The 576,716-nt window shown below is 36.9% G+C and overlaps 2 protein-coding genes, 2 non-coding genes and 1 pseudogene across 7 annotated transcripts; 1 reads left to right on the top strand and 4 right to left on the bottom strand.

The window, feature by feature from the left end:
- Positions 1-8,339: 8,339 nt before the first annotated feature.
- Positions 8,340-25,560, bottom strand: LOC124986398 (acyl carrier protein, mitochondrial-like). Its single transcript, XM_047554777.1, is given in 3 exon segments — positions 8,340-8,635; positions 8,637-8,804; positions 25,462-25,560. Coding segments are annotated over 3 exon segments (552 nt in total). The 3' UTR covers positions 8,340-8,350.
- Positions 25,561-103,195: 77,635 nt separating this feature from the next.
- Positions 103,196-547,977, top strand: Kcnn2 (potassium calcium-activated channel subfamily N member 2). Of its 4 annotated transcripts, none has more exons than XM_047556190.1 (12): positions 103,196-103,708; positions 267,532-267,617; positions 413,992-414,181; positions 415,059-416,338; positions 416,954-417,049; positions 452,683-453,101; positions 520,798-520,939; positions 530,900-531,010; positions 538,825-538,952; positions 542,356-542,364; positions 544,939-545,008; positions 547,372-547,977. In XM_047556190.1, exons 3-12 carry the CDS (start codon positions 414,160-414,162, stop codon positions 547,657-547,659), a joined length of 2,565 nt encoding a protein of 854 aa, XP_047412146.1. In that variant the 5' UTR covers positions 103,196-103,708; positions 267,532-267,617; positions 413,992-414,159; the 3' UTR covers positions 547,660-547,977. The 4 variants fall into 4 exon arrangements, with proteins under 4 accessions (XP_047412146.1, XP_047412149.1, XP_047412148.1 ...); XM_047556192.1 differs by lacking the exon at positions 103,196-103,708 and adding an exon at positions 109,396-109,483; XM_047556193.1 differs by lacking the exon at positions 542,356-542,364.
- Trnat-ugu (transfer RNA threonine (anticodon UGU)) lies at positions 134,601-134,674 on the bottom strand. Its single transcript has one exon. It is a non-coding gene; the product is annotated as a tRNA-Thr (tRNA).
- On the bottom strand, positions 237,971-238,070 carry LOC124987801 (uncharacterized; annotated as a pseudogene).
- Trnai-uau (transfer RNA isoleucine (anticodon UAU)) lies at positions 422,800-422,880 on the bottom strand. Its single transcript has one exon. It is a non-coding gene; the product is annotated as a tRNA-Ile (tRNA).
- Positions 547,978-576,716: the final 28,739 nt, after the last annotated feature.

Genomic DNA, 576,716 nt, shown 5'->3' with positions numbered 1-576,716 from the left:
GTTCCATGTTAGAAGTCAACAGCTTGGTGCTGAAGACCTGTAACAGATTCCAGTTGCAGAGCAAATACTGGGAAAACTAGAAGGTTGCCAGAAGAGCAGGATTAAAGATTATACGTGGTTCCTTATTAGTTGTGTGATATTAGACATATAATGTGGCTTCCCTGAGCACTGGATTCTCCTCATATATGAAGTGCAGATTAACTCAATTCACAGGAACATTTTGAGAGTAAGTGAAATACAAATAAGCAATGTATGTGATGGTGTTCTTTAAAATATCAACATCAATACCATAGAAGATGTCATTGATACAATAATAAGAAAAACCCTCCTTACAGGACATAGTTAACTTGTTCAGAGAATATATCAGACATTGTTTTTACCTTTCTGGGGGAACTATTGAACATGTTAAATTAATACCAGGATTGAATGTATTACATTAGATTTCAGGGCCAGTCATTACTAAATTTATATTTAAAATGGTCACTGTATTTTTTAGCATTTTAATTAAAAAATTTCTTAGTCTCTTTCATTGCAGGTTTCTCTTTGTAAAATCATCACATGGAACTAATGCTATTTTTTTCAAGTATTATTCTATCAGATTAAAAAAGTACATTTAAGTAACAGGAAATCTTATGGAGCCATCAAGAGTTGTAAGGGGCACTTTGAAAAATCCTTTTCATGCAAGTTAAGTAGGAAACACATTTTCTTCCTGCCAAGTAGTGAATAGCCTGCCCAGGAAACCACTCTATTCTTGTGAGTCAGTGGGCATAATGGTGTCAGGAGATATACAAAGGAATAGGAGGAGTGGGACTTAAACACTTGCAATAGTGGCTGTCTAATGTTAAACTAGGTCAAATCCTGCTGTATAACTATGACCAAGAGATTCAGAAAGAACATTCAGGCAAATTTTGGCAGGGAAGAAAGAAGTTCATTGATTCTGTGAATATGTATTTGAGGATAGTATGAATTGGGTGGGGATATAGGTGTTACAGGATGGAATGATTAGAAAAGGCACCTTGAAGGCAGTGAGACTTGAAAAGGCCAGGGATGTTTAGCAGCAAGGGGAGCAATGCACTCAACACAGATTGAGGGTGTTGAGAGATCAGGGTGCTGTTACAGGTTGCTTCCTTGTAGGTAGGGTCAGAGAGATGCATGCAGGTCATCTATGGGGAAGTATTCTTGGAAGCATCATCTGTAGGAACATAAAGACAGGAGGATTGGACAGAGAAGCTGGGCTATAGGGCAGCCTCAGCTGGTCCCTATAGGGGACTCTGGAGCTTGGGTGGCCAAGCAGAGTTCTGCTGCCACAGGAAGAGGACATGTCTTTGCCTCCACACACAAGCAGCTGTCTGGAGAGGGGCTCAGATGCCAACTGTCAGCCTTCTGTAGTCTCAATAGTGGTGGATGAATTCTTGATTCCCTAAGGGATTGATGAAGACCAGATGGGTTACTACTGTGTCCATTCTGCTGAGAAATTAAGGTAACTTCAGACAGCAAAGAACCTGAAAACCATCTGGGTACAGGTCGAAGATAGCAAGGCATTTGCCTCAGGCACAAATTTAAGGAAACACCTAAAAACCTCAGTAACAAAGATAAATAAAGTTTTAATGCAATACTTTAAGAAACCAGAATAAATGCAGAAACATCCATGAAGAGCCAAGATATCAAAAAATTTTAAAAATACAAGATCATAAGGATTCCATACTGACTTTTCCTCTTGTCTCAAATTCCAATAGAATATTGGTAGAATAGTGATTGATGATCATGCTATTTTTCTGTAGGAGATAAGAAACCATTGGAAGTTTTCCTCTTTCCATTTACCTAAATAGCAATATAAGTAAGCATAACATTAATGTTGTTTTTTCATTGTCTAAAAGTTCTTTGCTCAAAATCTGACAAATAGGATTCTTTTTCACGAGAGAAAAAAATAACTAAAATTAGTCTACTTGTTAACTATAGGTAATGCATTAAACTACTTGGAATTCAGGCACAGTTTGATCCAGTGACTTGAACTATATCTTCAGTCAGTTCCTCCCATCTCTGGGCTGCCTTATCTATGTATTGACTTCATTCTTCTACTGGCTTTCCTTATGAAAAAATATATGGCATGGCATTCCTGAGCCACTTGTTCTCAATCAACTAAGTCCAGATGAATAGGGTTTGCATCTCTTTCTCCAAAGCCCCAACAAAATAATTATTTGATTGGAATAGAAATTCAAGGGGTGGGGGGGAAGGGAAAAAATAACAAAATGAATCAAACAGCATTACTCTATGTAAATTTATGATTACACAAATGGTATGCCTTTACGCCATGTACAAACAGAGAAACAACATGTATCCCATTTGTTTACAATAAAATAATAAAAAAAAAAGAAATTCAAACACAGGTCTACCAATGTGAGCAGGTGGATGGGATATACTGATTGCTTATGCAGCAAGGCACACTCCTCTGAGGGAGAGGTCATCCTACTTAAACTACACCAGTTGATGGGCTGCTTCTACCAAAAGAGTCATGCCAAGAATCCTAAAGCACATGAATAAACATTTTTCTATTTCTGTCTGGTCTATGTCCATACAACATGTGTAATTACAATGTTGGAAACATTTATTCAATCCTACTGTATAAAACTTCTATGTTTAAAATACTCAAGTACTATATGAATACTATAAAAAGTAAGTACCTCATGGTATAAAGTATAAGTCCCCATTTCTCTTTTTCCAACTTCTCCTCTTCTTCAGAAGAAAATATTTCCCTCAGAGGTATCCACTGTTAGGAATTTCAAAATTTTTATATAATTTGCTGATTAAAAAGTACATATATGTACTTATTTGTGTTATTTTGTGTTCAAAAAGGGTGATATAATGTGTGTATCACATTCTTCAACTTTCACTAAAATTACATTTATTGGCATAATTAATTTTATAATTTTGTGAGCAAAATTTACATGTTTTCACTTAAAAATATTCTTGAATATCTGTCAATATGTTATCCACATCATTTAGAAAAGAACTGCTACAGTTTTCTCTACTATGGTGGTTTTCTTAAGCGGAATTGACTTGCACATACCCATTGGACAGACGTCCACAAAAGCACATCTTTGTATATATGATTCCAAACACAGGAGAATAATATGAGTCAAATTCAAATCTAGAGATTAAGAATTAATCTTGATTCAATTAATATTGAATCAATTAATATTGATTTATTTTAGTATTTAATTATTCAGGGAATAAGTAAATATCTCAATGTCAATTATCAAAGTACATTCTTTCCAAATGGTTTGTAATGGTCAATTGTGCATAAGTTAGATTTTCATATAAAATTGTGACTATTTCTAGATTGAAAAAATCATTGATCTATTTATTTAATCTGGCATTGCAACACAATGTATTACCCTTTCTGTCTTTAACATACTTTATATCTTGTATAAAACATAATTTGCTCTTGTGTTTTTCAGAAGTTGTTTTACAATTCTAGTTCATTTAACATTCTTACAGATTTCAGAATTAAAGTGTTAAATTCCATGTAAAATTCTTTTAAGATGGCATTGATTTTAAGATTAATTTGAAGAAAATTGTCATGTATTCAAGTCTTCTTTTAGATCTCTCAATATAACTACTATATTTTCTCTTTATACACTTTGCTTACTTATGATGTTTACTTGTAATTACATTATGGTTGTTTCTGTTTTGAGCAGGTTAGTTTTTTTTTCTTACTAAATTTTCTAATTGGTTTTGTCAATAAATATTGACAATAATGCACTGACTTTCTAACCAGCAACTTTGCTAAGCTCTCTTATGATATGATACATCATGGGGTTCCTCATTAGCTCTTCTTTAATATCTGTTATTTGTCAATCTTCCTGGATGTTTCTGGCCCTATGGAGATACAGTCCTTCTCTAAAATCATCTGTTGGAGTCATTTGCCCTAACTGATGGCAAACACTGTTGTTGTTGCCCAGTTCAACCATGGAGTGGTTTTCAGTATGAATGATCCTGCTTGCAGCATGCCGGCTGAACTTTTTGTCAATCACTCCTGGCTCCTGGTTTCTTTTGCATATCAACTCTGAAAATAGACTCTGCTTGGTACCTCTTTCAACTTTTTGTCTGGTAAGTGGAGTTCTCTCTCTCTCTCTCTCTCTCTCTCTCTCTCTCTCTCTCTCTCTCTCTCTCTCTCTCTCCCCCTCCCTCCCTCCCTCCCTCCCTCTCCTTCCTGATTGCCAGGTCCTGAGCTGCTTTCCTTCACCATTTCCTTCTGCAATCATGTTCTGCTTCATTTGGGTCCCAGGACTATGGAGTTGGCCCACTATGAACTGAACCTCTGAAACCATGAGCCAAGATAAACTTTTCCTTATTTAAGTTGTTCTTGACAGGTATTTTGGTCACAGTGATAAAAAACTGACTAAAAACGATGTCCCCCTTTTCTCCTTGCACATATGAAAGAAAACATGTAACACTTAGCTGAGACTGGCTTATTCCACTAAAAGCATAACTCTGATTCCTTCCATTTTTCTACAAATGACACAATTTCATTCTTTTTTACTGAATAAGACTGCATTGCATATATGTGTGTGTGTGTGTGTATATATAAAAATACCACATATATATATGGTATTTTCTTTATTCATTTGTTGATGGATACCTTGGCTGATTTAATAACTTAGCTATTGTGAATTGTGCTGCAATAAACATGGGTACATGTCTTTCACTGAAGTATGCAGACTTTAATTTTGGGTAGGCAAATACTAAAGAGTAATATAGCTGGATCACATGGTAGTTCTGGTTTTCGTTTTTTGAGGAACCTCCATATCAATTTCCATAGTGGCTTTACTAGTTCACATTCCCAGCACTTGTGAATAAGAGTTCCTTTATCTCCACATCCCTGTCAGCATTCACTGTTATTTGTGTTCTCAATGATTGCAACTCTGATTAGAGTAAGACGGAACCCCAGTGTAGTTTTGATTTGCATTTCCCTAAAGGCTTAACAAGTTGAATTTTTAAAAATTTAATTGTTGGCCGTTTGTGTTTTTTATTTTGAGAAGTATCTGTTCAGTTCATTGCCTATCTATTGACCATCCTATTTGTTCTTACTGTTGAGTTTTTTGAGTTCTTTATGTGTTCTGGATATTAAGCCTCTGTTTGACAGGTGCCTGGCAAAGATTTTCTCCTGTTATATAGACTGTCTGTTCATGATGTTAATAGTTCTTGTTTGTTTTGTTTTGTTTTTGTTTTCTGCTATGCAGAAACTTTTAAATTTTATGCATTCCATTTATGGATTCTCATTATTCTTTCCTGAGGTATAGGAGTTCTATTTGGGAAGTTGTTGCCTATGTCTGTATATTGAATTATTTCCCCTGTTATATTCTAGCTGTTATAGAATTTCTGGTCTTAAACCTAGGTATTTGATATATTTTGAGTTGAACTTTGTACAGAGTGAGAGATAGGGATTCATATGGATGTCCAGTTGTAACAGCACTCTTTTCTCCAGTATATGTTTTTGGCAACTTTGTCAAGAATAAGATGACTGTAGCTGTATGGGTTTGTCCCTGTGTATTCTGTTCTATTCCATTGGCCTACATGTCTGTTTTTATGTAGTAACATGATGTTTTTATTACTATGGTTTGGTGGTATAATTTGAAATTAGGTAGTGTGATGTCTTCAGTATTGCTATTTTGCTTAGAATCCCTTTGTCTATTCTGGATCTTTCGTTCTTTCATATGAACTTTAGGATAGTTTTTTTTCCTATTCTGTGAAAAATATCATTGGTGATTTTATAGGGATTGCATTTAATCAATAAATTACTTCTGGTAATATGGCTTTTTTAATAATAATAATTCTGCCTATCCATGAACTTGAAGTTGGGAATTTTTCCATCTTCTTGTGATTTCATTTTTTAATTTATTTTTAATTAATTTTTTTTAGCATTCTGCAGTTTTCCTTATGGAGGTCTTTTACTTCTTTGGTTAGATTTATTTGTAGAGTTCATTCTTTAAGCTGTTGTGACTGGGAATAGTTCCCTGATTTCTTAGAAGATTCAGTATTGGTGTATAGAAAAGCTGTTGATTTTTTTATATTGATTTTGTATCCTGCTACTCTGCTGATAATTTTATCAGCTCTAGAAATCTTCTGATGGAACCTTCAGAATCTTCTAAATATAAGGATCATGTCATCTGCAAATACGGATAATTTAACTTCTGCTTTTCCTATTTGTATTTCTTTTATTTCTTTATCTTGCCTAATACCCCTGGCTAAATTTCAAGTCCTATATTGAACAGGAGTGGTGAAAGTGGAAATCTTTTTCTTGTTCCTTATTTAAGAGGAAGTGCTTTCAGGTTTTCCCCATTCTATATGATGTTGGTTTTGGGGTTTGTCACACATAGATTTTATTAAGTTGAGATAAAATTCTTCTATTCCTAGTTTCTTCTGGATTTTTTAATGAAGTGGTATTGAATTTTATCAAAGGACTTTTTTTCTGCCTTCATTGAGATGATCATATGATTTTTGTCCTTTGTTCTATTTATGTGGTATATTATGTTTATTGATTTGCATATGGTGAGTCATTCTTACATGTCTGAAATGAAAGCAATTTGATCAAGTTGGATGATCTTTTTGATGTGTTATTGAATTCAGTCTGCAAGTATTTCATTAGGAATTTTTGCATTTATCTTCCTAAAAATTATTGATCTGTAATTTTCTGTCCTTACTGTGTCTTCATCAGGTTTTGTTATGAAGGTGATATTGGCTTCATAAAATGAGTTTGGAAGAATTCCCTAATTTTGTTTTATGGAAGAATTTGAGAAGAGGTGTAAGTTCTTTAAAGATTGGGTAAAATTTATCTGGGAATCTGCACTTAGATTTCTCTTTGTTGGAAGACTATTTTGTTATTGCTTCAGTCTTATTCCTTGTTATTGGTCTCTTAGGTTTTCTATTTCCTCTAGGTTCAATTTTGTAAGTCATTTGTATCCAAAAATTTATACATTTCTTCCAGATTTTCCAATATTTTGGAATATAAGTTTTAAAAATAGTCCATAATGATCCTCTGGAATTTAGTGGTGTCTATAGAAATATCCTTGCATTTTTTGAATGTTATTAATTTGGGTCTTTTCTCTCTTGGTTAGTTTGGCTATGGGTTTGTCAATCTTGTTTTTATTTTCAAAGAAGCAATTCTTTGTTTTATTGACACTGTGTATTATTTCTGTTCTCTTTCATTAATTTCAACTCTGATCTTTATAATTTCTTTCATTCTACTAGTTTTGGAATTGATTTGTTCTTATTTTCCTGAGTCCCCAAAATGTATTATTATGTTATTTATTTGAAATTTCTCTGATTTTCTTAATGTAAGCACTCATGGCTATTATTGTCAATTTTAGTACTGTATTTTCTGTATCCAATGATTTTACTATGTGTATTTCTATTTTCACTTTATTCTAAGAATTATTAAATTTCCCTCTTAATCTCTTCAATGACCCATTCATCACTCATAAGCATATTATCCAGTATTCCTGCATTTGCATAGTTTCCGTAATTTTTCTTGCTTTTAATTTCTAGTATTCCATTATGACCTGAAAAGATGTAAGAATTTTTTTTTTTTTTTTTTGTATTTGCCAAGACTTGCTTCATGTCCTAATATCGATCAATTTTGGAGAAAACTCTATAAGTATCCGAAAAAGAAAGTTTATTCAGCTGCTACTGGATTAATATTCTATACATGTCTGTTAAGTCCGTTTGATCTATATTAAATCTGTTTTGTGTTTTTTTATTTTCTGTATGGATGATCTATTATTTTTGGTGAGAGTGACATATTGAACTCCCCCACGATTATTATTGTGTTGGGCCTATATGTTCCTTTATGTGAATGATATTTGTTTTATGAAATTTGGTGCATTAATATTTGGGGATAAATATTAATAATTGTTGCACCTTCTTGTTGAATTGTTCTATTTACCACAGTGTAGTGACCTTCTTTGTGTCTTCTAATTTTGGTTTGAAGTCTATTATTAGGTGTGAAAGTACTACTCCTGTTTGCTTTGGGATTATATTTGCATGGAATATCATTTTCTACCCTTTCACCTTTGGTATGAATGTCTTTGACTTGTGATATGTGCTTTTTGGAGGTAACATACATTTGGATCTTATTTTTAAATCCAATCTGCTAGTCTATGTCTTTTTTTTTGTTTTGTTTTTGTTTTATAAATTTATTTTCAAAGGGCAGTACACTTAGGGAATTTAAATACAAGTCCAGGAGAACTGCTCTGTCAAAGTCAGTGATGACGCCAGAATGGGTTCTCACTTCCACACACTCACCAAGATCATCCGAGTCCTTTCTTAGGGGGAAAAGGGGTCTGATACTTTATTCATATACATCCTTCTTATCTGCAATGCAATCAACAGTTTCTTGTGGACACATTAACCTTTCTACATCTATATCAGGAATTTCAAACCCAAATTTGTCTTCCATGGCCATGATAATCTCCACTTGGTCCAAACTATCTAAGCCCAGGTCTTTCATAAAATGGGAATTTACTGAAAGCTTTTCTGGATCAAACTTGTCATAGAGTTTCAGGACATGCAAAACACGGTCCTTGACTCCCTTTAACATCAAAGGGGGTGCGTCACTATACTGGCAGCACAACTGTGTATGTAACTCTCTCTGGAACCTACGAGAGCACTAAGGCCAGCTGCCTAGTCCTGGGTCTCATCTGGTTCCCTGCGGGACACAAAACGGTGCTGAGCGGCTGGGCCAGGACAGGTGCGGGGACCCAGGGCAGCAGCGTGAAGGCTGCCGGACACAGGCGGAAAGGACACTAGCCGCATGGCTATGCCGACCCAGGATGCACTGCCCAGTCTGTCTTTTAATTGAAGAATTAAGACCATTTACCTTCAGTACTATTATAGAGAAGTATATATTCTTCTCATTTTACTTTATTTCTAACGTTTAAATTGTTGCTAATTTTCATTTCTCACACGATTTATTCTTTTCCATATTCTCTTTTTTTTTTTAATCTTCCTCTTCTCTGTAGAATTCCTTTAAACATTCCTCTGCGCTGCGGGCTTTGTGGTTATGAATTTCTTCAGTTTATGCTTATCTTAGAAAGGTTTTTATTTCTCCTTTTAGTTCTGAAGGAAAGTACATGGCTAGATATAGTCATCTACGTTGGCAGTCACTGTTTTTCAATTTCAATTGCATTTCTAAAACATCATTGCAAGACCTCTTGGCCTTTAGAATTTCTGCTGTGAAATCTGTTTCTTTGATGGATTTACCTTTATTAAATAACCTGGAGCTTCTCTACTGCATATTTTTAAAATTCTTTCTTTGTTCTGAAAGTTTGGCATTTTAACTATAATATACCATGGACAGGTTCTTTTCTGGTTCTATTTGGAGTTCTAAATACTTCCAATACCTGCATATCTATCTCTTTTTCAAGATTAGGGAAATTTTCTGCAGTTGTTTCTGAGAATAAGATTTTATGCCATTGGTCTATATCTTTTCCCATTTCTCAAGATCTATGAATTTCGAGTTTAACTTTTTAATGTTGTCCAAGAGCTCTGGCATGTTATCTTCACAGTTTCTTAGGTCTTTTGCTTTATTATTGACTGTTCGAGTTTTTACCCCATCTCCAAATTCTGACATTTTCTATTCTGCTTGATCTAATCTGTTGATAAGACCTTCAATAAAATTTTTATTTGGTTTATTGAATTTTTTACTTTGAAGATTTTTGTTTGGCTCTTTTTCATAATCTGTCTCTATGGGAATTTTTTGCATATTGTGTATTTTCTCCTTTAGCGAATGTTTTTGTTCTTCTTTGAATTCATTGGCTATATTAATCAACTTTTTAAATTGTTTTGCCAGCTTTTCTTTAATATCTCTGGATTGAGCTATGAGAGGTTTTTAAACTTTTGGAGCTATCTTATCACCTTGCTTTCTCATGTTTCCTGGGTTTCTATGTTGAGATTTTTTTTTTCATCTGCTGGATGGATATCTCTTTCATTGTTATGTGGGGGACATTATGGTAAGCTGTTCTTGTAGTGCCCCAGACTGGGAGTGTATCTCAGTGTTGAAGCACATACTCAACATGTTCAAAGTGCTGTGTTCAATTCCCAGCACCATTTTGAAAGGAGATAATAATTACCAGTAAATGCAACCACTTGAGAACAAACTATACACTAACAAGGCCTAGGATCTTATTGAAAATCTTATCTATAACACTACTAATGCAAATTAGAAAAGAGGAGCAATACTCTAGAATAAACTGAAAAATTTTGTATTAAAAAAGTAAAATTAATATTAAACTATATAGGTTATGAAAAGAATAGGGAAAGAAGAAGTAATAAAAAGGGGAGAGAAAGATACAGAAGAATAAGTGAGAAGAGAAAGAGAAAAAAGAGAAGGGAGTGTAAAAATGACAAAGAAAAATCAAATATCAAGAATACATCCAATGAACACATTAGAATACTTAAAATTGGATTAAGGTATGCAATATCAAATAATGGGAAATTTTTACCAATCAAGACAGAAGACAATATCAGTGAAATAAAAAAACTAGCACATATCTTCTATGGTTTACACCTATGTACTCTATTATATCTGATGCAATGTGAAAGAGATTCTTTTAAAAATTGCATTTTAATATTGTTAATTGCTTTTATATAGAAATGCCATTATTTTGTATTCTCTTTTCTTTCTGTGATTCAGTTTGGACCTTTTTATTAACCATTTTCTATTTCACTAATCTTTCTCCTGATATATTCACTCTTCTGTTAAATCCATCTATTGAATCCCAAATTTTAATACTTTATACTTCAGTTCTGAATGTCCATTTAATTTGGCTAACCCCCGCATCTGGGTCATTGATGAGTTCTCTTGGTATTTTTTCTCTTGGTACTTTTCATACAGGCCCTGTGTCTTAGCATTCTAGTATTTAGTTATTGAATGTAGGGCCTCACTTTTTTTTAAATGGTAGAGGCATAAGATGATGCCATTTTTTGCCGGAGAGATTCACCCTTCCCTCTTCCAGGAAAATAGAGTATAGTGATGATTCCCTGATTCAACCAGGGACTAATGTGGGTCACACTTTAACTGTAGTTGAGGTAAGACTTAGTTTAAATGGTTATCTATTGTTCCAAGGCTGTGGTTTTTATTATCTTTGATTTAAGAAGGTGGAAGTCATTTGTCTCATGACTGAAATATTGGTAGAATCTATTCTGCTTTTTAAAGGTTTTAGATTTAGCTCTTTTCTTTTTTCTCCTATCTCATGAATTTACAGAATTTGGCAAACATTCTAATAAGGAGACCAGCAGTGTGTATGAGTTCTCTGAAATCTCAAATTTTGTCATTCCAGTCCCACATAACTCTGCCAAAGGCTGAACCTGATTTCTAAGCCTCTATGTTAGCCCAGATTAGTATGTTTACCCTATCAGTTAACTCCCTCTAGAGCTTTTAACCCTATTGGATTCTTCCTGGTGAGTATTTTTCTCTTAAACACCAACAAATGCAGGTAATTCCAGTTTGTACTGCAGATGTTGCCTTAACTCTTTAGTCTCCTGACCAAATAAGCTATGGAATTCAACAAATATTGACAGGGAATCATCCAGGTGTTTGAAACCTCACAAGTTTACAATTTTGTCTCCACTTCTCTGCATGACCACCAAAAACTTGTTTGATTGAAGCCCAGATTCTCAACCTCGAGCCACATTCAGAATCAGTCCCTATCCCAATTTTATTCTTCAATTCATCTCTGAAAGTTTCTCTTCTGCCTACGATTTTGGTTCCTATAGTTCCTATTGTTTTCTAAAATCTGAATTTCCTCATTGATTTTGCCAAATGTTAAACTTCTTACTGTATCTTACCCAGTCAGGGCTCTTACTGGTTTAAGTTGATATTGATTTTGGCAGAGACACTGTGCCATCAGCATCCTTCCTCATGACGAGTTTCTCTAAGATCAGAAATCTTAGGTTTGATACAGAAACCAGACCTATGGGGGTAAACTTGGGTTGTGAAGTTGGCCAGTGTGTCCCTGAGTATATTTTGGTGGTTGGGCCTTAGTCCATGATAATTTACTTTTAGCAATTAAGCAAATGATCTTTTAATGTAATCATTCTCCAATCTGTGAACTCTCAGTGCTGATTCACTTATTGGCTGTCTGATATATGTCTTCAAGGGCTAAGGGCATTTGGGTGGAAATATTCTGACACATGCAAATTTGAAATTTTTCTGTTGATTTTATAATCACATGGTTTTGTATCAAAGTCCTGAATAATAAACTCTTGGTCTCTACTCAGGACTTTACAAATAGTTCTTTAATATTTTCAGCAGTTTACTACTTAGAGTCATTGTTTGTTTCTTCCTTAGTATGAAACCTGTCTTTTCTTCTTATACTTTGATATTTGTGGACATTTATATACACTCTAGCTATTCATATCTTTCATGTTCATAAAATTTTCTTCAACATTGTCTGTTTAACTTCAGAGTAATTGATGATGATGATGATATAATTTTCAATGGGGGAAAGTGCATTTTTTAAATTTGCATATGTTAATTATAGAGATTATGGAATTCAATATATGCATACATGTGCTGATCAAGTCCAGCCTACCATTATCCACCACTCTTACTCCCTTCTTATCCTTGAGTAATCCCTATTCTACATTCAGGTCAACATTTTTATTTTAACTTCCACATGAGAGAGAACATGTAGTACTTGTCTTTGTGTTTGATTTCCTTTAATATAATGTCATCCAATTCCATCCATTTTGTGAATGACAGGATTTTGTCCTTCTTTATGACCAAATAATATTCCATTGTGTAAATAGACTATAATTTCTTTATTCGTTCATCCATTCATGGGCACCTAGATTAATTCCATATCTTAACCAATGTGCTGTGCTGACACATATTTGCTACAAAAGTTTTCTAGCACAAATTAAATGATATATAAATCATAAAAGTGACTTCAAATCCCTCCACCCTGAAGTACCAATAACTGCTGATCACCATTCTAAACAGACTGAACATATCTATGCAATATACAGAAGGACATATAAATAAGCAGGTACAAATAATTTTATAAGGACATAATAAATGTGCTACTTTAATACAATTATATTCGATTCTATTTTACTTGAATTTAACAGAAGACAACTAAAGCAGTCAAATGAGCTATTGGATTTCAGATTAATGTTCACTTCAAGAGATATTCATTTCTAAAACATTCTATTAATGCTAAAAGAAAAAACATGATACACCTGTTTCTATTTTAGAAAGTATTTATTGACTCCCAGCTACAAACCGTGAATTGATTAGCACTCTTGCATTACTGCCTCCTCTCCTCCTGCCACTCTGAATTTTCTGTTGTGTAATTATATTGCTTTAGCATTTATAATACTTATAGATTTTTTGGAGACCATAATCCTCCTAGTCTTGGTGTCATGTATAAATGGATTCAATGCATTCTACCAGGCCATTTATCACAACTACTCTCTTGCTATATATTTTATTTCTATTTTTTTCTTGTTTGGCTAGATTTCATTATGGAATTTTTTTTTTCCCAAAAAAGTGTTCTAGTCCTTGGATATTTTCACATATGCGCATTTCCTCTTGTTGTTTTACACTTCACCTGTGACTTGTCTGAGTCAGACATTGTTGACTCCTGTGCATTACCCTCAGTCATTGAAACGTCTCCTGAGCTCCCGGGTGTTAATTATTGCTGTGGGAGAAGCTGAAGCTGGCATGGTTTCTCACCCTTTTGGATAATTTGGTCTCTGTATCTAGATAACTCAAGGACTCTTTTTATCTTAAGTTTATTTCCCAGAAATTTTGATATATATTCATTTTAATTCAAAAGATAGGGGCTGGGGAGATAGCTCAGTCAGTAGAGTGCTTGCCTTGTAAGCACAAGTCCCTGGGTTTGATCCCCAGCACCTAAAAAAAAAAAAAAGAAAAAAAAAATCCCAAAAGATATTACATCCTTTTTCTGCAGTTTCAGTTCTTCTGCCATTTCAGGGGAATCTCCCTAAGCATTGTAGAAAAGATTTGGCTTCCCTTTTGGGGTTCTTAATCTCGGAGAACTTGATTATCTTTACACTGTATATCTTTCATCTTCCTCATGTCTTTTCTAATCGTTTTAGTCTGTGTGTTTCCTTCTACATTTATTGTGACTTTCTTGATCCCATTGATTTGCTTCTCAGCTCTGTTCATTCTACTTTTTCCTAATTATTACATAGGTAATGGATGGCAATTGTTCATTATCTTATTTTTCTCCTTTTGTTGCCTTATTTCTGCAATGTTCTTTTAAATTTCATTCTATGACTTGATGATTTTGTCTATAAGCTCTTGTTTATTAAACACTTCCTCGATATATTGCAAAAATATACAAGGAATCTGCTTCTGTTACTTGGGTTATACTTTCTTCCCTGCTGGGTTCTCTCTCTCTCTCTCTCTCTCTCTCTCTCTCTCTCTCTCTCTCTCTCTCTCACATGCTGTTTCTCTTACTTCATTTTCTTTGCAATATAGTATGTTATGATTAAGGTCCTGGCAGGAGATAGTATACTTCAAGGAGAATTTAATACAGGAACTGTTTACAAAGATATAATAAGCAGGATTTAGGGATTCCTAAATCAATAAAAGCTAGTGCAGAATATGTTAGCCAGCAAAGCAGGGAGCCTTTAACCACCCATGCCTAAAGTGACGGAGGTCATGTTTACAGAACCCAGAGAAGGCTACCTAGTAAACTGTGGCCTTCTATAGAGAGGCAAGCTTATCTACTGGGCTGTGGCAGGAAGAGAGCTGGTGAATACATCCCCCAACCTTACTTTCCCCCTTCATCTAATCTTTTGCAGGTGTATTTCAATGGGAACCAAAGGTCAACCTTTTAGGAAATGGATAATTAGGGAAATGGGTAGAAAAGGGGTTAAAAAAGTAAATGAGAGACATCTAGAACAGAAATGCAGTGCTGCTGTTTTCTCTGGGGTATGTTGGGGTGAGACTGTGCAGATCTCCACATTGTAACTCAATGTGGTTTGGTTTTCCTTAGCACCCTCATACCTGATCCGAGTCCAGTCTCTTTTTTCCTCTAAATTATTCTTTGAAAATGAAGCGTTGCTTCCATTTTACTTTTCTGGTACCGGAAGCTATTGGAATAAAATATTGAAATATTAGGATCGGTAGAACTTAGATATTTAATCTGAATGTCTGCTACTTTTATTTTTTTTAAGTCAATGGAATTTCTTCCCACCTTCTGTGGTAGTTTCTGGTAACAACCTTAGTTTTCATCTTTTGGGGTTTTCCTCGTGGGAAGGTATGACTACACATTAGTGTAGCCAGAAAGATTCCATTTCAATTCAGAAGCCACACTTCCCAGCCCTTGAAAATAAAAACCATGTGAGAAATGTGAACATAAAATACATAATTCTCCTTTATTGGTCTGATAATATCTAAGGAACCATGTAGACAATTTTTCTTGATAAGATCATTGTCTTTTGTTCAAACAAGATTTCACAGGTGATATGTAATTTTATTTGAATTTGCTTCATAAGTGAGTACAGAGTCCTTTTTTAGCAAATCAAGTTTAATAATAAATTTTTGCTGGTTGACTGAATAGATCTATAAAGAAAGGTATGTGCGCCAACTGTGAAATTCCTTGCTTAGTTATTTTGTAAAAATGAGCTTTTAATAATGAACATCTGTTTCTATGACTGATAGAAGTGAATTCTATAACTAAATGCGGGGCTTCTGTGACCCTGAAGTGATGTCACTAAAATATACAAACTACATTGATACTAGAGATGTGGGAATGGTCTCTTATACTACACAAGCAAACAAGTTCATTCCTTTTATTGGATCCTCCTGCCAATAAACATATGGCTAAATTTCACGAATATTTTTTTCTTTGACAATCAATTTATCAGGCTAATTTCTCTTTTTTCCCCTTGATATTGAAAACGCAAGTTTTCTCTCTCTTCTTCAACTCTTAACCATGTCTCTGCCCATTCATTCCTCTTGTCCCATATATGCACATGGTAAATCCCTTCACTCCTTCAAGTCTTCCCTTCTCAATAAGCTCAACTTTAACAATATTTCTAAAAAATTTCAACCCAACCTCCCATTTACCTCCCTCAATCCCAGTTAAAATACTCTATTTTGTAGAAATAATCACTTTCTAATACATCTATATACTTATTTATTGTATGTTCTCCCTCAACCATGCAAAGACATGAACTTCATCAGGGCAAGTCTCTCCATCCATTTTCTTCATAGTTCAATCTCAAGTATCTAGAATATTGCCTAGCATATAAGAGCTGCTCAATAATATTTGTTGAACATATGAATGAATGAGTGAATGAATGATATATTCCTTCTGTTTTCTAAACTCTTTTCTCAGTTTATACTTCAGAACCTTGTCTGCACTGAAATCTTATCAGTTATTTCCCCCTTCTATAATTATAACCATTGTGAGTTTTCTTTCTTAGATCTTAAAAACATGATTGATTCTTTCTCCTTCCAGAAAAAAATAATGTGTAGAGAAACTGCTTCCATTTCTACTGTACTCTCCCTGCTTACTGATATTCCCAGTTTCTGAAAAGAACGCTGCTATGGTTTAAATGTTTGTTTCCTCCAAAATCCATGTTCATATTTAACTGCAATTGTGATGGTGTTGGGAGGTAGGATCTTTAAGGGTATTTAGGTCTTTGTAAATGGGTTATTACTATAACTATGGGGGTTAATTAGTAAAAAAAAAAAAAAAAAAAAGAGAGAGAAGTTCAGCCCCTGTTCTTCTCTCATACCTCCATGATCTTGCCTTGTGATGGTTTTTACCATGATAGGATGCAGAAAGAAGGCCCTCTTCAGGGGTGACTGCTTGTTCTTGGACTTTCCAACCCATAGCTTGTGAACCAAATAGACTTCTATTTTACCTTATCAGGTTCGCAGTATTCTATTACAGCAGTACAAATAGATAAAAAATTTAAAAACAAAAAATGAAGAAATGAATAGAGATGTATGAATCTGCCCATTTTAATGCTTTGTCATTGACTTCATTCTTGGCCAAAGAACCGAAGTGCACAATGCTAAGCTACAATGGTCTCCTCCTAATCTTCATCCTTTTCATCTCTTTGAGGGCTCTCTAGTGCTAACTCACTCTACCATCTTGAAAGTGGATTCCCCTTGGCTTCTGATATGGTTTGGGTTTTCTTCTTGCCTCTGAACATGTTTGTTGTCTCTCTGCTGTATCACCTTCTTCTCCTTCTTCCTTATCCAGAATGTGGGCCTGGACCACCTTTTCTCCTCATTTTATGCTTTCTCTAGCAAGTTTTATCCAACACCCAGGTTAGTTACCATTGATTTCACTAGTTATCAAATTCCCTTTCTCTCTTGTTTCACATCTATTTTATTAAATCACTATTATATTTTCAAATTGATGCTATAAAGCACTTTTTGTTTTGGTTCTGGGGATCAAACACAGAGCCTTGCACATAATAGACAAGTACTCTGCCACTGGACTACATCCCCAACTCAATCGTACTATTTTTTTTAATCCTTTCACTCTCCAAACATGATTCTTCTGCTTTTACTATCTCAAGGCAATTTCATTCACAGGTTTTTCCCAAGTTGGAAGTTTCAGTGTCATTTATGACTCTCTATGTACATCTAAATTACTCAATGATTCTTGTTACTTCTAAAAGAAGTTTATTTGCATAATTAGTTCCTTTATTTCCACATAAACCTTGTTATAGACTGGATTTCTAGCACCTCTCATCTGAATTATTGCAATATGCCTGTAAAATTAGCTTATTGGCTAATTCCAATTCAGAAGACATATCATGCAGTCCAAATAAAACCTTCACAAATAACTTCTCCTCGAGCAAACATTTAAGAAGAACCAATTGCTCAAATCATTTGTTTATTGTAACAATTAACATTGTAGACATCATAGCAAAAAAAATTTGGTTTAATGCTGTACACAATTTGCATTGGCCATTATTTGTCTACCCCAAACCAGTGAGGTACTGGGAACCTTAAGGGACACTAAGTCCACAGGGTAGAAACTCTCCTACCTCAGATTCATACTGTTAGATAAGTAGACACACAAACAATATGAAAAAGGAAGGGAAAAAATCACCTCAAACAAATCAGGATACTCCAATAACAGAATCCATTCACACCATAGTGGAAGAAATGTCGGAGGAGGAGTTTAGAATGTGCATAGTTAAACTGATCTGTGAGGTAAAGGAAGCTGTAAGAAGTGGAATCAGAGAGAAAATACAGAAAGAAAAAGATCACTTCAGTAAAGAGATAGAGATTTTGAAAATAAAATTGAAACAAAGGAAACAATAAACCAAAATGAAAATTCAACAGAAAGCATCACCAACAGACTAATCATATGGAAGACAGAGTTCCAGGCAATGAAGACAAAATATATAATTGTGAAAATGAAGTTAACCATGTAGAAAAGATGTTAAGAGACCATGAACAGAAATTCCTAGAAAATGGGATGAAATGAAAAGATCAAATTTAAGATTTATCAGGATAGATGAAGGCTCAGAGATACGAACCAAAGGAATGCACAATATTTTCAAGGACATATGAAAATTTCCAAGACCAAAAAATGAAATGGACAACCAGATAAGAGAGGCCTCCAGGAGCCCAAATGTAAAAAATTACAACAGACACATGCCAAGGCACATTTTTATGAAAATGCCTCATATAAAGAATAAAAGTAGGATTTTAAAGGCTGCCAGAGAGAAGACAGGTCACAGGTCACATTTAGAGGGAAACCAATCTGGACCTCATCTGATCTCTCAAATGTGACATATAAACCTCGGAGGTTTGGGAATAAAATGTCGTAAGCTCTGAAAGAAAATGGAGCCAGCTAAGAAAACCATATCCTACAAAATTAAGCTTCAGAATAAATGATGAAATAAAAACCATCCATGGTAAACAAAAGATAAAAGAATTCACAACTAGAAAGCCTGAACTACAAAATATACTGGATAACATATTTCATAAAGAAGAAATGAAAAATAAAGCTTAAAACCAGCAAATAGAGGGATTACAAATGCCAAAATATTATTATTTATGATTAATATTCCACTATGATATGGACCACATTTTCTTTATCCATATATCTGTTGAAGGTCACCTAGGTTGTTTTTATAACTTAGTTATCGCAATTTGAGCTGCTATGAACATTGATGTGGCTGCATCACTGTGGTATGCTGATTTTAAGTTCTTTGGGTATATGCCAAAATGTGGGATGACTGGGTCAAAAGGTGGTCCATTCCAAGTTTTGTGAGGAGTCTCCATAATGCTTTCCAGAGTGGTTGCACCAATTTGCAGTTTCACCAGTGATGTATGAGTGGACCTTTCCCCCCAAATCCTCACAAATATTGCTACTTGACTTCTTGATCCTCGCTGTTCTAACTGGAATGAGGTGAAATCACAGTATAGTTTCATTTTGCATTTCTGTAATTGTTAGAGATGTTGAACATTTTTTCATGTATTTGTTGACAAATTGTATTTCTTCATCTGTGAAATATCTGTTTAGTTTCTTAGCCCATTTATTAATTAGGTTATTTGTTTTTGTTTGTGTGTTTTGTTTGTTCATTTTTGGTATTAAGTTTTTTGAGTTCTTCATATATCCTGGAGGTTAATGCTTTATCTGAAGTGCAGGTGACACAGATTTTCTCCCATTCTGTAGGTTCTGTCTTCATGTTCTTGATTGTTTCCTTTGCTATGAAGAAGATTTTGGTTTGACACCATCCCATTTATTGATTCTTGATTTGACTTTTTGTATTTTAGGGGTCTCTTTGAGGACTTTAGTTCCTAAGTTGACATGATGGAAATATGGCCTATTTTTCACTAGTAGGTACAGTGTCTCTGTCCTAATGCCTAGGTCCTTGATGTACTTTGAATTGAGTTTTGTGTGGGATTAGAGATAGGGGTCTTATTTCATTTTGGTATATATGATTTTTCAGTTTTCCCAGTAACATTTGTTGAGAAGGCTCTTTTCTCCAAAGTATATTTATGGCATCTTTGTCCTGTATGAGATAACTGTACTTATGTGTGTGTATCTCTGTGTCTTTTCTTCTGTAGCATTGTTCTTCATGTCTGTTTGGTGCCAAAATCATGCCATTCTTGTTACTATTGATCCACAGTATAATTTAAGGTCTGGTATTGTGATGCCTCCTGTTTCACTTTTCTTGCTGAGCATTGCTTTGGTTATTCTGGGCCTCTTATTTTTCCAAATGAAATTCATGACTGCTTTGTTCATTTCTATGAAGAATATAATTGGAATTTTAATAGGAATTGCATTAAATCTGTTTAGTACTTTTTGTAGTATGTCCATTTGACAATATTAATTCTGCCTATTCAAGAACATGGGAGATCTTCCATTTTCTAAGTTCTTGTCTGATTTCTTTAATGTTAGGTATTTTTAATTTAGAGGTCTTTCACCTCTTTACATAGATGCTAAAATTTTTTTGGAGGATACTGTGACTGGGATAGTTTAATTAATTTCTCTTTAGGTTTATTCATCACTGACAAATAGGAACACCATTGATTTATGGATGTTATTTTTGTATTGTATTACTTTGCTAACACACTTATAAGTTCTAAAAGTTTCCTGGTAGAATTTTTTGGATCTTCTAAATATAGAATCATGTCATTGGCCAATAGGGATAGTTTGAGTTCTTCTGTTTCCTATTTGTAAACTTTTAATTTCTTTCTTCTGTATAATTGCTTTGGGTTGAGTTTCAAGAACTATGTTGAATAGAAGTGATGAAAGGGCATCCCTGTCTTGTTCTAGTTTCTAGAGGGAACACTTTAAATTTTTCTCCATTTAGAATGATGGTGCCCGTGGGTTCAAAATATACAGCTTTTAAAATATTGATGTATGTTTCTACTAGCTCTAGGTTTTCTACTGTTTTGAATATGAATGAATGCTGTATTTCATCAAATACTTTTTCTGCATCTATTGAGATAATCATGTGATTCTTGTCTTTAAGTCTATTGATAAATTACATTTTTTGACTTCTGTATATTGAACCAACCTTGCATCCCTGACATGAACCCCACTTGACCATGGTGCACTATCCCTGGGATGAACCCCACTTGACCATGGTGCACTATATTTTCAATGTTTTTCTATGTGATTTGCCAATATTTTCTTAAGGTTTTTGCATCTATGTTAATCAGATATATTGGTCTGAAGCTTTCTTTCCTTGTTTTGTCTTTGTCTGGTTGGGGTATCAGGGTGATACTAACTTCACAGAATGAGTTTGGAAGGGTTCCTTTCTTTTCTATTTCATGGAATAATTTGAGGAGGAGTGGTATTAGTTCTTCTTTGAAGGTCTGCTAGAACATGGCTGAGAATCTGTCTGGTCCTGGGGTTTTCTTGGTTGGTAGGCTTTTGATGGCATCTTCAATTTTATTGCCGTTTAAATTTTCTATGTTCTCCTGATTTGATTTGGGTAGGTCATACGTCTCTAAAAATTTTTCGGTCTTCAAGACTTTCTGTTAGAGTATAAATTTTCAAAATAGTTCCTGAATGTCATCTGTATTTCAGTAGTGTCTGTTGTGATACTTCCTTTTTAATCATAAATTTTAGTAATTTGAACTTTCTCTTTCTCTTCATTAGTGTGGCTACAGTTTTATCAATTTTATTGATTTTTTTTTTCCCAAAGAGCCAACTGTTTGTTTCATTGATTGTTTTTGGATTGTTTTATCAATTTCATTGATTTCAGCTCTAATTTTAATTAGTTCCTGTCTTCTACTGTTTTGGGTGCTGATTTGTTCTTCTTTTTCTAGGGCATTGAGATGTAATTTTAGGTTATTTATTTGGTGACTTTCTATTCTTTTAATTATTAAGCTCAATGCACTGCCTTCATGGTGTCCCAAACAGTTAAAGAGGTTATATTGCTATTCTCATTTACCTCTAGGTATTTTTTTAAAAAATTTCATCCCTGATTTCTTTGGCTATTTATTGGTCATTCAATAGCATATTATTTAGTGTCCAGGTGTTAGAATAGCTTCTATTTTTTTTATCATTGACTTCTAATTACTCTTCATTATGATCTATTAGAATGCAAGGTATTATCCCTTTTTTTTTTTTTTTTTGTATTTGCTAAGAGTTGCTTTGTGGCCTATGATGTGGTCTATTTTAGAGAAGGATTCATGTGCTACTGAGAAGAAAGTATATTGACACTTTGATGGATTAAATATTCCATATATGTCCGTTTCATCTAAATAATAAGTTGTATTTTTTTTTAGTTCTATAGCTTCTTTATTTTTTTGTTTTGAATATCTATCCACTGGTAAGAGAAGTATGTTAAAGTAACTTAGCATTAAAGTGTGTTGCTCTATTCTGGAAATTGAGAAGGGTTTGTTTGATATACACAGATACTCCATTGTTTGGGGCATAAATATTTATGATTGTTATGTCTTTTTGATGTATAATTTCCTTAAGCACTATGAAATGTCCTTCTTTTTCCCTTCTGATTAACTTTGGCTTGAAGTTTACATTATCTGATATGAGGATAGAAACCCCTGCTTTTTAATAATATCTATATGAAAGATATGTTTTTCCCCATCTTTTTATCTTCAATCTGTGGATGTCCTTGCCTATGAGATGATAGTCTTGGAGACAGCAGATTGTTGAGTCTTGCTTTTTATTCCAATATGCCAGTTTATGTCTTTTGAACAACGAGTTTGGGCCATTTATATTCAGTATTATTATTGAAAAATGATTTTTATTCCCTGTCATTTAGATTAATTTCTGGTTTTTAAATTGAGTTAGTTTCTCCTTTGATTAAGTATTCTTCCTGTATAGTCCCTCAGTTTGCTGGTTTTCAGTTTTATTTTTCATTTCTTCTTTATGAAATATGTTATCCAGTATGTTTTGTAGTTCAGGCTTTCTAGTTGTGAATTTTTTTATCTTTTGTTTACCATGGATGGTTTTTATTTCATCATTTATTCTGAAGCTTAACTTTGTAGGATATGGTTTTCTTAGCTGGCTCCATTTTCTTTCAGAGCTTACGACATTTTATTCCCAAACCTCCGAGGTTTATATGTCACATTTGAGAGATCAGATGAGGTCCAGATTGGTTTCCCTCTAAATGTGACCTGTGACCTGTCTTCTCTCTGGCAGCCTTTAAAATCCTACTTTTATTCTTTATGAGGCATTTTCATAAAAATGTGCCTTGGCATGTGTCTGTTGTAATTTTTTACATTTGGGCTCCTGGAGGCCTCTCTTATCTGGTTGTCCATTTCATTTTTTTGGTCTTGGAAATTTTCATATGTCCTTGAAAATATTGTGCATTCCTTTGGTTCGTATCTCTGAGCTTTCATCTATCCTGATAAATCTTAAATTTGATCTTTTCATTTCATCCCATTTTCTAGGAATTTCTGTTCATGGTCTCTTAACATCTTTTCTACATGGTTAACTTCATTTTCACAATTATATATTTTGTCTTCATTGCCTGGAACTCTGTCTTCCATATGATTAGTCTGTTGGTGATGCTTTCTGTTGAATTTTCAATTTGGTTTATTGATTCCTTCATTTCAATTTTTTCTTTCAAAATCTCTATCTCTTTACTGAAGTGATCTTTTTCTTTCTGTATTTTCTCTCTGATTCCACTTCTTACAGCTTCCTTTACCTCACAGATCAGTTTAACTATGCACATTCTAAACTCCTCCTCCGACATTTCTTCCACTGTGGTGTGAATGGATTCTGTTATTGGAGTATCTTGGTTTGTTTGAGTGATTTTTTTCCCTTCCTTTTTCATATTGTTTGTGTGTCTACTTATCTAACAGTATGAATCTGAGGTAGGAGAGTTTCTACCCTGTGGACTTAGTGTCCCTTAAGGTTCCCAGTACCTCACTGGTTTGGGGTAGACAAATAACGGTCAATGCAAATTGTGTACAGCATTAAACAAAATTTTTTCTGCCATGATATCTACAATGTTAATTGTTACAGTAAACTGAGATGATATAATTTTTTATTGCCTACAATAATTACAGTAAACTTGTAAGAGAGTTTAGAATTTTGAATGGTAGGCTGTGAGAGACCAGAAGTGCTGGAGGATATCATGATTATGAGAGAGGAGGAGAGAAGATAAAATTTTAAAAATTAAAGGAAGAGTGAAAGAGAGTACAATAGAGATTGGCTGCTAACAGAAGAAAAGAGGGAATGAGAATCAAGGGAAACATAAGTGAAATAAAAAAACATAAAATAAAAATTTTAAAAAGTAAATGAATACAAAACTGAATTATACTAATGAAACATCCTATTCATCAAAATGCTGACCCATTAAAAATAACTGACTTCAAAAATGCTAGAAATCAGAAGAAAATCAAATATGAATATGTACAAATGTCCATGAACCATTAAGGTCACAATTAAACACTATTTAAAAAGGAAGAATAAAAGGGGGGAAAAACAAACAAACTGTCTCAATGACAAGTTAAGAAGTTTATCCTGTTGGAATTCAAAAGATTCTCATCTTCTCTTCTCAGCAGGATTAAGTTGTATTGGCTGGAGCATGATGCCTGCTCCTCCACAGGGTGGTGTTGCCGGAGTGAGAGAGGCAATCTCATAGGCAGAACTCCTGGAAGTGAGGTTTAGGCTTAGGTAGGCTCCAGTTTCTTTACTGCATGCCAATCTGTCTAGAGATTTTAAATCGGCACCCTCCAGGACCCAGCAATTGCCAGTCCATGTTGGAAGACTGCATCCCTGGGATTTCCTCTGGGTTCCACTCATGCAGTGGAGGAGACAATTCTTAGTCCCCCCATCACTTGTGGATCAGACCCCACATTTCTGGTCTTGGGTTCTGTCTCCAAACTCTCTCTCTCTTACCCCCACCCTTTTGAATTCTCTACAATTGTCTCCTAACCAGTCTTGAGTGCGGCATGATTGGAGGGGGAAGCCAATGGGTTTCCACTACCAGTATTCCCCTGTGTAAACCCCTCTCCACATTTGATTTTCTCCTGGTCACTTAGGCACACTCTTTTTTGTGCAGTGTGTGTTTGTCAGCCCTATATTTTGTGTTAAACTCAGGTTTGCCAGGAGTGATCTCCCTCAACTGCCTACCCCCACACCACTGCTCCACAGTGGTTCCTTCCTCTGTCCTCCAAATGCATCTGGGAGAGATTTGGCTTCTTTCTCACACAAGGATATTGTGCAGCATACCTTCAGTTTAGTCGGACAGTATCTTTGATCTCCAAACTCTCAGCACCCAGACATGCCTCAGGCCTCTTAAAAATATGGGTTCCTCTAATTCCTTATCCCTCCACATTGCTCATGGATGGACTGCTCTTCCTGGTGTCTCCAGTCACACCAGTGACTATGGTACTAGGGATTTCTTCTTTATTTTATTATATCCAACCTCCTGAGTCTCCAATCTGCTCTGAATGTCCAGTGTTAAGTTCCAGTAAATTCCCCCTCCCCCCCCCCTTTTTTTTTGTTCACCCACCTTGCTGAGAAGCTGCCAGTCTGCTATTTTGGTTTCATGCCATGGAGCAGCCAGGAAAATGACCTCTGTTCCTCCATCTTGAAACCCACAATCAATCATCTTAACAAGTAGTTTCAGTGGAGTGTGAAGGGAGAAAGCAAAATTGGAGTAGGTTCAAGACAGTCTGAGATTAAAAGATTATAAACAACTTTTCTAAGTATTTTTGGTATAAAGAATATCCAAGACCTGGAGCAATTGTTGGAGGAATACAAAATTTAGCACAAAGAATGAGCAGGCAAGAAAGGGCCTAACCTGAGAAACCATGGGGCTGAGTTGGCTGCACATGTGGGGTTCAGTGCTCAAGAAGAGATGCTGGCTTTGTACAGGAGCCCAAAACCTTTGAAGCCCTGGAGAGTAAAAGGATATACAGTTATAAAGTCCAGCCTTGACAAGAAGGGTTTTTGAATATTTTTAAAGTTTTGAGTTTAAACAATCACTGTATATTTTCAGTGTGAGAAAATATGGTTGGAGAATGACATGATTTGAATTGTGGACAGTTTGGGTTTTGATTAGTTTGTTTTTGCATTTTGTGCAGAGTTACCTACAAAAAGATCAGGTACAGTATATGCTACCTGGAGTTAATGGAAGAAAAATTTGAGTCCTTCATTTTATTGGCAAAATATACCAGTTGCATGAATTATTCTGCTCAAGACACTGTTTCTAGATCATTTGGTATCCCCTGTGGCTTTCCACAAGATGCTAGTTATGGGTGGTCTTCCCAAATTGGAGTGCTTTAGAGTGTTTTCTCATAGTGGCATAACACTTTCCAATCTGGTGACTATCAGAAATTTAGCTGTTACCTTATGAGGGGGAATGTACATTGGAAGGAGAGATCTAGGTATTGACAAATTTTTTTCTGTAATTTGTCTAAGGTACATCTTAAATCTGATGCTTAATTATATCACTTTTAAGTTCTATAGCACTGGAGGAACGCTTTGCTAATTTGGCTAGGCCACTTTGTGCATATACATTATGGGATTGATGGTTCCCGAAAAAGTATAACATTGCTTAAATTCTGGAGTTTTTTTTTTGTTGTTTCTCTCCTTTTGACTAATAGGAATAAACCATATATAGACCTAAATGATCAAGACATCATTTACTCCAAAAAATCAACTTATATTTACTCAATTTATTGTATAAATGTTAAAATAACCAAGTCATATCAGAAAATAAAAGCTGAGTAATACCCAGTGACTGATTTACTCAAGTTCCTTTAATCCTTTTAAATGGGACCAGTCATTTTTGATAATAGCTACTCAAGTGATAGCTTGAAAATCATATTGGTCAGTGTAAAAGCTTTCAAGTCTTATACATGCTCAGCAGTTCTTGAATATAATGCATCAAGAATGTGTGGGTTCACCGAGGTCGGATGCCATCACTGAGCCTGCCTGCCTGCCCCCCTACTGCTGAGGGACACTGCACTTGCCTCTGTGCTGACTCAGTGCACCCTTGCTGGGGCTCCGCAGCTTCTTTGGAGGCTGGTGCAGGCATTTTTAATTAATCCTGAGGGTGTGGTCATCATCATTGGAAGGGCAGCTCCCTTCCTGAGACACCTACAGGAGACTGGAGGCCCTTTGACAGGACTCAGGATTCAAGAAGAGGAGGTATGGAGAGACTCAGGACCAACTCAGAGCCGCCAGGTGAGTCTCCCACTGAGCGAGGCTCCCCAGATGGGGCAGTAGTCCCGGAACACAGGGAACTTCGTGGAGTAGAGTTGCCCAGTGAGACTCTTCCACTAGAGCCGTGAACCCAGACAACCGGGAGCATTGTAGAGGAGGGCTGCCCAGCTAGAGGCTTCAGTGCAGGGCCAGGCTCCCTGGCCCAGGCGGTAGGTCTGGACTCTTGGGAACGTCACAGAGGAGGGCTGCCCAGCTAGAGACTCACTCACAGGCAAGGATCCCTGGCCCAGGAGATAGATCCAGACCCCTGGAAATGTTGCAGAGGAGGGTTTCCCAGTGAGTCTTCCCTGCCGGATGAGGCTTTCCCACCAGGGCAGTAAAACCAGAAACACAGGCCCAGACCAGCCATGTCCCAGCCCGTAGTCTAGTTCTGCTTTAGCTGACCATCAGTCAACAAGTGGAGGTGCCTCTGCCCACTAGCAGGGAATATACCCCACCTGAAGGCCACCACCTCTAGAGGGGCAGCTTCCTTGTGGATCACTGCATTATCAAGTTCCTCCAAGACTTCAGGCTACTGAAGGCTAGGAGGTGAGTTATTGGAAATCTACAGAGACACTATAAGTCAATAGAGGAAATCTGCAATATCTCAGAGTTTTACTACTAGAGGGGTAGATACCTGACCAATATGAGAAAACAAGGGAAGAAAATGTCCCAAATAAACCTAGATGCTACATCAATAAAATCAATGGCAGCATGGCAGAAGAAATGTCTGAAAGGGAGTTCAGAATGTACATAATTAAAATGATCAGAGAAGCAAACGAGATGAAAGACCAAATGCAGGCTTTGAATGATCGCACCACTCAACAGTTAAAAGAGCAAATGCAGGAAGCAAAAGATCATTTCAATAAAGAGTTAGAGATACTGAAAAAAAACAAAAAGCAAACAGAAACCCCTGAAGTGAAGGAAACAATAAGCCAAATTAAAAACTTCATAGAAAGCATAAACAATAGGATAGAACACCTGGAAGACAGAACCTCAGACACTGAGGACAAAATATTTAATCTTTAAAACAAAGTTGACCAAACAGAGATGGTAAGAAATCATGAACAGAATCTACAAGAATTATGGGATATCATGCAAAGGCCAAATTTAAGAATTATTGGGATTGAGGAAGGCACAGAGAAACAAACCAAAGGAATGAACAATCTATTCAATGAAATAATATCAGAAAAGTTCCCAAATCTGAAGAATGAAATGGAAAATCAAGTTCAAGAGTCTTATAGGACTCCAAATACACAAAATTACAACAGCCCCACACCAAGGTACATTATAATGAAAATACCTAACATACAAAATAAAAACAGAATTTTAAAGACTGCGAGAGAAAAAAGTCAAATTACATTCAGGGGGAAACCAATACGGATATCAGCAGATTTTTCAACCCAGACCCTAAAAGCTAGAAGGGCCTGGAACAACATTTTTCAAGCCCTGAAAGAAAATGGATGCCAACCAAGAGTCTTATACTCAGCAAAACTTACCTTCAGATTTGATGACGAAATAAAATCCTTCTATGATTAACAAAAGCTAAAAGAATCTACAAACAGAAAGCCAGCACTACAGAACATTCTCAGCAAAATATTCCATGAGGAAGAGATGAAAAACAATGATGTAAATCAGCAAAGGGAGGAACTAGCCTAAAGGAATAGCCAAATAAAGAAGAAACCAAGTTGTGTCAAAAAACAAAAATGAGCCAAATGACTGGGAAGACAAATCATATCTCAATAATAACCCTGAATGTTAATGGCCTGAATTCATCAATCAAAAGACCTAGGCTGGCAGATTGGATTAAAAAGAAAGATCCAACAAAATAGGTTCTAAAATAGACTCATGTATTTAGTAAGATATATTTTTGGAAAAATTTTATAGTTTTTATATTTCAACTAAAATTTTTCTTGCTTGATACTATTATAAAATATTCATACACATATTCCATTTACCTTAAATTGCTTTTTAAAGACTTAATAATATGATATTGGATATGAAACTCATTGTAAAATCTGCATGTGCTCTAGAAAACAAGGCTTCAAATTCCTTTTTATGGTATACAATTATTAAATATCAAGTGGTGCTTTTCTATAAAGGAAAAGAATACACAAATCTCAATTAAAATTAGTTTTCTCCTCACCTCTATTTTGATGGTAGTCATTTAGAATGAGAGATGGTTTATATATATTTATTATAAAATTAATGTCATTAGAAGACTAGTTTAATATTTGAAGAAATAAGTGGAAAATGAAAGGGGAAATATGATCTGTATTAAACTCTCAAATATTTATGATCACCTGAAATAGTTACTACTTAATACCATACAAATAATTACATCAAGGTTTTTAGCATTTTATATATCCTGATGAGTTTCAAGAGAGCAAAAGATGGGGAAGAGAGAGAAACACCCTTTGAACATACCTAAATATAACTTCTGAATAAAATATTACAATTATGATATCATGATCCAATTACTACCTTTTCTTGGTAAAATTTAACATTCTTTCATGAAAAAAAAGCTGCCAGAGTTTTATTACTTTTTATGTCACAAAAATAATATAAGTCTGAAACAGCAATTATACAACTAAACTTACCAAAACTGATAAAACAATGTCTCTAAAGTCATCATTAAAAGCTTAGTGAGAAAAATTTAAAATCTATAATCACTCATATAATAACATATTCATATGTAAAATCATGAAGAAAGATACAAATGTAAAATAATGTCAAATCAGATACAGATCATGTATTGATGTTGGCCAGTTAATAATCTATAAAAATGCTGAATACAATCAATGTAGATCAAAGGTCTGTAAATAAAATGATTGACTCTTAAAAAACATAAAGAACGTGTGGGTCTGGACAACAACAAAAGTCAAGAATGAGATGAATGAAAGATTGAATGACTATTAAATGAAAACTCGAGGGAAGATAAAAGTATAGGCTCCTTATTAAATAGGACATAATTGGGAAATGTTGGACCTTGAGAGCATTACCTGAATCTGTAAGGAAGTTTGGCTCTGTAACCAAAACACCAATGAGACCTCAGATCCACAGCTTAGGATAAAAAGAACAATCATTGACATGATCAGGTGAGCAAGTCATGATTCACAGCAGGAAACAGTGCAAAGTATGTCTTTCTGTGGTTATTAACTCATTTAGTAATTTATTTAAAAATGTGAACATGCCAAGCAGTGTAATACATAAGTGGGTCAGAAATGACCTAACACATTAGAAACTCGAGATTTAAAAGGAAGTGACAAAGATGTTACAAAAACAAGTGCCAACAGCTTTTGTACATAGCTCCAAGGCAGGATGGAGTGGGAGAGGCTACAGTGGGAGAAAAGAGAAGGGCTTAGTGAATCTGGAAGAATTGCCAGACTGCTGGACAGTTAGAGAGGGAGAGAATCAGGAAATTGCATTCAGTTGAAATGAGTAACTGTTTATCAGTCATAAGAGGCAAGGCAGGACATTTCAGGCAGAAGGAGCTACAAAGTGAAGCCATGATGGCCTGACATTGATGGGCTTCTTTGAGGACATGGCAGTAGTTTTGGATGGATAGAGTATTGAGGGCAAGAGATGAGACTGTAGGCAACAGTAAGGGTCATACCAGGTAGAGTTAAACGAGGGAGGAACAAAGGCTTTCAAAAATCACTCCAACAGTTGAGTGAAGAATGTTGAACAGGAGAAAAGGCCAGAAAGAATCAAATCTGCTATGTATCTTTTTTTTTTTTTTTTTTTTTTTTTTATAAACCAGGGTTGTAAGTTGGTCAGGACCCACAGAATAACATTCTTTTAGAAGTTAAAATTATGTCATTAATTATTTCCTGATGTGCTCTTGGGTCTATTTCCAAGATCTCCTAAAGAAATCATCTTATTTATCATTTATAAAGATACTAAGGAAAAGGGTGTGAGAGCATTCTTTGACTCTCCAGCAGACTATGTGAGGAGTAGGGGTGAGATGTTGTTTATTTTCTAGATCCAGCCCCTAGCAAGGCTGAAAAATGAGATTTATCAAACAAACCAAAAAATCAACCTTTTTGTGTGAGCCTGATATAATGGCAAAATAATACTACTAAGAAATTTTTATTCTGAATTAATCTGAGTGTTTTTAATGTAATACTGTTTTGACTTATTTCAGCTTTTAGGGTAGATGTAGACAATTACTTCTGATTCTATCTGTGATACACTTAAGATCAGAACCATGTATTCTATCTGAATAATTAATATCACTTCACCTTTTTGATCAAAGTTTTTGTTTTTTATCCTGTTGAACATGGTCTTTTATGTCATCTGTTTCTTCAGGGTCAGGACTAAGTCTTACTCTGATGAAGATATTAATAATTCTTGCATTCTCCCAACATTTCAAAAGTTTCACAAAGTACTTACATTTCAAACTGTTTAATCAGAGAAACCATGCTAAGTAGAAGTGTATAGTGTTTTTAAATTGCATACATGTGCTGTTTCTCCCTCTGGAGATGACTCACATTCTCCCTTGAATGTGCCTCTGCTTTCCTAAATAAACCTCTGTCTGTGCCTCTAGAAAAAAAAAAATTATGCATGAGGCAAGCAAGGAAACAACAGTTTGCTCAAGGTCTCCCTGTAAGTAACCATCTGGGTCATAACTTGAATCAGGTCTTTTAATTCTCAATATGTTTCTGGAGCTAAGATTTATTGAGCATTAGCTATGTGCCAGATGTTGTATAAAACTTTTATAGGAACAAATCTCTTCCGGGAGCTGCTGGTGCTATTAAAGATGAAGGATAGAAAGATTAAGCACCTAAGAACACTACTAATTTGGCATCCTTTCCATTATATCTGGATGCCACTTCTGCAAATATGCCACAGAATTTACAAAATGTCTTGTACATACGTACCCCTGAATAAATACTTCTGGTTGATAAATGAGTCTGGATAGCTAAACATTTCCATATCCTTCTTTAATAAGTACTCTGGAATCAGTCACAGAATCAGCTGGGGTTTTACTGAGCTAACCACACAATCCTGTGGTATCAGAAGGACACCATAGGACAGGCACTGTGATGGGGGACAGCAGGGACTTTGGAGTAACTTACTGGAGTCCTGGCTGTGCCACTTCCAGGTATCTTTGAACTTGGCCTCCTGCTTAGCTTTTCCAAGTGGCTGTCTCACAATTCATAAGAAGCAGAATGAAACCCCCTGAGTCCTCTTACTCACCTTGTCTGATCCATCCCTCATACATTGGGCTCTATTCACCCCAAACTTCTTTTTTTCCTTTCAAAGAGTAAAACTTATTTCTACTTCCAATCTTTGCTATTCTTGAAATGCTCTTTATCCAGTTTTTCACAGTACTGGCTCCTACTTGTCATTAAGCTTTCACTTAAATGTCCTCTCCCTGGAGGGGCCTCTGTCCTTTCTAAAGTAGTGTGTCCCTCTTTCAATCTCCCAGTCAATCTCTGGCTCATACCTCTGTTTCATATCCTTCTTGACCCTTATCATTAGAAATTATCCTGTCTTATTATTTACTTGTGTATTGTTTATTTCATGCCACCAGAATATTGTTTTCAAAATTCTATCTGTACCTACACATTTTCATTTTCCTGGATGTAGTTTTTATAACTTTCATTTGAAATCTAAGGTGGTCTGTATTCCAAATATGCAACAAAGATCACAGAATTGAATTCTAATAATTTACATTTTACCCAAATAAATTGCTAGAGACTCAAATGTTTAGATATTTTTTAAAAAGAGAATATAAAGATTTTAGAATGGAACCATTCAATATGGTAATCATTATCTACAAAGTTGCTATTTATATTTAAATTAATATTAAATAATATTACAAATTTAATTCCTCAGGTTTACTAGTTACATTTCAAATACTCAATAAATTATTTAGGCTAGTGGCTATTGTATTGGATGGTACAGATATAGAACATTTACATCCCTGCAGAAAGATCATTTGAACACCATTGGTCTATAAGATAGCCTGGGCAGATTTATTTATAATCCTTTGTTGATTTGTTTTGTGTTATTTTATTTTTACTTTTTTGTTTTTGCAGTGCTAGGGATTGAATCCAGGGCTTCCTACTTACAAGGCAAACTACCACTGAACTAAATTCCCAACTATTTGTCACCTTATAGGGAAAGTCTGTAAAAACAAATGGCAAAAGCAAGAAAGGGAAAACTAATAAATTCAATTACATAAAAATTAGAAACTTCTACATAGCTAGTAGTATCATAAACAAAGTGAAAAAACATCTGCAATATTTATGAGGTAAAAAAGCTATTTTTCTCAAGTTTACAAAATGTTCAATAAGAAAAATAACTTGGAGCTGGGGTTGTGGTTCAGGGGTAATGTGCCTGCCCAGCATGTGTGAGGCACTGGGTTTGATCCTCTGCACCACATAAAAATAAATAAATAAAATAAAGGCATAAAACAAGGAAAAATAACTGGATTGAAAATGTTTTAAAAAGTCAAATTTTCAAAAGAATATGAAGAAATATATAATCTCACTCATATCTAAAATATGTAGGTACAAACATTTTTAATCAGTTAAATCATCCAAAATGAGCAGATTTGGTACTAGTGAATATATGGGAAGTTGCCCTGTTCAGTAAATTATATATTTTTCTGAAAAAACTTGAACTCCTAACAGAATGAAAAGCAAAGAGTTAGAATATAACACTATTGTTTACTACCCACTTTAAAATGTTGTCCAATAGTTTTTATATTATATAAATACTTCTATGCCTTGTTTTTTGCTTCAGATTTTGGAAAAAAAAATCATATCAGCCCATAAATATCTAAGTATATTTCTAGTTCATTTTTTATGACTACATGGCAGTTCACTTTATGCATGCATATTATCTTACTTCTTAGTGATAGCATCTATCTTCTTTTTTTTTTTTTTTTTTTTTTAAGTACCAGGGTTTGAACCTAGGGGCACTTAACCACTGAGCCACATTTCCTGCCCTTTTTGTTTTTTATTTTGAGACAGGTATATTTGACACTGCCAATAAGACATGAGAGAAAGTTTGTAAATGGGCTCCTAGAAAAGTTTGCTCCTCTGATTATAAGAGATACCAATTTCATCTCATGCCAGTCACAATGTCAATTATCAAGAATACAAGCAACAATAAATGTTGGCAAGGATATGGGGGAAAGGGTACACTCACACTGCTGTTGGGAATGCAAATTTGTGCAACCACTGTGGAAAGCAGTATGAAGATTCCTCAAAAAACTAGGATTGGAACCACCATTTGATCCAGCTGTCCCATGCCTCAGTATATACCCAAGAATATAAAATTTATATACTATAGTGATATAGCCACATCAATGTTTATGGCAGCATAATTTGAAATAACTAAGCTATGGAATCAAACTAAGTGCCCATCGACAGAAGAATGGATAAAGAAAATGTTGTATATATGCATAATGGAATATTATTCAGCTATTAAAAAGAATGAGATTATGACATTTGCCTGTAAATGGATGCATCTGGAGACTGTCATGCTAAGTGAAATAAGCCAATCCCCCAAAACAAAGGTCCAATGTTTTCTCTGATGTGTGGAAGCTAACCCACAATGTGTGTGTGTGTGTGTTGGGGGGAGTTCAATGGAGTCGCCAAAGGGGAATGAAGGGAAGAGAGAGGGATAGAAAAAGGGAAGACAATGGAGTGAATCTGATATACCTTTCCTATATCCATATATGAATACACCACAGTGAATCTCACCATCATGTACCTCCACAAGAAATTAATTGTTAAAAATAACTATGGGTAAATGGCAGAAAGATCAATAGAGGGAATGGAACAGGGGGTGGGGGAACTGAAGGGGAAGGAGAAGTATTGGGGACTGAAGTAAAACGAGATATATTTTATGCTTTCATAATATTGTCAAAATGGATTCTACAGTGATGTCTAAATTTTTAAAAATCCAATAAGCGGAGGCTGGGGGAGACCAAGAGGAAATGTACTATCTACTACTGGGTATGAGAACACTAACTTTGATGGCCATCTGAGAGCCAAGATAAATAGTAGCTTGAGGATCAAGCTTATGTGCCAGTGATGAGAGTAGAAAAATGGACAAATCCTGTGTCCTCAGTGGTGTTGCTGAGCATTTAATTGATTAGTCCTGGAGCTATCCTTTCTTATTATGTGAGATAGAAAGTTATCTTTGTAATTTATGTTGAACATAATAAATGAATTGGAATATTTTGCCATCTTGCAGCCAAAAGAATATAAATTTTTACAGTTTATATATATATATATATATATATATATATATATATATGTAACTTTTTAAACTGTTTATTTTAAACTAGTGGTAAACTGCAAAAGTAGTGTGGAGTATCCTGTGCATCCTTCATCCAGCAATGGGTAATATTTTGTATAACTATAATGTAATATTGAAGCCACAAAATTGGCATGGATACAGTACTGTGAACTAGACTACCAGACCTCGTTGCTTTCACCATTTTTACATACATTTAGTCTCTAGTCTATGTGTAATTCTGCACAGTTCTGTCTCATGTATAGACTTAGGTATCTCCCACCACAATCAAGATAAGAAATTGTACTATCACATCAAAGGAACTTTTGCAACCTATCCTTATATACTGTACCCACCCACTATCCTGAACACCACAAACATGTTCTTAGCCTCTATAATTTTGTCATTTTAGGAATGTTGTGTAAATGGAATCATTTGTGTGTGTGTTTTTTTTAAGGCTAGTTTTGTTTCTTTGTTTGTTTGTTTAGTAAGTCTAATACCCTTAAGAACCTTGACACTGTTGCACATACAGTTTGTTTTTTTACTGCCAAATCACGCTCCATCATATGGATGCATTGGAATTTATTCACTCAAAGCCATCTGGGATGTTTCCAGTTTTTAATTTTATGAGTAAAGCTACTAAGAACTTTCACTTCCAAAAATTTTTGTGTATGTGTTAACATATGTTTTTCCTGTTCTGGGATAAATGCCCCAAGTGTGATTTCTGGGTCAAATAATAAGTTTATGTTTAATTCTATAGGAAAAGTCAAATAGTTTTCCAGATTGGTTGTATCAATTTACATTGCAACCGCAATGTATGAGAATTCTAGTTTCTCTGCACTGTCACCAGCATTACACTACATTTTAAAAGCTATTCTAGTTAATACATCGTGATATTTCACTGAAAGTATACACAAGAAATTATTAACAATGGTTACATGGCAGGAAACAGTTTGGAAACAAGATGTAAAAACAGACATTTTTATCTGGTACTTTTCTTTTTGTGTTTGGGTTTTCATATGTTAGCAGATAAGTAGCATTTAATATATGAATGGGAATTATGGGCCTTCTCTTTGGTTTTATCTTTATATTTTTGTTTTAAAACAAAATATTTATACTTTGTATCAGACATAAATTATGTAGAACATAATAAATGTTTAACAATTCTGGTATTTAGAATTGGAAGTAAATGTCTACATAGTTCTTTCTGTATTGACACTAGAATTAATGTCAAGAAAAAGCTGCAGGCGTCTAATAACATGGGCTGTGCTGGTTTTACATTTCACTGTCTTGACACTCATTTACCCAAACTGAATATAACCATTCCCTTGTGTCTACAAATTTGCCAGATTACATCCTGCTCTAGACATGACTCCATTTGTTGTCTTCTGAAGTCATGCAAAACAAAATATATTTTCCTGTTTAATGCTATGCTTAATAGCATTTTGGAATTTAATTGCTTGTCTTTTATACAACTGTAAGAGAATGCAGAAACACAACACCAAACATTGCCTTCCTTGAAGTCTGTTCATTTCCCCAACAATACTATTTTTACTCTAGATTTGATCTTTGAAGAGGAATGTTTGTACTTCATCATTTTTTTTTTCCAGTAAGGTCACACAAGAGTAAATGTGTAAACACTGGTTATCTGCTGTCTGAATAATGAATTTCAGAAAGGCCTGTAAACCCACTGCATTCATCAGAGACAGAAAAATAGCTTAAACAAGCAATATGAAAGGAGCAGAAATAAAATGAAGTAATACCAACCACCTGGCAAGAAAAGTGCATTAAGGCTGGGTGGATTCACTTTGGCCACCTTCAAAGTCATTGCCTTTTGTCTAAGCACAATAGATAGACGGATTGTATGGTAACCATGCTGATTGTTCACATGTGCCAATCAATGCCCTTCAGCAAAAGACCAGCAGGAACACACTTGTAGTCCAATGAGTTGGTTTTCATATTCACTTAATATGCAATGAAGGAGAACACACATCATGGGGAACTCTGGGGTGTCTTAGAAAAGGATGTCAAAAAAAATCTATTATTGAATTTGGATTTTGGTTGGGGAAGGTCTAGGCAAACTGGACTTTTTTTCTAAATTGGCTGTCAGAAAGCAGCAACAAGTTTATAATTGGGTCTCTGATTAAATCTTATCTATAAAGAGAGGAGACTAGAATAAAACTGGTGAAGAAACAGCAATTGCTCATTTTAGCCAAGAGGGCTTACTGTTGGGCATTTTGTGGGTGGCACAGTGACCTTGTGTTTATTTTTGCCTATGTAATATTATGTAGTGGCTGAGTTTTGTCTCATTTATCCGTGGTCTCAGAGTAACTCTGTCTAAGACTGGTATTCTGTGAAATTGTTAATGTTTAGTAATAACATGGTCTAACTGTGGTGCCAGATCAGCTTCTGAATATCAGTAAGCTATTCCTCTTTCTCTTTCTCCCAAGCCTAGAAAAAGTGGGAAACACCAGATCATCTTAGCTGCAATGGACCACAGCTTGGCATTTACTCATGAAACTTTTAAATGTATTTCATTTATATGCCATAGCTTTTTGATCTGATTTTCCAATATGTTGTCATTAGTCCAAGGTTAAATGCTAACATAAAGTGCACGACTTTCCCATCATCCTCGAAGTCAGTCTCCAGAGTCTGTCTGATCCAGTCTTCTGCCTCCAGGCTAAGCTGTCCATAATGATTGTGAAAAATTGATGTCTTTTCTACTTTTAATGATCTAACTGAAAGGAAGAAAATTCAGCTGTTGCCCTTAGAAGTTCATAGCCTTCACTCTGACCCTTTGAGGATGTTTTTCCACTCAGACCTCCATAGAAATGCTCTCTCTCCTACATAATTGAACTAATTTCTCAAAGTAGCCTTTAGGACCAGGGACTGAAAACCAACAGTCTTCATGCTGAATCTGCAGTTGAACTGTTTTATTTGTATGCATAGTGTGTTTTAAAAAGGGAAAATTTCATATAAAATTCACTTTTTCAACTTGCTTGAAGAATCAAATCATACCATACTGGGCAACAGTCTGTTTGGAGCTGAGTAATGACTGTCCCTTTAGATTATCCCAAGATTGCCACAGTTCCCTCTAGAGTCTACTGCTTTATTAACCTACTCCACTCATTTTGTTTCCAGTCAGGTCTTATATCTGAGTTTTCTGTACTGGCAGAGACCCCTTTTCTCTTTTGTTTATATACATTTCTCAAGTCAGCCTTAGGATTATAAGGGGATCTAAGGGATACATTTGATATCACTCAATAAACAGTAGTTTTTCCTAGAGTGTTAGTTGTTCTTGGAGGTTTAGAAAACACATTATTTTTATATTAAATACAATACAGGTAAATTATGGAGTGCAATGTAAAATGGATTTAAAGATAAATCTAGAAATAACACACAAAATTTTTTTGATTCAGGCTATGCCACCACCCAGCCCATGGTGTGGTGACTGAAGAGGAATAAGTGTTCTCATTTTTGTCATAAGAGTTGCTTTGATAAAAAAAATATAGAACCATGGTAATAATTATAATAACCTTGAGTTCATTTTTTTCCCATTTTTTCAGACTTTTATTGTGTCACAGAGCTTCTGAAGTGGAAGGAAACCTGTTCTTTTTATTTATGTTGAGGGTATTCAAGACAATGAATAAAACCTGTCTAGGCAGAGATAGAAAGATATCCAGATTTCTAGGCTTGTCCTATTAAATGTGTAAGTTGCTTAACATGATGGAAAAATGCTAGACATATAATTAAATCATGTTATTGTCCCTTTGGCTTGCTAGTTCTAGTTGCTAATTATCAAACGGTAGATAAAAGGAGTTTCTTCTCAGAAATTCAAGTCTTCTTTGATGTAGTATGATAAGTAGTGTCTATTGTAGTATAAGATAAATTGTTTCAAGTAGGACTCAAATGAAAGTTTCTGTTACACCAGTGACAATATATTGGATTTTTATACGTTGACACCTTTAGATAGTTTTAACCATGAAAATGCAAAATACAAATCATTAAAGTAACAGTTATAGACAGAGTGCAACTCTTAAAACTTGAAATGAATCTGATTCACCAAATGTGACTTGAATATTTCCCTTATCCTTACAATATAATGAAATATATATGTGTGTGTATGTATATAAAACTTTGTGGTTCTGAATTAATATGAGTCATAAATTTGTTTTTTCCATTAATAGTTTCTTAAAACCTATTCTTGTTCTATGGTAGGTGATTAGACATACTTTGAATCTTCATACTTACAGTTGATCAGTAATCAGCCAAATTTTGAGCAAAATGAAGTCACAACAAAAAGACTTTGATAGATTATCTGAGTTTACAGAAGTTGGGGTTTGACTTGTAGACCAGTTAACTGATCTCAGAGGAGTATCCATGAGTCATACTTGAAGAATTTATTTCTTGGCAAATCTCCAGTAGTGAATTGCTTCTTTTACAAATTCCTTTAGTTATTTATATCAACTACTATGATGGATCATAATTACTTTAATTTGTTTTGAAAGATGATGATTAATAACTATTGCCCCAAACACATGATGCATAGAGAAATTAATATCACATGTGGTCTTGAAACTTACATATTCTTTCTAATTGGTTCTATAGTATGCAGTCTGGCTATGGAAATATTATCCAGTGTTTGTTTTTGTAAAGGTGATACTATCATCCACGGGTAGACAGGAGCTCCAGATACTTATATGATTCCATCATACTGTCTTTTGGAGGGCCAAAAGAGGTGACAGAGGTGGTTGAAGATTAGCAATTTCATGTGACTTAACTTCGACTTTACAACTGCCATACTTGTCTTATGTTCATAGTACCTGAAAGAATCTCATGTTCAGTGTGCCCAAGAACAAACTCATGAGCTGGTATTCCCATCCCAGGAGATATTACCACTGTCCATTTAATTTGCAAAGCTGCAAACCTGTGCCCCACTTTTTATACTTGCCTTCGCTCACCAATCAATATGAAACCATCATTCTGATCTTTCAATTTAGATCCAATTAGACATTTTTTGATTACATGTACTTCTTCCCACCTTATTGCCTGAATGCTTTCACCAAGTATATTGAGGGAACTGATCTCCCACAACCAAGTATGTCCCCTTCTTAAGGTGTGGCTCCATATTGCAGTAAGAGTAATATTTTAAAATTGCAAGTCTGGTAATGTTTCATCGTGCTTCCTTAAGCCCTGCTTAGGACCCTTTGATAGGTCTCCAGTGCTTCTACAGTGAACCCAAATCCTTTACTTATATAGCTAAGGCCAAGGTTGCTAGCTTCTCTATTAATATCCTCCTTCCTTTTTGAGAGAATTCACCATTAGTGAGAGGTAGCAAAGTAACATCCTTATAGGTAGCAGTAAGGAATGAGATATAACTGGAGTAGGGCCATTAGGTAGTAGTTAGTAATGAACAGTGGAATGCAAACCAATAATAAGACAAAGTAATCAGTTTTCTTTAAAATGCTTTTAAGGCTAATGAGTAATTGAATAACAAAAATATCAGGTGTACTAACCCTAAGAATAAACAGGTGGAAACAAAGGGATTCAATTAAGGAAATATGTCAAGAAGGAAAGATCAATGAGACTAACTTCTCACTGGGTTAAATGGGATCATTGTACAGTTAGGATTTATGACCACAGGTTTCTCAATGTATGGGAAATTTCATTAATGGTGCAGGTGCACTAAGGTAAAGTTTGTTCAGTCATTGACTCCAGTACCCATAAGAACATAGAATTGACTTGTGAATGAAGCCCCTCTGAATAAGTGGGTTGCCATGACCTTTTTAGAGAGGGTCAAAAATTCCCCAGCCCTGACATGAAGGAGGAGATAAACATCTGAATGGTAAAGACTACAGAAGGTGAAATCCGGTTTTCCTGATAAATTCAAATAGCAATTAATTTGGAAGCAGCATTTTTTCCTTTGTTGTTCTTGGCTTGGAGACAACCCACTCTCCCTCTTGAGAGTGTTCTTTGCTTGATCCTTATTTTACTTTCACTCATAATAAATTCTCTTGCTTGGCTTTTCTTGTCTAACTTTAAATTTTCTTTCATTGGGACACACGACGGAGGTTCAGAGCTTCAGCGCCCCACTCTGCTGTGATAAGCTCCTCTCCATGAGATGTCATTAGAATTGCTGGGTGGGACTTGGAGAAAGCTCTTTTAAAGTGGCTTCTTGTCTGACGGGGCCGGTACTTTTGCCCTTGGGCTGTCCTCATTTCACTGTCTGGAATGGGGATACGATGTGGGAGTTGCAAGAGCATTACGGTGACTGTGAAGAGACTTTCATAATGAAAACTGTATGACAAGATGTTAGAGAGGAACAGTTTTTTAAAAAGGTCCACATTCCTTATGACAGTGAAATCCCATAGAGTGCCTCCCTCCAGATTCCACCTGGGCAGGGAGATGCTAATCTCTGCTAATCTCTGTGTCAGTAAGTCCCTTTATTGAGTTTTTTCTATGAAAGTGGACTTATTCATAGTTGTTAATATGACCCTCTGGAATTTGATCCCTGTCCCTCTAGCTTTGCGTTCTATGCCTGCCTCAGCAGCTTACTTCATTTCCCCTGGTAGGGCTGCCCCGTAGCTCCTGCTTACCATCATTCCTTTGTCGCTCTTGTCTGTAGTACTCCTCATACACCATCCCTCCTCCCCTGCTTTACCACATGAATGAGCACCGATGAGTCAGAGTCTACAGCTTTAATACCTTGGGAAAGCCTTTATATTTTCATAAACATATCAAATTCTTTTACTATTTCACCTGGAACCGTGTTCCTTTTCTTTCTAATATTTGCCTCAATTTTTTAAAAAATATTTGGAGTACACTTATAAAATATTCACTCTTGTGAATAACAACCTTTTGGATAGTTTGAGTTATATAAAATGGGTGACCTACCTGTGTAACCAAAATATATACTTTTTGTATCACCACGAAAACAAAGAAATGAACTGTCTTTTACAGTTCTTTTTAACCTTTCAGTCCCTGATAACAAATAACCATTGTTTCTTTTTCATTGTTTTTACATCTCTGTTTATTATAAAAATGAGATTTTTTAAAAAATTTGGTTTCTTGTTCTTTGTTCCTAGCCTTACTAATACATATTTGGCAAATATAATTGTATACATTTTTGGTGTACAACAGTATGGTTTTGATACATGTCTAAGTGGTGAAGTGATTAAATAAGTTAATTAACATATGCATCATCTCTCACACTTTTTTGTGTAAGAATATTTAAGATGGAATACCAGCCATTTTCAAGTTCATAAGACATTATTAACTGTAGTCACTGTGTTCTACAATAGCTCTCCAGAACTTATTCAGCATGTCTAACTGAAACTCTGTGCCCTTTAAATAGCCCCTACTTATTTACTCCCTTCCACCATCCCCTACCCTCAGTCCTGGCAACCGTCTTTCTGCTCTCTGCTCCTGTGAGTTCTGTTTTCTTTTAAGATTCCACATGTAAGTGAGATCACACAGTATGCCACTTCACCTGATGTCCTCTAGGTTAATCCTGTTATCATAAGTGATGGAATTGACTTATTTTTAAAGTCTGCATAGTATTCCAATGGGTATATATTCCATCTTTTCATTCTCATTTGTCCAGTGAGGAACACTTGGGTTGTTTCCAGATCTTGGCTACTGTGAATAATGATGCAATAACATGGTAGTACACCTATCCTTTTGTCATGCTGATTTCATTACTTTTTAAAATCTACTCAGAAGTGGGCTTGCTGGAACATATAGCAGTTTATTTGTAGTATTTTGAAGAAGGTCAATACTGTATTTTATAATGACTGACTTACATTCCTGCCAATGGCATACAATATTTTTACCAGTGTGTGTTTTTTTGTTCGTTTCCTTTTTGATAATAGCTGTTCTAACTGGTCTAAGGTGATATCTCATTGTAGTTTGAAATTGCATTTCTGTAATGATCTAGGATTCATTTTTCAAGAGTTTGTTGGCCATTTGTATGTCTTCTTTTGACAAATGTCTTTTCAAGTCCTCTGTCTTCTTTTGACAAATGTCTTTTCAAGTCCTCTGTCCATTTTGTCCATTTTTTATTAGTTTTTTCCCTCCCTTTCTTTTTTCTCCCTTTCCTTGTATTTTTAAAATTTTCTTTTTATTTTTTTGCTATTGAGTCATTGGAGCTACTAAAATATTTTGGATATTAATACCTATGAGAAGTATGGTCATTCTGTAAGTTGTCACTTCACTCTGTTGATTGTTCCCTGTGCTGTGCAGAGCTTTTTAGTTTGATGCTATATCATTTGTTACTTTTTGCTTTTGTTTCCTATGCTTTTGAGATTAATATCCAAAGCAGCCTAAGATTTGATCTTCTTATGCTTTCTTCTTGTGGTTTTACAATTTCAGATTTCACATTTAGGTTTTTAACCCATTTTTATTTGATTTTTTTGTGTGTGTGTGTATGGTGGGAGTTAAGGGTCAAATTTTATTCTGCATGTGGATATTCAGTTTTCTCAACATCACTTAAGATCCTTTCCCCATTGTGCCTTCTAAACATCTTTGTGGAAGATCAATTGACAATAAACATGTGAATTTATATCTGGAATTTCTATCCTGTGCCAGTAATCAATGAATCTGCTTTTATGACAGTTTTATACCTTGATGTTTTGATTCCTGTAGCTTCCTGGAGTTTTAAAGTCAGTAAGTACAAGGCATCCTGCTTCACTCTTTTTGCTCAAGATTGTTTTGGCTGCTAAAGGTCTTTAGTGGGTCCACATGAATTTTTTTTTCCTATTTCTATTAAAAATTGGTAACCACTATCAGTTGATTTTGTTTCTATTCCTATGACTTTGCTTTTTCTGGAATATCACACAAACTATCTAGTATATAGATTGTATTGTCCAGCTTCTTTCACTTAGCATAATGGTCTTGAGGCTGATTCATGTCTTTACATCTGTCAGTAGTTCATTCCTTTTCCCTGAGTACGATGCCATGAGATGAGTATACCAGTTTGTTTATTCATTCAACCCATTCGCATGTTGATAGACGTTTGGGTTGCTTCCAGTTTCTGGCTGTTAGAACAAAGCTGTGATAAACACTGACATACCAGTTTTTGTATGGACATATGTTTTCATTTCCCTTGGATAAATACCTAGAAGAGGAATTGACAAGTCATATGGTAAATGTATATTTAACTTCATATGAAGCTACTAAACCAGTTTGCAAATAGGCTATACTACTATACTATTTTGCATTTCCAACAAAAGTGTAGAAGACTTGTGTTTGCGTTATTCCCTCACCATTAATTTGCTTCATCAGTTTTTAAAACTTACTACTTTTACAGTGTAGTGGTAACTTATTGTTGTTTTAATTTGTATTTTGCAACTGAGTAATGATAGTATCTTTTCATATGCTTATTGGCACTTGATACCTTCTTTGATAAAGTATGTGTTCAGAATTTTTTTCCCTTTTTAAAGGGATTTTTTAAATTAATGACGTATGAGTTTCTTGTTTTCGATATATTATAGATATGAGTCTTTTTAAATCAGACATTTGGGATGATAAACTCTTTTACAAAGTTATATTATTTTACATCTCTGAGAGCTGTGTATGAGTGCTAATTCCTTCACATTCTCATGAACACTTGGTGTAGTCAGTTTTTCCAATTTAAATATTCTAATAATGGGGGGTGTTATTTTTTATAACAGTTTTTAATTTATAGAAAAATCGAGATGATAATATAAAGAGCGTATATGTGTATATGCCCTATACCTAGTTTCTGCAATTATTTAACATTTGGTGTTATTCTGGTACATTTGTTATAATTAATCAATATTGATAGATTATCATGAATTAAGATTTTATTTTTTTCCAATTGTCTTCTGTTCTAGGATCCCATCTAAAAAATAAATTTTCTTTAGTTGTCTTGAATCCTTAGGTTCCTCTTGATTGTGAGATTGTTTCATTGTGTTTTTCCCTAATGATAGTGATGTTGAACATCTTTTCATGTACCATGTGTCCATCTTCTTTGATAATGTGTCTTTCAGTCACTTATTGAGTTAGAAAAAGAGAGAGAGAGGGTGTGTGTGTTTTCCAGAAGTAAGTCTTTTATCATATGCATTCTTTGCAAAACTTTTGTCCCAGTCTAGGACTTCTCTTCTTGTTTTCTTAGCAGTTTCTTTTGAATACAAATCGATAATTTTGATGATATTCAATTTATCAATCTTTTCTTCATACAGTTCATGCATTTTGTGATTTTTCTAAGGAATCCTTTTCTAACTCTAGGTAAAAAGAATTTCCTCTTATAGTTCATCACTTAACTTTAATGTTGTTTTACTTTTTATATTTTGGTCTTTGGAACCAAAGTTCACTACCTACAATCTGCACAATTAATTTGAGTTTTATATTTAATTTTGTGCCAATGTATTTCAGACCAATTTTATACCCACACCAAATAAAATTTGTAAATTTTAAACTCCTAGTGCTTTAACGTTCTTTCTCTTATTCTCTGTGTTTGTATATAACTTATGATGCTGAAAGTTTTATCCATGCCAGCATTACCCTTACATTTCTTTTTGAATGATATAAATATGTGTGTAAATTTTCTTTCTTTTTTTTTTTTTTTTTTGTATGTGTGAGCAGTAGAAACTAACTCTGTTTCTTTAAGCAAAACATAACTTTTTGCAAGAGTATGAGGGAACTGAAGAAAGAGTATTCAAATAGAAGGAAAGAATAAGTTCCAAAGGTCTTGGAAGTGTGAACTGTTCCACTGTCTTGTCCAGTCACTTCCACTGTAGTAAGTGACCTGAAACCTGAACGATCGCACCAATCGACAGTTAACAGAGCAAATTCAGGAAGCAAAAGATCATTTCAATAAAGAGTTAGAGATATTGAAAAAAAACCAAACAGAAATCCTTGAAATGAAGGAAACAATAAACCAAATTAAGAACTCCATAGAAAGCATAACCAATAGGATAGAACAGCTGGAAGACAGAACTTCAGATATTGAAGACAAAATATTTAGCCTCGAAAACAAAGTTGAACAAACAGAGAAGATGGTGAGAAATCATGAACAGAACCTCCAAGAACTATGGGATATCATGAAAAGGCCAAATTTGAGAATTATTGGGATTGAGGAAGGCTTAGAGAAACAAACCAAAGGAATGAACAATCTATTTGAAGAAATAATATCAGAAAATTTCCCAAATCTGAAGAAAAAAATGGAAAATCAAGTCCAAGAGGCTTATAGGACTCCAAATACACAAAATTACAACAGACCCACACCAAGGCACATTATAATGAAAATACCTAACATACAAAATAAAGACAGAATTTTAAAGGCTGTGAGAGAAAAGAACCAAATTACATTCAGGGGGAAGCCAATAAGGATATCAGCAGATTTTTCAATCCAGACCCTAAAAGCTAGAAGGGCCTGGAACAACATTTTTCAAGCTCTGAAAGAAAATGGATGCCAACCAAGAATCTTATACCCAGCAAAACTTACCTTCAAATTCGACAATGAAATAAAATCATTCCATGATAAACAAAAGCTAAAAGAATTTACAAAAAGAAAGCCAGCATTACAGAACATTCTCAGCAAAATATTTCATGAGGAAGAGATAAAAAACAAAGAAGCAAATCAGCAAAGGGAGGAATTATCCTAAAGGAACTGTCAAATAAAGGAGGAACCAAGATGTGTCAAAAATTTTAAATATGAACCAAATGACCGGGAATACAAATCATATCTCAATAATAACCCTGAATGTTAATGACCTGAATTCATCAATCAAAAGACATAGACTGGCAGATTGGATTAAAAAGAAAGATCCAACAATATGTTGCCTGCAAGAGACTCACCTCATAGAAAGAGATACCCATAGACTAAAGGTGAAAGGATGGGGAAAAACATACCATGCACATGGACTCAGCAAAAAAGCTGGAGTATCCATCCTCATTTCAGATAATGTGGACTTCAAGCCAATGTTAGTCAGAAGGGATAAAGAAGGACATTTCATACTGCTTAAGGGAAGCATAAATCAGCAAGATATAACAATCATAAACATCTATGCCCCAAACAGTGGCTCATCCATGTATGTTAAACAAATCCTTCTCAATTTTAGAAACCAAATAGACCATAACACAATAATACTAGGTGATTTTAACACGCCTCTCTCACCACTGGACAGATCTTCCAAACAAAAATTGAACAAAGAAACCATAGATCTCAATAACACAATAATAATTTAGACTTAACAGACATTTATAGAATATACCATCCAACCAAGAGCGAATACACTTTCTTCTCAGCAGCACATGGATCCTTCTCTAAAAGAGACCATATATTATGCCACAAAGCTAATGTCAGCAAATACAAGAAGATAGAGACACTACCTTGTATTCTATCAGATCATAATGGATTGAAGTTAGAAATAAATGAAAGAGTAAAAAACAGAAACTACTCCAACACCTGGAGATTAAACAATATGCTACTATATGATGAATGGATAACAGAAGATATTAGGAAGGAAATTAAAAAATTCTTAGAGGTAAACAAGAACAAAGAAACATCATATCAAAATCTCTGGGACACTATGAAAGCAGTACTTAGAGGAAGATTTATTTCATGGAGCGCATTCAATAAAAGAAGTAAAACTCAAAAAATAAATGACCTAACACTACAGTTCAAAGCCCTAGAAAAAGAAGAACAGACCAACAGCAAAAGTAGTAGAAGACAGGAAATAGTTAAAATCAGAGCTGAAATCAACGAAATTGAAACAAAAGAAACAATACAAAAAATTGACAAAATAAATAGTTGGTTCTTCGAAAAAATAAACAAAATTGATAAACCTTTAGCCACACTAACAAAGAGAAGACGAGAGAAAACCCAAATCAGTAAAATTCGGAATGAACAAGGAAATATCACAACAGACACGAGTGAAATACAAAACATAATTAGAAGCTATTTTGAAAATCTATAATCCAACAAAATAGAAAATTTCGAAGACGTCAACAGGTTTCTAGAGACATATGAATTGCCTAAACTGAACGAGGAGGACATACACAATTTAAATAGACCAATTTCAAGTAATGAAATAGAAGAAGTCATCAAAAGCCTTCCAACAAAGAAAAGTCCAGGACCAGATGGGTTCTCAGCCGAGTTCTACAAAATTTTAAAGAAGAGCTCATTCCAATACTTCTCAAAGTATTCCAGAAAATAGAAGAGGAGGGAACCCTCCCAAACTCATTCTATGAAGTCAATATTACCCTGATTCCTAAACCAGACAGAGACACATCAAGGAAAGAAAATTTCAGACCAATATCCTTAATGAACATCGACGCAAAAATTCTAAACAAAATTTTAGCAAATCGCATACAAAAACATATTAAAAAGATAGTGCACCATGATCAAGTGGGTTTCATCCCAGGGATGCAAGGTTGGTTCAACATCAGGAAATCAATAAATATAATTCACCATATCGACAGACTTAAAGTCAAGAATCACATGATTATTTTGATAGATGCAGAAAAAGCATTTGATAAAATACAGCACCCCTTCATGCTCAAAACACTAGAAAAAATAGGGATAATGGGAACATTCCTTTACATTGTAAAGGCCATCTACATAAACCCATGGCTAATATCATTCGAAATGGTGAAAAACTGAAAGCATTCCCTCTAAAAACTGGAACAAGGCAGGGATGCCCTCTTTCACCACTTCTTTTCAATATCGTCCTTGATACTCTAGCCAGAGCAATTAGACAGACCAAAGAAATTAAAGGGATATGAATAGGAAAAGAAGAACTCAAACTATCCCTATTTGCTGATGATATGATGGTATACTTAGAGGAACCAGGAAATTCCACCAGAAAACTTTTAGATCTCATAAGTGAATTCAGTAAAGTAGCGGGATATAAGATCAATGCACATAAATCTAAGGCATTTTTATACATAAGCGATGAATCTTCAGAAAGAGAAATTAGGAAAACTACACCATTCACAATAGCTTCGAAAAAAATAAAGTATTTGGGAATCAATCTCACAGAAGAGGTGAAAGACCTCTACAATGAGAACTACAGAACACTAAAGAAAGAAATTCAAGAAAACCTTAGAAGATGGAAAGATCTCCCATGTTCTTGGATAGGAAGAATTAATATTGTCAAAATGGCCATACTACCAAAAGTGCTATACAGATTCAATGCAATTCCAATTAAAATCCCAATGATGTACCTTACAGAAATAGAGCAAGCAATTATGAAATTCATCTGGAAGAATAAAAAACCCAGAATAGCTAAAGCAATCCTTGGCAGAAAGAGTGAAGCAGGGGGTATCGCAATACCAGATCTTCAACTCTACTACAAAGCAATAGTAACAAAAACGGCATGGTATTGGTACCAAAATAGAAAGGTGGATCAATGGGACAGAATAGAGGACACGGACACAAACCCAAATAAATACAATTTTCTCATACTAGAAAAAGGGGCCAAAAATATGCAATGGAGAAAAGATAGCCTCTTCAACAAATGGTGCTGGGAGAATTGGAAATCCATATGCAACAGAATGAAACTAAACCCATATCTCTCACCATGCACGAAACTAACTCAAAATGGATTAAGGATCTCGGAATCAGACCAGAGACCTTGCATCTTATAGAAGAGAAAGTAGGTCCAGAGCTTCAACGTGTCGGCTTAGGACCAGACTTCCTCAACAGGACTCCCATAGCACAATAAATAAAAGCAAGAATTAATAACTGGGATAGATTCAAACTAAAAAGCTTTCTCTCAGCAAAGGAAACTATCAGCAATGCGAAGAAAGAGCCTACAGAGTGGGAGAAAATCTTTGCCAATCATACTTCAGATAGAGCGCTAATCTCCAGAATCTATAAAGAACTCAAAAAACTCTACACCAAGAATGTAAATAATCCAATTGACAAATGGGCTAAAGAAATGAATAGATACTTCACAGAAGAAGATCTACAAGCAATCAACAAACATATGGAAAAATGTTCAACATCTCTAGTAATAAGAGAAATGCAAATCAAAACCACCCTAAGATTCCATCTCACCCCAATTAGAATGGTGATTATCAAGAATACAAGCAACAACAGGTGTTGGCGAGGATGTGGGGAGAAAGGTACACTCTTACATTGCTGGTGGGGCTGCAAATTAGTGCAGCCACTCTGGAAAGCAGTGTGGAGATTCCTTAGAAAACTTGGAATGGAACCACCATTTGACCCAGCTATCCCACTCCTTGGCCTATACCCAAAGGACTTAAAATCAGCATATTACAGAGATACAGCCACATCAATGTTCATAGCTGCTCAGTTCACAATAGCCAGATTGTGGAACCAACCTAGATGTCCTTCAATTGATGAATGGATAAAGAAAATGTGGTATATATATATATACAATGGAATATTACTCAGCCATAAAGAATGATAAAATTATGGCATTTGCAGGCAAATGGATGAAACTGCAGAATATCATGCTAAGTGAGATAAGCCAATCTCAAAAAACCAAAGGAATAATGATATCGCTAATAAGTGGGTGATGACACATAATGGGGGGTGGGAAAGGTTAGTGTTGGGGTTGGAGTTGGGTTTAGGGAGGGGGGCAGGAATGGATGAAGGAAGGACTGTATAGATGGAGGGGGGGGGGAAGGGTGGGGGGAAGGGAAAAAATGGCAGAATGAATCAAACAACATTACCCTATGTAAATTTATGATTACACAAATGGTATGCCTTTATGCCATGTACAGACAGAGAAACAACATGTATCCCATTTGTTTACAATTAAAAAAAAAAAGATAAGGTGCAGGAGTGTTTGTTTGTTGCTTGCTTCACAATTCAAATTGGTAGGTAGAGGGGACTGGAAAGCGAAAACTATTATCTGGCGCCCATGCCTTGGCTAGGACAGGAGTTCATATTGACAACTTCATCAGAGTATTCAGTAGGAAAAAGGCAAGGCACTTAAGTTAGACGCTGGGCAACCCCACTACGAAGGCTTTCTGTATACTTAATGTTGGTTGACTTTTTCTTTGTCTCATATATGTGTATATTCTTTCGCATCACATGTGCAGAAACCAAAATGATTTGTAAACAGGTATATCTATTTAAATGAAGTGATCAGTTTGACCCAAATTAAATTAATTAAAAATTAACTGATACTTCATTTGTAAGGAAGAAAATAAACACTAGAAGACAGAAAGAACTGGGACAGGAAAAGCACATTCCAGTTCCATCTCTGGATCTGAATTGAAGTTTCCTGAACTGTAGAATAAAATTACTCAAATACATTATGTCAAAGTCTCTTTTTTTTAGAATTTTGTAATTACAAGAATGTCCTCAGTATGAATATTATCTGTTGTTTTGTTAAGGACAGTAGCCAGCATAAGAAAACTGAATACACAGAGACGTATGTACCTAGATTGCCAGACAAAATACAGGGCACCTAGCTAAATTTGAATTTCAGATAAAAAACAAACAAATTTTGGACCTGCTAAGAAAATTTGTTTATCTAAAATTCAAATTTAACTGATTGTTCTGTATTTTCTAGTTGCTAAATCTGGCTAACCTAAGAGAGTCAGGCATGCATACACACACACACACAGCACATAGGGAGAGGATCAACCAGTAGAAAGAAGTCCATGCAGGTTCTTGGATTAGCATTTTTTACTCATTTCCTTAATTGAACCTATAGCAGCTTTAATATAATTTTTTCAATTGAACTCAAGGGGTTTCTAGATGAAATAAAATCATATCCCTTAATTATAATACTGTTTTAATTTAGTCCCTTTTATGAAATAACAATTTTTAGTTCAAGCAAATATTTTTTATTGAACTCCATGAAAAAATTTTACTAATTGTGCTATCACATGCAAACTCACGTTAGGTCCTCACCTGGGGCATATAAGTATTTTTCTAAGCAGGTGAATGGGTTGCTGGCTGAATGAGTGCTTTGCTTTGCTGAGAGTTGAGGTTTACTCTATCAATAAAACCCATTGGCTTTTTTAATCTCTTTTGTTTTGTGCTCTTGTACCTATTAATCACACAGAAGCTGCTTATCCTTCATCATCTTGGCTTTGATGGATACTTTATATAATAAGTTCCGACCTTCGGCATTGAGTAATCACTTGGGGACTCCTGCTTGTGAAAGTTCAATAACTATACAGCAGCGATACTGTTGATATATGAGCTATTTTTCTTTCATGCTTTCTACACTACATGTACCAAAATGACAGAATATCTTTATTCTGTCTCTGCAATTTGCAATTGCTTATTTTAACTTTGACATGTAATGTATGGAAGTTAAATCTGAACAAGGATTTCTCATTTGTAAGTCATATTCTAGGTATTTGAGGGCATGCATGTTTTTAAAGACAATTAATTTATTGACGAGAATAAATTTTCTTTTGTTATGACTCAGATATGGTAGCTATGTATAGTAATCTCTCTTGTCAATCTGACTTTGCTGTTAGAAAATATAATAGTGCAAAGCTAAAGCATTAGGACAAAAAATCTAATCAATCAGCTGCTTCAAAATAAGTGAATATAGAAGACATCACTTGACTGTATTGAAACTCAACTTAAAAAGTAAATGAATTTGGGGATAGTGATGTGGTGGTGATTTAACTCATAAAGTAGAATTTCCTAGTGGTTTTGTAAGAAAATTGAAAATTTCACATTTCTTTTGCTAAATGTATTTTTGAAAACTGTGGATGAGAGAAAATGATGAATTACATATTCATAAATTTCCTAAATATATTTAGTAAAATAGATTTCTAATTTGTCTAAACTTCTTCCCAGTCTATGAAAAGTTTGTTGTTACATATTCTCCAGAGCTCTAATCTTTTTCTGTTCATGTATTTAATATAGTAATCTAATTCTACTTTTTAAACTTTAATATTCAGCATTAATAAGCACTCTGTTTTACTCTTGTATATTTAGTTTATATTTTATTTTATTGATTTACCTGGACATATAAAGGGAAACAAGAGCTTTGTTTCTAACCCTTATAAAGGTATATTGTTTGATCTCTGAAATGATCACCCACTGGGCTTCTCTCGTGAGATTTCCATGATCTAACAGAATTTTTTCTTGAAGATTCCTTTCTCTTGCCCCACTATCCACTTACCAAAACTTATCTACTACCATAAATTACATTTGATCAAATCTGCACTCAATTGCTGGTTAAAAGTTTATTGTCAGGTTTATCTTTTTATTTATTTATTTTTGTCTCCATAGACATCCCCCTGCCTCCACTTGGCCTCATCTTTTGCTTGGACCACTGAAGCAGACTTCCAGCCAACTCTGTTGCGACCAATCTTCCTTCCTACCCATTCTGCAGAAGGCAGCTCACATGGGCATTCCAAGGCCTACAGGGTCTTAAATGAGTAGTTCTTAGCTGCCTCTCCAACAGCAAAGGTATAATTTCCAAAAAGTTTAAAAAGTTCTTAGAATGAGCATGTGTCAAACTTTTATTCAGCTCTTACCAGTAGGAGAACAGAGTTGGTCCCAAGAATGATATGAGACACAAATATATTTAAGATCAAAAGAAGAGTAGATGCAAAGGTGATAATTAGAGTCATAGTCTGTGAGAATTAGATGAATCTTGGGCCACTGGTTAGACAATTCCTAGATGCTTATGAACACTATACAGACTTCTTTTTTTTTTTTTATTGTAAACAAATGGGATACATGTTGTTTCTCTGTCTGTACATGGCATAAAGGCATACCATTTGTGTAATCATAAATTTACATAGGGTAATGTTGTTTGATTCATTCTGCCATTTTTTTCCTTCCCCCACCCCCCCCCCCCCTCCCCTCCATCTATACAGTCCTTCCTTCATCCATTCCTGCCCCCTCCCTAAACCCAACTCCAACCCCAACACTAACCCTTCCCACCCCCCATTATGTGTCATCATCCACTTATTAGCGATATCATTATTCCTTTGGTTTTTTGAGATTGGCTTATCTCACTTAGCATGATATTCTCCAGTTTCATCCATTTGCCTGCAAATGCCATAATTTTATCATTCTTTATGGCTGAGTAATATTCCATTGTATATATATATATATACCACATTTTCTTTATCCATTCATCAATTGAAGGACATCTAGGTTGGTTCCACAATCTGGCTATTGTGAACTGAGCAGCTATGAACATTGATGTGGCTGTATCTCTGTAATATGCTGATTTTAAGTCCTTTGGGTATAGGCCAAGGAGTGGGATAGCTGGGTCAAATGGTGGTTCCATTCCAAGTTTTCTAAGGAATCTCCACACTGCTTTCCAGAGTGGCTGCACTAATTTGCAGCCCCACCAGCAATGTAAGAGTGTACCTTTCTCCCCACATCCTCGCCAACACCTGTTGTTGCTTGTATTCTTGATAATCACCATTCTAATTGGGGTGAGATGGAATCTTAGGGTGGTTTTGATTTGCATTTCTCTTATTACTAGAGATGTTGAACATTTTTCCATATGTTTGTTGATTGCTTGTAGATCTTCTTCTGTGAAGTGTCTATTCATTTCTTTAGCCCATTTGTCAATTGGATTATTTACATTCTTGGTGTAGAGTTTTTTGAGTTCTTTATAGATTCTGGAGATTAGCGCTCTATCTGAAGTATGATTGGCAAAGATTTTCTCCCACTCTGTAGGCTCTTTCTTCGCATTGCTGATAGTTTCCTTTGCTGAGAGAAAGCATTTTAGTTTGAATCTATCCCAGTTATTAATTCTTGCTTTTATTTCTTGTGCTATGGGAGTTCTGTTGAGGAAGTATGGTCCTAAGCCGACACGTTGAAGCTCTGGACCTACTTTCTCTTCTATAAGATGCAAGGTCTCTGGTCTGATTCCGAGATCCTTAATCCATTTTGAGTTAAGTTTCGTGCATGGTGAGAGATATGGGTTTAGTTTCATTCTGTTGCATATGGATTTCCAATTCTCCCAGCACCATTTGTTGAAGAGGCTATCTTTTCTCCATTGCATATTTTTGGCCCCTTTTTCTAGTATGAGAAAATTGTATTTATTTGGGTTTGTGTCCGTGTCCTCTATTCTGTCCCATTGATCCACCTTTCTATTTTGGTACCAATACCATGCCGTTTTTGTTACTATTGCTTTGTAGTAGAGTTGAAGATCTGGTATTGCGATACCCCCTGCTTCACTCTTTCTGCCAAGGATTGCTTTAGCTATTCTGGGTTTTTTATTCTTCCAGATGAATTTCATAATTGCTTGCTCTATTTCTGTAAGGTACATCATTGGGATTTTAATTGGAATTGCATTGAATCTGTATAGCACTTTTGGTAGTATGGCCATTTTGACAATATTAATTCTTCCTATCCAAGAACATGGGAGATCTTTCCATCTTCTAAGGTTTTCTTGAATTTCTTTCTTTAGTGTTCTGTAGTTCTCATTGTAGAGGTCTTTCACCTCTTCTGTGAGATTGATTCCCAAATACTTTATTTTTTTCGAAGCTATTGTGAATGGTGTAGTTTTCCTAATTTCTCTTTCTGAAGATTCATCGCTTATGTATAAAAATGCCTTAGATTTATGTGCATTGATCTTATATTCCGCTACTTTACTGAATTCACTTATGAGATCTAAAAGTTTTCTGGTGGAATTTCCTGGTTCCTCTAAGTATACCATCATATCATCAGCAAATAGGGATAGTTTGAGTTCTTCTTTTCCTATTCGTATCCCTTTAATTTCTTTGGTATACAGACTTCTTTATAGCTTCCATTCTTAATAATCAAAACATAACATTCTCCCCCTGACCGCCAAACTGACTTCATTTCCATTTCTTTGGGTTTTTATATTTACTCTTCCTTGTGCCTTAAATGTTTGACTGATTCTGAGATCAAACCTCTCAGATGGTGCTTCTTTCAATATTCTAGCTGAATCCCTCTCCTTCACCCACAGCTCATTCATGCAGTAGATCATCATCCTGATTCTTTATTCTTCAGCGGGTTGTAAAATCTGTAAGTATGTCTATATACTCAGGTATTTGTCTCCTCACTAAAATATGAGCCATATGAGGCCAGAGCATCATCTGTCTTGCTCATCACTGTATTTACCTTGCCAAGAACAGTAACTATTCATGGTAAGCACTTGACTATCATATGCTAAATGAATGAATGTCTTAACACTTGTCGATTTTGAGACAACAGCCAGGCCCCGGAGGACCCCTGGCCGGACTGACTGAGCCCCGTCTCCAGGATCCCTCAGCCTGATCGATCACTCCCTGCCTCTGGGGCCCTCACATCGACTGACTGCTCCCTGCTGCCAGGACCCCCAGACCAACTGACTTCGCCCTATCACCGGGACCCCAGACTGACTGATTGCACCCAGCCTCCAGGATCCCACAACCACACCAAACACACCAGACCTCCAGGACAACTCCATTTGCAATGTCTTAACACTTGTCATAAATATATTTTCTAAATATTTCAGGGTTTATTCAAATTTCATCTGAAAAAAGGCCACCAATGTATTCTTTTCAGAAAGGCTAATGAGCATGAAATATACTGGTTATAGAGGTGTTTCAGGACCTGACACACTATACCTTGAATGCTGTGGTTTCTCTTCACATCAGCATGGTCTGAGCCTAAAATCCATTCTGAAAATAGATTTCAAAAGTCCCAATCCTGCAATCAAAATACCCTGTCCTTGATCATATGTATGATATCATATCACACTTGTCAGTTATAATGGTTTGTAGTCCTTGTCAAAGAGCTGATTGAGTTCCTGCCCTCTACCACCCTGAGGAGAGACCCCTGTGCTTAGTGTGCCCAGGACCCAGTGATCTTAATTTTCAATAAAAATATAGGGATCCTGACACTGGCAATCTATGAAACACAGGCTGAGAAATACTGGGTTAGAAAATCCAAGTGCCTAATTGTCTACCAGGATATTTGCATTCCATTTCAAAGTTAGCAAAGCAGAGACCTGGGAAACCCTGCTTTGGAAGTCTGGCTCCCAAGCACAGGGTGCTGCAGTGATCTATCACATGTTATGGGAAGGATCAATCAAAGAACAAAGGAATCACTGAGAGTGGAATGAAAGCCTCACACAGTCTGTTCTCAATGAAGAGTCACACTAGCAGTCACTGCTGACTGACCAATGAAAGAATCTTAAAGTCTGAAACTTGCTTAAGGAACTTTGCTCACATTCTACTGATTTTTTGTTTCATGAATTTCAGTATCTAATTCGGAGATTTCAAGGTACTTCTATAATTTATTTATTCTTTTTAGCTATACATGACAGTTAGAAGAATTTTTAAAAAATATTTATCACTGTCAAAGAAAAGTTACTGAAAATAAATAAGTGAAAGTTTTTTTAAAAGATATAGATGACACTAGAGTATATTTTGACATATTATACATACATGGAATATATCCCATTCTTGTGGTTAAACATGATGTGGAGTTTCACTGGTGGTGTATTCATATATGAACACAGGAAAGCTCAATTCATTTTACTATTTTTCCTATTCTTATCCTGTAATTAATTTTTTGATTGATTGACTCCTTTATTTTATAAGTATTTATCAATTATCTACTATGTATTAAGTATTTATTCCACAAGTCCTAAGATTTTATTTTTAAATAGTGAACTAAGTAAAGAAAAATAGAAGGGTATTGTGTAATAAATTTTGACTTAAAAAAATGACAAAACTTTGAAGAGCATCTTGTAAAGTTTCCCCTGTTTACTGCTCACAATCTTGCCTTGCCCAATTTCAGATGGACAGATGATCCCAGAACCACTCACCAGCTTTGTCAGAAATCTTGATGGTCCCTTTAGCTTAAAGTAAATGAACTGAAACTAAAATTTCAGTTGGCGACTCTTGCATCAGAGACAGAATTTATGCATTGACATTAGCATGATTAACTCCTATCTAAACAATTACACAAAAATTTATAATCTTTAGAGGAATATAATAGAATTGAGAGTCTTTTGGTGAATCATTGATAATGTCTAAGACATAATTCCAAATGACTTGGCATGTGAAGAAACAAAATGTTCTACACAACACACAAGGATTTTATAAATATAAGGATGGTGATATCAAGGTAATATAATTTAGTAATGTTAAACAGATAGTGAATGATAGTGCCAAATGTAGAAATCTGGTTTGCTAACTCTGAATCCTACTTTCCTTCCATATCTATACCTCTATTACATCTCTAAAACTTTATGTGTGACATATTGCTTCCAATTTAAAAGGAATATCTTGCTCTAAGACCAGTCAAAATAGAATAGCAATCACTGTTACTGTAAAAGAATACTTCAAGATCCTCTTTTCAACTCTACTCCCTTCTGGAAATTGTTAGTTGCCTAGCTGTAGTTTTATCTTGTTAACAAAGTCTAGTTTTGTTCTATCTGGAGTACCATCTGAGTAAATACTGGTTTTCTTTGCCTCCTATACAGCTACCTACTGGGTCCAGTTCTGACTGTGAAGATAAAGTAGAAATCAGCAACTTCTGGAACTTCTACTGACATTGTTCCCACCTACTTCCTGCATTGAAAATAGACATTACATTTTGTCTGCAAGAAGAGCAATCTTTTAACCATGAGGTGAAATACTCAGATAAAGCCAGAATACAAAAGATCCTGAGCCTTTGAATCAATGCCAGAAGCTGCCTTCTTCTAGACTGCTTTTTATGTGAGATAAACAAAAACCTTATTTACTTCATTGACATAATAAAGAATTCTGTTTCTTGTAGCCAAATAGATCCAAGCTAACAACTGTATAAGAGAGTTAAGACACCAGCATCTCAGTCCCTGGAAGTCACATTCTTTGTAGTTGTAAGGTATCATCTGCTTTAAGATGAGCCATAGATTTTCATGGGAAAACCCAGAAACATTACATTAAATGTACACATGATTTATACAACCTAAATGTATTTCAGCAATTTTAAAGTGTGTAGAGAGGTAGAAATTAAAATACTGCTTAAGCAATGAATTACAGCTACACACATACTAGAATCCAGACAGGCAAACTGATAATGCCAATTACTGACAAGGATGAAGACTACAGGAACTCTCATTCATTTCTAGTGAAAGTGTAAAACATTACCAGCACTTTGCAATATGGTTTTATAATTTTATGTAAAACTGAACATTGTTTTAGCATGCAATATTGCAGTTGCACTCTTATTTACCCAACTGATTTGAAAATGTGTCTACCCCAAACCTGCATGTGAAGTTTTATAAAGCAACTTTATTCAAATTCACCGAAAAGTGGAACCAGCTAAGATAATCTTCAATGGGTAAGTAAACTTTGGTATTTCCACACATTGTGATGCTAATCAGTGTTTTAAAAAGAAATCTGCCATTAGGACACAAAAGCATAAGTGAATATTAAATGCATACTTCTAAGCAAAGGTAGTCTATCTGAAAAGTCTACATACTATGCGATTCCCTTTATTAAACTTTATATCACCAAGAGTGAATTTTAATTCCTATTAATTTTTTAAAAAATACGGAGATTGATGGATCCCAGGGGAGAATGCAGAATGTGGAAAAATAATGTAACTGTATCAGTAATGTATGAAATAACATGACTGAAGAAGATGGGGTGGAGGGTGGGGTAGGTGTTGACCTAAATAACTTTGGAAATGATTGGAGATGGTAAGATTAAAGGCAAAGGAACTGTTTACAAGGACTGTATTCTTTCTATTTATTAAAATGTTTCCCCATGGAGTATAGGATATCAATTCTGAAACCACACTTTTTTATTAGAATTAAACAAATTAGTAAATAGGTGCCAAATGGGGAGGCCAGGTTGCAGATAAACAAGGGGTGCACTATAATAACCTATGCAGTAAGACTCAAATTGGAGATGGGAAGTTATACTCCATTTTTCTATGATATGTTGGGTGCACTCTGCTGCCATGTATACCTAATTAGAATAAATTTTTAAAAGACTCAAATTGGAGACATCAGTATGCACTCCTGTTTATCTTAGTATAAATGTATGTGGATATATAGAGAAATGCTTGTAGATATGTGTGTGTGTGCACAAGGTAGGATGAACACATGCTCATCACATGTACTTGGTCAGTCAAGAAGGTATGGAAGCAGCAGCACCCTGGTGGTAATAAGAAAATCCAGAATCCAGATTTTTAATATTCCCATCCTATGAAGAGAAACAGGGCTTCATGAAGAAAGGGTTGACTCTAGGGCTGGGCATCGGTAGGGCCAAAAAGTAAGTTCTCAAATAAGTACATAAATGAATTGATGGTGAAGACATATCAAAGGGACATAAGAGTCGACTGAACGAGCTCCCAATAGCCAAAGCTGGAATAGTTGGAGAAACACAATAAATGGTTTAGCATTGACTGATGAGCCAAAATATATTAATGTTGTGAAGAAATGATTGAGTGGCTAAATGGAGAATAAACAAAACATACATACATGTTCCCTCTCAGGGAGAAAAAGCAAACTTCCCACCCTGTTAGTGTGGCTATACATAATGGCTTCCTTCTAAATAGTACAGTAAGGAAAGGGAGGAAGGAATAACCTTACAGTGGAGAAACCCCCTAAATCCTACCTGCGGGGGAGATCGCAGTTCAACATCAGTGATAAGTCATGTTGATGACATGAGCACTTAACTTCATTGTAATCATGAAAAAAAAAAAAACCAGACAACCCAAATTAAAGAACATTCTACATAATTCCTAGCCAGTACTCTCAAAATTGTCGAGATGATCAAGAGTCTGAGAAAAATGAAAATCCAAGAAACTGTCACAGTCTAGAGGAGACCAAGGAGGCTTGCCAAATAAATGCAATTTTGTATTCTGGATAGGATCCATAGACAGAGGAAAAAAGGATATTGGGTAAATGTAGAAACCTGAGTAGCCTAGACTTTAGTTAAAAATTGTATGTCAATATTGGTTCATTGGTTTTGACAAAGGTCTAACAGAAATGTAAGACATCGATAGGAGGAGAATTGGTGTGTGAGGTACAGAGGAACTCTCTGTGAAACCTTCAATCTCTTCTGTAAATCCGAAAATATTCTACAAATGTTTATGCAAAGTGCATGTGTTGGGGGAGGGAAGCACCTGTTGAAATCTAGATAACATGGTGTTGTGACTGTGTTCAGTTGTACTAGTTTGCCAAAGAGTTATTGGTTCTGAACTTATGAAATGATTGTCACTGAGCTCTCTAATAAGCTCTGCCTTCTCTGGAGACTGCTTTTGTATTTTCTTCTACTGTGTCAAGTCTGTAATCCCAAGAGCAGGATTAATTTGCTTTGTGCTCAGGTAGACAGAATTAGAATCGTGATCAATGTGGTGGTACTGGAAAAGTTTTCCTCACAATAACAGGCCTTTCTCTTGATTTGTGAGATCTTTCCCCAAGAAATGAAAGAGCTTTTATACTTCATAAAATCCAGAGAATGGAAATGAAAAGAGGAAATAAAACTTTAAAATCATGTTAATAAAAAAATTAAGCCATTGGAAACAGTTCAAAACATTAAAATGTTTGGAATTCAAATATTCTTTGTGGCAAAACTGATAAAAGCAAAAAGAAGATCTGGAAAGGATGTTAATAAGTGGGGGAACATAAATACCACCTCACCAATCAGAATCTGTTTATTAAGACAACGAGTGGTCAGCCAGCCTGTATTTCTTTTACATATTTCCTCTCCCTTACAATTTCTTTCCTTTTCACCTCATGGCTTCCATTTCAAAGTGATGGAATTTTAAGTCTCTAATGTCTTAGTATGTAGTAGCTATTTATAAAATACGAAGGGAAAGTAATAATGTTTGTATTTTTGAATGAGTGTTTCACTTCATATTCATGATTTTGGGTCTGAACACTACTATGAAACCAGAAAGATATTATGGAAATCCTCAATAACACCATATCTACCTGCTGTCAAAAAGTGGCTTGGGTGCCCAAGTACAAGTGCATTCACTCACACACACACACACACACACACACACACACACACACTTCTCATGCTGCAAGCTATACACACACAACACACTGCTCACACCTGTTAAAAGACTGGATGGCCGTACTCAGCGTGCTGAGGGCACAAGAAGGGAAGAACAGTGCCACGTATCCAGAGAGCCAGTTGAGGGAGAGAGGTTAAGAAAGCTTCTGGTGTATGTATGGTAAATTATGAGGTTTTGCTGATAATTGTTATCATTTTGAGACAGCGGAGTACAGAATAGCTGAGTTTAAATGCAAGCATGTGTGATTGTGAGCAGGTTTAGGGACCTGGAGCAGTGCTGGGTAGGCAGGATTCAGGTTATGAAGTTAGTCTGAGAATCCCTGAACAATCCATGGGGGAGCAGTACAGGCCTTTATGACAAACCTCTACAGGGAAAAGGGGAACAGTTAGGAGAATAAAATGCCACGAAGGCAAATATTCTGTTTCCCCATTTCATCCTGGAGAACCCTCCTTAGAGAAGCTTCTGGGTCATTTTGTAGACAGAATAACTGGTTTTGAGAAAAGCAGGATATTTCACTGTCCCTTGTCTCATGCACAGCGTAGAGAAAATGTCATTGAGTGACGAGTCAAGGACTTGCTTCTACTTTCAGCTCTGCCTCTAATTTAACGTGTAACCTTGGGGGGAGCATCTTAATGTTCTGACCTTAGTTTTTTTTTTTTTTTTTTCATTTTTTAAAATGAAAATATTTGATAGATGCTCTGCAAATCCCTTCCAAATCTACTTTTCTAAAAGGCTTAGGGGTTAATATTACTGTCTGATCAAATTTCTCGGAAAGCTTCCCCAGAAAACTGGCACATTAGGAAAATGCCTTTAGATAAAATACTCTGAATTCAAAATCTACAACTAAATAGATTTTGTGATTCTCATGCCCATGTTCCTGTATTTTCATGTTGTAAATACAAAGATTATTTTGTAGCCAAATTGCCTGTCTTTCCATCCACTGTTTGTGTTTTCCCCTTTCCTTCATATTTGCTCCTAGTACCAGAAGAGTTGAAGCAAGTTTGGATATTTGTGGCTTTGAGTCCAGGTCCCAGGGCTCTGTCCCGTGAGGACTTTCTGTTTCCTATTCATTAGGCATATGTTATCCTCAGAAGATTCTTAGAAAATCCACTATTCTCTGGACTAATTTGACCCCTTGAGAATATTTAATATCACACATTCTATCTCCTTAGAACTGTTTTCATGGCTAAATTGTGCTTTTGAGTCTATGGCTCTTTGAGTTTGGTAAGAATATTAAAGTGAATCAGTTCTGTGTGGGACATGTTTTCCATTTACACATTCTTGTGCAGATCCCTAAACATGGCACCAGTAGTATTTTCCCAGACTGCGTTAGGGCTTTCTCAGGAATCCAAACAGGATGGCGAGCTGTTGGTCTTTCTTGCCTATTGCCTGTCATCTGTGTCTCTGGAGCGTGAATAGGCAATGACAGCAATATTCTTTTTTCATAAGAAGAAGGGAGAGGATTTCTACGCATCAGCCATTTCATGGATTTTTAGGTGACACTTTGTGAGTAGGATGCTGGTGATATATAATGTTCATAACCATCAAGTTTTCAATTGACAAATTAACCAGGGGATTTTTTTTTCCAGTCATTAACTGCTTGACTGATTGTCTGAGAGTACAAACTGCTTTGGACTGATTCTTGGTGACAATCTTGTTAAGCTTTGACACATCAAGTCTCTAATGTCTTCATCCTTATTCAAAATGTTCTCACAAAGTCCATACAAAGTTCATAACTGCTTTATAAGGACTAGTAATATTTTAGCAGCTTAAAAAACCACCTTTGAATATTATACATGAAATTTTTTTAAAAATAAGAAAAAAGAAAACTGTTAATCAAACAAAATATAGCCTTCACTTCTCATAAGGGCAAACATGAAATTTTGAATTATCAAATCTTAAGAGACCAAAACTTGTTGAGTCATCTAATCATTAATACCTACAACTGAGGGGTACTTAAGTACAGTCAGTCCTCCATGTCTGTGGGTTAAGTGTTGGCAGATTTAACCAATTACAGCTGGAAAATATTCATAGCAACTATTTCTGTGGCATTTTTGTTGCATTAGATACTGTAAGTAACCTAGAGGTGACTTAATGCATATAAGAGGATGCACATAGGTTATATGCAAATTATTTGCCATGTTATATATGGAACTTGAGCATCTATGGATTTGGCAGTATCAGTGCCCTCCCCCTCCAGCTTACCAGTGGATGATTATTTTTATATGTATGTATGGTTTCTAATATGTTACTTAAAAAGGAACTCAATACCTCTTAGAGAAATATTTGGGGTACCTCCCCCATTTTGGAGGTTATGTTAGAGAAGTTGGTGTGTGTCAATGAAGCTGAGTCAGCTCATCATCTCCAAACAGTTTCCTGTTTTCACCATAACACATCTTGACTATAGTTTTTATCTCCTTTACTTTTTTATCTCCTGTTTCTCTAAGCTTTGACATTTCTTTTTTTATATTCATTCTTCTCCCCCCCCCTTTTTTTTTTTGTTGTTGTTACGTTCCTATAAAGCTGTATGAATATAAAAGCCCCTTCAGAGCTGGAGACTTTCATCATTCTTTTATATTCTTATTGCCTTAATTAGCTACAGACAACTTTTGGGTTCCTGCTCTATGGTTGTTACTACAATAGGACTTTGGCATTTATTTTCCCTTAACTTTTTCCAGATATCTTGAACTGTAGGTTTAATTATCTCAGTTTAAGTATTGAAACTGAGATCAGAAACATTGAGATTTCTTAAACAACCAGTAAATGATAGAGCTTAGATTAGAATGCAGATTATGTGATTCTAATGATCAATTGTTTGTCAGCTTAATGATTCTGCTTTAAAAGAAATAAAAACACAGTTTATTCTGAGCCAAATATGAGTGACCATGGCTCAGAAACAGAATCAAGTCACCTGAATAACATGTTTGGCTATAGGTGAGGTTATAAAAACTTTCATAGTCACAGAACAAAGAAAGTCATAAATCAATACATTTACCAAGAACATTGGTGGGGGCATTAGGTAGGCAGCTACAGCCAAATGGGGTAATCTTTTCTATAGGTTTCAGAAGCTATCTTATAGCATTCTTAACTTCAGGGCTACTGGAAGCTACAGGCTCCCTAGACTTAAGAATATATTACAAGAGTTTTGCATAATAGTCATGAGTATGTTAGATCAGATACAGAGGTTGGAAGTGAACGGCTATCAAAGGGATGAAGACAGCCCAAGGTAATTTTGGCTGCCAACCCATAGCATTCCATCTCTCCACAATCATGGTCTTCTAGACTGGCCAATGTCCAACATTCTGCAGGATCTTTAATGTGGATGTGGCTTCTTCAGAGAACTTCTGTTTATTCTTGTAGTTCACAGATTTATATATTAGTTTCTCTGTAGTCTAATAATATATTAATATTGTACATTATTAAGCATTTATGTGTATCAGTCATGGTGCTAAGTATTTCATGCATCCTATTCTATGTAGTTCTCCTAGGAACTGCCCACAGTGTATAAAAATACTTCCTTGGAGAGGTTAAGAGACATGGTCACGCAGGCAGGAAGTGATGCTGCCTCAGAGCCTTGCTATGAAGTCATATACCATAACATGCTAAGTCTTGGGCAAGTTTTCCAGGATGAATTTCAGGTAAAGAACAAGCCATACCAATGTATAGTCCTGACTGTTGTATCAGAAATAAAGGGCAGTTAACAACTGCAAATTCATAAATTACATGATTTTTGAGAAACTTTGTTCCTTCTGTTTTAGTTTACTTCAAAGAGTATGCTAGCTATATCTAAAATCTTAGTTTATTGGGTGACCCTGGCTAAATCTGGCTTGCTAGAGGATAAAGAAATAAGACTTTGTGATAACCAAGGACATTTTAATAACAAATGTGTTGTCCAGTTCAGTCATTTGCCAACTGGTCTTTCCCTAGCTAAGAATCTGGCTTGGAGTTTCCACCTACATTTAAATGATGCTCATTGTCCTAAGGGACCTGGCGTTTTCAGTAGATGTTGCTATCCCTATCCTATGATGGTAAGGAAGCATTTGCATATTTTTAAATAATCAATTTTTAGTTATTAAGTATAAGTTTGAACACTGTAGCAATTTTAATGCTTTGGGGGAACTTAAGCTCGTTGATTTACTTTACGTAAAGGACTAGAGGCTTAGAAAAATAGAACATTCTTCAACTTTCAGAAATCAAACTTGTATTGAACATGTTATCTGTGCATTTTTTGAAAAGTGATTTACTTTACCAATAGAATCAAAATATGAAATATCAGGTATACTTCAGGCAGAGAATGTGTGGCACTACTCTAGATTTTGCCAGAAACGTTATATTTTAAACCTAGAAGCTAAAGAGCTTAAAATCTTTTAGGTCAAATTGGACTGGTGTTAAATTATGGATGGACTCAAAACATGGTTCATTTATGCTATGCTTGCTCTGAGTGGAGAGGCAGAGCAGCGGGAAGCCTGCCAAAATGCTTCCCCAGCTTTTAGTCACCCATGCTAAAAGATGCTGGCTTTTCACAGTGTGGTAAAGTGGTAGAGTCTGACACAGAACTGCACAGGGCTCAGCTGCCCATGGTTGGCACCCACACAGCTGGTGCCAGCCTTTTTCATTGCTGCCTCATCCATTTATGGGCAAGCCATTCTCACCGTTCCTGGGAAATCAGCCCACATCATTGAGTTCCACTGCTGGAGAGTCTCCTGGAATCCATTTTGACACATCTGGGTGTGAATTCTGGCTCTTCTTGTTACCAGTTCTCTGAACTTGGGCAAGGCATTTAACCTCTCTAATTCTATGTCTTCCCCAGTTAAAGGGGGATAAAGAATACTTATATGATTATCATAAAAATTAAATATTTAGCACAGTGCTAGATAAGTAGCAAATGCTCAATGACTGGTAGATATCATTACTGTCCAGAGGCAGAATATCTATTTCACTTAAGCCAGGGAGTTGTAATATTATCCTATTATTAAATATTATTTCATAAGGAGATTCCACTCATTCTTAGGGAGCTCATCTCCATTTTTAACTTATACTTAAATTTGTTTTCTCTTGCAATATTAAAGACCTAAAACAAATTTTTATGCTATGAGGGAATCACAGAAACTAGTTCCTTGTTATACATAAAATTTTAAATCATGCTCTGTAAAAAGGTTTTGGGCAGTTTTTAAATGCCCACAAGATACTCAGTTTAGAGCCATCCCAATAAAGTTCTCAGATCTGGATGGTGTCCTTTGACTATGACACATACGACTGTGGAGGTATGTTAGAAATAGGTGAAACTGGGCACTGACCCTCTGCTGACCTGTGTACTCAATAATGTGCACACAGATATAAAGTAGGATAGTTCTTGACCACTGCTCAGCTGGCTGGGAGAAAGTAATCTCATATTATGCAGCTTATCATAAATTTATTGTCTTAATGAATACTGAGGCCTAATCTCTGCCCCGTCCGCTTTTTGAGTAGTTCCATTTCCACCCAGTGATTCACTCAGACCCCTTCTCCCAAGCTACCCAAAGCTTTGGAACAACTATGCACCTTCTCTTTTGGCCCATTGTGTTGTCCCATGTTCCACATTGCTGCTTACAGCCCAGAGAATTTGAAGGCAGGGGGACACACTTCCCTGAAAAGGATTGACAAATGCCTGGGGGTCTCAAACACTAGATTTAGTTTTGCATTAATTAGCTTTCTATTCTTGTGAAAAACTGGAGTGTAGCAACTTAAGCAGAAGGATTTATTTTGGCTCACGGTTTCAGAGATTTCAGTCTATGGTTCACTGACTCCATTGCTTAGAGGTCTGAGATGAGGCAGAAATATTATGGCAGAAGGGTGTAACAGAGGGAAGATGCTCACCTCATGGCATCCAGGAAGCAGAGGGAGAAAGAGAACAAGGAGGGGGTTGGGAACAAGACATACCCATCCTGGGACTATCCCCAGTGACTCACTTCCTGCAACTAGGTTTCACCTCCCACCATCTCCATCAGCTCCCAGTACTGCCATCAGATTTCAAACCCATCCACAAATCAATCCATGGAAGAGGTTAGAGCCCTTGTGATCCACCACTCCCCAAAACTCCCACCTATGAACACTGCTACATGGGGGACCAAGTCTTCAACACATGAACTCTTGGGGGACATTCCAGATGCAAATCATAACACCAGTGGTGAATTCAGACTCCTCGGGCACAAGGAAGCAGTCACTTAATACTCTGATACTAAGGAGAACCCATTCTCTTATCCAGACACCATAGTTCTGCCACCACAAAGATGAACTGTAGATTCTAAGGAAGGCCAAGATAAAGCTGAATAAAATGCACAAAGAATTGAGGACTCTTCTTGTTGAAAGTCAATTATTAGTTCTCTGAGACTATTAGGCTCTTAAAAACTAATCTTTCTAGTAAAATTTGATTATTATGATTATTTCTAACTACAGCAATTCATTTCTCCACAGAGAAGTAAAGACTAAAGAGAAAGACTTTAGAATTAGAATTAGAATGAATTCCAATGTCATTCAGGCATTGGAATTAGAATTTGAAGGACTGTGTATCTGTGCTTGGAGATCAGAATAGGCTTTTTAAAAAAATTATTATTCTTTTGTGTGTGTGAATTTGTAATTTGTTGTTGTTGTTGTTCTGTCTTTATGTGGCATACTTGAGTGGAGGTCTCGTTGATCTAATGGATTCAGATCTCTCTCTTCAAGCAATTGGAAATGTTCCAGTCGGTAGAGTTCTTTAGACAGTTCTATATTTTATACATCCACTTTAGAGATCATATGTTTTGTCAACAATGTTCTTAAAAGACACACCAACAATTGAATAATCTTATAAAGTCATAAAGCTGACAGGAAAAAGAAAAGGCAAGGTTCAAACTCTATGTCCACAAACCCACTAAAAGAATTCTCATTTTAGAAATGTGAATATTTTTTCATATATTTTTGTCTTGAGCTTAAATAAATTCTAAGTGTAATTTCCAGTGTTGCAAATACTGCATTTAAAAATAAAAAGCATTCTTTATATATCCAATAGAATAAAAATGTTACAGATATTTGACATTCAACATTCTTTAAAGTATATATGAACAAACTCTTTAAAAACTATATAGTTTGCAATATCTGTATATTTTCTTGAAATTGAATTTTCATTCCAACATAGAATTTTATCATATTACAGTATAACTTTACTTTTTATAATCTTCTTATACATTCTTCAAATATATACATATTTTATGTATATGCACACATATGTACACATATATTTAGTTTTTCAAAACTCTTGTTACTAACAGGTTATAAGATAAAATTTTGCTTGAGTGATTATAATTATAATTATTAATATATATATGCATTTAATCAAAACAACAAATAATAATTACTAATATGAAATACAATTTTATTAAAAATACTTCTCTTAATGAATGGAGTATCCTGAAGGAGTTGATTTATCCCTTGTTTTAGGGCTCTGGAGATTTGTATCTCTCAGATCCACTACTATATTAGACTCCTGACTAGTGAGAAACAATTAAAAAAAAAAAAAAAAAAAAAAACTCTTGAAAGATGGGAGAGAAGGCTCCTTTACAGCCAGAGGAGTTTTAGGAAAGAAAACATGTAAAATATCAGATATTTAAGATATTACTCTTCCTAAAACTTTCCCTTCCTGCCCATAACTTGGAAGGCTTTTGAGACCCCTGGCATATTCATATGCCAGACTGAAGACTACGGTGCAGGTTCACAAATACCTGCTCATTTTATAAAAGTGAAATCAAGGTCTAAAAAATGAAGTAATTTATTCTGATTTCACATAGTGAATGAGTGGCTTGTTTGGGTCTCAAGTTCCTGGTTATGTGTCTCAGCCCCCTTTATTTTATGCCACGAGAGTATCATGGTCACACTACCAGTTATATCCTCTGACCTCACCTGCAGGTGTAGAATTACATTTCACCATCACCCAATCAGTGTAACTTGGAAACAAGAGGACTTGAACCTTAGTTGTTTACTGTGATGCTCTATTGATCATATTATAGAATTTAATTTGTCTTCATATCTTAGACCCCTGATCCTTTAGGGTTCAAATATTTAGAAACTAAAGATTTCCTCACAGGAACTGGCATGTCCTACCATGCTTACTTTTACTTTTTTTTTTTTTTTTTTTAAGAGGAAGGAGAAACATGCTAAAAAACTTTACTAACCCAGAGTAAATAAAATTTTATCTGGCCTGAATAATCTATCCTTCTGAAAAATTGCTGTTTTAGTCCCTATTACCAAAACAAAGTCTAATAAAACTATAAAACAGGCAGGTTGTGATTTGCCTGTAATCTGCTTGTGACATGACTGAAACAGCCTACACTGTGAAATTCATCTCTTTTCATCAAGATACTGTATTTGATGCAGCCTGGAATACCAGTTTGGATGGCAGTCATTGCACACGTTAGGTTTGTAATCAGTTAAGAAAAATACTCTTTGATATGGGTTTAGTTTTCATGCTGCAACTATCTATTGAGAAACCATCATCTACTGAATTTAGTGTAATAAGAAGAAAGAATATTCATAGTTATCTGAAGAGGTAATTAAAATACTACTTCCTTTTCCAACTACATATTGGTGGAAGTCCAGGTTTTCTTTACTCCCTTCAATCAAAGTAGCACATTAAGACAGATTGAATACAGAAGTTCACATGAGCATCCAGATGTTTTCTATTAAGTCAGACATTATGTAGATTTGCAAAATTGTAAAATGATGTCATCTTTTCCCTAAATTTTTATTTTGGGAGAATATGGTTATCTTCAGAAAAACACATTTGTGTTAACATGTAATGAATTTATTGTTATTTGTTACTGAATTAATAACTGTTTAAAAAGTTGTTTAGTTTTAGTCTAATGTCTAAAGTACTGGATGCCAAGAAATAGATTCCAAGTAAACAAAAGCTCAAAAATGTTTAAGAGTATAAGGAGATCTAGACTCCAAAACAGTTGAGAAAACCATTCTAACACAGTGGTTCTCAGCCATGACTACACATTATAATCAGCTGGGACCTTTACACAAATCACTTGCTTGAGGCTCACTCCCAGAAGTTCTAATTAATTGGCCTGCTTTGGAGTCTGGATAAAAGGCTCTTAAAATCTGTTCTGGTGAATATACTATGCAGACAATGTTGAGAGCCATTGCAAGGGCCTGTCTGCCCAATAATCACCTTGGCATGAATGTCCACAGCTTATTAGAGCACCTTGCCCGCCATCTCCTAGTCCACATTCTATAATGGACTTACAACTTGCTACCATGTCTCAGGAATTCTCGTTTCCTATTGCTTCTGGAAAGGTATATTTTTTAAGTTTTTAAAAAATTTGTATTATTTTTAGTTATACATGACAGTATAGTCTATTTTGACATGTTATACAAACATGAAATATATCTTAGTTTAATTAGAATCTGTCCTCTCTTGTTTGGGGTAGTGTTTTTATAAACCATTCTGTTTTCTATCTGTTTGCATCTCTTCATTCATGTATTATGCATTTATTCAATAAATACTTTGAAATGGCCTCTTTCTTTGGCCTGGGCATTGTTTGATAAAATATAACTAAGAAGGTAGTAACATTGGCTGGAAATTAACCTGACTATGCTGAAATGTCTTAATAGGAGGTGTGCCTATTTGAACAAGGGTTTAGAAGCAGTTCAAGGTGTGTGAAAAACAGACCAGGTTCTGTTCAGTGGTTGGTAATAGCTTCATTTAGTCATTGTTCCTCACAAAATTCTTTGCTCAGACTCTTAATGGGCATTTGAATTAGCATTCTAATAACTATGCTTTATTTTTTCTGAAATACCCTTTGAACACACTAACTTCTGTTCACTTTAAAGCATTTGTTATGTGCTATCACATCTGATATTAAACTTCCAAGGAGAGCATGAGAAATACTTCTTCTGCAAATACAGGTCTCATTTCTCCATGAGCAGCATGGTTTTCTGATCCTCAAAGCTCTGGGGATTTCCTGTGGCTCAGTCCTTTGTGCTGCCTTGCACTGGCCACCAAGTGTCACTCTTGCTCTTTTTTGTTACTAAAAAAATTTAAAAAATGTTTTCATAGACTTGATCTCTATCCCAGGTCTGATTTATAGCTTCTAGTTCCAATATTGTTGCATCTTAACCAGATTTCTCATTTGACATCATTTTAGCAATTCGGAGTTTGTAGTTTGGATCCTGCTGTTTGGGTTAATGACATGAAGAGGAAAGAGCAATAGTACACAGATGTGATGGATGTGGGCCTTTGTGTCCCCATCACCTGGGCAAGCTGAGTTGCCCAGCTCATTTCTCAGCGTGGAGAAATCACTCTGACAACCCTCTATGCAGGTGACCATTCAGAGTCAGTCATTTGTAGATTCCTATTGATAGCAATGCAATGCTGGTTATTTATAGCAGTAGAACTATATAATTTCAAAGGGGTGAAAATGATTACAAACTCAATTTTCCTGTCTGTGTAAGGCCAAATTACAGAAGCAAAATATAGAGCATACTATTGAGAAATAAATGCATTGTGTGTTAAAGAAACATACTTTGTCAGAATCGCAATGGCAAGATCCTGCAGGGGATGGTATTTTATTCCATCTATTAACTTTAGCCTACAGAGTTTAGTTGGGGGCAGGGGAGAGAAGTTAATGAAATTGGATGTTAATAAAAGAGAGTTGATCTCAATACAAATACTAATTTGATATCTGGGGATATGCTTTTGATAAAAACTTACACCAACTAGAACATGCCTTTCTAGTTCCATGGTCAATAGGTAGAAAGTGATGTTTGGTGCCTCCAGCCATGAGTTAATCACATTGCAATTTCTCACATTTATACTCTGACCTTCTGAAATTCATAAAGCAGAGTTGGAAGCTCCAGTATTGGATCCAACCTGATTTAATATGATCCAGGGCTGAAATTGAGAGATTGGATTCTGTGCTTACAACTTTTGGTGCCTTAAAAGTTTCTCATTAGTAGGACAGACCGGGACGAATAAGTTGGAAACTAAGGGTCTGCATAGGAATGCTATTCACTGGCACCCCTCTACCCAACCCTACTCAATAGGCATTAATTACCAATGCTATATATACACATTGAACATTGTGTTGTGTCATGAGATGGACTTGGTGTTTTGATTCTAATGGTTCTGGGACTTCTTGTTTCAATAAATATTAACTATTTAACACGAACAAGTCACTTAACCACTCTAAATAGTAGTTTCTTCAGCTTTAAAATGCATAATAATAATTTTCCAGGGTTATAATTAAAAGCAATCACATGTACAGTGTCGGATACATAATAAGCACTCAATAAGAGTATAAGAAACTTGCTGATACAAGTGTTCCTTAGCTCCAAATTTGCCATATTCCCACCAAACAAAAACAGAACCATAAAATTTTAAACTTCCCTGCTAATAACTATCATATACCCAGTCAGTGAAATGAAGGAAGGTAGCTGTCTGGAAACAATAGTTGTTAGTTGATATATTAGTTATCCATTGCTGCTATAACAAATGACCACAAACATGAATTTATGGAAATTATAAGAGGATTTACATTAAATGGCTCTAAGAAACAGTTTCTCAAACCGGCATTCCAGAATGAGAGTTTGTCATACTTTCAAGAAGTATAGTATAATCATCACCTTGTGAGAGCAAGAGGCGGGAGAACATCATAACCTATGACTGCAAGGGGAATCATGGTCACTTGGGTTATCCCAGGTAGGATAGTATTAAGTGGGAAATGAAAATTAATCACTATAAAAGTGAAGTGATTATGGTCCTAGAAAACACATATAGGAGAAAGGAGAAACCAAAAGCCATGGGCAGCTAATAGAGAATACACAAGGAGAACCCAAAGGTCTCCACGTGAGTTTTGAAGGAATGCTCTGGGCAGATGTGACTTACGACCAGTCCCAGGGAGGATCTGCAGGTCAGAGTGTAACCTCACTAGGTATCTTACAACAATATTGTGGCACTGTTGGGGAAGAAGTAGGAGGTTGAGAAATGGAAGAGACATTTGGGCTGACCTGGTCAAGTCAAAAATGTCCTGAATGTCCCCTAAATTATTTTGCCTATGGAAGTTTCCATTTCCCTATCTGAGGAAACAGTCTTTGCCAAATACACCTTTCAATGACTATTTTTGGCACTAAACTCCCAAATTATACTTATCCCTACTACTTCTTATTGTCTTCAAGGCAGGTATAAGATTTAGGTTGTAGGATTCATTTAACATAGGAAGGTTAAATAGAAGCTCTACTTACAACGCACGGATAGCCTATAGAAATAAAGTTACCAGTGGAAGTCAGAGAAGCAGGTGGGGGTCAATTCTAAGGGTGTTTGAAAAGTGGGGCTAAAATAAAAAGCTCAGACCAAATTCATCGCTGTGGAGAACCACCAAGGAGTCAGGACTTAATAAGTTGGTTTAAGCATGTTCACATGATACGTATCATGTCTAGGGTTGGCAAACCTGAGTGTAAACTCATCAGTAGCCTGGATTTTTAAATATAAAAATGGAAACTTCTTCCAGAGAAGTAGCTGTGGGGGTCTGAAAACTTGGGAAAATGGGAATGTTGGAATGATCTATTGACTGCAACCTTCTATGCCTGGGACAATTCAGAGGACCTTCCTTTCACCAACAGATTAGGAAACGTGTTATTCTTGGACAGTAAAAGCAAATGTTTAGTCTTTTAAACATAATATTTTATAACTGTAAAATTTCCTCCTCAAGTCTTCTTGTAAAGTTTTCCAATAGCATTTGCTAGAGTACTGAAAAAATAAAGAACTGTAAAAATAATATAATGCATTGGAATTATTTAGAATACCAGACAAAAAAGATGTAGAATTGGTGGTCATAAGTTATAATACAAGTCACTTGCCTATATCAAAATAAAATGTTGTTATTATAATGCTCAAAATTAGGTAATCAGCAATGTCATTTGACAAACTGAACTTAACAATTCCTATTTATATTTGATTACTATAAATCCAACAAGTATAGTTAAAGCTTTATTCCTTTCTGTTTTTAAATTTAATATAATGTTTAGCAATTATATAACAGTTGTACTTTCCAAAAGAATGTTAACATAGTGTTCATATGGTATATTGAACATGTGTTGTGAAGTGCATAAACATGGATTATAGTTTAATGAATACTCAACAAAGGAAAACTTGAAGTAAGTATCACTCAGGTAGAGAAATGGTACTTTACTATCCCACGTTTCTCTGTTTGCATCTGATTTCTCTGTTTGCATCTGATTCCAATCATATCATACTCCCTAACACTAACCACTGTCCTAAATTTTCCTGCTTTTCATTCTTTGAGATTTTACCACTTGTATATATACAATTTTTTTCTTTTTTTCTTTTTCTTTTTTTTTTTGCGGCACTGGGGATTGAACCCAGGGCCTTGTGCTTGTGAGGCAAGTATTTTACTATATGTGCAATTTTGGACAGTCTAATTTCATTTTGCCTAACTTTTCACTTTCTTTAAAAATTATTTTTAAAATGCCAAGGCAAGAGAAAAGTTGCATGTGTAATAAGTTAAATGAAAGGAATATTTCTAGCACAATTAAATAAAGTCAAGTATGAATTAAGTATGAAATGACATGAAGTTTTAATTTTGTTAAGTGCAATGATAGTATTTTGGCTAAGTAGAAAAATATTTTTAATTTTTAGAGATGCAAACTAAGATGTTTAGCAGTATGATATCATAATGTCATTAATTAAATATTTCAGCATAAAAACGAGTAAAGTGAATTTTAAAAATACATACTATATAAACCATAGTTAGAGAATAAATGGCTTTAGGATAAGACTTTTCATCCTTTGTTAATGGCTATTCTCTATTTAAAAAACTGCTCTTGGCTGGCTACTGGACCCTGGTGGAGACTGAATGAATGACTATGGGTCACCTAGTAAGTATGTGACTTGAGCTGCCAATCATAGACTGGTGTTCTCTAATCTGTTGAACCATAAAATTGGACATGTACAACAACATTACATTCTAAGTGGAAGTTGAATATAGAGACCAGGTTTGAGCAGTGAAAAAGGCAGAAGCCAACTTCATGATCAGGTGGTCAGATATTCAGGGTACCCACTCCTGATGCTTCACTGACTCTGTTTCAACCTACACCCATGATATTATGACTGATTCTCTGACAAGTTAAAGGAATAGGGTAACATTTGGGCCTAATTACAGTTATATCTGCCTCATACACTAGGAAAACTAGCCACTATACTGCAATCTCACTAGGTGTGCTAGGGAGGGGCAGGGGTGAAGGGAAATTCTCCCAGTAGCCAGAACTCAGAAAGGTGCATCTAACTGCCCACTTGGTATTAAAGAGAGATGCCTAAAGTGCAACTCTACACTGACCACAGACAGGGGCTAACATATTTCTCTATTGCTCAGACTATGAAAGAACAAATTAGAAAAATTATTGAAGAATTCTGAGGGGAAAAGATGTGAATGTTTTCTCAGAATGAACAGTGTGAAAATATTTATGTCCCATATAAATTTGTACCAGAGGGCATTCCCTCTGGAGGAGACCCACAATCAAGTGGACAAAGGGAACTCATTCTCCAGATGTTAGCCTCTTCCCAACCACCCTACAACTTACTTAATGGATCCATGTACAAAGTGGTCTTGGCAGCTGGGATAGCAGCTACAATATAGTCTTTTCCTTATATAGGCTGATTTGCTATTGTGGTACTGAGTGCCCAACCTTCTAAAAGCAAAAGTTGATGCTGAGCACCTGTGTGGTACCACTTACCAAGAATCAAACTGGTTTCCTAGGGACAGATTATCCCACAATGCAGAATGTATCACTTTGTCCTTTACAGGGCAGACATATATTTCACCAAAAATGTGTGTGCTTCATGTGCAATACTCCTGATAGAACTATCTTTTGTGAACTCAAAGAACACCCTTTTTAGTTATTATCAAATTCTGTCTTTGTCTGTTTGTGCTACTATAACAAAATACCTGAGACTGCGTAATGTATATATAATAGAAAATTTATGACACATAGTTCCAGAGTCTGCAAAGTCCAAGATAAAGGCACCAGTAGGTTCAGTTGTTTGATGAGGGCTGCTCTCACATTTTAAGATGGTACCACGAATCCAGTACCCTTATGTGGTAGAAGAACAAACAGGGGAGAAGCTGGGACTGCTAAGTGAAGATTCTTTTATAAAATATTAATCCAATTCACAAAGGTGGAACTCTAATGACCTAATGACTTCCTGAAGGCCCCATTTTCTAAAAGTGTTGCATTGGGGATTAAGTTTCAATATGAATGTTAAAGGAAACACAAATATTCAAACCATAATGGTATCCCATGAAATATCACTTCAGGCCAGGGAGCATGTTGTATGCAAAGGAAGTGGGCTCTGGGCTCCTCCTTGTGAAACTCACCGTCTTGCCTCTATGAGTTGCACCTCAAGGATATAGAGACACTGGATCCAAAGTTTGGGACATGTCAGAGGAGATATCCTGAAAATGCTTTCTTGACTTTGAGAGTCCCCTTGTTTCCCTGAAGTGCATGCCTGCCTTTTCTGTTAGTTAACCAATCCTTTTGTACAATATTATATTTATGTCAGTTAAAGGCACTAATTCCACAAGAAAGCAGCTCTACAATAACTTCTTTTTCCGAGGAAGGTGTGACAAGCTAATGGGAGGTGACTTTGGAAATGGCACAATTGTCTTCGGTACTCACATCATATAAACATAAACATTCACCCGGTGTTAACAAGGGAATGAATAATTTAGATAATAAAGAGCAAGCTACTTTCATTATTGTTCTGAAGAGAGTCTCATGGTTGTTAGACAAGCTGCCAGGCTAACATATTGGCTTTTAAATTATTTCACCCATTCAGCCAGGAAAATGGTTTTATGTGGGTTTTTTTCATCCCTGAATACAATAAAGAATGAAAGATAGCCAACCTGGTTCATGAATACATAATGAACACTGCCTGGAAGACATGAGTCTGGTAGCACCTCAGAGTCGATCAACTGGAAACTGTCCCCACGTTGATTTTGTGCTCAGTGAGGTGCCACTGCTATAAATTTTGGACAACTATAAAGGCTCTCACTTTGGGGGAAGGCTTTGTGCCCAGGTGACCTACAGGGCAGGTGCAAGCAGTGTTCTCAGCGGGTGTCACTTACAGAGGACAGGCACCCCTGGTTGCAGAGTTTTGCTTGTTTTCTCAAATTATTTTTCTGTCTCCTTCTAAAAATGCTGGTCTTTTTCTTTCTTTCTTTCTTTCTTTCTTTCTTTTTCTTTTTTTTTTTTTAGCAATGCAGCTGAAGCTCATTTTATGTAAGAATGGTTTGAACAGATCTCTATTATTTCCTGCTCAGTTTTTTTCATGCTGTGCCACTGTTTTGATTATTAATCTATTATGACTGAGAATAAACCTATTGTGCTTGCTTTATTTGTAACTTTTAATTTTATACATTTGAATCCCCTTGATTAGAGCATTGTTCTGGTCCTTCCTTCACTGTGCATGTTATGGTGCTTTGCATTTTGGGTTTTTGTTTAATAGACATTTGGAAAGATGATGGATGAATAATGGATGGATGGATGAGTGAATCCATGGATGGTGATGTACCTGGTTTGGAATGGGTGAGTGAAGAGGACAAAATATTAATATATCAGGTTATATATTTTTGTTTTATTTTATTTAGTAGTGAATTAACTAATTTTTCTATGAACTAATATCTTGATCTCATTTAATAAGAGTTCACAAATACTGAGTATTTTAACAAAAAATGCAGCTATCTTATATTTCCAATAACTTGTATTTTTGGTGGTTCTAAATACCTTGATCTTTTCATTTTGTCATCAAAATTATCCATTCAGTCAAAACCTCATGGCATGGAAGAGCAATCCCTACCTCCCAACACATACAGTTGCTCCCGGGAGCCTTAAATTATTCCATATGCTTCAAAAAAATATAGAATCAGTGACAGCCATAGTATTTTCTAAAATATTATTTTATTATAAAACAAATTTATCTTTGGGAAATAAGTTTTAAACAATGTAAAAACTTTAAAGACAGTAGTCATGACTTAAAATTTGTCAGCACTAAAAGATGATTGCTGTAATGAACTCAAAAATACAGAGTACAGTAAAGGAAAGATGAAAGACAAATGTTGGATAAGATGTGTGGAAAAAGAAACCACTGGACAGAGTTAGTGGAATGTAAGTTAGTATAACCATTGTGGAAAACAGTATGGAGGTTCCTTGGAAAAATTAAAAATAGAATTACCATATGATCCAGCAATGCTATTTCTGGGTATATATCTAAAGGAAGTTAAATCAATGAGACGTCTCAGCTCCCATGATCACTGCAGTACTGTTCCTAATACCCACAATCTGATATCAACCTAAGCATCTTGGATGAATGAATGAATGAATGAATGAATGAAGAAAATGTACAAATACACATACACGTACATATTCACACACACCGAAATATTCTTTAGACTTTAAAATGAAGGAAATCTTGTCATTTGCAATAATGTGGATGAACCTTGAAAACATTATGCTAGGTAAAATATGCCTAGCACAGAAGGACGAGTACTATATGATCTCAATTCTAAGTGAAATCTAAAAAAGCAGAACTTATGGAAGCAGAATATCATGGTGAATGGAAGTAGAATAGCATGGTGATCACTAAAAGCAGTGGTAGGAGGTGGGGGGGTCCCTGGGGGTTGGAGAGAGATATTTGTCAAAGTATACACAGTTTCAGTTAGGATGAACAAGTTCTAGAGATCAATAGTACAGTATGGTGATCACAGTTAATAAAAATTTATTATATACTTGAAATTTACTAAATATTCTCACCACCAAAAAAAGATGGGTATGTGAGGTGATAGATAAGTTAATTAGCTTGATTGAACCATTTCAAAATATGTAGGTATACTGTAAACTCACAAAATTTTAATCTGTCAATTTTACCTTAATAGAGCTGTAGGGTGGGAAGACAAGCCATAAAGTGGAAGAAAATATTTACAAATCTAATGGAGGTCATCTTCAGGATATATAAAGTTCTCTTAAAATCTATAACAAGAATATAAGTAACATGGTAAAAGGGCAAAAAATTTGAACAGATACTTCACCAAAGAAGGTACATGGATGACAAAATAGAAGTGTTCAGCATCAGTAATCATAGAAAAATAAAAATAAAAACCACAATAAATATATAACCACAATGACATAACTACGTGAGTTTCACAGTCAACAGACTGAGCACACCAAATAACAGGGAGCATATGGGGCCCTTGCAACATTCACACACTTCTGGAGACAATGTAAAATGGCACCACTGCTTTGGAAAACAGTTTGGCAGTTTCTTGAATAGTTAAAAATAGATTAGCATGAGATCCAGCCATCACCCTCCTAAATATTTACCAAGAGGACTAAAGGTATATGTTCATACAAAAACATGAATGGTTTTAATTTGCATTTCTCTAATTTCTAGGGATGATGAGCACTTTTTCATGTATTTGTTGATCACCTGTATATCTTCGTCTGTGAAGTGTCTGCCCAGTTCCTTAATCCATTTATTGATTGGGTTCTTTGTATTTTTGGTGTAAAGTTTTTAAAGTTCTTTATAAACTTTGGAGATTAGTACTCTGTCTGAAGTGTGTAGAAAAGATTTTCTCCCACTCTGTAGATTCTCGTTTCACATTATTGATTGTTTCCTTTGCTGAGAAAAAGATTTTTAGTTTGAATCTATCCCATTTATTGATTTTTGCTTTTATTTCTTGCGCTCTGGGGGTCTTGTTAAGGAAGTCTGGTCCTAAGCCAACATGATGAAGATTCGGGCCGACATTTTCTTCTATTTGGTGAAGGGTCTCAGGTTTAATTCCTAGATCCTTCATCCATTTTGAGTTGAGTTTTTTACAGGGTGAGAGATAGGGATTTATTATCACTTTACTGCATATGAATTTCCAGTTTTGCCAGCACCATTTGTTGAAGAGGCTATCTTTTCTCCATTGTAAGTTTTTGGCACCTTTGTCTAGTATGAGCTAACTGTACTTATGTGGGTATGTCTCCTTGTCTTCTATCCTGTACCATTGGTCTACCTGTCTATTTTGGTGCCAATACCATGGGGTTTTTGTTACTATTGCTCTGGTCTGGTGTTATGATACCTCCTGAGTCAATTATATTTTGACAAATTTAATTAAATAAAATAAGAAAATGGGAAGAAAATAATTGCTGTTAAGTACATGGTTGCATATGTGAAAAAAATTGTGTGTATGTGTGTGTGTGTGTGTGTCTGTGCGTTTATGTGTCTCCTGACTGGAAGTGTAGTTCCTCTATAACCCTGAACCAGAATTAGGGACTGTCCCTAACCCTGGTGGAACTTGGTGGCAGGCTGCCTTTGAGGATAAAATTCTTCCCCCTTGCTGTGGTTTTAACAGAGCTACTGACTGTGAGACACTCAGAATGGAGCCCGTCTCCTAGCACCTCAACAGGAAGGTCAGAAGCTTCCTTTACATGTGTGGCCTTCACATGTGGGAAGTGATGTCTACACATTTGCCACAATGGAAGAGCTCAACAGCTTGATCTGCACAAATGTGGAAGGAAGACAGAAGCATGAGCAGGCATAGGAAGCTCACAACCACTCTAGGGAACTCTGTCACCTGTGAGAACAGGACCTAGTGGATAAGAACAGATGGCTCAAAATGAACTAGAACTAATGGAAAGGAATTTAAATAAAAACCTGTGAGAACTCTCAGGAGATAAAACTAGAGCATTAAAAATACTTTGGGAACAAAATACCACGATTTCAACATTTGAAATTCAATAGATGAATTTAAAAAGAGGATGATTTCTCCTGAGCACAGAATTGGTACTTTGAAAGAAAGATCTGACAAGAGAGAGCTGCGATACAGAGGTAGATATCATGAAGCAAAGCATAAGGTTTGGGGGATAGATCCAGGAGAATTATTGCCAGATATGCTGAATTCCAAGTGTGGAATTAAGCATCTCCAAGGAAACTATATTACAATAGAACTCTTCAAGCAAGTACCAGATGGACAACTTCTCAAAAAGAGATTAAACGACAGGCAAGCACTTGAAGCCTGTGAGATAAGGGCTACTTTGAGCCTCTAGAAGACAAGCTGTCACTTCTGACCTTTTGCATATGACTTAACATTCTCATGAAATTTAGGTAAATTTTCTGGGATGCATGTTTGACTTCAATAACTATTTATAGTTTGACAAAGAACAAACTACTAACTTGACCCATCTTCTCTCCAGGAATGCAACTAAGATACCATCTCAATCCAATGGTCAAATTTTCCTACCTAAGGTTAACCCACTTGTGTAACATCCCCACTGGTATACCTCACTGTACATATTAATTCCTGATTACCTTTGTCCTCTGCCTGTAAATGTTGTTACAATCTCTATTTCTTCAGAGTACTTTTTTTCAGGACAACTTGATTCTGTGTTTCTGGGCCATGGTCATTCATATTTGACTCAGAACCAACTGTTTTCTTATTTCCTTTAAAGCAGATACATTATTTTACATCAACATAATGATATAGAAAAAGTGTTAAAAGATCCCAGCAGGGGAGAAATGATGCTTATTTTCATATGAACAAATATCCAAATAGCTTAAGAATATGTTATTGGTCACAATGGAAACTAGAAGATATGGAACAAACTCATTGAGAGGGAAGAATTGTGATATAATAACTCAATTTCCAATTGATATACATCATTCATCCTTAAGGACAGTACGATAGGTAGAATTCTCAAGATGTACCCCCCCAACATTCTTATTTTCTGGTTATTTAATTAAATACTAATCTAGATGTTGTTGTGAAGGGATTTTTCTAGATATAATTAGAGGCCTGCATTGGTTTACCTTAAAATTTGTAGATTATCCATTGGTCCTTCCCTAGTCTGCTGAGCATTTAGAAGCAGAGAAGTTCTGGCTGATAGTAGAGGATGAGTCAGAGGTTTGTGCCATTACTGTTTCTAAAGATGGAGGGGATCATGCGCTATGAAATGTGAGCAGCTTTTGGGAGATGACAGTAGCCTCTGGCTGATAACCAGCAAGAAAATGAAGACCTCAGTTCCATAATACATGAAATTGAACTTGACCACCAACCTATGTGAGCTCAGAAGTGGATTAGTATCCAGAATCTCCAGATAATATCACATCTTGGCCAACACCTTAATTTTAGTCTTATAGAGACTTGAGCTAAGAATCTACCCAAGTTTGCCTAGATTTTTGATCTATACAGTTTTGATATAATAAATGAGTATTATTTTAATTATAAGGTTTATGTTAATTTGGTATGCAACAATACAAAACTAATGCAAAAATAATTTAAATATGTTTGTTTTCAGAAAGCATTCTACGTACTCATCCTACCCTAAGGGAATTCCAAAGGAGGTACTGTCATGAAGCACTCATTAAGTCAAGCAGAAATCTCAAAGTAGGGGAGAAGAAGAGAGGAAACAGGGTGAGCAGGGAGCCTTTCATGATAAGTGATTAAGTGTACATGAAAATGACTGAAATTTGTAAGGTGAGGGTTAATGTAGAGGTTAATGCATTAGCTTGGCACTTAGCTTCTAAATTATCTCAATAAAACTCAGCTTATGATAGATTGGGAGAGCAGAGAGAAACTTCAAGTGAGACTTTCATTTGAGCAGTGGAGCTGAAATGAAGGGGAAATTCATTAATCCAGTCAAAGTAAGGAAAGCAGAAGAGGAAAACAGTGAGCTTATTAAATAGTAGAAATAAAATAAGATGGAGTGAATAAAGTCATAAGCAGTGGTTGATGCCATAAATGGGAAGTGCTGAACTCCCCAGCTGAATTCTTCTATCAAAGATGGAAACTGTCAGATAGGGTTAAAAATTGGTGTATTTGTCAGAAATACATCTGAAACAAAATGATACAGAAATGTCAAAAATAAAAGAATGAGTAAAGGCCTATATGGCAAACTAAGAGAAAACAGTAATGTATCTGGTATGCTAAAAGGACCTTTAAAGACAAAGACAAAAACATTTAATGAGACAAAGGGGGATGTCACAGATGTTACTTGGGGATAAAAGTTACAATCCACCAAGAAGATAACACAAAAACAAACTTAAATCACTAAGAACCACTGAGCATGTAAAAGAAAAAGTCCTCAAAATACAAACAGATGAAGATGAAAGCAAAGTGATGTCCTTTAACATCCCCCAAATTTAATGACTCAAGGAGACAGAAAAGTAATCATGGATATAGAATTATATAATGCAACCATATAAGTCTGTATTTTATTGCTGTTATTATAAGATAAAAACATAGCACAAAACTTGGTGTGTTCCAAATGAATGTACTTTGTTTTATTATGCTCATGGAACTTTTTGTTTTTAAACCAGTAGACTTTGACGATTAAAGCTAAATAAATTCTAATATATATTTTCTAATCACAATTGATTAAGACTAATCATCAGAATTTTAATTATGTGAAAAACGAGAATATACTATTAAAACTTCTACATCAAAGAGGCCATCATACTTGAAATTGTAAATTATATACAAATCTTCAAAATGAGAACAAGCCTGGTGTGGTGGTGCATGCCTGTAATCCCGGCAGCTCAGGAGGCTGAGGCAGGAGGATTGCAAGTTCAAAGCCAGTCTCAGCAACTTGGTAAGGCCCTAAGCAACTTGGTGAAACCCTTTTTCAAAATTTAAAAAAAATTTTAAGAAGGGGGTTGGGAAACGGTTTGGTGGTTAAGCACCCCCTGGGTTCAATCCCTGGTACCAAAAAAAAAAAAAAAAAAAAAAAAGAGAGAGAACGAAACTTTCAGCTAAAATGAATAGAACATAGCTAAGCTGTACTCAGAGGAAAAAGAGAGATTAAAAATAAGAAAAATTGACAGTTAAATGTCTTTTTATTTCTGGGATAGCACAATTTCATTTTAATATATTTCTATATTGCTACTTTGGTTAACTAATATTTTGTTTGAAATATTTGTATAAATCTTTTCCTTTTTAATAATTTATTTATTCATGTCTTGTTAATTTGATCATCAAAGCAATTACCCATAAAATATATGGAAAAATATATCAATTCTACTTATTTTATTAGAATTAACACATACTTAATCATATATATACATAATGTTAATTATTTGTTCTGAATAAAGATTTTTTTTAAGTTAAGAAAATTCAAATTATTTATTCTCACAGACAATATTTCCTCAAGAAAGATTCAGTAGAGCACTAGTGATTACAAAAATGATTAAAACACTATTTGATGGGACTAGGGTTGTGGCTCAGTGGTAGAGATCTTACCTAGCATGTGTGAGGCACTGGGTTCGATTCTCAGCACCACATATAAATAAATGAATAAAATAAAGGTCTATCAACATCTAAAAAGTGTTTTAAAAAAAAAACACTATTTGAATGTGCTACTTATATTGTCCTTAGATAACTCCTTGCTAGAATACTAATCTACCTTCTTAGACTATTGAGCTAAAGTCAGTTTTTTAATTATGAACTGAAAACTGGTCAAATAAAGAAAATTAATTTATCCCATCTAAAATTTAAATAGGGATTACAAAGTGGTTGGTCCATTCTTTTTTTTTTAATTTATTTTTATTGTAAACAAATGCACTATATCTTGTTTCTCTGTATATGAAGTAGAGGCATACCATTTGTGTAATCATACATTTACATAGTGTAATAGCATTTGATTCATACTGTTATTTTTTCCTACCCCTCCACCCCTCCCACCCCTCTTTTCCCTCTCTACAGTTCCTCCTTCCTCCAGTCCTGCCTCCCTCCTACCCCCCATTATGTGTCATCATCCGCTTATCAGTGAGATCATCCATCCTTTGGTTTTTGAGATTGGCTTATTTCACTTAGCATGATATTCTCCAATTTCATCCATTTACCTGCAAATGCCATAATTTTATTATTCTTTATGGCTGAGTAATATTCCATTGTGTGTGTGTGTATGTATGTATCTCACAGTTTCTTTATCCATTCATCCATCAGTTGAAGGGCATCTAGGTTGGTTCCACAATCTGGCTATTGTGAATTGAGCAGCTATGAACATTGATGTGGCTGCATCTCTGTAGTATGCTGATTTTAAGTCCTTTGGGTATAGGCCAAGGAGTGGGATAGCTGGGTCAAATGGTGGTTTCATACCAAGTTTTCTAAGGAATCTTCATACTGCTTTCCAGAGTGGCTGCACTAATTTGCAACCCCACCAGCAATGTATGAGTGTACCTTTTTCCCCACATCCTCGCCAACACCTATTGTTGCTTGTATTCTTGATAATCGTCATTCTAATTGGGGTGAGATAGAATCTTAGGGTAGTTTTGATTTGCATTTCTCTTATTACTAGAGATGTTCAACATTTTTTCATATATCTGTTGATTGCTTGTATATCTTTTTCTGTGAAGTGTCTATTCATTTCCTTAGCCCATTTGTTGATTAGGTTATTTGTATTCTTCGTATAGAGGTTTTTGAGTTCTTTATATATTCTGGAAATTAGTGCTCTATCTGAAGTATGAGTGGTAAAGATTTTCCCCCATTCTGTAGGCTCTCTCTTCACATTGCTGATAGTTTCCTTTGCTGAGAGAAAGCTTTTTAGTTTGAATCTATCCTAGTTATTGATTCTTGCTTTTATTTCTTGTGCTATGGGAGTTCTGTTAAGGAAGTCTGATCCTAAGCCGACATGTTGAAGACTTGGACCTACTTTTTCTTCTATAAGATGTAGGGTCTCTGGTCTGATTCCGAGGTCCTTGATCCATTTTGAGTTGAGTTTTGTGCAGGGCGAGAGATAGGGGTTTAATTTCATTCTGCTGCATATGGATTTCCAGTTTTCCCAGCACCATTTGTTAAATAGGCGCGTGCACACACACACACACACACACATACACACATTCATATGCCATATGCACCAACAATTTTATGGTTCAACCATTATATGTGCAAATGTAGCATATCATCAGTCATAGAAAAATTTCTTATATTTGCATTGTTACTGGAAAAATTGCTAAGAGCACATTCACAAAGCTCTTTAAGTTGAATATTGGGGTGTATATCCTTAAGATATTTTCATTTCTCTTTATAACGGTAGAATATTTCACTTGTTTGCATTGGTTTTAGATTTGCTGTTGAGGTTGATACTACTTTAATATTTGAATTTTTAACTCAGTTTCTGAGTGCATATGTAAGTTTTTCTCAAAAACATTTATGTCTTTTTGCTTTTCTTTTCTTTTCCTTTTTTTTTTTTTTTTTTTTTGGTACCAGGAATTGAACTCAGTTGCATTTAACCACTGAGCCACATCCCCAGCCCTTTTTTATTTTTTATGTTTGAGACACAGTCTTGCCAAGTTGCTCAGAGCCTCACTACATTGATGAGGCTGGCTTCAAACTTGAGATCCTCCTGCCTGAGCCCTGCAGGAGTCACCAGGATTATAGGAGTGTACCACCATGTCTGGCTGCTTTCCATTTCTTCTAGTGGCAGTCTACAATGAATATTCAAAGTGGGAAAGTCAGCAGACATTATTGAGTAATTTAAAAACTATGTGATATTTGAATCTTCTAGCAAGATTTACTGCACTTCACAGAATTATGTGCCAATATTTCCTACTTTTCCACCAAACTATTTTTTTCACTTATTTTGCACCAAGCTAGTTATTTTTTAGAAAACCACTCAAAGGATTTGTATAGAATATATTTCACATATAAAAATATGAATCTTAATTTTATTTGTGACAATGACTCATTGTTGACTGCAGATGGGGCCACTTTTGTGTTTTCTGTTCTTTGCACCTTTCCCCTTTCTGCATCTATGGCCTTCCTTTTGGGATCTATTTGTCCTTGCCCTGGAGCACCCTTTATAGATTTCTTTAGGGAGTGTCTTTATTCACCCTCAATCTTCAAAGATAACTTTGATGAATATTCAATTTTGACTTCTAGTGTGATAACTATTCTCTTTCTTCATTTTAGGGCATTATCACTCTGTCTTTGGACTTCAATTGCAGTGTTTGGGAAATCAACTTCTGTCAAGCATTAAAACTTTTATCTGGGTATAATAACCTTCCCTGGCTTAGAACAGTTAAGGGCTGCAACACCACAGTAGCTGCTTAAAAGAACTACTATTGACTACTTCAAGTCCTGGGAACACGATAAAAACCTCGTGTATCTCTTTCTTTTATCTCATTATAAGCAGCTAATTGTATGGGGCTAAAATTTTGAACTTCAAATTATGCAGAGAATTAAAAAAACTCAGTTACTTAAGTTAGTTAATTATATCCATCTAATAAATGTTAGGTCCAGATGCTTATAAGATATTATTTGATTAGATTATAGCTTTTCTATAAGTATTCATTTATATATGCTAGAGATTTTCATTCATCTTCATTACAAACCTTTATAATGGTCTTTATTTCTTTAGTCAGCACTATATAAAATAAAAAACAAAAAGAATAGATTTTTGAAGTACCTTCAGAGAAAACAGCAATTGTTCTTAAATTTTCAGGTAAATTATAATATTTTATAAAATGTTCATTCAAAGTCAGCTTGGCTTACTATGATGCTGTGGCATAATAGATCTAGGAAGAGTTCCAACATTTAAATTCAATTATCAAAATACAAGTTGACCAACAAGCTAATAAAACTTAACCTTGTCAAATCAAATTTCCTAAGTATAAATTAAATATGTACCATCTTGCTATTTTAATCAATTTTTTGAGGAGTGCATTTTAGATGAAACAGTCATTAAGTTATAAATTAATAACATTTCATGTGTTAGGGTAGCATGTGTTAGTCTTATTGTAACCCTAATACCTTTCAGAATTAATCAAAGCTTTCTACAAAGTATAATTTTTATTTGGGTTAGCATTTGACTTTTTCTCTATGCTACACATTTCATAGGGAGAGTAGCTGTTTCTTTTGATAAAGGGTGAAAATTGTTTTATTTCACTATTTAGAAACATTGAGAAGTTTGCAGTATTGACACAATATCAAAAATGAAAAATAATGGCATCACAAATGTTTTCTTTTTTTAAGATATGAATGATTTTGATTCGCAAAAATAGTAATCATTCTTAATTATTACAGATTACTTGAAGAACAATAGTATGCTCAGTCCTGAACAGATTTATTTTTAAAGTTTATTGTGAGAGTTGAACTTATTTCAGGTACTGCACTGGGGCAGTATATAGAAGGACAGATGTTTCTACCCCTGAAGTTTGTATTCTACCAAGGAAAAAAGTCATGAACAAGTATTAGCTCTGTACTTGGTACAGGTCTAGGTTGGCATTTGAGTTTCTAAATAATCTCACATTTTGCAAAGTTAGTTACTGAGATACAGGTATATTAATTAGGATAAACAGTTATGATTAATAACAAGAACACAGTTCTCAGTAATTTGAAACAAGTAACTGAATTTCTCACACTCCACATTCACAGTTGTTGGGCAAAACTCCATCTGTTCATCATACTCTGATGGAAGCAATACCATGTTCTGGTGCTGTCATTTCAATTGGAGTTTGTTTAGGGTTCAACTCAGTAGAGGGAGATCTACACATTCTTGCACTGAAATTAAATGTCTGCCTCAAAGTGACATATGTCATTTCTACTTACATTTCTTAATTTCAGCTGGATGGAAAAATGTAATCCTCTATCATGAACAAATAAAAGAGGGCAAAATACTGATGAACACTGTTAATATCTATCTTGGAAAACAAATCTGATCATCAAATATTCAGTATATTCTTCTTCCCACTCATTTTATATGTTCAGCCCTCCACAAAAGAACTTCAAATAACCAGTCATGACATTAAGATCAAAATCCAGTATTTTTTCTATGAAGGCATAATAAATAGTGGTTATCAGATTCAGATGTTGTTTCTGTTGATCCAAAGGACACTGAAATAAAAAGCTAAGTTCTCTTTCTCCACCTCCACCCTACTCACATGGTGTATAATGGTAGGAAAAAGACAGGGTAACAGCAATAAACAACCCCATCTGTGATGGGGGAATGGAGGGCACACAGGATTCACAGATTTGTAGCATTTATGAAATCCCACTGGCAGATGTATTGAGGACCATAAACCCTAGGAGTGAGGGCTGTTCTTTGCTTGGGCCCTGAAGATATTCTCAGAGGATGACTCTTGTCTTCTGTTCTCCATGGCCTTTGACTCTGTCCACCCTGAGGTTCTTCCTTTTCTACTAGACTGCTGGTCAGATCTGAGATGGGCATTGCAACATATGCAGTTGTTGAGGACCACATAAATTATTCTGCACACTTCCTTTATGTGTGTAAGTATTTGAGTGAACAAGACTGATTTTTAAGTCTTAAGTAGTCAAGGGATCCTGGTTTCTTTCATTAGTACAGTTTTCTCAAAAACATAGTAGGATTCTTATCTATTTGGTCCCAGCAATCTCTCTCTGCCAGTAGTCACTCCCTTTCCTTTTTAAGGCAAAGTTCCCAAAGCTGCTACATAGAGGAAATGGATCAATAAATCAACTATACCTCTTTCTCCCTCTCCCTACCTTATGATTTCATGAAAGGCATTGTGAGCCCATTGGCTTTGGTGTTTGGTGGAACAGTTACATCTCATTCTCTTAATTTTGCATCATTTTTTTTTTCCAAGTTGAAAAGTTTCTACAGCAGAACTTCCACTTTAGGCCATGATGGAGATCAGATTTAACTTCCTGCTTTAAACAACTTGAAAACTGGGAGAACTATATGAAACAGCTAATTTCAACATTGGACACAAGGCAACACAGGACTCTGGTCACTGAGTAAAAGGACACACATGAGTTCAATGACAATTTTTTCCTTTCTACCTGGAAGTGACATGGAGAAGGATACCAAAGAGAACCACAGCTGCCTCAGGTAACTAGGAATTATAGGAAAGAGTTCCAGAGAGGAATCAGTGCTCCAGATATCTGAGAATGAGTTTCCTAGACATGTTAGCGAGTAATAATCTGCTCATGCACAGGAGAAAACTGTGAAGTTAAGTCAGAGAGGAGCTGTAAGATGAACAGCTCGCAGAACTCACCCAGAGACATGGCTAATCACCCAGTAGAGATCCCAAATGTAGTAAATCTAAACATCCATAAGAATAAAGGTTACCCTAGACCTGCCCTAACAATGTTTAAAAACAAGACTTACCAGGATCAAAATGAGCAGCAGGGAACTTAATTGCCTATCAGAACAAAACCCACACTCTTTCAAGGAAGTCAACAAAATCCAGATATTCAACAATCAATATAAACTACAAATACAGGATCCAGAAAAAAATAAATATACAAACAAAAACTACTAGGCATGGATTGTGACTAGAATGATCTGAGTTCCAGTCTTGGCTTTCCCACTTATGGATCATTGGTACTTAGGCAACTTCTCAGCTTCTTGGAGCTCAGATACTTATATCTGAAGTTATTATAATTATAATTATCTCACTGACCTGTTGAGAGGACTAAATATACAAAGACTGCTTAGAACAGTGGTTTAAATAAATGTAAACTACAGTTGTATTTATCTTCAGGTTTAGCTTGCACATAGATATAGGGATCACGGGGTGATCCAAGATGGCGGCCTAGAGGGAGACTGCACCCCCATTCGCTCCAGAACCCAGGAGTTAAGAAGGGGAGGCATTGAGAGACTCGGACTGAAGTGGAGCCACGGGTGAGTCTGCCCACTGGGTAAAGCTCGGCCCGGGTGGCAGGCCCAGATAGAGGTGGCTTATCGGAGCCGGGCAGGGCAGCTAGAGTCATCCACAGGCAGCCCTGCGCACTCCGGCGGTGGGCCCCGCCCACACAGCCAGCTTCTCCAGGTTCTGGGAACGGAACTGGCCCGCTAGTGAGAGCCTTTCTGACCAGAGCAGGCTCCGAGTCCCGGAGCCGCTGCAGCGCAGTGTACTCCTGCAAAGAACCAGCGGAGAGCCTCGATCTGCAAGCAGCCTCAGGGATCAGGGCAGGGCAGCCGGAGACCTCTTCAGGCGGCTCTGCCCACTCCGGCTGCGGGCTCTCTTCACGGGGAGATCCAAGATGGCGGCCTAGAGGGAGACTGCACCCCCGGTCGCTCCAGAACCCAGGAGCTAAGAGGGGGAGGCATAGAGAGACTCGGACTGAAATAGAGCCACGGGTGAGTCTGCCCACTGGGTAAAGCTCAGCCCGGGTGGCAGGCCCAGATAGAGGTGGCTTAGCGGAGCCGGGCAGGGCAGCTAGAGTCTTCCCAAGGTAGTCTTCCACACTCCGGCAGTGGGCTCTTCCCACACGGCCAGCTGCACGGTGCAGGCCCACAGTGAGAGCATTTCCGCACAGAGCCAGTTCCAAACCGTGGAACCAGTAGGGGGCTAGGGGCAGTTTTCTTCGAATGAGCTGCTTTATCAGATTCCTCCAAGACATCAGGCTACTGAAGGCTGGGAGGTGATACACTGGAAATCTACTGGGACACTATAAGCCAATAGTGGAAAACTGCAATATCTCAGGGTCCCACTGACAACTGACCATTATGAGAAAACAAGGGAAGAAAATGTCCCAAACAAACCTAGATACTACATCAATAAAACCCAATGACAGCACAGCAGAAGAAATGTCAGAAAGGGAGTTCAGAATGTACGTAATTAAAACAATCAGGGAAGCTAATGAGGAGATGAAAGAGCAAATGCAGGCATTGAAGGAGGAGATGAAAGAGCAAATGCAGGCATTAAATGATCGCACCAATCAACAGTTAAAAGACCAAATATGGGAAGCAAGAGATCATTTCCATAAAGAGTTAGAGATACTGAAAAAAAAACCAAACTGAAATCCTTGAAATGAAGGAAACAATAAACCAAGTTAAAAACTCCATAGAAAGCATAACCAATAGGATAGAACACCTGGAAGACAGAACCTCAGACATTGAAGACAAAATATTTAACCTTGAAAACAAAGTTGAACAAACAGAGAAGATGGTAAGAAATCATGAACAGAATCTCCAAGAACTATGGGATATCATGAAAAGGCCAAATTTGAGAATTATTGGGATTGAGGAAGGCTTAGAGAAACAAACCAAAGGAATGAACAATCTATTCAATGAAATAATAACAGAAAATTTCCCAAATCTGAAGAATGAAATGGAAAACCAAGTACAAGAGACTTAAAGAACTCCAAACATACAAAATTACAACAGACCCACACCAAGGCACATTATTATGAAAATACCTAACATACAAAATAAAGACAGAATTTTAAAGGCCGCGAGAGAAAAGAATCAAATTACATTCAGAGGGAAACCAATAAGAATATCAGCAGATTTTTCAATCCAGACCCTAAAAGCTAGAAGGGCCTGGAACAACATATACCAAGCCCTGAAAGAAAATGGATGCCAACCAAGAATCTTATACCCAGCAAAACTTACCTTCAAATTTGACGATGAAATAAGATCCTTCCATGATAAACAAAAGCTAAAGGAATTTACAAAAAGAAAGCCAGCATTACAGAACATTCTCAGCAAAATATTCCATGAGGAAGAGATGAAAAACAGCGATGCAAATCAGCAACAGGAGGCGCTAGCCTAAAGGAATAGCCAAATAAAGGAGAAACCAAATCATGTCAAAAACAAATATAAGTCAATTGACTGGGAATACAAATCATATCACAATAATAACCCTGAATGTTAATGGCCTGAATTCATCAATCAAAAGACACAGACTGGCAGATTGGATTAAAAAGAAAAATCCAACAATATGCTGCCTGCAAGAGACTCATCTCATAGAAAGAGACACCCATAGACTAAAGGTGAAAGGATGGGGAAAAACATACCATGCACACGGACACAGCAAAAAAGCTGGAGTATCCATCCTCATCTCAGATAATGTGGACTTCAAACCAAAACTAGTCAGAAGGGATAAAGAAGGACATTACATGCTGCTTAAGGGAAGCATAAATCAGCAAGACATAACAATCATAAATATCTATGCCCCGAACATTGGCTCATCCACGTACGTCAAACAAACCCTTCTCAATTCCAGAAATCAAATAGACCACAACACAATAATACTAGGCGATTTTAACACACCTCTCTCACCACTGGATAGATCGTCCAAACAAAAATTGAATAAAGAAACTATAGATCTCAACAACACAATCAACAATTTAGACTTAACGGACATATATAGAATATACCATCCAACAAAGAACGAATACACTTTCTTCTCAGCAGCACATGGATCCTTCTCTAAAATAGACCATATTTTATGCCACAAAGCTACTGTTAGTAAATACAAGAAGATAGAGATACTACCTTGTACTCTATCAGATCATAATGGATTGAAATTAGAAATAAATGACAGAATAAAAAACAGAAACTTCTCCAATACCTGGAGACTAAATAATACACTATTATATGATGAATGGATAACAGAAGACATCAGGAGGGAAATAAAAAAATTCTTAGGGGTAAACAAGAACAAAGACACATCATATCAAAATCTCTGGGACACTATGAAAGCAGTACTTAGAGGAAGATTTATTTCATGGGGTGCATTCAAAAAAAGAAGTAGAAATCAACAAATAAACGACTTAACACTACAGCTCAAAGCACTAGAAAAAGAAGAGCAGACCAATACCAAAAGTAGTAGAAGACAGGAAATAGTTAAAATCAGAGCCGAAATCAACGAAATCGAAACAAAAGAAACAATCGGAAAATTTAACAAAATAAATAGTTGGTTCTTTGAAAAAATAAACAAAATTGATAAACCCTTAGCCACACTAACAAAGAGAAAGAGGGAGAAAATTCAAATTACTAAAATTCGGAATGAACAAGGAAACATCACAACAGACACGAGTGAAATACAAAACATAATTAGAAGCTATTTCGAAAATCTATACTCCAACAAAACAGAAAACCTCGAAGACATCAACAAATTTCTAGAGACATATGAACTACCTAAACTGAACGAGGAGGACATACACAACTTAAATAAACCAATTTCAAGCAATGAAATAGAAGAGGTCATCAAAAGCCTACCAACAAAGAAAAGTCCAGGACCAGATGGGTTCTCAGCCGAGTTCTACAAAACCTTTAAAGAAGAGCTCATTCCAATACTCCTCAAACTATTCCATGAAATAGAAGAGGAGGGAACCCTACCAAACTCATTCTATGAAGCCAATATCACCCTGATACCTAAACCAGACAGAGACACATCGAGGAAAGAAAATTTCAGACCAATATCCTTAATGAACATTGATGCAAAAATTCTCAACAAAATTTTAGCAAATCGCATACAAATATATATTAAAAAGATAGTGCACCACGATCAAGTGGGTTTTATCCCAGGGATGCAAGGTTGGTTCAACATTCGGAAATCAATAAATGTCATTCACCATATCAACAGACTTAAAAGTTAAGAATCACATGATTATTTCAATAGATGCAGAAAAAGCATTTGATAAAATACAGCATCCCTTCATGCTCAAAACACTAGAAAAAATTGGAGTAGTGGGAACATTCCTAAACATTATAAAGGCCATCTACGCTAAGCCCATGGCTAATATCATTCTAAATGGTGAAAAACTGAAAGCGTTCCCCCTAAAAACTGGAACAAGGCAGGGATGCCCTCTTTCACCGCTTCTATTCAACATTGTCCTTGAGACTCTAGCTAGAGCAATCAGACAAACCAAAGAAATTAAAGGGATACGAATAGGAAAAGAAGAACTCAAACTATCCCTGTTCGCTGATGACATGATTATATATTTATAGGAACCTGGAAATTCCACCAGAAAACTTTTAGAACTCATAAGTGAATTCAGTAAAGTAGCAGGTTACAAGATCAATGCTCATAAATCCAATGCATTTTATACATAAGTGATGAATCTTCAGAAAGAGAAATTAGGAAAACTACCCCATTCACAATAGCATCGAAAAAAATAAAATACTTGGGAATCAATCTCACAAAAGAGGTGAAAGACCTCTACAATGAGAACTACAGAACACTAAAGAAAGAAATTCAAGAAAACCTTAGAAGATGGAAAGATCTCCCATGTTCCTGGATAGGCAGAATTAATATCGTCAAAATGACTATACTACCTAAAGTGCTATACAGATTCAATGCAATTCCAATTAAAATCCCAATGATGTACCTTGCAGAAATAGAGCAAGCAATTATGAAATTCATCTGGAAGAATAAAAAACCTAGAATAGCTAAAGCAATCCTCAGTAGCAAGAGCGAAGCAGGGGGTATTGCAATACCAGATCTTCAACTCTACTACAAAGCAATAGTAACAAAAACGGCATGGTATTGGTATCAAAATAGACAGGTAGATCAATGGTACAGAATAGAGGACATGGACACAAACCCAAATAAATACAATTTTCTCATACTAGACAAAGGTTCCAACAATATGCAATGGAGAAAAGATATCCTCTTCAACAAATGGTGCTGGGAAAACTGGAAAACTATATGCAATAGAATGAAATTAAACCCCTATCTCTCACCCTACACAAAACTCAACTCAAAATGGATCAAGGACCTCGGAATCAGACCAGAGACCCTGCATCTTATAGAAGAAAAAGTAGGTCCAAATCTTCAACTTGTTGGCTTAGGATCAGATTTCCTTAACAGGGCTCCCATAGCACAAGAAATAAAAGCAAGAATCAACAACTGGGATAGATTCAAACTAAAAAGCTTTCTCTCAGCAAAGGAAACTATCAGAAATGTGAAGAGAGAGCCTACAGAGTGGGAGAATATCTTTGCCAACCATACCTCAGATAGAGCGCTAATTTCCAGAATCTATAAAGAACTCAAAAAACTCTACACGAAGAATACAAATAATCCAATCAACAAATGGGCTAAGGAAATGAACAGACACTTCACAGAAGAAGATGTACAAGTAATCACCAGATATATGAAAAAATGTTCAACATCCCTAGTAATAAGGGAAATGCAACTCAAAACTACCCTAAGATTTCATCTCACCCCAATTAGAATGGCGATTATCAAGAATACAAGCAACAATAGGTGTTGGCGAGGATGTGGTGAAAAAGGAACACTCATACATTGCTGGTGGGGTTGCAAATTAGTGCAGCCACTCTGGAAAGCAGTGTGGAGATTCCTCAGAAAGCTTGGAATGGAAACACCATTTGACCCAGCTATCCCACTCCTTGGCCTATACCCAAAGGACTTAAAATCAGCATACTACAGAGATACAGCCACATCAATGTTCATTGCTGCTCAATTCACCATAGCCAGATTGTGGAACCAACCTAGATGCCCTTCAGTTGATGAATGGATAAAGAAACTGTGGCATATTTATACAATGGAATATTACTCCGCAATGAAGAATGATAAAATTATGGCATTTGTAGGCAAATGGTCGAAATTGGAGAATATCATGCTAAGTGAGATAAGCCAATCTCAAAAAACTAAAGGACGAATGATCTCGCTGATAAGCGGATGAGGACATAAAATGGGGGGTGGGACGGGCTAGCATTAGGTTTAGGGTTAGGTTTAGAGTTAGGCTAAGGAGAGCGGTAAGAATGAAAGAAAGAAGGACTGTGTAGAGGGAAAAGAGGGGTGGGAGGGGTGGGAGGGGTGGGGGGAGGGGAAAAATAAAATAAACATCATTACCCTATGTAAATGTAAAAAAAATATATATATATATATTTTTAAAAATAAATAAACAAAAAAAAAAAAAAAAAAGATATAGGGATCAACAAAACACTGGTGGACACACAATGGAGGATGGAGTCTGTGTGCGGCCTGCCCTCTATGAGCACAGGCAGGAAGTAATAAGAGGTGGTGGGTTCCCTAAACACACCCATCCTCCTAGGTGGTTACGTAGTCACCGTGAACTGGCACAGTGCCAGGCGCTGTGGTAGGTGTGATGATACATAGGATAACTCACTGGGTGAATCAGAATCTCCTCAGAGTGACATTTTCTTGAACATTTTATATATTTCCATTTGGACTGAAAAATAGCAGTTCATGAGTCTTTTTCTGAGTTGAAAGTAAAACAAATGTCTAATAAGACAGTTTACTAGGTTGGATGTTGACAAGACTTGAACCTCTCACCTGTGTTCTGGTTTTACAAAGGAAGTCCAAAGTCATCCTATATTCTAAACACGGGTGTAGTGCCTGCATTATTCAATCAGTCAAATCATATTTACTGAGGGCCCCACATTGTGCAGGGCACCCCCGCATTTTCTTGGGATACATCACAGGTCAAAATAGGAGAAAATGTCAATGCTCATACAACTTATATTATACATTATAAGAAAGACAGAGAGGCATGGATAATTCATGTAAAGCAACTTGCATAGATGTTTTGGAAATAAAATTTCCAACTTGACTGGTTAAAAAAAATTTCATTAGTTTGTCTCTCCTTGTGACATACTTTATTCTTTAGTCAATAATCGCCTCTTCTCTCTACATTCACAGTCAATATATGCCTCAGAACTATAAGTTTTCTGGAAATTATCTGGTCCAAACTTCTCATTCTATAGATGTGACAACTGAGACCTTCCAAATTAAGAGGACTTAGCTTAAGATTTCAGAGTGAATGGCTGTCCTTGGCAGACATGTGTTTACCTATAACAGATTTCTTGTGAATATTAGGTAAAAAGAAGTAAATAGTTTGGTGATTTTTTTTCCACTCTAATTCATGATGCTCTTATCTTTGAGTCCTCTAATTAATGTTTATTTATAACAATTCTATGTATATGACATGGTACCTCCATCAATCAGAAATGGGTTTGGTTCAAATGATAGCAAACACCAATGCGGCCGTGGCCTGCGGAAGACAGAGATTGATTTCTCTGTGATGTGAAGGAAACATGGAGCTGGGTGCTCTGGGATGGCACGGCAGCTCTATCATATTCAAGACGCAGCTCCTTGCAGCTCACTCTGCACCACCCTTGGTGTGGGCCCTTGTCCTCATGTCCAGGTTGGCTCCTGTAGCCATCATATCTTTGTTCTAGACAGCATGGTTGTGGAATGGGCAAAAAGGGGCAAAGTGTGCTGCTACTATATTGGTGTCTATGAGGGCTGCTCAGAGAGGCAGCTGCACTAGGAATGAATGAAAATAAGGCATTTATTTCAGGGATCTTCTACAACTATGGGCACTAGTTGAACTGCTGTTTTGGTTTTGAATATAATGCTAGGCCTACTGAGATAGCAGGGTAGGCAGTCAAGAAGGAAAGATGGACATTGTCAAAGTGAGTTTTATGAGTCAATGCAGGTAGGTTAGAGCCCCCAGGCATTGAATCTATACTAATCTGGGTTTGCTGTGAAGGTATTTTGTGGATATAATTCAAATCTATACTTCATTGACCTAAATAAGGAAAATTACCCCAGATGATGAGGGTGGGCCTGATGCCATCAGTTGAAAGAGCTTCAGAATAGAACAGAGGCTTCCCAGAAAGCAAAGAAACTTCACTTGTGGACAGCAGCTCCAGCTTCTGCCAAGAGTTCAGCCTGTCCTTCCTGACAGTCTTCCCTACAGATATCACACTTGCCTGGCCAGCTTACACAGCCACATATGCGCACACACACACACACACACACACACACACACACACATACATATATCCCTACCAATTCTGGTGCAACCCTGACTTGTAAGCTGTGATGTGATAGAGAAGAATACCCTGGAACCCACAAGGACAAAATGAACTCTGCTTCAGTCCCTAACTCTCTCCAGCCTCCAATTTCAATGGTGTTGGTGACCTGGAGGAGAAGGAGGGCACCCTCTGTCAAGTGCACCTTGTCCATGAGTTGCAGAAGTCAAGGAGGAAATCCAGCAGGAGATGCTCAAGACCTGGCTGTTGTCTTCTGCTGCCAACGTGAACCAGCAGGGCTGTGAAGAGTGTGTGGCTACAACAGCCAACTCTACACAGAACTTGCAAGTACAAATGTGGCTCTTACCTTCCAATATTGTGCACACTTCTCTTGTGGCCTGAAGTTCAGAACCATCCTGGGAAGATAATTCTGGGAAGCACTGTTCCAGTTTAGTTAGGGGGACACAGTAGAAAGTCTTCACAGCTAGGTATCTTTGGAGAGGTTTCATGGAATCTTCTACATGACATCATCTTTGATAGCTCCTAAGAACTAAATCACATAATCACACCTGGCTACAAGGCTAAACCTCAGAGGTTCTCTTCTACAGAGGGGAGAATGGAGATTGGCGTACATAAAGAGCCCTTTCTGCTTCCTTATAGGACCCAGTTCCTATCCTCTACAGTCTAATTTTTTGGAAGGGAAAAAGGACACTATATAAACCTGCATTGAGTTTTGAGTTTTCAGCTAAATAGAAATACTTTCCCTTCGTAGTCCCTTGGAAAACTTCTCTGAGTGTTTTTATGATTAAAGAACTTTCCATATATCAAAACATTATTCTCAGGACAGCTGTGAACCACTGTTAGTGGGAGATTCTTTACCCTGGGTGTCAGGAGTGTTTTATATGGATTAGCAGCAGGACTTTTTAAAGGCCTTTTGGGGAGCTGTTTTCTTTCCCTGGAAGAAGAGAATGCAGAGTAATAACCAGGGGCCTCCCTTATACAAGCAATGACTTGGTGAATCTGCTTTAGTACATTGAAAAGGAAACTAATTTATCGTGTGGATTTACATAGATAAAGTAGGTTTTATTTCAATGCCCCTTTGTACAAATTCATCTAAATCAACTCCAGCTCATATTTGTGTAGCAATAATATTTAATGCTTATTGAGCTTTACCATAGACCAGGCACTAGTCTAAGCAATTCATATTTACGTCCATATTTAATCTCACAAGAACTCCATGTGGTATCACTATTACTCACATTTGACAGATGAAGCATGGATGGTAAATTGACAAAATCACTTAAACAGACAGGATGAGGGTAGGAAAGAGCTCCAGAGCCCTTCTCTTGCATCTCCCAGATGCATATCTGCAGCTTGACATATTCCAGAAGCAATGTGTTGTGCACTCTCTTCTTACTAGGGCAGAAAAGTGAATATGAGGGAAAGGTGTTGCAACAAGGGACTGACACCAAAGGGGTCTCTACCTAGCCCATAGTTGACTGCAAAGTTAAATTAATTAGAAGCTGCACTGCAGGATCATTCTGATTAAATAGTCAAATAATTAATACCCTCTCAGGACATTTAAATCAGCCCTAAAAGATAAACCAGGAGATTGGTAGGAAGAGGATAAGGAAGGAGGGCAGACCTCCAGGAGCACCTGTCTGGTGGTCTCTGTTTCCACCCACACCTATTTGGACAGCAGGGACCTAACTGCGTTCCTTGAGCATCCAGGGGGGCCGCAGGGCTCAGCATATCACAGGGGCTCAATAATGTTTCAGGAAGGAGTAATTGAAGGAAGGGGTTTCCGAGCAAAGTGTCGGTTTAGAACCTTCTAGAGTGGTACAGTGTGCTCCATTTTATGCTGAACACAGGACTCCAGGAAGCAGATTTTGTTTTGTTTTGTGGTTTTTTTTTTTTTTTTTTTTTTGGACCCGGGATTGAACCCAGGAGCCCTCCAACACCGAATCACATCCCCAGCCCTATTCTGTATTTTATTTAGAGACAGGGTTTCACTGAGTTGCTTAGGACCTCCTAAATTGCTGAGGCTGGCTCTGTCCTCCTGCCTCAGCCTCCCCATTACAGGCATGTTTTGTCTGGATGTTATCGGGATCCACCGGGGCTTGGAACCCATATGTGGTACCATTTACTGGGCACTCTTTGCAGGCAGGTTTGGTGTGGAAGTTTCACAGAAACCACCCAACTGGGCTTATGCAAGCAGCTAGTGCTGAGACACCTAGTAAGCAGGCAATCAGGTGGCCGAGAATGTGATTTTTCATTGCTCTTAAATTCGCCTCATACCTCTTTGTGGCCACGTGACTGACAGGGCAAGCCTCAGACAGGTTGAGTGTTGCAGAAAATATGAAATGAGTCAGAAACCTGTAAGTCCATGGAGGGTTGTTTTTTTCCCTTTTTTCGGACATCTAATAACAAAGGGGTCCCCAGCATAACAAACTGCCTGCCTGCATTCACCTCTTGTCTCAAACTCCTCCTGGCTCCCCGATATTTTGTGCTTTCAGTTTGAAAATGGAATTTTGGAATGACAGACTGTACAGGGGCATTCAAAATCCAAAGGCTAGAGACATTTCTGCCATTCACAGAATTTATGAAAATCCCTTGTCTCCGGAAGGCTCTTGAGCTCAAAATGCTCAGCGCAACCGGCGCTTTCCCTGCAGCAGCTGGAAGTGGAGCTATAAATAGAGCGGGGAGGGAAGCGCCCTCCGGAGGGGGAGCGGGCGGGAGATTCCCGGCTCTCCCCTCCGCCGCCCCCGCTGCCGCGCGCTCTCGGCGGGGGAAGCCGGCGGGCGGGCGCGCGGCCTTAACCCTTGCGTCGCCCTGCAGCTCCCTGCGGCACCCGTCAGGGCGTGATGCATAAGACGCCCGGGAAAAGGGAATCTAGACACGTTTCTAACCTTGTGTTGCAACACCCAGCATCTGCGATTTCTCTCCTCAGATGCTCTGGTTAACACACCTGAAAAATCCTAACGCGCGCGCGCGTACACACACACACACACACACACACACACACACACGATGGAATTTATTCCATACCAGTATTTTTTTTTTTTTTAGAAGCTTAAAGCCGAGCCTTAAAACCAATATCATCCCCAAATTTGGTCTTGGGAATAATGTTGGCTTTCATATTTAAGCACAGGGATCCCCTCCTCCCCCATGTTCCATGCAGCTTAGGGACAGTTTTCTCCGAAGGGAACTATTAAGTGGAAACGATGTGTTGTGTGTGTGCGTGTGTGTGTGTGTGTGTGTGTGTGTGTGGTGCGCGCGCGCGTGTTTTATTTTTGGCGCATGCACACCCTCAGTAGCCTCAAGGTCGGCAATACCCTGAGCATTCGCGGGCCCCCAGCCGACCCCGTTCGCTCCTGCCAGCCAAGGACTCCGGAAGGAGGGAGTCCCCAGTCCCCGCGGGGCGTCCTGAGACTAGGTTCAGTTTTTAGCCCGGTCGGTACTGAAGCAAGGCAAGTAGGAGCTGGGTTCCCCGAAGATTTACTTGTATCAGCCGCGAGTGGGAAGCGGGGGCCTGGCTGGTTCCAGCCGCGCCCCCCGTCCGGCGCCCGCACCCGGGGGCATCCCCGCCAGCTCTCGGCGCCCCGGACCCGGGAGGAGTGGGTGCGGTGCTCCCTGGCTGCGAGCTGTCACGGAATTTGACACCCGAGTGGCAGCTGGTCCCGGCCAGGACTCCTGTCCTTCTCAAATGGAAACACTTTCTCCCAGTGAACCTACCGGAATTCTCGGAGGAATCGCACTTCGGCTTTGCCCCTTGGCGCATTTAACCAAGGCCGCATTTACCACTTTCAGGCGAGGAATTCTTCAGATGGAGCGGGGTTCCTGGTTGCAGAACAAGGTAAGCTCGCGACGAAGGTGACATTGTCTGGGGGCTACAGATTTAGTGGGAACCAGTCTCCCCCAGACAAGATGGTGAAGTTTGCCTTGGGCTTCCACTCCTCCCCCCCACCCCCCACCCAGGCCTCCAGTCCCCTGCAAAGTCTCTTCCTGCTCTGCCTTCCCCCCCCGCCCCGGCTCCTACCTTAAAAAGAGAGATTCGCGAGTGGGTGGGATTCCCTTATGCTCTTACTTTTATCATTGTAACGTTCTACACTGAAGGTCAAGGCCATAGCATGACCTGAAGTTTCCCAATCTCCCCATCCGTCTCTTGCCGTATTTCTCAGGTTCTCTTTCCTTATCTGATCTACTTTCTTTGCCATCCCCCTTTCTAACTTCCCTTTCCTTTGAAAATGTGCATCAAAAGGAGAGAGGGGAGAGTGCTGTGATTCTTGTGTAATGCCATGCTGAGGTTATAGGGCACAGCAATGGATGGTTATGAGCATTTACTTGTCACATAGTGTTAAGTACCTACTCTGTTGCTGCTCAGCTTCTTCAGGTTGGGGGTCAGGAGACCATTTATTGAAAATAATATGCCTCAGGAACTACCCCCCCCCAACATTCTTCTCTGTGTCTTTCTCTTGGTCATAGGAATGCGTATCTGCAACAACAGAAGGATGCAGAACCTGAGTGGGAGAGAGCTCTTTAGGTCAAGGCTGGTTTGGTTTATACTCTCAAGTCATTGAGCAGTGATAACAAAATTTCATCTTAATAATAATAACTGGCATTGATTGAGCACTTGCTATATATGTGCCATTATTCTACAAACTTGACAAATATTAACACAAATATTAAACCTCTTAAGCACCCCCGTGAAGTCAGGACTGTTATCTCATTTTTGTAGGGGAGACAACTTGGGAATAGATGATTGACGTAATTTGTTCAGGATCATAGTAAGTGGGGGAGCTGAGATTCAAACTCAGAGCATCTGAGTATAGAACATAACAATACATTGCATGTCTGTGTCACTCATGTATTCATCTCTCTACTCTGCTTGGTGCTGTTCTAAGCATTGGAGATGGGACAGTGAACAAGGCAGACAAGACCCTGGTAATCTAGTTGAAGGAGACAGATCATATATTAGTGAACCACGTTCAGGGAGTGGTAGATACCATAAAGGAATTAGAACAGAATAATATGCTAGGAAAGGTTACCTCCACATGGAGAGTGGTAAGAGAAGTTCTCTTTACAGTAGGACATTCAGACTGGACCTTGAAGAATTTAGGAGGAAAAAAAATGCAAATTAGTCAATGAACACAAGAACTGATGGTGATTACCTTTAATAATCATGGAATTGCAAACCAAATCCACATTGAGATATCCTCTATTTGCATTTGGTTGGTTCCAAATTAAAAGTTTGACAATATAATTTTGTTGAAGAGGATGTGGATCCAAAGGATCTTCAAACACTGCTTGTAGAAGTATGAATTAAAGCAGTGACTTTGGAAAACAGGAGGGCATTATAGCCTAATGTGAACATTGGTGTACTTGTTAGCCAACTGTTTAGCTAGCGTCTTCCACATTTTCAGCAGGAGACATGTATATGAATATGCATAACATTGTGGTTCCCAGTAATGAAAACCTGGAAGGAACACCAATACCTATGGCCAGAGAGTGGAAACAGTAGTGCAATACTGCACAAAGGGGAATATTATACAACCATAAAGTGAACAGATTAAGTGACATATAACAACATAATTAGTTCTTTGCAATGTAATATTAGGTGAAAAGTTAAGTCTAAAACATTGCATAAAGCATGGTAGTTTTATATTAAAAGCTACTAAAATAAAAAAGCCCAACTATTTAGGAATATGTATACATATATATATACATATATATGCTATAATGTTATATAAATAGGAAAGCAAGAGAATGATGATCATGAGATTTGTGATTATGGTTTGCTTAATGAGGAGAAGCCAAAGGACCATATGTTTGGTTAGAGGCAAGTCATTGGCAAAGCCTGAGCTGAGTTTTGGTTGGTAGGATCAGGTGTTCCTACTGCATTATTCAAAATAACTAGTAGTATGACAAGTCATGTGTGGATTAATGATGAGAGTATATGATGAACCAAATATTAAGATTAACTCAGTTCTGTACACTGTGGTCTGAAGTGGAGGGCAGCAAGGGACGAGCTGAAGGTAGACGCCTCAGTTGGGGGAAGGAAGCTGGGTGTTCTAAGGAGGAGAAAAGCAGCTGGAGTAAGGATGGGCCAGCAGAGGGGACCTGGGACCAGATTATGTGGGTCCATATAGGACAAGGTGAAGAATGGAAGGGTTTAAAGAGGAAGGTGGCATAGCCGTCTTTGCGATTTCAAACTGCTCTGGATGCTGTGTGAAGACTGAACAATGGGCGTGGCTCTCGGGAGGCCCCTGCAGTAGTAGAGGGGACGATGCTGGCGGAAGGCCACTGGGTTTCTGCAGGTTCTTTACTGAGCAGGGTGCCCAGCCTGGCGGGGTTAAGCCACTGAAACCCAGCCCATGTTCCCCATCAGTAAATGGCCTGGCGCCGGGCTGTGAAGGGCTCGAGGAAGGACACTTTTTTCAAATTGCACAGAGGGCTGTGTAGGCCCGCAGTAGCCTGAAGGTGGGTCGGGGTGGTGGGGATGGACTTGAAGAGAAGTGGATGGATCAGGACATGTTTTGGAGGTAGAATGGCCAAGACTTGGTGGTGAATTAGATAGAAGAGTTAGAGAAAGAGATAATCGAAGATCTTTAACTCCTGGATTTTTGTTTGTTTGTTTGACTGCAAGGATATTGATTCTGTATATACTAAAGAGGAAGAGAAGGGAGGATTCACATTCCCCGGGGGAAAAAAATTGCACTTTGGACATATTAATTTTAAAATGCAAGTACATATATCAGATAGGATGTTAGACATGAATCTGATGCTTGAGGGAGATTTAGGGTAAGACATAATTGTGGGAAGTGTAGTATATTTATGGTATAGTTCAAGATCCTGCACCTGGTTGTCATTGTCAGCTTGTGAAATGCATTAGACAGGGACACTTTTATCTTTTTTTATCCCTAGCAAAGTGTAAAGGAGAATAGCTTATCAATAAATATTTGTCAAATAGCTGACAGAAGGATACATACACAAAGAGAAGTGGAGGAAATGCCCCAGGTTTCTGACCCTGCTGTTGAATGAAGCCTCCAGCGTGTGGTTTTCAATCCCTGTGAGGCCGAAGTAAGTCTGATGGTGGGACCAGCCCATTAAGAGGATGTGACCCAGTGGTCTTGGGGCTAGTGTCACATGTGGGGTCACAGAGCTTTTAGAGCGGCTGGAAATGACAGGGTGGCCAGGAGAGCCCTGAGTGTTCAGTAAGGAAGAGTAGGGAGCACTGAGCCAGAAACAGGGACACACCCAAGAACACAGCAGCCCTTGTGGATGCAGGGAGGGTCCATCCAGCAGGAGGAGACGGAACCAAGGGCAAACAGATCCAGGAAAGTTGGTGCTAATGGAGCTTCAAGGCTTAGAGGTTGTTGTACTGCAGGTATTTTTCATAGACTCCAGGTAGCCAGCTGTGCACTGGATGCCATGGTCCCTGCCACTGCAGCCCAGCACTAACTCAGGCTGGGTGTCCTGTTTTGTGACATCTCATTTACAGAATCTTTGCTGAGGCCTTCCCACAGAAGATACGCGATCCCATCACCCCGCTAGGCTGGGTATGATGCATTTGGCTTGGTGTGGCTGTCCAGTGCCTTCACAGTAGCGTCCTGGTGCCAGGGCTGAGACCTGGCCCTGTCTTGCTACCCTTGGGTCTGACATGGCTCTCCCATGCACCACATCCTATCACCCCATAACATCTAGTTCTCAGCCTCTCACTGCCGTTCACTGCTGTTGACTTGTCTGGCTCTTTTCCTCAAATGGATGTCCTCAGTCCCTCATTCAGTGGTGTATCTCTAATGCCCAGTACAGTGCCTGGCATGCAGTAAACGGGCAGTAATGGTAAAAGGCAGAAAGGAAGGAGAAGAGTAAGAGAGAAGCAGGAGTTCTCCTTTCTGCTTGACTTTGAGTTGATCAGAATGAGACATCCCACTCTGACTCATGAAAAAGGTACAAGTTCCCTCTTTCTGCAGACAGAAAACCTGAGTGTGGAGCCGATTTAGAATATAGGCTCTGGAACACACTAGACCTACAGTTCCACTCTGACTCCACCACCCATAGCCTGGTTGGAGGTCACTTATCCCTCCAGGACTCATGTGTGAAGTACGGATAACAACAAATCCTACCGAATAGATAGTTGTGAGTTTTAAATGTGATCATGAGGTAAAGCCTGTGGTGCAGTTCAGCTCTTATTATATTCTAAGTCACTTAAATGTCAGTGACTCTTATTGAGCAACTTCAATGAATGCTTCCAATTATGAGATTTGGGCCTCTTTGTCTAGTGAAGCCAGGACTCTTGCAGTGTGGTAGTAGCCATTTTTGGCAGATGGGGAACTATTCCTGAGCACTTGAGCATTCGCTGTTCGATTTCTCACATTATGCCACATAGTCTTCCACTTCACGTAATTCACAGCTAGCTGGGAGCTTGAATAATAGTGAGAATTCAGAATTTATTCATTCAGCATTCCATGAACAGTGATTGAATATCTTCCTATGTAAATGGAGACACAGTGATGACTAAGAGGCAGTCCCTGCTTTCAAGGAAATCACAGTCCAGTGAGGGCACAGGCAAGTAAACGGAAATTATACTACAGACATTCAAGGAACCACCTCTGGTGCAGACCCCTACCTCATAAAACCCTCACCCCACACTGCTGGGGAGAGTACTGTGAATACTGATGGCTCCTTGTGTTTGCACATAGATTTGCAATTCACAAATCACATTCACTTTGAATTATTTCACTTGACTTTCACAATTGTATGAGTTAGGCAGACAGCAAAAGTGACTCATGCAGGACAGAGCTGTGATCTGTCCTTCAAGCCCCATGGCACAGTGTTCCCATTTGGGGATCTGTCTAGACTGCCATTCTTGTGGGATGGGCTTCGGTTCTGATTCTGATCTCAGCCCTGAGATTCAATGGCAGAGTATAGCTACCATCTCCATTGGGATCTTTGCTCTCTGTTACCTATGCTGACAACTCATCCTATTCAGGTGTCTTTGTGAAACCATTTCAATCTCTGGGGACTCTTGGTATTGACTGGATGGTGAAACCCAGGTGAGGATCAGGATGGTTCCTATGTTTGTCCAACTGGAAAGTGGAGGAACTGGCAGAAGGACATTTGGGTTGCTTAGTTTTAAAAGCTTGTGCAATTGACTGGGTGTTTCTCCTGACGAGGAAAGAAAGACAGGAGTCACTTATCCTCCTTAAAAATGGAATGACCGATTTGCACTTTATTAGAGATGTTTTAACAGTAGTTGGCCATTAATGGTCATTTGAAGTCTTCTAATACATAATTAATTAGTGATTAAAATCTGTTGATTGGTTATTTACATAAGGAATATGGGTTCTTTTCTCTTTTGAAATCTGACCAGGGAAAATGAAATTCACAGACTTACTTGTCATATGATTATAACATGGGAAAACGAATTTGTTGTCCAGAACAAATCTACTTCTGTGTTTTTATCTTTGTGAAAGATACTATATTTTGCTGTCCACAGCATGTCTGGGGGGTAGAGGCTGCTCCAGTACCTCCTGCCAGACCTGCAGTCTGTCAAGAGGATGCCCTGCCTGTGGCACTCTGGAAGTGTTGAAGGAGCACCTCCCTCCGTTCAGCCAGAACTTTGACCATGGTAACTTGGGTTGGATTATCTTATGTTGGGGGAAAAATTGGTTAGGTGTCTGTTTTCTTTGACTTTATAGATATGAGTTTGTGAAATACACAAAAAATAAGAGCTCTAATTTATCAAAGGTGAGTTTTGACAAGGGCTTTTTAATTTTCATTTGCTTCAGCATATTAGGGATCAAGTCACACGTGTTAACTGATGCAGAAACCCCACTAATTTATTTTCCAGTGTGCAGAGAGACCAATCTGAATTAGTAAAAAGTCTGAATTAGAGTGTGTATGCATGTGCTTTAAGAAATATTTTGTTTTGCTTTCAATTCATGCAGTTATATACCAAAAGAGCATTTTGCATTAGAGTTGTATAGGTAAGACCCACATGGAGTTATTAGCATCCACTTAATGTAAACAGATAAATAAACTGTTTTTCTTTCAAGGCAGTTAAAATTTTAGAGTAATAATTTATTTGCCAAACTTTCATTGTTCCAGCCTAAGCTACTTAAAAGAGTATTGAATTTCTAAATTACTGAAACTTAAATGATTTTTTATAATAAATTCACATTGAAAGCCAAGCATCCAAAGTTGAAACTTGATGATTTTGCTTAACTTTAAGGGAGAAATGTTTTTTCCTTCCAGCTTAGAGAAAAATTTGCTCTCTGCCTTGTCTTGACGGTTTTGATGTGTTCTGGAAGATACAGGCCTTACCCACTGCAGACATCTCTGTTCAGCGTATCCCTCATACTCCAGTCCCGTTGTGGATCTCAAAAATTTTCCTACAGTCTCTCAGATAAATGACTGACAAAACTAAACCGGAGATGATGATTATCATGGATGTGTCTGAAGTTGCTGACTGCTCTTTGTCAAGGCATCTCTGGCCAAAATTAGCATTGACTGACTCTTCCTGCTATGTTTGTTATACCTCTGTTGCAAAACAGAAATCTGGTTTTGCCTAATGTGGAATGGTGGAGACGAATAGATGAAGGCATGCATCAAATCATGCTTTCCATACCCAGGTCCCTAAATCTTGTCCCCAGAGATTCTGACTCAGTGACCAGGGCAAAACCCCCAAATATTCATTTCCAACAACTGTCACGTGATGCTTCTGCTGCAGGTCTGTGCAGCACTCACATAGATCACGTTTGAGGAGACTCAGGTGGTGATAATGGTGTTTCAGAAACAAAACTCACCAGAATGTGACCTGTCTAGCACACAGAGAAAAGGAGAGGCTGGGGTGACCAACTGCTGTGGTTTGACTTAGACTGGCCTGGTTTTAGCACTGAGAGTCTTGTATCCCAGGAAACCACTCAGTCCCAGACAAACTGGAAAGTTGGCCACCCCTCAAGGCATACTAAGCAGGCGAATCATGGCAGCTTTGTTGTGCTTTAAAGAGACGGGTGTTTAGCTTAAATTTTAAACCCACTGCGTATTTCAAGATGAGCCACTGAGCATGCTGTCAAATGACATGTAGTTGTATATAACAGAGGTGTTGCTAGAGTCTTCAACTTTTCTAAGTCTCTTTCCTTACAAGTTATGGTAGACCCAGGGTCCCCAAACTTGTCCACACATTGGAATCACCTGGGGAGCCTAAAAACTAAAAGAAATGCCCATGATCTACCCCAGAGGCTCTGAATTAATTGGTTTCAACTCTGACCGGTGTGCTTGTAGGTTCACAAAGATCCCAGATGATTCTACTTTGTAGACATATTTAGGAATCTCCCTAAATGGCAACCATTAATATCCTGCTTTGTGCTGATGGGCTTGGCGTTTATCCTACCAGGAGGAAAGGCCTGTTTCTGGTCCTTTTGAATTGCACTGCCTTTGTGACTTGATTTGAACAATAAAATTCAGTAAAGGTGACATTTGAACTTATGAGCCCAGGCTTTAAGAGGACTGGTAGCTTTTGCTTCCTTCTGGGAGTCAATCTCTGCTAGCATTCTGACTGTCAGGAGTCCACAATGTAAGGAAGCTCAAACTTGCTTTGGGGAGAGCTACCATGTGAAGTAAGAGCAAGACATTAGATATGTAACTGGTGCTTTCTAGGACCTTCTAACCCTGCCAGCTAATAGCTAAATTTGACTGAGTAACCCCGGGAGCAGAACCATTCTGGCAAGTACTCTTCCCCCATCAATCATTTTAGATTGGTTGTAGAAAAACATAGGTGAAGTGCAAATGCATCCCTTATACTTATTTGCAATAACAACATAAAGCACACATTTTGATAGGCCTTGTAATAATGAGGAATGTTTTATCATTTTCAACGGGCAAAACAAAACCAACCCAAATGTTCTGCACATTTGATGGGCCAAATTATTTTTATTAATATAATTATTAGTGATCATTTGCAAAAACGCAGTAGCTTCAACAGTGCCACCTCTTGCATCCTGTAGAAAGCAAAAGCCAAGGTAATGCTTAGGGTGCTCTCAATATTGTTTGGCTTGCATAACTCCAGAGAGAGAGAGTGTGTACAAGGCAAGAGAGAATATAATTGAGTATACTGTTAATCAGAAGCTAGGATGCAGCTCACTATGTCACTCTAAGCACACTCACTGGGCATTTTGGGCTTTTCCAAGAAGACTGAAGAAGAAACTCTATGTTGGAAAAGTTCATGTGAGAGAAGAAAGAAAGAGGAAGTTAGCTTCCATGATGATTGCTCTTATTTCTCTTTATCCATTATCCATTCATCTGTTGAAGGGCACCTAGTTTCGTTCCATAGCTTCTGTAAACATTGATAAGGCTGTGTTACTGTAATATGCTGATTTTAAGCCTTTGGGTATAAACTGAGGAGTGGGATAGCTGGGTCACAGGGTGGTTACATTCCAGGTTTGCTGAGGAATCTCCATACTGCTTTCCAGAGTGGTTGCACCAATTTGCAGTCCCACCAGTAATGTATGAGTGCATCTTTTTCCCCACATCCTTGCCAACATTTATTGTTACTTATGTTTTTGATAATTGCCATTCTGTCTGGAGTGAGATGAAATCTCAGTGTAATTTTAATTTGCATTTCTCTAATAGCTAGAGATGTTGAACACCTTTTTTATGTATTTGTGGACCATTCGTATTCTTCTTTTGAGAAGTATCTGTTCAGTTCCTTTGCCCATTTATTTATTGAGTTTTTTTTTTCTCCTTCTGGTTTTAAGTTTTTGAACCTCTTGTTTCCCCTTGATGAAGTCATACCCCAGGGTCTGCAAACTTCTTTCTCTGAGATTCAGACACCCTACCACACAATCCCTAGATTTACTCCAGTTCAAATGTGGTGGGACCCTGACCAAGACAGACAAGTAGGAAGAGGTTGAGGGAATCTGAGAAGGTGCATATGGGTTTTTGTTTGTTTCATCTGATTATTGGTTTTTGCTAAAACAAACACTGTGAGGTATACCTTACTTTGATACTGCTTTTGTGGAGTACAATCTAGAAGGAGAGAATACAATTGTATGGATTCTTATTCTACCTTTTGCCATATGCACATAAATGCAGTGGTAGTCTTGACTGGTCTTTTCCCTTCCAACAATCACTTCAAAAACAACACTCACACTGGACATTTGCAAAAGTAGTTGTAACACCTGTTTCCTTCTTCAGCTCCAAGGATTTGATTCTTATTTTACTACTTTGCAGAGCCATGCCTTTTACAAAATAAATATATAAAATGAAGCATGCATGCTTTATAGCCTTGAGAGCAAAGCCAGACACCAATAAGCTAGCACTCCTGAACATCCATCCTTTTTGATAAGTGTTAACTCTTTTCCTTGGCAGTGTTTTTTGTTTTGTTTTGTTTTTTTGAATGCAACAAAGAACTTTGAGTATAAACATTTTCATGTCTAGTTATTTCATGAAGCTGGGTAGTTCGTAAGTATCAGTGGCTTTATCTATCATATTTTTGCAACCCAGTTCCAACCTGAAGTAGGAGCCTCAATATGAAAGAATCAAAAGTCTAGTTGATAATCCCAGCAACTTGGGAGGCTGAGGCAGGAGGATGACAAGTTCAAAGCCACTCTCAGCAACTTAGTGAGACCCTGTCTCAAAATAAAACAGAAAAAGGGCTGAGGATGTAGCTCAGTGTTTAAGCACCTTTGGGTTCAATCCCTGGTACCAAAAAAGTCTATGTGAATATTGGAAGATTCCCTGTTCAGAGCCTAATTTTTCTGGAAAAGTTGTATGTGTGTCCCCAGAAATTTTTTTTTTCCTTTCAATTGTTTCATGTAACTAAGAGAAGGCAAAAGGAATTCTGTGTGCAGTTCAAGTCTGTCTGGCCACTGCTTTTGCTGCAAACCAGGTCCTTTCCTCTCCTACCTCAGAACTAAAGTGCTTGACTATAGTGGTATCTAGCTGTTAGTCTCCTGCCCCTTCCTGGGGCACTGAGAAGAAGATGGTTTCTTCCCGTTTCATAAATGATAGTCCTAAAATGTAAGCATGGAAAGACTCTATGATAGGGCATGATTTGCAGAGTACCTCATATTTTTGTCCCTTCACCATGCTGCAACATGGGAACTGTCCTTAGAAACGGAAAGCCCCAAGTCTGTGCTATCATTGTTTGCTAGTGACAGTTATTAGGTTCTTCCTAGTCACACGGGAAGCAGACTTGGCATGCAGTTAATGTCCAGCAGTCCACACTTCCCATGGGTGTGGTCATTCTAAATGTCCCCCTGAATAAGTACAAGGTCTTTGGAAATAATGATTACTTGTCAAACAGAAAGTATGCTCTGTGCATGGGCGAGAGCAGTGTTGTTTTATTTTAGATTTTTTACCATAGTAAAGTAAGGAAACCCAATCCAACTGGCACAAACCAAAAAGGAACTACCAGGTAGCTCATTAACACAGAGGCCATGGGTGGACCAACCGTATCTAACACTCAAATAATGACGTCATCAAAACCCTTCTCCCTTTTTCTATCTCCAATTTTATGTTTGTCTCTTAGTTCTTTTTTGGTTCATAGTGGCTTTGTTCTCAGGCATGGTTTTTCTCTTGTGGCTCCATGACAAAGATCAATGGATCTAAGCTTTACCTTTCAGCATAGCTTGGTTTAACCAAAACTCTAGGGTTGAGTTTAAATGGATGGGACTGGAGTAAGGGGCCATTTACAGATTTTGGAAGAATCTTGGAGTGATTCCTAAGGGAAATTCAAGATGCTGTATCAGAAACATGGAAAGTGTGACAGGCTGGTAATAACAATGGATACACTGTTGTGGGGAAGGGGCTCACTAACTCCTTGCTAGAGACTCCAGCTGTTATGGCTTACATGCCTACTGAAAATGGACTGACTTTTTAGGAGAATAGACTCACATTAACTGAACTCAGAGAGACTGATATATAAACTGAGTACCAATTTATTATGTTACAACTGCCAATATTGACAAAGCAGTAATATTTTCTTCTTAGAAAAACCACAAGGAAAGCCAATCATAGGAAATCTGCTCAAAAAGCATGGATGAACACAGAGGAGACAGTGTCATGTCTACAGTAGCATCTGCCACAGGGGCCAGAACCCTGCAATTCCCTGGGTCAGAACAGCATTGTTTCTGGCTGGAGAGTCTCTGAAATTTTGATGGCTTGGGCTTCTCTTTTGATCAGAGTTTATCAAAGTGTGGCCTCACCAACAACATTAGAATCATCTTGTAGCTTGATTAGTTGCAGGTTTCTGGTCTTACTCAGATGTGCGGGATTGGAACGGATGGGATGAATTTGCATTTCCCACAAGCTCTCATGGCTTTGCCTCTGTAGCATAAGAGTTGTTTGTCTAAGCTAATCAAATCCCTTTGTTCACACAGTCCTTATTCTAACAGGATACAAGTGATTAGATTTCTACTTAAATTATTAAACAATTTGCTTTCGAATTTTTATCAAAGCTCTCAATTTAGACTATTTTTAGATTCATCTTAAGCATAACTTCTGATTAAAAAGTAATAAAAATATTTATAGAAAATTTGGAAAGAATGGAGAAGATGTAGAAGGGATTAAGCAAAATCATCTAAATTTATGATTTGTTTTATCTTTTCTGTGTGTAGAAGCATATCTTTTGTGTGTGAAGACAGAATTTGATTCATGCTTCATATCTCCAGTTTAATTTGAAAGCATCTCCCTATTTCTTTAGTCCTCCCATGATATTAATGGTCATTCTAAAACTTTTTATATTTATAATTTTACCACCACAGGTTATTAATCATATATATTGCTTATAGTTTTTAACAACTGTGGAAAAATTATATGTTGTATTTATAATTGGGGGGAAGGCGTGCTGGGGATTGAATTTAGGGGTCTGGGGCCTGCTAGGTAAGTGCTCTACCACTGTGTTAATCCCCTGCTAGAGATGTTGTATTTTACTGAAAAACTGATAATATTCAAGGAGGGAGGCCCTTAGGCATGTTCCAAGTATGGGAATATTATAACAAAGTCACAGAGGTCATGGTTAATTATCACAGGGTCGACAAGTGTTTAACTTCCTGTTATTAAAATAGTTTTTAAGTTTATAGTTTTATATATTAATTTAAACAAATCTAATTTTTGCATTAAATAGTCAAACAGATGCATTTTTCTACAGCAGATATACTTAGCCTCAAGGGTATAGGTCAATAATCCTTGGAAGATAGCAGTTCAATAAATTTCTGAAATATTTCACCCTTTTTAGAATACAGTTGGGCAGAAACTCGAAAGATGTAGAAGAAATATGAATTTAACAGAAAGATTATAGTCACATAAAAATTTTATGGGCACACATGGTCTGCAGTTGTCCCAGGTCCTTTATTCACTGCTTCAGGTCAACTTGGCCTTGTTCAGCCCCTGGGCCTCAGATTCACCGTGTGACAGTTGACTCTTTTTCCACGGGTGAAAGCCCAGGCTGCTGTCTCTCTGCTGGCATATACTTTGGGGTCCCTGCACGTGGCAACCACTGACAAGGAGAGCCTGCTGCACCTGGTCCTGCCTGCTTTCAGGGACTCCGCCTCCTCACTACTCCCAGGAGACTGGGAACATCCAGGATGCAGGAGAGTTAATTCACCAGGGGGTGGACACTTACAATGAAAGATAGGAGAAGAAAAGACAGTGCTTAAATTACTTGCATTTCTTCTCCCACCTACAGACTTTCCCAAGTTGTAGGATTTTATGCAGCCTGTCTGCAGAGAGCCTGGAGATTGAGCAGCTGGCTTTGTCTGCGGCGAAGGTATTGCCAGCTCAGTTACTGCCAGCTCAGTTACATGTTCCTTTTATTTGCTCTCCTTTCCTGAGGGACTCACTCTTGCTTCTTTTTCTGGGGTTACTTCCACATTCACCCTTCACCAAAAATAAAAATAAAACTAGTGATTTGCCCTCTCAAAAACACCTGTGCCAGCGTCTTTTCTGGAAGTTATAATTAAATACTGTTGAATCCTAAAAACCTTCAACTATAGATTTCTGAGATTTTAAAGCCATTTGGGACTCATGATAGTGTTTTTTTGGTTTTGTTTTTTTTTTTTTTTGTTTGTTTTGTTTTTGTTTTTTCCCTTGCTAGTAAGATTCTAAAGCTGCCCTTATTTTCCATTCCCCTAAATTCTTGTGGGTTTTCCAAGCTGGCCACATATATCCACCAGCAATATTGTTTTCCAAGGATGAGGTGAACATCTCCTATTTTGTGGTGCTGTTAGCATTGTCAGAACTAACACTATTCAAGCTCATAGAGACCAAAGTTTAAACCCTAATCATATTTTAACATTTTTTTTTTGGTATTAGGAATTGAACTGGTGGAGGGTACTTAACCATTGAGCCAAATCCCCAGTCCTTTTTATTTTTTTTTATTTTGAGACAGGATCTCACTTAGTTGCTTATGGCCTCTCTAAGTTGGTAAGGCTGGCTTTGAATTTGCGATCCTCCTGCCTCAGCCTCCCAAGCTGCTGGGATTACAGGCGTGTGCCACCACACCTAGTTATTTTATTTGTGAACTGTAACTATGAGGGTGTGGGGTGCTACAAACATGTGTCACTGAGGGAGGGTGACCTGGGTTCTTGCTCCCTGGTATGTGAAATTGGGCATATTACCAAACTTCTTTAAACTTCATTGTGTTTGTATGGAGAGTTGTGGAAATTAACTTTCCTATGTTCACATATGATACACCACTAGTGAAACTCCACATCACGTACAACCAGAAGAATGGGATCCTAATTAGAATGTTATATTCCATGTATGTATGTCAGAATACACTCTACTGTCATGTATATCTAAAAAGAAGAAATAAAAAAGATGAATAAAAAGTTACTTTTTATTATTGAGGAACATTTTCTAGATTTGACTCATTCACTCAGTGCTTTCACAGTTTCAGCTTGTTCTTATACCCACTTGTCTTAAACAGTGTTCTTTGAATTGATTAATCATAAATATTAGCACATGCAAAGGAATGATTTTTGTGAAATTACAGGGTTCAATGGGCTAGCCATATGCATATATGTTGAGAGCTATTACTGAGATCAGGGGTCTCTGATACCCTCATGAATGTGGCATGTCCAGTAGCTGGAAATGTTTCTGTGCAAGGGCACAGGATGCCTAGCTGCTGTAGCAATGCCCTGCATGAGTAGGCTCTGTGCAAGTGTCCTATCAACTCTGACCTTGATCTCAGGCACTCAGGTCCCGGGAAGGAAGGAACTCTTTTGCTAGACAACCACAATGTTTCACCAGCTCCGCTTCTCCAGTTCCTCCCTGCCTTATAGTAACTTTTAACAATGAACTTTCTTCAGAGCTGCACAAAGCTCCTAACGTTGCACTTTGCAACTGTGAATTGCAACCGTGGAAAAGGTACATAGGATGTCCTAATTTCTATAACTTTTCTGAATACAAAGAATAATGGTTGCAGTCTTTAACCTGATAATGAGAAATAAGTAAAAAAGATTGCTGGTGTAACTCTTTAGATCTGCATTTCCATCAGAGAGCAGAACTCCACCTGATCCCAACTTAATTTTCAAGATCTGTGTCTTTGACTCTTTATTTTCCAATCCCCCTTCACCCCTCACCAGACCCAAGAGTTTGGTCGTGCTCCTCACGGCACATATGTAAGTAAAGATAATTAGTTGCAAATAATACAGTCCACGCTAGCTAATGTAAGCATGAAGAATTTTTTTCTGAGGGATGTTAGATGGTGCCCCAAGTGTCTGAAAGGTCCAGAGGCCAAAGCATGCATGCCATAGCGAGGGGCATCTAGAAAGCACACAAAGCCCAGACCAGGAGAAGTCCTGGAAACCTCAGCAACTATTGTAGGACCACACCAAAGTGACCCAAAGGGGCTGTCACCACTGTATGCTTGTAATCCAACCCCCCCACTGCCAAATTACAGTGCTTGTTCCTATGCCGAAATTGTTTGAGGATGTGTCTTTTTGAAAAACACTTAGGTCACAAGCTTGCTTCAGGGAATGTAGGGAAGGTGATTTGCATTTCCAGCCTTTGTGTTAGAGGCAGTGGGTAATCGAAATAGCAGTTAAGTCAATGTACAGTATCTGCCACATGCATGAAAACTGAAAGAAGTCATTGGTGTATCGATCTTCCTGTGTACAGAGCACATTTATCACTTGGTTTCCCAAAGTGATTAACGTATACGTGGAGCTGTGTGTAAAGCTCTCAATCTATGGTGATAATGATATGATCACTTTTCCCTCTTTCATCGTCTCTGCCCAGCGCCAGAGACACACTTCCCATTCTTCTGTTCATCTACAGGTGTTACCAGGTGAGGTCATGAGGTACTTTGACGAGGTACATAGACTTTGGAGCCAAACTGCTGGGATCCATTATTTTTGTTTTCTATGAGGATCTAAGGAAGGAATGTTAAACTGATTAGCCAAACTAGGTAAAACTCAGTCTTGCTCTAGGCATCTGTGTTAATGTGAAAATGAAAACTTTTACAAGGAGTAAATTATTGCAAGTAGTTATTAAAAACAATGAAAACAACAAGCCCTGGACAACTTGTGCAGCTAAAATAGAAAAATACCAAGAGCACTTGAAAGGATAGGTGGTTCAGTGTCAGGAGTGGACCTTGTTCCTTACAGATTTATTGAGGACCAGCATTTGTGCATTTTTAAGGGATAGCGTTAGGGGCAATGACAATGGCCCGTGTCCTCTGCTCTCACCCTGTCCCAGCCTGACTCAGTGCAGCAGCTTCCTTTGAAGAGTTGTCTAAGTGAGAGGCTGGTTCTGTATAAGAGGAAATTGACTTGGAATTTGTTTCAGCTGCCCAGAGAGATTAATGTCCTCACAAGGAGCTAGAGGACAGTCAGAATTAAAAATAACTTGGTGACAATTTCATGATGAAGAGAAGAAAGTCAGTCACTTTTAAACCTTATTCAGAGGAGAGAGACTCTATGAAAATTAAAAGTGATCCAAGGGTGGATGTTTAAAAATGCAAAACTCATTTTAATTTTGAAAATGAATTGAAATTCTTGAACTTTATTTCTTTCAAAAGTCACTGGTATATGTCCCATGAACCACAAGACACAAAGATGGGCTCAGTCTCTGCCTACCTTCTTCCTTCTGTCCCTCTGATATTCAAGGGCCTTAGCACAGTGCCCAGTACCCAGCTGATTTATAAGAAATATAAGTTCAGCCAGTTTCTGGATTTTGATTCTATTGACCTTTTTTGTCTGTATTTATAGCAATAAAACAATATCTTAATTACAAAAAAAAAGAAATATAAGTTCAGTGAGTGATTCTTAAAAGGGTATGGGTATAATACTCAGTTTATGCTAAACACAGATTGGAGATGGGGAAAATTGGCATATATTCCAGAGTTCTAAATTCTACTGAATGCTCATGAATTTCTTAAGGATGTCATTAAGGTAATGACATCTTAATAATTTCTTAAACACCTTGAGTGACTTGCCTAAATGCACAAGAAGAACTCAGAGGGTTAGCTTTTAGAAGGGCTAGAATTTTATAAAAGATATAAACCCAGCAGCTTGGTAGGTTGAGGCAGGAGGATTGCAAGTTTAAAGCCAGTCTCAGCAACTTAGTGAGGCCCTGTCTCAAAAATAATAAAATTGAAAGGGCTGGGGATGTTGCTCAGTGATTAAGAACTCCTGGGTTCAATTCCTGCTACCAAAAAAAAAAAAGAAAGAAAGAAAAATATATACAAACCGTCTATGAAGAATTTAAATTTGCATTTCCATGTATGACGTGTATTTCCTTATATTGCATGGAGTCTTAAAGCTTAAATGAAACTGAAAATTTGCTTGAGAAATTTTTTATTCTTTTTGAAGACTCATTAACTTATTAACATTTTGCTATAAAATATGCTGCTATGTAGAGTACAGGACTAATTTCACCTGTTTGCTCGGCACTTCAAATCTGGGGATAAAAATAAAGTCATACAACAGGTCTGTTTCTCTGTGAGATAAGTTGCAAAATAAGCCTCAAGTCATTCCCACCTTTCAATTCATACACCGTGACAATAAGAGTCCTCTTATCAAGTGGGTAGCACCCATGTCCTTAGCCCTTGAATCTAGGTTGGCCAGGTGACTTGCTTTAGCCAAGAGGGCCTCAGCACACATGTCTCAAGCAGAGTCCTGAAGAGTGCTTGCATATTGGGGCTTGTCTTTTGCTGCTCTGGGGACTCATACTGTTTTTCCTGTGTGAAGAAGCCTGGACTGGACACCATGACCCAGATGACAGCCGCTAGCAGAATCACTTAGCTCACCATGGATGCAGGACTGAGTCCATGTGAGGCCAGGAAGAGAAACACCCAACTGTTCCCAGCCCAAATTGTAAGCTAAAGATTTGTTTTAAGCCATTGGGTTTGGAATGGTCTGCGGTGCAGCAGTCGATAAGCAGTGTACCGGGGCACTTTTGCACAGGAATTCCACTCCTCCTTAAGTTTCTCCTCTGCAGTTCTAGGAGTTCCATGTGGCTGTCATGGTTCTCTGAGGTGTACTTCTCCAGCCCACCATGCCTCACTTAACCTTTCTTTTTCCTCTTCGGCTCAGGGTCTATGCTGCTGGTGTCTTTGGGAGTTGTCATTGTCCAAAGGTACAGTTCTGGTTACTTTGGAGATGACACCCTTTCTGATTTCCACCAGAAATGCCCACGCTGTAATGTGCAATCCAACTCACGTTGAGGGCCTCTGTGATACCATAATTAGGACAAAATAAGAGAGAGGTGTGTGGAGTGAGTGGGAAGAGACATAAGAACAAAACCAGAATAGACATGAGTTGAGAGCTGGCGGGACCTTCAAGATCGTCTCTTCCAGCTCCTCATTTTAACAAGAGGCTCCTTGCACAGAATGCTTATGTTTCTAGCCCAAGGCCCCATTATCTCTGGGATCAGAGTAGAATTTCCTCATTCCTATTCCAAATAGTCCACATTTAGGAACTATTTCCATTTCATTTTTTTTTTTATGCCACTTAGGATTTTCTAAAGAGAAATGTAGATTTTGGGGGAAAGCTTATTAATAGTGATAGAGAAAAAGAAAATCTGGGGTATGATGAATTATCACTAGAAAATGATTTGAATACAGCAGTAGAAAGATGGTAGTTTCCCTTTTATATGTGCATTATCCTATTTAAATGCCTGTTTCAGCTAGGACGTGCATTGGAGATGGAACTTCCACTTAGGCAGGTTCTGTAGTATTCGGAGACCTAAGCATCCTCTTCTCCCAGCCAAGCAGATTACCGGCATTTCTAATGGTATGCCCCATGGAAACCAATACCATTATTGGAGATCTACCTTAGCTCAGACTAAGCACAGTAGGGATACCCACAAAGCCCTCCCATATTACTAAGACCTCATGTGGAGCTGTGATTCCTTGTGGCAGAGAGATGCCTGGGGTACAGACATCACAATTGCTACATGGGAGCCTATACTGTGAAACCCTCAAGTTCCTGTAGGGGCAGCAGGACATACAACTGGGGACACTAACAATTCTGGGTTGCTCATATACCAGGATTGAAAGGCAAAGAGCACAGCCCCAGATCTTGAGGGCTGCAACTCTTGTATTTTGTTTATTTCTGTCTGGTGATTGGTGGCCTTTTTACACTTGCCCTTCCTCTTTTCCCCCTTCAGTAAGATAATTGTAACTGGCCTTCATTAGCAGTGCTTGGAAAATTGGAGAGAAACGGGGAATGGAGCTGCCTGAGGGAGGAGTGTAGGACCATACTTTGTGGAAGGTCCCATGCTCATGCTGTGTCACTTCAAGGCAGAGACAAAGCATGTGTGTGAAAATCAGAGGACATTTCTCTGCTCCAGCTAGACAGAGGCCTCCCTGTGGCAGAGGGTCAGAGAAGTGGAAGGCAAAGACTTACTCTCCTCAACTGGCCACTTTGTGTCATTATAAACAGAGATCAGGAGTGACTTTACTTCGTTCAACAAATATGTTTGTCTTGGGTATATTAAAAATATTCCCAAGCTTTTCTTTTTGGGCATATTCTTTCCTTGTTATTGGCTTAATAATGCTGCAAGAATATTACTTGAGAATGATCAGTACAATTGCAGTGTAGATCTGAGGACACTGTCCATTGAGCTAATGTATGGAGTACAGAAAAATCAGGGCAGTCTGCTCATAACATTTCAATTTCAAGCTTCTGATGGGTATTAAAAATGATTGAAGGGAGTTCAAAAAATAATGAAAAATACCTTGAGGGTGTCACTTTAAATTAGGAAACCCAAATGAAGAAGCACATCAATACTTTTAAGGTAAATCAGAATACAGAACACATAGGACCTACTAAACAATGACCTTGATAAAAATTGAGAACGGGAGGTGGTCTTGTTCCTGTCCTCCAGACACACAATCTGGTGGAACTTGTTGACTCGCTCGATTTCCTGTCTATACATAGTAATTCAAGGATTCAGTGTTTATCCAGTGCCAACCTGTGTCAGCATTGAGCTAGGTACCAGGAATCTAAGAAAAGAGACCAGCATTTGGGCTTTTTCTTCCATACCCTGACCCCTTCGAGAGACAGGTGTTGAGTAAGACCCTGAAAGTCTAACTTTTTTTTTTTTTTGAGACTAGAATGGAAGAAGAAATTTCTCAGGCAAGTGGAATCTCATGGGGGAAAGTAGTTTGAGTTGTTGCAAGCTGCTAAAAGGTGGAGATGGGGATGTCTCTTCTAGGGGCAGCTTGAAGAATGTTTGGAGGCCCAGAGGAACATATGGAGAGTGGTTTGTTTCCTGTTATGGCTGAAACATAGGCAGGCAGAGGAAGGGTGTGGTGGCAGAAAGTGAGGCAGGAAAATGTGGACTGAGACCAATATGGCTTGGGGTTTGTGATTCTGAATCAAGAATTTGGACTTGATTCTTGATACCCAATTATCTCCGTGTGCAGAACACCTGCTGAAAATGTGTGCTGATGTGATATTTACCAGAGTTATAAGCAAGAAAGTATGTGTCATCTTTTTAAAAAATATGTCTATCAACCTCATGACCTGACCGGAGAAGTTCAGCTTTGCAGTGAGGCTGCTTGATTTTAATAACCCAGGTATATTCATATTTCTCACTTCCTCCATCCTCGAATATACCAGCCCCCTGACAGCCTATGTAAAAATGTGTGCAGATGCATTCACTCATCAAGCTTCTGGCCAAAGTCAATATGACATTTTCTATTAAGAATAAAGTTCTCCTTCAACAATTGAGGAATAAGGAGTATTAAGGACTTTCGTAATTTAAGTCAGAAAAATCTAGCCAAATTTCAAAACTGTAAAACTTTGAATCCAAAATCAGCTATTCAAAAACAAGGCAGGATGTGACTATAATACAATATTGCCAGTCCTATGTACGATAAATCAATTACTCAACTATTGAGATATACAATATAATCAGGGTTATAGGAAGCTCTTTCTAAATGAAGCACCACGGCAGCATGAAAACAGCATGAGCTTCAGGGTGGGACAGGTCTAGGCTCAATTGCCGGCTGTCCTCCTTTCTAGCTGCAGGAGCTTCAGCAGCGTATTCATTCTCTAGATCTCAACTACCACAGCTAAAAGACAGGACCAGTGATAACTAGCATCTAGGGCCACTCAGGAAGAGTTATTCTTTTTAAATCCATTCTGTTATACCTTGGAACATAGACCGGGACTTTACGAGGCCATATACCATGGTTGATGTCGCTGAACTTGATCTCTGGCACATAGCAGGCTCTCAGTGAATACTTAGGGGAGGGAGGGAGTCTTCAAGATCATCTTTTTTTTTTTTAGCAGTTCCCAAACATATCTTGCCACAGCCATTAGATTTAAGAGGAAAATTATAAACCATAGGGGTGAGAGGGAAGGAGAAAGAGGGGATACGTGTGAATGAATAATTGGAATTCATGTATAACTTACACTGTCCGGGTCCTTCTTCTCTTCTCTGTGCATGCCTGCATTTCCAGCCGGCATTCCTATTGCTCTCCTGAGTTTCGTAACGTGCAAAGTAACATATTTTGTGAAGAGAAAACTGAGAAGGAAGAACTCCAGTGAATTCACCTTTACCTGCTGCTGCTCAGAGGGGAACAGGTGGTGTATGAGTGTCTGTCCTGTAGTGCTGGGCAGGAGGCGATCCAGATGCTGGTCTCTCCTCCAGACTCTTCTCTCCAGTGTTGGAATCTAAGAATACTCGTCCAAATATTTGGGAGTGAGAAACTTGAAAACTAGAGAGAGAAAGCAACTTGCTCAAGGTTATGCATAGAACAACAGGATAACTTATTGCACATTCAGGTTCTAATTTTGCTCTCAAGGGCATCATAGCTACATAAAATAAGTTGGAGTTTTTTCCTCTTCACTTTGTGAAAAAAAAAATTGTATGAACATCTTCTATATGTGTTTGATAGAATTTCCAGTGAAGGTTTCCTGGCTTGGGGATACCAGGGATGTGGTGGTGATGGGGAATTATTTATACATTTACCTTCTTTAATAGACAGAGGACTATTCAAAATACATGTTTCTTTTTAATGAAAGTTTGGAGTCTTTCAAGGAATTTCCTCATTCTGTCTCTTTTGATAAATTTATTGGTATAAAATTATTTGTAATATCATCTCAGTGAAAACAGAAAAAGCACTGAACAAAATTCAAAGCCCTTTCATGAAGAATACACTCGGTACATCTGGAATAGTAGAAAATTACCTCAACATAATAAAAACCCTATGTGAAAAACCATACGGAAAATCTTAATGACTGAAAGGCTGAATGCCTTTCCCCTAAGATGAGGTACGAGAAGAACTCACCTTTGCCACTTCTCTTCAACATAGTATTACAGTTGCTAACCAGAGTAATTGGGCAAGAAAAAGGAATAACAGGCATCCAAATCAGAAGGGAAGAAGTAAAATTATCTCTGTTCACAGATGATATCTTATACAAATTTTATGCTTAAGATTACATGCATCCCCCACACAACTGTTAAAACTAATAAATCAAGCAAAGTAGGATACAAAGTCAATACACAAAATCAGTCGCATTTCTAGACATTAACACTGAGCAAACTGAAAAGAAAAATTACAAGAATAAATTCTATTTATAGTAGCATAAAATAGGATAGAAGGTGAGAACCCATAAAACTCAACATCAAGAAAACAACCTTAAACAAAATTGGCTGAAGGACTTGAACTGACATTTCTCCAAAGAAAATATACAAATGGTCAATACGTATATGAAGAGATGTTTCAATCTCTAATCATTAGAGGAATACAAATCAGTAAGACCTTACCTCACATATGTTAGGATAGCTATGAAGCAGAGCAAAACAAAACAAAACAAGTATTGACAAGGATTTAGAAAAATTGGATACTGATGTACTATTGGTGGGAATGTAAAATGATACAGATGCTGTGGAAAACATTATGACAGTTCTTTTTAAAAATGAATACAGAAACCATTTAATCCAGCAATTCCACTTTTGGATACATACCCCCCCACCCCAAAGTGAAGGCAAAATGTTAAAAAGATATTTGTGTTCCAATGTTTATAGCACAATTATTTACAATAACTAAAGCATGGAGGTGCCCTTAGTGTCAATCAGTAGATGAATGGATAGACAAAATGTGGTATACACATACAAAGGAATATTATACAGTCCTGAAAAAACTGGAAATCCTAACATATGTTATATAACATTAGACATTAATGTAAGCAAAATAAGCAACCAGAAGAAGATCAATCCTATGATTCTACATATATCAAATACTTAGTTGAAATCTGAGCGACAGAAAGTAGAAGCGTGGTTGCCAGGGGCTAGATGAAGAAGGAAATGAGTAATTGCTTAAAATGATATAGAATTTCAGTTTTACAAGATGAAAAGTCATACAGATGGTGATATGTAACAGTGGTGATGGTTGTACAACATTCTGACTATATTTAATTCCATGAATTTTATGCTTAGAAATGTTTAAGATAGCAAATTTGGTTAACTATTTACCATACTCAAATATTGGAAAAAATTATTATATATTTTATTGTTTTCCATTTGCTTCTATAGGATCTCTAGTGATGTCTCCTTTTAAATTCTTCCTAAGTTTATCTAGAGTTTTAGTTTTTGAAAAAACAACTGTTGATTTTATTGAGTTTTCTCTATTTTGATTTCATTGATTTTTGCTTGTATCTGTATTTTATCTTCTTTCTACCTATTCTGTATTTAATTTGTCCTGCTACCTTTAGTTGAATGTCAGAAGTTTTAAAATTCTATCTTTATTTTCATTCAGTTCAGAATATTTTCTAATTTCCCTATTTTTTTGTTGCCTGAATTTTTGAAGTGGAATTTTAAGAAAGTAATAGACCTTCTCAGAATAATTTTGGATTTATAGAAAACTGAGCAGAGCATACAAAGAGCTGTCATGTTTCTCTTCTCTGTCCTACTCATGGATTCCTGTATTATTTAACATCTTTCATTAGGTAGTATGATTTTTACAATTGATGAACTGTTACTGATTCATTATTCTTAATATATGCATATATGCATAGTTTAATTTTGTGCTCACTTTTGTACAGTTCTGTGGATTTTGATGAATGTGTTGTTTGTCTGTGGCATTAGAGTATTGCACAAGATAGTTTCACTGTTCTTAAAATCTCCTTTGTTCCATCTATTCATTCCTTTGTTTCCACCTGAAACCCCTTATTCTTCTACTGTTTCTTGTAGTTATGACTATTTTGAATGTTGGTATCATATATCACGTAGCCTTTTCAGACTTGGTTCTTTTACTTAGCAATATGAGTTTTAAATTCCACCATGTCTTTTTATGGCTTGATAGCACGTTTTCTTTTTTTTTCTTTATTTGGGGGAGTCGAATAATATTCCATTGTTTGGATGTACCAGAATCTACCCATCCAGTTGCTTATTGAAGAATATTGTGATTACTTTCTGTTTTTATCAAATATGAGTAAAGCTGCTGTAAACATTCATATAAAAGTTTTTGTGTGGACATGTTTTCAAATCAGTTGGGAAAATAGGAGCATGATTGCTGAATGGTTTATTAAAAGTATACGTGACTTTGAAAAGAAACTGCCAAAGTGTCTTCCAAATGGCAGCACCATATTACACTCACACTGGCAATGAGTAGGGGGCGCCCCACGCTACATCCTCACCAGTGGTTGGTGGTGTTAGTTTTTATAAGCCTTTCTAATAGGTAGGTTGTTACTTTAATATGTAAGTCCCTAAATGGCATATAATATATAGCTTTTTGTGCTTATTTGTCTTCTGTGTATATTTTCTGTGGTGAGATATCTATTCAAATCTTTTTTCTAGTTTTAAATTGGATTGTTTCCTTAGCATTAAGTTTTATGAATTCTTTGGGTTACAAGTCCTTTATTAGATACATGTTTTGCAAATATTTTTGAGTATGTGACTTACCTTTTAATTCTGACACTGTCATTCACAGAGCAATTTTCATTTTAGTGACATGTTACTTATTAGCTTTGTCTATCATGAAATATGCTTCTGTGTTTATAAAGTCACCACCAAACCTAAACTCACCTGGATTTTCTCCTATTTTTTTTTAGAAGTTGTATAACTTTGTGTTTTATATTTGGAATTAGGATCCATTTTGAGTTAATGCTTATGAAAAATTATAATCTGTGTTTATTTATTTTGCATGTGGATGTTCAGTTGTTCTAGCACCGTTTTTGAAAAGATTATCTTTGCTCCATATATTTGTCTTTTCTCTTTTGTCAATAGTCACTTGCTACCACCTGTGTGTGTCCATTTCTTATCTTTGTATTCTGATTCATTGATATGTGACTTTTTTAGCCAGAACCATACTCTCTTGATTACTATGGCTGTTTAGTAGGTTTCAAAGTCAGATAATGTCTGTTCTCAGCTTTCCCTTTGTCTTGGCTATTCTGGGTCTTTTGCCTTTCCACGTAAACTCTAGCATCAGTTTGTTGACTTCTCCAAAATAGCCTTGGGGATTTTAATTTTATTATGTATAATCTCTAGGGAAAGTTGGGAAGAACTGACGTCTTTACCATTACGAGTCTCTACTAATACAGGTCTTTAATTGTTTACATCAGGGTTCTATAGTTTTTTTCCAGATAGATCATTTATATATTTTGTTAGATTTATACATAGGTGATTTTTTAATGCTTTGTAATTGACATTGTGTTTTTTAATTTCAGATTCCAATTGCTCATTTTTTGGTATATAGAGAAATGAGTGACTTTTTAATGTTAATCTGTTATCCTGCAACCCTATTGTAATTTCGGATGTTAAACATTGATTTCTTTTTTTTTTAGTTATTTTGTATCAAGAAACACATTGTTCAATTCTTTTAAGTTTATTGGAACATGTTTCTTGGTTTAGCATAAGATCTAAGATGGCAAATGTTCCAAAGGTACTGGAAAATAATTTTGTCTTGCAGTGTAAATATCAGTCAGTTGGTGGGGCATAGTATTCTTTCCTTCAAGTCTTCTTTATCTTTACCAATTTTTGTCTTTCATTCCACTAATTACTGAAAAAGAATTGTTGAAAACTCTAGCAATAATTATTGATTTCTCTTTCCTTCCTTTCAGTTGTGTCCATTTTGCTTCCTACATTTCAAAACACTGTTATCCGGAACATTCATATTGAGAATTCTTATGTGTTTTTGATAAATACATTTTTTTTTAACTATCAAATGTCATTTCTCATCTATAACCCTGAAATCTGACGTTAGTATAGCAACTACAGTTAATTTTTGGTTATTATTTGCTTATAGATTCTTTTTTACTTCTTTTCTCCCTCCCTTCCTTACTTTTCACTTTTAAACTTTCTCTGAGTTTACACTAAAAGTGCATTTCCTATAGGGAGTGTACAGCTTTTATATTCCTTCTAAAATTTTTTTAACTTTTACCTGGAATGATTCATCCCTTCCCATTTATGTAATTTTTGATATGATTAGGTTTAGGTCTACCTCTTCACTTTTTAAATTTTATCTTATTTAACTTCTGTTTCTATCTTTATTCTCTACTGTCTTTTTTTGGATTGACTAAATCTATTTGGTATTCCATTTTATCTCCTCTGTTGGCTTATCAGCTCTATTTCCTTATTTTAGTTTTTAGTGTTTGCTGTAGAGATAATATTATCTTTAACTTATCATAATCTGCCTTCAAATAGTTTTATATTACTTTTCATGAAAGGTAAGAACTGTATAATGTACTTCCATTTTCCTCTGAGTTCTTGTGCTATTTTTATTGTACATTTTTCTTCTATAGGTTGTGCATCTCATGTTTATTAACATTGTTAATTTTTATACTTTGCAATTTCTTTCTGGTATTTTTCTTCAGTAAGAGTTTCCTTTCACCTATCTTTAGTGTAAATCTGGTGGCAATAAAATCTTTCAGGTCTATTTAAACAAAAACTTACTTCACCTCTATTTTTGAAGAATGTTTTCACTGGATATGAATTCCCAAGTTTATAGTTTTTCTCCTTCAGTTTTTTAAAAAACACTTTCATTGTCTTGAATTCAGAAACTTGAATTATTTGTGAAATGATGTTGCCTATTATTCTTATCTTTGGTCCCATAAAAGTAATTTGTTTTGCTTCTCTAGATAATATTATTTTATCATTTATTCTTAACAATCTTGTTATGATGAGCTTTTCTGGTTTTCTTTTTGCTTATTGTGCTTGTGTTTTATTGAATTCCTTAAATCTGTAGGATCTTTGAACCAAATTTGTAAAATTTTGTTAATTTTGAAGTATGTTTCTGCCTTGATTTCCTCAGTTCTGCTCTTCTGGGATGCCAGTCAGCTCTGTGTTGCATTATATTATATTGTCTCCCAAGTGCTCTGTTCACTTTTTTTGCTTTTGGATTTTTTTGGAAAATACTTGATGACTGTTGTCTTCAAGTATTCTTATTTCTTCTTCAGTGTCTAATCTGTTAGTCTCATTCAGAGCATTTTAAAATTTTAAGCATTATAATGTTAAGTTTTCATTCTTCTCACTATATTTGCATATAAATCCTTGAATGTATTTGCAGATTTTGTTTGCTAATTTCATCATCTATGGTTTTGGGTTCTATTTATATTGAATGAGATTTTTGTTAGTACTGACAGATTTTATTTTCTTGTATCTTGTAATTTTTTTTTTTTTTTTTTTTTTTTGGTACTGGGGATTGAACTCAGGGGCACTCAACCACTGAGCCACATCCCCAGCACTATTTTGTATTTTATTTAGAGACAGGGTCTCTCTCATTGAGTTGCTTAGTGCCTCACCATTACTGAGACTGACTTTGAACCCTCAATCCTCCTGTCTCAGCCTCCTGAGCCATTGGGATTATAGGCGTGTACTACCACACCCAGCTTCTTCTAATTTTTTATTGGCTGCTAGTCATTGTAATATAATAAGTATTCCTTATATACAGAAGATATGTTCTATGATCTCCAGTGAATGCCTAAAACCAAAAATAGCACCAAATTCTATGTATCCTATGCTTTTTCCCATACAGACACACCTGTGATCAAATTTAATTAAATTAGGCACAGTAAGAGATAACAGCAACTAATAATGAAACAGAATAATAGAATAATTATAATGGTATATTATGATAATATGAATGTAGTCACAATATAATTTTCTTTCTTTTTTGGGGGGCGGGTACCAGGGATTGAGCTCAGGGGCACTCAACCATTGAGTCACATCCCCAGTCCTATTTTGTGTTTTATTTAGAGACAGGATCTCACCTTGTTGCTTAGTGACTTGCTTTTGCTGAGGCTGGCTTTGAAACTTGCAGTCCTCCTGCCTCAGCCTCCCCAGCAGCTGGGATTTCAGGGGTACTACACTGTGCCTGGTTCATTTTTGTTTTTCACCGTGTGGAGGTTTCTTGCTCTGACTTCTGTGTCAGGCTTTATCATATGGCCCTCAGCATTGCCACATAGTACAAGAGTTAGTCTGTCCTTCTATGTTTTATGCCCTGGTGCCTCCTTTGCACTTTTACGAGTGTATTATTGGGATTTATTCAGAAGGGTCTGATTCCATTGCAATTGAATACTTGCCTTGGATGGTATTCTTTTTTCTTAATCCATTTAGTCTCATTGTCCCAGATGTGAATACCTTTAACAACTTAAATGAAATAAATAATATGGTAATTATAATATAATTATATTAATTGACATAAGACATAAACTGTAGAACATGATTTCCAACCTATTTTAATGTGTCTGTGTCATTGAAATATTTACAGAATTAAAAACTTGGACTCAATTGGTTTATTCAATTTCTTCACTTCTCCTGACAATGTGACTACAGCTTCTTTGTTGACAGAAAGCCTCTCCATTAATTTTTACGATTTTTCATTCCAAACTTTTTCCTGAATTTGTCCAATTGTCCCCCTCTTGGACTAAATGACTGGATGTCATTCATCTCAGGGGATCCCTTGCTTAATGAATTCTTTGTTTAGGATTGATGCTTTCTGGAGCAATATGTTTCTGTTAATTACACCATGTTCTCTCTTCATGCCTCCCACTCACATATTTAGTGTCTTTTCAATCTTAGCTAAGCATCCATCATGGACTGTCGCCATAACTTTTGCAGTTTGAAGTGCAACAGCAAAACTAGCACAAAGTTATTTTTCCTCCATCAAAATTTTAGGGATAGATTTGTTCTTACCATAGATCTTAGTAAGCTCAATACGTGATATTTTTTCTTTCTGTAATAAGTTGAGAACTTTTACCTTTTCACTTAGAAGAAGCAGTTTATGGCTTCTCTTTGGCCTATTAGAATTGCCAGCATTGCTACTTCTGCACATTGGGGCTGTTATTAAGTAAAATAAGGATTACTTGAGCATAAGGACTATAATATTGAGATACCTACTTAGTGACTCATAAGCAGGTAGCACATACCATGTGGATACACTGGGACAAAGGGAAGATTAGTGTCCTACAGGGAATGGCATGGAATGACCAAATTTCATCATGCTATCCACAACAGCATGGATATGAATTTTGTGAATTATTTATTTCTGAAAATTTTCATTTAATATTTTTGGACCATGGTTGTCCATGGGTGACTGAAACAGCAGAAAGCAAAACCATTGATGAAGGGGTACTGTAGAACTCTGCTACTTAGTGTCTGGGTTTTGTTGTCTTCCTTGAAAACTACTGAGTTTTGTTATGGCAGTTAACTAGTGATAGATAAGATCCAACCTTCTGAGATTTGTCCTTAAGCTTTTCCAGGTGGGTCTAGAATAGTCCTTACCCTAGGGCTGGTTTGCCTTCTGGATTTTAGTCCTGGTTTAGTCCTATTCCTGAAATGAATGTCCCAGATACTCAGAGTGACCTTTTCACTCTAGCTCACCAGGACTTGAATGTCTCCCAACTCCGTGGTAGCTCCAGTAGCTTATAGAGCCTGGGTTTTTAAGAAGCCGTGATTGTTCTCTGGCAGGCCTTGTGGAATCCCATCCGACACATATGCAGCTTGATGGTCACGTTAAGGACTTGGGGGATCCTGATGCAGAGTTATAGAATTCTCTTCCTGCAAATTGCCAATTCCAGATACAGGTGTTCTCTGAAATTTAAACCTCTGTCTTCTTGGCTTAGAGAAATTATTCTTCCCTTCTTACATTTCCCTTTCCTGAAATGGGGTCAGAAAATTGCTTCAGGCAGAAAGCTGAGGCAACAATATTTCTTCTTTTTATTTTAATCTGTAGCTTGTGCTTATTGGGATATAATATAGGTTAAACCAGTGCCCTGGGTATAGAGTAGGAAAAGACTTTAAGATTGAGAAACCTTCCAGACTTTCCTATTATTATATACTTGAAGTGCAAATTAAGAATCTGAGTATGTTACTTTAAAGTGATTATCAATACCTTATTGTTTCAATGAATGCTTTACAGTATTTCTTTGTGAGGTTGGGGGTTGAATGGGTATTATTCTCATGGTTATGCCTAAAGAAAGACTGAAGGGTTGAATTAGTGGATATCCCTTAATTAAATAAGAAAAGCTGAATTTTAGACTGTGAATTATCCTGTGTTGTCACTGCAGGTATATTTTCATGTATTTAGAGCAAAGACAATCTCATAGATTTTTAATCACTTAAAATTAAAAGTTAGTATTTCTTATATAGTCGTGTGCTATTTTAACAGTGGGACATTCTGGGAAGTTCATCACTAGGCAATTTTGTCCTTGTGTGAACTTCATAGAGCATACTTACACTGACTAAGATGGCTATATTGTCATTATCTTATGGACAACTGTCATACATGTGGACTATTATGCAGTGCATAACTATAATGCTCTGAGTTGACAAGTAAGGGTTCAGAAAAATCTCCAAGTTAACTTTTACACTGGTCAGGAGCATTAAGGATAAAGGAAAAAAATCAGGATGTTTTGATTCTCTTATGGTATTTTCTATGGAAAATTCAGATAATATAAAAACTGAGCCAGAACATCCAGGGGGGGAAAATCAGTACATTTATAACTTAGGAGAAGTGGTTTTGTTCCTTTGCAAAGAGCAGACATGAATAATTATCTCAAATTGGAAGTTTGGATGAAATCTTCACAGGTTTCTGAATTCTATAGAACAACTACATCCATAATCATTCTGCATATTTGTGCCTCTTATTAAGTTTCTTCAGTATAGAGAGTCTAGAATTTATCTTGTTTTTCAACTTTTTCTCTGAAGGAATTCTTTCCTAAGTCAAACTTGAACAAGTACTGTAACATTTCAGAGCCCCTGTCTCAAGGAAGATTGAGAACCAGAAACCTATTGCCATAGTTAGGTGCTGTGAAAAAATTTAAAAACTCATCTCTTTTTTGGGGGGCAGGGGGGTGCTGGGGATCGAACCCAGGGCCTTGTGCTTACAAGGCAAACACTCTACCAACTGAGCTATCTCCCCAGCCCCCCAAAAACTCATCTCTTAGTACAGTTTCTGTATATCTTTATGGTTTTTGAATGTACATATATCACATAGAAAGTGAGGAAGTGACATTCAAATAGAGTTTTAAGGTTTACAAAATATTTTTTTCTTTATTATTTTAAGCCTCCAGAGAAATATGTTAGAGGCCTGTGAAACCTATAGTTCTCTCTGCTCAGCACTTTTGCCTCATCCTATTCTTCTACCATTAGCCACCTTCCAGCTTTCCTTTGAGGATGTTTTTGCCCTATCACATGTTTCCAAGTGGGCTGGTTCTCACAGTCTCTTGCTGTCCCCTGCCTGTTTCCCCCCACCCCCAGGTGGTAAGTCAAAATAACCATTCTAATCTTCATTGTTCACAATGATTGGTTGAAAATTGCATGTTATTCCGGTAGGGTCTGCAAGAACCCTCTGTGACATTCCCCTGCTAAAATTAATGTTGAGAAAATATTCTTTTGCTTTTGGAATCCTTTTGCTAGGTTTGGAGCTGCATGGAATATCCAGGTTGTGTAGAGCAGGAGTGAATGAGGCTAACATGCTGAGATGAGTTTAGATGAAATAGTAGAATTTCCAATGGGTCGAACTCCTAGATCTAGCCATATTTGAATTGTTTCATGAGGTGATAAGTTCCTTTACCCTTAAACTAGTTTAAGATGAAATTTTCTCTCTCACAACCTAAAGAATTTCCCCATTACAGATATTTCTGTCTCGTTTTGCAGGTGAAAAACTGAGTTTCTATGAGGTTAAGTAACCAATCTATGTCTATATGTAGTGTGGGAGACTTGAATAGAACCTGTTCTCACTTCAGTTAACCATTCTCCCCGCCAGCTACCTTCCTGCTCAAGAAAAAATATCTATGAAATTTCATTTTTTTTGTTGGCTTTTTTCCTTAACTTTTAGTGGGTGATCTTGTTTCATCCCCCTAGATAGTTTGCAGATGTGACTACAGAACATTTTCTGCTTGTGTCCCTGCAGATGGTTATTGTGGAGCTTCCTGGCTCTTTCCTGACACTGTACCTACCTGGCCTCCACAAGGCCAGGTTCCCATGCTGCAGGTGTAGAGCTTGTAACAGGCCTTCTGTAAAAACACACTCTCCAGACTCCAGTCATTTTAAAGCTGACTCCGAAGACAATAGAGTTGGATCCAGGCAGACCATCTCATCTTACACCACTGTAACATCTTTCAAAAGACACCTTGTGGTGGTCTGTGAGGAGAGAGGATTCTCCCTATTTGTAAACATGGCTTGACTGGGCTATCTGTCCCTAGCTAGTCCCCTACCCTCCTCTGAGACCAAATGGCAGAGAAATGGCTTCAGAAGTAAAGAGAAAAAGCTACTTCCATAGTTTGTGAACAATAAGAAAAGAAAAGGAACAAGTAATGTGATTCTTCAAAGGTTAAATATGGTAGCAACGCCCGATTTGGCTTTGCTGGAGAAAGAACTGCTCTGTAAGTGAATTTTGAGGAAGCACTTTAAGCACCAAAAACTGTTTATAAAAATCTATTTTGACAATTATGAGGTTGGAATCTTTATAAGATCTCCTGCCAACTCCCCCATTCTACTCTGTGAAGCAGAGCTCTCCTAATATAACCTCTTTCCTTAGAGACTCAGGGTCTCTTCTCCATCGTTTCTGAATCACACACAGTGGGGTACTCTGTGCTTGTTTGTGATTCTAATGTGTTTTTAAAACTGCTAGTTTTCCTGTGTATTTTAAATGCAAGTTTTCTCTATTGCCCTTCTCATGGCTCTAGGTATGTTTTTTCCTCTTGCTTTAAGTCTTCTTACTTCACACATAGCACAAGGCTGTCAGCAGCCCCCTCTTACGGTGTAGAAAGTGAATTTGTAGCACCATCTTCTTTTTAATCACATATTTATATCTTCTGCTTACGTATCTTGTCCCCAAACTGGGCTTGGACATGAAGGATGACTGAATCTCAGGGAGAAGGAAGAACTTGGTCAAATATCTACTTAATAACAACAACTAACCTTTTGCTGACCAGGTGTGGGGTCTCTAGTGATGTGCCTTATCTCATTGAGAAACAAGGCTTAGAGGAAGATTTGCCAAGCAATGTGCTAACGGCTTTACACATATTATTTAATTCTCAAACATCCCTATGAGCCTCAGGAGAGGAAGGGGACTTAGAGTTAAACAGGCACAGATTTTGACTTCAGTGTTCTAGGTTCTGGGGTAGATTACAATGTAATTACAAATTTTATCATACGAGATTTTATTTAGCAAGATCTATTGCCCAGGATCATAGAGCAAATGGCAGAACTAAGATTCAGCTGATTATTCCAGAGGTCATGCTCTTACCCACCATTCATTTGGCTTTGATTTCTTACCTATATTCTATTTGGTTTCTTTATAGTACAGCAGGCTTCCTCTAGGACTTGGTCTGCCTAACTTTCCCTAGCTCTTCTTTCCTAGGATGGAAATCTTTTCCCCACATATCCTACTTACCTATAGACAAATCCCTGTGTTCTCAGTAATTCCTTACTGACTTTCACATTGTGTCCTCTGTGTGGTGTGTGTGTGTGTGTGTGTGTGTGTGTGTGTGTGTGTATACTGTATCCTCCAGATATCATGGACATCATATTGAGAATAATCTAGTTGTCCAGGACATTTAAATGTATATTTACATGTGAGTCTGTCTTTTTTATCAAGCACATTTTTACTACATAAATTTGAAAGACTTCCTCATGTATCTGACCTATAGAAAATGCACACATTGATTTGTAGACCCTTTGCCATGAGTCAGTGGTCGAGGGTCTACAGTCCACAGGTTGAGATCACTGTGTAGGAGCAGTGTATCTTAATGGCAGAGAGCCAGACTCAGAAATCAAAGACACTTGCCTCAAACCTGTCACTCTGGGCTCTCTAGGTTCCTTGAGCTGAACTATGAATCTTCACCATCACTCACACAACTACTTTTTTTCTGAGGGTTGTTGTAATGTTTAAATGAGTTCAGGCATTTAAGGGCATGACAGGGCAGCAAGCTGTTCCTTCATGGGAAGTCATGGTTTAGAGGTTAAAAGGCAACGCAACCAACTGTGTACCAGCTTTGACCATGCCACCCTGGATCCTGAGCAGATTTGGTAACAGTCTGAAATTACAAGTTCTATTATATAATGAACTTGAAACAGGGACTCGTATTGTCTAGATGGTGAAGAAACCTGTAACCAAGTTACAGTATGATGGCCGATACATCATTCCTTGGAGGTGTCATTCCTCTTCCACATCTCTTATCAGGGCCTGTTGTTTAGAATCCAGGCCAAATAGTAGACCTTATTTAATAGTTACACTTGATAGGCATTATTCTAGAAATAAGCTTTGAAGGAAGTTTTCTTTTCTTTTGGTAACATTGTAAATTAAATATAGGTCCAAACTTAGTTTCCACGTGATAGTAAGTAGCTATGTGTGGACAGGTGATCACACAGGTCTTTCAGTTTCAGTCTGTTCAGATGACAAACGCTCTGAACTATGAGCTCCAGTATTCAAGAAGAGAATTAAAGCAGACTGTTGAAATATCTTTACAAATTTATTAACCATGCTGGAAAACTGCCTCTGTGTCCCATAGCTGGTGAGTTACTAGTGACATAGATGTAGGTTTAGTACCCATTCACAGCTCTTCGATTATGTGGACCTGGAATAGCCTGCAGACAGTAGTGGGTTTTATCAATTGTCATTTGTCCACCTTGCTGAAGACTACCCTTCCCACCTTGGGCACTGTCCTGCCAGTGATGAAGGAAGCAAACAATCCAACACAATAGATCTCTTGTTTTCTTTCCCTCTTATTATCTTCAGGATAAAATCACAGCAGATGAAGTTCCCCATCCATTTAAAGTATTAGAGAACAAAGTGACAGAACTTCTCATGCATCCTAGGCTTGCAGACTGTCCGCTAGCACCACCCAGACTACCCAGACTTACCAAGGAACTGCAATTGTTCAGCAACTTTTCTACCTCCTGTCTGGTGCTTCCTCTCAGTTTTCTGCTAATTTGTCTCCAGTGCCCTGAGTTTCTTCCATATTCTTTTATTTCCTTTTGCTGCTATTAAAACAAAACAAAACAAAACAAAACAAAACACACATTTAGTGGATTAAAACAACAGAAGTTTATTATCTTCTGGTATTGGAGGCCAGAAATCTGTAATAAGTTTTACATGGCTAAAATCAAAATGTCAGCAGGGCTGGGTCCCTTCAGGAGGTTGTAAAGGGGGAATTTATTTTCTTATCTTTTCCAGGTTTTGGAGTCTGTGCTTGTTCCTTGGTTCATCACCTTTTCTCCCTGTTTCTCTTCTCCCATGGCTGTTGCTGTCTGACCATCCTGTATTCCTCTTTTAAGGATCCTTGTGATTACACTGGACCCACTGGATAATTTCCCCATCTAAAAGTCCTTAACTTAATCTTATCTGCAAAGTTCCTAGCCATGTGAAATAAAATTCACAGATTCTAGGGATTGGAATTTGAATATCTTTAGGCCATTATCCAATCTGTCACATGTTTGTTTTATGGAGGACTGTTTAAAGAAAAAGAAAGGTTTTGTAGTACAGTAGGAACATGAAAGAGCAAAGAAATTTGGTTCCACCCTTGAACCTGACATTACATTCATTTTTAAGCATGAATAAAGTATGTCGCTTTCCTGAGAGAATGGTACAGTTGGGATTTTGGATTAATTTAGTAATATCCCTCACAGTCATACAATGGTATAACTTGACAAACTTATTCATATTGACATATAAATGATTTGGAGCAATTTTGGTGGGGATTAAGCTTTTTTCCAAAGAATTGACTTTATGTTAAAAGTAATTGTTTATCACATTTCATGAAAGAAGTATTTTCTTTTGGAAAAGAAGCATCTTCAGAACTTTGGGACCACACCGTGTGGGCAACGCTGTTCTTCCTCCAGGGTGAAGGCTGGTTCAACTTGGGGCCAGTCACATACCTGAATATGGAGGCCAAGGTTTCTCAGCAAGTGGATCACCTGCATTAGCCTCACTTGGGACACGTGATAAAAATGGATATTTCTTGTCTCCATACTCCCACCTATCCCACAGAGCTGATGATTGGCATATGCTAAGTGGCTCAAAGGAATCATTTGAACAATAAAGTTTGAAAAATAAACAGAACTGGTTATAGCTTGTGGCATTATAGAATGCATACATTGTTAAAACTGGAAGGGTTATTCCCTACTCCCTTTTCTACTTCCATATTCACAGATTCCCTAAGAAATCTAAGACTTAGAGGAGTAAAATTCTTGCTCCAAATCCAACAACTCCTTCAAGGCAGAGTCAAAAGTACAGTTAGAGTCTCTTTACTTCATGTTTAGAGCTCATTGGCAGTGGTGCTATTTTTTCTTGTAAAAATTCTTTTTGACCCGATTACAACTTTCTTTAGATATATGGTAACCACTACTTTTCTAAAGGATCTTGGTCAAAAAGACTGTCAGTAGAATGACCACAAATATTATTTCAAAGTGATTTCTATTATCAATGTTAGATCCTTACTCACAAAAAGAAAACACAAAGGTTTCTTTTAAATTACATGTTTTAGGACTGGGGTTGTTGCTCAGTGGTAGAACTAGCATGTATGAGACCACGAGTCTGATCCCCAGCAACACAAACACACACCAAACAAGAGAGAAAAAAAAAAAAAAACTACATATAGTTTTAAAATTTTGATCTATAAAATGTTAAAAATAATCAAGTAGGTCATAAAATATATTTCTATTTTAAAATGAAAAATATACTTGAAATGTGCTTCTTTGATACTAACTCCATAGGAATGTATGTCCTGGGCATTACTTCACAAATCACAATGTCATTTAGTCTTATTCTTAATTTAAACATCCCCTTAAATCTCAATCTTATAGATCAGAAATGAATGAATTTATCTGTAAGCAGTGGATGAAAACAGAGTAGAAAGGAATAAGACATGTCTGGGTATCATTTTAATGTGGAATTGACTTTTGAACCATGTGAATGTTTTACAATTTTCTAAAGAAAAAATAATTCTAAAAGGATGGGGAAAACTCCTATGTTAAATTACTCTAAATATATATGAAATTTATAACCACAAGGAAAACAGTCCAACAGTTTTATATATATATTAATCAATTTTATCCCCTCAGTGCGATTTTTTTAAAAACAAAATTAAACCAAGCTGGGCGTGGTGGCACATGCCTGTAATCCTAGTGGCTCAGGAGGCTGAGGCAGGAAGATCGCAAGTTCAAAGCCAGCCTCAGCAAAAGCAAGGCACTAAGCAACTCAGTGAGACCCTGTCTCTAAATAAAATACAGCATAGGGCTGGAGATGTGGCTCAGTGGTTGAGGGCCCCTGAGTTCAATCCCCAGTTACCCTTCCCACAGAAATCAAACCAAGGAAATGTCAATTTCATAAGTTTCTTGTTGGAAATGATATAGGTATGGTGTTGCTGAATTTTGTGTATTATAGTATTAAACCAAGGAGTAAATATATTGTTTTGAGAAACCACTGTTCTCACTGTGGAGGAGGGGAAGTAAACTATGAATTGGGGAGAGGAAGAATCCTCTCCTTGCATCTATTGAGATGGATCTCTGTCTATATTTGAGTGTGTATGTGTCTGTGTATGATCTTTGTCCAAGGAAGTCAAAGGGCCAAGAAGCGATGATTTGCAAATGGTAATGAGATAACTGGAGCTCAGAACTTGGTTTTTAAGTGAAAAAATCTAGGAATCCTTGTAGAAATGACAGATTCTGAGTCTAGGAGTGGAAATAAAAGTTAATCCTAAATACTTTATTATGCCAGTAAATAAGAAATGTTTAAAAACTGATATTGAAATGTCAGGAGGTACAGAAATTCTTTTTCATCCATCATACCCAAACCTACTGACCCAAACTGAACCATTTGAACCTGGATAGAATGGTGGCAATAATGAGTTATTAAATATTTGATAAAAATGAATGTAAGTTCACAGTGATAGAAATTTATATATACTGTATATACATATGTATATACATATCAACCTTTTTTCAAAATATTTGTGTAATATCCTCACTTATTATATATACAGTATATGCACTACTTACATTGTTTAGGTAAATATCTTTCACTGTTATTATAACTTGTATTTCATATAGTCAGATATTAAAGCAGTGCATATTTATAAATTCTAAACTGAATATTATTTGGTATATGTGAACTTTTATGGATGTAATTTGCTTGGCAGTTTTTGTAATTTATTTTCAACTGTTATCTATTTTAAAACTATATAAGTATCCATACAGTTTTAAAATTAGCAAGGAGTTTAGGGAATTAACAGTCATTCATCTTACAAATAAGAGTCTTATGTGAGGGCACGTCCTATGTAGGACTATGTGAACCTTGTGTGTTTGTATAATACACATCTCTAGGGGGCGCCATTGGCATAGTGGTTTTCAAAGTAAAATGCAGCCTAGTTGTTTCAACACCCTAATTCCTGGACATACAATGGTGAAAAATGCAGAGTTCTAGACCTCTGAATCATCTCAATCTAGAGAATAAAAGTACACATGAGTAAGCAAATGTACAACAGTGATTAAAGCAACATGACAGTCCTTAGGAGTGCACCCACCTCAGGACTAGGGGATAAGGGGGTAGGATAGAGAGATTTCCTGAGCAAATCAGTTATTTATCTGCTGGGATCTGAATGGAAAGGACAATCTGGTGAAAGGAAAAGAGGCATAGAGAGACAAAAAAGAATATTTGGGCAGAATTTATTGCAAGTTCTTCAAGGTAAAGAGAGAGAGAGGATGGTGCTTAGGAATGGAAATAGTCCTGTTGCAAAGAATTGCTAAGGCACACTAGTGACTTGACCAGAATCATCTCCTCCTTGCTTTTGATTCATTAATGAATATGTTAAATTATAGCACATTTATTCACCACATATACAAATACATACCCTGGGAAATGCCATTAATATCTATACGATAGTCAACTCCCAGATACTTCCTCATCCTAGGCTAGAGATTGCTGGTTCTCAAATGCCAGCACCTGTGTCCTGCTTATCTTTGCATATCCACAGAGCCTACTTGTTGACTTGCATGTAGCCCTCTTTGGAGATGTTTTGATTGTTGAGGTCCCACACCAATGTAAACAACTGAAGTACAGGTGGTCCTTGACTTATAACATTTCCACTTAAGAGTTTTATCTTTATAATGATATGAAAGTGATACACATTAGTAGGAACCACACTTTGGATTTTAATTTTTTTTATCAGCTGGCCATATGGGGTATGATAGTCTCTCCTGATGATGGGCAGTGACAGTGAGCTGCTGGTCAGTCAGCCATACAGTGATGGTGGGGACCACAGACACTTTACAGTGTTAATAAGATGATACCCCACTGGGCTGGGGATATAGCTCAGTTGGTAGAGTGCTTGCTTTGCAAGTACAAGGCCCTGGGTTCAATCCCTAGCACTGCAAAAAAAAAAAAAAAAAAAAAATGATACCCTTTAAGTTGGATGGATTAAATGCATTTTCAATGTACAGTATTTCTAACTTGAGGAGGAGTTTACTGGAATGTAACCCCATTCTTACGTCTAGGAGCATCTGTATAAGTAATTATTACAGGAAGATGTTTCATCCTGGTTTGAGGGAATCTTTATATTCAGAAGCTACCTGCGAAAGCATACTAGCTTCCTTAGTGGCATCCTGTTTCTAGTCTCATTTGCTCCTTGTTATCAGTCTTTTAGCAATCAAGGCAACTCAATTGTAAGTCAAACAAAATTGAATTAATAAAATGATAAGATGACATGAATCAATCTTAAGAGTCTTAAATACATTAAGATATGTTATGCTTCCATGTATAACAATGTTTAACACTGCATCTATGAAATCAATTAAATATATTTCATTATTTTGGCTGTCAAAATGTCAGGGAAGCTGAGCTTGGTGTCACACACCTGTAATCCCAGCAGCTCGGAAGACTGAGGCAGGAAGATCACAAGTTAAAAACCAGCCTCAGCAAAAGCAAGGCACTAAGAACTCAATGAGCCCCTGCCCCTAAATAAAATACAAAATAGGACTGGGGATGTGGCTCAGTGGTCGAGTGCCCCTGAGTTCCATCCTGGGTACCACCCCCCGCCCCCCAAAAAATATCATATTTGCTTTTGTTTTTTGTTAGATTCATGAACTTTTTAGGAGTTAAATTTAGTCCTGAGGGAAGTTAATGAAAGCCTGGAGGTGGACTGTGGTTAGTCCTCAGTCTTCAGCGATTTGTGCTTGGCAATGTTACATACTTAGTTCCTTTGTTCAGATTGGTTAAAAGAAGAAATTTGTAATGTTCATCTATATTATCATTTCTTCTTATGGTTATCTTGAGAAAATCTATTATTTCTATAAAAATTTTACTTCCCAATAGTTTTCTTTTTTTTATTTTTTGGTACCAGGGATTGAACCCAAGGGCACTGAACTATTGAACCACATCCCCAGCCCTTTTATTCTTTATTTAGAGACAGGGTCTCACTGAATTGCTTAGGGCCTCACTAAATTGCTGAAGCTGGCTTTGAACTCACTATTCTTCTACCTCAGCCTCCCAAGCTGTTGGGATTACAGGCATCCACCACTGAGCTTGAGTTTGCCAATATTTTTCTAACTTGTTATTGTGTTTATAGTGCAGTGATTCAACTTTTGGGTTTTTCTTTTGAACTGGCCATTTTGCTCAATTATATTAGTTCTAAACTTTTCCTCCACATTTTACTATGACATTTTTTGAACGTTTTGAAAAGTTGAAAGTATTTGCAAAGAATATTTGTGTACCCAAAATTTGGTTTCTGACATTAACAGTTTACTTGCTAATCCTTTTCAGTTGATTTCTTATTTTTATTTAATTCTTTTGGATTTTCTAGATGAACAACTAAGTACAAGGTAAATAATCATTTATACTCTATTTATACCTCTTGATCCCTGGCTAATTTAAGAAAGTATTTTTAAATAATAGCCATTGTTGACTTGTTCCCATGGAAAAAAAATTGTCCAATATTGAGGATGGTTTGACATTGATACTCTTTTTCACATTAAAGAAGTGTTTTCATAGTATATAATTTCTTCATTGGGGCAGATAACTTTGGGCATTTACTTATAATTACAACTTTTCTCCTTTCATTTTGCTGATCAATTGATTGCTACTTAGTTGATTAATTCATTTATGGAATTTTATTAAAATCTGATGTTTCAGGCACACTGGGCATATTGTGAAAAAAAACACCCAAGCATCTTGGTTCCTAACTTCTTAGGGATTATAATCTAGTTGTGTTGGCATAGTAAATTATGATAATGTATGATCTACCTTTAAGACATCCTGTAATTAATGACATAAACTTACTTGATATTAATATTTTATTTTTTAAGGATATGAATGTTTTAGTATGTTTGGGCTGCTGTAAACAAAACCCTATAAACTGGGTAGCTTATGAACAACAGAAATTTATTTCTCATGGTTCTGGGAGGTTGGAAGTCCAAGGTCAAGGCAGAGTTGGTGTTTGATGAAGGCTCACTTTCTGGCTTGACTGTGGTTCCTTCTTGCTGTGTCTCATTGGTAGAAGGGGTGGAGACTTCCTCTTGGGCCTCTTAAAACACTACTCCATTCATAACAGCTCTACTCCTGTGACTGAATTACCTCTGAGTCCCTGCCTCCTACTGCCATCACCTTGGGTGTTAGGATTTCAACATTCAGATTTCATGGGGATGCAATCGGTGGGATCATAGCAACAAAAGAGTTGTTTTTTTTTCATATTTTATTGGGATTCTTTGTAATTTTAACAAAATTTTATAAGTAATTTTGTTTTGATTTCTTATTGTTGCATTTACCAAATTCTCATACACAGATTATGATTGTTTTATCATTTTTCAGGCTTGTTGAGACTTTAAAATTCTCATGCATGAGAGATATCTATTTCTTGAAGATTTGAAACAATTTGTTAATGCAAACTTCTAAGTTAATTCTTTTCTATTTTGAAATAATTCGTTGTACTAGAAATTCATAATTTCACTTTCATTTTAAATTTCTTCATATTGAACTGCATAGAGTTCTCTAAATTTTGGAATGTCTACCATGGGCCTGTCTCCTTTCTTATTTATTAATTTGTAATATTTGTTAAAAAAAAAAGAGTAATCTGCTTCTGTGCTGGATAAATGCTCTATCATTACAAGGGGACTGGTGATATGTTTTAAATAGCCTCTTAAGAGCATATATGTGTATGATTCCACTTGTACAAAAAATATATATAAATTATTTTATCTGATATTGTGTATAGTAATGCATTATGAAACAATATTTTGGTCAACTGCAGACTATATATGTGAACATGGTCCCATAAGATTTAATTGCCTAGTGATGTGGCCATCTTTGTTTATGTACACAGTGTGATGTTTGCATGAGGAGACTGGCTAATGACACAATTCTCAGAACATAAGCTCATTGTTAAGCAACACATGAAAGCATTTGAATGTGTCATAGTGGCTAACTTTGCAGAGAAAATAATAGAGAGAAGAGTGGGAGGGCTTTCCTTTTAACTTCATACTTCCGTGCACAACTTTAAGCTCCTTAATCTTTGCATACTTTCCCATTTTACAAATTAAAAAATGAATCTGAGTTCTCTGCATAATCAAATAACAGTTGTTAATGATTACAGACTGTGGTGTTTCCTTAATATTTTTCTGTATTTTAATTATTTGAACAAATTTTATTCTTAGCTATGTTATTTTAAAATAACTATTCCATATATTTTTGTTAAGTTCTAAAGGAAAAAATGCATCAGGGTCATTGTTAGCACAAGCACCTAGACTCATGAATATGTACCTCTTTGCCATTTTGTGGTAGGTCAGAGGGGCATAGTAGATTAGAGGTGTGGTTGCCAAGGGATGCTTCTACTGAGCGAAAGGAAATTGTGATGGAAGTTTGCAGTCTCAAGAAGTCATTTCCTTTCTCTCTCTACCTCCTGGCCATGTGGGAGTGAACACTGAGGGATTGGAAGCTTAGCACTCTGAAGATCAAATATAGACCTTCAGAATGAAAGAAGTAATTTCTTCCTAAACCAAATGAAAGTTTCTCGTAGAGAAAACTAAAATTTGGGGGAAAAATTACATTTACTTTATAAAAAAAATTACAAGCAGTTGATTAGCAGTTGAGGTGCAGTGTCCTGTCAATCTCTTTGATGATTGGGACCACATATCTGGGATCAGCATTATGAAACTTTGATCGTATCAGAATCACTTCTAAACTACTTTGCTATTTTTGCCTAGACCTTCCATTTTGAGATTCAGATATATAGCAGGAGTAATGTATGAATGTAATGGCAGTACAGCTTAATGTTACCTGGGGGATCGAGGAGCTATTGTAGTGGTTTTAAATTTTGTCATTTATCAAAATCATCTGGATAGTTTGTTAAACAAAAACTCTGCTCCTCCTCCCTCAGCATTAAATCTCTGATTTAGTTGGTTCTGAGCAGGGTCTTTCCAGTTTTAGGTGACATTGATGCTACTGGTCTGGAAATGGTCTGTAAAACTTAGTGCCTTTACAGGAAGAGACCAGCTGGTGGTTCAGTTGAACCTTGCCTAATGAATTATAGGTTGACACTCTCTTTGCTCATGTATGTGTTTAAAGATTTTGATAAGACCCAACCCACTAACTCTCAAAATGTAGTGACAACAGAAGTCATCTTACAAATTGTTGAGGTTCTGCTTTCTGGAGCTCATTTCCAGAGGATATAATTCACTGGACCTGGACTAGCTCAAGCATTTGAATTTTTAATACATTCCACACATATTTTGATCCATTGGTCAAAGGACTATGGTTTGATTTAAAACTATATTGTTATCCTATTTAGAAGTTTCTACTGTTTTACATCTTGCTCTAAACTATCATTTTATTCCCTAATGATATCAATAGACAAATAGTTATTCTGACATATATTTGCAAGATGGATATGTATATATATACACACATATATGTGGATTTCTATATATAAAGATGTATATATGTACATACACACACAAAGAGTGACAAACAACAAGAAAAAACAGAGTTGAAGAAGATAATAACTATCTTTCATCCTTACTTAGTAAAACCTAGCTGTTTACTCTCCATATTCCTATGGGGAGTATATGCAAAACATTATCCTAAAACTAGGAACCTTATCAGAATTAAAAATGTAGGTCATAATGTCCTGGGAGTCATCAAATTTATATGGCAGACCTTGTAAGATCAAACTTATGTAGACAAATTGCCACTTGGAATGTGTATACAGGGAATGAAAGCAAAGGAAGGAGAAAAACAAGTTACCACTCTATGTACATAGGTAGACAAAGAAAAATAGAAATAGAATCCTTTTCCTTGAACCACAAGACCATAGTTGAGACCATCCCTTTATTTTGTCATGTAGATGTTTTAAAAGTTTGAGTTGAAACTGAATTGATCTATTAAACGTAGCTCCTCAATATAACACACCTTTAAAACCTTGGTGTAGTGGGCCCTTACTTCAGAAATTCAAAGATCTGGAGTCAGGATTTCAAATTAGAAGTTCAGTCTAGCATAATAACCAATAGCAAAGTGAAAATGATACAAGAAGCCAAATCAGTCACAGTTTTGTGAAAAAGGAAAAAGCATTTCCTAAGTTCACTAGTGCAATCACCAAGAACAGGGGTAACCTTCTACTTGGACCATTTGACCTATTTGTGGAGTAACTTGCAATAAAATCTGAGACAAAGAGGTAGCGGTGGAAATTGCTTTAGTAACATTTTTTTCCTCCAAAGTAGTTGTTTTATTATTAATCTTCCTTGAAAATGTTGATTTTGCCAAGATCCTAAGCATTTTACAGTACGTCAGGGATTTTGCATCTGGCCTCAGTGATGATTTACTTTGCTGATGAACATTTTAACTGAAGTGGAATATAGTCATGTAGCAGATAGGTTTTCACATATGTATACACTAGTGTACCCAGCACTCAGATTGAGACAGGGGACATCACCAGCACTTCTCAAGGTTCCTTCCAGTTCCTTGTAGTCAACAACCCACCGAGGGAACCATTATTCTGCTGACAGAACTGACATGGATTAGTTTGTCTGTGTTTTCAACTTAACATAAATGGAATTATAGAATGTGCACTCTCTTGTATTTAGATTTTTAGCCAAATTTTATGACTACTTGATCTATTCCTGTTGCTTCATGTTCAAGGGTTTTTTCTCATTGTCATGTAACATGCCACAATTTGAATTTTATGATCTATTAATTTATAGTTTGTGCATGCTTGGGGGATTTTGGGGTTAAGAGGACTGGGATAAACACTCTGGCACAAGATTTTTGTTGAGTATACATTTGTGTTCATTACTGTGGTGTGTATGTCTCAGGGGGACTTGCCAGCTGATAGGAATTATGTACATACAGCTTTGGTATATACTGTCCAAGAGTTTTCCAAAGAGGTTATATTGATTCCAGAGTGTTATATTAATTCTAAAATTCTAACTTGGCTGTATTAACTTAAAAATAACAGCATTAGTATGTGAGAATTGTAGTTGTTCCACATTCTCATTAATGCTTGGTATTGGTATTTTTGGTATTGTAATTTCATTTTGTTAATCTTAAGCTATTTTAGTAGGTGCATTGCTTTAATTTGGATCTCCCTGATGGATGAGTATCTTCCCATTTTTTTATTGGTCATTTGGATGTCTTAAGTTTGTGAAATGACTGTTCTATACTTTAACTCATTAAAAAATTAGATTGTCTACTTTTTCTTTTTGATTTACATAATATCTTTATTCTATGAGTCTTCTATTAGATATTTATATTAAAACACTATTCACTCAGTAGTTGTTTTCTTACATTTTTAATTTAATTTTTTATTTGTTCTAAATAGTTGTATATGACAGTAGAATGTATTTAGGCATTTTGATAACTCATACATAAATGGAGTATAATTTTACAGTTTTCTGATTTACATATCATAGGATCACATCAGTCATGTGTGTTTTCTTACTGTCTTAACAGTAAATTATGATTTCAATTTTTACATTTTAATGAAGTCCAGTTTATCAACATTTTGCTTTAGCTTATTGCTATTTCTGTCTTGTTTTGGAAATCTTTGATGATTGCAGGGTCACAAAGCTATTCTTCTATGTAATCTTTTATGTGCTTTATAGTTTTATTTTTCATATTTAAGTAAATTCAGCTGGAACTGATTTTATGCATGAAGTCTAAGGGTCAATGTCCCTTCTCCATACAATTATTCAATTAATTTGGTATCATTTACTAAGCAAACTATGATTTCCTCCTGCACTGTAGTAGCATTTTTGTTGTGAAGCATAAGTGACCAAACACATGAGCCTACTTCAGAATTTTCTATTTTGTTACAACTATTTGTCTATTTTTATGTGAACACAACCACTGTTTTTGTTTTATCTTTATAATAAATTTGATATATAATATTATAAATCTTGCAACTTTATTCTGTAGGAATGCTTTCTTCAGTATCCATTCTTCATTATCATTTGCATGTTAGAATGAGGCTATCAATTTCCATTGAAAATGAAACAGCCAGAATTTTGATAGGGATTGCATTAAATCTATGTATCAAATTGGGGTCACTGGACAGATTTACAACATTGTCTTCAAGTCCTTGAATATAAAATAATATTAACCTTTATTTGTGTAGATCTTAACTTCTTTAATTTATCTTGGGGATATTCTGCCAAATTCTTTATTATTTCTGTTTCATTAGATTTATAAGGTATTTGATGATAAAGTTATTAGACATATTGTTTTGAAGTTTTAGTTTTTAATATTGATATACATTTCAGAGTATCCAGTGGCCTTACTGAAGGTTAATTTGTTTGTTATGTTATTTAAAAAAATGACAGTTCTATGTCTTCATTTCTAATATTTTATCTTTTATTTCTTTTTTAAGGTAGGCTCTCCAGGATACTGTTGAATAGAACTGATCTTATTAAAATATTTTATATGTAATAATAGAGGGAAAGCTGAAAGGGAAAGACTTCTACATTTCACCAGTAAGATATTACTGTGGTATTTAAAATTATCAGCACTTTTCTGGATTCTTCTACAATTAATTTGCTTAGAATTTGTTTCCTTATAATAAAATGGAAGAAATTGTTCATTTCATCTAAATTTATCTCCATAAAATCGTTCAGTGTCTATCTTTTTAAATTGAGGCAAAATTTATGCATAGTGAATTACATAGACCTTTAGTTTTTAATTTGTTAAATCTTTCCCACATATGCAATAATGCTATCAAAACTTAGAATATTTTCCTAAGAATTTTATTATGCCTCTTTTCAATAACTCTCTAACATACTTTTGACTTTCACAGATGATGTTTTTGCCTTTTTCTTGAACTTCACAAAAAAAGGAATACAAATTGTTGTTATTTGAAGGGAGAATCTGACTTTTTTTGTCTGGATATTCATGCATGTGTTGCATATCAGTAGTTAATTCTTTTTATTGTTGAATGATGTCATTGGATGAATAGGCCAAAATTTGCTTACTGGTTTTGCTGTGGGTTGGAAGTTGGATCGTGTTTAGTTTGGGGCTTTTATGTTCAATGCTACAATAAGCTGTCTTATAAAAGTGGACATGTGTGCTTGTTGCTCCTGGGTGCATATGAGTGGAGCTACTGGGTCATGAGATGGGTGTACATTTAAAGATATAAGAATTTGATAAGTATTTTCTAAAGCGGTTTGTTATCTTACATTCCCATGAGCGTATGAGTGTCACAAGTACTGCACATTCTTACTGACATTTGATGTTGTCAGTCTTCAATTTTCCTGTTTTAGGGTTGTAAACTGCTATCTCCTTACAGCATTAGGTTGCATTTACCTCATAGTAATAATGTTGAGCTTCATTTCATATTTTTATTAACCATTTACATATCTTCTTTTTGTTAGTATCTTAGCCCATTTGGGCTGCTATAACAAAATACTGATAGACAACATTTATTTCTCACACTTCTAGAGGCTGAGCAGTCTGAGCTCCAGGTGGCAGTGGATTCTTTCTGCTGAGGGCAACTTCCTGATGGACAGTCTTGCAACTCTGACCTTACTTGGCAGAAGGACTGAGGGTTCTCTTTTTTGTCCCCTTTGATAAAGGCCCTAATCCCATTCATGAGAACTCTGCCTCCAGCCTGATTGCCTCCCAAAGGTCCTACCTCCCAATACCATCATTTGGGGGTGAGGATTTCAACACATGGATATGTGGGGGGAGGATGCAGATGTTCAGACCATATCACATAAAATGTCTGTTCAAATGTTTTTCCCATTGAAAAATTGTTTTTAAAAAAATTTTATTGTTGATTTTTAGACCTTTATAATTGCCATATATTATAAATGTTTTATATATATATATATGTATATATATATATAAAATAAATTTTTTTCCCAGGTTCTGGCTTGCCCTTTTTTGAAATAAGCCTTTTTGTTAGAAAACATATTTGGACGTACTTCAAAGTTACAAAGTTACTGTGGTGTTACCACATACCCTTCAATTTTTCCCCTACTAGTAATATCTTACTTTGATATGGTACATTTGTTGTAATTAATGAACCAATATTGATAACTTATTATTAACAAAAGACCATATTTAATCATATTCCCCCAGTTTTAACTGAATGTCCTTTTTCTGTTCCAGATTCCATGCAGAATATCACATTCTATTTAGTGGTCTTATCTCCTTAGGCCTCTCTTGGCTGAGACTGTTTCTGAGACTTCTTTATTTGATGCCATTGACAGTTGTGAGGAGTCCCAAACGGATATTTTGTACAACGGCCCTCCAGTGGAATTTGTCTGCTGGGTTTTTTTTTTTTTTTCATGATTAGACTGTGGTTATGAGCTCTGGGGAGGAAAACCACAGAAGAAAAGTTCCTTGTTACTACAGCGTATTGAAGGAACATGGAGACTGTCATTAATGTCGATTACTCATCGGACTGAGGTAGCATTTGTCCAGTTTCTCCACTCTTACGTTCGTCCTTTAGTCCCCTTGCCATATCGGATTCATTGGGAAAAGTTACTGTATGCAGTGCATATATAAGGATTGTAAAGTTAGGCTCTTCTTCTTTGAGAGAAGAATATTTGCATAAGTTATTTGAAGTTCTCAGTGTAAGTGATTTGTTGATTATCTTTTATTTTATTCAATTACTTAAATATACAGGAGGCTATATTAATATAATTTATACTTTTATTATAATTCTGTGTATAACTCTATTTATAGTTTGCTCAGATTATTTCAGCTTTGAAGATTGAACCCTCCTTCAGTTGAATCCTGTCTTTTTTGGTGTAATCCCATCGTTGTCGTGGATATTTTTGGTTTGTTTGTTATGTTGTTGTTTGTTTATTATTAAGCATTACATACATTCTATACAATAAGATCTCTAGACTTATATGTTTCTAGTCCTACTCCCAGAACCATCCATTTCTTCATTTGTTCTTTTATTGGAAAATGGTCATTAGATACTAAGATGCAGTGATAGTCACTCCTGTTGCTCTGGGAGAGTCATTGCTTCTAGGCCCTCTTGGCTAACAAAGTGTTACAGACTGAACGTTTATATGTCACCCAAATCCACGTGTTAAATCTTCACCTCCAATGTGAGGCTACTAGGAAGTGGGGCCTTTAGGGCAGGGTGCTCATGAATCTCATAAATGGGTTTAGCATCCTTCCAAAAGAAATTCCAGAGGGTTCACTCACCCCTTCCACCATGTGAGCGTCCAGTGAAAAATTGGCAATGAACCAGGAAATGGCCTTCACTAGACACCAAGTCTGCTGTGCCCTAATCTAGGACTCTCCAGGCTCCAGAACCGCAGAAATATGTTTTTGTTATATATATGTCACACAGTATATGAGATTTTGTTATAGTAGCCAGAATAGACTGACCAATTTATGTGTATATTAACAAATATCTGTAAATATCTCCATCTCTATCTCTATATTAAGCTAAATATGAGTTTATACTGATATCTGATTCTAATATGGTTCATTCTAGCCCTTCTTGCTTTTTTGTACCCTGACACTCCAATAGGGTAACACCCGACTCCCATCATCAGTTATCCATTTACTTAAGTGGCTATTTCCAACCTGTGTTGTGGTTTCAGAGTTGTTACCAAGAACCCTTGAACTAGAGGACAGGGCTGTGTGAAATCCATTTGCCTTAGTCTTACAAACTCTACTCATTTCCATAGTTACATAGGTCTATACTTCTATCTTTCCAGTTTTATATAATTGTAAAACAGGTTCTTTTGTCACAATATACATTCCATTCTAGGATTCCCCAGATTTGTAAATTATTTTTAGAAAAATTATGTTTAATAAGATTCACTTCTTTTTCTGTAAAGTTTTATAGGTTTTGGTAAATGCCTAGCATCATGCATATACCATTACATATACTATAATAAACATTTACTACTTTACAATAGTTTTATCACTCTAAAAATTCTATATACTTTGTTATCCCTGTACTATGAATCTCTACCCATCACTGATGTTACTGTCGTATAGTTTTGCATTTTTGATAATATCATAGAAATGGAAACATGCAGCATATGGCATTTTAAAACTGACTTCTTTCATTTATCAAATCACTTTAGTCAGTATAAATGAGGGCAATTGCTGGGTCTTATGGTAAGACTGTATTTAGTTTTAAAGACCCTGGTAAGTTGTCTTTCATAGTGGTCATGTCATTTTGCGTTCCTCCATTAATAGAGGAGAGTTTTTCTGGTTGTTCTGCATAATTACCAGCAACTGGTATTGTTAATAGTTTGGAATTTAGCATTTTAATTGGTATAGAGCTGTATCTCATTGTTTTAATTTGCATTTCCCTAATGACAAATGCTGTTAAGCCTCATATGCCAGTTTTCACCTATGTATCTTTTTTGTTGAACTCGCTGTTAAAATCTTTTCCCACTTTTTAATTGGGATGTTTATTTTCTTATTGTTGAGTTTAGAGTATTTATATATTTTGAATACAGATCCCTTTATAGATATGCATTTTGCAAATATTTTCTCTCAGTCTGTGCCTTACAGTTTCATGCTCTTAGTAGTCTTTCTCAGAGCAGAAATTTTTAATCTGAATGAAGTATAATGTCAGTTTTTTTGTCTACATATCAAACCTTTGTTATTGTGTCTAAAACTCATCATCAGAACCCAGAACCAAGATCGTGTTCATTTTCTTGTATGCTTATCTGTTTTATACTTTTTGCAATTTGTGTTTAGGTCTGTGAATCATTTTGGGTTAATTTTTGTATAAGATGGAAGGTCTGAGTAGGTTCAATCTTTTGTATATGGAAGTGCAGCTACTCCAATGCCATTGATTGAAAACACTGTCCTTTTCCCACTAAGTTGCCTTTGCATCTTTCTGAAAAGTCAACTGGCTATATTTGAGTGAGTCTAGTTCTGGGCTCTTCATTCTATTATATTGGATTATGTGTCTCTTCTTTCATAAATACCACACAGTCTGGACTACTATAACTGTATAGTAGAATTTGAGTTAGGATAGTTTAAATCCTCCAGCTTTGTCCTTCTTCAGTTTTGTATGAGACATTCTAGTTCTTTTGTCTTTTCGCATATAGAATTTATGTGTGTATTCTAGAATTGAATCAGTTTGTCAATATCTGCAAGATAGCTTTTGGTTCTGGTGGTATTCTTTTAAATCTGCAGACTGATGGTGTTGGAAATGACATCTGAATTCATGATGTCTTCCAACATAAACAAGGAATAATTCTTCATTTATCTAGATCTTCTTTAAATTATCCTATCAATGTTTTTATGCTTTTATATAGAGTCTATACATGTTTTGTTACTCCCAGAATTATAAACTCAAATGTCTCTAGGAAGGTTGAAATGAAATGGATTAGGGATCAACCTGCTAATTAACTTTCTTTCCCCAATGTTTAAAAGACACATTTGTCCTAGAAACATTTGTTTTACAATTTTTATTTAAGAAATGTTGCAGATACATAATGAAGAATGGGAAGCAACTGTTAGTCTCAGGGAGATCATTGAGACTGGTAAAATCTATGCTGTTTGGAGAGGATACCACCTTAGGAATAGGCAGATAAAGGAGTACCTTTAAGACCATATATTTCAATTTTTTTTCAAGAAGAGCTTAAAAATATTTTTTAATATTAGTAATTAATTGAACAAACACTGTGGATCTGACACAGGGGTATAATCACAATATATTTGGCAACTATGTGAATTCCACAGCCACAGTTTGTGATCTCTTTAAGTTTTATCAAATAAAGATACAGAATCCCAGATAGGATAGGGTAAGCAATTTGCCTAAAGTTACACAGATAATTAAAAATCAAGCATATATTATAGTTTGGTGTCATAGTTTTATTTTTTCATTATCCTGAGCTCTTAGTTGATTATAGTGATTATCTTCTGTGTGTTAGGAAATAATTTAAACTTTAAAATCAGTGGGTAAAATGTAGTTTTTTACAAAAAGAATATTATTTATTTATTGTTTTACAATATATTGCCACAAACAGCAATTTTATATGATACACACTTATTATTTCACAGTTTCTGTGGGTAGGGAATCAGGGCACAGCTTAGCTCAGGGTCTCTCACAGGGCCCCATTGAGGTGCCAGCAAGTGTTAGAACCCCTCTGGTGCTGGAATGGGGAAGGATGCTTCAAGCTCCCGTGGCTGGTGTCAGGATACAGTTCCTGTGGGTTGCTGGTGGAGAGCCCCAGCTCCTTTTGGCTGTGGGTTGAAGGCTGCTCCAGGTTCTTCACCAGAGAGTCTTTCCCATAGGTTGCTTACTTCCTTAGACCCTACAGAGGAGAGAATCATTGGTTAGTCAATTACCCAGACAGAAGCCACATCTTATGTAACTTAATCAAGGAAATTGCATCTCCTCAGCTTTGCCTTCTTCTCTTGGTTAGCAGCAGTTTCACCTCCTGCCAACACTCCAGCGGAGGGGACTCCACAAGGACCTGGACACCAGGAAGTGGAATACTTAGAGCGTTCTTAATCTTTAAACCACAACTAATTTCAGAGGTAGTAACTTCTGTAGAGATGCACACCATTTTTGTCATCTTAGCCATGGCACAATTGACTATGATCAGATATATGTATAATGGGGGTGAGACAGATCTGGATTTGGAATTAGCCTTGTCCATTATAAGGAGCAGAGACTTTCAGGAAGAGGAGTTTGAATAATGGACGGCCAACTGATAACAGTTGAATTTACAGCCCAAGATGGGTGTTAAAACTGTGCCTCCTTAGTGTCCCAACAGTGTCAGAGCCCAGAATCCTGGCAAATGAGGCAGATGTTTGCAATCTGGGATTTTTGCCACAGGTTACATGTTCCTGCCAAGGTATGGGAATTTCTGACAGTGCTCCAATTCCTGGATGAGACTTGTAAGCAAGCACATGGTAATTCTATGGCTTGAATGTGTTCCCTGTATAACAATTAGAACAAATTAAAAAAAAAAAAAGAAACTCAGACATTGTCAGTGTGAACTTTCAAAGTCTATGAGGGATCCTCCTTCACGAATGGAATTAAGACCCTTTTGAAAGAGGCTTTCCACAGCAGTATTTGTCACTTGCCCTTCTGCATTTCATTATGTGAGGACACAGTGTTCCTTCCTCCAGAGACTGCAGCACTCACCAGACAGCTGAACCTACTGGTACTTTGATCTTGACCTTTCTGGCCTCCAGAAGAGTGAGAAACTTCTGTTACTTATAAATTACCTTCTCTCAGGTATTTTGTTGTAGAAGCATAAAACAAATATAGACAGACAGGTAAGGAGCTAGTACCGGGTAGATTTAAAAATAAAGAGGGGGTCTAAGAAATAACTTCAGCATGTCAATTACTAGAACTGGGGCAAAAGTTTTAGGAGATGGTTTAGGAATAAGAAATCTAGATCTCAGTACTAATGTATAAGGTCAAGACCAGCTCAGGTGAAACCTGGAACACTTAGAGTTCTTAATGCTGTTGCCTCAGATGGGATTGACTCTAGGGATTGGAAGGGAATTAAATCTGTAGTTATGGGGAGAGAAGCAACCTCACTTTTAGCTTCTGCTCCTATAATATTTTGGTTTTGGGTGGGGACCGGTTGAGTGCCTCAGTACTCCAGCTCTTAAGAATATTTCTATTTTAACCTTCTTTCTCATAGTAGAAAAAAAAAGGCCTGTATCTTAGTCTTGGAATTTTAAGTATTCTGGGAGAGGGACGGGTGTAAGAGTTATATAGGAAAGTGGTATTCTCTAGGTCTTTCTGAAATCCTATCTATATATCTAATGTAGCTTTCAATAAATGGTCATTTACCTTTCTTTTATATAACAACTATTTTTTGAGCATCTTATTCTTACTCTTCTTTCAGCTCTGAACTGTATTGTTAGTGCTGGAATAAAATTAGAATTTAAAGAAATTCACATTATTCTTGCCCTCAAGATCTTTTAGCCTAGTGTGCTAGACTTATGAATGAGTTATACACACTTGTTAAAGTTAAAACTCTAGTTGCAGCTTAGAAAGTGGGGTCACATGACATCTGGGGCATCATAAAGGAATAGACTTAGCCATAGGGACCTTTTATAACAGGTTAAGTATTTTATAGTTTTTCTTAAAATTTTAATCAGGATGGAAGGGGACACATTTGGATTTTAAAAGATCACTTTGCATATGCAGTTAAGAAAAGATTAAAGATCCCTGTGAGGCTGGGGCAGGAGGATCTCAAGTTCAAAACCAGCCTCAGCAGCCTAGTGCCCTAAGCAACTTAGCCAGACCCTGTCTCAGAATAAAAAATAAAAAGGGCTGGGATGTGGCTCAGTGGTTAAGCATCCTCTGGGTTCAATCCCTGGCACACACACACATAAAAAAGGAGTGTAGAGGGCATAAAGCGTTCAGGAAGATCCGTAAGACGGACCTTGCAGCAAAAGATGATGGAGTCTAGACTAGAGTGGTGCTACTGGAAATATAGGAAATAGATTTTAAAGGCAATAGAGGGGGTAAAAATCAGCAGACCTTAATGAGGTGGTGCTTAACAGAACTGCGTGATGGCTCTTCCGCTCCCTGAGACTGAAAACACTGAGAGAGACCCATCTATTTCTGGGGAGGAGACTTTGGGGTAGGTCATGAGTTTATATTTTATTCTGTTGGTTTTGGGAGGCGTTTGAAATGTCCAAAAGGGAATGTCAGGTGGTCAGTTGCTGGATGTGTCTGCAACTCAGAATTAAGTTTTGGGCTCTAGATAATTCTGATAGTAGTTGGCGGTTCCTGGGCAAATATGATGTTAATCAAGGAAGGGCATAGGATAAGAAATAAAGGGAAATAATAAAGAGAAATAAACAGACCCCAGTGTCTGCCACATTTACCTTATAAAGGACTGTGGGGTCACATGAGCTTTGGCAAAAATATATTGACCCAACTCAATTTTCATCTCTTTTTTTATTTTATACCTTTAATTAATTAATTAATTTTTGTGTGTGTGATGAGGATTGAACCCAGTGCCTCACGTCTGCTAGGCAAGTGCTCTATCACTGAGCTACAACCCCAGCCCTCATTTTCTTTAGCAATTATTTATGGTTACTTTGAGCCTGAAATCTTTCAGTTGAGATGGACTAGTAAGTACATAAATTGAATAAAGCAGTTAATCTCAAAAGACTGTAAATTTAAAAAAACATTTTTATATTACAAAGCTAATTAAAAACTAAAAATGCAAATAAGTATGTGGGTGGGAAACAGGAAGTATCTATATTAAATTGTGTTTTATTTTCCAGACTGAATTAAAATAATTTCTGAAAAAATGAATATCACTTGTTATGCACATGGGAACAAGGGCATATTACTTCAAAATATGTTCTCTCTGTACATGGTAATGGGATCTTTTTCCATCCTCTTGGTTCAGAAAAAATAATTCATCCTATTGGATGATATTTTTTCTACCTGGAAACTTGAAAGGCAGAAATTAATTTAATCAAATAGCCTGAGTCTGAAGTGCTTCGTGTTTTGACTTCAAAAAATGACACAGGAATGCACTTATTAAGGATGGATAGTGAATCATGGTTCCAAGAGCAGACAGGAACCTTCTGAAACCATTAAGGAGAGTCTCCTTGGAGGATTTAAAAAAAAATCTCAAAAAAGTTTTGTTTTCTTCACTTTAAAGATCTCCAAATATTACCAATTAATCAGTGTTTTGGGGGAGATTGTTCAGTGTCTAATCTGTCTGGTATTTTCTCATGTCTTGGCAGTCTCTCTCTTGCTATACTTGAAGGCCATTTCTTTTCCTTCAAATGACAGGCAGCTGTTTAGAACCTTTTCTATAATGATTCTTCATCTGTAAGGTGATTAATGAAGCCAGGTCTCAACCTCGTCAACCAAGTTAAAATCACCCTGTAAAGGAGCAGTGTGCAATTACATACTTAATGTAGAGGAAAAAAAAGTAAGAGGTGGTAGAGGAATCTAGGGAAGAAAAATCCTTTTCCCTTTACTTTCTTAGGTTTATTGGCTAAGGCCCTGCAAAATAGAGATTGACAGGAGAAAATGTATGCAAATTCTATTTGATGTTAAGTTTCTCGTGACATAGGAGCCTTCCCAGGGAGAAAGAAAAAAAAAAAAGTGAAGACCCAAATAAGTGGATAGACCAGCGATTTATGTGCCTTCTTGAACAATGAGTGATAAATTATGGAAATGTGACAAGACAAAGGAAAGGCTTTTAAGCTTCCAGGAGTGGTAAATTATGAGAAAGTAAATATATGGAGGAAACTAATGGAAGATGAGAGTCATTCTAGTTAGGTTTGTTTGTGCAGGTTCATCTCAGTGCCAGCTTCCTGTCTTCTTCATGGCCACAAAACATCCCTTTGAGAGGGAATCTCTAGCAGTTGTCATTTCTCAGGAGTTTCTGTTTTTTGTCATATAAGGGATGTAAATTCTGGGAGGGCTTCTTTCTGCATCTGTGGAATCTCACATTCCTCCAGTTCAAAACAATCCTCATGCCAAAGCAGCATATTTCAGTTCCTTCAAGTACCTCAGACAAACAGATTAGTGACAACCCTCAGGGGAAATAACTCCAACCCACAGCCCCACCATTCCTTCTTTTGTAAGTCCCTTTTCCAAACCTTCAATGTGAATTGTTATTCTTTTGTTTTTTTCTATTTAAATTAGGAGTAGATAAGTAGAAGAATGGTTCTATGCATGCAAAGTTAAATTGAGGCTCTTTATCCTGGACTGTATTGGTGGAATTCACTTGTTCATTTAACAAATGCTCATCTAGTCTCCCATCTGTGCAAGGCAAATGTTCTAGGGACACAACTGAGAAAATATAGTAACCCAAGTATGGCTTCTGTCACAGATCATGAATAAAATGGTTGTACAGGTTATTCTGGAAATTGAAGGCTGAGTTTATTATTGCTATTCTACTTGTCTTGAGTTGGTCCTCAGTGTTAGTTTATAATCAGTCATCCAACCAACCTGAACTGAGTGTGCACTCATGACAGGCATGTACTCTCTAGGCCCTCATGGGGCTGGTCATTTAGCTCAGAAGAAGAAGTCAAGATGGGTCATTATATCACAACCTAAGGGATTCAGAAGATTTCACAAGCAACAAAATGGGATTAACAGCTTGGTTCAGACTCTTAGTTCAATGCTAAGATTTCTGAGGAGGTATTTGCTCAATTATGTTATAAAGTGTTTTCTTTTTCCTTCACCAGGTTAGTGGGTAGAAATAACATAATGTAAAAGTAATTTGATGTCTGCCTACATATATATGAACTAATAAAATCTCTCTGGTAACATGGTGTGAAGTTCTAATTCTCCATTCTGAAAATCTCTTTGTTCTGAATTAATTAAGGTGTCAGACTTTCATTAAATTCATTAAACATAGTGATTATTCCATATGGATAAGTTTATTAAAATATATTCTTAGGTAGCAAAATATGGACAACAAATGTTCCAGAAAACTTCAATTCTTAAAAATTTATGCAAATAGACTTTTTCTCTATGAACTTGCTTTTAAGCCTCATATTAAATACTAACCATTTGTCACTTGCAAAATGCTCTTCCTAGTCCTCAGACCAGGGCAAGCACTGTGCAAATTATAAGGACAATAAATTGGCATTCCCTGTTGTGGGTTAACTACTGGAAACCTTGCATGAAGATATCTGAACGTGTAAGGCTGATGATAGAGCCTTGGGAAAATCCCAATTACTGGGTCAAGTATCATCCTCCTTCATGATGATGACACCAATGTCAATGTTAATACAGTAATGCCAGATTCTTAGTTGAGCAGCTGTTGAAAACCCATACTTCCAAAGATTACCACCTTATTTGAATCATGGGAGGCTCTCTGCATTTGAGAAATGATCATTCTGGATGGTTTGGGAAGTATTGGCACATTGAGGAGGAAAGGAAGTGATTAAATTGAAAGAAGAAGACTGTTACAGACAACCTTTGGGGTATCACCCAACTAGAGAACCTGGGGGTTTTGGAATCAGGATGTATATACAACTTGACAAGTATTTATGTAAGAATAGGACTGTTACAACAAAATTTAGAACTGTGGGGCACCAGATTCTGCCATGTGAATAAATAAGTGGAGGATACAGATCTATAGAGAATGAGAGGAAGGAAGCTGAAGTGGAGAACAGAAGAGGAAAGATTAGGAGGAATTTGATGGTTCTAGTTCCTTCCAGTTGACATGACTGTGAAATACTCACTCAGGAGCCAAGATGGGAAGTCAAAATTCCCCAAGTCACAGTGAGAGAGGGACAGAGGTGAATCCCTCAGGAAAACCAGAGGGTCATTGCCAGAGGTGGAAATAGTGAATTTCAGGAAAGTAAAACAGATGTCCTCTAGAGTCAGAGAAGCAAAGGGAGCATTTTAAAACAACTGGATGGTTTTCTGATTATCTGATGAGAGTGACCCATAGGTTAATATGAGGAATTACTATAGAATTTAGATATTAAAAAGTAAGGCATAAAATTCATTACTGTTTTCTTGATCTCCATTAATATTGATTTTGCGATCATTTGACAACACACTGTTGGCCTTATATGGTGTATAAAGAAGAGGTTTAGCAAGAAATTACACAGTATCCATTTTTGATTCTCTGCTAAGTTGTAGAAGATTTTGGTTTTGAACAACTGTCAGATAATTTATGCTGTTTTAAGAATTATTCTTTGCTTTTAGGGATGGGGGGATACATCCTCATCTTTTGCTTCCCTGGACAATTACCCATTTTGATTCATCATAAAATTAACATCTGCTTCTATAAGTATGAAAAGTCATGCAGGGAGAGAGGCAGACATCTCTTGTTTGAAAAGGTCTTTTGTTGCCTTCTGTACTTATGAGAAGACTGGGAGGCTCTGTGACCTTCACAATGGTAGGCTGTCAGCCATGGGAACAATGGGAGGAGAAAGCATATCACATAAAGCCAAGAGGGGAATTTAATTTCTGGCTTAACTTTTATAGGGGAGATCAGGACATGACTAAGCATATTGGCAAAACTTGCTTATAAATGGCCAGATCACTGTAGACCTCGGGTCCATCTGGGGAGTGTTTCACCTGGCCACTTTTGTTTTCCTACACTGGGTGTGACTATTCTGTGAATCTCAGTAGCTGTTTTCACTCAGTTTTGAGGAAGGCCGCCTGTTTCTTATCTATTCTCTTACCTAACCTCCTCTGACTTCCAATAACCCTTTCAGTGCCCCAGTCTTCCTTTTCCTAGTAAACATAATGGATATCACAGTTTAATCCCTAAAAGGGATTCTGTCTGTGTGGCCACCTATGAGAAGCCAGCACAAGTTCCTTGAGCACTGTTTCTTCAATGGCAAAATGCACTTGGGTGATGACAGTCTGCCTATGAAGAGACTAGAGAACAGTGAAGTACTTGAGGCCTGTGACTCTATGTGCATATGTGGACCCAAAACCAACGGACTTGGAAGGAAACATGCCACCTGTTCTGAAAGTAGCAGAAACATCAAAAGGAAGGGGAGCTTTGGGGCAGGAAGAACCATATGAGCCAACACAGAACTGGGAATATTAACATTATTAGCATTCCTTTTGTCATGCAAGACACTGTACCACAAGTTTGACATAAATTATCTCATGTAACCCTCACAGGTAGGTAGTTATCCTATGTTCAGTGCTGAGGAAAGATGTTCAGGGACGTGTGCTGGTTTGCCCAAAGTCAACGAAGCTCACAAGCTGCAAAGACTAGAGTGCATCAGAAGGATACATCCACAGAGGAGGAGAGACTGGCCTTGCTGTGGCTGCATGTGTGAGGTAGTGGGCTTCTCTGCACTGAAGCCGTTAGCTGGTACAACTGTACAGACAGAGAACTGGAGCTATGCAAGGTAGAGTTTCTCTATGGTGTCCCCTGGCTTAGGAGATCTTTGACTCATGATTTCCAGAAGTCACAGTTCTGTGCTGCTCATTGGGAGTTTATTTCTCATTTCCCTCCTTAAAAAGAATACCATGGCAACTTCAATATATCAGCAATAACATGCACATTTACACACACACACACACACACATGCACACATACTTATCAGAGCAGGAACCTTGATATGTAAGTTAAAGCCATCCATATTGTATTAGTCATACTCCAGACAAATAGAACTGAAAGAGAGAGAAGGAGGTTGGGGGGGGGTGGAGAGAGAGAAAGTAAGCGTGTGTGTGTATTTATATTGGCTCATTCTAAATATGCAAGCCGAGAAGTCCTACCGTGGGCCATCTACAAGTTGGAGATCCAGGAAAGCCAGTGGTATTCAGTCTATACCCAACAACTTGAAAATCAGAGGAGTCTATATAAATTCCAGTTCAAAGGCAAGGTAGATGAGATGAATTGTCATAAGCCAACCAGTGAGAAAAAGGGCAATTCAAATCCCTTTTTCATCCAGCTTCTGTTCTGTGTAAGCCCTCAATGGTTGAATGATGCCCACCATTGCAGGGGAAGGCAGAACAATCTGCTTTACTGAATTTACCATCAATTCACATTCAACTTACCATCATACACCCAAAAATAATGTTTAATGTGGGCATCCTGTGGTCCTGTCAAGTTGACACATAGAAGTAACCGTCACACACATTACCTGTTGGGTGCCTTTGGTCTGTCAAGCAAAACCAAACCACATTCTTTAGTCTGCAGGGTCTTTTTCAAATCCCTGCACTCAGGAGTATGTGAAGGAGGTGGCGCTCTAGACATGGAATGGAGCAAGATGGCAGAGGGGCAAGCAGAAAGGCCATGGAGTTTGACAGACTTGGCTCTGATCCCAGTGCCTCAGTTTCTTGATGTATAAATGAGAATAATGATGCTAAATTTATGGAATGGTTGTGATAAGTACCAAGCACAAACCCCAAGTGCTCAGTAGATATTACTGAAAACCATATTGGCAGAAGAAACAATTTCTTCCTAAGTTTAGTAAGAATTGTTTTTCAGGTTTAATTTAAGAAATCAATGGGGGTGTCTGGGAGTGGTCCTGGGGCTCAGTGTTCTTTCAGACCACTGACTATTTTGCTCCATTATAAAGAGTATCATCCAGGGATAGTGTGCTCAAATAATAAACTACTTCACAAAACTATTGTATCATATAAAATCAAATAAGCTAGAGGAAAATTATGGATTCTTTCAATTTGAAAGCTTTATTCATTGGCTACTTTAAAAAGCCTTTTTTTTTCCAACTTAAAGAAGAGGAATTTATGTGTACCCATTTTCTAATTTGTCTTAACCACATTTGCTAGTGTTATTTTTTTTAACCACTCTTGTTTCACATACAATCCAATGCAGGTAGGCTCCTCATCTCCCAGGCCTATTTTATGTCTTGTGAAGTTCTTATTTCTATGTCTTGATCATTCTTTTTATGTGGGGGTTCTTCTCTTTTTCTGGTGTCAGGGGTCAAATCCAGAGCCTTAGGCAAGTGCTTTACCATTGAGCTACATCCCAGCCCATACATTCTAATTCCCACTATTGGAACTCTCCTCTTTCTCCCGTCTAGTCACATCCTCCCTTTTCTTTAAGTCTCCATTTAAGATCTGTGTTCTAATAAGCTCTTATTGTAGGCCCCAGCCCTCTCTGCCTGCCCTGGCCTTTGGAAATAAGAATAAGATGTGCTGAAATCCATGGAGCTCCAAGAAACTGTCATCACTAAGCAAAATGATTGTAACCCCAAATGTTCTGCTGGATGATCATGGTGATTGAGGAAGCCTGAGGCAGGTTTGCCATGTCTTGGTGTCTGGTATAGGTTTTGAGATCATTGAGATACTGAAAATCATCAGTATCCTGCCATTAGGAAATGTAAAGTCACCAAGAACAAAAATACACACACACACACACACACACACACACACACACAATTGTTTGTTTATATACTAAAGGGCATGTAAGAAATCTATGCCAAGAAAGGTCAACTATAGCTCTTTTAAAATGACCTTTATTTAGGGAAGTACTGCAGTCTTTGATTATCATTTAGCCAGAAAGCTCTTGACTTTTTCTTTTTTATAAATCCCTAAACATTATGGAAATGTACCTGTTTTCTGAGGTTTTATTAAATTATACTTAAGTTCATTTTTCATGTGGAAAATGAGCTTCAGGCTTCAAAATGATGAATCATTTCCTCCTGCCTGACAGTGGTGGAGGAAGTTAATTTAGTGCTGCTGCAGTAGTCTTGGTTGTCTCCTATTTTATTCCGGGGCTGTTGTGATTAATAGGATTACATCGGAGCGATTATAGCTGCCTATTTGTTAGTCTCATCATTGGGGTCAGTGCTGAGGCCCTTAGTCTAGGTTTCTTTGGTTTAGAAACCTAGTTTGTGATGTCCACAGTATAATAAGCTGCTCTGTGTCATTGCCCTGTGGAGTGTTGAGCTAAATGAAGTCTCAAAGCCATTCATGTGATGGGACTTTGGGTCATTTTTTAAGAAATATTGATTGAGCACTGATGGTGAGCAATGTCTTGTACTGTGCTAAGGAAATGAGTGCCATTACCCTCAACACAGTGGGGAGACCAGTGTACACTTTGAGAATCTGAGTAGGGATAGACCGAGTGTTGGGGAGGGGGTGGTTGTTTAGGTGAAATGCCAAGTGGCTGCTACAGCTCTGCTTTAGTATCACCAACAATAAAGTAAATAATTAGAATAAATGACAGAAATTTTCCACATTAATTCAGATTGTGGAACACCTTGCCATTTTGTGGAGTGTCAAGAAATACTGATATTTAATTCCTCTGTGTAAAGTGGGGGATACAGTTTAAATGTCTGTGCTTCTGCATGACTCTGCATAGGGCTTGCTTAAAAGCATGATCTGCTGTGTCCAGGGAACAGTGCCATCCTTATGCCTGGGAAGTAAGGCCTCTGTCTCAGGCCTCATGAGTTGAAGTGCCCTGTGCCTTTCTTGAAAAATTTTAAATCCCCCTCTGATGCCTGGAATTATCTAGGGGCTGGTAGCGTCATCTAGTTAGGATGGCCTAAGCCTGGAGGGACATGTGTGGATCTCTGTCCCATTTTGTCCTATTTGGGATATTCTCCATGTCATGTGATGGGTTGATGGGATGTTCTAAGGAACCATGCAACTTGTACCTATGGGAGCATCCTGGGGCTCCAATGCTGGGCTCTGGTTCTAGAAGGGTAGAATAATGAACTGGTAGCCCCTGCAGTATTTCTTTTGTGAATACATTTTGTGGGCACTGTCAATGAAAGCACATGAACAACTTTTATGAGAGTCACTGGAATCCAGGATGCATTGGTAGCATGACAGATGATGTAGTGTCAGAAGTAATGATATAACTGGCATTAAATAAATGGAGTTGGGAAACTGAAGAGGCAAGGACACCTATAATTAGAAAAAATACCAGTAGGTTCTGAAAAGCCATGGCATTGTGAGTAATAATTGTATTGCTCCCTTTTTCTCACAGTTCGCAGAATGAAGTAGCTTGGAATGATGCATATGACAATAAGAACATGAATTTATGATTTCTGAATCGGACAGGAAGAGATGGTGCTTGGACACTAAGAAGAATCTTCACATGCACTGATTAGAAAATAAACCACTATCTATCTCTTTTTTATCCATTATTCTATCCCTTCATCAGAAAAATCTGTATGCCTTACATGAGCCCATGAATTCTGTATTACATTTTAAGGATCGAATTGCTACTATTAGTCAAGACTCTGCAAAATTATTTGCCAAGGACCCATCAGAGGTAGTAATAGCCCCATTGGGAAAAATACTTCTAAGTGGTATTTGGGACATAAGATACCTTCTGTGCTGCCTTTTGAAAGATTTGTTTTGAGCTTAGGCTCAAAACTGGAGTTTACTCTTTTCAATCAAAAAGGAAAGGAATATGAAGCACCCTGCTTCTCAGCAGAGAGAGAAAATGAAAGAGGGAGAGAATGAGGAATAGGAAGCAGAGGAGACTCATGGAAAAAAAGCCTGCTGGGCTATGGACATGGAGGTTTCCCCAGGAGTAGACATTATTGACAGCAGATATGTAGCTAAGAACATTGGAGGACAGCAAATTCTTTTACATAGAAGATTAAAACTCTACATTTAAAAATATATGTTGTATGTAGTTGGAGACACAGATTCAGCATTTTCTGCAATTTGTAACTGAAAGCTTTTGGAGTAGGACCTGTCCATCCATCCTACAGCAGGCTTATTTGTGACAGAGAGCAATGTGAGAGGGTGTTAGAATGTCAGACAACAGACAACCCCACAAAGGGAAGTCCATATTATAAGTGAAGCAGACCCCACTCTTATTAAGGTAATGTTTTCTATGTCCAGATATGTTATATCTATAATTCACTCTAATTTTCCATTGAGTTTTGACAGATTTTTAAATCATATTTGGTGCTGATATCATGTCCCCTTTTACTCTATGCCTGGAATTTGCATTTATTCAAAGCAAGTTGGTGCATCTTTAGTATAACTTCATACTCCAGAGGTGCATTTTCTTAATGCTTTCTACCAGATCAAATAGACTTGCTGTCTTCAGACTTAAGCCTCAGCCCATTTTTAAAATTTTAATCTTCTGGACACACAAAGATTCATGTCACCCTGTCATATTTTTCCTAGGCTCTATTCATCTTCATTTTTAAAATATGTGCCTGTAAAACTGTGTCCCCTTGGGGGCTCCCTATGTAACCCACCCTGGCTTCTTGGTGTTCTTTCTATCTTCCTTCAAATCAAAATTAGTAGTTATGTAATAAGGGAAATGCAAATCAAAACTACCCTAAGATTTCATCTCACCCCAATTAGAATGGCGATTATCAAGAACACAAACAACAATAGGTGTTGGCGAGGATGTGGTGAAAAAGGAACACTCATACATTGCTGGTGGGGTTGCAAATTAGTGCAGCCACTCTGGAAAGCAGTATGGAGATTCCTCAGAAAGCTTGGAATGGAAACACCATTTGACCCAGCTATCCCACTCCTTGGCCTATACCCAAAGGACTTAAAATCAGCATACTACAGAGATACAGCCACATCAATGTTCATTGCTGCTCAATTCACCATAGCCAGATTGTGGAACCAACCTAGATGCCCTTCAGTTGATGAATGGATAAAGAAACTGTGGCATATATATACAATGGAATATTACTCCGCAATGAAGAATAATAAAATTATGGCATTTGCAGGCAAATGGATGAAACTGGAGAATATCATGCTAAGTGAGATAAGCCAATCTCAAAAAAACAAAGGACGAATGATATCGCTAATAAGTGGATGATGACACATAATGGGGGGTAGGAGGGGTTAGTGTTAGGGTTAGAGTTAGGGTTAGGGAGGGGGGCAAGAATGGAGGAAGGAAGGATTGTATAGAGGGAAAAGAGGGGTGGGAGGGGTGGGGGGGAAGGGAAAAAAATAACAGAATGAATCAAACAACATTACCCTATGTAAATTTATGATTACACAAAGGGTATGCCTTTACACCATGTACAAACAGAGAAACAACATGTATCCCATTTGTTTACAATAAAAAAAAAAAAAAAAATTCGTAGCTATACCAGGTCTTGTCAATGTGGGTCGAACCCATCTGGCCCTCACTGTCTTCTTTCCTTCCTCAGTGCTTGCAATAGGAATACTGAAAAGACTAAATCTCAATAACTGAGGTGTCAGAACATCTCATGCCTCTTTTAATGTGTAAGTAATTCATCTAATTTTCTCAGTTTTTGCTAGTTTGATGAGGACAGATGCTTGCTAAAAAAAAAAAAAAAAAAAAAAAAAAAAAAACAGTATTGAGGCTAACATGATAAGTAAATTCAGATCACCAAAGGAATAACTTGAAAAGTTAGGAGACATTTGAATAAAAGAATTCAGATCACCAAAGGAATAACTTGAAAAGTTAGGAGACATTTGAATAAAAGAAAAAGAACTTTCATGTGATTCTTCATAAAACAGGTGCTCCTTTACCCACAATATCACAAGTAGTTCTTGAATATTAGTTACTTTTCTTCAGAGATCCAATAAAGAAAAATCACAGAATGCAGGTCATGGGCATTCATTGAGGGCATGAGGCAAAAGGCACAGAGTGTGCCTTTGAAGAATCTAAATTATTAACAGTAGAAATTATAGCCTCAAAATCATGAATTCACTGTGGTAGTGAACAAGGTGTGTGATTTGGGAGAATCTATTACAGGTAAAAAAAAATCATCACCTCTATTAACATCCCTCCCCATCCTGCAGTTACTTTTGCCTTATCCCTTAGTTCATCAAACTTCTGTTTGCCTGGTGTTTGGAAAATATTCTGGTCTCAGGATTCTGCATTGGCTGTTTCTTTGCTCTAAATGTCTTTCTTCCAGAAATCTGCATAGCTCGCCTCTCCACTTCCTTTCAGTCTGTTTCTCCAGCTCCATTTGACCTTTCATCCCTGGTGACATTACATAAAATTGGCACATACCTCCAATACACACATTTTCTGTCTGTCTTCTCTGCTTTATTCGTCTTCTCAGGTTTATCACATTTATCACTATAAATGTTTATTGTTAAATTTTCTTTCTCCATCAGTTGTAAGCTTGGGAGGATGAAAATTATTTTTGCTGTTCTGATCACTGCTGTATCCTCAGCATGGGAATAGCATCCAAGATACAGGAGGCCCACAGTAAATATTTGTTGAATGAATAAATGAGGCATCAGCTAAAAGGAGTAGTTGGTTTCCTGGAATTTTCTCTGATCCATATATAATAGTGCAGGTTAAACTTAAGGATTGGTTACCAAACATAATGAACTTTTTATACCCTCATGGTAGGTATTAGACTAAAAATTAGGCAGACAGAAAAAAAAGCCTAGCCTTTGGCCCCCATCTTGACGAGTCTTGCTGAAATGTTCTAGCACCTTTCTTTGGAGGATGAGACTACTTCCCCTTGTGGTCTTAGGGAGTTTCAGCTGACACCAAGGTAGGATGTTCCATTTTAAATCCTGTTACATTAGCATTGACATAGTTTAAAATCTATTCTTATTGAAATCACTGGTATTAAACTAAATAAAACAGTGGAAATGAAATTATAGAGAATGTTCCCAAATATATTTTAAAACAAATAGGAAAGATGTTTGTTTTTATAACCTATGGCTTCTGCTCTACAGATTCCTATAAAGGGCCAAACTCATTTATATGAGGGGTTCTCTGCATCTCAGCAAATCTGCAGCACAGCCAAAAACATGGTCTTGAAGTTGGTCCAGGTTTAGCATTCAGTAATTTTACAACCTTGCAATTGTTGAACAATTACCATATGCTTGCATGATTGTCAACACTTGTATAATAACTAGGAAATCATCACGGAATCCTGTAAGTTAGAAAATATTATTATCCCACTCTCAGAATAAGGTTTTGAGATTCAAAAAGTCACTTGTTCAAATTACAGAGTCATTAAGTGGTAGGGTCAACATAGAATCAAAACTCCAGTGGATATTTGGTTCAGATTGTACCTCTGCATTTATCTATACCATTTATCTGAGCAGATATTTATACCTTCTCAGGATATCAGCAACATCTATTAATGAGAGTTGGACTAAAAGTCACAATTCAAGTATGTTCAAAGCAGATTAGAAATGTCTGTTTGACATATAGACTGAATAATCCAGATATGGTTTTTGCTAACTTATTAATTAAAGTTCAGACCTTTTTTTTTTTTCCAGGACTCCTACTATGAAAAATGAAAAAGTGATTATATTAGTATCCTATGGCTTCACAACAGAGCACCACCAACTAGGTGTCTTAAACAACACATATTTATTCGCTCATAATTCTACAGACTAGAAGTCTAAGGTCAAGGTGCCAGCAGAGTCATGCTCCCTCTGAAACCCATAGGAATGCATTCATTTTCTAGGGTTGCCTCAACCAAGTACCATAGAGTGGGTAGCCTACACAGCAAAAATTTATTTTCTTATGATTCTGAGAGCCAAAAGTCTGAGATCAAGGTTTGGTTTCCTCTGTGGTATCTCCCATTGTCCTGTAGTTGTCTGTCTTCTCCCTAGGTCTTCACATGGTTTTCCCTCTGAATGTGTCTGTGTTCAAACTCCTTCTTCTTATAAGTATAGCAGTCACATTGGATTAAAGCCCACTTTAATGCCTCATTTTGATTTAACTACCTCTTTGCAGGACCTATCTTCAAATACATGATGAGATACCCAGGGAAACAGGTTCAACATTTGGGGGAGGTGTACTGTAGGCCAAAACTCAGGAAGTGCCAGTGGTTTCCCAGGAACCTTTGGAATTCCTAGGGTTCTGCATGCATCACCCCCTTTATGCATCTTCACATGGTAGTCCCCCTGTGCCTCTTTATATTGTTTTCCCTCATGAGTATCTGTTTTTGCATTCAGGTTTTTCCTTTTTATAATGACCAGTTGTATCAGATTAGGATCCAGTACATTAATTGATTACCCCTGTGAAGACCCTAATTCCAAATAAGGTCCCATTCTGAAGTACTGGGTGTTAGGATTTCAACAAATCTTCTCCGGGAGACACAGTTCAGCACATAATGGTGATTATACTGATTTCATGTTTTCTTTGGAACTCATGTCAAGCTTAGAACTTGATGCCATATTTAGGGTCACCTGCTTTTCCTTAAGAGAATCATTAACACTAAATTAGTTTGTTTCCTATACTTGGGTTATGCACTAACTGGTACTTAAAATTAGAGAATCAAAATTGCAAAAATCTGAGAGATAATTCCAGTAAGTATAAGTGTTATTTGAGGCTTCTTATGTTCATGAATTCCCCAAAACTACCCCAAATTCAGATTAACTTAATTTCCTTCTCTAGGTAAAGTAAAACATTATTTATTTTAGGTAAGTAGAAAAATATCCTTGATTGTGTTACATTACTTATATTGGTCAGAGTCCTTACAGAAAATGAATGGCACATTGAAATTAAGATAATTCAAGGTTGATTTAATAAAAGATAATTTTAAAAGATGTGCATTGGTATCCTGGGCTAACAGCAATGCAGCTGTTAATGCCCCTGTATCTTACAGAGGGAGTTGGTGAAGTGGGGGAGTTAAAAGCAAGGGAGCAATCATCTTTGGTTGTGGGACATAGAAAGGGATAAGGAAAATAGACAATCCAACCTTACTCTTCTTGTTTTATCTTAACCTCTGCTGTGACTTTCTATGAGGCAAATCCAGCTGGAATTCAGTGTACAAGGGGCCCTTTGACATAGACCATAAACATCAAGCTTTCAGGACAGAACATAGAGGTAGGTAGAGAAGGGGCATAACAGGCACTGGAAAATTTCCAACATAGCAAGTTCTTTTGCCCTTCAGTATCCAATTATTTTTTTCTTCTTGTGGTTGAAATTCAGCAAAGAGGATTCAGGAAATTCCATCAGTTACCTTACCAGGGATAATGTCAGTATGGTCATATTCTTGTGTGAAATCTAAAGATGCTGCTATTGATGCTTTCCACGTAAAGTATCAAGAATAGTAGAAAAAGAGGGCTGGGGAGACGATTTAGTGACATATAACATGGCTGTTATAGTCCCTGATCCTGTTGCTTATCACAAGATTTCCTTCCTAATCATTGCATTATTTTTCTACCAACCTTTTCATGTTGCCCTAACTCTGCTTCAGCCTCAGCTGTTCCATGTTCTTTGCCTGTTTGGTGATCCCATCCTCCAACCCAGGAGGATCTAATGCTTGGCCTTCTTGGTTTTGTTAGTTTTCTGATGTTTCCCATTGGTCTCTGTTATTTCACAAGTGAGGCAACTCAGTGGTGACCCAGTGAATATCTGGGTTTTACACACTGCCATCCACCGAGGAGCAACTACCTGATTTCCTCCTTAACAAAGTCAATAATCTTGCCTGGTATAGAGACCTATTTCTCAGACTATTGGGCTTGGTGTCTTGAGAATCACAAAGTGATCTGGGGGAGATAAATTCCCATTTTTTCTTTTCTTTTTTTTGCACATAACTCTGATTCCTGGTGGAATCTCTCCTGTGAACACTGGGACTTCCAAATACATCAAACTCTAAATTTTTCAATAGTGCTATTAGGTGTAATTTGGGAAAGGAATCACTCTGATCTTTCCTCTTGTTTCTAGACATTTATTCCGGCAATGGGGAGACAGCCCTAAAAATTGGCTGTTAATTTCAGACATACACATCATCCTGTAGGACATCACCTTGACCTTGCTCCCTAGTGTACCAACTCCTGCCATCACTTAAGAATGAAAAATCAAGTAGTTGCTGTCTTCAGTTTTCTTGTTTTTTAGACATAAAATTTAATGAATATATTTAAATTTGCTCTGCAGACTATGCATTTTTTCTTTTGTTTTAAATAGTATTTACTTTTTCTGTTTCTCTATTTATCCTTGACTGGGTATAGATGTATTCAAACCTGTGATCTCTCTGAGAATGGAGTGGTATGTTTTCCTTAGCTTTCTTTCCTTGTTTCTTAGGCAATAGTAAAATTTAAGTAGGATGGAAAATGTGGCTCATGCTATCATTTCATTCATTTAGGAAGTTGAGGAACATGGGAAGAAATAATGGGCTTTGAATATTTCTGTTGAAACTACTCAAGTAGGATCCAACTTGCTCTTTCTTGACTACTAAAATATGTACCTATTGCCAACGTCTAGTGGATTAAGATTCTGTAATTCTGCTTATTTGACTGCATGCCTAGCTGTTTTGCCATCTCATCTTTGCAGTTTTATGGCTACCTCTTTCTTGCAGAGTTAGACAACTTTAGTCTGTTTCTCTAACTGCAGTCTTTTCTGGACCTCATCTAGTTTGACTTCTCTTCATCCCTACTCACTGAGTAAGAAAGTGTCTATACTTCACAGTATTTGTCTCTCACAGCCCAGCACTTTTCAGTCCATGTGACCTATAAATAAGGGTAAATGCAGAGAACCTCAGTGCATGTACGTGTGCATGTGTGACAAGCACTGTTTATTAGATCTGTAAAGACACAGGTTATCATATAAGTCCATGTATAACAGTGACTCAAAAAAGCTTAGTTCATGAATCTGACTACTGTAGCTGCTCAAGTAGTTTAGAGAGTTGGGGCTCAGTCTGGACAAACTTCTAACAATGATAAATGAGGAAACAATTTTCTAGATCAAAATAAAATGTGAACATCCAAAAGTAAATAGAAAAACTTTTATAGTTTCCCAGGAAGGATTCTTAAAATGACAAATTCAAACTCAGATCCAGTACATTTTACTTTGTTTCTTTTTGAAATTAAGGAAATAGGTATGGATGAAAATATATAAAATTTAAAAAATCTATTATCTTGGCTTTTAGAGAGGTGTAGGCCTAATGCTTCATTATTATTTCAAATAGTCTCTATGGAACAAGGCAACAAAGATTGAAATGACTGAAGGATCATAAATAAAACATAATTATAAGTGGTAAAATCACCAAATTAAATGCCATTAAAAGCTTCCATAAGGTCTCTTTTAATATCTATTTTATATTAGGCAGGAGAGATGACTTGCTAAAGAAATTCACACAAGCAAGTACATTTTGCAGTAAGAATGGGGTTATACTAGAGAATGATATTGGTCAAATTATATTGTTATATCTATTGTGTGCATGTATGAATATTAATAATGAATCTTACCATTATGTACAAAATTAGAGCACTGATAAAAATATGAAAAAATAAATTTAAGAATTGACCATAACTGAAGGAGGTCAGATGTGGTTATAATGAGACTATTCTAGAAAATGCCTCCCCTCATTAGCACTGATACTTCATTGAAAGGAACATTTTATATGCCCTGATCATGTGGGGAGAGAGAGCAAGAGATTCCTTTATTCATATTCTCAAAGAACATAATATTGTTCAACATTATTTCAAATCCTGCCATCTATCTATCTATCTATCTATCTATCTATCTATCTATCTATCTATCTTTCATCTATCTAATTGGTTTTACTGCCTTTGCCTAAATTTAAGAAACTTAATTAATGAATTACTATCTCATTAGGGCATCACTTTGAGTCTGATAATTAATTATACGAATCTATAATAGTTTCAAATTTCAATCAGACATTTTTCTTTCTGATATAATTTCCTCTCTTTTTATTTCAGAGCCACTAGAGGCATAACATACCATGGAGAATAAACTAATACAGTGCAGGGATTTGAATTTTATGATTCTTTTTGTACCAGGTGATTTAGCTGCCATTTTACTTTAAAAACTGTCAGCTTGACTGTTAAAATATTAACAATAATTTTACAATGCTTAGGCACTAGCAGGTTTGAGTCTTTATTTTTGGTGTAATTACTGATGATTCTTGTAATTACTTTATTTGGGGAACAAAAGTTGGGGAACTCCACGTATAATCTGTCCCCTTCCCACCTTGTGCCATAGAGAAATCCAGGCAGTGCTTGCTGTATGGCTCGCTTCTCTGGGAGCCTTGTTTATTGGAACTTCAGAACCCCAAAACTTTCATAGGGGCCCTTATAAACCCCTTTGAATGACTTCTTTGGTATCACTTTGTGACCTGCAAACCTGCTTTAGGGTTAGCTAAAAGTGATTTAGGTTTCTGTATGGCAAATGAGATTATAAAAATGTGAAGATCCTAACAGTTCTAGAAAAGCAAATGTGTGTTATGTGATAGCCTATTTCTTCCAGTTATCAATGATTATCTTCATTATATGCATCCTTATCAAGTAAGGAGCCTAATGATATTTTTACCAATGGTTAAAAATGCATGGATTCTGAATTCTTTTTCATATTACAGATAGGCAGCCAATGTATTTCTAGTTTGTTATTTTACAAAGGCACTTTGTCTATTTTGGTTGTTTTGATTCCATTTAAGGACCACATTTGCCTAATTATACAACTTTAATGCCTCTGCTTTGTATTGGCTGGATACTACCCAGGAGGAGGACACTTATCAGATTTCCATATGGCAAGTGTATTTGGCAATATGAATCCCTGTTCCTAAGTTTATCTTGAGATATTCTTTTACCAGCTTCCTATCCATCCAGTACAGAGAGAGGCTTAGAGCTGTGGTCCGCTCTTTTCTCTTTGCTCCTCTTTCTCCAGGCTAATTATACTATCCTAGGAGGGAATTTTTATTACCATCTTATATAGAAAGAATTTCATAACCCACAGATTATAGGAAAAACCATATGCTCAGTTCTCTTAGCTTTGGTCCTTGATGTTTTGAAGAAAACTTTTTGACTTAGAAAACTTTTTTATTCTTAAGTATATGGCTCTTGCAATTGAAGTCTTGACTTTCATACCGCTTCTCCTGAAATGGTGTTTAAGAGCCTGTTTTGAAGTAATTTTCCTTTGTATTATAGCCATAATGATTCTAATCTTCCTCATAGCAATCAATATTTCTTGCTGAACACAGGAAAAGCCAAGGACAAGGAAATATAGAAAAGTAAAGAACAATACTTTGTTATCATTTGAGAACTTAATTATCTTGGAATAGTGGGAAAAGCATGAATTTTGAGGAATCTAGTTAAAAATCAGGCCTGAATACTGTTTCTAGCACACATTTGTACCTCATAAACTACTCTCTGAAAGTCTAGTATAGTAGATAAATGTAGAGGTGTGATTTTAAAAAAAAATTTTATTAGTTGTTGATGAACCTTATTTATTTATTTGTATGTGGTGCTGAGAATTGAACCAAGTGCCTCATATACTCTAGGCAAGTGCTCTACAACTGAGCCACAAGGCCAGCCCCTTAGAGATACGTTTTTTTTTTTTTTTCTTTCATATGGCAAAAGATAGAGATGCAAAGGGTAGGCAACAACATTAGGGACATTATAGAAATAAGAAAAATACTTGGTGGGTCTGAGAGAGGTGAATCTTAAGTCATGTGTGGAGAAACACAGGAAGCTCCCTGATTTGCACAGAAGATCCTGAAAATGCTCTGGAATTGGTAACCACAGATATCTCAGAGAGTGAGGGTACAGGTAGAGCTAAAAACAACTGGCTGAAATACTTATGGAAGCAGTTTCCCCATCTCATTCAACATTGCCCCCACTCCAACCGGACAATAAACTGAAGATTTTTCTCTGTATATAATAAAGCATATATTTCTCTGTAGAAAATAAACCAGGTATTGCAAAACTGGGCACATAGGAGGGAAAAGTACCAGACGGAAACAAGGATATTAAATGAAGTCACAGCTAAGCATTTGCTTCTCCCGCCACACTGCATTCCGCTTTCCCACTGAGATCCCCAAACTTTTAAGGGAGTAGAAGATTATTTTTCTGGGATTTCTGATAAACCTAAGAGAAAACAGGCTAAAGATACCAATATCAAGGGTTTTCTAATGAAAAATGATTAGCCACATTGCCCTAAATGAAGCCCATTGTCAGGCATCCACAGAATTTCCAAAGAGTATTTTAGATATGAGTATATAGGCCATAATTAACGGAAACATGATGAAGGATCTGATATAAAAGACAAATAAAATAATTTACTACAAACAAAGACTAATGGGAAAAATAAAAACTTGAAAATATTGGTCATTATTCTCAGAGATAAGAAAAGAGCTGGATATGTGAAGTGGGAACACAATGTGATTTTTACAGGATTATGCAGAGAAAGGCTGTTGAAAATTAATATATACTAAGGAAAATTGGAGAGAAAAGTAAATTTAGAAATTCAGTAATGGAGAGATAAACTTGAATAAAAAGAACTATAGAAAAAGAGAATAGAGAAAATAGAGGAGAAGAAAACATAAAAAATTAATTCAATAAAAACTTACACAATTAAAGATTGGAGTTTTCAGGATGAAAGTGCTAATTGAGGTCCTAGAAAAATGGATGCAAATGGCTTCAAGTCAAAATCAAACATCATGGAATAGAAGACTAGAGCCAAACAAAAGTTCCTCAAAGAATCAAGAGGGCTTGGGGTGGTGACTATAAAATATAATTGATCAGAAATCAGAGTTGATTCTTCAAGAGTTCTTCACAGGACACTGGAAGCTGTGACATGGTGGAATAATGTATTTGCAATTTCTTTTTTTTTTTTTTTGCGGTGCTGGGGATTTGAACCCAGGGCCTTGTGCTTGTGAGGCAAGCACTCTACCAACTGAGCTATATTCCCAGCCCCTGTATTTGCAATTTCTAAGTCAAACAGTAACTGACCTGAAATTGTATACCCAGAAAAACTATCAATTACACATAAAAGAACACTAAAACAGTTTCAGAAATGCAAAGAAAGCCTCAAAAATTTTCACTCTGATAACTCTTCCTTGGAAAACTATAAGAGGAGCTGCTCCAGGAAAATTAGGGAATAAGTAAAGAAAGAGAAATTAGTGGAATTTGAAGAATGAGAAATCCAACTCAAGAAGGAGAGGAAGAGAATATTCTAGTTGACTGTGAAGGGAATGTGTAAAATGAGCACTCTGTGAGAGCATGGAAGGGGAACCATCCCAGAATATCACTGGTCAAGAGGCTCTGGGAGAAATGACTCCAACAGAGGTAAATTGGGGAAAAAAATACCTGATAAATTTGTATATGTTGAAAGGAGATTTAGAGAACTGGAGAAGAGTTGGGAAACACATTAACATTAAGCACACAGAAGCATGACAATTATTAAATCCGAAGAAAACAAAAGACTTCACAAGTAAAGATACATAATCAGTGTAATACTTAACCATATATATTAAGTAGTTGTAATGTAAACTCTAAATATAGTATATTACTATTTGGAAAGAATAAAATGGGAGGGAAGTATGGAAGTGAATTGAGTAGAGAAATGGTCAAATAGTGCTTGATTCTCACCTTTCATTGCAAAAGGTCAATAGCTAATCCTTGAACTCCTTGTTCTACACCCTCCTTACCATCCCTCCAATCAAGTGGTATAGTATATACAGGACCATTTAGTATTGTAAGTGGAGGCCAATACTAAAAGGAACAATCAGCTCAAAGTCTTGCAGGCAGTTAACTCCAGGGAGTTGGAAATGGTGGAGGATAAATTTAGAAAGACTGATATTTACATAAGTCTTTTTTGAACAGTTTAATGCATAAAACTGTACATCACTGATTGAAAAATAAAAACAAAGAAACAACATGCACTATGCCTCGGTTATGAGTCTCTTAAGCTCCCTTCCCCTTTCTTTGCAGTTAAAAGAATAACTAAATGAGATAGTTCACGTAAAGCACAGAATTATATATAGTACATGTGAATGTTAATAAGCTCCAGTAAGTGACAGGAATCAAAATAGTTCTGTATGTTTTTCTAACCCTCTGAGAAGGAAGTTTAGTGTTAGTGAGTTTAATAACTGTTTCAGAGTGCAATGGCTAAGAAAATAAGAGCTGCATCTGACTTATTACATGGATTTCTTTTTCTTTCTTTTCCTGAGGGAGAAACTGCTTCTCTCATCCTTATGTGAATGGTTGGTACAGTGCCCCACTCTTAGTAGGCAACTACTTAATTGTTAGGTTGTCTGATTGTGGGTCCAGTAGTTTCCTTCCACACTCAATTTAATCATTGGCTCTTTCATTATGCTCAAGTCATGGTGCTTGCTTGTTTTAGGTTATACACTAGATATAAAAATTCATCCATGTGTACTACAATATCCTTTATTTCTTTACATAAATAATAACCCAACCCATTTTGTAAATATGTACCAAAAATATTTCTTAAAATCATAAGTCAATGGTAGATCCCTGTTTCTCCATTCCTTCCCCAGGCATGCATCAGTCCTCACGCACATGCATCCCAGGAGGGAGTACAGGTACTTCTCCACCTGTGATGGTGTTATGTCCTGAGAAGCTCATCCTAAGTTGAAAATATTGTAAGTGGAAATCACCATTTAATACACCTGCCAACATCTAGCTTACCAACACAGAACACTGTAGAGCATCTGATGCTTCCCATTGTGACTGTGTGCTGAGTGGAAACTGTGGCCCACTGCTTCTGCCTGACCTCCCAATACATGGTCATACCACATAGTGCTAACTTGGTTAAAGATCAAAATTCCAAAATCTAAGTATGGTTTCTACTGAACGTCCCTTTTGTACCATAACAGAGTTGAAAAATCAAGTCAACCATTGTAGGTTGGGATACATGTATGTATACATCATGTAGTAAACACTGGATACATAATTTTTTATTGTGCTCACTTGAAATAAACCAATAAAATAAATATTATCATGTGTTAAAATGTTCGCAGAAAAGATAAGGGTAGATGAAAGACTTTTTGCAAAGCCTTTTGAAGCCTAAATATGATACTTTGTTTTATACACAGAAATAACATGGCATAGGACAGGGTGGTAATGATTCTTCTCTATATCTTAGAAAAAGGGAATGTACTTAAACCTTGGTAGATTCTGACAGCTTCATTTAGCTCTAGAAATCTAGAAAGAATCTGAAAATAGCAATAAGAATGATAATGGACTGGCAAAATTACTTATGAAAAAATATGAAAAGACATAAGAATAACTTGGATACATAGTGATGAAGAAGAAACATAGAATATATGAAAAATAAAAACCAAGAAAAATTGGGATGAAATAATGGGAAGAATGATTCTAATACTGATATACTTAAATTTTTGTTTTGAAATTAGTTGCTATTAATGGTATATGGAAAGATGAAATAATATTTACAATAAAACTAAGTTAACGATAATCTTCCCCAAAGCAGAATTCTAGGAAAATAAATTAAGTTATTGCTACTACCTTAGATGTTTATCAGGTTGTCAAATTTTACAATAATTCTTCAAGTTTAATTTAGCTAATATTTTTTACCACATATGAAGAAAAAATTAATTAACTATTGAAACTGCTGTTTATTATTTAAAAAAAAATAATCAACAGTGAATACACTGAATGTTCTGGAGGTGCCTATTTTACTTACTATCACACCTCCAGCAGTTGAGCAGTTCTTGGTATCTATAGGGGTTTCAGTGTTTTTGAGCAAATGAATGAGTTATATGATTTTCTACTTGCCATTCTTTCTATACATTTTTTTAGAAAAAACTAGAAAAACCTTCCTTAAGGTTGCATATACTTCTTTCCAGATGTGGAATCCAAATCTGTTTCTCTCTGGAGCTAGAATTTGGTTGTGTGGGTTTTTTTTTTTTTTTTACATGAATATCCTGTAATACTATTAATAATTTGTTCTGTTCATATAAGTTACTTGATTTAGAGCTTAGAGTGGTGGTTCTCTTAAACTCGAATGCAGAACTTTAAGAAATGCAGATACTTATTTTTCCTGTGTGTGCATTAAAACAGATTCTCTGGGTATTGTGAAGAAGAGAATGAGAAGGATTATGTTGATGAGGCTAACATAAAGGTAGATAAAAAATATGGGTTAGAAGCTGCCACTTTTCAGTTTTGTTTTTAGAGTTTCCTTTATGAACGTTGATTTGTTAGAAATATTGCTTATTTGGTTTCTGGCCACACCTTAGGACAATTCCTCTCATGCTAAGGTCATTCCAAAAGCAAAGTAAGTAAATACTGTTGTTTCTTCTACATAAGAAGTTATGCCTACCCCAATATCAACTTTATGTGCTTTATTTGAGTGATCAAGATACTGTATTGTTAGTTGAAATGTACATACCATAGTAGAGGGCAGTACATTTAGTAACAGATCTTTTTTACATGGAAGTCTGTTACTTGGTTCTTTCTTTTCTGGCTAGAATTTTGTATTGTTATTTTCTTATAGGAATAAATAATTTGATATAAATGAAATTTGAGGTAAGATAACTTTTACTAAGGGCCCCATGAATTTTATATTGTCTCTTGGCAATATGTGTTGCATAGAAAAGGTTTAAAATTATACTGACTTCCTTTCCCCACTTGCTTTTAATTTAGAAAAGCAAAGAAGTGCACACTTACCCGCCACCCCAAATACACACAAGTGTGTGCACACGTATACATGCACAACTTATAAGATCGGAAAATATACCTTGATTTGCACATCACATTTTTAGAAATGTGTCCCTCCCAGAGTATACTATGGAGATTAAATAGACATTGTAGTAATAATTTGTACATATTATATATAATATTCAATAAGTAAACATTATAGAAGCTAAATAATCTAGTATTGACTCTTCATGAAATATGCTTATACGGTCATATCCACATATTCATGTATGTATTTGTACATTTTTTTCAAAATTTACAACTGGTACTATATTGATCATCTGCTTTTTGAAAATCTAATGGTATTTCATAAACTTTGTTTTATATAATTTCATAGAGCTCCTTATATAGGATATTCACAATAAAATGAAAAGCAATTAAAATACTCCTGCTTTTCAACTATATAGCTGGGTGAAACCATAGTTTATTCATATACTTCAAAGGAACATATTTCAACAGATCAAATGCAGAAACACAGTTATTGTGTTTAATTAAGCCTGACATTAGATTTTCAAAACATGTGAAATGATGGAATTCTTCCCAGTATCTCTTTTGTTTTATAATAATATAATAATTTTATTATTATATTATTTATTATAATATAATAATATATTTATTATTTAATATTTTTATTAAATTTTATTTAATAGTAATTATTATTATTACTAGTCTACAATGATAGGATTTGAACATCATGGTGTACCACTGAGCTATGCTACCAACCTCTCTAACATTATTTTTCATATAGGTGTCATTTTTATTCATGTAAGGTGTTTTTATTATTTTGAAGTTAAAAAGTACATATTTAAATAATAAAAATAAATAATAAAATAATTAAATAATAAATAATAAAATAATAAATAAATAATAATAAATAATAAAATTTATCAGTTTTAGTTTCTTACTTGGTAAGTATCTGAGATATAACCTGCTTATACAAAGGCCTTCATGGGCTCTTCAGTAATTCTTAAAATTGTAAAGGAATCCTGAGACTAACAGTTTTGAGATTTGTCAGCATACAATATGAGGTTTATTTTCAAGCAGACAGACTTCCACTCGGGGCAGTGCTGGCATGGTCACCTCCTGTGGTGACCTTTAACTGAGGTATGGGTTTGTTGCATTGCCTTCCACAGTCTGAGCCCACATATCTTTCCCATTCACTCCCTTCAGAAAGTTATTTTAGGAAAAAAGTAATGTTTAGAGCTGGAATAATTTATCTCTAAGATGCTATGAATAATTTGATTCAAATATTTAAGTCATTATCTGCATAAAAGTGTCTGCATAAAAGTACCTCCTAAGTTTAGATAAAATTTCTGGTTTGATAATAAAATGACTCCAGAGGCAAAATTATGTGAATAACTAAATTCTATAAATTGATACAGATTTATGAGCACACTCATATTAGAATTATTATCCTTTGTTCTTATCAATGGCTACCAAAATAACCAAAAGTACTGTTATTAATTCCCACAGATTAGCCTGTAGTAAAGTTATTGTCATCCTCCTCCTTCCCCTCATCCTCATCCTCATCATCATCATCATTAATTATTCAGTGTTTCAGAAATCAGTAAATTTTTATTTGTTTACATTCTTTTGCTTTTAAAAGAAAAGTGGAGAAAGCAAAAAGTAGTTTGTATTTACAGAGATAAAATGATCTGTTTGCCCAGAGAAGGTCAAACCTCAAATGATCACAGGGAAGGCCAAAGGGTTCTTCCCACCGCCCATATCATGTGAGCTGACCCTTGTCACTTTACAGTCTTCAGCCCACCAGCCAGAGACCCTGTATGTGGCAAATTGGGGTTCAGAAATTGGACCCATCTGTTGCAGTTTTGGGACATATAGTCAAACAGAAACTATAGCAAAGGTCAAATACCTTTATTTTATAGGACACAAGAACCAGGAAGCCATTTATAAAAACAAGCAAAACAAGAATAATTTCAGGTAAAACCTGTTTTATTTTTAAGGTATCATGAAAAAATTTTAAATCACATATCAATGAGAAATTTTTGAGTGAGTTACACATGGGTAGAGTCAAGAAGAAAATGGTACTTGTTCTGCCTCTCTCTTCCTAGTAGTAGAAATCAGAGAGCCTTAAAGAATCTTGGAGTTAATTATGTCACTCTTTTTTTAATTTTTAATTTTAGAAACTGAGTAAAAGATTAAATGGCAATAGATCAGGGACAATGTACTCCCCTGTTTTAATCTAATATTTTTTCACACGTTAATCTCCCTCTTCCAGTGCATGGGTCAGTAAAGGGGGTTTCCAGGAGAAGAGTTGGGAAAGTCATTTATAGGATTGGCATTGCTTATCTGTTCTTATTATCTGTAAGATTTTTAGCTGTGACTAATAATTTAAGAGAGAGAGAAATGTTTTGGAAAAAAAATTGGTCAATGCAGTGAACAGTCCAATCAAATTAAGTATTTGATGATGTATATATAAGACATGAACACCTTCTCCTTCAAGTAAAAGCTTTACTTTTATTTGTACTTCTCAATTGGTGAAAAGGATTCCCTAGAACCTCCATCTCAGCTGCTGCTGACACAGACTTCAGAGTTTGAAGTAGGGTGGGAAGATGTATTTGCAATGCATTATCTAGATGTTTGACTTTGGAATTGGTGGGACTTTCTAATATGATAAAATCTCTACACAATACTATAGGAAATATGCTCTCTCTTTATCATATCTCTCAAAGAAAATAGGAAATGAAAATACTAATGTTTGTGCTCATGCAGTGTTAATACTGCACCTTTATAGATAAATGTGAGGAAATTAAACTGTTCTTGTTCTTAAAGCAGCAAGATAGGGACAGATAAATTTTATTGTACTTTCCATCATTTGGGGCTAATATCTATTTTAGTTAATATGCTTCTTAAATATTAATAAAAGATTAAAAGTAGAAAGTCAAAACTAAGATATTCTGAATGAGAATAAATGCTTTGAAATAGGGGTGAAAGTGTGTCATAGTTGCAATTACCATTTTGTTTCTGCTACATTAATTTAGCTTCAAATTGCTATAGGGGAAATGTCACTCACTTTTTGAGTGATGTTTTGAGATCACAAAAATATGAATAAGATCATGGAAAGTATTTTGATAGTAAATCTTCATTTCAGCATGATCAACACTGTAGTTGTTTTTCTAACTTCATACCATTCTTGAAAGTATTTCTGTGGTCATTCTCTCATCTTGTTAAAAATTCACAAACAGCTCATATAAAGATCATGATATTATTCTTAGTTAAGTTATTTGCATATGGGGCATTTTTGAAGTGTGCTTTATTTGACTGGGAGTTGGTCATTGTATTTCATTGGACTCCTTCATGTGATGCATCTTCACTGGAGTCCATTCTGTCGCGGTTGTTGCTCTTGGAGTTGGGACTATGACAGTGAATAAATTGGCTCCTACCATCATAAAGAACACCATCTTGTGGGGAAGAGAAACATGACATGGCCTGATCAGTCAGGGAGGTATATCTCAGAAAGAACACTGGATTACAGATTGGAAGGATGAGCAGGAGTTACCCACACAAAGAGGACAGGAAAACATGTTCCTGGAGGACAGGAAAACCTTCAAAAAAGGTATGTGATGGGAAGGAGAATGCTCTGCAGAACCGAAAGAAGATCAATGTGGATATAGAGATCAAGGGAAGATAGGATAAGGCAAAAAGCACTAGGAGTCTGGTATTATAATCCAGAGGGAGACGGAACTCTCCTGAGCATGACTGGTCCCTGCTTAGATGGTCACTGATTCTATCAAAATTAGTTTCTGTACAACCCTCTCCTAGATTCCAGGCATCACAGTCTCTTCTAGTCCAGAGGGTCAGGGACAGTTATAACTTCTCTTTTGCCTTAGTCCAAGGTTATAGCACTCTCATGGGAAGTTACCTCATATCCCATCTACTTCTGTGTAAATAGCCTCTTTTTAGATAAACTCTTCATGGTTTACCCCATGTGAGTGTGCTATCTGTTTCCTGTTGGGATCCAGAAGGATACCAGCTCTCTGTGTTGTGGGAGTGGATGAGATGGCAATGTGAGACCCTGAAGAGTGAGAAGAAAAGAGAGTAAAGCGAAGACCCAGAGAACTGCTGATACTATGTCATGGGCAGAGAAATATGAACCCACAGAGACTTTACTGGCTACAAAAATTTGGCTTTTGAGTTTTTTAATATATTCTTCCTTATTGAAGCCACTGCAGGTTTTTTTGTGAGATGGAAAATGTGCAGGGAAGTGCGGGAGACCTTAGAGGACAAGCAGCAGGATGGAAGCCTGGAAATTTTGGGTTGATTTTGTTACCTACACTATAGGCTCAGAATGTGACTTTGAACAGTACAAGTACCTCTGTTTCTAGAAATGCTGGAAACGCCAAATATTTTTAGTGAGAAATACTACTGTCATTCGAGTGGATTGTGTGAATTTGCAACAACTATTTGTAAGCATACTTTTTGATCACCAAAAGTTGCTTTATTTATTTATTTATTTGGTTATTTGTTAAACAAGGTGTTTCCTAAGCCAGCCACCTCTACTTCCCTGGATTTCATTTAGATGTGATTTTTCTTTATCACCTTTACTTTGATTTTCATAGTTTCTTTAGATGCATTACTGTGATTGATCAGATTAGAGCTGTCTTTCTACTTTTCTGCCATGTGGAAGTAGAAATATTTTGCTCTAGGGAGTATTTCTGTACATTACTCACGTGTCTATTTTGTGTGGACCCCACTCTTCAATGATTTCCCTGTCTTCTCCCTTCAACCAGGGCATGAGGGGATTTACTTCCTCTTGGCCTCTCTGGTGTCCTGGTGTGCATCTCCTGGTGATATAAGAGTCAGGATATATGTCCTCATGCACACAATTTAGTATGGCAAAGGGATAATTTGTGTGAGGGTTTAAGGTGAAGAGCCATATTAAATACTTCACAAAATAGTTTACATGGCTAAGGGGTTAGTAAATGGTTGCTATTATGATTATTATTAATGAATGACTAGAAGATGTGGTGTCATGTTACTGTGGTGACATAGGCTAGAAGTTAGCAGTTTTTTTCTGCCTCTTATTTAGTATGCTGTATGTTAGATATGGTATGCAATATTGAGACCAAAAGAATAATGTCATTATTCAGTGTGGGACAGTGCAAAATTTGTGGAATGAACCTGATTCTAGAATCAATGAATTGCTAATTTCCAAAGAATTATGTTGTCTTACAAAAAGAATTAGAAAAGAATTTGGGATATCTGGGCATTACTTTCTAGTGAGATGTAATGCAATAAATCCAACTTGCAAGTAAGTTATTTAGAACATAGTAGTAGCCCCCAAATCACTGGTAGTCTGGAAATCTGTTTCTAATGTGCATCACTGGACTAGAAAGACCTGAAAAGTAAGTTAAAAAGTATTTGTACCATGCAGTAGTAAGAGAAAAATTATTGAATGAGTTCACTGGATTAAGAACATTTATTTTTGCCAGTCATAAACGTTTAGACTTCTCTTTCCACTTCAATCTTAAAACCAAGTGCTACATGAATAGTATGAATCTGCATTGTGTACAACCATAGAAATGAAATTATGTACCCCATTCGTGTACAATGAATCAAAATGCAGTCTGTAAAAAATTAAAAGCTAAATAAAAATAATAATTAAAAAAACTAAAAAAAAAAAAAAAAAAAAAAAAAACCAAGTGCTACTGAGGTGATATTAACAACATGGCAGAATAGGAGGTCACAGGCTTTCCCTCAACACATACATCCACTGAATAAACAAACAGTTGCAGACCAGTTCCCTTTCAGAGAAAGTCAGGAATGGAAGAGACTCTTCTGTACTAAGCCAATGAGAAAATATCTACATCAAATAAGTAGGAAAAGCAGAGGCACACTTGGGTATAGGCCCTTCTCTGGGTACTGAACCATACAGTTGGGGAGGAATCCCCCACATCCAACTTCTGTCTGAGAAAAACAAGTTTCAGACCATACATACAGTATGCTAACTCTAAGGTTTCCCACAATTTGGCTCTTAATTCTCCAATCCTGGGAGTAGTGAATCTCCCTGGAATCTCTCTCTAGACCACAGGTGTGGGGTAGGTAGGGATAGATGGGGGAACTTTGGTTTTATTTGTGACCACAAGCACTTCCAGGGACTCCATCCTTAGGAACCAAGCCAGAGAAAGAGCTATAATCAAAGATTCCTGTTTTTCTGTGGAAGGAATTTGTCATCATATTCTCCCAGATGTTGCTGTGACAGTCTAGTTTCTTCCTGGGTGACGTCAGACTGATGACTGGGCTGACAGACATTGGACTTCTGGCCTGAGAAAGAGTTCAGGGATTCTTAAGCCATCTCTATTATGATCTGGGTATGAGGTGTCCTCTGAAAACCACATGTATTAGAAACATGATATCCACTGTGGCAGTGTTCAGAGCCAAAATGATTAGATTATAAGAGCAGTGACCCAAACCGTGTATTAATCCTCTTGATGGATTAATAATTTGAATGAATTTCTGGTGGTAACTGCAGATATATGGGCATAGCCGGAGGAAGTAGATCACTGGGGGCATGCCCTTGGGTTACATTTTGTTCCTGGCTCCTTGTGCCCTCTCTCTCTGTCTGTCTCTGCTTCTTGACTGCCATAAACTTAGTAGCTTTCCTCCACTGCTCTTCTGCTCTGATATTCTGCCTCAGCTCCTCACCTCTGGCCCAGAGCAGTGCAGTCAGCTGACCATGGACAGACTCTCTGAAACTGTGAACACCAAATAAACTTCCCTCCTCTAAGTTGTCCTTGTCAGGTACTTTAGTCACAGTAACAAAAACTGACTAACATAGTCTCCCCAGATATAACTACAGGTCTGTCAACTCTTAGTGGGAGTTTGTCTATACATCAGATACCTAACTTTTACAATCCCCATCCAAGGAACTGCACCCTAAACCTCTTGCCTCTGAAAATAGAGTACCAGGCACATGAGTTTCCCTAGATCACAGAACAAAGTTGGGTTTAAATAGGCATGGAAGTACTTCCAGGAGGTACATGCTATGAACAGTGCAAGAAGAGGGGTTAAAAAGAGCAGTTTGTGGGGCTGGGGTTGTAGCTCAGTGGTAGAACACTTGCCTAGCACATGTGAGGCACTGGGTTCGAACCTCAGTGCCACATAAAAATAAATAAACAAAACAAAAGTATTGTGTCCATCTACAACTAAAAAAAAAAAAAAAAAAATTAAAAGAAGAGCAGCTAGCCTTCAATTCTTCCCCTTTCCTCCATACTGTGAAGGGAAGAGACAGGGGAAGGAATGGGAGGAAGAATAGGAAAGACCATGGAAAGAATCTGACGTAACTTTCCTATGTATATATATGAATACCCCACAATGAATTCCACCATTGTGTACATCCATAAGACTGGAATCCAAATTAGAATAAGATATATTCCATGCATGTATAATCTTATAAAAATGGACTCTACTGTCATGTATAACTAAAAAGAACCAATAAAATTTTTTAAAAAGCAGCAGCTTGCTCTTTTTCCCTGGAGGGATTTTTCATACATTCTTTCAGTTCCCATTTGTCTGCCTCTCTTCTAACAAACTTGCATCAGAGAATTAAGGGAACAGATAGGCAGTGAACAGCAGCATTCTGAGCAGTGACTCAGCACTTTCCAAGCCTTCTTCCCCTGCTTATTCAGTGTTAACCCCAGGTTTAACCACTGCTCCTGGAAGTATTTTATTCATGCATTGAGCAGCCTAAAAATTACATTCTTCTATGCAAGGGACAACTTCCTTAACCATGGAAGCTGATGGGGCTCTGCATTCCGGAGTTTCCTTAGAAGACTTCAACACAGGAGGAGACACATAACAGGTGCACCTCCAACAACTGTTTCCTGGGATTAGAGGATACAGCCTGAAGATAAGGGCAGGCACTTACCTCAGACCATCTCTCTGGCTTAGTGAGACTGGGAAATAAATACCTGTCTCAGTTTCACTATGAGGATGGAAAACTGGAACACATCTGAAATTCCAAACTTTCCAGCTAATTTGAGAGGGGGTGACTTCCACATTGTCTATGTTGACAAAATATGCATATCTTCATCTTAGGGGGCCACCAAAGTCTGAGATAACAGTCTCACCAAGATCTGAGAGGCACATTAAAATCTCTGGCTGGATGAATTAGTTAAGATCTTCCTTTACCCAAAGGTAGTCTGATAGGGCTAGGAGTAGGAGTTGTCTTATCTAATGCACAGATAATCAAAGGAAATGAGGAAATGAGTACTGTAATCCAAATGAAAAAACTCTGGAAACTGACACTAATGATATGGAGATATGTTATTTACTCTACTGGGAATTTTTAGGCTGTCATAAAATGCTCATCAAGTTCAGGAGAACAATCCAAGAAGAAACTAAGTGATAAAAATCATTAAGTGATAAAAATCATTAAAATGTACCAAACAAATCATAGAGCTGAAGAATACTATAACTGAACTTTTAAAAAAATGCAATAGAGGGATTTGTCAGCAGCTTTGATCTTGAAGAGAAAGAACTGGAGAACTTGAATATAGGTCATTGGAAATCATCCAATCTGAGGAACAGAAAGAAAGAAAAAAAGAAGAACAGCTTAAGGGACTTATGGGGCACTATCAACACTTTCAAGTGAAACAATCATCATTGTGTCAGAAAGAGAAAAGTGAGAAAGAAAGAGTCATAAAAACATATTAATATTCCAAGAACTATTGGCAGGAAGCTTCCCAATCCTGTGAAAAGAAATAGAAGTCCAGGCCCAGGAATCCCAAAGGACATCAAATAAGATGAATCCAAAGAGATCCATACCAAGTATCTTAGTTCAGTTTCCATTGCTAATAACACAATATCACAGACTGATTAGGTCATAAAGAAAAGAGGTTTATTTTAGTTCACAGTTCTAGTTCATGGTTTAGGAGCCATATCTTGTGTGGCCTTCTTGCTGGTGAGTTCTGAGGTGGCACAGAGTGTCACAAGGCCACAGAGACTTAAGTATTAAGTCACCAGTATCCAGTCATGGGGTCTCTATCCTGACGACCTTATGTAATCCTAAATAAGGATGGACCTTCTAGATATGGACCTTTCGAAGGTCCCACTGGCAAATGCCATAACTCTATCAAGTTTCTTCTTTCTTTATACTGCAGAATGGGGATTAAATTTCAACATGAGTTTTCAGAGTGGGAAAACAATATTCAAACCATAGTACCAAGACACATTGTAATTAACATTTTAAAAGTTAAAGACAAAAATGGAAAAGAGCCAGGAACAAGAGACTTTTTGCATACAAGGGAAACTCAAAGACTATAATTGGATTTTTCATCAGAGGTCTTGCAGACCAGAAAAGTAACGAGATTACATATTCAGAAATCTGAAAGAAGAAAACTACCAAGAACAGAATACCCAGAAGTTCTGTCTTTCATAAAATAGGGGAAATGAAGACTTTCTCAACTAAATAAAAGTTTAGGATTTTTTTTTTTTACCACTGAACTTGACTTACAATAAATACTAAAGGGAGTTCTTCATGGTGAAGGAAAAGCATTCTAATTAGTAACATGAAAATATTTGGAAGTATAAAACTCACTGGTAAAAAAGTAAGTACATTGTTGGGACCGGAGTTGTAACTCAGTGGTAGAGCACTTGCCTCTTACTTGTGAGGCACTGGGTTTGATCCTCAGCACATAAAAATAAATAAAGGTATAAAAAAAGTAAGTACATTGTTAAATTCAAAACATGAATACTGTAACAGTGGTGGGTAAATGAAGTATCTCTATAATAGTTAAAACACTATTATAGATATAATAACATGTTAAGGGATATAAATTATAAAAGGATGTAAATTGTGACATCAAAAACATTAGGGAAGGGAATTTAAGGGTAGAATTTGTGTATGAGATTGAAATTAAGTTGTCATAAGCCTCAAATAGCCTATTACAAGATTTTATGAAAGCATCAGCATAACCACAATACAAAAAGCCCATAGTAGACTCATAAAAGATAAACAGGATCCAAAACATACCACTACAGAGTATCATCAAATCACAAAGGAAGAAAGGAAAAAAGGAAAAAAAAACCCAAGAGATTTACAAAAATATCAGAAAACAATTAACAAAATGATTCTAATCTAATTAAAAAGTATAGCACATCTGAATGGAAAAAAAAAAAATAATAAGACCAAACTATCTGTAGCTCACAAGACTCAATTCACATTAAAAGAGAAACACAAACTGAAAGTGAGAGGATCCAAGATGGTGGACTTAAGGGAGGATGCCTTCCTTGTTGCTCCAAAACTCGGGTTTCAAGCAGAGGAATATTGTTTCTCTATGAGGCAGTCTTTGCTGCTTTTCAATCCCCTGCTGTTTACCCCTTTAGTCCACCTTGATCACCTGCAGTCTGCCAGCCTATCCACTACTTTTTGAGTGCAGATTGCTCGCTGACTGCCACCTATCATCCTCCATTTGCCTGTTTGCCTGCCTCTTGCATGCCCAATGTCTGCCTTTCACCTACCCATCACCCACTGCCCAAGGACCACCTGCCAGTCTTCCTCTGGGAGTCTGCAGACCACCCACAGGCCACCATCAGATTGGCAGCTCCCTGCTGTTGCCTGTAAGTCCACTGTTGTGAATTGCAGATTTGCAGATTTGTTTACAAGTGGCTGCTGCCATATTGGGACAACAGCCAGGACCTGCAGGGCCCTGAACCTGACTTACCACACCCCATACAAACTTGGCGCCCATGCCTCAAACTGCAACTCCCAATTTGTCAGCACCTTTGGAAACTAGTGTGATCATCTTGGATTATCCTGGAAGCAGAAGCTGCCATCTTTAGGTGGGGCAAATCCCATCCTGAGATGCCTGCTGGAGTCTGGAAGCTCATTACCAGAAGGTTTCTGAAACCTGAAGGGACACTGTAAGTTTATAGGGGGGAAACTGCAATACCCCAGACCTGCATTGCTAGAGGGGAAGATACATGAGCAACATGAAAAACAAGGGAAGAAAGTGTTCCAAACAAACCAAGATTCTATATTAATAGAATCCAATGACAGCATGGTGGAAGAAATGCCAGAAAAGGAGTTCAGAATATACATAATTAAAGTGATTTACAAAGCAAAGAATGAGATAAGAGAGCAAATGCAGGCAATGAACAATTGCTCCAATAAGCAGTTGAAAGAGCAACTGCTGGAAACAAAAGATCATTTCAACAAAGAGATAGAGATTCTCAAAAACAAAACAAAACAAAACAAAAAACCCCAAAACAACAACAACAACAACAACAAACAGAAATCCTTGAAATTAAGGAAACAATAAACAGAATAAAAAACTCAATGGAAAGCATCACCAACAGACATGATCACTTGGAAGACAGAACCTCAGACAATGAAGACAAAATATTTAATCTTGAAAATAAAGTTGCCCAAACAGAGAATATGGTAAGAGATCATGAACAGAATCTCCAAGAACTATGGAATATCATGAAAAGACCAAATTTAAGAATTATTGGGATTGGAAAGGCATAGAGATACAAACCAAAGGAATGAACAACCTATTCAATGAAATAATAACAGAAAATTTCCCAAACCTGAAGAATGAAATGGAAAATCAAATACAAGAGGCTTACAGAATACCAAATGCACAAAATTACAACAGATTCACACCAAGGCACATTATAATGAAAATGCCTAACATACAAAATAAAGATAGGATATTAAAGGCTGCAAGAGAAAAGCATCGGATTACCTAGAGGGGGAAACCAATACAGATATCAGCAGATTTTTCAACCTAGACCCTAAAAGCTAGAAGGTCCTGGAACAACATATTTCAAGCTCTGAAAGAACATGGTTGCTAACCAAGAATCTTATACCCAGCAGAACTAACCTTCATATTTGAAGGTGAAATAAAATCCTTCCATTATAAACAAAAGTTAAAAGAATTTGCAAATAGAAAGCCTGTACTATAGAACATTCACATCAAAGTATTCCATGAGGAGGAAATGAAAAACAACAATGTAGATCAGCAATGGGAAGAACTACCTTAAAGGAAAAACCAATCAAAGGAGAAACCAAGTCAAGTTAAAAACCAAAAATAAGCCCAAATGACTGGGAATACAAATTATATCTCAATAATAACTCTGAATGTTAATCAGCTAAACTCATCAATCAAAAGTCATAGATTGGCAGATTGGATTAAAAAGAAAGACCCAAAAATACACTGCCTTCAAGAGACTCATCTCATAGAAAAAAACATCCAAAGACTAAAGGTGAAAGGATGGGGAAAAACCTACCACTCACATGGACTCAGTAAAAAAAGTGGGGGTATTCATCCTTATATCAGATAAAGTGGACTTCAAGCCAAAGTTACTCAGAAGGGTCAAAGAAAGATGTTTCATACTGCTTCAGGGAACCATAAATCAGGAAGACATAATGATCACAAATATTTATGCCCCAAACAATGGTGCATCCATGTACATCAAACAAATCCTTCTCAATTCCAGGAATCAAATAGACCACAACACAATAATTCTGGTGACTTTAACACACCACTGACAGTCACCACTGGATAGATATTCCAAACAAAACTAAACAATGAAACCATAGACCTCAATAACACGATCAGTAACTTAGACTTAACAGACATGTATAGAATGTTCCATCCATCAAAGAGAAAATACACTTTCTTCTCAGGAGCACATGGATCATTCTTTAAAATAGACCATATGTTATGCCACAAAACAGCCCTTAGTACATGCAAAAAAATAGAGATACTACCTTGTATTCTATCTGATCACAATGGAATGAAATTAGAAATAAATGACAATAAAAAACAAATTACTACAACACCTGGAGACTAAATAATATGCTATTGAATGGATAACATAAAACATCAGGGAGGAGCTAAAAAAATTCTTAGAGGTAAATGAGAATGCCTATACACATAGCAAAATCTCTGGGACACTGTGAAAGCAGTACTAAGAGGAAAATTCATTGCATGGAGTGCATTCAAGAAAAGAATAAAAAGTCAACAACTAAATGACCTAACATACATCTCAAAGCCCTAGAAAAAGAACAGAATGACACCAAAAGTAGTTTAAGACAGGAAACAATTAAAATCAGAACTGAAATCAATAAAACTGAAACAAGAGAAACAATTTAAAAAGTTGACAAAAAAAGTTGGTTCTTTGAAAAAGTAAACAAAATAGATAAACCCTTAGACACACTAACAAAGAGAAGGAGAGAAAAAACTCAAATTACTAAAATTCATGATGAAAAAGGAAATATCACAACAGACATCATTGAAATACATAACATAATTAGAAGATACTTTGAAAATCTATACTCCAACAAAACAGAAAATCTCTAAGACATCAACAGGTTTCTAGAGACATATGATCCTCCCAAAATGAATCAGGAGGACATACACTATTTAAACAGGTCAACTTAAAGCAATGGAATAGAAGAAGCCATCAAAAATCTACCAACCGAGAAAAGCCTGGGACCAGACAGATTCTCAGCTGAATTTTACAAGACCTTTAAAGAAGAACTAATACCAATACTCCTCAAAGATTCCAGGACATAGAAAAGAGGGAACCCTTCCAAACTCATTCTCTGAAACTAGTATCATTCTGAGACCAAATCAGACATCAAGGAAAGAAAACTTTAGACCAATATCTCTGATGAATATAGATGCAAAAATCCTTAACAAAATTCTGGCAAATCCCATACAAAAACATATTAAGAAGATAGTGCACCACAATCAAGTGTGGTTTATCCCAGGGATACAAAGTTGGTTCAATATCTGGAAATCAATAAATGTAATTCATCACATCAATAGACCTAAGGTTAAGAACCATATGATTATTTCAATAGATGCAGAGAAAGCATTTGACAAAATACAACACCGCTTCATGCTCAAAACACTAGAAAAAATAGGGATAGTAGGAACATATGTCGACATTGTAAAAGGCTATTTATGCTAAGCCCACAGCCAACATTATACTTAATGGAGAAAAACTGAAAGCATTCCCTTTAAAAACTAGAACAAGACAGGGTTGCCCTCTTTCACCACTTGTATTCAACATCATGCTTGAAATACTAGCCAGAGCTATTAGACAGACCAAAGAAATTAAAGGGGATAAGAATAGAAAAGAAGAACTCAAGCTGTAACTATTTGCTGATGACATGATTCTATATTTAGAGGATCAAAAAAACTCCACCAGAAAACTTTTAGACCTAATAAATGAATTCAGCAAAATAGCGGGATATAAAATCAACACACATAATTCTAATGCATTTTTATTCATAAATGATCAATCATCTGAAAGAGAACTGAGGAAAATCTCTGTTCACAATAGCCTCAAAAAAACAAAATAAAATCCTTAGGAATCAATCTAACAAAAGAGGTGAAAGACCTCTACAATGAAAACTATAGAACATTAAAGAAAGAAAATGAAGAAGACCTTAGAAGATGGAAAGATGTCCTGTGTTCTTGGATAGGCAGAATTAATATTATCAAAATGATCATACTTCCAAAGGTGCTATACAGATTTAACACAATTCCAATTAAAATCTCAATGACATTCTTCATAGAAATAGAGAAAGCAATCATGAAATTTATATGGAAGAACAAAAGACCCACAAAAGCCAAATCAATCCTGAGCAGGAAGAGTGATACAGGAGGTATCACAACACCAGACCTTAAATTCTACTATAAAGCAATAGTAACAAAAACAGCATGGTATTGGCACCAAAATAGGTAGACCAATGGTACAGAATAGAAGACATATAGACAAACCCACAAAAGCACATTTATCTCATATTAGACGAAGGTGCCAAAAACTTTCAATGGAGAAAAGATACAATGGTGTTGGCAAAACTGGAAATCCTCCTGCAGTAAAATTAAAATTAAACCCCTATCTCTCACCCTGTAAAAAACTCAACTCAAAGTGGATCAAGGATCTAGGAATTAGACCTGAGAACCTTCACCAAATAGAAGAAAAAGTAGGCCTGAATCTTCATCATGTTGGCTTAGGACCAGACTTCCTTAGCAAGACCCCCATAGCATAAGAAATAAAAGCAAGGATCAATAAATGGGATGGATTCAAACTAAAAAGCTTCTTCTCAGAAAAGGAAACAATCAATAATGTGAAAAGAGAGCCTATAGAATGGGAGAAAATCTTTTCCACACACACTTCAGACAGAGCACTCATCTCCAAAATTTATAAAGAACTTAAAAATCTTTACACCAAAAATACAAAGAACCTAATCAATAAATGGGCTAAGGAACTGGGCAGACACTTCACAGAAGAAGATATGCAGGTGATCAACAAATATATGAAAAAGTGCTCGTCATCCCTAGTAATTAGAGAATGCAAATTAAAACCACCCTGAGATTTCATCTCACTCCAATTAGAATGACTATTACCAAAACCACAAGCAATAATAAGTGTTGGCGTGGTTGTGGGGAAAAAGGAAGACTCATATATTGCTGGTAGAGTTGCAGATTGATGCAGCCACTCTGGAAAGCAGTACAGAGATTCCTCAGAAAACTTGGAATGGATCCACCATTTGACCCAGCTATCCTACTCCTCAGTTTATACCCAAATATCTTAAAATCAGCATACTACAGTGATGCAGCCACATCAATGTTCATAGCAGCTCAGTTCACAATAGCTAGATTGTGGAACCAACTGAGATGCCCTTCAGTTCTTCAATTGATGAATGGCTAAAGAAACTGTGATACACACACACACACACACACACACACACACACACACATACACGCACACACAAGGGAATATTACTCAGTCATACAAAAGAATAAAATTATGGCTTTTGCTAGTAAATGGGTGGAATTAGAGAATATCATGCTAAGTGAAATAACAATCCCAAGAAACCAAAGGCTGAATGTTTTCTCTGATAAGCAAATAATGATACATAACAGTGGGGGGAGTGGTAGATGGGGGAGAGAAAAAAATAAAAATAAATAAATAAATTTTAAAAAAGTGAATGAATGGAAACAGATGCTACATGTAAATGGACACCAAAATATGACAGGTATGTAAGCTGTGCTAAGATCAGACTTAATAGACTTTAGGTCAAAAATGGTAAAAAGAGACATAAAATGCCATTATGTAGTAATGAGTGGTCACTAAGACCAATTATCAGTTTTAAATATATATGCACCCAACCTCAGAATACCTAAATTAATTAAGCAAACATTAAAAGATTTTGTTGGAGTTACAGACTACAGCACAATAATCCTGGGGTTTGAATACCCCACTTAAAATAACAAAACAATCATCCAGACAGAAAGTCAATGAGAAAATACTAGACTTGAGAAATACTTTATATCGCGCTCCCTCTGCCCGCAGAGAGAGACACGACAAACGTCTGAAGCTTTGGAAGTTTATTATGTACAGTCCCTCTCCTACACTTCCCTTACTCCTAGCTTCCGCGCACTCCCAGCTTCTCTTCTCTCAGCTTCTCCCAGCTTCCGCGCACTCTCAGCTTCCAGCTCAGCTTCAGCCTCCACCTCCGCCGCTTCTTCCGCTTCTGCCACTTCTGCCGCTTCTGCCACTTCTGCCTCTCTACTCTCCCACCCACCAGGCTTATATACACTTCAGCCAATCAGGGGAGAGTACACAGGGTAAACGCGGACAGCTGCAAGCATAGGATAGGTACACGAGGGGGGCATGCTCTAGTCACATCGTTAACTAGCCAATCATTGGAATTCGCTGGTTGTTTACTGTATAGCTGGCCGCTTTTGGCTCAGCGTCAGGCGCCATCTTGACCATGCCCAAGGCTGGGGGTCCTGGAAACCCCGACATATCCCCCTTCTTTACTATTAAACTAAGGCTCGGGACCGTGTCTGTCTTAGGCTGAGTGGTCAGCATATGTCCTTACCCGTCATCAGAGCCTGCAGAGCATGCTGCAGCTCCTGTCTTAGGTTGGTACACAGCCACCTCCTTCATTACCCGTCTTTGACTACCGGTCCAGCATCAAGAGCCACACCAATGGGGGGCTGTCGGCCTTTAGGGCGGTCATGGCCTGATGAAAGATAATTTGATCTCTCTATTGGCTAGCTCGTAGATGCATGCCAAAACGAATGAAGAGAAGGAGGCCAAGGCAGAGGAGTACCACCATAGCTCCTAAGCCTGCCCGCTGTTTGACAAATCTATAAACAGAAGAAAAACCATATAGCCACATTAAATACAGAAACAATATACATCCCAGTAGAGTTACAATACGGGCAACACAAAACAGCTCTCAGGGAATAAACGCATCCCAGTCCCAAAAGTTCTTGCAAGGTATCCACTTGTTCTTATAGTGAGTCCACTCTCTGATAGAGTCTCTATGGTCTGTAAGGCTGCAGCTGCATTCTTGGCCAAATGATCGTTGTTATGGTTGTGTCAATGCTGCTACTGCAAGGACTGTGATGGCAATGATCACGGCTGTTGCAATGTCAAAGCCTCTCCTGTTTCTTGATAATAGCGCTGGCAATTCTATATCTGCAACAGAAACTAGGACTGGTAGGAAGAAAGAAATGTGCAAATTGCACGGGTGGCAAAAGAACCATTCCAGTATTGTGAGAGATAGCACACGGTTAGTGAACAGTTAAGAGGTGTTATTAGAAATGTTAGTTGGTAGAAACATAAAAGGGAGGAAATACACAAGCTGACGTGGGAGGAAAAGCAATATCACAGCTAGGGTCAGCAGAACGAGTTGCTCTACTCTGGGTCTGATTTGTAGTATGATTCCAACGGCAAAGTGCAAAAATTCCTCCTGTTAAAGCAAAGAAAGGCTAGAGATATCCTTGTCACCAAAAACAGCACGACCTGAAAAATCATCAGTAGAATTGACAGGCTTGTAGAGGAATTGGTGAAAAACAAGAAAAGGAAGGATAAAAAATGTGTTAGTTACAAGTTAAAAATATGGCCAGGCTAACAATGGCCCATAGGTTCCGGGTTTGCCTTTCCGTCTGAGTTTTTGTTATTGGAGGAAGGCTCAGACTCGCCATTGCGAGGAGGAGCAGCAACACTTGCATGCTGTAAAACTCTGATTAGCCTTTCTGGAATCCAGACTGGAGTCTGTTGATCCTGTGGGAAAATACAAACAGACCCTCGGACCCAACGAAGGACTGGATCCAGTCCTTTCCAACAACCTGTCAGGATATCTTTCCATTTTGCCCATACTTGAGGAGTATTATGGGGATTATAATGTCGATCAGCTGCAGAATGGCCATCCCTATCCAGAGTTAAGAAATTTAGAATGAAAAGAACTAAATTAAGTTTATCTTTAGGAGACTTGTAGGAGGCTCCTATTCCCCCTTTTTGTTTATTTAGACAATTTTTTAAAGTAAGATGTGCTCTTTCCACAATGCCCTGTCCCTGAGGATTATAGGGGATGCCAGTGACTGATTGGATGTTAAATGTTTGTAAAAACAACCGGAAGCTTTTAGAAGTATAAGCAGGACCATTATCTGTTTTAATAACTTTAGGTATGCCCCAGCCAGCAAATGCTTGTAGGCAGTGTTGAATGACATCTTTTACCTTTTCTCCAGAATGAGCGGAAGCCATAATGACCCCTGAAGCAGTGTCTACTGACACATGTACATACTTAACAGTACCAAATTCAGAAATATGGGTTACATCCATCTGCCAAATATGACCAGGCAGCATTCCCCTGGGGTTAACTCCAAAGGATTGTACTGGGATTAAAGGAGCACAATGTTGACAATTTTTTTACTATTTGTCGAGCCATACATTTAGATATAGGAAATTTTCTGCTCAAAGTAGTGGAATTTACATGGAATTTTTCATGAAAGAGTTTTGCTTGTTCCTCTATGGAAAAAACAAAAATTGATTTGGTGGCCATATCTACCAAGTCATTAGCATTGGCCAAAGGTCCTGGTAAATTAGAATGAGCTCTAATATGTCCTACATAGAATAGATGTTTACGCTATAGGATAAGGTTTTGTAGCGTAGTAAAATAAGAAGCTACCGTGGACATGGAAGAAATATGAGGTACCGTTTCAAGAACCTGTAAAGCGTTAACGATATATAAGCTATCAGAGAGAAGATTGAATGGCTGATTATCTGCTAATTTAAAGGCTAATATTACAGCTGCAAGTTCAGTAACCTGTGCGGAGTTGGGTGGAACTATTATGGTGTGAAGTTGTTTACTGATAAGTACTGCACCTACTCCATTTTTGGAGCCATCAGTAAAAATGGTTACACAGTCTTTAAGAGGCTGGACACTAGTCACTTTTGGAAAAACCATGGGAGTATTTTTACAGAATTGAATCCAGGGATGTTGGGGATAATGGTTATCGAACTGAGCTGAAGTGGAACAATATAATACTGACCAATCATCATCATTATTAATTAGCCATTTAATTTGCTGAGTGGAATAAGGAGTTATAATAATAGACGGATGGATTCCAAAAACAGTAATGCAAGATTCTATTCCCTTGAATATTACCTGAGCAATAGCTTGGGGATATGATTGCAATGTTTTAGCCGGAGAGCTAGGGAGATTTATACTTTGCAGAGGTCCTCCTTGCCAAACTATGCCAAAAGGGGTATGCTTCTCTGAGATTATGATTAAACTTAATGGTTGAGTAGGATCACAACGATCAACGCAACACCGCTGAAGTCTATTTTCTACTAGCTGCAAGGATATCTGTGCTTCGGGAGTAAGTTTCCTAGGGGAATTCAAGTCAGGATTACCTTTTAATATATCGAATAAAGGTTTTAATTCCCCTGTGGATAATTTTAAATAGGATCTGATCCAGTTAATGTCATCTAAGAGTTTCTGAAAATCGTTCAAGGTATTCAATTGATCTGTCCTGATGGTCAACCTTGTTGGTCTGACTGTAGTAGCAGTGAGCCTTGTACCCAGATATTCTTGGATCTCCTCTAATTGTAATTTTTCAGGAGCTATCGTTAGTCCTCTCTTTTCTAATGCTTGAGTTATAAATTGTAATGCTTCTAACAAAACTTCTTTTTCTGGATGGCAAATAAGTATGTCATCCATATAATGATAAATCAACAATCTCTTAAACTTTTGTCTAGTAGTTGTTAACGCTTTATCTACGTATATTTGACATATAGTAGGACTGTTAGCCATACCTTGAGGCAACACGGTCCATTCGAATCTCTGGTCAGGCTGAGTGTGATTAAGAGAGGGCAAAGTAAAAGCAAATCTCCAACAATCATTTTTGTGTAAGGGTATAGAGAAAAAGCAATCTTTTAAATCCAGAATAATAGTAGGCCAATTTTTTGGTAGTGCAGTGACAAGAGGGAGTCCACATTGGATGGGTCCCATAGGGTACATTTGTTTGTTTATGGCTCTTAAATCATGTAATAACCTCCATTTTCCTGATTTTTTCTTTGTTAAGAATATTGGAGTATTCCAAGGAGAGGTAGAATGTTGTAAATGACCTGCTTGTACCTGCTCTTGTACTAACTTATGAGCTGCCTCTAGCTTCTCTTTTGTTAGGGGCCACTGTGGAATCCAGCGAGGCTTATCATCTTTCCATATTATAGGGATTGATGGTTTATCAGTGGCCCCTAGGAAAAACCCAATCCATGAGAATCATTTTTTGGTGGAAGTAAAGGCAGTGGTTGGGTAGATCCTTGACTATGTTTTCCTAATCCTTTTTTATCATCATAGTTCATATTTTGTAACATATTTCTTACAGGAGTCCCTTGGTAAGTCTGATCAGTGGTGAGTTTCATATCCATTTGCTGCAGGACGTCTCGTCCCCATAGGCTAATAGGAACATTACAGACATATGGCTGAAATATTCCTGTGTGTCCCTCTGTATCTTTCCACGATAATGAGGAAGCACTTTGATTGGGGCTTTCTGCTACTCCTAAGCCTCTCAAGCTCTGAGCTGCTGTGATCAATGGCCAGTGCTTTGGCCAGACCATTGCGCTAATAATACTTTTGTCTGCTCCCGTATCTAATAAACCTGTAAATTCCATATTTCCCACTTTTAATTTTAGGAGGGGCCTCTGTCCCATATCCATAGTAAGGTTTATTAAAGTGGTTCCTGTTGATCCCAAACCTCCTTGTCTTTTATTTGTATTTTTACTGGGCCACAAAGAATGTCGACTGGGCAATATAAGCATTTGTGCAATGCGATCCCCTGGAGAGATGACCGTAATTCCTTTTGGTGAAGAGACCAAGGCTTTTATTTGTCCAGTGAAATCAGGATCAATAACCCCTGGGTGTACTATAAGTCCTTTTAGTGTTGAGGAACCTCTACCTAGTAATAGTCCTACACTGTTCTGTGGGATTTTTTCATGCCAATCAGTATCAATCATCTGCACCCCCATATCTGGGGTTAGTATGAGTCTGGAGGTGGCACAGATGTCCAATCCGGCACTTCCTGAGGTGGTTCTGCGCTCCCCTTCTCTGTGGGAGGATACCACCGTCGGGGAACTTGTTGAATTACCCCGTATATTTGTTGCGGGCCCCAGGGAGGGCCCTGTCTCCCGTTTTTTTGAAGTTTAGGATTCAACCCTAGGAAATTATCCTCCCTATCTCTAATAGGCTGACAGGCACTATTCCAATGACTTCCTCTTCTGCATCTTGTACATAGCCCTGGGGCATAAGGTGTAACAGATTTTACTATAGTTATCTCTTATCTTTTGTTAGGGCATTATCTCCTTGCTGCTGATTTTGTGCATCTATTGAAACGTATTGGCCTTCTCATCTCAACATTTCTATCGGGAAACCTTGCCACTATGTTTCTGCAAGCAGTTTCAACAGCTACTTCTTGCCACTGAGCTTCTCCAATTAGACATTGTCCTCCAGATAACACTGTTCTGCATACCTGTTTCCAAATAGTCTTAACTGCCTCTTTAAGGTTTTTTCAATGGTTGATGGTATCTCCATTTGCTCCTCAAATACGGGCAGGTTCTACAAATTTTGAAGCTCTTTTTATTAGGCTTAGGTTTCTCCTACCTTTTTCCCTTGTTCTTAAGTTTTCACTACCACTTGGTTATTCCTTTTGGGGGTTCTTTGTGTTAGACTTAGTTCCTTTTTTCCCTTGTTCTTAAATTTTTTGAGCAATTATTTTCTAGGTCACCACCACTCAATTTTTCCTCACTTTATTCTCTTTAAGCGTTCTTTTCTGTTACTATTAAATCCTGTTTATGAAGATCCCCCTTGTGGCACACTGAGCAGCTTTTCTTACTTTAGCTGTTTTTTCCCTCAATGGCGTCCCATGGTTTTTTAATAGCTCCCTGAGGGGTTTGCTGCATTCAGACCCCATTGTTACTAATTTGAATAGCTTTAGTTTTGGCAGTTACAATAACAAACAGTGGCCTAGCTGCCAGGAGCAACGAGATTACTGAAAGGAAAACTATCAAGTGTGCATTAGAATTTTTATAGCGGCTTTTCACGTACTACCTACACCCTAATTGGACCGCTTCAAACGTGTTTCTACTTTCACTTTAATTAGACCGCGTTCCACGCGTCAGGACCGCTGATGGCGTATCCCGATACCTTTTGACCCGCGTTCTACGCGTCAGGATCCCGATACCTTTTAACCCGCGTTCTACGCATCAGGACCGCTGATGGCGCGTCCCGATACCTTTCAACCGGACCGCACTCCGCGTGTCCCCAGGACCGCCGATAGCGTATCCTGATACCCTTTAACTTTTTTATAACCGGTTTAACTTGTATACAAAAAAAAATTTTTTTTCAAATATCTTACCTTGTTTTCTTTTATAAGGCCTTCATCTTCCCTTCATGTCCCGGGTTTCGGCACCAGTTATCGCGCTCCCTCTGCCCGCAGAGAGAGACATGACAAACGTCTGAAGCTTTGGAAGTTTATTATGTACAGCCCCTCTCCTACACTTCCCTTACTCCTAGCTTCCGCGCACTCCCAGCTTCTCTTCTCTCAGCTTCTCCCAGCTTCCGCGCACTCTCAGCTTCCAGCTCAGCTTCAGCCTCCACCTCCGCCGCTTCTTCCGCTTCTGCCGCTTCTGCCGCTTCTGCCACTTCTGCCGCTTCTGCCTCTCTACTCTCCCACCCACCAGGCTTATATACACTTCAACCAATCAGGGGAGAGTACACGAGGTAAACGCGGACAGCTGCAAGCATAGGATAGGTACACGAGGGGGGCATGCTCTAGTCACATCGTTAACTAGCCAATCATTGGAATTCGCTGGTTGTTTATTGTATAGCTGGCCGCTTTTGGCTCAGCGTCAGGCGCCATCTTGACCATGCCCAAGGCTGGGGGTCCTGGAAACCCCGACAACTTTAGACCAAATGAACCTAAGGGATATTTGCAGAACATCCCATCCATAGCAATAGAATACATGTTCTTCTGAAGTGCACATAAAATGTTGGGCAGAACAGATTGTATGTTAGATCACAAAGCAAGTATTAACAATTTCAAGAAGACTGAAATTATCTTAAATACATTTTCAGACCACAGTGTTATAAAACTAGAAATCAATAACAGGAAATATGAAAAATTTACAAATACATGGAAGTGAAGGACTAGCCTATGAGCAAGCTTTGGGCCAAAGGGGAAATTCAAAGAAAATGGAAATATAACATAACAAAACTATGGAATGTAGCAAAAGTAATTTCTAAAAGTGGGGCACTTTTTTTTGCATTAAATACCTATACCACAAAAGAGAAAGATCTCAACTAAATGACATATGTTACACCTCAAGGAACTAGAAAAAGAGCAACGAAATCCAAAGTTAGCAGGAGGCAGGAAATAACAAATATCAGAACAGAAATAAATGGAATAGAGAATAGAAAAAGAATAGAAATGATCAACAAAACTAATATTTGCATTTCTCAAAAAATTAAACAAAATTGATAGACCTTTAGGTAGGCTAGAAGAAAAAGAAGGATAAAGTAAAATTAAAATGGAATATGGGGCATTGCAACTAATAACAAAGAAGTAAAAAGGATCATAAGACATTATTAAGAATAATTGTATGCCAGCAACATATTGGCTAACCTAGAATAAATGGATAAATTACTAAACATGCAACCTACCAAGATTGAATCATGAAGAAATAAAAATCTGAACAGACTATGATGAGTAAGGAGATGGAATTCTTCCATCAAAATAAAAGCCCAGGATCAGATGGCTTCATTGCTGCATTTTATCAAACATTTAAAGAAGAATTAATACCAATATTTCTCAAATTTTTAGTAAAAAATAAAGATGAAGAAATTCTTCCAAGTTAATTTGATGATGCCAGCATTACCCTGATACCAAATCCAAATGGGTACTGAAAGAAAAAGCTACAAAACCCAATATGCCTGATGAACATAAATTTTAAGATACTTAATAGAATCCTAATAACTCCTATTCAGCAGTAGTTATATCCCAGGAAAGCTAAAAAAAACAAAAACAAACTTCTTCATAGGAAAAATAGTACATCAAAAGGATCATTCACCGTGGTCGAGTGGAATTTATCCCTGTGGTGCAAGGATACTTCAACCTATGCAAATCAATAAATATGATTCACATATTAAGAGAGTGAGGAAAAACCATATGATCGTGGCAATAGATGCAGAAAAAGCATTTGACGACTTTCATCATCCTTTTAAGGATAAAAACTCTCTAGGAAATCAGTATAGAAGAAATGTTCCTCACACAATAAAAGTCATATATGACAAGTTCATAGCTCACATCATAATGGTAAAAAATTAACGGTGTTTCCTCTAAGATCAGGGACAAGGATGCCCAATGTCACCACCTCTATTGAACAAAACACTGGATGTTCTAACTAGAGCAATTGGGCAAGAAAAAGAAATGAAAAGCACAAATAGGAAAGGAAAAAGTGAAATTGTTTGTGAGATTGATGATATGCTGATAAGGTCTCCTCCAAAAAACTTAAAACTGAAAAACAGGTTCAGCAGATTACAACATAAATATGCAAAAGTTTCCACAAACTAACAATGAACTATCTTTAGAATAAATTAAGAAAATAATTTCATTGCATAAAAAATACATAGGAATTTATTTAATCAAGAAGATGAAAGATCAGTATACTCAAAACTTTATGATATGTGTGAAAGAAATTGAAGACAACACAAATAAATGGAAAGATATATCATGTTCATGGACTGGATAAATTAATATTATTAAAATGGCCATACACCAAAACTATCTATAGATTTAATGTAGTTCCTTTCAAAGTTCCAGTGTCATTTTTCACAGAAATAGAAAAAAATTCAAAAATTCCTATGGAACTCTAAAAAACCCTGAATAGTCTAAGTAATCGTGAATAAAAAGAATGAAGCTTAGAGGCAACACATTACCTGGTTCCAAAATATATTTCAAAGCTATAATAATTAAAACAGCATAGTACTGGCATAAAAACAAATATATCAGCCAACAAAATGGAAAAAGAGTCCAGAAATAGACCTCCCATGTATAACTGATTGATTTTTGACAGAGGTGCTAAGAGTGAACAATGAAGAAAAGGACCATCAATAATTGGGGGTTAGAAGCTGGGCTGGGGAGATAGCTCAGTTGGTAGAGTGCTTGCCTCACAAGCACAAGGCCCTGGGTTCAATCCCCAGCACTGAAAAAAAAAAAAAAAAAATTGGGGGTTAGGAATCTGGTCATCCAAATGCAGAAGAATGAAATTTTATCCTCATGTCATAACATATAAGAATCAATTCAAATGGATTAAATTCTTAAATTCTTAAACATAACCTTTGCAACTGTATAACTTCTAGAAGAAAACCTAAAGGAAAAGTCACATGACATTGTTCTGGACAATAGTTTCTGGGATACAACTCCAAATGCACAGACTACAAAAGCAGACAAGTGGGATTGCAACAAACAAAAAAGTTTATGCACAGCAATGGAAATAGTTAACAGAATGAAGAAACAACCATTTCACTGGGAGAAAATATCAAATGAGGGGCTCATACCTAAGGTATATAAGGAATTCAAACTACTCAAGAGCAAGAAAACAATCCTATTTAAAAATGGGCAGAAGATTTGAATAGGTATTTCTTTTAAAAAGACATACAAATTCTCTTCTGATGTATGCAGAAATGCTCAACATCACTAATTATTAAGGAAATGCAAGTTGAAAACACAAGGCAATATCCACTCATACTTGTTAGAACGGCTGTTACAAGATGAAAGATAACACGAGTCGGCAGTGATGTGGGGAAAAGGAACCTTCCACACTCTTGATGGAGATGTAAATGATTACAGTCATTTTGAAAAACATTGGGAGTTCCTCAGAAAACTGAAAATAGAATTGCCATATGATCAAATGGGATCCTTCTTTTATTTCTCCAGAGGAATTGAAATCAGCATGTGGGAGAGATGTCTGCATTCCCATGTTCATTGCAGCATTATCCATAATAACCAAGGTACAGAAATAGTCTATATGCCAATCAAGGAAGAATATATATTTTTTAAAAAAATATGGTAAATATACACAGTTGAATACTATTTAGCTTTTTAAAAGATGAGATTCTGTCATTTTGGACAACATGGATGATTCCAGAGGACCTTATGAGAAAGCAGAAAAACCAGGTAGAGATGATCTCATTCGTATGTAGAATCTGAGTCACAATCATAGAAGCAGAGAGTGGAATGGTGATCAGTGGCTGAGAGGGAGGACAGGTGGATAAGGGGGAAATGTTGGTCAAAGGATACAAATTTTCAGTTAGATAGAACTTGGTCAGCAAGGTGATTATAGTTAATCACATTTATTTCTAAATTTCTAAGAATGAATTTTAAATGTTCTTGCCACAAAGAACTGATAACGGATACATAAAGTAGCTTGATTCAGTCATTCCAGAATATATACATCAAAATATCACATGGTATCCCTTAAAGGTATATAATTATTATTTGCCAATTTAAAATTTTGAAAACACACAGTCATTCCCATCAAAACATATTGATAAGCTAAATATATCCTTTCTATGTGGTTGCTAATTAATAGTTTAATATAGAGGTAATTAATAGTTTACTATAGAGGTAATATGTAAATGGAATGAAATTAGGAAGGAGCAACTTTGCCAATTTATCAGATTAAATCATCACGTATTAATATCGTTGTCTAAGAAAAATCAAGCACAAATAATTCTAAGGAAGGGCCAGGATGTATTCATTAAAAGTGTAATTTTGTGACTGAAATTGATTACCTGAGATGCACATTTGAGCCATATATATTTAAATTTAGTAAGGCAAGGATTTTGTAAGTTGTATAATAATTTAATCTTTTTTTTTTTTAGTAAGCACAGGATATATAGCTAATTTTAAAGTTGCAAAAAAATAAAGTATCTGATGAAGGCATTTTATGCCAAGAATAATTTTATTTTTGTACTACTAATTATAGGGAACATTGCTTTAAGCAGTTTACATACAGGTAACAATTAACAGTACTAATGATCTCTTGAAAAAGGTACACTTACCCAACTTCTCACATGAGAAAACTGAAGCAGGCACCATGGCAAGGTTGTCACTTGACTAAGATCTCACAGAAATAAACAGGGAAAGTCAGATAAAAATCCAGGTATCCTGGCTTCAGGCTCTGTGCTTAGAACCACTGTTACATATTAGTACTGATTCTTGTCAATGTGTTTTTTTTTTCTTTAACTTTGGCAGCTGATAATCATAAGCAACCTGTGGATTACCTCACCACATGTAAATGCTCATTTAAATTTTTTCTTTCCTAGAATGGTTAAGTAAATCGGACCTAACTTTCCTACATCCATATATGAATATGTCACAGTGAACCTCACTATCATGTTACTGTTTACAGAATAAAATGCAAATAAAGTAGAATTAAAATCATAAATAGTTCAGATTATCCTCAATAATATTTACTGCAGGGGAATCTAACAGTAACAATTCATATAACATAGGCCTATTCCTCATGAAGAATATTAGCCTGAGAAGCTTATGATTTGTCAAGGATGAAGCTGGCCAGTAATTAGAAGAAATGCTTACTTGAATGGAGGTTTACAATTTTAAAATGAAGTAGTGAGTTTTAGGAAAAAATAGCCAAGAGTATTTTGAAGTAGATGATTAAGGATGGGAGACTTACCTCATTAAAGTGAAATATGGTATTAGGATACACAATAATAAATAGGCCATTGAAACTGTACATTGAAACTGTAAAATCAAAGTCATGCACTTGAAGAAACTGTGTGTGCATGTGTAAGCAATTATACTACTACCTATATTATACATAAATATCTATCATATATGTAAATTGACTGTACATGTTACATATTGTATATGTATGTTATAGATGTAAAATCATATGTAACGTGATTTATAATTTTAAATTTATAACTTTAAAAAATTTTAAAAGTCTGATCACAACCTAAAAGTCCAGCAACAAATGAATATAAATCAGGAAATAGCTACACAATATCATACTACTAAGCCATAGAAAGTAAAAATCAACTGATGCTTGCAACAAGAAATCTCAAAATCAATGTGTGAAAGAGCACAGGCAAAATTGTACTTGTATGATTCCATTTACATAAAACTCTAGAACATGCAAACTACTTTTAGTGATAGAAAGGCCAACGGTTGCTCAGGAATGGGGGTTGCATGTGAGATGGGCTACAAATAAGCATTAGGAAACTTTAGGGGTTAAAAGTTTCTTATCTTGATTTTGATGATGTTTCTCAGTTGAATGCATAAGTCAAAACTAACTAATCAACCAGCAACGTGTGTGCTTCTTATGCTTTATACCTCAATATTTTGAAAAAAATGGAATAGAGCTGACTCAAAGGAGGAGGTTCAAAATATGATAGAAGAGATAATAACTATCATTAGTATTTTGGAAAGCTGGATGGGTAACAGAACAAATAGAGATTATTAGCCATAAGTGAGGAACTACTCTTTAAATAATAGAAGAGAAGAAATGTATAAACAGGTAGATTTGTATATTGATTATTGCTGTGGTCTGAATGTTTGTTCCCTTCCAAACATGTTGAAATTTAATTTCCATTACTAAGTACTAAGAGATGGGAGCTTCCATTACTAAGTACTAAGAGATTAGCCATGAGGGCTCTGCCCTTATGAACAGATTAAATGGGTTAATGTCATTATGTGGGAGGGGGTTCATTATCACAGGAACGGGTTCCTTATGAAAGGAAGAGTTCAGCCTGCCTCTGTCTGTCTCTATCCCTCTTCTTTCTTTCCCTCTCCTTGCCCTTCTGCCATAAGATGATGCAGCAAGAAAACCCTCTCCAGATTCAGCCACTAGAAGCTGAACCCTCACGAGTAACTTGATTTCCCAGCCTTCAGAACTATAAGAAAAATATCCCTTTTAAATTGCCCAATCTGTGGTATTCTCTTGTGACAGCACAAAACAGTCAATGACTGGCCTTCTCATCTGATCACTTCCTCGTGCCAAAGCTAATGACAAGGTTACCTGCTCAGAGTGGAAAGGAAACAAGGGAAGTTGAACAACAACACAGAAGGCATCTTAGTTTCCTTTGCTGCATAACAAGCCAAACTTAGTGGCACAAAACCAAATTTAGTGGCTATGCTCAAAAATTATGTGACTCGGGCACTGTAAGGCGCTTGCCTCTATTAAAAAACTGTCTAGGTCTCAACTGAGAAGACCTGAAGGTTGGAAGTAACTCAATGGTTGAGGCCTGAAATCATCAAAAGGTGCCCTTTCTCACATGCCTGGGGGCTGTTAGGACCTCACCTGGCACTGGGGGGGAATATTACCTCAGTCAGTCTGAGTATTAGAATACAAAGGACTGGCTGGCTTACATAACAGAAATTTATTTCTCACAGATTGAGAAGCTGGAGGTCTAAGATAAGCTCCTGGTAGATACAGTGTCTGGTGAGGGCCCACTTCCTGGTTTGCTGATGACCATCTTCTAGTTTATCCTCACATGGAAGAGTGCAAAGGGACAAAGACAATGTAAACTTCAGTGTTCCTGCTTATAAAAACACTAATCCCCTTCCTGAGGGGGTCTACTCGCATGACCTAATCAACTTCCAAATGCCCTATTTCCTGATTATGATTTCAAAATCTGAATCTTGCGGGACATAAACATGGAGTCCACAGAAACACCCAATGTGCTCTGGAAGCTTTCTAGGGAACTGTTTGGGCTTCCTTAATACATGGCACCTGCATTAGAGAAGAAAGCCCTCCAAGAGAACCAGGTGAAAACTCTCCCACCTTGCATGATCTCCTTGAAAGCTCCTTCCCTTTATAATGTGCCTGCCTAAATTCAAAGAAAGATAATATAGACCTCACCTCTCTAATAGAAGAGCAGTCACTTCATCTTAACCAGCAAGTAGGATATCATTGTAGCCATCTTTGGAAAGATACAATTGGCTTTAAAAAGTTTGGAAAAGCCACTCTATGAGGGAATATGAGTTTATCAGAGAAATACTGTCAGGCAGTGGGTAAGACCCACCTGAGGTTGGTGAAACCTCGTACACATTGTAAACATCAGCTCTACTGTCTCTCTCTAGTTGTTCTTGATTGCTATGCAGTAAACACCAAGAAAACAAATCATTGGGCTTGTTGACCTTAAGACTTTGCCAGATACCAACAACAGAAAAAAGATAATTTAGGGTAACAATAGTTCTTAGCTTTGATGGATTGGCACAACGATGTGTTGTGGTCTGTTAATGCTGTATGTAGCAGAGACTAGTCCCTGGTTTCACACTTGCTAAAATTATGCCAAATATTTCCAACTAGAGCCTGATTTTAATATGTGGCCAGTGACCCAAGTCTTCTGGCCTTCAACGTCAGATCCTCTCTTCTTACTTCATGAGGAGAGATTGACAAAGTACAATGTCACAATGTTAGTGTCAAATGGAAACTTCTCAGTGGAACTTCTATCACGTAGGTCAGAAGACAGGTAACTCAGAAGCAAGGAGTGGGAACCCTGTACTTCTCTCACACAGAATTCTAAGCCCATATGGAAAGGTAAGAGCCAGAGTGGGAAAAAGTAGTACAGGGCATTTGAAAAAGAATACCATGTTTCCCCTGTGCGAAAAGACATTTTGGCTAAAAAGGATGAAACAGAAACCAGTAGGAGAACTGAAAGGACATGTTTTGGGAATTTAACCCTGCACCTCTTCCTTCTGCAGCTTGAGACAGGATAGGAGGATGTGGGACAGCCATCATCATATGCTCCATATTTTAACAAGCTCTAATCTTGCTTACAGTATGGCCTAGGAAAGGTCTTGGAATTGGACTGGTTTCTTGTTCACCCCTCTTAATGAGAAGTGAGGAAGAAAGAGATGGTGAACAAGGAGACAAATGTTTTTTGTTTTCCTGTTCTGGGAACAAATGGGCTGAGTTGGAGGAACTTAGTAAGATCCCAGGTTATGAATATTCTTTCAGAACCCATTACTTAATATGTCAGAGAGGATGAGGATAGATGAAATGATTTCAGGTAAGATAGTAATTTTGATCAGCATGAAACAGGAATATAGTTTAGGTCCCTTTCTTATTAACCAGCAACTTAATGAATGACTTGAATAATTTTTTGATTAGTTGGATACATATTTTTCTGCTATCATCAATAGAAAGATGATTATTTTTCTTCCCTATTTAGTATATTATATTGTCACTTGTCAAGAACACCCTCAATAGATAATTGATTATGTTATTTAATAATTGTCAAAAACTTTGGCTGGAATTCCACTATCTGAATCCAAAAGCATCATTTTTTGGCAATCATTCTTTATCACTTAATTAACTTAGCATAGCACTCTTATAGAGCAGGTCAAATGATTCATTTACCTGGTAATACCTTTTTATTAACTACTTTATCTTGAAGGATTCACCAATTAATTTCTTTACATAAAATTAGATATGAGTTTTATTGAAAAGTTTTTGAGGTGATAGTAGGATAACATTAATGGCCATAATTAAATTTTTTTCCATGATAAAATCACTCTGGCTAAACTCTGTGATCTGGAACACTAAGCCTCATTCCTCTGTATGTTAGAGCAGACCAAAACATTTTAAGTAGGGAAAACGTAACCCTGTCTGCAGATGCCTATGTTCCACCCCCTCATGAAGTTGAGGTGGCTGAGTTTGTAGATTTGGATAAATTTTCATAAGAAGGTGCCAACAATATCCAGCTTCCCAATATCCAGCTAAAAGTTGAAGTTTAGTCTCTTCTCTCAGTAATATATTTTTACTTATCAGATAGTACCATACTCAAATTCTATCTCCCAATTAAAAAAAAATCCTACTTTTATGTATATATATAAAACTATATATATATACATTTAGATTATATATTTTAGTATCCTAAATTGTATTCTTATATTCAGTCAGACATTTAGGAACCAGCTTATTTGGACTGCACTATTGCCTCTTTTATAATTATCCACAAAAATATGTCTCTATAATCTCAAGCTATGATTTTCCTGAGAATTAATTTGTTTTTATCATGAGTACTCAGTATATTTCATGTATTGCTTAATTATTGGAATCTCAAAGGCATATTTATTACATAACTTTAACCATTGAATAGACTTTTGGTGGGACTGTCAAGTACTGATCCTGGCTCTGCTTCTCCACTCTGGTGTTCTGATATTTGTTTTCATTTAATATTCTTGTATTGTATGCATCAATAACCATGTCTAAAAGTACTGAAGCAAAAACCTTGTTTAGGAAGGAAGTAGGCATTCCAGTAGCTTTATCCTCAGCTGGAAGGCTGCATCAGATATTAAAGAGTAGCATCATCAACAACAAAACAAAACCCTTGCACAGTTCTCTCTATATATGTGACAAATACCCCACCAGGGAAATGCTCTTGGAATAGAAGTAAAAATGCCAGTAGTTGATATTTTAATTTGTTTCACCATGGCTTTCAAAATGCAGTATTATTCCATGGACTAAAACATTCTGGAAAATGAAAAGAGATGTTCATGAGATTTACTAATCACTCAATAAGTTCTACCAAAAGCACCCCAGTTTTCCATTCATGTCTTTTGCTCCTTGGAGGTGGAGCACAAACCCATAGTGTACATTTAGGTCTCTATCATTCTTCTCATTGCAAATGTAACTTCCTCACAGCCTTCCCACATTTTAAACTCAACTAAAATTTTGGAATTTCAGAACTTGACTCTTAGTTGCTTCTTTTGGAAGTCATGTTTTCTCTCTACCTTCAGATTTTCACTTCGATGCTTAACCTTAATTATGAATCAATACCCTGGCAGTTACTCACTAATGATTTTACATGGTGATTATAAATGTACTCTTTGACTTAGAGAAGGTCATTTGATGATTGCTCGACCCTGTTCTCGCACATGTCCCACGTGGATGAGGGAAAGGGTTCCCGTTGGAGGGATGAGCTGGCTGAGAAATATATATATATATATATCAGAAATAGAGACAAAAAGGCAAGAATATTTTTGAAGCAGGGATGTGACCGACTGAGCCTTCCAGAAGGGTCTAACTCTAACAATGGAAGGAGCCCACACTTGCTTTATTTATAGTGGTACAGATCAAAGGGGATTGGTAGGTGTAATGTTTCAGTGTGGGAGAAGTCTTATCTCAGTGCTTACTTCTTCATGAAAAACAGGATATGGGTGGGGGTAAGCAAGCTGTTTGGCTCCTAGCCCGTCACTCCCATCTCCCAGGCTATGCTTGAACGTGAGTGGTGAGCTAGGACAGGATGCCACAGAATTGGGGTTTTCCAACCAGTGGATTCTGACTGGGAGTTCCCCAACCAGGCTTCCTTGCCTAATGGCTCAGACATCACTCAGTCCACACACTGCTTATAGATGGCTTCCTGCACCCTAGCTTTGTGTCTTATTTGAATCATATGGCCCCAAACTGAGCTAAATTGAACATATGTGGTAGGAAATGGGAACTTATTAGTATAATCATCCCAATTTACTAGGTTATAGTTTTGGAGTTTCTAGTTGTGGTAAAGCAGTAAAGTTGAAAAAGATGCATGTGGTCTGGGTCTTAGGAATGTAGAAGAATTTATGGGCCATTTGATGCCTTCCCATACCAAAGGAAGGGATCGCTTTACACAGTCATTGTCAAGTAACCCACGGAGACGACTGTAATGGTTTATTTAGTCAATCCCCAATTCTGAACAACCCTCATTTTCATTCCAGTTAACAATTTACACCTCCAAGTGAACTACCACTGCATTTATTAATTCAACAAGTGTTTTGTTTAGTACCTATTATGAACAAGGCATTGTGCAAAATATTTAATAAACATTAAAAAAGGAGGGAGGAAGTATGTTTTCATTTACTGGATTTTTATTTCTGAAATTTGAGATTTATAATATTATCTAATAAGCCAATTTCTACCATTCCAGCCTCTCATCCCCTACCAGCATATTTTGATTCTGAATTCTCCCAATAGCCAGTATCTACTCATTAAAACCCATAAGTTGCATTGACTTTTGTAGAATAGAAAGTATAGGCTTGTACTTCCTCATCTTTCTTTTGTCTGCCACTAGGATGTTTACAGGATCTTAACAGTTAGAGAATGATGGTGGCCTTCCAGAGATTAGGAAAAATAAACTTGCTGAGTAAGTCATACTGCAGTATAGAAGCTTTCAGCCAAGAACATACAGAGGGGTGACACATGCATATATTCAAATATATATTGTGTTTTGAATGAGATATTAGGTAAATGGATATTATTTTCTACTTAGTTATGTCACTTTAGTATATAGAAAGATTTTTCTGTGTTGAAACATGCAACTTCATTCCTTCACACAGGTGTTTCAATGACTATTCTAGCCTATGGTATAATCTATTTAAACTTTTTTTATTAATTGTCATTTGGATTATTTACATTTTTTTCTATTGCAAACAGTACTGTAAGTAACAACTTACATATTTTATTAATGAACATGTGCAAGAACATCTCTAGGACCTATAAATAGAATAAGAGAATTGAAGGTCCATCTATATATACCCTCTTTTGTATGAAGTTCTTTTGATTTTGAACTACCCAGAATCTAAAATTATAGCACACTGAGATTCAGTGTTTAGTATGTAATTTGCTGCAAATTCAAAAGAGAAACTTTAAAGAATTCCAACAAAAACATTTTGTGTGCTCAAAATGTTGTAGAATGTTTTTATTAAATTATTATTTTCCTTCCATGACCCTGTCTAAAAGTACCAAAGAAAAAAGTCTAAGAAAATCATCTGTGTAGCCAAAAATGGCATGGCAAACTCAATAAATATCTGGTTATGAAATAACTAGAGTTATTCTAACTCTTTGGAAATGTCTCTCTGACAAAATATGACAAGAGCCTTTACATATCTAATTTTCATAAATAAGTTTTAAATGGTACTTTCTCCCAAATTGCCTTTTTAGCAAAATACTTCTTACAATGAAAATATGATCCTTAATCTTTTCAAGTGGCTCAACATTAAGGAAAGTTGAAATAAAACTGTTGAAATGAAAGTGAATTTTAAAAACCTAAGGAAAGTTGGCAAGTTTTATCCCCTAGTAGAAATTCCCAGTGGCTGCCCTGGCTTCACAAGGCATGTGGACTCTGTTGGAGGCTTTGTGCTGTCTTAGAAACCAGCACAGAAAATATTTCTCGAAGAATTGCCTCCTACAGTAAGTTTGCTTTCTGACTGAGCAGTGACATAAACAGACCCTCCACACCTGTGTGATTGTTGCCCTGTAGAGTTTAGAATTAGTCTAGATAAGAGCACTTAACTGTCTTGTCCATTGTCTCATTTTAACTTTGTAAAGCATCTGTTCTCTAGTATTGCCTACTTCATCTCTAACTGACCTTCCTCTGAAATGGAAGAGCCTCTCTCCCACAAGACTGGAAGGATTCTGTGTTGCATGTGCTTTGATGTATATTTCAAAGACTCCATCTACTGTCAAGCATGCTGTTTGCTTTGGTTGGAATGGAAAACCTCTGTGCCTGGCGTGCCCTTGTAGTTGAATTTGTCTGTTTCCCTTTGCACTGAAACAGCATTTCATGAAATTTAATTCCTGATTAATTCTAAAGAACCTGGTTCCTCCAGTTATGGATTAAAAGATAATATTTCATCCTTGGGATGATTTTGGATGTCCTAACAGCTGCCAAATATTAATTAACTGAACTGAATTCTCTGTCCAAGGCAAGGCAGGGAATGGGAAGTTATCATTTGAGCCCTCAGTGAAATCAAAGCTGCCAATGAGCTACAAGAGTCTTGAATCCTTGCTTTGGGAAATAATTAAAACCCCCAACTCCCTCCAACACTGCTTTGTTTTAACTTCTAAAACTATTTATTGGCTGGAACCTTTTGCTTTTCTTTTCTCAGTACATAATGTCAACATGGACATGTTTGGCAAGAGGTAGTTTAAAGCTGTGGGATAAGAAGTGTTTTTCTAAGATTTGAATAATTAATACCATAATGTTAACAACTTGCTATCTCTTTAGGCTAGGATTATGAGGAATTCTTACATCTAATAGTCTTGGAACACCAAGAAAATCTACAACCTGCCACTTATACATAGTACAAAGTTTTGATCTGCAATTTGGAGTTCATTTTCTGTTCATAGCTACTTCCATGGAATTTTAGTCTGTGCAGCATTATATTGTACTTTTCTAGATATAGAGACTTTTGTTTCCTCTCTTTAATGCTCTTGAATCTTTGAATAGATTCATTTACCTCAGGTGCACATATCAAAAGTGGATAACATTTATAATCTGATACAGTGGATTTGCATCAGTTTAAAAGGGTGAGAATTATGTTGGTGTATTCATAGAGAGAGGCCTGGTAGGATTCTTTTTATAAAGAAAGCATTAAAAATTAGTTATAGCTGTATACATGAAATGATTTCTGAAATTCTAATACTAAATGATGAAGGGAGACATAACATACAGACATATTCAAGGGCACATATTTTGCAGGAGGCAAGTAGATACTTTGTTCCAAATTCAGGTAATAAATGACCAAAAAATGAAATTAAATCTATGAAATATTTCATTTCATTTGAGAGTTAACATAGGCCATAAAACTAGTGGCAATTGCACTTTAGTTGAATTGCTATATAATTTGCCATTTTGCTGAAGTTATTATGAAAGATGAAAGAATTTGATATTCTCAATGTCTACATCAATTCTGAAATGAACCCCAAGTTACATTATCTAAAAACAGCATAACTTTCAAAGGTAATTGCAATACTATTATTTCTTAGCCTGATGTATTATTCTCATACATATTTTTTACTGGAGAGAATTTCTTTCATCTGCAATGGTCTTCCCTCCTTGTTTTAACCTGATACTTCCTCAACTCACTTTTCTTCGCTATTAAGACCAGTGTTTTTTGAACTCAACCCTGCTGATATTTCAAGCAGCATAACTCTTGGTTGTTAAGCATGTTCTTGGCAGTATAGGATTTTTAGCAGCATCCCTGGCCTTGAACCAACCAAAATGTCAAATTGACAAATGTCCCCTTGAGGACAATGCTGACCCTGGTAGAGAACCACTGCAGACCATTTCCAATTTGAACTTATCTTTTGTATTTCATTTTAATCCCTTGCCCATTTGGAAATAATCTGCTATTCATTCACATCAAAGAAAATTATGAAAGTTACTTTTTCTAGGGCTCACAAGATGTTTCCTCTATGACTGAACATGCAGGTTTATGAAACCTTTTACTCATGAGCCACAGTTCCTCAAATGTACTACATTCTAAAACTTATTAAGAGTACATGGTTGGAGCATATCTCAGGGTAGAGTGCTTGCTTAGCATGTATGAGACCTGGGGCTTAATCCCCAATTTTTTATGATATATTAATAAGCCATGCTATTTTTATTACTAGAAGTTAGTAGTCATGACTCATGAACATAAGTTGAATATTTTATTCTACACATTAGTTGAGTTAATGAGGGGACTGGTAAGATATTAAACTGCTCCAAAGAGCATTTGAGAAGCTAGGTATTCATGGGCAATTTAGTAAAGAAATATTAGACACAGGACTAGTTAATGTTGTGTGAGGACAATAAATAATAACTTTTGAGGATTTATCTTCTGCCAAATGAAAGTTATATCCATTTCCACAAGATAAAAATCTATAAGTTAACATAGAACTTCAATAAGTTTTGAACTATTAATTGATATTCTTTAAAACTGGTTTAAAACTGTTGTTAATAAAGATATTTATGCTTTCTAAGGTAAATCCCTTCACCTCCAAGGCATCTCTCTCTCTCTCTCTCTCTCTCTCTCTCTCTCTCTCTCTCCTCTCTTTCTCTCTCTCTCTCTCCAATGGGCAATGTTTTTCTTCCTTCATGGTGGAGGAATAGACCTTTTTTTTTTAACTATTAACTCTTCAACTATCTCTGAAAAATTCATTGAGTAAATGATCTATGGTAAATACATATATTTTTACACTCTAGAATCAGGTCTCCAGTATCTTTGGATTTTTGAATATCAGATATCAAATATTGGCTAATAACACTGCTAATGCACTGTTTTGTATCACACAGGCAAATTAACATGTATTGTATTTTTTTTTACCAGCCTTAGAGAATTTGAACAGTAATTGCATACTGTTGTTGATGATCTAAGATAAATTTTGTTGAGTTAATTGGTTTATATGTAATGTATCATGCAAAGTATTAATATAGTTTCTGAAACATAGGTATTTAATAAATATAAGACATTAACAATAATAATGAGAGCATATTTTATAGATTATTTTAATGAAAATTGAGCTAACTATGAAAAACTAACATTACTCCCAAAATTAAATCATAGGCAATTTAAGACATAACAATCCTAGAATTCTGTTTTTATATTTTATTAAAATATTCTTCTAAAATAAGGAAAAGAGGCATGATAACACAGGAAAAGGAAAGGAACAATTCTAATTAGTTAGATTTTGGATTGAATCAAATAAAAATAGAATGTGTTATTGAAGCCGGGCATGGTGGTGCATGCCTGTAATCCCAGAGGTTCAGGAATTTGGAACAAGAGGATCATGAATTCAAAACCAGCCTCAGCAAAAGAAAGGGACTAAGCAACTCTGTGAGAGCCTGTCTGAAAATAAAATACAAAATAGGGCTGGGGATGTGACTCAGTGGTCGGGTGACCCTGAGTTCAATCTCTGGTACCCAACCCCAAACAAAAAATAGAATGTGTTATGACCCAAATGCAGGAACTTGTCCACGTTAGATAAGCCCAACCTAAACTTGAACAGCTTTTATAGTTTTACTGCATGACATTGTTTTACATTCAGTCATGAAAGTCAATAAACCTAACCTTAAATATGAATTGTTTGGCATTCTTCCTATTTACTCCCCATTCCTCTCCACTTGGAAGAAAATTAAGGTATAGTAATTACATTGCTAAGGTAAATCAGTAAAAAATTTTAAAGAATTTTTGTCAGTATTTAAATAAGAAATAAATGGACTTCTTGGGTGTGTGTTGTCTTTTGACTTATATAGAGGCTCAACTTTTCCCATAAGTAAAAATTAAAATAAATAGATGGAAGTAGGCCAAATGACAGTTCCATAAACTGTTTTCCATCTGGCAGTTACTTTACACTTTGGTCTTATTTGCTTCATCTGGTGGTAGAATGTGTCCATCTGAGGATAAATTCATACATAGCTCAACTATATAATCATGTTACACTTCAGAAGGAGCTCTGTGTGGTCGAGCTTGTTAAAGTTGCTCAATTTTTGAGTTGAAAAATTCATCTTCTGCCACTCTTTCCACCTCCCAAATCCACAGGGATATTTTTTTTCTTTTGAGTCTCAGTTTGATCTCATGATCTTTACACAGAACTTCAGTCATTCATTACTATGAACTCTCATTTTATATATAGCTGAAACTTTGCTTTATTTAAGAGTTAGTTTCTTCCCTTATTGTCACAATGACAGTTGGCAATACATTTCACAGTGTTTATTATTTAATGAATATAATTCTCCTTAAATTCCTTGCTTCTGTCTTTATAATTAATACTATTAAATGATTGAATTTTGGGGAGATTTGTTACCAAACCAATTTTTATATTATTTTAATAACAACTTAGATAAATCCAAGAATTCAAATTTTTAGTAACCTCCTAAGTTTAATATAAAAATACTTTTTATAAGCTAGTTGTATATTCCTGTCATGCTTCATAGGCTCCATCAAAGTTTGAAAGGATAAATCTGAGGAAAACATGGTTAATGTAGTACTTACATTTGAATCCATGTTCATTGATCATTCCTGAAGGAAATATTATTGGAGTTTGAACTGGGAGAAAGATCAGCCTGGAAGTTTTGTTGCCTTTCCATGTCTTTATGGAGAAGTTCTCCAGCATTTGCTTTGCTCCCACACCTTCTAAATAGACACCTTGCATTTGTTACTAAATGACTTTCAAGTGCTGTGCTTTTCTTTCCCATATATGAATAAATCAGTAGAATGAGTTAAATTGTTGACTGGAATAAATACTGTTCACTGCTCTTCATAAAAGTCTTTTGAACTCAGTAAGCACCATGGTAGAATAGAAAAATTAACATAAATTGTTTTTATGAACATACAAAATGAGCAACAGGAAGCTTTGCTTTCCCCCAAACCTAGGAGGGTGACAGCCAGATTGGTCTGTGTGTGTGTGTGTGTGTGTGTGTGTGTGTGTGTGTGTGGGCAGAGACAGCCTGGTCATTTTTTGGGCAGTCTGTGCTGAAGCAGAGAGAAGTTTGGTGTCTGCTCAAATGTGCATGTAGGAATAATAATAAAAATCATCTCTCCTCAAGTTATCTTTAGATAACTTGGTTTGTATTTTGTATAATTGGAAATTATTGTTAAAATTGTCACCTTAAAATTATTGTATTCAGCAAACATAGTTAATGTCAGAATTTTTACCTATTTTGAAGTAAGTTTTTATAGTAAATCTTTGAAAGGAATTGGTAAACAGATTAGAAAAAAATTATCATGAAAAAGAATAATTTCTCAGTTAAAGAGGTTTCAAAGAGATCACTTTGAGTTCTAAACATACAACAGTATGTGTGAAAATAAGTAATAATGAGAATGTGTTCCCTCATTATAAAGGAAATATGAATCATTGAATCATGATACAATTGATCATTATAAGACTAAAGTTAATGCAAATAACTTTACTTATAGAACACAGGAATTAGAACTATGATTGCTGTAGTCAAAAGGTAAATTACAACTAATTATAATTACCAGTTCTTGTTTTTTGATTTTCATAGATTGGTGAAAACCTCTTTTAACTCTATTTTTTAATTAATGTTGAAACATTTTAAATATTTTTAAAATATTTGGAAACAGTGGGACAAGTGAGTATTCCTTCTCAACTTAAATTAGCTTTACATACTTGAATTTTCTCAAAGAAACTAAAAAGTATATGTCATGTTTTTTCCTGTTCAGTTTAACCCTATTCTTATTCCTAGTAATCCAGTTATTCAGACATGGTATAACAAGAGTATAATAGAAATATTATGTTTAAGAGGGTTTTTAATTAATAAAAGAACAAATTTTTTGAATTTATAAAATGTTTTTGATATTCCCCTAAAGAAATTAATGTAAATAGAATGTGTCATGGTAATTGTTAGAATGCATTTCCTTATATCTGTGAATAAAATGAATTAGAGAAATAACAAATGTTGAAGAATGTTGGATAATATATATTTATTTATGAATTTTCTCTGAGAAAATCATTTGTGAGTGACATTTTTCCAACACTTGTGTTGTTATTTTCATTCAGTAGGTATTTTTTTTTTCAAGGCACACACATTATCTATACAATTTTAGTGAATAAATTTGCCTTATTCCTTTTCTTAATGGCCTATTTAGAAGACCTTAATATTGATAAAATATAGTTTATGAAAGTTTTTCTTTTATAGTTATTACTTTATATCTTGAAGAAATCTTTGCCTATGATCAAGATAATATTCTCTGCAGTTTTCATTGATATACTTTATAGTTTAATTTTCTTAGATAAGTCTGTTACACACCATGACTTAATATTTGTGACAGTGTGCAATGGGCATTGAGGTTAGTTTATTTTTACATATATCTTCCATTTGTTCCTGGATTTTTATCAAAAGGACTTTGCTTTGTCATTTTGTTGGAAATCCATTTACTAGGAAGACTGTCTGCTTCTGTCCACTCCTATTCCATTCATAGTTTCCACTGTTTGTGTCAGTACTTGAATTCTTGATTACTGACACTTTAGGAAAAAATCTTGATTTGAGCAGGGTAAGTCCTCCAGCTTTTGTTTGTTTGTTTGTTTCAAGATTATTTTCAACTTTTATGTTGATTGCCCTCTATATATTTTGAGTGAGCTTATTAATTAGTTTATTTTTTACTCTAAATTTAAATGTATTTTTAACTGATACATGAAACATTTAAATTGTACACATAAACAGGTAACGTGTAATGTTTTGATGTGTATACATTGTGTAATGTTTAAATCAGGTTAAATATACTTATTTCCTCAAACACATATCATTCAAAACACTCAAAATCCTTTCTTATAGCTTTTTCTTCTTTTATACTGTTTTTTTTTTTTTTTTTTGTGGTGCTGAGGATCAAACCCAGTGCCTCACTTGTGATAGGCAAGTACTCTACACTGAGCTACAACTCCAGACTCTCTTCTAGATTTTTGAAATAAATGGTACACCAGAATGACTTACTCCTACCTAATTGTAACTTAGGGCCTAATAGACAACCTTTCCCCATTCTTCCCTCCACCCGCCATTCTCCCTGGCTTCTGGTGACCACTGTTCTACTCTCAACCTCTGTGAGGTTGACTTTTAGATTCCACATATGAGTGAGATCTTGTGATACTTGTCTTTTGTGCCTGACTTGTAATACTCTCCAGTTCCATCCACATCATGGTATATGACACAAATTTCATTACTTTTTATGACTGGGAAGTATTTTTTTTTTTTTTTTTTTTTTTTTTTTTACGTTTACATAGGGTAATGATGTTTATTTTTTTCCCTTCCCCCCCACCGCTCCCACCCTTTTCCCTTTATACAGTCCTTCTTTCCTCCATTCTTACCGCTCTCCTTAGCCTAACTCTAAACCTAACCCTAAACCTAATGCTAACCCCTCCCACCCCCATTATATGTCCTCATCTGCTTATCAGCGAGATCATTCGTCCTTTAGTTTTTTGAGATTGGCTTATCTCACTTAGCATGATATTCTCCAATTTCGACCATTTGCCTACAAATGCCATAATTTTATCATTCTTCATTGCGGAGTAATATTCCATTGTATAAATATGCCACAGTTTCTTTATCCATTCATCAACTGAAGGGCATCTAGGTTGGTTCCACAATCTGGCTATGGTGAATTGAGCAGCAATGAACATTGATGTGGCTGTATCTCTGTAGTATGCTGATTTTAAGTCCTTTGGGTATAGACCAAGGAGTGGGATAGCAGGGTCAAATGGTGTTTCCATTCCAAGCTTTCTGAGGAATCTCCACACTGATTTCCAGAGTGGCTGCACTAATTTGCAACCCCACCAGCAATGTATGAGTGTTCCTTTTTCACCACATCCTCGCCAACACCTATTGTTGCTTGTATTCTTGATAATCACCATTCTAATTGGGGTGAGATGAAATCTTAGGGTAGTTTTGATTTGCATTTCCCTTATTACTAGGGATGTTGAACATTTTTTCATATATCTGTTGATTACTTGTACATCTTCTTCTGTGAAGTGTCTGTTCATTTCCTTAGCCCATTTGTTGATTGGATTATTTGTATTCTTCGTGTAGAGTTTTTTGAGTTCTTTATAGATTCTGGAAATTAGCGCTCTATCTGAGGTATGGTTGGCAAAAATATTCTCCCACTCTGTAGGCTCTCTCTTCACATTTCTGATAGTTTCCTTTGCTGAGAGAAAGCTTTTTAGTTTGAATCTATCCCAGTTGTTGATTCTTGCTTTTATTTCTTGTGCTATGGGAGTCCTGTTAAAGAAGTCTGATCCTAAGCCAACAAGTTGAAGATTTGGACCTACTTTTTCTTCTATAAGATGCAGGGTCTCTGATCTGATTCCAAGGTCCTTGATCCATTTTGAGTTGAGTTTTGTGTAGGGTGACAGATAGGGGTTTAATTTCATTCTATTGCATATGGTTTTCCAGTTTTCCCAGCACCATTTGTTGAAGAGGCTATCTTTTCTCCATTGCATATTGTTGGAACCTTTGTCTAGTATGAGAAAATTGTATTTATTTGGGTTTGTGTCCATGTCCTCTATTCTGTACCATTGATCTACCTGTCTATTTTGGTACCAATACCATGCCGTTTTTGTTACTGTTGCTTTGTAGTAGAGTTGAAGATCTGGTATTGCAATACCCCCTGCTTCGCTCTTGCTACTGAGGATTGCTTTAGCTATTCTAGGTTTTTTATTCTTCCAGATGAATTTCATAATTGCTTGCTCTATTTCTGCAAGGTACATCATTGGGATTTTAATTGGAATTGCATTGAATCTGTATAGCACTTTAGGTAGTATAGCCATTTTGACGATATTAATTCTGCCTATCCAGGAACATGGGAGATCTTTCCATCTTCTAAGGTTTTCTTGAATTTCTTTCTTTAGTGTTCTGTAGTTCTCATTGTAGAGGTCTTTCACCTCTTTTGTGAGATTGATTCCCAAGTATTTTATTTTTTTCGATGCTATTGTGAATGGGGTAGTTTTCCTAATTTCTCTTTCTGAAGATTCATCACTTATGTATAAAAATGCATTGGATTTATGAGCATTGATCTTGTAACCTGCTACTTTACTGAATTCACTTATGAGTTCTAAAAGTTTTCTGGTGGAATTTCCAGGTTCCTCTAAATATATAATCATGTCATCAGCGAACAGGGATAGTTTGAGTTCTTCTTTTCCTATTCGTATCCCTTTAATTTCTTTGGTTTGTCTGATTGCTCTGGCTAGAGTCTCAAGGACGATGTTGAATAGAAGTGGTGAAAGAGGGCATCCCTGCCTTGTTCCAGTTTTTAGGGGGAACGCTTTCAGTTTTTCACCATTTAGAATGATATTAGCCATGGGCTTAGTGTAGATTGCCTTTATAATGTTTAGGAATGTTCCCACTACCCCAATTTTTTCTAGTGTTTTGAGCATGAAGGGATGCTGTATTTTATCAAATGCTTTTTCTGCATCTATTGAAATAATCATGTGATTCTTAACTTTAAGTCTGTTGATATGGTGAATGACATTTATTGATTTCCGAATGTTGAACCAACCTTGCATCCCTGGGATAAAACCCACTTGATCGTGGTGCACTATCTTTTTAATATATATTTGTATGCGATTTGCTAAAATTTTGTTGAGAATTTTTGCGTCGATGTTCATTAAAGATATTGGTCTGAAATTTTCTTTCCTCGATGTGTCTCTGTCTGGTTTAGGTATCAGGGTGATATTGGCTTCATAGAACGAGTTTGGGAGGGTTCCCTCCTCTTCTATTTCATGGAATAGTTTGAGGAGTATTGGAATGAGCTCTTCTTTAAAGGTTTTGTAGAACTCGGCTGAGAACCCATCTGGTCCTGGACTTTTCTTTGTTGGTAGGCTTTTGATGACCTCTTCTATTTCATTGCTTGAAATTGGTTTATTTAGGTTGTGTATGTCCTCCTCGTTCAGTTTAGGTAATTCATATGTCTCTAGAATTTTGTTGATGTCTTCGAGATTTTCTATTTTGTTGGAGTATAGATTTTCGAAATAGCTTCTAATTATGTTTTGTATTTCACTCGTGTCTGTTGTGATGTTTCCTTGTTCATTCCGAATTTTAGTAATTTGAGTTTTCTCCCTCTTTCTCTGTTAGTGTGGCTAAGGGTTTATCAATTTTATTTATTTTTTCAAAGAACCAACTATTTATTTTGTTAATTTTTCCAATTGTTTCTTTTGTTTCGATTTCGTTGATTTCGGCTCTGATTTTAACTATTTCCTGTTTTCTACTACTTTTGGTATTGGTCTGCTCTTCTTTTTCTAGTGCTTTGAGCTGTAGTGTTAAGTCGTTTATTTGTTGATTTCTACTTCTTTTTTTGAATGCACCCCATGAAATAAATCTTCCTCTAAGTACTGCTTTCATAGTGTCCCAGAGATTTTGATATGATGTGTCTTTGTTCTCGTTTACTTCTAAGAATTTTTTTATTTCCCTCCTGATGTCTTCTGTTATCCATTCATCATATAATAGTGTATTATTTAGTCTCCAAGTATTGGAGAAATTTCTGTTTTTTATTCTGTCATTTATTTCTAATTTCATTCCATTATGATCTGATAGAGTACAAGGTAGTATCTCTATCTTCTTGTATTTGCTAACAGTAGCTTTGTGGCATAAAATATGGTCTATTTTAGAGAAGGATCCATGTGCTGCTGAGAAGAAAGTGTATTCGTTCTTTTTTGGATGGTATATTCTATATATGTCTGTTAAGTCTAAATTGCTGATTGTGTTGTTGAGATCTATAGTTTCTTTATTCAATTTTTGTTTGGACGATCTATCCAGTGGTGAGAGAGGTGTGTTAAAATCGCCTAGTATGATTGTGTTGTGGTCTATTTGATTTCTGGAATTGAGAAGGATTTGTTTGACGTACGTGGATGAGCCAATGTTTGGGGCATAGATATTTATGATTGTTAAGTCTTGCTGATTTATGCTTCCCTTAAGCAGCATGTAATGTCCTTCTTTATCCCTTCTGACTAGTTTTGGTTTGAAGTCCACATTATCTGAAATGAGGATGGATACTCCAGCTTTTTTGCTGTGTCCGTGTGCATGGTATGTTTTTCCCCATCCTTTCACCTTTAGTCTATGGGTGTCTCTTTCTATGAGATGAGTCTCTTGCAGGCAGCATATTGTTGGATTTTTCTTTTTAATCCAATCTGCCAGTCTGTGTCTTTTGATTGATGAATTCAGGCCATTGACATTCAGGGTTATTATTGTGATATGATTTGTATTCCCAGTCAGTTGACTCATATTTGTTTTTGACATGATTTGGTTTCTCCTTTATTTGGCTATTCCTTTAGGCTAGCGCCTCCTGTTGCTGATTTGCATCGTTGTTTTTCATCTCTTCCTCATGGAATATTTTGCTGAGAATGTTCTGTAATGCTGGCTTTCTTTTTGTAAATTCCTTTAGCTTTTGTTTATCATGGAAGGATCTTATTTCATCGTCAAATTTGAAGGTAAGTTTTGATGGGTATAAGATTCTTGGTTGGCATCCGTTTTCTTTCAGGGCTTGGTAAATGTTGTTCCAGGCCCTTCTGGCTTTTAGGGTCTGGATTGAAAAATCTGCTGATATTCTTATTGGTTTCCCTCTGAATGTAATTTGATTCTTTTCTCTCACAGCCTTTAAAATTCTGTCTTTATTTTGTATGTTAGGTATTTTCATAATAATGTGCCTTGGTGTGGGTCTGTTGTAATTTTGTATGTTTGGAGTTCTATAAGCCTCTTGTATTTGGTTTTCCATTTCATTCTTCAGATTTGGGAAATTTTCTGATATTATTTCATTGAATAGATTGTTCATTCCTTTGGTTTGTTTCTCTAAGCCTTCCTCAATCCCAATAATTCTTAAATTTGGCCTTTTCATGATATCCCATAATTCTTGTAGATTCTGTTCATGATTTCTTACCATCTTTTCTGTTTGGCCAACTTTGCTTTCAAGATTAAATAATTTGTCTTCAATGTTTGAGGTTCTGTCTTCCAGGTGCTCCATTCTATTGGTTATGCTTTCTATGGAGTTTTTAACTTGGTTTATTGTTTCCTTCATTTCAAGTATTTCAGTTTGTTTTTTTTTTCAGTATCTCTAACTCTTTATTGAAATGATCTCTTGCTTCCCGTATTTGCTCTTTTAACTGTTGATTGGTGCGATCATTTAATGCCTGCATTTGCTCTTTCATCTCCTCCTTCAATGCCTGCATTTGCTCTTTCATCTCCTCATTAGCTTCCCTAATCGTTTTAATTACGTACATTCTGAACTCCCTTTCTGACATTTCTTCTGCTGTGCTGTCATTGGGTTTTATTGATGTAGTATCTAGGTTTGTTTGGGACATTTTCTTCCCTTGTTTTCTCATATTGGTCAGTTGTCAGTGGGACCCTGAGATATTGCAGTTTTCCACTATTGGCTTATAGTGTCCCGGTAGATTTCCAGTGTATCACCTCCCAGCCTTCAGTAGCCTGATGTCTTGGAGGAATCTGATAAAGCAGCGTATCCGAAGAACACTGCCCCTAGCCCCCTACTGGTTCCACGATTTGGAACTGGCTCTGTGCTGAAATGCTCTCACTGTGGGCCTGCACCGTGCAGCTGGCCGTGTGGGAGGAGCTCACTGCCGGAGTGTGGAAGGCTACCTTGGGAAGACTCTAGCTGCCCTGCCCGGCTCCAATAAGCCACCTCTATCTGGGCCTGCCTCCCGGGCCGAGCTTTACCCAGAGGGCAGACTCACCCGTGGCTCTATTTCAGTCCGAGTCTCTCAATACCTCCCCTTCTTACTTCCTGGGTTCTGGAGCGACAGGGGGTGCAGTCTCCCTCTAGGCCGCCATCTTAGATCGCCCCGAGAAGAGAGCCTGCAGCCGGAGTGGGCAGAGCCGCCTGAAGAGGTCTCTGGCTGCCCTGCCCTGATCCCAGAGGCTGTTTGCGGATCGAGGCTCTCCGTTGGTTCGGGGGCTTGTGGCTGGTTCTATGTAGAAAGTCTCTCACTGGACGGTCAGCTCCGAGAAGCTAGCCTTGAATGGCACCTCCCACCGCAGGGGTCCAGACTACTTGGGGAAGTCTCTGGCTGCCCTGTCTGGACCCTGAATCTGCTTGCATGCCAGAGTACACTGAGCTGCACTGGCTCCGGGACTCGGAGCTTGTTCTGGTCAGAAAGGCTCTCACTAGCGGGCCAGTTCCGTTCCGAGAACCTGGAGAAGCTGGCTGTGTGGGCGGGGCCCACCGCCGGAGTGCGCAGGGCTGCCTGTGGATGACTCTAGCTGCCCTGCCCGGCTCCGATAAGCCACCTCTATCTGGGCCTGCCCCCTGGGCCGAGCTTTACCCAGTGGGCAGACTCACCCGTGGCTCTATTTCAGTCCGAGTCTCTCAATGCCTCCCCTTCTTAACTCCTGGGTTCTGGAGCGACAGGGGGTGCAGTCTCCCTTTAGGCCGCCATCTTAGATCGCCCCGAGAAGAGAGCCTGCAGCTGGAGTGGGCAGAGCCGCCTGAAGAGGTCTCTGGCTGCCCTGCCCTGATCGACTGGGAAGTATTGAACTGCATATATGTACCACATTTTCTTTATGTGGTAGACACTTAGGGTATTTTCATTTCTTGGCTATTGTGAATATTGCTGCAATAACCATAGCAGTACAGATGCAGTTTTGGAATACTGATTTAATTTCCTTTCAATATATACCCAATATGTATAATACTGGATCATATAATAGTTCTTTTTTAAATTTTTGGAGGAACCTCCATACTGTCTCCCATGATGCCTTTACTAATTTCTATTCCTACCAATAGTGTGAAAGGTTTCCCTTTTCTCCACATTCTCTTAGTACTTTTTATTAGTCTTTTTTTTGGGGGGGGGGGTGTAATGAATATTGAACCCAGGGTCTTATGTATGCTAGGCAAGCACTCAACCACTAAGCTACTTCTCCAGTCCATTTTCAGTCTTTTTTTTGATAGTACCTATTCTTATGTGAGTGAGGTAATGCCTCATTATGCTTTTGATTTTCATTCCCTGATGATTAGTGATGTTGAACATTTTTTTGTATACCTGTTGGCCATTTGTAAGTCTATTTAAGCAAGTTGCTCAATTTTTTAACATTTTATTATTTAAAAGCCACTCAGTTTATTGTACTGACAATAAAAAATGAGTAATCTAGAGCCTCACAGAAATAAGTGCAATACTTTAGAAAAAGCAAGATAAATTTGTAGTAAAACATCCTTCATTTAATCTAGGAATCTTCTTTTAATCAGATACATGCACTTCAACTACATGCTTAAATAGTATCAACTTCACTCACCACATATGTATGATATTGATAATTAAACCTATTGATTGTGCTGTATGTGAATAAAAAGATATGGATTGTATTTAACTTCTTTAAAAATGGTTAAGAGTTATAAAGTTTTCTATTACTAATAGCAAAATTTTAGTATACAAATCAAATCAATATAAATATCATTAACTGTTGTGTCAATACAGGATATTATCATTAGAGTATCATTACAGCACATATTTTGTTCTTTTTAGATAGACATGTCAGTAGTGATATACATACATGAAGTATAACTAATTGTACATGATGTGGAGTTGCACGGTCATGTATTCATATATAAACATAGAAAAGTTATGTCCGATTCATTCTACTATCTTTCCTATTCCCATTCCCACTTCCGTTCCTTCATTCCCCTTTGTCTAATCCAATGAACTTCTATTCTTCTCTCCCCCGAACCCTTATTGTATGTTCACATGTGCATATCAGAGAGAACGTTTGGTCTTTGGTTTTTTGGGATTGGTTTATTTCACTTAGCATGATAGTCTCAGTTCCATTCATTTACCAGCAAATGCTATCATTTCTTTCTTCTTTATGGTTGAGCAATATTCCATTGTGTATATTTATCCTATTTTCTTTATCCATTCATCTGTTGAAAGGCATTTAGTTTGGTTCCATAGTTTAGCTATTATGAATCGAGCTGCTATAAATATTGATGTGGCTGCATCACTGCAGTATGCTGATTTTTAAGTCCTTTAGGTATGTCCTGAGAAGTGGAATAACTGAGTCAATGGTGGTTCCATTTCAAGTTTTCTCAAAAATTTCCATATTGCTTTCCAGAGGTTGCACCAATTTTCAGTCTCACCAGCAATGTATAAGTGTACCTTTATCCCCACATCCTTGCCAACATTTATTGTTAATTGCCATTCTGACTGAAGTGAGATGAAATCTCAGTGTAGTTTTAATTTGAATTCCTTTAATTGCTAGAGATGGTGAACATTTAATATGATCTGTTGATCATATTTCTTCATCTGTGAAGTGCCTGTTTGATTCCTTTGCCCATGTATTGATAGGTTATTTGGGTTTGTTTGTTTGTTTGTTTGTTTTTGGTGTTTTCTTGAGTTCTTTGTATATCCTGGTGATTAATGTTCTATCTGAAGTGTAGATGGCAAAGATTTTCTCCCATTCTGTAGGTTCTTTCTTCACATTCTTATTTCCTTTGCTGTGAAGTAGCTTTTTAGTAAAATCAATTTGCTTGTTTTTAATTGGTTATTTTTTTTTCTGTTGAGATTTTGAAGTTCCTTATACATTTTAGATGCTGACCCCTTTTTACATGTATAGTTTGCAAATATTATCTCCCATTCTATAGATTGTCTCTTCATTCTAATGACTGCTTCATTTGCTCTGCAGATATTTCTAGTTTGATGTGATCCCATTGGTCAGGTTTTTGCTTCTCTTTCCTGTGCTTTTGGGGACTTGTCCTAAAACCCTTACTGTGTTGCTCAGCAGGTGGGCCCTTGCTCTCTGCTGTGTGAGGTTGGCGGAGGAGTGTAGAGGCATTCACCTAGCCACTTGGCCCACACAGTTCCAGACACTCCGTCTGTGGATGTTGGTTGGTTGGTAGTGGTCATGGGGCTCTGCCAACACTGCGTTTTCCCTTGGCGGGCCTGATCTTAGGTGTGAAGTCCTGAGCCTGGACTTCATTCCCTCTCCTCCAAGCAGGAGTCATCTCTCTCCATACCATGCGACTGGGAGTTGGGGGAGCAAGGATGCAGACAGCTCCTTTCTTCCTTCTTCTGTGTGCCTTTTTTATTATACTACAAATAGGCACTGCCTTCCTTAGCCCTTGTAAAGGGAGTTGTGAGCACCAGTCGCAGTTCACTGACACATTTGTGGGGAGATGAGCGGTAGAGGATCTTACCCAGCCTCTTCAGGTATGTGGACATTACCCAGGGACCCTAAGGGGGACTTGACTTTTGACAGTTGGGGTCGCTGCAGTAAAAAGCCTTACTTAGGACAGTGATGATTGTATCTGCTGGTGTGTGGAAGAAAGTGATCACAGCCAAGTGGGCAGAGTGTAATTGTTGGAGACAACTCATGGAGTAACGCTTTTGCTACTGATTTGTACCCTGTCTTAAGCTACTCGAGAAATAGACTCTGAAACAGATTCTGATAGGGAGATTTGCTCACATGGGTTGGGGACTGCACTCGAGAGCAGCATTACTTAAAGAGGCACGAGAAGGACTAGGTGGAAGGAGAAGTTGAACTTAGATACATTAATCTGAGGTGACCTTCCAAACTCATGATGGCTTTGCATCTCATCATCTGTCAGTCATTAGACACAGGCTTCCCTGGGGCATGGTGGGTAAATTTGGACCAGGTAGTGCTTTCAACCAGTGTCATTTTCCATAAAGAGACTCAGCTGTGAATTGAGAGCAGACAACAATCCCAGGGCTGGAGAAATGGAGGCTGCCATCCAGGGTTGGGATCTGGTTTGTACACTACAATATCCATACAAAAAAATCAAAGCAACCTATTTTGTGTTTTATAGGTTCTCCAGGATAGTTGTGGACTGGGGCAATAACTGCAAGATATAATATATTCTTTTAACAGTAGGGATTTCTTCTAAGATTACCACCATGCCATCATCAAACTTAGTTAAATTAACAGTAATTCCCTAAGGTTACCTAAGACTCAGTCCATGTTAAAATTTTCCCAGGCCGGGGTTGTGGCTCAGTGGTAGTGCACTTGGCTCACATTTGTGAAGCACTAGGTTCCATCCTCAGCATCACATAAAAAATAAATAAATAAACAAAATAAAGTTATTGTGTTCATCTAAAACTAAATATATATATATATATATATATATATTTTTTTTTTTTTTTAATTTCCCCAGTAACCTCAGAGGCTCTAAATTAAATTTTATTTGTTTGGATTAGGATCGCCAAAGACAGAGGAGTTAGACTGTCCAAATAAACTGTAACATTCATTGATTTTTATTTATTTACTTATTCATTATTTATTCTTGGAAGTGGTGATTGATGCCAGAGTTACTTTACCACTGAGCTACATCCCCAGTTCTTTTTACTTTTTATTTTAAGGCAAGGCCTCACTAAATTGCTGAGACCCTCACTAAGTTGTTGAGGCTGGCCTTGAACTTGCAATCCTCCTGCCTCAAATTCTTGAGCTGCTGGGATTACAGGTATGTGCCACTGTGTCCAACCCAGTGATTTTAAATCAACTAAAAATGACCATAATTCTGGAAAGATTTTGTACATAACTCAACCATAGCATGAACAAAAATATTGGGATGAGATCTCTTCTTTATCACAATTTAAATTACATTTTTATACAATACCCAGCTTCAACTTAGTTCCAAAGTTATTTAACTCTTGATACCGATGGTAGCAGCAAGCACACTGCCTTGCAAAATAAACCTGTAATTTCTCATGATGATGCCACTGCTTATAATATGTCAACAAAAATTTGTTTTACCTTCTTCTCAATTGTAAGCCCCTTTTTTACTCAGAAATTATAAACCCTTAACTTTGATGGAACTCTTCTGGAAAGATTATCATTTCATTTTTGTTTCAAATTAAACTGCTTCATTTCCTGCATCCCTTTGAATACAGTCATTGTACATTGCTGACATATTAAGATTGTTGTTCTCTAACAAGGCCATTGGGTTATCATCTAGCATAGTACCTTATCCTCTCACAATGTGTGGAAACCAAATGACTAGACATGGATCATTTTGGGGGGGGGGTGGATACCAGGGATTGAACTCAGGGGCACTCAACCACTGAGCCACATCCCCAGCCCTATTTTGTGTTTTCTTTAGAGATAGGGTCTCACTGAGTTACTTAGGATCTTGCTTTTTTTTTCTTTTTGAGTAAAATTGCTTTAATTTTAGTGTCAATCTTCATTATACAGAAATCTCGCATATGACCCTTTTATGTTCCAAGAGAGTTCTCCTCATTTCATCTGCATCTTTGACCCTTTCAGTATCATACATACAAGGTTCCTGAAACCAGTCAAGAATGAATGGCAAGACTATTTTATTTTATTATTTTTTAAATTTTTACAGAATGCATTTTGATTCATTGTACACAAATGGGGTGCAACTTTTCATTTCTGTGGCTGTACATGATGTAGAGTTACACCATTCATGTAATCATACATGTACATAGGGTAAGATGTTTGTCTCATTCTATTATCTTTCCTTCCCCCTGCCCCTCCCCTCATTTCCCTCTATACAATTCAATGTTCCTCCATTCTTCCCTTACTCCCCTCCCCATCCCCCCGTTATGTATCAGCATCCACTTATCAGAGAAGACATTCAGCCTTTGTTTTTTTGGGATTGGCTTTTATCACTTAGCATGATATTCTCCAGCTCCATTCATTTACCTGCAAATGCCATAAGTTTATTATTCTTTATGATTGAGTAATATTTCATTGTGTATATATACCACAGTTTCTTTATACATTCATCTATTGAAGGGCATCTGGTTGGTTCCACAATCTAGCTGTTGTGAATTGAGCTGCTGTAAACATTGATATGGCTGCATTACTGTAGTATGCTAATTTTAAGTCCTTTGGATATAAACCGAGGAGTGGGATAACTGGGTCAAAAGGTAGGTCCATTCCAAGTTTTCTGAGGAATCTCCATAGTGCTTTCCAGAGTGGCTGCACCAATTTGCAAATCCACCAGCAATGTAAAAGTGTGCCTTTTTCCCCACATCCACGCCAACACCTATTATTGCTTGTATTCTTGATAGTAATCATTCTAATTGGAGTGAGATAAAATCTTAGGGTGGTTTTGATTTGCATTTCTCTAATTATTAGAGAGGTTAAACATTTTTTTTACATTTGTTCATCACTTGTACTTCTCCTTCTGTGAAGTGTCTGCTCATTTCTTTAGCCCATTTATTGATTCGGTTCTTTGTATTTTTGGTGTAATGTTTTTTAAGTTCTTTATAAATTTTGGAGCTTAGTGTTCCATCTGAAGTGCATGTCGAAAGATTTTCTCCCACTCTGTGGGCCCTCTTTTCACATTATTGATTGTTTTCTTTACTGAGAAAAAGCTTTTTAGTTTGACTCCATCTCATTTATTGATTCTTGCTTTGGTTTCTTGTGCTTTGGGAGTCTCGTTAAGGAAGTCTGGTCCTAAGCCAACAGGATGAAGATTTGGGTCTATTTTTTCTTCAAAAATATGTAACACTTCACAAATTTGCATGTCATTCTTGTGCAGGGGCCATGCTAATATCTGTATCATTCCAATTTTAGTATATTTGCTGCTGTAGCAAGCACAGCACCATGCTTTTGCTGAGGCTGAGTTTGAACTTGTGGTCCTCCTGCCTCAGTCTCCTAAGCCACTGGGATTATAGGCATGCACCACCTAATGGGCCATCTCTGGCTTTAAGGATGGAGCCATGTCTCCACATTCTGGCTTTCATACCATCGAAATGTAAACTCCCCAGGAGAAATAACTTCAGCCCTCTTGGCAACTTAGGAGCTTAACCTGGGTATCTAGTTCAACCTATAGCCATTTGACGCTAATGAAGAGATAAAAACATTGTTTTCTTCTTTCATATCAATATAATTAACTAGATACCAGACAAATAGCTACAAATATATTTCTTATAGCAATTCCCAGGGCAGTGATGACAAATATTACTTTTATATTATATACACATCTGTGTCTCACAAGGTAAGCTAGTATTAAAATGCTACTAGAAGTCTTAGATAATAAAAAGGACAAAAATAATGAAATATTTAAGGGTAGGAAAAACCCAGGCAAACCACTATCATCTGAAGTCTTAACCATATGTGTACAGACAATTCTGTGTACCTTACAAATAAAGTATTAACACTAATAAAAAATTCAGCAAGCTTATTGAATGTACATTCTCTATATAAAACTTTTAAAGGTCCATATATAAAATTTGCCTGAATTCCTATGCAATAACATATTGAAAATGAAATTATAAAGTAAAATTTTCTTCATAAAAATGACAAAACTATCAGGCATTGGGAAAAATCTTACCGAAATTGTACAAATTTATCGTGATGAAAATTAAAATATTTTATTGGAAAAAAAGAAGACTGAAAAAAGTAGGGAGATATAACCTGTATCTGGAAGACAGACTTAGTACTAAAAAATCTCATTTTCCCCAAGTACATGAACTCAGTACATTTCTGATTCAAATCCACTGGGAGTCTTTTTTTTAGGAGTTTGAAAACCTAATTCTGAAACTCATGTGAAAGAAATAAAAAAAACATAGAAGTGAAGAAATTTTTTAAAAGCATGAACAACTCCTTTCAGAAATTTAGAAATAATATAAACTCTAGTTCTTGGCACAGGTTATCCTGGCAAAATGGATAGACAGGTAATGACAGTAACTGTATTAGATTCTCCAGTAAAATAGAACCAATAGGGCGTGTGTGTATGAAGATGTGTTGTAAAGAATAGGCTCGCATGAATTTCTGGGATCTGTACTCTCTAAACTGAAGATTTGGAAAACCAATCTGTGTCTGAAGCCTTAAGAACCAAGGGAGCTGATGGTGTAAGTTTCAGTTTGTACATAGGAGATGACTGATATCTGAACTTAAACAGGTGGGAAGAAGTCCCTCTTACTCTACCTTTTTGTTCTATTCAAGTCTTCAGCTGATTGGAGGAGGCCCACCCTCAGAAGGGAATACAATTTACTCTCCCTTGTCTACTGATTCAAATTGAAATTTGTGAATTTCATCCAGGAACACCCTCACAGACACATTCAGAATAATGTCTGACCAAATGCCTGGGTGCCCTAGGGTTTAATCAAGTTACTTCAGAAAATTAACCTTGATCATATATACATTTTCCTTACCTCAGACCAGGCACGCTATTCTAAGCACTTTGCATATTAGTTCATCTAATGCTCACAGGAACTTATGAAGTGAATATGATTTTATAACTGAAACAGGTTCAGAGAGATTAAGGATCTAAAGACTAAATCCAATGGTACAGAACAGAGAGCCCAGGACGACAGCAACACATACATAGGATCTTGGAATGTGATCAAGATAGCATTGCCAGTCATTTGGGGATAAGATGGTGTCGGGACAAATGTTCATCCATATTAAAAAGTTAGCATCTTACCTCACAGAATAAACCAAAAATAAATTGCAGATCAGTTAAGGATCCCAAAGGGAAAAGTAGAAGTTCAAACACTTAACAGAAGAGAAAGAAAAGGTAGAATATCTTTAAGACACGATAGAAAGGAGGGGTGTCTCTAAAAGAAGGTGAAAAAACAAAAGATTGATTATTTAACTTCATCACACTATAAACTATCCATAGCCACCAGACCTTGAATGTTGGTCAGGCTCCAGCTGCTTCACAAGCGTTGCTGATCCTTTACCGTATTAAGTTAGTTAATGCTCACTGAACAAGGTGGAGAGGTCTGTGTCTCATGATCCAGCAATACTTCTAGATAGAAACAGGAGAAATTCTCCTGCGTCTTCAGTTACGTAAGAGAAATTCTTGTGTATCTTCACTGCTGCTGGGCTTGTAAGAGCCCCAAACTGAAAGTAACCTTAATATCCCAATAGGAATCAAACTAATGAATAGATAAATAAGTTGTGGCATATTCATATGTTGGAATGCTGTACATACTTTAAATTAATAAACTTAACCTATATGACTCAGCATAGATACAGTCCTAAAATAACAGTGAGTGAACAGAAGAAAGTTGTAGAGGTACACACGTCGATAAATATAAAAAGTGGTGCATTTGTTTATATGTGTTTTTAAAATGATAGGCATATGTAAGAAATTTTAAAACCATATGTGGCAGCTTCTTTTATCTACATAGAATACTCTGAATTCTGTATCTACAATATACAGTATCGACTGTGTATTCAGTATTATCTTTTATAACAAAACTAAATGTGATTAAATGTTATAATTTGGTACTTCTCAGTGACAAATGTGACAAAGATTTATAAAGATATTGCTGTCTTTATTCATTTATAAATTTGGAGTATTTAATAGGAATTGACATAAAGTGAGAGAAAGAAAGGCTACCAAAGACACAGAGTGAATAGTACTTTTCCATACTTGCAAAGATTTTGATGGAAACTGATTAGAAAAGGATGATAAGTAAACAAACTACAATACTCCATAACTCCTCCATGCTCATGGAACCTAAGAGTACTGAGTCAAAGAAGACTATTAGAATATTTTAGGATGAGATCACAGAGCTAAGAGCACCGTCTTTGTGGAGATTATAGAGAAGTGCTCTAAACATACTGAGGTATTTGAGTATGAACCTGTCAAGATATAAAGAACATGATAGAGTATCTGCCTCACTGTAAAGGCTCGCTAGCTGTTAGTAATTAACATTATTATTGTTACTGTTATTGTGAGAATAATTGGTAAATTTGAACTTTATTTTCCAGTGATGTGCATAAGGCATAAATGTCCATAAACCTTCAGAGTTTGGGCGAAGGGTGAAAATCAAGAGTTAGAAGGACTTGGAAGCTGCTGTTAAGGATGTTTTGCCAACCTGGCAGCAGCAATCTGTTGCTTAAGAGGTATTTGTTCTTTCGTCCAAAGCCTTCCCTACCTTGTTTATGTTTCACGGCATCTGCCTTCAATAACTGGGGAACTTGAGCTTTGAAATCAAAGACACTTGTCTAACTCTTCTCTGATGCTCTACTCTTGCAACTCTGTAGTCTTTGACAAAAGCCATTCACAAGTAAGAGGTCCGCTTACAACTGGAGGGAAGCTTTGATGTCATGTAGGTATATGGAAAGAGTGCTTCATTTAATTTTTAAAAAACGATTACAATTTAGGTCATGAGCATTTACAAATGAAACAGAGATGGGGCTGCGGATGGTCTGTGCCAATGCCAGTGCTGCGGTCAGAACGTGGGAATGTTAGCTCTAGATCTGGAGCTACGGGGAAATCCACACTGCACATGTTGCTAACCAGAATAGCAGGGGGTTTGCAGGTGATTAGGAGTGCAACAGAAAGGCCATCTCAAGTGAACTTGGGGAATAATTTTGACCTGGGAGCTCTGTGTTTCTGTGTAAAGAAGTTGTGCAACGAACCTGGTTCACAGCATTGGAAAGGCTGCCCAGATGGCTCACTGGACTGGAAGCGTCCCCTTTATTTGAGGGGGTGGGTACTAGGGATTGAACTCAGGGGCACTCAAACATTGAGCCACATCCCCAGCCCTATTTTGTATTTTATTTAGAGACAGGGTCTCACTGAGTTGCTTACTGCATTGCTTTTGCTCAGGCTGGCTTTGAAATTGTGATCCTCCTACCTCAGTCTCCTGGGGCACTGGGATTACAGGAGTGTGCCACCATGCCCAGCTTGGAAGCATCCCTTGAGCTGTGCACCATCACTCAGAAACCAGTCCCATATGTTCCAGGGCTAATGAACACAAGCCAGGATGTAGGCTCTTGGCTGACCAGCCCATTTCCACCTTATTTGCAAGGCTCACAGAGAGATATATACTCACCAGCAGATCTTAATGTCTCTGTCTGCTTAGCTAAGCTGTGTTTCTTGAGCCCCTTGCTCTGATGGACATTACCAAACTTTCCTTCTGAGTTTATTTACTCAATCCTCCATGTTCTTTGAATCCTGTCATGTTCCTATTACCAAATGATCCTCATATTCCATGTCTCTCTCCTTGAGGTCTTACCCACTTTCCTTATTTATATTTTTAACTGCTCAAATGCTTCAGTGACATATTACAAGCCACATTTTGTTTTACTCCAGCAATGACAAATCACATTGAATTAAGGTGAACTCTGCTAGTTTAATTGAGGGCACCTCCTATTCTTTTTTTTTAATTCATTTTTATTGTAAACAAATGGGATACATCTTGTTTCTCTGTTTGTACATGAAGTAGAGGCATACCATTTGTGTAATTATACATTTACCCAGCGTAATAGTTTTTGATTCATTCTGTTATTTCCTCCACCCTTCCCCCCGATCCCTCTATAGAGTCCCTCCTTCCTCCATTCTTGCCCCCTTCCCACCCCCTATATATGTCATCATACGATTATCAGTGAAATCATTCGTCCTTTGGTTTTTTTGAGATTGGTTTATCTCACTTAGAATGATATTCTCCAACTGCATCCATTTGCCTACAAAGGCCATAATTTTATTATTCTTTATGGCTGAGTAATATTCCATGGTGTATATATACCACAATTTCTTTATCCATTCATAAATTGAGGGCATCTAGGTTGATTCCACAATCTGGCTATTGTGAATTGAGCAGCTCTGAACGTTGTTCTAGCTGTATCTCTGTAGTATGCTGATTTTAAGTCCTTTGGGAATAGGCCAAGGAGTGGGATAGCTGGGTCAAATGGTGGGTCCATTCCAAGTTTTCTAAGGAATCTCCACACTGCTTTTCAGAGTGGCTACATTAATTTGCAAACCCACCAACAATGTATGAGTGTACCTTCTTCCCCACATCCACGCCAACACATATTGTTGCTTGTATTCTTGATAATTGCCATTCTAATTGGGGTGAGATGGAATCTTAGGGTAGTTTTGATTTGCATTTCTCTTATTACTAAAGATGTTGAACTTTTTTTCATATGTTTGTTGATTGCTTGTAGATCTTCTTCTGTGAAGTGTCTATTCATTTCCTTAGCCCATTTGTTGATTGGGTTATTTGCATTCTTGGTGTAGAGTTTTTTGAGTTCTTTATATATTCTGGAAATTAGCACTCTATCTGAAGTATGAGTGGCAAAGATTTTCTCCCACTCTGTAGGCTCTCTCTTCACATTGCTGATAGTTTCCTTTGCTGAGAGAAAGCTTTTTAGTTTGAATCTATCCCAGTTGTTGATTCTTGCTTTTATTTCTTGTGCTATGGGAGTCCTGTTAAGGAAGTCTGATCCTAAACCAACAAGTTGAAGGTTTGGACCTACTTTTTCTTCTATAAGATTCAGGGTCTCTGGTCTGACTCTGAGGTCCTTGATCCATTTTGAGTTGATTTTTGTGCAGGGTGAGAGATAGGGGTTTAGTTTCATTCTGTTGCATATGGATTTCCAGTTTTCCCAGCACCATTTGTTGAAGAGGCTATCTTTTCTCCATTGCATATTTTCGGCCCCTTCGTTTAATATGAGAAAATTGTATTTATTTGGGTTTGTGTCCATGTCCTCTATTCTGTACCATTGATCTACCTGTCTATTTTGGTGCCAATACCATGTCGTTTTTGTTACTATTGCTTTGTAGTATAGTTGAAGGTCTGGTATTGCGATACTCCTGCTTCACTCTTCCTGCTAAGGATTGCTTTAGCTATTCTGGGTTTCTTATTCTTCCAGATGAATTTCATGATTGCTTGCTCTATTTCTGTAAGGTACATCATTGGGATTTTAATTGGAATTGCATTGAATCTGTATAGCACTTTTGGTAGTATGACCATTTTGACAATATTATTCTGCCTATCCAAGAACATGGGAGATCTTTCCATCTTCTCAGGTTTTCTTTAATTTCTTTCTTTAGTGTTCTGTATCTCATTGTAGAGGTCTTTCAGCTCTTTTGTGAGATTGATTCCCAAGTATTTTATTTTTTTGAAGCTATTGTGAATGGGGTAGATTTCCTGACTTCTCTTTCTGAAGATTCATCACTTATGTATAAAAATGCATTGAGTTTATGAACATTAATCTTATATCCTGCTACTTTACTGAATTCACTTATGAGTTCTAAAAGTTTTCTGGTGGAATTTCCTGGTTCCTCTAAATATATAATCATGTCATCAGCAAAAAGAGATAGTTTGAGTTCTTCTTTTCCTATTCGTATCCCTTTAATTTCTTTGGTCTGCCTAATTGCTCTGGCTAGAGTTTCGAGGACAATGTTGAATAGAAGTGGTGAAAGAGGGCATCCCTGCCTTGTTCCAGTTTTTAGGGGGAATGCTTTCAGTTTTTCACCATTTAGAATGATATGGCCATGGGCTTAGCATAGATGACCTTTACAATGTTAAGGAATGTTCCCACTATCCTTATTTTTTCCAGTGTTTTGAGCATGAAGGGAGGTTGTATTTTATCAAATGCTTTTTCTGCATCTATTGAAATAATCATGTGATTCTTGACTTGAAGTCTGTTGATATGGTGAATTACATTTATTGATTTCTGAATGTTGAACCAACCTTGCATCCCTGAGATAAAACCCACTTGATCGTGGTGCACTATCTTTTTAATACATTTTTGTATGCTGATTTGCTAAGATTTTGTTGAGAATTTTTGCATCAATGTTCATTAAGGATATTGATCTGAAATTTTCTTTCCTCGATGTGTCTCTGTCTGGTTTAGTATATCAGGGTGATATTGGCTTCATAGAATGAGTTTGGGAGGGTTCCCTCCTCTTCTATTTCATGAAATACTTTGAAAGTATTGGAATGAGCTCTTCTTTAAAGGTTTTGTATAACTCGGCTGAGAACCCATCTGGTCCCGGACTTTTCTTTGTTGGTAGACTTTTAATGACTTCTTCTATTTCATTACTTGAAATTGATCTATTTAAATTGTGTATGTCCTCCTGGTTCAGTTTAAGTAATTAATATGTCTCTAGAAACCTGTTGATGTCTTCGAGATTTTCTATTTTGTTGGAGTATAGATTTTCAAAATAGCTTCTTATTATGTTTTGTATTTCAATCATGTCTGTTGTGATATTTCCTTGTTCATTCCGAATTTCATTAATTTGGGTTTTCTCTCTCCTTCTCTGTGTTAGTGTGGCTAAGGGTTTATCAATTTTGTTTATTTTTTCAAAGAACCAACTATTTATTTTGTCAGTTTTTTCTATTGTTTCTTTTGTTTCAATTTCGATGATTTCAGCTCTGATTTTAACTATTTCCTGTCTTCTACTACTTTTGGTGTTGGTCTGTTCTTCTTTTTCTAGGACTTTGAGCCCTGTTAGCTCGTTTATTTGTTGATTTTTTTCTTCTTTTATTGAATGCGCCCCATGAAATAAATTTTCCTCCAAGAACTGCTTTCATAGTGTCCCAGAGATTTTGATATGTTATTTCTTTGTTCTCATTTACCTCTAAGAATTTTTAAATTTCCTTCCTAATGTCTTCTGTTATCCATTCATCCTACAATAGGGTGTTATTTAATCTCCAGATGTTGGAGTAGTTTCTGTTTTTTACTCTGTTATTTATTTCTAATTTCAATCCATTATGATCTGATAGAATACAAGGTATTATCTTTATCTTCTTGTATTTGATAATAGTAGCTTTGTGGCATAATATATGGTCTATTTTAGAGAAGGATCCATGTGCTGCTGAGAAGAAAGTGTATTTGCTTTTGTTGGATGGTATATTCTATAAATGTCTAAGTCTAAATTATTGATTGCGTTTTTGAGATCTTTGGTTTCTTTGTTCAATTTTTGTTTGGAGTATCTGTCCAGTGGTGAGAGAGGTGTGTTAAAATCACCTAGTATTATTGTGTTGTGGTCTATTTGATTTCTGGCATTGAGTAGGATTTATTTGACATATATGGATGAGCCACTGTTCGGGGCATAGATATTTATGATTGTTATATATTGCTGATTTATGCTTCCTTTAAGCAGTATGGAATGTCCTTCTTTATCCCTTCTGACTAACTTTGGCTTGAAGTTCACATTATCTGATATGAGAATGGATACTTCGACTTTTTTGCTGTGTCCATGTGTATGGTATGTTTTTCCCCATCCTTTCACCTTTAGTCTATGGGTATCTCTTTCTATGAGGTGAGTCTCTTGCAGGCAACATATTGTTGGATCTTTCTTTTTAATCCAATCTGCTAATCTATGTCTTTTGATTGATGAGTTCAGGTCATTAACATTCAGAGTTATTATTGAGATAAGATTTGTATTCCCACTCATTTGGCTCATTTTTTTTTTTTTTTTTGACACGACTTGATTTTTCCTTTATTTGGTTGCTCCTTTAGGGAAGTTCCTCCCTTTGCTGATTTACATCGTTGTTTTTTATCTCTTCCTCATGGATATTTTGCTGAGAATGTTCTGCAATGCTGGACTTCTTTTTGTAAATTCTTTTAGCTTTTGTTTATCATGGAAGGATTTTATTTCATCGTCAAATCTGAAGGTAAGTTTTACCTCCTATTCTTATCTCCAAGTTCTTAGGGACTGCTCACTGTATATATGGACAACATTAGCTTTTTCTTTTCTTCTGCTATTCTTGAGAACTTCAACTGGAGAGGAAAGTACCAACTATCTTCTGCTTCATTGAAGAAGATTTTATGCAGGAACTGGATCAGAGATGACTTGGAATCTTCAGGAGTAGAAATTTTGTACCATATGCTTCTGAAAGACCCATCAAAAATGTCATCATCTGGGAGTTCCTGAAGGAAACAAGTTCTTGGAACTATTATGCATAGAATTAAGTTAGTCAGAGAATGTTCTTCATGTGACTCAGGGAGGTTAGTAAATGTTTATGTCATGATATATGAAATGTAAAATACTAAAATCATCCTGTATTTTCCCAGAGTATATATATTTCATTAATGAGCCTACAAAACTCAGCTATAAAATAAAAAGCTCTACAAAGCTGTTTCTGTGTGATCTCTAGACTTGGCCCCAGCCCTCCTCTTCTGGTCTTGCATTCCAATCTCTGTCACTTGGAAAGTCTCCCTCTCTGCCCAACTCTTTTTATTACCAACTCATTGTTCTAATTTTTCATTAACTAACTTTACCCATTGGATTAGAGTTGCAGCAGTTAGGAATGATAAAAACAAATAAAGATACAAATTTAGCAAATAACAATGGGCTCCATATTTGAGATATACTTATACTTTAAAAAAATGTTGTTTTTCTGAAATTCAGATTAACTGGGTGACCTATCTTATCTGGCAACCCTATTTTGGATTGCTTACCTTCATTCAGTTCTCCAAATGTCTCTCCTGCATAACTAGACCCCATTTTAAGATTCTGCACTCCATCTCAGTTCAGTATCTGGTCTTTGATTCCCTGGAAGAAGGAATTGGATTTGTTTTGTTCCAATAATGCTTTCACGTTTTGCTATAACACGATTTGTCCCTGGGTGAACAGAAACAGGTTATGTAGGACACATTCTGAATACAGAGACTCTTAGTACCTAAGCCCACTCCTTTATGTTTATCTTTGTTTTCTCTTGCCCCAAAGTTCTCAACCCACCCCTTTGCCCATCCCAAGAGTCCACACCTTCAGACAAAGGACATGGTTCCAGGCTAACAAGATGATCCTGTCAGCTAGGGCTCTTTAGATTCCTCATGACAGCTTCCCTAGGCTGATTAAAAAGAGTTATATAAAATAGGTTGAGGTTCTTCCAAATGGAAACTGTAGACAAGAAATTTTTTTTTTCAGAAATGTATGCTGCTGTCAAGGATTTTTGATTTGTTATTGTCTGCAATGAAGGAAAGTGAGTTTATTCCATTATAGTTGCATCAGTTCCTGAATGTTGAAAACTTAATTCCCTCTTCAACAACTGGCCTTTCTGTTTCAGATCTGCCCCATCCTGCAATTAAAGCTCTAGAAACACAGAAATGTGATGATTTTTTTAGGGATGAGTGCTGTATGTTTGTGAATCTTTATTTCCTACTTAAATTTTAAACTGCTCTATTGAGATAGCATTCACATGCTGAACAGTCTACAGGTTTATAGTGTACAAGTCAGTGTTTTTTGGTTTCTTATTGAGGTTGTGCAACCATCACTATAGTATACTTTCAGAACATTTTCTTCCCTCCTAAAAGAAACACATATCCATTAGCAGTCATTCCTTTCCATCTTCCTTGCCCTGCTCGGGCAACTACTGATTTACTTCCTGTTTCTGAAGAGGTCTATTCTGAAAGTTTCATATAAGTCAAATCATGCAATATGTGGCCTTCTGTAGCTGGCTTCTTTCTCTTGGCATAATGTTTTCGAGTTTCATCTATGTTATAGCATATACTAATACTTTATTTGTTTTACAATCAAATAATACTACATCGTATGAATATACTGCACTTCCTTTATCCATTTATCTGTTGATGGTAATTCCAGTTCTTTCCACATTTTAGTTTGTGTGCATAATACTGCTCTGAGAACTCATGTACAAGTTTCTGGGTAAGCATATGTTTTCATTTCTCTTGGTTCACTGCCTAGGAGTAGACGGTTTGGGTCTTCTAGTAATTCTCTGTTTAGTCATTTGAGGAATTAATAAACTATTAACCGAAAGGATGGCATCATTTTACATTCTCTCCAGTATTATACAAGCATTCCAGTTTCTCCACATTCTTACCAACCCTGAATGTCGTTTTTTATTATCACCACCCTAACAACTGAAGTAGTACTTCTTTGTAGTTTTAATTTGCATTTCTCTGTTGACTAATGATGTTGAATGTTGTTTCATGTGCAAAAATGGCTATTAGTCTGTTTTTGAGAAATGTATGTTTATATTATTTGCCTAATTTTAAATGGGTTTTCTTTTTATTATTGAGTTATAAGGGTTCTTTACATATTCTGAATGAACATATTTTATCAGATACATCCTTTAAAAATATTTTCTCCTAGTCAATGGATTGTCTTTTCTTATTGCCATTATTTGTGGCACAAACATTTTTAATTTTGATGTGTGTAATCCTAATATATCAATATTTTTCTTTGTACATCTAAGAAACTATTGCCTAACCACAGTAATGTTGATTTACTATGTTTTCTTTCAAGACTTTAATAATTTTACCTCCTACAGTTAGGTCTCTGATCAAATTTTTAAATTACTTTTGTGCATGGGGTGAGGAAGGGGTCCAATTTAATTGTTTTGTATGTAGTTCTTGGGTTCTCTTAGCACACTTCATTGGGAAGAATATTCTTTTCTCATCAGTTATCTTGATTCCCGTCTATAGAACCAGTTGAGCATAAATATTTTTGGACACTGAATTTGAATTCATTGATCTATAAATCTAACTTTACACTAGTGCTGAGTTGTATTAATTATTGTTCCTATGTACTCTTAGATTTTTAGTACTGATTGATCAAACCTATAGATTAATTCAAGGAGTGTTGTTAATTCAACAGTATTTTGTTTTCTGTGAACATAGAGTATCTTTCCACTTACTTAGATATTTAAAATTTATTTTAATAATTTTTATAGTTTTAAAGTTATTTTGAACTTGTTTTATAAAATTTGTACCAAAGTACTTTATTCTTTTTATGTTATTATAATTGGGATGCTTTTCTTAATTTTTAATTTTCAAATTTTCCTTATTTTGTATATTTATCTTTTACTCTAGAACCTTCCTGAATATTTATTCTGATAGAGTCATAGTATATTACTTAGAATTTTCCAAATAAAAAAGTCTCATCTGTGAATAGACATAGTTTTACTTTTTCCTTTCTGGTCTGCATGTCTTTTATTTATTTATTTTCATTACCTAACTATTATGATGAAACCTCTAGTACTATCTTGAAATGTGATAATGAGAATAGATATCTTTGTATTGTTCCTAATTTTAGCAGGAAAGCAAGCATTTATTAATTCTTCATTAATATGGTGTCAGTTGTAGGTTTTTGTAGATGTCCTTCATCAGGTCAGATTTCCTTCTATTTTTCCTTTGTTAAGTGTTTTTATCATGAATGAGTATTAAACTCTGTCCAAGTTCACCTCTTGCTCTATTGTGAAGTTTGTCTACTTCTTGCCTTTTAACCTAGTGGTAGACTGTATTACTGCAGTGGAATTCTGGATGTTAAACCAGCTGTGCAATCACAGGGATGCTTCCTACTTGATTCTGGTGTCAATTTTGTTCTTTTTAAAGAACCAATTCTGAGTTGTATGGATATTCTCCATTGTGTTCTTATACTCTTTTACATAGTTCTGCTTTAATTGACCTTGATTTCTTCCTTCTGCTTGCTTTATGTTTATATTTTTCTCTTATTTTTTCTGGTTCTTTAAGATAGAAGGTGAGGTCATTGATTGATAGCTTCATTTTTAATAGAGACGTTTACATTTATAAATTTTACTGTGAGCACTGATTTAGCTGCATCCCATAAATTTGTGATAATGTCTTCTTTTTAATTTTTACTCATTGCAAAATATTTTCTAATATCTCTTACAATATCTTCTTTGAAATCAATTGGTTACTAGTATGATTAATTTTCAGATATTTGTTAATTTCCTTCAGTAACTGATCTCTGGTTTAATTCCCATGGTGTCTGAAAGCATACTTTCTATTATTTCAGTTACCTTAAATATCTTCAGACTTGGATGGCTTAGCATATTGAGGAATATCCCTTGTGTACTTGAGAAGAATGGGTATTCTATGGTGGCTTAATAGAGTGTTCTAGGGATATTTGTTAAGTTCTGGTTGATTTATAGAATGGTTCAAATTTTCTGTTTCCTCATTGATCTTCTATCAGCTGTTCTCTCTATGACAGGGGGCTGGGAAGCAGAAGAGGGGCAGGGCAAGAAACACTAGCAGCCTTTTCCTCCTAGGGTGAAATATAGCTTGAAACAGGAAGCTGGAGGGACAGGAAGTGCCAATTTTCTTAACTGAACCTGTCTAGGGTAGCCTTCTCAGGAGCTGGAAAGTGGGTATAATGACAGGGTCATGGCTCAAGAAGAGATTTAAATCAAGAAGAGACTTAGTAGCTTTTTTTGAGTGAATGTTCTCCCACTTTGATGTATGCATTTAAGAAAATTTTCAGAGACTATAAATGATTATTGATCATTTTTAAAACAATATTTTCTTCAGTTAAGGTGTTGTTTTTTGGGGGGAAAGAGCTGCCAATACTTTTACTGTTTTATTCCCCAAGTCTTGCCTTCCTCTTCACTTCTTTTTTTTCCCTCCTCCTCCTCCTCCTCGTCTTTTTTAAGATTATGAAATGCAATGCTTTTTTGTTTGTTTTTTTTTTTTTGCTGCCTTATATTTCTTTCCTCACTTTTAGTTTACTTTATTTATTCTTATAAGCAGATGAAAGAGCTAATTTCACTGCTACAATGTCTAATTGAATTGTAGAGGGTATATTCAATAGTTTCTTGCCAGTAGCATCTTTGTCTGCCATTTCTTGTGTAGTCCATTAACACAGATGGCTTCCTTGAAATTTGTGCTGTGTTTGAATCTGAAAAAAGTCTTTAGCAACAGGGCAGTTTAATCTCCTCTGACTCCTCTGTATTCTTGGTATATACCCTCTACAAACTTTCCTCAGCTCTTTGGGGACAGAATCTTGGAACTGTATTCAGGCAGACCATCACATTCTTTGGTATGCATGTGCATTGTGTATTACTGTGCTATTGAGTTTCAGGCTGAACCAATACTGATTTCTAGTTCTTACCTGGATTTTAGGCTAAAGCTAAGGAATCACCTTCAATCCATATACAGCATGCAGTTTTGTAATTGTAGTCATTAACCACTTATATTTTCCTTAAATATTCATGGCCTTTATGATCCTGATAGCATTCAAATTAAGGTGGAAATCATTTGCTTGATAGAACTGATTTCATTGAACACAGAGCTTTACCCATGCCATAAGGGTCAAGTAATGCCCAAGCTAACTCAGCTTCAGAGAAATAAGTATTCCTAATTATGTAGTAAACTCTCAAAGTAAAACAACTTTCTTAGTCTTTCTTATTAATTCCAAACGTTTTCAGTATAACACTTTCTCCATACCCATGCAATGGCAATGATCATCGCAGTTGGGGATAGAAACCTAACCCAGAGGGAAAGTGTATAATAGAGTCCCTAGTCCCATTCACCTTGAGAGTTCCATAAAATCATCTTGTCACTGTGAGTTCTTTGTATTTACTCTATGATATTCAGTTTTAGCCCCAAAATATTGAAGGGTACTGGCTTATGCCTAGCATTAAAATTCATAAACATTAGAAGTTATTTATCAAAAGAGATGTTATTTGCCTTTCCTGTTTATTTTCAGTGGGCTCTTATTGGCACAAAACTCTACTATCATCTTCTTATAAAACGTAAGAATCTCAGTTTAACAAGAAGGAAAGCCATTGTGTAATTGCCCTGTTACTTAAGGTTATTTTGCTTGTGGAAGATGCTCAGAGTGGTGAATTGGGGAAGGAGAACAGTTTTAAATTTTTGGCCCTTTGTAGTTAATGCCTCATTCTATTTTAATATTAGATGACTTTTGTTCAGTGACAAAATTTAGTTCTTACAACATATTAAATCTCACCATCTACAGCCCACTGACCCTTATGTGACAGGACAAGATTCTTAGGGCCTGATGTTTCTCTTCCCACAATCTCTTCTAAATTTCTCATTTTTTTAGATTCATACCCAGAAAAACCAAGTGATTTTTCCAAAACCAAACTGATCTCTTGTCTTAAAATCTAGCTCATTGTGCTGCCTACCTGGAGAAATAGCATCCCCTGACATATAGATAATGTTTGAGGTTCTCCATCCCTTTTCTTCTTCCTGGGTTTTCTAGATTCCCTGCCAAGCACACAGAAGTGAAAATGAAAGAAAGAGTTCTCCATGTTCTATGCTCCTTGTGTACCCCTAGCATACTCTGTGGCCACTTTTCATGAAGCAGCATTGATACATTATGGTGGAGCCTCTAAAAACTAAGTACCTGTGACAGGGCTCTGGGCTGAACAAGTTTAGAGGCAGAGAGACATATTTTGTTGTGTTAATCCACTGAGATTTGGGGGCAATTTGTTACCATAGAATAATGTACCATATCCTTATTAATATAATTTCCAAAACTGAATAGGAGAGGAGGTCACAGCAAGCAATTCTGGCATAGAAGACTCACTTTGCAAATGTTATGCTGAATGCTTGGCTAATGAAGAGAACTAGGGACACCAAATCTCTCAGCTAGCTAATGCACACAAGAAAAAAGAAACTTAGATGAAGACAAAATCATTGAGAGAATTTTTCAGTTTTATCCTTTTTATTCATAGGTCTCTCTTTTGTCTTGGTTAAACACCATCTATTGTGATAGGTCAAATTAACTAAATTGTAATAGCTGTGCAACACAAAGAGATTAAAAGACATGCAACACATTAATGACATTTAAAACTTGAGGTTCCATCTTTAAAAATATATTAAAAAGTTATTTACAAATATTCTGGTAAAATTACACTGTGTGAAAGACCCTAAGGATGTTAAATTTGCTGGACTACTTTCCAGTGGATCCTAATGACAGTAAAGTATTTATAAGTAATCTTATTTCTTTAATATGCTGTGCAGTCATTTTTATGTTACATTAACTTTATTTTGTCTTTTTTGGATCATTCCCATGCTGCTTAGAGTGCATTGGGTTGTGGCCTAATTGCCTTATTATGCAGTATTAAATAACCTATAAAAAAGAATAGAAGTGCAAATTTTAACAAATAAGCCTTAGTCACCATAGGTGGTATAGGAAAGCAAAACAGTAGAATCAGGACAAATGTAAATGAAATATTCAGCAGAACATACTGCCAGCATAAAGAACTTTCAGAAGATTTTTTGGAAGAAAACCCCCCAAAAATGAATCAACAGGGGCTTATTTTAATCCAAATTGAGTGAATAATTAAATTTCATGAAAAGAGTTAAAATGTCCAGGTCCCTAACTGCTCTCTGTGGGTTACTAAAAATCATAAGTAATGATACTGCTAGTCATTTTTAAATTATCCAAGTCAATCAGATAGGAGAGGATGTGAAAAAGGCAGATTTATTGTTATATTTTTTGGAAGTAGGATAGTTAAGATGCTAAATAGAACTAAATAGTCATTTCCCAATAACTTATGTATGTGTGGAGGAGGTATGGGGGTCTCCCCCCACCTCTCTGTATAGACAGAGAGGTGGATTATATATCTGTATATAATCCACTGTGAGGCACCCTTTCATGATAACTCCTCTCTAAACCTATGGAGAACCTCATGTTGTTCATTTCCTTTCCCTTTCACAGTTTGTCTAGATAAAATAGGTGCCCAATGTATTTTTGTTGATGAATAAACTGTGCCTTGGACGCAGTTTTACCTTTTATATGACACAGTCTTCCCTTTTGTACAAGAAAGAGTAGAGAACAGTATCACTGAGAAAATTCCATAATTCTGGTCATTGCACATGTATTTTCTTTGGCCATTCATTGTTGGCTAACTTTCTGTAACCCTACCTGTTGTATGATATTTGCAGAAAGACAGTAAATTGGTAGTAGATGTGTTTTGCTTGCTTCTCAGCATCCTAAATATTTTATATCTTCTTTGAGGGATGGCCAATCCTTTATCTTTTTTTTAAATCATTATGCTAAGTTTTTCTTGTCCTTGAAAGAAAGGCAATCAGGAGCATTTCTAATACACTGCATCTGTCTTGGAATGACTTTCAGGCACATTAAGTCTGCTTATGGGTACCTCCTGAGGGCAGTTTTAGAAAAGAAAATATCAAACTCTTTCTTAAATGGGATTCCTCTTACCAGTGATACCCAATACACAAAGTTGTCCAGCCCAACCCTTTATATGCCGGGACACTTGTGAGAAAAGAATGGGAATGTCTCATCACAGAGACTCAAGGTGACAGCAAATTCAGTCATTGAACTAAAAGTCTCATCTCAGTCACAAGTGACTTAATTATATCTAAAGCCTAGAAGAGGCTGTTATGTAGGCAGCACATGTCAGAACTAAATATCACTTTTGGAATGCTCCGTGATGGGAGAAGGGCTAGATTCTACTTCTTTTTATGTTGTTTATTGAGTCTTTACATACTAGCATTAGCAGCATCACACCATGGACTGCAGAATTAAAATTAAAATAAGACTAAATTAATAGTTTTCTTGGTAAGATAAGACACACATTTTTTCTCATGCTGACAGAAAATCAAGAATAAATGCAAATCATTGTTGCTACAGTTTCAAGCTCCAGGTTCTTCTGAGTCCTCTAAGCTGATTGACAGTATATCTATGTCAATTCCATCTTCCAGTCACTATTGTAATCAGTTCAGACTCTCACCCCTTTCTTAAGTTTCTTTACTCCTTACTCTCAACAGACGATTTAGCTTCATAAAAAGCACAGGGCAGTAATTTCCTTAAATTCTATGCTGACATCTTTTACTCCTGCTGAGATGGACAGGGATGTTGTCCGAGGCCAAATCTGCTACAGGGCTCCGATGTATATTGATGAACCCATCCATCTCCAGAACAGTGACTCAATCCTGCACATGTAAGAATGACTTGGGATGCTCTCACAAAACTGATGCTCAGGCCCCACCTTTGGCCAATGAAGTCAGAATTTGTCAGGCTGAAGCTCAGATCCTAATTTCAAAAATTCCCCAGGGGATTCTAAGGCAATCCAGGCTTGCAAAGCAGCACTTAGCCTAAAACCTACACATGGGCAAGTATCTGTGTGTTTTCAAAACTGTTCCATTTCAACACTCTGCAGAGTACCTGACTCAGAGCAGATGCCTGGAGTGTATTCTTGTCTGACTGCTTCACCAGCTCTCTTCCTTTCCCCCTATTATCCTCAGAGTATTCACATGAGCTTTCAACATGTTCTCTCAACTATTATCCTATCTTTCATTCATGAACTTCCTTCCTTTCTTTTTTTTTTTTTTTTTTTCTTTTTTTCTCCCCTCCCTCACCACTCCACCAAGAATATTCTCGCCTGAGCTACACTGACCTCTTGAACGGCTGTGTTTCTTAACCTTCGCGCTACTTGACACAGTGTTGATGACTTCTGCTGTTAAGGACTTCCATGCCACCTTGACTTCAGGGTCACCACTGCGTTGAGTTCCTCCTAGGGTATCCTTCACTCTTCCCCCTTCCTCTGGTAGTTCCTTAAATCTTGCTAATTCCTGGACTTTCGTTTCTTTTGTCCTCACTCCTCACCTCCTTTGAAAGGTCTTTTTTTTTTTTTATTGTAAACAAATGGGATACATGTTGTTTCTCTGTTTGTACATGGAGTAAAGGCATACCGTTTGTGTAATCATAAATTTACATATGGTAATGTTGGTTGATTCATTCTGTTATTTTTTCCCTCCCCCCCCACCCCTCCCACCCCTCTTTTCCCTCTATACAGTCCCTCCTTCAGAAAGGTCTTTTCATTGGTCCTAGACCTCCTTTGAAAATACAATGAAATCCATGGATCTCTTCCCTAAGGAAAGCAAATTTGAATACAAACACAAAAGTTGGCACCTAAATTCCAGTGGGCTTGCGGAACCCTGTTTTCTTCCATGTTTATGAATAGGACATATAATTAAACCTAAGAAAACTGGGGAAAAGCATTGTAAGAATAGCAGAAAAGGTTTCTGAGGAAATGGTGATGGAGCACTTATGAAGCTTCTTGAAGTTTCAATTGTTTGAAGAGTAATTATACTTACTTACATTTGTGTGCTCTTTGTTGGATATTTCCTATATCTAACATGACCTCCAGACAGTGCTGAAGTGCTCTCTAGTGTTCCAAAGCACAAGAAGGCTGTGTGATAAGCCTCACAGAGAAAACGCATGTGTTGGCCAAGCTTCATTTAGGTATGACTTGCAGTGCTAGTTCAACATAGGAAGTCAGTGACATGTATTAAATAAAGACCTTTAAAAGAAACACATATAACACAAGGTATGAATTGATCAATTAAGGAAAATGTTATAACCAGAGGCTTGTAGGAACCAAAACCTATATTCCCTGCTGCAAGTAATGCTTCAGTATCTGCTAATTCAGTATTCAAAGCAATTTTCTAGAGCGTAACTATTATGAGTAATGAAAACTGACTGCATACAAAAGCTTGTCAAATTGATCTTTATAGCAAGCTAACCTTTACACTAGTAAGAATCACAGTATAGCATTTTTCTTTATGTATGTACATACCTTTGTGACTATAATTGACTTCAGCGAACTTTATTCCTATAACCAAAGTGAAAAAGTGAATCTATAAAAGCTAAAGTAATATTTTAAATTTAAATTCTAGAGAAGTTATCTGAATACCCACAAACCAAATTATAGTTTTTAGGGATAGTAAGAAGCACAAAGAAGTGAATATTTTATGCCTCAGTTATCAGAATTGATGCGGTTACTATTGCTCTAGCCTACCCTTGACCTCAAGAGCTTTAATGGTTTCTCACGTAGACACCTAGCAGCTCCATGCTTTGTTCACCAAATGCAAGGAACTTTTGCTTTGGCAAAACTGGAATGATTAAGGTGTTAAGAAAATTGGCACTTCCAGGTGCAAAGGTCCAAGCTTGTAATCCCAGCAACTTGGGAGGCTGAGTCAGGGGAACCCCAAATTTGAACCAGCTTCAGCAACTTAGTGAGTCACCTATCTCAAAATAAGAAATAAAAAGGGGTAGGGATATAGTTCAGTGGTAAAGCACTCCTGGATTAGATCCCTCCTACAAAAAAAGATAATTGGGACATTAAAAGATGACTTTATTCAGAATGTTATTTTCTATGGAGACAGAAGAGAATTCGATGAACTATTTTTACACTTTTATACATTTTCTGACAGCTATCGGGGCCCTTTACTCCTCCATATTGATTTCATTTGGGTTTCATGTTGAATTTTTAATTCAATTAATTTTAATTTAATGTCAATTTTTTATTAAAAAGTATTAAGCATTAATTTTATATTAAATGAAATATAAAATACCTTACATTAAGATATGAAATAAATCTTACATTAATATAATATGTATTCATTAGGTTTTTAAATATATATCTTTTACTTAGTATGATAATTATATTAGTGATAATGCTAATGAAGAAAAAGTATAGTAGAACTATTTTAAAAATTTTGGAAGTTCTTATTTCTGTTCAAATATTAATCTTGTTTAATTTATCCTAACTATATAATGGAATATTATTTATCCTATTAAAAGAGGGGAATATTGATACATGCCATAATACTGCCAAATCTTGAAAACAGTATGCTCAAAGAAACCAGACACAAAAGACTAAATAGTACATAATTCCGTTCATATAAAATGCCCATAATAAGTAAATGTTTGGAGACAGAAAGTAAATTAGTGTCTGCCCAGGGCTGGAGGGGTTAGGAGGTAATGGGGTAGTGATATTATTGGGGATGGAGTTCCTTTTTTTTTTTTTTTTTTTTTTTTGGTACCAGGGCATTGAACCCAGGGACACTTAACCACTGAACCATATCCCCAACTCCTTTTTTATTTTTTTTATTTTGAGACAGGGTCTTGCTAAATTGCTTGATCAGTTGCTGAGGTTGACTTTGAACTTGCTGCCCTCCTGTTTCAGCCTCCTGAACAGCTGGAATTACAGTGAGCCACTGTACCTGTTTGGAGTTCCTTTTCATGGCAATGAAATGTTTTAAAGTTGATTGTGGTGAGAGTTGAAAAACCTTGTGAATATATTAGTAATTAATTATATACTTTAAATGGGTGAATCTAACATTATGTAACTTTTAATTAAAAAAAATATGAATAACACTTTACTTCTGTCTACTTGAACTCCTAGAATGAAGCCTGAGAGGAACAGACACACACATGCAAAGACAGAAGGCATGTTACTTTCATAAGCAGTTCTTTTTGCAGTGCTGGGTATCAAACCCAGGGCCTTATGCTTGTAAGGGAAGCACTTTACCAACTGAGCTATCTCCCCAGCTCTCATGAGTAGTTCTTGCAAAATCCGTTAGATAATAGGCTTCAGAAGACCAAAATGACTGGAGGGGTATCGGTTATAAGGATAAGTGATAACGATTAAGTGTATGTTTACCTTTTCTAGTAATACTAAACAGTTGTTGTAAAGGAGATGATCCAATACATGATCCAATTTTCCAGTGGGTTCCAGTTGATACCTTTGGTCTTGGCCTAGTTGCTAGCAGATCCTTTCACTCTCAAAACTTTCCATGATTTAGATGACCTCTGAATCATGTCCTCATAATAGTATATACAAATATCATGTCCTCATAATAGTATATACAAAGTCTACATGTTCTAACAATGTAGATATTGATACAACCAATTAATAATGGTGGAGAATTGGATACGTTTACAAAAAGTAGTGTGTATCTAATAATTCCCTTTGAGATAGTCTGGGTGGTTAAAGGGTAACCACCTTAAATTAGACTCTGGGCAGAGGGGAAAGAAGAAAAGATTACTAATTTTAGAACTGAAAACTTCTTATTGTTTCAGTCCTCTGCTCTCAGAGCTATCAGGAATTCCTTTGTCTCCACTGTTGATTCTATTCAGATCTTCCCATTTCAGTGGATCTCCTCATCTTTCCACCCACTCATATTTCATGACATCAGGTGATACATTATCACTAAGATTTGGTGCAGATGATGTCCATGGGTTTTTATCCTATTTGTTCTTTCTTTAGGGGGAACTCTAGGAGATTTAAAATCTGTACTGCAACTCATCTTCTCAGAATTCCTCCAGCCAATACATTGCTTTCTTTCTCAGTTTACTTTTTTTCTTTTTTTCTGTATTAAGCATGTTCTCAAATTAATTGGCAAGAAATAGTTTGGGGGAGATTTTGATTTATTTTTATGATTTATAATTTGTATCTTTAAAATGTTTTACCCTCACTTTTAGTTAATAGTTCAACTAAGCACAGAATGCTGGTTGAAAATCCATTTTCTTCAAATCTTGAATGCATTTCATCTCATTTTAGCTCCCAGCAGTTGTTGGGTTTACTGCTGTTGTGATCTTTCATCTGTTGTATATCATTTGTCTTATTATTGCTGTTGGTCTTATTATTCTCTGAAAGTTTTAAGGATTTTCTTTTGTCTCCACAGTAATTTTCATTATTCTCAGAATAGAGAAAATGAAATGGAAGTACAATAGCTTCTTAAGACAGCACAGGTAGTAGCCATACCGTATACATTGGGTCCACCTTCGAGGCTCTTGTTCTTTGTACTGAACTGCTCTGCAAGAAAGAGTTAAAACTGATAGCTTCAAATAAGACTGCAAGTCTTAACAGTGCTAACTTTTATGGAGTATTTACCCAGTCCCTGTGCTAAGCATTTCTCATAGTTTATCTAATTTCATTCTCACAAGAACCTTATGAGACAGGTTCTGTTGCTGATCCAGTTTCCAGATTAGAAAGCTGAGCTAACGGAAGATACAGAGAGTATGAGAACTTCCTAAGCCAATAGTGTCAGAACCCCCATCACTGTTCAACAAACATTTCTTGCAAAGGGTACTTAGTAAATATTTGAAACTTTCTATGCCACGCAGTCTCTCTTGCAGTTACTCAGATCTGCTATTGCAGCCTGAAAACAGTCACAGACAGAATGTGTAAAAAGAGAATGTGATCATGTTCCAGGAAAATTTGGTTTACAAAAGTCGATGATGGTCTGGATTTGGCCTGTGGGCCATACGTTGTCCACATTTGCCTTAGGAAATAATAAAAAACAAACCAAAAAAATCAGTAATATCTGAAGCCAAAGCCAAATTCTGATCCAGCCAGAAATATTAACTCTTGATACAGAGCAAATACTCAAAAAAAGTACAGGCATTTCAAAGTCACAAATACCATCAGTGTAGGAAATAAGAAGAATAGAAAGTTGACCATGATATGGACAGAATCTAGTAACACTGATGCTCAGAGAAATGACAGAGTCCACATAGTTCCTGCTGCTTCTGACCCTGCTCATCACTCTGCTCTTCAGGGCTCCTCAAAGAGTGAGGTAATGAAAATGGATTAATGGCATCAAAATCAGCACTTGTGATTTGGACAAGGTGAGGCTATAACCTGAGTGCCTTTCAGTTCTCCAGTGTTGTAACAACAACCACTTTCTCTGAGGGAAAATTCTAAAAGCAACCTTCATGTTCACAAAAAGAATAATTTAGCAAAACCATCAACAACTAACATTTATGTCACAGCCACACAGTTTTGGTAACAAGAAGCAGATGGTATGTTCGGTTCCAAATGAATAATATGGGTATTATTCATCTGGAACCAAGATCAGACGAAACATTTACTTATCACCTCCGCATAACCAAGGGCTTAAGAAAGAAGAGGAATGTTCTGGTTCAGTGACAGATTTTGCTTTGCCAAAAGTATAACTTGGGTAGACTTAATGAAATATTTCCATTTTTCAAAAGGACTTGTTTCACAGTTTGTCTTTGTATTGTATAGAAAGCCAGAAAGATAGCAATCATTTAAGATTTTATTCCTACCAGGATATAGACTTGTCAGCTGTAACCAGGAGCCGATGCTCAGGATAGACACTATAATCACTTTTTATCTTCCCTGCCACAGTGAATAAGAACAAAATTTCTAAAGGGTGATTTTAAAGTGGAAAATGTACTTTATATTCAACTGGGAGAAAGAAACTGATCACTAGATAAGGAATAGCAAGAGAGAGTTGCTTTTCTTCATTGTGAAACATATTCCTTATGCTCAATAACACAAAACCCTTTCAGCATGATTATGGACTAACACTCTGGGACAGGAAGAGACCATGTGTCTCTCCTGGCTTTGAAAAATAGCCCAGTCTTCTTACTACAGTTAAATCAACAAATCAGTTCAGAAGCCAAGACACAAAACTGTTAAAAGTCAGACTTCCCTTTGACTTGAGTCACTCTCTCTGTACATTAAAATTTCTTGTGCATGTTTCTGCATGATATGTCCTGGGTCCTCTACTTCTGGGCAGAGGTGAGGGGGCAAGAATGGATTGTTCTCTCATCCCTAACTGCAGGTCACTGGAGCCTTTATGTTATTTGGAAACTAACTCTGTAAATAATTTTGGAAGGTATTTTTGTACCTTTTTGTTAGAAAGTTTGCCTTTGCATGTTCCTACTTGGGCCAAAAACTTTCAGCTATTTTAGTATCTAGAATATGATTAAGATAAATAAGTACTAGGAATACACCACCTATTTAGAAACATTTTTTGTTATCTAAATTCTTCTCAGGGATAAATGTAATTTTTTAAAAAATTAATGCAAAGTTTATAGTTCACCTATATCACTTAAAAGAATGTTAGGTATGGTCTGATGAATTTACTTTAGCTAAGATTCTTCTCTTTAAGGTCTTCAAATATTTTTAATATAGTAAGTTGCTTTTTTCCAACCAAAACTTTCCTATTTCTCTCATGTGTCCTATACTACTACACCCAGAACTTTTTTTTTTAAGATTTGGAATTTTAATAATTTGAGAAAAAATGAAAAACAAAAAATAACTTATTTTCTCATTTTTCGTCTGAGAATGGAAACTGCACTCATATACTATATAGGTTAGGCTACTATAGAAGATAATTGACATTAGCACAGCACTCTACATTCAGTGAGAAATGTAGATGCTCAACTAATTTGAATCTGTTTTTAACACTTTGAGAAAACATGTTGGTAGATCTCAAAATGTTGTCCCTGAAACCAGTGTACCCTTGAACAGGGTATCTCAGTGTAGTTTTGAAACATGTGAATTAGAATTTTTTTAAAATAAAATAATTGGTATGGTATCCATAGATACAGAAATACCTATCTACAATTTAAAAGAAAAAACTCTCAGTAAAAACTCTTTAGTAATAGAAACTTTCTCAACATAATAAAGTATATCTACAAAAAAAACCTATAGCTAACATCATATTCAAAGCTTTCACGCTAAGATCAGAAACAAGATAAGTTCATTCCCTCTCACCACTCCTCTTCAAACTGGCAGATGCAATAAGACAAGAATAGAAAATAAGTATGGTTTGTGACGAAAGAAATAAAATAGTATTTGTTCACAGATGACATGATCATCTATGCAGAAAATCCAAAATAATTAGTTAAACAAAAACAAAAAAACTCTTGAAACAAATGAGCAATTGTAGGGGGACTTCAGCATATGAGATTAATATACAAAAGTCCATTGCTTTCCTACATACCATCAATGAATAAATGGAATTTGAAATTAAAAATATAGTATCATTTACATTAACATCCAATAAATAAAATAATTAGGTATACACTTAACATAATATATATAAGACTTACATGAGGAAATCTATAAAACTCTGATAAATAAAAAGAACTAAATAAATGGGGATATATTAAATATTCACGAATGGGAAAACAATATTATTAAAATGTCAATCAACTTGATTTAGTGATCCTGGTTTTATGGATCTCACCAAACCAATTCTGAATTTCATATGGAGAATCAAGTTCCACAATAATAAAGTTCTGTGACAATACTGAAGAAGAACAAATTTGAAAGACCAACATTATCCAACTTCAGGATAAGTAAAGCTACAGTAATGAAGTCACTGTAGTATTGGCAGAAGAATAAGCAAACAAATCAATAGAACAGACTAAAGAACCTAGACACAGACACATGTAAATATAGTCAAGTGATCTTTGACATAGGAGCAAAGGCAATACAAAGGAGTGAAAATGTTCTTTTCAATAAACATGTTGGAAAAATTGGATAGCAACATGCAAAAACATGAATCTAAACACATACCTTATACCTTTTATCAATATTAACTTACAATGAGTCACAGATCTAAATTTAAAACATAGAACTATAAATCTCTTAGAATATAACATAGGAGAAAACTTACTGATCTTTAATATGTTGATAGCTTTTTAGATGCAATACTAAATGCACACTCCATGAAAGGAAGAACTAATAAGCTATACTTCATTAAAATTTAAAATTTATGCTCTGCAAAAGAAACTTTCAGAATAAAAAGATAAGCCATGGATGAGAAGAAAATATTTTCAAAAGACACATTTTAAGGGATTGTTCTCAAAATAAAAGAAAATCCATTTAACATTTAGCAGTAAGAAAACAACCCAATTTGAAAATGGGCAGAAGGCCTGAACAATACCTCACCAATGAAGACTGAGATGGCACATAAACATTTGAAATACTTCACATCGTATTTCATCAGGGAAATACAAATTAAAACAACAATGAGATACTACTGCATATCTATTAGGATGGATAAAATCTAGGACACTGACAACACCAAAAGTGACAAAGACTTGGAATAACAAGCTCTTTCATTGCTACTGGGAATGCAAAATGGCTCAGAAACTTTAGGAGAAAATTTAGTGGTTTCTTATAAAATCAAACAGTCTTATCATATGACTCAGCAATTGTATTCCTTGGCATTTAACCAAAGAAGTTGAAAACTATGTCCACACAAAACCTGAAGATAAATATTTTTAGGCAACTTTATTCATAATTTACAAAACTTGGAAGTAACCAAGATGTCTTTTAGTAGGTAAATGGGTAAATAATGTGGTACATACAGATAATGAAATATTATTCAGCACCATAAATAATCTATCAAGTCATTGAAAGACATGGAAGAAACTTAAATGCATATTATTAAATGAAAGAATACAATTTTAAAAGACTATCTACTTAGAATTCCAGCTGTGTGATATTATGTAGAAGACAAAACTATGGAGAGTTAAAAAGATCAGTGATCATCAGGGTTTGAGGGAGAGATGAAAGAATAGGCAGAGTACAGACAATTTTTAAGGCAGTGAAATTATTTGATAATGTAATGATGGGTACTAGTCATTATACAGTTGTCCAAACCCATAGGATGTACCACACCAAGAGTAAGTACTCATGTAAACTAAGGATCTGGGGTGATAATGATGAGTCAGTGTAGGTTCATCAATCATAATAAATCTATCACTTTGGTGTTGATAATGAGCAAGACTATGCATATGATGGGCCAAAGACCATGTCCCTCTCAGTTTTCCTGTGAATGTAAAACTACTCTGAAAATAAGTCTATGAAAAATATGAGAAAAGTTTTATTAGGGAGGCATGTATAGATAGACTGTCAGGTTCAGCAAAACTTTTTCTGGAAAGGGTCAAATAGTAAATATTTTAGGCTTTGAAGGACACAGATGGTCTGTTTTACTTATTTCTTTCTTTTAAAAATTGTTTCAAAATATAAAAGAATTTTTAGCCAATGGTCCTAATAGTAAGCAGGTGGCAAGTTGGATTATGTCTGTGAGTCCTACATTGCTGGTAGTGATCTATGTAGTTAAAAACATTGATCTAGAAAAAAAAGTTGTGAATACTAACATTACAAACCAAAATTATAATATCTTTTGAGCACTTCTTGGTTTAATAAATAGTACATTCAAAATATATACTTGAAACTTCTAATTTAATTAGTATTATGAATTGACACACTGACTACATCCCTCAGCACTCCCAACATAGAAATGATGGACTGTTCTGGTTTGGATGTGAGGTGTCCCCCAAAGGCTCACATGTAAGACAATGCAAAGTTTAGAGGAGAAGTGATTGGGGTTAATAGCTTTAACCTAATCAGTGAATTAATCCCTGCTGGGATTAACTGAGTGGTAACTGAAGGCAGGTGGGGTCTGACTGGAGGAAGTGGCTCATTGGGGGCGTGGCTATGGGGTATATAAGCACTCTGTGCTTCCATATGGTCAGCATATGAGCTTCTTCCCTCTGCCACACCCTTCTGCCTCACCTGGAGCCCTGAGGAATGGAGCTGGCCTTTTTTGGACTAAGACCTCTGAAACTGTGAGCCTTCAAATAAACTTCTCTTACTCTACAGTTGTTCTGATTTAGTCTTTTAGTCACAGCAGCAAAAAAGCTGAGTAAAACATGGACCTCATGTTTTCTCACCATGACAAAAGGAGAAAAATCTTACCCAAGAAGATAAAAACAAAGCTTCATAAAAAATAGCCAACAAATTCAATAGCAAGTGAATTATCATCCAAAGATTAAAAAATATTAAAGCCGACTTCCAAAAGAGATTCTTAAAATAAGAAGTTTTGAGCTGGGCAGGGTTGTGCAAATCTGTAATCCTAACAGCTCAGGTAGGAGGATCACAAGTTTAAAGCCAGCCTCAGTGGTTAAGTGCCTCTGGGTTTAATCCCTGCTTAAAAAAAAAAAAAAAAAAAAGACAAAGTTTTAAGATCCTAAAGGGAGTACAGGAATAAGTAACATTCATAGAAAAAGAAATCACAAAATATAAACACACAAATTAGAGGAAACAAAAAAGAATCAATTGGAGATCCTGGCACTGAAAATCATGGTCACTTTTAAGTTACCAGGCAGGTATAGTTAAAGAGGTACCAAATTAGAAGACCCAAAACGGGAACTTTTAAAAAAGTGAAGATCCAGATAAGATCAGTTAAAAAATTCTAATATATGCATAATATATGTTCAATAAAAAAGGGGGGAAGGGAAGAAAGAAGGAAGGAAGGAAGGAAAAAAAGAGGCAAAATTTGAAGAATTAATGAGATGTTTCTTCTGAGTTGAAGAAAGACATGGAACTTTAGGCAGTGATCTAGTTTGTAAATATTAGAAATAAAAACAAATTCAATGCTGCCTAGGTTACAGTGTCACCATAACTCCTTATGACATACACACACACACACACACACACACACACACATATATGTTGTATATGGACACAATGCCTTTATTTATTTTTATGCAGCACTGAGGATTGAACACAGTACCTCACACATGCTAGGCAAGCACTCTCCCACTGAGCTACAGCCCCAGCCCATCCATATGGCATTTTTATGTGAGATAGAAATTGGTGCCCTTGGACAACTGACCTTTAATTTCAGGACCTCAGTGAAAGGCCCATGTTCTGGTTCTCTGCTCTTACTTGCTTCCTTCCTTAGCCATATTCCTTCACACAAGACGAGTTATATAACCATACATGGTACAGCCCTGGGTAAAATATGAGATAATTTAACTAGGAATTATTTTAAAGATTATCTACAAACTAGCAACAATTAATCTGACTGTATGTTTTTTTAAAATTAATGATATGCATGCCAGAAGATAATGGGATTAAAACTTTAAATGTTGAGGAATAAACATTAAACTTGAGACTCCATACAGAACTAAATTGTCATTCAAAAGTGAGAATAAAATATAGAATTTTTTGGACAAAGAGTAATGAAATCTACCTCTTACAGATTCTTGCTGAGAGAACTACAGAAGGATGGACTCCAGCAAAAGAAAAAGTGAATTCAAGGAATGGAGTGGGATATGAGCAATAGTGGTAAGTAAAAGATAGTAGAAAAATATTTGCAGTTAATTCTAATGTAAGAAGTGATTTTACTGAAAAAAATGTTAATGTTAGGTCAGCTCAATTTACTTCAGTTGAAGTCTCATCTTTGCTTATGGTTCCAAATGTTTTCAGCTTAGTGAATTTTTTCAACTATTAACTGCCTAACTTTTCTTAATGATAGTTAATTACCACTATACTGATAAAATGTAATTATATATATATATATATGTGCTTAAGAAGTTTTTATGAGTGAATAAATGTCTTCTCACTTAAACTTTAGAATGGTTTCTGATGAGAGACAGCATTTTATTTTTTATTTTTTTTGGTGCAGTGGCTTGAACCCAGAGGGGCTTAACCATCGAGGCAGATTCCCAGCCCTTTTTATTTAATTTTATTTTTTCCTTTGAGACAGGGCCTTGCTAATTTGCTGAGGCTGGCTTTGACTCTTTGATCCTCCTGCCCCAGCGTCCCAGAATGCTGGGATTATTGGTAGTGTCCCATGACTGGTGAGAGAGAGCATTTTGATGGGATCAAGTATCAGAAAGTAGTTTTAGTGTTGGTTTTGCCTTTCATCAACCTCTGCTCTGAAACACACTTCTTCAGCTTCTTTAGCTTTAGTTTCCTTACCTGAAACCAAAGATGATGTTACAGATGTTGGTGATGTTAAAACAAGATAACATATGGGATTATATAGCATGTTTGAGATGCTTGTTTATGTTTTCCCTTACATTTATTACCATTCAGTGCCAGAAAAGTATTTGATGCTTTAGCGACAGTATATGCAAGGCAAGATGAAAAAACAATTTTCAAAGCCTCTTCAAATTCAGATTTCCTTTCAAAAATTTAACCAAGGAGCAAAAAGGGGAAGAGAGACACTAGAGAAAATCTAAGGACCCAGCACCCAGGCCAGGTCCTCTGAGCAGAAATCTGTAAGATCCTAGAAAAGAATATCTGTGTGGTATATCTTGCTAGGCAGCCTCAAATGTATTCTTATGACATGATTGTCACTTAAAACTACCACAAAAGAAAGGGCTACCCAGTGGACAACAAAGTAGAAAAGGAACTGAGTACTTGAAATCCTTTGGGGCTGTATTTGATTCTGAAATTAGGAATGGAGGAATTAGTGGGTTGAAATGGTAACGACAATGCTCAAGAATGCCAACATTGATTTGCCTTCTATCTCATGTGCAAATAAAGCAAAAATTAAGTTCGTTTAAAAACTATGAGGTATACTGTCATCTTGGATGGGAATGCTAATTCTTCCTAAATTAATTTATGGACCTAGCCCAATTCCAGTGCAGAGAATCATATCTTCGGTATGTTCTTACCAGAGGACAGTGATAAAAAGAAGCTGTATTTAAAAATATGTTATAATATCTTCCTTTTAAAGAACTTATGGCAAAATTCAAAGAACAATTTGGTGGTGGTGGTGGGGGAATGGTCTTCAGTAGATTTCTCTGTTAAGTCCTTGGAGAAATCTTTTGTTAAAAACAAAATGATTTCTTGGTTTTGCCTAGAAAAATGGTAAAGACAACAACAAAATGGTTTATCCTTGGAAAGGAGAAATATATTTTTTTAAATAAAGTTCTTACTGAAATACTCTTTCAGGATATATCACTCAGTTATTTTTATATGGAGCAAACAGATTTAACCCTCACACATACAGCCTACAAGCATTTTCTGTGACCGGCCTGTACTGATGCCTTTTTATTTATTTAGAGCAGCCTCAGACAGAGATGGTCTGGCTGCTCCATCTTGCTGGCAAACCATCATCTTGGCAGAGAAAGGGTAATCCTCTTACACATTTACTCCACACCCCACTTGCCAATCATTCGTTGTATACAGTTCGGTTACTTTTTTGATTAGACTGGAAAGGCAGAGCTTCTTACCCATATTCTCATGGTTGTCATATCTGAGTGAGACATTAGTATTAAAAGCCAGACTTTTGGTGAAACAAGTGGTCTTGTTCTCAAAATAGATAAATAGTGAGTACTTCTTTGCAAGTTTGGCTACGAAAAAGTTCAGATTAGTGTATGTTGTGTTGCCATTTCAGTGGTAGTTTTTGATGATTAAAACTGGTAGAATGGTTACTTGGATTGAAACATTTAATCATTAAGGATGAATGCCACAGCTCATAATCCATATCACAGTTCCTTGTGCTTTTGTGCCTTCTGTCTCTCTGACTTCTAACAGTGTCATTCATTGATTTTCTAAAAATTATATATATAATCCTAATAAAAATCCAATCATTTTTGCTTAATTTTGTTACCTATGTAAATTAAAAGGTATAATTTAGATCAAGAGTTAAAGAAATATAAACACCTGGGCATAATTATACTTAAATTAATAGCATTCACTGTTTGAAATTAGCAGTTTTGTAGACCTGGATAGAAAAATAACCCATGATTTTTAGTCCACTGAAATGAAAATATTTTCAAAGACATACAAGGAGGTTTCTGCTGTTTTGAAGCTTCTAAAAGTTTATTTGAAGAAAAGTCTCATGGAAATGGTTTCATCTACCTTTTCAAAGTCATCTTGAATTGACTGCTTTGAAATTAGGAGAAATGAGAGGACCCATGTCCATTTTTCTTTAACCATATTTAAAAAAAATAATATGAATAAAATAAATAATATAAACAAAATTTAATAATTTTTACATGTAATGAAGTTAATAGTATCATTTAGTCAGTAAGACAGGAATGTCACTGGATGCTCAAAGGCAGTTGTTATTGATAGAGAAGTATATATTCAGAGTCCAGTTAGGACTTAAAACCATAGCAATTGTTTTAAAAGGAGAAATGTAATACAGTTGTCTGCCAGGAATTAGAAATCTGAAAAAGAGAACCTAAGTTTCTCAGAGCACGTGTAAAAGGAAGAGGTTAGGCATTTAAAAATTTAGAAGACTAGATAAGGGACTCAAAGAGCCTGGACTCAAACTTGTGAGGAGGGATGTTGCTGAGTCCTGTTGGGGTCTCAGGAATGCCATGGAGGTGCTGCCGCCAGGGACCCAGACCTTTGAGTCCTGGGCACCCGTGGACTACAGCTGAGGGGGCAAGGTGATGTAGGTTCTGCTAGTATTGGGAAAATCTAGCTGGAATAATTGCACTACTGGAACAACCAGTCATTGCCTCAGCATTGAGTGATGTTGAGAACAGGAAACAAAACAGGACTGGAAATAGCCTACCAGGAAAATACCCCTTCTCCTATGGTAGCCAGCACTGCCTCTGGCCACGCCCACAGCAGGGGCTGCACATGCCCAGAAAGCACACTAACGCTGAGCCACATTCCTGCCCTCCTCTTAATTCTTAGGGTCAGCCCCAAGCATGTTAGGACTAGGAAACATTCATCTACGGGCTTTGTAAAGCATTGAAGTTCATGGTTTTATGAAACAAAAATGAATTGAAGAGACACGTGGACTGTTTAGAAATGAATGAATAAAAATAAATTAATAAAGCATGTAGTTTGTTTTGTCTGTTTTAAAAAATAACATTCTGAGACTTTAGTACCTGAAGATCTATCTCATCAGAAGAAATAATGGGTCAAGGAACGAAAGAAGAGTTGAGGAGGGAACATCATAGAAGAAGAGAAAGCATTTTTGTGTTCTTCGGCAGGCAAATAAAACATGAACTTAATTTTCCAAAAGCATGTTTGTGTGTGTGTGTGTGTGTATGTGTGTGTGTGTAAGATCCATGTTTATACTACAACTTTACACATTAGGAATTGTAATCCTTTAAAGGTGAGGAAAAGATGTAAAGAGTCAAAAACAATATTACACAGCTAAGGGTGAAAGAACTGTTTAATAAAAGCACATTGTGTGTGTGTGTGTGTGTGTGTGTGTGTGTGTGTGTGTTTTAAAAAATAAGGGAAACATTAAATGGTTCTTAAGATGCAGAGTATATAAGGATCAAACACTACATTCTTAGCATGGATGGATAACTGTCAAATCTTTAGCGGAGTTTCCAAATTTATAACAGCAGTTTGTAAAAGTGCCCATTTCCTACACCTTCACAGTACTTGATATATAATGAATTAATTTTTTACTCAATCTGATTATATCACACACATATTTTGCAACTTGATGTTTATTTTAATGATGTGTCTATCCCTTGAGGTCATTGAAAGGAGTATCCAATTCATCATTTTTTAAATGGTTGCATAATGTTTCATAGTGGCTGATATTTATTCAGATTATGCTCATTTTGTTGTCATGTTGTTAAAAGTTGTTGAAAAACTATCCATATATATATATAAGATTGATGAGTCAGGTTATGTGAGTAGCCAACTTTAGAAGACACTATTGGATTTATTTTGCATTAACCTATTAAGTTCCCTAAGCACTCATTCCAAAAGTTTTTTTTTAATTTATTCAAACTCATTACTCTTCTATTTATTTTTTCTTTTTTTCATTACTCTTTTAAAATTTTCATTCATATATTTGTTTCTTTGATATTTTACTCTCTATACCTCTAGCATGTAAGAAGACCCAAGTAGCTATCTTGTCTAACCTACTTTATGCCCAATATTTATAGTAGTCAATATGTTATTGAATGAATGAATGCAACTTTGAATGATAAGTGTGTGTCTTCCTACCTCCCTATCTCTAATTCTTCTGTGCCCTCTATGAAAAAATATTACCTGTCATATTGTATTTACTCTTTAAGACCTAGCTTCAGTTTCCTTTCCATGAAGCATCCTTTGATTCACGTGCCCTCAGAAGTGATTTTCTTCTTTATTCATCCCTCTACAGTACCCTGTACCATAATACTCTGAGTTTGCCCTATTCCGACCTCTGCCATAATTATATCATTAGCTGTCTGTACAGCTGTCCTCTCAGTAGATGATAACCTCCTTAAAGACAGAGCCCATGTCCATTCATTTTTTTCTGTCCTCCTGAGCACCTATCATTGTGCTGTGCACTTGACAGAAGTTTTAACTTGATTGAATAATTACCACAAGTACTTTAATCCTTTGAGCAGCAGGCTTAGTGGAGAGATAATGGAATTTGGAACCAGAGAAAAAATGAAACCTAGTTCTTTCACCCTTAGCTATATAATATCGTTTTTGACTTGACCTCCCCATACTTTTTTCCTCACCTTTAAAGGATCAGAATTCCTAATTTGCAAAGTTACAGTATAAACATGAAACCTAATAAACTCATAAACATGGGAGGTGCACATGAGGAGTTTTATGACATATAGTTCTTGGAACATGTTAAGTGGATAGTTTATTTAGTGAAGATTTGAGTGCCTGTTATGAGCCAGATATGATGATGATGATGATGAAGTTCCAAGTTTTAGAGTTCTTCTTGATAAAGCTTGTAATTTGGGAAAGGATAAAAAAAAATGGCAAGCATTTTCATTTAAGTCATTTGGAGTTCAGATATATACTGTGTTGGAACAATAAAATTCTAGTCTTGAAATAACAAATTTATTAAATCAAAATCTATTTCAATTGAAAAATAAGTAAATACGAAGCCCTTTCTTAAAATAAGCCCCAAAATAAGCTGATGAATGTTTCAATTGCTTTTGAAGTTCTGTTAGGTAAAGTAAGCAGAATAGATTTGTGAAGTTTATGGAGTACAAAAGAAAATTTTGAATATTACATTTAAACTAATAAAACCAAGGTTAGTGATTTATTTCAAAATTTTAAAATGTTGTTAACCAAAATTATTTAAAAAGCAGTCAACTTAAAAGGTATAGCCTTTCATCATATATCTAATTTTTAAAAATAAAATTGTGATATATTCTGTTTCTGGGAGAAAATGTAGTACTTATTAATAATTGACAATAGTTGGAACATGTTTTTAAATCAAAACAGAGACCAGGTAGCAGTTTGATGTCCAAAATTGAAATAGTAATGATCTTCTTGAAGTTTCTCCATTCCTGGTATGTAGGAGCTTTTTCACTTAGCTCCTTACTTTGAATCTATATATATTCATGATTTTCAGAGTTTCCTTCTTTGTTAAGTTTTATGAGTTCAGAAAGTACAAAATATTACCAATTGCACATGAATTTTTTAAAAAATGTCTTGGATTTATGTAAGATTCATATTGTGGGTTTATTATCCATAAAATTTGTCATTTTTTGTTTTCTCTTTGCTAGTGTTTTGAGTTTTTGCTTTCAAACATAAAAGACTAACAGCAATAAGTTATCATTTTCATGATATATTTTGTAGTACTTCTAATGTTTTAAGAACATTAGAATGGGTTGATTTTTTAATATAACAAAATTAATTTGTTCAAAGAGGAGTTAATAATTTTCTCAATTATTCAAGCAATATGGATTATTTAGATTAAATTAAATGATAGAATAAACCAAAAAATTATGATTATGAAATTTATGAAAATGAATTGTATCCTTTTTCAGAATGTCAGGTGAAGATATTTTCCATTATTATTCATTGCTAATTTTCATATATTGTTTCCTGTTAAATTTCTCTCTAGAATTTTAATTTCTGGAAATGTATCTAGCTTGTTCTCTTGTATCATATAATAAAACCTGTGGAATCTCTTTTTGCATTTCCTTTTTTGCATTTGTTGTCTAAGAGCTCTCAATTTAATTTAGTATTCAGATAAAGCAATTATATCCTCACTTGCATAGTTATCTCTTTTTTTCCTAAAACATTGTTGCTTTTATCTTTAACTGTTTTGTGTGCTCTTGTGTTTCTCATGTAAGTTCATAAAATCTTTTTTTTTTCAATGTTTTAAGACTACAAAAGGTTTTTTCTTAAAACATTCTATTTGTGACAGGTGCATTGGCACACACCTCTAATCCCAGATATTTGGGAGACTGAGGTAGGATGATCGCAAGTTGCAGGCCTTCCTGGGCAATTTAGTAAGACCTTATTTCAAATAAAATTTTAAAAGGAAGTTCCCTGGAATGTAGCAAAGAGGTACAATGTTCCTGGGTTTAATTCCCAGTACTAAAAGAAAAAAAAAATTATGTTTGTGACCATTTGGTTTAGGAGAGATATAGGTGAGCAACTAATTACTATGTAACTAATTCATATATAAATCTTTTTTTTTCTTTTTCTTAATTTATTTTTATTGTAAACAAATGGGATACATGTTGTTTCTGTTTGTACGTGGAGTAACAGCATACTATTTGTGTAATCATAAATTTACATAGGGTAATGTTGTTTGATTCATTCTGTTATTTTTTTCCCTTCCCCCCCACCCCTCCCACCCCTCTTTTCCCTCTATACAGTCCTTCCTTCCTCCATTCTTGCCCCCCTCCCTAACCCTAACTCTAACCCTAACACTAACCCCTCCCACCCCCCATTATGTGTCATCATCCACGTATTAGCGATATCATGGGTAATGAGGTTTGATCCATTCTGTTATGTTTTCCTTCCCCCCCACCCCTCTCACCCTTCTTTTCTGTCTATGCAGTCCCTCCTTCCTCCATTCTTCCCCCCTCTCACCCCCAATTATGTGTCATCATGTGCTTATCAGTGAGATCATTCATCTTTTGGATTTTTGAGATTGGTTTATCTCACTTAGCATGATATTCTCCAATTTCATCCATTTGCCTGCAAATGCCATAAATTTATCATTCTTTATAGCTGAGTAATATTCCATTGTATATATATATACCAGTGTTTCTTTATCCATTCATCAATTGAAGGACATCTAGGTTGGTTCCACAGTCTGGCTATTGTGAATTGAGCAGCTATGAACATTGATGTGGCTGTATCTCTGTAGTATGCTATTTTAAGTCCTTTGGGTATAGGCCAAGGAGTGGGAGAGCTGGGTCAAATGGTGGGTCCATTCCATGTTTTCTAAGGAATCTCCACACTGCTTTCCAGAGTGGCTACATTAATTTGCAAACCCACCAGCAATGTATGAGTACCTTTTTCCCCACATCCTCTCCAACACCTATTGTTGCTTCTGTTCTTGATAATCGCCATTCATGGAGTGAGATGGAATCTTAGGGTAGTTTTGATTTGCATTTCTCTTATTACTAAAGATAGTGGACATTTTTTCATATGTTTGTTGATTGCTTGTAGATCTTCTGTGAAGTGTCTGTTCATATCCTTAGCCCATTTGTTGATTGGGTTATTCGTATTCTTGGTGTAGAGTTTTTTGAGTTCTTTATATATTCTGGAAATTAGTGCTCTATCTGAAGTATGAGTGGCAAAGATTTTCTCCCACTCTGTAGGCTCTCTCTTCACATTACTGATAGTTTCCTTTGCTGAGAGAAAGCTATTTAGTTTGAATCTATCCCAGTTATTGATTCTTGCTTTTATTTCTTGTGCTATGGGAGTCCTGATCCTAAGCCAACAAGTTGAAGATTTGGACCTACTTTTTCTTCTATAAGATGCAGGGTCTCTGGTCTGATTTCAAGGTCCTTGATCCATTGTGAATTGATTTTTGTGCAGGGTGAGAGATAAGGGTTTAGTTTCATTCTGTTGCATATGGATTTCCAGTTTTCCCAGCACCATTTGTTGAAGAGGCTATCTTTTCTCCATTGCATATTTTTGGCCCCTTTTTCTAGTTATTAGAAAATTGTATTTATTTGGGTTTGTGTCCGTATCCTCTATTCTGTACCATTGATCCACCTGTCTATTTTGGTGCCAGTACCATGCCATTTTTGTTACTATTGCTTTGTAGTAGAGTTGAGGTTCTGGTATTGCAATACCCACTGTTTCTCATAAATCTTATATATAACATTTATAAATGCAAAAGCAAAGCAAAATTAACCTTGTTTTGTTCAAGTTTAATTATTGAAAAAATATAATTAGTATTATAGTGCTAATAAGATGTGTAGAAGTGATAGGACCTTTGAAAACATAATAATCTGATGAGAATGAGATAGAGTGAAATAAGTCCTCATTTTAGAGCCTGGGACAAAGGGTATGGGAAGAGGCAGAAAGAGGACTGAGTCTTGGAAATGAACTTGAATCTGCACTGTCCTCCCAGCTGCAACATACCTAACAAAGCCCTTTCTCTTTTTGCTTGGATTGAATGCCAAGCAAATTATGTAGAAATGCCTAATAGAATATTAGATACATCAAATTGTTGCAATAGATTGACTTAAAAGTGATGAATGGTCCAAGCACATTAATAGAAGTTAAAGAGTTTGACTTAAAACTGAGAGATTGCATTATTTTGAGATAGACTGGCAATCAATTTGATTCTTTAATGGTATTTATTTATGAGCTAGGATTGTGAAGGGTAAGTTTAGAGCTAAAGTAGGATTTTTCATTTCTAAGAGATACTGACAATGATAAACCCAAGGAGCAGTGATATCCTATTTTTTTAAAGTTACCTGGGGAAACGGTTTTAGTCTGTTTTTAGGCGTCTTCGTACGATGGTAGGTGTCATTGTGGTCAGTTATGTATTGTAGGTAGTGGCCACCATGGTCAAATTTTTTTAGCCTTCTACTTCTAAGACTTTGTTTTCTTTTCTTCTCTTTTCTCTCTTATTTTTTTGCACTGATTATTCATGCATATTTTTAAGCAATTTACTTAAAAATGAACCTTGCTGAGAAGTGGTACTCCCACTGCCTGAATCCCAAGCCATGGAGCATCTAAGAAGGCAGCCTTCCTCTAATCTATCATCTTGAATCTCTAAGACTTTTCTAATCCAAGTATAAATAAAATGTTCCAGTTATGGTTTAAAAACTGACAATCAAGAATTTAGGCTAAGCTAGTTGGCTGAACTTTATATAATTACAAAAGGCGAATACTCCAGAGTCATGTTCGTCACCAGATGACTTAATCCTTCTGTCCACTTCAGTTTCTATCTTCTCATGGAATGCCTTGTTTCCTATTAAAACCTCTTACTTGGCATCAGGCTACTACAGTTAGGTCCGTAGGACAACTGAATTCAAGCCTCTTAGCACCTGATGTGGCAAAAATTAGTTTAAATCAAAGTATTGAGTTCAGTTAAAAATACCCTTTTATATTTGCATACTGTCATTCTGATTGGGGTTAATATCTGGAATATATAAAAAGCTGAAATGACTCAATCACAAAGTGCTAAAGATAAATCCTGTTTTAAAAAATGAGATAAGTTAATCCCCAAAAGACAAAGACCAAATGATCTCTCTGATAAGCGGATGGTGATACCTAACGGGGGGTGGGAGGGAGGCAAGAATGGAGGAAGGATGGATTGTATAGAGGAAAAAGAAAGGTGGGGAGGGGTGGGAGGAAGGAAAAATAACAGAATGAGACAAACATCATTACCCTATGTACATGTATGACTACACAAATGTGCGACTCTATTTTGTGTACAACCAGAGAAACAACAGTTGTATCCCGTTTGTGTACAATGAATCAAATTTTTTTTTTTTAAAAAGTGGACACCGTACCTAAGTAGACATTCACAAAAACATACAAATGGCCAACAGGTACATGAAAAAATGCTGCACCTCATTAATCATCAGGGAAGTGAAAATCAAAACCAATATTAAGCAATATTCTAGTTAGAATGGCTCTTATCAAAAATATAAAAAATAGCAAGTGCTGATGAGAACAGAGAGAAAAGTGAACCCTTACACACTTGGGTGTGAATGTCAGCACAGCCAATATGAAAAACAGTATGGAGGTTCTTAAAAAAATTAAAAATAGAACAACAATATGATCCAGCAATACCACTACCAGGCATATATTCAAAGGATATGAAATCAGTATGTAGAGGAGACACCTGCACTCCCATGTTTATTGTGGCACTATTCACAGTAGTCAAATGGAAATAATGTAAATGTCTACCAGTTGGTGAATGGATAAAGAAAATATGGTACATATACACAGTGGAATACATTCAGTCCCTGTCATTTGTGAAACATGGATGGAACTGGAGGTCATTATGTGAAGGAAATAAGTCAGTGACAGAAGGACAGATATCTCATATTTCACTCATGTGGAATCTAAAAAAGTTGATCTAAGAGATTGAGACTATAATGATGGTTTCCAGAGATTGAAAAGAATAGGGAAGAGAGATAGTGAATGGTCAATTGACACACAGAGTTAGCTTAGACAAAGAAGTTCTGATGTTTTGTTGCAGTGTTCGGTTACTATAGATAATGTTTATGTACTGCTATCTGTTAAAAAAAAAAAAACTAGAAAAAAAAAAGGATTTTGAATGTTTTCACCACAAAGAGATTATAAATGTTTCAGGAAATAGATACATTTAATCTGATTTGACCATGATATGTATCTAAACTACGTGGTGCCCCATGAATATGTATAATTTTAATGTGTCAACTAAAATGATAAATATGCACATTTAATCTTTCAATTTCATTTTTTTAAAACTTTTATAGTGTACATATACAAATAATATTATAAAAATATAGTGATCTCATTATCATTACACTCCATATTTTAGGCTTGAGAATTTGTGATTTAGCCACACTTTTTATTGTTTTGAGTTGAAATAGAAGATTGCATATAGAAATAGGTTATCAAGACAAGAGACTCACCCCCCAGTGGGGTGAGAGAAGAATGGAGGAACTTTTGATTATGTAGAGAGAAATGAGAGAGTAGGGTAGGTATGAAAAATGATGGAATGAGACAGACGTCATTAGCCTATGGACATGTGTGATTACATGAATGGTATGAATCTACATTGTGCACAACCATAGAAATGAAAAGATGTACCCCATTTGTGTACAATGAATCAAAATGCAGTCTGTAAAAATAAAATTTTTAAAAAAGACAAGAAACTCCATTGAATAGAGAATTAATAGTCTAGTCTGAGTTGGAAATAGAAACAGATGATATCATCAATCCTATTTACACATTATTATACTAAATTAAATTCTAAATTAGTGTTATGAAAATTACAAAAATAAATGGTCCACATGAAAGTGTGCAGTACTTCCTTTTCTTCCTCTCCAAATTCTGAAAATAAAAAGTGCAAACTAGTAACCATCAATAATCTCTCAGAATGTGCATATTGCCTTCCAGTCTGTCCTCATGTGCTCCAGTCTTGTGACTTCCTATCTATGGCAGATCTTTTATGTATTTGTGAGGACACATAGCTGTACTCATAATAATGAATACTTCACAATAAACAGACTTAACCAAAAGCTTTTCCAAATCTCCTCTATAGTCATCTTTAGGTCATCACTTTTGAATTTTAAAGAACTCTCATCGAATTATCTTCTCTAGGTTAAAAGTCTTGTACTTTAATTTTATGGTGTCAAATAGTTTTATCCTAAAGGCCACTTCTAATCAGTTGATAATGACGCCCCAAAGTACTGTGTTCAAAAGAATGTGGAGTCTTCATAAGAACTCAGTGGAGAAATAAATCTATGACTGATTACTAGTGCCAATCATAAAGCAGGAAGGTGCTTTTCAAGGAAAAGGATGCATATTATCCATTTTAGAAGTAATTTTTTTACATTCTATTTGATTTGCCTATCAAATACAAAATTATTTTTATCTCTGACCCTTTCAAACTGGTTTTACTGCTTACACTTTTTGTTTTGTTGTGTTTTGTTTAAGTGATAGGCAATTTGAATCCTTGAATATCCTCTTTCTTCCTGTCAATTGGAGTATGTCTTCATGTATGTTAGCATGAAAATACTATATATTCTGATCACTCATATACCTCAGGATGTATTTCTGTCTTGATTCATGAAAAACAGCTATAATGGGTTTTTAGAAATTGGGCCTTAATCCTCTCTCTTGAATATTTCTCCCTGGGTTCCTTGTTACATAGGACAGCAAAAAAAATCTGGAGCTAGTCTGGTTTGGACCATGTGTGGGCTACTTTCTTTTCCCTGAAGAGATGTGGATTTTTATAGTTATTCTTATAGTTCAAAAATACCAGAGTGATTTTTTTTAGTTCTTTTATTTTTCAATTTTACCAATAAGAGTATTTTAATCAGTCATGATTAAGCACAGGGAGAATACAATGAAAGTTTAACTTGTGCAAAAAATATTGCGTTTGCTTTGATGGTTTTGCTACTGATTCCTCTCGTCTTTAAGAAAACTACCTGTTTGCGTATTTAGTCTCTTCTTCATTCTCTATATCACTCATCTGTTCTTACACATTTTAATTTCACCCCATTCTTCTTAGTTCTAAGAAGGCTCTCAAATCTTTCATATACTTCAGTGACTTATTATATTTGATTTTTCCTGCTTCTTTTAGTTGGCTTTTCATTGCTCTGGCCAAAAGACCTGACTAGAACTTAGAAGAGTTAAAGTATATTTTAGCTCATGGTTTCAGAGGTTCAGATCATGGTTACTAGACACCATAACTGTGGACCTCAGGGGAGGGGAGGCAGAAAAACATGGCTGAAGGGCATGGTGGAGGACAGGTGCTCAGTTCATGGCACTGAGGAAAGAGATTGAGACAAAGAGAGAGAGAGAGAGAGAGAGAGAGAGAGAGAGAGAGAGAGAGAGAGAGAGAGAGATGGGGTGAGGGGAAGGGCCACAGGAAGAACAACCATTCCAAGGCATGCCCTAGCCAGGTCCCACCTGCCTACAGTTATCATCCAGTCATTCAAACTAGAATGTACTGATGAAGTTACAGCTCTCATAATCTGATCACCAAACATTCCTTCATTAACACAGGAGTTTTCGGGGAGCTACCTCATATCCCAATCATAACATTGCTGTAGCCTTCAGAGTGAATTTTAACTTAGAGCATTTTTGCTTGTTTGTTTTGTAGCGATCCATCCTTATCTCATTCATTTGACTTCTTTGTCAAGTAGTTATTTATAAATTTACCTTTTTATTTTGGAAATTCACTTTTAAATCAGGCTTCTAAGAGTGAAAAATGGAACAATTCAAAATTTCAACATAGAAAATGGTTACATAAATCATGTACAATCATAAAAACAATATCATGGAGCCATTAAAACTGATGATGCAGAAGAACATTAAGTAGCCTGGAAAGATATTCCTAATAATACTAAATATAAAAAGGTAGATACAAAAGACAAGGTAAAGCAAGACCCTATTTTTGCTTTGTTTTCTTTAATGACACATATGCAAAAAGTATATATACATATATATTGCTTGTGTATACATGAGTGCATGTATATAAATATGAATTGTAAATATAGTATATGCAGAATATAAAGTTACATGCCAGAATATTAATTGTTCATCTGTAATGGGTAATTTTTACCTTCTTTCAACTCTGTAAATATTAAAAATTTTTTGCATTAAACATATATTACTTTTGTATTGTCTGTGTGTGGGATTGATTACAGTGTGATAACATGTAAGAAAATATGGTGCTGGCACAGAAGACATACAAACCCATGGAAGACTTGTGAATACATCTTGCTCCGTGACAAAGGCAACATCATCAGGGAAAGGACTGATTAGACCAGAAGGTCTCTGGGGTGGGGATGCAACTCAGTGGTAGAGCACTTGCCTAGCATGTGCAAAGCCCTGGGTTCCATCTCCAGCACTGCAATTCCAGTGACTTGAGAGGCTGAGGCAGGAGGATTACAAGTTGGAGGCCAGCCTCAGTACCTTAGCAAGGCCCTAAGCAACACAGGGAGACCCTGTGGACAAGCGCCGTGGCTGCCAACATTCCTCTCTCTTCACACCACATTCAACTGTGTTGGCCAACAGTTTACATTTATTTCATAGTAATCCTGACTCTTGAACTTTATTGAGAATGTCAAATAGTCCCTGGAAGTTTTCCTCGGAATCCTATTCTAGATTATTTGGAGACATTTCTGAATCTTTCCCATACTTGACAATGCTTTTCCTGGGTTCCATTTAATATTTTCCTCTCTCGTTCTCAATGTTAAGATCAGCATTGGTCTGATCTCACTGAGTAAGATTGACCTTGGTCTTGCTCTTTGTTCATGTGTATGATGGGAAGTTTTTCTCCTCAGAAGCACTGAATGCACTGACAGGAAGGCATGCACAGAGTCCACGTCTAAGATTCTCTTAGAATTTCAGAGAATATATTCTGCTTTGCTCAGGTGCCATTTTCATTGCTCCCTAGGGCCTTGTAATCCCTGTTATATTAAATAATGCAGTATATCAAACAAAACAGATTCAAGATGAATTGGACTTTTTCTTTCTTCATAGATTTTTTTCATCCAATAAGACACTGTTTGTTTGAAGAATCACTTCTCCAAAATTACACTGTGCTGTTTCCTTCACAGTTGTCAAGGATCCAAAGTCTCAGTGTGTGTGTGTGTGTGTGTGTGTGTGTGTGTGTACGTGGGAGGGTTAGAGGTGGAGGAGAGGGGAGTGAGGAACAGTGACCAAGGACCGCAGTCTGCTCACCCTAACCGGGTAGCATCCTGGGAGCAAACAGGATGACTCCCATCTGGAGAGTAGTAGGCCTCCCTCAACTGACTTAGGGAGGGAGCAACTGTTGGTCAAAGGCAAACCCTTATTTCGCTCTTTTAAAGATAGTCTTCATTTCATGAAGCAAGCCCAGGATGTTTCATGAACTAAATATTAAAAAGGATTTTTCCCAATCTGTCTCCATTAGCAGCACTCAGTAAATTAAACATTCATGTCTTATTTAACCAGTCATGGGTCAAGGGAAAACTACTTTAACAACTTCACAGGTAACTTTTCTGTGACCACAGTCTTTTGAAAGCTTTATTTTTTCATTCTTACCACCTAAGTGCAAAGGAGGACACCTAACACATCACTCCAAGGTCACCTTTCTTAGCCCCTTCCTTCCTCCAGGAAATTGGGTAGGTTTTCTCTTTCATAAACAGATGATTAACCTAACCACCATTCCAAGCAAAGTAGCACAGTTACTCTCCTGAGCATGTTTATAAAATATGCAAATCCAACTTGTCCTTTGCTTCATTATTGCATATGGTATTTAGTTTCATTATGAAACTGTTAAGGGTGAGAAAGGATAATTAATGCAATTAAGTTTCCATGGTTTAAAAATTCCCTAATTTTAGTACATGTTTTAATGGGGCTCTAGCACAAAAAAAAAATGAAGATGAAATTCATTACCTTCATTAAAGCAGTGCCAAATAGAACAAAATAATTACTATGAAAACTCAAAATATTATGTAAATGAACAGTGATTACTTAATAGAAATATACATTGGTAAGCTATATGTATAGTCCCAAAATCTAATCCAATTTCTTTTACAAACTATATTTGTAGATTACCAATGTATATATATTTTATTTCTTGATGTGTCTGGCTGTACAAATTTAGGGGGAGGGATAGGAGTAAGGCTAAACTATTTGGCTGGTTGTTTGTTTTTGGCACTGGGCACTGAACCCAGGGTATTTTACCATTGAGCCATAACCCCAATCCCCACCTTTTTGTTTGTTTGTTGTCTTTTGAGACAAAGTTTCACTAATTTGCTTAGGGCCTCAAACTTGCAATCCTCCTGCCTCAGCCTCCCAAATTGCTGGGATCATAGATGTGCACCACTATACCAGGCCTTAACTCTTTGTTTTTAGTGGGCTTAAATCTGTATTAATACAGGATAGCTTGCTTGAAATACCACTATGCATCACAACAATCTCCTTTTCCTTGTTATCCATTTGATATTAAAATTCTGCCAATACTTAATAGATAAGTATTAAGCATCAAATGCTTTTCTAATATTTTCATTCATTTTCTCATGCTCCAGAGAACTCATGAGGAAACAGTATAAAAACTAATTGAATGGTTTGCTGAAGATCACCCAGCTGGTCATAGTAGAAAACTTGTCAGTGAAAGTATGTTGTGCTAGCTTTTTTTGTATTTCACATAATTTGGGGGTTGTGAAGTGAGAAATGGGATGCATGTAAAAGCAATATAAACTGAAACTATTCCGGTCATATTATATCCACCCCTTTGTGTGAGGATATTGAAGTACACTTTTATGTAAATGCCTGTAATTGAGTGTACCATACATGTTTTTCTTCTCCTATGGGCACAGTAGTTCAGTCATTATCTTAAATTGGGCATGATGTACATTTGCACTCTTTAGTTCTTCTAGAATAGTTCATTACTTTTTTTAAATACTTCTAATGATATTAAATATTAGCTAGTTTTCACTGCAGTATTTAAATCAAGAGTAGTTAAGTATACAGTTGCTGTGGTTATGGAAGGAGAAGAAAGCCAATTTGTGTTATCCAATATTACTTTTCCCATTATACCACAGACCCATAACTGAATTAATCATAATTGTAGGTTCAAGTCACATACTTATTGTTGATCTATATATATTTTTCTATCTTCTATCCTTCCATCTGTCCATCTATGTAAAAAATAATAAACACTCATGAACACAGATCCTAAAGTAAAAGCTAAGACCTTGGAACTAATGATTGTCATTTAGCCATATGCTCTTCTTCCCATCCTGCTGTTTCTTTTTATCCATGCCAAATAGCATTCTGAATTATGTGTTTATCATCAATCTGTTTTCTTTTCTGTATGTGAAATATATATTCATTGCTTGTATATATATTATGAATACATATTTATACACTTATATATATATATATGTACTTGTTTTATTTAACTTCAGGAAGGAGAATATTATGCTATGTATCATCTTTTAGAAATTTTTCATAGGATGTTTTAGTTAGCTTTTGCATCACTGTGACCAAAATACCAGACAAGAACAACTTAGGGGAGGAGAACTTCATTTGGGGCTTAGAGTTTCAAAGGTCTCAGTCCATAAATGCCTGATTCCATTGCTCTGGGCCTAAGATGACACAGCACATCATGCAGAAAGTGCCTAGTATAGGAGAGCTGCTCTGTTCATGGTTAGATCAGGAAGCAGAAAAGGGGAAGGGAGGACCACAGGGAAGGTTCATCCTTCCAGAGCCCACCTCCAGTGATCCACCTCCTCCAGACATGCCCCACCTGCCTATAGTTATCCCTCACATGGTCCATTCAAATTGGGATGGACTGATTAGATTAGACTCTCACTATCTAATCATTTTACTTCCAAATATTGCTACATGAACAGAAACTTTAAAGAGACACTGCATACCCAAACCAGAATATTCCATCCCTGGCTCCCCCAAGTTCATGCCCACCTCATGAGGCAAAATGCATTCGATTTGTATCCAAGAGTTCCAGTCTTAACAGTTTCAGCATTGCCCAACAATCCAAGTTCAAAGTGTCATCTCAGACTCACAGCAAACTCTTTGCTGTGAGCCTCTGCAAAAATCAAAAGCCAAAATCAAAAGTATTAGTTACATATTTCCAATATATAGTGGCGGAGAGTAAACATCCCCTTTGCAAAAGGAAGCTATAGGGGCATAGAAATAAGGGATAGGGCCAAAGCAAGACCTAAATCTAGTGGGCAAATAGGTTCAGTAACTCTGCCCTTAACTCTGCATACAGTATCTAGGCCACTTGGATGTAAGACATTATTTCCAAAGGGTTTGGGCAGCCCTGTTCCTTTGACTTTGCTGATTTTAGTGCACATGGGCTCTCTTCTAGTCTGGGTTTCTCTACAGATTTACTTGGCACACAGTTCATGTTACTAGCATTTCTTAATTCCTGGTCTTTGTTCCAGCTTTGGCTTTACCATCACCTTCTCAGGGTCAGCCCACTCTGACCCTACTACACTCTGCCTGGCCTACCCCAGATCTTTCTTTGAAATTTCAGTGTCTTCTATGACACCTTAACTTTAGCATCCTGTATTCCTGAAGGAACAGCACCATGTAGATGATTTCAGAGTCTTTCACCAGCTCATGCAGTAGTAGCTAGGTGCCTTTAAATCAAGACCACAATGACTTCTCAGTGCCCAGGTGGCTCAGCCTTGTGAAACAACTTTCTAGGCCTTACCCTTGCAAGCAGGGAACCACCATGATCTCTTCTCAAAGGAATTTATCTTTTTACACCCTTGAACCTGTAGTGGGTGTAGTCTTTCAAACTCTTGAAGTCCTTACATCATCTTTCCTATTGTATCTGTGCAAGGTACTTAGCATCCCTTTAAGGGCTATAATCTCTTCAACAGGAACAGCTTCCTTGGCCCTACTTTACATTAACTTTTTTGATCCAACAGCAAGTTTTAAAAATACTTTAGCTCCAGATTCTCACAGTAAGCCTGGTTGAAAGCTACCAGCAATATCCATGCCACTGATTGAATGCTATGCAGTCTTGAAATTTCCTCTACCAGATTAATTAGTCCATCACATCTAAATCCAGCTTCACAGAAAGTCTCAAGACATGGGGAAAATGTAGCCTAGTTCTTTGCCAGAATATAATACAAGTGGTCTCTAATCCAATTCCCAGGAGTTTTCATTTCCCTCTGAAACCTCATGGGCACAGTTCAAATTCCTATTAGAATTCTGATCTTCTGAGCTCCCATCAGAATCACCCATTAAACTCTGCTTACAACATCCAAAAACTTCTCCAGCTTCTCTAAACTTTTTAAAATTCCTCCTACCAACCAGCACCAAACACTTCTGAGCTGTTTACTCACAGCAATGACCAGTTTTTCTTTTAGTTAGCTTTTGCATCACCATAACCAAAATATCTGACAAGAAAAACTTAGAGGAGAAGATGTTTATTTGGGGCTCATAGTTTCAGAAGTCTTAGTCCACAGACAGCTACTCCATTGCTCTGGGCCACAGCATATTATGGGACGAGTGCCCAATATTGGAAAACTGCTCAACTCATGGTGGGATCAGGAACCAAAGGGGAACAGAAGGACCACAGGGAAGATGTACCCTTCCATGTACACCCCCAGGGAACCACCTCCTCCAGCCATACTCCACCTATCTTTGGTTACCGCTCAGTCAGTCCATTCAAACTGGGATAGACTGATAAGGTTACAGCTCTTATAATCCAATTGTTTTCCTCTGAATATTGCTGCATTAAGGGGAGCTTTTGGGAGATACCTCATATCCAAACCGTAACACTGAATTACCTTACTATGATCTTACATATTAATATAGTTTGTTGATTTTAATTTCTGTAAGATATACCACATCATAGTCATTGAATCTCCCACAAAAGAATACTATTCAATAGGTTCTAACTATTGCAAAGAGTACTGCCAAAAATATTCTTGAATTTGAGCTCCACTGTACATGGGCAGGTATTTATCTTGAAGATATATTCTTAAGCATTTGGAATGTGTGGGTCACAGAGGTATGTGCTTGTTCAGCTCTAGGAAAATTTCTGGTATGACTGCAGACTTTTCATTCACATTTGAATTGTTAGATGGCTATAAGTATCTACTATCAATATCCAATCAGTGAATATTCATTGAGCATCAACAAGTGGACAGTGTCCTTATGTTTTTGTCCTAGGGGAAAAGCAACAAACCATGTTCACAACTCTTTGTCTCAAAAGTCTTAACATCTGGTAGATTCAAATCTCTGTCACATGATGTGGGTTGAGAAAAATCTCTCACATATGTGCACACACACACACACACACACACACATACACACTGTGTATTACAGCTCTCTCTCTCACACACACACACACACACAGACAGAGAGAGAAAGGGAGGGAGGGAGAAAGAGAGAAGGTTCATTTTCTGCTCTGTGTATGTGAGAAAGAACTTAGGCAAGACATTTAAGCTCTTGGAACTTCTCCAAATTGAGGAATTTGGCCTAGAGTAGTGTCATTCACACTGTGTCCTGTGGACACCTCACTCTGTATACCTACAGTGGAGAGTATCTGGTACCTGATAAGATAGAGGAAGAAGAGAGAAGATGGAGACAAGAGGAGATCCACCAACACTACTAGCAGGCCAACTTCACTTTCATATCTAATTCCATGATTTCATGTATTCTTTTGATAATCCCAGTCAGAAGTAAGAAATACACTGGAATAGTTGCTTTCTCAGGTTCCTTTCTAATGTCCTATGGTTAGGCATCGTATTAATGCTAGCTGCTGCTAGCTGCAACTTATAAAGCCCTAAATAGCATGGCCAACAAAGGCTTATTGCTAGCACACATATGGCCTGTAGGGGGTTGGCAGCAGCTCCCTTCCATCAAGGGACTCAAGGACCTCAATCTCATAATGCTGTGCTCTCACCCTATGGCCTCTTAGGTTGTAGCAACATAGGAAGAGATGGATGGAGGAAGTGTTCCAGCCTTTAATTGACTCAGCACAGAAGGGACACCTGAGCTCACAGCCCATTTGTCAAGAAAAAGCCACATGTCCTCAACTGCAATGGAGGCTGGGACTTATGGGTGAACATATTGAATATTCGGAACATATCGAGTTTCTCTAGCATATTTACCAAGTGAAAGAAACATAATTCAAGTGCAAAAGGGCAGAGTGATCAGAGAAAAAGTGAAATATGGTTAACTAGCAAAGACTTAATAAGAAAGATGGTTTGTTATTGTCTTATAAGTTATCCTTTTCAAAAGATTTAAAGGTGGATTTTTTGTTCATTTTCTAGAACCTGTGCAGTTTTTCCATAAGAACTACAAATGCCTTATGTTTAAGGAGGAAAGACAAGATGTAAAAAATAGATTATTGGTCTCCATTATACTGAAATTCAGTTTTTTAAAAAAAAATGATTTCTAGCATTCTACTATAGGCAGCAAATATAGCTTAGAATTTAATTCCACTAACCCATAGCTTATCTACCTGAGCATACTGAAAGACCGTTTGCACATGAAGTGCATGCCTATTTTTCAGTGTTTGGCTGAGAGGAAGAACTCAGAGTTCAATCAGTGTTCCTGACGATCCTTGATATGACTTATCTTTGAGCTTGATGATTATGCCTTTACCATAGAGTTACTGTTCCGCAACCCAGCTCTTGGTAGAACAGCATGTTCAATGTGGTTCACTTTTGGAAACAGCAGCAGATTTAATTTTTAGGTTGATGGTGATAGGAAGAGGTTCAAAGATTGCATCAGAAGCAGTTAAGTCATTTTAGGAGACGCCACTGCTCAGTTAGTGGGATCTTTGAGCAGCGATTTCTGATGATTCAACGTCCCAGTGAGAACACAAAGGAAAGAATCCCATGCCTGGGCATGGGTGAATTGCTGCAAGGAGAATTGGGAAAAATAGTTCAGCTAGAAAAGCAGAGATACAATTATGAACTCAGTGATGCAGGAAATGACTGACATTAGGGGACATGTTTCAATGACCAAATTTTTTTTTAACGCTAACAAAAGAGGCTGGGAGTGGGGATTAAAAACTAGCAGTAGAGCATGCACTTAAGGCCACTGAAGACCGTAAGAAGAAAGAGAAGTTAAGTAGTCCAAGGAACAGAAAGCACAGAGTTGGGAGGCTGAGGCAGAATTGCAGGTTCAAAGCCAGCCTTGGCAACTTGGCAAGGCCCTCAGCAACTTAGTAAGACTGTCTCTAAATAAAGAAATTTAAAAAAAAAAAAAAAGGACTGGGGATGTGTCTAAATGGTTCAATTCCTGATACAAAAAAGAAAAGAAAAAAGAAACCACAGAGATGTTTATTGAAAAATTTAGAGGAATATTTTTAAGTGCTAATCTTGGCATGAGTTGCTTGCTTTCTTTTTTTTTTTTTTTTTAAATCACTTTTGTAAAAGAAAAGATTTATTTCTTGATCTTGTTTTAAAATGGAGTCTAACTGGGATGAAGCAGACGTGAGGACAAAAAAACCAAAATGGGGCTTGACCATTTTGATTCTTGCTACCTCTGTTCCTTGAAGGAGCACCTGGGAAGGGAGCAAATGAAGGTGCTTTTCTGTGTCCTACAGTTTGGATCCTTCAGCTTGTCCTGCTGCTTACAATGGTTACTCACATCCAGGTGCCAAGGTGGTTCTTTGCAGTATGAGTTAATGAGGTATCTTTCTAAGCATTTTCCTGTGGGATTTTGTGCTTCTCTCTCATTTATTTTATCAGTTCTCTTGAGGAAAACTACTGAGATCTTTATTTGATGTTACAGGTGTTAAAGCTTTGAACTATAAACTATAAATACCAAACACCAATAACCATAAGAATAATTAGAATGTAAAATTCTTAAAGCATTAGATTAAGGTCATTTTTATAGCTAAATTCTAACTAGACATGAAGAAAGTAATTCCTGTATTATTTAAATTATCCAAGGAATAGAAAAAGGAATAAAAATCTTCCTAATCCATTTTGAGAAACCTGTATAACTTTATTCAAACCTTATAGAAATAGTACCCACTAAGAAAACTATGAATATTGATATAAAAATTAAAAATAAAATATAAACCCATTTTATGGATTAAGTGGCTAATCCAATATTGCCATATATTTAAAGAATAATAACCCAGGTGGGAGAACCAACAGAGTGCCATTCTAGCATATCACATACAACATGGATTTTACCAAAAATGTTTACATTGCAGTTGTTTAATTATATTATAAGGTACCATATAGGTACTTATGAAATTCATCTATCATTCTTCATAAAATCTTACAAAACAAGAATAGAAGGAAATTACTCATACAAGACAAAATTAGTCACATAATTGTCAGCTGTTAATATTGTATTTTATAAATCAATACTATTTTCAATAAAATAATGATTCAGAGATACCTGATTATCATGGTTATTATTCAAAAGTATTTTAAAGATGTTAGCTAATGTAATTAGGCAAAATATTTTTATGAATCCTTCAAAAATCAGTGAAAATAGTTGAAAATAATAAAATAATTATTTGCTTATAATGTGATTATACCTATAATCTCTAGAAGCTTTATTAAAAACTCTTAGGCTAAGTCAGGGATTTAATAATGTGACTAAATTTTAAAAATACAACACACATCATATATATATATATATATATCATATATATATGACTTTGGGGCAAACTAGCAATATCTAATTTGTACAAATTATTTAGGGTGACAAATTTATATGTGTGTCCATATACATCCTGATTCAAAGTAAAACAAATCATAATGCACCTAGATGTAGGGTTATATATGAAAAATACAAGATACTACAAAAGTACTTAAATGAGACTCAAGCACCAAGTAAATGCATAGATAAACTCTGTTGTCACAAAAAAAATAGCAATCCTTCCAAAAGCATTATATAGCTTCATATAATTCCACTCAGTATTCCAATGGATTTCTTTTGGAATAAGTAGAGATTATTTCAAATAATTTATATATTAAGTATTTAAGTGTAACCAAAACATCTTGAATAAATACGAAAAATGATTGTGCTTTAACAAAAGTTAAATTTTGTGCCAAGTTATTATATCAAAGCATTGGTCTGCTGGGCATAGTGGTGCATGCCTATAATTCCAGTGACTGTGGAGACTCAAGCAGAGAAATTACAAGTTTGAGACCAGCCTGGGCAACTTAGTGAAAAACTATCTCAAAAATAAGAAAGAAAGGACTGGGGGTGTAGCGCAGTGGTAGAGTCTTCCTGGGTTCAATCCCGAGTACTAAAACAATAACAACAACAACAAAACACTATTCTGTTTATACAAGATCTAAATAAATAGACTAGTGAAACCTAAAACATTCCAACATTTATTCAATTGCACATAGGAAGTTAGTAAATAACAATTAACTTTTAATTGAATGGGTAAAGGAGGGTTTGTTGCTGTCAACTTTTATTTGGGAAGGTCCATATAGACTATAACATCCACAGTATATAACATAATCTACTTTGAAAATTCAAGTATAAAAAATAAAATATCAGAAGAAAATTCATCAGAATATTCATAAACTTGGGTCTATAAGATCAAGAAAATTGGATACGATCCCAAGAAAATGTAAGGTCTATTATACTGTTCTTTAAAACATGTAGAGTTATCTAGAACCACAAAGTGTCTAAGATGTTATCCATTTGCAAGCTAACAATTTAGTCTTTCACAATTTCATAGACACAAGCAGCAGATATGACTTCCAGAGCAGAGACAAAGGACTTTATTACAGCAGTAGCTGTAGCTAGAATATTAGCATTTCTCTTGTGCTTGATTCCTATGTAGTGAAGTGGAGAATGTCCAGTAACACCTGCAAACACAGTGGGTTTGCAAAGGTATCCTGAGCTTAGAGAAACCAAATGTTTTAAAATGGACAATAGCATGCCTGCCCTTTAACGTAGGGGAGACACTGTCTCTATCGTCCATGGCTGTTCTCTCTGCAAACATCCTTATAAAGAGAATGCAGTCAGTGCATCTGCTCTGTAGACAAACAATGTCAAAAGGTTCCTGGTAAGCTGCTTCCATCAATAGAACCAAGTGAAAGGTGAAATAAATTTCATGAGAATACATATAACACATATAATAAACAAACCCATTGTTTATTAGATGTGTACATATATGTTAAATGTGGATATTTTTAACCCTAAAATTCTGTTTTGGGAGTGTATGCAGTTCACCATAAATTCAGTTCACCATAAATATTCATTTACAGGGATATTTATATAAGCATTGTTTGTAGTGACAACAGTTGAGACACAACTTGTATGTCCATCAAAAGGAGAAAGGTGACATTCATTTAAATATTTATTTTTTCCTAAGACCAGCATTAGAGCTGTTTCTGATGAACTGGAGGGAAAACCATGTTATAACATTAAGTGAAAATAGGGAACTTCAGAGAAAATGTTAGGAAGGGAAGAAGGAAGTGAAGAAGGAGGTGGAGAAAGAAAGTAAAAAGGAAAGAAAAAGGGAGGTACTGAGGAAGGAAGGAAGGAAGGAAGGAAATCAAGCTTTATGTATTTATACATATTTTTGTGAACATGGAGAAATGGATAGAAAATATATTACTGTTGGATTTCTTAGGAGGAATATAAGAAAGATTATTAACTTTCTAAAAATATTATTCATCTGTCTTATTTTCCCTATTACAAATTATTGAATAAAACAAAAGGGAAAAATTAAAATGGCTATTACTTGACAGTATAAGAATCTCAACATGACTTGATTGGTACTTATATATTTATCTGTTCATTAAACATATTGAATATTTTCTGTGGCAACAACGGCTTAGACACAGGAACTGCTACAGTAAACAAAATATCTCTCTCCTCATGGAACTTATATTCTAGTGGGGATGTCAGATAATACAAAAAATATATATATGTATATATTTATAAAAATTCTTGGTACATAGTTCATTTTATACCGGATGACTCCCCCAAAACAACATTTGGATTGTGATTTATAAGGAATTTTAAGTTCTGAGTTAAAAATTAAAAAGTAGATAAAAACCTAGAATTATCTGATCCCATCTCAGTCATATAACATTATAGGCCACAAATATGTTTACATATGTTACAGAAAATAAAAAGTAGGTTTCAGTTTGGATGGGAGTAAACAGGATGAGCAAGCGGCCACCAGTGTACTTTATTGATATAAAAGATTCTTCAACCCCTATCTTCACCTACTGCAGATTGGATCCCAAAAGGATGGATTCTCTGAAGGTAACTGTAAGACACCAAGTTCCAGTGATTGTCATCCCTAAGAGATGCCTGGCAAATGTTAACCTCAATAACTGGTCAGCTGCTACACAAAGGCATGTGAGTGTGCTCCTGAATGATGTGCCTCCTCAATCCAGAACTAAAAGATAGCTTTCAAATAAGCTTCATTCATTCACTCTTGTTAGAACCGACTCTGAATTCCAGAATTTCCTGATCACCAGAAAGGGGAAGTTAAGGCAACTACACCATTTCCGTGTTGGAGCAGGGAGTAAACAAATGACTGAGAGTAGCATCAGTTGAGTTTTTGATCCTTATAACAAGAAAGATTCTTATACTTGTTTGTTTAAAAAGAGAAAGATATAGAAACAAGTTTAAGGCCAACTGTTTCTTGCTGAAGTTTGTGACTGCAGCATTAGCTTCTTGGCTTTGTATTTCTGCTTTCAATTCATCATGCAATCCGAAGCTTTAAACATTGAGCCTAATACGCAGGTCATGGGTCTCTAAAGTCATGAATATAAGTTAATTTTCATAGTGGGTTTGCTTATTATTAGAATACTGCTTTTACTTAGGACCTCCTAGAACTTCTGAATTATTCTGTAATTCAATGATAACTATGCAGGTGAAACCCTATCATAAAATAAAGCAAAAATGCTAATGGCTGTCAAATTACTCAGCATAAAAGCCAAGAAATAATGGGTTTATAATGCATTAACTATTTAAAAAGAATTGTCAATTAAATTGCTCAGGCATTTGCAAACAAATTCATCAGACAGAAGCAGATACTGATAAAATATTTGAATCCTTAAAATAATAAAAGAAGATTAAGGTGTCAAATTGGTGAGAACAAATTTCCCATAATCAAAAGCCAGAGTGCTGCCATCCCTGTAGTTGCATCTGGTATGTGGGTGAGGGAGGCAGAGAATTTGGGTGTTGGCAAGACATGAAATGGCCTGAATGTTAGCAGAATTATTGATGGATGTGATATCTCTTTAGGCACATAATAAAACACCTTGCATATGTGTAGCATTTTATATTTCACCAAATGTCTTTGCATATATTATTTCACTTAATCTTTTCAAGACTGTCGTGACTAAAAAAAAAAAAAAAAAAAAACTAAAGTTCAGAGAGAGAAGATGAATTACCCAAGTTTATGCAACAACTACATCAAAAGTAGAGTTTCTAATTTCCTGCACAGCATGCTTCAACCACACTGGAGCTGTCTTTTTGTTTAAAGCAGCTCAGATGAGCTGCTTGCCTGTCTGCTCTAGAACAATTTATCTGGCTGTGAAAATGACAATATAAGTGATTTTCTTGACAAATTCCAATATTCTTTCAAGAAAAAAAAAAAAAGAACTGCTTGAGATTATCCAGTTCAAGGCCTTCATTTCACAGATGAGGAAAGTGAGGTCCAGAAAGGTTGAGTAACTCTCCTAAGGGCATTTAGTAAGTTGGAGAAGAGTTGGAAATGAACCCACGCATTTTATATCCAAAGCCCATGGGAAGGTGCTTTTTCACTCCCCTGTGGTATTTCTACCTTACTCACTCCTTTGACACCCCAAATAAACTTTCTGGGGAATTTACTCTGAGGTCATATAAATTTATTGGCCTCAAACCCATTAGGCATATGAGACAGATACACAGATTTTCTAGTATTGAAATTATTTCTTGGAGGATCTTTGTGTGGTCCTCCAACTGGCAAGAATAGCAATTTTGATGTAAGTTTTCCTCAGATACATAAGTTGAATTCAATTCCTGCTATTGTGAATAGGAGTAATACTCTTATGAAATTGCTTTGATAGATGCTCAAGTACTTCTTTAAGATAAAAATGTGTATAATCCCAAGGAGGTCAAGAAATACTGGTTTCTTAGAAAAGATACAATGTTAAAGTCATTTTTCAAGTCCCTGAATGCTTACTTAGTATGATGATATATTTTGGCCTATGAACTGAGTTGTTTATAGGGTAGAATGACTAAATCACTGAATACCCAGAAAGGCTTTATAATGACTCATAAACTTGCTAAGTTAAATCTTCATATAAAAGTAAAAACTCTAATATTTTATATTATATGATTGAGTCTTATTTTATATTTATTTTAAGACTGATTAAACAAGTATTTGTGAGTCATAATCCCAAGGAAATTTGTAAAACTGACTTTTAACTTTCAAATGAATAACACAATATTACTCTTACTTCATTTATAAGCCTCAATAAAATAATGCCTTGATTATCTAACAATAGCAATTTCTAAAATTAATTGGAATGTTTTTAATTAAGAAGATAGAAGAAAATAAAACTTTTTGGGATGCACTTTCTGATTTGTTACTTGAAGATAGCAGGATTATACCACTCTGGTGAGAGTGACCCAGGCTATGTGACCTTTAGAATGTCTATGCTGACTGTCCTGTGAGGGGTACTTTCTTACACCTGCTGGTACATTCTCACCACCCACTTGAAGTCACTATCTGCCCATAAATAGTCTAGAAGCTCCATTTAGGTTAAAAATATCAACTAGACACTTTAAAATTACTTATTATTTAAATTTAAAATTTTTTGTCTGGATTTAGTATTATTTAGATTTTGAACTTTTGCTGCATCATTTCCATGCCAAAAATGTGGCCCAAAGTCTCTTGTTGAACAATTCTTGAAGGCTTTTTTAGTGAAAGTATCAGGATCAAAAATAGATTTAGGATCCATTTTCAATTGATATATTGAATAGTTAGATCAACTACAGAGAGTAGTTACCTTGCCTAATCAAGTACCTTTTCTATGCCTTTGCAAATTGTCACACTTCTTTCTAGACATGGATCAACTTCCAGTATTTTGTCCTTTGCACTTTCAGTGCCATGAAATCACTCTGAGAGTTTCTTTAATTTGAAGTTTTTTGCTATTGTCACCTCTGGAACATCTTCTTCCTTTCATCTATAAATGCACTTTTGCTAAGTTTCTCTGGTTCCATATCAGTCTCTTGAAGATTGGTACTGCCACAATCCTGTGGTCAGTTATTTCCTCTATAACTGTATTCATTTTCAATTCAGATTTGACTTTTAGCGTTATCACTTTCATTGTTTGTTGCAAATTCACCATTGTTGATCATTTTCCTCTGCAATTACCATTTCTGCAAAACACCATGTAGGTTTTTCACTTGGAGACAAACAGGCAACATAGCTACATGCTGTGTGTAACCTGAATAACAGATGTGCAGTGACCAGTTGGTGTCAGATTTTGAAAGATGAGGTGTGTGTGTGAGCTGAAGATCCAGCAGCAGCGTTTGTACTTAGTGCCATTTCTCAGTAAATGTATGATGGTAACTGAAATTTCAACTGTTTTGGGGTCCTGATATTATTTAATGTTTAACTATAATAACTAAAATGCATGCACAGCTGAATCATGCAAAGAGAAGACTGCTTGTTTTATATTAAAATGATTGTAAAATATGTTGGGAATGAGCATGACACAATGAAGCAAAGCAGGAAACACCAGGGACACATTGGATCCCCTTAGAGGAACATCTGCTTATATAGCAGACAGACCAGCCCACATCTGACCTGCAGAAAAAGCTGTGAGAGGGCATCATTTTTAGTAGATTGTCACCTGTCATTTGATTCAGCACAGATTTCAACAAAGGGAATTAGAGAACATGAAGAAAATTGCAAACAGCAAGCCTTACCTGAGAGGGTACTCTTTGGAACCATAGGTGAGATGTTTCCTGAGAACATCCTAAAATAGTAAGTTTATGTACATCACTTATGAAGATGTGTCTTGGGACAGAGTCAGAGAAAACTGTAGTTTCCCAAATTGTGATCCAAGCACCTCTGCTGGGATAGCCTGAGAAATATGATTAATTACTTGAATTTTTGCTTTGGGAGTGCTTAAGGGCCCTAGATGAAATCATTTCTTGAAACACTGTGCCAGAAGCATTTTAGAGAATGCATTTGGAGGGTCACAAAGTGTCTTTTAACTCCTGAGATTTTTCAACTGCAAGAGAGGAATTTAAGTGACCTGTTGAGGTATTAAGTAGCAGTCTAGGCTGTAAATAATGTGATATTTACAGGTATGATAGTTCTGTTTAGATGTGTGTAGGTCCTTTATCCAGGAATTGCTGCAGTTTCTCCTACTATGGAAACTCACTAATATGACAGTGTAACTTTATGAATTGGTTAAGAGTAAGTGGTAGGATCACCATTATCTATGTGTTTAGGGAGAGAAGTGGGCACCTTTCTTTGGCTGTGATACCTTTCTTACCATGTTACTACCTAAAAGAAAACTTGTGCAGTGCTGGTGCCCTTTCAGTGGTACCAGTTTCCTAAACCTTGTCTACCAGTGCAAAACTTTATAAACTTCTATCCTACAGGGATGTCTTCCCCTCCATAAAGAATAGGAACCAACTAAGTTGGAGTGATACTCTTTCATGCTAGGACAGCCCAAAGGGAAAACAGGAAACATGCTGGGGTCTCTTCTTCTGAGGCTGCTCAGGGTCTGGGCAGGCCAGCTATATTCCCTGGGATGGTGGCAACTGAGCACAACAGGAGGATACTGCGTAAAGGTTCAGTGTGCCAGGTTTGAAGAAAAAAACGAGACACTGGTGCCAACTGCCAGGGTGGCTTTGTTCTGTGTTTTGTGTAAGCCATTCCCAATAAGGCTTGGGTCAGAGAATTTCATTGCACCAGAAACAGAGTGGCAATAACTAATCTCAATGATGGAAAATTCCAGCACAAATACACCCTCAGGAAGATTCTCTATGGCAGTGTGCTTTCATAGTCCCACCTCACCCTTCTTTCCATCCAACCCAGGCCAAGCTGTGGAGCAATAATGGTTCCTGCCCCTGTGTAAACAAAGCAGAGGAACTACTAAAACATCTCTGCTCTCTTGTTTCATGGTCATGGCAGCAAAAAGATCAGATCAGCTCCAGATCCTAAAAGTTGATCATTTTCTCAGTTAGACTTAATGGTACCTACTGGCCACACAGTGCTGGTTTGCATATTTTTAAAACATGATGTTTAGTCTTTGAAGTGGGAAAGCTCACTAGAGTCAGGAGACTGTGAACCAGTGAGAAGATCTGCTTAAAATGTGGTATACCTAAACCTATGTGTAGGATTTTGAAATAAGATGTTTCTTACAAATGCCTCCAAAAATATCTGACTTATTTTATTTTATTTTTGGTACCAGAGATTGAACCTAGGACCACTTAACCTCTAAGCCACATCCTCAGTGGCTTATTTTGAGACAGAGTCTCAATAAGTTGCTTAGGGCCTTGCTAAGTTGCGGAGGCTGGCTTTGAACTTACCATTCTCCTGCCTTAGCCCCCTGAGGCACTGGGATTACAGACATGTGCTACCTTGCCTGGCCAAAAGTATCTGATTTATCACTGCACCCTAGACCCACAGAATGTGAAGTTCAATCATGATAAGTCACCTGGAAAGTATAAGCAGGATACATGGGACTTTTGTGTATGCAGCCCAACGTCGGTTGCTTGACCAGCATTTGAGACTACTTCTAGATTATTGTAAAGCCCTTAAGCATCCTTCCTGATATATAAACACTAGCTATTGATGCTGATATTGTTTTATTATTATCCAGTTCAGTAAAGAAAAGGATATTCCAATCTGAAACCCTGAAAGTAGGATGAACTGCCTTTGAAGGTACTGATATCATGGTTGTGGAAAATGGAATATGGATGAGTCTAGAGAGCACAAATTCTAGAACTTGATTACCTTCATTGGAATACTGGCTTTTACACTTGTTCTCTAACCTTCAGCAAGTGATGATTTAGTTTCCTCATTTGTAAATCAAAGATAGCAGATAGAACAGACTTCCATAATAGAATTGTAAGAATTACTTTCCCATGTAAAAAAATTAAAAGCACATTTAAAATTTCAACATTTCTGAAATTAGAAATACTTACAATCAATGGGGGTCATAGAATAACTAATGGCATGTTTCCTTCTTTCTTAGTGGTGCACAATGTGATAATGCTTCTTATGACCAATGAAAGCTTAAATTTAATGAACTATTCTAAATTATTTAACCCATGGATATTTCTAACAATAATGTCTGATATATATCAAGCACTCAACAAGGTAGCTATCATTGATTATTTTGGTTTTGGTTTTGTTTTCAGAGGAGGGATTATAATTCAGTTAGGTCTCTGTTTTGGATGTTGTTTACCTCTTCCAAGTTTAGCCCAAAGGCCTCCTTATGCATCCCAGTTCAGTTATTTTCAGAATCTAGCATTGACTGTTTTTGTGTTTTGTACCTGAGATGTTGGCCTTTCCCTCCCCTACTTTCCATCCTGACCTAGCAGACTCTAGATTCCTTTTACCACTTGGATGACGGTGTGGGCAAGGATGTGCAATATCTCTCCTTTGTAGTCTGGATTGGCCAAGTTGTACTGCCTGGGGCTCTCAGTCCTAGGCCTTCTTACATAAAGATGTTCTTTGTTTCCTCCAGAGTTTTACATGAATAGGAAAGGGCAATATGAATGTTAGGGGCTTAGGATAACACACACACACACACACACACACACACACACACACACACACGAAGCTTGAGAGTGATGTCATCTTCCTAATTACAGTAAGAAAACATCATCCTCAGTGCTAATTTAACAACAATGGTGGGGGGAGAACAGAGGTATTTTGGACTAGATAGAGGGGAGTGAAGAATGGGGAGGGGATATGGGGGTAGGAATGATAGTAGAATGAATGGGATATTATTACCCTGTGTGCATATATGATTACATGACCTAAAAACTCTATATCATATACAACCAGACAAATGAGAAGTTATACCCCATTTATGTATAATGTGTCAAAATGCATTCTACTGTTATGTATAACTAATTAGAACAAATAAAAATATATTTAAAAGAAAAATAAAACATCATCCTCAGTAGAACACAGGCCAGTGCTAGTTCTACCACTACCTATTTTGTCCCAATTTAAACTGGACAAGGATGTGCAATATCCTTGCTACTGAGAAATTTTGGCATTTTGGGCATATTACACTTAATATAAATGTATACCTGACCAACTTGCAAAAGGATATATGAAATGGTACAGTCAAAGGTAAAACATTTCTGGATCAAAGAACACAGGGTCGGTCTGAAGAACGCAGAGATAATAGCTATTTCCAGGTACTTTTTTACAAGATTGCACTGATTTCACAATAAGTTAGGCTTTATTTCCTGGCAGCCGATGCAAAAAAATAATTGCACATAGTTTTTATAGTCTCATTTGACAAGTAGACAACGATAACAAATTTATTCAGAGAGAAGAAAACATAATCTTTGAAATTAAACTCAAGCAACTATTTATCATGTGGATTTCTGACCATGGAGAGATATACGAACATTATCTAAAGCAAGCATTTCAAAATAATTTTGCTGGGTCACTTCTATTATAAGGAGAATATGATTAGCAAATTCATTTAAGTTGCTCCTATTAACCTGTAAGTTACAGAGTACTCTGAAGAAGAGAGTCATAACATACGGTAATCATTTAATGAATCAACCTGGAACAGTTCTGGTTGTGAAAGGGGCACTCGACAATTATACCAGGACAACAGGTAAAACCAGGATTCTCCTTGTGAAAACTTCAGTGTATGGTCACCTTAGAACAGGATGTCACCATCCTATCCCATTAAGATTTAAATCAGTAGGAAATTTTCAGGGGCAAAATGCTACAGAAATAAGATGTCTGCATAAAATAAAGCACGTGGAGGGTATAGACAATCAAAATCAAATAACAAGGCATTCTGTTAGTTCTAATGATTCCTAAGTCATGAAGGTGAACCATGTTTCTTTTCTTTTCTTTTTTTTTTAAAGACATTACTTAAAGCTCCATGGACCATATTTTGGAGGACAAAAATATGGTATCTCAAAAGTTCTCAGGTTTCTAGAAGGAAATTTTCACTGACAATATTTTAATAAATTAAAATAGGCAAAAATAGATGCAGCTATTCAAATTAGGCATAAATTGGAGTTAGACTAAATATATAAAAACTTAAAAAGGGATTTTTAAAAAATTCTAGCATAAAAAATGAATGGGAGGCATTTATTTTGTTTTTCAGCAAGAGGTATGCAAAGCTGATTTCCTGCAAAAAAAAAATTAATCTGAATATGAAGAGCAGCAGATTTGCAGGTAAGAATACAAATGCTGAAATTTGGGACCCCATCTTTAGTGTTATGGGAATGGCTTAGTATCTTGGTGACTTGCTGTATACCTAGTGTTCTCATTATGTGAGACAGTCTTGTCTGCCTCCTTGTATTTTCCATTGAGCTATGCAGTTGTCCAACCATATCTACTGGGGATTGGTTCTGACACTTCTGTGGATACCAAAGTTCACAGATGCTCAATACTTTATATAAAAAAGCATAATACTTACATATGCGCATCCTCTTGTATACTTTAAATCATCTCTAGATCACTTAAAATATCTAAAACAATGCAAATGTTATGTAAATAATTGTATGCCATATTGTTAGGCAATAATAATAAGAAAGCAAGTTTGTACATGTTCAATACAAACACAATTTTTTTGGAATATTTTGATACAAGGGTGGTAGATTTTTTGAATATGTGATGTGTAGGCCCAACTTACAAGCAAAATTAAAAGCAGATATTCCTAATAAGATCCAGCTAAAAGTCTAGGAAACCAGAAAAAAATCTTCTAATGACAGTATGGATATATATTTTTTTCTGTAGTCTTATATAGAGATAGAAAATATCAAGTCTAGTTTGAGCATTTTGGAGACACCTTTAGTGCCAGGAACATTATATTATAAACGAACTATAATCTTGTATGACTGATGCCTGTGCCCAAAGTTAGAATGGTTCTTAGTTATCCTACAGGTGTGCATTTAAGATTGTGGGGAACTTGGCAGAGCTTCTTCCTTGTGATGGGACTCTTGTTGGATTTCTAAGCCTACCCATTTAGGGTCTCAGGAGAATTGAGAGTGTCCCTATTACTGAGAAGCAGAAAGAGCACTTGCCTAGTGTTGAGCTCATTTTCAAAGGTTCTCTGCAACCAGAAATTTGGAAATGAAAGTCTGCAGTATCTGCTTTGATGTGTCAGAACAAAATTAGAGACATTTCCAGCACTTGGATGGAAATGTCAGCTGATAATATGAAAAGGTAGAGTGCACAGGGCACATCTCAGTAAGTTTGATGAAAATGGCATCCAGGAGACGGCTAGTAATTGGATCCTATAAATGATATAATGAAGTCTATGGCCCCTGAAGGAATGCAAGCAAGTGTCTGTGAAACACATAAGCAGAATCCAGCATGAGCCATGCCATTGTCTATTTTAGGCCGCACTAAGAATCACTTGTTCTGACTGAGTTATTTCTACTGCCTAAGTCTGAGCCTGGTTCTAATTGAAAGGAGTTTAATATTTCTCTCCAGCCATTCATCGCCCACCCATGGTGCTGTGTAGATTGTGATTGCCTAACAGTGAGATCAAAGCACAGTTGACACTTATGTTTTAAGAACATGTCTAGACCGGATGGTGTACAGGTTGCTGATGCAGTTTGATTGGCAAGCCACATTTATGCCAATATTTAAAAGCAGCATGGTTTCCATAAAAATAGGGACTTTTGGATTCCCAGGATGATTGAAAGCTTCTGTAATAACAGTTCCACATTGCGTCATGGGAGAAACCACTTAGAGCTGAATGGCACTGAACCTTCGTAAAAGGGATACAAGGACTCTCCAGTTTGCCATAGCACTTTCTGCAATGCTAATTGTGGTGCCAACTGCCATTAAAACCAGTCCGTTCGTCCTACTTTGACTGCCTGTTTAGCCTTTCTGAGCATTTGATTGTTCTAGACTGGTGGGAAATCACTCACTTAATTGAATATTCAAAGGTTTATGAAATAGAGCTTGGCTTGACTCTTACTATGCTATTTATTAAATGTATAATTTTGAACAAGTTACTTAACTTCTCTGAGTCTCAGTTTACAAATTTGTGAAATAAGAATAGCAATTCCTACCTTACAGAATTGTTTTAGGAAAATATGGAGTGTAGTTATATGGCAGAATAATACTGATCAAATGCTAGTTATCTTTATTGTTAGGGTTATTATAGTTGTTATTTGGTTTTTTCTACATGTTTCATGGAACAAATGATTTCATTGAGTCTTTCCTTAGATAACATTTGGTAAATTCTTTAAGAAAAAGAACTGCACTATGCATGCCCCTAGAACTGTTATATTTTGTATTTTCTCACAATAAATTGTGCTTACTTAGTTGCTTTGTTTTTACCTGAAAAAGTATAGTTTCTTTGCTTCTTCTTAATTTTGAGTTTACTTTCTTATCTGTAACTAGAGAAATAGAATAGTATTGGAAAATAGATTATTTGCTGTTTATATGTTTTTTTCTGTTCCTTAGAATACTTTGAAATGTTTCTATTGCCATTTATTTCTTTGTACCCAATCTACTTCTAAATTGAATTATCAAGAGAAATCAAGACAATAAAAATATAGTAACATAATAGAATGAAGAGAAATAGATATGAAAGGATCCCTTAGATGAAATGAAGCTTGGAATGGCAGAATTTCTTCCTGAGTTTTCTCACAGCTGAGGCAATAAGGGAACTTCACTGAGGAAGAGATACCTAACACATTCCAGATGTTAAGGATAGGTGGTTCAGAATTTGCATTTATATATATCCTCTCCCTGTTTCCTTTCTCAACAGCAAACAACATTGTATTACAGGGACCCCACAATGGAGGGGGAAAGGGCAGTAAGTCCATTAGTTGTATCAGATTTGACAATTTCATTTCTACTTAGCTATGAGAGAAGAGCAGAACTGAACAACCCAAATCAGTAATTTTTGGATATTAACATTCGAGGTAATGAGCTTTCATAGACAGAACAAACTCATTCTGAAAACATTTGATGTTTTCAGGGCACTCTACGTATTGTGTGTGTGCATGTGAGAGAGAAAGAGACAGACAGACAGACAGGGAGATGATGAGAGGGCATGTGTGGTCAGCTACACACAGAGAACTAAAACTGAAAAGAGAAGCCTGCAGTCAGAGCTGTCAGTCTGGCTGACTTGTCCCTGACCTGTTCCACCACTTCAGCAAGCAGCTTGTCTGTCACACACCTCTCTTAGAAATAGCACAGTCTTTCCCCTGTCTTGGTAGAAACTGCTTTCATCCCAAAGAGCTCTCCTTCTTTCTAGGAGGTCATTCTTAAATAGTCTTTCTGCACATCTAAAGCATTCAACCAGACACTTTTGATTTTTGCTCATAGATGAAAGTAAAGGTGTGGTTGTTGATTTTGCTGAGCAAAATCTGGTGACTGCCTTCTATCCTGTCCAAGGTATTAAGGCAGTGGACTGAGATAATTTTCCTAGAGCCCTCAAACCCTGAGTAAGAAAGGTCTGCAATTAATAATTTGAAGGGAGGGGAACTTACCTAATGGGAATGTATGTCAGCTGGGAAGAGCAGAGCACATGGGGAAGTCCACAGTGAGACTGAGGGTCACTTACTACCTGGGCAGAGTGGGACCAGAGGAAAGAAGCACAACAGGGAAGTAAGAGACTTTTTATCAGGCGTATTCACATAAAGCTCCCAGAATTAAGCGTTGATGGTATTATTTTTTTCCTCATTTGTTGGGAGTGCTTGGAAATGATACTTTAAGAAGGAGGAAATCTCTCCTCATTTTCATTATTGTCTCTTCATATTACAATTATTCCATTTCTACCCTAATTGTACCACAGCTATTTGTAGGTTATTAATATTTTATTTATTTTCAGACAGAGTTTTCATGGTTGTATTAGATTGTTGGATGCTTGTTAAATCTTTATTGGGTCTCTATAATGCAATTACTCTGTGAATCTTGTTTGCATTTTGTGGTAAAGACCTTCATTTCATCAACAGATGCGTGCCAAGTGTACTTCATCAACATGGCCATTAAGAAAGGGCTAAAGATGTTTAGCAGAGAAACTTGACAGTTCACATATTTTTCACTTAATGAAGTTTATAGGCCTTTTATTCTGAGATTTACTGACCAAAAATCACTTTTGGAAGAGAAATTAAACCATGGAAATTTAATGTTTTGCTATAGACTATTTAGGAGAGGCTCTGTCTTAATGAAAAGTACAAAAAAGCTAGAAAATGTGACAATATACTCAGCATTTCTGCCTATTCTTTATATACTCAGCATTTCTGTCTATTCTTTGTGTTTTTGAATTAGCAAAATGTTTTATAAAAGACATTTAAATGTTTCTACTTGAAGGGATAAAAATCTTCTAAAGTGCATTGTCTTAATCCTATATGTCCAAAGGGTAGACATAGACATACTTTTTTCTTGAGATAGGAAGCAGATATCAACTTATCTGTAATAACAAATAGTTTTCATTTCTTTGAAACTGATATCCAGGCAGACACATTTAAAAGACACTCTCTGGGTCATCTAATTTCTGCAGAAAGTTCTTCTTCAAAAACTCTGGTTTAGCACAGTAGTTGAACTGATGCCGTCCCCACTGTTGGCAAAATGGGGCTTGCAAAGATGTTATCACAGTAAATATTTCAGAAAAAAAATCCTTATAGTGTTCTTTCCTGTATTTTAATGTAGCACTTGGATCAAGCCTTTTCTTTATCATATTCAGGCCTTAACACAACTTTTTTCTGCCCTATAAGAATATTGCTTATATTCATCCTTAAACCCCCTAATCTTCTAAAACTGTAGCATTTAAAAAGATTAAATGAAAATCTTTTCATTTACCTGGAGAAAACTGAAAATGTTGTCAGTGAACTAGAAAATGGCATTGGGTACAAACTTTTGCTACACAGTAACTATCTGTAGGCTTAACTTTAATGGAGACAAACCTTAGGTAATCTGATAAATTTAGGAAAGTTGGAACTCTGATAATTCAATAAGAACTCATTGGCCTGAAACTTAAAAAACTCAGTGGCAGAGCACTTGCCTCGCACCTATGAGGCACTGGGTTCGATCCTTGTACCAAGGAAGGAAGGAAGGGAGGGAGGGAGGAAGGGAGGGAGGGGAAGGGAAAGGAAAAGGGAAAAGGAAGAGTGTCTATCTACAACTTAAAAAAAAAAAAGTTTGCTTGCTAAATGACAGAGCTGTATGTAGGGCAAACTGCTTTAAGTTTGCCTGGTCCCTTTTTGTTTGGTTAGGAAGATGGGGTGAGGGAGAGGGATGGTAGAGTTGAAGAGGAAGAGATGGAGGGATCTGCTGAAGAACTGCCAGGGATGGGTGGTATTTAAAGATCTTTTTCCTGTATAGACAGATTCTAGAAGGGAGGCAGACAACTATTGGGAGTGCTAAGGCCTCAAGAGTGACAGCAAGCTGGGCACAGTGGCACATGCCTGTAATCCCAGTGGATCGGGAGGCTGAGGCAGGAAGATAGAGAATTCAAAGCCAGCCTCAGCAAAAGCAAGGTGCTAAGCACCTCAGTGAGACTCTGTCTCTAAATAAATTACAAAATAGGGCTGGGGATGTGGCTCAGTGGTCAAGTGCCCCTGAGTTCAATCCCTGGTACCCCCCACCCCCCAAAAAAAAGAATGACAGGAAGATCTGGCAGGCTGCTCTGTGACATAGGTCTCAGACACGCTGGTCTAAGGATCACTTCCATGATTCTGTGCTCATAGAAATCAAAGCTACCTGATCATAATTGGGAAGTACCTGTAGCAAATTCCAAACATATTTTTTCACACTCTTTAGACTTATTATGTTTCCCATTAGCACATCCATGATTTCCTTACGATAACTCCCTAGATGAAAGAGGAGAATTGATATTCAAAAGAACCTTCAAAATGCAGAAGTACTCTAATTCACCAAGAGCCAGGTCAAGGAGAACCCTTTCTGTTTTCAAATTGTAAATCTAAATGGCTTGGTTTTCCTCTGTCTTCAGAATCCTCAGTCCTACTTTGAACCATTGCTGCCCCTCTGGGCCTGTTGCTGTTTAATGAATTCAATGGTTAATTTAAACATAGAAACTTTGGGTATGGATGGAAAGGGGAAAGAAAAAATGAGAAGAGGAAGGGAGCAGAAAGAGCCCCTGGGAGATGGAATGAATTCAATGAGAAGAATTTAATGGAGGTAAAAGTGAAGTCCTATTCTTAGCTTTAATAAATCAATACCACAAGTATAGAATATTCTATATGTGACTAAGAGTTTACTAGGCATTCACTGGATCCTGTGGCTTCCAGAAGAGCTACTATGGTTATGGCTACATAACAGAAGAACATTGCCTAGTCTGAGGAAGTAAATAATTTTGGATATCTAATCAAGGAAGGCTACCAGGGCGAGTGGGAGATTACATTGCAACTTATATAGGGTTTGTAGTCAGATGACTCTTCTATATGAAAGACTCCTCCCAAACTTCTTCACCTCTGTTAATATGGTTCCACCTCCAGAAAATATTAGAATGCATTCAATTTCACTTTTGTCTGCAGTACTACTACTTTTTGCTTTCTTATAATGCAGTCTCTTCACAGTAGCTAAAGTGCCTTTTTATGTGTAATTCAGTCCATGTCACTTTCCCATGACAGTCCTCCAGTTGCATCCCGTTGTACTTAAAATCCAGACTCCAGATCATGTCTTCAGCCCTCTGTGTGATCCAGCTTTGCCCACAGTTCTGTGCCTACCTTCTCCCACTCTCCTTGGCTCGGGATTCTCTATCCAGAGGAAGAGGCTAGGCTCCATCACTCCTGCCCCAGAAATATTCAAAGTTAAATTGGTAGGAAAAATAGGTTTTCTTCAAAGCCAGCTTTGAAGGATGGTAGAAGAAATATACCGTTTCAAAAATGTCATCTGAGAAGGCTGTCGGGACAATGATGACTTCTAAAAGAGAAGATACAGCAAAGTGTAAGAAAATATGCATCTGCAGATTGAGTTAGCCTGTGTTGGACAGGCCAGAGGAGGGGCAGTCTCCATTCTCAGCTTCATTGATGTCCTCCATGTTCAGGGTCCTACCATTCATCCCTAATGCAGGCTCAGGGGATTGTAGCCCAATCATCCTTTACTCTCACCATAAGGAAATTTTAGAGGGGACCCCAAATCAGTCTGCTTCAGAAATAAGTGTTCATTCAGTCTGGAATTCTTCTGCCCAAATCTTCCCAAGACTGATTCTTTTTTTATTTTTTATTTTTTTACTAAATCACTCAACTGTCAATTTAAATGTTACCCCCTCAGAGAGGCATTCCCTGACCACCCAGTGAAATAACTCTTTTGTCTTTATCAATTTTTTCCTGTATAATTTTCTCATAACACTTGCTACTCTTAATTTCTTTATTTCTTGTTCTCTATTTCTCCTTCACATTAGAATGTAATATCAGGAAAGCAGAAGTTCCTATCTAGTTCCTTGACACCTTTAATTATGGAATATAATAAATATGTGAGACAATAGAGAATTGAAGAGGGTCTAGGCTTAGGGGACAAAGAGAGATGGACAAAAAATGGAAGATGTGTGTGAGAGGCACTGAATTTGCAGTCAGTAAAGATTTATGCAGAGGCTCAAGGATTGCTTGATGGAAATAATATATAGGTTGTTCATTTAATTGAACAGTTCCTATTTATTATCATTTGATATGTTCCAGTTTTTTTGAAAAGCACATGGTATACTATGAGGAAAACTTCAGGTGCCTTCCCTCGAGGAGTTTATAATCTAAAGAGGGAGAAGTGATGTGAACAAAACCTTACAAGTGCCATGCAATGCTCAAGTATAGACAAGGTACAGTGACAGCTAAAGTCCGACTGAAGAAGGCAGGGTATGAGGAGTCTTTTTTGACTCCTAAATAGAAGAATGTTCCAGATGGATGAGAGACTGAGGAGGGTTTTCTAAGTTAGACAGTCATGTAGGGAGAGCATGATGGGTTCTGAGAATTCCAAAGAACTCCAGAGGGTGTTAGTGGAAGATGTGGAGAGGAGGGGTCAGAGAGAAGCACATGATAAAAGATGACAGAAACAGAGAAGGACAGGGGTCAGATCAGGAAAGACCTTGTCTACAGCTACAAGAATCTGGATGTTGTCTTGCAGGCAGAGAGAAGCCACTGTGTGATGGTCAGGTTTTTACTCTGGAATGATGACCACCATGGGAAAGAGGTTGCAAAAAGGGGAGATTGGAGGTGGTTTGCAGTGTTTTTAGCCTTCAGGGCAGAGGTGATAGAGATTATAAGGGAGCATCCAATGGCCAGGATTCTTACAGGAGGGAATGGCTTAAATATTTAGGAATCAAATTGACAGGGAAAATGTCTATTCAAAGCCAGCTTTGAGGAAGATAGAGAAGACATTTTCTATATCAAATCTCCATCTTTAGAGGAATTAGGGATGTGAAAAGATTTTAGAAGAGAGGCAGAGTGAGAAAAAAGGCAGGAAATAAACATGTCAATTTAGTTAGGCTGTGTTACTCAGAAACATGCCAGTCTCAGGTTCCCTGCCACCCTTTAGGCTGGGGAAGTGGCAGCCCTCAGTCTTTACTCTCAGTATGAGGAAATAACTGAATGCACAAAAGCAAGTTTTCTGAAAGTTGCCCTTAATTTCAAATGGAATCTGTTTCACAAGGGTACATATTAATTAGAAGGTTGTAGTATCTGAGCTGAAGTTGGCCTCCAGCTCCATGATTCAATAGTTGTTCAAAGGTTTAGGAGAGGAAAAAGGAAGATAAATTACTTAGAGATCATCCTCATTTCATCTTTCACCCTCCCATCCCGCATTCATCTCATCAGCAAGTGTTTTCTACTTCAAACCTCATCCTAAATATATCGCCCCTACACCATCTTTACTTCCAACACCCTGCTCAAGTTGTGACCATCTTTTATCTAAACTCTGCAATAGGTCCTGGCTGTCTCATTCCTCTAGACCTACAATTGTCTAGTCTCCACACAACATGTGGAGTGAGCTTCCTGAAAAGTCAGTCAGACCATCTCACTCCCTTGCTTACCACTTCATGTCACAGGGCCTTCCCCTGGTCTCTAAAGTAGAAACCTCTTTAACCTCATCCTTAAACAGCCTATAACTCAGCCTTATTGGCTTTATTTCATTTCTTTTTTCTGAAATGGTCACCATATTTTTTTCATAGTTTTACCTCTTCCTGTCAGTCAAATCTCAAATTACGCTGCTAATCAGTAGCTACAGTTTTTTGTGTGTACATAAACTCATATGTGTAAGCACTGCCTTTCTCACTGCACTGTAACATCTATGAGAACGAAGACTTTGCATATCTTGTTCTCTGCTGTATCCCAGCACTTAGCACAGGACCTGGAACATAGTAGAATATGAGTAAATGTTTTGTAGAATGAATGAATAGAGGAAAAGAACTCTGTTCTGATGCTTTTAGCTCCCTATCTCCTGAGAACAATTTAGAGGTATCTCTTTCCCTCCTTTGTTTGATTTGCCTTTGTCTTACAGCCAGAAGTCTCCTCTTATAGCTAAGTGCTCCCTTAGATACAGGTGGCTTTTGTTTGCAAATGGAAAACTGGCAGTCCTCCCACCTTCCTCTGTTTATGATGTTTGCATGAACTAAAGCAAGCCAGAAATCTGCTCTGAACCTTACCAGGTGAGGCTGGGGAGCAGAAAGAAGAGAGAGACAGAGGGAGCCTATTTCCAGACCATGTGGCATAAGACTACAACTACTGCAGTACGCTGGATCAGCGATTTTTCCAACATGGTTATATTATCTATGATCTACTGTTAAACACTTCAGTATGAACACATGATAAATATATGCTGTATAAGTTAATAACACCTTCTCAGGTGTTTTGTTCATACTTGAAGTACCCATTTAGGAATCCAAAATCCAGAGATCTCTATTGTATCTCTATTGGAACCATTATCTATAATTCCAATATCACTAAATGGCAGCAGAGAAATACATTTTCATTGATGAAGCAAGTAGTGTTCAAGATATTCATTTGACTAGGAAGATTGCACAAGCCCCTCCATCCTTTTAGATGAAAGCAAGGATCTCAAATATCCATCCTTTCCTGAATGATGCATCCAGTAAACCTGTAGATTCACATAGTATCCCAGATGTGCACCTCAGTTTTGTCCTATTCTTACTGCCACTCATTCCTAGGCAGGTGACTCTGAGAAGGAAGACTGATTTCACCATCAGATTATTGTCACTGAGGAAGGAAGGTAAATCCAGTAGAGGAAGAATAGGGGGAAAGAGAAGAGGGGAAGGGGAGGGAACCAGAACTGAAATGGAATAAATCAAATTCCAGGCATGTATGATTTTGTCCAAATGAACCCAATTACTATGTATAACTATTGTGCTCTTATTAAAAAAAAGTATTGTCCCTGAACAAACTACTAATCAAAGTGCTCCAAAAGGCAGAGGACCAGGACCTCCCACATTGATGGGAAAAAAAAAATTGAATATTTGTACCCACCACCTAAGAAATGTTGGTACTTGTAGAATTTTCTCTGAGAGTTGTTTTCACTGTAGTTTACTACAAATCATGAGGTTGTGGGTAAGCAAGCAGGTAAGTCTGCCTATGTTTTATAAGAAGCTATCTACGTTTACTGAGTCTGATTATTGTATGTGGGAAATTAGCTTATTTCACAGGAAGTGCTCAACAACCTCACATCAATCAGAGAATGCCATCCTTGAATCCTGGCACCTTTCCATGGGGCCTGACAAGACATCACAGTTTCCATTAAAGAGAGGCCTAGGAAGAGTGAGGTATATGGTGCTGATTGCTGTGGTTGGCCACTGATAAACTGGCCCATCTAGAAACCTTACCTGGGAAGATTAGAAAAGGCTAGTTCAAAATGGGCACAGAGTACTGTCTGTGTATTGCTGTGCATACATTTAAATCCTCATGGTGACATGAACTTTATTAAAAGAAATTTCAGTTTATGGCTTGAGCAATATATACCCCAAACCTAAGGAGATTTATGTCTCAATTTATAACTTCCTAGCGTCCACAACTTGCTTATTAAGCCAGTCTATATTTTCCAGTTTGACTTCATTCCTATACAAATCCAGTTTTCCTGAACCAGACATTTCTCATTGCAATATTTTTAGAACTTATCTGTTCAAGAAAGCAGCCTCCTTCCATTAACTTGTTTTTGTCATAGTTGATCTTAATAAAGTGTAAGTTTTAAATCCCAGACTCTTCAAATGGAGAAATATATCTGTAGATCAGACATTTGGCAAATTAATACTTTGATCATTAATGCGAATTGCATTTAAAATTCAAAAATGTTATAAAACTACCAAGGCTTATATAAACCTTAACAACATTTTTAAGACAGTCAATTAAGCAGAGTGGATAAGAATGTGGGTTCCTGGACCAAACTGCCTGGGAGTGGATCCCAGCTTTTGGTTTTGCTGAGCTGAATGATCTTAGAAATTTGTTCAAGGGTGCTGCAGTTTCCCTATACATAAAACCACTGTAATAATAATAACTTCTTCATGAGGTCGATTTAAAAGTAAACTCTGTAGGGCCTGAGAACTACTTAGTATACTAACTGTAACTCATATTTTTAAAAACTAACAGATCAGTAATTTCAGGGTCATCCTTAACCATGACTTCCATAGACAAAAAGCTTGTTGTGATGGAAAAAAGAATGTCTGGATCCTCCTTGCAACTTAATTACCAACCAGCTCTGTGACCTGGGGAAAATCATTTGACATTTCTGGGCTTCAGTCTTCATATCTTTAGAGAGGGGAATTGGCCTAGATAATTTCCAAGTTTCCCCATAATACCAGAATGTTATGATCCTGTGATATCCCCTAATGCAAAGTTTAATGAAAATGCTTTGAAAGTCTTTAGACTTGGATAGCTGTGTCCAAACTTACCCACCCCCTCACTTTTCTCTCTTTATGGTCTGCCCTGACACTTGGTAAGCATATGAGTAGGAAGAGGAAAAGAGGAAAATGTTTTGTTTTTTTGCTGGTGGGTGAGGGTTGTTTATGGGGGGGCGGATATGGGCAGGCATCCATCTTGCTCAAACCTGAGAGGAATTCAGTGTTCTGAGAAGTAACCTGAAGTTAGGCCCGTGGTCTCGCCTAAACAGTGAGTAACCCTTGCACCTCCTGGAACTGAGATAAGAGAGGCAGTTGCTTGTGTTCCTGTGATTTAAAAATGTGTAACACATGTTAGACAATCAGTCAAATTATTTAATGTATGACAAAGAGCTTTCTCTCCCTTGGCCCTGTGGATTGTTTTACCACCTTCTCCCCAGTCTCTTCCTTAACTCCCTTCTGACCTGGCTCTTCCTCAATGGCTGGTATGATTTAAGGTCAAGCCTGTCCCTCTCCTAGGAAAATGACTCTAACAATTTCTAGTTCTAAAATCTTTGTGTATAAAATAAAGTAAATTTGGTCCTCAAGCTTTATCTCATATGAAAAACCCTCCCTTTACTAAAATAGTAAGTGATTAAACAATAAAACAGCCAGCTTTACAGACCGAGGTTGTGTACATCCCCCCCCCCCACACACACACTTCTTAAAAAGGAGTTGGAAAGTTCAGGGAGCCTTCTCCTCAGCAAAAGGACCACATCTAAATAGTGCCCAAGGTATGAAGATCTAGGAGAATGCTCAGCTAGATCCTTCCAGCCCTAGTTCATGTTGAGCTAACCCAAAAGCAAGCTGGGCAGGCTCTCCCAGCCTCTGCTCTGTCAAGGGCATGGTGAGGACTCTCCCCATCACACAGCTGCATGGTGCAGTCTAATGAGGAAGCGTATGTGAACCTGATTTATGAAGAAGAAAACATCCCTCCAATTAGGTGATTATTTTAAGCTCCCAGCTAAAGATGCCTTAATGATCCATTCTGTCTTTATAGTTGGAAACAGTTCATCCTTTGCCCAAGAGCGTCCAGTTTTCCATCCTTTTCATCATTTCAATAACCGCATGCATTTTCTTCAGACTTGAGACATGATCATTAATAATACTCATTTCCATGACTTTTTCTGTGGGTGAATTGCAATTTGTGCTTTCATTGTTGTCCTTTCATGATCTGTAATCACAGGACTTCCTGACTTTCCTTTTCATGGCACTCAGTTTGTACAAGTGGGAAACCTCAGGTAAACTACTGAAATCAACTCATCTCTTTTATTTAGAGCAGAATTTCATAAAATATAAATTAGAAAGACATAGTATATTTGTCAGAAAACTACAAGCTGTTGAATAAAAGCAACAAGAAAAGAGGGAGGTAACTTCTTGCCTGTTGACAGCAAAGTGGAATTCCTTCTCCGGTGTCAGCATATCTCTGTCCTCATTGTCACAGTTCTCCTGCCAAAGTTGGAGAAAATACTCTAATGATCATTTAGAACATTGCAGATTTAACAGCTTTCACACTGCAAAGAGTTGACATCCTAAACAACATAGAAAGAGCCCCGTAGGCTTGGAATTGGGAGCTGCTAGCCTTATCATGTATGAGTCCTGTCACATAAATGCCACCCTTGGGCAGCCCGCCCTGATAGAACCCCAACTGTTTTTTTGCTCTGTAGTTTGCATGACCTTGCCTCCAGTCATTAAAACTGTGCTGACCTGATAATGAAAGGTTCAAGTGCCCTCAGACATATAAGCATGTAAGATGAATTTTGCCTACTGCTTGAAAGCCTAACTCATCATATGAGTTATTTAATGAGACTGTATCTCAGTTGTGTCTACATTTGGTTACTAGTTTTATTGCATGAGAAACAAGACAGGACTAAGTGACTTTCAAGTAGAAATTGATAGGGACCAAGCACTATCTTAGGCATCATCTCCTGTATCTTGCACAATATCCTCATGAGGGAGATAGTATTTTTACAATGGCAAATTGAGATTTAGAATATCACCATGTTAGAGTCTAACCCATCTTAGAGTCATTTGTTGAATATTTTCAGACAACTGAACTCTTATTCACTAACTTTTGAAATTTTGAGATTGTGGAAGATTCTATTACAAAAGTAATTAATTTATACATGTTGTATAAATCATATTTCCCAGAGAAAAAAATCACTAATAGGATATATTTATATTCCTGTGGCATATAGTGACATTTTAGTGACAGACCAATATATGACACTAGTCCCACAAGATTGTAATGGAAATACTAATTAATCTGATTTGATCATTACATATAATATATATGTATTGAATTATACTGTATGTCATAGATAAGTACAAATATGATAGGTCCATTAAAAATAAATATTTTAAAAGATTATAATTAAACTGAAAATTCCTACTGCTTAGGGACACAGTAACCATCATAAGACTGTAGTGCAATGTGGCATACTGGTACAAACAGACCTACCTCACTGCCAATCACAGAAAAATAGAGCACATACAACTATGGCACAATACAAGATAATGATAATAAGTGCTTGCTAATGGTTTATGTATTTACTATAATTTTTACCATTATTTTAGAGTGTATGCCTGTTTATAAAAAATAAGTTTACACTTAAACGTTACACCATATTATGCAGGCTGCAGCTTTGTCTACCTCACATTTACTATGACTCTTAACTGCATCAAGAGCCACATTGAATGATTGACCTAGACCGTGTAGGTGTGTGTAAATATACCCTGTGAGATTCTCACAGTGAATATGTAATCATCAAATCATAGACTCGCCAATGATGCATTTCTCAGAAGATATCCCTATCTTTGTGACACATGACTGTGTGTATGCGTATAAGGACACTTATTATAAGAAATGAACTCAGGTCATTTGGCGGGTGAGGAGTCCTAAGATTTGCAGTCAACAAGCTGGAAACCAGAGAAAGCTAACGATATAAAGTCCAGTCTGAATACTGGCAGGTTTAAGAACCAAGAAGAACCAGTATTTCAATCTGGATCCAAAATAGGAAAAAGAGCCATTGCTCCACCTCAGTAGGCTGAAGGAGTTCCCACTTACCCAGATTTTGCCTTTTCTGGTTTTCAAATGAAGGGATGAGTTTCTACCTACATTAGAGAAAGCAATCTTCTTTATTCATCTACTGATTAAAATGCAAATCTTCTCCAAAAACACCCTCAAAGACACACCCAGAATAATTTTTGGCCAAATGTCTGAGCATCCATCAGCCCAGATCAGTTGATACAAAATTAACCATCACACATGTTCCACAGTTTTGAGGCAATTAGTGCTGGTGTTTGTTGACTACTTAATCTATGCTCTACTCCCTACCAAGCCCCAGGAAAGATTTAAACCAGGCAAACCATGTTGTATCTGTCCTGAAGGAATTGGAAAAGATGTGACTGATCTCACTATAAGAAGGACATGTTTTTTGGTGCCTCTAGAGTAGCACCTTGTCCACTAGAAATATAGGGTGAGTCATGAACGCAAACAACATGTGAAAATTTGGATTTTCTTGTAGTCACACTTTAAAAATGAAATTTTAAGGGTCTGGACTGAAGTTCAGAGATAGAGAGCCTGCCTAACATATTGCAAGGTCCTAGGTTCAAGCACTTCCATAAACTTATAAAATAAAGTAGAAGTTGCAAATGGCAGGCTGTATACACTTTGAAAAGTAAATTTTAATCGTGTATTTTAACCTAATATTCAAAATGTTATTCTTTTGAAAGCAACATGAAAGTTATAGAGATGTTTTCTACTCTATTTTGTTCTAAGTCTTGGATCAGTAGTAAGCTTTGTGCAGCTCCTGCACATCTCAGTTCACACCAGTTACTTTTCCAGAATTCTGTAGCCATGCCTGATTAGTGGTGGGTGTGTGGACAGTGTAACCTCAAGTGTCTTCTGTGGAATGCTCTCTTAGATACCTTATCTGATGGTGTTGTGGGTCTTAGACCCAACCAATGAAGGATTTGTGGGCAAAGAGCACCTGTTTAGAGGACCTGATAGAACAAGGAAAAATGAAGATATATTTGTCAGAACAAGCTCCCTGGGAAAATCAGAATTAGATGATCAGTTACTACTCTCCATCCTCTGTCTACAAATTGCCAGAACTATCTTGTTAAAAGGTCATCTGTTCCTTTTTGAACCAGAACAGACTCATGCTCAGGCAACCCTGCTTCTGCAAGTACTTCTTGTTCTGCGTTATTCCTGTCAATTCCTTCCCCAGACACACTTACTGCTCGATGCCACAGGAGAAACCTCTAAGACTGATATACAAAAACTTGAGCCATGACACATAGTACATCAGTGTCTTCTGTGGGAACCCAGTCAAGGGGAGACATACTGTAGTGCCACAAGAGTTTGCTAACTGATTCCCATCAAATGTATGAAACCAGTATATTCCACTCAATTCCCACCAGCACCCCCTCTTCAGTAGAAATCTGTTTTTTTTCCTAAGGTGCCTTATACATTCTCACACTGTATTCTTAAGATAATGCAAGAATTCCATATCCTATTAACCTGTCTTCTGGTTCCATCTGGTTACTGACTGATGCTTCATGAACACTTGGCCCCTTTCTTTCTTAATGTAGTTTCCCTAGGAAGCATCCCCGAAAGCATCTCTGGGTCTATTTGCTACCTGTACCCATTCTTTATAACCTGAGCACCTCCTCCCGCTCATCAAACCACCCTTGGTAAGGACAATATTTTTGATACCAGTGTGTAGTAGATGAGGTCACATATACATCAAAGAAAAAATAATTGCAATTATCAGGGGACCAGGGTCACAGAAAGGTAGTGGTTGACCTTGAGTTTTGAATTAGAATGTATTCGGAATCCAGTCCTCATTAATCTATATTGTGGTGTCTTTTAATATAATTTTGCCTAATGAAGCAGAGAACAGGTCTTATTTTGTTTCATTGTTGAGTCCCCTTTGTCCTTTTAGATTAAAAAACGTTTTGTTTTTCCTAAGGAAGCAATATTCCCTAAATAGTGATTCAGGCATTTTCCCTTGCAGAGGAAAAGGAATTTCATGTTCTGTTAATATTTACAAAAAGATAAATTTAATTAAGTTTGGTAAATTGTAGCTAATTCAGGTACTTGAGTCTAGATGCATAAGTTTTCAGTTAGATTTAAATACTTTCTCCTAATGTGGGAAATCAGCATTTCTTTGTCTTCCTTCAAAGGCTTAATTTATGACCATTTTTTTTTTCTGGGAGATTTTTATGTCTTCTGCAGGCACTCACTTCTAGTTAGCCACGCCACCTCAAATGACATTTCCTTCTGATCCCCTCTCCCCCACCTTCCTACCTCTTGCTTCCAAGATCACCCCATTGTCTGCCTAAATTGCCCACAGGCACACTCGTATGCATTAACACTCACCAAAACTCATTCCTCTTGGCAAACTGTCTAAGCCATATTAGAAGAAAACAGAGTGCTGATGAATTGAGAAAAGTGTCCAGTCCAATGCACCAAATCATTTATCACGCATTATTAGCTTGCCTTTCTACCTTCATCTTTCCGATCTTGGCCATCAGTCTTTATTACCAATAAACATTTTTATCACTATTATCCTTTTGGTACAGAATTTCTAGAATTGGGTGTAAGTTCGCTGTTCTCAATATTATCCAACATTTTATATAAAAACAACAGGCAGCAAAGCTATAAAGCTAATTAAGATAGTGTCTCTCATGTTCTGCCTCATTAGATTTTATTTCTGAAGTTTGTACTTATACAGTTAATATGAAGCCTCCTTTAAGAAAAAAAAGCAACCCATCTCATTTTGCTTTTCTGTGGAAAGAGTTTGGGCAAATGGCACCTGAACCAAAAGAGCCAATGCCAAAGATCATGCCCAGAAGTGTCTGTGAGGAGCTGGGGACTTAGGAGGCAGCAGCCACTCTCTAGAACCTAGCCTGGACTCTGACATAGATTTCAGGGTAATTTTTCTGCGGGCAGAACCAATCCATGTAGTCCTCATGGGATGGTTCTTGGTGATGGTGCTGCCAAGCTACACAACACTGGTGTATTTCATTTCTATTGTCTTAGAGCTCAAGGTGAGAAATTCCAACTCACAAACACAATTGACCACTGCACTAAAGGACTTTTCTGGTTCTCAGGCAACAAGAGTAGAATAAAAAGAGAGTCAAGCATCCTTCCTCTGACTTCTTCGTCATCTTGTTGGCACATAAGGAACCCTCTTCCAGTTGACAAGGCTTGCCCTTAAGTCATGAGCTTTCCCATAATGCCTTGAAAAACATATAGGCTCCTTTCTTAAGCTCATTTTAGATGATACAACTACCTGTAAACACAGACTACCCTTTTCCCTTTAATTGGTCTCATTGTGTCATAAAAGCCATGTTTCTCCAGGCAATCGGAAGCCATATTGTGTAAATACACAAAATGGCTCTCAAAGGATCAGTTTCCTTTTCATGTCAGGTTATCTTGAATTGCTTTATTATTTCACCTAAAACAAAGGTTTATGCCAACTACATGGGCTTCTCCGAAGGCACTTGCCCAGATATAAGCTTCACATAATTTTTCTAGTTCCTTTTCCCAATGTTTAACTGACTCTTTGCTACCAGACTAACACATGGATTTGTCTGGTGTGAGCACAGGTAGAAGAGATTTCTTTAAACTTCTTTGCTCAGACTTCACTTCCTGACTGATTGATAAAGTCACAGGGTTTCTCCCAGTGTTTCTTAACTTTTTGGGGTATGAGGATCACAGGACCTCTCTAGACCTGCTAAATACTTTTAGACTTTCCTAAGATAATCTGACTTGCAAATAACTACTACTAGTTGCAGGTCATTCCAGATCCACATGGTATGTCCTTCAATAAAACCCCAGGTCAACCCCAGAAGCCCAGAGCTAGGATCTGGGTTACTGGAAGAAAGTCTTTCCTCCCCCACCAAAATGAAAATCTGCCCATCAGATGCTAAAAAAAGAAAGAAAAAATGTTCATAATGGAAAAACATTTTTTTCAGGTCTTATTGTAGCAACAGTGAAAGTAATAGTGCTTAATATTCAATCAGTTTGGATTCAAGATTCAGAGGAATGTCCGCATTTGATCATGGAAAGAAAAGAAATAAAATTGAGGATCATCAGACTGGCATATACAAAAGTTATTTTTTCTGGTTAATTGTAGCTAGCTTTTCCCCCAGCTAGCTAGCTACAAGCTGTTCTTAAGATCATGCTAATCTAGCAGCAATTAGCTAATACTTTCCTAATATTTGGAAAGATCCTGCTGTTTGAAAAGCATCTGATCTGGAGAGACTGGTTCTGCAGCCAGCTTTTTGTTTCTATCGAGGTAGAAGAATGTTATTGCAATTACCAGTTACATGAAAGGTCATAATAAGTAATCATATGAGCTCTGAAATTATGAAATGCTTTTACTAATAAATTCAAGTAAATCAACTGGTACAGTTTGCTTTAACTATATAACATGTTGAGAACAGGAATAAGAACCTTGATGTTAACATCAGATTTCAGCATTCAGGACATGAATGTGCAAACATACTGTAAGTGCTGATTTATTTAGCATCTCATCAGCATTCTCTCTACTTATTAATATTTTAATCTATTAACACAACAAAGTTGATATAATATATACAAAGCTGAAGCACTGTGGGAATTATTAGGGATTAACTTATTATCACAAATTGTCTTGTGTGGTATATCATATTTCACTATCAGTATTTGAAATTTGGCTAATTTATCTTTGCTAAACCTTATAAATCAGTCACAAGAACACTTTGTAATAGTTTCACTATTAAAAAAATCATACAAACTGTTAAAAATTTGAAACAAAAATGCAAAGAAGAAAACAAAGGCACAAGTAATCCTGTCCCCAGAGTGTTTAGATAATGAGAGTGATTCCTCTCCCTAGGGAGGCTTAATCTCCATCATGATAGCAGGAATTTCCAATTTCAGTCATATGTCATGTCCATTTATGCTTTCTTCTTTTCTTATCAACCTGATCTTCGTTTTTTTTTTTCTCCCTGTTTTCTTTTTTAAACTTTATTTTATTTATTTATTTATTTTTAACATGGTGCTGAGGATGAACTCAGTGCCTCACACATACTAGGCAAGCACTCTACCACTGAGTCACAACCTAAGCCCTGTATTCCCAGTATTCTTACAGACTACTTTTTTGTAGTGTATACATGATTTACAAGGTCAGTCTCATTTTACAGTCAATATAGCGTAGTGGCTAGAAGCTTGGGTTTTCTAATTCTATCTACTTCCATCCTAAGACCTTTCTTGCTACTTTCCTGCTGTGTGAAATTGGGCAAGTTACATTTGTCCTCTGTCTCAACAGTGATTTTTCTGATCACCTTACCTACAATACCACCTCATTCATGGCTTTTTGTCCTTTTACTTGGGTTTTAATTGTTTTTCTAACAACTAAAACTTGCTTGACATCAGATTATGTAACAATTCATTTATGTTTACTGAATTTCTACCATTAGGCGGTAAGCTCTATGAGAGTCTGATTTTATTTTATTTGATGCTTTATCTCTGATAATGTTAGTGCCTAGGACATGGAAAATACTAAAGAGTTACTATTTTTAAGATGAATAAATAAATGATTGCAATATTTGCCAAATGTCCTTCATACAAAGTCGTACTTACTTTGACAAGTGGGAGAAGAAGCAATTCTCATAGCCTTGTAATTATTTGAGCATTGTTAATTTTTTTCCCAAGGTATTGCTAGTAAAACCCTATAGAATACTGGTCTATTGAACTTAGGATTAGGAACTTTTCCCCATGCCTCCCTTCAATTTCTGGTTATAGTCTTTTGAAGAAACTTTTATATTTGCTTCTGGCTTCCAATATTGCTGTTGAGAAGCCAGCTGCCTGTGCTGCTCTGATGAATTTAATCTCTTTCCCTGCTGCATTTAAGATTTTTAAAAATTTTCTGCAGCTTCATTATGATATGTCTATATGTGGATTTGTTTTTATTCATCCTGTATGTGCTTTTTTAAGAGCTATTGAATAGGTACCATTTTCTTTCACTAATATGAATTGAAATATCAGTGGGTATTTTTCAGACATTGTTTTGTGTTGGTTCTCATTCTGGAACTTACACTTGATATGTTAGAGTGTCTCTTTTCATGCCTCTTCTCCCCTATGTATATATCATATTTTTATCTCTCTGCGATTCATTTCTCTTTTAGTTTATTAATTTTTCTTCAGTGTTAAGTACATCTATTGAGTTCTTCATTTTTATTAGTGTACTTTTTAGTTCTGTAATTTCTTTGTAAAATACGTTTTTATTTGACATAGTAATTATATGTATTTATGGGGTTCACTGTGACATTTCAGTACATGGATACAATTTGTAATGATCATATTACATCAGGATATTTGGCACATCTATCACTTCAGACACATACCATTTATTTGTGTTGGGAACATTCAGAATCCTCTCTGCTACCAATTTTGAAATATTCAATTAATTGTTGTCAATCATAGTTATCATAGCGTGCTATGGAACATCGGAAGTTGTCCTTCTTTTCACCTGCACCCCCATAACCATTGACATCTTCTCCCTGTCTCATGTCCCCACATTCTTCCCAGGCTCTGGTAATCACTACTCTATTCTGGGCTTCTTTTAAATTATTAGCACATATTAATTATACAGTATGATGAGTTACATTGTGGCATATTTGTATATGCATATGACATATTTTGATTATTTCCACACCCATTAGCCTCTCTTATCCTTCTTCTCTAATAGTCTCCCTTCTACTTTCACATTATCTTTTCTATATTCCACATGTGAGAAAAAAACCTGTGATACCTGAGTTAGCTTAATTCGTGTATCATGTTGATCTTCAGTTCCATTCAGCTTTTTTGAAATGCCATGATTTTGTTCCTTATGGCTGAATCAAACTCCAGTGCATACATACACCACATTTCGTTTATACGTTCATCTATTGATGGGCACCTAGGCTGATTCCATACCTTGGCTATTGTGATTTGTCTGCAATAAACATGGGTATGCAGGTGTCTCTATAATATGCTGGCTTTAATTCCCTTTGCATATTTACAGAGTGGATTAGTTGGATCATAAAGTAGTTCGGGGTTTTAGTTCTGTGAGCAAACTCCATACTGATTTGCATAGTAGCTGTACTAATTTACATTCCCAGCAACGGTGGATAAGGGCTTTTTTTTTCCCCCCAACCCTGCTCTGCTGCATCCTTGCCAAAATTTATCGCTATTTGTATTCTTAATTATTATCATCAAGACTGGGGTGAGATGCAATCTCAATATAGATTTGATTTCCCTTTTTCTAATGGCTAAAGATGTTGAACATTTTTTCATGTAATTATTGGTCATTAGTACTTCTTTTGAGAAGTATCTTTTCAGTTCATTTACCCATTTGTTGATTGGATTATTTGGGTTTTGGTGGGTTTTTAAAAATATTCTGGAAATTAATACTCAGTCAGAAAAGTAACTGACTTTATTCCCCCCCCCCATTCTGTAGGTTGTCTCTTCACTCAATTAACTGTTTCCTTTGCTATTCAGAAGATTTTAATTTAATGCAATCCCGTTTGTCTGTTCTTGCTATTACTTCCCAAGCTACAGAAATCCTATTCAGAAACTCTATATCTTAACATGTTTCCCCTATGTTTTCTTCGAGAAGGTTCAAAGTTTCAGTTCTACTTAGGTGTTTGATTCATATTGAATTGATTTTTGTACAGAGTGGGAGGAATCTAGTTTCTATCTTCTACATGAGGGTGTCCAGTTTTTCCAGAGCCATTTGTTAAAGTTTATGTTAGCCCAAATATGTTTTTAGCTGCTTTGTCAGATGGTTATAGTTGTGTGAGTCTATTTCTGTGTCGTGTTTTCTATTCCATTGGTCTTGGTCTATGTGTGTGCGACATGACACACACACACACACACACACACACACACATATTTATATGTATATATATTATATATATGCCAGTACCATGCTGTTTTCATTACTTTGGCTCTGTAGAACCTTTTGAAATCAGGTGTTGTGAAATCTTCACCTTTGTTATTGCTTAAGATTATTTTGGCTCTTCTGGTTCTTTTTTTGCTCTAATGTCAATTTTAGAAATTTTTTCTAGATCTGGGAAAAATAGCATTGGTATTTTGATGGAGATTACATTGAATCTGTAGATCATTTTCAGCATAAGGCTATTTTAACAATATTAATTCTACCAATCCATGAACATGACACATATAGTGTCCACTTCAATATTTTTTTTTTTTGCAGGGAGGGTACCAGGGATGGAACCCCGGGGTGTATAACCACTGAACCACATCCCCAGTCCAGTTTTTTTTTTTTTGAGACAGGGTCTTGCTAAGTTTCTTAGGTCCTTGCTAAATTGCTTAGGGCCTCACTAAGTTGCTGAGGCTGGCTTTGAATTTGCAATTCTCTTGCCTCAGCCTTTCAAGCCACTGGGATTACAGGCATGGGCATGCACCACCATGTGGGGCCTCTTCTTCAATTTCTTTCTTCAGTGTTGTTTAACTTTTATTGTAGATTTCTTTGACCTCCTTGGTTAGGTTTATTACTAGGTGTTTTTGTTAATTTATGGTGAATGGAGTTATTTCCCAATTTCTTTTTCAGTGGATTTATCATATTGATTTGTTTGTTTGTTTGTTTGTGGTGCTGGGAATTGAACCCAGGGTCTTGTGCATATGAGGTAAGCACTCTACCAACTGAGCTATATCCCCAGCCCCATCCCTACTGATTTTTGTTTGCTGATTTTGTATTATGCTACTTTGTTGAATATATACATGTTGATAAACATATCAGATCTAAAAATGTTCATGTAGGGTCTTTAGAGTCTTCTAAGTACAGGATCATATCACTTGTAAATAAATGATTCAAGTTCTTCCATTCCTGTGTGTATCCTTTTAATTTTCTTCTCTTGCCTAATTGCTCTAACTAAAATTTCAAGTACTGTTTTGAATAGGCATGGTGAGGGTAGACATCCTTGTCTTCTTCCTGTATATTGAGGAAATGATTTCAGTTTTTCTTCATTCACTATCATGTTGACAGCCTCTATTATGTTGCGGTAAGATCCTTCTACACTTTGTTGCTTCAAAGCTTTTATCATGAGGGGAAGTCGAATTTTGTCAAAAACTTGTTCTGCATCTGTTGAGATGATCTTGTGATTTATCCTTGATCTATTGTTATGTATTACTTTTGTTAATGTGGATATGTTGAACCATCCTTGCATTCCTGGAATGATCATCATGTATGATCTTTTTAATATGTTGTTGAATTCAGTTTTAAAATATTTCATTGAGGATTTCTACACTTACGTTCATCATAGTTATTGGTATTTTAGTTTTCTTTTTTTGTTATGTCCTTATCTAGTTTGGGTATTAGGGTCAGACGTGCTTCATAAATGAGTTTGAAAGCATTCCTTCCCTTTCTATTTTAGGGAATAGTTTGAAGAACTTTCACATTAGTTCTTTAAAAGTGCAGTAAAATGTAGTCATGAATCTGTCTGGTCCTGGACTTTTCTTCATTGGGAGACTTTAACATTGCTTGAATCTCATTGCTTATTTTGGTCGATAAGCTGTTTATATCCTCTTGGTTCAATTTTAAAAGGTTATATGTATCTAGAAAATGATTCATTTTTTCTAAATTTTCAGATTTATTAGAATATAAGGTTTCAACATAGTCCCTAATGATCCTGTGGATTTCAGAGTTATCTGTTATAATATCCCCCTTTTCATTTCTAATTTGATTGATGAGTCTTCTCTTTCTTTTGATTAGTTTGGCTAAGAATTTGTTAATATTTTTTTATTTTTTCAAAGAACTAATTCTGTTTCACTTATTCTTTGTATTATCTTTTAGTCTCTATTTCATTAATTTCAGCTGTAATCTTTGTTGTTTTTTTCTTTCTCTTGGTTTGAGACCTATTTATTCTTCTTTTTCTAAGACCTTGTGGTGCATCATTAAGTTATTTATTTGACATCTCTCTGATTTTTTTTATTTGGGCACTTTATCTATAAACTTTCCTTTTAGAACTGTATTTGTTATATCCCACAGATTCTGATATGTTGTGCTTCCATTTTCATTTAATTCTAAGAATTAAATTTCATTTAATTCTCCAGATTTCTTCAGTGACCCATTGATCATTCAAACGTATATTGTTCAATCTCCATGTACTTTTGTAGTTTCTTTTTCTGTCAGTTTCTTATTTCATTCCATTATTATCTGTAAGGTACAAGAAATTCTTTGAATATTTTTTCCATTTTAGAGAACATTTTATGAACCACTGGAAGAATGTACATTATGCTCTTATTGCATGAAATATTGTGTAGACATCTGTTAAGCCCATTTTATCTACAGTGCAGTTTAACTCTGATATTTCTTTATTGATTTTTGTCTGGATGATCTAATAGTGTCAGTGGGTTATTGAAGTCTCCCATTATTTTATCATGGCCTAACTATCTTTTTATGTTGAACAGTGTTTGTTTTATGAAATTGAGCACACTGACATCCAGTGCAAATAAATTTACAATTGTTATATCTCCTGCGTTGATTGTTTCTGTTACCAATATGTAGTGACCTTTATATCTTTTACCTAATTTTGGATTGACATCTCATTTGTCATATATCAATATAGCTACTCCTGCTTGCTTTTTGATTCCATTGACATGGAATATCATTTTTATTCTTTCATTTTCAGTCTGTGTATATCTTTGCTGGTGAGGTGTGTTTTTTTCTGCAGGCAGCATATGGTTGAATCTCCTTTGTTAATCCACCCACCAGTGTGTGTTTTTTAATAGGATAATTAAGGCCATTTACATCTGTGTTTATTATAAAAGGGTATGTACTAATTCCTGTATTTAGTTATTTTTCTAAAATGTTTAATTCATTCCTATTTTTATTAGCTTATCTACTCTGCTAATGAAATTCATTATTTTCTGAGCTCTTGGATGTATTTATCTTCCTCTTCTATGTGTAGAATTCCTTTAAGTATCTTCTGCAATGCTGTCTTAGGGATTATGGATTCCTTTAGCCTTTGTTTATCTTGAAAGGTCTTTATTTCTTTGTCATTTCTGAAGGAATCTACATAGGCACCTTTTTTTTTCAATGCTAAAAATACATCATCTGACCTGTAGAGTTTCTTTTGAGAAATCTGGTATTTTTCTGGTGGGTGTTGTGTTAGTCAGGGTTATATAGAGGAATAGAACCAATGGGATTTGTATATATGTATAATTATAATGGAGGATTTATTAGATTGGCTTACATAATTATACATTGGATGGTCCCACAATAGCCCTCTACATGGTAGAGACTCAGTGGAACTAGTACATGTTCAATCCAAGAAGCTGGAAACCTCAGAACAATAGTGATCAGTGATATAGCCCCAGCCCAACACTGAAGCCCTTGAAACACCCTACAGAATCACTGGTGAGAGTTCATGTTGGAAGACTAAAGAAGATAGTGTGATGTCTATGGGCAACAGTAGCAGCAACAGCTACACACACACTCAAGAGAAATGAAGCTTGCATCTACTGTGGCTTTCTCCTTCCACTTTTTGTTTCATCTGTGTCCCCAGCCTTTTGGACAGTGCCACCCATGTTCATGGTGAGTCTCCCCCCTCAGTTTGCTGTCCTAAATGCCAATTATCCCTGGAAACACACTCAAAGAAACACCATGCAGTCTCTAAATTCTAGATATTTTCTCAACATCTCCCAATCCAATCAAATTGAAAATCTAGATTAACAACCACAAGTTTTCTCTTATTATGACTTTGTGCTTCTTTTCTACAGATTTTTAAAATCTTTCCTTGTTTCATATTTTTGTTGTTTTAACTCTAATGTGTCATGGAGAATTTGTTTTCTGGTAATGTCTATTTGAGATTATGGATGCATCCAGCACCTGAATATCCATTTCATTTCCAAGATTAGGTATATTTTCTGCTATTATTTCTTTAAATAGGTGTTCTGTACCATCTTCCTATAAATCTACTCCTTCCTCAAGACCTGTGCTTCTTAAGTTGTTTTTTTAATGTTGTCCCAGATATCTTGTTTATTCTTTTTATTGTTTCTTGTTATTTTACCTTTACTCCTGTTTCAGTATTCTAGTTAATGCACCTTGTCTTCAAGTCATGAAGTTCTTTCTTCTTCTTAAACTATTTGTGAAACTTTCAATTGAGTTATTTATTTGACTTTTTGAAAATTTTATTTCTGAGATTTCTCTTTGATTTTTTTTAGACCTTCTATCTCTACCAACATGTTATTTTCTTTCCTGCATTATCTTCCCTAATTCATTCAGCTATTTATCTGTATTGTTTTTGTGTACATAGATTTTAAAAACCAAATTTTAAAAAATTATTTGTCTGTAATTTAATCTAATTCATTATCTATGGATCCAGTTATTGGGGAGTTATAATCTTTTGGCAGCATCTTTGTAAAATTTTTTAAAAAATTATGTGTCCTTTTTATTTACTTTTGACAGTAAAGTCTATTTTAACATATTTGTACAAACATAGTATATCTTATTCTAAATAGGATCGCAGTCTTCTGGATATACACAATATTGAAATTCACTGTGTTGTGTTCACATATGTGCCCAGGAAATTTATGTCATATTAATTCCACTGTCTGTCCTATTCCTGTCCTCACCCCCTTCCCTTCGCTCCCTTTTGTCTCATCCCCTGAACTTCTATTCTCCACCTTGTTCTGTGTTATACACTGCCCCCCTTGTTGTATATTAGCATCCACATATCAGAGAGGCCATTCAATCTTTGTTTTTTTGTGGATTGGCTTATTTCAATTATCATGATACTCTTCACATACATCCATTTTCTGGCAAGTATCATAATGTCATTCTTTTTGACTGAGTAATACTCAGTAATATATATATATATATATATATATATATACACCACATTTTCTTTATCCATTCTTCTGTTGAAGGGCACCTAGACTGGTTTCGTAGCTTAGCTATAAGAATTGAACTGCTATAAACATTGATGTGGCTGTATCAGTGTATTTTTCTGATTTTAAGTCATTTGGATATTGTCTTAGTCAGTTTTTTCGCTGCTGTGACTAAATGATCTGACCAGAGCAATTTTAAAGGAGGAAAATTTTATATTAGGGTTCACAGTTTCAGAGATCTCAATTCATAGACAGTTGGCTCCATTCCTCAGGACTCAAGGTGAGGCTGAACATCAAGGTGGAAGAGTGTGGCAGAGAAATGCAGCTCACATCATCAGGAAGCAGGGAGAGAGAGAGTCTCCACTTAACTGATACAAATATGTACCCCAAAGCCATGCCCCAATTTCTGCCTCTTCCAGTCACACCCTACCACTGCAGTTACCACTCGATCAATCGCTACCAGGGGATTAAATCACTGATTGTAATAAGACTCTCATAACCCAATCTTTCTCCTCTGAGCCTTCCTGCATTGTTTCACATGTGAACTTTTGGGGGACACCTCACATCCAAACCATAACAGATATATACGAGGAGTGGCACAGCTGGGTCAAAAGGTGGTTCCACATCTAGTTTTTTGAGGAATCTTCATAGTGCTTTCCAGAGTGGTTGCACCAATTTACAGTCCCACCACCAAAGTATGAGTGCACCCTTTTCCCCACATTTCCTCACCAGCATTTTTTGTTACTTGTATTCCTGATAATTGCCATTCTGACTGGAGTGAGATGGAATCTTGGTGTACTTTTAATTTGAATTACTCCAGTTGTTAGATATGTTGAACAATTTTTAAATATATTTGTTGACTGTTCATATTTCTTCTTTTGAGAAGTGTCTGTTTAGTTCCTTTACCCATTTATTGATTGGATTATTATTTGTGTGTGTGTGTGTGTGTGTGTGTGTGTGTATGTGTGTGTGTGTATGTGTGTGTGTGTGTGTGTGTTAAATATTTTGAGTTCTTTGTATATTCTGTAAATTAACACCTTATCTGAGGTGCAGGTGGCAAAGATCTTCTCCCATTCTGCAGGCTGTGTCTTCACACTCTTGATTATTTCCTTTGCTGTAAAGAAGCTGTTTAGTTTGATACTAACCCATTTATTGATTTTTCATTTTACTTCTTGTGCTTTAAGAATCTTGTTGAGGAAGTTAGTTCCTAAGGTGACATGTTGGAGTGTTGGGCCTACATTTTCTTCTAGTAGGTACAGGGCTTCTGGTCTAATATCTAGGTCATTGGTCTACTTTGAATTGAGTTTTTTACAGGGTAAGACATAGGGGTTAAATTTCTTTCTACTACATATGGATTTCCAGTTTTCCTAGCACCATTTGGCAGTACCTTATTGCTTTGTTTTTTCATGTTTCCTGTGTTTCCATGTTGAGTCTGTACTTCTGTTGGGGTGAATATCACTTTCACTATTACACAAAGTTTATTTTGGTGAGCACTTTTCTCTTTTTACTGTGTCCTAGGCTGGAGATATAGTTCAGCATCAAAACACCCCCAGCAACATGTTCAGCATGCTAGGTTCAATCCCTAGCAGCATTTTGAGAGGAAAGAATAACACCAGTGATAGCAACAACCTGAAAGGAGATCAGATATCAATTTATAATAAAAAACTTATTGAAAATGATCTTTATAACTCCAATGAGCAAAGGGAAGAAATGGGGAGTAATAATAAAATACACCAGAAAATTAGCCATTAATAAATGTAAAACTAATATAAAATATTAAAAATGGAGAGGGAAAAGATACAAAAGAAGAAATAGGAGGAGAAAGAAAAAAGAGAAGGAAAGGAAATAAGAGAAAGAAGAAAAGAGGTTTTAAAAAATCCAATTAAAGAATTAATGGGCAGTCATGGAGCGAGCTGGCGGGTGAGTCAGGCTGCCTGCATCACAGAGCTAGCCAGAGGCTTCTTTATAGTCTGATGCAGGCATTTTGAATTATTCCTGAGGGTGTGGCCATCATAATTGGAAGAGCAGCTCCCTTCCTGAGATACCTACAGTAGGCTAGAGAACCTTTGACAAGACCAAGGAGTCAAGAAGAGGAGGTATTGAGAGACTCAGGACCAACTCAGAGCCACCAGGTGAGAGTCTCCCACTGGTCGGGCTCCCCGGATAGGGCAGTAGTCCTGAAACGCAGGGAACTTCGTGGAGTAGAGTGAACCAGTGAGACTCCCCTGCTGGAGCCGAGAACCCAGGCAACCCGGAGCATTGCAGAGGAGGGCCGCACAGTGAGAGGCTTCAACACAGAGTGAAGGTCCAAGGCCCAGACAGTAGCTCCAGTCTCCAGGGAATGCAGCAGAGAAGGGCCACTCAGCAAGGGAGTCCTTCCCAGGGCCAGGCTCCCCAGTCCAGGTGGTAGTTCTGGGCCGAAGGGAACTTCTCGGAGAAGAGCTGCCCAGTGAAACTTCCCCACCAGATGAGTCTTCCCCATTGGGCAAGGCTTTCCCACCAGGGCAATAGAACCAGAGACACAGGACCAGATCAGATGTGCCCCAGTCTGCAGTCTAGTCCCCCTTTGACTGACTATCAGTCAACAAGTGGAGGCGCCTCTGCCCACTGACAGGGAATATACCCCACCTGAAGGCCACCACCCCTAGAAGGCCAGCTTCCTAGTAGAGCACCGCATTATCAAGTTCCTCCAAGACTTCAGGCTACTGAAGGCTAAAAGATGAGTTATTGGAAATCTACAGAGACAATATTAGTCAATAGAGGAAATCTGCAATATCTAAGAGTTTCACTACTACAGGGGTAGATACCTGAGCAATATGAAAAAACAAGGGAAGAAAATGTCCCAAACAAACCTAGAGGGTATAGCAATAAAATCCAATGACAGCATGGCAGAAGAAAAGTCAGAAAGGGAGTTCAGAATGTACATAATTAAAATGATCAGAGAAGCAAACAATGAGATGAAAGAGCAAATGCAGGCATTGAATGATTGCACCACTCAACAGTTAAAAGAGCAAATGTGGGAAGCAAAAGATCATTTCAATAAAGAGTTAGAGATACTCAAAAAAAAACCAGACAGAAATCCTTGAAATGAAGGAAACAATAAACCAAATTAAGAACTCCATAGAAAGCATAACCAATAGGATAGAACACCTGGAAGACAGAACCTCAGATATTGAAGACAAAATATTTAACCTTGAAAACAAAGTTGACCAAACAGAGAAGATGGTAAGAAATCATGAACAGAATCTACAAGAACTATGGGATATCATGAAAAGGTCAAATTTAAGAATTATTGGGATAGAGGAAGGCACAGAGAAACAAACCAAAGGAATGAACAATCTATTCAATGAAATAATATCAGAAAATTTTCCAACTCTGAAGAACGAAATGGAAAATCAAATACAAGCGGCTTACAGGACTCCAAATATACAAAATTACCAGAGACCCACACCAAGGCACATGATAATGAAAATATTTAATATACAAAATAGAGAATTTTAAAGGCTGTGAGAGAAAAAAATCAAATTACATTCAGGGGGAAACCAATACAGATATCAGCAATTTTTCAACCCAGACACGAAAAGCTAGAAGGGCCTGGAACATTTTTCAAGCTCTGAAAGAAAATGGATGCCAACCAAAAGTCTTATATCCAGCAAAACTTACCTTCAGATTTGACAACAAAATAAAATCCTACCATGATAAACAAAAGCTAAAAGAATTTACAAAAAGAAAGCCAGTGCTACAGAACATTCTCAGCAAAATATTCCAAGAGAAAGAGATGAAAACCCACGATGTAAATCAGCAAATGGAGGAACTACCCTAAAGGAAAAGCCAAATAAAGGAGAAATCAAGTCATGTCAAAAAAAAAAAAAAAATGAGCCAAATGACCGGGAATGCAAATCATATCTCAATAAAAAACCTAAATGTTAATGGCCTGAACTCATCAATCAAAAGACATCCACTGGCAGATTGGATTAAAAAGAAAGATCCAATAATTTGTTGCCTGCAAGAGACTCATCTCATGGAAAAAGATACAGACTAAAGGTGAAAGAATGGGGAAAAACATACCATGCACATGGACATAGCAAAAAAGCCGGAGTATCCATCCTCATATCAGATAATGTGGACTTCAAACCAAAGTTAGTCAGAAGGGATAAAGAAGGACATTTCATACTGCTTAAGGGAACCATAAATCAGCAAGACATAACAATCATAAATACCTATGCCCCAAACAGTGTCTCAATCCATATACGTCAAACAAATCCTTCTCAAGAACAGAAATCAAATAGACAACAACACAATAATACTAGGTGATTTTAACACACCTCTCTCACCACTGGACAGATCCTCCAAACAAAAATTGAACAAAGAAATCATAGATCTCAATAACACAATCAATAATCTAGACTTAATGGACATTTATAGAATATACTATCCAACAAAAGTGAGTACATTTTCTTCTCAGCAGCACATGGATCCTTCTCTAAAATAGACCATATTTTATGCCACAAAGCTACTATTAGCAAATACAAGAAAATAGAGATAATACCTTGTATTCTATCAGATCATAATGGATTGAAATTAGAAATAAATGACAGAATAAAAAACAGAAACTACTCCAACACCCGGAGATTAAATAACACCCTATTGTAGGATGAATGGATAACAGAAGACATTAGGAAGGAAATTAAAAAATTCTTAGAGGTAAATGAGAACAAAGAAACATCATATCAAAATCTTTGGGACACTCTGAAAGCAGTACGTAGAGGAAAATTTATTTCATGGAGTGCATTCAATAAAAGAAGAAAAAATCAACAAATAAATGACCTAACACTACAGCTCAAAGCCCTAGAAAAAGAAGAACAGAGCAACACCAAAAGCAGTAGAAGACAGGAAATAGTTAAAATCAGAGCTGAAATCAACGAAATTGAAACAAAAGAAACAGTACAAAAAATTGACAAAATAAATAGTTGGTTCTTTGAAAAAATAAACTAAATTTTATTAGCCACACTAACAAAGAGAAGGAGAGAGAAAACCCAAATTAATAAAATTCAGAATGAACAAGGAAATATCACAACAGACACAATTGAAATACAAAACATAAGTAGAAGCTATTTTGAAATGTGTACTCCAACAAAATAGAAAATCTCGAAGACATCAACAGGTTTCTAGAGACATATGAATTACCTAAACTGAACCAGGAGGACATACACAATTTAAATAGATCAATTTCAAGTAATGAAATAGAAGAAGTCATTAAAAGCCTACCAACAAAGAAAAGTCCGGGACCAGATGGGTTCTCAGTCGAGTTCTACAAAACCTTTAAAGAAGAGCTCATTCCAATACTTTCAAAGTATTTCATGAAATAGAAGAGGAGGGAACCCTCCCAAACTCATTCTATGAAGTCAACATCACCCTGATACCTAAACCAGACAGAGATACATCGAGGAAAGAAAATTTCAGACCAAAATCCTTGATGAACATTCATGCAAAAATTCTCAACAAAATCTCATCAAATTGCATACAAAAATATATTAAAAAGATAGTGCACTATGATTAACTGGGTTTTATCTCAGGGATGCAAGGTTGGTTCAAAATCCGGAAATCAATAAATGTAATTCACCATGTCAATAGACTTAGAGTCAAGAATCACATAATTATTGTGATAGATGCAGAAAAAGCATTTGATAAAATACAGCATCCCTTCATGCTGAAAACACTAGAAAAAATAAGGATAGTGGGAACATTCCTTAACATTGTAAAGGCCACCCATGATAAGCCCATGGCCAATATCATTCTAAATGGTGAAAAACTGAAAGCATTCCCCCTAAAAACTGGAACAAGGCAGGGATGCCCTCTTTTACCACTTCTATTCAACATTGTCCTCGAAACTCTAGCCAGAGCAATTAGACAGACCAAGGAAATTAAAGGGATATGAATAGGAAAAGAAGAACTCAAACTATCCCTATTTGCTGATGACATGATTATATATTTAGAGGAACCAGGAGATTCCACCAGAAAACTTTTAGAACTCATATGTGAATTCAGTAAAGTAGCAGGATATAAGATCAATGCTCATAAATCTAATACGTTTTTATATGAAAGTGATGAATCTTCAGAAAGAGAAGTTAGGAAAACTACCCATTCACAATAGCTTCCAAAAAAAATAAATACTTGGGAATCAATCTCACAAAAGAGGTGAAAGACCTCTATAATGAGAACTACAGAACACTAAAGAAAGAAATTAAAGAAAACCTGAGAAGATGGAAAGATCTCCCATGTTCTTGGATAGGCAGAATTAATATTGTCAAAATGGCCATACTACCAAAAGTGCTATACAGATTCAATTCAATTCCAATTAAAATCCCAAGGACGTACATTACAGAAATAGAGCAAGCAATCATGAAATTCATCTGGAAGAATAAGAAACCCAGAATAGCTAAAGCAATCCTTAGTAGGAAGAGTGAAGCAGGGGGTATCACAATACCAGAACTTCAACTCTACTACAAAGCAATAGTAACAAAAAACAGCATGGTATTGGCACCAAAATAGACAGGTAGATGAATGGTACAGAATAGAAGACACGGACACAATCCCAAATAAATACAATTTTCTCATACTAGACAAAGGTGCCAAAAATATGCAATGGAGAAAAGATAGCCTCTTCAACACATGGTTCTGGGAAAACTGGAAATCCATATGCAGCAGAATGAAATTAAACCCCTGTCACCCTGCACAAAAATCAACTCACAATAGATCAAGGACCTTGAATTCAGACCAGAGACCCTGCATCTAATAGAAGAAAAAGTAGGTCCAAATCTTCAACTTGTTGGCTTAGGACCAGACTTCCTTAACAGGACTCCCATAGCACAAGAAATAAAAGCAAGAATCAATACTGGGATAGATTCAAACTAAAAAGCTTTCTCTCAGCAAAGGAAACTCTCAGCAATGTGAAGAAAGAGCCTACAGAGTGGGAGAAAATCTTTGCCACTCATATTTCAGATAGAGCACTAATTTCCAGAATATATAAAGAACTCAAAAAACTCTACACCAAGAATACAAATAACCCAATCAACAAATGGGCTAAGGAAATGAACAGACACTTCACAGAAGAAGATCTACAAGCAATCAACAAACATATTAAAAAATGTTCAACATCTTTAGTATTAAGAGAAATGCAAATCAAAACTACCCTAAGATTCCATCTCACCCCAATTAAAATAGCGATTATCAAGAATACAAGCAATAATAGGTGTTGGAGAGGATGTGGGGAAAAGGTACACTCATACATTGCTGGTGGGGGTGCAAATTAGTGTAGCCACTCTGGAAAGCAGTGTGGAGATTCCTTAGAAAACTTGTAATGGACCCACCATTTGACCCAGCTGTCCCACTCCTTGGCCTATACCCAAAGGACTTAAAATCAGCATACTACAGAGATACAGCCACATTAATGTTCATTGCTGCTCAATTCACAATAGCCAGATTGTGGAACCAACCTAGATGCCCTTCAATTGATGAATGGATAAAGAAACTGTGATCTATCTATCTATCTATCTATCTATATATATATATATATATAGGAATATTACTCAGTCATAAAAAATAATAAAATTATGGCATTTGCAGGCAAATGGATGTAATTGGAGATTATCATGCTAAGTGAGATAACCAATCTAAAAAAACCAAAGGGCGAATGATCTTGCTTTAAGCAGATGATGACACATAATGGGGGGTGGGAGGCGGGCAAGAATGTAGGAAGAAGGGACTGTATAGAGGGAAAAGAGGGTGGGAGGAGTGGAGGGAAGGAAAAAAAATTAACAGAATGAATCAAAAACTATTAGCCTAGGTAAATGTATGATTACACAAATGGTTTGCCTCTACTTTATGTACAAACAGAGAAACAAGATGTATCCCATTTGTTTACAATACAAATAAATTAAAAAATAAAAAAATTTAAAAAAGAATTAATGCAGGAAAAATAAATAATGGGGGAAAACAAAACAACATAGAAAACAATACAAGCAAATTCAAAAACAAACAAAAAAGGCTAAAATTCCTCCTTGCTGAGATATTTAAGATGGAGAGATTTTTTTTTTTTTTTTTTTTTTTTTTTTTTTTAGGAACTTTTAGTTTGAGAAAGCAGCAGGTGTGGGTGGCGGCAAATGTCCAGGTCACAGTAGCATATCCTCTGAATGTTTCTGAGTGTGGAGGAGATGACCAAGCCAACCGGATCCATGTTGGAATGGGGAACCATATATTTACTTATTTTCCATTATTAGATAGCATCCTACTTCTAAAAACTACCTGGTACTCAGGTTCTGGAGCCCATTTACAAGGTTCTCATCGCAGCAGCCAACACAGTTCCACTTCTCGAAGTCAGCTTACCTGGGTGTTCCCAGTGGGTTCCTGGACCCATCCCTGGTACAGGCAGCAGTTATGTGTACCCAGGGAGTCCTTGGTGCATGGGTTCACCAGGGCCGTGGAAGACACCCAGCTCCAAGGGCAGGCTAGGTGATCTTTGGCTCACTGTGGTCTCACTGTATATATTCTTGAAAAGGATTTCTTCAGTGGTGGTCCGCCCAGCCATACTGTGCTGCAAGGTACACACTGGCTGGGATGATGTGGAAATACTTGCTGTGATCTCCAGGGAAATGAAAAATACTGGGACTTATGTTTCCCAAAGCAGCAAACTCGAGTTTCATCTTCACAAGATGGCTCTGTGCCATAGCACCCCACTTTTAAGTTGAGAAACAAGAACCATTTCTCAAGCACCAGCCTGCTGCTGTACAGTTACCAGATCATCTAAGTTCAGTCTTCCTTTCTTTCCTGTAGTTTTATGGGTGTCAGTTGTTGTCCACTGTCTCTCCCTTTCCCTTTGAGTCATCCCTTCCCGCTTCCATACCCTGGCACCACCTGTGCAGGCTGGATGCTTATGCACACTTTCTTGCTCTCTGTCCCAACAACCAGAATCTCTCTAGTCTCTCCTCGTCTCTGACCACCCAGCGTTGAACTTCAGTATGTTCTCTCTGTCACCCACCTTTCTGAGTAGCAGTTCCCCAACTTCTTGAATTCTAGCTGTGGAGGGGGTAGAACTTGCTCCTTGCTTTTCATTTGCCATCTTGATCCTTTGTGTAATTTCTCATTCATTTTTTTCAAATCATTGACATCATATTTTACTTTTTCCAATTGTTTATAATAATTTAAGTTTATATGTCTCATTAATGATAATAACTACAACCACAGTACTTTCTAGAGATAACAGTTTACAAATGTGGGTTCTCTGTGTTTCAGGTCTATTGTCCATAGTTTATGTTGATTTTGATTATTGTTCTTCTGTTATGTATCTGTTATTTTTGCCTAAATTTTTATTGGAAAAATTATTTTTTGAGACTTAGCATATATCTTCTTCTAGAGAAGAATTTTATTTATGTATGTATTTATTTGGGGGGAGGTACTGGGGATTGAACTCAGGGGCACTCAACCATTGAGCCACATCTGCAGCCCTATTTTGTATTTTTATTTAGAGACAATGTCTCACTAACTTGCTTAGTGTCTGCTGAGGCTGACTTTGAACTCGTGATCCTCCTGTCTCAGCTCCTGAGTCCCTGGGATTACAGGTGTGCACTACCGTGCCCGGCAGAATTTTATTTTTTAATGCCAAGCAATTGGCAATGAAAGCAGTCTTGGATTAAGGTATGAGAGTCTTCTGGGATGTCAGATGACCTGGCAAAGTAACCCAAATTAAAAGTCCAGCCCCTTTAACACAGCAGAATATATGTTACATTGGGTTTCTGCCTTTGGTAGTTATTAAATTCAGATCCATTCTTCCACCTCCTGAAATTTACCTGAAAGCTCTGCTTGCCTTTAAACCTTTCCCTCAAGAATAGGCAAACCAGCCACTGTAAAACTGATACCCAGAAAGAGGTGTAGTCCTTGGTCCTTGAGTTTTCTAATTCCAGAAACTCTCTGAAATCTTATCCCTCCTCACCACAACAAATTCTACCTCTCAGGTACTTCTGTATAGGCAAACATTCCCTAGAAAGAAAGGCTCTAATTTATCTCCTTTTGATTCATTCCTTCAGCAATAAATTTCCTAAAATTTTGTGGAGTCTTTGATGTTAATGAAGACCTTTCCTGATTTTTTTTCATAAAAGTTTTTAGTGGTCTTCAACTCAAGGGCTAGTGCAAAATATCTAGTCTGTCATTACCACAAGTAGAAGCCTGTGAGAGAGAATGTGTGTGTGTGTGTGTGTGTGTGTGTGTGTGTAAAATTAGATTTTTAAAAATTCTGTTTCAGTGAGGGGTTATTTCTTCAGCTTATACAACTTGCTATTCTCCTTTTAAATTTTGAATTTTCATCTTATGTCTGATAATTTTTCACTGGTCACTCGTATTGAAAACAAATCCAGATATTTGAGTACTGGTAACTGATGGAAGTCTCCATTTTCAATCCTGTTGGCTTGATGGAAATCTTCCTGTGTGTACTGGATCAAATTAGACAAAGAGGTTATTGACCATGTGGATTTATGAATGTTCCTCATTCCCAGCTCTGGGTAGTCATAATAGCAGTAGGCCAACAAAGAGATGGATATTTTCCATGTTCAATACCAACTGGTATTAGAAAAGCTAAACTGATGTTGTTCCTCTTAACACCTTTAAATTTACAATTTCCAAAGACCCCTGAAGATGGAAGAGTACACACCAAAGCTGCACCACCTGAGTTCAGTACCTTGTTCAGTACTTACTAGTTATTTAATCTGGGTCAACTAACTTATTCTCCCTATACTTTCATTTCCTCCTTTTTTTTACTAGGGCTAATAATAGTACCTACTTAGTTGAGTTACTGTGAGAAGTAAATGACTTAATATGTGTAAAACAATTTAACAATTAATGTGTATAGAATATCTTAGAACAATGCCTGGTCCATATAGTAGTAACGGTTCAATAAACATTCACCGTTTTTATGTCCACATGTAAGCTTTTAACACATATATTTAAAATGTTTTTCCTTTATCACTATCTAATGTAGAATTGAATATTTTCACTTCTTTAAGGTCTTCGGAGTGTTACAGTAATGTAAACACAATTTTAGACCTTTCTGGATAGAAGAAAAAGTGTGCTTTTAATTTATATTTTCATCTCAATTTATTGTACTCTACAACATTCTCTTCAAGTTTCTTTATTGCTGGCTTTTGTTGTTAAATCTTCATTTAATTAGTTAGGTCGTTGGCACTGGAAAGTTTTCTGTTCAATAGAAATCTCATTTTGGTATTTATGTCAAAATCTATAATTTGTGCTTAGAAGAACAGTCCTTGTCTCCTGGTAGGATGCTGAAGCCTTGGGAAATTTAAATAACTTATTTAGTTTTAACCTGATTCACATGTTATAAGATCTAGTTGAAAAGGTGGACAATTTCCATAGTCAGCTGAAAAACTTCAGTAAAGTGTAAAAATCAAATGGAAATGCTATGAATTAAAATCTCATTAACAGAAGTGAAGAACACTTTCAGGGATTCATCAGTATACCTGACACAGTTGAGGAAAGAATTGGGAAAATTAGAGATGTGTAATAGACATCACTGAAACAGAAAACAAAGAGAAAAAATAGAAAAAGTGAGTTTTTAAAAAAAATCCCAGGTTTTCAAGATGGCGGACTAGAGGGCGGCTGCATTTCATGTTGCTCCAAGACTCAGGATTCAAAAGAGGAGATAGTGAGAGACTTGGGACCAACTCAAAGCTGCCAGGTGAGTCTCTCCCATTGGGGAGGCGTCCCAGATGGGGCAGTAGCCCCGGAACGCAGGGAACTTTGTGAAGTAGAGTTGCTCGAGGAGACACCCCTCCCCCCGCTGGAGCGGTAAACACGGACAGCGGGGAACTTTGCAGAGGAGGGCGCGCAGCACAACGCTTGGTTTCGGAGCAACCTGCCAGGGCTCCGGCGGCTGCCAGAGGAAGAGCTGGGCGGCGAGCTATTTGGACTCAGCAACCTCCTGAACAACGGGGGGGGGGGGGGGGGGAAGGGGTGCGTCCTGAGGAGGTGGAGGTGCGCAGTGAGTTGCTTGGTCTCCAAGCGCCCACACAGAACACCGGGTGGCTGCCTGGAGGAAGAGGCGAGCAGCGGGTCACTGGGGCTTGGAGCATATGTATGAGGCTCCAAGTGGCTGCTCAGAGGAGGGGTCGCATAGCCAGGCGATTAGGTGCAAAGCATGGTCCAGTCCGGGGACCTAGGTGCCTTTTGTTGAAAGAGCTACACAGAGACAAGCTGAGGGGTGGAGCGAAGGTTCCAGGACTGCGGGCAGCTTCTCTGAGGAGGGGCTACCTAAGGAGACTCGTCTGCGAAGGGCAGGGCTCCCAGGCCCAGGCGGTAGGTCCGGGACCCTGGGAACATTGCCTGGGAAGGCTGCCCAGCCCAGGGGGTAGTTGTGGACTGAGGGGAACCTCTAGGACGGGAACAGACCAGCGAGACCTCCCCATTGGGTGAGTCTTCCCCGCCGGGTGAGGTTTTCCCACAAGGACGGTAAAACCAGAGACACAGGCCCAAACAGGCCTTGCCTCAGCCTGCAGCCTAGTTCCCCTTTGGCTGACCATTGGTCAACAAGTAGAAGCACCTCTGCCCACTAGCAGGGAATATACCCCACCTGAAGACCACCACCCCTAGAGAGGCAGCTTCCTTGGGGAGCACCGCAGTATCAACTTCCTCTAAGACTTCAAGCTACTGAAGGATAAGAGGGGATACACTAGCAATCTTCAGGGATATTATAAGTCAATAGAGGAAATCTGCAACATCTCAGCAGTCCACTGATACCTGAACGACATGAGAAAACAAGGGAAGAAAATGCCTCAAACAAATCTGGATGTTACATCAATAAAATCCAATGACAGCATGGAAGAAGAAATGTCAGAAAGGGAGTTCAGAATGTACATAATTAACATGATAAGGGAAGCAAACAAAGAAATGAAAGAGCAAATGCAGGCATTGAATGAACACACCAATCAACAGTTAAAAGAGCAAATACAGGAAGCAAAAGATCATTTCAATAAAGAATCAGAGATATTAAAAAAAAAACAAACAGAAATCCTTGAAATGAAGGAAACAATAAACCAAATTAAGAACTCCATAGAAAGCACAACCAATAGGATAGAACACCTGGAAGACAGAACCTCAGATATTGAAGACAAAATATTTAACCTTGAAAACAAAGTTGACCAAACAGAGAAGATGGTAAGAAATCATGAACAGAATCTCCAAGAACTATGGGATATCATGAAAAGGCCAAATTTGAGAATTATTGGGATTGAGGAAGGCTTAGAGAAACAAACCAAAGGAATGAACAATCTATTCAATGAGATAATTTCAGAAAATTTCCCAAATCTGAAGAATGAAATGGAAAATCAACTTCAAGAGGCTTATAGGACTCCAAATACACAAAATTACAACAGACCCACACCAAGGCACATTATAATGAAAATACCTAACATACAAAATAAAGACAGAATCTTAAAGGCTGTGAGAGAAAAGAACCAAATTACATTCAGGGGGAAACCAATACGGATATCAGCAGATTTTTCAATCCAGACCTTAAAAGCTAGAAGGGCCTGGAATAACATTTTTCATGCCCTAAAAGAAAATGGAGGCCAACCAAGAATCTTATACCCAGCAAAACTTACCTTCAGATTTGACAATGAAATAAAATCCTTCCATGATAAACAAAAGCTAAAAGAATATACAAAAAGAAAGCCAGCATTACAGAACATTCTCAGCAAAATATTCCATGAAGAAGAGATGAAAAACAAAGAAGCAAATCAGCAAAGGGAGGAGCTATCCTAAAGGAACTCTCAAATAAAGAGGAACCAAGTCGTGTCAAAAATAAACAAATAAATGAATAAAATGAGTCAAATGACCGGGAATACAAATCATATCTCAATAATAACCCTGAATATTAATGACCTGAATTCATCAATCAAAAGACATAGACTGGCAGATTGGATAAAAAAGAAAGATCCAACAATATGTCGCCTGCAAGAGATTCATCTCATAGAAAGAGATACCCATAGACTAAAGGTGAAAGGATGGGGAAAAACATACCATGCACATGGACCCAGCAAAAAACCTGGGGTATCCATCCTCATTTCAGATAATGTGGACTTCAAGCCAAAGTTAGTCAGAAGGGATAAAGAAGGACATTTCATACTGCTTAAGGGAAGCATAAATCAGCAAGACATAACAATGATAAATATCTATGCCCCAAACAGTGGTTAACCCATGTATGTCAAACAAATCCTTCTCAATCTCAGAAACCAAATAGACCATAATACAATAATACTAGGTGATTTTAACACACCTCTCTCACCACTGGACAGATCTTCCAAACAAAAATTGAACAAAGAAACCGTAGAACTCAATAACACAATCAATAATTTAGACTTAACAGACATTTATAGAATATACCATCCAACGAAGAGTGAATACACTTTCTTCTCAGCAGCACATGGATCCTTCTCTAAAATAGACCATATATTATGCCACAAAGCTAATGTTAGCAAATACAAGAAGATAGAGACACTTCCTTGTATTTTATCAGATCATAATGGATTGAAATTAGAAATAAATGAAAGAGTAAAAAACAGAAATTACTCCAACACCTGGAGATTAAACAATATGCTATTATATGATGAATGGATAACAGAAGATATTAGGAAGGAAAATAGAAAATTCTTAGAGGTAAATGAGAACAAAGAAACATCATATCAAAATCTCTGGGACACTCTGAAAGCAGTACTTAGAGGAAAATTTATTTCATGGAGTGCATTCAATAAAAGAAGTAAAACTCAACAAATAAACGACCTAACACTACACCTCAAAGCCCTAGAAAAAGAAGAACAGACCAACACCAAAAGTAGTAGAAGACAGGAAATAGTTAAAATCAGAGCTGAAATCAACGAAATTGAAACAAAAGAAACAGTACAAAAAATTGACAAAATAAATAGTTGGTTCTTCGAAAAAATAAACAAAATTGATAAACCTTTAGCCACACTAACAAAGAGAAGACGAGAGAAAACCCAAATCACCAAAATTCGGAATGAACAAGGAAATATCACAACAGACACGATTGAAATACAAAACATAATTAGAAGCTATTTTGAAAATCTATACTCCAACAAAATAGAAAATATTGAAGACATCAACAGGTTTCTAGAGACGTATGAATTGCCTAAACTAAACGAGGAGGACATACACAATTTAAATAGACCAATTTCAGGTAATGAAATAGAAGAAGTCATCAAAAGCCTACCAACAAAGAAAAGTCCAGGACCTGATGGTTTCTCAGCCAAGTTCTACAAAACCTTTAAAGAAGAGCTCATTCCAATACTTTTCAAAGTATTCCATGAAATAGAAGAGGAGGGAACTCTCCCAAACTCATTCTACGAAGCCAATATCACCCTGATACCTAAACTAGACAGAGACACATCGAGGAAAGAAAATTTTAGACCAATATCCTTAATGAATATTGACGCAAAAATTCTCAACAAAATTTTAGCAAATCGCATACAAAAACATATTAAAAAGATAGTGCACCATGATCAAGTGGGTTTCATCCCAGGGATGCAAGGTTGGTTCAACATCAGGAAATCAATAAATGTAATTCACCATATCAACAGACTTCAAGTCAAGAATCACATGATTATTTCAATAGATGCAGAAAAAGCATTTGATAAAATATAGCACACCTTCATGCTCAAAACACTAGAAAAAATAGGGATAGTGGGAACGTTCCTTAACATTGTAAAGGCCATCTACGCTAAGCCCATGGCTAATATCATTCTTAATGGTGAAAAACTGAAAGCATTCCCCCTAAAATCTGGAACAAGGCAGGGATGCCCTCTCTCACCACTCCTATTCAATATCGTCCTTGAAACTCTAGCCAACGCAATTAGACAGACCAAAGAAATTAAAGAGATATTAATAGGAAAAGAAGAACTCAAACTATCCCTATTTGCTGATGATATGATTATATACTTAGAGGAACCAGGAAATTTCACCAGAAAACTCTTAGAACTCATAAGTGAATTTAGTAAAGTAGCGGGATATAAGATCAATGCTCATAAATCTAATGCATTTTTATACATAAGTGATGAATCTTCAGAAAGAGAAGTTAGGAAAACTACCCCATTCACAATAGCCTCGAAAAAAAATAAAATACTTGGGAATCAATCTCACAAAAGAGGTGAAAGACCTCTACAATGAGAACTACAGAACACTAAAGAAAGAAATTAAAGACCACCTTAGAAGATGGAAAGATCTCCCATGTTCCTGGATAGGCAGAATTAATATCGTCAAAATGGCCATACTACCAAAAGTGCTATACAGATTCAATGCAATTCCAATTAAAATCCCAACGACGTACCTTACAGAAATAGAGCAAGCAATCATGAAATTCATCTGGAAGAATAAGAAACCCAGAATAGCTAAAGCAATCCTTCGCAGGAAAAATGAAGCAGGGGATATTGCAATACCAGAACTTCAACTATACTACAAAGCAATAGTAACAAAAACGGCATGGTATTGGTACCAAAATAGACAGGTAGATCAATGGTACAGAATAGAGGACATGGACACAAACCCAAATAAACACGATTTTCTATAACTAGACAAAGGGGCCAAAAATATGCAATGGAGAAAAGATAGCCTCTTCAACAAATGGTGCTGGGAAAATTGGAAATCCATATGCAACAGAATGAAACTAGACCCATATCTCTCACCATGCACGAAACTAAACTCAAAATGGATTAAGGACCTCAGAATCAGACCAGAGACCCTGCATCTTATAGAAGAAAAAGGAGGTCCAGATCTTCAACATGTCGGCTTAGGACCAGATTTCCTCAACAGGACTCCCATAGCACAAGAAATAAAAGCAAGAATCAACAACTGGGATAGATTCAAACTAAAAAGCGTTCTCTCAGCAAAGGAAACTCTCAGCAATGTGAAGAGAGAGCCTACAGAGTGGGAGAAAATCTTTGCCAATCATACTTCAGATAGAGCACTAATCTCCAGAATCTATAAAGAACTCAAAAAACTCTACACCAAGAATGCAAATAACCCAATCAACAAATGGTCTAAGGAAATGAACAGACACTTCACAAAAGAAGACCTACAAACAATCAACAAACATATGGAAAAATGTTCAACATCTCTAGTAATAAGAGAAATGCAAATCAAAACTATCCTAAGATTCCATCTCACCCCAATCAGAATGGCGATTATCAAGAATACAAGCAACAACAGGTGTTGGCGAGGATGTGGGGAAAAAGGTACACTCATACATTGCTGGTGGGGTTGCAAATTAGTGCAGCCACTCTGGAAGGCAGTATGGAGATTCCTTAGAAAACTTGGAATGGAACTACCATTTGACCCAGCTATCCCACTCCTTGGCCTATACCCAAAGGAACTACAATCAGCATACTACAGAGATACAGCCACATCAATGTTCATTGCTGCTCAATTCACCATAGCCAGATTGTGGAACCAACCTAGATGCCCTTCAGTTGATGAATGGATAAAGAAACTGTGGCATATATATACAATGGAATATTACCCAGCCATAAGAATGATAAAATTATGGCATTTGCAGGCAAATGGATGAAATTGGAGAATATCATGCTAAGTGAGATAAGCCAATCTCAAAAAACCAAAGGAAGAATGATCTCGCTGATAAGTGGATGATGACACATAATGGGGGGTGGGAGGGGTTAATTTTAGGGTTAGAGTGAGTTAGGGAGGGGGGCAAGAATGGGGGAAGGAAGGACTGTATAGAGGGAAAAGAGGGATGGGAGGGGTGGGGGGAAGGGAAAAATAATAGAATGAATCAACCAGCATCACCCTATGTAAATTTATGATTACACAAATGGTATGCCTTTACGCCATGTACAAACAGAGAAACAACATGTATCCCATTTGTTTACAAAAAAAAAAAAAAAAGGAAAATGCACAGGCAGATTCCCATAGCTTAACTATTATGAATAGTGGCCCACAATAAACATGGGTATGAAGGTAAAAAAAAAAAAAAAATCCCAAAAGTGAACCTAAATGTCCTGTCAGGCATACTACTGGAATTCCAAAAAGAGAGGGAAAAGAGAACTGTGTGGAAGAAATATTTGAAGAAACAAAATCCAGGTGTTTTCCAGTTAATGACAGACAACAACAAGATTAACAACCTTAGATCCAAAGCACAGAGTCCACCAGGCACTAACACCTACATGCACCTACGCATGTCATATTCAAACTGCAAAATGCCAGAGACAAAGGAAAAAACCTTACATACATAATAACAAAGACAGATTGTAGCAGAATATGCAGGAGAAAATATAATAAAAACAAATCCTTAGAGAGCTGAAAGGAAATAAAGCTATCTGTTATGGTTCGAACATGAGGTGTCCCCAAAAGCTCATGAGACAATATACCAATGTTCAGATTAAAACGATTAGATTATGAGAGCTGTGACCCAAAGAGCAGGTGAACTCATTTGATGGAATGGTAATTCCAGAGGACTGCTGTACTGGGTGGTAACTCTGGACAGGTGGGATGTGGATGGAGGAAGTCCATCACGGAGGACCTGCTCTCAGGGTTCGTATTTTGTCCCTGGCTCCTCTCTCTCTCTCATTCCTGGCTGCCCATGCAATAAGCAGCTTTCCTCCACCATGCCATCTGTCCTGATGTTTGAAGCCTCACCTCCGGTGGAGAGAAATGGAGTCAGCTGACCATAGACTGAAGTCTCTGAAACCAAGGGCTCAAATAAACTTTTCCTCCTCTAAGTTGTTCTTGTCAAGCATTTCGGTAGCAGCAATGAAAAGCTAACACACTATCAAGTAGAACTATATCCAGTGACAATATTTCTCAAAAGTGAAAGAAGAATACACACTCGCTTACAACTTAAAACAAAAGCAATGAGCAATTTATCACCAATAAATGTACATTAAGAGAAATGTCAATGGGAGTTCTTTAGGTGGAATAAATATAATACCAGACAAAATTTGGCACTTTATAAATACATTAAGAAACTAGAAATGGAATCAATGAGGGTAAATATGATATTCACTTTTGCTTTTTTATTGCTCTAAAATGAGAGTTGACAAACTTTATCTTAAAGGACCAGATAGTAAAGTATTTTAAGATTAGAAGATGTAGGTAGGGAATTATAGGGATTACACATTGAAATACAATGCCTTTTGCAACTACACAACTCTGAGGGTATAGATGTATTCTAGTAGAACTTTATCTGTAAAATTATAGTGTATCGCCTTTGGCCTGAGGCATATTTATGAGTGACCTTTGCCTTAAAAACTAACTGACTGTCTAAGGCAAAAATATTATTAATGTATTATGCATTTATAAATATAAGCAAGAGAATTAAGAGTATATAATCATGAGGATCATATGCCACCTATGAAGCAGTATATTATCTGAAGTTACACTCTGAAGATTTAAATATTGATCCTAGGTCAATAGCTAAAAATGCTGAAAAGAGCTATAAATATTGAATTTATTCTGGAAATAAGTTGAATTATAAATAATAATTTGTAAGGATGCACAAGAGAAAAAAGAAATAAAATATGGAATAGGAAACAAACATGGAAGACCTAATCAAATCATATTAATAATTAAGCTAAACATATTTAATAAAGTCCAGACACAATCATTAAAAGATAACCAGATTAAGAAATAACTCTCTGCTCTCTGTGGGAAAGTAACTTTAAACATAAGAAAACTCTCTCCCCCTCCCCCCTATACATGATATACCATGGAAACATTAATTGAAACAAAGGTGGAGCATCTCTGTGTATGGCAAATAAAGTAGACTTTCAGAACAGAATATGACCACCCATAAAAAACATTACTGAATGTTAAAGGGGTCAGTTCTTCAATAAGACATAACAGTGCTAAAGGTGATTGCACCTAAGAACTGTATTTCAGAAGGTAATGCATCAAGATCGCAACTGAGAGGTTAAACAGATGAGTATAATTATAATTGGAGACTTTACTCCTCTCAGAAGTTGATATGAGAGGGTGAAAGAAAAATCACTAAAATATGAAACAGTTGAATAGCATTCTCCATCACCTTAATGTAATTCACATGTACAGGACATTCGTTTAACAAGAGCAGAGCATATATTATTTTCAAGTGTACATTAAATATACACAAAGGAACAGCAGGATCTAGACCAAAAATAACTCTTCACCATTAAAAAAAAAGTTGAAAATACACATATTTCTTCTTGAGCCAAACAGTATTATACTAGATATCAATAACAGAAAGATATCTTAAAAGCCACCAAAATAATTTGGGAACTAAACAACATATTAAAAAGAATCACAGAGTAAAGGAAGAAATCACCAAAGGAAATTTGAAAGTATTTTTAATTGAATGAAATTGGAAATGTCATATCAGATTTTGTGGCATGCAGGTAAGGCATTGCTTAGAGGGAAATTTATACCATGAAATGTTTACTTTAGAAAAGAAGAATAAGCTTGAATCAATGAGGGTTTTTTCCACCTTAAAAGATAGAAAGAGAAGGGCAAGTTAACCCTGAAATAAACAGAAGTACTGAAATAATAAGGATAAGGCAGAAATCAATGAAGTGTAGGAGAGAAAAATGATAGAGAAATGAGAAATCAAATGCTTGTCCTCTGGGGGGAAAAATCAATAAAATCTGATAAATTTGACAACTTAGATTAAATGGACCTATTCCTTGGGTAAAATTTTAAAAACCTGCCAAAGCTCACATAAGCAAAAATATACACCTTGAATAGCCTCCTATCTGTCCTAAAAATTGAGTTTGTAATTAATATTTATCCAACAAATAAAATTGCAGGCTCATTTGGTTTCAATGCAATTTATATCAAAACATTTAGAGAGAAAAATAAGCATTCTACACAAACTTCCAGAATATAGAAAAAGAGGGAGTACCTTCCAAGTACTCAGATACCAAAGCCATCAACGAATATTACAAAGAAAGAAAACTCCAGACCAATATTCTCATGAATACAGATGCAAAAATCCTCAATAAAATACTGGTAAATTCAGCAATATGTAGAAAGAGTAATAGATCATCACTATGGACAATTAATTCTGGAAATATAGGCTGATTTAACCTTTAAAAATTGATGAGCATAATCTGCTTAATATTTCAAAATTGATCAGTGTAATCTGCTGTATCAGTAGACTCAAGAAAAAGACCTCTGTGGATGCAGAAAAAGCCTTTGACAAAATTAAACATGTTTGTGGTTAAAAATGAACAAATAAATAAAACCTCACAGCAAATAGAAGAAAACTCCCTCAACCTCATGCATCTACAAAAGTCTACACCTAATATCATATTTAATGGTGAAGGACTAAATGACTCCCCTAAGATCACGAACAAGGCAAAGATATGTACCCTCACTTCTGCTTACTGCTGTACTGAAAATTTTAGTCAATGCTACCTTGGATAGGAGAAAGAAATAAAACACATGCAAATTTGGAAGGGAAGAATTAAAATGATCTCTTATTGCAAATCACAAAATTATTTATGTAAAAATACCCCCAAAGAATCTAGAAAAAAAACAAATCAAGTTAAAAAGTAAATTTAGCAACACAACCAAAGAAAAACCATCATATTTCTGTATTCTAGCAATACAAAATTAAAGTTGAAATAGAAAGATTTGTAATAGTTACCATACATCATGAAGCTTAAGTCTAAATCTTGCAGAATGTTTACTGTACCTGTGTGGTAAAAATTATGTAACACTAATGAGAGAAAATTTTAAAACACCTAAACAAATGGAGAGATATACCAGTTCCTTGCTTATATTTAGGAAAACACATGCACGTCCCTGACTCACACATTACAGACACATTGCAGTAGAATAAATACTCCTTAAACAGTTAAGGCAGGTTATCTTGTGCTGGATATTGAAAACATATTTCTTTGAGGAATTTTGTATTGTTCAAAATATATAATAATTTACTTCATTAAACTTCCAAATTACATTTGTGTGAAGTAAAGTCCACACAACACAAAATCAACTTTACTTGGAAGGGAGATATGTTGTTATTCTTAATTAGAAAAAAAAGTACATATAAGAAATGATATTGTATACAAAGCAAGTAGATGTGAAGGTAACTGAAATCAATTTGGACAACCAATTTTTTAAAATCTTTTACTTAGATGACTTCCTGGAAATCATTGGGGACCAATCATTGTCAAAAACACTTTTTCCAGTTGTAGCAATGACCAGTGGAAATTGTTTTAGAATCAATGTGACGTCATTAATACTACAAGCTAAACACTCTATTGAAATTTATTCTCTTATTCATGTTGATGATCTTCCCTAAGGGTTTGAAACAAAATAACTCAGTATCAAAATACAACATCTTGAGAGGTTTGCTCATTTATTTTTCATTAAAAATAATCAACAAATTTATTTAGAGTCAACTACATGTTAGGGACTGTAAAAGGTTCCGAGGCTTCCACTGATGAAATAGAAAACCAAAAAATCATAATGCCATGGAATTGCTATTATTAATTGAGGTACACACAGAGAGCAAAGAAGGGGGGTCAGTCAATCCAGGTCAAAGGTGAGTTGCAAGCTGCTGAAGACACCTAAGAAGTTATCTGAATTGAATTTTGATAAATTTATATTAGCTAGGAAGTAGTGTGCAGCAGGTGGGGGAAGTTTGTGTTACAGACTGAATTATGCTCTCTAAAATTCCTGTGTTAAAGTATTACTCCCAAAGGACTGTATTTGGAGATGAGGCCTTTAAGAAATTAATTAGGATTAAATGAGACCTGTAGGGTAGAGCCCTGTCTCTGAGACACCACAGTGCTTGTTCTCTCACTCTCCTTGACCACCTACATAAAAGAAAGGCCATGAACAACCCTCACCATGAACCAACTTAGGCAGTTCCTTGATCTGTGACTTGTAGCCTCCAGAACTTTGAGGAATATAATTTCTGATGTTTAAACCACCCATTCCATGGGATTTTATTATGGCAACCTGGGCAGATTAAGACATTTGGCAAGAAGATATAGATAACTGCAATTAGATAAGATGTGTATAAATGCTTGGATGAAAGAGTGAGTGAGGTCTATGAGGGGATTGCAAGGGGTTTGGTGTTGCCAGACCATAAAGTCAGGATTCTGATGAATGAGGAAGAATGGCAGTAGTAAGAATAATATGTAGATGAAGCCATTTCATGGAAGTCCTTAAATGCCATACCAAGGAACTTGGATTTTCTCCTAAAATAGTGACAATCAATGTGCAAATTCACAATATGATATTTGTGGGGTTTTAAAACATTATTCCTATTCAATAATTGCAGATGATGTGAATGGTGAGTTTGATGTGTACGTCAATGGAAGGCAGGGAGATCCTTAGGAAGCTGCCTCAGTCTTTGGGGTAAGAAATGATGAAGGCTCAAGCCATTACTGTTGATGCCAAGATGGAAGGTGAAGGAATGGATCTAAAAATTCTTCAGTAGATCAATTTACAACTCAGTGTTCTCCTTGAGATGAGATTTAAGAGAAGAGATGTAAGGGATTATTTTCAGGCAGAGATAGATCTAGATATGTAAGGTCCTAAAACACATACAGTTTGGGGGTCCTGTTCATAGAAAATAATAAAGAAGTATAAGAACTCATTAGATAGCCCCCCAGTTTAGCTTCATAATATTTATACCTCCAGTGGCTGATTTTAAGCTTGGTAGATCTTGTGCCACCAGCCTAGGCAACAAGCCTAAGGAAAGGGCAGGATTCGGGAGGAGAACCATGAATTTAGTTTGGGGCATGCCAATTTGGGCATCACAGAAGCACTTAGGATTGTTTAAATGGCTACTCAACATATTAGACTCAGACTTTTGAAATCTGAACTTCAAGGATAAATATGTTAACTTAGGAGTGATCAAAGAATAAGTAAAACTTGAACTTAAGAAAAATAATTAGAAAATCCAGAGAAGATAGGAAGAAGGATCAAGGAAGAAAAGCAAGTATGAAATTCTGAGGAAAACTAAAATGTTATCAAAGGCTGAGACTCAAGGTAAGAACAGTTAATGTTTTATATACGTGCTCCAGATAATAGATTGTAAAGGCCTACACCACAGCAGAGGCAGAGGGAAGAGAGAGGAGGGTGCTGTTTCTCCTACTTCAGATGGCCCACAAGACTTAGAACAGTTCTGTGTGGCAGGATGAAAGAAAAAAAGTGAAGTAAAGATAACAGTGAGTTTCTAGTGCTTGATAAAATGAGTTTCTTGTGCTTAGATAAAATTAATTGGAGGGCTGGGGTTGTGGCTCAGTGGTAGAGCACTTGCCTAGCATGTGTGAGGCACTGGGTTCAATTCTCAGCACCACATATAAGTAAATAAAATAAAGGTCTGTCAACCACTAAAATTATATATATATATATATATATATATATATATATATATATATTTATATTTAAAATTAACTGGATGAAATAGTGAGTAGATAAAATTGCCATTTTCTTATATGAGATGTCTGACGGAAGTATAAATTTAGGAAAAAATGGTTAATTTGAAGTATCTCCAGAATATCATGATAGGAATATCTGTTAAACAGTTGTGAAAAAGATCAATCAATTGCTTTTGGGGGAGGTATATATTATCTTTGTCTTCAATTTCCAATGTACAGAAAAAAACAAAAGTTCCAAAATGTTCTGTCACTTACCAAGGATTACGTAGTAACTGGTAAGCTCAGAATCATCAACCATCAATGGTTTTCTGAGCTTTAAGAGTGGGAACAACTATTAGGAGTGCATATGCTAAAGATGCCTACATATGGAAACTCAGAGAATACTAAAGGGCAACAACGTAGAGAGAGGAAAAACAACATAAAAGCAACTGCTGTCCTTTCTCCTCTCCCCACATTCCCGGGCAACCGCCAATCTGCTTTCTGTCTCTATGAACTTATCTGTTATAGACATTTCATACAAAAGATGTCATACAACATGTGTGCTCTTATTTCTGGCTTCTTTAAATTAGCATGTCTCTGTGGTGCATCAAAATCCTACATAGCATGTATTAGCCCTTGATTCTTTTTTATTATGTAATGGTATGTAATTCTGCATAGGTTCTATATTTTATTCATTCCTCCATTGGTAAACATTTATGTTCTTTCAACCTTTTGGTTATTGCAAATAACATTGCTTTTAAAGTATGTATGTTTGTGTTTGAATATCTATTTCCAATTATTTCAAGTATGTACTTAGAGCAGTTTCTGGGTCGTATGTTAATTCTATCTTTAGCTTTTGGGAGTTTCCTTAAACTGCTTTCCAGAGTGAATCATTTTATGCTATCACCTGTAATATGAGGGTTCAAATATCCTGACATCTTTTTGAAGACTTCTTACATCATTTTTTTTAATAGTCACCCTCATGGGAATAAATGGTATCTCACTGTGCTTTTGATCTGTGTTGTCCTAAGAGTAATGATGTTGAACATCTTTTCATGTGCTTGTTGTCCAGTTATATGTTTTGGGGGGAGGAGTCTGTATTCAAGTGTTTTGTTCATTTTTTAATTGGGTTGTTTGACCTTTTGTTACTCAGTTATAAGTGTTCTTCGTAGTCTGAAGACTATACCCTTGTCCAATATGTTATTTGCAAATATTTTCAACAGGTTGTCTTTTCCCTTTCTTTGTAATATTCTTGATGTACAAAATGGTTTAATTTGATAAAGCAAATTTGTCTATTTTTCTCTTTTGTTGTTATACATTTTGTGTCATACCTAAGTAGAATCCATTGCCAAATCCAAGATCATAAAGATTTACCTGTGGTTTTCTCTGAAAAGTTCTATGATTTAGTTAGTGCTACTTATTTTTTAGATCCCTTTTGGTTTAATTTTTATGTGCAAAATGAGGTGGAGGTCCAACTTCTTCCTTTTGCATGTAGATATACAGCTATTCCAGTACCCACACTAATCTTTTTCCCCATAGAATGGTCTTGGCACCCTTGTTGAAAATCAGCCATAGAGATATGGGTTTATTTCAAGACTCTCAATTCTGTTTCACTGGTTCTATCTCTAGATTTATGCCAGTACCACACCATTTAGATTACTATAGCTTTGTGGTAAATTTGAATTCGGGAATGTTTGGCTATTTGATCACTTTCACAATTGTTTAGTTTGCAATTCTTTATAAATTTAAGAATAAGTTTTACATTTTTTGAGAAAAGGGCTGATATAAATTTTATTAGTATTGCCTTGAATCTGTAAAACATTTTTAGTTGTATCACCATCTTAATAAAATTAAGTCTTTCAGTCTAGAATCATGGAATAATTTTTTATTTGTTTAGGTCTTTAAAATTTTCCTTTAGCAATGTCTTATGGTTTTCACATACAAGTATTTTACTTCCATGGTTAAATTTATTTCTAGATATTTTATTCTTTGTTCTACTTAGTTATACATGACAGCAGAATGCATTTTGATGCATTGTACACAAATTTTCATTGTACACACATTTTTCTGGTTGTACACAATGTAGATGCACACCTCTTTTGGATGTTTTTGTAAATAGAATGATTTCTTGATTTCATTTTTAGATAATTTGTTGCTAGTATGTGAATCACAACTATACTGTGTAAAAAACTTATATCCTGAAACTGCTAAATTTATTCTGAAGAGATATTGGCCTGTAGTTTTCTGTTCTTATGGTATATTTATCTGACTTTGGTATCAGGATAATATGTATTGATCTTACAAAAGGACTTATAAAATATTCCTCCTATTCTATTATTTTGGAATCATCCAGAAAGATTGATGTTAATTCCTTTTTATATATGTGGTGTAATTCATCAGTGAAGTTTTATTTGGGCTTTTCATTGTGGGCAGGTTGATTACTAGTTAAACTTATTTGTTGTATGTGTGTTTAGATTTTCAATTTCTTTTCCTCAGTTGTAAAATCACTTGTGTATTTCTGGGAATCTATTCATCTAAGTTATCAAATTTGTTGTTGTATAATTTCTTATAGTATACTCTTATAATCTTTATTTTTATTTATATAAGGCCAATTGTAATATCCCCACTTTCATTTCTTTTTTCTTTTTTTAATTTGTACTTTTTAGTTAAACATGACAGTAGAATGTATTTTGTCATATCACACATACATGGAGAATGACTTCCCACCCACTTTCATTTCTGATCTTAGTTTTTTCTACCCTTTTTCTAAATTGATAAACTTTTAGCCAGATTAGTTTAGATTAAATATTTTGATCACATTGATTCTATTTCTTAAAGAATCAACTTTTGGTTTCATATATTCTATTATTTTTCCATTCACTATTTCACTTATCTCTACTTTAATCTTTATTATTATCTTCCTTCTGCTAGTTTGACTTTAGTTTGTTCTTCTTTTTCTAGTTCCCTTGAAGTGTAAAGTTAGGTTATTGATTTGCAGTTTTCATCTTTGTTGATTTAGGGATTCACAAGTATAAATTTGCCTGAGCAATGTCTTACTGCATCCTGTAAGTTTGGGTATTATTTGTGTTATTGTTTTTCTGTGGATATCTTGTAATTTCCTTTGTGCTGTCTTCTCTGACCTACTCATTGTCTTGGAGTGTGCAATTTACATTCCTCTGTGTCAGTTTTTTAGTTTCCTCGCTGTTAATGATTTTTTTAAAAAAATTTATTTATTTTTAACAATACATTATTTATTTGTTCTAGTAAGTTATACATGATAGTATAGTATATTTTGACATATTATACATATATGTAGTAAAACTTCTCATTATTTTGGTTGTACATGCTGTAGAATTACATTGGTCATGTATTCATATATGCATGTAGGATAGTAATGTCTGATTTATTCTACTATCTTTCCTATTCCCATTCCCCCTCCCTTCCCTTCATTCCCCTGGGTGTAATCCAAAGTACTTCTAATCTTTTCTAACCCTTCCCAGCTATTGTGAATTAGTATTTGCATATCAGAGAAAACATTTGGCCTTTGGTTTTTTGGGATTGGCTTATTTCACTTAGCATGATATTCTCTAGTTCTATCCATTTACCATCAAATGCTATCATTTCATTCTCCTTTATGACTGAGTAATACTGTATTGTGTATATATGACACATTTTCTTTATCCATTCATCTGTTGAAGGACACCTAGGTTGGTTCTATAGTTTAGTTATTGTGAATTGAGCTGCTATAAATATTGATGTGGCTGCATCACTGTAGTATGTTGGTTTTAAGTCCTTTGGGTATAAACTAAGGAGTGGGACAACTGGGTCAAATGGTGGTTCTGTTTCAGATTTTCTGAGGAATCTCCACATTGCTTTCCGTAGTGATTACACCATTTTGCAGTCCCACCAGCAATGTATGAGTGTACCTCTTTCCCCATATCCTTGCCATCATTTATTGTTGCTTGTATCCTTGATAATTGCTATTCTGATTGGAGTGAGATGAAATTTCAGTGTAGTTTTAATTTGTATTTCTGTAATTGCTGGAGATGTTGAACGTTTATTCATATGTTTGTTGACCAATCATGTTTCTTCTGTCTGTTGTTGATTTCTAGCTTCATTCCATTCCTTTATATGGTTTCAGTTCTTTTGAATTTATTGAGACTTGATCTGTGGCCTAATGTATGGTTGATCCTATATAGTTTTCCCTGTACACTTGAGAAGAGTATGTATGCTACTGGAATTACGCTTTATGCATTAAATAAAATACATAGGATTTTAAAGAAAAACTATTAGATTGCAGTACATTTAATAAAACATTTAAATTATATGATACAATAACATATTAACTTTTAGATTAAAACTTGAAATAAATCATCATAAACCAAAGTGGTACTAAGCATAAATAATATTTAAAGATACCTGTGTGATCTAAGATGCATCTGAAAATATCCATAATTTCTGTTGGTGATAATGGCATAAGTACCACTAATACTACTGTAATATCAATAGTTAAAGGGAATGACAATTATTAGATAAAGGTTAAGGAAAGTAAAGATGCCTTTTTTTCACACTCAAACTGATACTCATACTGAATTTTGTCTCAAAACCCTTTGAAAGCTAAATGACCCTCAGTTAAAAACCCTTATTTAATGGGTTCATCCTTCAGTTTGAAAACATTGCTCTAAGCTGTCAGAAAGTCCTTCTGGAGTTGTAAAAGAAAGTCACCTTCATATTGCTCCTTGCCACAACATCCCCAAATAGAAGAAGGGAATTAAAATTGTATCCAGGGAGCATCTTGAGCCAAAATAGATACCACACAGTGTGACTTCACCCCAATGTCTCAAAGACCATCCTGATGGAAGGAAGAAGCTGAAACTGTGGTCTGCTGCTGATGTTATTGCTCAAGTTTAGGAAATGGCTTTGGGAACAAACCCTTAGGCATTTAGTGAGACTAGAAAAGAAAGTCACTTTCTAAGTCTTAATTAGTAGCACCAAGATGTCTCTGTAGAAATGGCCTTGGGTAAGAGCAAATTACTATTTTAAATTATTATCATTAAAAATGAATATTTACAGAAAATTGGGCTGAAGGCCATCTGGCCCAAGCACATTCCTGAGGGAGGCCTCAAAGCCTGATGAGAGGCAGGAGAGTAGTAGAGTGGATGGACTTATTTATAGCTTCCTGAGGCTTTTGTTTAAGTCATCATCTGGAAAGGGCATTTGGAAGTCAAGCTAAGCACTGAGAGACTCAATGGGAAGAATTCATGAATAGTGTTTGTTTTTACTTTATGAGAAAAAAATTAATATTTTGACATTAAGATGTGACGTTCATTTTTTTTCTTTTCCCTCACATATATAATCTCCAGTATTTCATTTAATTGAGAAATGTAAAGCACGTACTTTAGATGTAATTCTGTTTTCATCTGGGTTCAGTAGTCATTTTATTTCAGTGGCTCTCTGTGAATAACGTTTGCTCCTTAGCTACTCACTCAGTGCTATGCTGATGAAAGAGTTAATATTTTTGTAGTTGTGCAGCATTTAAATTATTTTCTAAGTATAACTGATTTATTATTTCAGTAACAAGATAGTAGTTTAAATAAATTAGTTTAAATAAATGTTTAGGTATTTTCTTTTTTATTCAGATAGGTTGTTTTATACAAATTTGTTAATTATTACAAAAATATTCTTTACATATAAAGAATTCAGAAAAAAAGATTGAGTATTGTTCTTTACCAGGCATAACAGATCGGCAAAAGAATACAGTATAATCTAACAATAATGACAGTTGGTGAAAGAGGGATCTCTCCTACTTTTCTGTTGAGGGTGTAAATTGGTACAACATTTTTGGGATTTAATTTGAATATGTCTAAAGAGTTTTAAAATAGTCATACCACTAGACTTCATAATTCTACTTCCAAGAATGTGTCCCTCTAAAAATCATAAATCCTAACTGCAGAAAATCTTTCTGTGCAGATATATTCACCCCAGGATTATTTATGAAATTAAAGAAAGGTTAATTCAAATATTATATCATAGGAGGATGAAGAACATACTATTTATTTGGGTCATTAAAGTAACATGTATTAAGACTTTATAATCCCATGGAAAATGTTCAAGTAATTATGTGAGGTGTATAACATTGGTAAAACTATAAACCCTTAGCTATCATGTACTGGGGCAAGTAACTTAACATCTCTCTCATTTTCCTTATATGAAAAATGGGAATGATAGAAATGTAAAATGACACTGTCTACTTCATATAGTTTTCATGAAAATTAGGAGCTAGGGTGCATCATTGCTTCAGCAGTTGATGATATGGAATAAGTACTCTGTAGATGCTAGCGGCTGTAGAATTGTCACAATAGATTTTGGGAAAGGAGTCAGCATATACTGGAAAAGAATATAAGTTCTTTAATAAAGAATATAAGTTCTTGAATAAAGAACTTACTGCACAGAGATGGCCCTGTGGGGCAAGGCACACAGAATTACTCCCAATTATAGGATCAAACTTTTACCTTGTACCTCCACACAGGCACCCCACCCCACTGATACCACAGGACCAGTGTGAAGAACCAACCTGATATGCCTTCCTGACCTCCCTTCTCTTCTGACAACTCATGCCAGTACCTGCTGGCTTCCCAAATGCAAACCAGTAGTCGAAATTCCAGAACCCATCCCCCAAATGATCACCCAGAAATAAAATGCTGAATTTGGACCAGGTTTTCAAGTACATCTTACCAGTGGCAGATCTTGGCTTAATGGCTTTGAAGTTTATTCTCACAGTTGCATGTTATATGGAAATAAACAAGGTCCAAAATTATATTATAATAATATAATCACACATATGCTATAAGATATAATCCAGGGGATTGAGAGTGCAGTTCACTAGCAGAGCATGTGCTTTGCATGCATAATGCTCTGGGTTCAACCCCAAGCACAAAGAGAGAGAGAGAGAGAGAGAAAGAGAGAGAGAGATAGAGAGAGAGAGAAAGAAAGAGAAAGAATGGATGGATGGATGGAAGGGGAATTTTGAATAAACAACATAACTCAAAGAAAGCAAAAAATATTCAGAAGTTATTTTGACTACCAAGATCATGGTGACTTATTTTATTCTCTTTCAAATTTTGTTTTACAAACTTCTGTAACTTAGATGTACTGTTTTATAAATGAAAATGTAATCTAGAAAGAAAGAATGATAGTAAAGAATTCTTTTATCATGTGTCGTGTTTCTCTTTGTGGACTTGTTTATTCAGGTGTACAGTGGTTTTCATGTCATCAGTTGGTAGGGTTATGCCAAGCCAAATTTGATCACTATCAGAATAAAATTGGATACTTTCCATGGATTAAACCTAAATAACAAATAGAGGGAATTTATTATTTGCTAATCCAGAGGTGGGACTGCTTGCAGGGTGAAAGTTAACTCCATGGCTTGATAATGTCACCAAAACTCTCCTGCCCTCTCATTCTTTCATTCTTTGTCTAGTTTTCTCCTTCATTTCTCTTTTCTTCCCTCTGAGATCAACTTTTCCTGAGGCTGCTCCCTCTACATCTGTCTGCTGAAGCAAAGTCTACAGGACTCCCTTTAGTTCTAGATTCAAACTCACTCCTGAATCTGTTTATCAGTTGAAGGAGATAGGATTATCCCAGTTGGTTCAGGGCATAGTCAAAATTTGCTTATTTAAGAAACTTCCATTTTGATAGTTAAAAAAATGCTAAGGTAAAGACTTAAATTCAGTTCTTAGACTTCTCTCCATTCTCTTTCTCTCCTGGGACCCTGCCTTGACATTTAGTTAAATTCTGAGGAGGCAAGTACTGATGTGTTCCCTACAGAAAGAGGGTAATGTCTGTGTCTTATGTCCTCACTGGCTTCCACCCAGACACAGCTAGCTCATCTAATCCCATTACTGTGCCCTGGCCACCATTGTGATGTCTGTGGCCTTACCCCAGGCTCCCACGAGGTCCTTATATTTCTTTTTCACTTCAGCTTCTTTGAGTCTTCCAGTTTATTCTCAGTCATTTCTGTGCTGCTTTGAGGACGCCATGGCAACAAACAGTTTGGGTGGGACTTTATGAAGCTGTCTAGACAGTCATCCCCCACCCCTCATTCATGGTCTACACATAAGGCCAAGTTGGAAAATAGTCTCTACTATGAGACTTAAGCTTCCTTAGCTACAACCTGGAAAGTCTGATGGTAGTTTGTGCAAGAATGGGGTTTGTTGTGTAACCATTCCCAGAATTCAGCCTTCCTATGCTTTATGGTCAACATTTTTTCCTCTTCTTGTATCACCATAACTGGGCTTTCTAATATTTTATTTTCAGACAAACTTTATGGCCTCTTCCTTGGGGCTCAGTCTCTTGGTTTTCGAGCAGAGTCTTGAAAATTCACAAAAGTTTTTCACTGTCTTGTTCCTGCCTCTTACATAAAAGTGATTTTCAAAACTATTGTCTTAAAAGGTTTTTGAAAGCCTACTGAACTCACACACCTTGACACTGACCCAGGAAGCACCCAGCCTAACATGAATCTGAATCAAATTTAGGTTCCTGCCTGAGAAAGTTTTCAGTAGAAACCTACAGAAGACAGTAGAATGGATCCACCTGGCATTGGGCAGAATCAAGCCCACAGGTTGAGAAAATGTTTACCAAATCGGCTTCTTTGACCAAAGTGAAGTAATAGCTGAGACTTGTTAACTGACAAACAAATGTAAAAACACTTTATGTAAAACATCTAACACTTCAGAAATTCTTGTAAGATATGAATTACTATTCCTATTTTTTGGATTTAAAAATATTGATACTCAGCATTAAGTGGTGCCGAATGAAAAGAAAGTGAATTAGTAAGTTCATTTGAAGGTCTGTGCCTTTCCAGTATGATTATACCACCTTACTGAGAACTGGGAAATATTCACTGGAACTCCTTTGTAGAAGGCGGGATGCTGATTGAAAGTGCTTCTAACCAGGATGCTAATCTGTCCCACAGTGGCTCCTTTTCATTCTACTGACCTTATAATCATGCTTGACTTTGCATGGTTATTAGCAGTTAATTTGTAAATAACATGACTCCACCTAAAAGGAAATTCCTTGGAATTTGAGGTTGTGTGTGTGTGTGTTTTACATATCCTACCATATCTAGCACAATACAGTGAAAATGTGTTAATTCCAGAAAAAGTATTTAGAACCTATTTCATTCAAGGTTCTGTATTAGAGGCTGCTATAGACAAAATGTAAAAAAAAAAAAAGTGGGATCCCAGATCATGAGGACATTCCTCATCTAGTAGAGAAGCTAAGACAACTGAAATAATGGTTATCACAGAATAAATAGAAGAAGATGATAGGTATTGATTTGGAAGTAATTAGAAAAATGATAATGGATGACTGGCAAAAGAAAGGAAGGCAAAAAACATTGACAGCACGTGAACAGAATTTTATTTTATTTTATGTCTTAGATAAAGGAGAATGAAAGGAGGTTTTTCCCGATCTTGTGATTCCACTCTTGTGTCTGAATGTTCTGAGGCAATTAGACTGGAGCAGAGCATCCTGGAGGGTTTGGTGCATTCTGGCATGAGGTCATTGCAGATAATTTACAACCAAGTATGGATTTAGAACAAGGTGTCTGCAAGGCATCTCAATATTATAGAGGCCATGAGAAAGGTAAGTAAGTTTCCTGAGCATGTATCATCTGCATTTGGGGGCCACATTGGGTGAACTCAGGAGGTGAGAGATAATACAAGAAAACCATTATGGAAGTTCAAATGCAATAGGGAACACATTGGGATGGAAAGGAGCAGAAGAGCTTGCATGTTAGACAAGGACATGCAAGACAGAACAAGCTTAGCAATGCACAGAGGCAGTAAATCTGGATATATGTCAATGTACCGAAACCAATTTGCCAATTAGGCAATTCAATTTGGGATGCTAGCCATTGGGCAAGTTGATTTTTGGCAAGTTGGTCCACTTCTGGAAATCTTGGGGCATACATACAAAGAAAGGTGAGAGGAATAAACCAGTCTTTATTACTCTCCTACTAGGTATCAGATACTGTTTGGTCATTTTATTATCTTATTTTACCCTTTTAGCAAGACTTTATGGTAGGGATTAATTGTACTATATTTTATATGAGAAAAATGGAACCTCACAGTCAGTCTAAGGATTTGGCCCAAGATCTCCTGTCACTTAGCCGAAAGCCTATGACTGGAACACAGGTATGCTTGACTTTAACACCCTGTAGTTTTGACTTCTATACACAGCCTAAGTTTACATTGAGGTGGAGTTTATAAAGGGAAACTGCTGGAAATAGGTTTATAAAGGCAGGCCGAGGCCAGAACTTGAATACTAAACTAAGGAACTTGAACTTCACCGCTAGGAACTGCTGATTCATTGGAAGAAAGAGAATGATAGTACCTTATTTGTGCTTTAAGAAAATTAATCTTATAATCACATGCACAGTGTCAGGGAGCCACCTAAAATCCTTTTCCAATAGGTCCAGTGAGAATAAGCACCTAGCTAGGACTACAATGCAAATGAGTATAATAAAACAGACTTCAGAGAGGTAAATGACAAGCCAACAGAAACTGGCAATTGGTTGGACCTAAAAAGAGGGGATTATGATGAAAGAATTATTACTAAGGATGTTTGGAAGCCACTCTAAGAGTAAGATTTAAGAGCAAAAATGATGTATTATATTTCCAATATTTATGAGAGGTATCAATTGTGTATATTAGCAGAGAATCATCTGGTAGTTGGAAATCTGACTTTCCCTTGGAAAAAGACTTGGTTGAGATATGACTTGGAGGTCACTTAAATAAAAAAAAAAGTAGTAAGAAACTGTGCTAAGAATTACTACATTTCATTTTTTAATAAAATTACTTAAGGAAAGTACAGTTAGTAAATAGGGTTGGTCATAGGACTAAACTTCTATTTACATTCATATTAACACAGTGGATCCCAAGAAGGAGTTTTAATTTGAGAGAGGGAAGAAATGGAAGAGAACACTGATCAGAGCACAAAAAAGGGGAAGTATCCCAGCAGTAGAGCCAGAATTTCAGAGAGTTCACAAAAGCTAAGACCAAACACTGTTTAACAATTTAGTGAAAGAAGTTTACTGGTAATCTTTTTAAAAACGAAATGATGTGGAATGATGTCTAAGAAAGCCATATCGCCACAGGTTAAGGAGTGAATGGATGAGTAGCTGTGAGGAAGAGAGGTCAACAAAGGTACACTCATCCTTCCAGAGTGTGAACTGTAAAATTAAATTAAAGGTCAAGAATCTACAGTCCAAGAAGAGTCTGGTGTCCAGGAGAATTGAGAAATGTAGTCTACAGGACTGAGTCATGGGGAGAGCAGAAATTGAAGATATAAAACAGAGAAGATACTTGAAGCAAGTTCTTGAGGGAGATGGAAGGTGATTGGATAAAGACAAAAACACAGAGATATGAATGGGAAACTTGATCTTAGGCATGAGACAGAACTCCGTGATGAGAAAATATAAGGTGTCATACGTGTTGCAGTATTAAGAAAGATTGAGATGGAAAATAAGGAAGCCAAGTGTCTTGGGCAATTTCCCCCTCATGACAAGAGCTGGAGACAAAAGTCATGTGCTGGTAAATTATTTGGAATGGGAACCCAGGAATAAATACTGAGAGGAGGTAAGACATAAAGGAAGAGGCAAATACAAAGATGCATGGTTGAGTTGGCTATACCCGTTCAGTCTGGCTGGGTACCTCCTGAGGAGTTTTATGAAGTCATCTAATAACTCCCATTGTTCAAGAGTTGGCCCCATGGGTATTAACTCCCCAGCACCTCAGGTTTGCCTATGTGCAGTTACTGATTGGGTTTCTACTACTCAGTATCAGAGAAGCTCCTGAATAGGATGTAAGAGAACACAGACAAGGCAAGGCACGGTCATAAAATACCTCTGCAAAGATGTCCAAAGTCTGTGTGGAGCTGGTTTTCATATTTGAGACTAAAGAAAGGGTTTGGGCTGAGAGTGTGAAGTGGCACATAAGAAGACTTTGGTACACTTTATTCCTTTTTTCCCTCAGATCTTTGCGCACCCTTTACTAAGTGCTCCATGAGAGCTGCCACAGAACCTTATTTAAGATGATGGCCAGTCTCAATCTCTGCAAGCACATCAGACCTTAGAGGTAATGAAACCGTGCTAGTGATCCTAAAGCTGTAACTGATACTACTCATCACTTCCCTGTTTCCCTCATCCCATGCCATCACTTCAGCTGATATAGATTGCTTATGGTGAGATAACACACACCTTTGTTTCCAAGGGTCTAAGCCCCGGGTTGCCTTACCATCTTCAGGCTGTAGTTGCTGTAACTGGCCATTTACTATCTATATAGAAAAGGAAGAAGCAAAAACTTCATCAAATGTGGGTTCCAGATGTACATTCTCTGCCCTTGCCGTGTGGCAGCAATTCTAGCTCCAACTTAAGCAGGGAAAATTATCCCACCAGCAGAGTAACTCCCTTCTTTTCCCATGGATCCACTGGTATTGGGAATGCAAAGTAACAATGTATTAGTCATAATTTCAATTTCAGTGAATCCTTACTATTTTCCTTGATAAAAGAATTACCATGCCCTTATTGGGAATCATGACTCTAATCCACACAATTGAGGTTTTCTAGATATGAAATACATAACTTGCTACATAGGTTACTGGGAAGAATATTGAGTTGCACAAGTCCTTTGATTATGGATTTGTGCATTCTAGCTATTGGGAGACAGGAAAGAGAAAAACAAATGGCCCATAAATATATGAAAAAATGTTCAACATCTCTAGCAATTAGGGAAATGCAAATCAAAACCCCACTAACATTTCATCTCACTCCAGTCAGAAAGGCAATTATCAAGAATACAAATAAAAATAAGTGTTGGTGAAGATGTGGGAGAAAAGGTACACTCATGCATTGTTGGTGGGGCTGCAAATTAGTGCAACCACTCTGGAAAGCAGTATGGTGATTCCTCAAAAAACTAGAAGTGAAACCACCATATTATCCAGCTATCCCACTCCTTGATATATATATCCAAAAGACCTAAAATCAGCACACACTATAGGGACATTCATGTGGATGTTTATAGCAGCACAACTTACAATAGCCAAGCTATGGAACCAACATAGTTGCCCTTCAAGATGAGTAGATAGAGAAATGTGGTATATATATACACAATGGAATATTACTCAGCCATAAATAGGAATGAAATTGTGGCATTTTCTGGTAACTGGATAGAACTGGAGACTCATGCTAAGTGAAATCAGCCAGACTCAGAAAATCAAAGATTAAATGTTTTCTCTGATATAGGAAGCTAATCCAAATAAGGAGAGGTGTGCGAGGAGAGAGAGAGAAATAGAGAGGGAGGAAGGGAGGGAAAGAGAAACATTCTACTAAAATAGAAGAAAGATTTGGTGGACTAGATGAAGGGAATTGAGAGAAAGGGAGACGAGACAGAGTAAGGGAAGAACAGTGTAATGAATCTAAACTAACTTCCTGTGTACATATATGAATATACCACAGTGAACCTCACCATCAGTACACTAAATTTTGAAAAACTAATAAATAGCAGAAAGATAAGTACAGTAGAGAGAAAGCAGAAGGGAACAAGGGGAGGGAGGAAGGGAGAGAAAGGGGGAGTACTAGAAACTGAATTAGAGCAAATTATATTCTATGCCTTTATAATTATTATTATTATTCAAAATGAATTCTGGTATTATATCTAACTAAAAAGAACCAATAAAATGGAAAAAATCCAGTGAGACTCACCAAGAACTGTGTTCACTTCATAATAGTATGGGTTTCACGTGTCAGCACTGACTTTACCTTAGGGACAGTATCTCTGCAAGCCCCTTTGCCATTGGACCCCCTATAGTATTTACCAAAGTTGCATATCTCTTTTTGTGAGATTTTATCAGTTGGGGTCTAATCATTGGATAGAAATCCACAATAATGTGAACAGGGGAAGTTTAATATCAGAAATTTTTAAATATATTTTTTAGAATCCTTGGAAAGGGTGGATTGCAGCCCCTTGGAAGAGAAACTCACTGGTTTGTCTCTGCTAGATGCGGTCTATAATCTCTAAGCAACAGAAAATACCTCTCTAGGATGCAGACAGACTGAAGCTGGTGAGTGGGTTCTCAGAGAATTTCAGCTCAGGGGGTCTGTTCAACCTCAGTATATGGCTGGGGTGTGTACCATCTGTGTGGAAAGCACCATAAGGAGCTATCTTTGCAGATGACTGAGGCTGATGGATAGATTGACGCAGGGAGTCAGGACACCAGGAACTTGCTCACCAGCAGAGTAGCATAAGGCCTGCAGTCCTGGTGTCCATATTCAGAGGGCCTCAGCAAAGTGGTCAGAAGGCCAGGACTGGGGCTTCAAGCTCTCCAGGGGATTGTGTTCTCTGGGTGGCACAGCTATGGCAAAGCACCACTGGATGTTCTCTCTCTCTCTCTCTCTCTCTCTCTCTCTCTCTGCGCCCCCATCCCTTCCTCATTCCTTTGCTCCCTCCATCCCATCCCTCCCTCCTCCTTTTTCTCTTTCTCTGTCACATGCACACTTTTGCTAGTTGCACAATAGGAGCAAGAAGCAGCCAAACCGCAGCAGGACCAAATCAGGATGCCTCTTTTTCCTGCAGTGTCCCTCCAGTGCCCTCTATTGACAAATATGAACATTATACTCACTGCAAAGGAGAGATGGTTAAATGTTTCCAGTTCATTTCCACAAAATAACTATGAAGGATAGGTTTTCAGCTGAAGCATTAAGTGGCAGAGGGATTCAAACCCTACCCTGTGGCATGCATGTTTTTTATCAGGGTGTTTACTGATCATCAGGTCTAATAACAAGATATCATCAGTGTAGTCTGACATTTTTCAGCATGTCAAGGTGATCAAGGTCTCCATAGATTCTGTGTAACAGAGCAATATAATTGTCATAGTCCTGGAACAAGATGGTGAATACGAACTGGTATCTTTACCAAGTAATAGCAAACTGCTCTTCATTTTCCTTATCAATGGGGATTAAGAAAAACACATTCACCAGCTACACAGCATTCACCAGATCTATGGCTACGTGCCAAGTGCTAAAGTCTCTGTTGATCTCTCTCAGGAGGATTCTACATTTGGCATAGCAGTCATGATTAAGGTTGCTGTTTGGTTAACTCTATGGGTGCTCACAGCTATCCATCATGTAACAGCTTTTGCAGCAGCCAAATAGGTAAATTGGATGGAGATATGATGGGGAGCATCTTTCATTCTGCAAGTCCTTGATAGTTGTTCTAACCTCTGGAATTTATTTCTAATTTACTATTTTAATGGGGGTCAATTTATGAGATAAACAGTGACCCTTTCTAAAAGGGTGGTTTGTATTTCACTGGCCAGAGTACCAGAGTAAGAGTTCTGCTGCCTACTAGTCATATGTAGCCCAATTATAGAGCTATGGATCAGGAAAATATTCACAGGATGGGTCCGAGGACCTAATGGAAATGTGCTTGGGGCAAAAGTATATTTACTGTCCTCCTTCCATCAATTCACACTTAAATAAAAGGGATATGATAATGTTTTGGTTCCTCCAATACAGTGTTGGACTCTGTATCCAACAAGTCCTTGCAAAATTGTCAATGTTCTTTTGCCGAGTTCCAGTTACCTGTAAAGGGTTTAGGTACCCTTTGGAAAGGATAATGAGGAATATATATATAATTTGTGGTGTCATTGCAGGATTCTCTCTCAAGTTTTCCCAGCTTCCTGAACTGAAATAGATCTGGAGACTGAATGAGGGATCCTGATTTATTCTGGTGCAGCAACTGACATCAGAATTCTGCTTGCCCGTTCTTGATTTAAAAATGAAAACTAACTGACTAGTTTTTGTTAGTATGCTTATTTCTCCTAATAATGCCAGTTCCTGTGGTCCAGTTGTTACTCTGAGCTGGGTTTGTGGCACATTATGATAATTATGCCTTGCTTCTGATGGCCAAATTCTACTCACCTGACTTCTGTTATAGACTCATATCATCTTCAATATGATTGGAACCCAGTACCGTGGTAGCATCATCTATTATTGTAAACTATGGCATATAGGGGACAGTCACCACTGTTGTTCTCAAAGACATTCTGTTCTTTACCAGTGTGTACCTGATTGCCTTAATAAAAGGACTATTTTCTGGAACCTTCTGGAAAAATAAGGAATGAGTTTTCTGATTGTTCTAATACATCCATTCTAACATCACTACCTCCTCAAGCCACCTAACCTTGATATTCTGCCAAGATAGTTTCATCATCTCTACCTCATTTAATATTGCCCATTATTGAGCCCCAGCTTCCAGGAGCCATCCCAGGATAACATTAGAAAAATTCATGGGTACCTTCCAGGGCACTGACTATCAGCTTTATTCCTTCTCATATTCCTTTTTCAGCTTTGTTCCTCTCCAGGCCACTACCATATATATGCTACTCATTTATATATTTTTTTTCACAGCTGAGTTTAATTGTGATGTTGCTGCACTGCTAGGGGTTACCTGTTTTTTTGGGGGGATACTGGTAATTAAACCTAGGGGTACTTAACCACTGAGCTACATGCCACATCCCACCATTTTTCTTTTTTATTTTGAGTCAGGGTCTCACTAAGTTGTTGAAGCTGGCCTTGAACTTGTGATCCTCCTGTCTGATCCTCCCCAGTCACTGGGATTACAGGCATGAACCACCATGTGAGCTCATGCTAGGGATTACTACTACCCTATTTACCATAGACAGTGGGCTCCTTACTGCTATTTGACTATTAAGTGATCCTTTTCCAAATCCCATCATAACATCTTCCTACAGTGAATCCTGGTACCAAACATTTTTTCCTTAGTCCCCTTGAAATCCTAATTCTAGGTATGCAGGTAGTTTATTTGGGAAGTGATCCCAGAGAATGGGGGTGAAGGACTTGGGAAGTAAAGCCAAAAAGGAGACAAAGATTGATCTTACAATATTGTAATATTAAGTTTGCTGCCTTTTTTTTTCCAGACTAGCCTCGTGGTCATTGACTCTCCTGAAGTTCTAGGTTATATACATGTCTCAAATGTATTCCCACAAATGTCCCACATTCATGATCCAAGGATCCCCCTAACAGGAAGTAAGAACATACTTTCCAAATTGAGACATAGTCATAGCAGTATGAAGCTGGTCAGAGACAGTGTGGAATGGGTGGTAATGATAATGGGAACAGAAAGAGATGGTGCTGAAAGGATGTGAGGTTTTATACAACAGGTGTCCAGGTCGCTAAGGAAGCACACAAAAAGGCTCACACCAGGATGGATGGATGATGGGTGGATTGATGGATTAGCACTAAACAAAAAATAAATGAATCCGTGTTTCTCTGTTTCAAGTCTTAATTTACAAATTCTTACCTGTTTCTTTTCTGAAGGAGATAAGCTTTTCTAATAACTGTAATTCATGATACCTTGTTTTTGTGTTTTCACAATCCTTTGTCAAAGGAATTGTTATTGAAGAGAGGAATTGGTTATTTACTCCAGGACTCAAAATTATTAAAGAAACTATAAATTGTTTAATTCTAGTACTTTATTTATACCTAAAAGAGTAGAAAATTAAGTTAATCATAGTCTTTTATTGATATCCTTACCACTAGTGAACTGGTTGCAAATATATTTATTTTGGGGGATGTCAGCAATTTTACTCATTCACTTATTGAGAGCCCACATATTATCTTTAAAATACTTCACATAGTCCAATAGCTTTATTTACAGCAAACAGAATTAGGGTAGCATATCTCAGAGGTAAACAGTAATTCAAACTTAAAATCAAGTTCCATAAAATAAGTAAGCTTAATCATCAAGGCCAAGTCCAGTTTTCACCTTTATTGCTCAGGGGAAGCAGTGTAATATGACAGCAGCACTTTTAGCCTAGATTTTCCTCCTGAGTTACATACAATATTGTGACAAAGCAGCTTGCAGAGTACAGGCTATGTTCTGAGTCCGGCACTCACTGTGTATAAGATGAAGCTTCTTAAAGTATGTTCCCCATATATTAGGAGAGATGGTGCAAGCATTGCTTGGATTATTCTTTTGTAGGAAGGGCAGACAAGTGACTTGACAGGACAGTGAGCATAATGAAGGGAAAGGCAGATGAAGTCATCTTTCATAGAGACCTGCTGGTGGCCTGTGATATGATCCTTTTTGGGATGTGAAAAACTGAGAATTAGCTATCCAAGAGAAACCACACAGACAACTATACTGCAAATAAGAATGTGACTGATTGTGCAAGAGATGCAGAGTGTTTACCTCTGAGATATGCCGTTCTAGTCCCCTTCAAAGAATGGAAAGAAAACATGAACAGGTGCTGGTGTGGCATCCGGATGGCTTTACAGATGGGCAAGAGTCCAGACTACCTTGAAGCGGTAAATTGCATTTTGAAAGTAAAACCAGAGGTGGAATGGCATCCTGGTGGAGAGAATATTTCTGCTCTCCTTTAAGGCTCAAAAAAACAAACAAAAAAAAATGCAATTTCTTTCACGATGATTTTCCTTATGCTTCGCAAGTTCCAGGAACTACCTCCTCTCAAGGCTTTTTGTACCTCTTGTCTAGCACTTAGAATGTATTATTTTAGATTACTGTTCCGTGCATGTCACAGTGCCTCCACCAGAATGAAGGAGCTTGAAAACTGGAGTCCTGTCTGACTTGTGGAGCATCAGTGTCTAGCACAGTACTACAGATAAAGTCAGCATTCCACAAAATCAATGTATGAATAAGAAAGGCAATGAAGAACCCAGCTGGCAGCTTTCCTCTTGGTCTTACTTTGTAAGTTCTTATTCTATTCACTTTGTGAGGTTTTCTCACCCTTGAAATCTGCCTTGTGCTCTTTGCTCCTTGTGAAATCTGCCTGTGTCCTTCCTGTGATTGCAAACTAAGCAGGAGAGAAAAAGAAGAGGAGAGAGAAAGACAGAACCACCCTAATCCACAGAACCACAGTGTTCCAGCCACTGCACTCCAACTGATAAAAGGCAACAACTGTGCGAACATGAGGCTGCCTTTCAAAGATGCTTTTGTGGAAGAACTCTTCAGTGGTGTAGAAATTGTTTTCTTTTCTCTACTGAAATAAAATTTAAACACATGAAAGTGAGGACCAGAGAAAATGCTAAATGCGTTTGTTACTTCAATAATAAACACAGGACAGCTCTACATTTGTAGATAATGTCATTTTGGTAGAAACTCTGTGTTTAAGGGGGTTGTACTGGATCCTGACTAAAATAATCCAAAGATTAAACTTTTTTTCAAATGATCATTTACTAAAATATGTTCAGAAAAAAACTGGAAAATTATGAAAAGAGAGAGACAGGACATAACAACTATGACTATATCAGACATGAACAGTCATAAATTATAAGTTCTTAAGGAGATGATACCTAGTGTGAAAACAGACAGGTAAAATTGCAGGTACCTGTTTATTACTCACAGTGGGAAGCAAGGAACCAAGTGGGGTGTGGGAAACAGGCTTCTTGTGTTCATCAACCATGTTGCCTGTGTCTAATAAAATGTCCCATTAAAAAAAAAAAAAAAAGCAAAACTCATCTCCGTTTGCCTGAAGGCAAGTGTATATCAAAAAATGAGGTGCAGCACTATCTAAGGTACAATATATCACAGTATTTGAGTTTATGCATCAATCTAAGTCCATCCTTTTTGCTGCCCTTGGTCCATTTCCTGTGTCACACAAGCCTAGAAACAGGAAAACTTTCTTATGGGGAGTCTGCTTTTCTGCACATTTGCAGGTACTGACTGAAAGAAGTTCATACTCACATTGAACCTAAATGGACTTTATTTAAAGTGACCATATGTCTCTGTGTATCAAACATATTATTATCATTATTGTTTATGTTAAGCATTGGTAAATTTCCTTCTAAAAGCATAATGGTACTGACCCAAAATGACTCAGTCCAGATTTATTTTTGGTACTTGAAGTAAAAGGTAAAAATGTAAATAAAATAGCTTTTCATTCACCATCTCATTTATAGTTGATGAAGGTACTCTTTAAATTCCAGAAATTACAGTGATTCTATTAGCAATGACTGGTTTATAAAATAAGAATCTTGGCTTTTTAATATCCCTGACCACGAATGTGGAACCTGTCCAATGAGAAGCTGCATTTGGCTGCTGCCCCTTGGCAGAGACTTTTTCATTTATAGTTAAATGAAATTAAAATTTTCCTTTGAAAAAGCTTATTTTCACTCTTCTTAGCAGACTTCCTGTCATTTGACAATTCATTTTCATGTCTAACCACTTTCTACCTTAAACTGGCCTTAATTTTGTTATTTTTTTTAACTTTGTTTTATCAAGATTTCCATGCAGAATGCCTAGCACAGGGCCTGTTTGTGGGTGCACAGTTTATTCCTGTAATATCTATTTAGGCCTGTCTGCATGGTTAGAGATGGACCTCTGGTTTCATTTTCAATATACTTGACTTGGACTTCAAGTTCTTGTTCTGTCACTTATTTTGTTGGACAGATTGGACCAGTGATGATTTCTCTGAGGTTATTTCTCATCTGTAAATGGGAAAAATTTTACCATCTCACAAACTGCCAGGAGGTTTAATAAGATGATGGTAATGCTTTCCCTAAAATACAGAGCACACAGTAGCCTTTAATATTGCAAGAAGGCAAGAATCCAAACCTCACTGTGAAATTATCTACTCCTTTTGGTATTGGGATGATTCTATCATCTCTAGTGAGTTGATAGAATGAATGGAAAGAAAATCGTAGGAACCCATTGTGGGAGAAGTCTCTCTGGCTTTCTCAGCCCCCTGGTGAGCAGCACCATTGAAATGCTAATTCACAGGAGGGGAGCTGTGCTAGCTCTCAGGGCCTTTTGGCAAGAGTTTCTGGCACAGACTCCCCTCTTCCTGCTGCTGGCTCTTTGAACAGGCTGTCCAGGCATTTTCAGTTTGGCAACTAGTGCAATGAATTGCTCCTTCTTAAAATAACTCAAACCACTTGATTTGGCTTGCCCCTAAACCTTTCTCCCTTGATCCATCTTGTTGAAATAGAAGAAAATGTTAATTTCCACATGAACCAGCTTACTTCCATTTTCCCCTGTCCTGTACAAGCCCCCATATGGTCAAGAATCCCGGTGCTGCCCTTTTCCAGGAAAGCTAACCCTACACAATGCCTAAGCCATAGCACTAATGCCAAACGCCTTCTAAGGACTGAATGGAACCCCTGGAAAATTTATATTTGTGGAGGTATGTAAGCTATGCTCATGTAAATTCCCGTAAGGGTTAAGCCCTAATGATTGAGGAAGATATAAAATGGAAAAATCAGATCTAACTGGGGAGGATTGCACTTGACAGACTTTCCTAGCAACCACCCAGTTTTTAAGGCAGTGTTTATTTTATGTGATGTTTTTCAAAACGATGCCTTTAATGTTATCGCTATGTAACATAGCTAATTTTCTCCGTAACATATGTAGACCAAGGAAGATCTATGATAAGACTATAAAACACAAGTTGTCAGTAATTGCATAGTGCCTGGTTAATTACATTTTAAGCTAGAAACATGTTTTTTCTCATTTGCTGTACTGCTATTATATTTATAAGCTACCCTGCCTCTCTGGAATCTTGTTTTGATTTCTGTAGAAAAGGGTATATTAGCCTGAGTTGCTATTATATTTCTCCCTTGTTTTGTTCAATTGGCTTCCATCACTCCTATACATTTAGCTTCATAATTCAGATATGTATTCTGAAAAACTAGAATTTTCACTCTCCCTCCACTGGAACACTGAATGATATCACCTTCTTTGAATTAAAGTAGACCTTCCCACTCAGAAGGGAACGTTCCCTAGGTCTTTAAGAATCCTTAGATGATTATCTCCCAGGAACACTTAGTTTCCCCTTTCCACAAAAGAGTTAGCTATAGCTGAAAAGGTTAACTGATTTCTTCAGACCCTTAACAATTCCAGATATAGGAGCTGAAGTCACTTCTATGAATATAGCTAAGAACATAAAGCCAGTCACTAAAAGAAGCTCAACCCTATATGATATTCATTTGCTAGTAACCTAAACCAGCAAAGTTGCTACATTGATGATCAAATGTGCTGACATCTGGACAAAGAGGAAGATGAAGATGAAATGTGTTATACAGAAACAAAGTTTGGGCAAACAGTTCAGGAAGGTGACCCTGAGATCTAGACCTATCTGCAAGATATCAGATAAGATGGTTTGCCTTCAGCCTCTTCAGGTTCTAAATCTTCTTTTTCCTTCTTGGATAGGCACAGTGCAAAGGTATTTTCCTTTAATATATGTCCATTCTCTGTCTTCAACTCCAAAGACACATTCCAACATCCAAGTGACCCCTTCCTCTTAATTTCACAGGATAGAGCACTTGCTCAAACACTTCCTTAATTTACCCATGAAAGGGTCACTCCAGTGGTCTCCCTGGTGCTTCATAGGAATATGTGTACAGGCTTCTGGCTTGTTCCAAAATCATTTTTTCAGTTGAAAGCTGTTTTAGTGGTGTGTTTTTCATATAACAAGGTAACTTTATTCAACCACAAGGGTTGTTTCATTTCTCATCCATGAGCAGCTTTTGTGCAGGGAGTAGCACCCACTGAAATGGTTCTTGGTTGTTTTCCTGTTTCTTCAGTGTTCTGTGGGGTTGTTCATGTTGTTGAGGCATGGACATGAGCAAGCAGCCATATTCTAATACAACTTTTAAAACATAATAATAAGTTAATTTTTAGATCAATTTGAGATTTGGACAGTTTAATCTGTCCAGTAGAAAAATTGGGCAGAAAGTACAAAGTTAGCCATGTACCTCTTCTCCCCTTGCACACAGTTTTCCTATGAGCATCTTGCATTGGTATAGAACATTTGTTACAATTGATGAACCAATATTGATGCATTATTCTTAGCTAGAGTCCATAGTTTAATTAGCATTCTGTCTGTGTCATGTAGTTCTATGGCTTTCAACAAATATATAAAATGTACCATATCCACCATTGTAGTGTCATATAGAATAGTTTCACTGCCCTGAAGATAGCCTGTGCTTTGCCTGTTCACCATTTCTCTTTCTGCTGCTCCATCTTGGTTCCCTGGCAACCACTGACCTCTGACCTTCTCTACAGTTTAGTCATTTCTACTGTAACTTTTCACTCTCCAAGCTTTTCTACTTTCTGGCTAAGAACCATGCTCTGACATGTTATTTTCTTTTCATTTTCATCACTGAACTAGAAGATTTTCTTTCAAGAATATGAATTTTGCCACCAAAGAGTTCTTGTAAAGGCATAGAAAGTATGGAATAATAATAGCCAGCCTGAAGCATAGGTGTTTAGAGATAACCTCAGCCTACTCACTCACTAAGTGACTTCCTCCTGCATATTATGCTTTGAAGCATAAGATTCAAAATTATTCCTTTCCAAAATGATCCATTGCCACATCACGTGGACTTTCAGGTGCTTTTCAGGATTCCTGAAGCCATGAGGGCTAAATCCTCAAGAGCCAAAAAATGAATTCAAGTTATTATTATACTTTAGCATGAAACTGAGGCTGGTTTCTCTAGCAAGATCACACAGATTTGATTGCTGTCCTGTACATGCACACATTGGCTTCACTGGCAGACTTCTAAACCAGTGGAATTAATCAAAAGATAATGGTGAGCCCAACTTAGGTATCTTAGACCAGGAGAAAATAGGAACCAGAATCCTTACAATAAGACTTCACTGGTTCCAACCATCATTGAGCATCGTGCATTCTCTTGGTCTTCTGCTGCCTGTGTATTATGTTGTAGGTTACATTTCTTCTAAACTACTATTCCTGGTGAATTCAGTGTGTTCATTTAACACTCTCATTAATTACAGGCATCTGCATTTGACAGAACACTACTAAAATAGACACCTGTACCATCCATGGAAGGCAGAAGCAATCCTTTTTTTTTTTAACTTATGTTTTAAATGAAAATAGTTTCATTATTTGTCTATCGTATTTATATTGTATTATTCCTTTTAGTGCTTAGGTGGTTTTCAAATGAAATATTTTACTATATTTTCACCTTTAACAAAATAAGCAGCATTGATTCAATAGTTGTCTGAATTACTGACAATTCAGAGAACTGTTCATATTCTTTATTGTTTTATGTTAATGAAATATTTTGACTGGTAATGATGTGTTCATTGAAATAAAGTAAACCTGTGAACGTACTAATTAAGGTTGTATCTAGGAAGATGTAGTAGAAATACATAAAGAACACTTGAGTATTCTCTGGACCTCTGACAGAGGAGCTTTTCTGTGGAGTGACTCTATTGGGACACTTAAATCCTAAGAGCAAGATTCTCTATGACACACAGATAGATAGAGAGGGAAGCTGGCAGGGACTGGGTTCCACCCTGTAAGGAGGCAAGAAAATTCTTTGACCTAGACCTTCCATTTACTGAGGATCTCAAATCGAGAGACTATCTCCCAAGTTTACCTGTATAGCAATAAGAAACACCGACAGCATGGAAAGATGTCCCACACATGCCTTAGAGTTCTTGTCATTTTTGTAATCTATTTTAGCATTACTTTGTCTATCATGAGCCCCTAGAATGGAAAGGGCCAGGAGATCTTCTGACTTATACAAAGTGCAACACAGTACTGTTTGGATTACCACAAATTTTTAAAAAATAATAACCTTCTTTGTTCCCCATGACTTCCCATGTGGAGTTCCAGTATATATGACAAGTTAAAAGCAGAATTGCTTTCCCAGAATCAGAGGTCACTTGAGCCGCCTCTTGGTCCCCAAAGTGATACCTAAGGTACCTTGAGGAGACAGGACTTCAGAAAACAAGATTTGGAAACTATTTTACTCTCTTAACCCCCTTGACTTATAGATACCAAGATCTAGTTACAAGGAGATTATGTATACTACTCAAGATTGTTCGGCTATAGGGATGTAAACCTGCAGGTCCACAACCAAGTGCTTTTCCAGCAGTAGGAATTGTTGGTTTGCAGTTTCACATTGATCCCATGTTGTTATGGATTTGAAAGTCCAACGTCCTCAGGAATTATAAAGTATGATAAACTGTTAATATGGGCCTATAAATAAATCCATGTGGGAAATGTACACAACCCATGATGTTTAAAAACCACATGTCTAAATATTTAGTATAATATAGTATTATCTAGTCCAGCCATTTAAAACATGCTACAATGAAGTTGTTATATTAAAGCATGTGCGTGTGTGAATGTGACACACGGGTGTTGGGTGCTCACAGCTGAATACACACACACACACACACACACATACATGAGAAGGCCAAAGGAAGGAGCAGTACAGGGTGTGGTTTGAAACACTGCAGTTATTCAGTAAATGTTTATGGAATAAATTCCAGATTCTGGGCTCATGCTAAAGCCTTTTGAGACCAGCGAATGCCTTCCAGAAGGGGCTTCACAGCAGAGTAACATCCTTGCTACTTCTAGATATTTTTAAAAATTGTTTTCCTCTTCCACTCACTCAATTCCTGCATCTATCTTTGTAGTGAACTTTTCCCAGCCCCATGGTTCTATCTTAACTTTCGTTTCTGAGCTATAGAACGCTGAAATCTTAGAGAAATAAAAAAGAAAATAGGAGATTGTCTAGGCTGTTGAAATTTGGAAGCTTATTGATCTGATTTTCTTTTCTTTCTTTTTTTTTTTTTTTTTTAAGAAAATCATCTGTGCAATGTCCCACACCAAGCTGGAAGAAAAACACTTTATAAAGTTTACACCAACCTTTTCAGTTCACTTTCAGTTAGGTGACCCCCTCCATGATAATTTTGACTTTAGAGAACCTTAATCAAAATATCCCAAAAAGCACACGCCAATTTTGTTATTCATGTTTGAAAGGATGTTAACTGCAAAAAGCATCCATTCTCCCTGAGACCGTAATCATTGGGTTCAAACCTGCTTTATCTTGAAGTTACCTCTTTCTGACCTTTATCCTCCCTACTTTCATATCTGACCTCACCCGCCCCCATCTTTGACTTTAGCTCTCCCCTGGTGGCATTGACCCTTCTAAGAGTCATCAGCCCCCATGAGTTAGGTGTGAGAGCAAGTCTTGGAGTAAGCAGGAATTTTGAAGATCACCTACCAATGCCATTTTTCAAATGATAAGTAGTGGCTTGGGAAGATAAGTTCCTCACAGAGTCAGGAGGTTGTTGGTGGGAGTAAGAGTAAATAGTTGATGTAGTAAGAGGGACAATCCAATCTCCTGTAGATCCAATGTCACAGGAGAACCGAGGTGACAGTTCAGAACAAAGAAGAGACATGCCAAAAGACACAAGAACAATTTGCGTATCAGCTGCAATTCTCAAGTCCACAGTGCTTCTACATTGAGCAATGTAGGCACGATTTGTGTCCTTGCAACTGCCCACTCCAGGCAACGTGCCCACTTGCTTCAGGGTAGCATGAGTTTGACTTTGACAGGACACAAGTCCCTGAAGGGACAAGAGAAAGGATGGGACAGAGCAATAGGCAGGGCGAAGAACACTCTGCACTTTGATGTTGGCCCATGTAGTGTGTAGTCCAAGTAGAAATCAGCGTGTCCCCCCGTGGTTTTTAGATCCAGCTCTGCCTTGGTGCAGCAGGCACCTGGTTGGTGTCCTGATGGCATTCCACTGATCCTTCTTCATTGGACAATATCCTGCTCATTCCGTTGGATTTACTATATTTCTACTTTCTGGGAATGCTTATTAGATTAGCTTCCTTTTTGCCTAGGCAGGATAAACCTGTGTTTTGAGGGAGAGGTAATACAGTTTAATACAGGTTATCTATATGCTTTATCTTTAGATCTTGCTAGAATTAATTTCAGAATACTTGAGATGCTTTGTCAAATCCTTATCATCACTCATTGTTTTCTGGTTAGATATTCTTATGTAACATTTTTTTTGTTTCTAGTAAAATCTGAAGAAGATCCACTTATATGGGTATTAAGACTATGTATCTTGCTTAATTTATAAATTTATAAACCCAAATGTGAAAGAGTTTGAACTTATGATAGTACATAAAATACAACTATATTATAGTGTATTATCACACCACTATATATAAACATATAATAACCGTTATAATACTATATTATATAAGAATACATAATTACATAAGATAATTCATATACAATTATATATAATTCATATTATATATACTGTTACACTAAATTATTGTTTCCTGGCTAACAGGTATATAATTACATTATTTCTATAATTTTAATTTACTAGGGATTCATTGAATTTGTATACTACAGATATAAATTATAGTTACAGTTTAAATTCTCTTCCTTTATCAATGTATTCCATAATCCCTGCATCAGGCTCCTTGGAAAAATCTTTTTTCCTCCATAAGCATTTGTTATTCTAACATTCTGTGCTTTTTAACCATTCTCATTGAACAATTTAAATGTTCAAGCTGAAAGAGACATTGGAGGAGAAGGATTTAATTATGAGGCTCAAAGATATCAAGTGAGGCAACATTCATGCTATTCTTATTTTTATCATTTTATTCTTCTTTCCTATGTACCTTCAACATATCCAGACCTTGGTGTAAAAATACTGAAGTTAAAGGGATATATTCAGAAATACTTTATTCCCACCCAGAAACTGGGTAAGAGTAGGGGCGATAACAGATTAAGGATGACTTTCACAAGCAAGACTATATTCTGGGTAGGAAAGCAGCTAAACTCTCCGGTCCCTTCTGTAGTCAGTCTACTCATGTTCTTCTCTGTGGCCTGGGGCTTCCAGGCCTCTCAATTGCAGTGTCCACCATGAGTCTTCATGCAGCAAGGTTTCCTAAGGCAATGAGGTGTTTCCCTGCAGAGCCTCATGGAGGAAAGTAGGCAGAAGCCACACAGGTACATCTTCACACAGTTCAGACCCAGCCTTCAGTGCTACCCTGATATCATCAGTTGAGTGTTCACCTTACCACAGTGGAAATTCATCATAGAAATACACTTTCATGTGTAGCAACTCAGAATACAGCCTGGAACTCAAAGATAGGAGGGAGAATGATTTTGTAACCCAAGACATATTAAAAGCTGAAGTGAGATGCTAGGTAGAAACTCATTGTTTTCATATGAAAATTTCTACTCTTTTGTCAGGGTTGTCATACATAAATTTTTATACCTTCAGACAAAATTCTGACTTGAGTTATGTCCATGTTAAGCATAATGTGATATAACATAATTACTTTGCTTCTAAATCAAGCACTATGAAAACATAATGTTTTACAATGTTCCATTATCACAACAAAATGCCAATTTTTTTCTTTTGTTGAAATAAATTTAAACCAGAAATGCTTTGTATGGTCATATGCTCTGTCTCGTTCTGCAATGCCTTTTTTTTTTTTTTTTAATATTAGGGATAGAACACAGGGGCACTTAACCACTGAGCCACATCCACAACCTTTTATATTTTATTATTATTATATTTTTAATGTTGAGACTGGATCTCACTGCTTAGGGCCTCCCTAAGTTGCTAAAACTGGCTTTGAACTTGAGATTCTCCTAGCTTAGCCTCCTGAATTACTAGGATTACAGGTAAGCACCACCACTCCCAGTTATTGCAATGTCTAACGTGCTAACTATGACACCTACGATCTTCTTACAGAAATACTCCGTCATTCTCCTGATGGTTGCTGTTTTGATTTGGATGTGAGGTGCTCCCCAAAAGTTCACATGTGAGACAAAGCAAGAAGGTTTGGAGGAGATATGATTGGGTTATAGCCTTGACCTAATCTGTAAATTAATCCTTGATGGGATTAACTGAGTGGTAACTGGAGGCAGATGAGGTGTAACTGGAGGAAGTGGTTCATTGGGGGTATGGCTATGGGGTATATATTTTGTATATGGAGTGTGGAGTCTTTCTCTGTCTGCTTCATGATCATCCTGTAAACTGCTTCCCTCTGCCAAGTTCTTCTACCTTATTTTTCTTCCTCACCTCGAGCCCTGAGGAATGGTGTCTGCTTTCTATGGATTGAGACCTCTGAAACTGTGAGCCCCCAAATAAAGATTTTGTCCTCTACAGTTGTTCTGGTTGGGTCCTTTTAGTCACAGCAGTGAAAAAGCTGACTAAAACAGTTGTCAAGGGAAGGAGTCAAGTGCAGCCACTGACACAATGCTTCCAATCCAGCCTTCTTCCCTTTCTCGAAGCTCATGGGAATCATGGAGGAAATATTCAACCACTGATGCTCCTTTGTCTTCGCCTTAAGTGGAATTTTTAACACATCTATTGAAACAGACCTCCCTTTCCCCCATACCCTCAAAAGTGAATGAGTAACCAAGAGAGGGAAAGATTCATGGTGACAGATGTACTGAGGGCAGAACTCTTAGGTTGAAATCAGGTATCATAGTGTATTTTCCTTCTGCATTCTTTACATATGCCCTATCCTTCTTTGAGTCTGGATATTATCTCAGACAGTTCTAAGATCTTTCCTCAGTACTCTATAGAGTATTGTATCTGTGAATGTTAAAAAATAATTGAGTCCAGTTTCCATGGGAAATTATAAAGCATTTATCTTTCCCAAGAGGCTTCTTCTCCACCAGATCTGATGCCACAGAGGGGGCTTGGAGTTGAGGGGGATGGGGGCGTGGTCTGTCTATTCCTCCCTATCCTCCTCCTCCACTTATTCAAAAGAAGGCTTAAGTTTGGAGGTGGTGACAGGGGAAGGAACTGTGTTTTATTTCGGTTTGGTGTGGTTGTTTTGATTTTGTTTTCTTGCTAGTGCTCTTTCTCAACTCTCAGTTCTCAAGTATCCTCTGTCATTTAAAAATATTGAAATGCGAGCTGTTTTATGAGGCTTACCGGATGGGACACCAGGTCCACAGGGTCACCCACGTTGCCAAGTCCCTGGTGGGATCAGATGGCTCCAACTGGGCTCTGAATGATCCTACCCCAGCTCCTCCTGTCCTGCTTGGTGCATCCCACATTCCCTACATCTCTGTGCAGATTTTTTTCACTGCCTTGTACCTGGAACTCTTATTTGGCATTGAGCTGACTGCTGGGAAACCTTGGCTTTTCCAGACATAGAAGTACAATTTTCCCCCATTGTTGTTTCCCCTTCTCATCTTACACTGCAGGTTTGTTCTAATCATATTCCTACCACCATCTTCTCCAGAAACTCCAGATTCTGCTCAGAACTCTCTTATACTCTTCTCTAGTGGCAGCCCCTATATTCCTACAGCTCAGGAACTATGACACATGGAATGGTGATGAGGTAGAGGTTTCCTCTTTTGGAAAATAGTTCTTCTGTCCATGAGTTGCTCTCTTCAGCCCTGGCCTCTTTGACTTGGTGGGAGGTAATTGAAAGTACAGGGAAGGAAGAGTAAAGTCTAAGTTTTCTCAATATGAAACTTCCTTCATGAACCTCCCCTTCTGTAGTGGATCTCTTGCATGAGGTATAATGGACTGCACATTTTACAGAAGCCTAGGGAGAAGTATTTAGTTTCTTCAGAATATGATAGACTTTATAACCGTTTCCTTAGCTTAGAAATATTAAATAACATTCTAAGACAACAGGAAATCCCACTCCATATCCTGTTACAGTAAAACCCACACTTAAAATGCAAATAACAAGAAGACAGTTTCATTTTCCCATTTCTTGGATATATTTCAAAATTAGTGTATTTATAGAATTCACTGTAGTAAGAATTCCTTAACCAGAGTGCGACAGAATGTTGGAGCTTGATGGAACTTTGCAATATTCTTAGACCCATTACTTCACTTGTCAGTTAACATAACTGAAAACTGGAGAGGATAAGTATCTTAAGCGAAAATGATGTGTTAGAAGGTTAAAGAGAGAGAGAGAGCATTTAATACTGTTTTTAATGGTCTTTCAACTAAAAAATCAGGATTTCCCTTAATGTATTTTCCAGCTTCTACTCAGAAATTGAATTTTTGGAACCTGATAGAGACCTAAATCTCATGTTGTCATATCCATTTGTTTTACAAGTTAAGATGCAAATTACAATTCAAAGATTATAAACCAAATATTTTTATTCCTATTTCTCTTTTCACTGAACTTGGGATATATTACATGCATACACATGATTCCAGGATCTTAGAATAGCAGAGTATTTTTATAGATGCTACAGCTGAGCATGTGAAATGGTTTGAGAGTGGAGAGACTAGTCTCAAGAGATGCTTTGTGATCTAAGGCAACCCTTCTCCTTCTTTGAGAGACTGAATATAACTTTATATGTGATAGCAATATGTTTAAACACAATAAAACCATAAAATTATTATATAAGATAGGGTATGATTTGTTTTTCCTGTCTAGAAAAACATGATAGAAAACATATTGAACATCGAGAATATGTATCATGATATATGAGCTATATAAAGTCCTACAAGATATAAAATATTATAATTATTATAAGCCCATACTTGCTAAGATCAAAATTAAGAGTTTAACAGGTGTTCACAAAATATGAGGTAAGAAGTAATGGATGAAAATCATAGTTAAATTTACCATCTTTTTGTCATCATCATTAAAGAATTTTATTATAATGTATTGTTCATATCTTAGACCAACTCTTATGAAATTCGAAATCAGTAGTACTGCAGAAGGAGGAACAATAACTCCTCATTGTCTCAATCCCTGGAAAATGTATTTACTTTACGTGGAAAGAGTCTGAGCAAATGTGATTAACATTAAGAGTATTGAAATGTGGAGATTATGCTGGATTACCTGGGAGGCTTTCCTAATCATGAGTCCTTAAACAGGGAGAACCTCTTCAGGTGTGGTTTGAATCAGAGGCAGCTGTGACGATGGAAGACAGTGGTGGAGGGAGGTGGCAGGGGGTGCAATGTTGTTGGCTTTGAAAATGGAGGAAGTGGGACAGAGCCAAGGACTATGGATGGCCTCTAGAAAGTGGAGACCCTAGGGTTTCCAGAAAGGAACATCTTGATTTTAGCCCAGTAAAACTCATGTTGCACTTCTAACCTACAAAACTTTACTGTAAGAAAGTAGATTTGGCTGGGCATGGTGGTGGATGCCTGTAATCCCAGCAGCTCAGGAGGCTGAGACAGGGGGATTGCAACTTCAATGCCAGCATCAGCAACTTAGCAAGGTCCTAAGCAACTTAATCAAGACCTTGTTTCAAAATAAAATATAAAAAGGACTGGGGATATGTCTCAGAGATTGAGCACCCCTGGGTTCAATCCCCAGTGCCCCCCAAATAAAAGTAGATTTGTTTTAAGCCACTAAATTTATGATAATTTGTTACAGCAGCAATAGACACTAATACAGATTTCAGTACCTGGAATTGGGATGCTACTGTAACAAACACTGAAGTGTGAAATTGGCTTTGGAGTTGGGCCATAGAAAGGAGCTGGAAGACTTTTGAGGAGTGTGATAGAAAAGTCTAGATTGTCTTCAACAGATTATTATTAAAAGCATGAACATTAATTGCTTGCTAGAGAGGACTCTAAGGTGAGTGAGGTACAGGGTAGAGAAAACAAATTGCCTAAATCATTGTGAACAGACAAATCACTGTGAACAAGAGAAATATGAATGTTAAAGGCACTGTTGGTGATAGTTCAGCTAGAAGTGAGAAACTTGTAAATGATGAAGTTGGATATTTACCTGAGGAGATTTCAAAATATATTATTGAAGATATAGCTTGACTCCTTCTTATTATTTTTAATAAAGTGTAAGAAGAAAGAAATGGGGGGGGGGAAGAGCCAGGAAGTGATGATTTCAGAAATTCTGTGTTAAAGTGTTCTTGTACTTATGGTAAAATTAAAAGAGATGTAAATCGAGGGAATAAAAGGGACCAGGATGCAATGTTTTGGGAAATTTTCAGCTGACCCAGATCATAAAAGACTCTAAAATTGGAATATTTATCATCAGAACACTGTTCTATAGAGAAGCAATTGAGGGTGTGGCTGTTCATGCTTTTACTAATAAGAAAGAAAACATTCAGAGTAAGAGTATTCAGTCATGCAGGAGACTCTTTGAAGAGATTAAGAGTATGACTTATGATACTCTCCATCAAATCAAGAGCATCTAGCTCCTTGATCCTTAGCTATCTCAGCAAAAGCTCAAAACAGAAACGGGATTATGTAAGAAAGATGGGTAGGAAAACTTCTTATCAAATTGAGTTTAGACCCTGTGACGCACAGTCATCCTTGGACCATCTGGTGGACTACCCCAGGCATCAGAGGAGAAATCAGGAGCCAGAGCTTTCATGGCCTCTGTCTGTGCCCTAATTGCCCCTCTGGTCTGTACTCCCAAGGGCAAAAGTGTGGAGGACATTTCCAGCAGCACTGCTGGCTCCTGGAATTCATGTAGGTCTCAGGAGCACTGCAAGACACCAAATATAACCTAATACTTCCAGGAGGATCTGAGACAGTGGCCTGTGGCCAAAAACTTTATTTGTGTATTACAGTTAAATATGTTAATTTTCATGATTGTAGGGTAAATCAAGATTAGAACTCTCTTCAGTTTTTTTTTTTTTTTTTTTTTTTTTTGCCACCAAACAAATTATTTGAAAAAAGTTTTAGTTTTCAAAATGTAGGAGATTTTAGACTTGGGCTTTACAAGTGTGTGTGTGTGTGTGTGTGTGTGTGTGTGTGTGTGTGTGTGTGCGCGCGAGCATGCATGTACATGCATATGTGTATGGAAAGGTAGAGGAAGAAAAGGAGAAGGAGAGAGGGAGATGGAGACAGAGAAGAGGGTGAGAATATTTTGGAGGGATGGATTAATAGTGGTTAGGTCAGTCTGAGGCATACCTAAAGTGGTGAGTGTAGTTTTACAGAGAAGTCATGAACTTTCCAGGCAGAGGAAATCAAAAAGTGGCTCAAGACTGAAAGTGGGAGCAGCGATCTGAGGTAGAGAGATGAAGAGGTTGAACTGTTCTCAGGGGAGAGTGAGAGATGGAGCTTTGGTGGATTAAGAAGGCAGATGAGTGTGGACTTCATTCTGTACCTGGCTTCCAGCCAGGGAGGGCCACAGTTGGTTGTGCCTGCAGCCCTGTATTAGGAGGTGGGCACATGTAGAATGTGGGCTTATATACAATTTGTCTGAGGATGGGTGAGAGACCAGACCTTGGCACACTGGTCAAAATTCTCTTTATGGACCCTGATACCAATTTAGCTCTCTCTGTACAACTTGTTGCCTACAGAGGATTCTCACCATGCTGGGCTTCCCAATAAAGGATTTTCATGGAGGTTCCATTTTTAAAGAGATTAGCTTTTGTTTGTTTGTTTGTTTGTTTGTTTTTTCATTTGATTGTGTATTCTAAGTCCTTGGTCCTATTCTTGATTTTCCATTTACTATATGGAAATACTGCATAGCAGCTACATTTTTCCCCTGGGTTATATCAAATTCTGTTCTGTTAACAACAGTGGACTCTGACTTGGGACACAGAGAAGGTGCTGTTTAAAGGTTAAATACAGCAAAAAAGGGAGGTCTTTTCCCTCCTCCACCCAGCTCCTTCTACCATATACTGTTCAAAAAGTAGACAGATTAAAGGAGACAAGAGCAAATCACACACAAACAATGAGGTGAAATGGGATGAAAGCAGAAAGAAAACAATGTGTTTTACTGTCAATAAAATGTCACATTTTCCCTGAGCCCAAACAAAAGTAATTCCTAGTTTTGCTCCTATGAGCAGTAGACAAATGATCATAGAATTTACCCTGCAAGACAAATTGTAAACAGTCAACTGAAATAAGTCTTGGTGGGTATTAAAGCATCATTGTGTGTGTGTGTGTGTGTGTGTGTGTGTGTGTGTGTGTGTGTGCTGGCGTGCACACACACACGCATTTTAAATGAGAACTAGATTAAGTTCAGAGTGCAGTCTTATTCAGATGGTTCCATGCAGGAGCAGAGTGCCACAGCTTCCCAGCTCTGAGCTGCCCATCACTTCACAATGGGAGTCAGACAAGCACTTAGGATGCATCCTTTTTGATCTGTTAACACAAATGCCATAATTACATCACTTCAAAGCACAGACAAAGTCACAAGTCTATCATGAAAACTCTGAGTTGATGTTAACTGCACTATGAGAACTGAGGAATAACTGGCCAGAAAAATATTGCACAGAACGCAGAAGCTTAGAGTTTGCTAAATTATTAAAATGCATATCAAACTAAATTTGTAGAATCCAAGGGACAATTCTCTGATACTGGCAGTGAGTTGGTCATCATTGCCATTTGAAGCCTTTCAATCTGTGCTTTCTTTTTCGTTGCTACATTCTCTTTTGTAGCAGATGAGGCAGATCTTGGGCTAAGGCATCTTTTCTACTCACTTTCAACTTAGTAAATCAAAGAGAAATATGAAAATGCAATAAGGACGTGACAAGCCATTAATATTCATAATTTTAATTTCCTTTTAGAAATACTACTACCTGAGTCAGCCAATCTATTTGCTTGACTTCTGACTCTGCTTTCACCAAAAACCTATGGTTATTACTAATTGAAGAGGCAAATGACCTTTTTATGTGGAATGTAGATCCTGAGGACTTTGGCATGTTAATCAATATGGTGTACTTTATCAAGACTCATTCTGATTGCCATGGGAACTCTTAGAGCTTTTTATTTTATAACACTGTCCCTACAGTAGTCAATTTGAGGGTGGCTTATGGTCTTTCGGTGAAGTCTTATTTGAATCACAATCTTCGTCATGTCATGTGCTATTACTGCAGTTTATATCACCAGCATTGCCAACTGCAGCTGAGTCATTCATGAGGCTGCTCTGGGTCATGCTAGATGGATCCCCTAATGGTCATCCTCTGGCATAGCCCATGGTTGGGAAAGCTTCTGCAGCAGCACACATATGATGGATTAAGGAATAGACTTTATAGAGGACAGGAGAAATTGACGAAGTCATGAGGTAGCTTGAAAAGAGATGACATAGACACCCCTTTCCTCTTGTTACTGCAAGTCTGAGTGCTCTTTGTTGGTGAGGGGAGGGCAGAGATCTTGGCGGCAAGCAGACTGAGCAACAGTGTGGTTCATAGATAAGATCTGGAAAATCGACTACCCAGTGCCTGGTCACCTTTGGGTTCTGGTGGAACTACAGCTCTTTCTTCAGGGAAGAAGCCACCATTCAAGTGGGAAACTGAAATTTCAAGCAGCCCTTCCCATGAGGAGAATTTTCTCCCCCTTGACTCATCCCAGCTAGATCACTGTTTAGGGAACCACCAATGAAAAGCAAGGGTCCCCTTTAGATACTTGTGATTGTTACTTCTCACGTTGCCAGCCGTATGATTGTAAAAGCCAAAATATATTCATCAGAGTTCCCTTCAGCTGACCAAAACCAGTATATAGTTCTGCCTTTTATGATCCTTACTTGTGCTCCCATGGCCTTTTTCAAAGTTCACGCCTGCCCTCTTTGTTCCTTACTTCAGATGTTCCAACAGTCTCACTGATGATCTTGATGTCTATATCTCTTTCTCTGCATTGCCAGCTAAATGTCCTTTCTGTAGGCTAAATTTCCCTTACAACTCTCCTCTTTGTGGATATAAACGATATCATCCTTGAGTGTCCCTGGCACATGACACTTGGCTGCTGATGCTCCAGCTCCCAGTCCCCTGCCAAGTCCAATACCCTCAAGAATTTGGGATCCCCAGTTGTCCTCCACGTCCTCTTCCCTTGCATCCCTGCATGTTACCCCCTCTCTGCTGAGCATGGTGGGGGCCTGGTGCTGCTGTTTCCTGACCTGAGGGTGCCATCACTCCTACTGCTGCTCTGCTGGACACAAACTTTCTCTGCAGTTCACAGTCCTGAACCTCCCTATGCTGAGACTAGCAGTGGAGAAGGAACAGCTGTCCCTCTTCTTCTGGGTCCCACTCTCTTAGACAGCAGGACTCCAGGATGTTATGGTATTTTGAAACAGCCCATTTGGTTACTTTGCAGTACTCATTCAACCTTGGCTTTTATCTAGTTGCCTAGAACAGAAATGAATTTCAGTATGAACTACAATGCTGATATTGCACTCAGAATGCACTGTGACTAAGGAGTGCCATTGTGTCAAGCTTATTATGTCACATTCAGGCCATTCTTGGGATGAGTTCTCTCCTAAGGTTCTCCTCATCACCAACCTCTGCCATCCATGCACGTGCCCATGAACACACACACACACATACACACACACACTTAATGAAATACTCTGTACTTTTCTTATTTATCTCTCAGACCAAGTTTGAACTCCCAGAAATATCCAGGCTTAACTTAGATAATCAGTAAATTTCTAAACATTGAATTGCGTGAACTTTCTATTTTAAAGACTTTGACATTCAGAACTGTTAGGATAGATCCCATGATTCTATACAAAATTCTTCGTACCTCATTTCCTGTTGCCCTTAAATGCTGTACTCTCTAGATAACAGGCTAATGTGTGCCTCTGTCGAGAGAGTATGCTTGTCATACCTCCAAGCTTCTACAAAAGCTGTCCCCTTTCTTGGAGCAGACTGTTCTCAATCTGTCTATTTGACTAATTCCCACTCAGCCATCGGTGTGCAGTTTAAAAGCCACTTCTTTGCAAAAGATTCTTCAACAACTGTAGTTACTTCCTCCTCTGATTCCTGTGGGCACTGGAGGACTTGTTATTTGTGTGGTAATTATCAGTGAGCAGAATCTTTCTCATTAAACCATAGCTCCCTACCAGATGGAATGACCTTGACAACTTTATATCCCAATTGGATGCAGAGAAAATAAATGGATGGCAAAATGCTAAGAGAACTACTATGCGTGCATCTTTATTTATAAAGCAGATCTACCTTATCCTGAATTAACTCCCTACTAAACTTCCTGACACCTTAGTACCTTACTTGTTCTCATTCTATCACTGGTTGAAGGGCTGCAGAGCCAACAGGAAGCTTGCTGGCTCGGCAGGCTGCAGCAATTGAAGGAGTCGTCCAGGTTCTGAGTGTAAGCAGATCATAAACAAGGCTGAATGTTGAACATGAATAACAACCAAATGTAGGTTTGAAAGGAAGAAAATGAAAAATGAATGAAGGAAAAGTTTAAGAGGAGCAAAGAAACAGAAGAGCTCACAGTGTGGAGATGCAAGAAGAAAGAATAGTACATGAACTGGGAGTGGAAGCCTTGGGGGGGGTCACAGGAAAGGGGATGCTGAGTGGTGGAAATGGGGCCACTCTCTGCAAGCGTGGCAGTGTGGCAGAGGATAAACCTCACACAGCAGTAAGTCAGCCACGTGAGGTCCACAGAGTTGTGTTGGTATTTTATTAACATGAACCAACCCATAAGGAAACAGAAACCTCAAAATGTGGATTCTACTAATATAGAACTGGTACTGTTAAGGGGATGTGATAAAATGTAGTGTTATACTCTTTGCTGAATTTGCTTTGCAAATTTATCGTATAAATAATTAATCTACTTAAGAAAAACCAACTGCTTTCAAGTACCTTCAAGTACTTTTGAAGCACTCATTACACAAAAACAATGATTAATTTTCCTCTTCAACAAGTGACCAAGTATATTCTCCCTAAACATCTACCAGTCTACAGTTGGCTAACTTAACCTTAAATTCTGAGTGTATCAAATATACAACATTCCCCATGGGAGAGGGGCACATTGGGGATTTTAGCAGAGGCAAAAATAATATTAATTCATTCATTTTTTAGTTTTATGATTTAATTTCAGAGGTTGTATAGAGTAAAAGTATAAAATATTCTCTTACCTTCAAGAAGTTTATAGTCAGGAGCAGGGTTGAGTAGAAGAAGCTGAAAGTGTATGACAGAGACTGACAATTAGTGCAGAAACTGAGTGTCTCACCATCTGCATAGTGTGGACCAGTGCCCTCTGCAGCAACAGATGGGGGGTGGTGGGGAGGAATCTATCAGACAAAGGAGAACTTCTCTCCACTATGCCCGACCCAAACAAAGAAAGAAAGAAATAAAAGGAAATCATATAGAAGATTCTAGAAAATTCTAGTAATTGAAAAGTTTAAATGAGAGAAAAAAGTATTGAGTGCTGATTTCTCTAGCAATCTATTATTTCTTCATAATAGATTATGAAATGATGTACTTGTCATGATAAAGAATATGTAATTCATTTTGGATTCATATTCAACCAAATCCAAGGAAAATAAGATCTTGAGGTGATCCTGGGATCCTGCCCAGCTATCTCCCAGTTACAAAACCATCTATACCCAGCAAGTCAGGGGCTCCTGGGAGGGAGGTTTGAATAGCTTTGACACATTGAATCAAGTTTCACAGAATTCATTCCCCCATTCTTCCCTACATTTCCCTCTGCACCTTCAGATGTTACTCTTTGTGCCTGCTTTCACTGGTCTTCATCCCAAATATGAGATAAGGACAGGGAGAAGCAATCCACGTCAGATTCACCTGACTCCTCCTTGGGAAAATTCCATTTCTCCCTGCCTGGATTTATACAATAGCCAGTCTTACCTCACAGTAATATGAGCCTTGTTAACCTTAGTGGACACTTCTTTGCCCATAAAAATCATGTTTAATTGACAACATGTGGTGATTCATGTCCTGTAAAAGTTTAAAGTCTGAAAGAAGAAATGCTGATATGAATAAGAAAAAAAAGGAAGGGGGGGCACCTTAAGGAATGGAGCTTACTGAGTAGGGAGATGGAAAAAGGAGGAATGGTGTGAGGATAAGGCACATGCAGGAGAAACCTGGCAAACCTGCCACCAAATGAAAGTAAGAATGGAACAGATGAAAGTGTTAAGAGGGGGATAAAGATTGGCATGAAAACAAATGAGCTTTCTGTATCCTTTTGCTTATTTCCGTCTGATTTATGTTTTGCATTTCATTCTGACCTGTTCCCTCTCATTTATATTGAAGGTTATCATGAACTAATGTTTCCTTTTCAAAATAATGTGTCTTGTAAAATTGTGACTTCCTTTGTTCTTCTGGCAATCTGTTATGTCTAAGCAAAATCGGCTTGATGTGTCTGGGTGTCATGGGGGCTAGATGTCATAGTAGCTGACTTCCAGTGTTTTCCATGCAGGCAACTTTATACACGAGTTACCAACTGATGTAGTTCTATATTTCTGTAGATGACATTTATAATTGCCAAATGTTTTTAAAAAATTGAATTTACCAAAAATTGAATGATCTCTTGAAAAGAATGGTTCTTCTTTTTTAAAAATTTTTTAAATTATTTTTTTTTATTTTTACAGATTGCATTTTGATTCATTGTACACAAATGGAGTACATCTTTTCGTTTCTATGGTTGTGCATGATGTAGACTCATACCATTTGTGTAATCATACATGTACATATAGGGTAATGATATCTGTCTCAGTTCACCATTTTTCATACCCCCCCATTTCCCTCTATGTAATCTAAAGTTCCTCTGTTTTTCTCTCACCCGCACCCCACCCACCCCCATTATATATCATCATCCACTTAACAGGGAAAACATTTGGCCTTTGGTTTTTGGGGGATTGACTTATTTCACTTACCATGATATTCTCCAATTCCATCCATTTATCTGAAAATGCCATAATTTTATTCTTTTTTATGACTGAATAATATTCCATTGTATATATATATATATATATATATATATAACATAGTAACACAAACAATAATAGATGTTGGCGTGGATGTGGGGAAAATGGCACGCTTTTACATTGCTGGTAGAGTTGCAAATTGGTGCAGCTACTCTGGAAAGCAGTGTGGAGATTCCTCAGAAAACTTGAATGGACCCACCTTTTGACCCAATTATTCCACTCCTCAGTTTGTTGCCAAAGGACTTAAAATTAGCATACTATAGTAACACAGTCACATTAATGTTTATAGCAGCTCAATTCACAATAGCTAGATTGTGGAACCAACCCAGATGCCCTTCAACAGATGAATGGATAAAGAAACTGTGGTTCTTCTTTTATATGATTTCCCAGACTTATATATACAAGTATTTACAAGTTTAAGAGCTTAAGGAAAACTGCATTTAAGAATATCTTACTTAATAAGTTCAGTGTTAATTTCAAAATCAAAACCAATTTTTTTCTGTACACAAAAAGTTCCCTTGCATGTAAAAATGGCATTGGGTTTAACTTCAGAGTCCTGCTTGTAACTGTACCAATGACACACAGAAATCAAATGCATCTTTTTTCTCCAAAGGTCGGCTCTCATTGCCAGCTTCTTTAAATGACTAATTTTACACCAATCCTTTGAGGTGGATAACCTGGGTTCCTAGTTGGTATCACTCTTCTGATCCTTGTATGAGTGATCAGTTGTCAATTTTTCTTTAAATGTTTTATGGATTCAATCCTTTCCATTTCCAAAATTCCTACCATGTTTAAAGCTCTCACTACACCTCACTTTAATTAGAAAATAATCTGCTAATTCTGGTCCAATCTTCCTATCAAACCATGGCAGGAATTTTATCATTTCCTTTCTCTAAGGAAGAAGGCTCACCTTCTGGAGACGTCCTCAGATAACTAACCCACTGTGTGAAATCCAATTCATACCACTGACAGTTATCCATCTACCATGTCTTTCATCTTAAAATCAAAGTTTAGAATCAATTTTACATTTTAAACTGATTTCACTGTTATCTGTCAGTTTCTAACATTGCTCAATTTTCTCACACATTGCAAGCATTTAAAAAATCAAACAGAGAAATCATCTTGACCACACTGAAATACTAATTCTATGCATTTATTTTATTTCTATATTTAATTCTAAAATTTCCCAGGGGTAAAAACTACTTACCCACTAAAATAATAATTTGATTCATGTAAATTATGTAAGGTTGATTACTAACTAATGATGTTTGAATAGAATAATTGAACTGAATTTCATGTGTTTCTGAGGTGATTCTACTTGTGCCCCATGGGCACATTGTGTAATTTTTATGGTTAGTTTCACTACTGCAGACTTGGATTCTTTCCTCTTCAGCCAAGCCTGGTTTCTCCTAGATTCCAATTCCCTTTACATCAATTTGCATTCCTACAAAGGTTGCAGCAGACATTCTTCACTGCTAGATTACACTCTACTTGTCTAGCTTTCAGGGCACTTAAAGGTCATTTAATAGGTCCTATTCCTTTACAGAGGGAAGCCTGCCCTCCTTGTGTGATGACAGCTAATTGCTTTGCAAACCTTTTAAATACCATACCTCCTAAATTATCTATTTTTTTCCTTACATTTTCCACATCTTCTCTAAATGGCTAGGCTCCCAATTCTAAGAATATTAATGACATCCACTGGGTTGTGTATATTCCAGGTACCGTCATCTGACTCAGCAATCTTGAGAATACAGTCCTAACCAGGCACCATTGTACTCGCCTATAGTCCCAGCACTCAGAAGACTGAAGCAAGAGGATCACTCAAAGCCAGGAGTGTGAGAACAACCTGACCAACATAGTGAGACTGCATTTTTAAAAGGAAATACTGTTTTCCTACTGACAAATCTAGAGAAAGATTGCTGAGGGAAGCAGGTCTTCATAAAATGCGGATAAAACCTTTATCCATAGAAATGAGTGTACATAGAAATAAGCAAAAGAAATGGGGGAATTTTGAGTGTTACCAAACTTTAGGGTCAAGGGAAATGAAAGGTAGAAGAAGTAAAAAGAATGGTGGAAAATATGTGTGAAGATATAGGATGACATGGAGCCATGAGAACCAGGAATGGAAAGAACTTCAAGAAAGGGAGAATAACATATAATGTCAAAGAACCAAGAGGGCATGTGAGATTAGGAGTGAAATAAAGTCTTTGGAATCAATGGAAGGGACCTAGTGGCATGGTGTTCATCTTCTTAACTGTAAAGTTATTCTCAGAAACTAAAGATGAAAATGAAAGTTGACCCCTTGAAGGCATTTTGTGTAATTGATGTTAAGACTGGAGAATGTCATAATTGATTATGAGTATATGCACAGAAATGATTAGTTGTTTACCACATTTTGTACAGTTGTTAATGAAAGTGAATATGTGAAAAGCATATGCACATAGGGAATAACAATAAAGAAGAAGATATGGGGATCTCTTGGACTATTGGCCTTAGATTTCTTTAAGAACACAGGAAGTCATTATAAATGTAAGTATGTATGTCTATAGGATCTGTTCAGGAGAGCAGAAAAGTCAAATGATATATTGCTGCTTGAAAAAGCCTTAGAATGTGATCTCAAATTGTACTACAGAGCTATTGAAAAAAACCAGCATGGTATTGGCATCAAAATAGACATGAAGACCAGTGGAATGGAATAGAAGACACAGAGATAAACCCACACAGTCATAGTCCTCTGATACTTGACAAAGTTGCCAAAAATATATATTGGATAAAAGATAACATTTTAAACAAACGGTGCTGGGAAAACTGGATATCCATATGTAGAAGAATGAAACTATATTCTTATCTCTCACCCGGCACACAGAAGTCAAATCGAAGTGGATCAAAGGTTCGGAATTAGACCAGAAACACTGAAACTGCTGAAAGAAAACATAGGGCCAACACTCCATCCTATTGGTGCTGGCACTGACTTCTTTAACAAGACCCCTGAAGCTCAAGAAATAAACCAAGAGTCAGCAAGTAGGAAAGCATCGAATTACAAAGTTTCTGCATGGCAAAGGAAATGACGAAAAGCATGAAGAGAGAGTCTATAGAATGAAAGAAAGTCTTTGTAAGCTGCTTCTCCAACTGGGGATTAATATCCAAACTATATCCAAAAAGTTTAACACCTGGGGCTGGGGTTGTGGCTCAGTGTAGAGTGCCTGCCTGGCATGTGTGAGGCACTGGGTTCAATCCTCAGCACCACATAAAAACAAATAAATAAAATAAAGGTTTTGTTCATCTATAAGTGAAAAAATAAAAAAAAAGTTTAACACCAAAAACTAAATAACCAATCAATAAATGGGCAAGGGAAGTAAATAGACATTTCTGAACAAATATGAACAGCCAACAAATATATAAAAAATTGTTCAACATTTCTGGAAATCAGGGAAATGCAAGTCAAAACTATATTTTGATTTCACTCCAGTTAGAATGGTAATGATTAAGATACAAATAATAACAAATGCTGGCAAGGCTGTGTGGCGGGGGGGGGGAAGCACATTCATATTGTTGATGAGACTCAAATTAGTGCAACCACTTTGATAAGAAGTTGGAAATTCCTCAAAAGGCTAGGAATAGAGCTACCATATGACCCACTCCTTGGTATTTGTCCAAAAGATAAATACCAAGAAGCATACTATAGTGATATAGGCACATCAATGTTTATAGCAGCACAGTTCATAATCACCAAGTTATGGAACCAGCCCAGATGCTCATCAACAGATAAATGGATTAAGACTTAGGAATTAGACCAGACACACTGAAATTCCATATATACAATGGAATTTTACTCAGCCATAAAGAAGAATGAAATGATGGCATTCGACAGTAAATGAATGGAACTGAGAACATCATGCTAAGTGAAATAAGCCCTACTCAGAAAGTCAAGAATTGAATGTTTTCTTTCAGATGTGGAAGCTAGAGCAAAGTAAGGGGAAAACGGAGGGGGTCGTATCACAGAAGAATAGAGGAAAGATAAGTGGAGTAGGAGAAGGAAAGACGACTAAGGAGGAGGGAAGAGGTACAGGAAAGGGGAGGAAATGTGGAATTAATTTGACAAAATTACAGTGTTCTGTATAAATATACTATAGTGAATTTCACCTTTATATATATCTATAAAGCACCAATTTAAAGACAGAAGGAAGACCAGTAGAGTAGAGAAAGGGAAATGGTGGGTTAGGTGATAGAAAGAGGAGGCACCAGGGACTGAAATGAAGCAAATTGAATTCCATCCATGTGCGATTATGTCAAAATGAACCAAACTATTATATATAAAATTATATAATGCACTAATATGTATAATGAACTAATAAGAACATTAAATATTAATTAATAAAATGAATGACAAAAAAGTCTTGGTATGAATTCTTATAAAAGAACTGAATATCATACTTGAAATACTAACTAAAATTCCTAGAACATGAAGAGTGCCCAAATAATATTAGCTATCTTTTCATAAGCTCTGGACATTCACTCTTTTTTCACTGTTTATGTGCAGACATACCTGGTGGTAAGAATGAATCACTGAAACACTATACCAACTCTCATGTACTGTACATTCTCCTGGGGAAGACAAGCAAGGAAAAAGTAAGCACATTTTTGAAAAAATAATTATAATTCTTTAGTTATTATGAAGAAAGCAAATAAGGGACAGCAGGTCAAAACATCCTTACAGGTCACTGGGGATGGCTGCTTCAGCAAGATCTTTAAATATGTCTCTTTGAGGATGTAGTATTAAAGTACAGACCTAAAAGTTAAAGGAATAACAGTTATTGAAAAAGTGATAAGAAATGCTTTCCATGCAAAAGAAGCAGCTCATACAATGATCCTGACACTAGAATGAAGTTAGTGTTTTTAGGGTGCTAATGTGGCGAAGGTATGCAGAGCAAGGGAAAGAAGCACAAGAACACATGCATAGAGATAGGCTATGTGTAGGGAATACACTGGGGCAGGGTCCAAGTGGAAGCAAGAGACCAAGAAACTTGTTGCTGTGGTCAAGGCAAGACAGGATGGCCTCTGGAACAAAGATGGAGGATTCAGAAGACAATATTGACAGGACCTGATGAAATATTGGATATAATAGGCAAGAAAAAGAATTTTATACTATGGGCAACTGGGTGTTATAAACAGAAAATTCTGGAGCTGACTAAAGACTAGGATGAGTCAGTACTTGAAGTCATTGAAGTTGAGGTGCCTTGGTGCCTAGAAGACATGCGAGTGGTGATATCAAACCAGTGTGCTGTGCAGTTAAAGAACATTAATTTGCATTAATGAAGCAACTTGCAGTTGTTTGTAGAAAACCCATCAACATGTGAAAAATTAGACATGACCTACTTAAGTAACAGAAGCTCACAGAGTTAACCTGTTCTGAAATTAATCAGGAAAGTTTTCTCGCCTTTCATGCTCTATGGCAATATAGTTAGTGGCTCCTTTGAGTGAATATACAAAGTTCAAAAATGTAGCCAGAGGTCTCCTTACTACCACAAGGCCAGCTGATTTGTAATAGTTTCAAATTCTCTTGGTGAACAAACCAGTTTTCATTAAAGAAAAGAAAATTCACTCTTGGCTTGTATTGAATTTTGAAATGTAGGATGAATTTGTAATGTCAGTCCAACTAAATTTTTCTTTCTGGGACAAATAAATACACATATTAGAAGTTTTTCTAACCTTCAGCTTGGCTTTCGACATTAGACAGAAAAATTAAGTCTATATGTCTGAATTGTATCTTTGATAAAGCCATTCACTGTGAATAAAAGATAAAACACATTGAGTTTGTCCCAGCTCAGGAGGCTTGTTATGTTTTCATTTTTCTCCAAAGCTTTAAAGTCATTTCCTTGAACAAAATCAACCAACTGTGCACTTTGAGTACCTTTCACAGGACTTTTTATGAGTAGGGTTTTCTTAAGGTCCATTAAGCCAACATTGTACTTTTACATCTATATTTTAAGTTGTGCTTTTCTTTTTATTTTTCATGCACAATTCGGTAGGTGAGCACAAATCATTCAAATGCCATTTCCATCTTAAATCCTAATATTGAACACTGGTTGGAGCTAAAAGGACTTTCATGAATTAATAATAAGCACAGGAAGGTGATGATAAAGTAAATTTAAGCTGCCACTGATCCCTTCCAAATATGCACACATATTTAGGGACAAGGAAACACAATATTCTTGTACATGTAAAAGAATTTAAATACTACAGGTCATGTCTAGCTTGTGTTATAACAGTAATTTTAATACCCTTTAGTAAGTATCAAATATGAGTCATTCACTTGATACTCCAAAGATGTGGGCACTATCCTAATTTTATACAAAAAAATACTGAAACTAATCTCCATGAAAATGGCTGGAGCAAGATTTAAATACAGATAGTTCTTCCTTTGTAGCTATTTCTACTACTCTACATCACTGTAAGGGGAGATAAGATATTTGAATCAGCTTTGGGTATATAACCCGTGGGGAGGATAAAAAGTAATACTGCAATTAATAGCTTTAGACAATCCACCATTATTCTTGGGTTTCCCTGTGGAAATAGGATCTGATATTTACTTGTTTCCAGGTTCTGTTGATGACCTCTACCCCTACTGGGGTTAAAGGTGAGAAAGCTAATGAAGTAGGAAGTAGTTATCTGGAGATTTTCAGTGTATATCTTCTTAGAAGATACTAAAGGATGTGTTCTAGCAAAATGAGGGAGAAAATACAGAAAGAAGAAAATATAAATTCCAGGAAACAAGGAGAGTCTTCTTGGCTTTGAATCATTGAAAAACCCTGGGGACTTTTGTGGTCAGTCTTTGTTTTGCAGCCTTTGTTATTGCTCTGTGCTCTGTGCTTCAGCTTTTTGGGCCAGTAAAAGGTGGGCATGTCCACTGGCAGTTCTCCTCTGCCAAACCCAGGTAAGGGGAATCATCATAAATATACCAATAGTATGGCTTCTGGTGGTCACCATGATAGCTCCTGCTGAGGTCTAGCCACCTTCTAGTAAAAGTGTTTATGAAGACTGGGATCTTATCCACCTAGAAGGCCTAGGTCCCCTTCCCAGTCTTTCTTTTGGGGTAGTTCCACACTTCATATAAGGAACTTCAGATAATGAGTTTTCAGTTCTAGAAGATGTGAACTGGTGGTTTTAGACCAGCTCTGAGCAGCAAATGTGCCCCAGGTCTTTAAAAAAAAAAAAAATGCAAGGTTTTACAAATGGGAAGAGTTGACATCCAATGTTGAATTTCATGCTTCTCTTTAAAATGCAGGGAATCTGGCAATGTTGGGCTCACAGAGACCCTCATTGCAACAGTCAGAGGCAGCTGAATTGGGTCAAGTTCCTTTAAGTCCAACAGACACTTTCAAGTTACCACAATCTCTACCAGTCCCTATTGTCTTTTATACCCAAAAGGCTTTACATCTTTGTTTCTGGTTAGACTCCAGTAGGTATTTGAATTGGCATCATTTACCTAGACCTCAAAACCACAAATCCCAGTTCATTAAAGATAAAGAGAGACCCAGTTTGGGATATAAAGTCCTAGGTTCCTTTTGAGAGGGTAATGGAAGACAGAAAATAGTACCCAAGTTAATTCCTCACTTATCCTGCCAAGTACAGCAGAACTTCACTTGGAAAAGATAGAAGCTCAACTACAAATATGAATTTAGAATTGATTCACTCAGGATTTGAATGCAGGAATTTCTGTCTTCAAAGTCCAAATGAAGTCAATATGTGTGTGTGTTTGTGTGTGTATAATTTTTTTGAGCTACTGGGGAACCCAGAAACACTCTACCACTGTACTACATCCCCAGCCCTTTATACTTTTTTATTTTGAGACAGGATATTAAGTAGCTCAAGTTAGCCTCAAACTTGTGATCCCCCTGCTTCAGCCTCCCAAGTCACTAGGATTACAGGAGTACACCCAAAAAGCTCCTAAAATATTGTATTGATTCTACCCCTAAATACTTTAATACTTTCCACCTATGAAAACAGAAAATCAGATGATCACTTGCTAAAAGATTGAGTATATTATCAATAATTTATTATATTCTCTTTAAGTTGTCTGATCTCCTATTGACTACCAAATTACAATGCATTATAAAGAATATTTTCATGAATTTATAACTATTAATTTGCCAAATAACTGTGGTCAGAAGATTGCCATTGCTCATGGTCTCTCTCCTTCCCTATCTCTCTTTCTCTCTTTCTCTGTGTGTGAGATATATTTGTATACATACATACACATTTCCCATTGTTAATTTGCTTTCTCGAGTAGAGTCTGTCTTCCATTAAAATGATAAATAGCCAGAATATAATGTAGGTTTCAAAAAATTAAAATTTTATATATTTAAAGTAAGCAACATGGTGATTTGATATGCATACAAAGTGAAATAGTTAACACAATCAAGCTAATTAACATTATTCATCACCTCCCATAGTTAGAATTGGTATGTGTGTGAATACTTACAATCCACTTAATTAGCAAATTTCAAGGATGTAGCACAGTGTTATTGACTACAGTCACCATGCTCTGCATCAGCTCTCCAGAACTCACTCATCCTGTGACCCTTTCATGACCATCTCCCCACTCCCCTCACCCTTCAGCACCTGACAGGCATCATCCTAGTCTCTGCTTTTATGAGTCCTTTTTAGATTACACATATCAGTGAGATCATACAGTATGTCCTTCTGTCACTGCCTTATTTCACTTAGTATAATGTCTTCCAGGTTCAGCCTAGTAAAAAATGCAGGATTGACTTCTTTTTAAACACTGAATAATATCTCATTGTATATAGCGTATTTTCTTCATCCATCAACACCTATGTTGCTTCTATATCTTGCTCATGTGAATAATGTTCAAATAAACTTGGAAGAATACAATAAAAAAACTTGAGGGTCTATGGTGGTATAATAAAAAAAGTTCACTGTAAATCTCTAGCCTGTGAAATGTCATCCACAGGAATGGGGAAGTTGTGAAGTATGCTTGCAAGGAGGGAAATTGTTACAGATGCTAAATTCAGGTGGCAAGATGGATGTGGGTCTAGTGTTCAGTTCTGAAAGTAAAGGTGGAGCTATAAAAAGGGTGGTATAGAAGGTTTTCAGGAGCTAAAAGTAAGATGAAGATGAATGGGGATGAATGCTAGAAATGGGATTGTAAATTAAAGTAGATAGTGGTGGGAATGAGTGGTTTTCAGGTGCTGGACAGTTTCTTAGCATATCACAACATGATCTTTAAGAACACCTGCTTCAATGTCATTGTAATGTATGGTGAAATCCAAAACTGAAAAATTCAGGATATGAGCTCATTATTTCTGGAACCAGAGTAATTAGAAAAAGAAACTATTCCTGACTATATAATAAGATGCTATAGAAAATTTTAAAAAGCAACTTCTATAATATATCATTAGGAATTTTAATACTTTTATTTTTCTATTCTTTGGCTTGATTTTATGGCCAAATTATAGACATTTAAAGACTTGGAATCTTTCTCATTTTACCTGATAATGACACAAAGCTCTTGTTGATTAAAATAGGAAAAAAATAGAAACTAAAGAGTTTTCCTAATATTTTAAACATTATATCACCAGAATTGTATTTTTTAAATCCTCTTAATCATTTATCATATAACATATTAAAATTCCCCCTTGGATGAGGTTCCATAGGGCGACTCATGTAAAGCCAGTTAAATAGATATGCACAGCTTACCTGTAAAGGCATCAGTGAATTGATGCCAATACCCAGAATACCAAGAAATTGTCAAGTCTCTTATAAGCCATGTGGTGTATGTGTCAAAGGTGGGGGCAATGATCATTTGTGGAATGTAGAGAACAGATTCCCTCCAAAGAGATTTTATTCTTAGATTTCAGGTGACCAGGGTACGTGACCTGAAAGGAGGCTTTCAACAGTAAAGCCTTAACGAACTCAACTAAACAATATATTTTTAGAAATCCAGAATTGACTAATTAGAATAAGTTATTCTCAATGTATGTATGTCAAAATACACTCTACTGTCATGTATATCTAAAAAAGATCAAAATTTTAAAACAAAGAAAATAAATCCAGAATTGACATGGAAAAATCAAAATTCTGAGATAAAGGGTATGGCCCCAGGATTTTAGTTTTAAACTTTTGGAGGTATTTCTTGTTTAAATGCATGAGGTACTTCCCTGTATTTATTTAGAGTATAGTGTGTACACTGATCCAGTCACACTCACCTGCGGGAGTCTCTCCATAACCATGTGCAGCCACTGGCTCAGCTTTCCTGAGCTCCTTCAGTTTCTTTTCTGATGTAAGCACACAAGTGATTCTGCTCCTGGTACAACAGCCACCTGTCAATATCTAATGAGACCTCTGCCACCTTCCTGTGCTGTTTTCTTGGGTTCTGAGTCCTTTAAGATGTGGGCTTCCAACAGCCACACCTCATCTGGCAGGCTGGGTGTAGGGAACCTACCCTGAAATAAGAGCACAGACTTCCAAAACCTAACCTGTCTAAAAGTTTGCATCTCAAGATGCTGTCCATATGTGTCTGAGGTGCAGAAGGGTGATAGGATAACTAAAATATTATAGGGAAAGATAATTCATCATGCAAGGAACTAGTACTGGTCACCTTCAGAGAACGCTTTGGTCCTACTTTCTTCACAATTTTAGGGTTGTTTGATGACAACAATATTTAATTGTAGGATTTAATACTAAACATAATTGATCTACTACTTACATGTTGTTTAGAGGAATCTAAATTCCACTTAGAGATGCCACAGCTCATTCATATATCTGAACTTCTTAGGATATTCATTGAATCATAATACTATTCAGATATACAAACCATTTGGCTGGGGCCTCACAGGAAGAGGTCTTCAGCCCTCAAATTTCTTAAATTGCATAGATGGTAGACACTTCAATCCTCCACTCTAATTTTACAAAATAAAGGTTGCCTCACCAATATTCACTTTTAATTGATACTTTCATTTTATTATTCAGCTTTATTTGGGGATTACTCTCACCAATTTCAAACAACTTTGTTGAGATATAATTTACATACCACACAATCAACTCATTTATTTAGCAAATCAGTAGGTTTTAGTGTATTCAGAGTGGTGCAACTACCATCACAATCCAGTTTAAAAATATTTTCACCAAACCAAAAAGAAACACTGTACCGATGAGCCATCACTGATTTGCTACCTTCCTTGGCCTGTCCTAGACAACTACTAATTGCAATTTATTGTCTACAGTGTTACCTACTCTGGAGATTCCCTATAGAGGGAATCATAAAAATAAGTAGTTTTCTTGTGACTGACTTTCCTTCATGTGTTTTCAAGGTTTATCCATGGTATATCACATCTCAGTTCTTCATTTCATTTTACTGAAAAATAATATTCCATTTTAAGTATAAGCCACATCTTATTTACACATTCATCAGTTGATGGACATTTGAATTATTTCCACTTTTGCTATAATAGATAATGCTGCTGTGAACATTCATGTAAAGGTGGTATGAAGATGTACATTTTCATTTGAGTACTTACCTAGGAGTGGCATTGCTGGGCAATAATGGGAACTTCAATACTATAAGGAACTGTCAAAAAGCAGCTCTACCATTTTACATTCCCCCAATAGTTAATGATGATTCAAATATCACCACATCCTCATCTACACTTGTTCTTTTTGACTACAGATATCTCACTGGGTGTGAAGTGGTATCTAATCATGGTTTTGGTTTGCATTTCCTGAGTGGCCAGTGATGTTGGACATTTGTTTTCATGTGGTTCTTGGTCATTTTCAATATCTTCTTTGGAGAAATGTCTACTCAGAGACTTTGACTTTGGGTTATTTCTTTTTATTATTGAGTTTAAGTTCTTTCTCTACTTTTGATACTAGTCCCTTTTAACATCTATGATTTGCAAACATTTTCTGTCATTATATAGATGATCTTTTCACTTTCCTGATGGTGTCCTATGAATGAATGTTTTTAATTTTGATGAAGTATGATTTGTGGATTTTGGGGTTTTGATTTTTGTGGTTTTTGGCATTTTTGTTTGTAATTCATGCTTTTAGTGTCATATCTAACAAACCATTGCCAAACCAAAGATTTGATCTTGCTTACTGTAGCTTTATAGTATAAGTTTCAGTTTAGTGTTGTTTCCCCTACTCCCACTTTTGAAAATTAATGTAATCTTTCCTTAAACTGTCTTATTGCTAAAATGATCATATTAAAAATGTTTATTTGTGGCACTGGAGATTGAACACAGGGGTGCTCTAATCTTTGTAAGTTCTTGAGAATGTCTAGAGGATCACACTTTAATTTGATGTAAACAGGGACAATGAACAATGAGATAGTAAAAAGTAAAACCTACTCAGAGGTACAATTGAGAAAAATTTCCAAAGATAGGCTCCCACATAAATAGGGCTTCACTTTTTCTTCCTTTCCAAAACCCAGATAGCATTTCTCCTACATTATAGGTCTTATAAATGTTATCTGCCTTCTCCTACCTTAGTTCTTAATGCAAGGTAACAGAAAAGCAGGTTTTTTACATTCATTGTTATATTTCTAGTTATTTTATTCTTTTTGATGATATTACACTTGGAATCATTTTTTTCATTGATTTTTAGATTGTTCATTACTAGCATATACAAATACAATTGACCTTTGTATATTGACCTTGCACCTAGACGTCTGCTGAACCTATTTCTTAGTTCCTTAGAATTTTCTACCTATGCAAATGTGTCATGTGTGAATAGGTAGTTCTTCCTTTTCATCTGGGTACATTTTGATTCATTTTCTTGCCTAATTGCACTGGCTAGAACTTCCAATAAAATAATAAATAGAAGTGGAAAGAACAGTGTTGTCTTATTTCTGATCTTAAAGAAAAAACACTTAATCTTTCCATTCAGGTTATTTTAAGTGGTTCTTTTTTTTTATGGATGCCTCTTATCAGATTGAAGTCACCTAGTTCTCAGCTTCTTACTGATCCTACTTTGTTGAGCATGTTTGTCATGGAAAGGTTTTGGATTTTGCCAAATGTTTTTACTCTGACTACTAAGATGATTGTGTTTTTTGACCTTTATTTTATTAATATGCTGTATTATACTAATTGGTTTTTTCCAATGTTCAACTAACCTTGCATTCCTAGGACACATCCCACTTGGTATGTATCATTCTTTATATATTACTGTATTCAGATTGATCACATTTTGTTGCTGTTTTTTTTATAGATCATTCCACGGTTCTCGGTCATATTCTTGATGATGCTAAGTCAGCTGTTAATCTTACTGGGCTCTCTGGTACTAAGCATGCCATTTTTTTCTCTTGCTAATTTCAAGATTTTTCTCTCTTGACCTTCAACTTCTGACTATGATGCATATGGGTTTGAACAGCTTTATGTTTATCCTGGTTGGGGTTTGTCGAACTTCTTATCCATCTGAATTAATGTGTTTCCTCAAATCTGTAATGTTTTTGGCCATTATTTCTTTGAATGTTTTTTCTGCTCCCTTTTCTCTTTCCTTTTCTAGTCTTGCATTTCATGTATGTTGATGTGATTAAAGGTGTGCTATGCTTTTCTGAGGCTCTGTTCATTTTCTTTATTCTTTTTTCTCTCTGTTCTTCACATCATATAATTTTCATCAATCTTCAGTTTATTGATTTTTTTTTTTCTGCCAGTTCAAATTTATTCCTGAGCCCTTGTCATGAGTTTTTCATTGTGGATATTGTACTTTTTAACTCCAGAATTTTGGTTTAGTTCTTTTTAGTAATTTCTGTTTACCCATATTCTCTGTTGATGAGCCATTCCCAGTATCCCTCCCTTTAGTCATCCTTTAAGTATAGTTCAGAGCTGGGCATGTGAATTACACTGGGTTGATCAGATTTGCCCAGAGAATTGTTTGGAATGCTGGGACAGAAGATGATCTGCTTTCCTCTGAATGGTGTGGGTGTAGACATAAGGCTTAAAACTGGGGCAATCATTTTTGTTACTAAGTGATGAGTTAACCTGAGGCCTAAGCCAATACATATGAAGGCGAAAAATGACAAGAAAGTATCTGAGGGAAGCAACTGGAACACCAGTGATGTCTATACCTCTTAGTCAGATCACATTGATGTCTTCCCTAATCATATTATCAGTGACATGGGCCAAGAAATAATGCTTGTTAAGAGAATTTGACTTGTCAAAGGAAGTGCCCAACAGTTTTAACTAATTAAGACATTTTTGAGGAGGATTCACCCTCAGTCGTGAGAACAAAACACTGTTAAAGACTGAATCTTGTCACTACATTTATCTATCATATCTGCTGTGCTTTTTTTCTTGGTATATTGCATAATATACATTATTTTATATCACATGGATAATTATTGTATATTAATAATTAAGACAATAAGACTGATGACCTTAATGGCTATAGAACAAAACAGAAATAATGATGAATAAAAGTCATTTAAAAAAAAACCCTGGATTTGTAGATGAGGGTGAATACATAAAATCTTCACAATATATTAGCATTTATAATGTTCTTTGCTGATGACATTATTCCATTTCATTCCGCTTAGCCATCATAATTCTTTTCCTTTATATGAGTGAGCACCAAATCACTCCTGTGCTGAGACAACTATTAGGGGATGGAGATTTTAAAATAGTCCCAGAAAGAGAAATAAGATAGAAAAAGGATGGTTAGGTTTTATGAGCCTGTTTGGCAAGATGTGGATAAGAAAAAGGAAAACATAGAAATGTAGAAGGTTGATGAATAACACATGGGAACATAATCTATAGGGCTGTGATCAAGAAAAGAGTAAAAAGAGCTAATGCATGGTGCACATAACCCTGTTCAGGAGAAACTAATGATGGGGAAAGAATACACTGGGTTTCAAAGGGAAGATAAACCTTTGAGAACTAAGATAGCCCCTTATGTTTTGGCACTGAAAGACCCTAGAATTTTTGGTCTCACCAGGCGGATGCTTTGGCCTTAATATTTGGACTGCTTTTTAAAAATACCCTTAGTCTGCTGCGATTGTGGCTCAGTAGTAGAGCGCTTGCCTAGCATGCATGAGGCACTGGGTTCAATCCTCAGCACCACATAAAATTACAAGTAAAAAATTTTAACAACAACAAAAGCATCATTGGTCCCACTTTTGCTGACAACCTCAGCTGTGAGACATACCGGTTTCTCCTGTGGCACACAGCCTTGCTTCCTTATTCTGGTCCCCTCACTCTGTAGCAAGGAAGAGGCAATGAGAGCAGAATGCTGCCCAAGAACCAGGCTGGGTCCTCTGAGCCCCAGGACCCAAGAGCTTGAGGCCTGCTCCTCCTCAGGCCTCATATAGAAAGACGGAAATGACCTTTGCTAGTGTCAGTAAGTAACCTTCTGTGGTCTTCCATTTTTATTATGGATATTGCCAAAAATGAGGAATGCCCAGGCTGGCAGCAAAGTAGATGGAAGACTATGTCTGAGTACATCAAGATCTGTTTATTCTTTTTAAAACATACTTTTTAATTAGGCCTGCAGGTATGTAGTACTGCCATTTCTGATCCACAAAAATATTCTATCCTCATAAATTATTCTGCTGAGCAAATGAAGTCCACAAGAGGGCAATTGTTAAAGATCACAGAAACCACAGAAGCCTAAGAGGAAATGTCCACATGGCCATTCACAGGCAGCTTCTGGTAACGATCGGCCACTGCTATCTGACCCTATTTGAGTGGATATAATCGATAGGCCATCTTTTGCTGTAGAGAAAACCTGGCCAGTGTGACACCATTGCACCATACAGACTTGGAAGACTATGAGATCTGGCTTCTCCTTGTTCCTCACCTCCTGCATATGAGTAGGGTAGGTACTCTGTCTCAGGTATTTTCCTTACATATAAATGGACATGATGGTGAAACCATTCCTGCCTTCCACATGGTTATAAGATGCAAATAAAATAATACTTGAGAAACTGCTTTATAACTAGAATGTGCTGCTGTCCACTAAGGCCCCCTCCCCACCTTCTTATTGACTTTTGAGGTCTGAGTGTGTGTGTGTGCAGCTGTCGAGGGATATGTGTTCATAAAATCCAGACAACTTCTTTTTTTCTTCTCCTCCCCCCCTCCTCTGAATTTTGTTGTTTGTTTGTTTTTGTAGTGGGGTACTTTACCACTGAACTACAACCCTAGATCTTTTTGTTTTTCATTTTGAGACAGGGTCTTGCCAAGTTCGTAATGTCCTACTAAGTTGCTGAGACTGGCCTCGAACTTGTGATCCTCCTGTCTTAGCCTCAGCTGGTATTATAGGAGTACACCACCATACCTGGAAAAATCAAGATTTTTTTAAAGTCTCATAATCCTCAGTAATTTCAGTTTGTTCACTCACTTAAATAACACAAGTTGGATTCTACTAACTAAATTAGTATGGTTTTATCTGTGTTTTGCTGGCATTGCTGAGAGACATTTGTAGTTAAGCTAATTAGCTGATAAATTGTGAAAGGGTAAGAGCAGAAAAAAATTCTGAAAAGTTAATGAAGTTTATGGGCAGGCCCTAACAGTTTCAAAAAATTGGAGATATTGCTAAAAATTAGTAAGTCTATCAATAGGCTCATTCAGGTCTTGATACTTTATAACCATAATGCAAAAGTATAAATAATACATATAATTATTATTTTAATGTTTCCTTTATGTTTTTTGACATTAGGATACAATTTAAAAATAATAGTGTTTGCAAGGTCTTTTAACTGTTATACTTCGGGAAACAGAATTGTTGTGCTAAGGAAACAGGTGATACTATCCTAATTCCACACTTGGATTAACATTAAGGAAAATAAGTTGAGAGAGGTTACACCTAGGACAGTCTCTGTATTTGATACTACCATATAATTGATTCACTCAGATAAAGAAAAAGTGAATCTCAGAAAAATTTTACTTTGTAAATCAGCTGAAATTTTTCCTCAGACAACTCAATGTGGGAAATAGGGACACTTGCTCTGTCTTTGTAAATAAATTCAGAACACCCAAACTGAAGAGGAACTGCTTTTAAAGGCACAAGAAAGAGAGGTAGCAGAGACAAATAATGTCTTTGAAGAAAAGAAGTACAATGGCATAATATAAATCTGAATAAAATAAGTGGGGTGCAATGCCCCTGTGGTTTGAGAAACCTGTTCTTCGAAGATGTGTGTTTGTGTGTGTTGGGGGGTGGATTATATGTGAGTATATTCACAAGCTTGGCACACAAAAAATATAGGAAAGCAACTGTTGCAAGCCATATGAGAAATAGAGAATTTGAGCAGAAAATGATGCTGGAAGTAAAGATGCTTGATTGATTAGATTTCAAATGTATTCTGTGGATGAGTATGACCTCTGGTGTTAATCTAGGGAAATTCCAGCATTTAAATGCCTTCAGTCAGAAGCAAATGTAAATTTTCTGAAAGCTTATCACTAGAAGTCACTGTTTTGTGTCCTTTCTTTCTTCATTTCCACCCTCTTTTCTTCCCTTCTCATTCTCACAAATGGGAAACTGCCACATGCAAAGCACTACCCACATGAAAGAATATTGTCTTTGTTGCTGTGACAGCTTAACTTGACATGTGTCTCTACAATCCTACATAGGATAAAAAACCCACAAAGTTATGGCATGCATATTTAAAAAATCTACATATAAGCTTAAAAATGTTTATTTTTTAAATAAGAAATCCCCAAAATAAAATCTTACATGTGTTCTGTCACGACCCAATAGTATAAAATGCCTTTAACCATAGAGTCATGATGATTCAGACTAAAATTGAAGCACAAAGTTTTGGGGATTTTTTTCTTGAAGTTTTTCATCATCATGCTGATAGAGGTTTATCACATTTGCAAAATATGGGCATTAGTTTTGAATGTGTGTGATCAATTGACTCTTTAATGAAAAGACAATAAATGTCTGCCTTGCATTTCTCCCTGTGGTCTCAGTGAACTTCACGTTATTAAATTGTTATGAGGATTTTCACAATATTGGCTAGGCTGAAGTACTGTTAAACTGAGTTTGAAATTTTCTGACAGTCCCTCATGCTGTTCACCAGTTTTCTCTTTTCTTGTATAATTTGTACATTCCATCCTTCCCTGCACCCTCCTTGAGAGAAGTGAGAATTCCACAGAGCACTATCTTAAATCTCAGTGAGCACTCGTTTCTAGTTTCTACAGGATTATAACATTATACGTAATCCTATACGAAGGCATAGAGATGTGTGCAGCAACATATATGTATAATTTCCTTCTGTTAATGGGACCTCCATTTGAAGCCTTGAGTTTGCTATTTGAGAATGTCAGTTTCATATAAGGGGATATAGCTATTATTTTCCTTATGACATTTTAGTGACTAGAAATTTATATCTCCTTTAATATTGATGACAACTGTTGTGATATTTAGGAGGAGTGACCTTTACAATCTTTCATCTAAATGTATGAAGAGTTAATGAAAATACTGATTTACCACAAAGCTTCTTTGAAGTATTTAGATTTATAAGGATGGATCAAATATCTTCCCTCAATCAGTTACATCAAGCAACCAGAAAAAGGCTATATAATTTGTTGGGAAGTGTACTAATAAATGTTTGATGGATTTTGTGCTTCAGTTAAATTTTTTTTTCAGATCAAAAGGCAAATAATTTCAATTTGGAAACTTTTAGATTCAGCTTACTCATTAGTTTTTAATAGTCCTGCTCACCACACCACTACTCACTCAATATCTACTCAGTCGCCCCCCACATTCAGTATTATTATTCTAAACAAGTTTTATTAATTTCCCACTTTGGAAACATAAAACAAAACAAAAAAATCATAAAAGAGTGCTGTGTGATTTTTAACTACTAAAATTCTATCATTAGCCCAAACCATTGAGAAATTCAGATCCTGACAGTATTAATTAGCTCAAGTTAAGAACTATGGGACTAAACCTTCCCTGATTTTTCCTTTTGAATCTATTTACTTGCACGTTCAAAAAATTAAAATTGTTTAACACATCCAAATATCCGAAAATAAATTATTCATTCCATGGCATTGAAAACGCGCGCACACACACAGGAATAAAGAAAAGGTAAGCAACTTTAGGGCAGCTGCTGAATAGAATGTCAAGAAATTGGATCCAGCTGGGAATTCCAATTACCTAATGAGGGTGATCTACTTTCACTCTAATTCGTAGGTCTACTTCATTAATTACTCACAAATGCTTTAAAATCACAATTTAAAAGGGAAAAATATTCAATTGGCCGTTTTCTATGATTTTGGGGGGGGAAGACGGATTTCAATTTACAAAGAAAATTGTAAAGACTTAAGATGGAGCAGAAACAAAGAACCCTCAATAGGATCCCCTACGTCTTTGTTAGTGTACCACTCAGTGAATAACACATCACGGCAAATTTCATACAAAAGGCAATGTTTATTATTAGTAAATAAATAACCATTATACCTAAGTACAGCAAACTCCAGCACTACCCCTGGACAGCGATTATTCAGCCTGGGTTATCATTACAGTATTAATAATTTCCCAACTCGCTGCAACTGCCAACGTGAATCAACCGGCACCAGGCCCCTCTCCCACCCGCTGCTGCAGTCTGGGCTTGGCAAAGTAGATGCTCAGTGTTTGCGCATTTGTGACCAGCCTTTGCTTTGTGTCTGCAGGTGAGGAAGAAAAGAAAAGGAGCTGGCGGCCTGCGGTGGCAGAGCAGCCCTCAGACCCTCCGAGGCGCCTCTCAACGGAGGACGAAGCTCGTGGACCTACTCACTAGGGCTGCCGGAGGGCCTGAGAGCGGGAGCCCGGGATTCGGCGACCGGGGGCGCTAGCCCCTCATGTTCCGCAGAAGGCGAAAATGTGAGCGGGCGGTAGCGGGGAAAGCCCTCCGCCCCCGCCAGGGGGACCAGGGAAGCCCGAATGGGCTCTTCCCGGGGACGGCGGGGATCCCCTCCTCCGGCCCCGCCCCCACCTCCCCCGGCCCGGGCGCCGAGGCGGTTAACCCTATCCGCGCCACAGCGCACTCTGGCGAGAGCGCAGCGCTACCAATCTGAACTCCGGGACTCTCGAGCCTGGAGCCAGCGAAATATCCCGGCGCCGGGTCGCCTCTGATCCACTGCGGCCAAGCCGAGGCTCCTGTCCGGGAGTTTTCCCCAAATGTTGCTGCACTAGCGTAGCCAGTCGCCAAACTTTTTCTCCCCAGAGCCGGTGCCCCCGCAGTTACTTGGCGGGCAGCCTGCAGCCCACACTCAGCAGGACGTTGTGGGGAGAGGCGGGTGTAAGGCGAGGGGGCTGCTGTTTTGGAGCCCTACAAGGCGTGAGAGTGGAGGAGTGGTTCGGGTTTCGCACTGTCCTGGTTCCTGCCTGAGTGGTTCGACGTGCTGCAGTGCCCGGGGCAGGTGATCCGGACACTGCGTTCGGCATCAGTCAGTGGGGCGGCGGCGGCACGGGAGAGGCACCTTTCAGTTCTCACCCCCTGCAACCCGCCTGCACTACGTGGGTGTTCTCTATCCCGGGTAGTGCTCAGGGGTGCTCAGAATCAGCAGGTGGTATCCACGCCCTCTAGCCCTGGCCTGTGACCCCCCTCCCGGGGTTTTTATTCTGCAGATTCCCCTTCCCACTTCTCTCTCTCTCTCTCTCTCTCTCTCTCTCTCACACACACACACACACACACACACACACACACACAGGCAGCCCTAAGCCGCGCGCGCCGCAAACTCAGTCTTGGTCCCCGCAGGTGATGTCATGCCCATTGTTTTGGTGCGCCCAACCAATCGGACTCGCCGCCTGGATTCTACCGGAGCCGGCATGGGCCCTTCCTCGCACCAGCAGCAGGAGTCCCCGCTCCCGACCATAACGCATTGCGCAGGGTGCACCACCGCCTGGTCTCCCTGCAGCTTTAACAGCCCTGACATGGAAACCCCATTGCAGTTCCAGCGCGGCTTCTTCCCAGAGCAGCCGCCACCGCCGCCGCGCTCCTCACACCTGCATTGCCAGCAGCAGCAACAGAGCCAGGACAAGCCGTGCCCGCCCTTCGCGCCCCTCCCGCACCCGCACCACCACCCTCACCTCGCGCACCAGCAGCCGGGCAGCGGCGGCAGCAGCCCATGCCTCCGGTGCAACAGCTGCGCCTCCTCCGGTGCCCCGGCGGCGGGGGCGGGGGCGGGGGATAACCTGTCCCTGTTGCTCCGCACCTCCTCGCCCGGCGGCGCCTTCCGGACCCGCACCTCCTCGCCGCTGTCTGGCTCTTCGTGCTGCTGCTGCTGCTCGTCGCGCCGGGGCAGCCAGCTCAATGTGAGCGAGCTGACGCCGTCCAGCCATGCCAGTGCGCTCCGGCAGCAGTACGCGCAGCAGCCCGCGTCCGCCTCCCAGTACCACCAGTGCCACAGCCTGCAGCCCGCCGCCAGCCCTACGGGCAGCCTCGGTAGCCTGGGCTCAGGGCCCCCGATCGCGCACCACCACCACCATCCGCACTCGGCGCACCACCAGCACCACCAGCCCCAGGCGCGCCGCGAGAGCAACCCCTTCACCGAAATAGCCATGAGCAGCTGCAGGTACAACGGGGGCGTCATGCGGCCGCTCAGCAACTTGAGCGCGTCCCGCCGGAACCTGCACGAGATGGACTCGGAGGCGCAGCCCCTGCAGCCCCCTGCGTCCGTCGGAGGAGGTGGCGGCGCGTCCTCCCCGTCTGCCGCCGCTGCTGCCGCTGCCTCGTCCTCAGCCCCAGAGATCGTGGTGTCTAAGCCGGAGCACAACAACTCCAACAACCTGGCGCTCTACGGAGCCGGCGGCGGAGGCAGCACTGGAGGAGGAGGCGGCGGCGGCAGTGGGCATGGCAGCAGTAGTGGCACCAAGTCCAGCAAAAAGAAGAACCAGAACATCGGCTACAAGCTGGGCCACCGGCGCGCCCTGTTCGAGAAGCGCAAGCGGCTCAGCGACTACGCGCTTATCTTCGGCATGTTCGGCATCGTGGTCATGGTTATCGAGACCGAGCTGTCGTGGGGCGCCTATGACAAGGTACAGGCTTGAATCCTTGCCCACCCTCCCAGATAGGGGCGCCAGGTGGTTGGGATGGGCACTGGCGGGAACTCTTTACCAAAGACTCTGAGTCTTCCCTGTATGAGCAAGAGTGCCTGCGGGAACAGCTAGGGCGGCTAGGACGCGCACGCCTAGATGGCTAGGCAACTCCAAAAGGAAACCTTTCCGCGTGCGGCCAAAGTTCTCCAGGCACTGAGAGTGCCTAGCGCTTTCAAGCACATTAAATAAGTGGTTATGGGAGTGGGGAAAAGCATGTGTATTCTTCTCCCGGTGCTCCTGTTTAGGAGGTCGTTTTCAACCCTCACCACTTAAACTCGGGGGTAACTTCCTCTTGGGTTTAGCGAGTCAGGTGAGGCGTTTCAGACCTTGGTGGTGAGGATCTTGCAGCCAAGCCACAAGTCTTCCCAGCTCTGCGATCCTCCCGCTTGGTTTTGAAGCAAAGTAATCTGACTTCGCAGATACAGGATTGCTCCTCCCGACCCCCGCGCCCCTTACTGTGAGTTCAGGTCCACTTTCGGGGGACTAAGTGACCCGTGAGGCCCGGAAGGTGGTTAAACGTGCTTCTTTCTTAAAAGTCTTTGGTCTGTGTTGCAGGCGTCGCTGTATTCCTTAGCTCTGAAATGCCTTATCAGTCTCTCCACGATCATCCTGCTCGGTCTGATCATCGTGTACCACGCCAGGGAAATACAGGTAATAGGTTCTGCTGTTTATGAATGTAGGAAGTCTGGGGAAAAGCAAGGCAGCAGCAGGGCTTTTTCCAAGCAGTCATGTCCTTGCTTGAGGTTACAGAAGACACATGCTGTGTCTCATGTGAGCACCTGACCTGTTCTTTCAAGAAGTTAAAAGCAAAAGAAGGCAGTGTAGCATGTAAACAGGCAGTAGTTTCTGGTATGTATGGGTTAAATCGTTAAGATTTTCACCTGTCTTCTTCAGGTAGATCAACTTCTATAAATCAGTCACTACTTTTATTTTCTTTAAGGTTTATTATACCCTGTCCTTAATCTTTACGGTAAACATGTATTCTTGTTGGAGATACTTTTCCTGATGAGTAAGTCATTACGGAAGGTCTTGTCCAACTACACGTCTTCTATTATGTAGCATAAAGAAGAAAGTAGGTTCATGATGTTGTTGGCTAACATATGTGAGGATAATTCTAACCTTTCCAAATGTTTCCTTGTCCGAAACTGTTCCTTATCCTAAAATATTTAAAGTTTAGTTTATAAATTCATATATCTAGTACTTTAATATATTCTTAGCTAAAGTCATTAAGTTATTTTTTATAAAGTTGTTTAACAGTTAAGGCACTGCCATTGTGAACTGTCTTGACAGGAAAATGTTTTGTTTTATTTAAATACAGCCAGGAGCCCTATTGTTAGATTTGGTTGCTACTGACAATATCAGAATAGTCTATAAAATTTACCAGACATTTTGTCAGTTGTTTACGTTGCTATAGCTCACAAAGGAGTATTAAGGTTTATGAGTTAAAATAACTAGATTTTTCAAAAATTATATTAGGACCCAACATAAATTTACACACATGTGTATATTCTGATTTTTCTGAGCCATAATTAGTCATTTGGTGGGACTATGAAAACTTCCAATTTAGGGTGTCTTTGAAAATACAACATTTTATATAACTTACCCCATAGAAAGTTTAGTATTAAGTTAAATTAATTTTAAATAAGTAACCAGCATACACACACCAAACATAGAAGAAACAATTGTAATGATTGCCCAAACATACAGGTAATCCTAAATGAGAGAGAAATTACTTCATTTTACTTTATATCTACTAAAACTTTGAAAAATGTGTTTTTGAAGGCATTAGGTTAGTAAATAGAATTAGAAAAAGAGTTTAGAAATAAATAGTAAAATTGTACTGGCAAAACAAGAGAAACACATCTGAATTTTTTTTTTCAATTTTAAGATTTCAGATCCATCTTTAATTCAGGCCTCCTGATGATGGTCTTTTGAGATTCTTTCAAGTGTTTTAAGTGATACTGAAATATAGCTTAAACATTATGAGTTTATTTTTTCATTTTGACATGAAGAGCAAATATTTAGAAGGAACCAAAATGGTCCTTTGACTCAGTTAGCAGATAGAAACCTGAAGTCAGAAGATGGGAGTAGCTTTCCAGATCATACTGCTACACAGTGCAAAGCAAGAGCAGGCCCTGTTCTCCTGGTTCTAGTCCAGAATCTTCCTGCTGAGTCTGCTGCTGCTTACTTAAAACTCCCAAACATGGACATTGCTTTATTTGCAGGTTCCCACTACATCCCAAAGTTTGGTATATGAATAGGATTAAGTTTAAAATCCTATTCTAGAATGTTCTTATGTACTTTTAAAAATCAAGTAACTTTAAAATGTTTTACTTAATTTGTTTTGGAATGAGAGACCTTTGCTGATTTAAATTATTAGTTTTCCTTACATTGCCTGTTCTTCTGAAAAGTTCACAACTAAACAGTCTTAGGGAGGACATTTACTGGTGATATTATCTCCAACAAGGTGTCTTCTTGAAAACACTTGACTTTTTAAGGGGATTATTGGGAGATTTTTTTATTTAAATGATGTACGAAGTCTAAGAGGAGCTTTTAAAAATATGTGTCCTAAAAAAATAAAAAATCAATACCATAGAATTCTTGAAACTTGCAGAAACTAATACAGGAAACCGCATTTTTATAGATTATTTTATGTCTGAGGATATTCCTCTCAGTGACTAATTTGGACTATGTCTGACATGCAAATACCTAGGTATGTTGATTAGGGCATATATAGCCTGGGTGAGAACAATGAGAACACAATTGTCTGTGAATAAACACAGTGAACTTCCTTAGTTGCGGGTAACATAAACATCATAGAGTATTGGGTTTTTAAAATTTGGTTAATTTTATAGGATATACAATTTCTGTTAAGCCTGTTACACTTGAGAGATCATTTCAAAAAAGAGGCTTGGGTAATATCATTTAGTTATTTTGAATGCAGCTCTTAATATTTTATCTAGAGGAATTTCTCCCTCTAGATGAAGCTCAAAATCCTCATCTAAGATGCTTTTAAAAACTAAAAAATTTGAAAGGACCAAATAAATCTGAAGATCCTGAGGGGGAAAAAAAAAAGGAGCTTCTAATTAGTCTGAAGAACAGTCAACAATGCTGCCAGAATAGTTCATTCTGAAATTCACTAAAACCAAGTGCACAGTCTTACGTGTATTCATGAAAAATGATGAACTGTGCCCTCCTTTTTAATTTATTGATGACGCTGCTGTAGATGAATTTCTTTCATAAGATGTTTAAAGCTAATGGGCACATCTTGGTTTATTATAAAAAGTTCCAAATATATTGATTTAGTTTGAGTTATGGAACTAAATGCAGGGATCATGCTGCCATTCAGAGACTGTCATTAAAAAAAAAATCAGTTTTAGCATATTGGTGTGATGACTGGATAATGATAGGTAGCTAGTGTGAGTTTCTGGCACACTACTTTTAGGAAAAGAAGGTGTTTTAGCTGATATTCAGTCTGTCCACCGGAATTGCTTAACAAAGCTTGGGGAGGCCCTGACATTTTCATGGAGTACCTTGGAAAGTAAGTCAGTGTGACCTTTTATAAAATGTTTATATACACTCTGGCAAAATAAAATGGTTCAGGTGAGTCATGGGCGGAAGCACTTGGATTAAAATAGTGAAATAGGGAGGCTTTGCAAGAACACAGCTCACTAAATTTCAGCTTTGGTGTCATTTTTCAGTACCACAGACAGCTCAATATACCTGGCTACAAAATTTGTTCATTTCACTAATTACCTTTACTCCCCATGACCAAAAGTGAAAATCTTTCTTCGTTTTGTTGTTTCTTATGTAAAATTAGATTATGTGGGAGCAAATTTTCAGCTAAGTAGATATTAGACTTTTTCAAACAGTCATTTGAACTTGCTTTCTATATCCATCAATAAAGCCAGAAAAATTTTGAGTGAACTTTAATAAATGCCTTTGTATCTTGACCTTCCAGTAAAGGAAAACATGCTATAGGGGTGGTATTTGTATAATTTGATACTAAATAAAGAGCATTCCTACTTCAAGTCTTAATTTTAAATTAGAGGAAAAGCAAAAGTTGTCTTTCTGATGATTTTCCTTTTGTTCCCACCCCTGCAGTGGGATTGGAGTTATTTCTTACCAGGGTAGGTGTAAAATAAAGTTCAAATACTCGTTAAAGTCTTCAAAGTCAGAAAATTCTAATGTAGATTTCACTTCATCTTTTCAATTTTATTGTACTATCATTTTTTCTTGTGAAAACAATTTTAATAGAAATAGTTTAGAGATTGGATTGGCAAACATGGTATTCTAAACAGGTGGGAAAAAAAACCCTTGGGTTGGTAGTTGGTATTTTTGGTTCTCATGGAACTTATAAGAATGATAGGTACTGTACTTTAAATCAGAAAGAAATTGGTTTGGTTTGATTTTGGTAACAATATAATTATATAATAAATAGCATTAGGGAAAACACTCCCTTTTTTGGAGTATCCTTTGCAATGGAATAGCTGTGCATATCTTTTAAGCTAGCTTTTCAGAGATGGACTATGTAGAATTCTAACTGGAAGAATAGAAATTAAGATTTCACTTCACTTGTGTGCCAAGATCACACAGAGGAGGATGGAGTGAGTGAGAGGAGGGGGGCTCAGTGGCCTATGAAATCTGGATTGACTGGGGAAGTATGTCTCCTCACCACTTAGTAGGCTTCGTTACCTACGCTGTGAACTCTGGGGAAGAATGTTCACTCTCCCACCCCTGCAGGGAGCAAGTATGTGCTTGCAGACCATGCAGAAAATACTGCATGCACTTATTATTCTTATTAATAAAATGACAAATAAAAGTAATTCAAACAGTACAGAAAAGTTTAAAATAAAAAGCATAAGTCACCTTCTGTATACTCTCAGTCTTGTGTCTCAGAGGTAATCACTTAAGTTTCTTACATGTCTGTCCAGAATTTCAAAAGCAAATGCTTAGAAGTATTTATATACATAAACACCTTGCTTTCATTCCTGAATATATCTTGTAAGTTTTTGCTTATCAGCACATAGGGACCTAGCTCAATCTTCTTTAGCAGCTGTGTATTATCCAGTTTATGGATATACTGTGGATTACAGTACTGTGCTGAAAGCCGATAGGCAGTTTGGAGTTTTCTTGGGTTTTGCTCTTAAAAGCGCTACTAAGATGTACATCTTTGTGTATTTGTTTTTAATCTACAAATTTGAATATATATGATAAAATTTCTAGCAGTAAGATTGCTAAATAAACATCAGGACTGGGGGCATAGGTCAGAGGTAAAGCACTTGTCTAGCATGCATGAAGTAGGTCACAGATTCAATGCCTAGCACAACAAAAACAAATTACACACATACACACACACACACACACACACACACACACACACACTGACTGTTGGAAAGATCAGAGCTTACATTCCTTACTTCCCAACACTTTATTTCTCCATAGCATTGGGGCATGTTATTCTTCACAGCACTGCTTACTATGGAAACTATAAAAAGGAAGATTTTATTATCTTTGTGCTTTTAAGGTCTAAAAAGTTTATCTTGGAATAAATATTTTTGGAGAAAAATTAGGAATAAAACTCAGGTCCTCATTGGTTTATTTTCATCTGTTCTATGATGTCTAGTGGTGTATTATCTAATCTGACAAATTGAATAATCCTTGTAAAGATGTGATCAGAAGTAAGTCTTTGCCAGATTTTTATTATTTTTAGTTTAGAAAGTTTGGAGGAGACTGAGGAAGATAAAGGAGGTTAAGAATTAGAAGATATGATCTTAGATTGGCTTTAGGTCTATGCTATATCTACAAGGTTGGTGAAAATTATGGCTGCAGGTTGACTGAGATTCTGGAAGTCAGCGAGGTGGAAAGCTCCCCAGAACTGCTTTTTGTGTGGCTTTTAGTTTAACAACTGATATCTATATTGCCAGCAGCTCTACATCAGGAGTAATGAGACTCTCAGGCCTTTTGACTTCACGTATACACTATAGTAACGAAATCACTCAGGACTAATTTTCTCTGCCTGCCTGTGTAAAGATCTCTGCATTATTAATGGGTGTGACACTAAATAAAGTGATCCTGGTGTGCTTACAGAGCAGCATCAGAAATGAATGGAGAGTGGAACTTTAAGTTTACCACAAGTGAGTTTGCTAGAGCTTCCATCCCATTTCTGAGCCATGTTTTGTGTGACTGGAAGAGAAGGGTACTCATCATGCCAAACCACACCTGGCAGGGTGGATGGAGGAAGTCTGCATTGATTTAACTTCAGGGAAGTTAATTTGGTCAGGATATAAAGTGGTTTTGTGGGATTGATTTAGAAAGAATTTCTGCTTTTTAGAAAATACTACAATATTTCCTATTTGGGAAGTCTATTTCAACCTGAAACTTCTTTTTTTTTTTTTTTTTTTGGGTGCTGGGGATTGAACCCAGGGCCTTGTGCTTATAAGGCAAGCACTCTACCAACTGAGCTATCTCCCCAGCCCCAACCTGAAACTTCTTAAGAGTCCTATTTTTAAAACTAGAAACTGCCTAGAGGGGACGGACCTTAATTGTCCTCTGGTGCAGTAGCCCACCTGCCGGGCAGATGCTCTTCTTGTCATCTTTGATAAACGTAGTTACTCAGTTGCCCCTTGAACCCTCTTCCTATAAGACTGTTCTATCCTTAGACAGTTTTAGTGAGATTTTCCTTATGTTGAAGTTAAGTCTGGTTTTGTTCATTCCATATTCAACGTTTTATGAGTTGTTAAGCTCAACCCATCCAATGAGGATTAAGATGGTTAGGTTCCTCACCTCTTGGAGCTGACACCAAAAGGAGGTGGAATTAAGGAGAGAGTAAAAGAAAATAAAAAAAGAAAATCCTTGGAAGTCAAGTGACATGAAAAGGTCAAAAGGCCTGAGATAGAAAATTGGGGCTGAGGGTCGTACACATCAGACAGGAGGATCAGGGGAGGCTCACTAAGGAAGTGACATTGGAACCGCGACATGGAGGAAAAGAAGCATCAGTATTGGCAGAGTCTGTGGGGACAGCCTAGACAAGGGCCTCATCACTAAAAGGAGTTCACTGTGATTAAACCAATGAGGACAAGCCAGTGTGGCCCAAGCAGTGACAATGCCACGCAGGTCACAGGGTACTCAGAGGCCTGGCAGCAGATGGTCGTGAGGCTACAGTAAGGATTTTTTAACCCTTTTCAAAGTGCAGTGGGGAAATCATTGAAGACTTTTTAACAGGGGAGGCTACTGAGCCAACTTAGTGTTTGAAAAGGACTTTATTTTTTAAAAAAAATACTCTGAGGAGATTGGTCAGATGGTCTGGAGACTTAAAAGGCTCTTGACAAGCTGTGTCAATAGAGACGGTGCTGACTGCACTTGGGTAGCAGCAGTGGAGATGAGAAGTAGATGGATATGAGACCTGTGTTGGAGGTAGAATGGACTTATTCATGGATTGGATATTTCAGGTGAGGACGAGGGACAATGCAAACATGCTCCACAGGGTTCTGGTTGGAGAAGTCGAGTGTATGGTTCAGAAAAAGGAAGACAAACTGAAGAGTACGATGCAGAATCAGGAACTGGTTTCTGCATAATGTAATTGAAATGCTGCTGAATGTATACGAGAATCTGAAGCTGGGAGGGAAGGTCTATACTGGACATTTAGATTTGGGAGTTTTCAACATTGTATTTGGGCTCATATGAGTTGATCAAATCACTGAGAGAAAAGAGAAAAATGAAAAGATTGAGTCGATTATCCTCTGACATCTAGAGGTTGAGTAAAGGAGGATCTGGAAAAAAAGAGACCAAAACGAATTACCCCTGGGGTGGAGGAGGCCAAGAGATCGGAGTATTTCAAGGAGGAGGACACTGTGCTCTGTACTGAATGCTGCCAAGGACTGTTAATTGGGGTACAGAGTGCTTTTTGGATTTAGCAAGTTGAAGGTCATTGCTAACCTTGGCAAGTTGTTTCTGTGGAGTGGTAGAGAAAGAAGAAAAACTGTAATTTCCAGTATAACAGAATAAATTGATTCTTCCCTTTCTCAGGATCACAGAGCAAACATTGGTTATGTCCCTTTAAGTGACCTCCTAATTAAATAGTCCCAGTTTCTTTGACTATTCCCAATAAGACTTTGTCTGTGATCACTTTCTTCTGCACTTCCTCCATTTTGTTGAATTTCCTCTTCAAAATGGAAAGGTCGGAAATGTACCTAGTACTTTCAGAGAGAATCTGCCAGTGGGGTTGTTATCTCCCTCTATCAAAAATGCTGCATTATAGTAGCTTTTGTTCTAGAATGGTCATTGTTTCACACAGACCTTTGTCAAGTGACACTTGTAAAATTGTTATTGAATTAAATGTACGACCTTACATTTACCAACCCTGCTAAGTAGCATTTTCGTTTCAGAGCAGTGTTTTTAGCCTGACACAATTGTTTGAATCATAGTTCTGATGTTTATTTGACAGACACTTGTTTAGATTCGGAAAGTCCCGTCTATGGACAGTCTATGGAATTGGCAAGACTGTAGACTCCACATAGGTGTGAGATTCTGCTTCTGAAATGTTCCATATTAGTGGTTCTTAGTCTTCACACCTGCCATTGACACACATAATGCTGCTCTTTTAGTTTCGTGCTGGCTGCAGATTTGAAAAATGTGCCCACAGCACGAGTGAGCCAGGGTCAGAGCTCAGAATCAGGCCGTCTCTTTGTTGCTCACCTTCTGCTCATTAATGATGCTTGGCATGGCCTTTCCAGTACCAACTCTGGGAACTCTGTTAGCCAGCCCCCGTTTCTCTAGTTTTTCTATAAGAATGTCATGACTGTCTCTTCCTTTGCTGAAAGCCACATACTCTGAGTGAACTCCAATGTCACCATCTCCCAGCCCATTAATGATGTCAAGAAGGACACAAAAGTGATTTGCTTATAATTTTAGAAATTCTAATAGAAACTTTATGACCTAATGCCTCTTCTCTTAAAAAGTGTGTGTTTATTTCCCTCCAGGTTATAAATTAATAACTATTCATGTTAGAAAGTTTGTAAAATATAGGAAAACATAAAAAATATATACATTATACTAATATCACCATCCAGGGATGAAGATTATTTATGTTAGAATGTACTTATATGGAGTAGATGGACATGATATTTGCTATATATATCTATAAAGAAATTCTGTGTATTTTATGTAACTTTATATTGCTTTTCCTCTGCCATTCAGTATTCTTGATAGCTGCAAGGTTTTTTAACCACGTAGAGATCAATTTAATTATTTTCTTTATTTTGAACCCTTATGAAAAGTATTAGTGTATTTAAAATAATTTTTTATAAGGCATATCCCTAGAGACTAACTTTTCTGAGTATCTCTGATGATTTCCTAAGGCTAAGCAGTGAAGACAGATTGTTGAGTTAAATGAAATTATTGAAAGCATTTGATAGTTTGTAAAATTGTCCACTCAAATGTTTACATTGCTCCTTTTATTATCAAAATGTTTACAAATAACTTCATTAAATAACTAATGTGGCAATATTCTGGAGTGTCTAGGACCAGTGTACCAGCTAGGACTTTGAGTACTGTGCTTTGTGAATCTGGGAAATTACTTCTCTATGGTTTCCTGTGCCTTGCCATTTCTCCATGATATTGGTTTTTAAATATTGACTAATAGTTTTGGGAAAAGGGTATTCCTGTTTAATAATTAGAATTTATATAGAAATACCTTGAAAGTATTATTGGAAGATAACTCTGTCCTCAAATGTTCCTAATTCACTTTATTATGGAAAGCTATAAAAACTATAACTTTTTGAAATTTTTCTCTGTAAACTTTCCTTCTGGGAAGAACCATGAGTTTCTCCTTTGGGTTGTTTACTGTTTTTGCAACATCGCCTCCTGACTTTGTGCACTGCCTCTGGGGCCAATCTGTCTGAGCTCCTTCCCAGTGTCACCTCTAATTAGCTGGGTGACCTTGGACAATTTAGGTAGTCTCTCTGAACTTCAGTTTCCTTGTCGGTAAAATGGAGATTTTTAGAGTACCTCTCCTCAGGTTGTTACAAAGATTGAGTTAATATATGTGAAGCACTTAGAACACTTCTGGGGTAGGGATATGGTAAAGGCTGCTTATGGGTCAGCAGTTAGTTATTGTTAGCCAGTTTGGGGTAGAGGGGTAGGAATTGTAACCCAGCCACTCTGACCTTTGGGAAACAGTTACTTTTTTTTTCTTAATCAAATTTATGAGAGGGAACAGAAAAAGGGGGGTACTTGAACAGTGCCTGTTAGTTTATTAGCAACACTTGGTGTGTGTGTACCCTTGCATATTTTACAGTGAAAACTTTTGATCTTCATTAAAGTCAACCTTTTTTCCCCCCTTAAATAGAATGAGTTCAGATTCTCCCTGTAAGGAAGTTGACTGTCTTAGCAGGGAAGCGATCATTTTGGCCATTGGGTTTCAGATCTTTAAAAGATTGTTCAGGTACTGTGATATGATGGCTAACTGCTTTTACCAAAATGACCATTTTCCTCCTCAGCCTACCAAGGCTTGGCTAGGCCCCTTCAGAGGGACATTAACTCCTTCAGGCTTCACAGTTGACTGCATCTCTGCATCACTAATTAGGACCCTGGTGACTTAAAACAGTTAAGGGAGGCTCTCTGAAAAGTAAGCAAAGGGAATAATTTGAATAATGGAAAATTCTGGTATTAAACTGTTGCTTGAAAGGATGTGAGGTGGTAAATGGCCAAAGCCATGTGTGGAAATTGAAGCAGTGGGCAGCACTTCCGTCTGCTTTCTCTCAGGTCGACAGGTTATTTAAATAAAATTTCTTTTTTTCTGGACTGGGTTTACTTCTGGTGAAATTTGGGCTCACTAGGCCACAGTGCTTACTGTGCAGTGGTCTACAAGAATTGGGAAGAACTTTTGTGTGTCAACATGACAAGTGATAGCTCAAAATATTCTTGGTATGGTGAAGAATTTTCTTTTTAATCAAGAAAGAAAATTGTTTGCATTTTGTTTCATTTCAGATAATCATATATTATGCCAGCCTTTGGTTTGGAACAATGCATTGTTGTTGGGGGGTATAGTATTGGACTTTGCTTTTCAAGTTCATCAAACACATTAGGATTTACACCTTGTAAACTTTTAAACTTTACCATGCAGACACGTTCTAAATCAATAATTTCACCTTTGCTGTCTTAAATATTCTAACCAATTGTACCTGGTTAGGTATTTATCTACCACAGCTGTCCTGTATTAAAATGAGCTTGCCTTCAAGTAATTTGACTATTTGGGTGTGAGTGTGTAGCTTTTACTGTTTGGTCACTGAGATATTCCTCTTCTATCAGGAGCTTTCATAATCCAAGGAAATTCTATATAATGTTTGCACATTAGTTTTGGTACAAACATAGTGAATTTTTGAGAGAAGGTATAAAATGGTATTGTGTGCTCATCCTGATTTTGACCTTGAATAGCACTTTTCTTAGAATACTGTCTGTTGTCCTGAAGGTTAAATACTACATGGGTACTAATCCTTAAGCTATTTAATTTTTTACTGACTGACTGAGGGAAATTATGTCCTAGGATTAGACATATTTTTATGGTCACAGATTCTTTAAGATGTTGAAAAGTAATTAAACTGTTTATTGAAGTTGTATTCATATAATGTCATTTACCTGCAATGGTTATAGGTATTAATAATAATAATTGTCTAATGCTTTAAAAATACATAATGCTTCTAGATATGTACCCAAGCAAAGTTATCAATCGAAAACTTAATTCCATTTATGTGGAATTAGTCATAGAATTTTAAGACTGAAAGTTTGGGCTTTTAGAAACTTGTCATGGGCCAGTTTTCATGTAGGTAAATCATCCCATGCTTAGAAAAAGTTCTAATATCAAAGAGCAAAAATTTCTACCAGTCTTTTGAGGTTTAAATTTAGCTTACTCCTTGAACCTATTGGTGATGTTGCAAATTTTAATGCTTTGTGGAAAAACACTTTGAATTAGAATTTTCCTTCTTTCTCCCTGGTCTTTTAGTCAAGAACCTCAATCTTTATCCCTATGTGTTAGTATCAAAGAAGATATTTCATGAATATATGTTTGAGCAGACTTTTAAGCAGTGGTGATATAAAGAGAAATCTCTAATACACTTGGCTTGGATGGGGAAATATCAACACAGATATTCATGGATGAAAGTTGTTTTCTTTTCTTTGATTTGGTATTCATCAGTTCTTATAGATTTTTTATAACATCTGAAAAAGGCTCACCCTTCTGCATTCTTTTCTTCTTTCCCTCACATGTCAGTTTTTCAGCACTGTCTTTTATCCTTTGTCACAACTTTCTCTCTTTCCTGGTTGAGGTTTGGCCGTGTTCTGCCTCGTGTCTTGGAACGCGTCCCTTGGTGTTTCTTACATTGAGGGATGAGGACCCAGCCCACTCCTTGTCATGTTTACTGCCTCACTTAGTCTGACACTGTGTACATGGGTTGCTTCTGTGGCAGCTCTTGAGAAATAATTTATCCCATCAAGTGTGTCTCGTCGCAGCTTTATACAACTAGCCATAGAGGGAAAGGGGGCATGTGTTTAGGACTTAATCCCTGGAGCCCACGTCAGAACATCCTGTGCAGGGAGCAGTCAGTGGGCGGCTTGTGCTCTGCAGCATTTACCCAGCAGCAAGCGGTCTTCTCGCACCATGGGCTAGAGCGCATGTGACTGCAGGAAGGCAAGAAGGCAGCTCTTCTTCAAGGCCCAGAGTATGATGTGTTGCCATGTGGGAAGAAAGTACAGCAGATGAGAAGCAATCGGATTGGGAGCCTGGGAGGGTGGAAGTGCTGGGCTCACGTATCCACTTGCTGTGTGCTCTCGCTGGGTTCCCAGGCCGAATGGGAATTTTTACTAATTTGTTCATGTATCCTCTTTCTTCTCTTGACATGGGGGTCCATGCAGCTGAGGATTTTTACCCTTTTTCTTAATCATCTGAAAATGCTAGTCCTCTTTATCAAACAGATAAAAAAGAACAGGTTTTTAAAATCGTCTCGTGGACTTTATGTTGAATTTGTTCAGTGGATGCTGTTGAGAAGAGCCCTCCCTTATTAGCTCTCTGAGGCACCTGCTGAGTGTTTACATAACTCACCCCAGTTTCAGTCTCCCTGGCCTTGTTTGCACTTGGGAATATTCTGGGGAAACACATGCTGCGTTTTGAGACTACCAGCCACGTCAGGATTCCCAACCTGCCTCTGTTCCTAAGGGACTTGTTGAGGATATGGGATGATCTCTTATACCTGTGGGTATGTCACCATCATCAGAAGGCAGAAAAATAGGCAACATTATAACATTTTCCAGGCATGGTGGACCACATCTGTTACTTGAACTTGTTTTGATGTTGAATGTTAAAACCTTGCAAGAAGCCAGAGAGCCACTATGTGGGAGTGATAGATGCCACCTGACTAGACCTATCACTGTCCAGCAGGTGTGGTAGCAACACAAGGTGTAGACCCCAGAAAACAGTGCAGGAGGAGAGGCCGGTGGACATCTTCCATCTAAACAACCACTCATGTTTCTGGAAAGAAGCCCAGTAGCAGTGAGGAATCTGGCTCTGGATTCAGGTAGATTTGGGTTGAAACTCAGCTTCACTCTGTGTGACCAGAAGAAAATAATGTCACTCTCTCGCCCTCATTTCTTCAACTATAAAAGGGAACCAGTGGTCATTACTCTCATTAGACTGTGTTGAGGATTCAGTGAGACAGTGTTCATAAGAACCTCACCTGATACTTGGCACTTAATAAGTGCTCAATAAATATTAACTCCTCTTATTATTATTCTGCCATTTTTATTATTAAGCAAATGCTATGACCCTATTAAAGAAGCAGAGATTACAGTCTAGGAAATTCTCAAGGTGAGGATAGGGAGGAGAATAATGTGCTATAGTTCAAGGTATAGCTGAACCAAGTTCTGGTAAGAGGAACTTGGGGCAGAGAAGACAAATATTTGATTAATTAGAGCAGGGATCATCAAACTAGGGCCCATGAACCCAAATTGGTTCCCCTGGACAAATCCAGTCTATCCAATCTGTTATTTAAAAATAATATTTTATTACAGCCATGCACATTTAATGGATATCATATATTGCTTTATTTGGGCTTCAGTGGAAGAACTGAGTAGTTGCAACAGAAACCACATCATAGGAAAAATAAAAAATATTTACTGTCTGGTCTTAAAAAAAAAAAAAAAAAAAAGCTTGCCAACCTCTGTGAGAGAGCAGGATGGTCAACAAAGGCAAGGAGAACATGTCCAAAGTGTTTCTTCTGCCTTTGCTTCAAAAGTTATTTTGTTCTTTGCTGTGATGTGTGCTTATAAGGGTGAGGTTGTTACCTCCTGGGACATGCAGATTTCTGTATGTGCATGGTCTCTGCTGTGGACCAAGTTTTCAGGCTTCTGTGGAATCTGGCACTCCTGAAATTGAGGTGAAATCACATTTGAATTGGATTTACATCATCAAATATGATTACAATGGCTATGGTGGAAGCTTCTGGAGCCTCGGGGGTTCAGAGTCATTTTCAGGGAGGCCAGTGAGGAGAGAGACCTGTCTTATCTGAGACTCCATACTATACAACTTGCTCTTGGAAAAGCTGAACATTTCAGGTTGCGGTTTATGCTATTTCGTGAACTATTGATGTGGTTTGCCTCTCTCAGGACGTGAGACTTGTTTACATTTTGAAGAAAAATTTTTTCTAGTTGATTGTTCTCTTACTCTGTACTTTATCTTGATAAAAATCACAAATTAAAGTGAAAAGTCGGAAAAAAGTTTTTTTTTTTTTTCTCCTTTTGGTCTAGAGTTCTGGCAGCATGTATAATTTATTAATTTGCTTATTTCTGTTCCTAGTGATTAAAGTTGTATGTCATGTAGATAATCTTTTCCAGTCTCAACTGCTAGGACGTTCCACAGGGTCTCAGGTCAGCAGCATGTCCCAACCAATCTTGTTGTGCCCCCTCCCCCATACCTCTTACACTTCCTCTTAGGGAAAGTACCACACCCCACCATGGGCCCTAGGGAGGACCTTCACCTTTTCTCCTGTCCCTCTAGCTCAGCTCCCTGACTCTACCCCCATCCCTGACAGAGCCACATGGTATTACACTGTTTTATACTGTTATTTAGATTGTATACCACATTATATATCATATGTTATGGTATGAAAAAATAACAATGTTCAATATACTATGTATATTTAATGTATACATAATATGTAATGTGGAACATATATTTACATATAAAATATATAAAGTATATAGACTCATATTACATGTGTCATGTATTTTATTATATATTTTATTGTGTTTATAATTTCATTTTTATAGTAGACTTCGTATTTTCTTTAAACCAACTCATTTCTTTTAGCCTCATCTTCAGTAACAATATTCATGAAATTATGAATTGTAGCACCATTGCCTATGTTTTCTAATAGCAGTAAAGTAAGACTGTAAATAAACAGCAGGTAGCCTAGACTCATCTCAGAGGAATACGCACAGCTCCTTTGGGGAATTGCCACCTCGGCTGTTGCCCTTAACGTTTTTCGTGTGTATTAACATAGTCTCTCTGCGCTTCCGCTTTCATGGCTCCTCCTCCCCCACTTTATTCTGGTGGTTCATCTTCCCTGATGCTTCAAGTGTGTCTGCCCCAAACTAAACCTGATGTTGTCACAACAATTCTGTAATGATTTCCCTGCCCTCTGTTATTTCAGGGGTGCTGGTCTGCAATGTAGATCCCTCTCAGGGCCTCACAAGGCCTGACCCTGTCCAGCCGCCAGCTCCTTTCTTCTCCCATTCTGCTCTCCCAAGTACACCACTCCTACTCTAGCAACGCTCAATTGCTTGTAGTTCCCAAACTGTTCCATACTTCTGAATCTAGAGTGCCTTTCCCTTTACATTTCCCCCAATCCTTTTGCTACATCAGAATTCATCTCAGGAATCTTCTCTCTCAGGGAGGTTCTCTGTCTAACCCCACCACTGTGATTTTGTTGCCCTCTTTAAAAAATAAACCAAAAAAAACTGTCCCTGCAGTTAAACACAAAGATAAGAAAGCATCAAAGTAAAGTGGAACATGATTCAAACTAACCTTTTCCTAACTTCTTACCAGTGATTTCTGATAACTTGTCAGTAATCTCTGAGTCTCAGTTCCTCGTCTGTAAAATGTGGTGAATAGGGCCTATCTCATGCAGCTACTGTGGGAATTAAACCGCTCAGTCCAGCCTGGACACATAATAATCATACAGACTAACTTAATATTGTCTTCACCTTCATTGATCATGACCACTGTGATCCTTGTTTCTCGTATGTCACTGGAATGAGGCAGAGTGGGGCTTCTGTTTGGAATCTCATGATGGAATTGGGGGATAGTCAGGGTAGGAGAGAGTAGTAAAGTGCCTGGTACAATATGTGGCCCTCAGGTTCCACTAATGGAAGCCATTATTAAGATGGCATTGTCAGCTCCCTGAGGACAGGTGACATCTTTGATTCTGCTGTATATTCTCAGGCCTGAGCATTGCCATGAGTGGTTTGGAGGTGACTGCATTGAAAATTCCTCATGTTGCTGCATCGTAGCCACCTAAACCGTCCCTGTCTTCATCTCTAAAGTGGGAGTGGCCAGCCCTGCTCTTCTCAGCTTACCAAAGGCTGTTTGAGAATGTGTGTAGAACAACTTTCTTTAGAGGAGGTGGCATGGTAGTCTAATATTCTAATAATAGTTAATTAGTATGCCTTTTCTTAGCTCAGACTCTCCTCTTTTGTGTGTGCGTGTGTGTTTTTTTTTTTTTCGGTCATAATGTTTGGTATCACTAAAGAAATTCAACTTTCAAAACTATTTGTATTCCACTTGGTTTTAAATTATTAAATGAGTGGATATATATATATATATATAGTCAGATGCCATTGGTTCAAATTATTGCTGTGAATTTGTTTCTGTTGTTTATAGCTATATCAAAGGAGACAAGTTTTGTAGTTTTGATATAGGATTTGGCTGAAAGAAACGTGGAAACGGAGCTGTCTAGATGCAGTGGTGCTAACTGTTCTTGAAACACTGGTCATTTAGGAGGGCCAAGTGAACCCAGGGGTCAAATTGGTGACAGACAACTGTAGATATTTCTGCTGATATTACAAGAGAAAGACCTCTCATGTAAGTTTCCCTCTTCCCCTGCAAAGATAATCATGGTGTCTCCTACTGTGACCGTGTCCCTTTGTACTTTTGATTTTTACAAAATACCTCTGACTTTTTCAGCACATTTTAAATGCCACCTCCTCTAAAGTCTCATCCAATTATTTTGGGCACTTTATTCTCTTCCTTTCCTGAGCAACATGTGTGTTTGTTACTGGTCCTGTATAATTGAGTGGTTAAGCCTCCTTGAATAATATTCTGGGGATAGACTTTAAGGCCTCAAGGGCAGTTACACATCTTTTCGACTCCCAAGCTGCTCCATATGCTATACCATCATGTGCTACCAGCCAGTGCTGTTTTGGAACTACACCGGTGTGGGCGAGGCAGGACAGAAGTTTATTCTCATCTGTTATTCATCTCCTTCTCCTGACAATGCCAGGACAGTGCTAGGCAGTGTTTTCAGGGGAGGCAGGGTTACCTATCTGTTGCTGGTTCACATTCCTTTTTAACCTGGAATAATACGATCATGTTCATGGATCTGGACAACTGTACTTGCAAGAGAATGACAGATTATTATCCTATTAATAGGTGAGCCATGAACTTAATGTTTTCTCCTGTATATAGCATTTCCCATATTTTCATCATAGTTCAGAAATAGGCACGGAAAATGGTTGCACAGTGGATGGTGATTTTGGAGTCCCTGGGAAGTTTTTCCTTTTGTTTTCTTTCCATAGTATTCTATAGTGCAAGTCTTGCCTTCCATGATTGTTTCAGATTTTCAGCTAGTCTGAAAGGTGACTGTCCCGGCCATCCAGGATCTCTAACCCCTAGGTCAACTGCTACTTCTGATTCTTTGTATGATATACAGCTATTTGGAGAGGTTTAATAAATACTTGCCTGTCTGTAGCTGATATTCTCCAGCCTGATCCCAACTCAGAACTGTGCAATGTGTAGGCATGTACACGAGATCATTGCTTCTCTGAGGAAAATAGTAACTCTGTCGTCTTCGGGGCATTTGTGTTCTGTCGTTGGCATTTATGTTCCCTACACCCATGGATTACATCAGGAGGTTTCGGTGACTCTACTTTGAAGCACTTAACATAGATGCCCGCTTTTCAGAGACAGTAAGAAAGCTGATGGAGAAAAGCCACCTAGGACTGTATTTCTCATCTTTGGAATCTGGAGTTCTACTGTTTTACAAGAGACCTTTATTCCCCTGGTCCATTCAGTCACTTTTCTCCTGCAAAACAAGCATCTGGTCAGATGTCCACCCCTGGAAATTGGCCACTTCCAGGGATAAGCAGTACACTTCCTGCTAAACTCATATAATTGGGCCTGTTCATACTCAGAATTTCTCCCGGGCTGTTTTTATCATGTCCCTAGTTTATAAAATTGTTGGCATGAATGTGTTATCAATGTGTGAGCTTTCCTGAGTACAGGCAGATGAGGTTAATAGAGCAAATGAGTATCTGTGAAAAGTGTTCTCCAGTTTGCCCAGGTGTTCAGCTATAATAACTTAACTGATCTGTAACATTTAATGGGAGAATAGTTTAGTTGGGTTTTATGCAGCTCCCTGAAGATTTTGCATAGGTTTTCTTAGTCTTTCCCTGTTTTTGACTTTGATCCTCTTGTCTACAGTGGGGTCCACACCTGTATATCCTGTGTTTTTTTATTGCTCACTCCTTCCTATAGTGTTCAGTGAACCTAACAAATATTAGCTGTGATGGCAAAGATAGTGGTGAGAGGCAAGTCCTGTTCTGAAGGATATGTTAAAAGATTCTCAGAGGATTAATATGGTCTGGGAAGGGAAAGTGAGGCAAAGTCTTGATAAATCTCCACTTAATTCTTTTTAGTGGATGTATCATAGGGACAGAAAACTATCAACATGACTAATGTAGAAAATCGTTGTTCAATAGAAAAGAAAATCCTGTGTTTTTAAGTTTTTATCCCTTATGGATATTCTTAACTAATATGTATCATGTCCCTTCTGTGAACAAGCATTGTTGTTCAATAGAAAAGAAAATCCTGTGTTTTTAAGTTTTTATCCCTTATGGATATTCTTAACTAATATGTATCATGTCCCTTCTGTGAACAAGCATCATGCTACTTACATGATGTACATTGTCTCATTTCATCTAAATTGTAATTTTTACTCACCTAGAGAGTAACAAAGTCAAGCATCAAATTCAGATCTGCAACTTCAGAGGCCCTTTGTGTAAGGACTTTTATTGTTAGGTATGAATTTTATCTGGAATCCATCAGAAAAGTTGTACCATTTTCCACTTCAGTTATTTCCATAAAATAAAGTAACCACTTCTGGAAAACTTATGTTCAAACATTTGGTTTTCTTTAATATAGATGAGGGAGGTAGTTTCCTCTGAATTTTTCATTTTGTTACCTTCAGTTCCCCACAGTTGATTCAAGGAGACTGTGGTAGAACAATCTTTATCCATAATTAATTGTTCCATAAAATGTCTTATTTAGTCTTTTTCATCTGTCTCTAGGGGTTGTTCAGAAAAAGCCACGGTGATGGGATAGAAGCCAATGCTCAATTATCCATGAAAGTGAAGTGGAGGATAGGAAAGAATACTGAGGACTGTAATAAAATCTAGATATATCTGAGTCCATGTCATAGCTCAGCACCACTCTGGGTTGCTATCCCAATTCCCTAATTCAGACCTGGCAGCTCTTTCTTTGACATACTTCTGTAGTGTGGCCATACACCCAGCCCAACTAAATGACAGAGAAAGAAGTCCAATAATCTTAAGAGAATTATTCTAATTGCATGTAGCTAGTAAGTATTCTCTCACATACCACCCGACATCATTACTATCAGTTGATTGAACCTGTGTGGAGCACAGTATTGAGAATGATTCTTTAGGCCACAGAATAGCTAAAGTGGAGAGAACCTGCATGATTAGTCATGTCTGCCATGACATCTGCAGGGGCAGTCCAGGACAGACTCCCACCCCTTTTCTGCCGTCTTAAATATATAATTATGTCCACTTCTCTATTCAAGTAAATCACAAATCCTTAAGTGAAGAAGTTTCTCAATTTCATAAATAATCATGAAGAAAGTAATTTTAATTGTTTTTCTACACATACAGATCTACCTCTGTCTGAAAATTTATTTTAATAAATATGTCATGAATTTAGTGTAGGGAAATGATCTTTTAATATTAAAGGTATGCAGATGGGTTTCCCATTTTGCTTTTGTTAAACAGTGCATCTGAAGATTTGATAAACTCTCAGGCCACAGGTCTTCGCTCTTTCCTCCTTGCTTTCTTCCTTCATTTTCTTCCATCTTCCTATTTCTTTCCTAAGCTTTCTTCCTTCCCTCTTGCTTTCTCTCCTCCCCTTTCTCCCTTCCTTTATAACATCAGACAGAAGTGAGTACCCAGTCACTAAAACCTTAATTTTTTGTTGGTCTATTGTGTATTCGACATACACATTCAACATAATTTATATAAACAACATCACCCACAGGGATCATCTTCAATGCTGTTGGCATTAGATACTACAGAAGAAAAAACAGATTTCTTTTCATGGCCTAAAAGGTTCTTAGTGATTTCATCTCTGCCATTATGTTGGCCTTATGTTCATTGATAGCACATGCATGGTCACACACATTATTGAAACCATCATACCCTGTTTGGAAAGCCAAAACTATGCCGTGCTGTGAGCTTTTTGCACCTTTGTACCGGCTATACTTTTAACCTGGAATATACTGCTTTCACCCATCTTGCTTGGACAGTTCCAAGTATCCCTGTTCTGGCAAGTTTTTCCCAGATGACTCCACATGCTGATATAGTTGTCCTTCTTTATTAGCATCCTGTCATTGTATGAATGTTAACACAGCATATGATGATGATGATGCATATGGATAATTTTTGCTTAGCGCTTTCAGGCTGAGAGTTGTGCCTGGATTATCTTGTCATCATACAATAGCATAATGAAATAGGAATTATCCAGAGAAGAAAGGGAAATATAGAGAGGGTAAGAGACTTGCTCAAAGTCACACTGCTCAAGAGAGAGAGAGCTTTTCCAAATGTTATTTTGATTATTGATTTACACAAAATTTCATCTCCTACATTGGGAGTTCTTGGAGGTCGTGGACTGTTTCACTTATTTCTGCATCTCCATTTGGGGCTAACATATGAGATAGGCTCAAAATGATTTTTCAACTGAATCTGATTAAAATCATATTTATAATAGGCTTATCTACCCTTTCTACCTCTTCAAACTTGGGGCTATAGAAATATGCCATAAACTGGTTTTCTCCCTTTGTTTAATTTTCCCTCAAATTTTTGTTTATTGTTTACCAATTTAAAAATCGTTTATTCTTACAATTCACTTCTTTTTGACAGTAACCTTGATTTTGAGTTTAATGTATTCAAAAGTAATATGGAATGTTAAAATTTTTACCATCTGAAAAAAGTGAGCAGTATGTATTTCTCTCATTCTTAATCTGTGTTTCTATGATATAAATACCTGTGGAATATAAGGAAGGGTGAACAATGCTGTGTGTAAGTTCAGGGGGTAGTTGGTTAAAATGTCAGTATATGTGTTCTGTCTCCCCTTGAATTCCTTTCTCTAGAATTCCTAGACTCCGTTTATTACCACTGGTTTACCAGTAAGATTAGTGATTCTTTTTGACAGAGAACCCTCCTTAAAAAGTATATAGATTTTTTTTTCCTCCCTACCATTCCTACTTCTATGGTTAGTACATCACACCTTGAGGATTCAGTACTTTTATATGAGGCCATTTGGCGATAACAGAATACTTCCTGGATTTGTTATTTCTCTTAGCCTTTAGGTAGAATAATGGAGACTAATGCATATACTAGAGAAAACCAAACTTCTTTGTGTCTCTTCTGTTTATTGTTTATTTCTTCTTTAATGGAGCACTGAGAAAGAATTTTTTAAAAAAATTTTTTAATCCAAAGAATACAAATGGTAATATTTTAAAAAAATCACCACCATTGGCCCTGACTAACTGGTCTTCCATGTGGCTTTTCAGAACCAGTCCCCATGTACCTTAGACTTAATTACAGGCATTTCTAGTTGAGGCAGACTAGCCACTTCACATTTATTTGTTGTTTTGAAATCAGTGAAGTAACTTAATATAACAACACATGGCAGCCACTACATAGTAAAGTAAGATTCTTTAAAAGTGAAGCTCTGGAATTAAACAGTAAGCTGTAATTTCACTTTGTTCAAACTTTACTGTCATTGAACTGGGTTTCATGTGTTTCATAATGCTCCACTCTAATGGCTAATTTTGAGGGCTTAGCTTGGAAGGAAATGTTAGGAATAGCTAAAAAAAAAAAAAAAGTTCCTTGTGGTTTGTTCTTAGACTTGGGCCTTGTATCACACACACTTCTGGGAATTGTTCCCGGTTGCCAAGGCTGAGCAGTTGTGCTTGAAGAATCATTCCAGTGACTTCTTGCACAACTTCTCCACTGGCTTCTGCTCCAACAGAGCCTTTTTGTTGTACATGAGAAGGGAAAGAAGAAAGGCCCAACAACCCACAGCCATGAGGGAGACTCTGAGATGAGACTCCCTGGCATTTTAGAAGTGTTCCTTCTCAAGCTGTCAAGGTTCTCGCCTGTTAGCAGTAGGGTGTTTTTTTTTGTTTTTGTTTTTGTTTTTTTTTCCTCCTCCTCCCCCACCCCCATATCTAATTTATAAGAGGAGAAAAATATGTCTGGCTAACATTAAAAGAACTTTCATTTGCTTCTAAGTCTTAATTACCTCCTCCCATCGATAGAGATAACTACTATTAAGAAATTTGTGTGTATCCTTCCAGGCCACACTTTATGTTCACTCAATAAAACTGTGTTTATGAACAATGTATGGCATGTGTATCTCTTCGACTATATATAGATGCTATGCTGTACATATTCTTTTACAACTTGCTTTCTTCCTTTTTTTCCACTAAGGATTACATTTTAGATGTATAGTTTAGTTCATTTACATTTTTATGGCAGCTGTTATTTTTGTACTTATTTCTGACATTATTTTGAGTGCATAAAGCTTTTATTTTTTCACTCCTTCTATCTTTCTCCTTTTCCCCCTTATTTTGGGTGATGAAGACTTTTTTGAAATTCACTTCATTCTCTAGCAGTTGAGATGCTATTTCTTTTAGTGATTACTGTTACATTTTAAGCAAATGTGTCTCCCTAACCATGTTTAAGACTAATCAGAACTGCTCTCCTTCTTCCGCACCTGATAGCAACCTTAGGAGGTCTTGGTACTGATGTTCCTTTCCCCTTCCATCTCTGTTATTGACACCCAGTACTATTTTGTTTATACTTTGCTTTTCAACTTCCTCCAAATTAGTCATCATGAGTACCTTGATGATATAATTTGCAGTCCGTTTTTATTTAGACTCACAAGCTTGCTTCCTTGTCCATCTACCTCCTTCCTTCTGGTTCTTCTTTATCTTGTTGCAGCTCTTCCTTTACAGCTACTTCTGTTCTCCATCCTGTGTGTTGGAAATGTCTTCACCCTTCCATATTTATGTCATAGACTTGTAGGCTAACTGTGATTTTTTTTTTAATGCTTTGAAGATTATAATCAATTATTCCACATAAACTTTTATTTTAACACTCTGGGTAAAAGTATTTCTAAAATTTAGGCATAGGTATAATAATTCTGCATACCCCTGCCTTCAAAAAGAGGATCAGTTAAATCTCATAGTCTTTCTATGAGTCTTTCTCATAGGGCAGTACTGTTATTTGGAATATGAGACTGCATTGTATTGTGATATGCACTGATGTCCTTTGGGGCTTGAGGTATGTGAGACTGATCCCTCGTTAAATGAGTTAAGACTCATTTGAGTTCTCAAGACCTTGCATTGGGGGAGGGAGTGTCTCTTCTCTCTGTCATTACTTCCTGCTGTAACTGATTTCCTAGATGTAATGACTCTCCTCATTAATCAGCTGTTTCCTACCCTATTGTATATTTTTTGTTTCTCCTTCATTCTAGCTAACAAGACTGGGAAAGAATATATCAGTCTACCTTCTTTTCTACCACTAAGCTACATCCCAATCCCTCCCCCAACCTTTTTGTTATTTTTTTTTGGTTGGACCCTCTTTTTTAAGGGGACTAATCCCATTCATGGGGGTCCCAAAGATCCCACCTCTTAATACCATAACCTTACAGGTGAGGATTTCAATATATGAATCTGGGGAAACACTAGCATTCAGTCCATAACAAATAAAGGTGGTCTGAATTTGATATGTGACTATGCTTTTTAACTCGACTGAATTAAGTTTTCATTACTGAAAGTGAAGAGTTCAAATGGAAAAATTATAAAATCTGTCCATAATGTTCAAAAATAGAAAAAGGGGATTAACAGGTTGTTGTTGAAAGCACTGATTTGAAACTGGGAGCCTGCCTATCCTTTCAGCTACACAGGAGGCTGACGTAGAAGGATCGCAAATTTAAGGCCAGCCTGGGCAGGTTAGCAAGACCGTCTTCCAAAAAAAAAAAATAATAATAATATATGGGTCCATATGATGTTATCACTAGCATTGTCTTTGTTCTTCCTAAAATTGTTTTATAACTGGCTAAGTATATGATAAGTAACAGTCCATTTATTATAGGTACAGTTCTGAAGCCAGATTAGTTGGGTTCATATCCCAACTACACTTCAACACTACATAACCCTAACCAGTTCCTTAACCCTCTGAGCCTCAGATTTTTCATCTCTAAGATGTGGATACTAATAGTATATATGGTCTTAAGATGTGTCTTATGTGAAGTAATATATGTAATGGGGTAAAGCAGTATCTGGCACTTTTAACATGTGGCAAGTTAAGCACATTTTTAAAACAACTTTCGAAATTTCATCTCAAATACTATATGGAATGTGAGGTGATATCTAACTGAATTTAAAAGAGTTTTCAGGATGAAGAGCTAAGTTGGAGAAAGACTAAGCTAGGATGTAGTCTATTTCTGTTTGCATGGGGCAAGTTTATTTTAGTATTTGCTTTTACCAGGGAAGCAGGAGGTCATCAGAGATTAAGATGTGACATTGTAAAAATCATAATATAAATTAGTGGGTAAGCACTTACTTGCTTTATAAATATTTGATTTGTCTCCACCTTTTCAGCATAGCCTGATGCCCCCATCAAATGATGTGAATGCTGGAAGACCTGAACTTTAGCTTCAGATTTTTCAATAACTCATGTGCTGACCATGACCAAATGACCAGATTCTTTCAATTGCTTGTACTTTAATTAGACTTTTATAAGGGCAAGTGTGCTAATAAATGTGAACTTGCTTTTAGCTAGCTTTTTAAGTCCTTAAAATAACCAAAGTGATGATAATATGCTTTATCTGTGTAGCAATATTACTATGATGCTTCAAATAAAAAAGTTTTTATCATTTAAGATGAAATTTTTGGAATCAAATGAATAGACTCTCTTTTAATTATGACTTTGAGACTCACTAGGCTTATTTATGATTTATTCTCCATCTACTTCTAAAAATGATTTGAAGGTATTTATGAAAATTTACAGATAATTAAAATAAGCCTGCCATGAAGAATTAGTTTTTTAAAAAAACTGATCAGGGAGGAATTCTGAGTTTTTCATTATCTCTAATCTTGATTTTCATGCATTCCAGTAACTACAGTAGGTTGGTTTCTGCAGTTTCTGTATTCTTCCATTTTTATTACACCTTTTTTTTTTTTAATAGTTAAGATTGCATTTTTTTGAAGACCAACTATTGCTACAGTAATGAAAGGAACTGTTATGAAGGAAACTAACTTTTGTTAATTACTATCTCCTTTAGTCTTCTTTCAGTCCTATGAGGGACTCTTTTTAGGCCTCCTTAACAAATGAAACTCAGGATCAAAAAGTTTAGTAATTTTTCTGGGGTCACAGAACTTATCATGGCATGTCAGAATTAGACCTCAGTCTGCTTGACTCCAGTTTCTAAACACAAGACTATATATAAGCCATGGACCCCAGTGATTTCTGTGATGTCATTTCTTTTGAGAGAACCACAAAGGAAAAACAGAGCATCCCATTTTTCCAGGGAAGTTCAAAGTAATTTTAGAGACAACTTCCATACATTCCAAAGCAGTGAGAACAATTACCTAATAATACATCAATACGTGTAAAACGCCAATGAAGGGGTCGCACTCAGTTGCAGGAAGCTATGTGAAAGGGGTTAAGACTTCAATTAGGTCTTAATAGCAGCGGGAACAGGAATTTGTGGTAACCTTTTATAGCTCTGGATCCCAGTAGATAATTATTAAGATTATGATCTGTAGATATACCTCTCCTCAAGGTCAGAGGAGGAGAATTTGATAAACTAATTGTTTTAACAAATTATAAGAATTCTCTCAAAAATGGGTACATATGAAATTTCTAGAACTTTTTCCAATAATGACTTTGCTCTGTCCTTTCTTATCAGTGATCCTTCCTGTCATTCAATGGCTGATTTTCCCATTTTTTATAACAGAACTTATCATTTAATTCTCTTATTAATTCCAGTTATCACATAATGACTCGAGGATCTTTAGAGTACTCTCATTCATGGGGCCACTTTTACTAGGATTAGCAGAGTACTTCTTGCCTCGTAATAAACATATAAGGTTGATACTATTTTTATTTTTTGTAGATAAGCATACTGAAGTTTAGAGAGATTAGGTATATTACCCCAAACCATTCAACTCAAAAATGGTTAATCTAGATATTGAATCCAAGCTCCTCTGGTTCCAATATGTATGTGTGTTTCCTATGAGTCACACTAACAGATATTTAGAGCAGTTGGTTGATATTTGAAAGACTTGAACAAAAGCCACCCACCCAGAAATAACTCTGCCATTCAGTGGTTATTATACTTTAAATTCCAACATTCGAGATGCATTCATTTTCAGTTGTTTAATTAATAAAACAAAATTAATAAAAACATAAAGTGTTTTAATTAATAAGTTTTCTTTCATAGATCTTTACACAGAACTTTAATGTATGCTCAGTCCAACATAAGTGTATTTTGAGTTGCTTAAATAACAGAAAATCCAACTGATTTTGCCTTAAACACATTGTAGAAGTGGCTTTTGGCTCAGTGGCTTAAGATGTCAGGATTGAGATTTCTGCATTTGACCTTTTACTCATGGTCACAAGATGGCTGCTGTAGATCATAGGCTGGAGGAAGGAAAGAAAAAAAAGGACAATGCCAGCTACATGTGTCATTTTTATCCCCCCCAAAACACAAAGACATGCTGCTAAGTCTTCCATCAAGCTTTTGTTTATGACTTTAGGTCAAAAGTGCATCACAAGGCAATATATAGCTGCAAAGGAGTCTGGGAATGTGAATATTTCTGTGCTGGAGATGAGCAAGACAGAAGGATTGGAATGTATTGGATTAGCCACTTAATAGTATTACCCACAGCAGAAGATATGTGTTCATTTTATCCTTATGACAACTTTCAGAGACATCAACATTATCTTCATTTTACAGATGACGGAAATAAGGTCAGCAAAGTTTTAATGCCTTCCCAAGGTCATGTAAGAAGTTTGTAGCTTATTTAGAATCTGAGTCTTGATTTTCTGCATTCAGGATTGGCTTTCTTTTCAATGCTTTTATTAGTGCATTATAGTTATACATAATAATGGAGTTCATTTGGACATGATCGTACATGCATGGAATTTATTGTGCTCCATTTCAGTCCCCAATGTTTCCTCTTTTCCTCCCCTTCTCCCTCCCTCTATTCTTCTTCCTCTATTTTACTGGCCTTCCTTCTATTTATTTATTTATTTTTTTTAATTGATGCTCTATATACATAAAGGTAGAATTCACTGTGGTATGTTCATACTTGTACATAGCGTAATTTCGTCAAATTCATTGTGCATTTCTCATTCATTCTCTCTTTTTCTCTCCCTCTTCCCTCCCCCGCTCAATCTTCTTCTTCTACTCCACTGATCTTCCCTTTATTTTTGTGGGATTCCCTCCACACACCTTTTTTCCCTCTAGTTGAGCAAGTTTTTTTTTTTTCTCTGTACTTTTCTCCCAGAGAGAAGTTGGCACTGCAGCAATTAATACTTCATTGTACTTATTTTCAAATCTTTCTCCTTGGATATGGAAAAATTTCAGGGCAGCATGAAGTGACAAAAGAGAGGAAAGGCTACAGGATGAATGAAAAACATCCGTTTGCTAATTTCTCTGAGTTTTGCTCAGGGCTAATGAATTCTGAAGGTGGCTTCTGTAGATTTATTCCTACCCACTTCTGCAGTTCTGGGCTAAGGGTCTTGAAGGGAATCTCAGCAGTATCCTTGGGAATTCTTTTCTCCTTGTCTGTTTTTCTTTTGACCTTGTCTGTTACTGCTAATTATGATCTAACTTCTTGTTGGCTAAATCTTGGCAGTGTCTTAATGAGGAAAAACCTTACATTTAGTTTGTCTCTGTAGTGGGGTTTTCATCCCATTTCACCCAAAAGCTAATTTCTAAGGGAGAAGGCTTGTTTTAGATGACCGCATTACTGTGCATTTTTGTTTTGGGTCATTATCCCCCAAATGCCTTAAAACTCACCTTGGAAGTTCATAGCAATGAATTACATGAAGACTGTAGCCAGCCAGTGTGGAAGGTGAGCTAGGCACCATGGAATATTCCATGATGTATCCTCCTCTGACCCTTCCTCCACAGCATCACTGCTTCTATGGCACTTTTCATCTAAATGTGGCACACATTTAAATAAAAATGATTCTTTTACATTGCTCTTCCTCATCAAATGCTAAGAGACTTCCTAATCTTCCTATCCACAGAAGTTTACAGATAGAAGCATTCAATGAGTAAATAAGAAAGCAAGAACTTGGCTTTATTGAGTATTTGGTTTAAAGGTTAACTAAGAAATGTTATTTATTTTTGTTCATACTGTTGAAAAACTGTTATGTAACACAATGGTTCAAGGTTTTGCCTTGGTAAGCAGAATATTTTAGCTATAAATTAGATTCATGTATTTGGGTTCTGCACACTGTCCTTCATAACGTCAGTTTTTACCTTTTAGTTTTGCAGTTTTGCCCACGAAGACTGTTAGGAACTACTTGTCTAAGGACTTCATTCATTGTCATTTCTTCTTCTCTTTTTAAATAATGTTCCCTAGTTATTATTGTTAATGCACTTTATTTGTTCACAATTCCAAAATAAAAAGTATTAGAGATTATTTAGTCAACAGTCTCCCTTCCATTTCTGGTCCCCAGTTCCTCAGTTCATTTCCCCTAAATGACTTCTATCATTAATTTCTGGAGACTTCTTTCAGAGATGTTGCATGCATATAAAATACAAATATTCCCCTTTCACAAAACTGTACAAATAGTAGCATATACATTGCTTTTTTTAAACTCAGTACATACTGGGCTTCTCTATTGTTAAGTTTCCTCATTTTTTTTTGGTGCCATACTGTTCATTTGGTGGACATCCATGATTTATTTCTTTAACCCATTTTCTTATTGTTCAGATTATTTCTAATCTTTGGCTAATTTTGAAAGCAAAGGGGCAACAAGTAATCATACACCTACTACTTGTCACACATGTAAATATACAGATATATATGAAATTTTAAGGAAATAGTATTGCAGAGGCAAAGAGGATGTACATTTGTAACCTGATAAACTGTTCTCTTTGGGGGTTGGCCTGATTTACACTTCCACCTGCAAAACATGAGAATGCTATTCCCTCACTTTATAATTGCTTTTCCAGGACCCAATATTTGTATCATTTGTTCATTTTTCTATTGTACTGCTTATTTTTTAAGAATGCATAGGAACTTTTTTATATTAGAGAAATTATCTTTTCTGGCAGAAGCGGTGAACATTTTCCCATGGTTTGGTTTTGGTCTTTTACCCTGTTCATTGTGTCTGTGGCCAGGTACAAAAGCTAAAGTTTAATGGGGTCAAGCGTATCAATGTTTTCTTTTAAAGCCTTGAGGTTTGCATCAAAGTTAAAAGACCTTCATTTCTCCAAGGTTACAGAATAATTCTTACATGAATACTTTTAGTATTTTAATAAGTTCACTATCATATCTAGCTCTTTCATACACGTGGAGTTTTTCTTCGTATGAGGCCTGGATTTAACTTTGCTTTTCTTGACATAGCTAATTAGTTGTCTCCAGCTCGTTTTTAAGTGAAATATTTTCCCCTCTAATAGTCTACCTTTAAAACATTATGAAATTCCCAGCATATCAGCTGTATTTTGAACTTTCTGTTTTGTTCCATTTCAGTTGTTTTATGTGCCAGTGCCACATGGTTTTAATAATTAATCTGTTTTAAAATCGATCACAGCTGCTTTTCCCTTGTTACTCTTACTTTTTAAAAATTTCCTATTCTACTTATATGTAATTTTTTAAACAAATACATGGCTTAAATGATTTATTCAATGTGGATTTTTTTAAGTCCCAGTTTTTTGTTGAGCAGTGCCCAGAATTGTTTTCTAGAAAGGAAACCCAGGATATGGAAGACCTGTCCCAGATCCCAAGAGCTTGCAGAGTCACCGAGGGGGAGGCACAGACCCAAGGCAGGTAGGGCTTCTGCCTCTGAACTCCTCACCTCCTGCAGGTGACCTGACTCTGTGCCTAGCCCCTCCCACAAAACTGTGGGCCCACATCCACCAAGGAAAAAAGATTTCAAAAGCGGGAAATAAAACGGGCCCATGAATAATCAAGTCAAAGTGATGTTGCACAAAATGCAGAGAACCAAGAAGCAGGAGAGTTAATGTATTAAATGTACTATTAAGAACTTAATTTTATTAAAAGTATTATTACTTAAAAAAAACTGCGGACCATCTTCCTCTGAGGAGTCTTATTCCCAGTCTTAGATAGTGAACTTGAAATATATTATGTTTTGGTTATTTAGCAGATGTAAAACAATGATACTGGAAAACTGAAGCTTGTGGAATATATTTTGAGGGCGTATTCTGTGTTAGGCCCTCCAGTGGTTTAAGACCTCCTGTGAAGACCCATGTCCACAGCTGTAGAGTTAAAAGTAGGTTAAATTGTCATCCTTTTACCATCAGGTTTTTCTTCTCTTAAGAATATCAGAATGAAAAATGAACGTAGATCTGTTTTAATATCAGTTCTTCTGATTACTTTAAATCTTAGAAGTGAGCTTAAAACAGATCACACATATTACAGAGATTATATGGAATGTAGTAGGATATTTCCACAGTTGAATTTTAATATTTAAGGTTGAGTTGTTGAAGATGGGTGTTTTTTAGAATGTTTTCCTCTTCTACATAGGATGAGTACATTAATACATCTTGAAACCTGGCATTCACTCTTGTTCGGTGTGTCATCGACAGTTGGCACACTTGACTTCTAGGATAACACTTTGTTTTCTTCTGCTTTATAGACTGCTGCATTTCAGATCCTCTTATGACTTGACCCTCCAACTGAAGGTTGGAATATTTTGAGGGCATATTCTGTGTTTGAGATTCCACAGGACTTGGGCTTGAGTACTATCCTCCCCGGATCTCTTCACTTTCTCTAATTTTTCTTTGATTCCATAAAGCTACTTAAATACCATTGCCTCCCAAATTTGTTCCAGTACCCAGACTTCTTATTGTGATTTGTACATCTTACTGCCTACTCCGCATCTATACTCAGATGTCTGTGGCCAAATAGAGTCTTTCATCACGTACTTTCCTCCCCGTCCCTAGGGTCCAGGAAATGTTCTCAGGAACCAGCACCACCATTACTCTGTTTTTCAGGGTAGAAATTCAATGCTGTTGAGTCTGGTCTTTTGCTGCTCTTGCATTCAGCCCACCAGCAAGTTCTAGCTGATTGCCCAGCCTTATATTCCAGGGTACCCCCTCTCTCCATTTCTATGACAACCCTGGCACAGGTCACAGGGACACTGCCACCAGTTAAATGCAGTAGAACTTCCTAACTCGTGTCCTTTCTTTCATACTTGCCTCTCTCTGCTCTGCTTTCCTCATAATAGTGAGGATGAGCTCTTCAAGCTATGAATCAGAACACATCCCTCATCCTCTCCTTAATACCCTTCAGTGGCTCCTGCTGTACTTGCAGTGAAATCCAGTCTTGATGCCATGGCCAGCAAGGTCCTGCATGTCTGGTCCTAATTGCCTCTTCAAAGTCTTCCTCTTTCTCCCTGTCCCTCTGTCACTATATTTCAGCCTCTCTGGTGTCGGTTTATTTCTTAAACACTTCAAGCTTTTGCAAAGCGCAGGGCCTTTACACATACTACTTCCCCTGCCTGGGATGCTCTTCCTCTGCCTTTTTATGTGAATAGTTCTTTCCTTACCCAGAACTCATCCTTGGTGACACTTCTCTAGAAATCTTCCCTCATGACCACATCTACTATCATGTCTAATTTATTCTTCTCTTATTTCATTTTGTTTCCTTTCTTCATAGCAACATCAAAAAAACATCATTGTTTTATAAAATTGCTTCAAGTCAGCTTTCTTTGCCTTTTTTTCCTACTGAAAGTTAGTTGCAATGGACAGAACTCTGTCTACTCTAAGTCCTGTTTTATGGCTAGTAAATATCACAACATTGGTATATGGTATTCAGTACTCTGGATATTTGTTAAACAGTGGAATACACAAATAAGCAGTGTTGAGGATGGGGATTGTACGATGAGTAGAAGAAACTTTCTTCGTCAACTTAATGTTTAAATGTTCACTAGGAAAAAAATCAAAACAAAATATGAAGTCATTTCAGGTGTTTTTACTCCTGTTAAAAAGAAACTATGAAATAGAACATTTTTTTTTCTGGGGAAGCTACCAAAGAAGAAAGTTATTTGGACTTTCTGTGTAATTGCAAAATTACACTTCTCCCATGACTTATTATTTGGTAGGATGTAGTCTCTGTGAAATTTTAAAATGTTGCAGATTTCACTTGCATCATGCTTTAGTATTCTCATCTTCATAAGCATATTTAATAAACATTAGGACCTATCCAGAGATTAGGAGAGCCAGTATTCAGTGAGAAATATCAATGCTATTCCTGTAACAAGCATTTATCATCCTCTGCTGGGTAAATGTGGTTCTCATCCTGAAGGAACCTCAGAGGCAAGTAGGAGTAAAAGTCTTATAGAGAATCTTTATTATCCTCTATGGCAGCATCAATCTTTATTGTCCATTGTGACAGCATCAATAAGGGGCACACATAGCGATCCTAGTGGAACAAAGCAGTGAGTGTTCAGATTTGGACGGGGCATGCAATGCACACACACACACACACACACATGCACGCACACAGGTACATAGTTTTTTTTCTTTAGAAGGTGATGTGAAGTCTGTTCATGAAGGGATAAGAATTTGTTATATGGAGACTCTGGCTCTAGGACAGAATGTTCAGGACACAGAAGCAGGATTAGGGTAGTGTGTTCTGCAATCTGCAATCATAGGGAAATGTGGGCAGAGTAATAGGCAGTGAAGTTGGAGAGATAGATAAAAACTGATTGTAAAATGCTGTCTGCTGTGGAATGTAGGTTAGACTCTGCCCATCAGGCTATGGAGAGATTTTTGGATGGTTTTGATCTTGACAGTAATGGCATTATATAATAATATAATTTACATTTTAAAGAGGTCATTAGATGATGGAGGATGGTCTCCAAACGGAGGAATGGAGAGAGAGGGATGAGATGGTCCAGGCAGGTGTGGAGTCAGAGAAGAGTTGGCCATGGACCCAGTAGAGGGTGACACTACAGTGGTGGAGGAGACTGAGAACCTCCAGCGTGGAAGCAGATGAGAAGCCTGATATGTCACAGAAACCAAGGGAGGAGAGCTTTTCCAAGAAGGAAGGAATGACAGATCAGTTGAGATAAAAATTAAGATGGGAGGGTTGGATTTCATAACAAAGGTATCTTCCGTGATCTTCAGGAGTCTTGTCAGTGGGCTGCTGATGGCAAAATCCACCTCCCAGATATTTGAGGATGAAGGAGAAGTGAGGAAACAACCCAGCTGAGGGCAGACAGAGCCAGCTATGGTTCTCATTTGGTTTTGTTGTTTTTTGTTTAGTACATGGTAGCAATTTGACCTTTATGTGTAGACAGGAAAGAGGCTCTCAATGCAGGGAAACTGGATTTGGGTGTAATGTGGCTTTAGACTTGTGGAGAAAAGGAAATATGGAGGCAAAAGTTTGTGACTGAAGTAAGAGATAGAGGGTATTTCCTGTGATGTTGGGGGTGGAAAAGTATGTGCTGGGAGGTGGGGAACAGAGGTAGCCCTTGGGGAGAAAGGTATTATAGTGACCGACAGGGAACCATCACAGAATGACTGAGGGTTCAGCTGAGCTTGAAGGCATAGGTGTGAAGGCCCAGTTCACCAATAGCCTGGACATCAGTTTTCAGATTGAGAGTTACCTGGGCAGGCCCACCTGAAGACAAAGGGTGGGGCTGCTGAGGATGGCCGTGAGATTAGGAATGAAGCTATGTGACTCGCCAGAAGAAATAAACCTGGTTGGAGAAGTGAACAGAGGGGGCATGTAAAGGTTCTCTAGAAAAGAGACTTTCAAGGAAGAGGAGTAGGTGCCTTGCGAGTGGCCAAGAGAGAGCCAGTCCTGAGAAGGTAGGAGACTACTTTAAAACCATGTCAGAAGTATACATGTAAATGGACACCTCTTTATCAGTTACCCTGAAGGTATGTATCCTGCATTCACACTACAGCTGTCCAGGATGGCTTGGGGAAAGCCCCTCTTAAAATCAGAATCTGCTGCACAGCTTTCGGTCATTTGGAATCTTGGTGATTCTTAGCCCTTTTGGAGGTGCCCTTTACAAACTGCCAAGTCACTCAGAGTCAAGTTGGGTGGAAAAAGCAGACTCAAAAGTCTGGTGTGTTTTTGGTAAGAGAATCTGCTGTTTCTCCAACTCCTTGAGGTACTAGAAGGAAGTGGCACTTTTTGTTCTTAAATTCCTATCTTTGCAAAGTTAACAAGGAGGTGGTGACCAGTTTGAATACGCACAGGAAGTAGCTATCAATTACAGAATAATTAAGTCAGAATGGAATTTGTTGGGATCTAAATGGGGTGAAATTACTTTCCTAATTGTGGAAGAGCAGTGCACACAGGATACCACTCTATGGAAAACCTGCCCCGGCAGCCTCTCTGCAGCTCACTCACCTGAGAATGCACTGTCACTTTTGGATCATTTTCATCTTGTGCTTCCTACTTGAGTTGGCTACTTAGCAGACGTCAGTCAGAGAACATGGCGTCTTTCTCGGAGCGGGAGCACAGTTGGCATTCTGGGCAGACAGATCTTATTGTGGGATTCCAGCACTGCAGCATGATTGGCACCTGTGGCTTCCTGGCTCTAAATGCCACTAGCCCCCAAAGTCACTGTGGCAGCCAGAAAAGCCACCACACACTTCCAAATCCACTGGTTATTTACGGACTGCCAGGGAAGATAGAGAGGAGAAAGAGACATTCTTTTCTGTCTTCTTTTTGGTTTTTGGTTTCTCTCTCCCCCACACCCGTGTGTGTGTGTGTGTGTGTGTGTGTGTGTGTGTGCGTGTGTGTCCTTTTTTAGTTTATTTTCTTTAATTGTACTATGTAAAATGACAAATAGGTAGAAGGAAAGATTGAAAATAAGTTAATAATTTAAGGCAAAGCAATGGGAGAATAGAAGAAAAGATAGAAAGTGAAATAGTAGTGAGGAAGCTGGAAGAAATGTTTCTACCAACGTTTCTCTTGTGATTTTCTCTGAAACCAAGACTAAGATGTCCTATAAGAATGCCCATGTGTTGTTGCATTATAGGGTAGGTCTGATTGAAGCAGCACCCTAGATAGAGTTCACCCTAAAGAGAATTATGTAAGGGTTTCAGTTCAGTCTCTTAAAGAAGAGAACAACTGGTTATAAGGCAAATCCATTCTGGCTTCATCCAAGGGGAGTGTCGTTACTGATAGGCCTAAGCCCCTTATTTTAAAATGATATTACTTATATGATTGTGCAGGAATGTGGACTCCAAAATATGTTTTGTTCTTGTGTAGCAAGTTTTAGTTTTAATTTTTATGAAATGAAGTTCCCCTTTGGGACCAGTACCCTTTTCTAAAAATAGTATATCTGGCTAGCGTTTGAGAGCTGTAACCCTTAGTTTGCTACAATCTCTAAGAGTCATCTATTATGTCTTGTTACGTAAGATCTGCACTAACACTTGTGGACCATTCATGTCATACTGAAGCTGATTTTCTACTTTATTTTTTCAGTTATTCATGGTGGACAATGGAGCAGATGACTGGAGAATAGCCATGACTTATGAGCGTATTTTCTTCATCTGCTTGGAAATACTGGTGTGTGCTATTCATCCCATACCTGGGAATTATACGTTCACATGGACAGCCCGGCTTGCCTTCTCCTATGCCCCATCCACAACCACCGCTGATGTGGATATTATTTTATCTATACCAATGTTCTTAAGACTCTATCTGATTGCCAGAGTCATGCTTTTACATAGCAAACTTTTCACTGATGCCTCCTCTAGAAGCATTGGAGCACTTAATAAGATAAACTTCAATACGCGTTTTGTTATGAAGACTTTAATGACTATTTGCCCAGGAACTGTGCTCTTGGTTTTTAGTATCTCATTATGGATAATTGCCGCATGGACTGTCCGAGCTTGTGAAAGGTAAGTTTGTTTCTTTTCCTGAGAACATAATTTGCCATGTGGTGTCTTCAAAACTGGGAGAAAGAAAAGTACTAGACCATGTGCCTTACTCTTGGATTTTCTCACCCACTCTTTTCAAATGACTGTGACAAAGCTTTCCCACAGATTCTTGAATAGAGCAAATGCCTTCATGATGGTTGTATTTTTCTTTTTAGTTTGATCTGTTTACAACAAAGGATTGATTTTTCTCAACTGTGTTAAAATTTGGAGACCAAGACTCATCTTGGAGAGTTTATTGGTTTATTGAGTCACTCCTGGGCCTGATTGGTTATAAAAGCATTGATTACTATGGAGATAGAAATCTAGCAGAAAAGTGCTGATGCAAGATGTCTGAACTTTAGAGAATATATTAAAGTGGTGTGTTGAGTTAAGCACCCTATTTTTAATAGCATTGACGTGATTACCAGTCACAGAGCTTAGGAGTGTACCCATTAGACTTTATTGAATGTTCAAGAACTAGTAAAAGAGGCTGTGTGTTTGTTTTCCTGTCTAAAATGCTCTGGTGATCTTCAACTGGACACATGTTAGATTTCATGAGTTGCTTTAGCAGAGTTAATCAGTTATACTTTCAGTAATGTTCACTGCCATTTAACAAGCAAAGTAGATTATGATGAGATTTATGAGTGACATAAACAGGAATAGCTATATCATAATGGAGTGAATGTACCCTTTTATGACCTTAGTTAAGAACATTCAAGGTGAAATTGGCATTATAGCAGTAGGAATGGTTTAGAAGTTTCTAGGACTGTTGAATGTTCAGATGTTGGTCACTTTAGAAAATAGTTTTGTTAAAGCTTAGTTTTGGATAAAGTTATATACTTCCGTAGTTTAAGGAAGAAAAAAAATCTGCATAATAATTGCCACAAAAATGAAATGGCAAATCCACAACACCCTTTACTTCCATTCCTGCTTTTTGGAACCAGTCACTTTAAATTCTTTAATCATTCCTTTGGTTGCTTTTTATATTTCTAAGTAAAATTGATGATATTGCCACACCCAGATTTTTCTGTTTTAGAGCAACCTATTGACTTCCTATTGTAGAAGTTGGGGTTTTAGTTTCCTTTTCCTTACACATACATACCCCTTTTATAACTTCACCCCCAAATGATTTCCATCCCCATGTCCTCCCAATAAGTATAAACCCCCAGAATCCAGAGCCTATGCTTATATTTACACTGTTATGACTGTGTAACCTGCATTTGAACAATGTAGTCTAATTTTTTCTTCCAGCACATCTATTTTCTCTGCAATTAAAATTATCTTTTTTTTTTTTTTTTTTTTTTAGTACTAAGGATTGAACCCAGGGGTACTTAACTACTGAACCACATCCCCAGACTTTTTATATATTGTGTTTAGAGACACGGTCTCCCTGAATTGTTCAGTGCCTCGCTAAGTTGCTGAGGATGGCTTTGAACTCAAGATCCTCCTGCCTCAGTCTCCCAAGCTACTGGGATTACAGGCATGTGTCATTGTGCCCAGCTAGTTATCTCATTTTTATTTTCTTAGTCTTATTTTTTATTTGCTGAGTTATATTTATACTTAACACAGAATTATCTCTAAATTCTGCCGTATTATGTCTTATTTTTCTGTACTCAAATATATTAAGCAACCTATAACTTTTAACTTGAGGAAATAAATGATCCTTGAACTCTCCTGGCCTGCTTCTCTATCATGTTGGAGGTTTCTTTGTCTTGTTTATATGTTGAATAATCTCTTGAATGCAGTTTCTGCCTTTTTTCATTTACTCCTTTATTTTGTCATATCCATCTTCAGGTGGTTTCTAGAAAAGGTAGTATGTGTGAAAGACATTGAGACCTTGATGGTATGGCAATCTTTATTCTTTTCTCATGCTGGATATAAAATTTTAGGTTGGGAATTATTTTCCTTCAAAATATCAAAGTGTCAAGAGTCCGACAGTCTGATACCATGCTCATTTTTTAATCTTTCTTTCTTTTTTCTTTTTTCTGGAAGCCTTAAGGACTGGTATTCTAAAACTGCCAAGAATGTATCTTGATGTGACTCTGTTTTAATCCGTGGTGCTGGGAACTTAGTAGACTTGTTCAATCTTGGAATTTATGTTCTTTAGGTCTTAGAATTTTTTTTTAAATACTTAATGTTCCTAACGTTTTTGGGTAGATAGTGACCTTCCTATATTAGTTCTCAAATTTTCTTATTTTCTTCTCTTTTGTTTTCTATCTCTGTTTTGGCTCTTTATATTGAAAAATAACCTCAAGTTTATCTTTTAAACCTTCTGCTGAGATTTTATTTCTTCTATACTTCATATCAATTTCTAATGTCTAATTTTTGATCCCTGGATGCTAATTTGTTTTTGATAGCATCATGCCTTTCTTTGGTAGTTATGTACTACTTTATTTCTCCAGAGACATCATGGATACTTATTGAAACTGTTTCCCTTTGTATATGTTATTGTTTCCCCAAAGGTGCATTTTTTTGTTTGTTTTGGCTTCTGTTTTAGAAACTTTCCTTAAATGTTTAGAAGCTTGCTCACATTTATCAGTGAGGCCTTCCAGAGCTGATTAGACATTCTCTGTGTATATCTAGAACTTGCCAGTTGTGGACTTCACTAAGGGGTGATTTGGGTGGTGGTCATACAATACCAATTTTGTACTTTTCCATATTTTCTGTTTTCTCTGAAAATTTGACCAGCACATGAGAATTCTTTGCGGTTACCCTGCCATGAAGGCAAAAGTCTAGGTGTCAACTTTCTGGAATTTGAAAAACAGGGGAAAAAAAAAAAAAAAGAAAAGAGGTCTCAATAGTTAATGTGCAAACATTTGCTTACTCCCTTGGTTCCAGAGCAGTAGCGCTACTCTCCCCAGTGTTTGATGCCCTGCAGTCAGTCTACAGATCTGTTTTTCCTCTCCAGACAGTAAATACAGACTTCTTCTAGGTTGGCAAAGAACAGTTCGTAGTTGCCCTGAGCAGAAGGAACGCAGGTGTCTAGCTTCTGTGCAGTCTCTGAGCCTGTCCTCCCAAGCTGTCCCCCCTGCAGGGGAACTGATGCCAACAGACTGGAGTCACGGGTGAGGGGTTGGCGCTCAGTACCTATATGGTTACTTCTTTATTTTTCAACATTGCTGCTCTAAAATCCACTTTTTTGAACCAGGTAAGTTAGTGAGTGATTGACTTTCTGACTTCTATTACTACTGCCTTATTCATTCTTGTTGTCTCTATGGATTTATACTTTTTGCTTTGTTTAAAAAAAATGCTCATGGTCATTTTAAGGGGGTGAAGGGGAAGAGCCAAGGTGAACATATCTTTTGAGTCCACCTGCTTGTGCCAAGATTATTCTAGTGATTAGTTTTTAATATCATGCATGTGAACCTGTTTTAGAACTTCTCTACATAAATATGGCATTTGAAGGATTAAAGTTTTCTTTTTAAAAAAGGTAGACTCCTTATGGTAATGCTTTGTTTCCTAGCAATCATGATATTTACAGGCTTATGATATTTTCTGGAGCAGCTGTACCTAAAAGTTGAATAAGATGTCTCTAAAATAAGAATAAATATGGAAAACCTTAGTTGACATATCTATTTATTTTACAAAGATTTGCCTAAATTAAAATATATACATAACAGTATAACATACCAGTTGGGATAAAAGCATAATTCAACAATATAGGCATGTATAAGGGTGGTCACTACTGCATCTACTCCCAAGAGCCAATAAAAATAGCCTCAGGATTATACACAGGCCATACGTTTTCTTTTCAAAATGGCTCATCTTAGTTGGTTAGTCCATGGTCACTGAAAGTCTTAATTCAAGCCTTGCCAACTTTTCGTAGCCCAGAGGATGTTTTTAACATGCTTGGTTTGTTAGAGAATGGCCATTCCTGTTTTCATATAAAGAGGCAATAAAAAGTGAAAATGTCCATTTCATATCAAGAATGAGAGGCTGTAGCCAACAGTAACATAGGGAAGAAATCAACAAGTCTCTGATGTGGTGAGGAAAGCATAGAGGCCAGACTCAGGATCAGGGCTGGGGATTTAGTTTTGCAATTTAAGGGCTGTGTGACCCACCATTTCACTTCTTGCCATGGTTTCCTCATTTGCAACCTAAATAGCTTGATAGGCTTTCCTCTTTCAAAGGTGATCCTTTATAATTACACAAATGTGTAAAAGGGAAAAAAATCACTCAGCACTGTGATAGCATAAGATTTTCCACGTTTGATTCTTCATTAAATTTCCCGTTTTGTAGCCCCCAATTGCCATATTGTGATTTTAAGATGTAAGGATGTTTTTTGAGAAATGTTTTTCCACAGAGTTTTAGTTTCGAACATGATGTCACCAGCCCCTTACATCGGTGAATATCTGTTTTCTGGCCAGGCTGCCTTCCTTTCTTTCACATTCTCCTCTCTCCCTCCCTCTTGCACTCCCTCCCTTTCTCCCATGGGCCTTTCTTTTTGTGTGTGTAAAGTTTACCATACATCACATAACTCTCCTGTTTATTTAGAGATTTGGATTTGAACGGACCCTACCAGTTTTGTCTTTGTTCCATCTCAGCATCTTCTCCATATTAAAGGAGGGAGATTCATACCTGATAGAAATTCTTTCTAGTTAATTAGAATAATTCAAAGGATATTTTAAGCTTAGAAGAGAGGCAGACAACTTTCTGGAGAAGTTTGTGTGGCAAATCTATCCCTGTCCTTCTACCATGCATAACAATCTATTCTTTGAAAATGTTCTCTACTAATGGGGGAGACATTGTATTAGGAAGCAGCTATTCTTTGTGGTACATTTTTCTCCTATCACGTCATGCACCTCTGATGTATTTACCTGATTGATTGATTGATTGATTTCTGGTGGATGACAGGAAGAAGAAGAGTAGCAGGAATCTTGCAGTTTTTCCTCTAAATATAGCATGTTTTTAGGTAAAATGGAAATTTAAATTTCAATATATGATAAACTTAATTTTGAATGCTCAAATGATCTGTGTTCTAATTTTCACATTTCTCATTTCAAACAAGTTTTAGGTGTTTTTTTTTTTTTTTTCTTTTTATATGCCATAAGCCAGTTTTTCAAGGGTGGGGGCAATGGCTTCTGAAAGTCTCACTTTGACTGTTTATGGTTTTAATTGCTGATACAGAATCAAATGTAGGAGAATGCGAAATTGGGAACTACCTTTTAGAATGCTGGCTTGTTTTCCAGGTCTGCCAACCATGGTTTTATTTAAAATTATCAGGAGACTCACCTAGAGGCCTGTTCCTTTTCCAGCCCTGACATTAGCAATGCCTCTTTCCTGTTGATTTACTTAAATTTGAAACATGTCACTTATGATCAAGTTTCTTCAATAGTTATAAAAGTAGTCATAAAATATGCATTGCAATGCTAGGCAAACATAATCCTGCTGGCACCGTGATTTATTACAGTATGTTGGATAATTAGATTATTTCTTACCACTTTGAGTTTCAGCTGTTGCTAAGTAAACTCAGCATTTCATCAATGAATTTGTAATTTGTGGTTGATGGTAATGTAATACTTTGTAAACTTATACTTCCAGGGTCTGATTCATACATACGGATATAACATTTTCAGGCTCATAAATGAGTCACAACTTTAAAATGGGCCCTTTCAAGTTATAAAAGTCAGCAGTTTGGAAGCTTTCCTCATGCATCTGTGACTTGCAAAGCATCGATGCTCAGTGTAATGTTTCCCAAATAAATTGGTCATTAAACTCTTATGGAAAGAAAAGCCAGTACTCCCTCAAGCTCAATTTTCTCTTGATTCCTATGCAGATGTAATTTGTTTTTGTTTTTGTTTTTGTTCTGCCTCCTGATAGAACAATGGGGAATAATATTTGTGGAAAGAGGCTTTGAGATTCTGGTCCGAAGATGTAGGTTGAAAATAACAGCAGTGATTATATTCAAGTAGTAAAAACCTAAAAATTGAACAGTGAAGAATCCTACCTCAGTGGAATCTAACCAGATACCACAGTCAGTTCATGACAGCCCACTATCCTCCATCCATGCTGATGTCCAGATTTCATGAAATATGAGTGCTGAGTGTCTTCTAACCTCAGGAAATCCCTGGAATCACCCACATGGTACATTAACCATGGTGTGTGTGTGTGAAGTTCTGAGCAGCATGCTTATGAAATTCAGCTTTAGAACCACCTGCCAGATAACAAAGAAAGATCCTAAAATCTAAATGTAAATGTCCTGCTATCCAAGCCATTTTGCCTTGAATAAATTAATACATTTTTTGGACACAAATAGGACTTGATTGGAGAAAACTCAAGTGTTTCCTACTTGCCTACAGGATTTTCTGCATTCCATTTCTTTTTGAATTTTACACCTTTCATTTCTAATGTGTCCTTAATGCAAATTGTATTAAAATGACAAAAGAGATTCAAGACAAGTGCCTTTACAGAGAATAAAATATGCTGATTTTGGACAGTCATTGAGTTTGGAAAAATTTGCCTTCTGTTGCAGAGTTAGACTTCTAAGTCATAAGTCTATGTTGATGGGCTTGCTTACTGGTATTAGAAGTAGACAGGGAATGAGGTAGACTTGAGTATTGTGTCCCAGAGTTGGTGTTGAGAAATAGACCCCTACTATTTTCAAGAGACTGCTTGCCTAGCTCTATGGGGACTCCATGAGCTGCCTCTGGACTACTCTATGGCCTGGAAGAACAGTGTCTAGTTTCTGGTCATTTCCTGAGTTCCGGTGGAGGGAAGCATCGGCCCTTGAACTCTTCTATCCTGCCAGTTCAACCCAGGTTGGCACCTGAATCCAAAGTCCCCTGGATTAATAAATAGTCTGATCACTGCAAATTCCTAGGGTTACTGGAAAAGATCTAGTCATTCGATATTTAAACATAGCATGGTGATGAAGTCAAAGGCATTTTGAGTTCCCAGGCCTTACTTAATACATATTTAGTAAGTAAATATAGGAATTAAAATATTTCATGCAGAGTTTCACCACAATTTTTGACTAAAGTATAAAAAGAGAATTATTCTAATTTTTGTAAAAAAAAAAACAACTTTAATGAGACATACTTTATATACCATAAAGTCCACCTATTTGAAGTATATGCTGTGGTAGAACTGTGCTACTATCATCACAAATCCAGTTTTAAAACAGTTCAGTTACCTCAAAACGATTCCCAGTGCCCATGTGCATTAAATCCGTGTTCCTTCCTTCAGTTCCAGATGATCACTAATATGCTAAGTCTCCACAGATTTGCTTTTTAAGCTCTTCATACACAGGTAATATAATACACAGACCCTCCATACCTGCAGGTTCCTTGACCAACTGTGGATTGAAATTACTTGGAAAAATTTCATCTGTTGCAAACATATACAGACTTTTTTTTTTCATTATTATATAGTATATACATTGTATTGGGTATAAGAAGTAATCTAGAGATGATTTAAAGTCTAAGGGAGAAGGTGCATAGGTTTTATGCAAATTCTTTGCTATTTTATGTAAGGGACTTGATTTTGATATTCAAAAGGTCCTAAAACCAATACCTTCCCAGATACTGAGGGATAACTGTGTATATTCTTTTATATCTGATTTCTTTCACTTAACTTAAAAATTTTGATTTTGGTCTATGTTGTATTATGTGTCACAGTTTGTTCCTTTTTATTGATGAATAGTATTCTATTGTAAATAATATGCTACATTTTGTTCAACCATTCATCAAATGATGCCCTCTTTGATAGTTTTCTGTTTTTGTCCTATGGATAGGATTGCTATGAATTTTTGCACACAATTTTCCGAGTAAACATACGTTTGGCATTTTTTTTTTCCTTCCCTTTTAGGTAGACATCTAAGAGTGTATTGTTTTACATTTCCACAGTAATCAGCAATGTATGAGGATGCATGGGGGTTCCACTTTCATCACATCCTCGAATACACACACACACACACACACACACACACGGTTTTATACACACATAAACACATATGCACACTCATATAAATACACATATATATCTTTGTCTTATTTATATGTATATCTGGATATGTTTACATTGCATTGTGAGTCATATATGAGTATATATGTATATGTATACATAAATAAATATGTTTATGTTTACAATTTCCTAGCCATTCTAGTACATGTAATATAGTACATTACTTTGGTTGTAATTTGCAATCCTCTAATGTATAATGATTATGAACTCCTTCTCATGTGATCATTAGTTTTTATATATCTTCTTTGGTAAAATGACTTTGGTGAAAAAATTCTTATTGTTCGCCCATTTTAAAATTGGGTCATTTGTCATTGTATTTTAAGAGTTCTTTATGTATTCCGGTTACTAGTCCTTTGTCAGATATGATTTGCAAATATTTTCTGTGGCATGCATTTTCATTTCCACCCTGTGGTTTTTGAATGTGTTGAAGCCATTCAGACTTGCCTTTCTCTAAACCAGTCTTGTCTAGCCTCCCAAAACCATACAGGAAAAATATCCAGCAGTGAATAGCCTGCAGATGGAACTCTTTGAAGAGGCCAACTCTCTTGTTAAGGTTTATGCTGTACATGCTTCTCCTGGCTGCTCTTTTCTCACCCTGAAGTCTTTCTTTCTAGTAACCACTACCTGCTAGTAACAAGAAAGAGAAGGAACAAAGAAGATTATTTTTTCAACCCTGCTTAAAAAATCTTTCCTAGTTCTTTCATTGCTTTGATAATTGTAGTAGCTATAAAAAGTAAAGACCATCAAATATCTGTCATTTTTTTTTTACTCACAGTGAAAATGTGTACCCACTGCCTCCAGTTGATATATTTAAGGTTTTTTAGTTTACTTCCCTAGTTGAAACAAGAATTTGTGTGTGTGTGTGTGTGTGTGTGTGTGTGTGTGTGTGTGTGTTTATTAATCCCCAGCTTTCTTCATGAATAAAGGCAAAACATTATAAATGTATCTGGACCTGTTTTAGGGATATAAATGAAAAAACAAAGCTCTTGCATCCCCTTTGTGTGACCTTGCTGGATTTTATGACTGTCCACTGTCATGACTCTGAAAGTGCGAAGTGCTAGCCACAGGCTGCCCAACATGATGACCACTGTTTGACTGTTTTTCTTAACATGCTTTGTATTATAGTGACAGCATATCATACAACTCATAGAGATGTAGCAACTGATTTTTGACATACAATATTCTTGAATCCACTGTGGCTCAGGAGGCAAACGATGTTTGAGTGACTGCTGCCTAATATCTTTGTTTTCAGGTTTCCTCTCCAGTCTTCTAAAAACTTTCTGTGTTATATAAGAGGTAAATTAAATTTTTTAGTTTGCCGATTCGTATCTAATATTCTACAGAAAAAAGGGTAATTAAAAAATAAAATTTTACAGATTTTTGGTATCTAATATTATAGCTTTAGAACTTCCTTTAAACTTCATGTAAGAATCATGGTTTATAAATATGAAAGCTACACAGTAAGGCACAAAGTATCTAGATCCAATTTTATGAGTAGAGAATATCTTTTTTTTTTATCAGTGATTATGATCAGAATTTAAATTGAGCAACTTTCTGGTTTAAAAGAAATGGTTCCCAATATTTAATGTAGCTGAACATACTAATAATCAGGGCTAGGCATCTATGGACAGTCATCCTGAAAGTCTACTTGGTATTGTTTTGTCTCAATGGTGAACACAGAGAAGGGTGTCAAACAGTACTGTGCCAGAATTTCTGGGTTGCTCTGTGTCTGAAAGTGGGTGAATATTCTTATATTTACTACTGTTATTATGGTAGTCTGCCCTACTATGTTTAGTAAGATGTTTTTGTTTTCTTACAAAATTATTATTTAATCATACACACTTATGGGCTATTGTGACAATTTGATACATGTCATACTGTGTAATCAGGATAGTTAACATTTCTACCTTACTAGACATTTTCTTTCTAAATTTTTCAGTTAACACATAATTGTTACATATTTATGACATACAGTGTGATATATTCAATACATGGATATAGTAATACTGATCAAATCAGAGTCATCAACAGGTGAATGGATAAAGAAAAGTGGTATATATACAGAGTGAAATACCACTGAACCATAAAAAGAATGGAACTCTATTTTTTTTTTTAAATGGGTTTTAAGGAGTTCAGAGATGTCTGGGAAGTAAAAAGCCACATTGCCAGTTTTCAATTTCTGACTTCAGATGGTCCATTTTTGTAATATCATATTAATGGCTTTTATTCCTTCTCTCACCCATCACTCAACTCAATTCCCATCTGGATCTCTGTTCTTTCAGCCCTGCAAAGCTCATTGGCTTTGTCTCGATGGGGCAGCTGCTTGGGGTTTTGTGTGATGATGGATGGTTGGATGGCAAAAGGAATGAAGGTGCCTTCACAGGAAGGTTTGATGTGTCTCTAGGACCAGGATGACTGTTGGAGTTAGAAGTCAGTGGTGGTGTGTGTCCGGAACTCTGATGTGTGGTTAACTGATGAGTTCTCTCTCTAGCTTTAAAGTATTTCTTGAGTGCCTATGGTGTTCCACACCTTGTGCAAATGCAGGTACCAAAGTTCTACCTCACTCAAGCTCCTTAGTGGTCAACTCCATATCTGGTACCATCTTGATCTGCCACAGAACCTGGAGTCCTTTTTTATCTTGGTCAGAAAACTTCATACGTCATCTGTCAAGCCAAGAGCAAAACTACGGTTGTTCCCTGAGGGCTTGTGGGTTGGGTATTTCTGCACAGTAGTGTACCCATCAGATAGAACAATAGAAGGCTGATTACCAACTCGTCATGAGAGCCTTAATCTATTAAAATTTAACTCTTATTGTGAAGAACTTGTTATGAAGAGTAATGCTAATGGGCATGATCTATGTTAAATGTGGGGAACATTTGAACATTTTTATCCTCTCCTAGAAACTGGTTTCATTTGCAAGCAATTAGAGTTTTATGATTTAGTAAGTTAACACAGGTTAATGAGGAGCTCTGTGTTAATTTAAAATTTCTGTGAAGCAGTGGCAAAAATAGCACTTGCTGAATATTTGAAGACTGCAGACACATTGGTCTTGGAAATCTGAAACCTCCCTTATGTGCTGGACCGCCAGGCAGAAGGCCCCATGGAAACGTGACAGGCATGGTACTGCACTGTTTGCGCTGCTTTCTCTGTGTTCAGCTTGGAAGTATTTCCATTTACTCTGCTGGAGCACGCTGACTTCAGACAGAGTTTCTCAGTCTTTTATCTTGGGCATTGCTTCACAGGCTCCCAGCAAAGGCGTGGCTGCAGTCATTGCTGGGATTTGCAAAGGGAGGGCAGAGGGGACCCTGTTCTAAGGTGACATCAGCTACAGAACTCCAATGGGAAGAGAGCTCTACAGGGGGAGAAGTAAGTGCCCCTTAAGGCAGCATTCCATCTTTTCTTTCATGAAACTGCCCATGTTCCATTGCTGCTGGTACCCCGCTCACCATTCAGTTTGGATCCTGATGTACATTTATTTTCTGGATACTTCCTGAAAACCTCATTAATAGCAACCTGCAATCTAGCTCATGCTAGAAACACACAGGGCAAATGCAGTTGATTACAGTCTGCAGACCTTGAGAATTTCCACCATGGTCTCTGGAAAAAAAACATTATGAGTGTTAAACCACCAAGTATAACTTCCTCATACCAAAAAAAAATCTTTAAGTAACTACATCATGAAACAGGTCCAAGATATTTGAAAGATTAGAATTTTCTTTTGTGTTCTTTATCCAGTTTTACTTTTTATTAGAAATTTTATCAGGGTTCCTTTTCATTTTAATTTGCATTTAGCAGGCATCATTTTTTGTAGAAACAGCAAGAATTGAGGAGATACAAATCTTTTTCATGTACTGAGCTAACTAAAGCAGGGTTTGGCAAACTGTAGCCTACAGGCCAAACCTGGACCACTGTTTGATTTGTAAAACCTATGATCTAAGAACAATTCTTACATACTGAAATTGTTGATGGAGAAAAAAACACATGAGATAGGGACCATATGTAGACAGCAAAGCCTAAAATATTTATTACCTAGCCTGTGTGAAGCAGGTTTGCTGCCCTGGATCTGAAGTGGCATCATTTTTGTTCAGTCTGTTGGAAGCACTATGTGATATTATAAATTCCAAAGAATTTTCTCATTTTCCTTTGGGGTTAGATTATCACAGATTAAATCAAGAAGTAATCACCTTATACCGCAGATAATCAGAACATTTTTTTTCCCCCAGTGCTGAGGTCCAGGCCTGAAGCATGCCAGGCAGATACTCTGCCACTGAGCCACATCCTCAGCCCTATAATCAGAATAGGACTAAATATCAATGTTTGATAACAAATGATCATTGACATTGGTTCAAGTGGTGGTCGGTACAAATATTGTACCAACGTTAGTAACCTGAGCTGTTTCAACTAGTCCTAACTAGATGCCTGCATAATTCATTTTTCATGTATGCCAAACAAATCTGTCTTCTCATCTACTTAAATATAATATAATGATATATGAATGAATTGTTCTGATTTCTTGAGGATTCTAGTTTCCTAGGTTTTAGCTTCATTGACCTTGAGTACATCGCTACAAACATTGAGTCATTAAGAATTCGAACCTGGAAGTTGTGGAGGACCAGGTCTCAGGATGGACTTGGAACTGAAGTTTCTAAAACATAATCTTTGAACATTGACAGAATACTTTCTCTTTCCCCAGAAAGATGATCTTAGCTCTTCTTGCAAGGTCACTCTCTGCAGTATGTAAACTGAGATATAGGCACATAAAGCAGTGGCTCCATACTACTTATCTTTGGGGCAGGTGTAAGGGCAAAACAATCTTTATTGCTGTTTATTGGAATATTGTAATAAAATACTATGATGGCCTTTGCTTTATGAGCTCTACTTCCAAATGCAGGGCTTCTTCTACCAAGTGAAGCATATGTTACTTAATGTGGGCACGATGAATCAACAAGAGATTAAAAAGATCCCTCTTTGAGTTTCTTGTAAGCATCCCTACTAAGACCACTCACAATGTTTCCTTTCAATGTCTCCAAAGAATTGCTGTCTTTTCTACAAACATATTCATTCCTTAGAAGGAAGAAGCAGTGATTTGATTAGGATACCAGATATCTGGGACAATTATTGTGGTTAAGATGACATGTTTACATTGAATGAAGAAAGCACTCACAGAGCAAGTTTTATAGGAGATACAGAATTTTAATGCCATATTTACCTGATAAGAATTTCATATTATGGTTGGAATATATCCTCTTCCTCTTCCTTCATTCCATTTGATCCTTCAGACAGGCTGTAGATCTAGCTCATTTTGATTATACCTGCTCTGGTCCCAAGGATCTGCTTCATAGCAACTTTCAGGCTAGGTAAGAATAATGTTCCCCTTCTTTCCTTGTTGTTTTTGATGGACACATTTTTCATACCCAAGACAGACAGTTTGGAACGTGACTAAAAACTGCAACTATACTTCTTTCTCATAACAAGTTGATTTTTTTTAAATGCTACAGATTTTTGTACTTTTCCAGTATAGCCTTAAGTCATCTTACTTACTTTTCAATCTATTTGGCACATAGTCCTGGATATTCTTGATCTCAGCATATATTTCCTTTTTACAGATTGTCTTCATTGGCAAGATAGAAATCCTCAGGTATGGTTACTAGTAAACCAATCTATTTAGGTGAAATTACAAAAAAAAAAAAAATAAAATAAAATAAAACAACAAAATGTGGATTAAGTGTTCTTAAAGTAAATTAAATTCTAAAAAAAAAGTTTCTGTAATTTTCTTGCCTTGATTTAACCTGAAAGCGATTTTCTTGGTTTTTTTTGATTTGTTTTGAAAGGAAGCACAGCATTTGAACCACATTTATGTTACTCATTATCAGTATTTAGTCTCTGGTATTCTACTAAAACAATTCTGCTAGTTAATAAAAATCACTGCTAGGCACAAAGGGAGAATGTGAAATTATCTGAAAAAGAGCTTGTGCTGGAAAGGAGGGACTCCAAATCAACAGAATTGTTTCAGACATTCTTGCCACTATAAATTGAACATTTATGTCCCTCCAAATCTCATATGCTAAAATCTATTCTCCAGTGTGATGGTCTGAGGAGCTGGGGCCTTTGGAAGACCATGAGGTGGAAGCCCCTTTGAATGGGATTAGTGTCATTATCCAGAGAGACTCCAGAGAGTTCCCTGGTTCCCTTCCACCATTCGAGAATGCAGAGGATGACTGACTGTGAACCAGGAAGCAGGCCACTGCAGACACCAAATCTGCTCCCTCTTGATCTCAGACTTCTCATCCTCCACAACTGTGAGAAATGAATGTCTGTTGTTTATGGTCACTGTTAAGGTATTCTAGCAGCCCAAATGGATTAAGGCATTTGCTTTTCCACAAAAGTATAGAAAGAGACTGTGTACAAGTTCATTAAGGACTAGAAACGACAAAAAAAAGGCCATGTTTTATTTGAGTGTCTTCTTTTAAATGCCCTCCAGCAAGTCTGACCATGTTGTCTTCTGGTATTGGCTTTTTGCACAGTCATGGGTTGTTTTCTTTGAGCAAATGTAGACAGACCCTCTTTAGAGACTCATAGATAACTAGCCCAAATTTGAAATCTCCCCAGAAACACGTTCTATAAAGGTTGGTTAGCATTTTACCAGATAAAAGATTGGTACTTTTCTAATCATGTAGGCACATGCTTTGTGAACCTTGGGGCTACTGTTGGTTGGTCAGTACTGTTGGTTGGTCTGAGATACTATCTCAGAAGGTGAAAGTCAGGAATCATATTATGTGACAGAAAAAGGTAGAACAGAGATTCGTAAGTCTCCTGTATCCAGCACATGAATTGGCATAGAGCTGACATTCAACAATACCTTGTCAGGGAGAGTCGTCTGAAACACAACAGCAAAGCATGTTTTCTCACATTTTCATTGAGTAAGGGATTCCCAGCTTGAATGCTTGAGGGCAGCAACGGTGGATTTTACTTTGTCTGTGCCTAGCCCCAGGTATAAAACCTAGAACAAAGCCAATGATTGATAAATAGCAGTTGGTTAAAAGAATTACTGGCTAATTCTGGACATTTTTGCTAATTTTTAAAGTTCTTTGTAAATCATGCCCTCAGACCAAATTAGATTAGAACATAATTCCTCCTCCATTCTTTCCCCACCAAAGATACAAATAAACCAAAAAATCAAAGATTTGCACCTAAATAAGGAGGCTAATAAAAACAACTTTTCCAGGGACTTTGGAAGTGTTCCATACTGTTTTCTACTCAGTAAATTAGAACTGCCCTGACTATGTTAAAACCAGTTTCTAAAGGTACTCATTTAATAAGAGGAGAAAAAAATTCTACAAATAGATCCTGGGACAGGAGATGAGAAGAGGTAGAAAATCCCTACCCATTATTCACAAATTGTGTGTGTGTGTGTGTGTGTGTGTGTGTGTGTGTGTTATACATACATATACACATTCCTAGTTGATTGCGGGGGCGGGGGAGTATGTGTAAAAATGGCCTGGCCTTTTCTCTCTGGGAATTTGTAACTCTGTAGGACAAATTTGTTAAATTAGAATATAGAAGAGAATAAAAGAAGCACCCTAACCAAGGGACAAGCAGACAGATTGTTGAATTATAATTTGAAAACTTCCTAAAGAAGAAAAGATTTTATTTGGCACTTCAAAATAAATAGAATTTCAAAGGGCCAAAAAGTGAGGCAGCACAGCCCAGACTGAAAGGACACCATGGTGAGGGTATGGAGAAGGAAAGGGGCTGGGCCAAGGGGCAGAGAAGTATCTGTATCCCAGATGAAGAATTTACAAAGAAGGGTTGCAGCAGGAGATGGTGGTGGTCAGCTTTTCATCATTGTGACCAGAGTACCTGACAAGAACCACTTAGAGAAGGAAAAGTTTATTTGGTCCCACAGTTTCAGAGGTTCAGTCCATGGTCAGCCAACTCCACTGCTCTTGCCCAAAGTGAGGCAGAACATCATGGTGGAAGGGTGTGGTGGAGGAGTGCTGCTCCTCTTGTGGCAAGAGGAAGTGGAGTGAGCGAGGGGAGGGCCTGCAGGAAAGATGCACCCTCCCAGGGCACACCACCAGTGACCCACCACTCCAGCCACACCCAGCCTGCCTCCAGCTTCTGCCATTCAAACTAGGAGGGACTGATTAGGTTACAGCTCTGAACATTCCTGCTTTAACATAGGAGCTTTGGGGGGCACCTCATATCCAAGCCGTATTGGAGATTAAGCTAAATTGGGTCTGATGTCTGGGAAAATAAGGAGTCTGGATCTTAGCCCGTAGGTCTGTTTTTAATATCTTCTTGGGTATTATTTGTGTCACCATTATTATTTATTAGAACATTCATTGTATTGACATTTATTTTTCTTACATACTTTTACGTTAAAAGGAAACTTATTTTTGGTAAGTAAACTTACTGGCTTTGGGAAATAATAAACCTCTATCACTTTTCTAAGTACACTCTGAAATCCAAACCTTCATTAAATTCTAATTTGACCCCCGTTCCTTCAGCACTGCTCTGAGCTAAGCTTGTTACAAATGGAGATCAGCAAACATCAGAGGCACGATCCTGCTGGTACTAACCTGATACTTTTCTTAGCTATACCAGACAGATCAGAAGAGGATCAAAATTACAATAAATTAGTAAGAGACATAATATTTTTAAATCCTGAGTTTTTATGTTACTGAAATTCATCCGAAACACTTCGTAAGCATTTGGCCTTTGCAACTGTCTACATCCTACGCTTTCAGAAAGTCTGTTAGAGATACTGGGGAGGGCCTGCAGCATTGTGGATCTTTAAGTAACATAAATGCTACTCAGACTTCAGAAGGGGAACCATGGCAGCATCGAGCACAGTTGGATGAGAGACCTGGCACCGCAGTCAGAAAAAACAGCTTTTAGGGCTCTGCTAGTCCAGCCTGGAAGTTAGGGGTTTGTGTGCAGGGATAGGTCCTTCAATAAGCAGTACCAGTGACTTGAAAGGAGGTCAGAGGATAGCTTCAAGGGAGAAAAGGTGCTTAACTTGTGTGCAGTGGTAAATGTTGAGGTACTTAGGAGATATAGTATTGAACACTGGAGGAGAGAGCTGAAGAGCAGGGGTAGGGTTTCTGTTGGAGATGTCAACAAGATTTTGAAACAGAAACGTGGTCAAGAAAAACCTGGGCACATCTAAAGAAATGGGTGATGATAGAAGAGGAAGAGAAGAAAAATATGCTAAGGCTCAATTCAAAGAAAGGGAATGCACTGTAGAGTCACTGAAATGGAAGGTGAAACCATGTGTAGAAAAAGAAAACTTCGTGACAAAGTGACAGTATTTCTAAATTCAGTAAATGAAAGATGTAACAATCTACCCAGGGTGTAAATAAGGGGTTTAAGTATCATGTTTGTAAAGGTTAGAGATTCTGCGTAAATCCAAAGCATTGCAACTTCAGATTCATGTGGCAGTGGCTAGGGACATTCAGCCAGGTACTAATATACTCTGGTTCCTGTGCATGTCCGAAGAGTTCCACCCTAGTTCCATGGGACCTGGACCAGCAGCCACAAGATGCACACATCTCTGTGCCATAGTTATAGGATCTTGGAGGAATGGGAGAGATTTTCAAATGCAGTACTAGGGACTGAACCCGGGGTGCTTTCTCAGCTACATCCCCAACCCTTTCTATTTTGTATTTTGAGACAGGGTATGGAGACTGGCCTTGAACTTGGGATCTTCCTGCCTCAGCCTTCAATTTGCTGGGTTGACAGTGCACCCCACTGCCAACTATTAACTTTCTTCTTGAATCCTTTCAACCACCAAAGTGTCATTCAGCCATGCTTGAATCCTCAAAAGATGCCCTTACTCACTCCTGAAAAACCTCACTCTATCCTTGGCCCAAATTTATTCTATTCTTAAATATACTCAGATTTCCTCCCAGTAAATAAAAACAGTATTAGTGCCTTTGCTGACTGGCTCAATCTGAGTGTTTTGTTGTTTTACCTGCACCCCCTGCCTTTGAGTCTTACCAAACAAGAAGAAAGAATCATGCTGACACTTTGGTTAAGGATACCAGAGTTGACTTGATGCAAACGTGGGTTCCTTCTGTTTTCCGATGTTTGGAGGAGTTTAATTAAATGTTTACGGTAGAAGACTGAACACAGATTTTAAAAGGCATTGTGCTTGTCTTTGTAAAACTTCAAAACACTCTAACCTACTTAAGCATCTCTCTTCACTGTCTATCTGGATTTCTATTACTGTGGCTCTCCATGTTGGATTCACCAGAGCATAAACTCCTAAGGCCAAGTGCATTTCATTCATGCATTGCTTCATTTATCCATCACCAGCTGACCGGGTGCCTGCTCAATGCTAGGCTCTATTCTAGATGCTAGGAGAAAAGAGTGACAAGTTACATTCTACTGTTCCTCTGTAGATAGGTCAGTGCCATGCACATTGTAACTGCTCTGGAAACAGCCAAGAAGTTCCTGAAATGTGTTGGATTTGAAGGGTTTGAGGCTGATGATTTTTTGTAACTGTTTAAGACAGTGAGGCAGATGCTGCAACCCTAACTCGTATGTCATCCTTACCGGTTTGGGGGTTTAGAAATGCATTTAAAAACAAATATCCCAAAGACTGTGCCCTGTACCTATCCCAGGGGAGATGAGAGCAGCAGAGATGGGTAGGTGCCCAAGAGAGCAGAACGGGAAGGGCACATACCAAGGACTTTTCTCCATCCTCTTCATGAGTGATTCATCCTTTCAGTTTTGCCTTTTCTTTGCCTGATGACAGCATGGTTTCAAGGGGGGGAGCATCAACAGGAAGCACTCTTAAGCTTACTAAGAAGAAAAACTAGTGGTGAAACATTTACTTCCAAATGTTTGACGGGACAGACCCACAGAATCGGGGCACATGTGTGAACATGCGTCCTGGTCGGACTCTCTGTCATGTGCCTCCCACCCTCCTTCCTGGGGCACTGGGAAAACGGAAACCTGTGTTGCTGGGTGACCTATCACAGTCCCTGAGCATTTGTCTTTCCTTCTGCCCCTGTTGCTTATATACCCTCGGCAGCTCTCAGGGACAAATCTTAGAGCTGGACTGTGAGCACAACACCTGGGCTGGCCCTGCATGTGGTCCCTTCTCTACCGTGTGCCACCTTTGCTCCTCATTGTCCTAGTACTCATGGGTTCTGTCTGTTGGCTCCTTGAGGTACTTTTGCTTTCTGTCACAAGCGGAGGAAAAAATTTGCAGTGCTTCAAGGATGAGTCTCAAGTATGCATTCAGCCTGGGTAAAAATTTTAAAAACACTTTTTTTTCTCCTAAAAAGCAGTGGAAAATAAGTATTGGATTATCATCAGCAGTCAAGGGGAACTAACTTTAATGTTTGACTTGCAGGGGAGAAAAGAGAGGGTGATGACCCTTCAGTGATGAATGTGAAATGATTGATGTGACTATACATGAGCTTTTGTCTCTTTGGGTTCTGTGGGTGTATAACTTCATTGAGAAGTTCAGAAATAGGGAAAAAATGTCAAAATGAATAAGGCCATTTCCTAGACATTGCTAAATGTGTCTTTTTTTGCTTTAAATAACAAAGTTTAAGAATTAAACTTGAATTATATGTTATCAAGGTAAAGCACAGTTGAATTTTGTGGTTTGCCTTCATTAAATTTTCACAAATTAAAAATCATATAAACATTTTTTTATGAGGAGTTTAACTGGAGATATTGCCTATCAGTATCTTAAATATGCTTGTAGCTCCATTGGGGCCTCTTTCCTGAGTACTGAAATATAAATGTATATGGGCTCATATTACTGATTGGCAAAATGAAGGAGGTAGACTATGCAGTTCAGTCCCTCCCAGCTTAGATTTCTGTGCCTTTGTGGTTCTTTGATGATTTGGAGGCTTTTAGAAGGCACTCTAGAGATATTAGTACATTCATCAAGTTCTGTATTATGTGAACACTGTTTTACACAATTGAGTCATGTGTAGCATAATGAGGCATTACTAATAAGGATAACAGTTCCCATGTGTGTTAGTCAGCTCTCTGTTACTGTAATAAAATAGCTGAAACAATCACCTTAAAAAGAGAAAAGATTTCTTTTGGCTCACAGTTTGTGGAGGTTTCAGTTCACATGGAGGTTGGCCTCATTGCTTTGGGGCCTGTGGTGAGGCAGCACATCATGGCAGAGAGTACATGGTGGAACAATCTGTTCGCCTCATGGCAATCAAGAAATAAAGAGACAAAAGGTACTGAGGTCCCACAATTCCTGTTCAAGAGCACATGCCAGTGACCTAAGACTTCCCATTAGGCCCCACTTTAAAGTTTCCACCACCTCCCAATAGCATTGAGCTGGGGACTAATCTTTTAACAGATGGGCCTTTGGCGGACATTAAGATCCAAACCATAGCACCGTGTTCTCAGAGATGCATCCATGTGTTTTTATAAATGACTCAGATGACTTCCCCTTGAGAGAAAAGATTTTGACTGTGTCTAGAGCCTGGTAGTGCTCACTAACTCTTGACCAAACAACTCCAAAAAATAGACATAATTTTCTTATGTGTTCTTGACAGTGATGATATCACTCCCAAGTGGGAAAACTTTGGTACTTGGGGTGGTGAACAAATTTTACTCTTGATACATAAGCCATTATTAGATGTAAATTCTGCCATTGGATCTGTAGTGTCCTGTAATATTGAAATAATGAGGGTGATAAGGAAAACAAATATCTAAAAAGGCTTCTTACTGGGGTGAAAATGAAAAGAATGTTGAGAAGTACAGATCATCCTAGTGCTTTAGCTGCAGAGTCTGAGGTTGAGAGTGTTAAGTAGCCTGGAGTCTGCTTACTTGGCAGACTCATGCTTGAGTGACCCTAAAGACTGCAAGGCCTTGTTAAAAACTGTTGCATCCTGGCATCCCATATATAGGGCACCTATCAAAACCTAAATTGAGCATCAGATATACCACTTATGCTAACTGTTACTCTATTTAAATTTTGATAGGTGGCCTTTGATATGGAGACATAATGGGATTATTAATCCTTTGGTTAATCTGGTAGGGGTCAGCTGTACAGGCTGTAGGGACTTAGGTGAAATGCCACGTTTATAAATTTTAGCCAAACATTGACGGAGGCACTGGAGAGGCAGGGAGAGGTACATTTGCATGGTTTCTAAAGAGATCATCATGTTGTAGAGAAGTGTTCTGTATCGGCACGTGTATGAAATTCATTTTACTTACTTTTATAATAGCCAAGGTAAACTTTAAAAAAAACTTGAAGGAATTTTATGGATTCTAAATAATATTCAGTTATAAATTTAAGACCCTTTTACATCCTTTTGGCCTATGACAAAGGCATAAGCCAACTCCCTATAGACAGATCACCATATCCATTTGCTTTCTTGTACTAATTCATTAGTGTCTCAGCTCCCAAGCCCCAAAGGCAGGAGCTGCCAAATTTCAAAATTCAAATCATTGAATTATTGTGCTCACTGTATAGTTTTGTCATTGATGGTGAATGACACAGGTGGAGGTAATTTCTAAGAACAGTATGGCAGTTTCAGCTCCTTCATGTATATTTAGCCTGAACCTCTGGATTCTATTTCCTGAGACTGAGACCCAAGAGCAGGACATCTCCTTGGCACTTGTCCTCAAAGGCTCACCTGAATTTTCCATTCAAGTCACCTAAGGATGCTCCCACCTCAACACCTTTTGATGTTCCTGACAACTGATACCTCTGGTTAAGTAAGGATTAGGAGACGATCCGTGAGTTCATTTTGGATTGTGATGATTCAGCACAGGAACTTTCTAGGATACGAAAGCAAAAAAGAGGGAGGAAAGTGTCCTGAAGTAGATTGGATTTAAAATTTCAGAGCCTGACCGGCTGGTCTTCAGAGAACTACAAAAAGGAGAATGGGCTTAAGTTGCAATAGCAAAGTTTCAGGCTAAGTGCAAAGAAGAGCACGCTGGCAGTTGGAAGCATCTGATGGTGAAATTAGTCATCAAGGGAAGTCATGGCACCATCTTCTCTAAGGATTTTCAAAAATAAGATTGACTTCCCATCTGTCTGGAATGACATTAAGTTTACCATGCAAGAAAATACAATTTGCTTAAGGTCTCTTAAGCCCATGAGTCTCTGAATGATAGAAAAGTTTGGATTTTTTTCCCCCTAAAGCATCTTTTATATATTGAGTAGAAGAGAGGCAGTCAGTGGTGCAGAGAACAGATAACAGTCCTGGACCAACATCTTAGCTTTAGATCCCAGCTCTCCTGTCTGCCAGTGGTGGGGTCTTGAGAAACTTACTCAGACTTTTCTGTGCCTCTGTTTACTCTTCTGTGAAGTGGGGGTAAAATAGCACCTGCCCTATGAAGGTATGATGAAGATTCAGTAAGCTAATATTTTTAACATGCTATATAAGGGTTTATTAAAATATGATCTCTTAAAAACATTCTGTAAAGAATTTGTCATTTTTTAACAACTTGACTTTTACTAGTGTCTTTGAAGTTGTATGCATATATTGCTATTTCATATCCACAAAAAATGATTTAGATAAACCTTTGCATGCATTTAAAGCACTCCACATTTAGAGACTCAGATATTTGCAAAGCATATATGAACTGTCAGGAGAACCCAAAGAAACAAAACCTGCCCTCCATGATGTTTTTGGCACTTTGACAGCTGTGGGTCGGGTGGTGTGTTAGTGTTACACTCTGTAACCCACACTGGCTGCCTCTGAGGACATTGCTTTTCCAGAAGCTTTCTCAGGTGGCAATTCTTTTTCCCTGTGCACCTCAGTTACCACTTTGCTGCAGGTGCTACTGGTACCCTTTCTGTTCCTCATTTCATGGCCTCCAGACTCACGATCCTCTCTCCCTACTCAAAGACCCCAGCCCTTTTGCAACATTTAGTTTAGATGCTCCTCCTGTTGCAATTCTTCCACCTCATGTGTTGCACATTTGCTGACTGCACCTCACTACTGTCGTGATCATCATGGATATTTTCAGTACCCACTTAGAATAGTCACTGCTTGTCCTCTACTCCACCACCCACCAGTCCCTCTTGTGCTACTCTACACTTGTGCTTCAGACCTTCTCTGCATAGAGACCACCTGGGGTACTTGTTCAAATGTATTTTCATATAGTAGGTCTGGTGTGGGGCCCAAGATTCTGCATTTCTTACAGGTGCTCAGATAATACCACTGCTGCTGATCCAAGGACCCACTTTGATAATCATTCTCCAGACTATCAAAATCGCCATCTCAAGCATCCTAATTTCCAGCCACCTCCTGCTATTTTAAAAATATTTCCACCTCAATGGGAGGCTCCATCTATTGACTTTCCCAGCGGAATTTCCACGGTCCACTGTGATAATCTCTCTCTTGTATGCATCCTCAACATTTCACCCTCTCTCTTCATCATACCCACCTATCTACCCGGAAAAGCCCCAAATTTGGTTAAATCAAATTCTCCACCTCTTCTGGTGCACCTAAACCCCACATGAGAGCTGGAGAAAAAACACACAAACATGCCAGTGGGGCTCACTTTGGATTTTTATTCACTGCAAATTCTGTTGGTTGTCCCTACTGTATCCTGAACCCAACCACTTACCAGTACCTCCTTGGCTGCCGAATTTGTCCAAGTCATCACCAGTTCTTATTCTTAAGGGGAAGTAAGTTGTAAATAATTATTCCTGTAATTGCCTTCTGCCCAGGCACCCTGTGACCACCCCTCTTCTGTGGTCAGATCTACACCCAACCGTAAGAGATCCTTAAAAAATGTAAACGAGATCATGTAAGTTTCCTAATCAGAACCCTTTTGTGACTTCTGTTACCTGAGCTTCCTCTAGCTCCTTCTCTCTGCTGACCTCATCTCCTTCATGCCCATCAATCCTGCCCCAGTTTTGTGTATCCCTCACCTTGTAATAGCTACCCACATTATGCCTTTCCTTTCAACACAGCTCCTGGATCAAATGCTTCCAATATTTAAGTTCCTTCCTCCCGCTTCCTGGATGCATCTCATGTCTGCCCCCTTATTCCGCAGTATTTTCCTCTGTAGCACTTATTACCTGCAACAAAATGTTCATCGAGCCATGTGCATTGTTCTAATGCTTTACAAATATTAATTTGTTAATTTGGTAACAACCCTGTTATGGTTTGTATGTGAGGTGTCCCCCAAAAGCTCACGTGTGAGACAATGCAAGAAAGTTTGGAGGAGAAACATAACCTAATCAGTGATTTGATCCATGATGGGATTAAGTGAGTGGTAACTGGAGGCAGGTGGGTGTGGATGGAGGAAGTGGTTCATTGGCCGGGGGAGTGGCTATGGGGTATATATTTTGTATCTGAAGAATGGAATCTCTCTGCTTTCTGATCATCATCTGAGCTGCTTCCCTCTGCCATACTCTTCTGCCATGATGGAGCTGGCTCTATAATGAACAGAGACCTCTGAAACCGTGAGCCCTTAAATAAAAATTTTTCTTCCCCTAAAATTGTTCTGGTCAGGTCTTTTGGTCAAAACAGGGGAAAAACTGACTAACACAAACCCTTTGGCGTAGCTCCATGATTATCCCCATTTTACAAATGAAAGACCTAAGGCCCCAAGAGGTTAAATCAGTATTAAATAGTATTTTTAGAAATACTATCTAATACATCATGTGTGTTTGTTATTGTCTGTCTCTCCCAGCAGTAGGCAAGCTCCATGAGGGCCAGGACAGGACATGGTTTACAGTGACCACCGTATCCCTGGTTCCTAGAACCCTGCTTGGCAGTGTGTAGACACTCCAAAACATTTATTCAGAAGATGAATTTTGCAGGTTTTACTCTCTATATCTAAAAGTACCATTTTGTGGTTTAAGGAGATTTGTGTAAAAATGTAATATCTTTACATGTAATAATATCTTTATGAAAGACTGAGTTGGACCTTTTATGCATGAGGAAATTATTATTTTGCTTAAAAGTATATTTTATTTAAGTAAGTATATTTAGCATTATATATTTAAAAATCTTGTTTCCCTCAAGAATTTAAGCTCAACTTATAAATATCTATGTACTGTTGAGAAGTATAGTAAAATAGAAAATTATCTTTCTATTTCCTTAATTAATGATTGATAATTCAAGTTTATCAGGCTAACTTCTTAAGCAGCCTCATTTACAAACTTGGTTAATTAATTCCTCTCAATGTTTAAGTTATCATTTAATGTATTCATTTTCCTTCTTAAGCATTTCAAATGCATGACAAGGAACATATACAACACAAATAGTCAAATTAATTCAAATACTTAAGTTACTCTTATTAATCTAATTATAATAAGTTTATTATAAATTGAATTCACCTAAACATTCTAGCACTGTTCTACAGACATAATCAAAATTTTTAAAACATCTTAGCTTAAAAATTACAATACTAGTAATAATAAGTTATTTCCAAACATAAAAATCAAGTGGTATGAAGTGTTGATAGACAGCACTAGGTTTTAAGACTAGTTAGTATTTGAACATCTAGCCAGACTTCAGGCTTGGTCAGTCCTCCTAGGAAGGCTGAAGTACTTGACCCAGTTGCCTGTAGAAGCAGGACAAGGACATATAGACTGTGCTTATATGAGCAGAATGTCTACCCAACCTGCAGGCAGACATACCAAGCCTTTTATTCAACTGTTTTGAAAATGGGACTCTGAGGTCATCATCTTCAGACAGAATTTATTTTCACTCCAAGTCTCACCTTCATGTTTCTTCCTCAACTGCGTCTTTTTAGATTTTAGCCTTGACTGCAGTCACTTCCATGACGATATGTTTGAATTCTTCATCCTTTTCCACTGGTCTAGCTCACATCCTTCAGTCTCAGTAATGACTATATATACATCTGTTGAATGATACACATTTCATTCATTGATACTCGTTTTACAATAACTTCATTGAGCTATAATTCACATACCATTCTGTTCACCCACTTAAAGTGTACAAATCAATGTTTTTAGTAAATTCACAGAAATGCAGATATTTACAAATATCACTACAGCCAATTTTAGAGCATTTTCATTGCCAAAACTTTTCATACCTATTAGACATTGCCCACTAGCCTCCTCATTCCTCTTCAGTTCCTAACAACTAGTAATCTAATTTCTGATTCTGTGCATCTTCCTATTCTGTATTTATATAAATAGTATAATATTTTCAGTTTATCTGTGTTATTGCATGTGTCAGTACTTCATTCCTTTTTATAACTGAATAATAGTCCATTGTGGGAGGGCACCACATTTCATTTATCCATTTGTTCATGACATTTGAGTTTTCTCTACCTTTTGGCTCTTATGAATATAGCTGCTATAAACATTCATGCACAAGTCTTTGTGAAGATGTCTTTTCAATTCCTTTGGGAATGTAATTGCTAGGTCACATGGTAATGTTGTGTTTAATCATTTGAGAAATAGTGGCTGTGCCATTTACATTGCTGTAAGTAGTGTATGAGTATTCCAATTTTTCCACAACCTTGATAACGCTTGTTAGTGTCTGACATTTTGATTATCATCATCCTCTTTGGTGGGAAATAGTATCTCACTGTGGTTTTTATTTGCATTTCCCTAGAAGTCAATGATGCACATTTTTCTTATGTGTCTATTGGCCCTTTTATATATTTGATGAAATATTTGTTTAAATCTTTTGTGTATATTTTAGTGTTTTTTTTAACTATTGAGTTGCAAGAAATTTTTTTATCTTCTAGATATACATGCTCTGATCATACATGTTAGCAAATATTTTCTTCCTTTCTGTGGATTTTCTTTTTCTTGACAGCATCCTTTGAAACATGCAAGTGTACAATTTTAATAAAGTCTAATGTATATATTTTTCCTTTTTTACTCGTTTTTGGTGTCATATCTAAAAATCCATTGCCATATGTTCAAACTCATGCAGATTTATTTCTATATTTTCTTAGAGTTTTATGTTTTAGTTCTTTCATTATGTCTTTTGTCTGTAGTTTTATTTTTTTGTACCAGGAATTGAACCCAGAGGCTCAATTAATCACTAAGACACATCCCCAGCCCTTTTTATTTTTTCTTTTGAGACAGGGTCTCATTTGGTTGCTTACAATCTTCCTAGGTTGCTAAGACTGGCACCTGTGATCCTCCTGCTTCAGCCTTTCAAGCCCCTGGGATTACAGGCATGGACCACCACACCTGCTTCTTTCATCCATTTTGAATTGGTTTTTAGATATGATGTGAGATAAAAGTCCAAATTCATTCTTTCCTAAGCAGCTATTCAGTTGTCTGAGCACCATTTGTTAAAGGAATCTTTTTTCCATTTGAATGGTTTGGGTACCCTTGTCAAAAATTAACTGACCATAGATCTATGGGTTTATTACTGGATCCTCAATTCTGTTCCATTGATCTCTATGTCTATCCTCATGCTAGTATTGTAATTTTGTCTTAATTATTGTTGCTTTGTAGTACATTTTGAAATTGGGAAGTATGAGTCTACAATTTTATTCCTTGTTTTCAAGATTGGTTTTGGCTGTTCTGGTACCCTTACAGTTCCATATGAATTTTAGGGTCAACTTGTCTGTTTCTACAAAGGACAGCTGAAATTTTGATTAAGACTTGCGTTGAATCTGCAGATCAATTTGAGTAATATTGCCTTTTTAACAATGTTAATCTGATTCACAAACATTGTGTCTTTCCATTTATTTAGATCTTAATTTTTTAAGTCAATGTTTCTACTTTTCAGAGTGTTTTATGCTTCTCCTTTTAAATTTATTCCTAAATATTCTATTCTCTTTGATGCTCTGTTTAAATAATTTATTTTTTTAGTTGACACATAAAAATTGTACATATTTATGGGGTACCATATGATGTTTCAATACATATATACAATGTGTAATAATTAAATCAGAGTAAGCCTATTTACTCAAGCATTTATCATCATGATGCTATTTTTATATTTTCATTGTTACTCTAATTGTACATATTTATAAATGCAGTGAGATAATCTGTGCATGTTTACAATCTGTAATGATCAAATCAGGATAATCAACATTTTTATTTCCTTATTAGTTTATGTTTGGAGTCTTTGGGCTTTTCTCTAGTTAGTCATAAAATATATAATAGGTTACTATGAACTATAGTCACCCCACTGTGCTATAGAACACTAGGATTTTATAACTTTGTGTTTTAGTACTGTTGTCCCACCTTCTTCTATGTGCCTCCCCTCTCCCGGATTCCCAGCCTGTAATAATCACCATTCTACATACAGATAGACTTTCTGTAGCTTCCGTAAATGAGAGAGAATGTGGGGTATTTGTTCTTCTGTGTCTGACTTATTTCACTTAACATAATTTTCTCTAGTTCTGTTTATTTTGCTGAAAGTTATAGGATATCCTTTTATGCCTGAAAATATAGATATTATATATATATATGTGTACACCATACATTTTCTTCATTCATTGGTTGATGGGCAATTTAGCAATTATGGATAAATACAATAAATGTGGGTGTCCACGTATCTCTTTTATAGGCTGATTTTATTTCCTTTGAATATATACCAAGAAGTTCAAAAGTTGGATCCTATCATAAATCTATTTGGGCAGAAAAAACACTTAATAGAAGTCACCATCCCTTCATGATAAAAACTGAACAAATTAGGTATTCAGGGGACATACTTTTGAATATAATAAAGGTTATAACAAACCCACAACCAACACATAATGAATGGGAGAAACCTGAACGCATCTCCTCTAAGATCTTGAATGACAAGGGTGTCCACTCTCATACTCGTTTTCAACATAATACTGGAAGTCTTAGGCAGCGTAAATAGACAAGAGAATATCGTGATGCTATTTTAAATGGAATTGTTTTCTTAATTTTATTGTCAGATTGTTCATTCCAAATATACAATCTGTTTTTCACATATTGATCTTGAATCCTGTCAAATTGCTAAAATTGTATACTAGTTCTAATTTTCCCCCCCAGTGACCACTTTAAGATCTTTTATTTACAGACATGTGAGAATAGAGACATTTTCACTTCTTCCTTTCTAATTTAAATGGCTTTTATTTAATTTATTTTTTACCAATTTGCATGGCTAAAATTTCAGCAGTGTTGATTAGAAGTGGCAAGAGTCAACAACCTTGTCTTGTTCCAAATCTTAAGAGGGAATATATTCAGTCTTTTACTGTGATGTTTGCTGTGAGTTTCCATAGTTGGCCTTTTTCAGGTTGTGGAAGTTCCCTTATATTCTTGGTTTATGGAGTGTTTTTATCTTGACAGGGTGTTGGATTTTGTCAAATAGTTTTTGTATCTGTCAAGATGTTCATATGAGATAGATCCCACTGGTCATGTGGGATTCCTTTTATTTGTTTTTGGGTTAGGTACTTAGAATTCTATTGAAAGTTTATCCATATTCCTAAGAAATATTGGTCTGTATTTTTTTCCAGTGAGATCTTTGATTTGGGCATTAAGTTAATATTGGCTCATAGAATGAATTAGGAAGTATTCCTCTTCTGTATTTTGGAAGTGTTTATATTAATTGGAATTGGTATTAATTACTGTTTTAATGTTTGGTAGAATTCCTTGATATCTTCTTAGGCCTCTTGTCTGGCTTTTTATCCCAGCCTGATGTTTTTAAAAATTTGTGCTGAATGTAAATATCTAAAATCTCTGTGGTCATCTAAAGATCTGATTTCATTTGTTTGAACTAAGTTTTTAAAATGTATTCATTTTTCCTGCTGTTAGAGATTGAGGAACAGTACCCAAATAACTGCTTAGACTTGTTTATTCAGTGGTATCACACAGGCAAGGGGAGGAAGTCACCTGCATGTTCGCAGCATGTCATGTCGAGTAGGGGGGACTTCTGAGGTTGTGGTTTTATCTTTCCAGTTATTTCCTTACTTTTTAGGCAGATTCTCTAATGGAAGCATATAAAATTAACTTTAAAATCTTCCCATGTGGGGCTGGGAAGATAGCTCAGCTGGTAGAGTGCTTGCCTCGCAAACACAAGGCCCTGAGTTCGATCCCCAGTACCGCAAAAAAAAAAAAAAAAAAAAAATCTTCCCATGTGATGAAGGGTAGCATGACTTAGAGAAATAGAAAGTTTCACATTTCCCAGACCATTGCAAAGTTTGCCCCTTGTGGGACAGGAAACTTTACTGATTGCTTCTAGGTGGTCCAGTGGGAACCTACCTGCCGCCTGTCACTGTGGCCCCAGCAGTCTTTTCCTTCCTGTGCTGCACACGCCATAATTCCCTTACTTCTTCCTTCCTCACCTGTACCTTTTCCCTTCCCAAGTGCTCCCCTGCTCCCCTAACCTCTCGCTCCCCACATTTTCTCTTTTCTGCTCACCAGGTACTTTAAGAATCCTGGCATTGCTTTGAAGTATGTCCTAATTAACATCAATAAAAAACATTCAAACTGTGGAGGCAGTGTGGGTGCTCACACTGCAGGAGAGGAAAAAGAGAAGGGAGAGAAATTCAACAGGGCGGATTTGGGGAGAAGGACATTGGCCAATGCAGGGTAGATCCTCTGAGCTGGTGGATCACAGATGACAGCAAGAGCCTAGGTGGCTGTTTAGGTATTTCCTGGCTGCTAAATCCCCACGAAACCCATCCCAGTCTTGTTTATTAAAGTCTGAACAATGTTAATATGGATCTCTGGCTTTATAAAATCTGTACTCTGAAGAATTTAATCAATAATAAAAGAACTATAGCAAGGCGTTCCTTATGCATATACATGCTGATTTCTCCTGAAATGTTCTCACAGCTTTCAGTAAATGGGGTCTTCTCCAGTTAAAGGAAGACTCTTTCTTAGAACATCTTTGAAAATTGGGTTTGGGATGCTTATTAACAAGGTGGAGGATGGACTAAGTGACCTGTAGACCTTCAGATTGCAAGCGTTTTATTCTGTTTAATCTTTTCGTTATGCTGCTGAGCATGGCATGGTAACAGAGTCAATCCATCATATAGTTGTGTAGATAAACTAGTAACATTAATTTAAAAGTGCTATTTCAGACTTTAGATTTTATGTGCCTTTATCTTTTGTGAAATTGAAACACATCTTAATGGGTGTTTGCTCTTAGGAAAGAGCAATATATGCATGAGAAGATAAAAATGAATGTTAACACCTCAGGCCTTTTTCTGCTTCAAGTTAGGAGTAAGCCATACCCGTTTCATTTCATTCAAGGGTCAATGATTATTCTCTTCCTGTTTCTTTATATCTTTCATATTTATTCAATGAAAAGATGATAGCATTTTAATCTGTATTCAGTCTCAATATCACAAAGCAATTTTTGTTAGACTGTGGGTTTTCATTTTACTCTCAGTTTTATGAGAATTTTTACATTAGAATAATGAAAGTATGTGCTTTAATAACGAATATAAAATGTAATAAATGCTTTAAAGGGACAAGCACTAAATGAATCTGCTCCATCTTTTAAATGGAAATTCGAGTTCTTTCAAATATATTTGCAGTGTGCTTATTATACTAGTAGAATAGTTATATCCCAAAGTATAATTCTGTGGATACCTAGAAAATGCTAGTCTTGAACATTTTAGGAAACTATGTTAAACATAACTTAATTTTCTATCTATGAAAGTAGAACACTTTTATTATGAAAGTATTTTTAAAACCCATGTAAATTTTCACAAGATCACCTAAAGTATTTTACCAAGATATAATCAATGCTAATATGTTGACTTTCTGAAATTTTTTTTAAAAAATTACGTTTGTTGTTGGTTTTTTTTGTTTTGTTTTGTTTTGTTTTGTTTTTTTTTAATTTCCCAACACTTGTACCTGAGACATAATCGAGAGCCCTGAGTGAGTCTTGGGGAGACACAGGACTGGCCTCTGCTTTCCTCGACTCCCTAGTCTCTGGCCACTTTCTTCCCCTCCCCAACTTCAGCTGCCTCCACAGTCTTTGACTTGCTTTAGCTCCTTAAGAACCTGGGGCTTTTTGTCTTTGTACCTCAGTTTCCCACTGGTAGACTGTTGCCCTTCCTGTATCATCTTTTTCTTTTCTTTTTTTCTGTTTCTCATTTACAGAGTTGAATTCATACCATCTTTATTAGTCCTCATTAGTTTTTATTTCATATTTTCCTCTTACCATCCCGTACCTATTCTTCCCCTCCCCTTTCCAATGAAGGTGGCTACTGAACTTACAGAGATTTGTCTGTCTTTGAAAGATAATATGGCATTTTTGTGAGTACAATGCATTTTTAAGTTTCATTAATGGTATTGTGTAATAAATCTCAGTTTCTTACCAACACTATGTTGAAATCCATCTGTGTTGCTATTTACAACCTACTAACTGTGGTTCTGGAATATTCCACTGCATGCATTTACCATACTTTTCTTTTCCCCTGATGGCTCTCCTAAGCTGTGCTGTGTTGAACATCCTCATACAGTCTTTCATCTAATTCTACTTAATCCCCACTCCCCCTTAAGGTCCCAGACTTAATGTTGCTTCCTAAGTCACATTGCCTAGTCCTTACTGTCACCTCCCTGACTCCTTATCTACATTATCCTTCTTGGGACATTTCTTGAAAGTACTTGTTATGGTTTACAGATGTATGTTTATTTGCACGTTGTTCTGTTTTGATGAATGCCTTTCCCATTAGACCTTAAGCTCTTCGAGTTAGGGACTGAACCGGTTTGGTTTACCATTCCTTCCCCACTGCTTAACATAATGCCTTTCCTTAAATTGAGGTCATGCTATCTATAATATCATACTCTTAAATATCATGATATTCTTATCACCTGTATCATAGAAGCATTATTTCTGTATTTAAAGATTATTGGTTTGCTCATATTGTGTGAGTGGTATTACTAATTGAACCCAGGGCCTTCCACATGCTAGGCAAGTACTTTGCCACTAAGCCACACCTCCAGCCCTATTTACATATTTAACAGATATCACTTTTAGAGTACTCTTAGGTTCATAGGAAAATAGCAGAAATTAGAATTCCCACATACACTTCCATCCCTTCCCCCTCCCCATACAGGTTCCCCTCTGTCAAACCAGATTCATGTGGTACACTTCTTACAGGCAGTGAAACAACACTAACACATCATTATCAAGTGAAACCATAGTGTACTTAGATCTCATTTTCAGTGTTGTACATTTTGTGCATTTTGATAATGTTATGACGTACGTCCACCATTACAGCATCAAGAAAAAAAGCATGACTTCTCTGAAAATCCCATGATCTACCTATTCACCCTTCCCTTTCCTTCCCCAGACCCCTGGCAACCACTGATCTTTTTACTGTCTTCATAGTTTGGCCTGGTTTTGAATGTCACAATTGGAATCATACAGTACCAAAGCCTTTTTGGATTCCCTTCCTTCACTTATAGTATCCATTTAAGGTTCTTTCGTTTATGATGACTTGATAACTGATTTCTTTTTGGTAAAATAAAATCTGGTACAATGGAATATTTTTCATTCACCTTCCAAAGGATATCTTGGTTGTTTCTGATTTTGGGCAGTTATGAACAGAGCAGCTATAAATATTCATATATAGGTTTTATATGAATGTAAGTTTCCTTTCTTTTTTTAATATTCAGTTTTAGTTGTTGGTGGACAAAATACCTTTATTTTTATGTGGTGCTGAGGATCGAACCCAGAGCCTTATGTATGCTAGGCGAGCACTGTACTACTGAGCCACAACTCTAGCCCCATGAATGTAAGTTTTCAACTCATTTGGGTAAAACTTGAGAGCATTTCAACTCATTTGGGTAACACTTGAGAGCATGATTTCTGGGTCATATGGTAAGTGTAGGTTTTGCTTGATAAGAAAGGGACATACCGTCTTGCAAAGTGGCTAAACCATTTTGCATTTTCACCATCCACGTGGGAGATGTTGCTCCATTTCCCTGACAGCCGTTGGTGGTGTCAGTATTTCAGAGTTTGGCCTTTCTAGTAAGTATGTAATAGTATCTCATTCTTGTTTTAGTTTGCAATTCCCTAATGACGTATGATATTGAGCATCTATGCATATGTTTATTTGCTATCTGTATAACTTCCTTAGTGTGTAATATGTTCAAGTTTTTTTGCCCATCTTCTAAATCAGTGTATTTATTTTTCTTATTGTTGAGTTTTAAATGTTCTTTGTATATTTCTGGTATCAGTTCTTTATCAAATACATATCTTATAAATATTTTCTCCCAGCTATGGCTTGTATTTTCATTGAACAGTATCTTTAGCAGAGCAAAGTTTTTAATTTTGAAATTCAACATATGTTTTTGAAACTTTTGTGGATCGTGCCTTTGGAATTGTATTTCTGCATCTATTAATATGACCATATGATTTTTCTTTCTAAACTTGATGTGATATATTATATTACAAAGATTTTCTCCTATGATATTTTCTAGGAGTTTTATGCTTTTGCATTTTATATTAAGGTCTATGATCCATTTGGGATTTTGTGTGTACCAAAGATGTAGTCTGTATCTACATTTTTTTTTTCATGGCGATATTCCAGAATCTTTTGTTGAAAACTGTCCTTTCTTTATTGATTTAACTACTCCTTGGTCAAAGATCAGTTGACTATACTCATTTTGGTCTATATTCTTCCCTCTCCATTCTGTTACATTGATCTATTTTTCTATTCTTTCACCATTACCACATTGTCTTGATTAAAGTCATTTTATTGTTAGTCTTGAAATCAGACAATATTTTTCTTCTAATCTTATTCTTCAAAGTTGTGTTGGTTATTCTTGAGTTTTTGTCTCTCCATACCAATTTTAAAACCAATTTGTCAATATCCACAAAATAACTTGCTGTGATTTTATGATTGTGATGAATCTTAGATCAACTAAGAAGAACTGAAATCTCAACAATGTGTGGTTTTCTACCCATGAACACAAGCTATTTCTCTACTTATTTCTCTACTTATTTAACTCTTCTTAGATCTTGTTAGATTTATAACTAAATATTTCCATTTATTGGTGATAATAACAAATTGTATTATGTTTTTAATTTCACATTCTACTTGATCATTGATGGTATGTAGGAAAGTAGTTGACTTCTGTATATTAACTTGGTATCCTGTACCTTTTCATTATAACTTATTAGTCTAGTGCTTTTATGTATTTGGGCAAATTCTTCAATGTAGAAAATCATGTCTTCTGTGATTTGTTTTTTCTTCCCAATCTGTTTAGCATTTATTTATTTTTCTTGTCTTATTGTATTAGCTAGAACTTCTAATGTGTTGCTGACTGGGAGAAGTGAGAGGGAAGGAATATATTTGCTTTGTTCCTCATCATAGCAGAAAAGGCCCTAATTTCTTAAATATGATGTTATATATTATATTGACTGTGGTGGTTGTTTTGTTTGGATTTTTGAATTTTTGAAACTGCATTCACAACAAAATGTTGCCCTGTAGTTTTACTTTCTTGTATCATCTTTCAGTTTATTACTAGGGTCATCCTGGCCTCCTCAAATGAGCTTCATCTGTTTCTATCTTTAGAGGACAGAATAAAGAATTGGCATAAATTTTTCCTTAATTTTTGAGAAAATTCATCAGCAAACACATCTGAACTGGGTGCTTTCTGTTTTAGATGGTTTATAGTCATTTTTTTGAATTTCTTTAATAGATACAAGCCTATTTACATTATTTTTTTTTCTTGTATGACTTCTGGCAGATTATATTCAAGGAATGATCATTCACCTAGGTCTTCAAATTTGGGGACATAGTTTTGTTCAAAATTCGTCTTTATTCTTCTTTTTAATGTCTATGGAATCAGTGGTGATGACTCCTCATTTATTTTTGATGTTCGTAGTTCTTGTTTTCCCTCTTTTTCCCTTTATTTGCTTGGCATGAGGTATATAAGTTTTATTGATCTTTTCAAAGGGCAACTTTTTGGTTTTGTTGATTTTTCTCTGTTGACTTTTGTACACTCATACATTGCGAGTGGGACTGCAAATTGGTGCAACCACTGAGGAAAGCACTGTGGAGAGTCCTCTGAAAACTTGAAATGGAACTACCATTTGACCAGGTATACCACTCTTGGTATATACCCAAAGGACTTAAAGTCAGCATACTACAGTGACACAGTCACATCAATGTTTATAGCAGCTAAACTATGGAACCAATCTAGGTGCCTTTCAACAGACAAATGGATAAAGAAAATATGGTACATGTACACATCGGAGTATTATTAAGCCATAAAGAAGAATAACTTTATGACATTTGCTGATAAATGAATGGATCTGGAGACTATCATGTTAAGTGAAATTAGCCAGTCCCAAAGAACCAAAGGTCAAATGTTCTCTCTGATATGCAGATGTTAACTCACAAAAGGGGTGGGAGTAGAAGTTCAGTGGATTAGACAATTTCATTGATTTCTGCTCTAATTTTTTTGTTCTTTCTTTCCTTTTACTTTCTTGGATTTGCTCTTCTTTTTATACTTTCCCAAGGTAAAATCTCAGGTGATTGATTTTAGGACTTTATTCTTTTCTAATCTTTGCATTCAGTGCTAAAAATTTTCCTCTAAGTATTGCCTTTACTGCTTATCACAGATTTTGATAAGTTATATTTTCATTTTCACTTAGCTCAAAGTATTTTTAAATTTCTCTTGATACTTATTCTATGATCCATGTTACTTTGAAGTTATTTACTTAATATCCAAGGGATTGGATTTACCAGCTATGTTTGTGTGTTTGATTTCAGCTTAATTCCATTCTGACCTGAGATCAAACATATGATTTCTATTTGTTTAACTTTTTAAGGTGTGTTTAGTGACTCAGGTCTATCTTGAGCGTTCTGCATGACCATGCAAAGAAAGTGTATTCCTCTGTGACTGTGTAAAGTATTCTATAAATGTCAATTAGATCCAGTTGATTGATGGTGGTGTTCTATTAACTATGCTGTTGCTGATTTTCTGCTTGCTGGGCCTGCCAGTCACTCATAGGCAGGAATTCTTAAGCTATAGTAGTGGATTTGTCCACTCTCCTTGCAGGCACATCCATTTTTGCCTCACCTCTTTGATGCTCTGTTTTTATTAAGAACTTTATGTCTTCTTAGAATACTGACCTTTTATCAATATATAATGCCCCTTTTCATATCTCATAATTTTCCTTGCTCTGAGATCTGATTTCTCTGAAATTAATGTTTCTTTTGATTGTTATTCTCTTCCTCTATTCCCTTACTCTTAGTCTCTCTATATATATTTTCAGTTTTAAAGTGGATTTCTTGTGAACAACATATAGTCTGACCTGTGCTTTTGATCCACTTTGACAGTCTCCATTATTTAATTGGTGTGTTTAGACCATTGCCGTTTAAAGTGAACGTATTTGGATTATTTATCTGCCTTATTTGTTGCTGTTTTTTATTCATTGCCTATTTATATTTTTTCCGATCTTACACTTTTTCTGCCATTTTTTCCTCCCTTTTAGCACATCAATACCTCTAATGATTTTTTAAATTTTTATCCTAGAATTTGAAATATACATTTATAACTCATTCAAATCCACTTTCAAGTAACACGATATTTGGTTCACTGGGTAGTACAGATATCTCTAACTTGTGTTCCTAGTTCTGTCCTCCCATTCCTTCCATCACTTCAGGTTAATTTATTCATAACCTATAACCACCAAATGCATTGTGACTACTATTATTTTGAACCAATTTTTATTATTTGAACCAATTAAGAATAAGAAAAATAAACCTTTTAAGACCTACAACTTTTCTTCTTTTGAAAACTTAATGTCTTGTGAGGAACATGTGACGATTCCTTCAATTTGTGTTTAACTGAGAAAGTTACTTGTACACCTTTGAAGGATGATTTTTCTGGATACAGAGTTCAAGACTCCTGGGTTTTTCCCTCTCAGCTATAGATCTGTTGTGATCCCCTGGTAGTACACAGCAGCCCTGCTGGAACGCGGGTAAGGGTGGAGGGGAGGCATTCTCCAGTCCACACACTTGCCCTGGGTTGTAAGCTTTGCTGCTACTTCTCAGCTTTCCCCTCCTTTTAGTGAAGCCTGGAGGCTCAAGGGGGCAGGAGCTAGACACTTGCCTTCCTCCTCCTGGCAGACCCAGGGGAGTTTGGGGATAGGTGCCTGGAACCCTGTACTTCCCTCTTCTCTGTTGGTTAGACTGCTACAACCCCCCTTAAGCTCTGGTAAAATGATTTCCTTGGAGGCCGACTTTTGTCAAGGAGAACAAAATGTTCTGGACTTATTGTAAAATGGTTACTTTTTTCTTCTCCCTGCTGTAAGCAAGAGGGGATTTTTCGATGATCTTTATCCTAAGATCTTGATGGGGCTCCTGTACGTAAAACTCAAGGCATAATGCCAGCCCTCACCCCAGGCTCAGGTCCCCAGGGGTTCCCCTCTCAAGCTAGTTCCTACTCAGGCTGGTCAGTACCCTTCAGGTTTTACTACCTGAGGCTGGCTTCAGAGGTGGTTTCTGGGTGATTTTCTCTCCAGGTGAGCTGTGGTTTTTGGTATCTGCCCATGTCTCTGGTTTTGGCAGAAGTTTTTTGTCTTGTGATACCAGTTCTCTGCTAAATCTAAACATTGTTGGTTTTCAGTTTTGCATCTTTTTTTTTTTTCTTCTTATTGTGAGAATGGGAGTGTTGACTTCCAAACTCCTTACATGTTGGACCAGAAACCACAAGGCTAGAGGCATTGCTTTTAATTACTGAATAATATTCCATCAATTGATATATGTCTAACTTCTAGCAATTGATTTTTTTTTTTTGCAAGCAGAAAATCTAGTTTGATCAACTCAAACATAAGCATCATAGAATTTTTTTTTTTTTTTAATTTTACCCCAGAAACTCATGTCAGATCCTTGTGATTTTATTTAGGTAGTTATGCTTTATAGATTTGCACTTACGCCTTCCTTTCCGCACTTTCAGCAGTGTATGATATTTCATATTTCACAAAGTCATTTCAAGGTCTTTTCATTTAATTTTTTTTAAATGAATATAAAGACAAAGTTCAGTCCTTTCTCTGAAGACATTGTCTTTATTTTGACTTATCTTCAAGATGGTACAATTCATTCTACTAGACAAGTTAATGAGCGTTGACCCTATTATTTTGATTATTGAGTTTCTTTGTAAGAATTGCCTTAGGTTCAGCTAGTCCTTGTTTCCCCCAGTTTGGGTTCTTATCTCTGAAAACCTGGAACTGGCCAGCAGTGTGGCTCAACTGTTTAATCTGCTCACCTTTGCCCTGTAAAGCTGTTTCCACCCTTCCTACTCTAAGGAAGCAGTCAAGGTCACTGCTTTATACTTGAAATATGAAACGATACCCTGCAGCTCATCATCCTCTACCTAAAATAAGAAACTGCCCTGAAGAGTAGCCTCCTGTCAGCTTTGGGTTATCGCTATCAAAGTGGATATAATACTTCACATTGGTTTTTATAGTATTTTCATTGGTATAGTAGATTTAGGAAATTTTTTTTTATCACCTTTGAGAATAATCTGTAACACACTGTTTTAGACTCTAGTGTCTGTGGATATGATAATGAAACTGCTACAATGATTCTCTTCTTTGCCTTAATGGAACCATTAAACTGTTATAAAATTAGGAGGACAGAGAATGCCTTATATGGAACAATCTTGGTTTTACTTGTATATATTGCAATTAAATGGTAAGGCCTGTGAAAATCAACTCCGTGAAACCAGAATTGAAATTCCTGAAACTCCACCTGGACATACGTAGTCCCGACGGCTGTTTTTAATTTATGTGGTACTTTGTTTTTGAGTTTTTTGGGGGACTATCTCAACCACTGACATTTAATGAAACATGTCTGTAGATTTTTCATTTGGTTAAGTGAAGGCATGTAGGGTAAAGAGGGGGGGAAATATCAATGACTTGGGCATTTCAGAGTCTTGCATTTTCCGCATAATCTACAGATACTTTAGAACAGGGCTGTTAAGGCACTATTCACAATATCCCAAATAAAAACTCCGGGTCCCTCTGAAGCAAAAGATAAAGGATTTATTCTGGCCAGAGCAGAGGAAGCAGAAAGCAGACAGTTCTGTAGCTCTCAACAACAACTGAGGGTGGAAAGCAACTTAGGAACAACCACAAAGAAGGGGGGTTGGGAGAGGCAGTTATAATCACAAGATGCATTTTATCAAGTGGAAAGAACATGCTCAGAAATTGCAACTTTTAGTACATACTCAGGAAGGCAAGCTTGTATTAGCTCCAAAGTTCAAAGATGTTGTGGTCAGGGTGCAAGTAGGTGAGGGTAGAGGTGTTAGCTTCTATGTGAATGGGCTCATGAGGAAAGGGGCCAGTTTTACACAGGGCGAAATGTCTGAACAAAATGGGGTCAGCTTGGCTTAATTTTCAAATCAGCCCATAATAGTACTGTGCTACAGAACTTTCTGCAGCCATGACAGTGTTCTTTTGGACTATCCAATCTGTTTGCCACTAGACATATATAGTTATCGAATCTTTGAAATGCACCTCAGGTTGTCAAGGAATTCAATTTTTTATTTTATTTAATTTTAGTTTAATGTAAGCAATCACTTTCAACAAGTATACCATATTGGACAGCTCAGATACGGATTTTTGTTGCTATTTTTATTGTCCATAAAACGGTTGTATGTCTATACATACATGTGTTATAAGAAAAGTTCAGAAACTGGGGTTGTGGCTCAGTGGTGGAGTGCTTGGCTAGCATGTGTGAGGCACTGGGTTCGATTCTTATCAACACATATAAATAAAAAAATAATAAAAATAAAGGTTCATCAACATCTAAAAAAAAATTTTTTTAAAAGAAAAGTTCAGCTTTAAGTATAAGTATTTTATCCACAGAAAGCTATCAAGAAGAAGACCTGGCACAGAAACAACAGAATTGGATATATTGAGAATCAGAATTATCTAAGAGATCATGTTAAACATAGTAAATTTGGTACACAGGATTAAATGGATGTCTTCCCAGAACAATGGAGGGACAGTTTATGAACTGAAAACAGTGTCTGCTATAGAGGGAAAAAGAGAAGGAGACAGTAATGGAAAGAGGACATCAAGGTAGAGAGGACATAGATGAAGGTAGGTGTTATTTAGGAATTCTCACTGAAGCTCTATTACCATACTGGCTACTCAATAGAAAAGAAAGCTCTTCTAATCCAGCCGCTTTCTTCAAAACAGTGAACCTTTTAGATTAAATGTGGAAAAGCAGAATTTAGCCCAGGATTGCAAGAGCTTTTGATTTTTTTTTTTCCCCAAGAGAAATAAAGATTCCAAATCCAGAAAATAAATAAATTAAAACAAAAGTGGAAAATAAAACCATATTGAGTTTACAGGTTTGAGGGCCACTGAAAATGCTTTATAATTTCAGTGCCTTCTGTATGCCTTTTCCTGAGTGGTCAGTAAAAATTTGGCTCGCCTAAACTACTTGCTTACTTGCTTTTTTTTTTTTTTTTTTTTTTTTTTAATTTTCTTTTTCTTTTTCTCCTTACACATTTCTTTTTCAGTAGTTATAGTTTTCTTGCTTTTTAACCTATTCTAAAAGATCGACATCTACTTTAAGAGCATAATAATGTATTTAAATGTTTTGACCAGTTAACCCTAATTAAACACAAAACCTCACCTTATCTCAGTCAATCTATTAATATATTTTCCTTTCACCTTTCTCTCCTTTTCAGTCTTACTGAAGTGACTGTGCAGCTGTTTACTTCCTTGGAGAGAGAAAACAGATTGCCAGCAATCTGCCACATGTGAACGTTGTGGTCTGGGTGTGACATAATGATTCCAGTAGAAAACATTTACTGTATCTGTAGTTAAAAATGTACAAGTGCCCCAATAGTAACATAAAGGGAGGGCTCATGTTTTACATGGATCCTTCATACCAGTCTGGCTTAGATGAGCTGCCCTCTGGACTAATTCCCGTCATCCCACGTGGCTGGATGGAATTTTGGGTGGGTCGATGGCATTTAGGAGGATTAAGATAGGAGAAAGTGTAGAATTCCAGAGATGGGACATAGCAGAAATAGAAAAACGTATTTCTGTTACATCTTTTGATGTCCTGAGGACAGGATAAGAAAGGGCTTAACAACTAGAATCCCTAATCTTATTCCTCGCTTAAAAAAAAAAAATATTTATCTAGAAGATCTTTGGGAAGGTGCCCCCTAGTTCCCAGGGGCAAGTTTAGCCATGCCAACAACAGCAACAACTACAAACACCCTCCGTGATGCAGACTCCTGTCCCGGTTTATTGGGAGGCATGGTAGTGTCATCACGCGTCAGATTCTAGCATGTTCTCACAGTACTCACCAATCATCAGACCTTACCTAGTAGTCAAAGAGAAATTCATTCTGAATTCCTCTTTTTGAGTTCTGGCTGTTTCCTCTTATTTCCCTTTATGAAAATTCCCATTGCTTTCATGAACTGGACTACCAAAATGACAAGGTCCTGATCTTGAAGAATCTCTCTCTCAGATACATATAACAGTCTGGATGCAGTGGTGTGTTGGTAATGGCACATTGTAGCATATGTGACTCTCAGCAGAGTGTAATCCCAGCACATTTTTTGTTGTAAAATTAACTTAGACATTGTAGGGTGTAGTTTTTAATAAAACTCAAAGCAAAAAGAAGTACTTGAAGAAATCTGGAATTCCATATTGAGTTATATGATAGATTTGGTATCCTGATAACCTTTTACAAAACCCTAAACAAGATGGACAAGCTGGAAATGCCTAGCTGAACACCTAAGAAAGGCATCTTCCATCCGTAAAAGTACTATGTATGTGTGCATGGTGGCAGGAATGCAGGTAGTAAGCTGGCTCTGAGGCTTCCACTACTCTGAAAACATGCTAATCTTGATAATCAAGAGGCTTAACTCCCCTCCCCTCAAGGGAAACCACAGTAAAGAACACAATCTATATTGGAACATGATATTTATTCACACATACCATTGTATAGCAGGTTTCATAGCAGTGTGCCCAGTTCTTACCCAAGATCCATGTGAATATACTCTTTGTTTTGTCATATTGCATTCAATTTTGCTATAAAATGCTAGTCATGATGGTGGTTCTTGGTTGTGGCTGTTTATCAGGTCACCCAGATACTATATAAGTATACTTGCCTATGTCCCATCCTCAGCAATTCAGATGTAATTGATCTTGGGTTGTGGCAGGAGTCAGGGTTTTAAAAGCTCCCTGGGTGATTCTAATGTACAGCCAAGGTTGAGAACCACAGCACTGAATTGATTTCACTACTAATGGGACTTGACAGCAGTTTGAAAACACAGCTTCAAATATACAATCTCACACCACAGAAGGAAACCAACCAACCAAACAAACAAAACAAGTGTACCTGTCTCCCAGCCTGGGTAAAGTGTGCACTTGATGGGGTTGGGAGGTAGAGAGTGGTCTACCCTGAAAAATATATATACCCAGAGGCCCACTCCTACATAGTCTTCAATTTATGTAACTACAAGTTGAGAAATCAACGTTTAAATCCCTGATGGGTAGGAAACTAAATCACTTGGCAGAAGCAAACACAGATCTCTCTGGATGGACACATGTCAAACCAAGTCCAGCCCAATCTTTCTTGACATAAGACATAAGCCTTTCCTCTCTATTCCAGTCATCCAGGACCGAAAAGTACATGAGGATTCTAATCAACATGAAAGCAAGCAGGGATAAAAAATAGAAAAATTGAATAGTGTGCCCCTCAGCATCAAAGCATACAATATAGGAAAAACAGATATGCCTAAGATGATTGATGAAAGGTCAAATGAAAAGCATAAAATAGAAATATACTATCAAGGACTGGGGAAAAATTAAAAGAAGCAAAGAGGAATCTTAGTGGAAAGGCTAATTAGCACATTAGACGCATTAAACTTCACAGAAAAATAGTAAACTGAAATATAGAACAGAAGAAATATTTGTTAATTGTCGCAATTCCTTATCTGTAGAAAATAGAAAAGATGTGAAGAGACTTATGAGTAAAATGAGATGGATTAAGTACTTCAGATTGGACTTCCAGAAAAAGAAGAAATCAAAAATGGATGTGTGGCTTGGAGTTTTTTTGTTTTTTTGTTTAATTGCTGAAATATAAGTATGATTCTGAAGGCCCAGAAAATCTCAGACAGAGTAAATAAAAAGAAATTTACATGTAGTTACCTGAACTTGAAGTCAGAAAAAGATAAACTTATTTTCTATTTCCATTTAGGTAAACATCACATATCTCTCTCTCTCTCTCTCTCTCTCTCTCTCTCTCTCTCTCTCTCTCTCTCTCTCTCTCTCACACACACACACACACACACACACACACACACAAGCAGAAGTGAAATACAGAGACATATCTTCAAACTAGTGGGAGAAATTAACTTTCAATCTAGAATTCTGTGCCTGCCTAACTTTTACTTAAAAGCCAGGATAAAATAAAGGCATTAGGTAAGGAAAAGGTAAGGGTATTTGCCACCAGCAGGTACTTACCTAAGGGCCTTCTGAAGGATTTCCTTCAGAGAGAAGGACAGGTCCCAGGAGGAATCTCCAGCATCTACAATGTAAGCACAAAAGGAATGTAGCCTGTGGGTGAATGTAGACAACACTGACTATGTCATACAAAACAATAGTGGTGAGGGTGTCGAACTGTGAATAAGGTTGAACTAAAGTGTTGGGTGACAGGTAAGGTTGCCAGTGTGATTCGATTTAAAGCCTCCTTAAGGCCATGCATTGTTTGGAGGGAAGAAGGGTGACTGAACTGTAAGTCTAAAGTAAAATGTGTCATGGTAAAATTTATAAGGATAATCAATAAGTAATAAAAATTGGAATGGATGACATCCAAACAAATAGAAGGTAGAAGAATGTTTATGATAGGGAAGGAGCATGTAATAGAACTATTAGAAATTTCCAAAGATGAGATAAAAATTAACCCACGGTTAGTAATGATCACAATAAATGATGTTACTAATTTTAAATTCTACCTATATAAAGTTTGCAAGAGGTATATCTAAAACACAAGTACATGGATGGGTTGAAAATAAAAGATTGGGAAATGTACAATAGGCAGCTACTAATCAAAAGAAGGCTGCTATTACTGTGTTAATATCAGATAAAAATAGTCCTTAAGGCAAAAATTTTGTTAGGAATAAAGTAGATTTTTACATAATGTAAAAGCGTTAATTTACCAAAAAGATAGAATTGTAAACTTGTATGTATAAATGTAATTATATAGCCCAAAGTTTATAAAATCGAACAATGAGCAAAGAAAAAGAGAAATGGACACACTCACCAGTGTAATTAGAGACCAATACAACTCAACATTTAATGGAGCATACAGGCAAAAATGCTAGCAGTGTTAGTAGATGATATGAAACATGGTTCACAAGCTTGATCTATTGTGCATATGCCGAGCCAGCAGTGAATGAATGTATCTTCCTTGCTAGCATGCACAGACTTTTTATAGTAACTGATCCTATGTGATACCATAAAATAGTTCTCAATAGATTTCATAGAATTAGCATCAGTGCGTAGTTCATGTTCTCAGACCACAGTACAGAGAAGTTAGAAATCAAAATTCCAGAGTTAACTAAATTTAAACCAAAAACTTCCTACTCCCTAGCAATTACCACCCTCTTCCTACGAAAACTCCATGATAACGTGGAGTTGTATCTTTCCAAACTGTGTTAAAACATAAAAGAAATGTTTTGCAGAACAAAAGTAAAATCATTCTTATGATCTCATAATTTTGTTTCTTTCTTTTTTTTTTCTTCCCCAAACTCAGCAGGTTGTCACAGATGCACATCTGTGGCAGTACACACAGGTGTCTCTTTATAATAAGTTACTAATATAGCCATACATCTAAAAACAAGAACTTTGTAAAAAAGGCAGTTGGCCTTGGGTCACCTCGGTTCGCACCCTGAAATCTATTATCCAATAGTCTGTCCCTCCAGGACTCAGCTCAAACAGAATCAAGGCTGTGAATGAGTAACCAAAAATATCAGCTTTAAAACTGATCTGCTATATTCATAGAAAAAATAATTGGTGGTCTCAGTGAACGCTTTCTGCTTGTCATTAGACACTATTGTAGTGCAACTCAGAGTCCCATTTCTCAAATAGTTGCAAATTAAAAAGAGAAGAAAGCTACTGGAGTGAGGATAACAGCAGTTAGTGACAACCTGACAATAGAATAAACCCGACAGTAGAAAAGTGACTTCATTGGAAGTCTAGAGCTATTCATGAGGGGATTCATCTCCCTTCAGCACAGCATCACTTTTACAGCAGCATGAAGAGTGTGTGTGCATGTGTAGAGATAGAGGATGTTCAACATTCATCAGTATTAAGAGAAGAGTAACTTCTGTGCACTCAAATTAGGAAGACAGGGACATTTACATGGTGATTTTAGGAAAAAAAAATATATAAGTAGTAAAAACTGGTTTGATGCAATTGACTGATTCTTTGGGACTACATTATCAGGAATCTATGTGGACTGAACTATAACCAGTCTGTTCACCAATCTGGACCTCAGTTTCCTCAGTAACACAACAAACTGCTCCGGTTTCTGCACTGGGATTCAGTTGTCTCTTCTCTGCCATTTAGTAAAGCTCTGTGAGCACCTGGTCTCTGTCACATGCCTTGCCACATGCTGCTGGGGCTTAAGAATGGCAAATTATGAAAGACCTAGCCGTGGACCTGCCTCAGGGTTTTTAGTCTAGAAGGATATGAGAGATGCGCGCTAGTATTGACAGGTCCGCATAGAAGGATGCATGCCAAGAGAGGGACAGAAAATGCTTGGCAGGGTGAAATAAGTGTCTCTGAACACTTGAACATGAAACACTTGTGAGCTGATGGACAGTTATGGAGAGGGTGGAAAAGAAGACTCAGCAATTCTGTTTGTTAACATAGCACTCTAAGATGAGGTCACAGGGCAACATCAGAACCTTATTTAGAGGGTCCCGAATGCCAGCATGAGAGATTGCAAATGTGTTTTCTGCAAGGAAATGACTGGTTATTCAAATGCTTGAGAATGTGGGGCGAGGGGTCTTTAATACAGTACCAACAGTTGATTTAAAATTCTTCTGCTTCAGTGGAAGTCTTGTAGGTTATTTTCAGCATTTGGTCACACAATGTTCATTGTTCTCATAAAGAAAGAACTTTAGAATCATTAGGAGCTGCTTCATTGGGATTATGTAAGGAATGTCTTGCTTCCTGAGTCTAAATCAGATTGAAGAGTTAAAAAAGAAGAAGAACACAAGGATCTCAAATTATCCATTGCATAAAATATTTAATTTTCTATGAATAAGTGGATTTTACTAAAATTATTTTTCTGCCCTCAAGGGCTCTCGGGAAAGCAGTTTAATGAAGGGTACTGATTTTAGAAGCTTTTAAAATTTTTATAGTAGAAATAATCTGTGAAGGCACATGAAATAGATCCATGGGTGGCAAATATTGAAACCTGAATGCCAGTTGGTGAGCTTCAGATTTACAAACCCCAAATATGTGTTACAAGTCAAGACGCAGGCTCTGACTACTGTCTGCTCATGCTGAGCCTTGTTACCTTGGACAGTCTGTTCACATTTCTCAGTCTAAGTTTCTTTAGCTACTAAGTGAGAAGTTTGAACTGGATGACTTCTAAGATCCATTTGCTAGTCGTAAGTCTAAGGGAATAGCAATGACTATTCAGAAAAAGAACATCGGGGAGAAGAAATGTAAGTTCTAGTCACCATCCATTCCAATTTTTGTTCTCTAAACTGAAAATGACAGAAAGAGTGATATTTAGCTTTTGGATTTGTTTGTTTTGTCATTTGTTTGTTTGTCTCTAGAATATATCTCCATCTTGCGGGTACATCTGGTTTCATAATGGGTTATTTTGTTGATTGCCATTAAAAGTAGGTAAACATACAATCTCAGCCTTTCCAACTTCTTCACTTTCTGCAGAGCCCTGTGGACCTATAGTCTGACAAATGCTGAGATTATTAGAACCTTTGCAGTTGAAGAATGTTCCTATTTGTCTGTGACATACATGAATGGCAGTGACATGGGATATTTAATACCATAACAACAGAGGTTTTAAAGTTTGCTTTCTGTTTCAGTGTGGAAGTCTTCTAGACTGTTTCCAACATTTTGCCACAGAATTTTCATTGTCATATGGAAAAAAAACTTTAGAAATGTTAGGTGCTACTTCATTAACATATAAGAAATATATTTCTTCTAAAGTCAAAAGCTGAGAAATATTCAAAAAGAACAAAAACACAACCACAAATTAATAGATACTTAAAAAATATCTACAGGTTTTTAATCTGAGGAAGAAGGGTTAAAAATAATTTTGAACCACTTTGGTTAAAGTTACTGAACTAAAATTAATATAAAATTCAGGCTTCTTTGCATTTGTTAAATTTTGAATTCGTTGATTTGTACCAGTTGAGACTCACATAAGCAATCCACATTGGAACATGTGATAGTATAAAACAATAAAAACCTTTAAGAGCATGGGCATGAATATTCTAGGAAATTTATTTATCTTTCTATTTGGCTACATGACAAAAATACAACTGTGTTAAGTTTGATTTATACTGCTTTTCGGTTCCTATTTAAAGCAATTAGCTTCCAAAATTGAGGTTTCTTTACTTATTAAGCTTACAGGATTTTGACTTCTCGTAATTCATTGTACGAACATTTACTAGTCTCCTACTGGGAACCAAATATTGAGTCAGCCAATGAGATTTAGGAGATGTTCACTCCTTGAGTGCTCAATAACCACAGGAAGAGACAAATAACAAAATAAAAAATTATAATTTAACACAAGTGCTATGAAGTAGTATGGATGCATTCTTAAGTGAATAGAGAATACTTCTCAGATGGGAAAAATGTTGAAGATGGAGACAACAGGTAAGGATAATTAGAAACCAGGAGGCAAAAGCAGAAGAGCTGAGCGGGTACCTAATGATGGAAAAAACGGTGGAAAAAAAAGGTGGGCCAGAAACAAATTGTCCATGACAGTGGGTCTTATGCTAAAGAGATTGACTCCTCCTCTGTCTAAGCAGTGGGGTCCTATTCAAGGTTGTGAGGTAAAGTGACATAGTTAGATTTATGTTTTAGGAATATTACTCAGGAAACAGTGAGGAGGAGGAGGAGGATGTAGAGACAGGCCAGAAACAAGGAAGCCTGTAGACTGGTAAGAAATCTATTGCAATAGAATAAACCTCCATCATCTCACCCCTGTTATAAAACAGCGGAAATGGAAATTTCCTCAGCTATTCATTCACCAGAATTCTATTTTTGGAGCATCACCATGACACAGTCATGGTCCTCTCTAGCACTGGCCTGCAACTTTGAACCAGACAATGAGGCTTCCCCTCAGGGCAGTGGCAATAAAAGGGCAGTAGGGCTAATTACAGTCAGTGTGGAGTGAGGCAGCAGAGAATACACTAACGCACTCTTAGAAGAAGGAAGGGTGAGAGTGTTAAGAAATGACCTTGAAGGCAGAAATATCAAGGACCAGAAGCCAGGCTAACGGGTGGATTAAGTTATGAAAGAAAAGGACAGTGAGAGGCCTATAGGAATGAGAGCAACACCCTCCCATGGATTGAAAGTACCTCAGCTGGAGCTTAGGTTGAAGAGGCAAGTGGTAGCCAGGCTAAGAAGATTGACTCAGCTTGAAGGTTTGAAGGTGGAGGCCCCAGAACATCATGGGTCCTTGATTTTAGAGCTGAGACAGGTAAATGTGATTGCGGCTTGTCTCATTTGAGGCAGCTTGGTGTTCAGAGATACCAGCTTCAACCTGTGGGAAGATATGGAAGGAGGACAGCTATGTGCCACGTCAATGGTGCTGATGAGAGATAGGGCACATGCTGAGGTCTGCCTTCTGCACCCACCTGAAGCCTCACACCAAGCCCTGTGTGCACCTGACTGTCTTGCTGAACACTGCACTTCCTATCTGTGCACATGAGCCAGGAGAGCAGACACCACTGTGGAATGCCACTGCTCTTCTTAGCCACCCCGCAAAGAGCCCCAGATATAATTTTCCTCCTTGTGCCCACTTTACACATCACATGGTGACTTACACAGTGTGGGTCTTCATTATCTATGCATTATATTCTGTTTCTAAACCACCAAATCAAGGCCACCCAGGGTCCTTCATAGTTTCTCAGAAAACAAAGTTCAGAAGTTTGTGAGTTGTGTATGATAGATTACAATTCTGCATACAGTAGTAATATAGGTTGTATGCCTATATATGTGCATTTGTGTGTATATGTACATATATATATAGGATACACAGTTTATATGTATCTTATGTATTTTATATATATGTGTACATATGTACACATACGCATCTATTTATTTATTTATTTATACTTATTTATAAGATGTAACCTGGAAAAAATATAAAAGATATCCACCAAATGATTCCAGGATAAGTACCCCTTATATTAATAATATGTGTATTTAAATTGGGGATGAAATAAATTTTTAATGTACTAAAAACAAAAATATCCAATGTACCTTATCTGCATTTACAAAGAAAAAAATGTGGCAGTTATTACTGAGATCTGACTTCAGTGTTTGAAGTCAACACTTTCATAAATGTTCAGCTGCCTTTCTATCAGCAAGAGACTTATTAAAAATGTTACTTATAAGTAAATTATACAACTATACAGCCTTAGAAAACAAACATGCTAATTAAATCAGAGCAAAAGGAGGACATTGTGGGCTTTTTTCTTCACACTATACTTTAAAGTATGATTTTCACATCATAGAAACGTGCTTTGAAATAATTTTGACATAAAAACTACAGAGTAATAGATCATCTCTACTCATTCTATAACTTTTTTTCTATGTTTTACTAAGGATAGGCCTATAACTACACAATATGTAATATTATCTTGTAAATATATGAATCGAAACACCACAGCAGTTATTCAGTGAGAGGCCAGGTGGGCAGAGTGTGAACATTAGGTAATGAGGTTAAATTGGTTTTTCACATTGGTCTATTGGTCAATTGGAACCCAGCCTGCAATAATCCTTTTGTGGATCCCATCCACAGTATGGAAGTAACCAACATGGGCTTGAGAGGAAGAACTGAGGTTCTGTGCATGCCTACTATCTTTAAGATAATCCCTTACTCCTGGTGGATGACAGAACTATTGGGTAAAGACACTTGGCTGCCTCCTCTGATCCCAGGACCCGGTGGTGCAGTCTTCCCATGAAGCAGAGGACTACATGTAATTAATATACAAAAATGACTCAAAATTCAATTCATTTCTTTAAAATATTTGCTGTCTTTTCTTTATCCAAGAAGCAAAACAACAAAACAAGCAACCAAATGACAATAGAGCATTAACTATTGTGTCAAATATCAGTAGCGTAAGATCCTGGAACCAGGCACAGCTGCACATGCCTATACTCCAAGCAGCTCTGGAGACGGAGACAAGAGGATCCCAGGTTCAAAACCAGCCTCAGCAACTTAGCAAGACTGTAAGCAACCTAGTGAGACCCTAGTGAGCGCTGGGGATGAGGCTCAGTGGTTAAGTGTCCTTGGGTTCAATCCCTGGTTCGTACATATGTATGATCAAGCCTAGAAGTCAGGGAATGAATCATATTCCTTTATCCCATCTCACTTTGGCAGAGAGGAAGCCCAGAGTGACCCTTACAATTGAATTACAATTGCTCTTATTAAGGTATACTGATAATATTTTCTGCACCTCTTGTGCCATGCTTTGATTCCATAGTCCTCACTGTCCAACATGGCCAGTAACTGTATATGTCCATTCAAGTTTAATTTTAAGTTTATTTAAATGAAATAAAATTAAAACTTTTGTTCCTCCTTTGTGCTAGCGATGTTTTAAGTACTCGATAGACACATGTGGCTAGTATAGAACAACACAGATACTGGATATTTTTATTATTTTTTTGGTAAGTTCTGTTGGATGGTGCTGCAATGTAGTTCATACTTCCCATTCTAATTTTTATGTTTCTAGGTCAGGTATTTTCTATAAGCTGCCTGGAAGCCTATATAGAACACACACAAATACTTATTTATATCCCCTAGAGTACCCCTGTGATTACCAAGCTGCGCACATAGTAATTCTTAGCCTGATTTGATGGAGAAAGCTGATGTTGATCCTTTAACCTGTATAACTAGTACTTCATTGAAATTCACCACACACAGGACTCTGTGCTTTTAGGTCCAGCTGTTGAATTTGGATAAGGTTTTGTCTGCCATCACCCTAATTTTGTCATTTTAATAGAAAATGTCTCTGGGCATGGTGGGTTCACATTTCTGCAGTATAGTTGAACAGGAGTAGAAATTAAGATTATCATTGCCATGTGCTTGTGCTGAGGATGACCCACAAGCATTGCACAACAGAGGTCCAGCTCCTGGGTTCACTGACTACTTGATTTTTGTAATACTGACTTTTGATGGCCTTTGGTTACCTGCAAAACAGTCAAAGTGCAGAGAGCAATCTCCATCCACGCTTCCTTTTGCAGTATACCTTGGCATTGTTTCCTGAATTTCCTGTGTAAAAGAAGTTGACCTCACTCACTTGGCAAGCCACAATTTTGGGGGAAATATCCGCTGTGTTTGACCTTGGCAGTCAGTTTACCAGCATACTTTAGTGAGCTGAGTGTGTAGCCCACTCTACCAAGTGTGCACCCTCCCCTCTTTGCTTCTGCAAGTGAAAACTTTCAACCAGTAATCATATTTGATTAGCATTTTAAATCCCCAAAATATTTAAAATTGAAGGACAATGAAAACTTTCCAAATTGTTTTTTCTTTCTCATTTTTCTTTTTTGGGAGTAGTCAGAAATGTTAGTAGGAACTGGTAAAAGCCATGTGAAGCATTTGTGCATGGTGCTGGAAAATGAGGCTGACTTTTTAAGTAACGAGTAGGCTGGCTAGATTAGAAGCTTTTTGAGTTTTCATGCTTCATGTAGTGATTTTTCTTTGATCACTTATGTATTTTAAAAATTTTTACTTGCAGTTAATTCTATTGTTTGTTTATTCTCCTCTTCACTTCTAGCTCCTCTCTCTTCCTCTCTTGTTAGCCTGCTCTCTTTATTTCATCTCTCCTCTTTTCTGTCTTATAAAGATATTTTTCTGTATTTAGCAAAACACATTCCTTGCCTGCAGATATCTGCAAGGGTGTCCTGGGGACTTTATGGAGCAGGATTGATGAGTCCTTAGCAGTGGTGGGTTGAGTCTGGACCTGTTCACTGCATGTGCTGCTCCTTCATGGACCTACCTGTGTTTTATTTATTAGGGTTCATGACATTTTGGGGTTGCAATCTGTATTTCAGTTGCCCAGGTCTAGTCAAGCAAGGTACAATTAATCGACACTTCAGAACTAATTTTCAGAATTGACGTAGGAAAATCTTAACTGGAAAACCTTGAAAATGACCTTCTCAGAAAATCTGTGATCCTTCTCCTCAGCCCCGCTGGAGTCACCTTCAGCCAAGTGTCCCTGAGAACTCTCCGCTCTCTTGCTTTGGTGGCTTAGTTTTCTGACTCTGCTTCTTATCTCTCTCTGAGGAACAAAGCAGTGACATTCAAGAATGTTCTGCTTCCCTAGGAGCGTTGCCTGAAGCTGTAAAGTGCTCCAGGCTAAAACTTCTTGTCGTCATACATTCTACATGGGAACTTTTCATTTGCTGTATTTTGAAAATTAAACATTTAGAATCAATTCATGGTGACTGCCTGCTGTAACAGTGGCACCTGGGAGCTGAGTGGATTGGGATCACTGTGTAACAGTGGTCCACTTTATGCTTAGCATGTAGCCCTTGCTGCTCTGTTACTGCAACTTAATTTTAAAATGAACATGTTTCTTTCTCTTCTTCCCTCCCTTCTCCTCCCTAATCTTTCCCCCTCCCTAATCTTGGGGATGGAGTGGGAACAGCATTACCTTTCTCCCCCATCCTGGACAGTGTTATCCATCCTTGAGGACATACCCACCGTAGGAATGAAGTAGTCTAGACTTTGGGGATGGCTCCAGAAGATATCAGAAATGAGTGTCTCCCAAATTAACAAGTGAATTACAATTCCAACAGAGAATACGTGGAATGTAGCCTTTGAATCCCTTCTTTAAAAGCCCCCTGTCCCTGCTGATGGGCAGAATCACAGTTTCTGGGGACAGGAAACTTCTGTGTTTTTCCTTTGCTAGCAAAACAATAAACCTTCTTCCTTTTTCTCAAAACTGTGTCCTCATTATTGGATTGGCATCAGGGACAAGGACCAAGCTTTCAGTAACAAGTGGAGCATATTCTTTTCAGTTAACTGTGAGCCCCAAACTAAGAGCCCTAGCAGAAGGTTAGTATCAGGAATTAACGATACTAGACGCATAATTGTATCTTTCCCCCTATCCTGCCACCTTGAGAATAGAAATCTGGTGTTGGTGGGAGGAGGCAGCTGAGGAGGAAGGTGGACAGAATAGGATAGCATAGAAAAGCTGTGAGCCATTTCTTTTCTTTATTTTTTAAAGGTTTTCATCAGTGCATTATAATCAGCCATCATACTGGAATTCATTGTGATATATTCCTATGTACACATAACATAATTTGGCCTATTCTGTTCCCCAGTATTTTACCTTTCCATCCCCTCCTCCCTCTCCTTGCTCCACTTTGCTGGTCTCCCTTCTGTTTTGATGAGATGCCCCACTCCCAACACATTTTTCCCCTATTTTCTCTTCAGCATTCATATAGAAGAGAAAACACGTGACCCATGACTTTCTGAGTCTGGCTTATTTCACTTAGCATGATGTTCTCCAGTTCCAAATGACACAATTTCATTCTTCTTTATGGCTGAATAAAACACCATTGTGTGTATACATCACTTTTTTTTTTTTTATTCATTTGTCCGTTGATGGGCACCTAGGCTGGATCCATTTGAATTTTTTGTGTGGAACATGGTTGTTCTTCCCACTAGGCCTGCTTTGTGATTGATCTACCTTTACCTTGTGCTGCCTTTGCCCCACCCTAGTAGTTCCTGATCACCTCTCTCCATCCCTCCTTTTCTTTGCTGTTTTATGTGGTAGTTGTACTAGTTGTCGTGCTCACTGACAGTGATGGTAAATATTCTGGGGATAGCCTTCAGGTATGTCAGCTTACCTGAGTGCAAGAAGGTATGCTCTCAAGAGTTATGGCTTTTCTTTGTGTCTACATTTGCAGAATCAAGAAGGATGTGCTCAGTGTAGAATACACGGTCTCTCTAATGATGAGGTGGCATTTGGATGGCACTTAGCCATCTAGGTGCTCAGCCACTTGGTGAGGTAGATGGTCTGTTTTCATCTTAGAAGAAAGTGAGGATTAGAGACTCAAATTCATTGCTCTGGTCACACTGCTGAATTCTTTGCCCTATCTCAGAGTCAGCAAATAAGACCCTAACTTGTATATCCTCAAATGCTGCTTTATTCCAACATGGCCTAGTTTGAAACATCCTCAGGGATTTTATATGTGTGTGTGTGTGTGTGTGTGTGTGTGTGTGTGTGTGTGTTTTCTTATAGATTTGGGAGACAGGGTCTGGTCTTTGACCTAGAAAATTCCATGTGGGTGAAATGTGGAGACATGCTACTCCCTTAGATTTACCTTAGATTGGATCCAAAATGGATTCAGCATTCAGACAGACACCCCTCCACACACACATACAAGAGCCTCCCAGATTCTGGATAACACCAGGGCTGCTGTATAGGTGTAGCCCCAGTCTTTCACTTTAGCCTTGACTCTGGTTTCCCCTGTGGAACACCACCTGTGTTCAGGGTGTCTGGAAGGGGTCTTTTGCCACAAGACATTCCACTCTGTTCCCTCCCAGCCCTGGCACTGGTCAGTGAACTCCAGTGATGGTAGGGATAAACTGGTGTGGCACTGCCACCTAGTGACTGCCCATAATGCTGCTCCTCGCCTCTGAGAATTGCAGAGAATCCTCTTCTGGGTTATGGAAAATCCACGGTACGAGTGAAAATAGTACCCATCAGGTCCTTGTAGACATGCTCCTGCTATTGGCAAAGCCTGGCATGTGGCAGACGTGGACTATATTAAGTGTTTTTTTTTTTTTTTTAAATTCACTTTGGGGAAAGAAATCACCGGCCAGACCAATCGTGGGCTCATCTCTGCCAGGGTTAAAATTCCCTTGTAGGAGTCATAGTATGTGCATAAAGTACTGGTTTGGAAGTTAGGGAAAAAACTAGGAAGGAAGAGAAACTTGGTCAGAAATGCTTGTCCTAGTTAAAACATTATTCTGAAATTTGGTATTTCCTTGAGTGATCACAGAGCATAAGGGGCTTGAGAACATAATTCCTGATAGGCATTTGTGCCACATCTCAAGGATTTTTAGTTTCACTGCTGTCTAGTTGTGTTATATGAAACTGGCTCCAGATTTTCTGATGGTAATTACTAGAGGCCCAGCCAGACTTGTAGTTCTCAATGGAGGTAGTACTGCCTTCAGGAGACACTTAGGAAATTCGTGATCAATGATTGATCGATTGATTGATTGATTGATTTTTGTTGGGTGGGGCGAGGCATGCACTGTTCTGTTCCATTTTATTGTTGTTTTCTTGGTATCAGGGATTGAACCCAGAGGATGCTTAACCACTGAGCCACATCCCCAGCTCTCTTTTGGTTTTGTTTTGAAACAGGGTCTCACTAACTTGCTTAGGGCCTCACTTAATTGCTGAGGCTGGCTTTGAACTCACAAGCCTCCTGCCTCAGCCTGCCAAGCTGCTGGGATCACAGGCATGTGCCATCACAGCTAGCAGCTCTGTTCTGTTATATGGGGGACATTCTTACCCAACAAGCTGTTCTACATCTCACTTTCCTTATAATGACTTGCTAGGTATTTCAAATATGAAAAACTTGTTTATAATATTGTTAGCTTAGACCTAAATTCATTTTAAATGTGAACATAAACTATTTTTGCTCAGTAGTAATAGCCAGTTGAATGGGTTTTTTTTAGAATTAGCCCAGAAGTTTAAAAAAAAAAAACCCTCTAAGGCAGTTGTGGTTGTCCCTGTGGCTTATGAAATACATACTTCACAGACTTAATTACATTAAAATGCTTCTTCATATAGGTATAAGCAATTCATTCCTGCTTATTTCTTTTAGTTCAGTCTTGCTGGATGGAGTGTTTAGATACTGAAATACATGATTGAATAAGTTACTTCAATTTTACCTCTTCCTTGTACAGTTGAGGTATTATATTGATTTTTAAATTGATTTTTTTTTTCATAAAGCATAAGTTGTACTATCTAGATTTTCTTTTAAGATCTTTAAAGAGGGCATTAGGTCTGCCGGGCTTGAGAACCACTGCTTAAATGAGATTCTCAGTCTAGAAAACCCTCCTGATGGATATGTATACCTTCCTCTCCATCTTCACTTTGAGGTGCCAGACTCATGACTGTGGCCCTGGGCCCTGAAGTTCTCTCCCGGAGTTGATCATGTTTCACTAAATACCTCAATCAAAGAGAATCTAAATGACAGTGAGCCTTGGCTTGTCTTTTCCTGTCTGTTAAAAGGATGTTAATGTGATACCATCTGTCTTCCTAAATACTTTTAACATAGTCAGAAAATTATATAGGTGTGAGATCTGTTAACTTATTGACAGATAAGTCATTGCCAAAAATCACCTATTACGATATAAATGAAAATATGAAAGAATGTTAGAGTCAGACAACAAAACATCTTTGTCATCTTTTCAGGAAAGCATAAATGTAATTCTTCAAGTTTGAAAATTCATGCGTTCTGTCACCACCCTCTTCCTCTTAGGAAGTTTGGGCTTCACTAAAAAGTTATTCTCTTAGCCCATATTCTCTTAGCCATACTGATGGACTCTACCCTAAGTGTGAATGATGAATGAATGAAACTTATTAACCAAGGTTAACACAAGGAAAGGAATCAGTCATTTTGTAGAACCCTGCCCCATCACACACAGGGAAAGAGGAAAAAAGAATTTGGCTTCTTTTTTTCTAAATCAAAAGGGAAGATTAAAAGAATTCCAAGGTTTTTGGAAGTCAAAGGAGCAAAATAAAATCAAGGAAATGAATTCATTTAGATTAATAAAGAGTTAAATAATTTATGAAAATTCAAACCAGCTCAGACCTAAATTAAAGTTGGGCTTTAGAGGTAACATTCTGCTATCTCTGCTGCTTTTCCTGGTAACTTGCTGGTGGTATTAAAGAAAGTCTATCTATATCAGAATCCTCAAGATCCTAAAATCAAATGCATGTTCCTTGATTCAATGATGAGCAGAGAAGTAGAAACACCAGGAGGGGATTGAGAAAGTCCCATGGATGGACAACATTCAAATTCTCTGGTTTGAAGGGACTTTAGGTAAGATATTTCCTTTCCAGGGTGGTTATATACACACACTTACAGCATTTACATTCAGAGCACCCTCACTCAGGTTTTTAGTAAAGCTTTTGGAATTACTGAATTTTACATTTTTATTTGATTTTTTCCCCCAAGGATTGAACCCAGGAATGCATAACCACTGAGCCACATCCCCAGCATTTTTTTTTTTTTTTTTTTTGAGACAGGTTTTTGCCAAGTTGTTTGGGGCCTCGTTAAGTTGCTGAGACTGGCTTTGAACTCGTGATCCTCCTGCCTCAGCCTCCTGAGCTGTTGGGATTGCAGGCATGTGCCACCATATCCAGCACGTTTTGTTTGAATTAAAACTAGTTTTAGGCATCAGTGTTATTAGACACTCATGACATTAGTTTCAATCTGTTACATATATATCTCTCACAATGTCCTGACATCTGTCTCACATTTATCACAACTTGAGTATTACCTTATTATTCCTTGCAATCAGTTTTCTCCTTACTAGATTTTTAAGCTTGTGAATGCTTACCATTTCTTATTCATCTACATATTCTCATTGCCTCAAAATGTTCCTTTATATAGGTAGATATTCAACATATGATTGAGTGGCTCTGTTTAAATCTGCTTAATGTCAGTTATGAAGCTGAAATTCCATGTCCACCCAGTTGCAGACTCAGAGATGTAGGAAGAGTATAAATTATCTCTTTCCAAATTGTAATTATATACATACAGTTTTGATGTACAATAAAAGCAAATGAAATGTCATTCAACGAAATAAAACCTATATGCCTAAAAAGAAGTCCAAAAAAGGGCACGTGTGTGATGGTACATTTTCAACATATTATTAAGTGAGAAACTGCTCCTTAAAGAAAACTACCTGATGGTTTTGAAACTTGATAGCACATTGAAATCACCTGGGAAACATTTTTTAAAAATTCCTACGTCATGACCCTTCCCTAGAGTTCTAGCTTAATTGGTTACAGGTAGGCTATGGATGGCCTTGTTAGTTCTTCCCAAGTGACTCCAATTCAGCTATAGGTGAACATCTTTGATACAGAGCAGTGTAAGAGACTCATGCTACCTCTCCTTTCTGAGCCATTGGCACTCAGGACTTTTCTCCTCTGATCTCATATATATGCCTTCTTTGTACTACTTTTTATGCTTATAGGTTTTCATTGAGTCACTTATTTGCTTTTACTTTGAATCAAAACTATATGCACACAGTTATGATTTGGAAAAACATCATTTATACTCTTTTCACATCTCTGTGTCAGCAACTGGGTGGACATGGAATTTCAGCCTCATTGCTGACATTCAGCAGATTTAGACAGTGCCAGCAGATTTAGTCCAGAGCCAATGGGCTGCCCGGTGTGCTGATGCTTCCCCATGGGATGAGAGTCAGAGGTGCATGAGGAGGTGCCCTGGGGGAGTTACCCCTGTCCCAGGTAAGGTTACCACACAGAGAAAAATATAACTGCTCTTTGGGCAAGCCAAGAAGAGAGAGGACCTGAGGTTCACCCGTTCAGTCTCCTTCCATATTCTCCATCCCTCCCCTCTACAAAATCAGGAGATATTGATTGTCTACACTTCCCCCTCCCCCACATCTATACTAGTTAAATAATGTTAGAAGCCACTGTTTTTAATGTTTTGCTCTTTTTTCGCCTCTTTGAAACTTTTTAATATCCTCTCCATATTTCTATTTAAAATTTGATATCAATTCATCCTGGCTTAGATCTTTTCTTATTCTGTGTGCAAATTCTCTGAGAGTCTTCCCTTTAGAGAAGACAGCTGCTTTCCAGTTTTCCTGTCAAACAAATAAAAGAATATTTTTATTTTATTCCTTCTACTTTCTGTATTCTCCTTCTGGAAAGACAGTTGCTGGGTCCTCTGTGTTGATTCTCAAGCAATGCATTTTTTCTTTTTGCTTGTTTGTATTTTGTTTTTGAGTTGTAGATGGACACAATACCTTTATTTTACTTTTATGTGGTGCTGAGGATGGAATCCAGGTCCTCACACATGCTAGGCAAGCGCTCTACACCTGAGCCACAACCCCAGCCCCAGCCCCCTCTGTGTTGATTCTCTAAGAACATGTGTTCTTCTTCTCCCTTTCCCCTTTATCTTTTTTATTCTACTTCCTGAGAGATTTCTGCTGATTTATGGTCTCATTGTATTATTGGTATGTTTTCACTATAATTTTGAGTTTTATTCCAGGATTTTTTTTTTCCTTCATCCTGTTTTCCAGATGCAGAGTTTTCCCTTTTAGACCTTTCATGGTATAACTTTCAGAGTTCAGTGACACCCCATTACTATCCATTATCTCAAGTGTTTTCTATTTCCACCCTCCTCTCATTCCTTCCTATTTATTTATGGTCTGTATTTTTTCCTATTGGAAGCAAAAAATGTGTGCTGATCACTTGTTGTTCTTTCATATCCAAGAGTGGTAAATTGGAAGCCAGTTGGAAGCTGTACGGGAAAGGGACCAGCTTAATGTTTGGTAAAACTCAATGCAGAGTAAAGCTGAGATTTTTGTTAGGGAATCCTTGTTAATGCATAATTGTGTTTCCTCTGAAGCTGTTCAGAATATTCTTTGTCTGAATTAGCAAGTTCTAATACAGGGTCAGAGATAGTGTGAAGGAAAAAAAAAGTTAAGATCGCTGCTGCTTAGTTTAGAAATTTGAACTCAATCCCTATGCTTTCAGCCCCAGACATCTCTTCTGATCTTACCTGGGCCCTGGATCCTTGAGTCTCCAGTCTATCTCCAGAGAATTAGCCTTCTGTCTCCTGTGAATGTCTGGTAGTACCAGGCAAGACCTGCGGATCCTTCATTCCATACACTTAGGCTTTCCATCAGTTCTCCTGTTTCAACCTTGGACCCAATTTGTCCATCATGTGACTCCTGCTTTCTGCAATGAAACTTTCAGGGGTTCTATGTCAGTCTGTGCCTTCTATTGGGGAATATTTAGGCCATTTGTTTTTAATGCAATTATCGATTATGCTGTCCTCTTGCTCTTTCTCTTCTGTCCTTTGTTATTGGCTTCCCCTCTATTTGCTATATCCTATTTTTATTTGATCATTTATTGTATTATCGGTTACTATTTTTTGATGTGTTAATTTAATGGCTCTTTTAGGGTTTATAGCTTGCCTATACACTTAGGCATACTTTACCTAAGTTAACAATCTTATTTTCACTTCATATTATACCATTTGCTATTCAAGTATACTGTATCTCTTTACATATATTATTTCCCTTTCTCTAGCTTTGGGTAGTTCTACATCCAGGTCCTTTAGTACTTGGTTGAATAATCAAAGAGACCCCTCTGCAGATCTATAGCTATCTCTCTATGGGGATTCCTCTTCTCTGGTTTTTGGCCTATAAATTCTTGACCTCCTTAGATTCTCAGATCTGTCCTTCAACACAGGGAGACCTCAGAACTCCACCTGGTTTGCTTCTCTGAGCTGCATTCTCTGTATATTCATTTTCTCTTTCTCTCTCTCTCTTTCTCTCTCTCTCTCTCTCTCTCTCTCTCTCTCTCTCTCTCTCTCTCTCTCCACCAAGGATTAAACTTTAAACTCAGGGGCACTTAACCACTGATCCACATCCACAGCCCTTTCTTTTAATTTTTATTTTGAGACAGGGTCTCACTGGATTGCTTAGGACCTTGCTAAATTGCTGAGGCTGACTTTGAACTCATGATCCTCCTGCCTCAGCCTCCCAAGCTGCTGGGATTATAGGCGTGCGCCACCAACACTCAGCTCTGTATATTCTCTTTAGGCATTAAACTAGAACGATGATGTGGCTCACTTTGGTTTACCATCTCTTAGGAATCATTGCCTTTTGTTGCTAGGAGACCAATATCTTATTAACCATTATTCCATATATTTTATCTATTATTAAAGTTGTTTCAGGAGAAGGTATAATCTAGTCCCCTATTGCTCCATCTTGGGTGAAAGCGAGATGAATTTTCATTCATGTAAAAATGTGTTTCTAATTCTCCAATGTCTCTCTTCCTTTCCCTTTGTTGTATAGTTTTATAACTATAACTATAAAATTATCTTAGTACAATTATATTGACATTTCAGGAGACAGAGGTAGATTTGGGAAAGAAGTGATAGTATATTGCTCACATAAAATCCATAATGTTTTTAATTATATAATTAAGGATGAGATTTGAGACCACAGTTGACATTTGAAATAAGATATTTTGCCATTTCTAGTATTAATACTTAATAAGGAAGTATTAATGAACATAGTTTGTCACCTGTGGTGTTGAATTGTTCTCTATAGCTGTAAAAATATAAATTGCACACAGATCATAGGATGTAACATAACAAATGCAATTCATGTTGACTGACGGGGAAGAGTCATTTTTACCTGCTGTACATGGATCCTGAAGCATGTGGCCGAGGTAAAGTGAGATCAAGAACACATTTCACATTATCACACTAATTAATTTAATGAACACTAGCTCCCTTTTTATTTTTCATTGATATAGCAATGACTAAATCACAATCTTTGTCTTCAAATTCTTCATGATTTTGATTCTCAGTGCATGCTCGATGATCAAATTATACATTACCTATCTTGTGACCCAAGTTTGCATTCACTGAACAGTGCCACAGAGATCTACAGGATGCTCTGGGGATACAAGGAAAGCATGAGCCTGGAGTATCATGCTGACCGAAATCTATGTGCACTCTGGAAAAGGGGACCCAAGAATAGATTCTCAAAGTACAAGTTAGGACTATAAAGACAGGAGAAGGAGTTTCCAGGCAGAAGGAAATGCATGTGCAGGGAAGAGCTGTGAAAGACGCCAGCCTGACTGCCAGCCATCAGTCACTCTGGGGGCTGCAGTGGGGAGGCAGGAGTACTGGGCAGAGCATGGCTCTTACACAGGGAAGGAGACAGGGACTGCCTTGGAAAGATAACCCCTGTGAACTTCCACAAATGTTATATTTAACATTAAGCTTTCATACTCGTGATCTACAAAACAGTGCTAGACCCACAGTCAGCAGTGAATGAAGAAATGAATAAGGAATAGAAACTAAGAAAAGAAACATTTTCCTTTTTTAAAACCTTAAAGCTGATCTTACAATCTTGGTTGCTTTTCCCCCCCTGTACTGAGGATTGAATTGGGGATGCTTTACCACTGAGCCAAATTCCCAATCTTTTTTTAAAAAAATTTTTCTCTCTTGGGAAAGGTCTAAGTTCCTTAGAGACTCACTAAGTTGCTGAGGCTGGCCTCAAACTTGTGCTCCTCCTGCCTTAACTTCCAGAGTCACTGGGATTATAGGTATGCGCCACCACACCTGGCTTTGATCTTAAAATCTCTGCAAAGCATGGAGCACTGGAAAACAGTTCAAGTAGTCTTCTGCTGAAACCCCAAACTCTTTATTTTAAAAGCATGAGACCACCAGGCATTCCTTGCACTGATATTAATCTTATTTGATATCTTTCATTAAATCAGCATTCATATTGATCAGAACCTGCAACTTGCCATATGAGTTATTTCTTCAGTGCTCTTCTCAAAACAGTTCTCCTTATGGAGAAGGTTGGAATTGTCGGAGTGATTCTGTGCCATCAATTTTTACTCTAAGAAATATTTAGAAAGTTCTTTAACCTTAAATTGCACTTGTTAATCATTCACAATGGTGTGAATCTGGCATTGACTCAAAACCTGGGGGTGTTCTAAGTGGTAATGTCATCATGTTGATAAGTCTAGTATTTCTGAATCGCCAAGAAAGAAATCAGGTAATTATTCTAATAGTATCTAGTTTGGTTATTAATTACCTCATCCTGACTATTCACAATGAAGTATGTCTGAAGACAACATAAACATTAGTATTAGATGTTATTTTCCATTTTGAGCTACTTTTTCAGACAGGTTTATTATTTCATAAGTTAAAAAAGATAATTTACCATTGAAGTATCCTTTATATACCCATAAAATACCAACTCCTAGAAACATATTTGTGTCTAATCAGTGTGGGATTGCAGTTTGTGATGCACTGTAATGTGGTTAGCATATCATAAATATTGACTGAACCATCCAGTGACATAATACTTCAGAGCATTTGGCAGAGAGCCAAATGAGGATGGGTGAGATTTTTTTGTATATTGAAGATGTGTATTTATTAAAGGTGAACAACTGAAGAACAGTTAGTTTGCTGAAGGTTCCAGTGAAGGTTTTGCATGACAATTTTCATTCATCGACTGCTCTAGACTTTGAAAACCAAATAAAAAGTGCTACAGGAAGATGAGCTGAGAAGGCTTCCACATCCATGCCAGGGTTGAGATTTCCTTGCAGGCTGTGGAGAGCAGTGACAGAGGATGGGAGAGCAGTGACAGATTGGGGGTCTCTGATGATCTCATGGCTATGGCATGCCTGGTGCCTGGGAATGTTTCTGTGCAAGGGCACAGGATGTTTAGCTGCTGTGGAAACGCCCTGCCTAAGGAGGCTCTGTGTAAGAGTCCTGTCAGCTCTGACCTTGATCTCAGGCACACAGCTCCTGGGAAGGAAGGAATTCTTAGGCTAGACAACCACAATGTTTCACCAGCTCCACTTCTCCTGTTCACTTTACAGTAACTTTAAACAATAGACTTTCTTGAGATCTACACAAAGCTCCTAACGTTGCACTTTGCAACTGTGAATTGCAACTGTGGAAAAGCTACATAGATGCCCTAGTTTCTGTAACTTTCCTGAATACAAAGAATAATGGTTGCATAGTCTTTAACCTGATCATGAGACATATATAAATAAAGAGTGCTGGTGTAACTCTTTAGATCTGCTTCTCCATCAGAGAGCAGCACTCCACCTGATTCCAGCTTAATCTTCGAAATCTGTGTTCACGAGTCTTTATTTTTCTAATCTTCCTTTGACCCTCACTGAAACTGAGAGTTTGGCCATGCTGGTCATGGCAGCAGCCTTCTCAGCTTGTCTTCCTGTGGCACTTTTTATTTAGTTTTCAAAGTCTAGAGCAGCCGATGAATGAAAATTGCCGTGCAAAGCCTTCACTGGAACCTTCAGCAAACTAACTCTTCTTCAGCTGCTCATCTTTAATAAATAACACATCTTCAATATAAGTCCCTTAGAAACGCTGGTTTATAGTATGAGAATGAGGCCTCCTCTCATCATTAGTGACTCTACCAAAGGAAAACCACATGCCTATCAGAGTGTAGTGTCCTGGTCACTCCAAGTGGCAGTGTGAAAATAACTCCAAATGAAGATTTCTCTCAGCACATTGGTAAGTGCTTAAAAACTAAGACTCTAAGGACTCCTTGTTGATAAGTGGAGGGTGAAGAATGTAACTGTTTCAGCCAAAGATTGTCCGTAGTAAAACATGACTTGTTAAACAGGAAAACGTGTCAGGCGCTGAGCACCTAGTGAGCACTCAATAAATATGATGTAGATGTATGTAGGTCTCAGGGAATGAGCTTTCTTAGGTATATCACATCTGTCTGTTAATCATGCCTTGTTTAAAAGAAACTCTATTTCATAATTGAAAGTCAAATAGGGAAATGAACTCTCTTGCACACCTCTTCTGTACAGCTTATATCAATGCCATGGAAAGGTCTTCCCTGTTTTAGGCCACAACATGGTAAGTAATCTTTATTTGAGAGTCCCAATGTCCACGATTAAAGCTTGCTTCTAAGGGTCTTGTTTTGAAGCAGAGCAGTCCACAGAAGCTTCTTAGCTCATGTTACAGCTAAGCATAGCACCAAGAGCATCAGCTCACCCCCATGTGCATATTATACAGTAAAGACACTCCAGAAGTGCACTCGCCTGTCCTGCTGGGATACTAGGAATATACTATGGCTTCCCTTTGAGCAATGACAGCATTTCCCCCAGACATACTGGGTTCTCTGAAACTAGGTCAATGAGGCTGTTCCTTAGAATAGTTGAGGTGTCTGCCCTCCTGCCCCAAGAAACTTGTGGAATTCTCCTCAGCAAGGGCTGGCTGCCTATTCACATACTCTTTTCACTTTAGGATATACTGTGGTTGCTCTCTCTCCTCCTCATGCTGGGGCTCCACTCACACCAGCCTGGAACTTCTCTTTCTCTAGTCCACAGTAACAGGGCATTTCTTAGCTTCTCTCTTACCTATGTGGAAGAAGGAAAAAGTGGAAAATGATCAGCATGTGTCTTCTTGTATACAAGACAGAGTAAGAGCCACTGATATGGTGGAAGAAGGCTTATACTTCATGAACCTCCTGCACTTTGGGTAATAAAAGCAGGAGCATGAGATGAGGAATGGGGGGTGGGGGAGTACAGAGATCCCCATGCCCAGTGCAGTTGTAGGTGGGATCATTCCTAGGGCTCTGGCCAGGAACACATTCCTTGCCCCCTCAACCTTGGCAGCAGAGACAGATTTGAGTCAAAAGGCAGGATTGAATGAATAAAGTCAGGGGAAATGAGTACCAAACATCTCTTGCAGAGCAAGAAGCAAGGAAAGTAAAGCCTTCCAAGTGGTGTCTGCGAGATGGGAAGGAAGGGTTTTTCTTAAGAAGAGGTGGGCGAAGGGCAAGAAACCCCCTTGTGACCTCAGTTTGGGGTCTGGTTGCTGTAGAGACCACAGCGCGGCTACAGGGCCGCATGACTACAGAGAATGTGCAGCCAGAAAATATTCTTCCAGAGCAACAATTTGCATGGCCTGTCTGTCATATGTACACATGATGGATAGCAGTGTGTACATCATGGGCATAAGTTTACTGTTTGAGGCTGTTACTTCAAGCGAAGTGTGATGTCTTTTTCTTATATAAAAACCTTTTTCCTCATCAGATAAACTTGACACCTCAAAGAATAATCAGGATAAATTGTATCCTTCCTTTTTCTTCACTATAAATTCTTGTGTGCAACTGGTAAGACATATTTAGGTGTGTTTCTGGGGAGGGACTATATGATCAGAGATTCATTTTCTGTCTTCAAGGATGGTAGCTAAAGAAGGACCTCCTGGTAGATGGGCTTTTACAATACAGTGTTGTAATAAAGGGAAACACCCAATACTGAAGGAGGAGAGGCTGGGTAAAAAGGAGACAGAGGAGAGGCTGGGTAAAAAGGAGACAGAAGAGTCTATCACCTGCATTTATTTTGTAGACTGATGAGGACTTGGCCTATCAGGGAAATCAAGGTAGCAAAGGACAGCTCAAGCAAAGGGAACAGCATGATACCCTTTGCTACAAAGGTGTGGTGTGAGATTGGGCAATTACATATTGCTGCATAGGTCTGGTACATCAACTAGGTATCAAAGAGAAGTGACACATTGGCAGAGGCCAAAGGAGGCCACAAAGATTAATGTGCACATTTCATGTTACTTCAGTGAGAAAATCAGTTTTCATGTTTCGTAATTTTTCTCTTGATTATTCTTAAAGTTGAAGCACTTTCTTCTGTTTTTCAGATTGCTTGGATAGAACCTCAATTTTATTTCTATTACCAACTTTGAAAACTTCTAAATAGAGTAGTTTATAGAAGATAAGAGTGACTTCATTGAATTGAATCAATTTGTCGTTGGCTACCACACCATAGATGAATTATAAAGAACTGGTTTCATTTGCTGTGTTTCAGGTACCATGATCAACAGGATGTTACTAGCAACTTCCTTGGAGCAATGTGGTTGATATCAATAACTTTTCTCTCCATTGGTTATGGTGACATGGTACCCAACACATACTGTGGAAAAGGAGTCTGTTTGCTTACTGGAATTATGGTAAGTCTGGTTTTTTGTTTGTTTGTTTGTTTGTTTTTTCCATATCTCCTTCATTTACACTCAAGAAGGCCCTTAAACCATTAGTCCATGTACTTAGATCATCGTGAGCTACTCTTTTTCCAAAAACAGCAGGAAATCCATAACTAAATCAGATTTGTGTTACGAGAAGGAATATCAGTAGATTACATCTTCTTCTCATCGTGAATTTCTGTTGAAGACAGAACTGTTAGATTGCTCTTTGGGTCGAGCACTGAATTGATGAACAAACTTGATCTTGGAGTTTAGCCTCAGAGTCAGACAATTTCTTAAGTCTGGGTTCTGCCATTTCCTACTAGCGGTGTGAACTTGAGTCAGTTTCTCTGACCTTTCCTCATCTGAAAAACGTGGACCATAATAACTACCTAAAGGTATATTGAAGGGTTAAGGAATTATATAATTATAATATTTATTATTTTAACAAATATTTGTTGAGTGACAGGCACTGGCCTAGGGACCTGGGAATATAGCAAAAGAAAACAAACTTTCCCTGACATGCTTTCATGGAGCTTGTAGGGGAAGCCCTATATTTTAAAAAATAATTGACAAATTATTTACATTTGTGACAAGTATCAGAAGAAGAAACTCCTAAACTGTTTAGGAGGTTGGGGGACAAGGATGGGGTCTCACCTGAGAAATAACTTCTGGAAAATTGACTCTTAATCTGAAGTGAGAAGGTGAGTATCCAGGAAGGAGAAGTATTCTGGAAAGAGGAAATTGATTTGAAGGCAGTGAGGCCAGGAGCTCAGTTCATTTGAGCAAGGACAATGGGCAGGAGCAACTGGGGGACATGGAATGGCATGAGGTGGAGACAAGAAGTCAGGTCTCCTAGAACAGGTGAGAAAGGCTTGGTGCTGGTGGTAAGTGGCATACCCTAGTTCTTCTGGGATGCCTACCAAGCTCTGACCATTCTCTACCCTCACACATTGTCAGTTAACCACGCTGCTTTGCTCTGTTAGTTCGGGTACATGAAATGGGAGCTAGCAAACTTATCATAAAAGTGTGCGAGCGTCTGTACATATTTAAGCCATAGGTAGTTTCAAATCAGCATTATTTTCAACAGCCTAGGTTTCTCTTCAATCCTTATCTGCTTTTAAAGTTTGATTTCATCAGGGGTCATTGGTTGATGTTTGTTTGGGTTTTGTCTACATTAAAATATAATGCAATACTAAGAGCTCCCTAGGGTGGAAATGACCAGAATTCCTAAATTTTGGCACCTCTGCTCAACACCTATGCTGTGGTGTTGGCACTGCTCAACACCTTGCCCACTGGTAGGCAAGGGAGAGCACAGGCTAGCCATTTGAGTGCCTTTGAGAGTGTCCAGTGTGGAGTACACACCCTCACAGCACCTGCCCAGCATGAGTGTTCCAAGAGTTTATAGCCAGCTGGAAGGACCAGGTGCCTACGACCTGGATAGACTGGCAGTGTTCTTCTCCCATTTGGTGTATTCAACAGGGATAAGGGAGCAAGTTGTGAAAAGAAAATTCCAGGACCAATATTGAAGTAACCATAAGTAACAAGATGAGCATTTCAAGCCCAGTTGTGAAAAATATAATTTGGGGGCATAATTTTATATTATTCACTTGTAAAAGAAAACTGTGGTTTTGTAAATTATAGTGAACATTAATTTGTTTTCACTATACCTAGTATGCTCTATTTTATGTTTACTCTTGTATTATTTCCCCCTTTTTCCTTAAATACTGGTATTTTATTATACAGTACAACACTTTGGGAAATAAAATGTGCAGAGATATATTTTGGGGAGGCCCCGGAACAAAAAAAAAAAAAAAACAAAAAAAAAAAACAAAAACAAACTGGTGATTGCAGTCTTTTCCTTAGGGCTTCTTAGAAAAAACTTCCTTAGTGCTCTTTTCTAGTAAGATGTACCCCCTTTTATTCTTGAATTAGGTGTGTCTGAGGAGTCAAGCAAATGGACTCATGCACTTTGGGATCAACACCAGATTTGAGATTTGAGATCAGTCTTGCCTGGATACAGTGCCTTATGGTACTTTTTTCTTTCCTTAATATTTCTTTGTCCTTAAAGACTCAAGAATGGTTCCTTCAGGTCTCATCCTGCAGCAAAAATCTTTTATTTACCTTCTTGAACCGCTTCCTTGCTTAGGCTCACTATTTGTTTTTTTAAAAACAGAAATCATAAACATCCTTTATTATAATGTAATAAAATTTACAGGAACTTCCTTCCTGCTTTCTAGGCCCACAGTAAAACAGTCCCTTCATTCTTAGGCTGTGGAGCTCCATTTCCTCTCCCTCATAAGGAATGGACTTATTTCTTAAGTGACCTGATCAAAAGTGGTTTACTTGCATACAGAGAAAGCTACTAATCTAGCTACTAATCTAGTTGAAGTGATATGTAGAGTTGGATTGTCTATCTCCCTGCACACAGCAAACCCCTGTGGAGTTAGGCTACTAGGTAGTCTTCTGAGGTGAGCGTCTGGGAGTTGATTATATCTTGCATACAAATTCCATAGGGATTGAGAGGGATGCATGGAGGTCAGCTAGACACTGATATGGAGAATGTTGAATGACAGTAAAGATTCCTAAAAGAAGGTAATTTTTTTCCCATAGTACTGATAAAAAGTTATTTTCCTGAATATTTGAAATGTGTTTCTATTTTGTTCTTTGCCTTTGTTGTCTTTTCATTTTAGGAAGTATAAATGCACTTTTGCATCATGTTAAGCGAGAAATAACTTGTTCTTACTTCAGTGTTTATTTTCCTGTTCTCCCTTGGACATTTGCAGTGCATATTTAAGTCAAATACATATTGTCAGATTTCTCAAGTCATCTGTCTCTCTCCCCCTTCTCAGCTCTGGCCTTTAATAAACTGTGAAATAGAAATACAATCTTCAACACTCTTGAGAGAGTACAGGGGCATCTCCAAATCATCTTGTATATTATCTCTGAAGTATTATGCTTTTTGTGCTTTTACATTTGAATTCTTTTTCTTGCATTTATGAAAATTTGATGGAATTTATCTTTTGATGTGATTTGTTTTCTTTTCAAAGTACAGTCTACCTAAATGCTGATACCTATAAGAACTTCCCATTTCAAAATGTACAGAAAAGGAAATTAGGACTGCCTATTTTCTTCAGAAAGCTAATTGAAACTGATGAATAATTGCATGTCATCATCTTAGATCTTCACATTTCATTGGTTAAAATTCAAAATTAGACCATAATATTTTTAAATAGGTAAATTTGTGTCATGGGCCATATTTTTGAGCCTAGGACATTAGATTAAGATTAATCTGCAGTGTTCTGGGCAGAGTTATATTGTGAAATATATTGTTAAATCATGAGGAAAGATAGTTTTCTATAATATTTCTGGGAGAAAAAAAAAAAGCATTATCAAAAAAGAGCCTCTCGTCTGAAATTGTGAATCCATGATAATCACACAAAGTTTTCTTATAATGTGTAGGTTGTGTTTACAACATTAGACATAGATGATTTGAAACTACTAAAATAGGGGGAGCTTGTTTGTCGAAAGACTGTAATAGGAATTCAAATGTTAGAGCTGAGAGTGCAACTCAGTGGTAAAGCGCTTTCCTAGCATGTGCAAAGCCCTGTTGTGTTCAACCCCAGCACTGCAAAAAAAAAAAAAAAAGTATTCAAATGAAATATGATAGATCAAACAGGTAGAAATTTCCTTTTTCCAGGATATACATAGGAATTAGAGTTTAAGAGAGATCTCTTCCTCTCTCCTGGATATTATTTTAAAAACACACAATCATGGAATTGCCCAACAGAAAAAAAAAAATCACTCATTACCTTTCAAAAGAAAACAATTTAGATTGTAATTATATTTTCTCCTACCCTTCCTCTATTTGAGGAAGGACTGAGGATCTGAGAATTTCCTGTTGTGGGTGTCATTATAACCAGTGGGATGAATTCTAAATGGCTTCCTTGTTTTGGTTGAAGGCAGTAGGTAGGCAAATAACATTGCTAAGTCATATGTGCTAGTTTCTCAGGATTTACAGTTTTACAATAGAGAAAGTGAATGTTTTATTTAGCATCTACCCAGTCTGCCATTTTATATCTATACAGATATAACACATCCTAAAAGCTATGTATCTTCTCTTTCTTATGAACATGGATGATTGTTTCAGGAGAAACCTCCTTGGTAAGGATATCTTACCTCTTATTATAGAATGCAAGTCATTCATGTGTAACCTTTGTTTTTCTATTTCTATAAATTATGGCAACTTTTGGTGGTTCTTTTGAGTATTAATTACTGAATGTTTTGGCATAATTGTCTTTATGGAGCAATCTCTGTTCCTGGGGATGCAGGTTATTATCTGATAAGCAGTTCTCTAGTGATGATCTGTAAACTCCTAAACTTTGCCAAAACAGCAAAAGTGAGGTCAGTTCAAACATATTTCTTCTTTCCCACTAGTAATTCTGTATGAATAAAAGGTAAAAGCTTTCCCAGTTTATGACAATTTAAAAATCACACATAAAATTTAAAAATTTTATTAGGAAGAGAAACAGTTCCAGAGAGAAGCCTTTACACCACCTTGTATTTTCCTTAAAAACTTGATAATTTCATGAACATCAAATCTGCCCTTTTGAGGAATCTTGACTTCACATTGTAGAGAGACTCAGTCAGTTGTTGGTTAAGTAGCTTTATTCCCGAGGGTTAGTTGCACTGTGCCATTAGTCCAGAACACAGCAATGAATTGACTAGAAGTCATAAGGAGAAATGACTGGTAAATGAGAGAGGGCTAAACCTAAGGTATCACTTTCCATCTGAAGACTTCATCCCCTGCCACTAGACATACAAGTCCTAAGAACACACACGTGAATGAGCAAAATACTCCAGGATCATTTTACATTGGGTGTTTTTTTTTTTCATATCAAATAATTTTAAAGAGGTCTTTATATTTGGTTTTGTTGCTTTGGGTTTCTTTCTTGTGTTTTCATTCAGTCTCCTCAAATAAAGGCCCACAGAGGAGAATATATGTCTAAATTCTTAGTTTCTTATTTTGTGCAGCACTGCAGGTGGGATAGATGGGTAGAAGACTAAATCCCCTGCCCATGCCTTATTGGGACCTTCTTTCAGAAGAAATGACATCTGCTTTCTTCCAGGTTCAGGCAAGCGTAGCTGAAAGTGGTTGTGACCCTCTAGTGCTCAGCCCCTTGACTCCACAGTTCCATCTCCTTTTTCTAAACCATCAGCATTTTCAGTTAGCAGAGCTGCACTTCCGGTCTCTAAAGTACCTGCAGTCACATTGGCACCATTTCCAATAATGAGATTTAAACTGAGGGATGACTCATTGTTGATGACCAGTTTTATGCAGTACTTCCTTCTTTCTAGCCCCCAAAATACAAGAATGAGCTGAACCAGCAAATCACCATTATGGAGACCTGGGTTTCACAAGCCCATGGACTTCAGTCAAACACCACACACTTCCTGCCCTCTTCCTTAGGATGAGGGCTTTTGAAATTGACCTCTGCCCTCCAGCAACAAATAATAGTTTTTATTTGAAGGAACTCAAGGAAGGACATTTTTGATAAAAGGAATTATTTTCATGACCTAAAGAAACCTTGCCAAACTCCAATGGGAGGTAATATTAAAGCTAAGTATTTTATAGAATTCTATTTTCCAGAGTTGATTGTTTTACATATTTTTATGAAAGTATAATTATTTATGTCAGGCAAGTGCAATAAAAATGTATTTATGGTTCTAGGATATTGAGTCAGTCGACCCCAGGGACAGAAAAATAGGCAGTGTTTTCAAATACTCATTTTACCTCCCTTTTGGAGGATGAACTGATATGTAAAAATGAAAATCTTAAAGCTGTTTTATTAATTCTTAAGCATAAATCATAATATTTAAAATTAATTGTGAAAACTTTTAATTCTCTCAGTCTCTGTAGTCTAATAAGTTGACTATTAAACTATATATATAGTTTGAACTTTTAGGAGCTATTATTACAACCAAGGGAGTATAATTTAGGATGAATATTTTGAATTTTTTTTTTTTATCAGAGCCACTCTCTCTGGTAGTTAGAATTCTGAAATTTCAGAAGATTATAAATTTCCTTATTCTTTGAATCTGTATAAGGAAATAATCAAACCTTTCCCCAGCATACTATTGAAGGAACCTTTCAAAATGATTCTGTGGAGGCATTTGCAGGATCCATAGAACTAGGTGAGTTAGAGGAAAAACCTGTCACCATCGGATTTTCAAACATTAGGTGATAAATGATCTTGAGAATAAAGAGGCCACTTCTTTTATATTCTAGGCCTCAACATGGCTTGCAGTTTGTGTTCTTACAGACATCTTAATTTGGCAGCATCTGGGACTCTCCCGGTGTTGGGTTTGAACCAGAACTTACACTGTCATCTGTCTTGTTCAGTTTGACCTTACTTAGGGTCATGAACAGCAGCAATACTTGTGATTAGTTACCTTTTCTAAAGCAAGGTATCACCCCTTCTTTTAGCATCTACCTTCTTGGAAGGAAAGATAAACGAAGGAAACTCTAAACCTTTGCTTTTCATATACTGCCTACATAAACACTTCTCTTCTCTTGGTTTTTAGATGCCCAAGCATCTTAAAGTGGCAGGTTAGCGATTTGCTTTGGTCTTCCTTAAGAACACAAATGGACTGGGAGAAAAGTTGCCAGGATATATTTTCTAACTTTGGTGAAAGGAATATGACTCATCTTACTAAAGGCATACAGGGCTCTTCATTCCAAAGAGTAACATATGTTAGTCCCAACTGTTTCTACATGGATTGTGGTGGTGACAAGCTTGGGAGAAAATGTTGTAAAAGCCTGCTTACTTTTCATTCTTATTCACTTTATGAAACAGAATGATCCTGGAAATAGATGCTGAGTGGACAATAACATTATGCCATTACTGAAATTACTATAACCACTAATGTGTTGGCAGAAATTTACCTCAAGCCTAGAAAGCTTTTGGAAGTAAGCCAGTTTCATTTTGCAAAACTCTAAAGGTTCCTTTTTTGAGATATAATTCTATACATATCAGATCCTCTTATGATATATTAAGAACCTAGCGAGATGGAAGTTTATGATTTCCTTAATTAAAATAAGGTTTAAAGGTAAGGAGTGAAGGGCTTTGCATTTGAACAAAAAGAGGTTTCTAAGTGTCTCTGGAGGCACAGCTTTTAAAGGGGTAGTTAGGATAATGGAGTGAAGTGTGTAGGCAATAGTTTTAACAATTACTAAATTGTTGAATTCACTTTCTTCTCCAGTTTGCACCATAGGTAATCACTTTAATGCATAAGTTGGGTGAGAGAGGACTCATCAAGGGAAGAATGGAGCCCAAGAATAAACACAAAATCAAATTCCAAAGTCTCTTGATACCAGTGATTTTTCACTTCTTTTAGGATTTTGATTTCTTTCCAGAAGGATCTCAGCAGTGGACACCTGCCAGGGGAGAACAATATTCAACTTCTTGTGCCAACTGCCCTCTCCTAGCTATCTCTCTAGCAGTTAGGAGCCCCCTCAGATTTTCACAATCTCTGCTACACACCTGCAACAGGTGATGATCCTGCATCTGTCAAAGGAATGCTGACCCCTACAGTAGGTGAGCGTGGTGGCTACTGGTTCAGTCCACCATGATGAGATTTTGTGGTAGATGTTTAAAAATCACCTCACTTTTACTGTCTGCCCAGAGCACAGAATATTGGGATAACTATCACACACTGTACCCTTATTTTCCTTGTTTATCATTTTGAATGTCTTCATAAATAAAATACCCAATAAGAACCTTTATTGTCTTCTTTTAATACTAAGTGGTTTGTGGAGGTTGCTGTATTTCCTTCATATCCTCCTTCATCTAGAGCAGTTACTCTATGTTGGAATCACTTAAAAACTGCAGATGCCTGGATTTTATCCCTGAAGATGAAGATTTATTCACTGTGCACACACTCACAGCAATAGGATTCTCACAAACATTCCAAGGGACCCTAGTTCACAAAGTTGAGAACAACTGTCAAAGTTGCAACAGTTTTAATCAATGTTTAAACACTTATACTTTATCAGATAAAATAAGGCAAATTTCAGTCTTGTTTCAAAATACAGTGCCTCATAATGCATCCTGGATATGGAAAGTTGACCATAAATAGGAAAATATGGGATTATACATGAGATGAAGAAGAAATATCAAGACTGATAATTGAATAACTATTAACTCTGCTTTAGTTGTCTCATCTCTAAAATCACAAGGTTAAACAGATGATTTCTAAATACCTTCTCACCTCTTTCTCTGATCATATGGTTAGGAGCACTTCATTTCTGAGGATATGAATTTCTTCATACAGACAAGATGGAAAAAGATAGTCAAATAAAAATGAAAATACTGTATAACTTATTATACAATAGAAATATATGTAAAGTATGATTCATGAATAAAGTGTAAGGTTAATATGAAGATATGTAAAGGTTAAGCTAGGAATTTTCTTAAAGCATAAATGATTGACACATTAAATATAAAATTATGTTCTTAAATAATTTATTGATTATAGAAGATATGAGCTCCAGAGAAGAACAAAATAAGTTGACAATATAACAACTACTTAGTGATAACCTCTTCACAGGTGGGCTTCTTTCTTTCCAGTGTTTTCTGTCTCCAGGGTGTATTGTCTTTTTAAAAAACAAAACCAGGAGCATATCTATCATATGTATGCTTTTCAAACTTGCCTTTTAGACATTATATTTAGATGTTATTTATGTGTTATAGAAATAAAAATTTAACACAGTCATCACTGCATTTATAGGTATGCTGTAAGTTATATAACAATTTCTCAATTTTGGAGATGTAGAATGTTAACCACTATATTTTGAAAGCACAGAGTTGATATTTGAACTAGTGATCTATATATACTTAGATGTAGTGGTAATTGGGAAAGCCAGGTTACCTTTGGGAATTTGAGACTCTTACCTGGATGTCTGTCTACCCTTTTGGCCAACATAAAGGGGATGCTATTAAAAACCAGTTAAGAGAGATTTGAGTCTATTCAAAGATCCTACCAATGCTTCTCTCCTGTGCACTTCTGCCTGTGCCCTTTATTCTCTGTCCACTGAGACTGGCTTGGCACTCTGTACTGCTCTGTTGTCCTCTTAGGGTTAAGATTCTCTCGGGAGGGATGACTTCCCAGGCCTCTGAAGCAGACCCTCAGTTGGTCTCTTCCAGTATGTTTGCTGGGCCAGGAGTGGTCAGATGGCTGTTTCAGCAAGGTCTTATTTTACATATGACCCCCAGCTCCTCACAACACGTTCTCCTTGACCATGGAAAGGCAGGACTATAACCTGGGGGGTACTGTACAGCGTCATGCCTCTTTGCTCAAGAGATCAGTTAAATGGCCTGTAATTCAAAAAGAAACACTGATGATTTTTCCAAAAAGAAGATGAACTATTCCTGGTACTAGTTAAACCTCCACAATATTAAGATGGTGATCCCTTGCCTCCAGCACTTCATGTATCTCCATTGTCCAGGTTCAGATCACTGATACTTGGGCAATCTGAGGGTATGTGCATGCTGAGATCATCCGACTCTTTCCTTCCTGCTGTACTGAAGTTGATTGGCCTCAAGTCTGCAGGTCTCAAGGTTCTTTAAGGAAAAATCTATTTCTACTCCATGCATCTTTGCTAACTTATTAAGTATATAATATATTTATTATATTTTTTAAAATAAATCTGAAAATTTAACAAGTTTCCTTTTGGGCCATTAATTTCATCTGGTAGTAAGTAGACTGTGTTTTTAAACTTTTATTTAAAGTCTTTTCACTTCCATTTATTGGCCACATATTTTCCTCTGATACTTAACAGAAGACACTAAAGAATATGTTGAGGAACTTAATGCATTTGGTACAAAACATTTTCCACTATGGCTAAGGCTGTAGTAACTCTTCCGGGTCTTCTTCTCTCCTTGTTTTCAGGGTGCGGGTTGTACAGCCCTGGTGGTAGCTGTGGTGGCAAGAAAGCTAGAACTTACCAAAGCAGAAAAGCACGTGCACAATTTCATGATGGATACTCAGCTGACGAAAAGAGTAAGTTATCACCCACCTATCCCTCAAGGGAATATTACTATGCTGATTCAGTGTTGGGAGATATGACTTTTGACGTCTGAGGTTGAAATTACATGATTTGAAAGTTGAGGCATTCCTAGAATCAATTCCATTTGTTCACATTTTAGAATAAACTATTCCTCACTTTAGGTCAATTAAGAAATAATTGGATCAGTTTAGCATATGGATAAAATAAATCAGATTCAAACAAATAGGTATATTTAAGACTGAAGTGCAGGATGCAAGAAGCAACCAATATTTGGGAAGAAAATATCATACTGTTTATCCCTCCAGTGTCATGGAGGAATGACTAAATGAAATGCAACAAAGCCTCTATGAGCAAGGCACTGTTCTAAAGACAGGTGTGGCAAAGACACATAAGAAAGAACCCCTAACTTTTAGAAAACTGAGGTGTAGGCAGAGACAGGACCTTTGCATGACTTAAAGGCCATCAGAGAGATGTTGAAAATGGCCTAGTATTTACTCAGGATAGAGGAAAACAGTGATGAGAGTGTTGGAAGACCACCCACTCTTGCCAGGTACTGCTCCAGGTGTGTCATGTATGCAAACTTCTGTCCTCCTCAAGACAGGACCTCGTCGGAGAGGTGCTATTACCCTCACTCAGTGATTATATCAAGTTAGAAAGCCTTGGTGGGGGGATGCTTTATTAGACTAAATTCTTGGCCTTTCATGATAGTTACATGAACCTTCAAAGCACCGAAGTAAAAAATAACTGAAAATGATTTTATAGTGACCACTGCCCAGAATGGAAAACAGCTGGGCTGTCACTGCAAGAACAAAATGCATTGTCATTTTGTAACTTTACCCATAAAAGAATCAATAGCATTTTTCAAACACAGTTCCAGCCTTCAGGGTTTTCACTTGAGCTCAGTTTTACTTATATACATAAAAGGGATCTTAGTTGAAGCTGGGCACATGGCAGGTACCTGTACTCCCAGCTACTGCGGAAGCTGAGGCAGGAGGATTGCTTAAGCTCAGGAGCTGGAGGCCAACCTGGGAAACAACAGTGAGAACCCCATCTCAGATTTTTAAAAAGTGGCCTTGTTTAATTTGGTAAATATATTCAGATAGAGCAGTCATTTTCATGCAAATATTTATACATATTACATTTGTGCATTCCAGTTGTCTTGCTAATGCTGTCTTACCTTTCAGACACTAGTGTGAGACTTTATTGCAGTTAGTAGGTTCACGTTTGTACTAGATATTCAAAGCCTTTGAACTGCAGATGCTATGGTTTCTGCACAGATTTACCACATCAAAATGTGCCCCCTACCCCGTGATTTCCTCTCATTTTCTTCCAACTCTTGGTTCTGTTCTCAAAATTCATGAACATTTCTAAATGGGTGTCTGGGAGGAGACAGGTAAATGAGGAACTGAATAGAAAAATTTCTTTTTCTTTTCCAAGGTCTTCTGGGAAATATAGACATAAGAGATTATTGGTTCACATCCAATCCAGATTTCAAAATGTGCTTGGTCCATAGAGTTCTGTACTACACATTGTGTAAGAGTCACAAGTTTTTCCATATCCAAAGAACACTCTACTGAAGTACCTTGTGTAGTCTGTAAAATGTTATCGTAAAGATTATGCATTTTCTCAGGAATTAATGCCACATTCAAGATATTAGGCAGAAATTACCTAAAAACACCATATAACCCATTAGTTTATCCTATAAATCTTCTCAACAAAGACTGTTCTATGCATTTTATATGTTTATCAGCATCTGGCCTCAACTAGATGCCAACCCTAACCTCTGATATTTCCGAAGTTTCCCTAAAGGTACAAAAGCACTTGCAGTTAAGAATTGTCACCTCAACTTGTTATTCCCCAAGGCCTGACATCTTAAAAGAAGAAAATGGAACAAAATTTCTGAATATTCTTTGAATCAAACAAATTTATTATAATTTCTCTCCTCTGTAATACTACATATTCACTGATCACAAATAAACTGTTTACATAATATGGTTGGGGTTCTGTGTTTACTGCCAAGGATGAAGAGTTAAGATATTATATTCTAGGACTTGAGAATTTTAAGCTGTTTCAATATTTTAAGACCACTTAGGAAATAAGATGACACCTCCCATCTTTCCTGTCTGGCAGAAAAGCACGTGGGCTTTTCTTCAAATTGCTCATGGGCCCCCTCTAGAGGATATGGATCCAGGATCTAAATAACATTCCTTTAATTTTTAATGAATGAATGAACTTTCTGCAAACTGACCAGTTTTGTGATATTAGTGTTTTTGTTATAAGTTCTGGTATGTTTTAGATAAACTTCTATAATGTTGCTTGGAGAGTCAGATTACCTATAGAAAGCTGTTTCAGCAAGAGGTACTATTCTAACTTTAGATCTCATATTATTACTTCTGTTATCTCGTTACGTTTTTAATTTCTTTAAATGGGGGATTGAACCCAGGGACATGTAACCACTGAGCCACATCCACAGCCCTTTTTATATTTTATTTAGAGACAGGGTTTCACTGAGTTGCTTAGGGCCTCACTAAGTTGCTGAGGCTGGCTTTGAACTCATGATCCTCCTGCCTCAGCCTCCCAAGCCACTGGGATTACAGGCATGCACCACTGTGTCTGGGATCTCATTAATCCTTCAGAGTGGAGCAGCATTTCTTAGAACCCAAAGGTCTCTTGCAAGCAGGCTTGCTGACAGAGCAATTTTTATAGACAGGATGTCACTAAGTATAAATGTTGAAATAGCACTAGAGTAAAACATAAATTTCTGTTTATGATACTCATTCCACTATGACACTCAACACAATATATGAAAATAACAGCCCTTTTATAGTCTTCTCCATTATTTTATAGCAAGTCATCAACTTAATGAGTATCATTTACTTGGAACTCAATTCCATTTGGTTATTTATGGAAATCCTAAACAGACCCATTTATAATTTTGACTTTTTGAATAAAAATTATAATACTGAATAATTTATGAATGATTTCTGAGGTATAACCCAAGAGTAAATAAGGACTTGCAATCCATATACAGTATACAAAGAGATTAAAAATACAAATGTTCTCTAAAACAATATGTAGGAGAAATAATTTTTTTCTATTGGTAAACAGGGCTAATGGTAATAGATGTTCTGAAATCAATGTAATGCTATAAATAAAAAACAATATGAATATTAAAAGAATAGTTATTCTCCCAGGGACAAAATAACTTTTCAAGCCTTCTTGTGTGTGTCCTTACTGAATCAAACAATTTCCATGAAAAATTATTCACCATATTCAAATTTTCCAGGCAACAATTTTATACAGAAATCATTTCTCTGTAAGACATTAACCATGTAAAATACTACATTTGAAGGTAAAACACACTGTTCATTGTGCACCAAGCATTAAGGGAGATTGTTCTGCGTACTTCTGAAAATTTACAGGGCACTTTGAATTAAAAAATAGCCAAGAGGTACATGTACCAGATCAATCTAAAGATTTCACATGGAAGCACAATTCCAAAAATTTGTCACCTCATTTAGAAAGACAGGACCAGCTACTGAGTCTATCACTTTATAGTTCCAGTGTTCACCAAGCTGTATCTTTAGGAAATACATTATTATTAGCACTCATTTGGGTCTGAACCAAGAGGAAATCTTGGAATTTAGTCCCATCAGAACACCTTCTTATTGGAAAGAAACTTGAAAACAAGCTCGAGAATGCTGACATAATATTTAAAGTTGCTTGATGACCATAGCAGCAAGATAATTGCACATATTAATATCCTCTGAGGGCAGTTCCAATCCTGTTAAGAAGTATCAATAAGATCCATAATGAGAACACTATTATAGTTTCATCCTATTGTTCCCTGGTTTTCTCTTAAATTCTCTAGGACTTATTCTATGCGACTTTTACAGTGTTCTTGGTTATGCAGCCCAATGGGTTAAAAAAGCAAGGAGCAGATCTTTTGACTCTGCATATTCCACAGTGACAGTGTTCACTCAGGCTCCAGGTACCTGCTCCAAAGGAGAACAGAGAGAGGGGAGAGGAGACAGTAACAGAGGGCAGATGGCACCCCAGTGCGATCCCTTCCAATTTGTAAAGAGTGCAAGTCTTACGTGAAAAAGACTTCTTAAGGAAAGAGGCAGGAGAAATAAAAACAAAGAAACAGAAGACTCTAAGTAGTGAAAAGCAAGGAAAAATAGAAAGATCCTTTTTGACAATGCTTCCATTACCTTTATCAGATAGATTTGTATCAAAATTTCAGTTAAAAGACTACCTTCTCTAAGTGCTTTGGTGGTTTATAAAGTACTGTTACAGTTTTATTATAATTACCTGTGAGGCAACAATACCACATTTCATGGCCTTTATGAGAGTCGTATTAGGGCATCTGAGTAAGTACTATTCTGAACAGTACATTTTATTTAGAGCCTTTCTTTACTCAAGTTATTATCAAAATACCCAATAAATTTTTCAAAAATTTTCTGGTAAAAGATTCTATTTAGAGTTGAGCATTAGAGAGGGTGAGTAAACATTCCTATATGTACAGGACAGTCAAAAGAGAAGAGAGATTCCTATTAATAAAGGTCTTTACCCTGACTTTCCTTGGTTTTTGAAAAACCTGAATTCAGTTCATTTCACATAGATCTAGCCCCCTTAATTTTAGAATTGTGAGATTTCCTCTTGATAAAGATATAGCATGGTAAGCACTCTTAAAACTGGCTCTGCACTGCATTTTACTGTTTTCATTAGTGCATCAGTTATACATAATAGTGAGGTTCATTCTGACCTAATCCCTAGTGCTTCCACTTTCCCTCCCCCTGCTCCTTCCTCTACTCCACTTGTCTTTCTTCCATTTATAGTTTTTTTTTAATCAATGCTTTATGATATATATAAAGGTGAAATTCATAAATGTAATTCCATTCTGCAAGTCCTGCCTTTTCCTGTCCTTCCTCCCTTCCCCTTGCTCCATTGATCTGCCTTCTGTGTACTGTACTTTCTTAGGACTTTGAATCCCCTCATACCAATTGTCATGGTATCCGTTTCAATTCATAAGTGGAAATTCACTGGCCCATTTCAAGCCTAGATGTCTTCTCTAAAATTGCCTGTTTTTCTTATCCTAAGGATCCTCTGGCCAACAAATGTTTGTCATTCAAGATTAGATGTTTCTGTGTATAAATTACATATGCTGTGGTGCTCAATTCATAGCTTAGACATATATTTAATGCCAGCTATGACCAAAGCACTGTACTCAGGCCACCTGACCCCTGTCCTCTGAGAGTTTACAGAAAGCCTCAGGGCCACATAGATGATTTTATGGCAGGGCTCTTAATTGAGGAAGAGGAAACTTTCCATCAAAATCAGCTTCCTTCTCATCTAAAACATGCAGAATGTAGGGACCTACTTTTGTCCCAGTTTTTCCTGGAAGTTTCCATAATGCTTTTGTGTAGCAACTCCCCATTGTTCAAACCTGTCAAGCTCAGAGATGCTTTCAGTCCTGTCTTCTCACTATCCTCTCTCTGTCCCTTTCAACTCTGAGACAAGGAGACCTACCATTAGGAACACATCTTAGGGACAGGCAGAGTGGTTTTGTTTGTTTTGATTCTGGCACACATCGTTTTGTGGCTTTTCTGTTGAAAAATAGCAGTTAAACATGATATACTTCATTCCTGCATTTGAAAACCTATTAGGGGGTTAGAAAAGGGATATTTCAAAGTAAATTCACATATTTCAAAGTTTTTAAAAGGAGCTGTAGGGATGTGATTTTTCAGATGAGGAGTCATTTTCTTTTAAGCCTGTCAGCTACTGAGAAGTGCATAAGTGAATGTAAAACCTGCCATATGAAGGTTGAGGGCATCGCCCACCCAGGTCTGAGAACAAGCTTCCCTTCAGCCATTCTCCACTGTCCCAGGAGAAAGAATCAATTATTTAAAAGACATCAGAGAAGATAAGCAGCAAATTACCTTTTTAAAAGTTTACAGACTTTAGAAGCCATTTGAGATTTGCTATTTGTAGATGGAAATCCAACCAAATGCAAATGCTATGTTCAGTTGCTGTGTTTTAACCCAGGTGTTTTGCCTGGTTTTCTAGCTGCCTGGCCAGTATGAGATCTAGGCTCCCTCTCTGTGCCTCCAATTGGTAACATCAGGGAGAGAGCATCCATCAGGGGTGCTCACCAATCTTCTAGGCTTCTACAGCCACTCAAAGAACTGGAATTTCTGCTTCTTATCAGGGGAGAGCTGTCCCCACCCAGGGACTGCTGTCCAGTTTCTTCCCATCTCTTGCTCTGAACAACAAGGTCCTCAAACCTCAATGACTCATGCTGCACCCATCCCTTACCTTTGACGAGGACAAGCCATTAGATAGAACAGCTGTCAAGAAGGCAGCTCCCACGCTGAAGAAGGTGTTTCCATAGCACTAAGATGAAACCAAGAATTTACTCAGAGTCCTTTTAACTTTATTGTGCAGAGTGGTGCTGTTACTTTTATGCACTGCTGTGGTGCTCGGCATGTTTCCATTGTTTTTCTGTTGGTATGAGGAAGTGTTCTATGCACAGTCTAATGGATATTCAGAGGAAGTGCATTATGAACCAGAGTCACTCCTAAAAGGAGTTTTACTGGAAAGAAATCAGTCATCTTCCTAAAATGGGTTTTAACACTAAAACATCACTCAAAAATAAAACTTTTCAATACTGTTAGTCATCAAACCTGGTGCTTTCCTTGCAAAAGTAAAAATATATATAAAGCTGGTCTCATAGGTTTAGTGTAATTTTAACATTCTTCTTGTAAATCAAGGGAATGAGAGGACTTTAGTAATCATTGTTTCTAACTTTCTCGTGTTCTAGAATCCAAAGTCCTGAAGAGGATATCTAGTTACCGAAACCTGACATGGTTTAGTGCAGACTCCAGAATTTGGGATCCGTTTTTCCAGCTCAGGTCCTATTTCCAGTCCCCCACATTGCCTTTCTTAGGTTTCCTTCCACCACCTCACACCCCACTAGCCTGTGGCTTCTCTGTGAAATATCCTTTGTCCATCATTCAAAAGAATGAAACAACTGGTAGGATAATAATTAGCAATAAACCCAAGTGGAAGCTCTAGGTCACCAGAACCTACAGTGTGAGCAAGGATGAGGACAAAGTCTGTCCTGATCAGACCATTATTAGCTTCTAGGATTTTTGGAAGATTTTAATCAAGAAAGCAAGTGAACGGATACCACTGTTCATCAGCCACAGTTACTGTAATGTTTTCATCCCTTACATTCGTGCCATCCACTTGAAATGCAGTATACTTAAATTTCAAACACAATCAGGACAGCACAGGGTCTTTGTCAATTCACTGAAGTGTGCTAACAAGCGTACAAACAGCTCCGTCACTCTGGAAGGCTATGAACTCCAAGTCTACTCAGACATTTCAGCAGTGGAAACGTTCCCTTACCAAAGCACACAGCCAGAAATACCAACTGAGCTTGCAAAGGGCAAGATTAACCTTGGCCTTCTGGCATTGCCCTTCTCTCTAGGGAAATGAAGAACATGAAAAGAACAATTACAATACAGGGTGGAAAATCAGTACCTCTGGATTTAAAAAAAAAAAAAAAGTAGTTGAATAAAAAAGTTTCCTGATGGAGCAGGACAGAATTTAGTACAGAAAAAGATCAGTAGTATCTCCTTCATATTTAAGTATTATTCCCTAACCCAGGGAATACTAGTTATTAAATAGAGTTACAGCATACAATGATCCTCAGCAGGAAGAATATGACCTTCAGCAAAGTTGCAAAGGATTCTTCTCTGGAATTTATCAATTGCTTCTTTGTTGTTTGTTTTCTAAACAGGTGAAAAACGCAGCTGCCAATGTACTCAGGGAAACATGGCTAATTTACAAAAATACAAAGCTAGTAAAAAAGATAGATCATGCAAAAGTAAGAAAACATCAACGAAAATTCTTGCAAGCTATTCATCAGTAAGTACCACTTTTCATTTTCATCCTTTTTTTTTTTTAAAATCTTTGGCTTGATTCTTGCACTTAGTTGTTCTTTTTTCATGAGGGAGGATAAAAGAAAACATTGTCAAGTTTCTTCCCAAAAGACATCATCTGACATTTTAATAATTCCATCACTGAAATCCTGGGAAAAAAAGTTTTAGTTCCTTTTATGATTAAAAATCATTTATTAGTAGAATCATCACTTATTAAAATGTCTTCTCAGTTTCTCTCTTTAGAATCTATAGTTTCTGTTAAAATGTTTCATTTTATATAGTTCATATAATTTGCTCTAGGATGTTTGTTTCTACTGCAATAATTATATATCTGGATTTTCAACATATTGTCAAAGCTTTTCATATCACTATAGTGTAGATAATTGTCTTTTAATATTTACTTAATGAAGTCTGAATCAGAAATTTGGGGGTTATTTATATGTAACATGTTCATTATAGACCTTAGAGTTCCTATAGTTTCTATGGTCCTGTATCATTATTCTGACTTTATTCAGGATACCATTATTCACTTTAAGTCCTTCATGCCATTTCACTACTATATCATATAGCTGTGATAGACTTTGAAAGCAAAACTCTGTACCTCGTAAGATTCGATGATAATTTGGAACCCCAGGGTGTCTCTCCTCCAGGCTGACAGCATCTTTACTGTAAGTATGACTCAGTGGGTCCCACTCGGATGCCCTGCAGACTTGCTGTTGACATAATGCCATTTCTGCATGGGGAAGTACAAGCAGGGTCACACTTGTGGCTCAGAAAAGTGACTTCCTCATGAAACCTACCAGGGTAATCATGGAAAGGATAGTAAAAACTAGGTCTTTTAGCTTTATGTACCATGAGAGACAGATGAGAAAGCTCTGAAGCTGGTGTGAATATTTTACATATTTACATATTCATACATAACATTCTCTGGGGAATCACTAAGCTTTCATCTCCCACCTTTTCACCTGTCCATCCAACTGCCCTGCTTAAATAGTGATCGTTAAAAAAAAATAGAGATTATGCCTATGTTTTGCACGTGTGTACTTCTGTGAAGTTTCTGCCTTCCTTAATGAACATAAAACCAAAGTACTCATCTGAGATTTGAAGTAGAGGGAACGGCACATATGGTAGCGTAGCTGGTTCTCATTACTATTCACAGCTACTCACTCATGCTTCTTCCCTTATTGCCACCAACACACTTTCTAAAAGGGGATGATATTTCTCCTTCAGCTCTGTGACTTGACTAGACACACACAACTAAGCTTTTCTTCTAAAATAAGGAAAAGAGAGGGCTAGAATTTTAAGATAATACTCTCTTAAAGTCAGGGGGAAACACAGAGAAGAGCATTACATTAGATCTGGCTCACAAAAGGGCTCCCCACAGTTCAGTTACTAACCTAGGACCAGCACCTAGTCGTGCAGGCCTAGACATCTTGACTCCTTGAAGTCTAGACCTAAGAGATGGAGAACCCAAGGGATGCTGAGCTCCCTCCTGTTTCCTGAGGACAGACCTTTTCCCCAAGGGCCTCACGAGGCACAATTGTCAGTCATGTCTGCCTAAAGCCATGCAACACAGTAACCCCAGCAATCACACAAGGGCCGCCTATGGAATAACATGGAGATTTCTTTGTCCTACTTAAAATTTTGATATTAACCTATTTTATTTGAGTACATTAAAAAAGAAAGCTTATCTCTGTTTGTGTGAGAAGATATGTGTGTCCAACGATGTGAGATGACGCAGGAGCGAGCTTGTGTGGTTGATCTGTGTGTTAAGTGAACATATATCCCCTCTCCTCTAGGATTATGTATTCCATTCTGTTGTGTGACCTATTAAATGTGATCTGACTTTGATGCTTTTGATATTTTCAAGTAACAAATCCACAAAAACTGCTGCAACAGTTTTTGTAATATAGCTCTATGGTCATGTATAATGGTGGGCATTTACTATATATTGTCATAGACTTTGAATTTTGAGAACATTCATACTCAAAAACTTGGTAGAAGGTAGAGATATTGACAGTAAAATTCTTTTTCAACTTAGTGTAAATTTGAAAATTTTTTATATTAAGATATTTTTAAAAGTTCTTCAGGGAAGCTAATTTTAGGAAGTAGCACATCTACCCTATCTTAAGGGTGCCGTGGAGGAGCTTATTGGAGCCCTTTAGCAAGATACTCTGGGTAGAGTGCTAGAGGAAGCCCTGTGATTCTGCTTCTGCAGGCATTTCTCATTCCATCTATTCGAGAGCTAAGGTTCAGTCAGTTCAAATATGTTCTGAATTGTACAAATGGCTTGGTGGTTATTTGGCTTCCTTTGACATGGAGGACACTTATGCTTTGGGAAAAAGTACATTTCATGGGTTGGGTTTGGCTACCGTATTCTAATCATAAATAATCACCTTTCTTTTAATTTCATATTAGAAGTTGGGGAGTGAAGTCACAAAGGAAAGCACACAGGGCTCGATTCCTCAGGGCGTGGACTTCACTGCCCACTGTCCAGATCCAGTGAGACCTGCAGCCTCATCAGTCAGCACTGGGTGAAATCAGATCTTACTAGTTGAAGAAAAAAATTAAATTCATTTGATGGAGCTCTTCTGGCCTCTCCTAGTTTCTGAGTTGCCCTGAGAGCATTTTCAGAAGCTCCTCCCCCTTCTGCTTGTTCCCCTCTAGCTCAACTCTTTGTCTTTTCCAAACTTTATGGCCTCTTTACCCCAGCATATGACTACTCTTACCTCTGATGGATGTCAAACTCTCCCAGATCCTCCCCTCGTTTTAGTAACTCTTCGGTATCTTTTTGATTTTTCACTTACTGCTATGAAATGTTCTCTTTGTCTTTTAACCTTTTTTTCTGGTAGCAGCTTTAAATTTTTCATTCTTCTGCCTTGACTATGGACCCATCGGTCGCCTTGGACTTGTCTTAGAGCCAAGAAATCCAGTGTACATGATTCACCTAACATAGGGACTCCTGAATAGCCCTGATTTGGAAAAGATGTACTCTTTCCTGGGGGGAAAAAATCACATTATAATGTCATTGTCCTTTTAACCATATTATATTAGGCAAAAATATTTTCTATCATTTATTTGAACAATGACTAGCAAGAGGCCAAGTTGATCTTATGCATGTTCTTCCTTCAGAACTCTGGTTCAAGAGGAAGTCAAGCACTTTCAGGTGGGGGAACGATGGTAGCAGTGAAGAAGGATGGTGATATAATTGAATAGCATTCCTCTTTGGCCAATATGCCCAAATCCTACAGACTCATAACAGGATCTTCCAGCTAATGAATCGAGCCCCCTGTGCACAACTAAACACCTCATTGTATTATTTTGTTCCAGAATATTTCACAGTTTCTTTTCTTTTGTTTTGTCTTTTTATTTCAACAAAATGAAAATAGAGCTCGGAAGTAAGTTGTGTGAGCCGCTCCTTTCAACATTTGCAGAATTTTCTACTGGCTGCATGCACCCAGCGGATCCTTTATTTGTGAATTTTAGTAGTCTGATTGCTGCTATGGAAATGTGATCCAAAATCATGATATTTTCCTGTGATAAGTGAAGTTCACAAGGAAGAAATCAACATGTTTCTTATTCTTCTTTTTTTGTGGGGAAAAAATATAATACATATCTGCATGTTACCTTTTATTCTGGCAGCTGCAGCTTAAGCAGGCCTTTTTCCAACTGCTCTCCTACATTACAGGCAGCATAAAAAGCAGACAAGATAATTTAAGTTCAGAAAGCTAAAGGAATTCCAATCAAATAGGGCTACTCTATTTCAGCTTTCCAGATTAGTAAAAAATAAAACGGGCAAAATTCTACTGTCAGACATAATTTAGTAATCCAAGAGAAGTAAATTAGGCTACACTGATTTAAGATGAAGTACCCACTTCAGCTAAGGAACCACCACCCACCTCATTTGCCGAGTTCAAGACTTCCTCTCCACTGGCAGATTGCTGGAAGCATCTGGTCCAAAGCCCCAGACTCCAGTCTGCTTATACTATTACTTAAAAGAAAATTTGATATAAATTCTATCATAGGGCTGGATGTACCTCTGTGGTAGAGAACTTACCTGGCATACATGAGGCCCTGGGTTCAATCTTCAACATTACACATGAAATCTCTATCATTACACACACACACACATAGCAGAGAGATATCAATTAACAGTTGAAATTCTAGTATTGGATTCTAGCCATGGGCTAGAAAGCTCTGAGCAGGTATTAGGAGATTAGGATGGGGTAGGAACAGCCTCAGACATTTGTCTTGCCATGATCAAGACTTGCAAGAGAATTTAAGGGAATAACTGTCTCTCCCCCTGTTTTAGTGTTGTTTAAATGTCTTAATGGTCACTTAAAGTCATCTACAATAACTCTGTTGGTATAAACCCAGCACTATAGGAACACAACACACTTCATTTCATACATAAAGAAACCAGAGTTCAAATTACAGCCAGTGAGAACAGAGCCCCATCTGACATTCTCTGCTACTTTCTCCAGCTTCTCTGTAATGACCCACAGTTGTTTAAAAGTGGTTTTCTTTTTCTGCTTCTTTTAAAAGGTATGCATCAAGAATTGTAACAAACCTTTCTCAATAAATTGGATTTAAGTGCATGTTTGTAAATTTCTCTTAGATTAGAATTTATTCCATCTCTATAACGCACAAAGAAAAGCCAGTGAACTTTGTTCCAAGTATTCTAATAAATACAGTCTCAATGGCAAGTCATAAATTTAAACTGTTTTAGATTGTTAAAAATCGTGTTGGAGGTAGGTGTCAGTCAAACTTGCTGGCAGAGGAACCACATCTTCACTGCAGAGCAGATTTGCTGACATATTGAGTATTCAGCCTTCAGAGCAAAATCACTGAGCATTATGAACACGTGCTACAAAAATCTCCCTGGCAGTAAAATCTTGCCCTGTGAGTTTTTATTCCTTCTATGTAATTAGTTACGCCTTAAATTGAAAAATAACAAAATACCTCCTTGAGCACTAAAACTCTACTTTGTAAAATGATTCATCATCAAGCAAAATAAGGCCAATGTGGATCCAGATAACCCTCCCCCCACCATTTTCATGAAGTAGCATAGTAGGACCCATTTCTCCTTTGGAGCAAGGCTTTGAAATGTTGGCAGAAAGAACAATAAACCTCTTTTCCTCTTAGAAAAGAATATTAATTCCATAGTAAGCACTGAATAAGCATTTGTTAGAATAATACCATAAATAAATTAAAGAACAATCATTTCTCATTCAGAAAGATAGTTTTTAAACAGTGACCTTTTGACCTGATACATACAAAGATGTTGAAAGTACTTTACAGAGAGTCTATCCATCAGATACTTTTTTCTGACTTTTATCTATAATAAAAATTGAGAGGTTCTCCCTTCAAATTCAGTGGCAGTTTAAGATAAACATCAAGTGAAATACAATGAAGAATAAGAGAATTATGTGTTTTGAGTTATCTTGCTGCTGGTTGAATAAAAGCTTTGTTTTTGTTAATAAGAATCTCACTTATCACTGTGTTTTCATCAGGTTCAAATACCTAACCCAATTCATTTCAGACTAAACAGGGTTAATACCTGTATCTAGTCACGTAGGCATAGGAAGGTGCTCATTGCTCCAACATTGATGAAATTCCAGTTGCTTTGCATATTTCTTCCTATGTCTATTTGTCACGATACTGGGGCTTTAAGGAATGTTTTGGCTTTTTCTCATATGGTTAAATCCTTATGAGCCTTTCTGAATTCAACTTACCTGGTAATAGTTGTCCTGAGGACATCTCATCTCTTGCTCTCTCCTTTCTTTTTTGCGGTGTTGGGGAAGCATGCTTCTCATTGTACCAGATACATAACCAGTATGGACTTTACCCCCAAATACAAGGCATTATTCATGCAGTTATTTGCTCTTGTCAATTTTGTGCATGCTCTTTGGAAGCCATAAGATAGCTAAAGAAAGAAGAGAACTTTTCTGATTTCAGATTCTGTCTTTTAGATTAAGAAGTGTAAAAATGGAGCAGAGGAAGCTGAATGACCAAGCAAACACCTTGGTGGATCTGGCAAAAGTAAGTGCTTGACCCTCCCAGTCATATTCGCTAACCATTATGCAGTCATGAGTCATGCTTTGGGAGGATCCTATAACAAGTTTAATTAATACAACAAACCACCCAAAATTGAAGGTTCAACATAAAAGCACTTTTCCAAAACGCTTATTTAATATGCTCTTTTCCCATATACATTATTCAACCCCCATTCTAAATTGTTTGCTACTTGCAGTAAATTAAAGACCATATAGAAACATGAGTGAAAATTAATACCTCTGTAATTCTTAAAACTCTTCTCTGTGAGAGCAAAACTTCAACTTGGATGTGACTATGAGGTTCAGGACTAAATAGGACTCAACAATAAAATTTTATACTTTTTAAACTCAGGAGAATATAAAATTGAAATTAAAAAAAACAAATTGCTTCTTACAAAAAACGTTGTCTTCAAGAAAAAAAAAGGTGGGGGTACATTTTTTATGGTTCTATGTTATATCAATCATACTTTTTAGTTTTTTTAGATGTTGATAGACCTTATTTTATTTATTTATATGTGGTGCTGTGAATCGAACCCAGTGCCTCACACATACTAAGCAAGCACTCTACCACTGAGCCACAACCCAGCCCTCATGCTTTTTTTGAAGTATGTTAATAGTTCTCTGGTCTTTGTGTCCCATTTTAAAGATTTATCTGATTTTGTATTGTTCCTCCCCAAGTAAAATCCATTCTCAAAAAAATGAATATCAACAATCAAAACAGTGTAGCCTCTTGAGCTAATTCTAAAAGAGGTAATAGAATAGCATATGCATGTTCAGCCTTTTACCACAAATGCTTTGAAATATGCAGCTCTCAATTAGATCTATATGCTCTGTTTTGTTTGACAAATCAGCTATGTTCTTTACTATAGCCTTCGGTATAATCTACAAAAATTATTGGCCTAGTGTCATTAAATAATGCATCTAAATCACATTCATTTTCATATTTGTCAGTAGCACCTACTATGTAAGTATGTTGAACATAAGTGAGGTATTTAACTCACCTGAGGAGAGCAAATTTGCAATTAAGCTGGGCGGCACAGATTGGGAGGTAGAAAGACAGCATGGATTAAAATTGCCCTCACTTGGGGTGGGCTCTTGCATCACTCGTAGCTTAAATGATAAAGAAAACTGGGTATTTTTTAATCAATAAATAAAACAGATCCCTTGGAAATGTGATGTAGATAAGTAATTTTACTTCAAGAGTACATCTATGAGGCAGGATGCTGTCTCTTTGTAATTATTTCTTCAGTGCTATTCTTATTATGATCATAGGACTGTACATGCCATAGGGTTCAGAATTCTTTGAACAAATGATGTTGTTCACATGTCGTATGTAGTGAAAATAAAGCTAAGGCACTCTGTCTCCCTGGCTGAACTAAATGAGGTGCTGTGTTCTGAATAGCTCCCCCATTTAATCAGTTCATTTATCATCTTTAAGAGGTTGTTAAGCAGAATAACAAGATATATTGTAAGGCAAAGTGAAGCAAAAGGAAGTCAAGATTGAGACACAGGGTTACCAGACAAGTTTAACCGTCCTGTCCTTCCTTCTGAGGTGGTCAACCTTTGAGTCCCATCTCTTGGCTACTTCAGAAAATTTAAGTAGGAATCAGACTTATGAATACTTAGTTCTAATTAAGCCATACCACCAGGTGAACTGGTAACTTCAGTATTTCCCTGAAATTTTATTTTCTTTGAGACCTTATTATGTATTCTACATTTTTCTGTAAAAAATCTATTTGACTCAATGAAGAGTGGTCTATGATTTGGACCAAAAGACAACAAAATGTATTTAGGAATGTATTGCTTTAATCTCCTAAATCACTTCTTCAAATCAATCCTAAATTTCATCCATATTCCACCCTTGATCTTTTTATATTCCAAAGCATCTGTACTTTATTATTCCTTAAATCTGGTTGTTTTTTGAAAATTTGGCCTTGCCTTATTATTACATGTTGCAAAATGCATTTGATGTGTTGACTTTTGTGACAACCCTTAAAACACACACATAAATTTGAAACATTTTCATCTGTCTTCACACCACCTAAAATCACAGGCTGTAGCTGCACTATATTTTCTGAAACTGAACCAAATCGATGTCTAATCAACTTAATCAATTTCAATGTTAATCAGTGTTTTCAATGTTAAAAATGTTAATCTCTAAATTCTGGCATTGAGCAACACACTGAATTCTTTGCAAGGTAACTATTCAGTTAGGTGACAACCCTGTTACACCAGATGTCACCACCAAGAGACCAACCCTAAAGCTCCAGGACTTGATGGATGGCTTCCAGGGCAAGTCTAAAACCCTCTTAGTTCTGTTTCTAAATTCCTTTCAATCCTGTTTTCCAGACCCAGAATATCATGTATGACATGATTTCTGACTTAAATGAAAGGAGTGAGGACTTCGAGAAGAGGATCGTTACCCTGGAAACCAAATTAGAGACTTTGATTGGCAGCATCCACGCCCTCCCTGGGCTCCTCAGCCAGACCATCAGACAGCAGCAGAGAGACTTCATTGAGGCTCAGATGGAGAACTACGACAAGCACGTCGCCTACAACGCTGAGCGGTCCCGGTCCTCGTCCAGGAGGCGGAGGTCCTCCTCTACAGCGCCACCAACTTCATCAGAGAGTAGCTAGAAGAGAATAAGTTAACCACAAAATAAGACTTTTTGCCATCATATGGTCAATATTTTAGCTTTTATTGTAAAGCCCCTATGGTTCTAATCAGCGTTATCCGGGTTCTGTTGTCAGAATCCTGGGAACCTGAACACTAAGTTTTAGGCCAAAATGAGTGAAAACTCTTCTTTTTTTTTTTCTTTCAGATGCACAGGGAATGCACCTATTATTGCTATATAGATTGTTCCTCCTGTAATTTCACTAACTTTTTATTCATGCACTTCAAACAAACTTTACTACTACATTATATGATATATAATAAAAAAGTTAATTTCTGCACATACTTGTTTGGTCACTTGACATTTCTGAAGCTTCACTTCTCAGATTCTTTACAAGGTGAAATGATTAGCTCTGATGCATGCTGACAATTTTTATTTCCAAAAGTTGGGCATTTTGGGGGGGGACTTTTAATTCTTCCATATCCTATTCATGAAGATTTTCCATATTAGAATCATGGTCATTTGACCCAACCCAACTTATTACTATTGAGTTTATGGTGTCTCACTTTTAATTCAGTTGGCATCCAAATGATATGGAAAGTCAGGTCATTTTATCAGAACATATTCAGAGAGCATAGATGCTTTCAATAATTATTTTATTCCTAGTTTATCACCAAATGTATATGAAGATGTATCAGTACACCACTATCTGGAACTCATGTTACAGAATTATAGGTCTAAATTAATGATTTCATATCTTGCCATGTATTCATTTATTAAGAAAGAGCCAGGATGCCCTCCATGTACCTGGAGGTACATGTGCTCTTCATATTTACATATTTGCATACATCAGCATCATAAACATATATGAGCATAACACATTCTAGCATATGGTTCCTTCTTGGTCTGTACTTACATATTGGTATACGTAAATGGCATATGGTAAATTTCACAAGTTTTTTATACTTGGATTGTTATGGTTGGTTGGTTGGTTGGTGTGAAAGGGAACTGGAGCATTATTGCTGCAAACCCAAACTTTTGCAAATTTATTGCAAGAATTCAGTAAGTTTGAAAGAACCATGTTGAGGTGAGAACCATGTGGAAATCCCGAGCATCATAGCGTTTCCCAGAGTTACAGAAAGATCTGTGGTGCTAAGGTTAATTCATTTGGGCAGCTCTTAAAGAAACCAGCTTGCATTGCTATAACCCTTAAAAAGTACTACTCCTCCATGTTCAGAAAAACCTGTTTAAGCAGCTTGTGTCCTCTTCTCTATTTTATAACTTATCTTTTGTTGTCGATCTTAAAACAGTGCAAACTGCTAGCATTATCAAGTATTTTCTTCTTTAGCACAAACGAGTGATATATTTAATCCACTTTGCTCAGTTCAATGGAGATAATAACTTTCCCAATTATTCCTCATAATTGATGTACAAATCAAACAAACAGATCAAGGATATAAACTGTAATTGCTTTTGATTGCATGAGAAGTGCTTACCATTTACTAGCTATCCGGAGTGGCTGAAACTCATGCTCTTTCACACACTTGGTGTTGGATAAGGACAAGACCTGGAAAGTCCCTTAATAAGTAAAAGAAGAACAATCAGGACACTACCTGTAAATTCATGTTGCTGAGTTAAATGAACATCCAAGTTCTGCTTCATCAGAATTTCTACTTCATTATCCAGTGAAAATTTCCTTTTATATATTTTGGGTCACATATAAGACTACATCTAGTATTTGGTGCAAACATTGGATGTAAAGAGGGGAGAAATTTTTGAAAAGATGAATAATTTGTTTTTATTAGTGTTGCAGTTAATTCTTCTATATTCTCTGTCTGTTGTGACTAAAAAGCAAATTATACATAGGTAAGCTTAATTATCATCTTACTGATCAATTAGCACTACCACCCCAGAACACTAAGAATAATGTGTTCCTCTTCTTTTTGAGCAAGAGCAAATAGAAATTTTTAATTTAGATTTCTCCATCTTGCATTTATTCTCTTCCTCTTAATTGTAGCTCATTTAGAATAAGGGATTCTTTTCTCCTTCTCAATTTATCTTACTCTTTATGTTCCTCTCTGCAAAGAATGAAGACTTGTAAATATACCTTCTGTTTCTGTTTTTAAAGTGCCAAATAATATAATTTGGAAGAGGAGGAAGAAGAGTCCTTCACATAGACATTCTGGTCAGCAATTTGCTGAATAAACTCACTTGAGTGTTATCAAGTCTCCTGAGTAGCTTTGAACATTAGGCAGAATCCTCTGTGGGCTACTTAGATGACTGCTCACTTGTAGTGATATATGCCTTTCTCTTATTTGCACTTTGTTTTTCAGACTACCTAATAATAATTGAGTTGTGTTTATCTCTTCTCAGCCTGCCACACCCTGACCTGTTCTGTATAGCCAGCCCAAACCAATTTGCTTTCAGGAACCATTTTAAATTACAATGGTACCACCTTCCTCAATAACTTTCTTCATTTCCCTATTTATGCAGTGTCTCTCTAGTAAGAAGACACCAGGCTCTTAAAGAAGATAAACCAGATTTAACAGGTGTTAAATTTCAGGAACTTCTTGTGTTTTCTTCCCTAATTTCTATAACTTTCCAAGAGGCTCTCCACCCAAATATCTGTGATAACCAAATCATTCTATTTGTAAGTAGAGTATGGGAATTGAGAGAAAAAGCTATTGACTAAGGTTAATATGAAGCTTTAAGAGATGGGTTAAAATTCTATACTTCTTCCATTTTTTAACTTTAACCAGTCTTGAGAAACAGCATGGCAAAATGAAAAAAGGGTTTTAGAACTCTTGGGGTTTAGAACTTCACTCTGCCACCCATCAGCTCTATGCCCTTGAACATTAATCCTTCTGAGCCTTTCCCCCCTCATCTGTAAAGAGCATAAAAAGACACAGATACAACAGGGCTCTGCAAAGCCTAGTATCTGTCTTATCAAATGATGGTATTTATTTTTCATTACAGTTTCCAGTGTCAGGCAACATACATAAACACTTCCACTATCTGCTTATCTTCACATCCAGCAGTATAAATTCACCCCCCTCACCTGGCTAGTTAATTCTTGAAACAAGTACTGGACTCTGGATTAGCTCATTTCTTGGTGCTACTAGTGCTTTTTGTTTAATGTGACCTAGAATATCAATTAGGAATGCATGCTTTGGCTTTGTGGTTGTGACTGACTGTCTTCTACTTCCTTACCTCTCCACAAAATCTGTTCAAACATGACTCAGGGGCTGGGGAGATAGCTCAGTCGGTAGAGTGCTTGCCTTGCAAGCACAAGGCCCTGGGTTCAATCCCCAGCACCACAAAAAAAAAAAAAAAAAAAAAAAAAACATGACTCAGAAATGTGGAGGATGGGAATGCTGGGATAAGTCACCGCAGAGTTGGACCAAAGGGTTTGGTTCCTTCTCCAAATCTACCCCTGTACATCCTGATCTCCACCAACTTCTCTTCTGATATCATTTGTGTGCCTTCACTGAATAGTCCAGTCAATCCACTAAGAAAAATTATTGAACTGCTCATTTGCCAAAAAAAAAAAAATCCTAGTAGATGTAAGATGGGAGCCTCACGGAACATGAAATGAGGAACTTCATCCTACTATCCTTGCTGAAGTTCCTGAGGAACATGATCAGGTAGTTAGGTTAGGCAAAAGAACAAAAAAAATTCACCCTCTCAAGGATGCTTTTAGCACTGCTGTCAGTCAGTGGTCCCAGAGAAAGGAAACAATTATAGTTTCACAGATGCTCCTAATTTCCCTTTTTAGAAATGCTCAGAATTCCCCACTCCACCCCCAAAATGCTCTTCTAACCCAGATGGTCATGTGTGTAGTAGGGAGAAATACTTCCCAAGTGGTTAGGAATTACTGTGGTTGCTTTTTCCTGCAGTACCAGGAGTAATATACTAGAAGTGTACTCACGTTGGGATCCTGCTAAAAGGTGAATATAAAGGAGGCGGCAGTCAGCAGGCAATATCTAGGCAGAAAGCTGAACAGAGGTACACCCTCCACTGGTAATCCCTGTTCCTCTTTAGGAAGGCAGCTCAGCCTCTCTCCATAACCCAACTCTTCTCCAATCTGTTGGAGACACGTCCCATTTAACTATTGAATCCTGTCAACAACACTGTGTCCCTTTTCACTTTACAGATGAGGACACTAAAATGAATATATAATTATTTCCAAACTGTGTTAGACATAGAAAATGAGTTCGTTTCTTATGAGCCCAATAAACAATTTCCCTGGAGTTTCCTATCATCCACACTGCCCCCCAATAAACCTATAAACAAGATATTTCTTGTTAGTCAATCTTATCACTTATAAAAAAAAAATGAGGGCAATAGACCTAGTGCCCTCTGCTAAGGTTAAAAAAAGAAAAAAGAAAAACATTTAAGGACTCAAAGGGAAAATGCACATGTACCTTGGGATGCTGCATGAGCGTAAGTCACAAGCAAACAGATCACAGAAAAACCCTGGGTTGCCACCAAATGCTAAGTTAATGCCACCTGATTGCTCTTGCTGAAGCTGGGTGGGATAATGAACTTCCAGTCACCTAGGCCCAGCGCCTCACCCACTAAGGACATTGTAGCCACCAGGTTTCCTCCAACAGTGGATGAGAGATGATAGGACATACGAAAATAAAGTTATCTCAACTGCATCTTTGCTGCAAAGAAGAAACAAAATGACTTTAATATAAGGTATTTGGTATAACATACACCAAAAATCCTTCTGGCCATAATATCCTAAAATGACATTATTCTGTCTAAAAGACCTGAATTTTCTCTGGGTTACCTACCTACCATCCCTTCAGGGTGGGCTAGCATAGCCACGCACCTGTCTCTGAGTCTTAAATATATAAAGGGGTTGTGTGCAATTCCCAGTCATACTGGATCCTCTTCTATTTCATTTACTCCCACTTTTCTTCACTGCTTATGGGATTATTAGGTGGAACATTGATATTTTTGTGGACTCTGAGAATCTAAGTCCAAAATTAATCTATCTTGCTGTTGGATAAAATCATAGTGCCTCAGAGAAGAAACTAAATGAACAGATTAAAGACCTTTATATGAGCTGATTTTTTTAGTTTGTAGGGGGAATATCTATATTATGAGGAAATCCTGGCATCCTCTCAATCTGACTTTAAAAGATTCATTTTGTGCTTTTTGCATATATTCTAAACTTATTTCAGGGAATCTGGGGATTTCAAATTGACAAACAGAGTGCTGGTGACAAAGGTGGTGTGCAGAAAAATCAGGTGGACATCTCCTAATAACTGGGAAACAGCCCAATTGGCTCCTGTGTAAGTTTATGAGATTTCTTTCCTCTCTTTTCTAAAAGGAGTCACATTAAGGGATATTTCTTTTGTATGGAAAATAGAGAAGACTTGAAAAATAGCAAAAAGCAAAATAATGCATAAAAAATTAGATTATATTTTTCATAGGAAAAATCCCCTGGCAAAAGCATTAAAGGAAAACTTGCTTATTTATACATAAAAGAGGAGAAGTCTTGACTTTTTTAAAAAAGTAAAAATAATTTTGTAAAAACATAAATTCTGATAAGAAAGGATAAAATCAAACAAGAAAGCACAAAGCAAGAAGTCCAAAATAAGTTAAAACACAGTTGCCTGAAAAGAAATAACAATGGTTGTTTGCTTCTGGCATATGGCAATTTTCAAAATATTAATTTTGCCTATCTAGGAACATGGGAGATTTTTCTATCTTATGAGGTATTCTTCAATTTCTTTCTTCAGGGTTCTGTAGTTTTCATTGTAGACTTTTTTCACCTTGTTGGTTAGATTTATACCCAAGTTTTATGTGGGTTTTTGTCTGTAATGGGGTGGTTTTTCTTATTGCTTTCTCAGCAGATTTGTTGTTGGGGGTCTAAGAAAGCTATTGATTTTTAAAAGTTGATCTTGTGTATCCTGCTACTTTGCTGAATTTGTTTATCCGCTCTAAAAGTCTTCTGGTATGCTAATCACCTATGAAATGTCATTAGCAATGACCCCCATAAAAATACCAATGACATTCTTCACGGAACTTTAAAAAAAAAAAAAAGTCCTTAAATTCATTTGGAAGAACAAGAGACCCAGAATATTCAAAGCAATTCTGAGCAAGAAACGTGATACTGGAAGCATCACAATTTTTGATGTCAAATTATACTACAAGACTATAGCAACAAAACAGCATATTAGCATAAAAACAGATATGAAAGTCAGTGGGAAACAACAAAAGATACAGACAAACCCACATATCTACAATCACCTGTTCTTGACAAAGGTGTCAAAACATACACTGGAGAAAAGACAGCCTTTTTTAACAAAGGGTGCTGGAGAAACTGACATCCATATGTAGAAGAATGAAACTAGATCCTAATCTCTGACCCTGCACAAGTTGATTCAAAATGGAATGCATCCTCATGTTCCCATCATCAAAAGCCTACCAACAAAGAAAAGTCCAGGACCAGATGGGTTCTCAGCCGAGTTCTACAAAACCTTTAAAGAAGAGCTCATTCCAATACTTTTCAAAGTATTCCATGAAATAGAAGAGGAGAGAACTCTCCGAAACTCATTCTATGAAGCCAATATTACCCTGATACCTAAACCAGACAGAGACACATCGAGGAAAGAAAATTTCAGACCAATATCCTTAATGAACATCAACGCAAAAATTCTCAACAAAATTTTAGCAAATCGCATACAAGAACATATTAAAAAGATAGTGCACCATGATCAAGTGGGTTTCATCCCAGGGATGCAAGGTTGGTTCAACATCAGGAAATGAATAAATGTAATTCACCATATCAACAGACTTAAAGTCAAGAATCACATGATTTATTTCGATAGATGCAGAAAAAGCATTTGATAATATACAGCATCCCTTCATGCTCAAAACACTAGAAAAAATAGGGATAGTGGGAACATTCCCTATCTTCTCTATAATTAAATTACATGATAAATTTTAAAAAGACAGAGTATTGCATATGCCAAACAGACCCAATAAATAATTTTTGAAACTGAATCTCAATACTTTAAGGGCCATTTCCAAATGTATCTCTTCATCAATAGGGCTAACAGTCTGTGCATAGAATTCAAGACTTGACTGAAGCATACTTTCTTAAAGTACTTAAAGAAAAAAAAAACCTCAATTGGGATATCTTTAGACTGAGATGACTCCAATTCCTCAGGTTTCTATTAGCGAGCTGAAACCCAAACCAGGGTAAACAGTAAAACAAAACTTAAACTTAACCCATCAGAAACTTCCAACTAATCTCTCTAGAGAGATTTTACCAATCAGAAACCACCAACCAACCTCTATCTAGGGACTTTCCATTTTAATCGGACAAATAATTTCTTTGTTTTGCTTCCACAAATGCCTTACAGAAGTTTTCCCCTGGCACCCTCTTGGTGAAGCTATGAACCATTTATAGTCTCACATTGCCCAATTCATGAATCTGTTAAAATAAATTCTATAAAATTTTTAAAAGGAAAAAATAGAAAAGAAAAAATATACACACAATGGAATTCTACTTAGCTATACAGAATCATGAAATTATGGCATTTGTTGGCAAATGCCAAGTGAAATAAGCCAGACTTAGAAAGTCAAGGGCCAAATATTCTCTCTCATGTGCAGAAGCTAGAGGGAAATAAAGAACTTTTTAAAAATATGGGGTGGGAAGTAGGGGCTGAGGATGTGACTCAGTGGTAGAGCATGCCTAGCATGTATGAGGCCCTGACTTGATTTCTAACCCTGGAGAAAAAATATGGGGGAATCCCATGAAAATAGAAGGGAGAATGGTAAAGGATGAGAAAGGGGAGGAACTTCAGAGTGGAATTGACCAAACTATTCTATGTGTATAAATGAATGTATAACAATGGATTCTACTCTCATGCATATCTTATAATGCACCAACTAAAAAATAATAAATTAGTAGAAGGAAGACCAATAAAGTAGAAGAAGGGGCTCAAGGGGAGAGAGGAAGGCAGGGAAAAGGGAAACACTGGGGACTAAAGTGGAGAGAATTATATTATAGGCATCTATAAATATGTCAAAATAAATTCCACTAGTATTTATAACTATAATGCACTAATAAAAATGTTAAAAAGGAAACAACAATTGTTGAATGTATAACCTTTAAAGGATAGAAAATAGAAGCTTGGGTTAAAAACATAATGTTTCTATATTTTTTTTTACAAAAGACTTATAAAGTAAAATGATAGGACAAGTTAAAATTCAAATTACAGGAGAGAATTCAGGCTGGTAAAACAAACATAAAAAGTAGTTACAATGTTCATTTTAGACTAATGTAATTCCAGGGAAAAACAAGAAGTCACAAAAACACAGGGTTAGATTGATAAAAGTTCATTTTATCTCAAAGAAAAAGTTGAATGAATTGTGTGCACTAAACAGCAAAGCAAATAAATCAAGGCTTTCAGAAATAAAATGAAACACATAATTATTATGGGAAACTTTAAGACCTCTTCAACTTAGGTCAACCACACCAAAAATCAAGTTTTTTTTCAAGAAAAATAAATATTTCTAAAATTGGCCCAAGAACTGGAAGAAGCTTAAGTAGAGAAACAAAAATAAAAGAAATAGAAATGGAGTAAAAGTCCAAAAAGCACTCAGACCAGATGCATTGAAGGAAGAAATAATTTGCATCTTACATAAATTCTCTTGAGCATTAAAATAACAGAAGGTAAACCAACATTTTAGTAGAAATATGACCCTAATATTATAACTAATCAAGGAAAATCTAAGAGAAAGACACAGATTGATATTAAATATTAAAAATTACATAAAATGTATCTTCAATATAATATTTGAGAATTACATCCAGCACTGTATTAATATGTACATCATGACTGAAAAGTTTTAATCAGGATTACAGAAATATTAAACTGAAATAATATCCCAACATAGAGTAAAGAGAGACAAGACAATAACCATACAACCACCACTTTAGGGGTACTTTTCTACTCTACATACTCAGTCCTTTTTATATTTTGAAGAAGGGTCTCACTAAACTGCCAAGGCTGGACCCGAATTTATGATCCTCCTGCCTCAGCCTCCCAAATCACTAGGGGTATAGATACATCTTTTAACATTCAACACTCATTCATAAAAAAATTATTGTAATCTTATAACAGAAACTTATTTGGGATAAAGCATGTCTACAAGATGATAAGTAACAGGGAAACACTGGATGTGTTCTCAATAATGACAAGAACCAGGATGCCCCACATCATTGCCAGTCTGGTCCCTGACCAGTACAACTTCACACTGTCAAAATTCACACTGGTATTCTACCCCTAGTAGGTCATGATCAAAGCATAACACACACACACACATATTAAGGAAGATTTATTTTTTGTGACTTTGAAGTATGTCAGGTCTTCTTTTGAAAAGATGGACAAAGCGAGTCATAAAGGAAAAAATTGAAACATTTGCTTTTGACAAAATTAGAAACTTTCTCGTATAAAGTGTAAAATTAAAAGAACAGAAGAAAAACATACACAATAATATATGACAAATACATTTTGTATTCAGAATATGTATAGGTAGCTAGATATAAGGTTTATATTTAGATATGTAATAGAAACATCTATGTAGATCTCTATGCAAGAGGAAGGTGCTCTAAGTGAGGGCTTTTGCAGGGACCCTGTGTATTGCATATAGTAAACCTCAAAGGCATAGCTCTTGATTTCACTCTCTGCGTATGTGTGTACTGTTGTCCCATATATAAATAAAAGACAAAAAATCTGGTAGAAAAATAGCAAAGCATTTCAACAGGCAACTCACTAAAGAGGTAACATAAATAGGTGATAAATCTGTGAAGGATACCAATGCTGCTGATAAGCAGGGAAATGCACAACAGAAGAACAAGAAGGGTTCAGGGCAATTTGGGGCAACCGTTAACATTTACAATGCATATATTTGCCCTGAATCTGAGAAATTTTCAAATTTCTTTTCCAAGCCTGAAAAAAATAAATAATAGTACTTCCCCTTCTTGAGAGAAAAAGAAAAAGCTCACAAACTGTTGGCACGTGAAGCACTCTGCATCTGCTGCTCCCAGATCATCAGTGTCTGCTCACCCACAAATGGAGTTGCCAGGACTCTGATCAAAGAAGAAAAGAAAAACAGCAGAAAAAAAAACATGTTGGGCATTTAAACAGACAGATAGGTAAGTAAAATAGAACATCACGACAACAAGATAATTGGACAAATGAAAGTGTTTCTCTCCTGCTGCATTACTTCATATCTAGGACAATATTAAATGGCAGCCCAGTGTCTCCCACAACCCTCTAAGGCCTCTGTGGAGTCTTTCTGTCAAAGGTCTATCCCAGAGGAACAGTGCTCTCAGCCAGGATTTTGGCAGGGGCCCTGTGTACTGGACACAGTGAACTTCAAGGGCATATCTCTTGATTTCACTATCTTTAAAAGTTCCTATATAGTATAGTAGCAAATTCAGCAAATTGGAATTTCAGGAAAGACATCACTGAGCCAAACTGTCTCTGATCCCCAGGCCAGAGTATGAGGAGCTGAAAGAATGAATATGTATGTTGCACTGGGAGGAGATAAAACAATTGTTTTTCCTCTAGTAAACATCTGCACAATGCCACCCCTTAGTCTCTGCCCTTAGACTAACACCAACACTGGGAACCACACTGGAATGTTGAATTTTCAAGGCAGACATGCTTTTAATACTAAGAAGAAGGAAAAGTAATCTAAAGTTCATAAATAGGGAAAGTGATGAATTCATTATTATAGACAAACTAATTAGCAATATTAAAGTATTTTGGAACAGCTAATGTTACTCATCTAGAAAGATTCTTAAGATCTATTTGCTAGTAATGAAAACAAATTGTGAAATATCATTAAGATTAGTAATAATGCAAAGATTCCCACTAACATCTATAGGAAGTATTAGACAATGCACTCAGACAAGCTCATTAGAGGCATAAAAGTAGGAATAAAAAAGAAATGGATCATATCTCTCCTTTCAACTCATATTAAAGAATACATGGAAAATTCCATAGAGTCAATTATAATATTAACTCAAACAACATAAAAATTCAACAAACTAATTAATATAAAAATAATATTCAGAAATCAATACCTATTATATACACAAGCATTAACCAACTGAAAGACACAACAATGGTTAAAAAAAAAAAGTTACACTTTTTTTTAAAGTCAGGAATAAACTTAACAATAAATGGGCTGCATAGGTAAAAATTTAAAACACCCCTAGAAGACATAAAGGAGACTTAACAAATAGGAAATCATCTATTTCACTTGGGTTGGATAAATGTCAGAAAGATATTCATTCTCCGTAGTTGATTATTTAATTTAATATAATCCCAATTAAACTTTTTAAATGAAGTTAAGCACACTTAAGCTATAGTGAATATGGAAAGAACAATAGTAAACATTTTTTTTTTTTAGTTTTAAAAAACCGTGGGTGATGGTCTTCTTGCCAAAAAAAAATAATTGAAACATGATATAAAACCCTTATAATTAAAACATTGTGGTACCAGCACAATAATAGAACAATCAGAGGAGTAGAATAAAAAGTCCAGAAATAGAACCAAGTACATCTGGAAAGTTATAATATGAGACAGGTGGCATTTCAAATAATTGGGGCAAAGATGTACATTTTAATAAATGGGCTGCAATAATTGGATAGCAATTTGGAGAGAGACTCATGCTTCATGCCATACCAAAGATTAAACTCCAAGTGGTTTAGCATTCCAAAGACTGAAACTTCACAAGTAGCAGAAGAGAATATGGGTGAATTTCTCTAGAAGCCAGAGATAGCGAAAAGCTTTCTGGAAGGCAGAGACAATAAGGGATTGATGCATTGGAGTACATGAAAATAAAAGAACATTTGGAATAAAGATAGGAGAAGGTGTGATAAGCCAAGCCAAAAACAGCTGATAAACTGGGAAAAATATTTGCCACTCTTATCGCAGGTAAAAAAAACTCAAATCCCTAACATTTAAAGAATTCTTAAATTGAGAGGGAAAAATTCTATAAGAAAATAGGAAAATGATCAAACATCAGATGATTTACACTATCTACACAAAATAATTCTTAAACATATAAAAAGAATTTCATTCAGAACACAAGGAATATGAAGTAAAACTACAGCGATATCCCATTTCTGCTGTCCTAGATGGGCAAAATTGAAAGCTGGATAGCATGTTTTGTTGGGATGTGAGTGATCAGAGGCACTGAATACATTGCTGGTAGGAATTGTGAAACTGCACAACTCTTCTGGAGGGAAATTTGACAATACTTAAGAAAACTCTTATCAGATTTATTTTTGACCCAGGAATCTCTCCTCTACTTTTCACCCTGAAGTTACAGCTTCAACATTATGAATGCATGTACCCATGGGGTCATGAATTACAACAGGACCTGCATCTGCACATTAACAGATACAACACACACACCTGCATTTTTAAAGTTTGTTTAAAATGGAGTACTACAGAGTGGGAGAAAATCCTTTCCACACACACTTCCGATACAGCACTAATCTCCAAAATTTATAAAGAACTTAAAGTTTATACCAAAAATACAAAGAACACAATCAATAAATGGGCTAAGGAACTGGGCAGGCAGACACTTCACAGAAGAAGATATACAGGTGATTAACAAATATATGAAAAAGTGCTCTTCATCTCTAGTAATCAGAGAAATGCAAATTAAAACTACCATAAGATTTCATCTAACTCCAATTAGAATGGCTATTATCAAGAACACAAGCAATAATAAATCTTGGCATGGATGTGATGTGGGGGAAAAGGCACACTCATACATTGCTGGTGGAATTGCAAATTGGTGCAGCCACTCTGGAAAGCAGTATGGAGATTCCTCAGAAAACTTGGAATGAACCCACCATTTGACCCAATTATCCCACTCCTTGGTTTATATACAAAGGACTTCAAATCAGCATACTACAGGCAGAAACTAAAGAAGTTTAAAGAATGGTGAAGACATTCAAAGCATACTAGCCAAATACGAGACTGTCTGAGCATCAAAATATAATATTAGCCATTTATAGCCAACTGAATAAAATAAGATAAATCCTTACATCCTTTCTTACATCCTTTTTTTTTTTTTAGGATCAACCATCTGTCTTTTATTTTCCTTTTTTTAATTTAAATTTTTATTTTTACAGACTGCGTTTTGATTCATCGTACACAAATGGGGTAAAACTTTTCATTTCTATGGTTGTACACAATGTAAATTCACACCATTCATGTCATCATACGTGTACATAGGGAAATACTGTCTGTCTTAGTCCACTATCTTTCCTTCACCCACCACTTCTAGCCCCATTTTCCTCTACACCTTCATTCTTCTGTCCACCCTGCTCCCCTTGTTACACATTGTCATCATCTACTTATTGGAGAAAACATTTGGCCTTTGGTTTTTGGGGATTGGTCTATTTCACTTAGCATGATATTCTCCAACTCCATCCATTTACCAGCAAATGCCATAATTTTATTTTTCTTTATGACTGAGTAATATTCCATTGTGTATATATACCACAGTTTCTTTATCCATTAATCAATTGAAGGGTATCTAGGTTGGTTCCATAATCTAGCTATTGTGAATTGAGCTGCTATGAACATCGATGTGGCTGCATCACTGTGGCATGATGATTTTAAGTCCTTTGGGTATAAACCAAGGAGGGGGATAATTGGGTGAAATGGTGGTTCCATCCCAAGTTTTCTGAGGAATCTCTATACTGTTTTCCAGAGAAGCTGCACAAATTTGCAACTCCACCAGCAATGTATGAGTGTGCCGTGCCATTTTCCCCACATCCACGCCAACACTTATTATTGCTTGTATTCTTGATAATGCCATTCTAATTGGAGTTAGATGAAATGTTATGGTAGTTTTAATTTGCATTTCTCTGATTACTAGAGATGAAGAGCACTTTTTCATATATTTGTTAATCACCTGTATATCTTCTTCTGTGAAGTGTCTGCCCAGTTCTTTAACCCATCTATTGATTGTATTCTTTGTATTTTTGATGTAAACTTTTTTAAGTTCTTTATAAATTTTGGAGATTAATGCTCTAGGCAGAATTAATATTATCAAAATGGCCATACTTCCAAAGGCACTATACATATTTAACACAATTCCAATTAAAATCCCTATGACATTTCTCATAGAAATAGGGAAAGCAATCATGAAATTCATCTGGAAGAACAAAAGATGCAGCATAGCCAAAGCAATCCTGGGCAGGAAGAAAGATGCAGGAGGTATCACAATACCAGACCTTAAACTCTACTATAGAGCAATAGTAACAAAAACAGTGTAGTATTAGAACCAAAATAGACAGGTAGACCAATGGTACAGAATAGAAGACACAGAGGCAAACCCACATAAGTACAGTTATCTTATATTGGACAAAGGTACCAAAAACATACAATGGAGAAAAGATAGCCTCTTCAACAAATAGTGCTGGCAAAACTGGAAATCCATATGCAGTAAAATGAAATTAAACCACTATCTCTCACCCTGTACAAAACTAAACTTAGAATGGATCAAGGATCTAGGAATTAGGCCCAAGGTCCTTCACCAAATAGAAGAAAAAGTAGATCTGAATCTTCATCACGTTGGCTTAGGATCAGACTTTCTTAACAAGATCTCCATAGCACAAGAAATAAAAGCAAGAATCAATAAATGGAACAGATTCAAACTAAAGTTTTTCTCAGCAAACATCCATTCTTAATAAATAAAAGAAGGAAATAAACTCTTAGTGGTGAAATTCCGTGGGGAACAGGATAGATATTTATATTATCTTGAAAGATCTCACAATATATTTTAAACTTATTACAAAGGATTAATGGCAATTTTACCATTTTAAAAATGGAAATAAATCTAGTGAACACAGCCTCAACCAAGGACACAAAATAATATCACCAATAATGTTGTAGAACAATATCACATGTCAATGCAGTAAGGACTTATCACTTAGGTTATATTCCTGCCAGAAGAAAGAATAAAAGAAAGAAAGAGCATAACCCAAATCTAATAAGGAAGAAATATCAGATAATCCAATTGATAAACCAAAAAAATATTGTTTCCCAATTAACATATACTCTTCCAAAATGTCAATGTTATAAAAGATACAGAAAAATTGAGGATATATTCTCTATTATAGGAGATTAAATAAACATGATAACTAAATGCAAATCTTATTTCTGGTTTAGACCTTGGACCAGGAAATAAATATAGATAAAGGACATTACAAGGACAGTTGGCAAAATTCGAATCTGACTTTGGATTAAGTAACAGTTCTGTGTGAATCTTAAATTTTTCTTATTTTGCTAACTATATTATAGTTATAAAAGATAAGAAATACACAACCAAGAATTTATCATAAAGGAGCATAATATCATCAACTCATCCTTAAATGGTCTGTGAAAGAGTCACATGGTGATGGGGTGGGAAAGAGACAGAGAGGGAGTCGGGAGGTGGGCAGGAGGGAAACTGATAAGGCAAATTCACCACTAGTGAATTTGGGTGAAAGGTATTATGAACTAGAGTATTTCTGTATATTTGAAATTATATCAAAACGAAGTTACCAAAAAGTAAAGGACCACCCCATAGTGGATACATTTAATGAGAATGTTCCTTCAACAAAAGTACAAACAAGGGGTTAGTTTTCCATATCATCATAGAAAGCTCTCCAAGGAACAGCATTATAGTTTTTTTTTTAATTACTTATTAGCTCACTTAGGTAACACACAAAACAATATATTATACTCATTAATATAAATATGCATAAGTACACAGAAACATTCTGACAGAATGTAATAAAAAAAATTGTAACTTTGGTTACCTCTGGGCAAAAGTGAAAATATAGTCACAGTGGTCAAGGAAGACCATCACTTTATCATTTGATTTTCTTTAAGGAAAGTGTGTTCATGTATTACTGGTATTAATGAAAAAAAAGTACAGAAAAAAATTAAAAACATACTAAAAAGTAAATATCAAATGAGAAAAAGAGAGAGCATGGACTCAAAGTATGAAGGAAAGTTTAGAGAGATTGCACATGCTATCATCCAGAAAGAAGGGCTGTGAGCCTCGGTGCAGAGGTAGCCAGGTATGGTGGCATGAACGGGGGAACTCATTTCGTTTCAAATCTAACGCCCTCCGTTTCTCCATGAAGTAGAATGTGAGTTGACCCACTCAATCAGTTACAGAGGAGGCATTTAGAGTAAACGCAGTCTGAAGAAAAGGACTATTGGGAGACAGGATCATTGTCTTTGAATACCTGGGGGCTCTGATGGAAGGAAGAATAGATTCATTCAATGTGGTCATGGACCTAGATGGTAAATTTTTGCTTTAAACTACAACTTTCCAACAGTGGAGTGAGTTTCCTTTACAGGCAGTGACCCACTGGTGTCAGAATCATTTAAGCAAAGGTTGAAGATATTAAGGTACTCTCCGTGTACATCAGGACTTCTCCAACTCTGCCTCTTGTTTATGCTCTGATCACCTTGAAGCATTTCAAACCTTCAGTGACGGAACCTCTGCTAGGACTCTCTATTGCCAAATTATTTGACTCTGGAACTCTGAATTTTTTTTTTTTTTTTTTTACTTTCTCATAATACTGAAATTTCTAAATAACACTCTACCTCCCAGCCACCTTAATAAATAAAACTCCATAACTACATTCTAAATCCTTTTTCTCCTGATATTGCGTTTCCATTTCATTCCATCTCCCCCTCCTGCTCAACATTATTCTTAATATTTGTCTTCCTTATGCTTTTCTTTATACTTTTATAGGGTACATTCTCTATTTGTTTCTAAATTAATTTAACACTTTATGTATTTTCTGTTAATACCCTTTTTGACTCAAAATTGAAATTCAAAAATACATGTGTTGTTGAGATAGTTTGCTATAGCACAGTTATCCTTCTAATGGATTTAAGTCAGTTTCAGTATTTTCATTGCTGTAGATGATGTGCCTATGAAAATTCTTGCACACATCGTCTTGGCATATGCACACGTGTGAGGGTTGAGACAGCAGTTTACCAACCAATATTGTACATGTTCTTTCTCTGCCATGGCTAGTTGTCTACTTGGGTTGAGATGGTCACCCCTCTTGGGTTTGAAGTTGGCCAACTAGGGACTGAAGCAAGGGAGTCTACTGAGTTCCTAAGGTCACAGGGAGCACGGCTTCTCATTTATTCTGATGTGCCTTAAACTATTAACATTTTCTGTGTCTCTGTGCTCACATGAGAAGGCTGAGAACTGGTCTAGGGCAGTACTTCTAAAACTACTGTGGGGAAGAACCAAATGTTTGTTTTCCAATTGGTCACAGACTGATATTTCTGTAAAATGCAAAACAGGTGACATGGCCATGTCAAGTTTCTATCTAAAAATTATTTTCAATTTTTGTGCTCATTTCTTCATGAACTGGTCATAGCAGTTTGCAGAATGATGTCTATCACATTTTGAGTATCACAGTTCTAGATTTTACACACACACACACACACACATACACACACACACACACACACATCCCTACAAGTGAAATGTTATACAATAAAATTTTCAAATCTTTAAATATATTGATTTGGTAAAATTGTTTTCCAAAGTAATGGAAACTATTACGGAAGAAAACTTCACATTCATGTGTCATTGCCAACTATTAGTAATGACACACTCTTTCATACTTACACTGTGACAGGTGTGAAGTTGTGTCTCTTTGTGATGATCTTCTTGAGGTGGAACAATTTTTCATGTTTACTTGACATTTGAGATTTTTATACATATGCACATAATATATATACATATATACATGCATACACATTGAAAGAGAAAGAAGTAACAGTATTATAAACACTATTACTTCTCCCCAAAAGTAACCATTATTCTGACAGTTAATAACAAAGACAGATTAGGTTATTTTGAATTTTTTTATCAGTAAAATCATGTGGTATATATGTATTGCATTTTCCTACAGCATGTCATCTGTGAGATGTGTCATGCTGTACTATCCATTGCTTTCTCCCCTTGTATGCTTACATTATAATTTATCCTTCCTACTGCTAAAATCCATTTAGGTTTTCAATGTTCAACTAGTAAAAATAATGCAACCAGGTATATCCTTTTATATGTATATATTTTGGAGAACACATGCAAGAAGTTGTATAGATATTCACATGGGAGTAAAATTAGTGAGGAATAGGGTAGGTGAGTATATTCAGATTAAGTCATTGATGTAATTATTGTCAAATAATTCTCCAAAGTAGTTGTATCTATCTGTAGTCCCTCACCCAGTGCACCAGAGTTCCAAGTGCTCTGCTGCCTTAGCAATGCTTGGTAATGTTGGTCTTTTTATCATTAGCTGTGACTGTAGATAGTATCTCAATGTAGTTCTAATTTATATCTCTCTGAACAACAGTGACTTTCAGCACCTTTCAGAAACACTACTCATTTTTCTACTGATTTTAGGAACTCTTCTGTACATGTTGAATAAAAGTCTGTTGCTTTCTGTTGTGTTTTTATAATTAGGAGGCAACTTTTCCTTTGTTTTTTTCCAAAAGACAATTTGTTTTCTTTTCTTACTGGTTTTGAATTCTGAGGTGAGGATAATCTGTAATTCACTATAATTTTTCTAGATTTCCTTCCTCCCTCCTTTCCGAATTGAAGTCATCATAGATGTCAACAATTCTGAAAAACTCATGCTTTAGTCTTGAATAGTGTTTCTCCCTCATCTCTCCATTCTCCTCTGCTGGAATTCCAATTACTTTTAGAACAGAGGTTCCAGTCTTTACTTCATGTCTCTGTTTCTTCACAAGGTCTTCTGGGCATTCTCTTTAGAATAACCTTTTGTTTTCTAATTTTTTTCACCTTTTAGTCTGTGCTTTACCTGACACCCTTTCCTTTTCTTCATTGTCTTCTTTCACTTTTTAGACCCCACTGAGCTTTTCCTCCCTCAGAGTCTTTACACAGCTGCTGCTGTTCCCTCCCTAACTCTGTCTCCCAGACCCAGAATGGAACACAGCTCTGCATCCAGCTAACTCCTCACTCCTGAGGACCCAACCTAGGGTAACTCCTCAGAAATGACCAAGAAACACTGGTATGTGGATAATGTCAAGCTTAGATGGAAATACAAGGTTTTAAATCGGCATACCAGAAAAGTTAAATATCATTAATGAAGTAGAAAACAATATAGAGGGTCCTCAGGGACAAAAGCTTGTTCTTAGAACAGATTTACAAAATTAATAAAACTAGTAGGATTAAGACCAAACAAAACAGTGAATGAAACTAATAGTAAAAGAGATATCATGGAAGCTACCACAAATATTAAAAGATACTAAGGGGACACTAGCAATAACATATAAGCAATAAATTTGAAAATTTATAAAACAGAAAATTTCCTGGAAAAATATAACTTACCAAGACTGAAAAAAGTAGTGTTACCAAGATGAAGAGCTTGATATTTCTAAAGAAATTAAATTTATAATTAGAAGCCTCTCCACAGAAAATTCCAAGGTCAGATAAACAAAAAACAATGAATTTCACCAAATATTTAAACAGAAAATATAAAAACATAAATAAAAACAAAAAATATTTTTCCATTCTTTCTCTGATGATATCAAATCCTCCATATAAAAACCTGAAAAGCATATATTATCAGGCAATTTCCCTATATTTTACAAAAACAAAATTGTGAAATAACATATTAGCCCAGTAAATAAATCTATGTATATATGTATTTATCTATACATTCATCTACCAAGGTTTATTAAGAATTACAAGGTTAGCTTCACATTGAAAATTCAACCAAAGAAATTCACCATAGTAATAGAATAAAGAATATATGATAATTTCAACAAAGTCATACAAAGTGTTTAATGAAATTAAGCATTTGTTCATCAATTCATTAAAGTAACTTTTACAAGGTAGGGAGGAAAAAGTACTTCCTTAGTCTGATAAAAGAAATCTACCAAAAAAAAAATATATATATATAGAGATTGAATAATCTCTAACCAAAATGCTTAGAACAGAAGAGTTTGGGATTTGGGATTTTTATTTTTTAATACTTGAAAACATGTAATGAGATATTTTTGGGAATAGGATCCAAGTCTGAACACAAAATTAATTTCTGTTTCATAACATACTTCATACACATAGCATAAAAGTAAATGTTTTTTCCCACATTTTTTATCAGTGCATATAGATATACATACTGATAGGATTTATTGTTACATGTTCACATATACATACAATATAATAACATAATTTGGCCATATCACAATGCTGAGGCATTTCCCTCCCTCCCCCCAACCCTCCTCCCACGCCTGGTCCCTTTCCTTTATTGATCTTCCTTTGGTTTTTGTGAGACCTGCCCCTCCCCCCCACCTTTCTTTTCCTCTTTTCTGTCTAGTTTCCATACATGAGCAAACACATATGACTTTCTGAGTTTGGCGTATGTCACCTAACATAATGGTTTCTAGTTCCATCCATTTTTGTGCAGATGACATAATTTCACTTCTATTTATGGCCGAATAAAACTCCATTGTATATATATATGCCACATTATCTTATCTACTCATCTGTGGATGGACACCTAGGCTGTTTCCATAGTTTGGCTACTGTGAATCATGTTGCTCTAAACATGGGTGTGCATGTATCACTGTAATATGACTACATTAGCTCTTTAGGATAAATAGCCAGGAGTGGTACAGCTGGTTTATATGGCAGTTCCATGCCTCCTCTTTTGAGGAGCCTCCATTGTGATTTCTATAGTAGTTGTACTAATTTATAATCCCACCAAGAGTGTAAAAGTGTCTGTTTTTCTCCACATCCCCTTCAGAATTTATTATTTGTATTCTTGATGACTGACATTCTGACTGATATGAGATAAAATCTTAGTGTAGTTTTGAATTGCATTTCCCAAATTGCTAATTATGTTGAACATTTTTTCATGCATTTGTTGGCCATTTGTATTTCTTGAGAAGTGTCCATTTAATTCATTTGCCTGTTTACTAATTGGGTTATTTGATTTTGGTGTAACATTTGTTGATTTCTTTATATATTCTAGATATTAATCCTCTGTCAGAAAAGTAGCTAGCACAGATTTTCTCCCATTCTGGGGGTTCTTCTGTCACGTTGTTCGTTGTTGCATTTGCTGTGCAGAAGCCTTTTTAATTTGATGCTGTCCCATTTATTAACTCTTGGCATTATTTCCTGAGCGTTAGTAGTTCTATTGAGAAAGTCATTGCCTGTACCTATGCTGGAGTGTCAACACTACATTTTCTTCGAGGAGTTACATAGTTTCTGGTCTAATTCTGAGGTCCTCAATTCATTTTGAGTTGAGTTTTGTGCAGGGTGAGAGCTAAGAGTCTTCTACATATGGATAATCAATTGACACAGCACAATTTGTTAAAAAGGCTACCTTTCCTCCAATGTATGTTTTGGGCACCTTCCTCAAGGATCAGATGACTGTAGATATGTGGGTTTGTCTTTGTGCCTTCTATTCTGTATCATTGGTTGGTGTACCTGTTTTTACACCAGTACCATTCAATTTTTGTTACTATATATAGCTCTGTAGTATAATTTCAAGTCAGGTATTGTGATGTCTCCAGCATTGCTTTTTTGGTTTAAAATTGTTTTGGCTATTCTGGGTCCATTTTAGCAATATTAATTCTACCTATTTATGAACATGGAAGATCTTTCCACATTTTGAGGTCTTATTCAATTTCTTTCTTCAAAGTTCTATAATTTCCATTGTAGAGTACTTCTGCCTCCTTGGTTAGATTTATTCCTAGGTATTTATTTATTTATTCAAGGCTATTGTGAATGCAATTGTTTTCCTGATTTCTTTCTCAGCAAATTCTTTGTTGGTACATAGGAAAGCTACTAATTTTTGTAGGGTGACTTTGTTAACTGCTACTTTGCCAAATTTGTTTATTAGCTCTAGCATTCTTTGGGTGGAATTTTTTTGGATAGAATGAAGGTCAATTTATACAATATATTTAGTGTACCTGCCTTTGAACTACGATCTATCACATAAGATCAGGTGTGAAATTTTCCACTTGTGGCATAGTGTTGTCATTTGAAACACTGGAATTTGGAGCATTTTGAATTTTGGAGTTTCATATTATGAATGTTCAGCCTGTAGTGAGCATCTTATTTAATGGCAAATTGTTGAAATTTCACCCTCTAGGATCTGAGGGTGGACAAGGACACCTATTGTCATCATATGAGGTTTTTTCCCTAGAAGTTCTAGACAAAGCAATGAAGCTGAATGAAATCAATTATAAGGACTACAAATTAATGTTATAAAAAACAATATTATTGTAATAATATTGTGACAATATGATTACATATCTAGGTATCTTGAAATAAACACAATTATAAAATTAATGAGAGATACAAGTTTGCTGCCTACAGGTTGATTTAAAAAATCCTATTTTACATATTAGCAACAAATAGACTTAAAATAATTAAAGATATAATTTGCAACAGTCCAAAAATATCAAATATAAAGAATTTTATAGAAGATATAAAAAACTTTTACACATAATTTTTTTAAGATAAAAAAGATCAAAATAGAGGAATAAATCATGTTTCAATAAATGGCACCGTGTAATGGTCAGTTGGACTTCTATGGGGTTAATGGCAAAAACAAGTACAGCTCCCCACCTTATAAATTCAAAAAGAAAAATGATTGACCTAGTTTCATTGAGCTATATTCATATCTTCCCCTCCACAGATTTACTTAAAACAATGAAAATAAGATTTTTGCTTAACATTGCAACATTGTGGAAGAAAAATTAAATGGAAACAAAGAGAAGGTGGAAAATCATAGTTACTGAAGAATGGACCCTGTGATCTGCTGCTTCTCCAAATCAAGACACAGACAGCGGATAGTAGTAACCCCAAAGAGAAACGCAGAGAATAAAATGGATTTGTGTCCCAATCCCCAGGAAGAACTCAGGGTGATAGTGAGTCCCCAGACTTCTCCACATCTGTCATGGTATAGAAACAGACAAAATGTTTGCATGTTATGTCTAAGCATATAGCCTGACACAATCTCACAGCGTTCTTCACACCATACTTTGGCAATGGAGTAGCACAATGATCTATGTGCCAGACCCAAGCAAAGCTTTCCAAGCCAGATTAAGAGCAGTAGAATGTCTCCCATATGACAAAGACATTGACATGATACTGAAAGTTTGGATGCTTAAGGTATTAAGGCTATAGATTAGAGGGGATACAGAACACTTTAAACAGAGCAATAATGTTTCTTCCTCACAAACCCAATTACCCCATTTTTCTGCCATGCTGGAAGAAACTCAAGATCCTTACAAAATATGGCTGCTGGATCTTGGACTTCCACAACTCTAAAACTATGAACCAGAATAAACCTCTTTTCTTTATAAATCTCTCAGCCTCAAGTATTATGTTGCAGCAACAACAAATGGACTAAGGCACTGGGGAATCCTCAATTTAGCTGAAATTGTAGTTCGGCAGACTGAAATTTTTACTCACTACTAAAGTTTTTCTATGTCATCTGGAGAATAACACTAAAATTTATAAATAAAACTGTGAAATAATTTCAGGGCCCACATTTGCATGCAAGTTTGTAATTATATTCTTGTCCAAAATGTCCAAAAGATATTTCAGCATACTACATAAAAGGTTTGCAATAAAGCAGAGCAGAATTGATCAACCACATGGTCAACTAAAGTATAAATATACCAAAAAAAATTTTAAAGATCAGATATAAATATTCATGTTGAGTGCAGTAATTTTTTTGTAAATTTTATCTTTCTTAAGTACTATTTCATTAGTAATAGTAAATTAGCAATGAAGAAGTTGTTCTATCTCATAATAGCAATGATTGGATTAAATATAAATACCAATTTGCAATGTCACTACAATTTTATTCTTTTCTTTGAGGAGCAAAACAGTTCTGCACTTATTCATAACATTTTATTAAATTTGGAATTTAAAGTTTTCTCATTGGCAAAGTATGTTAGAGTGAGTTCATTTTCCTGAATTTGTCAACTAGTTGAAGTTGTTCATGCTGTTTGATACAGCAAAATTTTATGAATAGAAACAAACATAATTGAAATATTATCTCTGTATTAGTTTGTCTAAAGTAAAAACAAGAAGCATAATAAATACAGAAGGACATGTGTGGCTTAAACCTTTTACTCTTTAAATCTAATACTGGTGACATAACTTCAGCATCATTTTTTATGTTTCTCATGTTTATAATTTGAGTTTCCTGGATGTATATTTTTTATTATAAGTCATCTACAAATTTGCTTTAACTTTATACTTGTGAAAGAACCATAAGCACATGGAATTTATCTCTAGCTTATATTTGTACACATTTAAGTAACATTAAAATGAGAGTAATTGATTGAATATTGATAGTTTAAAAATTCAGTCCTTACTCAATGAAAAATACTATAACAGAACAAATCTTATATCAAAGTCAAATCTTATAAAGTATCTGTCTTCCATCAAAAACTGTACTTATTGAAACACAAAAACAACTTATTTATATTATTTATTACAAACAAATTCATCAGTTTTATCCACAAATTGGTTCCTCTTCATGGAAAATATCTTTTTAAATATTACATAAAACATATCACTTAATGCAAGAACTAAACCTAACATATAGCTATTATTAACATATAACATTATTCTTTCCCATTTACAGTTTAGAAAACCTACTTAGGAAGGTTAAGAGACATCCAAGGTCTTTTGCTGAAAAGTGACCCAGGCAGGATAAAATCCAGCTGATCCTAAACCCATTCATTCATTACTGTGTTTTCTTTCTTTTCTTTTCTTCTTCTTCTTCTTTTTTTTTTTTCCCCCTTCCTGGTACCAGGGATTGAACCCAGGGGCACTCAACTACTGAGCCACATCCCCAGCCTTTTGCATATTTTTTAGAGGAGACAGGATCTCACTGAGTTGCTTAGGACCATGCTAACTTGCTGCGGCTGGCTTTGAACTCACAATCTTCCTGCTTCAGTCTCCAGAGCCACTGCAATTACAGGCATGCACAATAGTCCCCAGCTCTGTGTTTTCTTGACTATTAAATGATCCTAATACATTTTTAACTCATTCTTGTTTCTTTTATAGTTATGCTCAATCAGCCAACCAAACTAGCACCTACTCTTTTCCTTCTTCAGTGAACTGACTCCTGTTTCTCCCTCCCTCCTTTTCCCATGGCTCCAACCTGCCTAGCTCAGGGCACTCTATGGCAAAAGAATCACTAATCTGCTGGTTCCAATATCTTCCCATCCCAAGATACACTTCTTAAGTCCCAGCATCCTCAGAACAGGTGTGTTGCTGAATGCTCTGAAAACCTGCCCGTAGAATCCATCATGATATTCTTCATATGCCATCAACTTGTGTGTCCATGTGTTGAATCTATAGTTCTCCAGTTTTATACAATTTACCCACTAGATAAGGTCAGGCCCTAAGCCATTCCTTTCAGGGATCCTTCCCAGACTCTATCTAGTCCTCTTGGGAGGACTCACATATGTTCAAGTCTCTTGTGGGTTGCTGTTTGCATTGATACTACCACACACTGCTTTCTTCCTCCGCTGTGGTAACCCTTCTTGACCACAGAGCCTGGCTCCTTTGGAGTAAATAGGAAATGGACAGTTCTACTATTACTCTGTTAGAGGAGTCACTGAGGGTTTCTTGGGTTGCAAGCTATAAAGTTTTGGTAATCCCCACCCTTCCACAGATGGAGCTCTGAGGCCTCTGATCCTTTACTCACCTCAGATCCGTAGACCCTCATGCTGAGTCTAACTCATCTTGTACAATTTCTCAATTTCTGGAAGTTTCTCTTCCTGAGGCTTTCCAATTTCTTTCTACAATTTTGTTTCTTTGTCTTCTCTCACCCCATTCCTTTGCTAGGCACATTTGTCTGAGTCAACCCTAAGCATACAAGCAACTTGAGTTCCTTCCCCAGGAAGCTCTCTTCATTCCCAAGTGAACCAACATATTCTGGAGTATGGATACTGGTTAAGGAAAAATACCCTAGATGTATGTGAATCTCCACTCCAGTCCACATAGGGCTGGACTTATGCTATTCAAGTCTTTTCATGATTTTGCCCCCATATTTTCCTTAATATTCTTTACCTTTCTTTCATTCAATGCATTCCTTGAAATTCCCTCCACCTTCCCTAATTCTATTGTGAGAATCTTACCTGTTCTCTGGAGCTAACTTCAAATGCCACTCCCTCTGTAGCCTTCCCTGTTAATCCCAGGCGAAAATAAAAGCAACTTCCTCTGTGCTCTGACTGCTTGCACAGCACTCTCTTTGAGGGCTTAACACATCCTGCCTTCTTCGCTGAGACCATGCAAGACCTCTCGTCCATAACAGAGATCAGGGCCTTGTTTGTCTGGGTATCCCTCAAAAAATTAAAACACACTGAACGTTACATGCCCCTGAATGTTTTTTAATTGAACAAAATTTGTTGGTCTTGAAATAAGTATTCTAGCAAGGATCATTGTCTCTGATTAGAAGAAAAATACTCATTGTCTCATATCAGCCTCTGTTTTGAGTTCTTAGTCTTCTCTGGGTGTCTTGAGCACTTGAGGTTGATCTTCACCTAGAGAGCTTGATCCAGAGCTCCTGCTGTTGAAGTCTATCAGGCAACTGAATGCGGCTGAACCACACCATGGCCAAGTTCCAGAGGTATTTGCTTTCAAACACTTAACATTTGCTTTGTGTTACCCTTTTATTAGGAAGATTAAAATTGAAAGGGAAGCAAATGAGGCAGGGCTTTCTTCTTTTCTTTCTGAGAGAACAGCTTGTTTCCATGACATTTATACAGTGAGCTTTTTCTAAATGACAAGCAGATTGTTAGAAGATGTTATTTTCTGTCTCTTTGCTTTGGATCTTCACTTAGTGGGTGTAATGTAAGAGAGACAGCCTCACTAGGAGGGTGACTGTCAGGTATATAGATTTGGGAGGGGCTGGGGTTGGGGGGTTTGAATATGTTCTTTGGAGGTTGCCATAGCAGCAGCCTAACAGATTCTCGTTAGAAGTTGTAAGATATATTAGTGTTTTCTTCTTCTTCTTTTTAACGGAGTAACATTTCTGCAGATAAAAACGTGTGCTCTTTTTAGTTCTTTCTCCTAGTGAAGAAAACTGAATGCCCTGAGAAGGTGCCATCCTGCAGCAGCAGGAGTCACTCAGGAGGACATGAAGTGACTGGGCTCAGACTGATCAGGTCCTGTCTTCTGCAGAATAGAGATCAGCCACAGAGGCATCCAACCGTGGGTTTGCTCAGACTGCTGAGCATGAGGTCAGATAACAGAAGACGTGAGCACCAGGTTCTCCAGTTCTGACCCCAACTGTGTCAGTGTCATGTCACATCTGCCCACATTGCACTGGGTGCAAATTGCTTCCATCCACTCTGAAGGAACTCCAATGAGAATGACTCTGTCCTACTCCCATGTCTCTTCTTTCACCCAGTCCTCTCCCCTTCCTCCTTGCTATTATTTTGCTTTGGGTCTCATTGGGCTCTCATCATGCTATATACAATATGTCTTTGAGCTCCTGGCAAAAGCCACTCCCTTGCTCTCCCAAGGTTGAAAAATTACCCTCAAACCTTCTAATGTCACTTGACCTACATGAAGAACTCAGTTGCCTACCTTGTATTTACATGATATGTTCCACACTCCTTCAGCCAACATGGAAAGCCCTTCACATGTAGTCCCAACAGTTCTTTCGGGTTGGGGCCTTCCCCTACCCAGGCCAACTGAGTCTACACCCCCCAGCATCCTCTCCTGGTCCTCTACCATACCATACTTGCAAATATCACTATTAGAGGTTGAAAAAAAATTCTACCTGAAGATTTTTGTTTATTTGGTCAGAAGAGTTTTTTTAAAAAAAAATATTTGAGCTTGAGTGGATTTAAACAAGCACATATTTTCCAATTTGCCACAGATTCTTTTAACATTTTGCATACCTCCCTTCATTTTGCATATTTGTACCACTTGTCTGCCCCTAAAGGCATCTGAGTTTATGCCTCTTGAACAGGAACTGCATTTCCTTCCTGGTAATTACATCTGCACCTTTCATAATCTAGAAGAAAAATAAATAAATCATTACCAATTGAACACCCATCACAGCCTACCCAGGAAGGTGTGTTGCTCTATTTGCTGGTCTCCCCACATTTTGTTCTTTCCTTTCCAATAGTGTTGATGAAACTATTCTAATTGTGTTCATAAAACATCCCTCTACTCAATCATATTATCTTTCTCAGAAGTCAATCTTAAAATTTTCTGAGTGCACAATCTTCTAGAGTACAGGACAGGGCAAATACTCATTGGATAAATGATCGCCACATTACAGGTGACAAAGCCAGGCTTCGAGCTGCTGAATCTTATGCGGGGGCACTGTTCCTGCGAGGTGCAATACCCTAAGTTGAGTCATGCTCTTCTCACTCCAAGATCAGGCTCTTCACAGATCCCCACATACCAGAAGCCTCAGATTCAGATGGGCCATAGTTCTTTTGACCTTTTCAACTTTTTTACAATGTGCGGCAGAGTTCTTCCATAAGCTTTCACCACTAAAACATCAATTAACTCCATGCGACATTTGTGGCAGAGAGGATAGCAACAAAATATAAATATTCCCTCTTTACCTTCTAAGAAGCCTATGAGCAGTCTGGCTGTGAGTTCATCCATGTACTTCTAAAGGCAAGGAGGATAAATGGGAATGAAGAAGCAAGTCCAAAGAAGGGGTAGATGGTTCTAAGAAAGAATTAGGGGTACCTGGAGAAGTAGTAGTCAGGAGAAAAATGAAAAGATGGGAGGGGAAAAGGAGCATCTACTGTGCCACCTGGGACTTGTTGAAATATCATGGCCCAGAGAATTTTTAAGAAATGGTGCAGCATGTGGAGTTATTTAATTTTCTGCTTCACCCCTCCCTTCCTACAGAAGACTCCATGCGTCCTTATCCTCCAAGACTTAGGAGTCAGATTTGTGTTTATTTGGAATATGTCACAGTGTTGCATTATATAGAGTAACAGCATGAAGGTTTCATAT

This window comes from Sciurus carolinensis, chromosome 6, assembly GCF_902686445.1.
Source record: "Sciurus carolinensis chromosome 6, mSciCar1.2, whole genome shotgun sequence".
Classification (NCBI taxonomy): domain Eukaryota; kingdom Metazoa; phylum Chordata; class Mammalia; order Rodentia; family Sciuridae; genus Sciurus; species Sciurus carolinensis.
This window is presented reverse-complemented; position numbering and strand designations above follow the sequence as displayed.

Bases quoted from the DNA above. Each gene is read 5' to 3' on its own strand.
- Kcnn2 (XM_047556190.1), top strand. From the start codon at position 414,160: ATGTTCCGCAGAAGGCGAAAAT. The intron at 417,050-452,682 runs GTAATAGGTTCT...TTATTTTTTCAG, and splicing joins ACCACGCCAGGGAAATACAG to TTATTCATGGTGGACAATGG. The intron at 531,011-538,824 runs GTAAGTTATCAC...TTTTCTAAACAG, and splicing joins ATACTCAGCTGACGAAAAGA to GTGAAAAACGCAGCTGCCAA.